Genomic DNA, 576,716 nt, shown 5'->3' with positions numbered 1-576,716 from the left:
CCAGCCTGCAAACCTCCAACTCAGATGTTCCCCCAGGAATCAGTCTAACACAATGCTCATCGTGTTGACATCTTCAAGCATTCCACTGTATGGAATCTAACAAACAATATGTTTAATCTCATTCCTATGATCATGTTTGATATTTTCTGTTTCTTATTCTTGCTTGTTGTTTCTTTCTAATTTTTAATGGATTTAATTTTGTTTCATTTTAGCAGATTAATAGTTTCCTTTGTATTTTTTTCCCCCTGGATCAACCCTGTCCAGTAGAAATATATCACGGCCACATTTGTGATTTAAACTTTTCTAGCAGCCATGAAGGCATGACTCATTGGGGATCATCTTAGAATCCTGCTTACCACACACATTAAAAAAGGTTTAAAGAAGCAAAATTAGTTTTAAAAAATTCATTGTTATTATTTTATAGAGACAGGGTCTCACTATGTTTCCTAGGCTGGTCTCGAATTCCTGGGCTCAAGCAATCCTACCTCAGCTTCCCAAAGTGCTAGGATACAGTGTGAGCTACTGCGTCAGGTCCCAGATTAATTTTAACCATACATTTTACTGGATCTAATATAACCAGAATATTATCATTTCAAAATATATTCAGAGTAAAAATTATTATGGCTATATATATGTATATATTATATACGGATATATATATTATATGTATATATTATATATGGATATATTATATATATTTTATATATGGATACATATATATTTTGTATTTTGAAAGCCAGTGTGTGTTTTACACTTAGAGCATATCTTAGCTCACACCAGCCACATTTCAAGGGTTTGAAAGCCACATGTACTAGTAGTGGCTGCTATACTACACGGTGCACTTCTAGAGGGTTGAAAGTTTCTATTAAAATTGTATTCTAGGACATCAGCCAAAATGGCAAATAAGGATCTCCGAAAAGTCCCTCCTCCATAAAAGCAATAAGAATGTTATCAAAAAATGTCAGAATCAACGTTTTCAGAACTTTGGAAATTAAACAAAGGCTTGCAGCAATCTGGGAAACATTTATTTAAGAAAACAGCAGAATCTTGGTGAGAACAGGGAGCTTTGTGGCACTTTAACTTGCCATATTCCCATCTCCACCCTCCCCAGCACCACATTAGCCTTGAAATCCAACAGCCTGCAAAACAACCTGTGACCACAGGCAAAGCCCAGCAGTCACTGGAAGGGCGTAGAGCTCCTCAAGGCCCATTCTCAGAGAATTGTCATTATTCGACCTCTCTGGTCACACTACTTGCAAGGCTGGTTTTATTTAAGCTGACTTAGAGCTCATCCAGCACAAATAAAAGCAGCCTTGAGAGTAGGGTCAATTATTGAACCTCACAGCTGACTGAGGTAGTGGATAACAAGTGGGATAGAAAATGGGCTCACCAAAAAATGTACAAGAAAAAGCAGAGGAATGGGATGTCCTTGGAGGGAGTGTGGGCTTTAAAAAGTTCTAACAATATTCCTGGGAATATAGAAAGCCATACAAATGTGTAGGACTGTGTGGACACCCAGTGCTTGTGTGTGCCCAGGAAATATCCAGGAAGACCCTAACTCTCACCTCTGGCCAGCCTTGAGCCTCTGCTCAAGCAGGAAGTGAAGGCTAAGATGGAGCTGTAAGGTGCTTGGCTGGATGCTGAAGGAAACACACACAGAAGTTCTTGGCAAAGACTGAGAGTCTTATTGGTTCTGGCCATCTAAGGAAATCTTTGCTGAATCACTAAATGACCACTAAGCTAACTGGTCAGAGACTTCACTGGCCACGCAAAACAAAGAATATACCCTTTATGGAATTATTTCAGGAACGTCATCAACCCTCCGACCAAACAATACCAATTAAACAGTAACAACAACAAACCCAGGGCAAAATCTGATTTCTGGAGTTGCTATATCGTTTTAAATGTCTAGTTTTTACCAAAAATTATGAAACATGCCAAGAAACAAGAGAGTCTGTCTCATATGCAGGGAAAAAGACCCTCAATAGAAACTGTCCCCAAGAGGGCACAGACATTGGGTTTTCTATACAAATACTTAAATCAGCTCTGTTAAATATGTTTTTTAAAAACCCCCAAAAAACTGAAGGCAACTATGGCTTATATGGGGAAAAATGTCTCATATACAGAAAATCCTAAGGAATCCACAAAACACAAGATCAATATACGAAAATCAATTTTATTTCTGTAAGCTAGCAGTGAACAACACAAAAATGAAATTAAGAAAACAATTCCACTTAGCATCCAAAAATGTTTAGGAATAAATTTAATGAAAGAAGTGTAAGACTTTTAACTGAAAACTATCAAACATTGGTGAAAGAAATTAAAGAAGATCTACATAAATGGAAAGACATTTCTGTGTTCATGGACTGGAAGATGACAATTTTCTCCAAATTGAAATCGGTATAAAAATTCCAGATGCTGGGTTTTGTTTTGTTTTGTTTTGTTTTAGAAATTGAGAAGCTGATTCTAAAATTCCTATATAAATGCAAGGGATCCATAATAGCTAAAACAATCCTGAAAAAGAATAACAAAGTTGGAGGACTCACATTTCCCAATTTGAAAACATAAGCTACAGTAATCAAGACTGTGCGGTTCTGACCTAAGGATAGACATAGACAATGGAATAGAACTAAGAGTCCGTAAATAAACCCATACATTTATAGTCAATTGATTTTCAACAATAGTGCCAAGACATTCAATGGGGGGGAAAATAGTCTTTTCAACAAATGGTGCTGAGATAACTGGATATCCACATGCACAAAAGAAGAAATTGGACCCCTTACCTTACACCATATACAAAATTTAACTCAAAATGGATCAAAGACTTTGCTGTAAGACTCTTAGGAGACAGCATAGATGTAAATCATCATTACCTTTAATTAAGCAAGTTTCTTGGCTATGACACTAAAAGCATAAGCAATCAAAGAAAAAATAGATACATTGGACCTCATCAAAATTTTAAAAATTTGTGCTTCAAAGTACACGATCAAGAAAGGAAAAAGACAAGTCACAGAGTGGGAGAAAATATTGTTGAATCACATATCTGATAAGGGTCTAGTATCCAAAATATATTGTTGGGGCTCAGAAAACATTACCCCAAACAGGGCACTTTGACATGGAGCAGCCTCAAGGTCTCTCTGACCTCCCTGGTCCCTGCACCTCATTAATCCTCTGTCTCTGTCAAAGCACAGAATGTAGTTGTTCACTGACGTTCCCTTATCTACCTAGAAACTGAACCTACTGAAGAGAAACACAATTGCCTTCCCTGAAATTTAACGAGAGAAGATTAAAACTCATAACAAGGAGGAAGAGACTGAAAATTAAACAACAGATGAACTTTGTCCCAAACCCCTGTCTGCTCTCTGTCCCATTAAATTTCCAAAGAAAACTATTTACTAACCATTGCCTGAGCATTAGGCCCATTCATTTCTCCTAAAAATCATTTACTATCCCTCAAATCATCCACATTTTCCTGTGTCTTTTTTCCCTATGAAGAAGGATATATAAGCATTTGTATCCCTTTGGGTTACTGGGTAATTATTCTCCTGCAATTCCACTGTGCTGTGTTAAAATACATCTGTATGCATTTTTCTTCTATTAATCTGCCTTTGTCAGTTTATTTTCAGCAGACCTTCAGAGGGTGATGGGGGAAGCGTTTTCTCCTTCCCCTTACAATATAAAGGACTATTACAACTTAACAATAAAAAGACAACCCAGTTTAAAAGTGGACACGATAGTGGAATACATATTTTTCCAGTAAAGATATACAAATGGCTAACGAGCACATGAATAGATGCTCAATATCATTAGTCATAGGGAAATGGAAGTTAAAACCACAGTGAGATATCACGTCACATTCACTAGAATGGCTATAATCAAAGACAGTCAATAACAAGTGTTGCCAAAGATATGGAGAAGCTGAACCCTCCATACATTACTAGTAGGAATAGAAAACTGTGCAGCTGCTTTAGAAAAGAGTTTGACAGTTCCTCAAAAAGTTAAACATAGAGTTTTAATATGACTCAGTTGTTCCACTCCTAGGGACACACTCAAAAGAAATGACATTTGCCCACAAGAAACCTTGTATGTGAATGTTCATAGCTACATTATTCATAATAGCTAGAAAATAAAAACAATCCAAATGTTCATCAGCTAGTGAACTGACAAACAAAAGGTGGTGTACCTATCTAATGGAACATTTTTCAGCCATAAAAAGGAATGAAATACTGATTCATGATACAACAGGAATGCACCTTAAAAACATTGTGCTAAATTAAAGAAGCCAGACATCAGCAGCCACATACCGTATGATTCCATTTATAGTAGCCCCTCGCCCCCTTTCTGCATTCCAAGACCCCCACTGGATGCCTGGAACTACACATAGTACCTAACCCTATGTACACGATGTTTTTCAATCTGATAACCAAGATGGCTACTAAGTCACTAACAAGCAGGTAGTGTATGCAGTATGGATATGCCGGACCAAGGATGATTCACGTCCCAGGGGTGACAGCGCAAAATTTAATCATGCTACTCAGAATGGTATGCAATGTAAAGTATACGAATTCTGTACTTCTGGAATTTTCTACTTAATATTTTCTGATCATGATTGACCATGGGTAACTGAAACCACAGAAAATGGAAAGCGTGGATAACAGGGGAACTATTGTATATAAAATGTCTAGAAGAGGCAAATCCATAGATACAGAAAGATTTGTGGCTGCCAGGACCTGGGCGTGGGGAGAGAAGAAAATGGGAGATGACTGCTAATGGGTGTGGAGGTTCTTTCCGTGGCGATTAAAATGAGATAATGATAATGCTTGTACAACTTGGTGAATATATTAAAATGTATTAAATCGTAAACTTTAAAAGGTGAATTTTACAGTATATGACTATATCTGAATTTTTAATATGAAGTATTTTTTAAATAAAAGACAATATATTCTATCAGATATTATTAAATTTTTAACGAATCTATTTTAATCTACATTTCTCTATTGACATCAAGGTTGAAACAGCATATGTAACCCTCCTTCCCTTCTATCATCTCTGCAACACAAGAAACTTAACATGCTTTCATTCTCCTAGTCACCTCTCTACAATCTAGATTTTGTTGATGATGATGATGATGAAAAGAATCTGTAATTATTACTTGTTGAATGTTAAGTACCATGTATCATGTTTGTTTTATAAGCATTATCTTATTTTTCCCAAGCTCTTAACTACTACCTCAAACTACCTCTCAGACTGTTTAGGATTTTTAAAAACATTATGTCTTCTATTTTAAGCCTCGTTTAAACAATTTTAAATTAAATGGTACAACTACTCTGTCAATGAGGTTTTTGTATTGGTTTCTTAAAGCCACTTCTGTAGCTTCTGTGATATCGCATAATCTCAGTGTTCTTTTACCTCTTGGAGGCTCCCTCTCATTCTCTTTTGCTTGGTTGTCCTCCTGTTTGTCACCCCTAAATATTGGGGTGCCCAACACTGAGTCCTCACACTGGTTCTCTTTTCAGTTATCTGACACCTTGGGTGATCTCATCTGGTCCCATGGCCTTGACCACCGCCCTTTGCAGATAATTCTCAAATTTATATCTCCAGTGTTAACCTCTCTCCTAAATTCCACCTGTCAACTTGATATGTTCACTTGGATGTCCAATAGGCATCTCAAACATAACATGTTCAAAATCAAACTCTTGATTCTGTCCCCAGACTTGATCTTCCTCCAGCATTCTCCATCTTTGTGAATGGCACCTATGCATCCAGTTACTCAGGTCGAAAACTTTAAAATCAAACTTGAATCCTCTCTTTCTCTCATGCTTCCCAAATTCAATCCTGTTGGTTCTACCTTCAAAGTACATCTCCAGTTCCTCACGAATACTGTCCTGGCCCAGAGCACCACCACACTTCTGGAATACCACACTAGGCTCTTTTTTTTTTTTTTTTAGACGGATTTTCAGTTTTGTTGCCCAGGCTGGAGTGCAATGGCACAATTTCGGCTCATGGCAACCTCCGTGGAATACCACAGTAGGCTCTTAACCAGTCTTGATTCTTTCCTTCTTACCTCCCTATAATCTTGTCTCCTAACTGAAGACCAAGTGATCCTTGATATAGTTTCTTATCACACGGGGTCTGCAGACCTTAGGTGATCTGGTTCCTGGGCACCACTCCCATTTTACTTCTCACTGTTTTCTTTGGATTATCTTCACTCCAGCCACACTGGTCTTCCTATTGTTTTTCTTTGTTTGTTTGTTTGTTTTGAGACAGAGTCTTGCTGTGTGGCCCAGGCTGGAGTGCAGTGGTGCGATCTCAGCTCACTGCAACCTCCGCCTCCTAGGTTCAAGCAATTCTCCTGCCTCAGCCTCCCAAGTAGCTGGGAGTACAGGCACACACCACCACCCGGCTAATTTTTGTACTTTCAATAGAGATGGGGTTTTGTCATATTGGCCAGGCTGGTCTCAAACTCCTCACCTCAGGTGATCCACCCACCTCAGCCTCCCAAAGTGCTGGGATTACAGGCATGGGCCACTGCATCTGGCCAAATTATTCTTATATCTAAGTTTTCTAATCTGTGTAATAGGGATAAAAATAGTACCTACTCCAAGGTGATATTGGAGTGATTAAATGAGATACTATATCTAGAGTTGTTCAGAATAGTACTTGAATCAGAGTAAATCCACAATAAATGTTGGCTATTATTACTACAATTACACACTAGACTTTTTTCCTTGATGTCTTCATTCTGTTTCTTCTTTTATTATTTGGTTACTCTTAGAAAGGGTAAAAAATAATGAATGTTCTACTTTCCTGTATTCCAAGTCTTTTCCTTTGATTATCACATGCTTGATCCATAGTAAATGCTCAATAAATGTTAGCTATCAGGTTGGTGCAAAAGTAAGTGTAGTTTTTGCCATTAAAATAATGGTTTTTGCCATTACTTTTGCACCAACCTAATATTATATTTAGAATACACAAAACCTTCCCTTTCTGGTTATTCTTACTCTGATGCATTTCTATTGGATTACTCTTTAAGTAACTTCTTCAGAAGAAACATGGGGTCTTCATCTTTATATGTAATCTTCTTCAGAAGAAGAAGTTTAACTTCAGAACTTTAACTTCAGTAACTTCAGAACTTTTCAGAAGTTTAAGTAACTTCTTCAGAAGAAACATGTGATCTTCATCTTTATGTGTCCAAACCTGTCTCCCTTTTACAATCACACATGAATCACAGTTTGACTGGGAAGTTTGGTCAATGTTGTTCTCAATACGTAGTCCTTTGTTTTTGTTTGGAAGTGTATAGAACTTTCTCTTCATCTTCAAGATTGAGGAATTTCACCACGACATGTTTTATTGGCTGTCTTCTTTAGTATTCCTGCCTAGTGTTTGGTGGGTCCTTTTGATGTTTCCTTTAGTGAAAGGAAACTTTCTTTTATTATTTTTTGCATTATGGCTTCTCTTCCAAGTGACATTATTGTCTACTGAAACTCACTTAAGTGGCTGACTCTCTTAGATTATGCCTCATGTCTCATATCTTAGTCTTAAAATGTCTATTTCTTTGGTTTGCAATTTTGGAGAATTTTTAAAAGTTATTTGTACATTGAATTTCAGAAGTGTTCATTTTGCTATTCAGTGCCCTCATTGAAGTCACTTTGATGTACTTTAGAATTTTTTTTCTGAGAGATATTCTCCATGTGCATAGCAAGTTGAATGTAAAATCTTCAGAAAAATAAATAAGGATGAAAACCAGGAATTTTTGAAAGTTTCCTCATGTTTTCTGCAGTATTCCCAACGTCTTTATGTTTTTCTATTTCCAGTGGCTCTCCAAATCGGTTTACCTGTCCCATTGCACTAGACTTGTTCACCGTAGAATTGTATAGGGGCTCCTGGAGTTGTCTTCAAGTTAGTGCATGTTGCACTGTATCTGGACAATATTCATCAGACTTTGTAGCAAAAGGTGGGGTTTTTCTTAGGTCCTGCTAAAAGTAGTTTTCTTCTCTATTTTAATTTCATTTTCTTGTTTCCTTCTCTACAGTTTTTATAAATACACTGTAACTTCATAGTTTCACTTTTACTATGTACATCTATTAACAATCTATTTTTTTTTTTTTTTGAGACAGAGTCTCGCTCTGTTGCCCAGGCTGGAGTGCAGTGGCATGATCTCGGCTCACTGCAACCTCCACCTCCTGGGTTCAGGCAATTCTCCTACCTCAGCCTCCCAAGTAGCTGGGATTACAGGCATGCACCACCATGCCCAGCTAATTTTTGTATTTTTAGTAGAGACGGGATTTCACCATGTTGGGCAGGCTGGTCTTGAACTCCTGACCTCAAGTGATCCACCTGCTTTGGCTTCCCAAAGTGCTGGGATTACAGGCGTGAGTCACCACGCCTAACCACACAATTTAATTATTTATTATTATTTTTTGAGACAGAGTCTCGCTCTGTTGCCCAGGCTGGAGTGCAGAGATCATGAAACTTTATGCAAAAATGAAATGGGACGTTCCTTGAAAAACTAATACTTATCAAAATAGATTTAAGAAAAACAGACTATCTGAATAATTGGTAGAGAAATTAAATTAATTATTAAAACCTCTCAAAAAAAAAAAAAAAAAAAAAGAAAACAAAAAACAAAAAACTAGGCCCTGAAGTCTTCAGTAACAAAGTACAATAAACATTTAGGGAAGAAATAACACCAGTCTTATACCCCAGAAAATAGAAAAAAAATAAATTATCCAGAACCTGCCATATGAAGAAAGCGTAACCTTGCCAAAGATGTTACAAGAGAGGAAAATTCAAGACAATCAGACTCTAGCACATACAAGCAAAAATGCCAAACAACACCAGCCAACCAAATCTAGCTATGTAAAAGATAATATCATGACCAAATAAAATTTGTTCCAAGAATACCTTTAGAAAATTAATCAATGCAATTCAGTATATTAACAAAATAAAGAAAACTATTACTATCCCAGAGATGCAGAAAAAGCTTTTGATGAAATTTGTCATTCACAAAAAATATTCTTAATGGAAGAGAACTTTCTTAATCTTATAAAGGTTATCTAGGGGGAAAGAAACCTATGGCAAACATATGGTGAAATGTTGACAGGTTTCTCTTTGAAAATGAGAATAAGATACAGATGTCCACTCTCATTCCTATTAAACATTGTATTGAATCTCCTAGACAAATGAAGAAAAGTAATAAAATGAAATGAAAGATATATGAAGTGGGAAGGAAAGTATAAAACTCATTATTCATAGATGATATCATAATATGTAAAATATCCAAAAGAACATACAGGTATAAAAATTCAAAGGGCCCAAAATAGCAAAACACTCTTTAGAAGAATAACAAGATGGAAGGGTTTGCTCTACTGGATATCAGATTATCATAAAACCACAGCCATTTACATAATGTATATATATCTATGTGCGTTGGTAGATAAATGGATCAATCAAACAGAAGGGAAAAATCTAGAAACAGACTGACGCATATTTTGACACTTGATATTTCACAAAGTTTTCTTTAATAAATAGTGCTGGGACAACTGGATATTCATATGGAAAAAAATTAAACTTGATCCTTATCTCACACCACACATAAAATTCTATTTCAGGTGAATTGCAGATCTAAATGTGAAAGGTAAAATAAAACTTCTAGTTGATAGTGTAGTATAATATCTTCCTACTCTAGTGTACAGAAAGACTTCTTAAACAGGGCTCAAAATATATTAACTATTAAAAAAGCAATAAATTACGTTTCACTAAAATTAAGAATTTTTGTTCATGAAAAGATAACAGTAAGAGATGAAAAGGTAAGCAACTATTCAGAATTCACACACGCGCGCGCGCACACACACACACACACACACACACACACCCCTCTTACAAGCCAATAAGAATAAGATAACCCAGCAAAAAAGGGGACAAGACACCGGGATGGGTACTTCATAAAACAGGCTATCCAGATTAATAAACCTATAAATCAGAAATCAGAGAACTTATAGCTTCAATGAGATTCAACTACGCATCCATCATTGTGGTTACAATTAAAAAGACTGATAGTAATAACTGTTGGTGAGGATGTAAAGCCAAGGGAATTCTCATACATGGCTGGTAAGAGAATAAATTGCTACAGCCACTTTGAAAAAACAGTTTAGCATTCTCTATTAAGGTAGAAGATATGAGTATATTATGACCCAACAATTCCACTCCTAGATATATGCCCAATAGAAATGCATGTATATGGGCATGCACCAAGAAACATGTACAAGAATGGTCAAAGCAGAGCTGTTCCCAGCAACTTCAAACTTTACACAGCCCAATTGTCCTTAACAGTAGGATGGATAAATAAATTGTGGTGTATTTGCTGAATCAAATACAGTAGCAATGAAAACAAATGAACCTTGGCTGCATGGAGCAACATGGAGAAATCATGGAGAAATCTCCAAAAATAATTTTGACTGAAAGAAACCAAGCACAAAAGAAGGTGTACTGAAAGACTCCATTTATATGAAATTCAAAAAGCAAAACTAAACTATAATATTTAAGAATACAAGTTTTGGTGGTAAAAGTATCTTTTAAAAAATCAGGGAAATGACTTCCATAAAAATCAGGGTAGTGGCTACTTTAATCAGAGAGGGATGGTATGGTGATCCGAATACAGAAGGGGTTTCTGGAATGCTGGTAATATTTTATTTCTCCAATAGGATTATATGGATGTCCACTTTGGGATAAACCATTGAGAGATACATTTTTTTCCCTGTTCTATATTTGTTTTCACACACACACACACACACACACACACACAAACATACGCACACACACAATTATAAAAAGAAAAAAGAGAATGGCTACATATACTAGGTACAGTAAATTATGAAATGCTGAGTAGCAGTCTTTAAACATGAAGTAGATTTATACATAGTGACTTGGAGAGTTTTTGAAGCTGTACTGTTACCATTGAGAAAATAAAACAGTTTGCAGAATGATGCACACAACGCAATACATATATACCAAAACATTGCTATACATGTTTACATACACAGCACAGTCATTCATGCATAGAAGTACACAGAATTAATTTCAGAGGCATATATCCAATCTAAAAACTGATTACTTCTAGAAAGGGGACTGAGTATTTGTTGAGGGGGCTATCTGTATGATTGGTATAACTAAAAATAAACAAACAAGAGAAGAAGAAAGAAAGGAGGAAGAGAGGAAAGAGGGCAGGGAAGGAAGCAGAGATGACCAAACCTAGAATTTTGAGCCAAGCTCCCCAAGATCACAATGGAGATGGTATTGAGCAGCTTCATCTAGAATGTTCCCTGAACATTTCTTTCCTACTTCCAGTTTTGGGGTTGCCATAAGTTTTAAGAATTTGTTCAATCACTCATTCATTTAACAAACATACATTATTGTGTTTCCTAAGGCAGAGCTGTTGGGAGCTTTCGTGTTTCAGTCCAGCCACTGAGTGGACCAACATTTGATGATCACATGAAAAGCTCACTCCAATAACATTCAAAATCTTCACCATGAACAGGTGCTGAGTAGATCATGTTTATAAGCATGTGTGCATTTCTGAGTGTTTAGAATTGTATGTGTTTAGGCCAGGTGCATTGGCTCACACCTGTAATCTTAGCCCTTTGGGAGGCTGAAGCAGGCAGATTGCTTATGTCTGGGAGTTCAAGACCAGCCTGGGCAACATGGCAAAACTCCATCTCTACTAAAAATAAAACAAAAATTAACTGAGCATGGTGGTGCATGCCTGTTGTTTCAGCTACTTGTGAGGGGTGGTGGGGGGCTGAGGTGGGAGGATTGCGTGAGCCCAGGAGGTCGAGGTTGCAGTGAGCCTAGATTGCACCACTGTACTCCAGTCTGAGTGACAAAGTCAGACCCTGTCTCAAAAAAAAAAAATTTGTATGTGTTGTTATTTACAGCTTTGTTGTTATTTACACATTTGTATGTGTTGTTATTAAAAGCTTTGTTGTTAATCAAAGCTTTTAAAAGTCTCAAAAGATAACAATGGCTGAGCAGCTTGTAGGACTCTGGGAAACTGCAGGGGAAATACTCATGAAACCTTAAGGAGGAATTTAATAGACTTAGTGATGAAAATGAAACCCCAAGAAGACAGCCCAGGTGCAGTAGAAAGACAGACACACAGGGGTACTAGTCATTTTAGAAGCAGATGTGAACAATGGCCCAGGTGTGATGATCACGGTAGAACTTGATGCAGGACATGTGTGTGGCAGGAAATACAGGCATGTTTTCACATATTCCATCAGGCACAAATGTGCTCTTCATAACCAAGAGATCATCTTCTAAAGTTGGCCTTTCCAGGGGCACATGTCAGTAAATCTCTGATACTTGACTAGATCAGCTTCTAGAAACAGAAAGTTAGAAGCTTCATCTTTCTTTCCATCGCCACAGCCTCCGGGGTGGCCGCCCTCTCCTACCACCCCTGCCATTCATTCTCCATCTGCAGTTGGCATGCTCCTTTAAAAGTGTAAATTAGGGGCCAGGCACAGTGGCTCACACCTGTAATCCCAGCACTTTGGGAGGCTTAGCGGGTGGATTGCTTGACAGGAGTTCGAGACAGGAGTTTGAGACCAGCCTGGGCAACATGGTGAAACCCCATCTCTACTAAAATTATACAGAATTAGCCAGGCGTGGTGGTGTGTGCCTGCAATCCTAGCTACTCGGGAAGCTGAGGCAGGAGAATCGCTTGAACCCAGGAGGCAGAGGTTGCAGTGAGCCAAGATTGCATCACTGCACTCCAGCCTGGGCAACAGAGTGAGATTCTGTCTCAAAACCCATCCCCCTTCCCCTCCCCCCAAAAAAGAGTGTGAATTAGATCATCTTTCTTCCTTGCTTAAAACCCTTCAATAGGCTGGGCGTGGTGGCTCATGCCTGTAATCCCAGCACTTTGGGAGGCCAAGGCGGGCGGATCACGAGGTCAGGAGATCGAGACCATCCTTGCTAATACGGTGAAACCCCGACTCTGCTAAAAACACAAAAAATTAGCTGGGCATGGTGGCACGCACCTGTAGTACCAGCTATTTGGGAGGCTGAGGCAGGAGAATAGCTTGAACCCAGAAGGTGGAGGTTGCAGAGAGCTGAGATCATGTCACTGCACTCCAGCCTGGCAACAGAGCGTGACTCTGTCTCAAAAACAAAACAAAACAGAACAAAAACCCTGCAATAAGGACAATTTTTATTAAGTGTTGGTGTTGTATTCATATTTTCTCATGTCATCCTCCTAAGTCTCCAAGCACCTCAGTACTGTCATCATTCCCAACTCACTGATGAGGAAGTTGGGGTTAAGGGGGGTCTTCCCAGGCCAGGTTCAGTGGCTCAGGCCTGTAAACCCAGCACTTCGGGAGGCCGAAGTGGGTGGGTCACTTGATGTTAGGAATTCGAGATTGGCCTGGTCAACTTGGTGAAATCCCATTTCTAATAAAAACATTTCTAATAAGATTGCAAAAATTAGCTGGGCGTGGTGGTGGGCACCTGTAATCCCAGCTACTTGGGAGGCTGAGGCAGGAGAATTGCTTGAACCCAGGAGGCAGAAGTTGTGGTGAGCTGGGATCGTGTCACTGCACTCCAGCCTGGGTGACAGAGTAAGACTCCATATTTAAAAAAAAAAAAAAAAAAAAGGGGGGGAGGCTTCCCAAATCACCCCAGCTAATGTGGAGGCTGTTCTCCCACCTTCAAGAATGCCTCCTCCTCCCGTTATGATGTTTCCTTCATAGCATTTGTCACTCTCTGAGATTTCCATTTTTTTATGTGTTTATAGTCAGCCTTTTCCCACTCGAATACAAGCCTTAAGAGTAGAGAGACTTTACTTTTTTCACTGCCATATTCTCTGTGCCAAAATGATGCCTGGCTCATAGTAGGCATTCAATAAAAATCTGTTTAGGAAGCACTGGCCCAGTGAACTTCATGCTACTCTCAAAAGTTTATTAAATATATCCAAGGTGACCAAGACATTAACTTGCATTTATAATGAACTATATAAATAAATGTAGTCAACAAATATTTTATTAACTCAACAATAAGAATGATCTATGTTATTTTCATATGGTTTATTTACCAAATGCAGACCATATGCCAGTCATTTTTAGGCACTGGTGATAAAAACACTCAGGCCCTTATCTTAAGGGGCTCATAAATGTGTGTGTGTGTGTGTGTGTGTGTGTGTGTGTGTGTGTGTGTGTGTAGGAAGTGGGTGGGAAAGGGAATATAGGCAAGTAAATACTGTCACTACACTGTGTGGTCAATACAATTATGGAGGTAAACACAGGTGCTGGTGGCATAGGGGAAGGGCAGGTAGATCTGAAGGGGCCTGGGGAAGGGTGTTGGCAAAGTTTTCGAGAGGAGCTGAGCATACAGTTGAGTTGGGAAGAGCAAATAGTGATTATCCAAAGAAAGAATGGGGAAGCATAAACAGGGCTGGAGAAGCAACTTGTTCTGGGTGGGGAAGTGCCACGCTTCGCGAGCTGCGGGGTCGTGAGTTTCACGGTGGAGAATATGGCTGGGATGTGAGGGATCAAACTCGATGTACATGGGGCAGTCCTTCATAGATGACTCTGAATATCAGTGGATATCACTTCCCCATGTCTGCTCTATTTTCCAGCGGATTCCCAGTGCTAGCGTGGTGCCTGTCAGATGGAAGGCCCTCAGTAAATATTTCCTGAATGAATTTGGAATGTTATCCCCAGTACCCCTCATTCCAGGAGGCAGTTAGAGTTTTACGTAAACAGAGATGTGATCTGATTGATGTGCTGTTTGAGAAGGACCACTCTGGGAACCCGGGAGTAGAAGAGGGAAGACCCGGGTCAGTGAGGCAGGTAAAAAGGTACGTGTGGGAATGCATTTGAGGGCTGTGGAGTGAGGTGGGTGGCAAGGAAGGAATGGATTTGAGAGCTCCTTGGTGACCTACTGGATGGAAGTAAGAAATAAGGTCACCTTTAGGAGGTTTTCCGATTTCTGGCACAAGGCCTCTGTGTGTGGTGGGGCCATTCACAGGACTTTAGACTGGAGGTGGCGCAGCCTAAAGGCAAGATACTGGGTTCAGCCGACTCCTGGAACACCCAGGTAGAAATGTCTAATGATCAGTCAAAACCTGGGCCTGGGGCCCAGGAGACAGGTCTGGGCTGCAAGAAGGTCTGGACATCAGCAAGGTCTGGGCAGTGCTGGAAACCAGACAGTAGGAGGAGAGCACTCAGAGAGGGAGCCCTGTGGGGTGGGCACAACAGTGGTCGTGGGGGCAGATGGAAGGAATCAGTAGAGGTGACCCAAAGCTGGCCAGCTGGTGGCAGTGGAACCAGTTATGGTTTGGGGGAGTCAATGGCAGCTGCAAGAGGACCATGTCATTTTCACCTTCAATAGTGAAAGAATGCTCAGGTTGGAAGCTGAAAAAATAAAATCCAAGATAGAATGAGGTGGGAGGAATGGGCTGAGGGAGGCAGCTTGGAACCAAGAAGGGAGTGGATGCTGGAACTCCCTTTTTATATGGTTCCCTAGGCAAAGTGCAGGGTGGGGTGGCTTTCAGAAACCACTGGGATGAGGCAGTTTCTGCCTTTGAGTAACTTTCCATAACACCTCCCAGGAGATTAGAGCTTCTTCTTCTTCTTCTTCTTTTTTTTTTTTTCAGACGGAGTCTCACTCTGTTGCCCAGGCTGGAGGGCAGTGGTGTGATCTCAGCTCACCGCAACCTCCACCTCCCTGGTTCAAGCAATTCCCCTGCCTCAGCCTCCCGACTAGCTGGGATTATAGGCACATGTCACCAGGTCCGGCTAGTTTTTTTGTATTTTTTTTTTTTTGAGACGGAGTCTCACGCTGTTGCCCAGGCTGGAGTGCAGTGGCGCGATCTCGGCTCACTGCAAGCTCCGCCTCCCGGGTTCCCGCCATTCTCCTGCCTCAGCCTCCTGAGTAGCTGGGACTACAGGCGCCCGCCTCCGCGCCCGGCTAATTTTTTGTATTTTTAGTAGAGACGGGGTTTCACTGTGGTCTCGATCTCCTGACCTTGTGATCCGCCCGCCTCGGCCTCCCAAAGTGCTGGGATTACAGGCTTGAGCCACCGCGCCCGGCCTTTTTGTATTTTTAATAGAGACGGGGTTTCACTGTGTTGGCCAGACTGGTCCTGAACTCCTCACCTCAGGCAATCCACCCACCTTGGCCTACCAAAGTGCTGGGATTACAGGAGTGAGCACCGCGCCCGGCCAGAGCTTCTTTAAAAAATATGTCCCTGGGGTCCTGGCCTTCACCTGTACTTTGCCTGTAATTTTCCACCTCTTGGTCTTTACCGTATAGCACTTGAGCAATCAGCTGTTCAGGGTGGTACAGCTGGAGGCACCATATGCACGTGGGCAATTACATGTCTAGACTCATTACTCACTTACTTTTGGCACTGATTCCACACGATTCAGGCATTTCCAGTCATCCCTAGATCCTCTTCCTAGATCTTCTGACCTCCTAGCCTAGCTCCGGAGAAATTTTACTGCAGTGTTTCAGGTACTGAGAACACAGGATCCTTGCTGTTCTGGCCTCAGTTTCCCATAGTTTTGATTTATTTTATTTTATTTTTATTTTTGAGATGCAGTCTTGCTCTGTTGCCCAAGTGTGTGATCTCAGCTCATTGCAACCTCCACCTCCCAGGTTTAAGCAATTCTCCCGACTCAGCCTCCTGAGTAGCTGGGATTACAGGTATGCACCACCATGTACGGCTAAATTTTTTTTGTATGTTTAGTAGAGACGGGGTTTCACCATGTTGGCCAGGCTGGTCTTGAACTCCTGATCTCAGGTGATCCTCCTGCCTGGGCCTCCCAAAGTGCTGGGATTACAGGCATGAGCCACCGAGCCTGGACACCAGCTCTGATTTTAACCCAAGGCCTGCTCAGCACTGCTGATGCCCTATTTGGAAAAAAACATTTGGCAATGGACCCAAGGAGCCATCAATGTTTCGAGAAATTCCGCTTTGGAAGGCCAAGCAAAGGAAGCATTCCTAAATGCAGAAAAAGCCAGTGAACAAAGATGTTCATCTAGGGATTTGCTACACAAATGAAGAGTGAAAAAGTGTCAACTGAAACATCGAAGAGCAGGGGAAAGATTAAATGGACACCGGCATTTCCTGGAGTAGAATATAACATAGCAAGTCTAAATAACAGTTATGAATTAGTTAAAAACAGGGACAAGCTCATGATTAGATATCAATGAAAAAATGGAATATAAAATTATATGTATGGTCTGATTAAATAACACATATCCATAAGAAGTTTAGAAAGAAACCTCTAAAGTGTCAACAGTGGCTCAGCTTGGATTACGGGCATTTTTTTGTTTCCCAAATTTTCTGTAGTGAGGTTATAGTAATCTTATAATAGCAAAATACAAATAACAATCTTTTAAAACCCTGAAGCCTAATTTGACAGGTACCTCCTCTTCTCGATTGTCCCTCAAGCATGGGCTGTCCCTGTTCTGTCCCCAGCCTGGCCTTCCCGCTCCCTCTGACTCGATTCCTCCTCTTGGCTTATCCATTGATCTGGGGAGGTTTTGCAGAGACTAGCCAGATGCTTGTGGGCACAGCCTCCTGGGCGGAACCAGACCCCCTCCCTGGGGTCTGTTTTCATTTTTGTGTGTTTTTTTTTTTTTGAGACAGAGTCTCAGTTTGTCACCCAGGCTGGAGCGCAGTGGCGAGATTTCTGCAACCTCTGCCTCCCGGGTTCAAGCAATTCTCATGCCTCAGCCTCCTGAGTAACTGGGATGACGGACATGAGCCACCACACCTGGCTAATTTTTGTATTTTTAGTAGAGACGGGGTTTTGCCATGTTGGCCTGGCTGGTCTGTAACTCCTGGCCTCAAGTGATCTATCTGCCTCAGCCTCCCAAAGTACTGGGATTACAGGTGCGAACCACCGCCCCATCTCAGGGGTGTTGACTTTTAAAATGTGGAAAGAAGACGATTAAATGAGGGCTTTAAAGCTTTACATGCAGTGAGCAAGGAAGCTTCTGGAAAGCATTTGAGGCCCATTTCCTACAACTTGTCCCTGACAGTAGCTACGAAAATCCTGGGGTGGGGCTCATGGGAGTGAGGTATGCATCCTCTTGTGGGATGCTCCGGCTAAGCAGGGCAGGCCAAGAGACTTCCAGGCCTCAAGGAAATAATACCGTCAAGGTTGGAGCGATGGCATCACAGGTATCCCCTCAGGGAAACTGAGAAGATGGCACAGAGGGGCACGCTGGCTGAGGTGGGGTAAGCTTCCTGGTACCTGGGAGTTCTGCTAACAAGAGGACAGGAAGGGAGACTGGGACTGGATGGCGTGGTAAGATAGGGACCTGGGCACAGATATGGGACACCAGTGTGTGTTGTAGCTGCTCTAGGCAGGATAAATATTTTCCACTTGAGGAGGGAGAAAAACACCAGTGGTGTTGCAGTGTTACTGTTTTGCACAGCTGTGGACTCAGAAAAGGAGAAGGACACCCATCCCTGCCCTGCTCTAGACTGGAAGATTCCCGCTGTCTTCTATTCCTCCTAGGCTGTTTGTGTTTCAGGCCCTCTGAGGGGGATCATGCTGAAGGCACCTCCAGGGAGAGAGGATGTGGGGGGAGCAGCAATGGCAGAGACCTATGTCTCAAATGGAACCCATGGCTCCAAGGCTGAGGCTCCTCAAGCCTCCAGCTGGACCCCCTTTTTCCTCTTGTCTTCCTCCCTGGGGACTCAGCCTAGGCAAAGGCTTCAGGGACCACCCTCACAGGGGGTGCAGAGGTTGATATCCCCAGCTAAGCAGGGACAGCCCACCATCTAGAGCAGGGGTGTCCAATCTTTTGGCTTCCCTGGGCCATACTGAAAGAAGAATTGTCTTGGGCCACACATAAAGTACGCTAACACTAACAATAGCTGATGAGCTTTTTTAAAAATTGCAAAATAAACTCATAGATTTTAAGAAAGTTTACGAATTTGTGTTGGGCTGCATTCAAAGCCATACTGGGCCATCCTGGGCCACATCCAAAGCCATCCTGGGCTGCATTTGACCTATGGGCTGTGGGTTGGACAAGTTTGATCTAGAGGAAATCCCTACCTTATTCTGCCAGCAAATATTTATTCATCACCCTCTATGTGTCAGGGCGTTGTATCAGGGGCCAGGACCTTACCATGATTAGACCAACGCCCTGTTCTCTGGAGCTTACATTCTACTGAAGCCTCACGGCACTGCAAACCCATTATGTGCTACAGGTTAACACTGATGGAGCAGTGTGTTGAGCCAAATTAGAGCTCCTTACATGCCTTCTGCTCATTAGGATCTGCTTTTTCTCAGCTCCTGGAGTGCCACTGAGCCTTCAAGTGGAGTCAGGTTTCCCCAGCTGTGGAAAGAGGGACATCTGGGGAATAAGAGTCAAACAGAGCTTCGTGATCTGAATCAATTTTTCTTTTAAAGCATCCGGACTTCATAGCAATAATGGCAAACCACTATTAAGCACTTCCCACACCACAGGCTGCCCTGTACTTTTTGTGTATTGCGTGTGGTATCTCGGACACGACCCTATGCCTTAGGTCTGACTATGTTACAGGTGAGGAAACTGAACCACACAGAAGTTCAGTTACTTGTTCAAGGGCACACAGTCATTGGACACAGGCAGTCTGGTTTTGGCTCCATGCTCTTGACCACCAAGCTGTACTGCTGCCAACCAGCCACCTTTGGCGAGACCCGCTCTGCCCACAATTCTCTTGGATAGTTCTTCTCTGGGAAGCAAGCATTTGTATGCCATCACTGTACTCTCGTGGATTCAGATGGATCTGAAGATGAATGTCAAGTGAGATTCCTCCTCCTGATTGGAGATGGTGGTATCTGTTGTCACTTGAACTTGGCATGCGTGTCCTCAGGACACCTGGGCTATGGGCTAGCCATCTTCCATGGTGGGCATGTAGAGGCAGAGAGTGCTTGTCTCCAGAGAGACAAGATGGCATGGGGAGGGTGGGCTGATGTCAGACACTTCATGAGCAGAGCAGAGACAAGATACATGTAGTCCCAGAGAAACCAAGGATGTCTTGTCTAGTTCCCCAGGAGCCCTGGATGTACGTTCTGTTCCTGGATTCTAGGATGCACTCTTGAGACCTTTGATAAATCCTTGTTTTTACTTCTTTAATGTAATAATTACAAAATGATGGTCAATGAGATAGGCAAAAATATAAAGAGTGTTGCAAAGAGCACTCGTTCAACGAATCCTAATCTTTCAGCAAAGAGCTTAGCCTGGTGTGTGTATGTATGGCTGAGAGTGTGCATGTATTTGTAGGGTCTGCCCACTCAAATCAGGTGATAAAAAGTTGACAGAGGTTTCAGTTAAAATTGACATAAGGTGAAATTTGAAAGCCACCCAGAAAACACATGATACACTGTTATGAAACTAAATCCCAGGGCAAAGATGTGGGCACAGAGGGACTCTCTTGATACAGCAGACAAGTTCCAACCCTACTATTCCAACTCTAGTATTCATGGCTGCTCAGGCAAAATCATTCCGGAAGTACAAAGCACCTGTGTCCAGATCTGGTGTTTACTTCTCTACCAAGAACTTGAATTTGTAACTGAGTCAAGGTCCTGAATCTGCCACCAGTAGACTCAGTTAACTGGAGACAGCAACTCTCTTCCCCTTAGTTGGGTAAGTGAATTTGCAACCCTGGGAAAATGCAGAGAGCAGTGTAGAATCAATGAGGAGCAGAATTAAAACCAGAATATTGTCATATTTTATTGATTCTAAGGTGCACTGTGTATTACATTTTAACATCTTGGGAATTGGAATGCATTTTACAATCAATGGCATCAGGCCGTGCACGGTGGCTCACTCCTGTAATCTCAGCACTTTGGGAGGCCAAAGTAGGTAGATCGCCTGAGGTCAGGAGTTTGAGACCAGCCTGGCCAACATGGCAAAACCCTGTCTCTACTAAAAATACAAAAATTAGCCGGGCGTGGTGGTGGGCATCCTATAATTCCAGCTACTCAGGAGGCTGAGGCAGAAGAATAGCTTGAACCTGGGGGATGGGGCACGGAGGCTGCATTGAGCTGAGGCTGTGGCCCTTCACTCTGGCCGGGGCACAAGAGTGAAACTCTGTCTTAAAAAAAAAAAAAAAAAAAAAAAAAAAAAAAATCAATGGCACCATATGATTATAAATGGTGATCTAAAATAAAAGTTGAAAATTTCCAAAAATTATAAATATTTGTATTTCTTCTACCTTAGTGATATCCTTAAAAAAAGTCGAATCTTACATCTTAGATTCAACAAAATATAGCATTCTGCTTTAGTTAAACTGTCTCTCCCAAAAAACATGTGTTGGAAACTTAATCCCCAATGCAACAGTGTTGTGAGATGGGGCCTAATGAGAGGGTGATTCAATATGAGAATCAATAAAATATGACAATACTTTGGTTTTGATTCTGCCCTTGTGAACGGATTAATGCTATTATTGTGGGAGTGGGTTCCTTATAAAAGGATGAGTTTGGCCCCCTCTTGGCCTCTCTCTTGCCCTTCCACTTTTTGCCATGGGATAACATAGCAAGAAGGCCCTTGCCAGGTGTTATCTTCTTGATCTTGGACTTCCCAGTCTCCAGAACTGACAGAAATAAATTTCTATTCATTATAAATTACTCAGTCTGTGGTATTCTGTTATAGCAGCAAAAAAATGGAGGAAGACACACTCTTTTTGTGGTAAGGTTAGGAATAAGTTTTTAATCATCACTATAATCTTTTGGTTATTTAAAGAGATTGGAACATGGAAGAAAAGCTAACATAGTAGACAGCCTGGCATATTACACTTGCAATTTTAATTTGAAACATTTAAGAGGATATAATTAATTGAATTTGTGGATAGTCTTTGGAAGTTGTATTACTGGGGTACAATCTAACCGCAAAGTATAATGGCTGAAAGATGATAGAGGTTTATTTCATTTTTTGTTAACAGTCAGTAGTGAATGGTCCAGAGTTGGAGGCCAAGCGGCCTTGTGATTTAAGGTCTTCTAAGGAAATGGTTCCTTCTCTCCTTTGGTTCTCCCTTGGCCTAGGGTGTTATCTTCATAAGCATGGTTGATGGTGGCTCACTACTACATCAACAGGAAGTGGGAAAGAAGAAAGTTTATAGCAAGTGTCTTTAAGGAAGTGCGCTCATTGTAGCACACATCATATCTGCTCATATTCCATTGGCCCAAACATAGTCACATGGTGACAGCCAGCTGCAAAGGAACCTGGGAAATGTAGTCTGTGGTTGTGTGGTCATGCATCCAGTTAAAGCTTAAGGATTTTCACTAAAAGGAAAACAGGAGAGAATTAACACTAGAAAACAGTTGATACTTACCCACCATGAAGCTGAAGGGAACCTCATTCCCTAGATTTATTAAATTTCAATAATTGCTTAAAGGCTTACAAAGATCTTTTCAGGTTTATGAGTTTGCCATGTCAGGTGTTTGAAGTGTTTTAGAGAATCAGATATATTTGAATTTCAAATGCACTAAAAACGTCTTAGGAAGTTGAATAAAGAACAGAAATTTATTGTCTCATAGTTCTGGAGGCTTGGGAAGTCCAAGATCAAGATGCTGGAAGGTTCAGTTGTCTGGTGAGGGTTTGGTCTCTGCATTCAAGATGGTGCTTTTGAGTGCTGCAACCTCTGGAAGGAAGAGTGCTGTGTCTTCACGTGGTGGAAGGCAGAAGGGCAAGCAAGGTGTATTCACTCCATCAAGCCCTTTTAAAAGGGCACCTAATCCCATTCTAGATGGAGGAGCCCTCGTGGCCTAATCATCTCTTAAAGGCCCCACCTTTTATCACATTGGCAACCCATGAATTTTTCAAAGGACACATTCAAACCATAGCAGAACCTTTGGATGGGTTTCTATTACTTATGACCAAAAAAGCCCGAGGAAGACACGGTTTCTTCTCCAACCCCCTTATGTTTCCATGTGTCTCTGTGTCACAGAGCTCACAGCTACATTTCTAAAATTACGACAACTCTCAACACATGCATGAATGGAGGAGACACCCATGATACCCATTGGGTTGCCTGTCTAGCCTCCCCTTTGCTGCAAACTGTTTCTCCTTACCTATAACCTCCTAAATTTGTGGGGTTCACAGATAGTTATTAGCAGGCACAGTGATATGATTTGATCTACTCTTTAGACCTGGCTGATTGGCCCAAGGGTGGACCAATGAACCAGTTTAGGCTAATCAAGTGCCAATTGAAGGAGAGCCTCGGATTATCCCTTGGTAGTTAGAGGGATTATATGTAGACCAAGGACCTGGGAATGGCTATCATCTATTGCACAGATTGGAGAGCAGAGAAAAAGGGTCCTTTCAGACAGAGAAGAAAGCTGATGGACAGAGAAACAGAAACAAAATGTGGAGATCATCTTGGTTCTAGTCAGTTCCTGAGACTGTCAGCTGCATATTGCCTTGAGTCCTGGGAGACATCTGGTACACTTACAGTAATTCATCTAGAGTCAGTTTCTACTATTTGTAACCCAAAGAATTCTACCTAATATACCTGAAAATATATTAAACTCATTGTGTAAAGCAATCTTGTGAGTTTTGTTTTCAAAAGAGATAGCTACTTGGTTGTCTCAATTAGTGGAAAATTCCAGTGCAGATCTGACCTTTGGGTTTGAGAGTACAGGGACTGATCCAAGGCATGTGCCCTGGTAAGCCCACAAAATCAAATTTACCTAAAACTCAACTCTTTCAGTAACTCTAGCCTGATAATCACTGCAAAATACCCAACAATGACTGAGTGTTAGAAAGTTATGGGCAATTAACCATTTGTGACTTGCATAACATCTTATTATACTTAGAATAATTTACAGGGCGATATCCAAATTACATTATACGGTCTATGGCAGAGACTGCTAGTTTACCGTACTGTGCCACGTAAAGCTACATTTCCCAGCCTTTCTTCGAGGGAAGGCAGGACCACAGGAAGGACTAAGTTCTGATCCCTGGAATACCAGTGTAAGTGATGGGTTCAACTTCTGGGCCACTTCTTTAAAGGGAATCACTGAAGTCTTTCTTCTATTTTGCCGTACTGCTCCTGAAATGTGAACATGGTGCTGGGAGCAGAACAGCCATAATGAACCATGAGATTTAAGCCATGTCTTATAAATAGACAGCAAGCTGGAAAAAGCCTGGGTCCCCAGTCCTGGTTACATTCAGATCTTTCTATGAGAGAAGTCTTGTTTAAGTCACTGTTACTTTGACTTTTGTTTCAGTAGCTGAACCAGTACCCTGGCTATAATATAGTCTTTGCAAGGGAAAACAAAAAAGGAGTGACTTTTATTGAATCACAAAAGGTCTAAATGTGGGCAGTTGCGCACTCTTGGAAAAAGCCGCCCAGGCTGCGGAAACAACTTAGCCCATGTGAGATGAGGAGTACCCAAAGGAACAAGGGAACATTTAGCCCAGAGAAGGGAGGGCTCAGGATAGACCATAAAACTGTCTTCAGACATAGGAGCTCACGTGGCAGAGGGAGTAGACTTGTGCCATACAGCCCCAGTGGTCTGAACTAATACCAATAGGTTATGCAGAGAACTGAAGTGCTATGACCCAAAGAGTTCTGTCAGGGTTCTTGCTATAAGCTACAGACTCTGTGTAAAGCAAAAATGAAATTTATTGAAATGATAGTTGGGAATCACAGAATGGACTAGAGACTAGGGGACTGGCCAGGAACCAACAGCACTCTGAAGAGCTGGTAACCAGGAAGATTGGAAGCCACAGGGATGGAGCAGGAAGGGTCTGGCCAACATGTTGAGTCACTCTAACTGTTCCTCATGTCACTGTGTTGTCCACTCAGGATTCAAAATCATGGGGGAAGAGTCTGATTGGCTGCAGTTGAATGTCTTCCCTTCCCTGACTAAATGTAGGATAGAAAAGGGGGAAATTTGGCTCTGTTGACTCTGGTATGAGAGTCAGGCACCACTTCCAAGAGGAACCAAGATGCTATGAAACAAATGTCCTGTGCTACCTGCAAAGATGCTTTTGAAGCCCATGAATCTGTGACCAGTGGCTCAGAATTGGGAAGGACTTGTCTATTCAAGAGTTAGCTCCTTTCCACATCCCTCACATGTGCACACACTCTGCTGAATGATTCTGGTGATGAAAGGCTGACTATCTCCCAAGTTCTTCCTCATGTGAAGATGAAATCAAGGCTGGGAGTTTAGACACTGCCTGGCACTTAAGTCCCTCCCACTTTGGTCCCACTTTGTGGAGTTGAGTCCCGTGATTCTCTTACTGAAATCTTTCCTCCTGTCAAACTTATTCACTCCATGTCACCACCCTCTGACCCCACCAAAACATCTTGTGCACGTTCTCTTTCCTCTTATTTATAAAATGTTATCCATTCTTCACATTCCAGCTTAAATCCCACATCATACATGAAACATTCCTGAACCATCCCAGTTCAAAGTAATCCCTCTCTGGAAATTTTTGCCTTTAATCTTCATTAGACAGTTAATCACACTCTTTTTATATGTTTTCTATTTTTCAGAACAGATACTTCAATCTTGTTAAGACCATTTAACTGTAAACACATTTATATCTTCTCTTGCTACCTAGATTTCTTATACGTCTTTGCATCTCCTGTAAACTGTTTCTTATACTTCTTGCATCTCCTGTAGAACTTAATGGGACTTTTAGTTTGTTTTGGCTTAATTGGCTTGAATACCAGAAGAGGATGTGATCTTGATCCTTTTATCCAGGAATTTGGGGAAGGGGAAACAGAGAAAGATGAAGATAGACGTACATCAGACAAACCAAAATGACTTTCCTCTGAGCATAATGATGTGAATGACTTATATTTTTACAGTTTTGAGGTATAACTGATGTATAATAAACCATACATATTTAATGTATACAATTTGATATGTGTGTGTATATATCCAAGAAACCATTGCCCTAATCAACATAATAAATATATCCATCACGCCCTCAGTTTCCTTATGCCACTTTATAATCTCTGCTTCATTCCGACCCCAAGCAGCCATTGATTCATTTTATGTCACTTTAAGTTTGCATTTTCTAGAATCGTATATAAATGGAACCATTTAGTATGTACTCTTTTCTGTCTGGCTTCGTTCGCTCAGCATAATTATTTTGAGATTCATCTGCATTGTTGAATATATCAACAGTTCACTCCTTATTGCTGAGCAGAATTTCATTGTATAGGTATATCACAATTTGTTTTTCCATTCACCTGTTGATGGTTATTTGAGTTGTTTCAGTTATTGATTATTACAAACAAACCTGCTGTGCGCATTTGTGTACAAGTCTTTGTGTGGGCACATGCTTTCATTCATCTTAGGTAAATACCTAGGAGTATAATGGCTGGTCACATGGTAGGTCTGTGTATAACACTGTAAGACATTACTGAAATGATCACACAATGTACATTCCCATCAGCAGTGTGTGTTTCAGTTGCTCCATCTTCCCACCAGAACTTGGTCTTTGGAGTCTTTTTAATTTTAGCTATTCTAATAGGTATGCAGTGGTATTTCATTCCAGTTTTAATTTGCATTTTCTTAATAACTAATGATGTTGAAGATCTTTTCATGTGCTTATTGGCCATCTTCTTGGAGGAAATGTCTGTTCATTTAAAATTTTTTAAAAATGGGTTGTTTTCTGTTTTCTTTATCTGGGTTCAACCTTGGCTGATGATCACGAGGGCATCCTCCCATGTGGATCAACAGAACCACGTCCAGTCAGTCCCAGCAACAGGGGGTGGCGTGAGCCTCACAGAGGGCTGGACTTTGAGATGACACCTGCATGCTGACTGTCTTACCAGGAAGTGTTGCCTGGCGGCGTCATGACACTTACATGGGGACCCAATGCAGGTTTTGGGACGGACCTCCTCCTCTTGGTGAAAGCCCCGAATTAAGAGACTATTAGAGAAATAAGAGTTACTACCTCAGGTCCTCAGAAGATGATCATGTTGCTATGAAGACTGATGAAAATAAAACATCCGAGAAGAAATGCTAATGAATTGAAGTGTAACAGAAGCCTTACCTTAGGAGCTGAGGAAATACCAAAGGTGCATGTGGCCAGAACAAAGGTTAGTTGGTCAAGAATGTTTCTGGAGAAGAAACCCAAGAACGCAGTTGACACTGGCCGTTGAGCTGCCCCTCACATATCTCAGCAGTTGTCAAGCCCTGTGGATTCTGGACTCCACTGCTCCTCTCTGCGGCCACCACAACGCCCTCCTCTGCGTTCCAAAGCATGCACGCTTGCTCCCTGTGAAGCCATTTGGGTCTCATCTCCTGTCCTTTCACCTCCAGTCTTAAAACTCCTTCGTGCTGAGCAGCCTGGCTCACCCAGCTCTCCCCGCCTGGCCCTGAGGACTGCTCCCCAGTTGATTTTGCGGGGTCCTCCCGAGAGGCCCTTTGTTTAGCACCTGGCTTGGGAGGCCCAACTCCTGGAGACCCCTGCAGAGACGGTTTCCTCCCAACACAGCAGCCTCTGGCACCTGGCCTTTATTCCCTTTACTAAATCTGAAACGCTTCCACGTGTGCTCTTCTGATTTTGCACTCGTGGAGAAAGAACAAAAGGCTGTTTAATATCTCCAACTTTATTGACATTTAACATTAAGAACACTTGTGGGCCTGTTGGGGGACACACTACAATCTTGTTATTAGAAAAAACTAACTCTTCCAGCAAGTAGTGATGCAAGCAGTATTTTGTCTTTTTAAAGTCATAAGAGTTAAAAAAAAAAAAAAAAAAAAAAGTAGTAAGGAGAATATCTCCCAAAAACATGCCATAAGCTTTTTTTTTTTTTTTTTTTTTGGGTAGGGTAGGGTGAGGTGGGGCTGGAAATAAGAGAACATGAGATTTAGCAATCTTTCCTTTACCTTTTTTCATATAAGTAGAGCCCAAGTTGAACCGCACCCCCCTCAGCTGATGAAAGTTAGAAAAATAATCATGAAATTGGAGGATTAAAAGAAAGAAAATGTTTAAAGAGCCCTCCAAACGTCCGCCCTAAGAAGTTCTATACAGTATTCCATTGTGCAAGGAACACAAGCAATAGCATGCGCAAGCTGACAGAGTTAGAGAGATACGAATTAGCCTATGTAGCACCTGGGGGCTTACCGAGAAGAAAAAGAAGAATCAAAGCAAATGGGATGGCCAAGAAGGTCTGAAAGGGTTGTTGAGGGTGAATGTAGGGGGATCAGGAAATACCAGCGGTTTCACTGATAAAACAGTTACAAACGAAATACATTTGAAATGTGACTTGCATTCGGGCTATCGGCTGAGGAACACAGATAACACGCAGGACAGCCAGACAAAGAAATGGGGTTTTACAGACCCAGGTTCTAGGAGTTAGTTAGGGAACAATCCCAGGACTTAGTGATGCAAAACTGGGGAGTTGGAGTATACTTTACCATGAATGGAGGCTCACTTTTATCTAGGAGAAGATGACAGGCTGATGAGAGTGATGACTGACAGCTCAACAGATGATTTGGTGCTATCGTGGGATCATTGTCTCCATTAATTGGAAACAGGCACATTTCGCCACCTTCTGGGGGCCGTATTTAGAGACACAAGGTTTCCCAAGCAGAATGATGATTTGTGTTTATCTTATCTCTTCCCAATGACTGTTAGAACTCACCTTTTAGGGCCAGACGCAGTGGCTCATGACTGTAATTCCAACACTTTGGGAGGCTGAGGCAGGCAGGTGGATCACTTGAGGTCAGGAGTTCAAGACCAGCCTGGCCAAAATGGTGAAACCCTGTCTCCATTAAAAATAGAAAAATTAGCCGGGCATGGTGGTGGGTGCCTATAATCCCAGCTACTAGGGTGACTGTCTCAAAAAAAAAAAAAAAAAAAAGAACTCACCTTTCAGAATACAGGAGTTATCACACTCACAGTGGATTAATCCATTAGCAACAGTAAAACTGGCATCATAGCATGCAGTGCATGCCTAGGAAGGAGAATATGGTAAGCAAAAGTTTTTTCTTCGAATTGTGCCACCCCAGGGCTCTATGGCTTGGGATAAATAATGGACCTTGTTTTCGTGTCAGCTTCCTTATCTACAGACAAGGAGATCACTCATTTATACACTTTCCACTGCCCCCCTGTACTGTTACAGTAAACCGGGATTCTGGCAGGAAAGATCAGTTTAAAGCTGTTCACAGCCAAACTCCAATGCACTTGGATCACGGGAACTCATGTTATGGGCAAGTCTTGAGTTAAATCCTTGCTGCTGAGACACCTTCTTGCTTGTAGAACAGCCACATTCAGGGACAGGAGGGGAAAAAGGAGCCAGACACAGGGACCAAGGAGGCAAAGGAAAACCCCAAGAGTATAGGATCATGGATAGCCAAGAAGAGACCCTCAGGACTGCAGAGAGGTCCCTGACAATGATGCCCGGGAAACTGCTACTTGGTGGGCAAATGGAAGGCCAGTGGTGACGACTGGTATGAGGGAACACAGAGTGCAAAGGCTAGAAGATGCAGTGGGTCTGGGGCTGTGAAAAGAAGAAAATAATGACAGCTCGAGAGGGTAACAGGGTTATGATAAGGCTTTTTTTCCCCCCCCAGCTAGAAGAGACCTATATATGCTTCACGGCGGAAGGAAGAAGTCTGTGCAAGGGGAGAATCTGGCCACTCAAGGGAGGGCGTTATGTGGGTTCTAGGAGTGGGAGACTGCAGTCACCCAGGGGAGAGGACAGAGTAGGACTACAATAAAAGCTGGTTGATCGACAGATAGTTGCTCAGTTTGCACTGGCTAGTAAACATAATGCTGTATGGTATTGGAGTTAAGCGTGCAGGCTCTGACTTCTGCATAATTTGGGGCAAGTTGCTGAAGATGTTTATGAAGTCTCCTTTTCCCTACATGTAAAATGGGGGCAGTTATAATACATATCTTTGTGGTGAGAACTGAGAGTTAATACATACAAATAATTTAAAATAGGTTCTGGTTCATAGTTAATGCTCAAAATGTTAGACTCAGTAATAAAAATAATGGCCATCTTTGAGGATTAACGATTAGAAAGCTCAAGGTCAAGTCTCATTATACAGCAATATAAAATAAGAAGGTAAAGGTGATTAAACTGACCCAGGGTGTATCTTGAGGTTCCTTTTTCACAAATAGGGCTGGATTTCAACTTTTTTCCTATTCTTCTTTCCTATTCCCCCTCAAAAAAACTTACTTGAAAATTAATCAAACTTTCGGTTAATCAAATCTTAAACACATACCATAATAAATGCTTTGGAGAATCTAAGAGTTAGAGTCATTTTTAAATTAATACATCAAATGCTGCAGTAATATGTTATACTTTTACTACACTGACTATACATAGTATAAAGTTAAAAATTGTTTTGGTGAATTTAAGTTTGTAGTTACAGTAGGAAGACACTAAATTTGCAACAGCATTCCTTGTGATTAAAAAAAAAATTTTTTTTTAAATGAAGCCACGAGCATTCTGCTTCTGTGCTTTTAATTTATTTATTTATTTGAGACTTAGTTTTGCTCTTGTTACCCAGGCTGCAGTGCAATGGCACGATCGTGGCTCACTGCAACCTCTGCCTTCCGGGTTCAAGCAATTCTCCTGCCTCAGCCTCCCTAGTAGCTGGGATTACAGGCACGTGCCATCACGCCAGGATAATTTTGTATTTTTAGTAGAGACGGGGTTTCTCCATGTTGGTCAGGTTGGTCTCCAACTCCCGACTTCAGGTGATCCGCCCGCCTCTGCCTCCTACAGTGCTGGGATTATAGGCGTGAGCCACCGTGCCCGGCAGCTTCTGTGCTTTTCAAAAAAAGGTTGAAGGGGGAAAATCACAGTAGCTGCCCTCTCTCTACCTTTAAGAAATGGAATGAGTCCGTGGGTGGCTACCAGATTGGGAGGACTTGGGGATGCTGACTCTGTGGTGAGGTATTATGCAGTCAGGTTAATTTCCTTATACCACTTGTTAAGTTAGAAGGAGGGGTAGAGAAGATGCCAGGTCTTCACTCATCCCTGGGCATTAGGGGAAAACTAGGAAGCTTCCAAGAGGAAATGCTCTGAGTTGAAGTCAGCTCATTGCGCTGCCTCAGTGTTTGACTTGGCATATTACTACAGGGTCTGTATTTTCTCATTACTAAATTGGGGGATGTAACTGACAACAGGGGGGACAGTGGAAGTGGAACCATTCTAGAAAATCTGTGACTTTTTTTTTTTTTTTTTTTTTTTTAACGGAGTCTCGCTCTGTCGCCCAGGCTGGAGTGCAGTGGTGTGATTTCCGCTCACTGAAACCTCCGCCTCCTGGGTTCAAGCGATTCTTCTGCCTCAGCCTCCCGAGTAGCTGGGACTACAGGCACATGCCACCGCACCCAGCTGATTTTTGTATTTTTAGAAGAGACAGGGTTTCACTATGTTGCCCAGGCTGGAATCCACCCACCTCAGCCTCTCAAAGTACTATGATTACAGGTGTGGGCCACTGCGCCCAGCCTGTAACTCACTTCTGAAGGTCCAGAAATTCCTTGTTTCCTGCTGTTATTTATAGTATGCTGCTTGTTTAAACCAAACGTGAAGTTAATTGACACTTAGCCAGGCAATTTCGATTACCTGTGTGGCTTCTCTTTGGAAGAACATGGGTTGTAGACAAGTCTAAGAACAGAAAATGTTAAAATCCAGTTATCTCAGAAAACTTGGGTTCATCTCCTACCTCCCATATGCCACAAAAGACGCATGGGATGTGAAATGGTAACCTCTGGGTAAGGTGACAAAAGGTACTCTATTCTTGGCTTACGTGGACTACATGGTTAATCCACTGAATAACAACCAGAATTTTCATCTGTGTGGTAGGAGAACCAGAGGTGAGAAGGGTAGAGTGATGGCTAAAAGTACTTTGTTTCTATTACACTACGACCTTGGACTAGTTACAAAACTTTTTGTGCCTGTATTTCCTAATCCCTAAAATGGGGTTAACAGTGCTTGCCTCTTTTTAAAAAAATTACTCAATGATGCTTACTAAAGCATGGTAAGGAAGACTTTATTCAGGACCAACGCGATGGGTACAGGGATCAGGGAAACTCGGTCTTGCAGAGGGGAGACAGAGAGAGAGTGGGCTCAACTCTGAATGCAGCATGGGCAAGTAGGAATTTATGGCCATGTAAAATTACTAAGAAGAACCATCGGGTTAAGAGGGATTCTGGCTAAACCGATCTAAAGGATTCTTTTTTTGTTTTTTTTTTTTTTTTTTTGTGAGACGGAGTCTCGCTCTGTCGCCCGGGCTGGAGTGCAGTGGCGGGATCTCGGCTCACTGCAAGCTCCGCCTTCCGGGTTCACGCCATTCTCCTGCCTCAGCCTCCCGAGTAGCTGGGACTACAGGCGCCCGCCACCTCGCCCGGCTAGTTTTTTGTATTTTTTAGTAGAGACGGGGTTTCACCGTGTTAGCCAGGATGGTCTTGATCTCCTGACCTCGTGATCCGCCCGTCTCGGCCTCCCAAAGTGCTGGGATTACAGGCTTGAGCCACCGCGCCCGGCCCTAAAGGATTCTTGTAGAACTCAGGCCAGAGTGAAAAGACATGACTGGGGGATAGAGAAAGATGAGGAACCTGATCTGCTACGAGGGGATGGAGGTTCTGTGCTAGAATTGGATTTTACAAGGAAGTGCACAGATGGGCCTAGCAGAAGATTCAGAAGCCTGACTAAAGTTTGGCCAAGCAAAGAATCTTTGTCACCTCAGGGCTGTTGTGAGAATTTTAGGAGACACATCCACCAGCCTTGGCATGGGACCTGGTGCAGAGTAAGTGTTCACTAAACTTTACCTATTAACATTAAAGCACTTTAAGCTGACAAACACTCCACTTACAGAGCTTTTAATGGGGCAAGCAAGGGGCAGCGGCCTCAGCTGCAGGGTACTTAATCTCTAAGAAAGGCCGCTGGATAAAACTGCATTTGCAGAGCCACTGGCTGGAGGGCGGAGAACCGTGTGTGTGTAAAGGGATGGGAAGTGCAGAAGGCACGGCCCCCGCCCACCGCAGATAGTTGCTAAAGGGTCTCCCAAGCACTCAGCCTAGCCTTTAAGTGAGAGCTGAGCAAACATTTAAAGAAATGAGATAGGGTTAAGGTGTTCGCCTGCCCTCGGCTACAACACGTGGGGACAGGTCAGGCGCACACCACAAACGCCCATATCGTGCCTGTGTGTACCAGGCACCGTCCTCGGAGGTTTACGTGCATCAACTCACTCAAAGCATCGGGTCCCCACTTTCAGCACAGGCAGCCGGCCCAAGGTCACGCAGCGCGAAGGGGCTGAATCAGACCCGAGCCCGCGCGCCGCGGCCCACGGCCTGTGCCAGCGCGCCCCTCGCCGGGTAGGGGGCCTGGTCAGCCGTGCCAGACCTGAGGGTTGTGACTGGGGGCGCAAGCGTCACCCCTCTACCGACCCCGAGCAGGAATGTTCCAGAACCCCCGCGAGCAGCCGTTGGCCGCAGAGCCCCCGGGCCGGCCGCGACCCCGCCTTCCGCCGGGAAGGTCCCTAGTGCCGGGGAGTCGCGGGCGAGGGGCGCGCGCACGGACGAGACCGCACCGCAGCGCACGCGCACTGGCGGGCACTCACTCTCCCGCCGCCCGGGAGAAGGAAGGCATAGAAAGTTCCAGCCGGTTCGAGAGCTAGGTAGCAGGCATGGCGGGAGGCGGGTAGGGGGAGGCAGGGTCGCGAGGGGGCGTGCGGCCGCCGCGAGCGGCTCTGGGCCGAGTCTGCAGCGCCGCCCCTAGCCGCGGCAGGCGGGCTGGGCTGGGGTCGGGGCGGGGGCGGCGCGGCGGGTGCGGGGCTGCGGAGGGGGCGTGGCGGCTGCCCGCGGGCGTAGAGGGGGCGGGGCGGCGGCTGGGCGCGCGGGCGGGGCGGGGCGCGCCGAGGGGGCGTGGCGCGGCGTCTGCGCAGCTGCCAGCGCCTTTAAGCCTGGGCTCGCGCGGCCGGAGCGTGCTTTCGCCGCCTGGGAGCCGTCCGGCCCGGCAGTCTTTAGGTCCCCACTGTCTCCGTCGTCCCGCCCCTTCGCGTCCCGGGAACCAGCTCGCTCCTGAGCCGTACTCGCCGATCCTCCAGGCATGCCCCGCTACGAGCTGGCTTTAATCCTGAAAGCCATGCAGCGGGTAAGTGACCTTCCCTCAGAGCCGGTCTTCCCGCGCGGGCGCCCCCGCTGCCGCTAGGCCGCCGTCCCCCGCGCGCCCTGGCCGCGGGACCCCGGGCCTTCCTGCACTCCTCCGAGGAGGCCAGGGCGGCGGGCGGGCGGCTGGCGTCCGCGGGGAGGGGGCGCGCGTGGGCCGGTCGGGCTCGGCCGCGTGCGCGCGGGAGGCGGGGGTGTGCCTGCGCGTGTGCGCGGTCCGGGAGGGTGTGCCTCGCAAGCGGCCGGGCGGGGGCGGGGCGGCCCGAGCGGGCCCCGACCCCGATCCAGGCGCCGGCCCTCGGGAGTCCAGTGGAAGGTCCGCGGGAGGACACGCGCGAGCGCCCAGCCCGGCTCCGGCCCGTCCCCGCCAGTCGTGAAGCTGCCTCGTCGCCGGCCCCGCCGCCGCCTGCTGCGTCCCGCTCCGCCGCCTGCCGGCCTCCGCCGCCCGCCTCCACTCTAGCGCCCGCCGGCCGCCCGGAACGTCCGCGCCCAATAAAGCGTTCCTCCAAAGCGTGTTTGTGCAGTTGTCTGTATCCCCGTCTCTTGCAGTCGCTCTCATGTTAAAAAAAATCTTTGACTTTTCTTTTTCTGACTTCAGCGAAAATCCCGCTCCCGGTGCCCTTAGCCCAGTTTCATTCATCCAAGTTGTGGCCTTTCTTGCGCCTCCAGAAGACACTTTATTCCCCCTGCTTTTGATTGATCTTGAGGTAGATGATTTCACGTTTGGAGGGATGCTAAGCGAACCAGCAGCTCGTTCCCTTCAGGTGACGGCGTGGCCAAGGACAGGGGCCCGCGGCCCGGAGGCAGCTCACTTCGTCCTCTGTCCTGGGTCATGTACTCCTCAAGTCGTCGCCGAAATCCCCATTCTCCCGTGAATTCGGAATTCGGTAACGTAGTTTGGTGTATGGTTTTGTGTTTTTCCTCCACCAGGTGTAATAAACAAAAATCATTGTACCACGTCCGAACTTTGGAAGCACAGCTTCCTACAGCGCTAGAGGGGTGGACGGATTTTTACGTTTGAATCAGGCTCTGGGTCAATTGCGAGGAGTATTACCAAGTTTGATTGAACTTAAGCTCAATTGATAAACTAACAATCACGGAGCGTCGGGAGATTGTTAGGAAGTGTGCTTTGCATACTGTTAACTGGGAAAGGACTCGAGTGCCTCTCTATCAGGTCCAGACAGCCTGGTCAGGCATGCCATTGTGTCCCCCAGCTTGTTCTTCATGGATTTGGAAGAAGTTAAGATTGTATTGTTCAGCCTCTTGAATATCCCTCTTGGCCCTCCTCCTCCCTTACCGGGATATGTAACTCGGAAAGGATAGGAGCAGTGAAAACAAAATATTATTAAAAGGGAAGATTTTTAATTAGGTGGAAGTTGTTTAAGCCCTCCCTTTAACCTATGTGTTTTAGGAAGTGTAGAACCTGGGAAATTTGTTACTGAAATTCCGTTTGTTTACTTTCCTTGTCTTGGGGAGGTAGCAGGTGATACTGAAAGAGGCAACCTGTAGGCATAATATTTGCGCATTCTGTAACCCTTTGAAACCTTTGAAATGAAGACTTGCACTACCCTTTGTTTTTGCCATAGTTGCCAGTTATCTTGGTTAACATAGCTGCAAGTATAAGTTAAATGTATGTCTTTTACCATACTTTTTTATGTCCTGTAATAACATAGCCTTTGGATGTGGAGCACCCATTTTTTACTCTAGTTCAGATCAACCGAGTGTAATTTGGTTAAAATAATTAATAACCTTCCTCGTAAATCTTCCGCATGAGGGAAGGGGGCAAAAAAAAAAAAAAAAAGAAAAACCCTATAAAGTAGGTAATAAAGGTGAACTGCCTCTTGGAGAAAGAGGCCCCATGGCAGTAGATAGAAGGCTGTAACAATGGTGACTTATGTACAATGGTGAAGCTATGTTGAGATCCTTGACCTAAATAAAGTAATATTAAACAACAGTTTCTCACTTATTTGTTCAAAAACCTATCTGTAGCTTGTAAATGTGTCACAAACAAAGACTTCCAGGTTTTAGACCAGTTTGCTTGCTTTCAGTGTAGGAAAATAGGATTCTAAAATAGGAGGACTATTTGGGGGGAAACGGATTTAAAATGTTAACTCTAGGCTTATGAAACGAAAAATGTGACTCTGAGTTTGCACACCGGTAGCAGGCCCTGGAGAAAGCACAGTTTTAACCTGAGGCACTTTGGGCTTCTGTTGCAAGAACGGTATTACTGAAGCTCCTCAGTTCTAAGTTGCATATCTTTCACGTTTTTAGATTCTTAAATGTACCTCTTTACCCCTTTAATATGATATATTTTCCTTTCCTCCTCCAGATCATTTATGCATCTTGGAATTGAGGAAAATGCTGTGTTAGGCAACTTTAACAGCGGATATGGAAGTTAAGAAACTATAGTTTTTCCAGCCTTTGGACTCCCAGAGCTGCTCTCCTGTTTCTTCTCTGTGGTACTCAGCCTGGAGAGCATTCTTAGTCTGTTTGGAGAGCATTCACTCCTCCCTGTCCTCATTACTTTTTTTTGACCCTAGCTTGACTCCTTTAAATTGAGCTTACTAAATTTTAAAATTTAAAATACAGATCATGTGTTGGTTCTCACGGTATCTGCATTGTAGCAAAGTCAATTGTGGGAACCCCCATTGAAAGATTTCAGAGTGTATTATGTGGAGTAAGTCCTATTGAACTATAAAATTGTACAATTAGTCACCCAGAAATTCCAATACTATGTTTTTCTCAGTTTGTAAGTGGGAGTTGATTATGAGCATCTACTTTTGTACTTCCAAGTTTGGGCATTTATGAATGATACTAGTCTTTCTAAGAAGAAATTTATTTGCAGGTACCATTTAGCTTGATTTTTTAAAAATGTGTGTACATAAAAATTATTGCTGTTTTATCCCTACTTTAGCGTGAGAAGTAGGTAAAAGTGTGGTTAAATTCTGAAATATGGCAGTAAAGTGATGGATGTTGTGAAACTAGGCCTTTAAAGGTGACAAGCAATTTGAAAAACTAGTTGTTTAACAGTCTTAGACCATATTTATGGAAGAGTCTCCAGAATAAAAAGATTTCAAAAGTCCTGTTACACCCATACCAGATACCTTCAAGAGAGTTTTATTAATTTCTGGAAAACACAGTATTCAAAGGCTGTAATGTGAAAGGACATAGCCACAAAGGAGAGACCAAGGCTGCAGTCCCAGATAGCCTCACTTCAGTGTGAGGAAGACCTTCTCTGACAATGGAAAAAGAAATGGATTGCCTGTGAGATGGTGAGGTCTAGATCCACCTCTACCCTGCCCTCCTGCAATGAGAACTTTGAGGTAGATGAGGAGAAGGGGTCATACATTTGGTGAGAGAGTTTTCTTGAGAGTGGGAAAATGGTTGAAGCCCTTTGGTTTCACTTGATAATTAGATTTTAAAGGTTGGTGTTTCAGTTAGGTAAAAGGCTGAAGTGCCAATACATGAATGGTAAAGCCACATACTGTGTAATGTAGAGGAGTTTAGGAGAAAACAAAACTTTGTAGACACTTTTTATGCCTTGGGTATACAGGAAGAAGAAATATGAGGAAAGCTGTGCAATATATATGTATTCTTTAGTTATTTACTTTATGAACACCAATTACTTCTCATGCCCTTTGCCCTGAAGGTGTTCACAGTTGGCATATTTAGATTATGAAAGCCCTGGGATAATACTTTTCCTGAAATCTTCTCATTGGTGGTCAGGAATTTTTACGTGAAGAATTAAAGGTTAATGGCTTAATAACTAGTTCACTTGCTAAATGATTGCATGTACAAAAATATAATATTTTATATTAAGATAGCTCATTGAAATAGTACTTTGTAGGGTAGGGAGTTTTATGTAATCTGAATTTAAGTTCTGACTTGGTTTAATTTAAATATGGAAAAGTATAATAATCAGTTCCTAAAATGTAGAAAACAATTGGTTTTCTGGTAGGGTGATGAAGAGTTTTTCTCTAAACTAGCAAGCCTTTTTTGATTAGAACACCTGGCAAAAGTTTTGTATTTGTTGTAGAGTTCTATTCAAGTTAGGATGTTCTGAAAGTAATGCCTATGAAGCGCCTGTATTTTAGATACCTTTTGGAGATGGAGGGTGCTAATAAACTCATGTATTAGGTCAACCCTAGGTCCTTGTGGCTTGCTTAGCTTGCTTGGCAACCATTTGCCAACTAGGAGGTAGTGAAGTTTCTGCTGTGTGTTGGTGGGAGACATCAGTTCAACCCGAAACATCTAGCTGTCAAGTGGTCAAGTCTTTTTTTTCTTCCCATGGGCCCTCCCTAAACAGCTTAGCCTTGTATCTTTAATAATCTCTTTGTGTTTTATCTGCTTGAAACCAGGCAACTTAAAATAGTTACCCAGTATTGGAAGACTTGACCCTGTGAACAATGTTATACTTTGATTTGGTATTAAATTTTCTTGGGTTACAGCTTATTGCCGCAGCAAGCTATTGAAGAAGGAAGGAGTCCTGTTCCTGCCCCTGAGCTACAGCTAAGGTACAAGGAATGGCTTGGGGGTAAGGAGTCCTTCCGCACCAGATATGGTTTGTATGTGTGAAGACTGCTTGTCAGAAGTTGACATTCTGCACTAATTTTTTTTCTTAATTCATGACTCATACATTCAATACTGATGTTTCTAGATTTTAAAAATCTAGGTTATATCTAGTATTGTATGCAGACTGTTATCGAATCTTCCAACCTTTTAGATTATAAAATCAGTTTCAAGAAAATTAAGAGTTCAAAAGCAATGACTGGGAAATTCTGAAGTAATATTTTTCATCTAGTGTCTTGCTGTGTTTGTACTACTGCATGTTTAACTCATCTAAAAGAAACCTGGAATACCAGAATGGGGTTTAACATCAAGGTGGAAGGAAGGGTAGAGAACAGATGATAAAATACTGTGTGATTGCTCATGTTATAAAAAGCTGTTGCTATTTAATTATCAAACTTTTCCTGTTTCATGTTCTTAGCTTTGGTTAGAATTTCCAATATACTCATGAGTTTATCTGTTTTTAGTGGAAGGCAGTATTTTTAAGACACGTGTTATCAACATATGTGGTTACCTCTTAGGGGAATCCTTATTTAAGGAATTAGTCAAATTAATGAATGGTAAGTTATCAATTTCTCTAAAGGAAGAACTGCCCTTGGGTTTGGAAAGTGACAGTTAATTCAACCTCTTATCCTTTTTGTTGCTCTGAAATTAGAGCAGGGGTTGGCAGCCTGTGGCTTTCAGGCCAGATCTCATCTGTCACCTGTATTTTTATGGCTTGTGAAGTAGGAAAAGATTTTACACTTAAATAGGTGGGGAAAAAAACAGCAATACTTTATGACATTTGAATTTCATAAAACTTTCACTTTTCAGAGTCCATAAGTAAAGTTACATTGGAACATGACCCTGTATTTTGTTTATATTTATTTTCTGGTCCTTTACAGAAGAAATGTGGCAGCCCCTGATTTAGAGTGTATAGACACAATTTTCTAGGTGCAACATTTTTCTTGGCTTCTTATGGTGCTGTTTTCTGATGTTACTCCCCTGATTTCTCCCTTCCTCCTCCTCTTCTTTTTTTTTTTTCCAGACGGAGTCTTCCTCTGTTGCCAGGCTGGAGTGCAGTGGCGCGATCTTGGCTCACTGCAACCTCTGCCTCCTGGGTTCAAGCGATTCTCGTGTCTCAGCCTCCTGAGTAGCTGGGATTTACAGGCACGTGCCACCAGACCCAGCTAATTTTTGTATTTTTTTTTTGTTTGTTTGTTTAAGTAGAGACAGGGTTTCACCATGTTGGCCAAAATGGTCTCAGTCTGACCTCGTGATCCATCTGCTTTGGCCTCCCAAAGTGCTGGGATTACAGGCCCTGTTCTCTTTATGTACAATTCCTTTAACCTTCATGTGGATGATTTGCTGCCTTTTTTAACAAGCTGACAACTCTGGCATTTCCTTTTGTCTTCTGTGCTGGTTATGGCCTCCTGGGTATCCCCTTGGCACTGCAAACTCAGTGTGGTTAAAAACTTAAATGTATTGCCTATCCCCGAAGTTGCCTCTGTTATTGCTGATTTCTGTTTATCGCTTCTCTGTCTTCTGTCATCTGGGCCTGAACAAATCCAGTTCTTTCTTTTCCTGCAGTCTCAATCACATATAGTCTTCTCTGCCCTAGTTGAACTGCTCATGGTTGTTTCTTCCTTAGACTCTTGCAGTTTCTTAGCTGGTCTCCTGACATACTACTGAGGGGAGGATAGCTAATACCTGTAAATACACTTGTAGTGCAAATATATGTCCCTGAGATACTTTAAAACACCTAAATAGGTGCACTTTTAACAAGGAAATGGTAGAAAGCATTGTTAAGTGATGGCTTTCTGATTCCCACACTAATTGATTGTATCAACCTTGTTGCTGAATTACTGCATACTTCTCATTTTCAAATACATGCAGCATGAAGTCGCATCTGAGGCTGCCTCAGATATGACTCCCAACTTATTTTTTTTAACCTCATCTTCCAGTTCTTTTTCCAAATTATTTTATATGCCCAGTAAACAAAGTTGTGCAGATTCTTATACCATTGCATTTTATTTTCTTTGGTGCTGGCATCTTGCTGTTTTACTGTTTGGAACGCCCTCCCTTTCAACAATACCCCACCACTGCCATGAAAAACCAGTCTCATGTTCTTCCAAGTTCATTTTAACTCATTTGGTACATTAAACAAATGTCAAGGGCCTGCACCATTAGGAGTATAGACTAATCTTTGCTTTGGTTGCATGAGTCTCATCACATGTCTCCTATCACATGGATCACTTTCTACTTTGTATTATAATTAATTGGTGAATGTGTTTTACCCCCTTTGCTAGATTACACATTCTTGAGAGTTGAGTCTTTCATTTCTGTTCTGCTATGTTTTGCGTATATGGTAGATACTCACTAAGCTGCCTTGAGGATTTACTACTCTCATCTCTCTAAAATAGTTATTTGCTATGATACAGCGTGTTGACCTCAGGCTAATAGTTTGCTTACAAGTCAGTGCACTTTGCTCACGCTGGGTGAGTTGTATGTTTGCCAGAAGTTGTGTTGATTTCCAAGACTATTTTATGACAGATAATCTTGTTTCTATAAAATAATTCAAATATCATGTGAGCTGATGAAATGAGTGTGAACCTTTGTTTCCTGAAAACCAAGTTGGATTCTTTGGGAAGACTTGATAAAAGGTGAGTCATTAAAATAATGGCTGTAGAATTAGATATGGCTGAATGACTCAAAGTTTGGGAGGAAAAATAATAGGAGGATTCTGTATGTGGAGTGTTTTACAAGGATCTTTTAAAACTTTCCACTTTAATGAAGCTGAAACTGGAAATTGTAGATAATGCCATTTATAGATGTCACTTAGATCAAGCAGAAGGAACTCAAATCATCAGGGAACTCCAAGTCATCGATTCCATTCTCCAAGTGCTTGTCATGACCCCCATATTGAGGTTGGCAAATGAATGTATGTTTGTGTGTTAAATAAAATACTTAATGAAATACTTAAGGTACGTATATATGGTTTTATGACTGGATATGGCTTTGGGTATGAAGGCTTCTGCTTTATAGAAAATAGCTGATTTTTTTGTTTTCTATTATAAATGAGTAGAAAAACCTTGTAAGATCTGAAATGAAGATACTGGATGTGTTACCATAGGATAAACAAAAGACTGGCATTGGGAGACTAGAAGGAGCTTTAGAGGCAGCTGGGACTGGGTTTTGGATTCTAGCACCTACTTCCTAAGGACTTTAACCTTTTGGATCCCCAGTTCCTTCTTCGTAAAATGGAAGTAATTCATTTGGGAGGGCATTTGAAGATAAAAGTGGTTATGTGACCTTGGAGGTAGTTAAGTGTAGTTCTGTCATTAAAGTAGCTTTAAGATCTTAGGCAAGTTGCTGTGAACTTCATTGCCTGGTTTTTCATTATTCCCAGTTTATTAATGAAACTCCAAAAGATAAAAGTTATTGTTATATCTAAGTTTATTTCATCAGAATCCCAAACTAGATCAAACCTGAAATACAGTTCTTGCTCAGTAAATGTTTGACTTAGTGGTATTGGTACTTACTACTCTGCTCCCATCTATTATTGCCATGAGGGGTATGGGACTGGTTTTGCCAGCTTTTTTTCTCTCTTCCTACTACCAGCCAGAAATCCAGATTTTATAGGAAATCTGTGTGTGTGGTTTTGTTTTGTTTTGTTTTGTTTTTAAGATGTTGCCAACTAATTGAAGAATACGTAGGTACCATGGATCAAATGTAATGTATCTGTGGGTTAGGTTGGCTCTCATTTTATAATCTAGATATTCAGGTAATTAGCTGTAGGTAGCCTGTAAACCTCTTAGCATCTATGTTGACAAAGCTCACCTTGTTAATTGGTCACTGGTTTACAATAGGACTAATTTCAGTGATGGCAGGCACATTCAATTCTTAAAAGTAGTATCTATAGTTAAGGATTGTTGGGTTGTATATGTCCATTTAGGCTAAAATGTACATGTAGGCTTCAGAGCTGCACCGTGTAATCTGTCAGGGAGTGATATTCGCAGTCCACTTTTTTTTCAGTGTCTGAGTGATTGCTTATTTTAGGCATGTATTAGTACAATATGATTTGTACGCATTGTATTAACCTCTTAGGTGTTTGAAATACTATTGGCATGCAAAGATTGCTTTGTCTAGAAAATATTTTTTTTTTGCTCAGAGTATATCTGTGGAATTAAAAATAGTTTACCCGTGATCCTTGGAAAATAGTATTACCTTAAAAAAAATTCAGGTGCTCTCTTAGTAAAGAGTATAGAGCAGGGACGTGATGACATTTTTATTTTTGACCAGGCTTTGTGTTTCCATGAAATAGAAGCCAAGTTATTACCTTGACTAACTTTACTTTTTTTTGTCTTTTGTTTCTTTCACTCCCACTCCAGATAGATAACATCAAATTGCAAATAAAACGAACTCAGATCCCAGGTTGTTCTTACCTACCTTTTGGCCCATGGTATAATTGACTTGTTTTGCTTTCCCTTCCAATCATTTTTACTATGATTACAGTCCCAGGTAAGGGAATTTCTATCCACTTTGGGCATACCTCAATAGAGGTTGGTGTAGATGAAATTGCAAGTGAAATTGCAAGTGAAAGCACAGACTTAGCAAAACTTTCTTTATTGCAGCCCTCAATCCTCATAAACTGGCATTTTTCTGCTTCTGTCCCAGAATCGAGAATTCCTGGTTTTGTCTTTGTTTAGACTTCAGTTTTTAAAAATTTCTCTGTAACACCTACCCTGGTGGTTAAGTGCTTTAATTTTGTCAGCTGAAGAAACCAAGTGCAGTTATAGTAGCCAGGTTGCTGTGGATATAATCCAGTTTGAGAAAATTCTCATTGTGGTGATCAGAAGTGCAGTGTTGTGGTTGCATTTCAGCTGCTGGGAAGATGCTCCTGCAAATCCGTGTGTCGTCTTTGCTGCCATTAGAAAGGTGCAGAATCAGTATAAGTTCCAGATATCTGCTCCCTTTTCATTTTGTGCTCAGATGCCCTATGTATGAATTCTGATTATAAAATATCTGTTCAGTCTGGTTTTGATTCAGATTTAAGGTGAATTTCTGTTGCTCAGTTGAAAAGCTAAATTTGAGAGTAGGCTCTGTCAGGCATGTTGTAGGAAAGGTGTATGGCACTGAAGTGTGTGGTTTTGTTTTTTAACTGCTTGACGCTGTTAAGTAAGCAAATGACCCAGTCATGGGTTGTTTTGATTGCCTTTCTTCTGTTGGTGTACTGCTTGCCTTCTGTTTTGTTAATAGTCATATGAGAAAACAGTTGCATGAAGTATAGTATCTTGAAGCTTTAAGACACCAAGTTTCCATTAGGGAGTCTGTCTTGCAGACTTTGGTAGCATTATTGGTCTCGTGGGAATGCCATTCTCATGTGTGGACTAAGTAAGGGCCAGGAGTTTTTGCAAATTTTGTGTGTGTAAGAAGATTGAAGAAAACATTTTTCCTAATGTCATTTTCTTAAGTATTTTATCTGATTAGGATGGACTCATTGGAAACTACTGATAATTTCATTTTTTTTTTTTTTTGCGATGGAGTCTCGCTCTGTTCCCCTGGCTGGAGGGCAGTGGCGTGATCTCGGCTCACTGCAAGCTCCGCCTCCTGGGTTCCCGCCATTCTCCTGCCTCAGCCTCCCGAGTAGCTGGGACTACAGGCGCCTGCAACCGCGCCCGGCTAATTTTTTGTATTTTTAGTAGAGACGGGGTTTCACTGTGGTCTCGATCTCCTGACCTTGTGATCCGCCCGCCTCGGCCTCCCAAAGTGCTGGGATTACAGGCGTGAGCCACCGCACCTGGCCAACTATTGATAATTTCAAGATTTCCTATCAACTGGCATCCAAAGAAAACAGTTGTGACCCTATGTCCCTGGATTTTTATATCCCTTTACTTGTCCTATGTTTGCAATATAAGAGGAAAATCCAGCTGCCTTTATAATCTAGAATACCATGTTTCTGTTTTTATTTCTTAGGTTTAATTCAGGGCATAATTTCTACCAGTCCATCCAAATACTGTTAAAGTTACCCTATTTGTGGTCTTACTTCTTACTTCTTGAGTGTTATATTCTCCAAACGTTAGAGAAAATTAGAAGGTTTTAAAGTTTTCCAACTAAAAAGTATCTTTCAGAGGAAATACCCCAATTTCTGAATCTTCTGTTTATAACTTGGCCTGGAGAATTATAATCTGGTCTACCAGGAACATGCTTGTGCTTAGGTTTTCTGCCTTACTCACATGGAAAGATGAGTAGAAACTATTTCCTTCTAGAAACAGTTTTTTTCTAGAAACATAAAATTGGAACCAAGTAGGTGGAGAACAGAAAAAAACACAAAGTTGACCTGTTAGGATGTTTTACCTCTATAAACCTTAAAGTTGCTAGCCTTTGAGGGAGGCCGGATGAGTTGATAATAATACCTAACCTTAGCAGTTGATTGAAGTAGGGGTGCAGGGGTTATGTAGGTGTGTGTATGTATTTAAGATATATGTACACACATATATGGATATTATACACACACACATATATACAATTCTTTTGAATTCTTAGCCATCTTAAGGTTAGGTAGAGTGATTTCCATTTTACAAATGGAAAAACCGAAGAATTAAAACACAGACTTGGACATACGTAACGGTAAATACAGTAGTTTAATGAAACTTTGTATTGTACCCATTGCTCAGCTTCAACTGTTAATTTTCAGTCTCCTCACCTCTATTTTCTTTATCTTAAAATTTTTTTCCATTAATTTCCCTTGGCTAACATGACTAAAAAAATTTGAAACTGTAAGAACAGTTCATTTAACACTTGTATGATTTTTGCATAGATCACTAATTGTTAGAATATGCGTTATCTTTTTTTAATCTGCATTATTTTGAGAGTTGCAGACATCTTGACATACCTTTCTTAGGAATAAGGGCCTTCCTCCTAACCACAACATAGCCATCACATTCGAAATTGACAATGATATGATACTACCACCAAATATTCAATTCATATTGAAATTTATGCCATTTTTCCAGTAATAGTTTTTAGTGTTTTAATTCAGTATTCAATCAAGGATCATGTATTTACTTGTTTAGTCTCCTTGAACAGTTCCAAAGCCTTTGTGATTAATAACAGTGGCACTTTGAGGAGTTTTGGAGTCCAGGCCTACTGTTTTGCAGAATCCCTCACTTTGGAGTTGACCGTAGTTGGTTTTCATGATTAGAGTTAAATTAGACATTGTTGACATGAATGAATATTCTATAGAGATGTCAGTGCATCACATCGGGAGGCATACCACTTTGTTAAGCAGTCATTTGGTTAGGTGACATTCACCAGAATGCGCCATTGTAAATGTACCCTATTTCCCTTTTGTATTAAGTGATCTATGGAGTAACAAACTTGAGACTGAATATTTTGTTCTCCAACAATCTTCCATTGGTTTTAGCATCTGTTGGTGACTGAATCAGTTATTACAGGAGTACTTTAAAGCAAACCTAGGTATATCATTTCACCTGTAAGTAATTAGTATGTAAGAAATAAGGACTTTTAAACAACTGTAGTGCCTTTGTCACACCTAACTACAATTCCTTAACACCTAATGTTCGTGTTCAAATTCCCTGAATTGTCTAAAGTGTCTCTCTGCAGTTTTGGTTGACTCTGAATCTAAACAAGGTCCACAAGTTATGTTTACTTGATGACCTTAAGTCTCTTACTCTGTAACAGCTTCCCCCACTCTTTACCTTTCTGGATTTGGCTGGTCACTTACGCTGTTTATATATACATTCTTCTATTCCAGGTAATTTCTCTAGACCCATAGGTAGAAATTTGATTAGATTCAGCTTTTGTTTTGTTTTGTAAGAGCACTTAAGTGGTCTTGGGAGGGATAGATCACATCAAGAGGGACACATGTTTGCATTTTAGAGAAAAGATTAATTCTTGGTGTGGGTACAGATATTATCAGCCTCATCCATCCATTTTGAAGTCTTCCAGCAGCCTTTCTCCTGAAGGTTGTAGCATCCCTGTACTCATAGCTTGGGTGCATTACTTCAGGGCTTACCCGTGGTGATTTTTCTCATTACATTAGTCCTTTTGCATCAGTTAGCTGGATTTTATCTGACTTGTGTTTATTTGTAGGTTTAGTGTGTGTGTATGTCTTCCTGAAAAGTGTTGTAAAAGGATGCATTCTTCATCTTTATTTCAGAAAGGATGTTCATGAACTCCCTTAGTGATCCTCTCAGATGTCCTCAGTTTTCTCATTTGTAAATTGGGAATCATCATGTCTGCCTCTTGGGGTTTTTGTGAGGATTAGATGAGCTCAAACATGTAGTGTGAAAATAGTGGTTGGCACATGGTGTTTGGTAAATGCTAGTTACTAAGATAACTTCTTTAGTTTTGTGGGAACTGAACCCAACTGTAATGGAGAGGTGGAAGAGGGAGTTCTTCATGAGTTCATATCAGGGTGCTTGGGTTTCTGTTGGGTGAGCTGAAGGGAATTGTTGCTTGCCGGCACTGACCTGCTCTTTCAGCTGTGTGGAAACAATTGCCAGACAGACACGCACAGGAAAGGTCTGCACATATCACTGCACACTAGGAGGTGGATGTTGACAATTGCAGCAGTAAAACTCGAAACACATTACACAGTGGAGTTAGCACAGTGAAGGGAAGTGGACCAGTCTGGTGGTAGGCGGTAGGTTGAGGGAGATGGTGGCTTTAGATACAGGTTTTTACTATGTCATGGTCCACTTAGATTTTTATCTGAGTGAATGTATTTGCCTAGTCCAGTTTGCCTTGTCATTCCACATACCCTCAACTGGAGCTATTTGAGATTGCAGATCACTGGTGGGGGAGGGAGGAGACTCTTTTTCCCTTTAGGCCTCTTTAATCTGCATCTCTTGTCGCTTAAAAAACTCACTGTCTACGGTAATATAGGATATTGGAAGTTTAGCATTCTTGATGGTGAAGAACTTAGTTGTTAATATTTGATTTGTTTATTTAACATTTGAGCACCTGTAATATGTAAGATGGTGTTCTGGACACTAGGACACATCAGGGAACAACACAGAAAATTCTACCCTCATGGAGTTTACATACATGGTAGTGAGGAGACAGAAGAAACGTTTAAGTTTTATAGCATGTTAGGTGTGGAGTACTGTGGATAAATACAAAGTTGGAGAGGAGGCATTAAGATGGTCAGGGAAGTTAGTTTGTGCAAAGACGTAAAAGAGGAGACAAGTCTTGTGGAAATCTGGGGTTACAAAGTGTTGCCTGCATAGGAAATAGCCAGTCCCAGAGGCTAGTTTGGTCCATTGTGATGAAAGGGTTGACTGCTTGCTGTGCTTGTGCCCTGTAGTGGGCCAAGGGCAGAAGCATGGAGACAAGAGGCCAGGACAGTGATCTGGGTGAGATGGATTGGTGATTTGAACCAAGGTGCTAGTAGTTGTCTTTGATTCTGGATGTATCTTAAGTAGAGCCAACAGGCTTTGCTGATGGATTGATTGCATGTGGGTTGAGGGAGAAAGTGAGCAGTCAAGGATGACTAAAATTTTTGGACTGAGCAGTAGTGAGGATGAAGTTGCTATTCTGATATGGGGAGGATTGAGAGTAGAACAGGTTTTTTTGGGCAAAAGCAAATTATTCATAACCCTGAACAACAGGCAGCTACAACACTTCATCCATTAAGAGCAGTTGTCCATAGATTTTACTGTGAGAACCCTCGCATCTGTAGATTGTATAGCTAATTCTTTCAGCTTAATGTTTTAAAGTTTTGGGAGTTGATAGATAAAGATTGGCTAAGATAGAATCCTATGGCCTGTGATGACTGGGTCAAGTATAGAATACGCCTTAAGACTTACTATTTTTCCCCCTCTGGTGGAATGACTAACACTGATAAAAAGAATGAAGGCAAAAAGCCTTGAACTTGGATGGTGAGAACATAGATGGGTCTGGTCTTACAGCTGACTCATCCGGGCTTTGCAGTATATGAAGCCTATGCCTGGGACTTCTTTTTGTTTTTAATCTCTTTGTTTTCTCCATACACATCCATTCATATGATCACACAAAGATTTCAACTGGTTTTTATCTTACGTGCTGTTTGCAGTCTTACTTTGTTAACAGTTGTTATATACCCATCTTGGGTATTTTCAAGCACAACTTTTTAAACATGCATGATCTTTTATCAATATCATTAATGTTTCTTCCTGTCAGTAATGTCCTTTTCATTGAAGGTAGTATTGCATAGTGATTAAGGGCAAAAGCTATTTAGACATACAGATGGGAGTGCACATCCTGGCTTTAACACAAACAACTGTGGCCTGGAGTGAAATATACTACCTCATGGCTTCAGTTTTCTCATCTGTAAAATGGTCATAATAATTGTACTTATCTCATGATTGTTAAAAGGATTAAAGCAATGCACATAAAACTAGACATAGTACCTAGATGGTGTTAGGACTTAGGTTAGTGTAAGTTTTTTTTTTTTTTTTTTAATTTCCATTATTTATAGTTCACTTATCTTTGATAAACAGTCTTTTACAAGCAGATAGTGTTGAGCCTCTTGAATTCTCATTGAGTTACACAAATGTTTTGGTCGAGATTACATAGTAATAGGCATTACTGCTCTGTTATTTCATATTTTCTTTTCTTTTTGAGACAGATTCGCTCTGTCGCCCAGGCTGGAGCGCAGAGGCGTGATCTCGGCTCACTGCAACCTCCGCCTCTCTGGGTTCAAGTGATCCTCTCGCCACAGCCTCCTGAGTAGCTGGGATTACAGGCACGTGCTACCACACCTGGCTGATTTTTGTGTTTTTTGTAGAGATGGGGTTTTGCCATGTTGGCCAGGCAGGTCTCGAACTCCTGGCCTCAAGTGATTCACCCACCTTGGCCTCCCAAAGTGCTGGGATTACAGGTGTGAGTCACCATGCCTGGCCTGTTATTTCATGTTTTCATTTATCTTTAAGAAAATGGGTTGTTGGGAGTTGGCTCCTATATGTGATCTAGTATCTTTCACATAAAAGTTAAAACCAGTAGTAGTTTCATAGTTGTTCTTCCCTCATTGACTGTCATATCTATAAGGTCTTATTTCTCTGAGATTTCTTTAAAAAAATTCATGATGAGCCAAACTTGTTGGTAGAATCGGGTTAAAATGAATATATCTTGGGTGGAGTGTGTATGGATGAAGTAAATCTGGTGGTTTATGAACTTTTCTAGGTGAATAAGATTTTATTTGAGGAAATGGTTTACTTGGGAAATTATCCATTCTCCCCACTCCTGTCCCGGGAGAAACTGATAAAAGTAGAGCTGTTCTGGTGGTAGAGGGTTGGGAGGAGGGCCGCAGTCCCTCTCTACTCTGCCTCAACTTCACGCATCAGAATACAGCTTCAGCACCAATTGAGTCCAGTCAGAGCTTTGTATAATTATTAACTTTTAAAAACTTGAGGGTGCAAGTTTAATAGAAATGTTTTGTCAAAAAGATTTAAGGGCAATTCTTTATATTTTAGGTAGGGTTAAAGCATTATGATACAGGTTGAATATCCCTTATCTTAAATGCTTGGGACCAGAAGTGTTTGGATTGTGGGATATTGCATATTACTTGGTGGCTGAGCATCCCAAATCTGAACATCCCAAACCCCAAATGCTCCAGTGAGCGTTTCCTTTGAGCATCTTGTCAGTGCTCGAAAAGTTTTGGATTTGGGAGGAGCATTTCAGATTTTTGATTTTTGGATTATGGATACTTAATCTGTAGTGTTGTCTTTAGCTCCACTTACAATTTAAAACTGGCTGGAGTTCAGGCCAGTTGTATTAGGAAAACCTGTTTTGCTCTGTGTTACTGATGAACCGCTACAATACCCTAGCTCCACATTTTTAAAGTAAGCAAGGGTTGAGGACAGTCCTGTGTGAGTACACATACACTTTGCACCAAGCATTGGGAGTCTCTTCCACAGCTGGAATTTGCTTTCCTAGACCTTGAGTCAAGGTGACAAAAGTGAAAGCTTGTATGAAAAGTCTTAAGAATTTTATATAAATTTTTTCTTTTTGTGTTTTACTTGAAGTGATTTAAGTAGGAGCTAATAGTTGATGAGACAGTTGGGAGTCTAAAATGTTAGAGCTGTGTCTTTAATGCATTATTTTGTCTAGTTCTTCTATATATAAATAACTTGGAAAGATCCTAATATGCCTTGCACATAGTTGACAGTTTAATTTGAAAGGAACTAATATTACTTCTAGTATATTCGGGTTGTAGGGAGTAAACTGACATTTACTGAGCCACCCTCCCCATTGCACTGGGCAATACTAGCTTTCTGTGTTATTTATTCCTTATAAATCATAAGGAGCAAGTTGGTTTCATTTTAAAAGCTAGACAGTTGAGGCTCATAGGGATGAAGTTGTTGCCTGAGATCCTACAGTTAGGAAGTGACGGAGCATGGATCCCACCCCTTAAAAGCTGTGCTGTTTTCTTCTGTACCATGCCACCTACATAGATGTGGTACCTACACCCACCTCCCTTCTTACAGAATCATGAAATCTGTCTTGTCTGTTGGGGTGGGGAGAAAACAAGCTTGGGTATGCCCATGTTTTTTGTTTTTGGTAGGTTACACAAAAGTGATTGTAATTCAGGTAATTAGGTTTTCAGAGGGGTCTGTGTGTTCTATAACCCTAAATTATTAGCTAAGTGAATATTTTTCGTTTGGATCAGAGGATGAGCAGGACTTACCACGCTTACCATTGACAGAGTGCTGGGCTAGGCGTCTCAGATTGTACCTTGAGTGTGTGGTTTGTAAATTGACTCCAAAGCTAAAGAGGTGGTTGTTTGGTCACATTTAATATTATTGCATTCTACTCTTTGCAGGCCTGCCTGTGTCATTGAACTTATTATGACTTGAAGCCCTGACTGAGTATAGGAGATAATTTTTCTTGTTCCTTTTTTGGTTTTTATGGCAGGTGATTTTAAATTTTATTAGTTTTTATTATTTATTATTTTTTTGATAGTGTGCCCATATATCCTGCAGTTTACAGATAGTTCCAGAATAATTTTCTGGTTTGGAAAATAAATGATATGGTCACCCAGATAGTACAGGAGAGATCTGGTCATGATAACTACATTTTGGTCAATGTGGTTATATCACCTGAAGGAAGTGGTTATTTAAATTTGGTCTTACCTTTTTGTCTCTATTTGGTCTATTTGGTCAAATGCAGCAAATATTTACATTTACACTTCTCTATTTGGATTAATTCTTCAGTTGCAATTTAATTAATCCAGATACATGGAATAGAACTAAAACTGCATTCTAATTCTTTGCAAAACAATAAAATACTACTTTCTGAGAAGGCTGCCTTCTCTTTTGGGAAGAAGGGGAATCTGCTCTGTTTCAAAGCACCTGTGTGTTCAATGTTTGGCTCAATCTGCTCATCACCACTAGGGAACTGTTTCTTTTTGCATTCTACAAGTATAGTCCCATTACAGAAGCTTTTTAAGAAAAAAAATGGACTACCAAGGAACCCACTTACAAGCTTTTCATAACTGTACCTATTTTATTGTCTTATAATTTTTACTTGAGAGGTTTGCCTGAATGGTGAACTGTGACAATAGGCATATATAAATATAAAAATACAAGTTAAAAAGCCTCATGTTAGCTGAAGATTCTTCCATGTATATTCTTGTAAAAATAAGGGAACCCTGGACAGTGCTCATTGTATTTTTTCTTTAAAAGGAAGAAAAACATATATATATATAACATACTGTATATTCAGAACCATTTTTAAGGAATGTACAGTTTATCTCTTGAAAGACTGAAATTCAAGGCTGTGACTATGACTAGAGTGTAAAATATAGCTGTATTGCATTATAGTATTTTATATATTCCTACAAACTAAATTGACCTGTTTTTGGTTTTGTTTTTCCTTTTCCAGTCTTTACCAGGTGCTGGTCTCTGCATGTATTTTAAGTTGGAAAAATCTAGAAACCTACCCACAGACTGGTATGGTATCCAGTGAGAAGGGAACTGTCTGCAGTGGCTTTGAAGGATCTGAGGAAGCCTAGGCCGAGATTTGAGAATTCAGCCTTGAGCTAGTGTTAGGCTATTCTCTGCTACCTCTCCTGTGGGCAGAGCAACTTTACTAGAGAAGTTAGGAGTTAGGGCTAGCATGAGAACTTCATGTAGTTTGAGCATTCATCAGACAGCAGAATATAGCTTCTATATCTACCTTGCGTAAATCAGATTTGACAGTGAAAAACAATGTTACTGATAGTAACAGTGCTTCCCAGTGATTGAGGAAGTGCTTGTTTTCTTTTTGAGCACTTTGTTCTCTGAACAAATAAGCTGCAGCAGCTACTATGACGCATAACCCACCCTATTTCCCCCCCAGATAAAACCACAAATACCCAATGTTTTTCTTTCCCTTCTTTGGAAAGCATGGTTGCTACTGCCATTGGGAAGAGTGATACCTGATTAGCCAGGTAGCCTTCTGAAAATTGAAACAAGTGGCCTGAGGATGACGTGGATGGCTATTGGGTAGCAGAGAGCCCTGGAGGCAGGGTTTCATAACTACCAACAGCAGTTTTCCTTGTAATTGACACAGCAGTTTTCATTGTAATTGACAAGCTTCCCTTACGCAGAAACATTTAAAGGTACCCTTTTAAATAATGTTTGCTAGTCATCTGATTAGATTTTATTTAAAATTTACATGATTCCTCCTACATAATGTCAAAGCATTTGTTTAAAAACTTGAAAACTTTTGGGGGTGGGGAAGGTGGTCATGGAAATATGATTATCTTCAGGATTTGGCAGGTATGAAGTGATACAAATCTCAACTTTTAAGATTTTTTTTGTTTTTTTGCTTTTCTCTGGCAATCTTATTTATGCCAGCCATTGACACTTAGAAAGCATTTAAATCACTTTTCATAGCATAATTATTGTAGTGCTTAATGCTTTAAAAAGGCATGCAGATGGGATTGAGACATTTCTATCCAGACAGCTTTTTCTGCATTAGACCTAAGAACCTAATTTTGTAGGACAGTGGTCTCTAGGCATTATGTTTAGCTCCTTTTGTCAGTGAGAAGTGTGTTGTAAAGTTTCTAATACTGTGGTCTGCTGTGAACAGTTTTGAGAAGAGGGAGCTTTAGTATCATTTATAGGACTTAAAAGGAAAATGCCTAGATTCATGAGAAAAAGCATGGAAAAACATTTTGCTCTGAGGTTGCTTTACTGCAAAAGGAGAAATCACTTAGAAGTTAATGTGTGGAAGGCATTAGGTTGAATAAAAATGTTTTTTCGTATTGATCTGTCAGCTGCAATTACAATTAACTTTGAAAATTCAGTATTTGTCTCTTTTTCAGGAGAAAAGACATCAAATTAATACGTTTAATTTTAGGTAAATTTAAATGTCTGTTTTGCAGAGTGATTATCTTAATCCAGAACTGAGAAATTCCTGATGGTCCTACTGAAGATTTATCTAATGGTCAACAAATGTCTGTTTTGTTGAGGTTTGGCGGAGATAATAATAAATCATTTTTTAGTCTTCAGAAAACTTTTCTCCTCTTCGCTCTTTTCTCTGCTTCCCTATGCCCTTCAACAAAAAGCATTAAAAGGAAAAAATACTCAATAAAATCATACCTTTAGTCAGTGCTGTTATCCTCTCAGAGGTTCTTTTAGAAATATTGCCTGATGAAAAGGAAGAGAAGGAAATTACCTCTTTTAAAGTTTTCTTTTTATTTTCTTGCAGCGTCTTCTAACTAGCAGAAATAATACAATTTTTGAGTTGTTTTGTAAGTTGGATATTTCTAGTTTTGTGTGGAATATCTTGTTTCCCATTAGGGCAGGGGACGTCTCACAAGTTCTAGGTTACTGTATGACTACTATATCCATTTACTGGAGTTTAAGAAGCTTTATAACAATACATTTCCAGAGACTGGGCAGTACTTGGTTTTCTATGTTTAAATTTTCTGAGGGTAGATGATAACATCTAGTAAACACCACCAGGTTCCATCCAGGACCCTAACTGGCCATAAAGTTAGCCCCATACTCTCTTAGGATTCATAGTATTTTAAGATTTCATTTTTGTGCCCTTATTATTAATTAGTGTTTTCTTCCCTTTAGGGTGCTTTAAGATCTTAGTACCTGTTCCAATCTGAGACTGCCACAGTAAGACGAGAAAGGGCAATGCTGTGGTAGGCAGTTAGCTGCTGAAGTTAGGCCACTTAGTTACGAAGTTGATTAATTTTTGTCCTTAGTTCAAAATGATTAATATTCTCACTGACATAAGTATCAGCTGTGATCATATAGATTGCTCTTTCCTGTGGAACTGAAGTGTATTTAACATTTTTTTCTTTTGATAAAGAATGTCTTGTTGCGCCATGTTTGCTAGACTGAAAGTTTCCTCATCACGTGGTGAGACCCTCCTCTAATTCAATCTTTGTCTTTTGTCTTTGCTGCCTTGCAGGGTTGGTACAGTAGGCTTCACTAGACTTAGCTGCAACTCAGAATTTCTCCTCCAGCACCTGAGTAAATGCTGATGGTCTTGTGGAGAGTGGATTAAGAGTACGAGCTAAGTTCTCAATCCCAATTAAGAAGCGGAAAATTTAAACTGTCTTCAAAGTTTATCACAACCACCACCATCAAGACAGCAAACCAAAGGACAAAGACTTTGACCTGCTGTGTTGCTCTGTGTAGTCCAGTTCACGTATGGTTTACAGACTTGGCTGGGGTTACTAAAAATAAATAAAGTTGGACACTTCTGTCATTGGACGCTATTATTCACAAGTTACCAGAATGAGAGCTGTACTGGACACAGCAGACATTGCCATAGTGGCCCTGTATTTTATCCTGGTCATGTGCATTGGTTTTTTTGCCATGTGGAAATCTAATAGAAGCACCGTGAGTGGATACTTCTTGGCGGGGCGCTCTATGACCTGGGTAGCAATTGGTGCCTCTCTGTTTGTGAGCAATATTGGGAGTGAGCACTTCATTGGGCTGGCAGGATCTGGAGCTGCAAGTGGATTTGCAGTGGGCGCATGGGAATTCAATGCCTTACTGCTTTTACAACTTCTGGGATGGGTTTTCATCCCAATTTACATCCGGTCAGGGGTATATACCATGCCTGAATACTTGTCCAAGCGATTTGGTGGCCATAGGATTCAGGTCTATTTTGCAGCCTTGTCTCTGATTCTCTATATTTTCACCAAGCTCTCAGTGGATCTGTATTCGGGTGCCCTCTTTATCCAGGAGTCTTTGGGTTGGAATCTTTATGTGTCTGTCATCCTGCTTATTGGCATGACTGCTTTGCTGACTGTCACCGGAGGCCTTGTTGCAGTGATCTACACAGACACTCTACAGGCTCTGCTCATGATCATTGGGGCACTTACACTTATGATTATTAGCATAATGGAGATTGGAGGGTTTGAGGAAGTTAAGAGAAGGTACATGTTGGCCTCACCCGATGTCACTTCCATCTTATTGACATACAACCTTTCCAACACAAATTCTTGTAATGTCTACCCTAAGAAAGAAGCCCTGAAAATGCTGCGGAATCCAACAGATGAAGATGTTCCTTGGCCTGGATTCATTCTTGGGCAGACCCCAGCCTCAGTATGGTACTGGTGTGCTGACCAAGTCATCGTGCAGAGGGTCCTTGCAGCCAAAAACATTGCTCATGCCAAAGGCTCTACTCTTATGGCTGGCTTCTTAAAGCTCCTGCCAATGTTTATCATAGTTGTCCCAGGAATGATTTCCAGGATACTGTTTACTGATGACATAGCTTGCATCAACCCAGAGCACTGCATGCTAGTGTGTGGAAGCAGAGCTGGTTGCTCCAATATTGCTTACCCACGCCTGGTGATGAAGCTGGTCCCTGTGGGCCTTCGGGGCTTAATGATGGCAGTGATGATTGCAGCTCTGATGAGTGACTTGGACTCTATCTTTAACAGTGCCAGTACCATATTCACCCTTGATGTGTACAAACTTATCCGCAAGAGCGCGAGCTCCCGGGAGTTAATGATTGTGGGGAGGATATTTGTGGCATTTATGGTGGTGATCAGCATAGCATGGGTGCCAATCATCGTGGAGATGCAAGGAGGCCAGATGTACCTTTATATTCAGGAGGTAGCAGATTACCTGACACCCCCAGTGGCAGCCTTGTTCCTGCTGGCAATTTTCTGGAAGCGCTGCAATGAACAAGGGGCTTTCTATGGTGGAATGGCTGGCTTTGTTCTTGGAGCAGTGCGTTTGATACTGGCCTTTGCCTACCGTGCCCCAGAATGTGACCAACCTGATAACAGGCCAGGCTTCATCAAAGACATCCATTATATGTATGTGGCCACAGGATTGTTTTGGGTCACGGGACTCATTACTGTAATTGTGAGCCTTCTCACGCCACCTCCCACAAAGGAACAGATTCGTACCACCACCTTTTGGTCTAAGAAGAACCTGGTGGTGAAGGAGAGCTGCTCCCCGAAAGAGGAACCATACAAAATGCAAGAAAAGAGCATTCTGAGATGCAGTGAGAATAATGAGACTATCAACCACATCATTCCCAACGGGAAATCTGAAGACAGCATTAAGGGCCTTCAGCCTGAAGATGTTAATCTGTTGGTAACCTGCAGAGAGGAGGGCAACCCAGTGGCATCTTTAGGTCATTCAGAGGCAGAAACACCAGTTGACGCTTACTCCAACGGGCAAGCAGCTCTCATGGGTGAGAAAGAGAGAAAAAAAGAAACGGAGGATGGAGGTCGGTACTGGAAGTTCATAGACTGGTTTTGTGGCTTTAAAAGTAAGAGCCTCAGCAAGAGGAGTCTCAGAGACCTGATGGAGGAGGAGGCTGTTTGTTTACAGATGCTAGAAGAGACTCGGCAAGTTAAAATAATACTAAATATTGGACTTTTTGCTGTGTGTTCGCTTGGAATTTTCATGTTTGTTTATTTCTCCTTATGAACTTAAGGATATGGTGAGACACTAACTTAAGACAATACTGACTGGTCTTTGGGGAAAAAAAGTTATGTAACTGTTGCATCTCTCAGGCATTGTTTACGCTGTAGGTTTTAGCCAAATTTTACTTAGCAGAAAATCGTCTATTTACAAGACTTTATTTTCCCGGAGATGGATGAAAGTAAATCTTCAACTTAAGTGAAGCAAAACCTAACAGACTGAATTGTGCAAATGTGGTTTTAAATTTTGCATACCAAAGTAAGGAGAGACCAATTATTCTCACAGAGCACTTAGAGCAGAATATATGTTACGTTACCATGAATTAAGGTATACTGTCTGCACTGCCAAGTCTTGGCAGACCTTCTTACCCTGAAGTAGAAGATTTGCTCATTTCTAAATTTTTTTTCTGTCTCTGTAAGCCCTCCTACCATTAAGAAAAACTTATTTCTTAGACATTGTACAATTAGTTATGTACTGAAAATCGAATGTGCTTGTGTGATACTTGTTTCAGGACAAGTTTGTTTGCCAGGTTCATTTTGTTAGCATGAGCCTACGGATTCTGATTGCCAAAAGAAAGAATGTTTTCCTGTAGGTATTTTTGTACCACCAGTATGGAATGTTAGGGAAAAACTTTGTTCCAGTTCCTTTTTTTTTCTTTCTACTTTCAAGTTTAAGTGAACCATACTGAAATGACCAACAAGTCTGCCTGTAAAGTTACATGTCATGATTGTATTGTTAAATGACTATGGGGGAGAAAATGAAGTAAATGTTGCTGATGATCCCCATATTTATTGATCATATTAAGGTTGTTCATACAGTTTGGAAAGGACCAGCCCCTAAGCAGTGTTTAATTAACTTATGCTAATCAGATGATTACTCATATATTCTGCTAATTTTCTAGCTTTGTTCTTGTTATTTGGAAAAATTATTAGCCAAATGCCTTCCTAAGTGGATCTAGTTGGAAGATATGTCCGGAAACCTAAAGAAAAATTGACGCTGCCTTTGTGTGCTGGATTGCTCTACTTGATTAGATCATGATATATCAAGGTTGAATTTTTAGAGGGAAAATTTAATTCTCATATCTTATTGCATCTTTGCCGAGTTTTTCCCTGATTTTTCTTTTCCTCAAAAGACTTGCCATCTGTACACAACCTCTGTGTTTTTGTTATAGTGACTTAGAGCATGAGGATATTTCAATGCAAGCTGGCCATCAGTAACAGAAAACTCAGTGCGTACTTTGCTGTTGTTAGGTTGTCAATATAGTCTTTCTGTAGGATGGATAGCATGTTTGAGAGGTGCCAAACAAGAACTTTTGGGGTTAGTAGTGTGTCTTGTGGAGGGTATTACAGGACTGTGTAATTATAGGACTCTAACCTGACATGGCTTGGCACCCACTTGCAGCTAGTGGGTGGGTACAGGGTACAAAAGATGTTAGAGAAAAGCTCTGCAGATTATGTACTTCTGTGTCTTTGTGTGCTCAACACTGTCCTTTGTCCTCCATGAAAGATGAAGGAAGCAAATTATGTATGTACTTTCTTTGACTTTCTTTAATCTCTGATACTTTTTAGATTGCATGATTTTACTAGACTTGTATTTAGGGAAATTACTTTCATAAATACTTTTGTAGATTTTGAACTCAGTCTTGTTTTTAATTTTTTTGTAGTCTATAAACTAGTTTCATTATGATGGACTTGATTAGTCCAAAGTTAATTTTAGAGATCATCAGGTAGCGTAGTGTCTTCCCATGATCAGGAGGCTTTCTGATGGACTGAGTCTGTAAATGAAAAAATAATTTATGTATGAATAGCATGTATATCTGAAGAGCTTAGACTGCTAGAGTGCCTTGTAGAATTTTGTCAGTTTTATTCTTGAGGTTTATAATTTGGGGGCCAAATAGAGATCATCCTTTTCTTGTTTGGAGGTTGAGGCTGCGACATGTTCAAGGTTATGAAGTCTTATTTGGGAAGAACAGAAACCAGGTCTCCAAATCTGGTCTTATGGTTTGTTTAGATGTGTCTGCACAAATGGTTTGTCAATGTTTTGTCCTGTTTTCTCAAAGGAACTGTTCTTCCTTTGGGACAACCTTACGGTGTTTGGGAAAGTAATAAGATCCTGGATTTTTCAAATTAACATTAAGTTGTAAGAACTAAAATTTTCTTTGAACGACACTGCTTTTTAATTCGGTGATAATTGACATATTGGCTGGGCAGCCTTTCTGTCTCTTCCATATCCAGCGTAAATGAATAGGAGGTGTTTGTGATTTTTTTTTCCTCCCTTTATTTAACATTGAGTCCTAATAGTTTGGAGAATTAGGGTCCCTCTACCTTCTTTCTGCTCTTAGTAAGATACATAAGGTACATCATCTTGTGTCTGTGTGTATATAGCAGTAGGTCAAGTTTAGAGTACTAAAGTCTGTAAATAAGGAATGACTATTAGCATATTCATTAGAGTTGTTTATTCTTGCCAGTATAAACATCACTTTATTTAGACTAAAGTCCCTGAAGCTTGTCTTTCTTATTGCTTCCCAGTAATAGATAATGTGCTCGAGTAAGTTTGTGAATTGCTGATTGCAACTTCATTCAGGGACCAGTTTCCAGTCTATATTTCATTAGAATGATTGTTCCTGGAATGATACATGGACTGTCTTAAGCTAGCAAAGTATTCATACTTTACACTGATTAAATGGGTCCTAAATGATGACATTGGTCTTTAGACATTAACATGTGTATATTTTTATATTAGCTCAAGCTAAGGTTCAGAATTGAAGATTGATATTGACTAGAATAGCTAAAAGTCAAAATGAGGTGAGGACACTGGTCTTGGAAGGTAGAGAAAAATAAATGTCTTACCAGGTGTTAATGGTATCCCCAGTTCTTAGACTTTTGTCTTCTCAGGCAGTTTTCGTCCCAAGATCTGATGAGAAGGGCGTATTACATTGGTGTGCAGGATGATTATTGCGTATTTTGTGGGACCTCTAATTTCCCTGGTAATCTTTAAGAATATTCTGTTCTGCCACCCCCAGAGAGTAAACACTTGAGCCACTTTCTTCTTCACCAGCTATTCTTTCCCGGGGGTAATTATGCTTTGTCTTTAGATAAGAGAAGCATCAAGCAATAGCAGTGGTGCTGTGTCCTTTGGCCTAAATTCAATAGATCTTATCTCCTAGGGCTTCCTTTTCACTTGGCTCAAAGGATCTATTGTCTTTGGCACAAAGAGGCTGGCCAGGGTCATGTAGCCGTAGCTTTTAGGGATGGTACCTCAAGAAATTAGCTGGGACCTATCACTCTGAAACTTCACATTTTAAGAACTGAGTTGAGGGAGTTGTTATGCACTTCTGTAACCTGAGGCTAAGCAAGGGGTTCAGTCTTGTGAGGGCCAATTGAGTGTGTCTGTATTCGCAGTCCATGGCTTATTTCTCTATAGTGGGCATATGGATCTTCCCCTCTGACTTTGAATATCATTTGGTGTAGCCTATAGGTTATTTTCATTCTTTATCACCAAATAAAGTGGCTTACTGGCTACTCAGTTATTTGCTACTCAAAGGTTAGGTCTTCCCTGTTCCTGCTTGGCAGTGTTAAAGCTTACAGGGTTGCCTTATGTTGATTCCCCTGGCTCATTTTCATCAGAGGCATGATGACTGGAAGGGGATCACATGGGTCGCTGGTGGTGACACCTCACTATTTCCTAGGTTTGAGTAGAGAGATGTACACAACACTATTCCTGTTAAATTATGTGACCACAGAGACTTGCCAGGACAAAATTTTCCTAAGAAATCAGAAAAATGATTAAGTGAGATAAGTACCTGGGTGACACAGACATTAGCCCGTTGGTAAAAGACAACAAATATTAGTTTAAAATCTGCATATGCAGAATCATTTTCATTGGATTCTAGAGCTTGAAGCACCTTGATTCTCAGCTACTTTAAACTCCTCCCCATATAAATTAGGGCACTAATAAATAAGATTCAGCTTGTTAAACCCTGATTTGATGTTTGAGCATTATAAAGTACAAAGTTTGTTAATACAGTAGAGATAATTTAGTAGAAAAATGCTTTAACCTTCAATATTTGTAAGATTTTGCATTAGCCAGGTGCTAGGTTGTTGAAGGCATTTCATTGTTGATAATAGCCTGAGCAGACTTCTTTACAAATGGGATATATTTCTATATGTGTATATGCCCTCTTACCATTCAGAGAGACTGGTCTTTCTCTTTGTCTTCCTTCACATTACTGTGTCAGTTCTACACCTAGTCTTTTCAGCACTTAGCAAATTCAAATTTTGATTTGTCAGCTTAGTTCACTTTAAGGCATATTCGCATGATGTGTGAAAGTGCCATTTTGCCCCAGGATTGAGGACTTTTAGATCCAAATAATGATTCATTAAATATAATTATGCTTTAGGTATACTGAATTTCTGTTAGCTTAAAATGTTAATTCTCGAGAATGATTTTCTCACACTTTGTGTTGGCTAATAATAAAAGCACTATTTTATTCTCAGAATTCCTTTTTCAAAAATTAGGGAGAGAGCAGTAGTGATCATTTATGTGAGCCCCTTTGAAATGATGGTGTCAGAGTGCAGAGAAACAATGGAGTTTGTTTTGATGCCAAAAAAAGTTTTTTTTTTCAGTAAAAGTAAAAATTTGGGATTAGTTGGCATACAGAGGAACCCTTTTGTACTGGAAGGTATGGGGCTGGACTGTGAAAAAGTAATCTTTCGATTGCTAGACTTGGTTAACTTAGGACTGCAAATCTTTTTCTTCTCTCAAGGTCACTTAAAATGGAATGTTTTTGTCAGACTGTCCTCTGTTGGAGTACTTTAGCTGTTCAGCTACTTATAATTTTTTTATTTAAACTTCTCTCTCTCCGATGCTGAGAATAAGGCTTTAAATTACTGATTCACCTTTAAAGGAATGTTGTGAGAATTGATGTAATTTGTGTTTCTGTTTCCATCTAAACTTCTTTATAAAAAGAGGGATTAGTTTTTTTGTTTTGGGGTAAGCACCTAATTTATCTGGTAACCAACAACCCTAACCATTGGCATACAGTCTTTCATTCAGAAATAAACAAAAACTGTTTGGTGTATCTGTATGATTGCTAATCTTGTACACTTTACTTTTTGGGCAGTACCATTCATAGTCTGAGGCTGTTGACTTAAACCAATAACCTTACTTTATGTAATGACTCTTAAATTTGGTTACCTGGGTTCACAGCCTGCTTGAAGAGAAAGGATGCTAGAATAAAGTAAGCAGCTGAAGAGCAAGCAAATCAAGACAAAACACAGTGGTCTCAGATTCTTAGTAGTGTAGGAACAGTGGTTTTGCTCCGTACCACCGAAAAGCACTGTAACATAATTGTTGCCCATGATACTGAAGCTCTACCCCTCACTTCTAGGTTGTTTACATTCAGAGCTCTATTAATAAGAGGAATACTTATTACAGTGAATTTGACAACAGCACAAGTTGGCAGTAGCTATCCCCAACCTAATTTATCTTAGTAAATTCACCCTGTTTCCTAGTGCTTCTGGATAAAAGGATAAAAGTGTTTACTTTTTATTGCTCTTGGACAGAGTAGTCTAGATAAGTTTTCAATTTATCAACGTAGCTTAGACTTTTGTAAGTGGAATGTTCACTAGTAACTCATCTTTTTGTTGTTATAATTGGAAATAGAAACGAGGCTTATTGCTATTGTAGAAATCCCAAACTGGCAAAGGCCAGTATATGTAGTATTCCATAATATAACCAGCTTATGAAATTTACGTGTTTGGATTAGTGCCTTCTGGTTACCAGTATTGACTCTGCTTGTTTGCACCTTTCCGTTCTTAACAGAAAATTTGTATTTGTTATTCCTTTTAAATTTTGTCATAACTAGTGAAGGAAGTAAAAAAAAAACACACACACATGCATTATATTTACATACTTTACTTGCAGCCTTTATTTAGTTTCAATGAAACCAAGTAGTTCTGTATTTGTGTTGCAGCCTAAATGTTGTTTCTTTTATATCCATAATTAAAAATTTAAAGTTACTTATGTTCTGTGATCTTAATTTTGTTGTTTTTCCATTGTAGGTTGATAGGTATATCTGAGAACAGGTACGTGACAACAGTTTATATTCCATGATAGAAAGCTAAAGTCCATAGAAAGCACAAAATCATGTTCACACATTAGTGTATCCACACATAGAAAGCACAAGACTAATAGTATTCTCTGTATCCCGTAAGTGCCAGTCACCAGGTATTTGTCTCAGAGTTGCTATGAGGACTACAGTATTGATAAGCCCAAGACAATGCAGTATCTAAACTGGTCCTAATTGTAAGGGATCCAAAGGAATGATCTCAGTAAGTTTGTACCACATTGATAGAGGGAGAGAATATAAATGTCAAGAATGCCAAAATTATATTTGGGGGTTACTAGCTAAAATGGGGTTTGAGGACTTTTTACTGCAACCTGAAACTGGAGACACAGGATGGATGTCTAGGTTTTTGGTGGGTGAAACAGGTGACACATTTCTGCTTTAAGCTGTAGTGTCATTGGAGTTTTTTGTAAAAAAAACTTAAATCTTTTAAGAAATATTACCTCTTATCAACAGTGCCCCCCCCAAACATGCAGAAAGTCATACTTTTAACAGGGCAAATACTACTCGTCTTTGATTTTTTTGTGTACTTTTGTATGTGAGAGATGAAGTTACCTTTATTTTTTTCCTATACTTGACTGTGCTTCATTTTAATAAAGGATAATTTTATCTGAGTGTTCTGAGCATCAAACTAATTGTGAAGCAGATTTGCTAGAGGTGCTACTTTGCTTTTCACAGTGGGATGGAGAGGATTCTTTCACTTGTCCCATTAACCCTCTTCTAGTCTAGATGAGATGAAATCTGTTAATGTGTGTGCAAAAGAGAACGTATATTCTTCTACTCAGCATTGCCCTTTTCCACCTCCTCACTTCACCTCTGAGTAGCTTGTTTATCAAGAATGAATGAATGTCTTTGTCTTAAATTTTGCCCATGTGTTAAAAGATGTAATTCTCAGAGTGGGAGAGAAGTGACTACCTTTGTTCCTACTCTTATATAATTATCTCTTTAGGGAAAGACTTGGTCAACTCTAATATATCTATAAGGAAGACTATATCTGGTGTGGACTAATATGAGATGTTTTAGAAGAGTTAACCTGAACACTTTGAGGGAGAGATTATTCTTGCCAGCAAAAAGCTAGCCAGGTATGAGCCTACCACATTATTTGAGAATATCAAACCTCAGGCCTGGGGGGATGAGGGGAAGAAGAGTACCAGAAATGCAGGAAAAAGAAGTTTGAGTAACATCCTTGGCTTAGCAACATGTGATAATGCAAAGCTGTTACAACCTGTTAATCCTACATACTATGTGTTCTGTACCTTTACATGTTTTTAAATTTAAGATAGTTTGTTAGAAGTGTACAAAAGAATGCTTCTGGAGATTTCTTTGGCAGAAATGCCTTTCATTTATAATTTCATGGAGAACTGCTTTAATTAGCCTAGGTGAAAAGTAGTCCTAGCAGTGTAAATATGTATAATTAGAGTTTTCTAATTTCACTGTGAGATCTCTAACTTTTGAGTGGCAAACAGATCAAGTCTTTTGCTCATAGACTTTTCTGTGGGGTTATTAAAATGCAAAAGCTTTATTTTTTTTAAATAATGCCATACTCCGTTAGTGTCAGATGATGGTATGGAATTTGTTCCCTTGCTTTCCCCCACTGTTACTGCTTCAGTTTCTAGATTGCCAGCAGAGTTCAGAAGTAGAGCAGGGATTTACCCATTCTTTGCTTGGACATTCCATTTTCTTTTGTCCAGACCCATGTTGGCAATCACGTATGAACTGTGTTACACTTCTCAGTGCTTTTTTTTTCTTTTTGATAAGATGGATATCAAAAATAGTTGCTGTGCAAAAGTTAGTAGTCTTCTTCAAGAAGAAAACCAATTCTTTTTCTAATAATACCTGTGAAATTGCTTCATTCATTCATTTATTTTTAAGCCAAATGTCAGCAGAGTGCTGCTGCTTTTATCTAGTAATTTTGATATGTAAGTATTAATGCATTTTTAAAAGATGTCTACATTGAAAAAATGTTCATCCCAGTGTCCTGCTTATGATGTTTTGTTCAGATTTTTTGTAAGAGACCAGTTAGTACACTGGGGGTGCGTGTTGTGTACATGTGTCATTTTTGTTAGACATTGTTGACCAAATGTGATTATAAATGAAGTTGATGAACATTAATTTTGTTATTAGTGAGTTTTTTGAATTGTAAGTGGATTTCCAGTTTACCCTCTGTTGTTCACAGCTTTTTTAAGATTTGACTAATTGGATCCATCTCATTGTACAGTGTTTTAGTTGCAAACAGAAAGTAGAATTTGGTATAAAGCAGGTTATTTCTATATTGAAAGGAGTACAGTTGAAATTGTGGATTTAAGATTGTTAAAATCATGACAATTCTAACTTGTCTATTCTAACCTACTGTGTACAATCTGATTTTTTAAAATTGTAAACATGTATGATCTTGGTTTCATGTGTTTTTGAAAGTGTTATTGTTTAAAAAATGAAAAAAAAAAAGCATATCTGCTAAAGAGCTGTCAGTTTTCATTACTGACTCTGTAAAATACACTGTTCCTTGTGTACTGTGTGTTATTTTGCCAGCTGCTGCATTAGCCTTCAGAAGTATTTGGAAACTTAAGATGAACTACATTTCTTGCAAAGTACATTCCTTTCTGTGGTATTTTGTCCTGTAACTGAAGTATAGTAATTATTTTATGGAAATGTTAGCAATTCTGTACCAACTTTGAATAAAATGAAAAATTTATATTTCTGTGACTAAGTATTTTCAGTATGAACACCTCCACAATGTAGTGTTCTGGGTCTCAGAGTTGAAAAAGAGTTTGTACCTCAGTTTCTTTTGCCCTTCGCCCATGAATGGTTTCCAGTGAGTTTCCCTCTACTAATTTTTGACATTTTAAATCTTTGTAAACACTGACTCACAGGTATTGACTGAGAATAGGATTATATGTAAAACATAGAGTAAATTAAAATATTCTTAATTTTTTCACTTCTAATTTTGAAATTTCAAGTTACAGGAAAGTTGTTAAGAATGGAATGAGGAATTTAGGACTTGACTTCATCCAGGCTCACCAGGGGTTAACATACTGCCTGCCACATTGGCTTTGCCATTCTTCTGAAGCATAAATATTTTTTCTGAACCATTTGAGATACTATTTGCAGACATCGTTCCCCTTTACTCCCTGAGTACTTTGTGTGTATATTTCTTAAGAACAGTCACTCATAATTATCAAACTCTGGACAGAAACAGTGATTTTGAATCAAAAGACTATTCAAATATTCCTGGGTCTAGTAATGTCTTTATAGCAGGTTTTCCCCCCCTTTCAGAAGCCAGTTCATTGCATTTAGCTTTTATGTCTTTTGCCCCCTTCAATCTGGATCACTTACTGGCTTTTGTCTTTCACAGTACTGACTTTTTTTTTTGGTGGGGGTGGGGCGGGAAATGTGACTTGCTCTGTCACCCAGGCTAGAATACAGTGGTGTGATCTTGGCTCACTGCAGCCTCTGTCTCTGAGCAATTCTCGTGCCTCAGCCTCTTGAGTAGCTGGGATTACAGGCTCTCGCCACCACACCTGGCTAATTTTTGTAGTTTTAGTAGAGATGTGGTTTTGCCATGTTGGCCAGGCTGGTCTTGAACTCCTGACCTCTCAGGTGATCCCACCCTCCTTGGCTTCCCAAAGTGCTGGAATTACAGGCGCGAGCCACCATGCCCAGCCTGTATTGACATTTTTAAAGTAATACAGGCCAATCATTTTGTGACTGTCCCTTTTCAGTTTGGGTTTATCTGTTCCCTCTTGATTAGATTCACAGTATGCATTTTTGGCAGAAATACGAAAGTGATGCTACACCCCTAAAGCTTCACATTAGGAGGACAACACATTGGATGTGTTGTCCCATTATCGTTGATAGTAACTTTGATACTTGGTTAAGGTGGTGTCCACCAGGTTTCTCCCATGTTACTATTTTTTCCCTTTGGTAATACGTAATTAGTGGGGGGATACTTAAAAACCATGTAACTAACCTATTTCTCATCAAACTTGAACCCCTAGTTTTAGCATCCATTTATCTAGGAATCCTGCCTAAGTTGTTACTATGATGGCTATTTTCTAGCCTTTTTTTGATGGGGAGGATACTGAACTCAAGAGCTTCCCCTTTTCCCGTCCATTTGTCAGTATGAACTCCTGGATTATTTTGTTCAGTGAGTTATTATTCATGATTATTTTGCTTAGATGTTTCCAGATTTAGCTGGTTTCTTTATCTATAGTTTCTTTGTCCTTTGTGATGTTTCCCTCAATTCTTGAGTGCTTTGCATTTTCCAGTGCAGTAAGATGTCCTGGGTACACCGTGTCATTTCCTTGCCTCAGTCTGGGGATTGGGCATTTAGTAAGAGTGGCTTGGAGTACTCACTGCTGTAGGGGTCTCATGACTTCTGGCCCCTTTCAGCGTACAGAACTAGGAAATACGCATAGAGTCACATGTCTTTTTAAAATTATTTTTATTCTTTATTTTTTTATTTTTTATTTTTATTTTTTGAGATGGAGTCTGGCTCTGTCTCCCAGGCGGGAGTGCAGTGGCACAATCTCGGCTCACTGCAAGCTCCACCTCCTGGGTTCATGCCATTCTCCTGCCTCCGCCTCCCGAGTAACTGGGACTACAGGTGCCTGCCACCACACCCGGCTAATTTTTTGTTTTTTTAGTAGAGACCGGGTGTTTCAGTCAACAATGGATGACATATATGATGGTGGTCCTACAAAATAATGGAGCTGAAAAGTTTCTATAGCCTAGTGACCTTGTAACGTACCATAACATGTTACTCCTGTTGGTGGTGGTGCTGGTGTAAACAAACGCTGCTGCCAGGGATATGAAAGTGGACGGTAATGTCTTAAGCTTTCACGCTCACTAACCACTCACTCACCCAAAGCAACTTCAGTCTTGCCAGCTCCATTCATGGTAAGTGCCCTTTATGGGTGTACCATTTTTTATCTTTTATACCATATTTTGACTGTACCTTTTCTGTGCTTAGATGCTCAAGTACTTACCGTTGTTGTGCAGTTGCCTACGGTATTCCCTGCAGTAACTGCGTGGGTTTGTAGTTTAGGAACGGTAGGCTACACCACATAGCTTAGGTGTGTAGTAGGGCACACCATCTAGGAGTGTGGAAGTACACTTTATGATCGTACAAAACAAAACTGCCTAACGACACATTTCTCAGAGCATGTTCCTGTCGCTAACTGTGCATATCTACAGATGCCTCCAGTTCTAAACCAACTCCAGTGGTTTCTTCTTAGCCTTCCCTCGGTGTTTGTATTTCTCTTCTGCAGCAGTGAGAAATCTGATGATATTGATGCAGCTCATTTTGTTGAATCCTGTAACACCTTAGAATTAATTTTTGCATGGATAGTCTTTATTCTACCTCATATTTGTTTACAAGTTTGGCTGAATGTAGAATTCTACCTTCCGAAATTTGAAATCATAAGACCATAGGAATTTTCTAGCCTCTAGCCTCCGTGCTCTGAAGTTTCAGTTAGGTGCCTTGACAGAAGCTTTTCTTGGACAGTGCTGGCCCTGGCAGGGTTCTTTCAGAACGGCAGCTCCGCTTGGGGACTGTGATTCTCCCTGCTCTCTTCTGCTTAGAGCCCCTATTGTTTAGCTCTTGGACCTCCTTGACTGGTGCATTTGGTTTCATGCCTTTGCTCTTAATTTTCATCTCTTTTTGCTCTTTCTAGGGCAGTTTCTAAACTTTATCTTCCAACCCTTCTGTTGAAAAAGAAGAAAGTTTCTGTCAAGTTTTTCAATTTTAAGAGCTCTTTTGTTCCCCAAATCTTTTTTTGTAGTCTCTTATTCTTGTCTTATATCTTGTGTCTTCTCATCTCTGAAGGTACTGTCATCTTCCATTCCCGCGTTATTTACTTCAAGATAGTTTTTTTCTGTGTTAATCTTCCATGTTAAAGGCTTTTCTCCGATATATGCTGATCTGCTTATTTTTAATAGGGTGGAGCATGCTGACATCACGCTTGGGCCTGCAACGGCCTGGCCGTGTGTTGGGTTAAGTCCTGTGATATCTTTAGAATAAGTCAGGCTTTCCACAGAATGTTTTGAGTTTTAAACTGAAGGGTAAAAGGCCTTTTGCCATGATTGTGAGAGCCAAGTGGGGAAGGAACACAGGGGCCCCAGCATTCACAGCGTGCATTTTTTCCTTAATCTCTTCTTGGTACAGTACTGCCATTTAGAGCTGTGCCTGTGCCCTCCAGTGCAGAGCCCTCTTCTATCTGCCACAGAGTATAAACCTTCAGATACGCATCTCAGGATCCAACTAGTCCTTCAACTTTTGACCAATTGTATTTATTTTAGTGTCACTTCACCCCCACTTCCCAGAGGTGCCCGGTGTTGGTTTGGTTGATTCTTAGTTTTTCCCATTGTTGATTTTCTACTTCTGCTTCCTTTCTTCCAAAATATTATTGCTGCTGTTTCTTCTCGTATTCCTGTAAGGTTGTACCTGGAAAAAAAAAAAATCCTGCACAATAGGTGCATCAAAACATCCCATTGTTTACTTTGAATATGTATCATTTTTATTTGACAATCATACCTCCATAAAGCTGAAAAAAATCTCTTTACAGTAGTTCTAGTAGGTTTTCAGGTGGGAGCTAATTAGGTGCTTGTGTTGAATCCTCTGTCTTGCCTGGAAATTCTGGTACTCATTCTTTAACCTTTCAAAGGTTGAAATTGCAGAGCCTATTGCCCATTTCTGCGCTTCCCTGAGATAACATGTTGACTACCAGAAGCACAGTTGGAGTTTTAAAATTCTGCTTATTTCTAAGTGCAAAATGATGAAAATTGTTCACATTTCAAAGGAGCCTTAAAAACTGTGTAGTTGGCTGGGCACAGTGGCTCCTGCCTGCAATCTCAGCACTTTTGGGAGGCTGAGGCTGGTGGATCACTTGAGCCCAGGAGTTCGAGACCAGCCTGGGCAACATAGCAAAACCCCTTATCTACAAAATACACAAAAGTTAGCCACATGTGCTGATGCACACCTGTAGTCCCAGCTGCTCAAGAGGCTGGCTACTGAAGAGGCCGAGGCGGAAGGATTGCTTGAGCCTGGGAGGTTGAGGCTACAATGAGCTACTGTTGTGCCACTGTACTCCAGCCTAGGCAACAGCGTGAGATCTTGTCTCATTAAAAAAAAAAAAATAAGACTGTATAGGTGATTCTTTTATACAGTGTGTGAATACCACCCATCAAAGCTATTTTATTGTTTTAACATACTCTATAAAATGACACATGTACAGTGTAATAAACACAGTTTATTTGTGGTAGTTCTGTAAATTTACCTCGAGGGCTGCATGAGTGAATTCGGAATCATTGGCCCTTGCGTTAGATTCCTTCCAGTGTATGGTCGTGTCATTTTTGTCAATCAGTACATGACCTTGATTTATGTATGTTTCTGTTTAAAGACACCATAGTTACTAATTGTCGATAACATTGATAACAATGATAATTTTGTGCTCAAGACCCATAGCGCTAGAACTCATGCCTACATGAAGCTTATCTAGCATAAATTTTTTCCCTAAGGCACATCACATCCTTAAGCTTAGGAACACTAGACAGCCCTTCAGCACTACACTTGGGAGCCATTTTAAAAAACAAAATGACCCCCAGAAAGCACACATGCAGAAAACATGGTACTAAATAGACGGCAAAAGGACACTTGTTTATGATATGTGAGCTGAAACGAGGGCAGGACATTGCCTTTTTCTACCTCAGATGGGAATGTGTACAATAAGCAACTGTAATTTTGCACCACACTCTGCACGTGTGCATATCTACAGATGACTGCGGTATTGCTGGGAGTATTGATTTGGGGGCTACAAATAAATTCTATCAAGTAGGCAAATTGGCATATATGGATTCCATGAGTAACGAGAATCACTTGTAATTGTGAAGCAAATACCTATGTCACCACACCACCCATAGGAAATAGAACATAACCAGCACCACCACCCCCTTCCCACCAAGGAGACTCATTCCACTTTCAGAAAGTTCTAAACTTTAAGGGATTTTCTGATTGACCTTAAATCTGTCTCTGGCTTTTACTCCCAAGTTCTGCCTCTGAAGTGTTGTCCCCTCCCCCACTTTTATTTGAAGAGAAATGTTGAAGATAAATGTGCTCCGAAGTCTCAAAATCAGACAGCATGTTCTTCACTCTGGGTGTACAGCACAGGGCATAGATTTCAGACCCTTCGCCATCTTGCTCTTCTGTTTTTTCCTCTGGATAACTTCGAGGCAGTTGAGGTTCCTTTTCATATGTGGCCTCCATGTTTCAGTAATTGAGGAGAGACACTGCTAATAGTGCAACAAAATGAGAGCCACCATTCCCTAGGGCTTGCCCCCTTTCCAAGTCTAATTTGGAATCTTACTGGCACACCCTAAGGTAGGCCCCCTGTAAAGTCCTGTTGTCTCTTCATAGGGCTTGCTGACTCCGTTTCCAGTTTTCCATGGCTTTTCAGAGTTGAGGTTTTTTTGTTGCTGTATTGTTCCCCATGTGCTTCAGGAGTTGAACACCCATTGGGTTTTGTATTTTAATCCCAAGAATTTTTAGAAGTTTGGATATACTGTTAAGCGTTTCTGCCTGTGCCTTAACCTTTGTTTCTGTCTTTTGTCTTATTATTTCTAGTTCTTTTACACTGCATCTCTCCTTTTGACTAGTGGGATGTGTATTAACTTCATTATGCATCTCAGTCTTTCAAAAAATATTCTGTTTTCCTCTTTGCAGTGAAGATCTTTTAAATTTTATGACTCAGTATAATCCTTTCTTCCTTTCTAGTTGTATTAAGTACAGTTAGCAACTTTTATTTCTCAATTTTCTATTTATTCTTTGACTTATATAGTCATCAAACATTTATTGAACATGTATTGTAAGCCAGGTTCTTTGGACCTCCAGCATCTAATAACCATGAGTAAGAAGCAGCCTTGAAGAGGTTTAAGCATGGGGACAGACTCCTAAATAATTACACTTGCAAGATGTATGTGGAATGAGAGAGATACCTACGGGGTTACAGAAGAAAGGCACATTTATAGAAAGTAGCTCGATCTTTTTGAAAAAACAGTTTCATTGAGATAAACTTCATATATCTTACAATTCCCCCATTTGAAGTGTACAATCCAGTGGTTTTTAGTTTGTTCAGAGTTGTGCAACCATCACCACAGTCAGTTTTAGAACATTCATAATCATTAGTCGTCACTCCCCAATTCTCCCTCCCCACACCTATTCTCTTCCCACTATCCCCTGGCCCAGACAATTACTCATCTACTTTCTGTCTATATTTGTCTATTCTGGACACTTTAAAAACTATTCCTCCATCTGTGATTATATATCATTTGACTGTCAGCTCCCAGTCCCCCCTCCCCATAACCACCTAAGCCTCTGGTAACCACCATTCTACTCTCTACTTCTATGAGACCAACTTTTTAAAATGTCATGAGTGAGATTGTACAGTATTTGTCTTTCTTTGCCTGTCTTACTTCATTTAGCATAATTCAGAGAAACACAAAACCACATTGAGGCTGGGCATGGTGGCTCATGCCTATAATCCCAGCACTTTGGGAGGCTGAGGTGGGTGGATCACTTGATGTTAGGAGTTCGAGACCAGGCTGGCCAGCATGGTGAAACCCCGTCTCTATCAAAAGCAAAAACAAACCACATTGAGATATCACCTCATACCTGTCAGGATGGCTATTATGAAAAAGACAAAATACAAATGTTGACGAGGATATGGAGAAAAGAAACTGTTGCACACTGTTGTTGGAAATAAATTAGTGCAACCATTGTCGCAAACAATATGGAGATTTCTCAAAATATTAAAAATAGAATGACCGTATGATCCAGCAGTCTTACTACTGGATAAACAGAATAAAATCGGCATCGAAGAGGTATCTGTATTCCTGTGTTCGTGCAACACTATTCACAGTAGCTGAGATGTGAATCAACCTAAGTGTCCATCAGTGGATGAATGGATAAAGAAAGTAAGGTATATATACACAATAGAATACTCTTCAGCCATAAAAAACGAAATCCTGTGCAACAACATGGATGAGCCTGGAGAACATTATGTGAAGTGAAATAAGCCAGACACAGAAAGACAACACATGATCTCCCTCATATGTGGCATCTGAAAAAGTAGCTGATGCATGTTTTTATTCCTGTAATTCCTTTGTGTTTGTGCCCTTTCTCTTCCCTGCTCTGCAGAGTAGAGCAGTTCATTAGGCGCCTTCCTCCCACCACTTGAATTTGAGCAACACTGCAGTTGGCCTAGTTTATGGACATGCTTTTGGTCTGTTTAGCAAATTATGCAAATCTGACTTTCTTGTCAAAGTCCATGTTTGTCATTCTATGAATGTATGATTTTAAGAACTTCTCTTAACCCAGTTCACCAGGTGATATTTTTGCTAAACTTTACATGGGTATGTAGAAGATTCATTTTCTTATAAACCTTTTGTCTCTACCATCTAAATCTTTGGTTGACTGCTCCCTCCCCTGGTTTTCTTGTCATACTAGTGCTGTCTCCCTTCTACCCTGTGAAGAGGTTGAAATATAAGGCGAAGGCAGGGAACTGAATTGTGCATGAAGGCGCGCAATCAACAAGGCAGGTGGCTCAGTAATGCCTACCTGATTCCTGTTCCCACTATCCATTTCACAAGCTTAGGCATTTCCTTTCCTTTACTTGCTGTCATAGTAACCAGGACTCCTGCCAATCTTCCCGTTTATCTTTTATCTGTGAGTGCATCTGAAGGGGGATGGGGAGTATAGAAATGGAAACCTCTCAGCAAGAGGATCATGGACTTTAAAATGTCCTCAGAATAGCAAGCAGAGTACCCTCATTTTGGCTTGTTTCTAGCTGATGCAGTAGTATTTACCACAAATACAGGGGTTGTCATTTCTCCATTTCACATTCAGACAAGAGTCCAATATTGTTGGTGAGAAAGAGTGAAACTTTTATGTTCCTTAAATTAGTGTTGGAGAAGATCGTTGCTTTAAAATCTTTTACAAACTGCAATTCAGCCAGAGTCATTCATCTTTGGGAGGATGAGAAGCCAGCTAGCTTCCTACCGGAGTGTGGTTCTCACTTTTGTTTGCACCTGGGGAGCTTTAAAAAAAATCTTAGTGTCCAGGATTTTTGAATCCGTAAGCCAATTGAATTGAAATATCTGAGGGTAAGATGCAGGCATCTTTATTTTTAAAGCGCCCAGGTGATTCCAGTGCTGAGGAATTCCTTGGTGATTTCTCCTCTTATCCTTTGACTTACCCAAAATCATGAAAGGAATGATTGATTATATGCAAGTGAGCCCCCAAATTTGTCCTTAAATGAGTGACATTTGAATGATACTCTTTGATTTGAAACCTCAGAGATTAGTTGATTAAAGAACAAAGGTATATTATCATTGAACTACAGAGATTAATGTTAACCAAGGCACATGACTAATACATAGCTGACAACTAGTAAGTTCACACAAGGTTGGATCTCCTATAATTATGTCTTCCCTCTTGCCCAGTGCGTTCGTTTTTTTAAAATGTATTCGCTCATAGCCTTTTGATTCCGATGCTGATATTGATGGCTTAGCATGCACTTGGTGCAGGCGCCCCTTGGATGGGTAAGTGTAGTTTATGACTTAAGGGCATTTTGCCTACCTTGCAGCTCAAGTTGCTTTACTGCTCAGTCATCTGCTTTTTACCTTTGCAAATTCAGCCATGCATTATCTCACTGAGAAGATAACGATGCCTCTGCCTTGTTCTTGGGTCCTTCGTTTTGGCCCAGGATTAATCTGTGCTGAACTCAGATCAGTTACTGGACCAGTCATTGGCTTCTTGCTCCTGTTTTCTTTTTAACCTCTATTCTTCGCTGAGTTCTTTTTGTTTTCATCATGTAGCCCAAAGAATACTTCTTAATGTTGGATTTCCCAGGTCTCAAGAACCTTATTCCTGGCCATATGGCCGTAGAATGGGCAGGCTCCTGTTTCCACATCCCTTGGCTTCATTGGCCACTGTGGTGTCAGGGCCAGATTGGTCTTGTCCTGTCACGTCTTTTTGGTGCGCTCTGATTCTGGGACCAGTACTTCTGGATCACAGTTTTTCCTCTCATTCCCCAAGAGACAGAGTAACCAGTTGTAATAATTAATGATGCTGGAAGTACCAGCTTGCAAGGCTCTTTCAGTAACCTCTGGAAGCCACGTATTTATACCTCTCTGATTATTACTATATTATTAAAAGCCTGGATGGACATGGAGTCAGTGAATGAGTTTTCAGTGTTCAAGTGTAGATCTGGGACTTGAAGACAGGATTTACAAATTATGGCATCCGTGGCAAGATAGTGGTTGGGATAGACTTAGGAGAAGAAATTCTTTTAAGGAAAAATTGAATTTGTTTCAAAAGAAGTTTGTCTCTGAAACACCTTTTTAGTTGCTCATCATAAAGGAAATCAGGGTGTAAAAAAAAAAAAAAAAGGAATACTCCACTTGTTTTACTATCTAGGGAAGACTAATACCTTGCATAGTCATCCATACTTTTTCCATGTTTGTCTACATAGTCCTTTTTTCTTTTGGAAAATATATGGATGTACTCTCCATGCTGATTTTATTTTATTAAAAATGTGTTTATGCCAGTATGTGAGGATCATTCCCCACCCCAACCCCGAAAGGGTTTCACTCTGTTACCCAGGATAGAGTGTGGTGCCACAGTCATGGCTCACTGCAGCCTCATCTTCCCTGGTCTCAAGCAATCCTCCTATCTTAGGTCCCTGAGTAGCTGGGACTACAGGTGTGTCCCCACCATGCCCAGCTAATTTTTTGTGTGTGTGTGTGTGTTTCGTGGAGATGGAATTTAACCATATTGCTCAGGCTGGTCTCGAACTTCTGGGCTCAAGTGATCTGCCCGCTGCAGCCTCCCAATCATCCATGTTTTTTTTTTTTTTTTTTTTTTAAATTTCTGTAGGTGTTTTTGGGAACAGGTAGTGTTTAGTTACATTGATAAGTTCTTTAGTGGTGATTTCTCAGATCTTGGTGGATTTTTTAAATGGTTGTATAGTACTTACTCAATCAGTGGAAATCATTTATTGAACCAGTCTCCTATTGGACAGTTAGATTTCCATTCATTCACTATCGTAATAACTTTATGAAGAGCATTTTTCATAGCTAAGTCTGGTACATTGGTATGGTAGTTTTCTTAAATTCCTAGAATGCCGGGTCTGTCCCGCAGACCCTGGCCTATGGATGAAATGAGTACTCAGACACAGGTATGCAATGTAAGAGCAGCTAGTTGACTGCCTGGCTTTAGTGGCCAGAGCAGCCCCAAGAAGCTGGAGCTGCTTGGTTTTGTTCAGTGCCCACACAAGGCTGAAAACCTAGAGCAAACACAACCTGTAGGTAATTAACACTTGTTGCTTCCCTTTCAGAGAACGTCATGTGGGCGACGATCAAAGGTCAGTTCCCGGTCAACATAAATAAGCCTGTTTGAGATAAAATTCCCCTACACTGCCTTGTACCTACTCCTTGGCCTCTGCCTCAGGGTTATAGAACTGCTGCCTTCAGCTGTTCTCCCCTTGGGCTCTGCAGAACCTTCCAACCTTTCAGAAGGTTTGGGTCCTTTCCCTATAGTTTTTCCCACCACTCTGACTGATCCCCCACACTAGAAGTCGCTGTGGGGTTAAAGGTATACACATTTTAAGTTAATATACGTTGCCAACTTGCCTTCCAGAAAGTTTACATTTTTTACCAACAGTGTAGGTGAGTGTTTGAAGAAACTGAAATCTTACTGTTCTAGGCAAAATAGTGCCATAGGTGGAATAAAACAGTGGCTTCTACCTATACTAAATTTAGTACCCATGTTGATTCTATCCCAAATATAAATTTCGTCAGAATTTTCTCCCTTCCTTTCTTTTGTCTGCTGTTAGTTCAGACCCACTCTGAGAGCACCCAAAGTAGCCCTCTTTCCCCTCCTGACAGGGTTTTCATTTTTCAGGGTCTGGCTGAAAACTACTTTCTTTAACCAACCAGTTAGTAGTAGTAATTCCTTCTTCTGAGTTCTTGTGGCATCATTGCTTTTCACATCAGTATTGCCTGTGTTTCAGTCTGCCTTTTATGAGTAACTTACAAGTATATGTCTTCCTATCTGTATCGCAGACCTTTTAGGGACAGAGACTTGGTGTTCCATTTCCCTGCAGCTACTCTTTTGGAGATGGGCTTCCCAGCGAGCAGGTTGGACATACTTGTCTTGAGGAAGACACTTTGAGAGGAATGTTTCCAGATAAATGTTAAGTTGAACCAAAATGGCAGTTTCCTAAGTTTCACCCTACATTTCTGATACCCACAGAATTTGGTCTGCCCATAAGAAATCATTCACTTTGCCCTTTTACTCCACATGCAGGTGTCAGGATGTATGTATCTCCTCTGTACACCTGACTTGTGCCATTTAAGTTATTTTAAAATGACTTCCCCATAAAGATGCTTGATGTTTTCCTGCATGTAACTGTTTCTTAGAAAGATAATTATATAAATACCATATTCATGAGTGCTTTTTAGTTAATACATACTTAAGCAATTCTTAAAATTCTATACTATAGCCTAACAATTAAATGACCACTTGAAAAGCCTGACTGATTAATCTGCAGTATTTTTTTTTCAACATTATTTTTTTAAATTTTAAAATTTGGGGTATTTTTGTTTTTGCAGAGCACACAGCATTGGTTTATTAAAATAGTTTTTCTCTGCATTATACTTTGTTATTTTCTTATTACACTTTATGTACAGTTAGACCTCTGAACAGTGTAGGGGTGTGCATAGTTGAAAATCTGTGTGTAAACTTTTGACTCCCCAGAAACTTTACCAATAGCCTACTGTTGACCTGGAAGCCTTACCAATGTTATTTCGTATGTTATGTGTATTATATACTGTGTTTCAATAAAGTAAGCTAGAGAAAAAGGAAGTTATTTTCCCAAAATGTTGTGACTCTTCAAAAATTTTTCTAATATATTTATTGAATAAAATTTGCTTGTAAGTCTTGTAAGTGGACCTACACAGTTTCAACCTGTATTGCTCCAGGGTCACTGTATAGTAGAACAACTAGTACATTAGCATAAATCTAGTCAGCAGCATTAACTTTTACTAGGAGTACATGTATTCTTCATCACTATGCAATTGCAGTTTTCAAAACTGGCTTCACTGCAGAATGTCCTTCAGACTACTAGAGTAGTATTTAGTCTTGGTAGGGGCTTTAAGAAGTTGTTGAGTTCACCCTCCCACCCATGCAGATGTTACTCCGACAGCCATCCTGTATCTATTTGTGTACTTCAAATGATGGGAAGGTCACTACTTCATAAGGCAGCCCACTTCATTTTCATGCAGCCATGTATTTTTGGAAATGTGTTCTTGTTTACAAAATACGGCTTGGTTTCTCTATTTTTTACCCTTTGATTCTAGTCCACTCTTGGGATCCAATCAAAATAAAACAAATCTACCTTTTGCATAATAGCCCTGCAGATATTTGAAGTTAGCTGTTGGGTTTTTCTCTAAGTCGTCTTTTGTAGGCTAACCATTAGTTTTAGTAATTAATATAAAAAATTAGCTTTAATTTTTTCTGGGATTAATTACCTTTTTTTTAAAGTATTATACTATTTAGTTAAATTTTGGGATAGTACTTTATCTTACCTAATCAGCAAATAATTATAATAATGTAATTTTAACATTTATATTTGTATGTGTACTGGAATTTGATATTTGAAATGTATAAAATATTTAATGTTTAATTTCACTTCTAGATGAATTGTAGGTATTTTTGAAATACAGTACTGGTGTGAACAGCATTTTGGTACTGCGTGAAGTAAATGGGAAAACATTAGTATTGTAATTTTGCCTCAGTGGTACAGTTACCACCTTGGCAGTGAGCTTTGTTGAATATGAAAAGTGGCTTCAAGTTATATTAGAGATAGAAGGAAACTTAGAGTTCCTTGAGGAAAGATAGGAGTAAGTAAGCAAGAGACCCTCTTAAGGAGGTACAGTTGGCACAGCTATTTCTAGCACCTGTTCCATGATGTGTGGACCATTTTAGACTTTGGGAATACAGTCATGTACAAGATAGACAAAAGTCCTTGCTCTTCTGTAGCTTCCGTTCTAGTTGGTGAAAGAATATTTTTAGATCACTGTAGTGCTGTTAGAAGTAAAAAAGAATGACATCAGGAGAACTGGGGGATGGGGGTGCATTTCGGGTGATGAAGATATCAGAATGGGGGGGCATAGACTTTCATCAAACTTTGTATGCCTGCAGCAGATGTTGAGAATTGCAATATGAATGTCGTTTATTCATGTGAAACTTGTAGCAACAGGAAAATTGAGAACTACTAATTTAGCAGATGAGGAAACTGAGGTACAAGTTTAAAATTGATAAAATTTAATAACTCATTCACTAATGAGTTTGTATAACTCATTGTATAATGAGTTTGTATAACTCATTAGTGAATGAGCTAGGACTAGAGTCGTAGTCCTAGTTTTCCTAGTTCCCATTCCCATTCATTCATACTTTTCTGTATTTTTTTTTTCAAATGAATGTTTTCAGCCCTCAGTCTCCTTGCCAAAAGTGTATTTCGTTGACGCATTGGTAGGTTGAAGGAAAGAGTTGAAGGAGTTGCTTTCAGGTGGGTGAGAGAAGCCCCTCAGAAGCCTGCACAACTTCTCTTAGAGTAGTTGGAATTGAGTGGTTCAGAGACCTTATAAATGAGAATTCTGGCAGCAAGATAATTTGCTTCCTGTAAACTATATGCTTTTATAAGTTGAACATTGTGCTGGATTGAGCAGAAATTTTTCCCCTCTAAGCGTAAGAATTTTATTTTAATACATCTGTAGGTTTCACTAAATGAGGAACATTCAAGTTGGCAACCTGGGTTGATAAAGACATTAGGAGCTTGGTGGATGGAATAGTGGATTAATGGAATCAGTTCCGAACCCTACAGTGAGTTGAACAGCCAAATTGATGGTGTTTGTTAGGTGGTACCCGATGTGTCTACCTGATGACACATCCCATGAGGAATACACCCTCTATACGTCAGTCAGTGGCCCAGGCTCATGGTTTTATTTGTGGTGCAGTTTAGGGTGAGTGGATTAAGGCCCTGCCAGCTTCCCTCAGCCCATCACAATGTAGAACAGGGGTTGGCCAGATAGTAAATAGTTTAGGCTCTGGGGCCATATGGTCTCTTGTAATTACAGATCTACCTTTAGCACAGAAGTAGCCATAGACAGTATGCAGATGTATGAGTTGTCTGTGTTCCAGTCAAACTTTATTTGCAAATACAGGTAGCAAGCCAGATTTGGCCCAAGAGCCCTGGTTTGCCAACCCTGCTTTATTGTGAGGTAAGGTCTATGGGGCATTATTTTTGCTCCTCCTTCTACCTTTCTTTTTAGACTTCTGGGTGTTTTGAAATTAAAGTGAGATGAATGTGGCCATTCCAGTAGTCTACAGTTTGACCTTGACATACCAAAGGCAAAACAATTTTTTTATTTTTATTTTCCTGTTACATTCTTGTTAGGTAGCCTTTCCCCTTTTTGAGACAGATGTAAGAAGAAAATGTTTTTACTTTATGAGCTCTTACTTCAGAAGAGGGTAATGAGTTTTATACTGTAAACACTTCAGTTGGAACTTAAAAAGATATTGAGATATATTCCTTTTTAATCAGGCAAAACTGGAATTAAAATTTATTTGGGTAGCTAATCAGAAAACTAATCAATCAAAGGTTTTTTTCTTTTTTTCTTTTTTTTTCAGTGCAGGTAACAAAGCTGAGACCCCGCTCTTTATTTGGATAGACTGTTCCTTTACCTTATCATAAGTTAATTGATGTAATGCCAGGTCAAGAAACAGCATTTTCAGTGAAATGAAATACTGTGCTGCTGTTAATAATGAGTCCTCTGCAGATGTATGGTGATGTCTTTGTGAACCATAATGAAATGTGAGAAGAATGTAGTCTTCATATGATTAGAACTGTCTAGGAATGTGTTTGATACAATCGTAAGGGTAAATTGCCTTAGACTTTTTACCTAGTGTTAATGGGAAGAGATTTTGACCTCAATTTTTATTGTCTTCAGGAAATTTCTGTTTTAAGATGGTTAAATATATAAACAATGATTCAGTAGGAATTTTTAAAATCCCTAATGGACTTCAATATGAAAAGAAAGTAAAGAATGTTTTTTTCTAAGCCTTAAGCCAATACTTAGCACATTTCATACCATTTTAGCAGCACTTGTTAGAAAGAACATTTTAAAAATATAGTGGATTTTGTTTGGTTGCCAGAATGCACACTTAAACTTGTTCTGCAGTTTTCTCTTCGTTTGATCCCCAAATGAACCTCTGGAAGGTAGCCTTTTCTTAAGTCTCCTCCTGCACTTTAAAATCTCCCTGCTTGCACCTCTTCACGTAGGTCTTTGAGGAGACGTGCACCTTGTCTTTGCCAAGGTGCGCCTCTGGCTTGCTCCCCAAGGGTTTCCACAGCTTTCCTTATCCTTGCAGCAGGCATTTCCACTTACTAGCTGCCCTGTCAGCATCTCTCTAGAGATCAGTCCCAAATCTGTAAACCTTCTTGGCTTTGTGTGTGTGTGAGTGTGTGTGTGTGTGTGTGTGTGTGAGAGAAGATAAAATACTAACAATAAGACACTAGACCATGGAGTAGTTATCCAGTAAATCATAGCTGTCATTGTTGTTATTTTAGAAACCCTACATTTTATCCTCTTGCATGGTCCACTCCTTTTTGACTACCAAATTGCCCATGTGTTTTCTCCTAAAACACGTTGCTCAAGTTTCTTGTCCCTGGAGCCCTGGCGTTTTCTCCTCCTCACCATTGTTCTCACACCTCTACCATGGGAACCTTGGCAGCCTGCTTTCTGGCCCCATCTTGCTAAATGCCTGTGTAGCTACCACACTGCAGCTTTTTCTTGATCTCTGTCCTCTACCCCGTTGTCATTCTGGACGAGCAGTCTCCCGATTTTCCTTGTCCTGTTTGACGATACATTTTCTATTTGCTTCTCTGACTTTGAGTCGTCTTGTTAGCCCCTAAATGTTTGTGCTCTGCAAGGTTCCACTGGTGATCTCCTTTCCTCTCCCCCTCCACCCTTTCTAATGATCTCACCTCCTTCTCGGGCTTCAGAGAGCCATCTGTGCAGGTGACTGTGAAATGTGTATTTCTCATCCACCTGCTTTGAGCTTAAGATTTACATCTGGAGAGGTCAACCTAGGGGAGCCATGGCATCTGAGATTCAGTGTGTCCTAAATCAGATTCATCTTTTACTGTCCTCACCAGCTTCTCCAGCTCTCCTTTTAGCTGTAATGACAGTTCCACTCTCCCAGGCACCAGATTGTGGTGCTCTTCTTTGCCACATCTTGCCTTCGTTCTCCACATTGTATTCGTTGCAGTTTTCAGGCTTATCCTTATAAAGTATCTTTTCTTCCAAAAATTCCTTGTGTATACATATGCATAGAAAGATATCTGGAAAGAAATTCACCAGAAAGTTTAATTCACCATCCAGTCTATCTCTCGGTGATGGGATTCTATATTGTTCAAGCTTTTTTTTTTTTTTTTTTTTTTTAATAACTGGCCTAAATTACTCACAGAACCCCATCACTGGGGCTCAGTTGCTGGTTCATTCATTCTTTGTACCTCTGGTCATCATTTTCCAGGCGCCTTTCAGGGAAAGTTTTTTCCTTAGTGAAACCCTTCTCCCAGCTGAATGTTTCTTCCTTCCGTGAACCCTCTGGTCTCCATGCTATTTCGTGTGTTCTGCCCTCTGCTCTCCATACATGTGTATTTCGTGATCTGTCCTTTATTAGATTGTAAGCTCCATGAGGGCAGAGATTGGGTCTTAATCATCCTTTCCCCCTTTTGGTTACAATCTCCCAATTTTTCTTTGGGAGACAACACCGTTTCCCCTGGCTACAGTTTTGGTGGGATGGGCAGTTCAAGTGTCCTGCCAACAAGATGCTCTTCTCCTGGAATTTGAATTTTGAGTCATGGGATACAAGGACTGACAGTGATTGGCACTGATTCAGCCTGGCCGAGGTGCTCTGAAGAAGCCACTCATTAGTTCCTGCCTCCCAGATCCCTGGAGCTGCCCTGGTCCCTGAACTCTCCGAAGCCTGGTTCTTCAGATATTCCTTCGTATCTGTGAGCTATCTCATATCCTTACAATAAATTCTCTCTGTTTTATTTTAAATTAACTAAAACCAGCTTCTGTTGCTTTTACCCAACGATCCCTACCAGTAGAGCTGTTATGATTGGAACTGAGCAGACTTAATTATTCTAGCTCTTATATTAATTGTGATTTTTTTTTCTTTTCTTTAAAAACACAAACAAAAACAGCCAGAGACTGCGGCTGCTTTGAAACGTACGATAGAGGCCCTGATGGACAGAGGAGCAATAGTGAGGGACTTGGAAAACCTGGGTGAAAAAGCGCTTCCTTATAGGATGTCTGCCCACAATCAGCAGCACAACAGAGGCGGGTAAGTTTCTTCCTGAAGTGCTTGGAAAACGTTTTCGATAGGCTCGGTAAAGAGTACTGTTCAGTTACTATTAGAAGTTCTCAAAATTTCACATTCAGACCCCCATTGCGCCTGGGTGTCCTTTGTGCACACACTCTGGCAGTGTTGTGTTGCAGATGGGATGCGATATGCTGGCCCTTCATGGAGCATGATCTGAGTTCAAAACTAGGCCCTCCTAGGAGCAGAGGGCTTACCAAGTCTCGCTTGTGGAACCTTTTCCTGTTAACCTTAGCACTGTTTTCCCTGACATTTATTTAACTTTTGCCTTTAAACTACTTTAGTGAGCAGTGCTGTCCACATACGTAAGTGTATCTGTTTTAAACATACGGGTTGCAGATGACAGAATGTGCTGCTTTTGACTAACGTATGTAACCCAAGGCTAATCCACAAGAGAAAAATGGTTATACCTACTCCAGGTGTTCACAGTTTGGAATTTTGTCTCCTGCTGTGTACAGCAGCTTCCTGAAATATATGTCACAGATTTGATTCTGTAGTGATAACTATCTTTATAGAAGTTCTTTGAGAACAATTTGTAGAATAGATTTGAATCTTCTCATGTTGTAGGATTTCCTAGGAGTGGGTGTTAGAGAAGATGGGAATCAGGTTTTAGTGCAATGGGAAAAGTCCAAGAGTAGAAGAGTCAGCTCCCTCTGGCGCTCAGCAACTCTGTGGCCTTGAGGAGGTCACCTAGTTTCTCTGTTTCCGGCTTCTTTGGGCACAGAACTGAGGTAATGGGTCTCCCATATGCATTGCCACAAGGACCCACCAGACAGTCTCTGCAGATGTGCTCTGCGGCAAGAATGCTGCTTTTAGTCACGTGAATCTAGCTGTCTTGTGCAGATATAGTACGTGTGATAGGGCCTGAATGGAGTCGCGTCTCACGTGGAGGCTTTCTTACTGCATTTAAACCTTCTGCCGTGCTGCAGATTTCCTCTTTTGATTGCTTCACCTTGTTTTGTGCTAGTGTTCAGCTTCTTGAGAACACCTCTGAAGAGAATGCCTGAGGCGTTGCTAGGCAACAGGAAATGCACAGTGGCTAGGCTTCTTCCACAATCATAACAACAATGAGGGATGGAGAGCATGTGTGTCTGTCTGTCTGTTTCTTTTAAACGTAATCACAAATGGGTGTGGTTTTAACAGCACAGTTATGGATCTTTTTGCCTTTTTTGTTTAAAGAGGAGCATATAAAATCTGTCCACAGTTGTTGGATGGAAGGCAGTGAATGGAGAGAGAAGTCAGTTTCTTCACTCAGTGTGGTACTTCCAGGGGTTTCTGCCCTTTTTTCAAGTAGAGGATTTGACTTCGTTGAGAGCTGGCATGACTAGCGTCCCAGGATCTCCACTAACACGTAGTCTGGGTAATGCTGACGTCACTTGTCTGAGGACCAGGCTCAGGAACCGCTGTGTTCACTCAGTTCATTTTCAGACCTCTGTGTGCAATGGTGGGGGTTGGGGGTGGGTAGCCGTTTCTCTTTATGGGTGAAATAAATTCAGGTCCTGGAAGAGCCCACTGGGACCAAGCCAGAACTGCTGAGAACACTAGCCCTACTTCTGGGTTCCCCCCCGCAAAGGTGCATGTGCCTCGCTGAGGAATACGTTGCAGTCGCTTAGTTCATTGACATTTAAAGATTTTATTTCCGGTTATTTTACTTTCAGACTCCTCAGCAAAGGAGAAGCAGTGTTCTGTATTACATATGTGTATTATATATAGACACAGAAAGGTGGTGCCCAGCTGCAGTGGGGGAGGTTCATGCTAGAAGCCTATTTTCTGGGATAAATCAGTGTCTGGTATTTATTTGTTTAAGGTAATGTTTTTTAAAGTGTGGTCTCTGAAACACTAATTTTATAGAGATGCTCCATCAAAAAGAGAAGTAGGGTGTGTGTGATCAATTAGATGTGGGAAGCCTTACATGATCTAATTCCTTCTAGAGATTCATAGTGCATGTTGGCACATAAATGATGAGGAGCCCTTCAGTAAGATCCGTTTATTTATTCACTGTATTTGATTATGCTACCTTTTGTTTCTATAATACTCATGAATATTCTCCACAGTGACTTTTGGGAAATGAGGATATGAGAGGCAAGTGTAGTTTGGAGTCACCTGGATAAAGATTTGGAATTGGGTGGTATGTTTACATGTCTGCAGTGTGGAGCTTAAGGTTAGTCTGATATTCTCTTGGCTTCAGACAGTGACCCCATAATCACTAGCCATGTCAGTACCAGGCATTTTGTTCATTTGGCAAATCCTTTATGTGCATTAATCCACAGCCACAGAAAGTGTTAGAAACGTGTAGTAAGTGGATTATGTACTGGGAGGCTCGCTTTTCTGAAGTGGTTGAGAAAGAAACAGTGGTCTTACTGGTTACATGTTTAGCATTAGAAGTTTTGACTCTTTTTGAACAGCCCTGGAGGCCATGACATGTATCTGAAATTACGGCAAGACTCTGATTTGAATCCTGACAGTGGTGTGTGAGAGCCAGCTTTTGGCTGGCTAATGGAGTGAGCCTAGATGTTTCTGAGAATCCACATTCTATCATGGTACAGTTGGTATCATGTGTTTGTTGCTTTTACGTTTTGTGGGGAGAAATGGTATGTCCTAGTGGTGTCCACAGGTCTCAGGTGGATTCTCACAGTTGTCGTGGTTCCTGGTCTCAGGGAGTTTTCAGTCTCATCAGAGAGTTGACTGCATAATGCTAACCTAGGCACCAGCTGATGGAGTGTGTGTGAAAGTGCCCAGCACAGCAGGGAGTAAAGCTAGGACTGGGGCTGGCAGGTAGGCACCTCTGTTCCAATGACTTCACTGTATATTGGGCAATTGCCTCTACTGTTCTCCCATGTCCAGTCCCCGCTCCCCCCACAAATCAACCCCCTTATCACATACATGCCCTGTAGGCTGGAAGACAAGAGTAGGTAAGGGAGAACCTGTGGCTTTAGGGTTATCTGGGAAATCTGGCCAGAGGAGGAGGGTATACTTTAGAAATGGTACCTGATGTTTATTATTATATTAAGACTATTTCCAGTTTATGCCGAAAATAAAAATATAGTCATTATATTTCAAATATTAATTTGGTCAGACTCCACTTTAGAAACAGGTTATGTTCCAGAAATTTGTAAGTCTGTTGTTTATAACTGAGAACTTATTTTCCCAGTGGAACAACTTGATGGTTAAGTTCCCAGACTAGTCCACAGAAATTGTCTTAATTCATAATCTCTGAAGGTCAGTAGAACAGGAGGAGTCGTTTGTGTTCAGCTGAGGACCATTTTAAACTTGTTTTTGAAAATGCAATTCAAGGTTCCCCCCGGCAGCAGAATGGGGCCTGGTTTGGATCACCCTTATCAGGGATTGGGACAATATCTCAGGCCTCTAACTTATTAACACTAAATAAACCATCGGCGCACGACCTGGAACTGGGCGGCTCAGAGGCCTGGGAGTCACTCCCGGCTCTGGATTTGCTGGGGTCTCTTTCGGGCCTCCGAGACTACCTCCCCTTTGTGTCTGCACATGCTCACCCTGACACCCTCATCTGCTCTGCGGGACAGACAGGGTGTTGGTGTGGAAAATTCTTACTGTATTCCTGGGTGTCTGAAAGGCAAAGATGTCCTTTATGCTAGAAGGGAGCAGTGGCAGGAGAGGCTCATTTAGACCCATGCTAAAAAGGGGCAGGTATCTTACTGAATCATAGTAACAGTCACCCTTTGCCAGAACCACGTCACTCACTCCAGGGCTGCACGGAGCTTGCGGTTCTCTTTCCACTAGATGGGGCTGAGCTGAGACTGCGAGGAAACTAGACAAGAAAGTGCGGTCCGTATTTCAGCGTTGGGCTTGTGTGCCTTGTAAAAGGATGCCTCTGCTCTGTTTCTGCCGGGTCTGATTTTACGGCAGTGAGATTGGGCCGGCTTCCAAATGCCTGTGTATGAGAACTCTTAAGTAGAAGGTGTTTTTCTTGCCTGTTTTGCCCCTTTTTTGCCTGTTTTGCCCCTTCTTTGCCTGTTCTCATCTGCATTAACATTTGGATAGGTGCTTATAGCAGGGATTTGCTGGCCTACATATAAGATGCCCTTCTATTTACGAGTAAGCAGAATGATAAAAATAACCAGCTCCATGGTGAATCAGTGGAATTTTACTGACTTGCTTCCCAAATGTGTCTGCAGCTTACTCGAAGAGCGCTGGCACCCTCTCTAGAGGAGATTGATTCTCCTCTATAGCTTTCCCGTTAGCTAACATTTCCATGTTCTCGTGCCTTCCTGCCAGCATTCTGACCCCGTTCTCGTGTGTAGGTACTCCACACCAGGTTTTCAGACAGGGCTGCTGTGGCCTTGGAGGTTTCTTTTTAGTGGCAGTGCCCCAAGATTTGTAAGGATTCTGCAGCAGGTTTAGTGTTAGTGGTTTTGAAAACATATGAGACCCAACAGATATAAAAAGAAATGGGGCTTTTCCATGCAGAGGGTACCTCAGCTTGAAGGTGAATAATTCACGGCCTCGGTGAAGCCTGAATCCAACAAGGTTTAACTGAGATGGTCTAGGAACTGGCATTTAGACAGATCTGTTTCCTATCTTCAAAAAGGCTCAAGGATGCTTCAGGGCTGCAAAGCCCTCCCCTCCCCCTCCCCCGTCCCCGCACCCACTGTGAGCCACTGAGTGCTTCGGTGGAAATTTCCACTTGTCTGCTAGGGAGAAGGGGAGGGTGAGAGAGACAAAGAATGTAACTCAAATTCGAGCAAGCTCTTTTTATGGAAAACTTGTAAATACAGGGTTAAGACGAAAGTGAATAAAGAAAATACAACCTTTACATTTAAGGGCACTATAAGAAAACACATTTTCTCCCCCTGAACAACTAGGGGAGTAGGGGAAGGGCTGGCAGCTCCAGGCAGTCTGCATGGGTGACTGAATGGTGGAGGGGCTAGTCCTCTCCAGGGGAGGGGCAGAAGGGACATGAGAGCTGCTGACTTACAGCCATGCTGCTGTGAATGGAGTGTTTTTGATGGCATTGTTTTCCAGTATTGGGCGCAGTCTGTCTTGGGGAAGCCATTTCCTCTAGTGTTTGCAGATCTCTAGAGGGTTTGGGCCATGTAGTACAGAGTTTTGGAGCATGTGAGTGTCTTAAGAAATACAAAGGAGGGCACATTATCACCTTGAAGATCATGTGGGAAGTTCTACATAGGAAGAAGTTCACTGTTGCTCCAGCTTCCGAACCTCTGGTGTCTGCAGTGAGAAATGCATCAGTGTACTGAACCTTTCTTGGTTCCTTCTTGCCTGGCATCAGTCATCTCCTCACTTCCACTTCTGCAGAGTTAGTGTCCATTAAAGTTACATGCTTTTCTATAGAAAAGAGAGATGCTTTTGTGAAGCTGGTAGCAACTTTATAGAAGTGATTCTATAATTAGCACCACACATGGGAAAACAAACCTTTAAAATGTAAACACTGCTTGGCTTTGTGTTCAAGGTGATGCTGGTGCTTGCATGGATCCTGGCTACCTGGTATGTGGAACAGTGTCACTTGTGCCATGTAGCACATGGTCGAAGGTGCTGGGAATGTGTAACGTAATTCGATTTTAGACTATTTTCCCAAAATGATCTGTCTGTTTATTGATTCAGTCACCAAAAGTAGAAGTGGAAAATGGAAAACTAGCTATTTGAAGAGCTTTTGTTCAGTAAGAATGTCAGTTTTGGGGCATGTCTAGGCAGTTGCAATGCAGTCAAATCCAAACGTTTGTACCTTGAGTGAGGAGTTGATCGTGAGTCCACGTGCGTTAGGACTTCTGGTCTTGTGTTTTGATTCTGCCTAGTTTGGCTGGGGAAGAAGCAGACGCTGATAGTTCATTGTGGCTGCAGAGTCCTCTTGATTCTCTCTTTTCCCAGGGTCAGGAGGAAGTTGGGACAGAGGGCTCTAACTCCCCTGGAGACACTGAGCCCCTTTTCTGGTCACCTTCCCTTGAACAGCAGCTCCTCTGGTTGTTAGAATGGTTTCTCCATGGCAACCTTCATGAGGATGTAGGGAGCAGGTATCAAGGGAGTTCCAAGGCCATTTTTTCAGCCTAACTTGCATTTTTGTAGGTCTCTTGTGGACTTGTGCTGTCATGAGAAAGGGATCCTCGCAGGCATCAAAAGCCGCCCAGCCCCACTACTACACACAGGTTGTTTCTAGGCCTTACTTTCTTCATGTGTAAAAATAGAAATGCGAGACTGTACTTAGTGTTGTCATAGCTGTAAAAAATCTCATTCTCAGTCCTTAGGTCATCTGTAGTCAGCAAAGCCCAGCAGTGAGTCGGGTCCGTAACCGCCATGTCATTGCCACAGTCTCCCACAGGACTGCAGTGGAAGCCGCTCTTAACGGGCTCTCTGCCCAGCTGGGCTGCATATTCCAGGAGGATGAGACCATGTGTGCCTCATCCCTTTAGCCTCCTGAGGTTTGCTATAGTAGATGCTCATTAACAAGTTAAGTTTGCCCAGATAAATAGGTAAGAAGAAAAGGATATATACCGGAAACAACCAGGAATTGGTCAAGGTCGTTCCTGTATGAGAAAGCCATAATGGACCATTTGTCTGTGTACTTGGGTCAGTGAAGCAGGCAGAGATTGTCTTTGTCATGGACTTCTGGTCAGTTGTCTCGTGGCCTGGGAGGGACAGCTTGGTTCCCTGGGAGAAGAGGTCAGGAGGGGGTTGGTAAGAGGTTCAACTTTGGAGAGTGGCGAATACAGTAAGGTCTGCCTGTCTCGGAGTCACTTCTCACCTTCGCTATTTCGGTGGCATTTTTCTTTCTGTGGAAACTTCCACGGTGTAATAGGGAGCCGTGGGAGTGGAAGCAGTCTTTGCCCACATCAGCCCCGGGTGCGGATCAGCAGGACGACACGCATGAGACGCCGGTCACCAGCTGTGCATACCGGCTTGTGCTCATTTGGTTGGTTGCTGAAGGAGCGTTGTCATGCCTGGTGGCAGGAAGTCAGAACAGTTAAGAGGGTGAAGGCAAGAGGGGTTTTGGTAGCAAGAGGGAGCCTCCCGAAGCTAGGAAAGCCCAGTGTTAGGACTTCCAGGTCTTTATCTAGGATTTCTCTTTATCCTTGAGAATCCTCTATCATGTGGGTACTAGGTAGCAGGAGATATAGTATACAGAGTGGGGAGCTGTGGGGTCTGGACTCTCACTTTGTGACCTGGGGCCTATCACTTCCCCTCTGGGCTTCAGTTTGCTCATGTGAAAGGTTTGGACTGCGTTGTCTTTATGGTCCTTTCCAGCACTTCCATTCTGTGATTCTGTAACCCATTTGGTCCCAAAGCTATCTGTGGTTTCTTGTGTCTTGGAGTCAAAAGACCTGCTCTGTTTGAATTCTGGCAGTGACCACTTCATAACTGAGTGACCTTGGGCTAATTACTTAACCTTTTTGAGTCTCTCTTCTTAACTACATTAAATCGTAAGACTCAAAGGAGGCAACGTGTAGGAAACCACTTTGAAGACTCCTAGAGGAGTATTGTTGCTGGGGAGAGGACTGTTGGACCCCAACCAACACTCGGCACCACTTTCTCTTCTTCCCTTTCCTCAATTGCCACATGGAGTGGAGCTGCCACTTCTCTTTCATGCTCTTCCTCAAAAGCTGTCTGAAAGCTGTGAAAGCACTTTGAAAATTAGAGAGTCTTATGAAAGACACTTCTTTGTTAAGTTCGGAAATATGAAGTTTCTGATATATCTGGCTTCCAGTTTCCATCCTTGGGTATTCGTTTTACCCTTATCACAAAATAGAATCCAAAAGCTTTGGGTGTATTTCTTAGGATTTTTGAGTGAGTGCTGAGTATACAGAGAACACTTCCAGAGGGCTGGATGAGAACTGATTAGTGGACAGTTGAGTTGGTTGTTGGCATCTGTAAACATACTTTCTCTTAGAACACGTTGAGACTCCTAGGCTAGCTCACAAGCCTCTAACCCTGTGAAGCAGTTGAATGGAAAATGGAGGAAAGCAGTGCTTGCTATGAACAATATCATAAGTAAGACCAAGACAGCCCCAGAGGTGCTATTTGAATAAGTTGAATACTTGACTTTAAGGAAGGGCAGGCTTAACCTGTGAACTCTCTGGAGGGAGGGACATGGAGCACTCGGCAGTGGTGGTGTCTGGGTTACTTGATGGCCAGAGCATGTCAGGCTCTTGCTTCCCTCCTGATGCATGGCATTTCAGCAGCACATTACTCTAAGCACAGGGCTTCAAGTGGAATGAAGCAAGAGAGGACACCTTCTAGGGAAACTGGACAAGGCCGAGGAAGAGGAGGGAGCTCAGAGAAAAACTACTTGTTATAGACTTCAGTGTGGTGGGAATGTTGGCAGACAGGGTGAGGTTATAACTTGTCTGTGGTAGATTGGAGGACATTTTGATGAATACTGAGTGAAAGAGCAAATGGATAAATGGGAAGGAAAAAAGTGTTGGGGTGAGAGTTCCCTATACTGCCCACCAGGTGGCCAAATGGAATTTTTGCAGGGCAGGGGGAGTGACTGGCTAAAAGGCTGAGGGTTGCAAGGAGGAGGTGATTTGAGGTTGATCACACTATTTTAAGCTCTGTTCCAGAGCCTAACTCAAAGTAAGTAATCAATAATTAAATCTTGAATAAACAAGTAATTCATAAGTTGGGTCATTGCAACCCTATTACCTGCTTATATATGGAGTAGAAATAAGCAGGTGGAATTAAACCTTGGAAAATGTGGCCAGGATTATGTGTAGTTTTCAGAGTGAGCCCAAGTGGCAGTCTTGTCTGAGCAAATGGGCAAGTCACTGCTTCAAGAAGTTTGTGGGAGCCAATTTCTACGCGCACCGGAAGACGGAGGTCCTCTTTCCTTGCCTAACGCAGCCATGGCTCATGGTCCCAAGAGGCATCTGAAGCGGGTAGCAGCTCCAAAGCATTGGATGCTGGATAAATTGACCGGTGTGTTTGCTCCTTATCCATCCACCGGTCCCCACAAGTGGAGAGAGTGTCTCCCCCTCATCATCTTCCTAAGGAACAGACTTAAGTATGCCCTGACAGGAGATGAAGTAAAGAAGATTTGCATGCAGCGGTTCATTAAGATCGATGGCAAGGTCTGAACTGATATAACCTACCCTGCTGGATTCATGGATGTCATGAGCATTGACAAGACGGGAGAGAATTTCCGTCTGATCTATGACACCAAGGGTCGCTTTGCTGTACATTGTATTACACCTGAGGAGGCCAAGTACAAGTTATGCAAAGTGAGAAAGATCTTTGTGAGCACAAAAGGAATCCCTCATCTGGTGACTCATGATGCCCGCACCATCCGCTACCCCGATCCCCTCATCAAGGTGAATGATACCATTCAGATTGATTTGGAGACTGGCAAGATTACTGATTTCATCAAGTTCGACACTGGTAACCTGTGTATGGTGACTGGAGGTGCTAACCTGGGAAGAATTGGTGTGATCACCAACAGAGAGAGGCACCCTGGATCTTTTGACGTGGTTCACGTGAAAGATGCCAATGGCAACAGCTTTGCCACTCGACTTTCCAACATTTTTGTTATTGGCAAGGGCAACAAACCATGGATTTCTCTTCCCTGAGGAAAGGGTATCCGCCTCACCATTGCTGAAGAGAGAGACAGAAGACTGGCGGCCAAACAGAGCAGTGGGAGAAATGGTCCCTGGGTGCCATGTCAGACCTTTGTACGTAATTAAAAATATTGTGGCAGGATTTAAAAAAAAAAAAAGTTTGTGGGATAGTGGATTCATTTGTACCATTTTTATTTCATCGCTTAAGGAACTCTGGGAGTCTTCATCAGCTGTAATTGCTCCCTGTTGCCCCCATCCCACATCAGCTTATTCACCAAGTACTGCCCATTCAGCTTCTTAACTGCCATTTTTAAATCAACAGCTTTATAGAGATAATTAGCATATAATAAACTGCATATATTTAAAGTGTATATTTAATAAAGTTTCACATATGTATACATCCACAAGTCACCACAGTCAAGATAATAAACCTATTTGCCAACCCTAAAATTTCCTCCTCCCCCTTTGATTCCTCCCTCTACTTGTCCTTCATCCCAAGCAGCCACTGATCTGCTTTCTTTCACTGTAGATGTTTTTCAACTTTATGATGGTGCGGAAGTGATGGCAGATACAGTAGCAGCCATACTGGAGTACTCAAACAACCATTCTGTTTTTCAGTCTTAGTAAATATTCCATAAAATTACATAAGCTATTCAACACTTAATGTAAAATACGGTTTGTGTTAGATGATTTTACACAACTGTAGGCTAATGTAAGTGTTCTGGGCATTTGGCTAAGTGATGTTAGGTTAGGTGTATTAAATGCGTTTTCAACATAAAATATTTTCAACTTATGATGGGTTTATCGAGATGCATGTATTTTAAGTTGAGGAACATCTTTTTTTTTTAGACTTACATAGATAGAATTGGATGGTATGGTCCCCTTTTACTCTAGTTTCTTTCCCTCATCGTAATTGTTTTGAGATCAGTAGTGTGTATCAAGTTTACTCCTCTTCATTGCTGAGTAGTATGGCATTGTGTGTGGTGAATTTTTTTTTTTTTTTTCCAGTTTGGGGTTGTTATAGGTACAGCTGCTGTGAACATTTGTGTACAAGTTGTTGTGTGGACACATGCTTTAATTTCTTTGGGGTAAATACCTAGGAGTGGAATGGCTAGATCATAATGGTAGGTGTATGTTTAGAAAAATGCCAAACTGTTTTTTCAAAATCATTGTCATTTGCATTCCCACCAGCCATGTATATGAGAGCCGGTTTTTATTTTCTTTTCTCTTTTTTTTTTTTTTTTTTTTTTTTTGTGGTGGGGTAGGGCTACCCTAAAGGACAGACTGGTTTATTGGGCAGCAGCCAGGAAAATCAGCAGTTGGACTTGGCCACATGCTCCAGCTCATCCTTCTTCTTGATGGCATAGGAGTTGGAGGAGCCCTTGGTGGCATTGATGAGTTCATCTGCCAGGCACTCAGCAATGGTCTTGATCTTCTGGAAGGCAGCCTCATGAGTGCCTGTGCACAGTAACCAGGTGGCCTGATTCACATGGTGCAGTGGGGACACGTCCACAGCCTGTCATCTCACAGTGCCTGCTCACCCGATGCATGTGGAGTCCTCCTGGGGCCCACCATTGATGATGGTGTTCACCAGGGCCTGCAGAGGGTTCTCGCCTGTGAGCAGGTGGATGAAATTGAAGGCACGCTTGATGATGTGCACAGTCATGAGCTTCTTGCTCTTGTGGCCGTGCATCATCATGGAGTTAGTGAGGAGCTCCACAGTGGGGCACTGAGCTTTGCAGAAGCATGTGGCAGCATAAGGCCCTGCACTGTGAGGCAGGTACTTGGTATACTTCTCCTTCACTGCAATGTAATCCTGCAGGGAAATGTCACTGATCTGCACATCATCATTTGTGCTGCATCGTTGATCTGCACATCATCCACTTCCCAGAGAGCTTGGTGTCAGGGGTCTCTGCCACCACTGGTGCTGCTGTCTCCCACTCGGTCGTCCTGAGGGCACAGCCCGCGTGTCTCTGTTGCTCAGTATGGACCTTGTGCCACCCTGGAGTGCCAGTTTTTTTTTTTTTTTTTTTTTTTTTTTTGAGACGGAATCTTGCTCTGCTGCCCAGGCTGGAGTGCAGTGGTGTGATCTCTACTTACTGCAACCTCTGCCTCCCAGGTTCAAGCAATTCCCCTGCTTCAGCCTCCCGAGTAGCTGGAATTACAGGTGCCCGCCACCATGCCTAGCTAATTTTTGTATTTTTAGTAGACATGGGGTTTCACCATGTTGGCCAGGCTGGTCTCGAACTCCTGACCTCAGGTGATCCACCCACCTCGGCCTCCCAAAGTGCTGGGATTATACAGGCATGAGCCACCGCGCCCATGGAGTGCCAGTTTTTTCACATCCCTGTCTACACTTGGTGTGGTCAGCCTTTTTAATTTTACAGCACTTTAGTAGGTATCTCTTTGTGGTTTTAATTTGCATTTCTCTCACGACTAATGGTTTTAGGCATCTTTTCATGTGCTGCTTTGCCATCATACGTCTTCTGTGAAATGTCTGTTCAAATCTTATGACCATTGTTCAAAATTTTTTTTTAATTAAGTTTTGAGTTATTTGTATTCTAGATACAAGTCCTTTATCAGACTTGTAATTCACAGATCTTAGTGGTTTATCTTTTTATTCAAACAGCCAGTTTTTAATTTTGGTGAAGTCTAATTTATCAATTTTTTTCTATTATAGATTTTGGTTTTGGTGTTGTGTCTAAGGAAACTTTGCTTAATCCAAATTTACAAAAGCTTCTAATTTTGTAGCTTTATATTTTACATTTAAATCTGTGTTCCATTTTGAGTTAATTTTTTAAATGGTACAAGTAGGGAATAAAGTTCCCTTTTTTTGCTTATGGATACTGGATTATTTTAGCACCATTTGTTGTAAATCTCTATGTCTGTACTCTCTGTTCTAGTCGTTTGATCTCTCTGTGTATTCATACATGAATATCATACTGTCTTGATGGCCATAGCTTTATAATAAGTCTTGAAATCAGGTAGTGTTAGTCCTTCAACTTACATTCTCTGTCCGAGTTGTTTTGACTGTTTTAGGTCCATTATGAACTTTCTAATCAATTTTCTAGGGTTTTGATTGAGGTTCTACTGAATCTCAATAGATTTTATTTGAATAAAATAAATAATAGATCTCAATTTTTGTTTAACTTGGAGAGGGTTGACATCTAAATTTTGAATCTTCGTACCCATGAACAAGATACACCTAATAGGTTTTGTTTCTTTCAGCAACATTTTGTAGTTTTGTATACCTTTTGTCTGATTTCTCTGTAAGTATTGAACATTTAATTCAAGGTCTGATTATTTGTTGCTAGCATATAGAAATAACATTGATTTTTGTATCTTGCAATCCTGCTAAACTCATTAGTTTTAATTTTTTTAATAGATTTTTTAATACTTTCTTGAAACACAGTCATGTCATATGCAAATAAGACAGTCTCACTCTTTCCTTATAAGTCTGGGTACCTATTCTTTTTCTTGCCTTATTGCACTGGCTAGAACCTCCAGTTCAGTGTTGAATAGAAGTGACAGTGGGCTTTCTGGTTTGTTCCCAGTCTTACGGGAAGAGCATTTAGATGTTCACCAGTTGGTGAAATATCAGCTGTAGATTTTTCAAAGATGCTCTTTATAAGTTTGAGGGAGGTCACTTCTATCCCTAGTTTGCTGATTTTTTTTTTTTTTTTTTTTTTTTAAATCAGGAATGGCTATGGATTTTGTTAAATGCTTTCATTTGTGTTTGTTGAAATGATCATATGATGTTTTCTTTTTTAGTTTGTTAATATGTTTTAGTTTGAATTACATTTTTTTTTTCAGTCTTGTTAAGCCAGTTAACAAGATGTTAAGCCAATCTTGCATTCTTGGGATAAAGCTTGCTTGGTCATGGTATGTTGTATTTTTTAATATATGATAGTAGTCAGTTTGCTAAAATTTTGTTTTGAATTTTAAAATGTGTATTCTTGAGGGACATTCGTCTGATTTCTTGTAATGTCTTTGGTTTGGGTATAGGGTAATGCTGGCTTCATAGAACAAATTGAGATGTGTCTTCCTTTTTTCTCGATGAATTTGTATCAGAATTGGTATTTTTGCCTTAAATGTTTGGTGTGGTTCACCAGTGAAGTCGTTTGGGGCCTGTAGTATTCTTTGTGGGAAGCTGCTAAACTTCATGTATTTCTTTAATAAGCTATAGGGCTTAAGGGTTTAAACTACACATATTTCTTTAATAACATATAGGGCCATTCAGCTTATCTGTATCTTCTTGAGTGAGGTTTGGTAGTCTGTGTTTTTCAAGGAATTTGATCATTTCATCTTGAGTTGTTAAATTTAATGCTTTTTTTTGAGACAGGGTCTCGCTATGTCACCCAGGCTGGAATGCAGTGATACAATCACGGCTCACTGCAGCCTGGACCTCCGGGGTTCAAGTCATCCTCCCACTTCAGCCTCCCCAGTACCTGGGACTACAGGCACACACCACCATGCCTAGCTAATTTTTGTAGTTTTCGTGGAGATGAGGTTTCACCATGTTGCTCAGGCTTTTCTCAGACTCCTGGTGTCAACTGATCTGCCTGTCTAGGCCTCCCAAAATGCTGGGATTACAGGTGTGAGCCCCGGCACCCGACCTTGCAAAAACTTTTAATAATATTTCCTATTATTTTAATATTTATGAAATCCGTAGTCGTTTCACCTTTCTCATTCCCAGTGCTGATAATTTACCTTACCTCTTTTTACTCACCAGTCTGGCTATAGAGGCATGTCAGTTTCACTCATCTTCTCCATGAACTAGTGTTTGGTTTCATTGATGTTCTCTGGTTTTCTTTTTTCTGCGTTAGGGATTTCTCCTCTCTCCCTCTCTTCTGTCATCTTACTGATTTAATTTGCTCTTTTCCCAGTTTCTTAAAGTAGAAGCTGAGACTATTGATTTGAGGCCTTTTTTCTTTTCTTACCTAGGCATTTAGTATATATGAATTTCCTGACAAGTATTGCTTTCATGGCATCCCCCCAATTTTGATTTGTGGCATTTTTTTCATTCAATTCAAAGTACTTTGTAATTTCCCTTTTGATTTCTCTTCTACCTGTTTGTCCAGCTTATTTAGATATCTGTTTAGTTTCCAAGTATTTAGGCATTTTTCCAAGATTTTTGTGTATAACTTGAATCCCTTTATGTTATATGGCCCAGAGTATAGTTGACTTTGATAAATGTTCTGTGTACACTTAGGAGGAATGTCTATCCTGCGATTGTTGGGTAAAGGGTTCTATAAATGTCAGTTAATTCCAGTCGGTTAATGTTGGTGTTCACTTTTTCTGTATCCTTGGTGATTTTCTGTATAAGTAGTTCTGTTGATTACTGAAAGGGGAATGTTAAAAGGCTTCAGCTGTGATTCTGGACGTGTCCATTTCTCTGTTCAGTTCTGCTGTTCTTATATGTTGAAGCTCTGTTATCTGGTGCATGTATATTTAAGATTATTATATCTTCTTGGTGAACTCGTCATTATGTATTGTCTCTTTTTATCCCTGGTAATCTTCTTTGCTCTGAAGTCTGCTTTGTCTGATGTTAGTATAGCCATTTGAGCTTTCTTTTGATTAGTGTTTTTGGTTGATATATATTTTTCTCTCCTTTTATTTAATTATATGTTTACTTGAATAATTATTCCACTAAGCTTGACTTAAGAGTCACTTGGTAAATTTTCTTACAAGTTTTGAACCTCTTTGCCTTTGTCTGGAATTGCACAAGGTGCCATCCCTTTTCTCATAAATTCCTTCCTTGCTGAATTTGTTCCTTTTCAACTTGATCTTTCCAGCTTCCTGTGAGAGTTCCACATTTCATGCTAACACCACCATGGTCAAAGATTTACTCTGGACCTGCTCCGTGTTCATTCGGGGTGCTAGGGATAACACCAGAGCCTTTCTTCCTATGGCAATTGTGCTTTAGTGGACTGAGGCAGACAGTAAGCAAATGCACACTGTGCCAGTGGTGAGAACGTGCTCTGTGGAACAAAACAAAGCCTTGAGTGAGGGCAGTGGAGAGTGATGGGCCTTGGTGGAGCTAGGAGGGTGCTGCTTTAGGAGAGTGGGCACACAGAGCGCCTCTCTGAGAGAGTGACATTTGGACAGAGACATGCTTAGAAGCAAGGGATGAGCTACATGGAAGTTGGACAGGGAACATTTCCAACAGAAGGACCAGTGAGTGCAAAGGCCTGGGAGGGGAATGTGCCTGGGAGTCCTGAGAACCACATGTATGGCTAGACAAGGCAAATGATGCCAAAAAGATCATAGTTTTAACCAGCTAGAACATTGCAGGATTGTGAAATACTGCGCTGAAAACTTATCTTTAGTCACATAATGGTCCAAACCAAATAGTACAAGGGAGGTTTAACCTTTTAGGTCTGCGAGGAGCAGGGAGTGGGTAGGGATGGGCTCTTTCCTTGCACTGTCATCCAGCAGGCTGCTGAGGACCTTGTCAATCTTTGAAGACCAGTGAGCCGTGCAGGATGCCCATCGACATTAGTCTGGTTTGAGTGATGAGTGGTAAATTCTTTTTCTTACTTCCAGTAATTTTCTTTTTGTTCCTTGTCCATGTTGAACATAGTTATAGACCAGTCCCATGCCTTTCTTAATCTTTTCCCATATTTGTGGGCTCATGGTTCTCTTAGGTGTGTTAGTTCACAGGGAAAATCCTTTAAAAAGTTAGAAGAATAGCTAATAGATGTTTTCACACACACACAACATTCATTAATAGTTTGGAAAATTCAGTCTCGTCCATGGATTATAAGTTTCCCCCATACTTTCTAGTACTTCACACCATTTGTAGTGTCACAGTGTATTTTTGCTGCCATAAAGCTGGTTTGGATTCATATTTTCACAAGAGTGTAAATGGGAAAGACCATAGAAAAAGGGAGATTGGGCGTAACACTGCAATTCTGTTTAGCTGGTCAGCTGGTAGTTTCTATTGTGACAAAGGTATGTGTTTGTGTGTAGTTGATGTCTGTAGTGAAGAGTACAGTGGAAACATTGACCAAAATAGTAGAATTGTTACGATTCAAATGCAGACACTCACAAGTTTTTATTTTATTGCAGGTATTTCTTGGTGGATTTTTATGCACCCACCACAACTGTTGAAAGCGTGGTGGAGCACTTGTCTCGAGACATAGATGTGATTAGAGGGAATATCGTCAAACACCCTCTGACCCAGGAACTAAAAGAATGTGAAGGGATTGTCCCAGTCCCACCTGAAGAAAAATTATATTCCACAAAGAAGAGGAGGAAGTGAAAAGATTTGCCAGATTTTAGCCGTATCCCTTCACATTTGAGCAGCATGGATGAGAAGGAAGAGTTTGCAAGTTTGGCCTTTATATAAACATGTGTTGCAGGTGCTGTTTGATTTTTCTAAGGTATTTTTAGCCCTTGATCCCCTTTGCTTGTGAGAGGTGGGGAACTGCTTATTGACAGCTTCTCTGTAACCTGCAGTACCAGTGGATCATTCTTGATTTTGTTTTCATTAGTGTCATTTCTTTGTCAGTGAGGACTTTTCCCCTTACAACAGTAACACCATTTTTTGAAGAGCAAAACTTACAATACCTCCTGGGATCATGAGCTAGTCATTCAGCCTGTATAACCATGTGGAAATAAAAATTGATGACCAGTGTATTATATGGACAACTTTTGCTTTGAGTAATAAACTTGATTGTAGGAATACAGGAGGTGTTTTGTCCCTTTACTTACCACAGCGCGGTGCACTTCCAGGGCTCTGCAGCTCTGGTCTAGCTGGCAGTGTCGGGGAGGCATTACCCAGTACCCACTGGGGTCCAGAGCCTGGGTGGGGCAGGGGAGGAGGGGTGTGTCTCTCTGTTCCTTACTGGGTTCACTACACAATCGGTGACTTTTCCCCGCACACCTCACTCGTCGTCGTGGTGGGTGCTGCTCTTTGTGGTGGGATGTGTGTTCTGGCGCAGTTCAGCCTTCATGCTGCTCCCTGTCATTCCTTTGCCACTAGCACCTGCCTCCTCCACTGTCCCTCAGCCCAGGGCAGGCCTCTTGTAGGAAGTAGTCTCCTGGCAGTGGCATGGCTTCCAGGATGGGTGAGGATGAGGCTGTTTCCCAAAACAGTCACCTGCATCTCATCCTCAGTCTCCTAGGGGCTGATTGGAAAGACTTGACCAGCCCTTCCTCCTTCACAGGGGTGCCCTGCACAAGGTGTCTGGCACCATCACAGATGATGGAACTTCTGTGCATAAAATGCTGGGGGAAGTGCCAGTTCTAGGAATCTCTGAAAAGCACGAAGGAGCTGAGAGTTCTGGCCTCTGCCTCATTTTTAACCATGGCAAGACCGGACGATGGAGAGATGTGCAAGAGATGCCCAAAGCGCCAGAAGGGCCTGGTCTCCCAGCTCTGGCCCAGCGCCTCCTCCCTCTATAGCAGCTGCCTGTGTCTGCACTGGGTCACCAGTGTTGTCACCTTGCTTATTAAGAACTCAGGTGGTATCCAGCTTAACTTCCTCCAGAGGCAAAAAGTTATAAAAAGTCTCTTGGAAGAGCAATAATTCAGTGAAGAGGCTCATTAAGAACTGTAGACTGGAAATAAAAGGGGTAAAGGATTATCTGGGAAAATAGGCTACTTCCTGTTTTATTCAGAATTTCCTGAAAGCGCAGGCCCTCGGCCAGGGCTCACGAGAGCACCAACTCTCTAGCAGACACTTTGCGTCCCGATGTGCTTTGACCCGGTGCGATCCGAGGTCCATTTTGCTTGGAGTTTATTAAATGCACGCCGCGTGCCGTGCTGCACACTTTTGTCTGTTCCCTCAGTTACTCCTTTCAGCAGCCCCAGGAAGGCAGCATTGCTATACCTGTTGTTTGGACCAGGAAACCCCCACTCAGATTTGCCCTTGACCCCACCAGTGCCAGTGATAGGTGGAATCTGGAACTGGGGATCCTGATGCCGTCTGTTTTTTTCCTTCCTGTAACAGTAAGGTTGTCTTTGCCCTCTCAGGTTCAACAAGGCACTTGGGTGTCTGGGGTGAATTGTCACCACTCAGTGGCGTTTGACCTCGTGGCCCGAGTGTAGCAATGGCACTTTCTTTTCCTGCACTTGCCAGTGCCTGACAAGATGATTGACGCCATTGGGTATTCCAGGCCATGCAAGTGTTCAGAACCCTGTGGCACAGTTTAGAGAGCCTTAGGAAGGAGGCTGGCAAAGTAGGGCAGCCGAGCAGCAACCAGTTCCCCTCCTTGGAAGCTCCAAAACAAAGCCACCGCCTTTCCCCTGGGAGCGGTTGGTGCATAGCTGGATCCTCAGCAGCTGAGGGGCCCTCACCCTCTGGCAGCCGCTGGCCTGTCGGGATGCCTAGTGTTGGAGCAGCGTGCGCGGGTGGGTGGTTTCCAGGCCACTTATTTGTCAAGAGTAGAGCATCCGGTCTCCCTGCCCAGGCTGGTGGTGGTCTGAGGCTCTGTGGTCCTTCAGGGGACGATGATGGGCAAAGTGCTGGCGGCAGAGCAGTGGACAAAGGCCCTGGCCTCATGGAGCTGAGAGTTGGCATGGAGGTAGACAAAGTAGGTATGGTGTACTTAGTGGCACAGGAGGTGCTGGGGGCAGTGCAGATGATGGAGTGGGGAGGGGACGTGCAAGCTGAGCTCTGAAGGGTGAGGAGCCAGTTGTGTGATGTGACAAGGAATTGGGGGGCCATATCTGGGAGACTAGAGGCCTGTGAGGAGTCGAGCGCAAAGGGATAGAAGGTTGCCAATGGGAAATGATGCGCCAAAGGCCAGCCTCGGGTGAAGCACCAGCTCCAGGATGCTCCCTGGGGGCTGGCGTCCTCGGAAAGTGCATCTTCCTGGGATTTGCAGCCTTGACTATTCATGGGCCTCTTTGGACGGGCTCAGTCTTCCAGAAGTACTTGGTTTGATCCCACCAATACTCTTGGCTTGACCGGCTGCATTTTAGGACAGCAAACTTAGACTTCTGAAAGGAATTTAAGAGGAGCATCAGCATTTAAGATGCGGTGCTCAGGATTGATGACATAGGTGATATTTATCCTCATGATGCTGTCAGCACTCAGAGTCAGCCCTTCCCTCTTCCAGCATTTCTGGAAGGGCTCATTTTTGCCCGTGGGCCCTGCCCCCGGCTGGAGGAAAGTACGCTGGCTCCAGTCTACCAAAGTGGAGCTTCTGAGCGTCTGCAGTCCCAGGTCCAAAGATAATGGCCACAGTTGAGGCCTGTGACAAGCCAGGGGATTGTTTATTGAAGGTGGCCCGGAGAGGTGGGAAATGAGACGGAGCCAGGGGCCCAAGAAGCTAGTCTGAGGCGTACCTTAGAAGCTGCTCCGTGACATTCACCACGGTGGAACCATTCACTGGATCGTTCACGACGTGTCTGTACGGAGACAGACGCTGTACCATGGAGTGTCAGCAAAGGACCATGGAGCCCAGTAGACTTTTGCTGAAAGACCAAATGTCTGTTGATGGAGGTGAAGTCTTTGGTTAAAAGATTAGAGAGTATGGAAAACATGAGCCGCTCTTCCAAGCTTTTAGTTGAATCTGGAAGAGCCCTGGTGTACCCCCACCCACCTGAGGGATCCCACAGTGCTTTCAGCAGGAGCTCAATGTGGATATTCCTTTACCCTCCCGACAGCTCCCTGAGCCAAATATTCTTCTGTTTTATGAATAAGACACCTGAGGCTTACAGGATAATAGATAACATCCCCAAGGCCACACAAGGAGGAGTTGGGGTTGGGAGTCATGTCTCTCTTTCCAGAGCCGATTTTGGCCTGCTTACAGGCTCCTGGAGGTAGACGTGGCCAGTCCCTGCAGTCCTGATCACGCTGCGAGGGGCTGGCTCTGGATGACCTGCTTCTCTGGGCCCTTCCAACCTTGCACCTGGAGCCAGACCCCAGGCTTCCTCGCTGCCAGATAAGGGGAGCGTGGGGAGCTGGAGCTCCTTGGGAGTGTTTTAAATCTCAGGTCTTCAAACGGAAACCCTGAGAACATGAGGAGAAAATGGAGAAAATGGGAGACCAGGCATCCTTTTCTCATGATTCTCCCTGCTCTGTAATTCCCACTGCTCATTTCTCTCCACATTGTTCCGGGGGTGTCTTTTGAGAGTACACACACGGCAGGTGCTGCTCTGGGCAGGACACAAAGATCAGAGGGGCAGTGTTCCTGGCCTCAGGGCTCTCACAGATGTGGGGGTTGGACTGTTCAGCTGTTTAAAACACACCCATAATAAATATCATAACACATGTTTAAACCAAGTGCTAGGAAACGGGCCGGGGGGTGGAGAACTAGATTGACTAGTGCCTGGAATGAGAGTGGGGCCAGGTGGAGAGGTGGCGAGACGGCATGGTGGGCTTTGGGAGCCCCTGGCAGGAGGGCAAGTACAGTGTGATGGTGGGAAGGATGGTGGAAATGTCAGAGCTGCAGGGCTAGTGGCTGGAGGTAAGACTGGGAAGTCAGGTTGCCTAGTGTTTCTTGAAAGATCTTTACAAAGAGCCAAGAATGAGTCTTGTGCATGTTAACTTGCTATACGACGTGCCTCCTAATTGAGAAACCCCATGCTGCCTGCATATTTGTGAGGAAGGAAATAATTCCACAGATTCGCCATGGAGAAGTACAAAGAGGGCTGAGGCAAGGGGTGCAGATGTCTACAAGAAGGTGGGCAGTGTTGGATTAGAGAGCGCGAGTGCTTGCTAGGCGACCCCTTCCTGAACGGCATGTGCTTTGAAATGTGCGTAGGAGCGTGTGAAAAGTACAAATTATTCTCTCTCTGCTGTGGTCTGGGCTACTGCCATTTGCGTTAGGAGGTCTCAGCAGAGAGATGACTGCACCTGTAATGGCCTTGTGACGCTACCTGCCAGCTTGGCCTGTTTTCTGCACCTGGGAACAGACACGTGTGGTGTTGATGGTGGGAAGTTTCCAAGGCAATTTGTGGGATTCTTGGTCACCTTGAAAAAAAAGTCAGTAGTGGAATGATCATAGGACTGGGTTGGAGACCTGCTCAGAGAACTCTCCACCCACCAGTCTTGACCATGTTCAGTTTCTTTTCCTGGCCTAAGTGTTCTCACATGGAAAACGTGGCCAGTGAAGCAGATGGTCGCAAAGAGCCTGTCCTAGTCTCTAATGACCGGACTGAGTTTTACTGCCTGGTTTGCTGAGGAGTTATTCCATCAATGATTTAGGAACTTGGTAGTTGGTAGGATATGGAGGTGGGGAAGGGTTAAAATAATTTCTTAGAGGCTTATTCTTTGCACACTTCTTTTCATCTTCTGATAAGCATAGCTGTTGTTTTCATAACCTGCCAGTGGATTCTGTGGGGCCGACTATTACTCTCATTCTAAACAGAATAGGCCTGTCTTTAATCACAAGAAAACAGCAAAGGAGTCCCAGAGGTCAGCACAGTCATTTGCTGGGCTCAAATTGCCAGCATTCTTTTTGTTCTCTGAAAATGAAGCTTTAAGCGACACGGGCTTACAGCCAAATACAGGCAAGACACATTCTGTTAGTCGCAGGAGGAAAACCATGTCGAAACTAAAAGTCCATACTGGTAGTAAAGTAGTTTTTCGAGAGCTACACCACAACCCCCAAAATTGACCTCTTAAGTTTAAAGTGACAACAGTAATACCTGGATAATCCTGCACATTCCTAGCGCCACCACAACCCAGTGAGATTAACAAAAGACTCATGGAACCAGACTTCATCTCCGAGGTATTCAGGTCCGCTGGGCTGCTGAAGGGGAGCAGCCTTGGTGTCTGGGCGTGGCATCTGAACCCTTACTTCCAGAACACCAGCATCCTCACATTTCTCAGAGAAAGCAATTCGCCTTGAGACGATTCCATTGTGAGTGGAAGAGACAAGGAGGCATTGTTCACCAGACAATGCCTGAAGTAAGGATTATGCAAGATGGACTCTTGACCTCTCTATTCCAAATAAATGGGAGACTCCATAGTTTCCATAAAGCTTGCATTGAGCTAAATGATGTGAGTTGGATGTAGCATCCTTTGTCCAATCGGATCCCAAAATGTTAAGCACCTCTTTGTGAAAGACCAGATATTACACTTTGGCGGAGGTGTTGGGCTCTGTTAATCGATATCGTGGATGCTCATTATTGGCAGATTCTGTATTTGCGAGTCTGCTTACCTGCTAAAATTTATTTGTGTCCCCAAAATGAATACCCATGGTACTTTTGCAGTCATTCAATGGATATGTGTAGAGTAGCAAAAAATTTGAGTTGCTTGACAAGTCAAGTCGAACAAAGCAACACTCCACCTTCTTGTTCCAGCTCTCATACTGTAAACAAGCGTCTTTTTCACTATTTAGTGTCATGTTTTTTGCATTTGTGTGCTTTTTTGTGGTGCTTTTGCTGTTTAAAATGGCCAAGTGTAGTGCTGCAGGACTGTGTTCTAAGCGCAAGAAGGCTGTGATGTGCCTTTTGGAGAAGATACATGTTAGATAAGCTTGTTCAGCCATGAGTTCTAGTGCCATTGGCCTTGAGTTCAATGTTAATCAACAGTATGTAGTAAACGTCTTTAAAACGAAACACACATAAAACAAGCTCATGTATTGATGGGTTGACATACGCGTTGTGACCAGAGGCTAACCTAACCCTGTATTTCCCGCTTCAGGGTTCTCTAAGTCAGTGTTGATGGCAACTTGAAAGAACGTTAACTACTGCACATAACAAGAATTAACTGTATTTGATGCTGGAATTTTGCTTTGTTTTCTGCTAAGGGTCTCTTTGACATCTGTCTGTAAATCTCCAACTTTTATCTGCAATAAAGGGGAGTTTGATTCCCACTATTTTTCTTATTCTGCTTGTCTCTCACCATCCTGCCTCCTCTTCTCATGCACACAAACTTTCATTCTCCACCATCTCCCATCTACTAGGCAACTGTGACATCTGCGTGAGCCAGGGGACTTCTCTTTGAAAGGAGCCCTTAGAAAAGTACCTTGGCAGAGAGTTTGGTGATGTGGCCAGAAAGGGCCAGACTGTACTAGGAGAGCCTGGATGCGGTGCTCCTGTTACCTTCCAGCCTCAGGAACAGGCAGATTGGATGGGGTTTAGTGAGGCCGTGGAAAGGGATAATTAGTAAATATAGCAACTCCCCTCTGCAGGCACCATGACAGCTCAGGAGTTTTCGAATACTCTCCAAATACAATACATTTTAATTACTTTTAAAACACCAGCAAAGGGTCATTCACAAAGCTAAATCAGAAGGGATTTTAAAGGCGCTGATTTTATAAAGTTAGCAGTTAAAACATGTTTTAAAAGCTTGTTCCTCTTCCATATACCTTACCAGATCTAAAAATAATATGAAGAAGTTATTTATAAATGTGGCTAAGTAAAATGCTAAAGAAATCTCTGTTAACTGCCTAGCCATAAAGAAATGGTTTTGGGGTTAAAGCTCTGTTCTGGTAAGCATGACGCTGTAACAGTGAGTGTCCCCACCTTGTAGCGCTATTCATACTCCCTTTCCTTTCCTCAAACTGGCACATGGATTGAGAAAATAGAAACCTATGTTTGTAAAAATCCAAACATACCTAAAAATAACAAGTTAATGTAACAAATTTGTGGAACTTACCACTCAGATTTAATAGATACTGTATTTTTGCTGTATATCTTTCAGAGCTTTTATTTTAAAGAAAATATTAGGTATAGTTGAAATTCTTTGTACCCCCTCTTATCCTATTCCTTCCCTCAAGAGGTAGCCATGTCTAAAGTCAGTGTAATAGTCTGTTCTTGCACTGCTGTGAAGAAATACCCGAGACTGGGTAATTTATAAAGAAAAGAGGTTTAATTGGCTTATGGATCTGCAGGCTGTATGGGAAGTGTGGTGCCGGCATTTGCTCAGCTTTTGGGGGAGGCCTCAGGAAACTTACAATCATGGCAGAAGGAGAAGTGGAAGGAGGTATGTCTTACATGGCTGGAGCAGAAGGAAGAGAGAAAGCAGGGAGGGACTATATACACTTTTAAACAACCAGATCTCACGGTAACACTATTGCCATGACAACAATTAGGGGGATGGTGTTAAACCACAAGAAACTGCCCCCATGATCCAATCACCTCCCACCAGGCCCCTCCTCCAACACTGGAGATGACAATTCAGCATGAGATTTGGGCAGGGACACAGACCCAAACAGTCAGTGTGTATCATTTATATCCGTATTTTATATTTTTGATACATATATATGCAGCTACAACTCATTATTGTTTTGTGGATTTTTATTCGTGGTATGCAAGCTTCAGTAATAGGCTTTGTTTTTTTCATTCCTTCACTCATTTTGAGATCTATCATGTGGATACTTGTTGGCCTAGTTCACTGATTTCTCCTGTCATATAGTATGCCATGTGTGACTATATCCCAATTTGTCCACTTGTCTATTCGTGGGCATTTCCAATTTGACAGTTTCAAGCAATGCTGCCATGGACTTACTGCTAGTTAGCTATCTCCCGGAGCATATATGTGAGTGTGCGAACTGAGAAGAACTGCTGGCTAGAGAAGGGAAGAACTGGTTTGTTAGGTATTTTCATTTTCACCTCCGTTATTAACAAATTTCTCTCCAAAGCCATTGCATCGGTTTACACACCCATCAGCAAGATTTAAGATTTCTGTTTTCAAGTACCTCCCACTATGTGGTATTATGTTTTTTAAAGCCTTGCCAGTCTAATAAGTGTCAACAAGTGTCTCTTTAAAGTTATATTTTCTCTATTATTAATAAGCATGAACTTTCATGGGAACGGTCATTCTGAGTTTTTCTCCCTGTTAATTGCCTGTTTATAATATTTTATAAACATAATAATTTGCTGATTTCCTTCCTGGATTGTTTGTCATTTTTCTGACCTAAGAAAACAGAAAAGCAATGCTTACTATACAAGTGCAGTTCAGAGAGGGTTTAAGACCACTACCATGAGGCCGGGTGCGGTGGCTCACGCCTGTAATCCCAGCACTTTGGGAGGCGGGCTGATCTCCTGAGGTCAGGAGTTCTAGACCAGCCTGGCCAACATGGAGAAACCCTGTCTCTACTAAAAAGTACAAAACTTAGCCGGGTGTGGTGGCAGGAGCCTGTAATCTCAGCTACTCAGGAGGCTGAGGCAGGATAATTGCTTATACCCGGGAGGCGGAGGTTGCAGTGAGCTGAGATTGTGCCATTGCACTCCAGCCTGGGTGAGGAGAGCAATACTCTGTCCCCACCCCCCCCAAAAAAAAAGACCACCACCATGAATTCTCCATGCTTCCCCTTGCACTTCTGCTTCCCTCTAACAGACGCCTGCTTCCCACCTCCTGACCCTCAGAGCCTGGCTCTACTAACTACCTTGAGAACTTTGGGACTAATATTACGATGCCCTTTATTCTTGTTGATGACAGTCACCGTGAGAATCCCAAGCCCTCCAGACGATCCCTCACCCTTAGCGACCCAGTCTCCACTCAGCTTCATACATTCCTTCCTTTGACTCAACTTCCTCTCCAATCCTGAAACCTGTTCTCAGTGCCCCTGGAAGTCACAGTCATCAGTGGTCTCTGGTCACCACCTCTTCTGTAAACATTTCCTGCTTGTTGCTCCAATGGAAACTGGGGCCCCTTAAAGCCCCTGCTTCCCCCATAGCCCTCTCAGGAGTGGCTCTTTTCTCTCCCGCGATGCCAAGAGGTAGAGCAGGCGTCTCCAGTCCTCTTTGTTCCATCCAGACCATTGCCCCCTTGCCCTTCTAAACCCTTAGACATGAATCTTATGCCATTGGGCTAAACCGTCGGGGGTTCAGTCATCTGTGGTTCCCCAGGCCACCTCCTGTGTTCCTTGAAGGCTTCAGCTCCCAGCCACCGTTACTGTCTCCAATCCAATCTCACATGACCCTGGGTGACTTAGGTGATCCTTTCCAAAAGCCTGGCCTCCTGGCTACCCAGTCTTCTCCCTACCACCCTGCCATCCATCCACCATTAGTCAGCCACTCCCGGGTTACACCTCAGGCCCTGTCATGGCCAGAAATGGCATTATCCGGAGTCCTAATTTCAAACATCCCACTCTTCCTCCTTGCTCATTCCCTCTTATACCCTGACTCCAACCCCATTCCCTCAACCCCACAGGGCCCCCACTCATCCCAGTGGCTATCCATTCTCTCTCCTCATGCCCTCACTGCCCTCCCACCCTCCTTACATTTCAAGTCTACTGCTGCAATCAACTCTCTGGGCCTCTCTTGATATTCAGACTCGACCACAGCCTGCACCTATGGGCTGGATGTGCCTGGGGAAAAGAGCATCTCTGCTGACTGGTCTCATGACCACAGCCACACAGGGGCCTGTGGTGCTCCTGGGGGAACACGGCTCCCCAGACCTCTACCTTCCCAGGGAACTAGGTCCTTCTTTCCCTTCTCAACCTTCCAGCACCTTTGGGCCCTCATTTTACCTCTGCTGATTGGCTTTGTTCCCTATTTTACTGAAAAAATGGAGGAATCAGAAGAAATATTCCACGAATGTTTGAACCACTTCCGCTGTCCTGTGTCTGTGACTGCACCCTCCAGCCCCGCTCTGGTGAATGTTCCTGATGTTGCGTCTCACAGAGGTGGGGGTCGGGGGAGGGGTGCTCCCATCTGCTGTGCCCAAGGTCCGGTCCCCTCGGATCCGCTGGGGGCTTCGCCCCACAAATTTCCCCCACCCTGCTGCATCAACAAATTGGTCATGCAGTTTGATGGTCATTCCCACCAGCAAGAAACTGTTGATTTTTCCTGGAAAAAACTCAAAAGAGGCCAGGTGCAGTGGCTCACGCCTGTAACTTTGGGAGGCTAAGACAGGTGGATTACTTGAGGTCAGGAGTTCGAATCCAGCCTGGGCAACATGTTGAAACCCCTCTCTACTAAAAATACAAAAATTAACCGGGCGTGGTGGCATGCACCTGTAATCCCAGCTACTCGGGAAGCTGAGGCAGGAGAATCGTTTGAACCTGGGAGATGAAGGAGGTTGCAGTGAGCCGAGATCTCGCCATTGCACTCCAGCCTGGGTGACAGAGCGAGACTCCATCTCAAACAAACAAAACAAAACAAACTCAGAAGAGTTAGCTGCAATTCCTGTCATTTCCTCTCCGTCTCTTTAATGAAATAACGGTTAACAAAGAGAAGCCAAGCTTTGTCCCGAAAGCGCCCCCCACGCCCCTGGGACTCCCCTGCCTCCTGCTTTGCCCCACAAAGGGAACTTCCTTGGGGTGCCGTGTGCCCCACGGTGGGTTTACCAAGCTGTCTACATCAGGGCTGTAATGTGGGCACCAGTGTGGTAACCGAAGGAGCAGTTTGGTGGCCCGGAATGGCGTGCTTAGGGCCAACCCAGGCCTTCCTTGCAGATGACCCTCACGCTGGCTGGTTTTCTTCCAAATTGGTGCCAATCTAATGATGTTTCCATGCTCAAAATTATGTCAATGGGGAGAATGGGGAGATATTGGTCAAAGTACACAAAACTTTAGTTAGACGGGAGGACGAAGCTCAAGAGATCTGTCATACAGCATGGTGACTAGAGTCAATAATAATATATTGTATATTGAAAATTGCTAAGAGAGTAAATGTTAAGTGTTCTCACCATAAAAAGTATGGGAAGTTATGTATGCGTTAAATAGCTTGATTTAGCCATTCCACGATATACGCATATATCAGAACATCAGGCTATGCACCATACATATACACAATTTGTACTTCTCAATTGAGAAATTAAAATGTATATATACATCTCAACCCAAGCCTTCCTGTCTGAGCACTGTTTTGTGCTTGTGGCTGTGTTTCTCCCACTTGCTGAGCTGATTCTCTTCAGGGTAAATGAATCAGTGTGGGTAGATCCATTTCATTTTGCCTCCTAGGCCTATCGGAACCGCTGCGAGGACTGGTTCTGACGTAGGAGCTGCTTTTGTGTTGAACTGGGTTTGTGACAATGGTGACAGTCAGATGCTGTGAGGGGTGAGGCCACCCTGAGCTGGGGGAGGGTGTGGGGCACTAGTTGTCCACCCATGTTCCATGTTACCATGTGAAAAAGTAGGTTACAGAGCATGTCAGTACAGCCTGTTCTCTTCTTAAAAGAAAATTGGCAGGGCGCGGTGTGGTTCACGCCTCTAATTCCAGCACTTTGGGAGGCTGAGGCGGGTGATCACCTGAGATCAAGAGTTTGTGACCAGCCTGGCCAACATGGTGAAGCCCTGTCTCTACTAAAAATACAAAAATTAGCCAGGCGTGGTGGCACACACCTGTAATCCCAGCTATTCAGGAGACTGAGGCTTAAGAATTGCTTGAACCCAAAGAGTCGGAGGTTGTAGTGAGCCGAGATCACGCCACTGCACTCCAGCCTGGGCAGCAAGAGCAAAACTCAAAAGAAAAGAAAATTATCTGGGAAAAAAAGACTTCAATGCTGAGCACCAACATATGAGCTGTTGTTATCTCTGAGTGTGATGATAAGGACTTTATTTTCTTCTTTTTAACTCCAATTCCTAATTTTTAAAACCAAGGACCCTGTGTTAAAACGCCTATTAGAAAAATTTCCAGTGACGATCAAGAAAGACAGGACTAGCAAAATAATATAAGAAACAACCTAAATGGTGATCACAGCAAACTTCCCTAGGTTGTAAACGTGAGAGAAATGCCAGGCTTTTATTTAGAGAAAGCTAATTTGATTTGGAAGATCGTCAACCTGGTTTACGAAGTCATTGTCTCTGGGGCCTTATTATGTTCTTTCTGTTCTTAGGAGAGACCTGAACTGAAAAGTTCTCAGCAAAGCATAACTAATAATAGAATTAAGATGATAACAGTTTGGATTATTTAGCCTAACAGAAAATGATGGCTTAAAAATGGTCTTTAAGTTAGTCAAGAGGTTTTAGGTGAGGACACTGACCAATTGTTAGCCATTTTCATAGAGGACAGAACAAGAAGAAATGGCCCTAAATTCATAAAGGGAGAGCTTAAGAGCGATCCCTGCCAGGGAGGCTGATGGCACACTGGCTATTGATGAACACTGGGCTCCCTCAGTCTAGGAGGACTCAAAAGAGGAGGCCTCATCTGTCATAGAAGATCAAGGGGTATTTTCCTGAGGCAGGCTGGCCAGAAGGTTCCTTCAAGTTCCAGACCTATGATATATTGACGAAGGTGTAAACGTACCTAATCCATTCCTGAATGACCTGTCCTGGAACTCAGTGTCTCTATTTTTGGCCAGGCCCAGTCCTGGGAGAGCCGGTGGCCATCTGTGTGATTGGAGAGCTGCCAAAATACCATTCCTACTGTCGGGCCATGTCTGAGATCCTATCGGGCAACAGTTACTTTTTGGTCATCAGGAACCCGATGGGGCCTGGGCGCCGTGGCTCACTCCTGTAATCCCAGCACTTTGGGAGGCTGAGGCAGGCAGATTACACGGTCAGGAGATTGAGACCTTTCTTGCTAACATGGTGAAACCCCGTCTCTACTAAAAGTACAAAAAAAAAAAAACCAAAAAAAAAAGCCAGGCGTGGTGGCGGGTGCCTGTAGTCCCAGATACTTGGAAGGCTGAGGCAGGAGAATGGAGTGAACCCGGGAGGCAGAGCTTGCAGTGAGCTGAGATTGCGCCACTGCACTCCAGCCTGGGCAACAGAGTAAGACTCCATCTCAAAAACAAACAAATAAATAAATAAAATAAATAGAACCCAATGGGGTGTGAGTGATGCACTTATGGTTTTCTTCTTCTTCTCTTTCTCCTTCTTCTTGAAGGAATATTTGGGGATTTTGAGATAACTAATTAAGAATTTTCTCTCTTGAGGAATTGTTAAGAAAAATTATCCAAAACTTAGAACTAAGGCAAAGCAGAAAGGGGCATGTCCTCTCGATGTTGTGCTGGGATGTTGTTTGACAGGCTGACCCAGGAGTTACTTTATTTTGAGGGAGAGTATACCTGTGTTTAACTTTACTGTTTACTAGATGATAAGCCTAAACACAGTGAAGTCACACGTTAACTTGTTAATTTCTGTTTCCTAGAAAAGATAACCAGAAAGGTTGTGGTCTTATTCCTGCGTAGGACATTAACCAGTTTGTGTGTGTGTGTGTGTGTGTGTGTGTGTGTGTGTGTGTGTGTGTGTGTGTTTGAGTCATGGCTTTGCTGTATCACCCAGGCTGGAGTGCAGTGGTGCAATCACAGTTAACTCCAGCCTCCACCTCCCAGGCTCAAGTGATCGTCCGCACTCAGCATCCCAAGTAGCTAGGACCCAAGGCTGCTCGCCACCTACACCCAGCTAATTTTTTTTTTTTTTGGTAGAGACAGCATTTTGCCTTGCTTCCCAGGTTGGTCTTAAACTCCTAGGCTCAAGTGATCTACCCACCTCAGCCTCCCAAAGTGCTGGGATTACAGGTGTGAGCCACTGTGCCTGGTCTGGTTTTGTATCTAACCTAGCAGTCCTTCTCGCATTCTGTTTTGTTCTTAAATGCTGAGGGATTCCACAAGTACTCTTTGATTCCTCTTTACTATCCTATTGGCTTGCTCATTAACAAGTTCAGTGTTCATTTTATATTTGTGTGAGAGTCACGTGTTTAGATTTTGAAACTTAATACTTTGACAGGAAGGAGAGGAGACATTAGGGCAATAAATTTAAGAGTGTGACGTTGATTCTCCTCTGCCTGAGATGAATATATGGTCATTCCTTGAAGCAGGAAGATGCATCAGTCCTCAGGTGACCCATGACTAGTTAACCCCTTGGTGAGCAAGAGCTAATTGGATTTTTTTCCAACCTTAACAGCTAGCTAAGCAAGGTCTGCCTGGTGGGTTGTGGGTGAAGCCACCCTGGGAAGCCAGGGTGGGAAAGAGGGAATTCTTCTTTGTTGTTTTTCGAGACAGAATCTCGCTCTGCTGCCCAGGCTGGAGTGCAGTGGCACGATCTCAGCTCACTGCAACTTCCACCTCCTGAGTTCAAGCGATTCTTATGTCTCAGCCTCCTGAGTAGCTGGGATTACAGGCACATGTCACCACGCCTGGCTAATTTTTGTATTTTTAGTAGAGACGGGGTTTTGTCATGTTGGTCAGGCTGGTCTCAAACTCCTGACCACAGGTGATGCACCCACCTGGGCCTCCCAAAGTCCTGGGATTACAGGTGTGAGCCACTGCGCCCAGCCTGGAAGGAGGGAATTCTGGCTCCTGTTGTGACTGGGGTTCTGAAACAAGAGCCCTGGTGGATGCCAGGGTCAAACTGGAGAATCACATTTCAGAGGGGAAGGAATTCAGGGAGAGACAAGTTCTGGTGCAGCTGCAGGAGAAGGTGGCTGAAGCGGGGTGGGAAGCTCATTGGAGCAGAGGAGTTAAGGCAGAGAGTGGCTGGGAGCCAAAGGAGCCACCTGTGGGGGTGCTGAGCTCCTCCCTGACGGTGACAGGCCCTGGGGTGGCAACAGTAGCAGCTGCTCTGGGCTGCCTGGAGGGAAGTGGAGTGCTTGGGGCAGAACCAGGCCTCAGCCATGGCCAGAGGGTGGAGGGGCCCCGGGAGGGAAAAGGGTGTCAGCGAAAGTCTCTTTTAAACAGAATGGGGGGAAGTAGTGGGGGGTGGGGGTGCATGTTACAGATCTATACGGGGAATGAGGGTCTAGGACAGAGTTGGTTTTTGTTTGGTTTTTTGAGACAAGGACGCACTCTGTTGCCCAGCCTGGAGTGCAGTGGCACGTTCATGGCTCACTGCAACCTCAACCTCCTGGGTTCAAGTGATCCTCCCACCTCAGCCTCCCAAGCAGCTGGGACTACAGGCACCTGCCATCACGCCTGACTGATTTTAAAATTTTTTGTAGAAACGGGGTTTCACCACATTGTCCAGGTTGGTCTTGAACTCCTGGGATCAAGCCATCCCGCCCACCTTGGCTTTCCAAAGTGCTGGGAGTACAGACCTGAGGCACCTCGCCAGGCCAGGGCCAACATTTTGGACCAAGCCAAACGATTTCTAGGATGAGAGTCAAGAAAGTAGGAGGCCATGAGAGACCCATCCATCCACCGTGAAAATTATCTGGTGACATCAACAGGAGGTCTGAGTGCCTGAGTGAGGTCGCAGCCTACCCTGCCCAAGCCCAAAGGCACAGGGAGGGCAGCCTCAGACACCCGCTTGTAGGGCAGGGACGCCCCCTGTTAGGCTTTTCTCGGGAAGAAAAAAGGGAGGAAGTGGCCTCCCCTGCCTCACCCGCCCGCCGCTGCTGAAAGTTGGAGGCGGCTGACGCACCTGCCCAAGCCATAGAAAGCAACAGCGGTGCCTGCAGCCTGTGTGCCTGGAGGGCTTATTTTGCTGGTGGTCCACGATCTGCAGATGGTTTAACTCCACTCCTGTCTCCCACCCTGGGGTTGTTAATCTGTCCAAAACTCAGCTGCCTGCTGGTCTCTACTGCGGAGGGCTTGGGGCCCCCACTCAAGGGGCCTGAGCTTCTCAGAGGCATCTTCTGAATAAAACAAAACGCCGTGTGCTGCGCGCTTTGTGTGAGGGCTGCTTCACTGTGTCTCTCGATCACAGCTGCAAATTCCAGTTTTATCTGTTGTGTTTTGAGCCTGTTTGCCTTTGATTACAGTTTGGTTTTGAAAGAGAAGAGGTACACACTATCCAGCTCCCTTTCTTCTCTCTCAGATGGAGCAATAAAGCTTTTTTATAGTGGAATTGGTTTTTTCCATTATGGCGCATTTAATTTTATTATTCTACTGCCTTGCATTTTGAATTGCATAGGGGAAGAAACACATAAAAGAATATTCCCCCGCTCTGCCCCCCTAGTTGATTGTGGAAAAAAAAAAGATGTAGCATGATGATTTTGTGCCTGTGACCAACAGAATTACATTTTAGGTTTGAAAGGACTCTCCATGTGAATGCTGTCAATGCAACAGAAGCGGATACAAGATTCAAAGTATGGCCAACCCCTGGCATCACACGCGAAGTCCATTTCCTCCATTGCTCATAGTTCTCTCCAAGGCCGCCATGTGCCGCAGAGCACGGTCGCTTGGGCTTCTGAAAAGAAACTGAGTACACTATTCATTTTGCACTTCCGCCTTTCTATTCAAACCAACTGAAAACATCGTTTAATTCTAGCTTTGGTTACAGCCACTGTGGCTCCCAGTTACTTCTTCATCATCCTGGTCTTTGCTTTCTTGCTCTGGAAAGATGACAAGGAAAACCTCCGTCTTTGGAATCAAGTGTGTTCCTTACTTGCTCAAACAGGCTTGTAAAAGATCTGGTTGTATTTTACACGAAGCCTTGTTACATTTAAAGTTTTCATTCTTAGGTCTGAATCTACATTTCTTACCATTTTCTTTATTTTTATTATTATTATTTTTTTGAGATAGAGTCTCACTCTGTCTCCCAGGCTGGAGTGCAGTGGCAGGATCTTGGCTCACTGCAACGTCGGCCTCCCGGGTTCAAGCAGTTCTCCTGCTTCAGCCTCCCGAGTAGTTGGGACTACAGGTGTCCACCACCACGCCCGGCTAATTTTTATATTTTTAGTAGAGACAGGGTTTTGCCAGGTTGGTCAATATGGTCTCGAACTCCTGACCTCAGGTGATCCGCCTGCCTTGACCTCCCAAAGTGCTCGGATTACAGGCGTGAGCCACCACACCTGGCCACCATTTTCTACTGTGTTTTCTTACGACAGAGCTGGGCTGAGTAGGTATTTAAATAAGGGGCTGATGCTTGTATTTCTAGTAAGGAAAATGGAATCACAGGGGAGGGCACGTGCCTTGCCTGAAAGTCCTACAATTTAGGGGAAAGGCTTCGATCACACCCTATTGCTTCTGTTTCAATTTGTACAAATAAAAGAGAGGCAGCCATATCTAATCTGTAACGTAGTTTTTTTTTTTTTTTTTTTAAAAAAAAAGGGAAGCAGATGGCCAGGCACGGTGGGTCACGTCTGTAATCCCAGCACTTTGGGAGGCCAAGGCAGGTGGATCACAAGGTAAAGAGATAGAGACCATCCTGGCCAACATGGTGAAACCCTGTCTCTACTAAACATACAAAAATTAGCTGGGCATGGTGGCACATGCCTGTAATCCCAGCTACTTGGGAGGCTGAGGCAGGATAATTGCTTGAACCTGGGAGGCGGAGGTTGCGGTGAGCTGAGACCGTGCCACTGCACTCCAGCCTGGACAATGCAGCGAGACTCCATCTCAAAAAAAAAAAAGAAGTACATCTAATTGCTCTTAGGTTTAGGATAAGGACGAAGACTGATCTGCTTCCTGCTGACAGGGGGTGCCGTTTTGGGGAAACGGCAATCGGAGCTCCCTCAGAGGCCTATGTAAGGGTGCCTGGCAGAAGGGGCTATTGTCAGAGGCTCCAGTTGCATGACCGCTTGGAGTTTGATGGCCTGAAGGCAAGAAGAGACAAATGGGGTTATTAAAAAACATGTACCAGTACGAAACAAGTGGAGGGGTAAGGACAGCTCAGAAATTCCAAGGCCTTTTACCAGTTTGCACAGGGAGAGGGAGGCCCAAAGCCCAACTGGTTAAGAAAACTTTACCCTTTTGCCAGCATGTTGGGCTTCCGGGTTTCCTTCTCCTGAACCCAGTCCTAAGCCAGCCAGTTTAAGGTTTGGGAAATTCACTCTTTCCAGTTTGGAGGATGCATCTGAGGGGAGTGTCCTGTAGTACAGAGACACAATTACCTATCAGTGAAGAGAGGACAGAGGAAAAGAAAGGAAAAAAAGAAGGCATTTTTTTCAAACGAGTCCCAGGGGTTCAGAATGCATTCTGAAGGGGTACAGACTGAAGATGAATGGCAACTCATCTAGAAAGAGGGGAGCAGGTATCCCTGATTCCCTTCTCTTCCTAACAGATACCCGGGGTACTTGAGGGAGAAGGGGAAGAGCATCCTCTCTCCCCTTCCATCCTTGCATTCCCCAAGTCCTCGTGACCTTGGCAGGTCCTGCCGTGAGTGCCAAAGCGACTTGCACCCATGAAGCAGGGAGGCCCTAGAGAATAGAAACTATCTGCTCTCGCCTATGTCTCTTTCCCACCTACTGTCAGTAACCTTGGAGTTCCCTGGACCTCATTTATGCCATGGATATTAATGTGGCCTTTATCCATGAAATAGGAAACTTGGGCTTGGCTTAATCGGCAGGAATCAGGCACCCTCACCTGTGCTGTGCCTTTTAACTTCTGTTTTTGTCTGCATCTGGATCTCTCAGATCCAGTTTTCTTTCGTAGGACTTTGACCCAAAGCTTGGAATTGAGTTTGGGATAAAAATATGTCTCTGGGCGGTTGCATGGACTTCTTATCATAAGCTGAATGCTAAGGTGAAGATGTGGAACTGAGTCCTCCAACAAGAGAGAGGAAAGGATGTCCTGCGACACACCCAGATAACTGGTAGCTATAGTTATGCTTTCTGGGATTTGGGTGCATGCCACTTGGCTTTGGTTAGCTCCCTTGGCTTTACTTTCCCCCCAAAAAGCCTCTGGGTGATGGGCATCCTATTTATTCCCATCACCTGGCAGGATTTGCAGGATGATTACTCAGAACTAGAATATTGATCCAGATTTTTACATTACCCATCCCTCTTGTTCATTCTGAGCTGCAGCTGGAGATTGCTGGTTGGAGAAGCAGGGTTAGTCTAAAACGTAGGCAAAAACATAAAAACAACTAGTGAGTTTAGAATTTAATGACAAATATAAGTTTGGAAACATGATTTCTCTCTCTCCAGTCCTCATGTTTGTTAAAAAAAATCAAATTATCATAGGACTGAAAGGTTTGCAAAAAAAGTTTAGTCTATTCTTGGCTTGATTATTTGGGTAAAGTGCAGCAAGAATAATTATTTCTACATAGGCCTTTTGGATTGGCTTTGATGGAAGTTTGTTCCACAAGAAGTCTCAGATAAGACCTTTTAAAGCTGAGCCCAACCGTGGGTTTGTATCCTCAAACACCTGTGAGTTGGGTAATTCTCTCCTCTTAAGGTCCCAAGATAAACTTGGAGCTCCTAGACCTGTTAGAAAGTGACATTCTTTACTGACCACAGGTCAGGAACCCTGTACAGAAACTGCATAGATGAGGGTATGAGGCCAGTTTCCCCCATGGGGCTTTTATCAGCTCTGCAGATTGAGATTGACTCCTTAAAGGGAAGCATACCCTTCCAGTCAAAGCCTTGGTAAAATAATCGCTTTCTCCAATTGTGTCCTGTTGCAAAAGAAAAATGGATTCCTATTGCATTGATGCAAATAACTACATTGCCATAAGAATACTCACAGATAGTTTCCAAATTCTACAGGAACTAGGCAGAGAGAAACAAACATGCTCCACATTTTTGCTCATAGGAGTATACATTACTCAATTACTAAAGGCCATAAATAGTTCAAAACAAGTTTCCTTGACTATGAAAAACAAAACAAGGATCAGCAATATTCCAAGAAAAAGTCAAAAAGTTTGCCTCAGCTTCTGAGCTCAGCTCATTTAGTTAACTCCAGTTTTGCTTGATATCTGTGAACATTTCTGCTTTTTATGAGTCCTGTACATTTTCCTTTATTCCAAAGTCACAATCTCCAAAGTTATCAGAAATCTGATCGTCTCAAATACAATCAGAAATTGTATCTGAAAGCACCTGTCAGAGTCTTGTAGCCTGTTATAAACCATCTTTTGAAAAGGATTAAGACAACAATTGTCTATGAATAGCAAAATGTCCAGAGTAGTTACAGTTAGAAACACAATTGACAAAGAAGTTTGGTTATCTCCGTGGTTTACAATAACATAAAAACCTTAATTGTGATTGATAGCACATACTCAGACATTAGAATTTTAGAAATCCCATACAATTTTGGAACATATATTAGCATTATTTTCCAGGATATAACCTAAAAAAGATTGAGCATCATTTTGGCAATCCCATGCACCTAAACATGTCAAATAATCCTGTTTACCTCTCTTTTCTGGACACTCCAGGGGACATCTGAAGTATTCAAAAAGCCAGATGTCAGGAAAGACAATTTTCAAACTGAAGTTTGATTTTGGGAAGGCTAGTAAATGTTCAAGGTTTAAAACATTTGCTATTATGAAATAGAGTTCCAGATTACCAGAAGTTATTTATTTTGCCAAAATGATGACTTAGAAATTTAAAGAAACAAAAAGCTTTTATAAACCTTTATAAATTTTGCCAAATAACAGATTAGAATTTTAAAAATTCCTTGTTGTGTTTTTATTTCAATGCTCAATTTACAGAAAAACCATATGTTGGAAATGTTTGTTCCCTGGTGCCATAAAGAAATAGCACTTGAACATAAATTTAATTTTCTCAGCAAGACTATTTTTATATTTTTTGCAGAAAGGGTACACTTGCCAGCAATTTTGCCATGAGAGTATATCAAACAAAGGAGACAGGGTCATTTGTAACCTGACACGTCCACCCTACTGCTATGTCTGGTTTTCTTTTTTTTTTTTTTTTTTTTTTTGAGACGGAGTCTCCCTCTGCCGCCCAGGCTGGAGTGCAGTGGCCGGATCTCAGCTCACTGCAAGCTCCGCCTCCCGGGTTTACGCCATTATCCTGCCTCAGCCTCCCGAGTAGCTGGGACTACAGGCGCCTGCCACCTCGCCCGGCTAGTTTTTTGTATTTTTTAGTAGAGACGGGGTTTCACCATGTTAGCCAGGATGGTCTCGATCTCCCGACCTCGTGATCCGCCCGTCTCGGCCTCCCAAAGTGCTGGGATTACAGGCTTGAGCCACCGCGCCCGGCCTATGTCTGGTTTTCATTGGCTGCAACGGGACCTTACGTTTTATATTTGTCCTGATTGGCTAGCAACTTAGAACTTTTTGAAAGACGCAAAAGCAGAGGAGAACAAAGAAAGGAGGAGGTAAGTTGTGGAATGCTGAGAAAGGTAAAAACACCTTTAAATAAGGAATAGGGACAGGCTATGACCTAATGCTTGCTTGCACCAGTATAAGCATGCCACGCAAATATTTAGGCTAAATTGTGAGACCTAAGAACATAAAGTATATTGATTTTTTTATTATGGCTAGCAGCTATTTAAGAATGTTAGCATAGGTCTTTGAATAAATTTTGCTTTTTTTTTTTTTTTTTTGAGATGGAGTCTCGCTCTGTCACCCAGGCTGGAGTGCGGTGGCATGATCTCAGCTCACTACAAGCTCCGCCTCCCGGGTTCATGCCATTCTCCTCCCTCAGCCTCCTGAGTAGTAGCTGGGACTACAGGCGCCCACCACCTTGCCCGGCTAATTTTTTGTATGTTTTTAGTAGAGACGGGGTTTCACCGTGTTAGCCAGGATGGCCTCAATCTCCCGATCTCATGATCCACCCGCCTCAGCCTCCCAAAGTGCTGGGATTACAGGTGTAAGCCACTGCTCCTGGCCTAAATTTTGCTTTTAAGAGAAGTTACTATTTTTTCCTAATTAGATTGGGAGGAAAGTTTTTGAAGAGGAACCTTTACTTTACTTTTTACACATATGATACTCTTTTGAATTTAGCTAATATATTTGCATAGAGATCCTCTTATGCAAGATTAACTTCCACAATTCTTCCACCACTTCTTCGAACCTTCAGTTTCTTCCTTATTTAAGTCAAAACAGTCTTTAAATCCTAGGTAAAGGTTTACATTTCCATGTCTTCTTATAACTTTTTACCAAAAAAACACATTTTACTGTTCTTACACACCTTGCATGTAAATCTATTTCTAGTAGTTTCAATTAACTCCTAGCAATTTTTAACTTTAAGGTAAATTTGGTAAGTTGCTTTATTTGTGTGCTAAGTGCAGCCAAGGTTTGACTCCAGCATAATTAAGGGTGTAGTTAGTTCCATATGTCCCCAGTCCCTACCAGTTGTGAAGCTGACAAGTCGAATAGTTCTCAAAACCCCGAAAGCATTTTGTAACCTCAAAACAGTTAGCAAACCTTGCATCTGACCTGTATTTTACCAATAATCTTTAGGGCTGTTTTTATTTCTTAATGATTAAAGTCACGTGAACTGAAAGATACCACAGTTTTTAACTTCCCTTTAAAACATTTTAGATCCAAGAACTCTTTTTCCAGGCATCACACACAGTACACATACAGACAGGCAGAAGAGAACCCAGTTGCTGGGTGGGGACCTTTAAGAGACAGGGCTAGGAAAACATGCAGGTATCAAACCTGAGTGGGCTGATCCCCTCAGGCAGGATTGCCAAAGCCTCGCCAAGCAATTACCACCTATGCCCCCAGGATGTAAAGCAAGATGGAGACTTGCAACATAAACCATACAGACATGTAAAGCACACCGGATTGACCTTAGCCCAAGACTAGCCCCACAAATCCTTTTTCACAATTAAAACTTTACAGAAAATACAAACAGTTGTAGTCTCAGGGAACCTGGACTAGTAAAGTGTCTTCTAAAAGAAAAAAACCTTTAAAGGTTAACTTGTTGACCAGGTAGATAAGGGGAAAGAAAAAAAAAAAAACAGTTTAAAAATGCCTGGGGAAGAACCTCTTATTCTTATGCAAGTGGTTCCTCCACCAGGAAGACAAGTTTAAGCTTAATTACTGTCCAATAGGGTTAAACCCCTTGACCATGGAAAGGGAAGGCTATGGCAGTGGCATGTGGCTGGGAACCAGCCAGCCGGCTGTGTGGGACCTTAGGGCCATACTTTCCAGCCCTGGCAGGGTAGGGAGCTGTTGCTCAGTGGTAGGTCCTGAAAAGGAAGGAAAAGGCCATGAAAAGGCCCAGGAATGACAGGGAAGAAGGGGTGGGGGGCGTGGAAAAGGCTTAGAAGCAACAATGAGAGGTTTTGAGTCCCCATTTCACTCACTGCTTCTCTAGCCCCACGTTGGGCGCCAAAAATGTTGCAGGACTTTTCTTTAGTTCAGTTAAAGGTGGGGTTCTTCAAAAATTCAGGCTCACAGATGATTTGAATGGTGAGTAAGACAGGATCTTATTGAGTGAAAAGGAAGCAAAGGGGGAAACAGGGACTCTTACTAGGCCAGGGTCCCTGCTAGAGTGCTTCCCTGCCACCACTCAAATTCCAGGCTCTATGCAGGAAGAGGAGGGGCCAAGCTCAGACTCTCCCAGCTGCAAATGTTGTGAACTTCCTGAGGCTGCACCTCAGTGGGGAGGCTAGTTGGAGTTTCTCCAGGGACCCTCTCTCACCTGGCTGTCTCATCATCAGGTGACCCCTCTTCTCATCCCAAAGCACTGAGCTTTTGTCTATAAATTACAAATTTTGTCAGGAATTCCAGCAACATATTGAAACTAAAAATAAAAACAAACCACTGGGGATATTTTTAAAACTTCAAATCTAGTAATTGATTTATACCAAAAATGTCATCATCATCATAATACTCATTTGTTTGTTATAGTTATTATTCTATCTAATGCATGATAACCTTCAAAAGTAGTTGTGATCACAGCCGTTTTCAGATGAGGAAACTGGGGTTTGAAGAAGCACAATCCTTTTTGAAAATCCCCCCAGCTCTTGTGTCTCCAAAGCCTGGCCTTCCTCACTATCTTACGGTCTGCCTTCTGACAGTTTCTCAAATCTGCAAGGTCCACCATGTAGCTGGCACCACGGTGGCATTTTCAGAAGGGTGCTGCTTCCTGCAGAATGCACTTGACCTCGGGCAGCACAGCAGGGTGCAGTAATGGTGACAAGAATCAGCTGCAGTGTGGTTTTGATGTTTTCCAACAAACATTCCTCCAAGTGTGGGAGTTGGGAGCACAGTCCATGCCACTGTCTCCAGTGGGTGCAGTTCTACTTGGTAATTAGGTAAAAGATTTGGGCACACGCAGTTTTGCATCTGCACCCCATAATGAATGTGGGGGCAGTTCTGATTTCAGGGACAGGAGGAAACCATAATATATTCATTAATTCTAATTACTTGGGGGTTGTTCTTGCAGGTAGTTCTTTTGCTATCCCCCAAGGTTCAGGTTGGGTCTGAGGCAAGCTTCCTGGGCCTGTGGGTAGAGTTCTAGTTCGGTTTCAGGAGCAAAGTCACTCTGAGTAACTCCTATCTTTATGCCAGTGGCTTCTTCCGGTTCCCAGTCTGGCCTGGTCTTCCTGTGTGGACCCAGAACCCCAGCTCAGCTGGCTAAACCTATATTTGACTTTGATGGGCCTTGGACTGTTTATGAGACTTTAGCTATGGCTCACTGTTCTGTGTTATCCTTTATTTCTGGGCTTTCTGTTTGCTTTTGAGCTCAGTTAGGTAATAGAATTCCTTTTTCTTTTTTTGACAAGGTCTTGCTCTGTTGATTAAGGTGGAGTGCAGTGGCACAATCATGGCTTACTGCAGCCTTGACCTCCTGGACTCAGGTGATCCTCCCGCCTCAACCTCCTGAGTAGCTAGGACTACAGACACTGGCTACCATGCCTGACTAATTTGTCTTTATTTTTTGGTAGAGACAAGGTCTCACTATGTTGCCCAGGCTGGTCTCAAACTCCTGGACTCAGATGATCCTCTGCCTCCTGAAGTGCTGGGATTACAGTCATGAGCCATCACAACTGGCCTATAACAGAATTCTTGTGTTTCATTCTCTTTCTCTGGTGGCTGGATTTTGGGAATTTCACCAGATTATGTCCAAGTGGGATTCTCTTTTTTGCTTTTCAAATTATTATTATTACACTTGCTTGGTACTTATAGTTTACATTCTGGTCCCCAAATTGGTTTTTATTCAATTAAGGAGCATTTTCTTCTATTTGTTTAAGTTTGTTTCTCCATATCTTCCCCCACCCTTTTTTCAGGAACACCTGGTATTCAATACTTAATAGTCAATATTCTCCCAGTAGCCAATATTCTTGAAGCTGTATTCCTGTCTCTTATATTTTTATTTATGATTTTCACTTCACTGAATTTTTGCTCCATGTTCTGAGACAGTTTCTCGCTGATCATTCAGATCAGCTTGTTTATGGGTACCATCAGGAGATGGGTTAAGGCTAGAGGATGGATGGAACTCTGCATTTTTCATGCTCATTGCTCAGGGATGGTTTACATCTGGATGGCAACAGGATCCCAGATCCCTTGTTGGGGATGCTACTTTGGTAAGTGTGCAGCTTCAGATTCTGAGTCTGACCCCAGATGGCGTTTCCAATCTGATGGATCCCAGGATGAATTTAGCTTCTAGAGGGAGTAGCAGCACAGACAGTTTTGAAGTTAACTTTATCCTTTGACCCTCTTGGTTATTTGTTGGACTCAGTTCTCTCTGCTGCTTAAAGGACCCCCGCTTGCTCATTACTCTGCCGCCTGTTCTGGTTATTGTCACTGCTTGTCTCCAGGTCAACTTCCTCACAAGCCTGTGAGTTCCATCCACCTTTGCACCTGTTTTAGTCTGCTCAGGCTACCATAACAGGATACCACACACAGACTGTGGGGACTTAAACAACAGACATTTATTTTCTCACAGTCCTGGGCACTGACAGTCCAGATGAAGGTGTTGGCGGGTTTGGTTTCTCCTGAGGCCTCTCTGCCTGGCTTGCAGATGGCTGCCTTCTTATTTATTTATTTACCTTTGAGACGGAGTCTTGTTATGTCTCCAGGCTGGAGTGCAGTGTGCAGTGGTGTGATCTTTTGCTCACTGCAAACTCTGCCTCCTGGGTTCAAGTGATTCCCCTGCCTCAGCCTCCCGAGTAGCTGGGACTATAGGTGCGCGACACCATGCCCAGCTAATTTTTTTTTGTATTTTAGTAGAGATCAGGTTTTGCCATGTTGGCCAGGATGGTCTTGATCTCCTGACTTCATGGTGTGCCTGCCTCGGCCTCCCAAAGTGCTGTAATTACAGACGTGAGCCACCACACCCGGCCATGTCTTCTTGACGTGTCCTCGTGTGGTCTTTCCTCTGAGTGCTGCACTCCTGATGTCTCTTTCTGCTGTGTCCAAGGTGTCTCTTCTTCTTTCTCCTTTCTTCTCCTCCTCCTCCTTCCCTTTCCTCCTCTCCTCCTCCTCCTCCTCCTCCTCCTCCTCCTCCTCCTCCTCCTCCTCCTTCCCTTTCCTCCTCTCCTCCTCCTCCTCCTCCTCCTCCTCCTCCTCCTCCTCCTCCTCCTCCTCCTCCTTCCCTTTCCTCCTCTCCTCCTCCTCCTCCTCCTCCTCCTCCTTCCCTTTCCTCCTCTCCTCCTCCTCCTCCTCCTCCTCCTCCTCCTCCTCCTCTCCTCCTCCTCCTCCTCCTCCTCCTCCTTCCCTTTCCTCCTCTCCTCCTCCTCCTCCTCCTCCTCCTCCTCCTCCTCTCCTCCTCCTCCTCCTCCTCCTCCTCCTCCCCTTTCCTCCTCTCCTCCTCCTCCTCCTCCTCCTCTCCTCCTCCTCCTCCTCCTCTCCTCCTCCTCCTCCTCCTCCTCCTCCTCCTCCTCCTTCCCTTTCCTCCTCTCCTCCTCCTCCTCCTCCTCCTCCTCCTTCCCTTTCCTCCTCTCCTCCTCCTCCTCCTCCTCCTCCTCCTCCTCCTCCTCCTTCCCTTTCCTCCTCTCCTCCTCCTCCTCCTCCTCCTCTCCTCCTCCTCCTCCTCCTCCTTCCCTTTCCTCCTCTCCTCCTCCTCCTCCTCCTCCTCCTCCTCCTTCCCTTTCCTCCTCTCCTCCTCCTCCTCCTCCTCCTCCTCCTTCCCTTTCCTCCTCTCCTCCTCCTCCTCCTCCTCCTCCTCTCCTCCTCCTCCTCCTCCTCCTCCTCCTCCTCCTCCTCCTCCTCCTCCTCCTCCTCCTCCTCCTCCTTCCCTTTCCTCCTCTCCTCCTCCTCCTCCTCCTCCTCCTCCTCCTTCTTCTTCCTCCTCTTCTTCTTCTTCTTCTCCTTCTTCTTCTTCTTCTTCTTCTTCTTCTTCTTCTTCTTCTTCTTCTTCTTCTTCTTCTTCTTCTTCTTCTTCTTCTTTTCTTCTTCTTCTTTTCTCCTTCTTCTTCTTCTCCTTCTCCTTCTTCTTCTTCTCCTTCTTCTTCTCCTTCTTCTTCTTCTTCTTGCTCTGTTGCCCAGGCTGGAGTGCAGTGGTGCCATCTCAGCTCACTGCAACCTCCTCCCCCCAGGTTCAAGCGATTTCCCTGCTTCAGCCTCCCAAGTAGCTGGGGCTACAGGTGCATGCCACCATGCCTGGCTAATTTTTTGTATTTTTTTTAGAGACAAGGTTTCACTGTGTTGACCAGGGTGGTCTCAAACTCCTGACTTCAAATGATCCACCTACTTTGGCCTCCGAAAGTGCTGGGACTACAAGTGTGAGCCACTGCGCCCAGCCAAGTTTCTTCTTATAAAACACCAATCAGATTGGATTAGGGTCCACCATAACAACCTCGTTTAACCATAATTGCCTTTTTAGAGACCTTGTCCCCAAATATAGTCACATTCTTAGGTACCAGGGGTTAGAGCTTCAACATAATGAATTTTGGGGAGACACAATTCAGTCTATAACACACTCCTAGAGCTTAGTGTAGGCTTGGCTTATAGTAGGTGCCCAGTAAAGGTTGAGTGCCTGATTGAAGCTTTCCCAAATGTATTCTCTTTCACCATTTTGATTTTCAAGCAAATTGTGATGCCTAGAATGGCATCACATTTTTTTCTTTTTCTTTTATTTATTTTTACATGGAGTCTCACTCTGTTGCCCAGGCTGTAGTACAGTGGTATAATCTCAGCTCACTGCAACCTCTGTCTCTCAGGCTCAAGCGATTCTCCCACCTCAGCTTCCTGAGTAGCTGAGACTACAGGAGCACACCCTCCACACCCAGCTAATTTTTAAACTTTTTGTAGAAAGAAGGTTTCACTATGTTACCCAGCCTGGTCTTGAACTCCTGATCTCAAGATATCCATCTACCTTGGCCTCCTGAAATGTTGGGATTACAGGCATGAGCTACTGTGCCCAGCCCAAATTTTTTCTTATGCTAAATTAAGAACTATTACTATCTCTATTGCCTATTTTCAGTTTATCCTTAGTCAGTCATTTTTTTTTTTTTTTGTAAGCAATTCTATAGTGGTGTGGATACATGGTCTTTATATTTTCTTCTATTTCATGGTGAAGAGATGAGCTCTATGCCTGTGGTCAGTTTCAGCTCATAGTCTCTGTGGCAAGACCACTGAATTTTTCACAACAGGCCTCTGTGTGTTTCTCTATGGGGATTTGAATTGTATTATAGCATGCTGGATTTACCTTCTTGGGAATTTAGTTTCTTTTTTATTTCTAAACATGTTTTCTCCATTTCATTGTTTTTATTCTTGTGCTCTGCCTTAAGCTCTGACAAATTTGAATTTTTCAAAAGCACAGAGAAATGCATTATGTCAGTTATTTGCAGGTGTTCTAGTTTATAATAATAACAAAAAGGTGCAATTAAACATCTTTTCCTTTGGCTATTCCATTCTTTTGCATTCTTCATTTTGGTATTTTGCTTTGTCTCCTCATTGAATTTTTGATCTCTGAAATAGCAATTTAAAATAACTATCCAATGGTATATGTACCCACAACAGTTTGTTGCCAAGCATGCAAAATGAATGGATTCCTTATTCACATGTTAAATGCCTACATAGCAGAGTCTATGTATAGAACTGAGACGGAAGTCTGGAATTGGGTCTGATGAAGGATACCATCAAGATGACAGCTTCCAGTGCATTTAGAATTTCATTGAATGTAACAGTTCACCAATGCTATCTGATAGAACAGTGTGATTCTCTTCTTTACATGGCCTCAAGAACCCATAGAAATTCACATTCTGGCCATTCTGAACTTCTTGCAATGACCCACACTTTCTTTTTTCTTTTCCTTTTTTTTTTTTTTTTTTTTTGTTTTTGTTTTTGAGATGCAGTCTCACTCTGCCACCCAGGCTATTCTGCCTCCTGGGTTCAAGCGATTCTTGTACCTCAGCCTCCTGAGTAGCTGGGATTACAGGTATGTACCACCATGCCCAGCTAATTTTTTTTTATTTTTAGTAGGAACGGGGTTTTACCATGTTGGCCAGGCTGGTCTTGAACTCCTGACCTCAGGTGTTTTGCCCACCTTGACCTCCCAAAGTGCTGGGATTACAGGGGCGAGCCACCACACCCAGACCATGACTCACATTTTCTATGCTCTGGCTTGTGAGCCTGACTTTCTGCCTGCTGAGAACACTTTTCCTCCCCTGCTCACTGGGAAGCCTTCCCAAACCCAAACTAGCCTAGGTGTTCTTCAAGCTCTCTTCAAGAGCTTCCAAAGATCCTTGCTACTTCTCCTGAGCATGTACTGGTTTGCAAGTAATTGTCGATATGTCTCTTCCTTACTTTTGGCTAAGCATTCTTTCTGTGCCATGGACTATCCTAGGCAGCTGATGAAGTCTATGGATCTTTTGCCAGAGTTATGTTTTAAATGCATAAAATAAAACACATTGGGTTCTAGTTCAGGGCAAGATGGAGTAAGCACACTCCACCCTGATTCCTGGTGAATGTTGCTATAAAACCTATACAAGAATGTATGAAATAGCTACTTAAAGACCCTGAAAAGCAAAGGGTAGCCAGCAAATTGGTAAAGAAGACAGAACTCAAGTACCACTGAACTGGTGGTGAGTTACCATTTTTCCCCCCTCCAGAATCACCTGGTCTGGATTCAGTGCAGTCTGAAAACCCAGAAGTGGGCACTGGTGCAGACAGAGAGCCCAGGCGGAGCCCTCTAGTGTGGCTTGAAGGAGGGAGCAGAAAGGAAGTCTCCTAATACTTAGAAGGAGTGAAGAAATCCCCTGTTTTGTTTTGCTTTTTCTTTTCTTCATTCTCTTGTGTCGCAGCGCCCAGGCAATCCTGTGGTAACAGGGGCACAAGAGCTCACAGGAGCCCAAAACTCTGAGGCAGGAGAATCTTTCCTGTGATCAGAGGAGCTGCTGTCCCAAGAGAGTGAAGAAAACCCCCAATGCTTTTTATTTTTCCACTCTGTTATCCTACTGCTTTTCCCTGGACACAGATACAGTTGTGGGAAGTATATAGCAGAACAGGCTAAGTAGAGCCCCCGCTTTCTGACCAGATAACTGAAATATTGAGCTCCTGGGAACAGGAAAGTATTGGAAAGTGGGAAGACCTGGGAAAAGCAACCCTATAAAGTTGTTTATGAACTTCTAGACTTACCCCTGGGATATACAAGAATAGAACTTACCCTAAATAACATACATAGACTAAGATAACTGAACTACAAAATAAACCACTGCCCAGGTCTCAGACTGGTCACTGGATCGTGTACATGTACAAAGGGATAGATCTGAAGTATTGGAAAACAGAACTGATATTGGAACCATGATCCATAGAAGACCAGTGGGACTTGTGACTGAACTCAGCCAGATCGATTCCCTACTTTAAAACAAGCAAAACAAAACAATATTCTCTATAGGATTTAGATAAGATCTAGATCTTATAATCATCAAAATATCCTGGATACAATCAATAATTACTCAACACATATGAAGAATTAATAAAATTTCAACTAGTATGGAAAAAGATGATCAACATGCCAATGCTGAGATGACACAGAATTTAAAGCAGCTATTATAAAAATACTTCAACATGTAAGGGTAGACATTCTTGGAATAAATGAAAAAAAGTCTTAGAAAAGAGATAGAAGATGTAAGGAAGAATCAAAAGGGGATTTCAGAAGTGAAAAATACTGTAACTGAAATAAAGACATCACTGGATGGACTCAATGGCAGAATGAAGACAACAAAGAAGAGTGAGTGAATTTCAATATAGACCAATAGAAATTATGAAACCTGAACAATACGGAGAAAACAGATAGAAAAATAAAGGAGAACCAAGCTTTATGAACCCATGTGGAAATACCAAAAGTCTAACACTCTTGTAATAGGATTGGTAGAAAGAAATGAGAAAAAATGTGGTACATTAAAAAATTCAAAGAAATAATGGCTGAGGTCAGGCATGGTGTTTCACACCTGTAATCCCAGCACTTTGGGAGGCAGGCTGAGGTGGGTGGATCACCTGAGGTCAGGAGTTCAAGGCCAACCTGGCCAACATGGCAAAACCCTGCCTCTACTAAAAAATACAAAAATTAGCCAGGTGTCATGGCGGATGCCTGTAATCCCAGCTGCTTGGGAGGCTGAGGCAGGGAGAATTGCTTGAACCTAGGAGGCAGTGGTTACAGTGGGCAAAGATCGTGCCATTACATTCCAGCCTGGGCAACACAGTGAGACTCCATCTCAAAAACAATAACAACAACAACAAACAAACAAAAAAAGGCTGAAAATTTCTCAAATTTGGGGAAAAACAGAAACTTACAGATTCAAGAATCCCAGGAAATCTCAAATAGAATAAACCCAAAGAAATCCATGCCCAAACACATTCTTATTAACTGCTGCAAACTAAAGAAAAATATATTTACAGTAGCCAGAGAAAAACAGCACATTTCTTATAGGACAACATAATTCAAATAGCTACAGATTTTACAGAAAGAAATGGAACATTTTTTAAGTGCTAGAAGAAAAGAACTGTCAAACTACAATTCTATATTCAGTAAAAATATCCTTCAGGAATGAAGATAAAATAAACACATTCCCAGGTGAAGAAAAATGAAGGCTTCATTATCGCCAGCACTATTGTTACAGGATGTTCTTCAGGCAGATGGGAAATGACATCAGAAGGAAAGTTGGAATATCAAAAAGATATGAAGAGCAACAAAAATGGTAGATACCTGGGCAAACATAATAGACTGTTCTTCTTCTCTTGAATTCTTTAAAATGTATTTGATGGCAGAAAGCAAAAATGATAACATCGTCTAGTGGAGTTTTCAATGTATTTTGATATAACAAGACAACCACAACATAAATGAGGGTGGGTAAAGACACCCATATATGGTGGTAATATATCACTTGAAGTGGTAAAATATACACTGACTGTAAAAAGTTAAGAATATATATTTTAATCCCTAGAGCAACTACTTAAAAATTACACAAAGGGACAGTCAACAAAAATGCAATAGGTAAAATAAATAACTAAAAAATATTTAAGGAAACAAAAAGAAAGCAAACAAAGGGAAAACACAGAAACTGAAAATACAGAGACAAACAGAAAACAAACAATAAAATAATAGCCTTAAATAAAAACATCAGTAATTACATTAAATGTAAATGGATCAAACATACTAATTAAAAGATAGATATTTAGAATGGATTTTAAAACATGACTCAATTATATACTGTCTACAAGTATATAAGTAATACAAGTGTGTTAATTGTACTCACTTCAAGTATAATGACATAAGTGGGCTAAAAGTGAAGAAATATATATTCAAAAGATGTATATTATTAATCAGAATGAAGGTAGAGTGGCTATAGTAATATCAGACAAAGTAAGACTTCAGAGCAAAGAAAATTACCAGGGATAAAAAGGGGCAATACCTAATACATTTCATCAAGAAGACACAACAATCCTAAATCTGTATATACCAAACAGCAAAGCTTGAAAATACATGAAGCAAAACCTCACAGAACTGAGATAAGAAGTACACAGATTCATAATTATAGTTGGAAACTTCAACATTCCTCTCTCAGTGATCAATAGAACTTAGTAAACAGAAAGTCAGCAAGTGTATATTATAGAAAATGGAACTAAATGATAAACAATTGTTTCTAATTGACATTTATAGAATACTCCACTCAATAACAGCAGAATACACATTTTTCTCAATTTCACATGGAACTTTCACCAAGGTAAACCATATCTGGGGCCGTAAAACAAATTTGTCACACATTTAAAGAATTTAAATCATATAAAGTATAAAAAACAGAATGATAAGAAAATTTACGAACCCTTAGAAATTAAACAACACACTTGTACGTAATCTACAGGTCAAAGAGGAAGTCTCAGGGAAGTTAGAAAATATTTTGAACTAAATGAATATAAAAATATATCAAAATTTGTGGGATGTAGTTAAAGCAGTGGTTAGATGGAAATTTCATCATTACAATGCATTTGTATTAGAAAAGAGAAAGGTATCAAACCAATAATCTAAGCTGCTTCCACAAGAAATTAGAGAAAGAAGAGCAAAATAAACTCAAAATAAGCAAAAGAAAGGCAGTAATAAAACTAAGTATATAAAATTAAAAAATGAAAACAATTTCAAAAACAATAGAGAAAAATAATGAGGAGTTCAGTAAACCTCTGGTGAGACTGACAGAGGGAAAGAGAGAACACAACTTACTGATATCAGGAATGAAAAAAGGGTTATCACTACACACCCTACTCATAAATTTGACCATTTAGATAAAATGGATGAATTCTGCAAAAGACACAAATTACCAAAATTCACTCAAGATGACATGTAGATAACTTAAATAGCACTATTAGTATTTTAAAAATTGAGCTTGTATTTTAAAACCTTCTATAAAAGGATTCTTCAGGCCAAGATTCTAGCACACACCATATAGCATATGCTACCAAATATTTAAAAAAGAAATATGATAAGTTCTACCAAATATTTTCTAAAAATAAAATGAATTGTACATAATCTCTTCCAGAAAATAGAATAGGAGGGAACACTTTTTAACTCATTTTATAAGGCCAACATTACCCTGGTACTGGAACCAGACAGATGGCACAAAAAGTACAAAACAATACCCCTCATGAACATATATGCAACAATTCTCAACAAAATATTAGCAAATATCCGTTAATACATAAGTATACAAAGCGATAGTCAATAATATTGACTTTTAGGGAAATGCCAGCTAAAACCCTGATGAGATATAACCTATGGAATGAGACACACCTATTGAATGGCAAAAGTAAAAAATATTGACAATACTAAGTGCTCACAATAATGCAAAGCAATTGGATTTCTCATACACTGCCAATGGGAATGCAAGATTGTACAGCCACTCTAGGATTGTCGCGCTTCAGCCTTCTGAGTAGCTAGGACTACAGGTGGGCACCATACCACGCTTGGCTAATTTTTAGTATTTTTTGGAGAGACAGGATCCAGGTTGCCTGGGCTGGTCTTGAACTCCTGGCCTCAAGCTGTCCTCCTGCCTCAATCTTCCAAAGTGCTGGGATTACAGGTGTGAGCTATTGTGGCTGGCCCTACTTTGCAGTTTCTTATAAAGCTACACACAATTAACATATGACCCAGAAATCCCAAGTCAACTGAAAACTTGTATTCAAACAAATCCTATGCATGAATGTCTATAGCAGCTGTATTCATTATCACTAATAACAGAAAACAACCCAATGTCTTTCAGTGGGTCGATGGGTAAGTAACCTGTGGTACGTTTCTACAATGGAATACTACTCAATTTAGCAATAAAAAGGGATGAACTATTGACACACCTAACAACTTGGATGAATCTCAAAGGTATCGTGCTGAGTAAAAGGAGCCAATCTCAAACATTGTACCTACTGAATGATACACTTTATATAAAATTCTCAAAAAGGTGAAACAAGTGACAGAGAAGAAATCAATGATTTCTAGCAGTGAGAGGTTAGTGAAGACAATGTTGTAATTTCTTCCCATCTAAATTCCTTAGACCTCTGCATTCTAATTATGAACCACTGGGAGGGAGGGCCTATGTGCCCCAAGTAAAAAGCCTGCTGTATGCTATATGCTGTGTAGGAATTGTATCTTTTTTGTTCATTCTTCTATGCCTCATGCCTAGCGGAGTAAATTGGCATAGTGTGGGCACTCAGTTATCTGGCGAACAAAAAAATAAATGAATGAACAAACTATGAAATGATTTCAACATCCAAAAATGCATTGAGAGGCTCTAAAAACTTTAAGAAAAATGGGCACATTTTGTTTAACCTAACACGTGATCACTGTTGATAACTGTGGGCTGCACTCTCTCTAATGACTCTCCTAACTGTACGCTTCTGTTTGGGTTACTGACCAGGTTTTGTCTTGTGTGGTTCTACCTGCACCATTTCTGAGCATTTCTCCTGCTTCTGTCTTGTTGAAGCAACACAATTAGATACACAAATCCCTTCTCCAGAATTATGCAGCTACTATCATCAAAGATGGTAGATAACTGCCAATGAGGTACACATTGGAATTAGTGTTTGAGATTTATCATACACTAACATATGACAGGACTTGGTGGGCAGTGCTGAGATAATAATGAGGCCTTGCAAATGGCCATCATTCAGCATTGCAGGGAGTCCAGGGTGAGAGGCAGGACTAAGCTAGCTCAACAGAGTGCTTGGCATGAGGGGGCAACACGGGAAATGTATGGGGACTCGAAAATTATAGTTGGTATTAGAGCTAGAGGCCCTTTGTCTCATCCCTCACCAGGAGTAGGGGCCCATAGAAAACTCAGTCACCAGAAGGTTCTGGGAAAGTTGTAGAGACCGATTAAGTTGCTACGCTACTGACCGTGCCATGTGCCAGCAATCTCCTTGATGGTCTCTGGGCAGTCTGTTATATAGACCTGAATAAAAGATTGGGAAAACCTACAGTATCCTATTTCATCAAGTCCAGTCTACAATGCCTTGATGGTAAGACCAGCCATTATTTTATATACCAATAGGAGAGGAAAAACACTGCCAACACACTGTGACAGATGCCTTTAATGACAGTCCTGAATGACATATGAATCAATGGCATCAGATTCCTTTTAAATTAATCTTCATCTCTTCTAGAGATTTGGCAATGAAACAAGTAACTCGGCAATAGAAAGTAACGCAGCATGTCCAACTGATGGGTATCTTCCTTTGCGAGGTTTCTGGTGCCGTTGGTTGTTTCTTTGCAAGAAAATATGGACTCGTGATCATTCCTTCTGTGATAAATGTCGTTCACTAATACCACCTTTGCATCCTACTGCTTGGTTTCTGTACCTTTCTGACTACAAAATAGCTTGTTATTTCAGTGCTGAATCATAGTGAAATTTCTTTGGGGAGATTCCTACACAGCAGTTAAACTCTGAGGTTAAACTAACAAATGCACAGATCTCAATCAAAGTGGTGACAATGTGAACAGCTACAGCTGGGTGGATGCACATGGCCAATGGTTTTTGAAAGATGCTACTGATTAAGATGCATCTGGATCTCAGCGATATTAGCCTGTGAAAAACTGTGCCTCTTAAAATCCATAGAATACAGTAATTCTGTCCAATTCAGTAATTTGGTAGGGAGAGTTCTGCACTTATGACATGTTTTTTGGACATCCTTTGTCTGCTGGGGAATGTTCTAGGGCTTCAGTGGGAAACAGGCTGACTCCCCTGCCCACATGGAGCTCACACTGAGTAAGGAGAACAGACAATAAAGGAATAAACAGGACAATGTTCATGTTATTTTAAGTGCAAGGAAGGAAATAAACAGGAGGCTGAGATGGAGCCTCACAGTGAGGCGGGTACAGGATGTACATGAGCATTTGTGATGAGCCTTCTGATTTCCAACTAAGTCAACACTTGGATGTTTGTCTCTAAGAGTCACTGGCAGCCTGTAGGGCGATCACCTGTCCCTAGGTTTGCCCAGGACTGAGGGGTTTCACGGGATATGAGCCTTGAAGTCCTATAATGGACAGACGGCAGCATACTAGTACAGTTTGTCCCCCTATGGGGATTCTAACTCAAGTTTCCTTGTAGTTTAATATTTTTATTACTATTTCCATGTCTAATGAAGTCTGATACTTAACCATCCACTGTGGCTTTTATTTTCTTTCGCTCTTATCTCTCTTATTTTCATAAAAAGAGATTAATTCAATAGTACAACTAAAGTCTTATAATTCTTAAATGCAGTTACTCAACACCACCAGTTAAACACCTACTTAAAGTCCTTCAGGGGCCTCAATTGATAGGTCAGGGTAGCTATCAGGGGTAAGAAGTGTCCATCGACAGCTAGAAGATCAGGTAGTGGCACAACCAAGCGTCCACCAAAGGTTCCAGCTGGGAGAAGATGGGTGTTTACTAAGCAGGGATGAGGGCAGGGCGAGCTGCTTTGTTTTTCTAATTTTATTTTATTTTGGATGAACAATTCCAACCAAAGGCTTTGAAGAAGAGCAATTTTCTTTGCCTTTGAAATGAGTTAAAGGCAAAAACAACTCCATCCTTTCATGTTAGGAATCATTTTGGTAAAATAGCGCGGCTTTCTGTTTTAACTAAATGACAAGCTGAACTCTGGATTGCAAATGCTTTCATGCCTATTAGAAGTCTAGTTTGTTTGTTTTTTCTCTTTAAAACAATGAAATACAAATTCTTGGCTTTCTCTTCAAGCAAGGAGCGGTGAGGGGAAGCCACTCTGGAGGCTGGATGCAGATGTGTCGTTGTCACTGACACTACAATGCTTCTTAGTTTTTGCAAAGTCCCAGTGAACTTCATGTTTGTTCCCTGCCTTTTTAGTCTCAAGGTTGATGTATAACGACTCCTGTGCCTAACGTAATATTCCAAAACTACCATGTCCTTTCCATTTTTTCCCCCTGACCCTGTTGTGTTTCATTTTCTTTTTCTTTTTTAAAAATTTAATTTAACTGAATTTTTAAGTTCAGGGATACATGTACAGGGCATGCAGATTCCTTACACAGGTAAACATGTGCCAATGGTGGTTTGTTGCATGTATCAACCCATCACCTAAGTATTAAGCCCCACATGCATTAGCTATTTATCCTAATGCTCTCCCTCCCCCAACCCTGCTGTGTTTCATTTTCCTCTCATATCTCATGACCACATAATTCCTTCTTCAATGACAAATTGTATTGAATGCAGTGGTCAGTCTTACAAGTGCTGTAATCTGAATGAAAAAATGAAGCTTTCCACTTGATCACTGTGGTATATTATTATTTTTAAAAAGATGGAAGTTGTCATATGACAATGGAGGCATTAATTCTCTAACGTATTCCAAAACTGTAGCTCATATTTGCCAAGAAAACAGAATGTGAATGTGAAGCTGTGTTTGTGCTTGAGGCAGGAGGAAGCAGAAGGAGACCAAAAAGTCGCCTTAATGTTAAGCAAAACTTTGAATCAGCATTTAAATTAGATATGCCTTAACGGCTGATGTTATTTAAAAGCTGAATAGCCAATGTCAAAAATAGATTTTCCTTTCTTTCCAAAGTGCAGATGGGGTCCAGAAAGGGGCTAAAATAACCACATGCCTTTCTTGGACTCCTGACTCTCACCCCCCAAAGGGTTTTCTTGTGTAGGAACCAACAATTCCTTGGATGGAAACACTGGATAGGCTAGTCATTATTTTGAGATTGAAGGGACTGCAGATTCTTGGCAGACCTCTGTTGTTTTTCTAGAGTTGTAGGCAAGTAGTTGGACAAAAAGCAAGAAGCTGATCCATGTTGCTGGCTTTGGATTCTTTGTGAACAAATGAGACAAGGTGAGTAGCTGCCCTGCTCAGCTCCCTCTTCGTTTCGGTGTCGGGGGAGGTGGGGGAAAGGTTCTGATGACTGCAATCCTGGTGTCAGATCTTGGTCTGTTGGAAAACAACGGGCTCGCCGGCCCCTGCAGGAAGACCTAGGCAATGTCTGCATGCTGCCAGTGCAGCCCATGGAGGGGTTAGAAATAGTAGGATTGCTTGTAGAGAGAGAATAATCACTCAATTGTCAGATTTTTTTTCACTTTTCATCCACACGCTGGGTGGCTTTGTAGCACAGTCGGAGATACTGTGTTGAGGAGCCTCTGCTCATGGCAATGTTTCCTCTGTTCACTTTCTGCTGCTTGTGCATTGGAAAATTCCATCATTTAACACTGGGATTATATGTCACCGTTGCTGAAATCATAGACAGAGTCCACTTAATTTGCTACGAGCATGAGAAATAGCCAGAGAATGGGAGAAGCATAGCATTCCCTTGTATAAAGAGAGGATTGAATAAGGTCAGTGAACCAAAGAGACAGCAGGTCACAAACCCTCAGAGGGTCATGAAAATCTTCCCGGGTTTCCTGTCTTTAGGAGCAAAACGGATGCCTGATTAAATTTTTTTTAAAAAGTATTGAAGATTAGCCATGATAGTTGTTTGAGCTGGGTGAGGTATTTGAGGGCTCATTATACTACTTTCTGTACTTTTGCACATTTTTGAAAATTTCAAATGATAAAACATTTTTTTACGAAATATTTAAATACCTCCCTGCTTCATCTCAGAATGATTCCAGAGACCCTGAGTGCGTCCCATGTACGCATGCGCGGCAGTAGGGACTGCTCAACTGAGCATGCTCGTGATTTGGCCTCAGTCAATTTCACTGTGTGCTGAGCCCCCAAAGATGCTAACTCCTGTGCGGTTTCAAATGGTCTTTATTCTTAGCTATATGTTCTTTGGCCCATATCCTGAATGGTTCATTTGTTAAAGTCTAGAAGCATTAGCAACACAGATGTTGAAATTCATGTTAATAATTCAGTAAATTGCCTCATGATAATCTTCACTTTATCTGAAGATGGCCTTTGTCTCGTCGAAGTCTGCCCCTGGACCTCAGAAACCCAGTGTTACAGAAAAAAAAAAGACAGGGACTGTTATGTCTAATTTTGGTTTTCATTTATAGAGAACAAATGGTTGTAAAGAAGTGATTACAAATAGCAGCTAGCTGATATTTTAAGCACAAAATATAAGAATTTCAGACATGAGGTCATGAAAGCAATTTTTGATGCCTCAATTCCTGGTTAATTTCAATTTTTATTTTAATCTGAGCACCCAACAACTGACACAAAATAACTCTTTTATTGACGTCCTCCTTGTGTCTGGTGGCCCAGAAATGGTTACCTTAAAATGTATTGTGTAGTCACTGTTTCCTGGATCTTGTGGACATAGAAATGGTAGAAGGTTCTAGAAATGAGGCATGTAGGTACATCGTAAGATTTATGGGTTTTAGCCACACACTCTTGAAACTTGATGTTAATCTCCACATTTGATTAAAAGTTTAAATATATTGATTAAAGATTATAGCTAACATGAAATTTATGTTGATGAAATAGAAAATATTTTGACTATCATTTTCTACTTTTGCATACACACTATACTGGACATCTGCTGTGTATATCTCTCACCTTCTGACCCATCTTCCACACCAGCCATTGCTGGGGCAGCCAGCTTAAAACAGGTATAACCAGCAGGTGCCTTGTTTCAGCTGCACTGTGTGTCTCCCTTTCTGCCCTGGGCCTCTCTGATACAGTATCCTGGTATTGAGGCTTGTGCAACCTGGAAGTATAAGGCAGTCAACACTCTATGAGGAAACTCTTGGCCAAAAGGGGATGGGAGTCTGTAAATCAGTGCTCCCTTTTTTCTTCCCCTAGGCTGCAAATTCAGAGAATCCTCCCAGATGAGATGGATCAGGTCACCACCTTCTTTCCCTTCTTCCCTGCTTCACACCCTCAGGCCCCGACTCCTGTCTGCTGAGATCACTCTCCAAACCAATCTTCCTTTACAAAGCCCTTGTTGCAGGCTGTGCCTTCTGAGGGGAACCCAGGCCAAGACACTAAAACGACACACCGACGTGAAGACACGAACACAAACTGCTAAGGGATTGGTTGGATTGCATATCTCTGTGAATGGGACTCAAGAGAAGTTTGGGAAATGCTGGACCAGATGACCCTTGCAATCATGGTGCACAGAATTAAAACCGTCAAGGTCCCCATCCATCTATGAAAAGAATCTGAGTCTTCCACGAAGAACAGTGGGAGAAGATGTCCAAGCCTTATTAAACTCGTGGAATGTCTTTGGGTATGTGTGACATCAACAAGAAGCAGCAAAGAAAACAAAATATTTTCACAAACATTCAGAAATCCCCAAATCTTGTGAGTTGTCTGTACCATTTGTAGGTTTAATGATAAAATGGCACATGATGTTGACCTATTCCAAGGCAATTGTTGATCTCAGCTAGGGTGTAATCTCTGCCTACAGATTAAGGCAGAGGAGACCAAGGAGGGCTGCTTACTCTGTCATGATCCGTCCCAGGGGAGGGTGGGTTTTGGACCAGCTAGGTTATGTGGCTGGCTGCTGAGGATTCTGAACATCTAGTTACCTCCCTGTACCTCTATTCCATATACCCTAGGCCTGGTTCTTCCCTGGATTGGGCCATCTTTTTCTGAAGGCAAATTTTCCACTAGGAGGAAGGTTAGAAATGCCAGTTCTTGGGTTGCACCCCAGATCTTTGGCAATCTGTTGTGACAGATCTTCCAGGCGACTCTGATGCTGGCTGAAGTTTGGGAACCATTGCCCTTGGCAATGTTCCTGCTCATCCTGGCTTGCAGGCTTTGGAGGCCTTCACTGTTGATTGATTTACACTCCTGTCCACAGAATGGGCTCAGGAAACAAAAGATTACTTAATTAGCTGGGAGGTGAGAGAAAAGGGGCTGGAACTGTGTAGGCAGCCACACAGCTTACAAATAGATTATGTTCTGGACTTTGGAAGTCAGCTGTTTGGAATAGAAGCTGTTTTCCTAGGAATGGTAGATAGCTTTTTATGCCAGCACATAAAGGCATATTTAATTCCGAACTTGGCTGAAATACTGCTGCGTCACAATGAAAATGAGCAGATCGCAGTGCTCCTGGAGTATTAGTACCTAATCAGAGCAGAACAGAACAATAAGTGAAACACGGAGATGGTGTTTTATGTATGCTGATATTGCTGGTCAAAGGAAAAGGTTGATTTGGAGATGGATTAAGAGGTAAATTGGGATATGTCAGGATTCATAAGGCGTTTCTGGCTTTTCTCTAGAATATGATGATACTCATTCATTTAGGCAGACTTTCCTTAACTGTGGTTCTGGACTGTTACCTTTCTTTATTCTGAAGGCAAATTTGCCACTAGGAGGGAGGTAAAGAATTCTGAGACCAATTGGCAAGGGTTGAAAAGGAGAACAGAAAGAGTAATGTAATTAGAGAGAATGAAGGTGTATTTATTAATTAATATGGGCATCAGTGGAGACAAAAGTAACATGAGTTGTGAGTAATAAGAGGTGGATGGGCATAGACCAAGGTTAGGATTCTCCTCTACTTGGCAAGACAGGAAAGAAAGCAGACCTATGGGGAGCACATGGGCTGGGAGCTGCTGTTCTGAAAACCTTCCCTCCCACTGTATTTGCCTGCCCTTGTCCCTTACGCAGTTCCATTTCATGTCACCCGACTCCTTTCCTCTCCCTGGTTACTGATAGGGCACAAGAAGATGAGCTGAGCTGGACCAACTGCCTTTTTCTTCCTAGAGATTTGAACTGAGAAATAACCAGATACATTTCAGTCCGTGATGGGAGGAGGTTTGCGGCTGGCCATGAGCGCTTCCCACGTTCACAAATCACGCACTTCTAGTGAGCTTTCTTGTGATGGCGAAAATACTTTCTTTTGGGTTTCATGATGCATTTATTAACCATTCTATTTTTGTATCATACAAATGATCGGAGCTGACAGTTGAATGGCTGGGTTTGGAGAAGTGTGGTAGCCCTAATGGAATTAATTAATTGAATAATATTGCCTGACAAATGGCTCCATTATACCAAAGAGGGCTTGAGACTTAATTACTGATGTCATTTATCTCTCTATTTGCACCCCAACAATAAGTGACTCATTTCTCATTAATATTGGGTCATCTTCCAAAAGGAAGAAAAGAGGCCAAAATATCAGGCGGGTGGGTTGGGGGTGAAGCAGTATCTTTGTTCCCTATCTCATTATTTTGATAAATCATAACAGACTCTGTTAATTAGGTGGGCAGGCTTAACTGGCTGACTCCTGTCCAACAATTACCTCAGAAAGGAGCACCGCTGGGAACACATCCTTCCCTTGGGAGGACATGAAAGGAAGTCTCTAACAAAAAAGGGAATCGTTCCCTCGGCCATGCTGGGGGCATCACAGTTGTCAAGACACATTTCTAAGACATGCAAGGGCTGGAGCTGTCTCAGGGACATCGCCTGTGCATGATGGTGATGTCTGGGGATCTGATGCTGCCTTCCTAATCCAGGGTTGAGATAACGGTTCTCAGTGCCTTTGAGTCCCCCCTGGGAAATGAGAACCTAATTAAGCAGGGGAACAGGTGTAAAGAGAACCTGATTTGATCTGGCCACATTAATTGCTGAGATTGTGCTTGCATTTAGCTGGAAACAGTGAATTAACTACAGCCGGAATACAGCTAATCCCTTGGTTTCGCTGCGACTGTGTATAAAACACACTGGACCTGCTGGGGAACACAAACAAAGAGGGATTTGCAGTGAAGATAAAACCACATCCTAGCATGGGAAGGGCTGAGAAATGAATGTAGCCACAGAGGGTGGCCATGTGGCCCAGACTCGGCGGCCCGTTTTCCCTACAAAATTATCAGTAGCACTCTCTTTTATTCTCAAAAAATGTTCCAGTTTGGGCAATAAATTAAATGGTTACTTTATTTCAATGAGAATTTGAAGCTGGTTTAAAATTTTTTTTTCTTTACTGGAGGAGTGGTATTAAAGGTTGAGGAGTTACAGGTTGAATTTTGTCTCCCTCAACAAAGATGTTGAAGTCCTGACCCCCAGTATCTGCAAATGGGACCTTATTTGGAAGTGGGGTCTTTGCAGATGATCCAGTTAAGATGAGGCCATTAGGGTGAGCCCTAATCCAGGATGACTGGTGGCTTTTAAAATGGGGGGAATTTTGGACACAGTCGCAGGGAGGGCACGATATGAAGGTGGAAGGCAGAGTCTGGGGCAATGTTTGTATAAGCCAAGGAACCTGAGGATTGCCAGCGACCCCCAGAAGTTAACGGAGGGGCCTGGAACAGATTCTCTCCCAGAGCCCTCAGAACAAACCCTGCCAACACCTTAATCTCATACTTCTGGCCTCCAGAACTGTTCAGCAATAAACATCTGTTGTTTAAGCCACCCTGCCTTTGGCACTTTGTCACGGTGGCCCTAGCAAACTAACTCACGTGAGCACTAGTCTCGAAGCGTCTGATGAGACTCTAATGACTCAAGGTTTGTACAGTTCACAGAACTGAGCCGTCTTGATGGCGAAGGCTGGTTGCAGGGTTAGGGAGCAAAGCCGGTTAGAGGACCAGTACCAATTTCCCACCTCCTCGGTGCCAAGCTCTGAGAAGAGGGTGACAGAGATGGCCCTGGTTCCTGGGCTCAAGGGGCCAGCAGTCCGGTGGGCAGGCAGCCTGTGCAGGTGACCTTGTACTTCATTAGCTAAATGTGAATATGTATCTATGTACACATACCTGGAAGGGAGGGAAGCTCAATATGGGTGGAGGGCAGGCATCCCAAGCCAGGCTAAAAAGAAGCAGCCTTCCTAGGATGGGACATCTCAGCTGAGACCTGAAAAGAAAGGGCTACCTAAATTTTGTTTTCTTAGTTTTGAGACAGGATCTCATTCTGTTGCCCAGAGGCTGGAGTGCAATGATGCAGTCATGACTCACTGTAACCTTGACCTTCATAGGCTCAAGCGGTTCTCCTATCTCAGCCTCCCAGGTAGCTGGAACCACAGGCACACACCACTGTGCCTGGCTAATTTTTGTATTTTTTGTAGAGACAGGGTTTCATCATGTTGCCCAGGCTGGTCTCAAACTCCTGGGCTCAAGGGATCCACCCACCTCAGCCTCCCAAAAGTGCTGGGAGTATAGGTGCAAGGCACAACGCTGGGCTGCTACCTGGATTTTAAAAGGGCAGGAGAAATGGAGAACAAATGTGAAGGTTTGAGGACCAGGGGAGCAGGAGCTTGAAAAGTCCAACCTAGGAGCAGAGAGTGACTGGGGGAGGTTGTTTTCCAATTCGTTTTCTCAGCCTTCAATGCTCGTTTATTGAGTGTGTAGAGCACACTGCCATGCACCAGGACAAAGCCACCGCTTCTGTCGGGAGAACTCACTCATGGCAGGAGAGGAGGCCGCTTGAAGTGAATGGAAAAGCTTTAAATGGGAGAGGGATGGGAGGAATGGAAACAGTTCACTCCTGGGTCAGAAGACAGGGGCTCTTTGGTCCCTGACCTCTCTGGCCAATTGTTTGCATGTGGCTGGGCTTGGGGAGGTCACAGGTCACATCCAAAAGTGCTAAATTATTTCTAAGTGTATAATTAGATTATCTGTCCCTGAAGCAGAATTTTGGTCGCAGCTTGTCAGAGTTTCATTCGCAGATACGGCTGGTCATTTTAGAACATTCTAGAGAACACTTTTGTCATGGCTCCTTCCTCTTGAGGTTCTGAGCTCCATATCCTTGCACCTCAGACCCCACATCCAGGACCTAGCATCTTGAATTTAGGTTTTTGCCCCTTGGCCCAGAGTCTAAGGAAATTATGAGATCCATAGACCCAATCCATACAGTTCTTTTGCTTTTGAATGCCAGCCTTGGCATTTCTTAGGTGCTATTTTCAAGGCAGATTTCTAGGTTGGATGTTAAAGTCATCGTTTCTCTTCTCTAGTTGACTTCAATGACCTGTCACCGGTGGGCCTGGGACAAAAAGTTTTGGCAAGGCAAAACTGGGGTCTGATTTTGTAGGAATGGCGTGGATTATGTAAGTGTACAGGTCTGCATTTCAAAATGAAAAATAACAATAATAATTAGGGTTTCTCTGGGCTCCTCGTGTCCAAACCACTCTTGCAAAACCACCTTTGGATGAGCCTGAAGTGTCAGCAAATCAGAAACATGTGGATTTAATTTCCTTTGAAATACACCAGGGGGAGAGGGAGCTGTGGGACTTGGCAGCCTGCTTCTTCGGGTTTGCCAAACCCCAAATATCTCACACTCTGTGAGAGCTATACACTGGCCCCCAGCAGTCTCGTCTGGCCAGCCCAGCCTCTGTTTCTTGCTGTACCATCTAGGTCTCCTCTAGCCACGATTCCCTTCTCTGGGTGCAGTTCAGCTGCCAGAGGGATGCTCACACCGCCCACGTGCTGCAGCGGGACTTTGGAAGGGGAACCAGCACTGTAATGAAGTGTTGCTTGGCTCAAGTCTTGTCTGGACCCACAAGCCATTTTTCAACCATTGGTGTGCCTTTAAAACCTAAACCAACTGTGAGAGTGGTTTTCTACTTTGATTCTAGATGGGAAAATATTTTTTCCTTTTTTGGTGGATGACAGTGTCAGGTCCCAAATGGACTCGGTTTCACTCCCCTCTAGCACGCATGCATATAATGTGAAACATGCCCACATTCTGCAAGGGCCACAGCCACCCCACCATTAGGTTCCAAGGCAAATATGCATCCACGGGCCCCCGGGAAAGTAAAGAAGGAGTTTCACGTTGAGGAGCTGAGCCACACAGTCTAGCAGTTCTGACATCTCTCCAAGGTCCACAGATCCTGGTCTACTAACTTAAGAGTAGGTTGTATAAATAAGGTCTACATCACTTGCTGGTTCATTATTTTTCTTTGTTGATAGTAATGCCTCCTTTTTTCTTCCTGTATATTTTCTGTGTCTGACAGCCCCTTTTGTCTAAAATAATGATGTAAATAAAGGGCAAATGGAACCATTGAAAAGTACTTTCTGCATCCAAAACAGCCAATGCTTTGGTACCTGCTATGTGTCAGACACTGATTCTTCTGTCATCCTTATTCTACTGATGAGGCAACTGAGGCAGCTTCAGAAAGTTCGAGTAACCTGCAGATCACACAACTAGGAAGTAAGAGAACTGAAACTTGACCTTGGGCTGTTGACCTCCAGAAATGGTGTTTTTTCCAGTACTCAGTGCTGCCTCTGAGTCCATTGTGATGATTTGATTTTATGTGTCAACTTGACTGGGCCCAGGGGTACCCAGATATTTGGTCAAACATTATTCTGAGTGTTTTTGTGAGGGTGTTTTGGTTGAGATTAACATTTAAATTAGTAGACTGAGTAAAGCAGATGGCCCTCCCTGATGTGGCCAGGCCTCATCCAATCCATTGAAAGCCTGAATGGAACAAAAAGGCCAACCCTCCCTCAGTAGGAGGAAATTTCGTCTGCTTGACTGCATTCAAACTAGGACATCAACTTTTTCCTGCCTTTGGACTTGAATACAAACATCAGCTCTTCCTATGTTTTCAACCTGCCAGGCTTCAGATTGAAGTTTATAACATCAGCTCTCATGGTTCTCAGGCCTTTGGACCCAGACTGGAAGTGCACCATCGGTTCTCTTGGCTTTCGCTTACTGACTCACCCTGTAGATTTGGGGACTTAGCAGCCTCTGTAATTCCGTGAGCCAATTCCTTCTAATAGATCTCTCTATACGCATCCTGTCTCATTGGAAGAACCCTGATATGGTTAGGCTTTGTGTCCTCATTCGAATCTCATCTTGAATTGTAAATCCCATAATCCTCATAATCCCCTTGTGTCGGGGAGGGACCAGGTGGAGGTAATTGCATCATGGGAGCAGTTTCCACTGTGCTCTTCTCATGAGAGTGAGTGAGTTCTCACGAGATCTGATGGTTTTATAAGGGGCTCTTCCCGCTTTGCTCTGCACTTCTCCTTCCTGCTGCCTTGTGGCCTTGTGAAGAAGGTGCCTTGCTTCTCCTTCGCCTTCCTCTATGATTGTAAGTTTCCTGAGGCCTCCCCAGCCATGCAGAACTGTGAGTCAATTAAACCTCTGTCCTTTATAAATTACCCAGTCTCAGGTGGTTCTTTATAGCAGTGTGAGATTGGACTAATACAAACCCTAATACATCCATTTCTTTTTTGATCTACCAGGCAGTCCTGTGAAGTAGATGGGTCAGGTAATATCATTGCTATTTGACAGATGAGGGAGAACAAGACCAGAGAATGAACACGCATGTGTGTACATGCACACATAGCCACACATATGCTCGTGCATGCACACACACACACACACACACACACACACACACACAGAGACCACACACTTCAGGACGAAGGTCAGAATCCAGGTCTAATCATTTCTTAGTATGTGCTTCTTCCCCAGGATGTCCACAGAGCAGCCAGCCATGGAGGGCAGTGCTAGCTTACTTTTAAAGTGTCCTTAATGTCCAAGATCATGATAGCAAGTCCCCCTTCATGCAGAAAAATCTGCCTCTGAGTATCTGGGTTTGCAGAGGAGCTACTACTATTATTCTGTTCTTCAAATTCCATACTGTAAGTTCCAACTACAGAAAATATTGTAGCAAAGTGCTAAGAAACCTCACATGTTCCCACCTGGAGACAGCGAACCCAGAGAATGGATCCTCAAGGGCAAAATTATCCTCCAAACAATTGCATGCTGAGTGGGACAAGGATATGTGGCCAGTAGAATGTCTGTATAAGAGAAGGCAGAAATTTCATTATCTTTGTTGGCTGGTGTCAAATCTAAGGCCATGCAATGTGTTAAGACTGGTGCCACTTATCCTAGGTGATTACTCAGTCTGTTTACTTGCAAGGCTTTCTGTTTTGCGAAGCCACCCCCGCTTCGGGGTTCAGAAGAAATGCAATGTTCTCCCCCACCTGCTCTGGTCTTCACAATATCCACTCTGGCAGGCCAGGGCCATAGTCGAGCTGTTAAATATTGAAGATGTGTCATCCTGATTGTATTCAAGTAGTATTTCATTGAAAGTGAGTGGAAGATGGAAGAAGCAATGTTTATACATCTTCAACTGCTCTTATCAAGCAGACAGAAGTTCAGACAGAGGTGGCTGTGACCTTCTACTGCTGTTTATAAGCAGCAGGGAAGTTTGCTTTGGGTTTTGGCAGCCACAAGATCCCTGCATAATCCAACAGTCTTCCCCCATGCTTCCACCTCCCACCTCAATCATTTTTGTGTTGAAATGTCTGCAGAAAATGGATGTGGAATGGCATGCTTGTCTAGGGTAAGTTTTTCACTCGAGGCACAAAACCCCTGTCATACACCTACCTCTGGTTGTACAGGAGCCCATAAACTGGTGCCAGAAGAGGAAAGGCTGAGCTGATACTGCAAAGATGTGGCAGCAGATGGGAACTTGTGCCTGCAAGCGGGAGCCTTGGTTTTAATGAATGAAATCTAGCAAGTTCCCATCTGGAGATTGTGAATCCAGGAAGAGGATCTTGGATTGGACAAGTGGATGGGATTCAGTTTGGCCAAAGGGCCAGAAAAAACTCTCATTCTTTAAATGAAAACCTTCTTGTCTCTTCCAACCTCCTAGTCTTAGGACAATATCATTTTTAAAAGGTCTAGTTTTGTGGCTTCACACTATGAACTAGTTGCTGTGAGTCCCAAAGAAGAAAAGAGCATTTTTTTTTTTTTTCATTTAAAAAGTGAGCTTCAAACTCAATAGTTGTGCCTGAAGCCAGAAGCTTCCACCGGCATCTCTCTAACCAGCATCTTTCTAATGGGATAATGGGTAGTTTTTGTACTTTGAAAAGCACTGCTTTTTATCTCTGCCGGTTGAGTAAGCTTTTGCAAGCAGGGTTGAACAAGAAACACCATTTCAGATGGCAATGGTTTTATTTACATTATACCCACATAGGAACCTGTTTTCATAGAGGGGCTCAAACGTGCTGGACAATGGACTCTGAATTGAGGAGTGTGGAGATCATTGAAACATTTGCTCTGGGGGAAGAAATCAAGCAAAGAGACCTATTCATTCACATTGACCTTGGAGATAGATATCAAGTAATGGGGCAATTCAGGGCTAATTATTTCCCATGGGGCAAGCAGGGCTCCCGTGGGGTGTTCTGTGGCTATGGGTCTCTCCATTGCAGTCTCAGGACCAGAAGTGTCAGATGCCATTCCCCAGTGGGCTGGTGCCTTTGATGGGTGCTGACTGCCTGGTCACATTCCATTCCATGAGTTGTCCTCAGCAGGCAGCCAGCCCCGGTGTCATTGGCCATGCCACAGAATAACATAGACCTGACTGTTTAAAACGGGTGGCTTTCTACTTGGGTCCCCTCTGGGATATTCTCAGCGTGCAAAAGGGGTTTGTTTGCACATTCAGTATACTTAGGCAGGCTTTAGAAATATTGACTTAAGTGGAAATTGCTTCCAAAAATACAGATACTGGCTGGGCATGGTGGCTTATGCCTGTAATCCCAGCACTTTGGGAGGCCGAGGTGGGAGGATCACCTGAAGTCAGGAGTTCGAGACCAGCCTGGCCAACATGGTGAAACCCTGTCTCCACAAAAACACCAAAATTAGCCAGGCATGATGGCAGGTGCCTGTAATCCCAGCTACTCAGGAGGCTGAGGTGGGAGAATTGCTTGAACCCAGGAGGTGGAGGTTGCAGTGAGCCAAGATTGTGCCATTGCACTCCAGCCTGGGCGACAGAGTGAGAGTTAGTCTCAAAAAAATAAAATAAAATACAGATACCTCACTCCACCATCAGATCAAAGAAGCAGAGTCACCTGGGGATGTGACCTGGGCATTGGCACTTAAAAAATCTTCCCAGGTAGGTGCAGCTGGATTGAAAACGACTGAACTCAGGGAATGAAAGCTATTTCTTAGCTATGTTTGCAGGGATTTCTTGGTCTCTGTCTCTCACTGTGGGTGGTGATGTGACATTTGTAGGTGTGGACAAAAGGCCACAGGAGAGTGTTCATGCCCCTGGGAGGGGTTTCGTGGTTGGTGGCCCTGTTGTTAGGGAAACGGGCAGTGCAGGGGCTAAGCCCACCTGGTAGGTGGACACAAACACACACACACTCTCAAACCCTCTTCCCAGTTGAAAAGCTCTCACATGAGTCCCGTGGTTGGGCACGCAGGGTATCCAGGAGCCACAGAAGCTGCTGTCCCCATGACCTCAACTTCGAATCTGCGCTGTAATTCTTTCTCACCTGTATCTTGGTTTCTCATTGATTAAGAAGACGCTTAGTTTACGCCAGTGATGTTAAAGACTCATGACTCTTGGGGACTTTCTCAGCCCTGTAAATGCCACATCCCTCTTCTACCAAATAAATGTTATTATTTTTATTTTTTTGTAGCCCATGGCCCAGTCTAATTATGACAAAAAGGTTTACAAAGAGACACACTTTAAAGATAAGGACATGGATGGGCTCAAGACGGTAAAGGATGTGATATATTCTGCAAACCCTAAGCATGGAAGCATAGAAGACTGGAATGGCTACCTTAAGATCAGATAAATCGGACTTCCAGGTATACAGTGTGAACTGAAACAATCCCTGCAGACATCCCCTCCCTGTCTCTCACCCTTACACCGCCTTGGTACTAGGTCCTTTAGACCCTGTGGATGGGCTGTGTCTATGTGATATGGCCTGCGTCTAGTGATATGGTTTGGCTGTGTCTCCACCCAAATATCTTGAATTGCAGCTCCCATAATTCCCACTTATTGTGGGAGGGACCTGGTGGGAGATAACTGAATCATGGGGACAGGTTCCCCCACACTGTTCTTGTAGTAGTGAATAAGTCTCACGAGATCTGATGGTTTGATAAGGAGTTTTCCCTTTTGCTTGGCTCTCATTCTTTCTTGTCTGCCGCCATGTAAGATGTGCCTTTCATTTTCTGCCATGATTGTGAGGCCTCCCCAGCCACGTAGAACTGTGAGTCCATTAAAGCTCTTTTTCTTTATAAATCACCCCGTCTTGGGTGTGTCTGTGTCAGCAGTGTGAAAATGGACTAATACAGACAGGCATCCTGGTCAGGGCAGGTTGCCTGGGTTGGGTGCCTGGGTTCCCACTCTGGGTGTTCCCCAGACTCTCTGAGTCCCCATAGCTGCTCCTTAGATTGCCTGGCTCTGGATTCTTCCTCCCTTCCTTCCCCTTCTCCTCTCATCTCCCAGGCCTTTGGCATAATCTTGTCCAGGAATTTAGTTTTTACCAAAGCCAGGAAGAATCTTTTCAGCCAGCTCAAATCCCTAAGGTCAGAAAGTGTGAAGCTGGGTCATGAGCCAGGATTTGATGTGGGTGAGAATAAAAAGAACTGAACCCAGATTAGTATTTTAACAGAGGGTCCTGCAAGGCCTTGACAGCATGACACTTTCCCCAGGTGCCCACCATCAGGGATCATTGTTTCTGCCTCCTGGGCTCCTCCAGGCTCTCACCTCTGTTTGGATCTTCGCTTTGGAGGTATTTGGCTTTCTTCGCCTCTCCCCAAACTTTAACCTGTTTAAGGCAGCTGTCACCTTTTGCAGGGCCTCCAAGCTCACTCAGAAATCTTGTGTTGAATGGTGCAGAGCTAAGTTGTTCACTCTGCAGTATCATAAGAGAAGAGATTTGGTTTGCCCTGAATCCACTCTGACAGTGTTTGTTGGTTTGGCCCTCAGGTATGCAAGCTGGTTATCTTCAGGGAAGAGAGCAGTTCTCACTCAACAATCAGACATAACTCTGCTTATAACAAAATTGCACCTGGGGAGTGTCTAGGAACTCCCCGCCCAAAGTGTGGTCTGCGAGCCAGCAGCACCTGTGTCATTTGGGAACTTGTAAGAAATGGGATTCTTAGCAGACCCCAGACCCCAGACCCCAGACCCCGCTGCATCAGAACCTGCATTTTAATGAGATCCCAGGTGATTTGCATACCTGTGAAAATTTAAGAAGCACTACTCCAGGGCATACACATCCCACTGATAGGAATTGAATCAGGACTATTACATGTTTTGGAAATTTTTTAAACAATTAAGAAAAAAGTGATAAACATTTTCCTTATTAAATTAGCAAAGATCCAAAATAAAAAGATTATCCCAATATCTTTGTTAATAGATAGTTTTTTTGTTAGACACTGCTGGTGGGACTACAAGTGTATAAGTACAATGTTTCTTAGTATAATGTTTCTAAGGGGCAAATTGTTAGAGAAATCTGAGAACAAATGCACAGCCTTTTTTTTTAAGTTGACAGATAAAATGGTATGTAGTTTTCATGTACAACATGATGCTTTGAAGTATTTGTACATTGCAGAATGGTTAAATTTAGCCAATTGCCTCACAGAGGTTTTGTGTGTGTGTGTGTGAAAACACTTAATATCCACTTTCTTTGCATTTTTCAAGAATACAATATATTGTCATGAACTGTAATCACCATGCTGCAGGACAGAGCTCTTAAACTTCTTCCTCGTATGTAATTGCAATTACATATCCTTTGACCAACAACTCTTTAAAGGAACAATTTCCTTTCTGTGACTTGATCTTAAGGAAAAAATTAGCTTGTGATGTAGCTCCAAGGATATGGGGAAAAGGATTTTCATGACAAAGGTTTGTTTTTCTAATCTTTTCTTCTTCCTTACTAACAGAACCCCAGTTTTGTGGTGGGATGGGGGCAATGCAATCCACATGTTCTGGATGCTTTGCAGGTAAGGGTGGCTAATGAGATGTAAACAGAAGTCACTGGGAGATACCAGGCAGGAAAATGCTTTATCAGGGGAATCCAGTCAGTTACCAGCATCCTCTGACCTATACTTCTGCACGCCTCTCCCGCTTTGTCCTGCTCTGGAGTCCCGATGGCCTGTTGGAGATGACCATTACCCAACAACCAATGTCAGTGCAGCCTCCTTCCAGACTTTTAATTATATATATATATAAATCTAATTTGTCCAAGTCAGTCTTTCAGTAGTTTGACATTTGCAGGTGAACACAATTCCTCACTTGCACACAACGTATATGTCCAAAAATAGGGGCTTGATGAATAAATTATCATTTATCCACACAATGAAATGCTATACAGCATTAAAAATCATGCAGAACTGTGGTTTCAAATTATTTCTAGTAGAGGACACCTCCCCTTTTTCATAATCAGTCTTTCTAGAATTCCGGTATATAGAACTGTTTAAAAGTAGAGCTCTTCCACTTTGGGAGGCTGAGGCGAGCGGATCACTTGAGGTTGGGAGTTCCAGACCAGCCTGGCCAACATGGTGAAACCCGGTCTCTACTAAAAATGCAAAAATGAGCTGCGCATGGTGGCGCACACCTGTGGTCCCAGCTGCTCTGGAGGCTGAGGCATAAGAGTAGCTTAAACAACCTGACAGGCGGTGGTTGCAGAGAGCAGGGAACATAGCACTGCACTACAGCCTGGTGACAGAGCAAGACTCTGTCTCCAAAAAAAAAAAAAAAAAAAAAAAAGATAATAAAGTAATAAAGTCATTAAGGTCCCTGAAAATGGCTATAACAACAACAAAAAAATGTGACTTACAAAAAGAAACCTACAGACTTGTCAACCAAATGTAACGTGTGAACTCTGGATCCTACTCTGAATATTGACCAAATATCTGATGATTTGAAGAATTCTTTGGGAATTTTATTTTATTTTCTAAATTGTTTGTTATTGCGGCTTGTTTCTCCAATAATTTTTTTTTGTGACTTAAATAAAAAGTAAAAAAAGTAGTGCTCTTTAGGTGGACTTGGGAGTAGGGGCTCATCATCTCTTCCTTCCATTTGCAAAATGTACTCTCCCCTCTGTAGGGGCCCGAAAACACCTTCACAGGTCTCCAGAATTTGGTAAAACCATAGAACACAGTTTGAAATCCATTATTATATCACTATCTCTTAATCTACAGGGGGAAAAAAGCTCATGAGATCTTCTTAAGCAAACAGCTTCCTAATTGAATTATGGTATGATCTGATTTTATATTTAAGAATATATATAGAGAAATATTAATTTTCGCAAGCTTCAACACTCTTTGGAAAAAATGAAGTCACACTCATTGTCACTACTCAAATTCCCCTGGCTGGTGGATTTCATTTGTGGAACAACAGTACCTTCTTCCTCTATCTCCCTAGTTATTTCTGAAGGGCCTTAGGGGTGTTTCTCATGTGTCAGGAGCATGAACCCTCAAATTCTCTCCCTGGCTTCATGGTATCTATGGCCTACTAAGGTGTCTGAGGACAATCCAGTCCCTGCTGGTGCCCTGGAAGGAGACACCATCTGGCCAGCATTCCCACCTGTCCCGCACATGCCTTGGTCCTGCGAGGGGTCCGGCTGTGCCACTTTCTGCAAAGAATCAGGAGGATAAACAACCTTCCATGGGGCTGAGCTGTGGCTCAGGGGCAGCCTGGGTACCAGAGGCCATGCCAGCAGTCGTGCTTTCTTCCCTGTTGCTAGTCTTATCTGGTCCATGCATCCATGCACCGAGCTTCAACCTCCCAGACTTTCTCCACCTTCACCTTCAAATGAGCTGGGGTGGGAGGCGGGGATCCCCTCCTCGATCCTCTGTGTGTATGTGTGTGTGTGTGTGTATGTATGTAAATTGGAACTTAGAAATTTAATAGTAGTTTCTGAATGGCAAGACTGGGATGCTTAAATTTTTCCTTATTTTTTCTTCTGCATAATTGTAATTTCGAAAATTTCTACAATAAACATGTATCACTTGTATTTTAAGAAAATAGAGGCTGAGATGGGATAATTGCTTGAAGCCAGGAGTTCAGCAAGACCAGCCTAAGCAACACAGTGAGACCCCCCGACTTCTCTAAATTTTTAAAAATTAGCCAGGCATGGTAGTATGTGTCTGTAGTTCCAGCTACTCAAGAGGCTGAGGTGGGAGGATGACTTGAGCTCAGGCGTGGGCTTGGTGACTGCTATGACTCTGCCACTGCACTCCAGCCCAGGTAACAGAAAAAACGAAGTCACCCCATCTCTGGAAAAAAAAATTAGGATGCACCTGAAGTCAGTTCTGACTCTGATCTCTGAATCTTAATCCATTTAACTGCGAGTTTCCTGCCATCAACTTAAAGTATTTTCCCTGTCTCAATGTTGGAGGGGTGGAGGTGGGAGTGGGCAGAGGATTGTGTGTGTGTGTGTGTGTTTGTTGAGACGGGGAGGAAATACTATAGACATTAAAAAATCATGTAGAACTATGGCTTCAAATTATTTCTAGTAGAGGATACCTTTCCTTTCTTGTATTGTTCTTCATAGAATCCCAGTATTCACCTACTGTGAACAGCTAATAAAATGTGTGTATGGAAGACTGAAGACAGTCAGAAGATACATTTCGGCAAGGCCCAAGGCACCCTTCCTCTGGGACTGTCCAGAGTGCTAGTTCACTGGGCTCCTTGCTCTGAGGCTGGTGGGAACTGGATTTACAGGACACAGGCTGACCACACAGGGAGCTGCATTGCAGCCCTTCCAACTGGGGCTCCGCTCAGTTCCCACGCTGTAGCAGTAGTGTGTTGGGAGGCTCCAGGAACGGGGAGGGTAGGAGGATGATGAGGACGGTGGTTGATATTACAAAGGACGAGTACGGTTTTCACCGCAGAAAACCACACAATGTCCTAATTCCTATTCACTTCTGCAGCTTGCAGGCCTCTCTTTAGCTGCTAAAGGCTGTCGGTCTTTGCTGATTTGCAGAACGCTTCATGCTCATGATGAGGTTTTCAGTTCAGGTGGGAGCTAGCTGAGCAGGTCAGCGCTGCCTGCATGGAGGGTCCCTGTCTCTGGAGTCTACAGCATTCGTGGTGTTCCTCAGAAGGAGCTGCTTGCATGGTGAATTCTGCTTTGAGAGCTGGACTTCCCAAGTGCTCCCATGGCAGGGGACGACATTTCAGAGCTCCCTTTTCCCTGTTACAACAAAAGAAGGCCCTTCCTGTGTCTGGTGAGACCCCTGAAATACGAGTCATCCCCACTCCTGACCTGCTCCCAATACCTACCAGCTACTCCTTGCTTTAGTTTCAGAATATCCCTTTTGAGCTTCTCTCTTCCTTCTTGTCGCAGTCCTATGACCCAGAGTTTCCCCTGCCCACATCCTGCCTACAGTGCTTCATGTTGCTTTAAATGACTTCACAGCCCCTTGCTCCTTTAAGTGATCTAAGCTGAGCTGGGTTAGCAGGCCACTTTCTGTGTAGCAAGGGGACGTCTAAAGGCTGCAGCCCAGCTGGGTTAGCTGCTCTAAGGGGTTCCGGTCTTCCCCGCCCCACCAGGTCCCCCAAAGAATAAAACCACTCAATGCTTCTTTTCATCCATCACCTTTTCCTCAACAACACCAGCTAACGTTTGTTAAGCACTTACCCTGTTTTCTGGCCCATGTGATCATTAGCCTAATCCTGACTGCGGCCCTGTGCGGTAGGTGCTTCAATAAGCTCTGTTTGTTAGATAAGAAAATCGGCCCTGGCCGTGGTGCCCCATGTGGAAGGCGGTGGAGCTGGGGCAGATTCCAGCCCAGGAGCCTGGCTCTTGGCATGAGCAGCCTACCTTAGCACCAGTTCTGTGGTTCTTCCCTCTGAGAAACCTGTATTGAATTGTTTTCCTTTAAGTTGTATTTTGGGTTTAGTTGAAGCACCCAATCCTCCCATTCAGAGTTTTCAGGGGAGCCAGGTGTGGTGGTGGTTTACAGCTGCAGTCCCAGCTACTCGGGAGGCTGACGTGGGAGGATTGCTTGAGCCTAGTGAGCCATGATTGCAGCACTGCACTGCACTCCACTGCACTCACTGGGTCACAGCAAGGCCCTGTCTTGGGAGAAAAAAAAAAAAAAAGTTTTAAGTGGTTTTCATGGTGCCTCAAGGCTCTTCTGCCTGCAGGACTGACTGCTGTGCAGGGCTCTGGCCCTGGAGTTTAGATTAACAGCAGGAAGCCTCTTGTTTACATGGATCCACATGGCTGCAGCTTCCTAGCCAAGGGACCTCAGGACAGGACAGTACATGGTTCCGTTCCTGGTTGACGCTCCAGTTGGTGCTGGGTGTACCTCAATTGCCTGAGTTTCAGCTGTATGTTTGAAAAAGTGATGCCCTAATGATCCGCTCTAGAAATAAGGTAGAGAGAATCAGCAAATAGGGTTTTTAAGTTGCTCAAACATCTCTCCGTAGATTATCACATTTACTGCTTGGGCAGATTTTTTATTTATTTTATTTATTTAGAGACAGAATGTCGTTCTGTCTCCCAGGTTGGAATGCAGTGGTGTGATCACGGCTCACTGCAACCTCCGCCTCCCGGGTTCAAGTGATTCTCCGGCCTCAGCCTCCCCAGTAGCTGGGATTACAGGCGCCCGCCACCACCCCAGGCTGGGCAGGTATTTTTATTATTAGCCCCATTAAAAAGTTTTTTATTGAGATGCAATTCACATAACATAAAAGTAACAATTTTAAAGCATGCACAATCCAGTGGCACTTAGTACCTTCACGATGTTGTGCGACCACCTCCTCTATCTAGTTCTAAAACGTTTTCATCACCCCCAAGGGAAACCCCATGCCCATTAAGCAGTGACTTCCTATTCTCCCTACCCCCAGCCCCTGGCAACCACTAGCTGTGTTCTGTCTCTGTGGATTTACCTGTTCTGGATATGTCACACAAATGGAATCACAATATTTCATCACATATTGTATGGGGCCTTTTGTGTCTGTTTTTATCACTTAGCATGTTTTCCAGATTCATCCATGTTGTAGCAAGTGTCAGAATTTCCTTCCTTTTTTATGGCTGGGTAATATTCCATTTTCTTTATTCATTCATTGATGGACACTTGGATTGTTTCCACTTTTGGCTCTTGTGAATAATTCTGCCTTGAACATTTGTACACAAGTATCTGTTTTGGGTACTTGTTTTTAATTCTTTTGGGTATATGACTAGGAGTGGAATTGCTGGCTCATAGGGTAATTCTCCATTTACCTTTTGAGCCTCATTTAAAAAGTGAGGAGTCTGAGGCTCAACATAAATTATAAGTTGTCTAAAGTCACAGGAGAAGTATATGATGGGCCTGGCATGGTGGTTCATGCCTGTAATCCCAGTACTTTGGGAGGCCGAGGCAGGCCGATCACCTGAGGTCAGGAGTTGGAGATCAGCCTGGCCAACATGGTGAAACTCCATCTCTACAAAAAATACAAAAATTAGCCAGGCATGGTGGTGAAGGCTTGTAGTCCCAGCTACTCAGGAGGCTGAGGCATTAGAATCGCTTGACCTCAGGAGGTGGAGGTTGCAGTGAGCTGAGATGGTGCCACGGCACTCCAGCCTGGGCAACAGAGCAAGACTCCATTTCAAAAAAAAAAAAAAAAATGTATGACCGAACCAGGATGAGGAGCTGGAGTTCGTACTACCTTCATTCAAGGGCCCTGACTGCCAGGAACAGCATTCATTCACTCATCAAACATCTTGTGAGGGCCAGGACTGCCTTTGTGGCAGATTTAACCATAGCTTTCAGAAAGGAGCTTCCTGATGCAGTCACTCCAGGAGCAAATAAAACAAGGGGGCTATTTTAAATCAAAAATCAACACGACTGGCTCACACATAAATTCCATTAAGCCAACACGCTATTTGAACACGCTGCTGAGCCAGGCGTCTTCTGTCTTGCTGCATATTTTAACTGCAAGGTGGCCATTTCAGCCCTCACAATAAGGTCCAATCCCCTTAGTTCTAATTTCCTGCCACCTTCTGCATTTCTTTTGTTCGACCCTGGGGGTGGGGGAGTACTGACTTGGTCCAGAATCACTGTCGCAATTGGGATTTGTGAAAGTCACTGCAGAAAGAGAATTTAAGGGGTTAAATGCCAGGGACAGGAGAGAGTAAGGTCCTGGTTTCAACTCCGGCTTAACTGGGGGATGGGGGAGATTAAGAGGAGGTGGGGGAGGGGGCAGGGTTTAGCTTGATAATCTTATTTTACTGTCGTTTCTGGGGGGATTTTACAATGAAGAGGTAAATTCTAAGGTCTGCTGTCGACTGTTTCCTGCTCCCTGGCGCACTTTCCGTGCAGCGAGGGGACGTCCAAAGGCTGCAGCAGAGCTGGGTTAGAAAACAGGCTCCCACCCGCCCTCCACTCCCCTCCCTGGCCCCGCTGACCTGATTAATCAGAGCCCTGCAAAGCCCACTGAGGAGGGCTCCCTGGCTAATCTCATCTCCGCACCCACGCGGGGACAGACACCTCCGCTCGGCCAATGAGACGCAATTCTGCAAGCTCGGCTGAGCGGTGGAAAATTCCATGCGCTTGGCGCTGCCCTCGGTGGCGGCCCCTGGTGGGATCGCGCGCTCGGAATGCTGCAGCCTGGGGCCGCCAAGCGGCCACCAGCTGGGGAAGAGCAGAGCGAAACCGCCCGGGGTCCAGGCGTTTTGCCACGAGTCGCCGCGCGACAAGTTGGGGTCTCCCTCGTTCTCCCACCTCTCCGCACCAAAAGCTCTTGAAGCAAATCAAAGAAAGCAGGCGATGCCTGTATCATTGCGGAGTAGGGAATGGAGCTGGGGGACAAATGGTGACATTCTCCCTCCCTCCGTGTGTGTGTGTGTGTGTGTGTGTGTGTGTGTGTGTGTGTGTGACAGAGAGAGAGAGAGAGAGAGAAAGAAAGAAAAGAGAGAGACAGAGAGAGGCCACAGTCCTCCACCCCCACGCTTGCCCACCCAAGTTATAAATCCTGCCTGTAATTGTCCCCCTGCCTCCACCAGGCTTTCAACCCAGAAATTGTGGGGGAAAATGAAGGGAGGCACCTTTCTAGATCAATCCACCTGTGAACTGTGGTGCCCTTTTAGAAGTGGCCGGTGGGTCCTAGAGAGCAAAGGGTGATGAGTTCGCAAAGGTGTACGAAGGAGACCAAGAACAGCAATCAAAACCAATGGAGCAAAACGGGTGCCATGATTCAGAGACGCACAGAAAATTCCAGGGCCACCGAGGAGGGACACGTTGCGCATTCTGCCAGCGCGGGGGAGGAGGGGATGGAGGCGAGATGGAGGACAGGACTTAGCCAGGCAGGGAAGGGGGAGGCGCCCCGAGCCTGCGTTCCAGTCCCCGGAGCTAGGGCCACAGCTTTTCCGCGAGGTTGGGCTGTGTTAGGAAATCCTATCTTTCTTAACTCTGCGTGAATTATAGCAATACCTCCCTATTATTTCAGAGGATCCAGGCCTGTTTCTGCTCCTTGCAAATGTGAAAGAACCTGGTGAACGCAGTCCAAAAATTTAGAATGCAACCTGGTGCACCGCAATGGCTGCTTCTGCCATCTGCATCCGGCAGGGGTGGGGAACTGGGGGCCCTAAGCTATCCGGTAGGAGGGAAGAGAAAGAAAGGGGGAAATACAGGTTCTTCTTAAAACAAAGTAGGACGCTTCAGCAAGAATCCACGGAATGGAGAAGCCCTAAGGTTAAGTCCAAAGCCCTGAGGTTTAGTAAACAAAGCCCAGCACTTGGGACCTCAAACCTGGATGCCCCGGTTCTGCTAGTGACCAGCTGAAGGTCCTGGCGAAATCTCACTCTTTGGAGTCTTAGTTTTCGCCTCTGTAAAATCAAGGTCATAACCGTTTCTGCCCCATCTAATCAAGTAAGGTCATTGATGAGACCCAAATAAAATAAAACTACATCTATGAAACAGCAAAGAAATATAGGGAAATATTTTTCATCCATGTGCACAAGCAATGTAAAATCTATGTTGTTTTAGTTCGATTAACTTCAAGAAAGAGCCCCAGCTAAGTTAATCCATTAACAATACATATATTAATGTATTCAGTAAATATTTATTGAGCACCTACTAAATAGCAGGCACTGTTCTGTGCCTGGAGGTATACACAGCTGAACAAAACACAAAAAGCTCTGCTCTTAGAAAGCTTAGATTGGAGGAGACTGGTGATAAAATAAATAGGAAAAATCTTTTTTTTTTTTTTTTTTCCTACTTTTAGGCAGTGGTAAGTGATATAGAGAAAAATAAAGCAGGAAAGGGGGATGGGGGAACGTGGGGGGGAGAGTGCTTTAGAATAGGGTGATGAGGAGGCCTCATGGAGAAGGTGCTCTTTGAGCAGAGACCTGACAGGGAGATGAGGGGGTGAGCTCCATGGATTTCTAGGGAAGAACATTCCAGAAGTGGACAGCCAGCAAGTGCAGTGGGTCCGAGGGGAGATGGTGGCCTTTCCTGTTGGAGGAATGGGAAGGCTGGCACTGTCCCTGGAGGGGTGTGAGTGACAGAGTCAGAGGCTGATGGGGGGGCAGGTCCTGGTAGAGTTTGTAGGGCCTTGAAGGTGACCTAAAGGGCCGACTTTTGCAGTGAGTGTTCCTGACAGCTGGGGGGCATGGCTGAAGCTCTGCCTTGGGTCTTACCTGACTGTAAGGCAACTCCAGTTTTAGCTTGAATCCTAGCAGGGAACTAACAAGCATTTATTGGAAGGCTAGCTGTGTGTTCTTGGCTGCGCTAGGAGCTCTGTGAATATCCAGCGATGTAACACAGATCCTTAGCTTTGGGGAGGCCACAGACTTGCTGTGAATAAAATTTATCTGCAAAAGGCATTTAGTGACCAATGCAAGACTCTTTGTGTCACTTGCTGCATTGTGTGGAGGGCCTAGAAACATGAGGAAGCCTGGAGTTTTGGGAACCCCAGGGACACCCAGGACTGTGCTGGGATCATGGTAGGTGCTTTAATTGTGAACAGACTGAGTGATTCTGAGTTGCATACTCAGGGAGCTCTTCGTGGTTAATTAAGTCCTTTTCCTACCCAGGCCCAGGTGGCCAGCAGCCTCTGGCAGCCGCACACATGCTGGTCAGTGTTGCCAACGCACAGCAGGGGCTGCTGCAGATGGTCCTTCAGCCACAGGGTGATAAAAGGCCTCCTGAAGAAGTAAATGACCCTGCTGGTTGCTATATGGAATGTTTCCCCCAGGGAAATTAAAAAATGGAATCCAACGTCCAGGCCTCAGCCTCATGTCTTTAATAGGCTGGTCAAGATCCTGGGGCCAGGGCCTAGGGCAGCTGCTTCCTGCTGGAGAGGCCAGTTTCCTTTCCCAGTCTCTGACCCTTCGCAGTTTTGTAATCCTGCTTGAGACCTCTCAACTCTCACCAGGCGAGGAGGGTGATCTGGGATAGAGAAATGACATGAAGTCAGTTCAGAAAATCCCACAATGCCTTGTCACCCAGAATCCTTTGCAGAGCTGGCTGGCTGGCCCCGGGCTCCCTTTCCGCCGCTCTAGAATGCAGCAATGGTGGGCTCCTTTGGGGGCCATCTAGAAGGGCCCTGCCCCTGGGCACCTGCCTCCCCACGGGGGAAGACCAGAGGCTACCTCGCAGCCCTGTATTTCCAGCTCTGGAACTGCCCTTGACTTCACTGGACAGGCCTGAGCAAGTTGTGTAACCTTCAGGGACTCAGCTATGCCCACCCCAGGCTCTGTGAAACCAAGACAACCTCACGTGCTCAATTCCTCAGCTCTGCGGGAGCCAGGCTGCTCTGGGGTAAGGAGAGGGAAAGAGAGGGATATTGTCCTATGCTTCCTTCACATAGCTGAACGTTTTATTTATTTAACTTTTTGGATAAGTAATGCATTGTATGGTTAAAAAAATCAACAAGTATGAGATGTTACACAGTGAAAAGTGTCCTTTCCCATCTGCTCAATTCTTTCTTTCTTGTTTTTTTTTTTTATTTTAATTTTAATTTTTTATTTTTGAGACAGTCTCAGTCTGTCACCCAGGTTGGAGTGCAGTGGCACAATCCTGGCTCACTGCAACTTCTGCCTCCCAGGTTCCAGCAATTCTCTTGCCTCAGCCTCGCAAGTAGCTGGGATTACAGGCACGTGCCACCACACCTGGCTAATTTTTGTGTTTTTAGTAGAGATGGGGTTTCACCATATTGGCCAGGCTGGTCTGGAACTCCTGACCTCAGGTGATCCACCCTCCTTAGCCTCCCAAAGTGCTGGGATTACAGGCATGAGCCACTGTGCCCGGCCCCCATCTGCCCAATTCTTATCCCCGACCCTAAAGACATAGCCACTGTTATTAATTTGTTGTTTCTCCTTCTTGAGTTTTGTGGGATTTTTGCACATACAAGCAAATGGAATATATATTCTTCCCCCGCTCCCAACTTTTTTTCTACTTGATTGGTTATACACAGTGCAGTGTTCCTTACCTTGCTGTTTTCAGTTGACAGTGCATCTTAGAGATCTTTTCATTACAGTACATAAACTATTTCCTCACTCTTCTTTACTAATGCTTGCTCTCTAAAATATGCCCAAACGATCCCCTATAAACGGACATTTAAATTGTTTGCAGTACTTGCTTTCAAACAATGCTGCTGTGGATAACTGCAATTCTTTGTTCAGCACACAATTATGTTTATGCATAAGGTAAATTCCTAGAAGTGGAACTGCTGAGTTAAAGGGTAAGTGCACCTCTAATGTGGACAGATGTTGCCAAATTACCCTCTACAGGGGGTATGTCAATTTATGCTCTCAGCAGCAACATATCAGAGAGAGTGCCTGTGTTTCAAAGCTTACCAACAAACTTAGCTTTTAAACTTTTGGATTTTTTGCCATTCAATACATTTTTAAAAAACCAGTATGGTTTTAATTTGTATGTTTCTCATTGTGATTGAAATTGAGCCGAGTTTTACATGTTTAAGAAACATTGTATATTTCCTGTGAGCTCTCCATATCTATGCCCATTTTTCTATTGGTTTGTTTGCCTTTTGACTCATCAATTTGCAGAAGCTTATTATATACTAGGGAAATTAATCCTTTGTGATGTGACTTACACATCTTTCTCATTTTGTCATTTATTACTGATTTTTCTTAGTGTGTGTTTTTTTTTTTTCAATTGCTTTTTGCCATGCAAAAGCTTTTGGTTTTCGTGCAGTTGAAATTATTCACCATTTATTTCGTGGCTTCTAGATTTTGAGTTGTAGTTAGCAAGGCCTTCCTCATTCTCCCATTTTTATTTGAGTATTATGTTTTTTCTTTTTACATTTAAATCTTTGACACAGTCAGAATTTATTCCACTATAAATGTGAAACCCATATTCAAAATCCAAAAGTGGTGGTTATCAACACCATTTATTGAATAATCTGTCTTTTCCCCATATAGTTGAGGTGCCACCTTAATCCTAAACAAAATCATTGCATGATTTGGATGTTTTTCAGGATTTCAATTCTGTGCCATGTGTCCATCTGATAAGTAATATGCCACTACTATAATGTTTTAATTGTTGAAGATTTTAAATATATTTAATATATAGTATAACTATTCCTCATTTATTTTATCAGAAATAGCTGGTCTATTCTTATTTTTCCATGTAAAATTTAGAATCACTTTGTAGAGATAAAAACTTCTTTTGGCCGGGCGCGGTGGCTCAAGCCTGTAATCCCAGCACTTTGGGAGGCCGAGACGGGCGGATCACAAGGTCAGGAGATCGAGACCATCCTGGCTAACATGGTGAAACACCGTCTCTACTAAAGAATACAAAAAACTAGCCGGGCGAGGTGGCGGGCGCCTGTAGTCCCAGCTACTCGGGAGGCTGAGGCAGGAGAATGGCGTAAACCCGGGAGGCGGAGCTTGCAGTGAGCTGAGATCCGGCCACTGCACTCCAGCCTGGGTGACAGAGCCAGACTCCATCTCAAAAACAAAACAAACAAACAAACAAAAAACTTCTTTTAGAATTTTACTGGGATAACAGTTATATGTTAATGTTTGTAAGTTAAGGGAAATTGACATCCCTATGAAGCTAAGTCTTCCTGTCTGGGAACATGATAGGGATTTTTATTTATTCAAGTCTTTTTGTTGTTCTGAGTGTTTAAAAGGTTTCTTAATGTCAGTTTCCATGTTTCTTTTAAACTTATTTTTAAATATTTTATCTTTGTTAGTGCTTTTGTAAATGAAGTCTTTTCTCCCATTATATTGTCTAACTGAATTTGTTTGTATCATATAAACAAAAGCTATTGATTGATTTCTATTAATTTTACATATCCTACTATCCTATTGAATTTTCTTCATGATTCCATAGTTGTTTTCACTTATTTCTCTTGTTTTTTCAAAGTATAAAACCAAATCGCCTGCAAGTAGTGATAGTTTTACTTCCTTCTATCCATTTTTTATATTTTTGATTTTGTTCTCTTTCTAATTGTGTTGGCTAATATCTCAAGTACAAAATTAAATAACAGCATGATAGTGAGAAAATGCTTGTCTCATTCCTGACTTAAGGGTAAAAGCTTTTAGTATTTCTTGATTAAGCATACTTTTTGTTTTTGAGGTTGAGACACACACACACACACACACACGTGCACACACACACACAATATTTAGGGGTTCCTATGTTATTGACTATGAAAAATCGAGAATGGATTTTTAAACTTTGTTGAGTTCTGTTTGCACATGTACAGAGGTGATTACATGATTTTCTCCTTAGAATTATTATCATTTGAATTGGATTTTTTAACACTGAACCATCTTTCTATTCCTGGAATAAGGCCCATTTGGTCAAGGTGAACATTATTGTTTCACTTGCTGATGAATTCTGTTGGCTGATATATTTGCTAAGATTTTATTTATAAAAGTGCACAAATCTTTTACACAAAGTATAGAGATATGAAGTATACAAATATATGAATTTATACATATACATGCATGCGTTTATATATGCAATATATACATAAGAATTTGAATGTAAAAAGTAAAATAAAAAGCTAATAGATGAGAAAAATCGAATAGAAAAATACATGATCCATCCTGAAAAAGGCAGAAAACAAGAAACAAAGGAGTAGAAAAGATGAGATAAATAGAAAATAAATACCAACATAGCAGGACTTAATGCACTTATATCAGTAACTAAATATAAATACAAAACAATCCAATTAAAAGGTTGTTGGATTAAATGAAAAGAATTGAGACCCATATGTATACTGTTTACAGTGAATACATACTAAATATAAGGACAAAGTTAGGATGAAAATGAAAGGATGAAAAAAGTTGTACCATGCAATATTGACCCAAACAAATTTTGTATGGCTACGTTAATATCAGAAAACTATACATTAGGGAAAGAAGTATTACTAGAGAGAAAAAGAGACGCTTTGTTATAATAAAATGATCAATTTGACAAGAATACCTAAGAACTGAAACTTACATGCATCTAATAACATCATTCAAAATATAAATCAACAAAATGAAAGGAAGAAAGAACAAAGCATCCATCATGGTTGAGGATTAATCATGTATTTTTCTATTCTATGTTCTGATTTATTAGCTTTTTAATTATACTTCGTATGATTGCCCTAAAGATTTCATTATGTATCCTTCACTTATTACTTTCTACCTTAAGTTGTTACTTTTACTTCTTAATAATAATGCAATAACCTTATGACAGGTTAAGTCCATTACTCCCTCCCACACTTGGTGACCCCACCCAAATCTCATGTTGAATTGTAATTCCTAGTGTTGAAGGTGAGATCTGGTGGGAGGTGATTGGATCATGGGGGCAGAGTTCTCATGAATGGTTTAGCACCATCCCCCCTTGGTACTGTATAGTGAGTGAGTTCTCACCGGATTTGGTTGTGTAAAAGTGTGTGACACCTTCACCCTCTCTCTCTCTTCCTCCTGCTCTGGTCATGTAAGACGTGTCTGCTTCCCCTTCACTTTCTGCCATGATTGTAAGTTTCCTGAGGTCTCCTCAGAAGCTGATGCTGTCACTCTTCCCATACAGCCTGCAGAACCATGAGCCAATTAATCCTCTTTTCTTTATAAATTATCCAGTCTCTGGTATTTCTTTAAAGCAGTTCGAGAACAGACTGATGCACTTGGGGTATTGTTGTTGTATAATTTTATCTTGACATGTATCATAAAGCTCATAAGACATTATTGTCTTTTTTGCTTCAAACAGAAAATATTTTTTAATCTTTTCCTACATGTTTATTATTTTCAGTGCTGTGTGTTTATTCCTCAAGTTCTGTGCTTCTGTCTGGAAACATTTTTCTTCAGCTTGAAAAAAATTGTTCTATAGTATTTCATGTAATGCTTCTCCACTGAGGATGAGTTTTCTCAGCTTTTCCCCCGCTGCATTTATTTTTATTTTGCCTTCAGATCTAAAGAACCTTTAGCTGGATATAGCATCCTAACTTGATATTTTATTTTAACACTTTAAAGATATAATTCCATTGTCTTCTGGCTTTCATGCTTTCTGTTGAAAAAGTCAACCATCAGTCTTAACTATTGATCTCTTCAAGTGAATACACTTTTTTTTTTTTGAGACAAGGTCTTGCTCTGTCACCCAGGCTGGAGTGCAGTGGTGCAATCATGGCTCACTACAGCCTCAACCTCCTGGGCTCAAGCAGTCTTCTCCCCTCAGCCTCCTGAGTAGTAGCTGGGACCACAGGCTCATTAAAAAAAGTTTTGTTGTTGTTGTTGTTGTTGTTTGTATAGGTTGGGTCTTGCTATGTTGCTGTATTAGTCTGTTCACATGCTGCTATAAAGACATACCAGAGACTGGGTAATTTATGAAGGAAAGAGGTGTAATTGACTCATACTTCCACATGGCTGGGGAGGTCTCACAATCATGGCAGAAGCTGAATGAGGAGCAAAAGGACGTCTTACACGGCAGCAGGCAAGAGGGGTTGTGCAGGAGACCTCCCATTTATAAAATCATCAGATCTCATGAGACTTATTCACTACCACAAGAATAGTATGGGGGTAAATAAAATACTGCCCCCATGATTCAAGTATCTCCACCTGGTCCTGCCCTTGACATGTGGGGATTATTACAATTCAAGGTGATATTTGGGTGGGGACACAGCCAAACCATATCAGTTGCCCAGACTGGTCTTGAATTCTGGGCTTAGGCAATCCTTCCACCTTGGCCTCCCAAAGGCTGGGATTACAGATGTGTGCCATTGTGCCTGGACTACTTTTTCTAGCTGCCTTTAAGGTTTTCTTCTTCATCTTTGGTCTTCAGCTGTTTAACTCAGATATGTCTTGGTGTGATTTTCTCTTTATTTATCTTCCCTGTGGATCACTGAGACTCTGGATCAATGGGTTGACATCTTTCATCAGTGTTAGAAACTTCTTGGCTATTATCTCTTCAAATATTGTCCTGCCCTTACCTCTCTATCCTCTCTTTCTTGACTCCAATTATGCATTTATTAGCTCTTTTGACTGTGTCCCAAATTTCACTTATGTTTTATTTTGTTATTTCCATTCATTTTTCTATCTGTGCTTTAGATTGTTTTTCAGTTTACTAATCCTGTCTTTTGCTTTATTTTTCTTTCAAAACCAACAAGTTATTAATTTCAGCCATTGTATTTTTAGCTGTGGAATGTCTACTTGATTATATTGTAACATTCATGGATTCTAATTGTTTTCTTTAACACATTCTTCATGTATATATATTTTTGAGATGGAGTTTCACTCTTGTCACCCAGTCTGAGTGCAATGGTGTGATCTTGACTCACTGCAACCTCTGCCTCCCAGGTTCAAGCAATTCTCCTGCCTCAGCCTCCTGAGTAGCTGGGACTGCAAGCACCTGCCACCACGCCCTGCTACTTTTTGTATTTTTAGTAGAGACAGGGTTTCACCCCGTTGGCCAGACTGGTCTCAATCTCCTGACCTCAGGTGATCTGCCCACCTTGGCCTCCCACAGTGTTGGAATTACAGGCATGAACCACCGTGCCTGGTTCATTTTTCATATTTTTTCAGAATCATAAAGTCTGCAGATGATATCTCTACCAGTGAGGGTTGCTTTTTCCTTCTTTTAGGCGGATAAGATGAAAAGAGGATTGTTTCAATCCAATCAGGGACTAAGTGGGCTTAAGGCTGGATTCTACTTTAGTAGATGATTTTTACCCCTGATTTGCCTGGAAAGTTCTGTCTTTTGGAGGTTTTGAGCTAAACAATCATCCCAAGAAGGTTAAAATTTGGCAAATGTCTTGAGGGGAAGACTGGCCATGTATTTTGCAGGTTTCTCCCTCTGATGAGATTTCATTTCCTAAACACCTACAAGACTGAAGAATATTTCACTCTGCCTTTCTGACCCCGTTCCCCTCTGGACACCTCAGAACTTAGCAAATGTCTCATGGGAAAAAATTGCTTTGTGTTTTGGGCTCGTGTAATTTCTAATCCATTGCATTGCATTAACTGAAAGCTTTGCTGGCTTCTCTTCCCATGTAGAGTTCCTCTGTTTGAGACAAGCTGATTATTAGTTCACATCCAACTGGTGACGTTCAGCTCATCTAGGATGAGCTCTTCCTCTTCTGGAATTTTTCTTTACCTAGTCCTTGTTGTTTCCGTGATTCTCTACACTCTTTAGAATATGATTATTTCTCATTTACCTGGCTGTTATTACAGATTGTTGATCTTTCTGACTTACGGTATTCCACAAGTATGTAGAGTACAAGAAGGTCAAGTATCCTGTTTATCAGTCTTTTATATTTAGTATTTGTTGTTGTTGGTTTGTTTGTTTGTTGCTTCAGTATCTATAAGTGAAGTTAATTTATGGGTTTTTGTGTGCAGTCCTTGTTAGGCTTTCTATTGTGGTTATTTCAGAAAGACCATTTGAACATTTTTCTCATAAAAGTGCCCTGGCACAGTTTAAATACCATTGGACCTACTGCTCTTTAATGAGAAACGAACATGGTTTGGAGCTTTTATTGGCAGAGGGTGGCAGGGAGAAGCTTTTGGGCAAATTTCTTTGTTTCTCTATGGTATTAGTTTATTAGATCTTCTTGTTCTTCTAGTGTGTTTTAACAAGTTATATTTTCTTTTACAACATTGTACAGTATAAGTTGTACAGTACATGTTTATATTATACAATATAAATATAAAGCTATATATAGGCAGAGGCAACTTAAGTTGCCTATATAAACAGGGGCAACATAATAAAGCTGTTGTAAATGGAAAATATCATAAGTCAAAATGAGTTAAATATACCTGACCTACTGAATGTTATAACAGCCCGGCCTACCTTAAATGTGCTCAGAACACTAACATTAGCCTACAGTCGTGTAAAATCATCTAATACAAAGCCTATTTTATAATAAGGTGTTAAATATTTTATGTAATTTATTGAATACTGTACTGAAAGTGAAAAACAGAATGGTCGTATGGGTATACTCAAAGCATTTTATCTACCGAATGTGTATTGCTTTCACACCATTGTAAGTTAAGGACCAGCTGTATAATTTTACATTTTTCTGGTAGCCATATTTTAAAAGTTCTTAAAAAGCAAGTCAAATTATTTTAAATAATATTTTATTTAACCAAATATATCTAACATATTATAATTTCAACATGTAATCAATTGAAATTTTTAATGAAAAACTTTTCTGTTTTATTAAATCTTCAAAATTTAGTGTGCATTCTGTGCTTATAACACATCTCAGTTTAGACTAATTACATTTTAGGTGTTCAGTTTTCACATTTGGCTAGTGGCTACTGTATTGAACAGCTCAATTCTAGAACATTGTCCTTTTTATCCATATATTTGAAAATTTATTTTTATTATATTGAAAAAAGTAATTCTGTATAATTTATTTAATTTCCATAATTTCTCTGGTTGTTTGAATTTATTTAATCTCATTTTTTATATTTACTTTCTTCCTTTTTCTTGATTTTGTTACCCAGAAGTTTATATATTGCATTGTTATTTTGTTTTTCAATGAAACAGCTGTTGTATTATTTATCAGTTAGTTCTATAGTCTTCGTTTTATAATTTTTTTTTTTTTTTAGTTTAATTCTGTTGCCTAGGCTGGAGTCTAGTGACGTGATCTCACTGCAACCTCTGCCTCCCCAGTTCAAGCAATTCCTGTGCCTCAGCCTCCAAGTAGCTGGGACTACAGGTACATGCCACCATACCCGACTAATTTTTTGTATTTTTTTAAGTAAAAATGGGGTTTTGCTATGTTAGCCCGGCTGCTCACAAACTCCTGGCCTCAAGTGATCCACCTGCCTTGGCCTCCCGAAGTACTGGGATTACAGGCGTGAGCCACCATGCCCGTTCTGTTTTATAATCATCCTATTCTAACTTTGTCACAGTTAACTTATTCATTCAGCCATCCTATCCTTCAGTTAATGTGGTTGCTTTTTTATGACTTATTTATTATGTTGTTTCATTCACTTTTTAAATTTTTTAATGCTTATTAATACAGTTATATAAGGCTCTGCATTTTCACCAAGTACTGCTTTAGCTGTATTGCTATAGATACTGATGGCAGTGTCTTCCTTATTACCACCTTCTGTTATTTTGTATTAATGTTTGCAATTTTTTCTTTGACTCAACAGTTGTTTAAAAGAGTATTTAAAATTATCCACATAGTAATGGCTTTTTGTTTTTTTAATTTTTGATGTTATTTCTACATTGTCATTAAAAAGTTTTTTGTTCTATTTTTGTTTTTCGAAAATTTTGAGGTTTTGTGGTCACTTGACAAGATGGTCTCTGTTTTTTTTTTTTCTCATTTATTATGTAACTTAGTTCTCTTTCAACCTTGGTAATATTTTCACACATGCCTTGTTCAGCTTTAGTGTCTATCTCTCTTTACCTATGGTATTCTGTAGTTTCCTATGATGTATTTCGGCATGTAGTTATTTGAACTACCCTTCTTAGGTTTTGTTATATTTTTTTAAACTGAGGGTTCATATCTTACTTCAATATTCAAGAGTTTCTCAGTCATTAACTCTTTGAATATTGCCCAATTCCTTCTTTTCTTATTGGACCTTCTCTTAGACATACGTTGTTTCTTCTCATTTAAATGTTCATGTTTCCTCTCTCTCATATTTTCCATGTCTTTGTTTTTTGAGGCATGTTGGGTAATTTTGTCTAACCTTCCAGTTTCCTTTTTTGTTGTTGTTGGAGAGAGTCTTGCTTAGTTGCCCAAGCTGGAGTGCAGTGGCCTAATCTCAGTTCACTGCAACCTCCACTTCCCAGGTTCAAGTGATTCTTGTGTCTCAGCCTCCCTAATAGCTGGAATTACAGGCACGCACCACCACGACTGGCTAATTTTTGTATTTTTAGTAGAGATGGGGTTTCACCATATTGGCTAGGCTGGTCTCAAACTCTTGACTTCAAGCAATCCTCTTGCTTCAGCCTCCCAAAGTGCTGAGATTACGGGCGTGAGCCACTGCACCCAGCCATCTTCCAGTTTCCTGATACTGTCCTTATTTATGGCAGATATCCTATTCAGTACATCAGTTGCACTTTCCTATAGAAAATATATATGTTTTCTATCTCAGACTTCTGTTTGGTCCTTTGACAATATGCCTGTTTTATTTTCATTCTGTTCATGTTTCTCCCTTTATCTGTTTAAACATATTAAAAATCTTCCTTTATTTATTTAAACATATTAAATTTCTTCCTTTATCTAAACATATTAAAACATGTTAAATTTAAACATACTGTCCTGTTATCTTTGGTTCTTGACATGCAATTATTCCTATTTATTGGATCTGTGGATTTTCCCTCATGGTGATTCATTTCCTCAAGCAGTTTGTTAGTTCTGCTTATCTTTAGTGTGGCTCATATTTTTATGGTAAGCCCCTGTTCCCTGGGTTTGGGGATCCCCTCTACAGAATAGGTTTGCATTTTTCTCTAACATGGTCCTTGTGGATTTCTTGAGTTCTGAACTACTTTTTACATTGATTTGTGGCCTGAGGCTATCGTGCTAGGCAGGTAGTAGTAAGTCACTATCCCAACAGTGCTGGCCTGGATTCCAATTTCTAGTATCTCTTTTTCTTCCCCAAGTTCCAAGTGCATGGCAAGCTTCCTTTTGACTTATCATCCTGGTGAGAATTTTTCTTATCCGTGTTTCTTATTTTAAGTTAGAAGCAGCAGTTTATGAAACCTAAAATCCTATGAATTTTAGCTCTTTGGCACAGCTCTTCCTGTGCGCACACTAGATTCTGCCCAGGCTCATTTCTCATGTGGGCATTAAATCTGCACCTCCCAGCCTATGTCAAGTCCTGCTTTTCCATACGTCCCTCATCTTGAGCTCCTATCATCACTTTCACTTTTCACGCCTTGGAGGCTATGAATATATTTTTTTCTTGTTAAGTTTTATCCAGAATTTTAATGTGTGAAATAGGATTGAGGGATTTACCAACATAATGTCCAGACATCCATAAGTAAGATTTGAAGAGAAAATTATTTTTTTACAATAAATTAAATATGACTCTATTATTGAGTAAAAATTTGAAATTTGCCTTAATTCTTAAAGATAGTCTGAACACTAAAGAAATTTTGTTTGCGACAGAGGTTTGGGCCAGTTGCCTTCATCCCTTGAGGCTACATGTTTGTTCTATTTTGTCATAGGGGGTACTTCTGTGGAAAAGTTTGAGAGGCCTTGCCCCGAGGTGACCTTGACTGCTAGGATGGAAGTCATTCCGTGGGCAAGTCCCCTGACACGTAAATTATCCACTTGCTGGCTCAGTGGGCTGTAGCTAGTGTTTTGCCTAGGCCTGGGCTAAAACGTCAGGCAGCAGATTTTTAAAAATTATTGTTACTCATGACAAAAAGCTAAAACACTACAAAAGGCTGTAAAGTGGAAAGAAAAAGAGCCCTAACCAGCCTCCCTAGCGTCCCCCTCCTAGTCCCATAAGTCCTCACTGCTAACAGCTTCTCACAAACCTTTCCAGAAATGTTATATTTGTAGATACAGATTTCTTCTTTTTTTAAAAAAAACCAAATGAAATCATAGTATACATGTTCTGCAGATTTAAAAAAAATTCATCAATGCATTTTGGATATTTTTCCATACCAGCACATGTAGCTTTCCCTCGTGTTCTCAGCAGCTGTAGTGGATTTCCTGTACATTCATAGATGTAGGGTTTCTTTCCCATATGTGTGCTATTTATGAAAACAATTTCGGGAGCATACTTGTGCAGACATCTTTTCGTTAAGTGGGTGAGCAGATTTGTAGGTTAAATGCTGGACCAAAGGTATGCACCTTTCAGCTTTTGATGGACAAGTTTGGAGTGCTTTCCAAAAAAGCTGCAGCAATTTGTATTCCCAGAAACGGTAGAAGACCCGCCTAGTGAGCAGGACTAAGGAGCCTCCAGATATGTCCTTTCTGCCTGCCTGGCATTCCCAAAGCATGCAGGGATATTGCTGTCTGACACCCTTCCTCCCAAAGCTGCACTGGCTGTCAAGAACGAAAATCTGATTATCGATATCAAGATCAGATGCTGCTTGATTTTGAGGAATATGGTTGCTTGAGTGGTGTTGGTATTCCAAATGGAGACCAGGCATGGGCCAGAGGCTGGCTGGGGGGCATAAGGGACAGTGGATGAAAAAACAATCTATTCATGGATTCACCGAACTCTTTATTTCTTAACACATATTGTTGTTTTTTGATAAGTAAGACATTTTCAGTGTTAAAAAGGGGGGAAATATGAAAACACACAAAGTAGTTAATAAAGCTACTGATATGTGTAATTAAATGAGTAATTAAATAATGCTAATTAAATAAAACTACTTTGTATGTGGGATAACTGACACCCCAGTTAATACAAATAATTCCAGTGCTGAGACAAACACTATGTTCAGTCATTTCCCTGAGCCACTTCCCAGCTCTCCTAATTCCCCAGCTACCCAGCGCCTCTCTAGGACCTCCCAGACCTCCTTATGGTTCAGAAACTAATAGGTCAACACCCAGTACAGCAAAACATGGCCTTTTGTTTTTTTATTCTGGGTGCATATGCGTATGTGTACACCCTACACATAGGAATGACAGAGTCTTTAACAGCTGGTTCAGCATGGACACCGACCAAGCAGGTGGACAGGAGTCTGGGAGGCTGGCTTTTGCTGTACTAGGTATTGCCCCATTAGGTTCTAGACCATGGGAAGGTCTGGGAAGTCCTGGGTGGTGGGGGAGTTAGGAGGGCTGGGGAGTGGCTTGGGAAGTGACTATCATTTATTATGAAATGTTTTTAATATTTTATTTTTTTGAGACGGAGTTTCACTCTTGTTGCCCAGGCTGGAGTGCAATGGTGCGATCTCAGCTCACCACAACCTCTGCCTCCTGGATTCAAGCAATTTTCCTGCCTCAGCCTCCCAAGTCACCGGGTTCACAGGCATGCACCACCACTCCTGGCTAATTTTATATTTTTAGTAGAGATGGGGTTTCTCCATGTTGGTCAGGCTGGTCTCAAACTCCCGACCTCAGGTGATCTGCCCACCTTGGCCTTCCCAAAGTGCTGGGATTACAGGCATGAGCCACTGCACCTAGCCCTGTTTTTAATATTTTAGCACCCTCTGTGTCCATACTGGTGCATACAGGCAGCTCTAAGTGTGCATTCCAGTTTGTGGATTTTTAAATATAATTAAAAGCATATATTGCACCAACTATTTGCTGCTTACAAGAGATATGCTTTAATGATAAGCATGCAGAAAGTTTGGAAGTAAAGATAGGAAGATGCACCATACAAATAGTTACCAAAATGTATACTGATCTTAATGATTTGTAACTCTCTTTTAACTTAACATTGTCCCTATGGTAAAACATTCTTCTGTGTTGTTGCGTATTATGTTATGGAATGCATGTATCATCATTCATTTAGCTAATTAAAATATTATTAGATGTTTTAGTAATTTCTAGCATTTTATTTTTTTCTTTATTTTGAGATGGAGTCTCACTCTGTCACCCAGGCTGGAGTACAGTGGTGCGATCTTGGCTTACTGCAACCTCTGCCTCCTGGGTTCAAGTGATTCTCCTGCCTCAGCCTCCTGAGTGGCTGGGATTACAAACGCCTACCACCATGACCGGTTAGTTTTTGTATTTTTAGTAGAGACAGGGTTTCACTATATTGGCCAGGCTGGTCTCAAACTCCTGACCTCAGGGAATCCACCTGCCTCGGCCTCCCAAAGTGCTGGGATTACAGGCACGAGTCACCGCACCTGCCCTAATTTCTAACTTTTTAATATAAAAAATAACACTAGGTTGAATAATTTTGAGTGTATGGTACCACCTCAGGTAATTCTCCATTTCTTTCCTCAGGATACATTTTTGGCTCTGGAACCACGATTTTAAAGGTGATGTACATTTTTAAGTCTTTTTGCTCTATTTTGCTAAATTGACCTCTAGAAAGGTTGCATGGATTTCTAGTGCCATTAGCAGCGCATAACAGTCCCAGTGCCACCTCCCATCTCTGTGTGGCATTCATCACTATTTTATGATGAAGCAAATAAGTGAACAAAGCAGAAAAAGAAAAAAGAAAAAATGCATCTATTTTTTAAGCTTTCCTTTTTTTGTTACTCACGAGTGGTAGCATTTTAATGTTTTTTATGTGCTATGAGTTGTATACACTTTATATGTGTGTTCATATTTTAGAGATTGGTCTGTAAGAGTTCATGATAAAATAAGGATATCAAACCTCTGTCATAAATGTTGCAAATATTCTCCTCAGTTTTTTGGCCATTTCTTGATAGTTCTTTTTGAAAAAGGTATATGACATACAGTCAAGTTTTATCTTTTTACTTCTCACCTGTGAGTCAGCTACAAGTTCGGAGTTGCCTTTTACTAGGGGGAGGATGCCCTCAAGTCCTAAGAGGCTTAGAAATACTGGGGGAGTCTCTTTGTCCAACCCATTAGAAAAGTCTGTTAATGGACAGCAGAGATTTTGTAGAATCCGAATGAGATAGGGACTCTGGGTACAGCTTCCTTTACTGCTGCCTGGATTGTTTCTAAAGCTTCTTGCTATTGGATCCCCCTCAAATGTGGCCACTTGCCTAGTGATTTAGGATAGAGGCTGAATTGAAGCAGTGTGAAGCATACTGTTTTCCAGTTTCAAGGAAGCCACTGTGATATGGAGCCTCCTTTTTGTTGTTGGTGACTTCAGGGCAAGCAGACTGTCTTTTCATAGCCTATAGCATGTCTCTTTAGATCTAAATGTCACTTTGGATATTGGGAGCTTGGATTTTGTCCTCCCTCAAAGCCCATCCATCTGTAGTCAGTAGTACTTGAGTGGCTCAGAATGCAAAGCCACTTGTTTTCTTGGGGGAGATCATTAATGAAATGCTTAGAATTCACACCGTGGTCTTGATACCAGATGGAGAATGAAGCCCACACCAGAAGCAGAGATGGAAACAACCGGATCATTGATGACATTCTTAAACCACTTATTCAACTGTCTCCAAAACTCCCCTACAGAGCATTTGTATTATATAAGAGAATGCATTCTATTATTGATGATGCTGGTTCAAGCAGGGGTTTCTGTTATTTGTAGCCAAAGCTTCCCAGTAGGTGGAGTAGCAATATTGCCAAAGCCCCATGAGGCCCCATGGCTTCTTTGTACGCCCCAGAGCAGAATCTAAAATGCACAGATCCATTGCTCTTTTGCAGATCTTCGAGCTGAAGTGTCCTTGTGGCCCTCCTGTCGTGAGCCAGTCCTTTCTCCTCAGCTGAAGTTTCCCCTTCCTTTCAGCTCTCACTCTTCTGAGAAAAACCAGAAGAACCTCCCGCCCTGCGCTCATCCCCCCTTCAGCCTCTTGTTTGTGGGGAAGCACGACTCGCTGCTGTGGAGTAAAGGGAAGGCTCACCCGTGTGGGGGAGTGAAGAGGCAGTGGACTCACTACTTGGGAGGCAAAGAGTATTTCCAGCCAGAGAAGATTCGGAGAAGACTGGTCACGTGGAATGTGCTTGGCTTACAGTGTCTCACTGTCTGGGAACTTTAAGTGGCCTGGGATACTGCTTTTGGGGGCTACTGAGAAGCTCAGAAATAATGGGCTTTGGAATCATTTAATAGCTACTTCACTCTTTCCTTCTCTCTGCTCTGTCATGCTTGGTATTGGCCCCATCCTTGTAGCTGGCTTCAAGATGACAGCATCAGCTCGAAAAATAACATCCTGAGGAGTGAAGGACACTCTTCCTGTGGCTTCTTCTCAGAAGAGAAGACATTGCCAGCCCTCACTGTACCCCCACTGCAGGTTCTATTCACATGGTAATGGCCATCACTGTGCCTTAGGCTTATCTTGAGAAAATCACTGGCTACTGGGAATAGAGGAATGGAGGGCACTTTCAGGCTGTTCCCTGAGGGCCTGCCCTGGGCACACAGCTGCATGAGAGTGGAGCAGATATCTGAACAAAATGGGGGTTCTTTGAGGAAGGAGGATGGTGATAATGGATACCATGACAATCAAAGGCACCATCTGTAAATACCATTTGTGGAGTTTCACCATGTTCCAGGACTATAATATTTCTAACACCCCCTCAACCTCAGCAGTGAAGTCATATTGTTATCTGGTTTTACAGAGGAATAGACTGTGCTCAAAGGTCAAGATCTTTTGATATTATTAAACGAAACTTTTTCTAAAATACTGTGGTAATAGAGTTTGCCAGTGGGCAGCCCAGGAATAGAACTTCCTGGGTGGTGCAGGGACTTCAGCCAAGTGCAGTGTGAGACTTGTCCCCTGCACCTTTCATTGAGCTCCTCAGGTACTGGTTCCCCACTGGATGCTCCTTGGCTCTCACCATAGAAAAATCACAATCAGCAAAGCCAGGCCTGTTCCTAATATGAGAAGGCTTGCCAGGCACCAGGTGGACTTACATTGGAGGACAAGGTCAGGCACAAACCTTTTTCACATGTCTTCCCGCCCCCACCCCAGCCCACTTGGGGCCACCCAAAAAATGATGCCCTGGAGCGTTGGCCTGCCATTAAAAGTGAAGAAATGCTTAATCAAATCACGCCACTTGAAGTGAGTTGAGCTGGAATGAAAAAATTGTGCAGCGCTGCCCGCAATGGAAATTTACCAGGCCAAAGTGGACACCAAATACTCCCAGGTTGTTTTGAAATAGATACGGTTGTGTTCTGTAAAGTTCTGAGATCCGTTTCCAAATATTTGAAAATCTTTCCATTAACTAGGATTGCTTTAGGAGAACACACACACACACACACACACACACACACACACACACACCTCCCCCACCCCAAAGGCTTATACTGCGTGCATGGAAGAAACAGAAAACTCTAGACACCCCAAATATCTCTTGAAATTGGCAGAGATCCATGAATCCCCTCTGTTGTCCATTGAGACAGCTCTCATTTTTTAAAGTTTATTTGCGTATTCCCCCCTCAAAAATGTCATGACTAACTTTCCATTCATTATCAAAATATTCTTTTGCCACTAATTTCCCTTCTTGGTTAAAATAAACAAAACAGAGTGAATGCTGTTGGCATTGCATCTAGGATGCACTCAGCTGTAAACAAGAGAACATTTTCTTAACAGATCTTGAAAAGTCCTCCCGTGAGAATTTCCTGTGCAGTCTGTCTCTGTTTCTTAACTCCACTTGGCATGGAGGGCAGAGACTCAGCGGCGGCAGGAAAGCGGAGGCTGCCGCAGGCTTGCCAGGGTCCAACGTCTCATCCCCCATGGCCAGGCCCCTGCAATGTACCCGTGGAGTTGTCACATGACGTGGACACCGGGACTGGCCACCATGTGACCTCGGGTGGCCATTTAACATCTTTGGACCTCAGTTTCCTCAGCCATAAAATGAAGCCATTGGATCTGATGACCTCTAAGCTCCGTCCTGTACCAAAACTCTAGGACTCAAATCTAGCAATGTCTAACTAAAACCAAAAAAATGTGGAGAAGATACTTGAAAAAAAAAATCTTAAATTTTAGGATTTGTGAATACGCAGTGAAGGGCTCCATGGGGGAGAGAAACATTTCATTTTTAAAAGGTAGAACACAAGAAAAGTAGGGCAGAAAACCAGCTTGTCCAAAGCTTCCTTTCCAACAACACAAACAAGAGCTTGTGACCCCCCAGAATATACCCTGTAAGTGGAGGAGCAGACAGGGCATGCAAAGCAGGCCTCCTCCACTTCCCGGAGCTGGGGGAGCAGAGTTCCTGGCTCTTTAACTCCTTCTAATCCACAGCCTGATTTGTGTGTCTGCTGCGGGCACTCTGGCATGTGGGGCAGGCCAACAGTCGTTTTTGCAGAAGTTCCCCAGGCCTCCTAGAGAAATGAGGAGAGGTCTGAGGTCTGAGGGTGGGAGTGAGGATGACTCTCAGTGCAAAGAGAGGGCCAAAGGTGTCTGTCTCGGGAGAAACTCACCTGAAAGTGACAAGACGCTGAGTCCTCCCTTGATTAATACGGCCACTGAAAGAGGGGGCACTACCCAGTGTTTCTCAGGGAGTCTCAGGGGTGGTCTCCTGAGGACGCATCCTCCATGGAAGGATGTGAAGCAGGAAGAAGAAATGCCAGTGACAAAGGTGTGACCCTTCAAGATTGGCCACAAAGAGACATCATCATCTCTGCTGGGGAGACTACCCTGTCTGGAATACTCTCGCGAGGCAGCAGCAGCCCTGTGGCCGAACTTCCTGGAGACCCCTGATGTCATGTAAAGGCCCAAAGTGGGATGGGGAGTGCAGCCACAGCAGTGCGTCCCAACTGCACAGGACCTGGTCAACCCTGGGAATTTGGAAATGGGAAGGGACCTGAGAGGATGGAGGCATGGATTTCTATATTAGTACCAGGAAGAGCCTGGGAGTCAATAACACTGGGAGCTCTCGTAGTCACCCCCTAAATCAGATTGGCTTAGGGAGCTGAAGATGACATTGGCAACACTCTTAACAGCCGCTCCTCAAACATGGCTCCCAGTTCAGGTCAGGAGACCAAGGCTTGGCGGCTGCACCAGTTTCAAGAGGAATGAGATAAACAAGGATGAGACAGTGGTTTCTTCCATACGTCTACATTCATTTCACTTAAAAGACTGTTCTCTATTCTGAGAGGATGTCTTCCCCAATTGTGGCATTAAAAGTGTCCTTTTATGAAATAATGGCAACAGGTGTTAGGTTTAGAAAAAAGGTTTTTATTTGACAAAAGAAATTGGTAAATTTTGCTGAGCCCTATGGCCGATTCTTGTAGTTTTCTCTCCATATTGGCTTTCCCCTTTTTTATTCTAAGAGGAGTTTAAAGGGGTATGTGACCATCCAAAATAAATCTTACAGTTCCCAGGTGTCCCTTGGAGCTCAGTGTGTCCATTTGCCCAAGTTCTGGCCAATGAGATGTTGGCAGAAGTGATGTATACAACTTCTGGGGTGTGTCCTCAAAGGGCAAGGGTCTGTCTGTTCCCTGCCACTTTTCCTCTTCCCAAAGGCTGTAATACAGACGTAGTGGTGAGTTATCTTGACGGTGCAGATGAATGCAATATCCCAGGGGCGGCAGAGCAGCAAGACGTGGGGAGCCTAGGGTCCACTATCAGCCCAGGATGCTTATGGAATGGGAGAGGGAAATAGCCATTGATATTTCATGTCTTTGGAGAGAAAATGAGTCTGCACTTACATGATATTTGCAGAAATAGAGACAGTTGGGATCAACCAGGAATAGAGAGTAGAGGGCGACAAGAACAGTGCCTAGCATGGAGCCTCAAAACCTCCACCATATAATAGTTATAGCTTGGAGGAAGAACCCATAAAGAGACCGAGGAGTGAAGCCAGAGAAACAGGAAGAGAAAACGGTGTGAAGAAGCCAAGGGGAGAAAGTATTTGAGAAATAAGGGAGTGGTCAACCCATTTCTGTGATGCTGAGAGGCCCAGTAAGATGAGGCCCCAAATGTAGCCATTCTGTTTTAAACAGAGATGATTGGAGACTTGGAGACCTTATTAAGAATTGTTTCCTAAAAGTGGTGTAGTGAAAGTCTATGGGAATGGGGTCTGGGGTCAGTGGGAGGTGAGGGAGACACAGGGAGGCCGCAAAGGCAAGAGTAAGAGAGGCTGGGTGCAGTGTCTAATGCCTGTAATGCCAACACATTCTCCCAATGGGTGGGTGGATCACTTGAGCCTAGGAATTCGAGACTAGCCTGGGCAACACGGTGAGACCCCGTCTCTATCAAAGATTCAAAAAACAAAAATTAGCCAGGCTTGGTGGCATGCACCTGTAATCTCAGATACTTGGGAACCTGAGGCGTGAGGATCATCTGAGCCCAGGAGGTTGAAGTTGCAGTAAGCTGTGATCGCACAATTGTACTCCCACCTGGGCAATAGTGCAAGACCCTGCCAAAAAAAGACAGTGAGAGAGGATAGGAGCTGGAGGAAGAGGGGGGTCTTCTGGTCTCTCCTTCCCTTCTCTCCCCTCTCTCTTTTCTTTTTCTTTTCCCTTTCCTTTTTCAAAGATTGCAGCTACGGGGATTTTTATCTATTTATTTATTTTTTTGAGATGGAGTCTTGCTCTGTTGCCCAGGTGGAGAGCAACGGCCCGATCTCGGCTCACTGCAACCTCCGTCTCCCGGGTTCAAGTGATTCTCCTGCCTCAGCCTCCCAAGTAGCTGGGATTACAGGCGTGCACCACCATGCGAGGCTAATTTTTGTATTTTCAGTAAGAGATGGGGTTTTCCCATATTGGCCAGGCTGGTCTTGAACTCCTGACCTCAGGTGATCCGCCCGCCTCAGCCTTCTAAAGTACTGGGATTACAGGCATGAGCCACTGTGCCCGGCTGCAGCTAGGGGGTTTAAATGCTGATGGAGGAGATGGAAGGAACAAGCTAGAGAGGAACTGGTAGCACCAGGCCCTCGAGAAGGCAAGAGGCACAGGGTGCAGAGGGCATCTGTGAAGGAGCTGGCCCTGTCAGCAGGAGGAGGGAGAGTTGGGTGCAAACTCAGGGACATCCGTGTGTAGATTTGGTGGGACAGTTGGTTCTCTTTTCTCAGTACAGTAGAAGACAAGGTTATTTGCTGAATGCGAAGGAAGGAAGGAGTGGTTTTAGGCGTGGTGAGATTGGAGAAGGTTTGAAGGATAAATTGTGCAAAGTAAGAGCCTGTATTGACCGAAGGAGCCCTTTGTGGCTCCGATGACCAGGCAGTCCTGAGGGCATAGCCAAGACGGGTGGCTGTGCAGTTCTGGGATGTCCCTCCAGTGGCGATCTGCTGGCCGATAGCAGGTGTAGAGAAGGTGGATGCTGATGTTCACCCAAGACTGGAATTTTGCTAGATAGGTGAGATGTAAGGACAGAGAGGAAGGGAATGTCTAGTACAGACGGTCTTGACTTACAATGGTTCCACTTATGAGCTTTTGACTTTGCAATGGTGCAAAAGTGATACACATTCAGTAGAAACTGTACTTCTAGTCCCCATACAGCTATTCTGTTTTTCACTTTCAGTGCAGTATTCAATAAATTACAAGATACCCATCACTTTGTTATAAAATAGGTGTTGTGTGACATGATGTTGCCTGACTATAGGCTAATGTGTTTTGCGTACATTGAAGGTAGGCTCAGCTAACCTAGGATGTTTAGCCGGTTAGCTGTATTAAATGCATTTTTGACTTACGATATCATCAACTTAGGATGGGCTTATCAGAATGTAACCCCACCGTAAGTCGGACAGCATCTGTATTTGGAGGAGAGTAATTGAAAGATTGGACCGTTGAATGTAAGCAGGATAAAATGGAAGGTGAAGCAAGTAAAAGTAGTAGATAAGGAATATCTGGGGGATGGTCACTGGACTGAAGGCCTCAGTGGGCATGAGAGAGAGGTTAGGACAGGATCTGTGGTCAGAGAGTGGGGAACTTGGGTTTGAGATTTAGGAGTGAAGGAGCTCTGAGTCTTGGCCAGATCCCAGCAGTGAGCATGGGAGTGGCTGCTAAGGTGGAAGAAGGGAGGTGCTCACTGATCATGGGGGTACAAGGGGCTGAAGGGCCAGGACTTTGGCTGGGCCTTACACAGGGATGCTGAGGCCCAGCATCCTTGAATGGGGTTGGAGAAAGTTGTGAATCATTTGCTAAATATTGGTTAGATGAGGAAAGGTGCTAAGGGAAGTCCAGAAATGTCCTAGACAAGGGCAGTGAAAATCCAGGATTGACCCTAGACCTGGTTGAGCAGATAATTTGCAGGACTGGAATTTCCAGACCACACAGAGAAAAAGTCTGGAAGAGACTCTATGGAGCCAGGAATACAGGAGCCCAACTTCTGGTTCCAAAAGTTTCCATTTGAGAGGGCTGCAACAGATGCAGTATCTCTTGGTCAGCCGGGGGCAGCTCGGTCTCCTCAGCATCTCCTTGTGAGCTTTTAAAATGCACATTCCAGGACCTTACCCAGGCTAATTAAATCTGAAGGTTTAGGGCAAGTACCTGGGCACAGGGCTGTTCCATGGCCTTGGACCTGGGCAGTGGAACTCAGACGGGCCCTGTGCTTGTTTTAATGCTCTGCTGCTGCCATCTTGGAAATCCTTAATGTTTGTTGAATAAGAGACTCTGCATATTCATCTTGTACTTGGCTTTAGAAATTAGGTAGCCAGCCCTGTCTGGGCAGGAGTATCTTTTTAAACATTTCCTCAGGGGATTCTGATGTGAACCAGGGCTGGGAATCACTAAGTTAAGCCAAGAGTTGGAGGGAACATTTGGTGAGATGGCTGAGATGCAAAGGTAGAGAGTTCGTGATCATGGAGCAAGAATGTGGAGAGCAGCATGGGAGGCAGGCGGGAGAGAGGGATGGCAGATTGAGTCAGGAGGAAGATGGCAGAGGGTGGGATGGCAGAGGATGGATGGGTATGGAATTCCCACTCTAGGTTTCCACTTGGTTCCTTGGAGAAGGATGAGTGCTTGGGCATAAGAGAAGTCTGCTACAGCCTGAAAGGAAGACCCAGTGGTGGGGTGTGGAGCTGGAGACCCTTTGCCTTGAGGTCTTCTGGGGAGTGCATGCATGCAAAGGTGGGCTGGGGCGATGGATAGGAGAGCAGGGCCTTTGCAGGGCTGGGCATGAGTGTGAGCAGCCTGGGCACATGGCTTTGGGCTGGTTGTTCTGCATATAGGGGTTGTGTGGTTGGGAGGGTCTCCAGGTCTCCTTGGAGCTGACTCATGATGTTTTGGCTGGAGGACAAGAACTGGGAGCGGCCATTACATAGCTGGGGCATAGAGCAATGTCAGCCTCAAGTGTGGGTACCTTGGAATACTCAGGGAATCTTATCAGGGTTGTGGCATGTCCATGGGAATCCTATTTTTCCCTGGGAGTCCAAGAGGAAGTGAGTGGTACAGAGGAAGCCAGGATAGGGCTCTGAGAAGAGGAGACTCCCCAGAGAAGCGAGCCATAAACACAGGCGCCACAGGGTCATGCATTCATGAAATGTTGGTTGTTTTTCTAAACTATGAGAGATAAGAGGCAGTGAAATCTTCCCTCTGCTTAAGCCCTTTAGTGTAAATATTTCTTTCAAAATCAACCCAGATGGGACTGGGCCTGGAGAAGCAACCAGGTGCACAGTCGTGTTGCTCCACCTCTGTGAGCTGCCTGATCCAGGTCCTGCCATGAAGGGACAAGGCTGGACCAGGTGCCTCTGAGACCCCCGAGGCTCCTCCAAGAAGGATGCCTCCGTAAGAGCAGAGGAGAAGCTTCCCGAGGGAAATTTCATCTCCTGAGCTTGTAGCTTGTAGGTTGGTCAGGAGAGCAGTAAGCACCATTGTCGCTCTCCCAAACTCAAACATAGCTGAGCAGCAGGAGAGGGTGGCGAAGGATGTCTTCTCCAGGACACCATGCAAAATCAAAGCTAGGAGCAGCTATCCCTCTCCTCCACCCCGACCCTGGATGCTTAAAGTCTTGCACTTCAAGGTTCTTCTCTTGCTGAGACTTGCCAGAGCCTGTGAGGCTGCACTTGCTAGAAGAATGTCCACTCACTCCTCACCAACCTTCATACACATTAAAAAGTCACCTTCACTTATTCATTTCCAACATCTGAGTTCCCTTTCACTGCAACCGGCAGGGGACGCCATTCTGGTGCGTTCTTTTCCTGGTAGAAATCTTTGTGCCCTTGCAAAGTTGAGAAGTAGCTCCTTCCTCCTCCCCTGAGTGCATGGGTCCATACAGCTATGTCACGCACCTGTTCACGAGGCACATTCGTCTCCAGCTCTGGGCTGCTCCATGTCACCTGGCATATCGGTTGGCTCTCCCAGCACCTTCTGTAAATGTCAGCGTTGGTTCCTCTGCCTCAGAAGTTTTTTCTCAGACCTCATGATCACATCACTTCATCCCTGGAGGCATTTTCTTGTCCAGAATGCCTCCACAGTATCTGTCTCTGGCTGAAGATCAGATATAAGGAGATATAAGGAGATATAAGGACTCCAGCACCCCCTGTTTTTGGTTGGCTAGTGTCACTTATCTATCTGCAGCCCACGCCCTAAATCAGTGGTCTACAAACCTATCTCACTATGTGACACATTTAGTAAAATGGGGGGCAGGGCTGGGCACAGTGGCTCACGCCTGTAATCCTAGCACTTTGGGAGGTTGAGGTGGGCGGATCACAAGGTCAGGAAATCGAGACCATCCTGGCTAACATGGTGAAACCCTGTCTCTACTAAAAATACAAAAAATTAGCTGGGCGTGGTGGTGGGTACTTGTAGTCCCAGCTACTTGGGAGGCTGAGGCAAGAGAATGGCATGAACCTGGGAGGCGGAGCTTGCAGCCAGCCGAGATCACACCACTGCACTGCAGCCTGGGCGACAGAGTGAGACTCCACCTCAAAAAAATGTTAGGGGGCACATAGGTTTACTTATCAACTATATATTATGTAAATCATAAGACATACATACAATTGAAACTAAAAGGATGAACAAGATGAAATAAACAATATTTTGAGTGTCATTAATTGTGACAGCTTTGTATTACCATTCGTTAGTACCTGAAGGCATAATATAATTTAGATTTAAGGCTCATTGTTAACGATAAAGGTTATGGGGCCTGGCTCACGCCTGTAATCCCAGCACTTTGGGAGGCCAAGGTGGGCGGATAACGAGGTCAGGGGATCGAGACCATCCTGGCTAACACCGTGAAACCCCGTCTCTCCTAAAAATACAAAAAATGAGCCAGGTGTAGTGGCGGGCGCCTGAAGTCCCAGCTACTCGGGAGGCTGAGGCAGGAGAATGGCGTGAACCGGGGAGGCGGAGCTTACAGTGAGCCCAGATTGCACCACTGCACTCCAGCCTGGGTGACAGAGCGAGACTCCATCTCAAAACAAACAAACAAACAAACAAACAAAACACAAAAAGCAATAAGGGTTATAGACACGCATTTGAAGTAGTCTTCTTGTGAATTTCTGTCTTCTTTTGACTGGCTTCTTGTCAGATCTGAACAGCTCCGTGCATTTTTATTTATTTATTTATTTGAGATAGGGTCTGGCTCTGTCACCCAGGCTGGAATGCAGTGGCACAATCACAGCTCACTGCAGCCTCAACCTGGGCTCAAGCGATCCTCCCACCTCAGCCTCCTCAGTAGCTGGGACCACAGGTGTGTGCCACCATGCCTGACTAATTTTTATTTTTATTTTTGTAGAGACAGGGTCTCACCGTGTTACCCAGGCTGGTCTCAAACTTCTGGGCCCAAACGATGCCCCCACCTCGGCCTCCCAAACTGCCTTGTATGGCCTCAGAGAAGCTTCCCCTGTCTCAGGGTGAGGAGAGAAGTCAGCACTGCCTTTTCTTTTTGCTTTCTGTGGTGGCCAGGTCAGTATAGTCCCCAATCAACTTTTAAAATAGTAATCTACTAAATCTACCCATTCATTGCAAGAGAATTGATTACATTACTATGAGATGGTCTGACCTATAAATCCACTTACCTGCCTGCAGGTAGATTGCTCTGGCCACTCTGACCAGGAGGGGGCTTGTCTGTCCCTCTGGGTGTGGCTGTTCTACTCCCTAAGAGGCTTCAAGTCCTGCATGTGAGGGACTAAGTGAGAGGCCCCACAAGCACCTTTATATAAAATATAGTATATTAGCTTGCAAGGACTGGTCTGTCAAAGTACCACAAACTGGGTGGTGTAAACAACAGAAACATAGTCTCTCCTACTTCTGGAGACCAGAAGTCTGAGATCATGGGTGTCCACTGCGGGGGTTCCTCCTGAGGCTGGGAGGGAGGATCTGTTCCAGGTCCCACTCCCCAGCTTCTGGGGGTTGCTGGCAATCTATGGTACTTGTGCACATGGCTCCCCCACCTCTGCCTTCATCTTCCATGGTCTAGCTCTGTGTGTGTGTGCCCATGTGTGTGGTCCAAATTTCTCCTTTTTGTAAGGACATCAGTTATGTTGAATTAGGTCTCACCCTACCGATCTCATTTGATCATCTCTGTAAAGACTTTATCTCCAAATTAGGTCACACTCTGAGGTACTGGGGGTTGGGATTCCATCATATGCTTTTTAGGGGAACGACATTCAACCTATCACACTCTGTGAAGCTCACTTTTTTCTACTTTCTAGATAAAATAAACAGAAATAGAGGTCTAATGGCTTCCTTTAGCATCCCCACAGAGAGTGGTCTGTTGCTTCCATGGGGTGTATGTACTTTCCTGTGGAGGCCACTGCCTCATCACTTCTGGCCTTCCTCCTCTCCTTGTGATCACTCACCCCTAGTTCTCACTGGGAGCGGGGGATGTGGGGTGTTGATACCGTTTGGCTGTGTCCCCACCCAAATCTCATCTCGAATTGTAATCCCCATAATCCCCACGAGTCAAGGGAAGGACCTGGTGGGGGGTAATTGGACCTTGGGGGTGGATCCCCCATGCTATTCTTGTGATAGTGAATGAGTTCTTACGAGATCTGGTGGTGTTAAGTGTTTCGCAGTTCCTCCTTCACATGCTGTCTCTTGCCTGCCACTTGGTAGACGTGCCTGCTTCCCCTTCGACGTGATTGTAAGTTTCCTGAGGCCTCCCCAGCCATGCAGAACTGTGAATCAATTAAACCTCTTTCCTTTATAAATTACTCAGTCTTGGGTATTCATTTATAGCAGTGTGAAAATGGACTAATACAGGTGTGGAGTAGACCAGGCCTGTAGGAACTCCACCTGAGTTCTTCAGAAGATTGATTTCATGGGAAACTTCTGGTGTTAGGATAGCCAAGTGAGCCACTGGCTAGCCTCCTCTCTGTCTTATCCCTTGCTCTGAGAAGTATATTATTTCTGAGGGTCTCAGAAATAATACTAAAGTTGTGTGTACCACACAACATTTTTTTTCCAGACAGGGTCTCACTCTATCACCCAGGCTGGTGCAGTGGTGTGATGATCATGGCTCACCTGCAGCCTCAACCTCCAGGGCTCAGGTGAGCCTCCCACCTCAGCCTTTCAAGTAGCTGGGACTACAGGTGCACACCACCCTGCCTGGCTAATTTTTGAATTTTCTGTAGAAACAGGGTTTCTTCATGTTGCCCAGGCTTGTCTTGAACTCCTGGGCTCAAGTGATCCACCTGTCTTGTCCTTCCAAAGTAATGGGATTACAGACATGAACCACCATGCCCAGCTCAAGACATAGTTTTAAGTGAACACATAACTGTAAACAAGAAGGGGAAAAAAGGTTTTGCAATTCTTCAAAAAGTTAGCCATGAAATTATCATATTCCACTGATATTGGAATATGAAAATTATCATATTCCAGCTGAAATTATCATATTCAGCTATTCCACTCCTAGGTATATACCCCACATAATTGAAAATGTATTCAAATAAGAAATTGTATATGAATATTCATAACAGCAGTATTCACAATAGCCAAAACGTGAAACAATCCAAATGTCCACCAGTGGAAGGATAAGCAGCATGTGGGATAATCCATATAGTGGAATATTATTCAGCCATAACAAGGCATTAGATACAGATACATGCTACAACATGGATGAACCTTGAAATCATTATGCTAAGTGAGGGAAGCCAGACACAAAAGGTCACGTGTTGTATGATTTCATTATATGAAACATTCGGAAGAGCTCAATCCAGAGACAGAAAGTCAATTTGTGATTGCCAGGGGCTGGGAGGAGGGGAGAATGGGGATTGACTGCTTGATGGGACAGTTTTCTTTCGGGGTACCAAAGATGTTTTGGAACTAGATAGAGGTGGTAGTTGTGCAACATTGTGAATGAACTAAATGCCACTGAATTGGACACTTTAAAATGGCTAATTTTAAGTTGCATAAATTTTACCTGCATTTAAAATATAAAGCAAGAAGGAGAAGTCTTGGAGAATCAGAGACATGGACTCTATAACCAAGAATGGCTTCATATGTGATGGGACTCAATCTCCAAGTTGGTGCCATCTAGTGTAACAAAAGCCCTACAATCAGCCTGGGCAGCCTCCACCAACCTGGTCATGTGAAAATTCTAGCAACGACATGGATTTTAAAACAAAAACAAAAACAAATGGCTTGATGTTGTCTGCTGTTCAGAGCTCCAGGACAATGTCAACATATTAATAACCACAATTTACAAGACCCCTTCCTGTCTTTTCTGTCTCACTTCCAACCTTCAAATCTTGTATTTTAAGTTCCTCCTGTTTTCTCTGGAATGCAGTTAATTGACTTGGAATGACTATAATCTCCGGTAGAGAATAACATGCTTACTGGGTCAATAGCTCTTTCTCAAAAGAGCTTCACAAAGCAGATTATGTGTGAATTCAGAGAATGCTCTTTGGTGCCAAGCTGTGTTGGATTTGAAATGTCCTGTCAAGTTTCAGATTCACAGCTTGACATTTATATGGTTATTTATGTCACTTATTAACTGTGGTGTGTTTGTGGCAATCTAGTTATGATTGCCCTCCTAGCTTGTGAATAGCAAGAAGAGATTGCTTTGTGACAAGAGGTCACCCTGCGATGTTCTGTTGAACACAACTTGGGGAGGATGGGGATCGAAAGCACTGATGGCTTTGTCATGTATTCTTTTTGCTCTGTGATGTTCTAGAGGCTTTTGCCTCAAGAACACTGGTTGCCAGGTATTCTGCTGCTCTGGGTCCAGGAAGAGGCAGGAAGAAGCTTCTGAAGCTGCTTCAGGTGCATGGTCTTGAACAGCCTTTGTTTCTAGGAGATGCGGAAGCACTCAGAGAAAAGCCCAGGATTTCTTTAAAGTGGTTTGGAGATTTGGCCTGAGTAGGGGATTGTGGAGAGCCAATATTCTGCTTTTGGAGAAATTTGTCTTAATTTTTTGACATTCTGGCATTAAAAACAAAGATATTAAACTGTGATTTTTAGCTTTTGCCTGAAGTGCAGGGGTAATGCTTTGTGCTGGTGGGTGCGTCCTCTCTAATGCAGACCTGGAATGAAATGAACTCACATTCCAAGGCTTCTGGTTATAATATTTGCCCTCCCTCCACCTTCCCCACCCTGTGGAGCTTTACGGTGAAATGGGTTGTGAATGGCAGACTTGGTAGGATGAGGGAGAGGCTGGGGAAACAGAAGAGAAGAGCTTTGGGTTCAGCTCAGAACCAAATCTACTGGGTTCCTCCAGTTTCAGATGAGGTTCTTAAGAGGGCACTCCATCCTAACACTTCCAGAAGAACCAGAAAAAGTTTTTAAAAGCCTATCTGGGCCAGGCATGGTGGCTCATACCTGTAATCCCAGCATTTTGGGAGGCTGAAGCAGGCGGATCATGAGGTCAGGAGATTGAGACCATCCTGTCAAACATGGTGAAACCCCATCTCTACTAAAAATCCAAAAAGTTAGCCGGGTATGGTGGCAGGTGCCTGTAGTCCCAGCTACTCGGGAGGCTGAGGCAGGAGAATTGTTTGAACTCAGGAGGTGGAGGTTGCAGTGAGCCAAGATTGTGCCACTGCACTTCAGCCTGGGCAACAGAGCAAGACTCTGTCTCAATTAAAAAAAAAAAAGCCTATCTGTGCTCCTATCAAACTACTAATGACATTCTTCACAGAATATGAAAAAACAATTTAAAAATTCATATGAAACCAAAAAAGAAAATAGCCAAGGGAATCCTAAGCAAAAAGAACAAAGCTGGATGCATCATGTTACCCAACTTCAAATTATATTACAAGGCTATAGTAACCTAAACAGCATGGTACTGGTACAAAAACAGACACATAGACCAATGGAACAGAACAGAGACCCCAGAAATAAGGCCACACATCCACAACAATCTAATCTTTGACAAAGTTGACAAAAACAAGCAATGAAGACTCCCTATTCAATAAATGGTACTGAGAGAACCGGCTAATCATATGCAGAAGGTTGAAACTGGATCCCTTCCTTACACCATATACAAAAATTGACTCAAGATGGATTAAAGACTTAACTGTAAAAACCTAAAACTATAAAAGCCCTAGAAGATAATCTAAGAAATATCATTCTGGACATAGAAACTGGCAAAGATTTCATGACAAAGACACCAAAAGCAATTGCAACAAAAACAAAAATTGACAAACAGGACCCAATTAAATTTAATAGCTTCTGCACAGCAAAAAAAGCTATCAACAGAATAAACAGACAACCTACAGACTGGGAGAAAATATTTGCAAACTATGCATCTGACAAAAGTCTAATAGCCAGCATCTATAAGGAACTTAGACAAATTTACAAGCAAAAAACAAACAGCCCTATTAAACAGTGGGAAAATAACACGAAAAAACACTTTTCAAAAGAAGAGATACATGCGGTCCACAAGCATATGAGAGAGAGCTCAATGTCGCTGATCATTAGAGAAATGCGAATCAAAACCATAATGAGATACCATCTCGCACCAGTAGAATGGCTACTATTAAAAAGTCAGAAAATAACAGATGCTGGCGAGGTTGTGGAGAAAAGAAAATGCTTATACAGTGCTGTTGGGAGTGTAAATTAGTTCAACCACTGTGGAAAGTGGTGTGGTGGTTCTTCAAAGAACCTGAAACCAGAATTACCATTTGACTGGCCATCCCATTACTGGGTATATACCCGAAGGAACGTAAATCATTCTATCATAAAGACACGTGCATGTGTATGTTCATTGCAGCACTATTCACAATAGCAAAGACATGGAATCAACCTAAATGCCCATCAATGGTAGACTGGATAAAGAAAATGTGGTACATATACACCATGGAATATTACACAGCCATAAAAAGAATGAGACCATGTCCTTTGCAGCAACATGGATGGAGCTAGAGGCCATTATCCTCAGCAAACTAATGCAGGAACAGAAAACCCAGTACTGCACGTTCTCACCTATATGTGGGAGGTAAACAGTGAGAACACGTGGACACAAAGAGGGGAACAATAGACACTGGGGCCTACTTGAGGGTGGAGGGTGGGAGGAGGGAGAGGATCAGAAAAAATATCCATTGAGTACCATGCTTATTACCTGAGTGATGAAATAATCTCTCCACCAACCCCTGTGACACACAGTTTGCCTATGTAACAAAACTGCACATGTACCCCTGAACCAAAAATAAAAGTTATGATTAAACTAAAAATAAAGAATAAGCCTGTCTGAAAAGAAATACCACATTGAGCTGCAAGACACTCAGTAAAAGGATGATCCCCAACCCTCGCCCTCGCTGCTGGTTGGGAATGGATTGTCTCACACCCATCTGATTACACCCTGGTGACACTGTCCTCCTCTTGACCCTCAGGATTTCAGAATCACCCAGTGTTTTGGGGCAGAGAAACTTATTCACATTTTACCACCTTCTTGGAAAGTGACCTATACTGCTGGTTTCCACTTTTAGAAAATCTAATTGAGGGCTGATTGACCCTTTCCCTTCCCCAAACTATCTTCAGCTCTTGCTTTGCTTAAGTTAGAATGCCATTTTCCACAGACCTGTTGCTTTGCAACTGGGTGAGAATTTTGGCCCAGGCTACTTGAATCAGTGACTACGTATCTATCCCGAGTCTCTGAGACTCCACTGGCATTCTGTCAGGCAGAGGAGTTTCTTAAGGGAAAACAGATGAGAAAAAGTTAAGTGAAGACCCACACAAATATGTCAAATTGACTTTTTTTTATCAGCCGGTAGCTCACGCCTGTAATCCCAGCACTTTGGGAGGCCAAGATGGGCAGATCACAAGGTCAGGAGTTCAAGACCAGCCTGACCAACATGGTGAAACCCCATCTCTACTAAAGATACAAAAATTAGCCAGGTGTGGTGGTGTTTACCTGTAATCCCAGCTACTGGGGAGGCTGAGGCAGGAGAATCATTTGAACCCTGGAGGCGGAGGTTGCAGTGAGCCGAGATCGCACCACTGCATTCCAGCCTGGGCAACAGGGCAAGATTCCGTCTCAGGGAAAAAAAAAAAAAAAGAAAAAAAATTCTATTTCAGAGTCTCATTCTGTCGCCCAGGTTGCAGTGCAGTGGCATGATCTCAGCTTATTGCAACCTTTGCCCCACTGGGTTCAAGCGATTCTCGTGTCTCAGCCTCCTGAGTAACTGGGATTACAGGCATGAGCCTCTGCACTCGGCTGACTTTTGGCAAAGATAAAAAAGCTCCTCAGAGAAGGAAAGATGGCCTTTTCAACAATCATGCTGGAGCAATTTATACCCCTCTGCAAAAAAATGGATCTTGACCTAAATCTCACACATTAGACAAAAATTAACTCCAAATATACCATGAACTTAAGTTTAAAATATAAAATTTTAGGGAACTATAAGAGGAAGTTATGGGGATGTAGTGATCGATGACATGTTCCTAGACTTGATACCAAAAGCATGATCCATAAAAGAAAAAATTGATAAATTTTACCTCCTTAAAATTCAAAAAAATTTAAAAACATTTGCTCTGAGAACGATCCCATGAAGAGAATGAAAAGACAAACTATCTCCTGAGAAAAAATATTTGCAAACCACATATGTTAGTCTGTTTTGCATAGCTATAAAGGAATACCTAAGGCTGGGTAATTCGTAAAGAAAAGAGATTTACTTTGGCTCATGGTTCTGCAGACTGTACAAGAAGCATGGTGCTGGCATTTGCTTCTGAGAGGCCTCGGGAAGCTTCCAATCATGGCAGAAGGCAAAGGGGGAGTAGGCGTGTCACATGGCAAGAGAAGGAGCAAGAGAGAGAGAGGAGGAGGTACTAGACTTTTTTAAACAATCAATGCTCACAGGAACCAATAGAATGAGAACTCATTCATTACTATGGGGAGGGCATCAAGTCATTTATAAGGGATCTGCTTCCAGGACCCAAACGATCCCACCAGGCCCCATCTTTAACTCTGGGGACCCCCTCCCTTCCCCTCCGCTCCCCTCCCCTCCCCTTTCCTTTCCTTTTTTTTTTTTTTTTTTTTTTTTTTTTGAGAAAGAGTCTTGCTCTGCCACCCAGGCTGAAGTGCGGTGGTGCATTCTCAGCTCACTGCAATCTCTGCCTCCTGGGTTCAAGCAATTCTCCTGCCTCAGCCTTCCGAGTAGCTGGAATTACAGGTGTGTGCCACCACATCGAGCTAATTTTTTGTATTTTTTTTTTAGTAAAGACGGGGTTTCACCATGTTGACCAGGCTGGTCTCAAACTCCTAACCTCAAGTGATCCGCCTGCCTTGGCTTCCCAAAGTTTTTGTTGTGAAGCTCCCAATCCACCCTGGGAGCAAGTGGAAGAGAGCCCAGAAACAATGGGGTCTACAACTCTTCCTGTCTCACCTGGCCCAGTGGTTCTTAGCCCTGGCTACACATTAGAATCACTGGGGAAGCTTTGAAAAAGCTTACAGGCGTGAGCCGCCATGCCCCATCGATTACATTTCAACATAAGATTTGGAGGGGACAAACATCCAAACCATATCACTACATATTAGACAAAAGACTTGTATAGATTGTATAAAGAATTCTCAAGACTCAGCAGTGAAAAACCCCCAAAATCCAATTAGAAAATTGGGGAAAGACATGAACAAAACTTTTCGTTGAAGAGAATATGCAGAAGCACATGAAAAGGTACCCAACATCGTTAGCCATTAGGGAAATGCAAATTTAAACCACAATGAGATATCACTGCACACCTATCTGAATGGTTAGTGATAACATCTGGTGCAGGCAATGATATGGAGAAACTGGATCACTCACACCTTGCTGACAGGGATGTAAATGGTACAGTCCCTCTGGAATAGTTTGACAGTTTCTTACAGAACTAAACATGTGCTTGCCATATGACTCAGCATTTGCACCCGTGAACATTTATCCTAGAGAAATGAAACCCTACGTTTAACACAAAAACACAAAAACACCTTTACAAAAATATTCCAAGCAGCTCTACTTGTAAGAACCAGAACCCGGAAACAATCTCAATGTCCTGGGGTGAGTGAATAGTTAAACAGCCTGTGGTCCATCCATACTAGTGTCAATTTCTCCAGGGTGACATTGCACTATAGTTGTGCAAGAGGGTGCAGTTGTTGAGAGAAGCTGGGGGAAGGGGTCTTCCTGAACTCTTTCCTACAACTGCATATGAATCTATAGTTATCTCAAATAAAAAGCTTTTTAAAAGTCAAGCAATTGTAGGCCGGGCACAGTGGCTCACGCCTGTAATCCCAGCACTCTGGGAGGCCAAAGCGGATGGATCACAAGGTCAGGAGTTTGAGACCAGCCTGGCCAACATGGTGAAACCCCGTCCCTACTAAAAATACATAAATTAGCCCGTTGTGGTGGTGGGCGCCTGTCATCCCAACTACTCTGGAGGCTGAGGCAGGAGAATCACTTGAACCTGGGAGGTGGAGGTTGCAGTGAGCCGAGATGGTGCCACTATACTTTAGCCTGGGTGACAGGGCAAGACTCCATCTCAAAAAAAAAAAAAAAAGTCAAGCAATTGTAGATACTGAGGGCAGCGACCCCAGCACTGGGCTTTTTAAGTCCCTGTGGTGCTGGGAGCTGAGGAAAATGGAACCTTTGGTTGAAAATGGAATTAATGAGAACACTACCTCTTACCACATGATCTAGCTATCGTGCTCTGTGGTATTTACATAAATAAACTGAAAACTTATGTCCATGCAAAAACCTGCACACAGTTTATAGCAGTTTTGTTCATAATAGCTGAGACTTGGAAGCAACCAAGATGCCCTTCAGCAGGGGAATGGATAAACAAACTATACATCCTGGCCATGAAATATGACTCAGTGCTAAAAAGAAATCAGCTACCAAACCGTGAAACGACATGGAAGAACCTGAAATGCATGGTGCCACGTGAAAGAAACCAATCTGAAAAGGCTATCTACAGTCATGCACTGTATAGCAATGTTTCGGTTGATGACCGACCGCATACATAATGGTGATCCCATAAGACTATAATACTATATATTTACTGTACCCTTTCTATGTTTAGATACACAAATCCCATGGTGTGACAATTGCGGGCAGTATTCCCTGCTGTAATATGTTGTACAGGTTTGGAGCCTAGGAGCGATAGGCTATGTACCATACAGCCTAGGTGTGGTGTAGGTTATGCCTCTAGGTTTGTGTAAGTACGCTGTATGATGTTCACACAACTACATCACCTAATGGCTGATTTCTCACAATGTTTGTCTGTCATTAATAAATGCATGACTCTCCTGTATGATTCCAACTATATGACATTCTGGATGAGGCAAAACTATGGGAACAGTAAAAAGATGAGTGGTTGCCAGAGGTTGGCTGGGAAAGGAGGGGTGAATAGGTGGAGCACAGAGGCTTTTTAGGGCAGTGGAACTACTTTGTATGACAGTACAATGGTGGATCCATGTCATGCATTTGTTCAAACCCTCAGAATGTACGACACCAAGAGGGAACCCTGATGTAAACCTGGACATTGGGTGATAGTGATGTGTCAGCGTAGCTTCACTGATTGTAGCAAATGTCCCACTCTGGTGTGGGATGTCTACAGTTGGGGAGTCTGCCTGTGTCGGGGCAGGGAATATATAGGAATTCTTGGCACCTTCCACTCAAGTTTGCTGTGAACCTAACACTGCCCTAAAAGAGAAAGTCCATTTGAAAATAATATTGATTGCTTCTCAGCCTTTTGGCTAAGATCAATTATAAAAATAATATTAGCAAACCTCCATTAATATTTTTCCACAGGTCAAGGTGCTTTTAAGAACATTTTCTCCTGTAAGCCTCATGACCATCCTCTGGGGTGGGTGGAAGGTGGAGCATGTTAAATGATGGTGAGTGCTGTGTGCAGAGTACATGCAGCAAAGGCCTAGGGAAGAAGTGTGCCTCACATCCTCTCACTTTTATAGACGGCAGGAGGAACCCATGTGGTCAAGGACACACTTTTCCTTCAAGGATAGGGATAAGGCGAGGGTGGGGATTGGGGTTCACCAGTGGAATGAGCTGGGGGTGGGTGTTGAGGCTCCAGCCCAGACAAGCTAGATAGAGGCAAGGAAAAAAGGTGTGTGGTCCAAGCATGATGGTAGGACCAGGTCAGGGAAGTGCTACGTACCAGCTGGGTCACTGGCTGCCACAGCTTAGCATGTCAGTGGGACACCACTGTCCTGACAAGGAAGGGAGAGGAGGAAGGCAGAAAGAAGGCCAGGAATGGGGTCCAGTAAAGGACATTTTGGATCTCAAAATGGAAGGGGTATGAGTCTGAAATCTGGGATGGATCCAGTAATAAACCCAAAGTGCTGATTTATGTTGGGAATTTATATGTAGTCAGAAAATGGGAGAGGACACGGTGGAAGCGATTTTTCTTGGTGCCATGACTAGGTCCCATGATTGCTGGCTTTCCTCCTTTATGCCTTCTGAAGTTATCTCTTTACCAAGCATTTGTGCTGGGCATATGGTTGGGTACATAGGCATTCCTGCTCCAAGCTTGGTGGAGAAAGCTGTCTCCTTCTTGTGGTCTCCTGGGGAAACCACTTGGTCCTCTCTTGCCGAGGAGAGAGGGGCTGGGATTTTGGGAGCCTTCAGAGGCCACCTTGGTGCTTCCAGGTGTGAGGCCACTTCTGGACAAGAAGCACACAAAAATTGTGAAGTAGAGCCTGGGCTTGGCTCTTTCTTGGATATTTTAGACCAAAGGAAATTCACGGGAAACCTGAAAATTGGGGGAAGTGAAGAAGAAAATGAACTGCAGATGGGGCAGAAGATTCTAGAGCCTCAGGGGCTAACTAGTGCTGCTGCTTTGGTACAAGGAACAAAATGTTTGGAAAGAGCCAGGCAGGGAGTGCTTTATCCTCCACGTCCTCCTTTTGTGAGCAGCTCCCCTGACCCCATCCGAGATGACCAGGGATACCCTCTTCCTATGCAGTGTGGCAGCAGAGTCCCACTCTTCTGCAGACTGTAATGATGTTTCCTTATGAGGACAATTACAGTGATTTGAGAGCAAGCAATGGCAGTCTAAGTACCTGTGGTTGTCTAATTCCTCATAACGGGACCAAAGGCTTGGATTTCCTTGACATCCTTGGAGATCTGGTGTGGTCAGCAGAGGTGTTGACTTGGGCCATGTGGCACAGGTGGCCAAGGGGCCAGTGCTCCTGCCTCCTGGGGCATCCCAGTCCATCTCAGCTTTGGGGGATCCCAAGGTTGACCTCATCCTTACTAGTGACTGAATCCAGAGGTTAAGAAAGGAAAAATGCTGATGCTTACTGGAAAGAGATGAAGGAGGTTTGCCCTAGTGGCAGCTCTGTTTGGAACTTGAGGAAGTCAGATTGGACGCCCCTGGGAAGCAAGCCCCCCCAACTCTGGGGATGAGGAGCCACTCATCTTGGTGATCTACTGCATTCGGGTGACCTTTAATCACTGCAGGTAATGGCCCATGGCCTGTCTTTCTCTCCCTGCTGATCACGGGCTCCAGGAGGGCAGATCAGGTCCCCTTCACTGGGTCCTCTCTAGTGAAACTCAGCTGTGCCAGGCTGACGGGCTCAGCTTTTTGGCCCTTGTTATGATGCACTGAAACCCAAGACAGTTGGTGAACTTAATTAGAGCCAGAGGCTCTTACCTATCTGCATCTGCTGCCTTTAATCCTAAATGAAGATGTTTTAAAAATCCCTAGACATTTTGCTTTTGCATTTCCGATTTCATTTTATTTTAAACTTTTTAGTTTGAAAATTTTCAAGCCTGCTGAAAAGTTGCAAGAATAGTGCAATGGACATCTGCCTGCTCCTGACCTACACTTACCAATGGTGAACACTGCCACATGAGTCTCTAGCTCTTTCCATATGGAAACTTATTACTATAATTTACTGAACCATTTGAGAATAAGTTGCAAACACCATGATCCTTCATTCTCTAAACACTAAGATGAAGAACACTCATTTTCATGATCACAACACAATTATTACATTCAGAAATTTCAACACTAACACAGTACTAATCTGTAATATGCAATCCAAGTTCATATTTGACCAATGTCCCAAAAATGTCCTTTATAGTAATTTTCTTTTCTGATCCCAAGTAAAGACCTTTTATTCTTAGTGTCAACAATTGTTGAAAAGGTGGATTTGGCTACATGCACACTCACGCACCTGCGTGCACACACACCCATAAACACATGGTTTTAGTTTATTTACTCATTTATTTTTTGGTGACAAGCAACCTCCCCTGCTGCTGCAGTCTTCTAAACACTCTCTGGGCTTATTCTTCTCGGTGCTGGAGAAAAAGACTCAAGGGCTCTGTTTCATCTTGTGTGGTGGGAGGAGGAAGGGAGGATGAATTCAAACAGGATTTGAGGCCTGGCCCCAGTTTTCCTGCAAGGATATTCTGCTCTTGAATTATCAATGGGATTCAGGGAGCTTTTGCTTTTAATTTACCATCATCCATGTATAGAATCAGAGAACATGGAGCTGAAGGAGTCCACAGAGGTCACCTGCTGCTCATCTTTCCTCCTCATTCGACAGAGAAGAAAACTGGAGTTCAGGGAGGTGCTGTGACTTTGCCAAGCTTACTTAGACAGTGCTGATATTTTTTTGAGGTGTCCAGCTGTTTTTCAGACACCCAAATCTGGGAAGCAGGGATCACAGAGAGAGAGAGAGTGGTCACCAGAGAGAATGAGAACCAGTGGCATGAACATGCTTCTTGAAAGATGAAGAGGCAAAACTTTGGGTGCCATGTTGCCCCTGTGACTTGTAGCTGCAGGGGAGCTGGGTGTCAGGCTTGCTACCTCTGAGGGGTGAGGGGCCAGGCTGAGGTGGTTCCCGGGTTCTTGGTGCTTTCAGGGGAGCCCAGGCAGGCAGAGGGCTGTGAGACTGTCTACGCTTCTTGTCTGTTCCAGTTCCTAACCACTCTGGGTTTTGATGTCCTACTTTGGCTTGGAGTCCACCATGAAGAATTGGCCATAACCTGCTCTTCTTGCTTTTGAACTCACCAAGGGAGTTCAGAGTGAATGAAAAGTCATATTTAAAATAATCCTTTCTTAAGTCATACCCAATCTTACTTCATACAATGTGGATCTTACAGGACTCAACAATTAGTCAAAAAGTCATGAGCTAACAAAATAGGAGCTTTCTGCCAAGAACCCCAGTGCTGCAGGTTTTGGGGTTGGAATCAGTTGCTTGATTTATAGAGATCCCATCCACTGGGAATGCAGAACCATGTGCCAGAGTGGTGGAGCATCATTCCTCCTGAAGATGGCTTGGAGGAAAGCCTGTCTAAGCTGCATCTGTTTTGCAGATTAAGAGAGACACACACAAAACAAACTATTGTGTCCCTGCACTTCCATGGCCCGTGACGGCCCAAGCAAAGCTGTGATGGCTGAGCGTTAACATGCAGTGAATGGAACTTAGCCATCTTTGGAAAAAGTCTTTTTTGTTTTGAAAAATATTTGAACACCATATTCAAAAGTTCATGACTACCGAGAGGCAATTTTGGGCAAATAATCAGCCCCTATCCGCCTTTCAGGATAGATTTTCTGTTTTAATTTCCAACAACAAACAGCATGATCAGAATATGGACATGTATTGAGAGTTTTCTATGTGCCAGACACTATTCTAAATGCATTACCTATTGTTTTCTTCAATCCTCAGCACAATCCTATGAAATAAGTTCCCATTTACAGATGAGGAAACCAAGGCTGAGAGAAGAGGTTAAGTAACTTGGCTAAGGTCACACAATAATGAAACAGCAAAGTCAGATTCAAATACAGGTAGTCTGGTGCCCGAATACACACTGTTAACCACTATTCTGTATGTTTTCTTAACAAATTCATCATTCTGTTTTGAGTGAGTGAGTGTTAGAGGTGGGATGTGCCTGGAATGCAGATTCCTAGGTGATTCTTCTTGTGTGTAGATCTGATATGATTTTGCCAACTTCCTAACCCAATGTGGGGCATTCAGGTCACAGGACTGGATCTGTAGTGTGTTTTTGAGCCCTGGTAGGTGGTGTGGCCTCTGGTTGAGATATCAGCACTGCTTCATTTACCAAGTGAATATTGGGGAGGAGAGTGGTAGGTAGCCTCCAAAATGGCCCCCAGTGATCCCCAGGTCTTGGTATTTAGGTGCTGTGTAATTCCTTCTCCTTCAATGTCAGCTGGACTTAGTGACTTGCTTCTAACACATGGAATGGGGCAAAAATGATGGAATGCCACTGCCAAAATGGACTTATAAAAAGACAGTGCTGGCTGGGTGTGGTGGCTCATGCCTGTAATCCCAGTACTTTGGGAGGCTGAAGTGGGCGGATTATGAGGTCAAGAGATCAAGACCATCCTGGCCAACATGGTGAAACCCCGTCTCCACTAAAAATACAAAAATTATCTGGGCATGGTGGCACGTGCCTGTAGTCCCAGCTACTTGGGAGGCTGAGGAAAGACAGTGCCTTCCATCTTGGGTACTCATTTTCTACTGAATCACTCGTCCTTGGGGAGTCCAGCCACCATGTTGTAAGGTAACCCTGTGGAGAGACCTACACAGTGAGTGAGTGAGATCTGCCAAAAACAGAATGAGTGAGCTTGAAGATGAATCTGTCTGACCCCAGTCAAGCCTTCAGATGAAACTGCAGCCCTGACTGACAGCTTTACTGCAACCTCATGAGTGACCTTGAGCCAGAGGCACTCAGCAAAGCTGTGTGTGTAATTTTGCCAGCAAAGCTGGCAGTAATTTTGACATGGCAAACGTTTGTGCGTTCAGCTGCTAAGCTTTGGGATGATTGGTTACACTGCAATAGATAACAAATGCAAGGAGCAGCTCGGACCCATCTCCTCCTTTAGGTGTCACCTGAGGTGCTGGATGGACTAAGCCTTGGCCAATCTGCAGGTTTTCACCAGCCCCTCTGGTGGTTCCTGGGTGTGCACAGAATGTGTATGTTTTGCTTGATGTCTGAGGGTGGCAGGAAGGAAAGTGAGTTTGGACCAACCACCAGGGTGTAGACAACTGGCCTGGCCATTGAAGGCCCTGTCTCCCTCCTCCATTCTGAACTTGGATGAGGAGACAGATCATCCAGGCTTGTGGGAGCCACAGCCACCCAATAAGTTTTACCTCATGCTCTTGCCACCCCAGTACCGTGATTCCCTCACCAAAAAATAAATCTTTACTGAAAACTCTAAATTATACACAGCACTTCCATGTACATTCTCCTTTGAATTCTTATAATTGCCCTAGGACGCAGGTAGATGAGGAAACTGAGTCTCCAAGGCTGGTGTAACTCTCTGTATTGTTTACAGGTTCTTTTACTTTTGAGGTCTCTCCCAAGACATACTTATGTTTGAGCTCAGAGGAGTTGAAAGAACTGCTGGAGCCAGGACCTAAACTCAGACAAAAGAAAGAGAGCCCTGGCATAGCACCCTCCTGCCCCTGCCTGGCTTCTAAGCCTCTGTGTACCTCTGAGCCTCACCCTGCCTCTTGGGTACCACAGAAGAAATATTTCTCAGGAGAGACCGTCTGGAGAAGGACAGCTGAGGAGTTAGGCTCCCCTCAGAGGGGGTTCTTTAAAAATTCTTAAACGATGTCATTGAAAAATATGCACACACACAAAAACAAAACCCTCTGAAAACCACATTTTTTTCTAGTTATAAATTGAGGATAATAACATTGTGTTTGATTTTGAGGGGTTTTATGAAGATTAATTTTTATGAAGAGTAATTACTTGGTTAATTAATTCAGTAACTCAACAAATATATAAAAGAATGTTTTCCATGTCCCAAGTATTATTCCAGATACTCAGAATGGTGGAGCACAAGATCCAGAAAATTCCTACCCAGTTGGACTTGTATTCAAGAGAAAAGATGTACTTACTCTGCAGGAACTAAATATCTCTATGGTTGTAATTAGTAGGCAGAGGTGGGTTACTTTTTTCACTGAATTTATGTCATATGTACTGTTGCACAGGTTTTAGTCACTTCATTATTAAATAATTTAATTGCTACCATTTACTTAATCTTGCCTAATTGATGGGCATTTTGATGTTTTTAGTTTTGACCATTATGAACAGAGTTTCTGTAAACAATTCTGTATAATTAACTTTCAACAATTCTTTTGAATTATTTCCATAAAATAAATTCATAGGAGGGGATTTGGGCTAAAGGATGTGAATTTTTTTTACTCTTTTTAGATAATACCAGATCATGCTCCAGAAATTATCAAATCAAATAACTATCAACAAGGTATTTTTTTATACCCAGCATTCTTAGCATTGGTTTCTTGATCATTTAATTCCTTTTTGGCTAATTTCACAGGTACTTGAATTTTATGAAGTTGAACATTTTCTTTCATGTCATATAAACAAATCTAATTACATTGGATTAAGATGTGGTAATAACATCTCAAAAGTTGTAGTGACGGCTGGGCATGGTGGCTCATGCCTGTAATCCCAGCAGTTTGGGAGGCTGAGGCAGGAGGATCACCTGAGGTCAGGAGTTCGAGATTGGCCTGGCAAACATGGTGAAACCCCATTTCTACTAAAAATACAAAAATTAGCTGGGTGTAGTGGTACACGCCTGTAGTCCCAGCTCCTCAGGAGACTGAGGCAGGAGAATTGCTTGAACCTGGGAGGTGGAGGTTGCAGTGAGCGGAGATCATGCCAATGCACTACAAACTGGGTGACAGTGTAGTGACTTAAAATGACAAAGGTTTATTTCTTGCTTGTGCTAGATTCCCACTGTGAGTTGACCTGTTCCTGTCCTCATTCTAGGGGCCAGGCTGGTGGGGCAGCCACCATCTGAAATGCTGCTGGACACTGAGGCAGTAGACAAGGGAGAGTAGCAAATCATGTATAGGTTATTAAACAGTCTGGCTGGAAGTTACACATGTTACTCCTTCTGCCATTTCATTGGCCAAAGCAAGTCACATGGCCATATCCTACTTCAAGAGCAAGGGACCTTTGATTCTCTCATGGGACCAAGAGAAGACACAGAAAAACCCGGAAGGTAGAACTAATGACCGTCACATAATGGTTTAGTATTTGTGAATTTTCTCTTATAAATTGACTCTTGATCCTTTTATTGCCTTTGGGTATGCAGTGATCCAGAGAAATGAGTATAATGTTCTTTATTTGATGCTTTTCTCTGGGAATGTTATGTTCTCACATCATCACCCAGTGCAACTCTGATATGGCCTTTCCTCTTCTTCCTGTTCTTTTACCAACCAAGATCAGCATTAATGGGGGTGTTTCTTACTTTGTCTTCCCTTTTCCTTTTTGCTAAGTCAGAATGACAACCTTGAGAAGCATCCAGTCATCTTTTCCCCATTCTTAATGCCTGGGCATTGCTCCCTCAGGTTTTCCTGTAGTCTTCAGACTAATTGGCATGAAGCCTGAGGAGTCACTTTGAGCCAAAATGACAATGGACCTAACTAAGTGGTGATTACACGATAGTGAGTTACTTGTTCCCTTTCAAAGGCAAGCCAGTTTGGCTTCACTTCTGGTTAACTGGTGCTTCCTTTGATGTCACTTGAGTAAAGAGAGTGTCATTAAAAACAATCGAAGCTGCCAGGCACGGTGGCTCACGCCTGTAATCCCAGCACTTTGGGAGGCTGAGGCAGGCGGATCACGAGGTCAAGAGATCAAGACCATCCTGGCCAACACGGTGAAACCCCTTCTCTACTAAAAATACAAAAAAAATTAGCCAGGCGTGGTGGCAAGTGCCTGTAGTCCCAGCTACTCGGGCGTCTGAGGCAGGAGAATTGCTTGAACTTGGGAGGTGGAATTTGCAGGGAGCCAAGATTGCACCACTGCACTCCAGCCTGGGCGACAGAGCGAGACTCCATCTCAAAAACAAAACAAAACACAAACAAAAAGAACAATCGGAGCATATTTGTGCTCCATTTAAAAAGCCATTTGGTGCATTTTTCATTATCTGACCAAGAGTATGTATTTGTTTTAGATCAATGCAGATCTAATTTTCCTTTCAATATAAATCTGAGAACTCGAATGAGCTGACTCCTGTCTTTCTCATTGGATCTAGCACTTCATGTACACTAATTAGAAAAGAAACAGTTTGATGAGGTAAAGATGTGGTTTCCATCTGGCGGAGAATCTTCAGGAAAACAACGCTGTTCTTAGTAGGGATTCCTAACATTGGCTGGAATATCCCCATTTGGGGAGGAAGATCTCAAATAGAGAAAGAAGGAGGAATCACTTATGGTAAGAGAACAATATGTGTGTGTGTGTGTGTGCGCGCCTGTGTGTGCACGTGGGTCTGGGAGACCACACAGACACTGGCAAAAGAGAAGCTGAGAAGGTCAACTCCACCCAGGTCTGGAGAGGCAGGTCCCTAGCACACATCTCTAGCGGCTGAATGCTGAGAAATGCCTGCTTGGGTCAGCGGGCTTGAAGGGGGACAGGGCTGTCTTCCACTTGCTCCCAGGGTGGGTTGGGAGCTTCACAACAAAAACAATGGGATCTACAACTCTTCCTGTCTCACCTGGCCCAGTGGTTCTTAGCCCTAGCTACAATTAGAATCACCGGGGAAGCTTTGAAAAATATTGATACCCAGGCCCCCCATCCTCTAGAGATTTGTATTCAGTTGGTCTGGAGTGAAGCCTGGGCTTCTGCATTTTGTTCAAGTGGACAAGGTTGAAATCCAATGAAGCACAAATGTATCATGCCCCTGCTTGTGCCCAATGTGTCAAAATACCCATTCACCATCAAACAACCACACTTGGGGGTGTTTGGTTTTTCTCATGCTTAAGAGGGGCAATTATATTAACCGTTTTCTTTTCAGTTCCATGGAGTGGTGATGTGGTTTGACTGTGTCCCCACCCAAATCTTATCTTGAATTGTAGCTCCCATAATCCCCACGTGTTGTGGGAGGGACCCAGTGGGAGGTAATTGAGTCATGGGGGTGGATTTTTCCCGTGCTGTTCTCATGATAGTGAATAAGTCTCAGGAGATCTGATAGTTCTATAAAAGGGCAGTTTCCCTGTACATGCTTTCTTACCTGCTACCATGTCAGATGTGACTTTGCTCCTCCTTCACCTTCCGCCATGACTGTGAGGCCTCCCCAGCCATGTGAAACTGTGAGTCCATTAAACCTCTTTTTCTTTATAAATTACCCAGTCTTGGGTATGTCTTTATTAAGAGGATGAGAACAGACTAATATAAGTGGTTTGAATGGTGGTCCCCCAAAATATATGTGAATGTCCTGGATTCTTTGAATGCGACCTTATTTGGAAAAAGAGTCTTTATTAATATAACTAAGTAAAGTCAGGCAGCTTGAGATAAGATCATCCTGGATTACCCAGATGGGTCTTAAATCTAATGACAAATGCTCTTATAAGAGATAGAAAATGAGAAGACAGAGACACAGAGAAGAGGGTATAGCCATGTGGAGATGGTGGTAGAGGTTGGAGTGATGTGGCCACAAGCCAAGGAATGCCTGCAGCCTCTGGAAGATGGGAAAGGCAAGGAAGTCTCTTCCCCTAGAGCCTCTGCAGGGAGCACAGCCCTGCTGACACCTTGATTTCAGAAGTCTACCCTCCAGAATCATGAGAAAATAAACTTCAGTTGTTTTAAGTCACTAAGTTTATCATAAATTATTACAGCAGCCACAGGAAACAAAACATATCCTATTGAATCCCTTTTCCTTTATGCATCCTTTCCTTAGTGCTTGTCCAGATGTCTTGGCTGTTTTTCCAGAATAAAGTTTACGAAATTTCCATTTTTTTTTTCTGATTTCTACACACTCCTCTTGACTGATGCATACTGGTGCAACAACTTGCACACAGCAGCAGCTGATGCAAACCCATGGCTGTGGCCCTGTTGAAGAGCCTATCTAACTGGAGTCTTCATAGTACTAAGTTGATCCTTCAGGTTGCAGAGAGAAGTGGTGGCAGTAGAGCTAGGAAATAGGGAGAGGGAAACTCTAAGGCATGAGGCTAGGGCCAGAACAAATTTTATGGGCCAAATGCATGATTTGCAGCTGTTTATAAGAAAGGATCCTTGTGCATTGCCTTGGGGGAAGGGCAAGGGTATGTTGGAACTTTAGAGCCTGAGAATGTTCTAGTTCTTCAGAGTCTGAGAAAACTTTAGATCTTCTTTCTTGGTAAATCCCTCTCAATGTCTTATGTAGAAAAATAGCTCCTCCTACTAAAATGGGCAGAAGCAGAGTTACAACACAATATTTCTAAGTATTTATCGGCATTGAGTGAGGGCTCACGTTAACCATGAACATCATGCCTGGGACACCTGGAGAAAATGATGTGAAGGACAGGGGGAGTCCTAGCTGGGTCTTGTGCCAAAGAGTGGTGGAAGAAGGGGAACCCAGGTGGATCCAAGGAACAGATCTGGGGGACCTTGAACAGGAAGTCTAGAAACAACAGGGGCCAAGAAGAGTGGGGGAGTAGTCAGGTCGGTCATGGCCAGCTGGGGAGGGCTCAGACCTCTCCTCCCCACTTCCCACACCAGGGAGCTGCCAGTGTAACTGGAGAGAGAACTGGCTCTGCTGATATTGGGTCATTTTTTAAAATAAACTTTTAATTTTAGAATAGTGGAGATTTGACATTTGTGGATTTGAGATTTGTGGAATTGTTGTGAAGATAGCCTAGAGTTCCTATGTGCCCCACATTCCCTCTTACTAATATTTTACATGTTCACTAATTAACATTAGTATGATACATTTGTCACAATTAATGAACAGATATAAAGGCATTATTTTTCATTAAAGTCGATCCTTTGTTCAGATTTCCTTAGTTTTTCCCTAATGTCTCTTTTCTGTCCCAGGATTCCATCCTGGATGCCGCACTGCATTTAATTATCATGACTTCTTAGGCTCCTCTTGGTTGTGAGAGTTTCTCAGATTTTCTTTGTTTGTGACGACCTTGACAGTTTTAAGGAGTACTGGTCAGGTATCTTGTAGCCTGTTTCTCAGCTGGGATTTGTCTGATGTTGTTCTCATGATTAGACTAAGGTTATTGGATTTGGGGAGGAAGACCACAGAAGTGAAATACCATTCTCATCACATCATATCAGATGTACAGACTATCAACATGATTTATCACTGCTGATTTTAACCTTGACCACATGGCTGAGGCAGTGTTTTTTTCATATTTCCACACTGTAAAGTTACTCTTTTTCTCCCCTTTCCATTTTGCACTCTTTGGAAGGAAGTCATTATGCACAGCCTACACTTAAGGAATGGAGAGCTGTTTACCTTCTTGAAGTGTACTCTACCCTACAGAGATTATTTGGAATTCTTCTGCATAAGAGATTTACTCATTCTCCCCCATGTATTTATCTGGGCATTTATTTATATGAGTATGATCTCACTGATATTTATTTTATACATTGGGTTATCATCCAATACTACTTTCTAAATTTTGTTGCTCAAATTGTCCCACCTTTGGCCATTGAGAGCTCTTTCAGTTAGTTCCTGTGTCCCTTTGACATAGAAATGTGGGGGTTTTGTTCTTGCTTTTTTTCTTGAGCACTTTCATACTTTTTGGCCCTACAAGATGTCCCAGGATTATTTTGTATGTTTATTTCCTGCTCCAGTCCTAGAAGCAGCCATTTCTCTAAGGAGGCCTGGTTCCTTTTATTGGAGAATGCTATTATAAACCAAGATCTAGGTGGTAGGTGTGCTCATTGCAACTGAGTGGTCATTGAATCTAGACCCCCTCAACTGACAGAGTAAGGATATATGTATGTGTGGTATACTAACTTGTGTATTTACACATATCTTAAATATTTTTATATGCAACTACCTGTATCTATATTAAGCCAAATATGAGTTCATACTCACGTCTCCAACTCCAATCTATTACTACATAGATCATTCTAGACTCTTTCCCTTTCCTGTCTGTAACCTCCCACTCTAACAGTAAGAAACCTGGCTCTTACCATCTGCCATCCATTTACTTAATTGTTCAGTTTCAGTATATATATAATGATTTCAGAGCTGTTAACTGTACCCTCATGGGAAACAACTTTATCAGCTAGAGTACAGTGCTGGGCTTATGTACAGTTCCTTAACCTTCAGTCTTACAGACTCCACTCACTTCCAAAGTTACTGTACCTTATTCCCCTACATTCTGCATTTCATCCTGGGATCTTCTGATTTCTAAAATGATTTTATCCCAGCTTCAATTGAAAAATGCCAGAAAAGGAATTACACTTGCACCAGCCCTTGTAGTTAGAACAATTGGTACTTTGATCATCAGGGACTGTGTTGGTTGCCCTGTTCTGTGCTGACAGATGGTGTTGGGTTGCTGAGATTGTCTCTCTGTCCATAATCACATGACTGGTATGGAAGAGGAGAAGGTCCCACAAAGGAAATGGGGTGCGGGACAGACACAACAACAGATGCCCACAGTATTCCACTTCTTAGTCCCACAGCACGCATGCACACATCCATCTTCCCACATTTATAGCTAGAAACCTAGCCTTTCCCAATGAAATTTATATGTCTTCTCTCCCCAAAGGCAGCCAAGTTAAAATCCACATAGTTACTATAAGCAGCTGCAAGTCCAGGAGCCCTGAGTGATATGTTTTGTTCTCATCAAGATTTGAATGTGGCTCTTCAGGGTCAGACAAATTCCTGCCCAAAAGTATTTGGATTCTAACAAAGAAGAAAAAACAGGGTAATATTTAACTAAAGATATAAAATTTTAATAGACGAATAGCAAGAGAAATTTTCTTGATCAGTAACATTTGTACTTTTGTAATTCTTTTCATATAATGCTGTGTAGATACTTAATGACTCTATCAATGTTTTAGCCTGGGTCTGTGGAGAAGGCAGACAGTGAAGGATATGGATTCGTGTGTTCTGGAGACATCAGTTTCTACCCTCAGCATTGCTTAATGTGTGTTCTAATTTTGTTTGCATACAGGGTTCATTTCTCAGTGCTAATTGAAATTCAAATAAGTATCTTTTGTATTCTCATGATAGTTTCATTTAGTAATCACTTTGTGTCTGTCAAGAATTTTATGTATGTTCTTCTTTAACTCCATTAATCTTAGCTGAATTTCAAAGCATTGTAATTAAATTGTATCAAATTGTTTACTTTGAAACCCTTTTAAAAATGTCAATGGACTGGAATTAAATTCTATTAATTGGTACAGAGTGCCTGCAAAAGCAGAATGAGTTGCAATATGCGACCATTGCTAATATGATGAGACCAGAGTTGACATTAATAAAAGAACTGTAATAATTTACCATCTGTTTGATCAGCTGATGCTTCTTAGCATACCATAAAAGACTACAGAAAGAAGAAAGCTATTTTCAGTTCATGAAAGGTAATGATGCTGTGATTCCAAGCAGAACCTCTCAGTGGTTGCATCTTTATCACTTCCATTCTTTTAAGAATTCTGCTATATATCACACACACAGACAGTTTCCAAGTCCCTCAAATGGTGGAATATTTTAAATATTTCCATTTAACAAATCAATGTTTTAAACATGAAAATCCAAGTTGAATGTAATTGTGCCACCCACAAAAATGATAGGGTTTATAAAAAGTAGGGTTTCATAGATATTATAGGTTATGTAGACAAATATTAGGGCATAAGTTTAAAATCTGCTGAATAAACATCCCTCAATTCTATCAATGTATTGCTATGACTGGATATATGAGCTCATTTGGAAATAATGTCAAAAGCTTCAATTTAAGACTGTTTATGAATGTGGGACCCTGCCTTCTGCTACCTGGCTTCCTGGCCTCCCCATAACAGATAACTCTGATTAGTAGTGCTTCACAGCTCAAAAATCTTCAGTAATTCCTTAATCTTCCACCTATGGTCTTCCACACTTTGGTTATCACTTGCCCATTTCCCTTATTTCTCATCCATTATTTTCCTTCTCCTATTCTTTCCTCTGCCTGGGAGCCCCTTCCAAGTTTTGTCTAGTGGTTCCTGAGGGCAGTGACCCTGTCTGGCTCATGGCATAGCTCATGGGTGGTTATAATATTTCTGTGGATATTTGCCAACAAATGAATGTCTATTTACATTCCACCCATTTTTCAAAACCAGGCTCAAATAATGCCACTTCTAAAAAGTGAATCCGGATGATTCCCTCATCCGGAACTAACCTCTATGTCCATACATTGTGATCTAGAACTCCTTTGTTATAGCACTTTTTACATACGGACATCCTCTGCTGATAATGTCTACTTTCACATCTTTGAGAACATGAGGTAACATAGAAATTCCTTCCTCTTTCCACAGAAAAAAATCACCAGCCAATCTTATGTTTGCCCCACATATTTGCTGCTTTTTTTTCCACAAATGACAATATGACTCTTTTCCTACCAAAGTTTACCCCCTCCACGTGTGTTCTAGAACCTACCGTTTCTTCTTTTGATAAGGTACTTGCTCCCTCTAGCTCCTCTAACATCAATCTATCAGTCTTCTTCTCTTTACAGTATCGTTTTCACCAGCACTCAAATATGTTCTAATATTTCCTGTCTTAACAAATAATTCCTGTTGATGTCATATACTTTATGAATCACCATCACATTCTCTTTCCTCCCTTTAATAGAAAAACTTTTTGAGTTGCCCATGGTACCTGTTTCTCATCCTCATCTTTTATTCTGTCCTCATCCCATTTATACTGGGTTTATAACCCCACCAGTTCACTGAGGTTGTTTCTGCTGAGGTCACCAGATTGACCTCTATGTTGCAAAACTCTACAATCATTTTTATGTCTATATTTATTCAAGGTCTCAGAGGCATGTAACATAGTGTTGATTACTTCAATTTTTTTTTAAAATATTCTTTTATATTGACTTTCATGTCACCACACTCACCAGATTTTACTTCTACCTTTTTAGTTGCTCACCAGTAATGGAGATAAAATGAATCATAAAAAATTCTCAATTAATTCAAAAGAAGAAAGTAAAACAGGGGAAAGTAGAGTGAAAAATAGAGAGGACATATAGGAAACAAACAGAAAGATGGTAAACTGGAATACTACTATATGGATAATTAAATTACATGCAAACGGTCTAAATATCCCAATTAAAAGGCAGACCATCAGATTGGATAGTAAGACCCCGTTATACGCTGCCTACAAAAAACTATACAAAGACACAGATAGATTAAAAGTTAATGGATGTAAAATACATACTCTATTAACACTAATCCAAAGAAAGCAGAATTGTCCATATTAATATTAGACAAAGTAAACTCAGAACAAGGACTATTACAGGGATGAAAAAGGAGAGTTCTTAAAGATAAAGTGATCAGTTTATAAGGAATACAAAACAATTTTCAATGTATATTCATCAATAACAGAGCTTCAAAATACATGAGGCAAAAACTAACATAACTGAAAGGATAAATGGACAAATTCACAGTTGTAGTTGAACATATCAACACTCCTTTCTCTAATTGATAGGACAGGAAAATCAATAGGTATATGTAAGATTAGAACAATATGTGAACAATGTGATATAACTGACATTTATAGGAAGCTCCCCATGACAAAAACAGAACACTCATTCTTTTAATTTTCATATGGACATTCATTAAGATCATACGCTAAAGCATAAAACAAGTCTCAATAATTTAAAAGACATGAAATAATATGGAATGTGTTCTCTAGTGATAATGGAACTAAATTAGAAATCTATCACAGAGATTGCCCATGGGGAACATGCAGAAGGACAGGAAATATGGTCCAAGATTAAAACTTTGGGGAATACCAACGTAGTGGTAGTAGAGGAAGAGCTCTTCAAAGAAGGCCAATGAGAAGAGATCAAAGAAGAATAAGGAGAACCAGGAAAGAGGAGCCATGAAGATAAAAGGAACAGAGAATTTCAAGGAACAACAATGTTATATCTGGAAGTGTCCAATAAGATGAGGACTGAAATAAATCCACTGGATTTGCAGACATGGAGATTACTGGTGACCTTAGCAAGAGAGCAATTGATGGGAAATGAGGAAGTAAAGGCAGTGAGTATCTATTCCTCTTCCAGGCAAATCTCTTTTCTTCTTAGGAAAGCAAAAAACATGAAAACAAGGCAGTGGCTGGAGACAGTCAGGGTCAGAGGAGGGAATTTTTTTCTTTTTTCTTAATTAATTTGTTGTTATTTTAAAGATAAGAGAGATTTGGACATGTTTGTAGGCTGAATATTAAGAGCTGGTGGTAAAAGACAGTTGAAGATACAGCAAAGGAGTTACTTGTTGGAATGATGTTCCCAAGGAGGTGGGAAGGAATGGACTTACTACTATAGGTGGGGGATTCATCTTGAATACAGATATAAGAGGCAAAAATATAAGGATGAGTCTAAATGTAGACGAATTTATAGGTGGCCATGGAAATTGCTCACACAAAGCACCTTCATAGATTTATCTTTTACCTTTATGCTGACTCCCAAAATTTATTCCTTCTCTTAGCTCTTGAGCTCCAGATCCAAATTCCGGTTTGCACTTACCATGTACAAAAATAAGCGTGTATTCTCCCCAAGTTCCCTTCCTGACTCCTGTCTCTTCCTTTTGTCCCCTTTTGACCCAGACAACTGGAAACTTGAGTTAGCCTCATGTGTGGCACATTCTAACCTTTTTTCAGATGAAAACTTGGGTTTCACTTGTCAAAACTGCAGAGCGTGGAGTGGGCTGCAACGTATGGGATGGGTTGGAGAGTGGATCATAGAAAATGGGTTTTGAGATGATGACAAATCAGAGATGGCCAGGCTACCTGAGAGTGTTGCTCATTCACAGAGGTGAGACAGATAGAAGATTCTAGGTAGAAAGACAGCAAAATGAAATTCTGTGAGATTAAAAAAGAGTAAAGAGTTTGGAAGGTGGGAAGCAGACCCTCGAGAAAACTCTGAGCTGGTGAAATTCTGGATATAAGCCCTGTCCATGGTGTTCCTTTGAATTTGAACATGAGCTTGGATGGAATCACTGAAAGCACCAAGCTGATATGGACTCCCCAAATCTACTGAGGCTTCCAGCATTCTTCCAGACTCTGGATTTGAACTGTGGGCTTTCCTTTTTTGGTTCCTTTTCCATCTTTCATCCCATCCCAGTAAGATTCATTTTTAAGTGCTAGATATTCTTCCTCTGCAATCTCTCTCTACTCTGGCCTCCAAATCATACATCTCTCTTTTTTTCTCCTCTTGCCAACCACTCTCTAGATTCCTTGCACCTTCTGTTTCTAGTCAGTTTAGAAATGTTAAAAAAAAAAAAAAGCTTTTCTCATAGTTTTTCTACTCTTGGCAGAGTAGACCTGGCCAGAAGCCAGTAGTAGCAATGTGCATGAAGATGGGAAAAAAATAATATATATATATATTTTATATATATATATATTATATATATATAAAAAATAATGAAGCGAAACACTGATCCAACCTTGGAAAATAACTTCCCTAAAAATTTAAATTTATAATCTAGGCCAAGATGTCGATTGCTGTTTATTTTCTCTGAGCCAGACTTAGTGGCTACAAGTTGCTTGGCTGTCCAAAGGTTCTCACAACGCATGATAGCCATGCCTCAGGCCCCCTGCAGAGTAGATTTAATTAGGGTAAATGATACTCATGTTTTGGCCTGGAGACCTCTTGCTGTGGTCCATTTGCCCACTGTGAGGTTGGGAATCACCCATGCTGGGCCACTCATGTGCTCCTGTCAGTTAACTCTGAATTTCACACATGCTTGGTTGCGTGAGCCCTCAGAAAAGTGTCCTCTTTCTTCCTTCATCTTGACCACCTGGGATCACCTGTGGTTTTGAGACCACTGTGTTTATACCATTCACAAACTGGCCAGCCCTTCTCTCTTTGAAATTATTAAGTTTTTCAAGGACAAAACCTCCATTTTGTGGTAGATACAGCTGCTTTTGACATAGAAGAGTCTGGAAACAGGGTCTTGTCAAAATTCAGTTCAGAATGTGGCTGTGTTTACTCTAGCCTTGGTCGGGTGGCAGCAGTATGTCTGTTGAGAATAACAGAGCTACCAGTCATGTCAGCACCCACTCCTGGCCCCCTGCTCACATAATTAAACTGTTCATTCACCCTCACATCCTCACACTCAAGAAATGTAAAAGCCCATTGGGGCATTTATTAATAACGGCTCTTTCTGGGTTCTACTGTAAAGGAACAGGTGTCTCCGATTATCATGTGAGGAGAAGAAACCACGACAGATGCTGTCACTGAAGCCATGAGAGGTAGGGAAGATGGCAACATGGCCGACCCCTCTCAGCCCACCCGAGACTGAGCTGGGTAGGGTGGGCGACACGGAAGGCAGGCAGCTTAAAGACTTGTAGGAGAAAGCCCCGGATTTCACCATGCCATCTGAACCACCCGTGGGGGACATGCTCAGGATAAATTTGGGGGGCAGAGGCTAGGAATAGCTTCCAGGTTCCATGGCTGGTAACACAGTGGTGCATTGGTTCCTGTTGATTGTCCCAGACCTGGGTGTGACTGAGGTAGAAGAAAGACATAGCCCTGGGTCCCTGACTCCTTCTGTTCTGGGGTTTCCCCTGATAGTGGTTATTACCAGGGACCACCTCTTTTAGGGGAGTGTTTGGAAATGTGAAAGGGGCATTTTAGTCACCATGTGCGGGCACTGGCATGACAGGCTGAGCATAGAGGCTAAAACTCAGCAAGACCCAGGATAGTGGCACCAACAGGAAATCCTCCTGCTGGGATGTGTCCCTTTGATAAACATGCAGATCGCAAGGCCTCCCAAGGAGGAGCCCTCCGCGTTTGGACAGACTCTGAGGCAGGTCTGAGTTTAAACATGGCGTCCGGCCCCTGCCTTTGCCTGACTGAAGGGCATTGCCTATGAAGGCACAGAGCTCACTGCAGCTGAAAAGAAGACCCATGGCTCAGCCTTTCAGGAGTGGGCACTGCTCCAGCATTAGCTGGGAACACAAAGTGCCTGTAGAGGTTTGGAAAAGACTGCGGGCACTGGCAAAATAAGCCCCCGAAGGTGATGAGACCCATCCTTCACTATCACCAGAGCAAAGAATGTCTGTAGTTCAGTTACTTCCCTGAGAGGAGCACCAGGTTCTCTGGCAGGATTCAAGATGAGACTGGTGTTAGAGGGATGGATGGCAAACAGTATTAGTTTACTATACCACCTGTGGCCCTCAGAAAACAAAGGTATCCCCAGAGATAGAAGTTCATTCAGCTTCTAGAAGGCTCTAAATGTTTGTACAACTTGGCTCTTCTCTCCCAGGCTCTAACCTTTACTCCTGCCCAGTTGTTGGTCTGTCAGTCTCTTTCCTCGAACCAGAGCAATAACATTTTGACAGTGTTTAGAGCCAACCTTGGAAACAGAGGTAGACAAGGTTCTGGCTTCACTTTCTGAATTTCTTTCTCTTTCCCTCTCTCAAGGTAAGAGCATAGCCTGCCAACAGTTTGCTAATTGTCTCCAAGTGAAAAGATTGTTTAATTCAGAAGAGATTTTAGACTCCCAGGGGCATGACACCCGTCATTTCACAATGGAGAATTATTTTTGTGGTATTTATTTTATGATTCCTGACCCTTGTTCTAAATCTTGCTGATGTGTTTTCATTTAAAATGTATTAACCGAGACTTGGCATAGTCACTTGGCTCCATTAAGCTCTACAACAGCTTAATCCAGATTTTATTATATTGGGACTTGAGTATACAAACTTTAAGATGAGAGGAAGCTGAGGATAAATAATTTTAATACTTACTATGCATTTAACTCTTTTGGTACCTTCTGGGCAATTATCTGGAGTGATTGTGATTGGACTTTAACATTTCCAAAATGTGGCGACAGTGACTGTTAAGTCTTCCTGAGATGAGGGTTCCTGGGAGCCCCAGGGTAAGTGGCAGACTAAGGTGAGCATTTAGGGTTCTGTGATTGCTTTAGATCAACAGCCATGCATTGGGCGTGTCTAGTGGATGCAGAGCCCTGCCAGGCATCACGGAGAAGGCAGCCTTGACTCTCCTCTGGGCTTCAGGACATTAATATCTAACTGCCTCCTTGCCAGCTCTGTTTGCTGCTCTCCCAAACTCCTCAACATTAACACTTCCAAGGTGGATCTCCTCACCTTGTTCTCAAACCTGACCCTCCAGTGTATTCCCCTTACAAAAGCAAAGTCACTGTCCACCTGTTTTAGTTGCTCCTGCAGCACTATCTCGTGCATCACAACTAGAGCCTGTTGGCTCCTCCTCAGTATGTCTGCAATCTGTCTACTTCTCTCCATCTCGACTGCCCCCACCAGGTCCAGCACCAACAGTTCTCACCTAGAGTCCCCCACCATTAGCCTCCTACCTGTCTCTTCACATCCATTTGTGGCCTCCACTTCTGCAGCTAGAGTGATCTCCTCTAAGTAGAAACCAAATCAGCCTACAACCCTGCCCCAAACCCATCAATGGCTTCCTACTGCACTTGGCTTAAAACGGAAGTGTTCGCACTTCCTGAAGACCCTGTGGATCTACCCCTCTTTACCTTCCAGCTCCTTGCATGCCCTCGTCTCCACTTCTTACTGGGCTCAGTCAGACCCCATCAGTCCCCAAATCATTCCCTGGCTAAGGCTCCTTCATCATTCAGGCTATTTCCTCTGCAAGGCCTTTCCTGACCCCCTCCTAACCTAACTGAGGCCTCCATTATACTCTTTACTAGCACCCTGTGCTTCTTTTCCAACTTCCACGGTTCTTCTTTCCCACACACTAACCCTCTACTCCTGCCCAGTTGTTGGTCTGTCAGTACAACCACGGTGTGTACTTTTATATTTATTGTTGCAATTGCAAATTTAACACCTGTCCCTTCCACCAGACTCTAAGTTCCTTAAGGGTCGAGGCCCTATCTGTTTTGCTCAGAACTAGAAATTCAGCAGCTGGATCAGTGCCTGATACATCCTCAATAAATATTGGTTGAATCCATAAATTTAAAAATGGAATGGTTGCTGCTTTCAAGAAGTTGATGGTCAGGGCCGGGCGCGGTGGCTCACGCCTGTAATCCCAGCACTTTGGGAGGCCGAGGCGGGCGGATCACAAGGTCAGGAGATCGAGACCACGGTGAAACCCCGTCTCTACTAAAAATACAAAAAATTAGCCGGGCGCGGTTGTGGGCGCCTGTAGTCCCAGCTACTCGGGAGGCTGAGGCAGGAGAATGGCGTGAACCCGGGAGGCGGAGCTTGCAGTGAGCCGAGATCGCGCCACTGCACTCCAGCCTGGGCGACAGAGCGAGACTCCGTCTCAAAAAAAAAAAAAAAAAGAAAAAGAAGTTGATGGTCACTGCCACCAGGAAAAACCCGCTGAGCCTCACCCATGTCCACTCTAGACAAGGAGAAACATAAATATCTGAAAAAACTCAAAAACTGCTCAAAGCATTGTGAAACAAAGTGAAAACCCATATCTTGGAAAATCCAAAAGACTCATGATGCAGTCTGGTGAGTCTTACCATGTTAAGGTCATGGACTGGTGGCAGGTGGGGAGAGAGGTACCTTTTTCAGAATGATGTTTGCATCCGTATCCTCAAATCTCAGAGAGCTGAGCAAAGGGCTGAGTGGAGAGGGAATCCACAGAAATGTGTGTGTTGGCCACCTAGCTAGGTCCTCTTCTGGGTCCTGTTGGAAGTCCTCTTGTTAATCCATTAAGGTCTATGCATTCGTGGTTTCAGGCATTCTCCTGGGGAAACCCCCAACCACACCCTCCAAGGAGATGCAAGTCTGCTCTCATTTCCTGTCCTCTCTGGATTTCTGGAGCCCCCAGGTTGAGTGTCATGGGGGAACTCCATGGATACTCAGCAGCTACTGGTAGGAAGTCCTTCTTTGTCTCCAGCTACCTGCTGGAGCTGAGATCTTTTGGGCTGGGCTCCTTTTCCAGGAGGTAAAATAAAATGTGCTTACTTGTTCCTAGCTGCAATTGTTTAATTGGCTTGTTTTCAAGTTTTCTTTTTTTTTTTTTTTTTTTTGAGGCGGAGTCTTCACTCTGTCGCCCAGGCTGGAGTGCAGTGGCACCATCTCGGCTCACTGCAAGCTCCGCCTCCCGGGTTCGCGCCATTCTCCTGCCTCAGCCTCCCGAGTAGCTGGGACTACAGGCGCCCGCCACCGTGCCCGGCTAATTTTTTTTTTTTTTTTGTATTTTAGTAGAGACGGGGTTTCACCGTGTTAGCCAGGATGGTCTCGATCTCCTGACCTCGTGATCCGCCCATCTCGGCCTCCCAAAGTGCAGGGATTACAGGCGTGAGCCACCGTGCCCGGCCTCAAGTTTTCATGTGGGCCTAGAGAGTTCATAGATGAAGGAAACTTTTTATTTATTTATTTATTTATTTATTTATTTATTTATTTTTATTATACTTTAAGTTCTAGGGTACATGTGCATAACGTGCAGGTTTGTTACATATGTATACTTGTGCCATGTTGGTGTGCTGCACCCATCAACTCGTCAGCACCCATCAACTCGTCATTTACATCAGGTATTACTCCCAATGCAATCCCTCCCCCCTCCCCGTGATAGGCCCCAGTGTGTGATGTTCCCCTTCCCGAGTCCAAGTGATCTCATTGTTCAGTTCCCACCTATGAGTGAGAACATGCGGTGTTTCGTTTTCTGTTCTTGCGATAGTTTGCTGAGAATGATGGTTTCCAGCTGCATCCATGTCCCTACAAAGGACACAAATTCATCCTTTTTTATGGCTGCATAATATTCCATGGTGTATATGTGCCACATTTTCTTAATCCAATCTGTCACTGATGGACATTTGGGTTGATTCCAAGTCTTTCCTATTGTGAATAGTGCTGCAATAAACATACGTGTGCATGTGTCTTTATAGCAGCATGATTTATAATCCTTTGGGTATATACCCAGTAATGGGATGGCTGGGTCATATGGTACTTCTAGTTCTAGATCCTTGAGGAATCGCCATACTGTTTTCCATAATGGTTGAACTAGTTTACAATCCCACCAACAGTGTAAAAGTGTTCCTATTTCTCCACATCCTCTCCAGCACCTGTTGTTTCCTGACTTTTTAATGATTGCCATTCTAACTGGTGTGAGATGAAGGAAACTTTTAATAATGGGTTGAAAACAATAGTTTATAGAAAATTAGAAAGAAAAATACAAAGATTGATGAGGGCCTTTTGCTTCATGGCTGCTGGCTCATTCTAAAGGGATTCAAACACATCACACTTTAGGGCCATATCTGTCTGCTTTTCCCAAGAGCAAATACGATGCCACAAATTTAGGATGGTGGGTTTGTGCTATAGACGGAATGTTTGTGTCTCCCCAAATATTTGTGTTGAAGCCCTAACTCTCAGTGTAATGATCTTTGGAGGTGGGGCTTTTGGGGGAGTGATTAGGTCATGAGGGTGCACCCTCGTGAATGGAATTAGTGCCCTTATGAGAAGAGACTCTAGAGGGTGCTCTTTCCCCTTCTTCCATATGGACACAAGGAAGGGTTGGCAGTTTGCAACCTGGAAGACAGCCCTCCCTAGGACAAGACACAGATCTTAGACTTCCAGCCTCCAGAACTGTGCAAAATAAATGTCTGTTGTTTATAAGCTACGCAGTCCATGACACTTTGTTATAGTAACCCAAAAGGACTAAGACAGTTTGTAAAACACTAAAGGGAGAGAGTCAGGTATTCCAAAAAGATGTACACAGTCTTTTTTTCATCAACATTTTTAGTAATGGGCTATTCAGGGCAAAGCTTGACAAGCTAATGGAGAATCTAGATAGGCCCCTGGAGGCCCAGGCCTCGGCTTAATCCTCCCAGGGCCCACACTGGGTAAAAGGATAAACAGAAGTAAACAGAATAAACTTTTCCCCAGCCAGCTCCCGGGAGGGCAGCACTTCTCCACCAGCTTCTTGAGCACCTCTTTGTTATGTTATGCTGCTAAAAACTGAAAGGGAATTGCTATGGTGTGGATACTTGTCCCCTTCAAACCTGATGTTAAAATTTGACCCCCAGTGTTGGATAATGGGAGGTGTTTGGATCATGGAAGTGGATTCCTTGTGAACAGGTCAATACCCTCCCTTGGGGGTAAGTGAGTTATTTCTCTGTTAGTTTCCTCAAGAGCTGGCTATTGAAACATGCCTGGTACCTTCCCCGTTGCTTGCCCTCTGGCCATGTGATCTCTGTACAACAGGCTTCACTTTGCCTTCTGCTATGAGTGGAAGCAGCCTGAGGCCCTTGCCAGAAGTAGAGCAGATGGGGGTGCCATGCTTCTTGTACAGCCTGCAGAACCATGAGCTAAATAAACCTTTCTTTATAATTTACCTAATCTCAGGAATTCCTTTATAGCAACACTGAACAGACGAAGATAGGAACATTCTTAAGAGCTCTTCTAGCCTGACTCTTTCACTTCAAAAAGGAAGTGAAGAATAAGAAACACTTTGTATAGTTGGATCCAAAGAGGTTAAGTGTGTGACTTTTGGCAAGGTCACACAGCTAGCAAACAGCAGGGCTGATGCTAGAACCCGGCCACTTTGAAGGCAGACCTATTTTCTTAACTCCTACATCATATCCTGCCACAAGTCTACCATCCATGGTCCTCAGTATTTGGTGTTATGGTTCAGTGTTTCATTGTTGTGAAATTCCCTCTTGTTTCTCTTCTTTTCCAACTACTCCCCACTTCCCACGACTCCCTAACAGTCCAATAGGAAATAAAACTGGAGTAGCTTTCCTTTTAGAGAATGTTCTAACCTCTCAGTATTCCACCCCACCTCCCTGCCCATCATAACAGTAATTGGAGACATGCTGGACTGTACATGTGCATGAATTGAGAGGTCTTGACACCAAGGTTGAGAAACTAAAGCATTTAGAACTTCATGACTGCTCCTCACACAAGACAATTCCCTTTCATTTGTTGTGCAAAAATGTGCCTGAAACATGGAACATAATCTTCCCTATTTCCAGAGATACTATGCTGGGCTTCTGTTAGCAGCATTATTTTCTTCCGAGCATCAGATACGTATACAGAAGGATTTAATTATGTTTTAGCAAATCTCAGTGAGAAAGACGTAGTACAAAAAGTCTATCTCATTTCAAGTAAAGGCCATATGCAAAAATTTTATCCAATTTTAAGTCATACAATCTTATTATATTTTAAGTGGTTTTATAAGTTGCTTAAAATGTTTTAGACAAAATGGTAGGCTGTTTAAGTAATAAAATATATATGCACGCACACACACACAAATCTGAATTCACTGGGAGCAAATCTATAAAGGGTAAGGATACCGGAATTAAGAACATAGAACTAGGACCTAAAATAATATTTTTTCTTGAACTAGTGATAAAAGGTGATATGTGCTATTTTCCCACTGAAACAAAAAGTAATGTTAATTAAGGAGCCACATATAATGTGAAATGTGATCGTGCCTGTGATCTGCCTAAGTCGCCACTCTACTTTCAAGGTAGGAGGATGAAAATTCTCAATCCCTTTCCCTCTCCATCTGCTGCATGTATTCTGTGAGAGTGTCAGGAACGATTTGATGCCTCACAGTTGGGTTCCTCCCTCTGGTGCTGCTCTGTGCATTCCCTGAGAGGAAGCCACCTGCTTACTGTCTTCTCTGACTGCAGGGTTCACCCAGCTACCTCCCTTTCCCAAGAGTTCAAATGGGTAGATTCACAAATGGCACAGATGGAGAAACAAATTAACTTTAGTACAGATGCTGGCATTGATATTCCTGGGACTGAACTGCTTCCAAGCCAGAAATAATCCTCAAGCTTTCAAAATTGGAAAATCAGATGCAATTTACTCTCCTTGTCAGATGGCTGGATGTGGTACAATGCCCACTGGAAAAACGAATGGGAAAAGTGTGAGCCATTCAGGTGGCTTGGATATGAATAGCTTTAAAATTAGGCACACTATTGTGTCACTAGGATTTTGTACTAAGCTATCAGATGATTTTTTTTAAATTTGAAATATGGACAACTGATTGGATTCTGAGCCCAAAACCAATTGTCTCTAAAAGCCAATTGGTTTATGCATTTATTCAATAAACACTTACTGCATATATGGTAGGTGATATAGGCCAAAGGGAAGTAAGACATGATCCTTACACTCACTGCACAGTGATTCATGTGGGAGATGAGCGTGGACACAAATGGCTATGCTACCTCTTGATAGTGTGCTGTGATTGTCCCCACCTGGGGAGGAAGGACAGCTTCCTGGCTGTCAGGAGCTGAATTGTGGGTCTCCCTCAAATTTATATGTTGAAACCTGAATCCACAGCACCTGAGACTATAAATATATTTGGAGATAGAGCCTTGAATAAGGCAATTAAGTTAAAATGAGATGGTTGGGGTGGGCCCTTGTCCCATCTGACTGGTATCCTTACAAGAAGAGGAAATTTGAACACATGAAGAGACACCAGGGGTGTGAACACACAGAGGAAAAAGACCATGTGAGGATACAGTGAGAAGGCGGCCGTCTGCAAGCCAAGGAGAGAGACCTCGGAAGAGACCAACCCTGGCAACACCTTAATCTTGATTTCCAGCCTCCAGAACTGTGAGACAATGCATTTCTGCTGTTTAGGCCACCTGGTCTGTGGTATTTTGTTACGGAAGCTTGAGCAGACTGATACATCTGGACTCACCCCCTCCATCTGATTACCCATTGCTTTATTTTATTTTTGTTTCAGTATGTGTTGCTATTTGAAATTATGTGTTTATATTCCATTTCTTTCCAGTAGAATACCAACTCCACAAGGGCAGGGACTTAACTTTATTCATCACTCATTCCCAGTCTCTGGAATAGTGCCTAGCACATTGTAGGTGCTCAACAAAAAGGTATTACGAGCAAAGGGTTGTGGCAGTGGCAAGGAGGGAGAGATTTCCTGGGGCAAAAGGATGGCAGTGAGGGCTGGAGGGAAGAAGCATTCCCTAAGAAGCAGCGTCTGGATGGTTGAGTCTTACTGGACAGAGAAAGTGAAGCAAACGCATGCCTGGAAGAAGAGACAACATAAGCAAAGGCTCCAAGGTGTGAAAATGATGTCAGATGGAAAAGTAGGACACTGAGATGGGATTTTAGGTGAACTGGGGGCGGGGCAGGAGAGGAAACTTCAGGGAGAAAGGTCAGGCCAGATTATGGAAAGTTCTAGCTCCTGTACAAAGTGAAAAATGATGTGGATTCACCAAGTTGTCAGAAGGATAATGGCATCGTTCTGTGACTATATGGAATACATACGTCTATTCTATAAGGAATATATTTATGTCTATATTCCATAAAGTCACATATAGTATATATTCACATCTATATTCCAAATAGTCACATATATAGTATATATGTGTATACATGTAAATAAACTCTCTGTGTGTGCACTATGTGCACATGTGCCTGTGTGTGTACAACACATGTTCACTGAGCATTTCACACATGGCAAATAACTGGTGAAATTAGTTTCCTTGTATAGTATGTCAAGGAATTTATCCTACAGTGCTTAAAGGAACCCATGAGGTATTTAACAAGGGGAGGGGATAATTTTGAAAAGCACCAGAGAAAATATGGAGGATGGATCAGGCAAGAACCTGTAACAGGAAGGCCAGGTCAGAGGTGGGAAGTCACAGGTGCTAATGCCCAACTTAAGGCAATGCCAATCTGGAGAGGCAGGAAAGGTTCCTTTCAAGGGATATTGAGACTGTCAAGGGATAGGTCTTAGTATCCATGCAGATGTAGGGAGTAAAGGAGAAAGGAACCGAGGATGACTTTAAAATGCCTTGCCTTTCACCATGTTTATTGTCATTGACATTATAAGATATATCTGGTCTTTGTTTGCTTGTTTGTTTTGCTGACTGTCTTCTTGAGGCCTTTGGTGACTTTACTCTCTATCGTATTTCATGAATACGTGGCTAAAACTGTGCCTGGCTGATATTAAATATGCAATCAGAATTTATGACTGAATTAATGAATGAGTGGAAACGTTCTTTGACCTAGATAAGGAATGCAGGAGAAATATCAAGTTTGGGTAAAGAGGTATGAAAGAAAGCACAAAAATAAAGATGTAGGTGGTGACACCCATGGGCCGTTTTGCACCTGGAGACAAGTCAGGATTTTGGCTGCAGATGCATATTAATGTTGGAGTCATTAATATGTCACTGGTGGATGTGAATAAGATCACCAAGGGAAGAGACCCAGGTGGAGAATGAGAATATGCTGGAGGCTGAGGCAGGAGGATTGCTTGAGCCCAGGAGTTGGAGGTGGCAATGAGCTGGGATGGCACCACACTCCAGCCTGTGTGACAGAGTGAGACCCTGGCTCAGCAAATAAAAAGAATGAAAATCGGGTGCACACAAATATGCAAAGGGGATTAAAGGAGAGAGATGGAACCAAGGCAGGAGATGAAGACGGCTTACTGGAAGTGTCAAAGGAAAACCACCACAGCGTGCTGCCCTAAACCATAGGAGGAGAAAGCTTCAAAGAGGGTAGTGTCAAATGACCATGAAATCCTTTGACACAATAGTTTTATGATCCAAATTTTGATGGAGAGATGGGCTGGTGTGTTAGAGCTATGTGCTAGGGCTGGATTGCAAGAACTGATTATTAACTTTTCAGGAATTTCATGAGCTATTATTAAATTAAATTTTGTAATTCATTACAATTAAATTTTGATTAGATTAAAATTAAATTTTATAAGCTTACAGTTAAATACTTTTTTTTTTTTTTTTTTTTGAGACGGAGTCTCGCTCTGTCGCCCAGGCTGGAGTGCAGTGGCGTCATCTCGGCTCACTGCAAGCTCCGCCTCCCGGGTTCACGCCATTCTCCTGCCTCAGCCTCCCGAGTAGCTGGGACTACAGGCACCCGCCATGACGCCCGGCTAATTTTTTGTGGTTTTAGTAGAGACGGGGTTTCACTGTGTTAACCAAGATGGTCTCGATCTCCTGACCTCGTGATCCACCCGCCTCGGCCTCCCAAAGTGCTGGGATTACAGGCGTGAGCCACCGCACCCGGCCCAAATACATTTTTTTAAAAATGATAATGAATATTCAAAACTCTTCATTTTCTAATGATTTTATTTCATGTTACTATTATCTATACTTTATTGTCCCTGTGTGTAAATACTACATGATGCTTGTGCTATTGATTACGCACCTCTTCTCCTCTGTATTCAGTAATGTCATGTTGGTAGTTTGAAATCAACCATGATAAGAGTATTTACACCACAGCAATTGGCAAGGGCTGTAAGTCAGAGCTCTTCTTTCCAGAGAACTGGTTGTTAAACATGTACTGGCACACCACTGTCTGAAGGGAAAAGGAAAGATACAGTGTAAGTTTCATTTAGATTAAGGACAATGGAGTAAGAAGCCACTGGAGATGGCAGTGGAGGAGCTGGCGACAGATGGAACCCTGATGAAGCAGGACTCAGAGGAGGTGGTGGGTTGAGTCCCAGTGCCTGGATGTAGGAGGACTCATTGTACACAGATATGGCAGAAGTTCCATTTAAGTATGTAACAAAACAATGAGACTGTTTAGTCATACACTCAGAGAATATTTGGTCCTCCATTTAGTTCACTGCCCTTAATAACATTTTAAAATTCCCTTTAAAAATTTGTCTTTGAGTGTATGACCATATTGCCACCTCAACGAGACAGACCAGCAGCCTGTTTATCTCATATAAACTCTCTTCCTTAGCAAATTGTTGGATAGGCAATTCTTTTGTGTGTTCCTTGCACCTCAAGATCATTGTGGAAGGCTAGACTGCTTCAATATGGGCAATTTCAAGGGAATATCTGCAGATCCAATTTACACGGCATTAAATAGTTTCATAAATACCTAGGACAAGTTAAAAGAGGGAACTTTTTCTCAACCTTTTAAAGCCTTGCTTTTGATAAACATACAAAGCTCACATTCTTTAAAAATATTATTTGAGCTTCAAATTCAACTATACATAATCACACACACACAAACACATGCACACACACACACACACACACACGAAAACAATTGGGCAAATCATTGTATTTTTTTTAAACTATGCTTGCCTCTACCTTCTAGTATTGCCTCTCCCTTCTCAGGAGAGTGTGCTGCCTACAGATTGAGAATAGTAGGATTTATAAGCTAAGCAATGGAGGTCAAACAGGCCCATCTAAAAGGCAGGTGAAATAAAAGCTGAGGAATCCAGTAACTGAACTGCTACATCCCCAGTTCTTTATATCACACACCCTCCTATGGAGGCAGGAAATGTTGCCTTTCGCTCTGTGCATTGCTATGTTTTCTCCTCTTTCCATTTAAAATGATTTTGCATGATACTTCTCAGATTGCATAATCATCTCTATAATTGTCATTCCTAGTGACCACTTAATATTCCATTATATTAATAGAGCACAGTCTGCCTAAGCCATTTCCTCACAGTTGGGTACCTGGGCTGTTTCCAATTATTCATTTTAATATATGGAAGGGCTCAACACATCTTCTTACAAATATTTTTGTTTCCTTGGAATTATTCCTTGGGACATGTTTCTCCAAGAACCCTACTGGGTCAAAGAGTAGGATAATTTTTATGACTTGTCACATATTGCAAAATTACTCTTGAAATGATTTCTTTTTTCAATTTATGGTGCCACCAGCAAAGTTGAGTGTGTCTTCTTCCCCAAAGCCCTGTCAACAAACAATTTTGTCATTTCTCTTCATTTCTCCTGTTGTTCTCCTGATTGTAGCACAATCCATGTAGCTAAGGAGATGCAATCGGGAAAAAACTCTCCCCCTAATTAAAGCCTGGTGCAGCAATATGTGGGTAGTTTTAATATATATCATAAAGAGTTAAGAAACATTCTATCATTCAAGAACAAAAATGAAAAAAACATAGGTTTATTTTTTTTGGGTTGTCCTTGTAAAGGGTTAGGAACAAAAGAAAGAACACACATAAGACTACACAAACAGGGAAATGATGAGAAGCATTGTATAAAATAAAACAAGAATGTAAATATTCTTGCTTTATTTTCAGCATTTCACGAAGCAAAAGCATTACTGGAATCACTAAATCTTAAAAAGTAAAGCTGTAGAGTAAGCCTTGTCTTTGTTATTTCTGTTATAAAATATGTTAAATTAAACACAATATATGGGGTATTATCTTTCTCTCTATTTGGCTTGAAATCTGTTTTCTCTCTCAATAGACATAATCCAAAATAAGAGCAATGAAAGCACTATTGAATTGGATTTTGCATTTTTAAGAGTGTTCATTATTTATATAGTAATCCCTAAAGACCTCATGTGGTACCTCTGGCGTTTGTAATGGACAATGGACGTATACAGCACATTCCTTCAAGAGGACTGCTGTATTTATACTCTATTATTTTTGGACATTTAAAAAAGATTTCCTCTAAAGGAATGAGACTTGTGTTTTTAGGTTTCATGGAGAATCTTCTGAAAGGAAACAACTGCAATCAAGGTCACTGCCAGATTATTTCACAAATTGCAATTTTATATTCCTAGGGTAGAAGGAAATGTCTCTAAGGCTGCATATGTTGTACTCTCCTTTTAGTTGCTTATTAGAGTTTTAACTTCTATGGTCTCAGGCTTTTAAATTGTTGACTATTGAGAAGTTTCTGGAACATGTTTAGCGCGGCGAGATTTCCCAACACACGTTTTTACTGACTGGGCGCCCCTCCTTGGAACAAAGAGCCTGTGCCTCCATAGCACAGTGAGGTACAACATTGAGGCACCTTCCAGGTAACCCAGGCCAGGAGAACAGCTTCTGCCCCAAGTAGTGGACTTGGTTTCTCTTCATGAGGTGGAATTAAATTCCATTACTGTCACTCTTTCTTTCTGAGAAGTGACTTATTTTTCTCTGTTTTAGCCTAGCTAACATCCCTGTCTGAGAAAGGAGAACTTATTTTTCACTATTTTAGCTTAGCCAGCAACCCTAATGCATTGGACATACACTTCCCTTTGGGAAATGGCCCCATCTTGGTCTCTGAGACCTTTTTCTCTCGTTCTCCTACCCTCTGGGGACTTCTTTTTTTTTTTTTTTTTTTTTTAATTTTTTTGAGATGGAGTCTTGCTCTGTGATGCCAGGCTGAAGTACAGTGGCACAATCTCAGCTCACTGCAAGCTCTGCCTCCTGGATTCATGCCATTCTCCTGCCTCAGCCTCCCAAGTAGCTGGGACTACAGGCAACCGTCACCACGCCCGGCTAATTTTTTGTATTGTTAGTAGAGACGGGGTTTCACCTTGTTAGCCAGGATGGTCTCGATCTCCTGACCTCATGATCCGCCCACCTTGGCCTCCCAAAGTGCTGGGATTACAGGCGTGAGCCACTGCACCCGGCTCTGGGGACTTCTTATCTGGAATCATTTGTGGCTCTTCTTCCTCCTCCCACCTTCAGATGCCAGTGTGTGCCAAGCTTAATGCTTCTTTTCTGTATGTCTTTCTCCAGAGAGCTCATTCATCTCAAGGCTTCTTCTGCCAGCTGTGGACTGAAACCCCAAAATGGACATTTCCAATCACATTCCTCTCCCACAGGCTCCAGCCTCGTATCCCCTGACAGTTGTCCACAATGTCACTGCTGTAGACCTTTCCCCTGCTGCATCTCCCGGGCCATTGCCTCCCATGCAGCAGGTTTGAGAACTCATCATCCTTCCCAGGATGTTCAGGTCAGCTCCTTCTCTCAGCAGCAACTCCCCTCTCAGCCAATCAGACTTACCTCCTGCACCTTTAATGGGCCCTTCTCTGAATCCCCAAATCTGGGTGACATATTGTGCTGGGTTTACTTTAAAATATCCCTCATATTAGTCTCCCCATCTCCAGCCAATCTGTCGCCCCAATTTTAAGCTCCTCTTCCCGCCCCGCCTTTCAATGCACTCTCCTTCCCCAGTCTGTCTCCTGCACCCCTCTCCAGCTTCCTGAAACATCATGGCAGCTCCACGCTTGGGGGCTCTCAGTCCTACTCCATTCCCTCTACACCAGGTTCCTCGTCTTTCTTGGTCTTTATGATCTGGCTCTATGAAGCGAATGTTATTTCCCTCAAACCTCCTGCATGAATCATTCCCGTGGGATGGCTTTCCTGTTTCGGATCTGGGCCATAATCATGTGCAGGAACTCTCTCATACAGGCTCCCAAGAGCCTGCGCTGAGATGTTCAGGAAGCTTGTGAGCCATGGGTAAACACTGTTGTCATTATATAGTAAATTATATAAACTTACAATTAAATAAATTAGGTTTAAAAAGTTAATGCATACTCAAAACTCATAGCTTCCAAATGGTTTCACCATTATCTGTACTCCTAAGATCATTCATGGTGGTTGTATCTTAATGGTGGAAATACTCTATAATGGTTTGCTAATGCCCATCCCTTCCAACTACCCATTCCGTGATGTCATGCTGGTCACTTGAGATTAGCCATACTGGGAGTGTTTATGTCTTGGAAATTGGCAAATGTTACTAATCAAGTCCCTCATCCACCAACAGAGGGTTGCTGAATGTTTACCAGCACACCGCTGTACTATGCATGCCTTATATATACCCTCTTTGGGATTTTGTTCTTTTTTTCCTCCTATCAAGCATAGCTTCACCTTTTACCTTGACATAAAATGTTTACTGATCTATTAATATCCAGTTAAGTCTCTCCTTCTCCATGACACTTCCTCTAATGATAGTCACTTTAATTGGTCTGTTTTCCATCCAAACCCCTTTATCCTTGAACCATAAAACCTAGCCCTTCATAGTATGTTTCCCATTAATTCATTTTAAATGATTGATCCAATCTCTCGTTATTTCATTACGTTCCTTATAGTGAGTGACATGCCCTACGCTGGTTTCAGTTCTGGCCCAAACCATTTATTACTATTTCATATATTTGGGGGGTTTCTGCAAAGACACTCATAAACCATGGGAAGCCACCAATACTGCACTTGAACATAGCTTTTGGGCCCTAGCACAATACTGAGCCACTAACAGGAGATGAGCATCTATTTGTAAATCGACACGACGCTCCGTAAATACTAGGTGCTCAAGGATTAGTGATGGTGACTGTGGCTGCATTTCAGAAAGAATGCATTCATTCGAGTTGCTCAAATCTTTTGTCTCAAGTGCTCAAGTTTCAACCCCAAACCTTGCACAGGGGGAGGAGGAGAGACTCAGTTCACACTAGTCCTCAGCTCCATTCTTCAGTCTTTGTATCCAGGTGATGCTATTTGTTCTGCTTGCTGACTTGGTTGCCAGAAAATGTATAAAAGTGCTTGTAAAGTGCTCTTCTAACATACAGACCAAGGACCCCAATAGCCACATCCTTCACCATACTTATGCTATGTTCTTCCTCCAGTCATCTGTAAGCAAGAATAAAAGGACTAATTTATATTGATTACACACATGCTTTTCCTCTTTCTTTCCTGAGATAAGGAAGCAGAAAGCCAGGATTGATATATAAAATGTTGACTAGAAAAGACAGAAGCCTGGGCCTGTTGTAGTTATCGCCCCACCTCTCTGAAGGTCGATTGTGTCCAAAAATTCTTCCATAAATACAGCACCCACAGGTGCTTAATTTTGATGCATTTGGCCATCCTGCACAGAGAGCAGGGCAGATATTATTTTTATTCCTGTTTTTCAATCAAGGAAACTAAGTCTGAAGAGGTTCAATGACTTTCTCAAACTTGCATGGCCATCGAGTGGCCAAACCAGGATGAGAACCTATAGGTCCAGCACAAATCTATAGACGCCTGTTGTCTCACTCTAAACTATTCAGCAACATCACTCAACTTTCCATCTTTCTATGAAGATTTAGATCCAATTGCCTGTTTGCGACACAGTGTAAAGAACTCACTTTGGGAGTCACCCGGATTTCTTTGGAGCATCTCACACCACCATGGTGTGCCCTAGAGGCTGACACATCTGTCAAAGGAGATGATTGTAGTTGTACCCACCTCATGGGGCTTTGAGAGGATAAAAGGAACTAGTAGGTGTGACAGTCCTTTGAAAGCTAAGTTGCCACATGAGTACAGGACAACACAAAAAATAACAATAGTTCTGTCTCTTTGAAGTGGCTTCTAGAGAAGTTGGTGAATGAAGAAGATCCAAGTGCATTGTACTCTTTGGCTCTGTTCTCTTTGGTTTTCCCTGAGTTTTCCTGACGGCATCATCCATACAAAGGGCATTGAGAAATCCACATGGCTGTGTTCCCTCCTTTTTATTTTGAGACAGAGTTTCGCTCTTGTCACCCAGGCTGGAGTGCAATGGCGTGATCTCAGCTCTCTGCAACCTCTGCCTCCTGGGTTCAAGCAATTTTCCTGCCTCAGTCTCCCAAGTAGCTGGCATTACAGGTGCCCGCCACCATGCCCAGCTAATTTTTGTATTTTTAGTAGAGATGAGATTTCACCATGTTGGTCAGGCTGGTCTTGAACTCCTGACCTTAGGGGATCCACCCACCTTGACCTCCCAAAGTGCTGGGATTACAGGCATGAGCCACCACACTTGGCCTGTGTTCTCTCCTTTGCAGAGTCTTTAAGACGGTTATGGCAGTTTGTCTGAACACCTTTTCATCATGTGGCAAAAGAGATCAGCCATAAGTTGGTAACTTTGTACAACTGTTAAGTCAAGCCCCATCTGTCATTTCTGACATTGAAAAGACATCATATTGTCCCTCAAGTTCCTGTCATAGTCATAAGTACCCGGTTCTCGTTGTGGTGGGGTCATATGACGGTTGTAGGGTCTGACTAGACGGTTTGAGAAGTAGCAGAGACAGGGATGAGTAATCATCCCATGGAGACACCAGGTGGGGCAGGCTTTGGGCCTTTGGTGAACCCATTCTCATCCACTAAAGTTTTCGTGTAGTTCTGAGAACAGAAGCAAATAAGGCTGAGGACAGGCATTTGACTGAGTCTCAGTAATCGATTTATGAAATGGGGATAGGATTTTTTGTTTTTTGGTTGTTTGCTTTTTGTTTTTGCAAACTACTCATGTGCTTTTCCCCTTGGCATTTTTGTGGGCAGAACTTCCCCCCAGTTCTCCCTATGCAGTTTGAGCCATCTGTTGCCCCTCAGGGAGGTTGGGAAATAATCGGAATTGTTATGTCAGGATGCACAGAGAAAGGAAGTTTATGACATCCAAAATAGAATTTTTGAAGGAAGACAATAGTCCTGAAATCCAGATTTTGCAGAGAGGAAGAGGACTTTCAAAATTTATTAAATTTTAAAACCCAGAAGTGGAAGACTGATATTCTAAAATGTTTCCATAATTATGGAAGAGACAGACTTCAGCCTGTGGCAAGTAGGCTTTGAGGCTTGTTGTCCTGGGCAGGGGAAGGCTATGATCTATGAGAAGAGCTTGAAGGCCACCCTATGTGGACCTGCAATTGTGAGTGCAAAGAAGAAACAAGAAGGAAGACAATTGGGTCAGGATCAGGGATCTTGATCACAAACTTGTATCCCATGGGGCCACCAAAAACATCCAGATAGCCATGAGAAGACCAAAACATCAAGATTAGTGACATTCCTTCATAGGTATATAAAAAGGGGCTTCAGGCTGAGCATGGTGGCTCACGCCTGTAATCCTAGCACTTTAGGAGGCCGAGGTGGGCGGATCACTTGAGGTCAGGAGTTCGAGACTAGCCTGGCCAACATGGCTAAACTGCGTCTTTACTAAAAATACAAAAAAACCAACCAACCAACCAAACAAACAAAATTAGCAAGCCATGGTGGCAGGTGCTTGTAATCCCGCTATTTGGGAGGCTGAGACGGGAGAATCACTTGAACCCAGAAGGCAGAAGTTGCAGTGAGCAGAGATCACACCATTGTACTCTAGCCTGGATGACAGAGCAAGACTCTGTCTCAAAATAAAAATAAAAAAAAAAGGGTGGGGTGCTTCAGACCTCTTGGAGGACCCCAGCTTTTGGCCACTTCCATAGGTGCAGAAGGATTGGCAGAGGGCTGACAGTAAAAAGGGAGGCAAGAGACCAAGCCCCAGCCCTAATATCCCCTCTCCTTTTCACACTCCCAGAGTTGATGGTGGTGGGGGACTGTTGGGTAAACTGAGAAACACCATTTAGGACTCTAGCAGGAGATTGTTTCATAGCCTGTCCCTGCACCAGCCTGGGCAATACATATGAGATCACTGGGTCAGGCAGAGGGAAAACCAGAGATTAGCCTCTTTAGATGCCTTCGACACCAGTAGGGAATGGACCAACAGAAGTGCCTGGGTGCCCTCAAAGGGTCAGGCAGAAGTTGATAAGGAAATCTGGCTAGGGGAGCTTTCCAGAAGGGGGGTTCAGAGATGACTCTCCCTCCCACTTCAAAATCATGAAAATTCCATCTTTCCTCCGACACTGGCTGCCATATTGGAAAGTAACAAAGCAACCACAGGAGGAAATCTGAGCAGTCCTATATACACTATTAAAATATGAGCTATCCTAAAGGGAATTGAACTTGGAATAAACGGACTCAACATTTAAATTGAAAGGAGGCAGTTTAAACTGGAAAAAAACCTGAACTATTGTCAGTTGGCCAGTCTTAGTAGCTCCTACTGCCCAGCAGGCTAGCCTCTCACGAGAAATATCAGATGAAGCTATAGAGACAGTAAAGAATAGTTTCTTTGAATCTCTGAGTTGTAATGTGAATAAATTCATGTTCTCCATATAATTGCATTCTGTGTCCCCGCCCCGCCAGCAAACATTTTGGATCGGCTTCCACCCTCCTGCAAGCTTCTCTGAAAAATGGCAACTGCCTAACCTGTGTTGCTGTTCATAGTTAGTGATGTCCTAGGCTAAGGTGAAAAAATTGGCTGGTCACGGGGCTCTATTGGAGGTTTCAATTTTCCCTTTGCTGACAAAGGTTAGACAGGGTGACTGAAAGCCTCACTATTAGAGTCACATATTCCTTCAAGGACAAGAGAGGGGAAACTTTCAACCCTCCCTAATCCACAGAGGAGGAAACCCCATGGGCATGACACATACTCATACACAAATGCATGTAAAGTAAATATGTCCAACTACATAATAGTTTGCATTCACCTGTCAAGGGCATGGGCTGAGGGCATTCATCCCCGAAGGAGTATGACTTTGCAATCTTACACGTCTCCCCCACTGCACCAGAAGTAGGGAACAGAGTAGACTTTCTGAAAAGCATTCCGACATCATTTAGGTCTTGTGGCAGCTATTTTGCCCTCTCAATTCCTACAGTGTTTTCTGACTGGATTACTTTCCTATTTCTCCCAAAGCTGTACGCTTGCTGCTAGTGGGGTTATGATCCTAGCCCTGGCTAAGCTAGAGTGGAGACAAAGTGACCTGTCCACTCTCTCTCTCCTCTCTCTCTCTCTCCTGGGCCATGGCTAGGTTACCAGAAAGGTCTGGGGTAATTTCTTGGCACGGCTGCTCACCAAGGGCTCAAACAGCGACTGGGAAATCTTTGTAGACTAAATCCCAAATTAGCTTTTAGCTTTCACAGGGCTCCCAGGAACGCTGAGATAGAACAATCTGGGTTTAGTCCTTAGGATTAAAGTCTTAAGATATTAAAGGTACAGTTCGTTATCACATCAGTATTCACGGTGGGGCAATACTACCACGAGGTACTACCCAGGATGCTGACATAAAGAGTCCCGGGGTGGTTTTGAATTTAAAAATGTTCTTAAAATCTATTACATTTTTAATGTAGGATTTTGATGTTTTTGCGGTAAAATGGAAGTCTCTTTTGGGTTATGTACATTAATACATGCACAATTTTTAGAACAATGCTTGTCCCATAGCTTGATCAATATTAATAACGTATCATCCAGCCTTAAGAAGTTTCTGTCTGGATTGATGCACAGTAGTGGGCTGGTGAAATTTACTGTTTCCTTGCAAGGCTGGGATAAATGATTTCTGGGTACAGGTGTCAACATGCATGAAGCACTTCCTCTGTAGTTAACCTGTTTTCCCTTTGGCCTCGTAAATGGGAATTTGAATAAATATTTACTGTATTGATTAGTTTATGTGGAGCAGGAGTCACTGAGCCGTGCAATGAGTTTAAAATACAGCTCTCTAGCAAATATTTCAGAAACGGCCCCTTGCCCTTAATTCATGTCAAAATACACTCATAAATGATCCGACCCTGTCTCTTGCCAAATGCAGGGACTGTCTTGGAGATTTTTAGGCCCCTTGGGAGTGTCTGCCAACAGGCAGTTGTCTTCGCTGGGCAGTGAGGATACCACAGCCCCTCCGTGTCGCCAGTTCTGGTTCAGACAGACGGGCTTGTCTTCTGCCTCTGAGACTCCTGGGTCTTAGCCAGACTTTGGGGTGAGTTGGGGAGTGAGGCTGGGGTGGGGTAAGGCTGCCTGGGGCTGGAAGATGAATGGTTTCATCAGTTTGACGGAGGAGGAGGGAGATGGGCTGCAGGGCTTGCAAAACATCACATCTTGGCAAAAATACTTTACAAAACAGGAGATTCCTGGAAAGCAATCATGCTGACAGTGGAGAGCCAGTTTCTGGTTCCGATACAGAAGGGGTGCTGAGTCCGAGAACAGGCTGCCCTCTCCCGCTGTCTGCAGGCGCTATTTTGGCCACAGGCAACTGCCTTCAGCTCCTGCTCTTTCTGGGGCGTGTAGCTCTGGGGATGCTTTCAAGCAGCACTCAGTCTTTGCCTTTGCTTGGGTCAGAACAGGCCTGAAATCTGGTCATTGTACAGGCTGTGCCCCCCACTTCTGGGATCCCCTCCCATTTACCCACAGCCTTCCAGACTCAGCTCAACGACCACCTTCCCCCAAGCGTTTCTCACCCGGGCCTCAGGTCTGACCCTCCTCTAAACGGTACCACACCTTGTTCCATCTTGCAGTGTTTTCTCACCAATAGCAGTGCTTCTCTTTGACACAGATGTAGGTATCTTTGCCCTTTTAGAGTAGGTTTCCTGAACTGTTCTGCCTCTTCCATTGTGAGGGTCAAACTAATTCTCTTCAAACAGCTGCACGCAGCCTCCAGCAGGCTCTGGTCGGTGCCTGGGCCCGTCTCCGCATGGGGCCCTCCACGCGGCCTCCTCCGTCCGATGAGATCACACGTGCTCCAAGCAGGCCTGGACCGAGTGCTTGGGTCCCACACGTAACTAGAGCACTGCAGGCACAGCAATTTCTGTCACCTGGAGTGTGTGTGAATGCTTTGTGAGATTCTTCTCTGAAGGCTGGGGGGCCACGGCTTTGAGGCAGGGTAGCTGATCAGTAAAAGGCACTAGGTGATGCCCACCGACAAGGGAGATGGGGGTCTAAACAGGTGAGGACCCGAGCCTGCCAGTTATTAATTGCCAACACTTCTTCCCAGTGAACTTTCTACCAGAGCTGTGAACCAGAAACAGCTGACTTAACTGAACTTTCTGTCTTCCCTAACTCACTCCAACTCATGAGGAATATGGCAGTGGGTAGTCTGGCTCTGAGGCGAGGCACAGGAGGGCTTGGACTTCCACTGGGTGCATGCTCTGTGGCTGTCGTGAGCTGAACTGTGTCCTTACAAATTCATATGTTTGAATTCCTAACCTCCAGGACCTCAGAAGGGGACTGAATTCGGAGATAGGGTCTTTAAAGAGGTAACCACAGTTAAACGAGGCTGTTAGGACGGGCCTTAATCCAATCTAACTGGTGTTCTTATAAAAAAAATTAGGGTACAGACTCACAGAGGGATGAGCATGTGAAAATATTAATACCAGAAGCAGGTGGCCATCTGTAAGCCAAGGAAAGAGGCCTCAGAAGGAAACCAACCCTGCTGACACCTTGATCTGGGACTTCCAGCCTCTAGAATTGTATTTAAAACAAAACAAAACTGTTGTTTGGCCTGGCACAGTGGCTCACACCTGTAATCCCAGCACTTTGGGAGGCCGAGGTGGGCAGATCATGAGGTCAGGTAATCGAGACCAGCCTGGCCAGCATGATGAAACTCCATCTCTACTAAAAATACAAAAATCAGCTGGGCGTGGTGGTGCGTGCCTGTAATCCCAGCTACTTGGGAGGCTGAGGCAGGAGAATCGCTTGAACCAGGGAGGCAGAAGTTGCAGTGCGCCTAGATCGTGCCACTGCATTCCAGCCTGGGCGACAGAGCAAGACTCCATCTCAAAAACAAACAAACCAAAAAAACCCAAAAAAAACCCCAAAAAACAAAAAAGCTGTTGTTTAAGCCACCCAGTCTGTGGTACGTCATTATGGCAGCCCTAGCAGACTAATATAGTGACATAGGCATGTGTCACCATGCATAGTCCTGAATCATCTTAAATATTCACATCTTGAAAAGTTTGTAAGCAATACAAGTGTCACTCATCCAAACTCTGGACAATTCCTCTCTTGGGGCTGTAGAGCTAGCAGGGGAATTCCAGAAAGGAAAAATACAAGTGAGTTTATGGTCTAGAGTGGGAAGCAACATAAATGTGTTGCTTGTTCTGCGTGCCCAGGAGAGTCTGATGGAAATAAAGATCAGAGGCCAGGGAGGGTTTGGACCTGGGAGGTGCTTGAGGGTTACTTACCGTCCTTGAGATGAGTTAGGCTTGGTGGATTACAGAAAGGATGTGTGATGCCACCTATCCCTAAGCTGGCCCCAGGAGTCCTCTGAGACAGGCAGGAAGACCTTGGGTCAACCGGAGACTAAAGCAGGCCTGAGGACTGATCACCAGGCTGGATTTTCCACAGCTTCTGCTGACAGCTTCCTGGGGCTTTTGAGGACCAGGCACTGTGACTCCATTCAGAAGGTCACAGAGGGCAGGCTGTGAGCATCGAAGGGATTTCATTCCCCATCTGTGGTTTCTGAAGTTTGTCACCCTGGAGCTTGCCTGAGAGTGAGTTTGTAGCCTTGGTATGACACTGCCAGTTCTTGTATAATTTGCAAAGATTGAGGCAATTTATTTTAATTGAAAACCTCTAGGTATATTTCCGGCAGTGATATTCCCCAGATGACCTCCTTGGTGGATGGGAAGCTAAACAAGAAAATGTGTGTGTTTCAGGAAACCTGATGATTCCAGTTTCAGATAAGTCCTTCCAGTCCATCCTCCCAGTCCTGCATCTGCTAATGTGCAGATGAAAGGCTCTGTGTAACTTGGATCTACAGAAACTGTCAATTCTGAAAGGCTGCCTTTTGGTCTTAAAAGGTGTCCTTGAAATTACTCCCAGGTTTTGGCCCTGACTGACTTTCCAGTGAAATCTAATTGGCTGGGTTTAAAACACAGCTGTGAGGATTTTGAAGCTGCCTTTGAAAGTGAACTGCTGGTGCACTATTGCAATGAGGACATGCACAGAGATCCCAGCCAGAGCTCAAGAGTAATAATACTGTGATACCTTTTGGAAAATGTTGTTGTCAGGTAGACCCGGTGGGGTGGGAACCATAAGCTGGTTTTCAGGTAGTTCATCTTCCTCTCCTCAGTTCTCATCACCTTTGTGTGACTAATGGACTAATCTGCAGATAGCTGTCGGGCAATGGGTGTCATCTCTGGCCACAAGCAGAGAAAGTTAATAGACTCCGAGAAGACCTGCCCCATGGCCCGAGCTTCATTATGTCTCTCGGTTTCTAGGCATGTGAGTCGACCATAGACGTACAATACCATGCAGATATCTGCTCATGACAGAGCATCCCATGTGCCTGCTAGGACGTCCTGCCAGCACCTCACTTTTACAGTGGCCAGATCCAAACATATATATTATCTTTGACCAAATTCATATGTTTCTCCTACCCTCCTAACTTGTTCTCCTACCCTCCTTGTTTCTGCTAATGGCCCCACCATCCTTCGGTCACCCTGGTCAGAAGCCCTTGGCTGCTTGTCCATTGCTGGCTTTTCCTTCGTGTGTTATTACTTGTTTCATTCTAGATCAAGTCCCTCTAGTTTATTCACTCATCACCTCTCTTTGGCAGAATCTCTGCAGCCACCGAACTGGTTTTCATATCTCCCACTTCTCCTCTATCTAATCTGCTGATTCATAAATTTCAATGTACATTAAAATGTACATTAAAATCTGGGAGACTGTTAAAATATAGATTCCTGGGTCCTACACCCAGAAATTCTGACTGGAGGTCTTGGGTGTTCCCATTTAAAATGATCCGGGGGGGTTCTGATCCAGTTGGTAGAAGACCACATTTTGAGAAGTTTTGCTGTTATCTTTCCTGGCCCCTGTGGTCAGAGAAGTATTCCTATGGCACAGCTGTAATTGGGCTTCTTCTCAGCTCAAAAGTCATTCAAGTCTCCCCAGTGCTTAGCATACCACTACTGGACTGAGTCAGGCTTTCAGGGCTTTGTGTATGTCAATAGTCAATGGCCTAATTTCCCACTTTTCCCACTAACCATGTGGTCTTTTCAGTAAATTTCAAACTTATTTAGGAGACAGTCAATTAAAATAACTATATAAATAGTGCAGAGTCAGTGTCCTATACTAAATTCTAGTTTAGACAACTGGTCACAGGGACCAAAGACATTTTAAAAATTGTAAAGGGCGCATATGTAAAACTTTTTAAAATTTGATTATTTTCTTTGATTTTGGGGGAAAAAGCAGTATTAGCACTTGTTGATATTCTTTGAGCAATACTTTGGCTCAACCCTTGAGATATTAGGATGCAGAGGGGGTGCATAGTTCAGAAAACATGGCCTAATTAAACATGGCTACTTGGCTGTGATGGTTAATTATGTGTCAACTTGACTGGCCACAGCGTGCCCAGATTAAACATTGTTCCTAGCGGAGTCCGGAGGATGTTTCTGGATGAAATTAGCATTGGAATCAGTGCACTCAATAAAGAGAATTGCCCTCCCAATGTGGATGGGCATCATCCAATCCCTTGAGGGCCTTAAGAAAACAAAAGGGAGGGGAGGAATTTGCTTCTTTTGGCTTCCTGCCTGCCTACTTGACCTGGGACAGCTTCTCTCATCTTCTCTGACCCTCTGACTGGGATTTACACCTTCAGCTCCCCCTCGTTCTCTGGCCTTTGGAGTCAAATGGAATCATACTAGAGGCTTTCCTGGGTCTTCAGTTTGCAGACAGCGAATGCTGGGACTTCTCAATGTCCACAATCATGTGAGCTAACTCCTCATAATAAGTCTATATATGTACATCAGTATCAAAATCCATATTGGAGTTTTCCAGAGGACCTACATGAGAGTTCTGTTTCTGTGGAGAACCCTAATAGAGATTTTGATACTGAGAGTAGTTCTAGAGAGCCAGAATTTTAAATATGAATTTTCTAAAATAAGTTCTTGGGTTTCTGAAATTGAATCTCTAATCTGATTAAATTTAAAGACACTAATTATGCTATTTCCAGTAGTAAAGAGAACAATGACAGTCCATGGTATAAACTGTTTATAGAAATGCACAAAATACCTGCATAGAATACACTTAACTACCTATGAGAAGCAAGGATATAGGTGAATCTGTATATAATACTTTCAAATATTTCTGGAAAATGAACAAATATAGTGAATTGGTTGGTTGTTCCTAATGAGCTGAGCTCAGGGACTTGAAGTGCTGAACAGGGACTCCCAGTACAAGTGCTACATAAATGACTCAAGAGCTTCTTGGTATGCCCTAAAAAAGACCCTCATCATGTGTAGCCACAGAGCTGAAATGCTGAAAATCAAACACAGAATCTTATCTTTCAGCTGGCTGAATTACAAGACAAATTGAGCTCCCAGCCTCACAGGGTAAAAGTGAGGGCATTGATTAGGAAAGAATGGGATCCTGTAAATTGGGATAGGGAGGTGTGGGAAGACCCTGATGAAGCTGGGGACACTGAGCCCCTAAATTCTGATTATTTTGCTTTGCAGGTGGCAGACGTCTCCCTATCTCCAGTGGAATTGACCTCCTTACCCCCAGCAGAAGTGGCCTCCTCAACCCCAGTGACCATGGCCTTCCCACTCTCAGGTAATGGCACCATCATCTCGGTGGTATCAGCCTGTCCACTTGGGTCTCAGGAGGATTAACCCTGCATTGCCTGAGGAAATTGTAATGACTTCACTTGAGGCAGTTGCCTTGGAAGACAATGCTGATTCTCTTCAGGACCCACTCCCACCATCCCTCTTTGCTTCCAGACCTATAACTTGACTTAAGTTCTAACAGGCTCCTAAAGGTGAACCATGTGTGACCCAGGAGAGTAATTATAATTAGAAGAACTGCTTGAGTTTTTAAATTACTGTAGGCAGAAGTCTGTGGAACATGTGTAGGGCTGTATACTAAAAGTGTGGGATAATCATAGAAGGAACATAAAGTTGGATCAGGCTGAATTTATTGACATGGGCTCACTAAGCAGAGATTTTGCATCTAATATTGCAGTTCATGGAGTTAGAAATGGCTCTAACAGTTTGTTTGGTTGGTTTATTGGTTGAAACATAGATCCAAAGGTGTCCCACTGTGAGCAAATTGGAAATGACCTACCTACCTTAGTTTAATGTAGAGGGAGGGAATCAAAGGCTTAGGGAGATTGGAATATTAGAGCGGTTTTGTCATTTAGGATCTACTCATCCACACTGGGAGGCTGTAGAAGACATACATTTCACCAGTACTGTGAGGAGTAAATTTGTGAGAGGAGCCACAACATTCTTGAAGACCTCTGTGATTGCTCTTTTCTGTAGACCAGACCTCACAATGAGAACCACAGTTACTGAATTGGAAAACCCAAACACAATGGGAATAAATAGATTCCTGGGTGGCAGGGACCAGGTAGTGGCACTAAACAGTCAAAGGTAAGGTGGGCAGGGTTACTGTAATGTACAGCAGAGTCAAAGCAGCAGTCAAAACAGTCTACTCCTACAGACTCTGGCATTAGCTAATTGATCAGTGTTCATAGAAGTGAAATAGATAGGAAGCCTACTAAATTCTTACTTGATCTGTATAAGCAGAAAAGTTATAGGTCAAGTGAACAAAAGTCTAATTTGAATCATAAAAACAGACTCATGACCCCTCAATCAATTCCCAGACTTGAGCCTTTTACAGACTCAGAACCCCTTGAGTGAGACTGGGCCCGCTCAAGGAAGAGCCCTCATTATACCATAGAAAATTTATACTGTTAATCTTTTTCCCAGCTTTCCCCAGAGGAACACACAGCCTTAACAGGGTATATTAGGGAAAAGGAAATAATCAGACCTTTTGGGGACTGCTGGACACTGACTGTATTAATCTATTCTCATGCTGCTAATAAAGACATACCAGAGGCTAGGTAATTTATAAAGGAAAGAGGTTTAATTGACTCACACTTCCACATGCTGGGGAGGCCTCACAATCATGGCAGAAAGGGAAGGAGGAGAAAAGTAATGTCTTACATGGCAGCAGGTAAGAGGGCATGCGCCAGGGAGCTCCCTTTTATAAAACCATCAGGTCTTGTGAGACTTATTCACTATCGTGAGAACAACATGGGAAAGACCCACCCCCATGATTCAATTACCTCCCACCAGGTCCCTCCCATAGCACATGGGATTTATGGGAGCTACATTTCAGTATGAGATTTGAGTGGGGACACAGCCAAATTATACAGTTGTGCCCCTGGCCCCTTCCAAATCTCATGTCCTCACATTTCAAAACCAATCATGCCTTCCCAACAGTCCGCAGAGTCTTAACTCATTTCAGCATTAACTCAAAAGTCCACAGTCCAACGTCTCATCTGAGACAAGGCAAGTCCTTTCTACGTATTAGCCTGTAAAATAAAAAGCAAGTTAGGTACTTCCCAGATACAATGGAGGTACAGGCATTCGGTAAATATACCTATTTCAAATGGGAGAAATTGGCCAAAACGAAAAGGCTACAGGCACCATGCAAGTCTGAAATCCAACAGGGCAATCATTAAACACTGAAGTTTCAAAATGATCTCCTTTGACTTCATGTCTCACATCCAGGTTATGCTGATGCAAAATGTGGGCTCCCAAGGTCTTGGGCAACTCCACCGCTGTGGCTTTGCAGGGTACAACTCCCCTCCTGGCAGCTTTCATGTACTGGTGTTAAGGGTCTGTGGCTTTTCTGGGGCACGATGCAAGCTGTCAGTGGATCTACCATTCTGGGGTCTGTAGGACAGTGGGCCTCTTCTCACAGCTCCACTAGGTACTACCCCAGTGGGGACTCTGTGTGGGGGCTCTGACCCCACATTTCCCTTCTGCACTGCCCTAGCAGAGGTTCTCCTTGAGGGCCCTACCCCTGCAGCAAACTTCTGCCTGGACATCCAGGCATTTCCATACATCCTCTGAAATCTAAGCAAAGGTTCCCAAACCTCAATTCTTGACTTCTGTGCACCCACAGGCTCAATACCATATGGAAGCTACCAAGGCTTGGGGCTCGCACCCTCTGAAGGCATGGCCTGAGCTGTACCTTGGCCCCTTTTAACCATGGCTGGAGCAGCTGGGATGCAGGGCACCAAGTCCATAGGCTGCACACAGCAGGGGGGCCCTGGACCGGTCCCAGGAAATCATTTTTTCCTCCTAGGCTTTAGATCTGTGATGGGAGGGGCTGCCATGAAGGTCTTTGACATGCCCTGGGGATATTTTCCCTATTGTCTTCATGATTAACATTTGGCTCCTTGTTACTTATGCAAATTTCTGCAGCAGGCTTGAATTTCTCCCCAGAAAATGTTTTTTTTCTTTTCTATGCACTGTCAGGCTGCAAACTTTTCCACACTCTTATGCTCTGCTTCCTCTTGAATGCTTTGCCGCTTGGAAATTTCTTCTGTCAGATACCCTAAATCATCTCTCTCCAGTTCAAAGTTCCACAGATCCCTGGGGCAGGGGCAAAATGCTGCCAGTCTCTGCATAGCAAGAGTGATCTTTCCTCCAGTTCCCAACAAGTTCTTCATCTTCATCTGAGACCACCTCAGCCTGGACTTTATTGTCCATATCACTATCAGCATTTTGGTCAAAGCCATTCAACAAGTCTCTAGGAAGTTCCAAACTTTCTGACATTTTCCTATCTTCTTCTGAGCCCTCCAAACTGTTCCAACCTCTGCCTGTTAGCAGTTTCAAAGTTGCTTCCACATGTTCAGGTATCTTTATAGCAGCACCCCACTCTACTGGTACCAGTTTACTGCATTAGTCTGTTCTCTCTCTGCTAATAAAAACATGCCCAAGGCTGGGTAATTTGTAAAGGAAAGAGGTTTAACTGACTCACAGTTCCACATGCTGGGGAGGCCTCACAATCATGGCAGAAAGGGAAGGAGGAACAACGTCATATCTTACATGGTGGCAGACAAGAGAGCATGTGCAGGGGAACTCCCCTGAATAAAACCATCAGATCTCCTAAGACTTATTCACTATCACAAGAACAACATGGGAAAGACCTGCCCCATGATTCAATTACCTTACACCAGGTCCCTCCCACAACACGTGGGAATTATGGGAGCTACAATTCAATATGAGATTTGGATGAGGACACAGCTAAACCATATCACTGGCTCTGAATGGAGAGACCCCAAATTTCTCTATGGATGATCAAGGTTGAATGATCAATGGAGTTTTAGCTCAGGTCCATCTTCCAGTGGGTTCAGTAGACCTCTTAACCCATCCTGTGGTTATTCCCTGAGTTCCAGAATTCACCACTGGAATGGATTCTGCCAGCTGGCAGCTGACAGAATCCTTACAATGGTTCCCTGAACATGTTGAGTGAGAACTATTATGGTAGGAAAGGCTGAGAGCCATTAGAATGTTCTCTACCTAGAAAAATAATAAATTAAAGGCAATACTGCTTTCCTGGAGGGATTGCAGAGATTAGTACCACCATGAAGGACTTGAAAGATGCAGGGGTAGTGATTCCCACTGTATCTCCATTCAACTTTCCTATTTGGCTTGTGCAGAAAACAGATCATAGAGAATGACAGTGGATTATGATACACTTAACCAGATAGTGGCCGTTTACCAAGTGACCTAAAAAGTTGCTAGTTTTGAGTGGGACCTAGAAAAAGAAAACACTCTGCACTAGATCCCAGATGCTGTGACTGCTGCTCTGCTACTCAGGCTATATGATCCAGCAGATATCCAATGGCGTTTGAAGTGTCAGCGTCAGATGGGGATGCTGTTTGGAGCTTTTGGCAGGCCCCGTAGGCAAATTGCAGCACAGGGCTTTAAAATTTTGGAGCAAGGCCCTGCCATTATCTGAAGGTAACTACTCTCCTTTTGAGAGACAGCGCTTGGCCTGCTACTGGGCCTTTAAATAGAGACTGAACATGTAACCGTGGGCCACCAAGTTACCATGAAACCAGAGCTTCCCGTCATGGTTTGGGTATTGTCTGACCCATCAAGTCATAAAGTCAGGCATGTAAAGCAACACTCCATGATCAAATGAAGTGGTATATATGATTGGTCCCAGGTGGGCCCTGGAAACACAAGTAAGTTACATGAAAAAGCGACCCAAATGTCTGTGGTTCCACCCCTGTTATGCCTTCTCTCCCAGCTTCATGGGAGTTTCCCTATGGCTTCATGTAGGGAATCAGTTGAGAGGGGAAGAGAGGACCCAGGCCTGGTTTACAGATGGTTCTGCACAACATCCAGGCACCACCTGAAAGTGGATGGCTGCAGCTCTACAGGCCCTCTCTGGGCCATCCCTGAAGGACAGTGGCGAAGGGAAATCCTTTCAGTGGGCAGAAATCTGAGCCACACTTCTGGTGGTTCACTTTACTTGGACGGAGAAATGGCCAGACATGCAATTATATACTGATTCATAGGCTGGGGTCATCCTGACTGGATGGTCAGGAACTTAGAAGAAACAAGATTAGAATGTTAGTGACAAATATTTGGAAGAGGTAGGTTGGACATACCTCTATAAATAGGTGAAAAAAGTGATTATATTTGTATCCATATGAATGCTCACCAAAGGGTGACCTTAGCAGAATAGGACTTAATAATGGGTAGGATGACTTGTTCTATGAATACCTGCCATCCTTTTTCCAGCCACCTCTGTCATTTCCCAGTGAATTCCTGAGCAAAGTGGCCATGTTGGCAAGGGTGGAGATTGTGCATGGGTTTGGCAACATAGACTCCCATTTGCCAAGGCTGACCTGGCTATGGCCACTGCTGAGTGCCTCATCTGCTGGCAGTAGAGACCAACACTGAGCCCTTGATATGGCATCATCCCCTGGGGTGATCAGCCAAGTACCTGATGGCAGATTGATTACATTGGACTGCTTCTGTGATGGAAGGGTAAACATTTTGTTCTTACTGGAATAGATACTTATTTTGGATACAAATGTGTTTTGCCTGTATGCAGCTCTTTTGCCAATACTACCATCCATGGACTTACAGACTGCCTTATTCAGCACCATGATATTCTACACAGCATTGCTTCTGATTAAGAAACTTAGTTCACAGCAAAAGATGTGTGGCAATGTGCCCATGCTTATGGAATTCACTCTTCCTACCATGTTATCCACCATCCTGAAGCAGCTAACTTGATAGAACAGTGGAATGGCCTTTTGCAGATGCAGTTAGTGTCAGCTGGGTGGTAATACCTTGCAGAGTTAGAGCAAGGTTCTCCAGAAGGCTCTTTATGCTTTGTATCATCCTCCAATACATGGTGCTACTTCTCTGATAGCCAGGATTCTTGGGTCCAAGGAAACTGGAGTGACTCACTATTACCCACTAGCAAAATTTTGCTTCTTATTCTTATGACCTTATGCTCTGCTGGGCTAGAGGTCTTATTTCTGGAGGAAGGAATGCTTCTACCAAGAGACACAGCAATGATTCCATTGAACAGAAAGTCAAGACTGCTATCTAACCACTTTGGGCTCCTCATGCCTCAAAAACCACAGGCAAGGAAGGGAGCTGTGGTATTGGCGGGGTGATTGGTCCTGATTACCAACGGGAAATTGTACTATATCTCCACAATGAAGGTAAGGAAGAGTATGTCTGAATTATAGGAGATACCTTCTGGTATCTCTTAGTATTACTATGTCCTGTGATTAAGGTCAATGGAAAATGACAACAGTCAATCCAGGCTGGGCTGGTAATGACCCAGACCTTTGGGGAAGGAATGTTTGGGTTGCCCCACTGGGTAAAGAACGATAACCAACTGAGGTGCTTGCTGAAGGCAAAGGGAAAACAGAATGGGTAATGGAAGAAAGTGGTGATTAAAACCAGCTACAATAATGTAACTAGTTACAGAAATGGACTTAACTGTCACAAATATTTCCTCCTCATTCTGCTATGAATGTGTGTGTGTGTATGTGTGTGCATGTGTGTGTATCTTTGTTTTCTTTCCTCTCTTGTTCCCTTACCATGCCACATAAGATCCAGTGATTTTTGTCATAGTATTTAAGTATTGTGAATTTTAAACTGCAGTGTTTAAATTAGAGGTATCAAGGGAAAGAGTAAACATCACTCAAGGACTTTACTTCATCTTCCGGGGAAGGAGTCAGTGTATTTTTCGTTGTATGCAGGATGATTGTATCATGTTAGGTGGAATTATGACTTCATTATTACCTTTATTTGGAGATTAAGTATGGTTTAAGGATATATGTATGGGTGCCCAAGTTGACAAGGGGTGGAGTTGTGATGGATAACTTTATGGATAAATTTGACAGGCCTCAGGATACCCAGATTAAGAATCATTTCTGTGTGTGTCCGTGAGGGTGTTTTCAGATAAGAGCAGCATTTGAATTGATGGACTCCATAAAGTAGATGGCACTCCCCATTGTGGGTGGGCACCATCTCATATCTCATCTGCTGAGGGCCTCAATAGAGCAAAAGGAAGAGGAGGCAGGAATTTGGTCTCTTTTGCTTCCTGCCTGTCTGCTTTAGCGTAGATAACATATCTCATCTTTTTTGACCCTTGTACTGGGATTTATACCATCAGCTCTCCTGGTTCTCAGGATTTTGGATTCACACTGAGTCACACAATAGGCTTTCCCAGATCTCCAACCTGCTGACAGTAGATGCTGGTACTTCTTAGCCTCCATAATCACACGAGCCAATTATTGTATCCTGCTGGTTCTGTTTCTCTGGAAAACATGAGTTCAGTGTTAGCATTCCCAAATAGAAAGGACATGGGCCTCAGAGTCAGTCAGGTCTAAATTCAAAATGTGATTCCACAATTTACCAGCCTGTGGCCTTTTGTCTGTGACCTGTGACTTAGCCTATCTGAGACTAAAAAATAAGGACAATAATGTTTCCTTTGGGAGTGAGGTGAGAATTAAAGACAATGTAGGTAAAGGAGAGTCAGTGTTAGTGAGCAAAGGGTGAGAGGCTGGTGGGGGAAGAGAGGACTATGGCTTGACCCTTAGGCAGCAGATAGCTCCCTGAGTTGAAGGAATGTGATCAGCTGAGAGGTCCCAGGAGCATAACCAGCTGGCAACGTGAAGAGAGATTAAAAGGGCGGATTACAGCAAGAGAGACCAGTTAAGAGCCACACAACACGCCACACCTGAGGCAGTTTGGGCCAACCAAGATGGTGGCGATGAATGAGGTAGGAGAGGAAGGCTTGGGGAGACACTTCAAACTGTTTCTTTTCCCATGAATGCTGAGATTATAGTAGACCTCAGGCCTCTAGTGGATCATTTAGCAGATAACAGCTGTTAACACAGCAGAGGCAGTTCATAGCTCCTAATTGTCCTGTCATCTTCCATTCTCTCCCAGGTTGAATCCGTTCTTCAGGAAACCCAGAATGAACTTTCCAAAGCACAAATCTCACTGTACACTTCCCTGTGTTCATCTTCCTTGGGCTCCCCACTGCCCACAGGATAAAATCGTACTGCTTTAGCATGACCTAGATGAGGCCCTTCATAATCTGGCCCTCGAGCTTCCTTACTGAAATTCTCCCTCACAAATATCCTTCACCTGAATCCTATGGCCACACGGAACTATTTGTTCTGACACTTTGATACCTTCATGCCTCTGCATATGCTTTTTCCCCTCTGCTTGGAATGTCCTTCCACCATTTTCTTCTTTGAAAACCTTTTTGTCCTCAACTAAAATCTCATCTACTATGAGACACCTTTTCCATTGCTTTCAGAGAAATTAAAATACTTCTGTTGGGCCACATGGTACTCCCTATGTACTTCTATTTAAGCTCCCATCACAGAGTTTTGTAAAGATTTGGGTAAAGCATTGATTTCTCCTAGGAGTTAATGCCTACTAGGTATTCAATAGTTAGTGCAAGTGTTGTTTCTTCATGTCCACAAGTCTAGATTCCATCCTTTGCTATGCTCTTTCATAGACCTGAATCTTTCTCTCAAAATCTGCATGTTCACGAGACAGATTATCCAACCAATGTCCCCTTTTCTCCTAGGCTGCAAGCATCAGGAGAGCAGAGACCAGATTCATCATTGAATCCTCAACATCTAGCACAATGTGCCTGGCATATGGTAGGAGCCCAATAAATATTTTCTAAATACATGGATGAATGAATGAATGAGCTAATGGTTGAAGAGCACCTCCTTTGGGTACTGTGAAGATCAACAAATCCCTTCCTCTGGAACGACTTTCTTCATTAGATAGAGTTCTTCTGGTTTCAATTTTAAAAAACTCAAAAAGTTGCAGCATTAACAGAAATTTATTAGAAGGTTGCTTGGCAAATCATTTCATTCAGGGAAGAGTTGAATGAGTCCACTCGAGAAAGACAGTAACTATGCTGTTCCAGTGATGTCAACCTCAGGAGTTAATAGACCCTTCCTCTGGAACTTTGCTATTAATGTGGTTGGTCCTCATCTCATCATCTCTTTCTGTCATTCAAATTTCAGATTCCTGAAAGAGAGAAGTTGATTGGCCCTTTTAGGTCAGGAATTTGTTCCTATACCAGTCAGCCCTCAGGAGGCAATTTCATGCAGGATAAACATAGCTGCCAGCAGCCCATTTCTGTGGTTCCCAGAGAAAAAGGAATTCCCATGAGCAAAAGATGTAGAGTTACCAAGTCAGGTGTGCAACTCGGTCTCTTGATTCATATCTAGGATGATTTCTTCTTTCTGTCTCCCTATTTCTTTATATGATTTATAATGATGGTGATGGAGTCTGTAGGGGTTGTAGGAGGGAGAAGTGACTGTGATGGAATGAGGGGCAAGGAACAAACACAAACTGGAGTTTGGTAACATTCTGAAAGATGTGTCTTGAGCATCATCCTCTGCATTGCGTAAGGCAACACTAGCTGCCATAAAACCAAACCCAAGAATGTGTTAGGGCTCAAACACCGTAGAAATTTATTTCTTGCTCTCCTAAATTCCAAATATGTTCCTGATCTGCTGGTGCCTCTCCTCCAAGAATTGACTCAGGGACCCAGGCTCCTTCAATGTTGTTGTTGTTTTTTTTTTTTTTCCCATAATATACAGAATCTGCCAAGGTCACTATATTAATATGCATCAAGTCAGTGAAGGGGAAAGAGCAAAGCAGATAAGACTTGAAAGTGATGCCCAACACTTTTGCTCATATCCCACTGGCTAGAACTCGGTCACAGGCCACATCTAGTTCCCCCAGAGACTAGGAAATAGAGCTAATCTGTGAGCCCAGGAAGAGAAGGAGTGATGTTAGATGCACTGTTCCCCCATCGATGGACTGTTAGCTGGATATACCTATAGTTGTTTCTCCCGGCAAGTGGGTGTGTGCTTGTACCTGTTTGTTCTGCACTGTGTTACCCGGGGGCATATCTGGATGCACAGGAAGGTTAGAGTGTGCTGAGTGCCCAAAAGGATGGATTTTCTCTGGACTTGTTCAGCTACATAAGGATTTTCCTCTCTCTAGAAACTTCCCCCTAAACCATAAGATCAAAACCCTATAGGCCTTGCTGATACTGGATGACCTCCCTGGCCTGGGCACAATTGGTTGGCACAGGGTCAGATGCCTGAATGATCAGTCAGATTCTCATCTGGAAATCTGAAATTCAATCAGGGAGTTAGATCTTGGAGGTGGGCTGTGGAGTCATCTACATAGCAGCTGCATGGATAAAGAAAGCCCTGGAAGAACTGTGGCTCCAGTCCTCCCAAGGCCAGTTGCTCATGGCTTCCTTGGCTGGGAGTATCTGAGGTATCAAATTATTTTACGTGTAAGTTACTCACATTGGTATTGGTGGCTATTTCTTGCAGCCAAAATAATTTTAGTTAATAAAGAAAAATGTCATGTTTATTTGACCCTGAGCAAATTACTCTAACAGCCACAGATTTCTCAGATATAAAATGAGAATAGTTTCATCTGCTCTGCGTACCTCTTGGGACTGTTGTAACAGTTTAATGGAACAAAGTACATGAAATGCTTCAGGAACAGTGAAAATCCATACACACATTAAATGGGGCTATTTGTCCACAGCAAGAAGAGTTTTAAGAGCTTTCTCCAAGTATGAAATAGATTTTCTTTCTTTCTTTTTAAACTTTAATAGCTTTGTGGTCAATCCCTCTCAAGTTCAGGAAGTCTCCATAGTTGGAGGCTTACTTTTCTTTTCTTTTGCTAGATATTTAATACTTTGATTACTTCTGACACTGAAATTACCCATTACGGTGTTGCCCTTTGCCAAACCAAGCCTGATTTTTGTATTATTATTGCTGTTTGGGGCCATTTTCTGCAGCCCTGCTTGACAGTCTGAATAGAGGAATTGTTCTCAACCACATCATACCCAATATCCTCTTTGTATAACACATTTCACACCTCCTTACTTTTCTGGAATGAAATTGTATTAGTTTGCTTGGGCAGCCATAACAAAGTATCACAGACTGGGGTGGCTTAAACCAGGGGTCTCCAGCCCCTGGGCCATGGACTGGTACTGGTGCATGGCCTATTAGGAACTGGGCCATACAGCAGGCAGTAGGTGGTGGGCAAGCGGGCATTACCACCTGAGCTCTGTTTCCTGTCCACTCAGCAGCGGCATTATATTCTCATAGAAGCGCAAACGCTATTGTGAACTGCGCATGTGAGGGATCTCGGTTGCACGCTCCTTATGAGATTGTAACTAATGCCTGATGATCTGAGGTGGAACTGTTTCATCCCCAAACCATCCCCTGCCCAACCCCATCCCATGGAAAGATTATCTTCCACGAAACTAGTCCCTGGTGCCAAAAAGGTTGGGGACTGCTGGCTTAAACAACAGAAATGCATCGTCTCAAAGTTCTGGAGGCCATAAATCTTGTCGTAACTGTCATCAAGATTGGTTCCTTCTGAGGCTGTGAGAGTCTATTCCAGGCCTTTCTCCTTGGCTTGTAGATGGCTGTTTCCTCCCTTTGTCTTTTACACCATCCTCCTTCTATGTGTGTTTCTATGTCCAAATTTCCCTTTTTAATAAGGACACCCTTCATCTTGCATTAAGGCCTATCCTAATGGCCTCATTTTGACTTGATTGTCTCAGTAAAGACCCAATGTCCAAATAAATATGTTCTGAGGCCCTGGGGGTTAGAACTTCAGCACATCTTTTTTGGAAGACACAATTCAACCCAGAACAGAATTATAATTCTGTTGTAATTAGTCATAGAGAGGTTCTAATTAATCATATAACCTCTCTACACATATTATTTTTAAAAGGTGGACATAATGCTCTGACTTAAAAATAAATGGAAACTTATTTATAATAAAACAGTATGTGTCTCCATAGGTAAATGCTCAGGCAGGAATAAAGTAGGAAATATAATACCCAAGTTGATACCTGGGCCACTATGCCACCTCCCTGAGAAAGAAACAGATAGAAATGCAGCCTGCTCAAGTGAGCTATGTTGCCACTCAAACACTGTACAAGGGGCACTGCTGTCAGTAACATGGTGTCCCAAATGGTGAATGACTCTTAGCAAACAAAATACAACCCTCCCTCTGTTTTTTTGTTTTTTGTTTTTTTTTAAATTTATTTATTATTATTATACTTTAAGTTGTAGGGTACATGTGCATAACGTGCAGGTTTGTTATATATGTATACTTGTGCCTTGTTGGTGTCCTGCACCCATCAACTCGTCATTTACATCAGGTATAACTCCCAATGCAATCCCTCCCCCCTCCCCCCTCCCCATGATAGGCCCCGGTGTGTGATGTTCCCCTTCCCGAGTCCAAGTGATCTCATTGTTCAGTTCCCACCTATGAGTGAGAACATGCGGTGTTTGGTTTTCTGTTCTTGTGATAATTTGCTGAGAATGATGGTTTCCAGCTGCATCCATGTCCCTACAAAGGACACAAACTCATCCTTTTTTATGGCTGCATAGTATTCCATGGTGTATATGTGCCACATTTTCTTAATCCAATCTGTCACTGATGGACATTTGGGTTGATTCCAAGTCTTTGCTATTGTGAATAGTGCCGCAATAAACATACGTGTGCATGTGTCTTTATAGCAGCATAATTTATAATCCTTTGGGTATATACCCAGTAATGGGATGGCTGGGTCATATGGTACATCTAGTACTAGATCCTTGAGGAATCGCCATACTGTTTTCCATAATGGTTGAACTAGTTTACAATCCCACCAACAGTGTAAAAATGTTCCTATTTCTCCACATCCTCTCCAGCACCTGTTGTTTCCTGACTTTAACCCTCCCTCTGTTGACATGATAGTCACATTCCTGGAAAATTCACCATATTTAAAAACCTTCCAAGAAATGCTTTGTGTTTATATGGAAAACACAACAAAGATTTTACCTACATGAAGCCCTGGTGAAACATTTGAACATCAGGCATTATGTGGATGACTCTTCTCTGCAGGGGATTGTCCTAAGCATTGCAAGATGTCGAGCCTTCTTTGCCCCCACCAAATAATTATCAGTAGGACATCCTCCAGTCATTGTGATGAATGAAGCACACAAATCACTAAAATGGTTCTGACCCATTGAGAGCCCTTGGAGGAGAGAGGGCTTCAAATTGTCCAAGGGAGCAACTGCAAAGAAAAGACAGGTGTGAGAGCCAGTGGGGTGTGCCATGCTGAAAGTATTGTGTCTGTCTTCCAATCAGACACTTGGAACCTCCAGGGTTAGGAGGATGGCAGAGGACACAGCAACCTGAGCTTTCCTGTCTGCCATGTCATATGCCTATGTGGGACTTGGAGGTCTCAACTCTCTTCTCTCATGAGTCAGATGTGCTAAGCCCAGCAAAAGACAATTGCTGATTTCAGAGTGTATAGTCTAGTGATGAAGAAAGACTCAAGCAGGTATATTACAATGCAATGTGAATTAAGTATTGGGTACTGTGGGAGTGTGTAAAAAGGGACAACTGTACCCGGTCTGGGATGATAAGGGAATTCTGGTCAAATATTAGGGGGTGACAGAAAGAGTGCCCCAGGGAGCAATGTACTGCTGTGGTGTTGCTTTCCTTCTCAGTGGGGACAGAAGATGATGACATGAACAGAGAACCCCAGTTTCACAAATACGAAGCAGGATGTGGGGTAGGGAGCTGGGGTGTCTCCTTGGACCCCATTCTCAATCCTGGTGCCACCTGAACTTCAATCAATACCTGGAACTCCCAAAGTCTCCATGCCCAAGTCACATCCCATTCTTCTTCCTGTTTTGTCACCTTTCTTAACTCTGTCTTCTGAATGTAAACTCTACCCTAGCAGCAGAGAACAAATATTCAAGGGTGGCATATCCTGGGGGTTCAGGTCTGGTTTGAGCTTTGGAGAACCTGATCCTCTTGGGAGTCACAGTAGGCTCCTGATTCCCTAGACAGCCCCTAGATGCATCTTCCTGGGGCTTGCACCTATAAAGATATGGGTACAATGTGCTGTACCATCTGGCATCTCCTCCATAAAGGCAGAAGGAACTGCCCTCCCTTAGTGCACCCCCACGTCCCATCTGTCCTATCCTCAGTTGCACATGTTCCCAGCTGTGTTCACCATCAGGGACGTTTACATCCATGTCCAACCTCCTAACAAGGAACTCTGGATTCCAGCTACAAGATGGGGACAGAGACATGTTTAAAAGCACTCCTAATGTCAACAAGAATAATCAAATTAAACAAAAAAGCTTCTGAGTGGGGTCCAGGGCCTCAAGAACACATCTTTGTACTATGACTTGGACAAAGACTTTGATGAAGGGAACGAATGGGGAAAATGCAGTCCCTGCTTGCCCTCTGTGAAGCTGAAGGTGGCATAAACACTTCCAGGCATTATTTCTAGCCAGGGAAAGATGCTGACCAGTTGCCCAAAGCCAAAGACTGCCAGGAGTAATAAGAAAACTCTTTAAGTATGATTTTCCCATCTGTTTAATTTCTTATGCTGAAAAAGAAGAAAAAAAATATAAATAAATGATTTAGAGAAATGTCACATGCAATTACCTCCACCAGGGAAAAATAAACAAAGCTTCACTTCATTAGGAAGGTTCTCATGTGACCTGCGTCTTCTGGTGGAGTGCTGTTCCTCCCGGCTGGAGGTCTTCAACCTAGGAGCTTCCAAGTTGAGTTGCTCAAGCTCAACTTTGGCTGAAACTTAGCTCTGGCAGCCAGGCAGGACCGTCTCTAAGGGTATCTATCCCACAGGCACCTTCCTCTCTTCTCAATCACATTGTCCAAAGATGAAATCAAATGCAAGGGTGCATCGGAGCAGCCTAGAGTATGAGAAGTCAATGATGGGCCTTTTGGTGTTGGCTCAGGTGTGCTGGTGCAGGGAGGCAGGGGCTTGCCCTATGGGTGTGCTCACCAGCCCACCATCTTTTTTAATTTAAATTTAAATTTAAATTTTTTTCAGCACCAGTTGTGAAAACCAGCCTTTAGTCCCTTAGTAGCATCCCTGGGATCATTGAGATCAAATTACAACCTGGTGTCAGTTGGCAAACACTCTGATGGGCCATGCCCTTGGGGTTAATTCTGTCCATCAACCTCAGAGCAAAGAAAGCCAATTTGGATCTTTAACTTAAATCTAGTCTTTCGAGGACAGTGAGTGTTTGCCATCCTTGTAAGCCAGAAGCAGTTGGTCATTCAACAACTCCCATTAAAAACAGTGTCCTTTAAAAATGCTCTCTGCAGAGCACTGAGCCCAGGGTCTTACAGGCATGGGTCTTCGGTGAACAGTGAAGATGGCGAGTGTTAAGTGGTGGTTGCTTCCTGTGCTAAGATCTCTGCCCCCATGTCTACCACAAGCAGAGGACCACACCACTAGTTCTTCAGAAAAAGCCAAGGTCAGGTTCCACTAGCTACTTCAACTTTTCTGTTTCATATATCATAGTTTTTCTAGATATTTCCTTCTCTTTTTATTTTCTTTCTCTTTTATCTCAGAAGAAGGAAAGAGGAATATGTGTCTTCATTTCCTTTCAGACAAGACCCTAACCTATGTATTGGTCTCATCTGCTCCTTTCTCATTTGGGATCTTTCTCCAACAATTCATTTCACTTCTTCAAATTCTCCCTCTCTACTGCCTTCTTCCACTTTGTCTGCAAATGCCTCTAGCTTTCCCTTCATACCTCAAACTTGGCTTGTCTAAAAATGCAGTTGTGTTTTGCCTTACAAAACCAGTCCATCTTTCCAATGGGAGAAGGTTCTAAGCAACTGAGACCAAACTTTGGAGTTATTTTTGATTCATCTGCCTTCCTTGCATGTCTCTGCATTCAGCCCTCTTTTCCATGACCACTGACAAACTTAGCTCAGGTCCCCATTATCTCACATTGGGAATACCAATGATAATGACAATTGTTTATACAGTGTTTGTTCTTGGCCGGGCACTGTGCTGCATACTTTAGATGCATTATCTTACTGCTCATATTAATCTTAGGAAGTACTTCCTATTATTATCCACCTTTTGCACATGGGGAAACTGAGGCTTAGTAAAGTAGCTTATCCAAGGTCTGTATAGTTGACAAATGGAAGAGCTAGGATTCACAAGCAGGTCAGCCGACCCGCAGCTTGAGCTTTTAACTATTAACACCAGGCTGACCACTGTGGTTGCTTCCAAATCAATCTCATAAACACACAGGTCTTCTGTGCTTCCTCTAGTCTACTTTCTTTTCTCTCTCTAATGTACCATTGGGACTACATCTTCCCTGGCTCAAAATGTCTTCTTGGCTCTTCATTGCCTGCAGGATCAATTGCAAACACCTTAGCTTGGGTATTCAAGGTTCCAGGTCAAAGAGGAGATTAATACCTATCTTCTCTGAGAAAATCCCTTCTTAGCTTTGTCTACTGAAATCTTCTGTCTGCTCCAAAGGCCATCACAAAGGCCTTTATGAAACATTTTCTTACCACAGTAACTGGAACAATTGTTCTCTTTGTTTAAACTGACATTGTGCTTAATTTGGGCCACTCACATGGTGCTTGTGCTCTGGACAGATTCATAATATGATTATTTGCATATGTGTGTTATATTCTTGAGGTCAAGATTATTTCTGTTTATTTTTGCAGCCCTCATAACATCTATCAAAACATCTTAAACATAAGAAGTGTATTAATTAAAGTAACTCTGGCTTCTGTAACAGATAGACTCCCAACATATTAGTGACTTAACATAATGCAAATTTATTTTTCACTCATGTAAAGTTCAACTGATGATAGGGGTGGGAATAGTGCTCTGCTCCACAGAGTCATTCAGGGGCCCAAACAAATGGAGACTCTGTCGTCTTCAAAATATGGCTTCCAACTTTGCTTTAGACATTGACAGCAGATGTAGTAATACAGAGGATGAGGAGGAAGATGGCATGGGAGGTTTCATGGCCTGGGTCTAGAAGGGGCACATTCCATTGGCTGGAATTCAGTCTCATAGCCACATAAGCCATAAGGAAGACCAGGAAATGTAGTTCCTGAGTGTTAAGAAGGAGAAGAAATAGATTTGGGGAATAGCTAACAAGCCCATATTTGTGGAATAAATAATTCATATGTTGCTATTTATTTATCAGGGAGGGAGCTGAGTTAGGAATGGTGGTCTCCGAAACAGGGTAGACACACCTCATGTGCTCAAGATAATCCATTGCTGTGAAGAAAGGTGTAGTAAAAGATCTTTTTTAAAAATCTAAAATAATAAGAAAGAACTTCAGTGTGGCTGACACTCAGTATATGGAATGATACTGCTGCTTACATTTGGTCCTCATATCACTGGTCTCATGTTTCATCCAACACATGAGTTGCCTTGAGGGGAGAATGTGCCACTGTGTGCAGGGGATGACAGCAGCCCCTGTAATCATTCACTTGCATTCAGAGCCTTTTGACAAATTGCAAAATCTGTGAGCTTGGGTAAGTGGGTTCATCTTGTTTTTAACAAAACCAACCTCCATGAAGTGGATGAATAGCTTTCAATAAACCTGTAGAGAAACTGCTTGCTGCAGATAATACTGATGCACACTCTTTTTGGCCACATTATGAGGCAGAACCATATGAATAGAATCTGTTCTGACAAAAAGTCACACACACACAAGAATTAAAATGACCAAAAAAAAAAAAAAAAAACCCAAACCTGCTTGAAATATGAATTTACATTCTCTACCATTAACAATGAAACTCAAGCTAAATACATATTGCAACTTGTGCTGTCAATTAAAGCTGGTGTGAAGTGAACATTATTTGCAAAACATTGAAAAATGTGTTATCTAGAATGTGAAAGTAAACTTTTATAATTCTTTGAATGTTTAGAGCCATTCATTAATCATTCTCAATCCAGCACTTTACCCCAATCACAATAAATTTGATGATCACTGTTTCTTACTTAATAGTAAAAGGTGAAAAGCTATATGCTATGAAGGAAATGCTTGTGTTTTTTTTGTTTGTTTGTTTGTTTTTGGTTTTTTTTTTTTTTTGAGAAGGAGTCTTGCTCTGTTGCCTAGGCTGGAGTGCACTGGCACCATCTTGGCTCACCACAGCCTCCGCCTCATGGGTTCAAGCGAATCTCCCACCTCAGCCTCTTGAATAGCTGGGATTACAGGCACACACCACCACACCCGGCTAATTTTTGTATTTTTAGTAGGGATGGGTTTTCACAATGTTGGTTGGCCAGACTGGTCTCCAACTCCTGACCTCAGGTGATCTGCCCGCCTCGGCCTCCCAAAGTGTTGGGATTACAGGCATGAGCCACCACACCCAGCCAACACTTGTTATTTCTGTTGTAGTGGCAACAGCTGCAAACTAATGTGTAGAATGCAAACTGATGAGTAAACTAAGATGTATTCTTGTGTCGGCAAATGCAGCTGGAAGATGCCTTGAAAACATCACTAAAGAGTTGAAGAAATAAATACTAGGAGAAATGAGACAGTGTGGGAGGTTTACTCCATAGTTGGATTGATGTACGGATGTTTCTAACATGTGGAATATGTTAGGAACATCTTATGGAATTTGCTAATTTCACTCAGTAATGGAACACATCCGGGACTACCTTCCTTGTGAACCTCTAAAAGAAAGACGGACTGGAGAAGATAGTTTTAATGCAAAGTGACTTTTGTAACAAGAACAATGGTTTATGAGAGAACAGTATTAGTGCAACCATAGATTTGGCAGCCAATTTGACCAGAGTATAAAAGGAATCCCAGTATAATCCTACAGAGACAGGTCCAAAGTGACTTTCATTTCCCATGTCTTTCACAGGCAAGCTATCATTATGAAGAAGTTATCCCCAGAGGGTACAAAGTTTTAGAGGACAACAGTGAAGAGGCTAACTTTCAAAACAAAATGAACCAATGAAATAAACACAAAAAACTTTAACATATGCAAGACATTTTAGAGTATTCTGTAACAGAAGGGGAAGTAATGGTGAAGGTATTTTGTATCACACAGAACTTTGGTAGTTATCTGTTGTAAAATACTTGAAAGAGTTGCCCAACTTAGAGATGAGGTATCTAGTTTATTTTACTACGACTAGCATTGCACATCACAGACACTGTCTGTGGCATGTGGCTGTCAGTGAGGTGGCAGATATTTTTGAAGTAATAAATAGACATGATCTATAAAGAAAAAGGGGGTATTTTAACTTTGAGTAAGAACATTACTGATTTTCAAGAGTAAATCACCCTACGGAGACAGCATTTTGGAAACAAAATGCTTAGAAATATCTTTACTACTTTGCTGTATTGTTGTTGAAAATGACGTGTTACTATAAAAATTCATCATCTGTGTATTTTTCAAATGGGAAACCATTTTTAGTCTGCTCAAAAAGCTTCCGGAGAAAGAATTTTAGAGCGTTTTTAATGTATTTGTTAAAAATATTAAAATGTCACTGTCCTCTGACTAGATTGAAAGAAAATTTTACTGAGTCAGGGAAAAAGAAATTAGTCCAATTTCAAGAAAACCTTCATGGTGGTTAGTATAAAGGATTGGATAATGAGTGTTCTGATCCAGCAAGTACGTACAGATATGTGCATGGATCTCTTGTATTTAGACAGTAACTTTTTTAGTCAGGCCATCCAGTAAAACCATGTCTCTAAAACCAGCATTTTGTTGTTTCACAAATAATGAAACTAAGACCTGCAAAAATAATGAAGTATATTCAATCATCTTGCTCTCATTAAAGATTTTTTAAAAGTCTCCTTTAATTATCAGTGCATATTCTATGGGAGACGAGTGATGATGCTTTATTTAGTTTATAAAACTCTTCCAAACGCATGACCACATGTCTTCCTAGCATCTCCACACCAGGTGACTGTAGAGTCATCGACAATAACAAAGTTTCTTAGCAATTCCAGGAATTTAATAGTTGGGCTTCAAACGAGGTACAAGAAGTTTTCATTCTAAAACAGTCATCGCTGGAAACAATTAACACAGTGAAGAGACAACCCATAGAGTGGGAGAAGATACTTGTAAACCATACATCTGATAAGGGGTGAATATCCAAAATATGTAAGAAACCCAAGCAACTCAATAGCAAGAAAAACAGTTAGCCTGATTTTTAAAATAAGCAAAAGATCTAGACAGACATTTCTCATAAAAAGACATACTAATGGCCAACAGGTTCATAAAAAAAAAAAATGCTCAGCATCACTAATTATTGGGGAAATTCAAATTAAGCCACAATGAGACATCACCTTACACCTGTTAGAATGGCTATTATCAAAAAGATGAAAAATAAGTGTTGACAAGGATGTGGAGAAGAGGGAACCCTTGCACACTGTCAGTGGGAAAGTAAATTAGCACAGCCATGATGGAAAACAATATGGAGATTCCTCAAAATATTAAAAATAGAGCTACCCTATGATCCAGCAATCCCACTTCTGGGTTTATATCAGTTCGTCAGAGAAATATCTGCACTTCTATGTTTATTATTCACAATGACCACGAAATGAAATCAAAGTAAGTGTCCATCAGTGAATGAATGGAAAAAGGAAATGTGGCATACATACACAATAAAATATGATTCAGCCTTAAAAAAGAAGAAAATTCTTTCTTTCTTTTATTTTTTTTTTGAGATGGAGTCTCGCTCTGTGGCTCAGGCTGGAGTGCAGTGGTGCGATCTCGGCTCACTGCAACCTCCGCCTCCTGGGTTTAAGCAATGCTCTGCCTCAGCCTCCCAAGTAGCTGGGATTACAGGCACATGCCACCATGCCCAGCTAAATTTTGTAGTTTTAGTAGAGACGGGTTTTCACCATCTTGATCAGGCTGGTCTTGAACTCCTGACCTCGTGATCTACTCGCCTTGGCCTCCCACTCCCTGGCACCACTCGTCGGGAGCCCAAGTCCTTTTGATTGAGGCCCAACAAGTGGAAGAAAATTCTTTTATTTGCAACAGCATGGATAAACTTGGAGGACGTTATGCTAAGTGAAGTAAGCCAGGCACAGAAAGACAAATACCACATGATCTCACTCATATGTAGAATCTAAAAAAGTCAAACACATAGAAGTAGAGAGTAGAATGGTGGTCACCAGAGGCTGGGGGAAAGGGTGGCTGAGGGGAATGGGGAGATGTTAGTCAAAGGGTACAAAGTTTCTGTTAGATAGAAGGAATAAGTGTTTGGGATTATTGCACAGCAGGGCAACTATCGTCAATGATAATATATTGTATATTTCAAAATATTCAAGATAGTCCATTTCAAATGTCTCACCACAAAAAATGAACAGTGAGATGATACAGGTGTTAATTAGCTTGATTTAATCATTTTGCATTGTACACATATATCAAAACATCACATTGTACCCCACAAATGTATACAGTTATGATTTGTCAATTGAAAGCAATATTAATTTTAAAAAGCTATCCACTGACTTACCCATGCTGAATTAAAATTTGAATAATGCTTAAATGGATAGGTAAGGTGAAGGAAAAATACCCAGTAATGTCTCCTGCACTGATTCAACACTTACTGGTTCTCTCCCATGTGGCGGACATTGTATGTACAAAGATACCTAAGATAATGTTCCTGCCCTCACAGAAATTATAGCCCAGATTAAACCGACGACTGAACGTGACAAAGTCACACCAAAATGCTGACTACAAATCTTTCCTCCTCCCCCTTTTTTTTTTTTTTGGTTGTTAAATTTCTTTTGGAAAGTGGTGTAATTCCACCTCTCCTCCAAATTCCTGTCATTGTGCTTCTGGTGTCCCTGACAGGAACCAGAGAAGCCTGTCATTCCAGAATCATGACACTTTCCTGTAACTAATTAAGGTTCTTCTAACTGTTCATCTGTTTTTAGCCCGAATCTTCTTAAATCTAAAGATTTGTATCTCCTGACTCTTTTTACATTTTCCTCACAACTTATTCAATGTTCGTCTCGAAGCTGCTAACAGCGTTCCCTTACCTTCCTCTGGTAGGAAAACAGAGTGGCAGGCTGGATTGACGTACGAAGGGCCCTGGAAATAAACAACCATGATTTATGAGCATTTATTGTGTTCTAAGTATGAGGCTGAGCACTTTACATATTTTATTTAAATTTCCTGTGGCTTTACCAAATGACTTAGTCCCCAGGAAGACATCCACTTTCAAGGAAGAGGGCAGGACCAGAGCCTCCGTCCGCACGACTGTGAGCAGGTGACAATGCCCGTCCCTGAGTGGGCATTCAGCGTTTCTTCTCCCCACTCTCGTCATCTCCTGTCATCCCCGACCTCTCCCTTGGAGAACAGCACTTTGTATAGCACAAGTGATTATCATTTCCAAATAAGCCAAAAGACTTTAAAAAATTAGCATCCAAAAGTATTTAGTGGAAAAAGTAAAAAATAAACCCAAGGCTTATTATTCCTCATCTATGGATAAAAACTCAAAGACTGCCAAACACTACACAGTCATAGGATGGCTTTCCCATAAAAAGAGAGGGGAGGGAGGGTGACAGGCATAGGAATGGTTGCCTGTTTTACCTCCTCATGCTCCTCTAACCCAGTCTCGGTTGGACCTTAGGATCATCCAGAGACCCTTCCCAGACTAATTAAGTCAGAATCTCTGGGCATAGGGCCAGGGCATCATGATTTATTTAAACACTCCCCTGAACTATTCCAGTGCCCAGCCAGGGTGACAGCATGAACCTTGTCAGTTTGTATCCCACCTCTCAGGGAATGAACTTCTGGAAGTGAATTCCTGGTCCCCAGTGGCCACATCTCCACAATGTCCTGTTGCCTGGTCTAACCCAATGAGACAGACCCCCAGTGTAAACCTATGCACCTATCTTCCTCCCCATGAGGGCTTCGTCAGATGCCAAGAGGACATAGCAGTGCTGGAGAGATGGGCTAAGGGAACTCCAGGTCCACGGCCATGGTGTTCTGGACTTCTTTAAGCCCCAGGGAGAATGGACTTCTGGTGGAGCTGCCAAGGTGAGAACCTAGTTTCTCAAGGACAGGTCACAGGTCACCTGGTAGCTATCCCCTTGCCTCCTAGAATCAGTGATCCAATCCCAGCTGCTGCCTGACCAGCTCTCTCTCCTCACCCTGCTCCCCATGCCAGATATTTTTCTTACCCCGACCCAGTGAGTGATCATCCTGCGTGACCCCTGCTCCCCTTACTGCCATCCTGAACTCTGCCTTAGGCTAAAATTCGGATTCAGATCAACTATCTGTTCTCTGACTCCCTGGCCTTCTGGTATGGAGTTCCCCAAGCAGAGATCCACGGCTTCCCCTGAACCTAGGGGTCTGTCTGTCTTCCAGTTCTGGTGTTTTCCAGCCCCCTCATTCCCCTTCCTGTCCAAGCTTTGCTCATGACATTTTTCACAATTGTCTCATCCAAGGTTTCCACAAGGAACCAGATCTGGTCCCCACAAGTGTGCGGTGAGCTTTAAACAAACACTGACAGTGCCATGATGGCCACCAACTTTAGCTCCCAGGGAATGGGTGAAAACTCAGAGCAGAAGAAAATGTGGTTTCCGGCATCAGTCTTGTAAGTGTATAAGTATCCTGGTGAGTGGTAAAAGAACCCCAGCTGTTTATTTTACTTCTCCCTCAACTCAAGTTGAAGACTTCTTGCCTAGAAACTATGAAGATGCAAATTACTGTGGCCATTTTGTGGGCTTTTCTATTATAGCAACCACTCGTTTTTATGGTGGTTCAACATTATGCAGTTTTGAAATTTTAGGTGAAAAACTTGATGAACTCCCAGCATTCCTGTTTACACCAGTGGAATTTTACCAAGCTTGGGAAGGGCAATTGATCCGGACACTTGTGGAAACTACAGAGAACCAGCGTTGGGCACAGTTTGGCGTCCACTGTGGCATGCTCTTGTGGTCAGCAGCTAGAGGCTGCAGGAAGTTTGTGGAGACAAATTTCCTGAGGGTCCTGGCCTGGGGAGCATACTTTAGATTCTCGCAACTCAAAGTGTGGTCCGAGGACCAGCAGCATCACCTTCACCTGGGAGCTTGCTAGATATGCAGAGTCTCAGGCCCCACCCAGTCCTACTGAACCAGTCAGGAGATTAACAAGATCCTGAGGTGACTCAGGTCCCATATTTCCAGTTCAAGAAGCAGCAGTGTTTTCAGCCCCTTCTTTCTCTTTCCCTGAGGGTTACTATTCTCTCTCAAGGAAGTACTTGATCCAATAGCTCCGTTTACCTAAAAGCCAAGAAGACAATGATGACTGGGTTTCACCTGGTCTCAGGTTGCCTGTCAGGAGGGCAGTGACCCTGCAATGAGGGTGGGTTGGGGCAGGGCAGGCCTTCGTAGATATTGTGCCCGCAAGAGATGTGTCCTTCACATCTCTTGCAGTGAGGGTGGGTTGGGGCAGGGCAGGCCTTCGTAGATATTGTGCCCGCAAGAGATGTGTCCTTCTGCAGAGGTCAATGTCATCAGGGGTGAATAGACAGGAGGGTGCCTGCCTTCCCCTGCTAGTCCTCCACATCCGTGAGAACTTTAGCATAAGCACTCTGCCCCCTACTGCCCTCATCCTGTGCACCTACACGGCAGAAGACTCTTTGGGCTGAGGTTTCCTAACCCATCAAACCATAGCTCTTTTTTTGAGGCAGGGTCTTATTCTGTTGCCCAGGCTGGTGTTCAGTGGCATGATCACAGCTCACTACAGCCTCAACCTCCCAGGCTCAAGCCATCCTTCCGCCTCAGTCTTCTGAGTAGCTGGGACTACAGGCGCTCACCACCACTCCTGGCTAATTTCTTTTGTATTTTTAGTAGAGACAGGGTTTTGCCCCATTGCCCAGGCTGGTCTCGAACTCCTGGGCTCAAGTGTTCCTCCCGCCTTGGCCTCCCAAAGTGCTAGGATTATAGGTGTGAGTCACTGCGCCTGGCCAAATCTTAGCTTTCTCAGTTCCTTAATCCTTTGCTCATGTAGGTGGGCATTACCAAAACCCTATGTTATCTGACAATTGTTTACAATAAGATGGATTGTTCATGAAGCATGCTTCCCTATCCATTCAGATGGCTTCACATTTGGTTATTTCACTGCCCAGTAGCTCCTCTTCCAGGAGGGAGATGAGGGAGATGAAAGGAAAGGAGGGATTTATTTGGACTTATTTGACTTTGACTTATTTAGGTGATTCCACTAACTCAGCAAAATAGTCCTCCCCACCCCTAAACTGTTCTCATTTAGTCTGCATAATCAAAAATAGCATACAATACAGAGTTTTGGGAATTTGTCAGGTTTTCTCCATATTTGTTTCACCAGTGATAAAATAAGGAAGGCAAGTACCTGTAGTACAGTGGTTCTTACATGAATGAAGATAGGAATCACTTGGGAAGCTTTTTAAAAATACCAATGCCCAGGCCCCCTTCCAGCCCTATTAGCTGGGAGTCTTTGGAGGCAAGGCCAGGCAATGGTAGTGTTATCAAAGCTCCCCAGGTGATTCTAATGGAGAACTCTTAAAATCATTAGGGGCCAGGCGCGGTGGCTCACGCCTGTAATCCCAGCACTTTGGGAGGCCGAGGCAGGCAGATCACGAGGTCAGGAGATCGAGACCATCCTGCCTAACACGGTGAAACCCCGTCTCTACTAAAAATACAAAAAATTAGCCGGGTGCGGTGGTGGGCGCCTGTAGTCCCAGCTACAGGGGAGGCTGAGGCAGGAGAATGGTGTGAACCCGGGAGGCGGAGCTTGCAGTGAGCCGAGATTGCACCACTGCACTCCAGCCTGGGTGACAGTGAGATTCTGTCTCAAAAAAAAAAAAAAAAAAAAAAAAAAAAAAATCATTAGAAGGTTGAGAACCTCTGGTCTAACAAACTAGTCAAGAGCATTAGTTCCCAAACTTTCATGCACGTCAGAATCTTTCCAGAGGCATATGGGGCTCAAGAAGTGATTTATTTATTTTGAGACAGAGTCTGGCTCTGTCACCTAGGCTGGAGTGCAGTGGCGCAATCACAGCTCACTGCAGCCTTGACCTCCTGGGCTCAAGCAATCCTCCCAACCTCAGCCTCCCTAGTAGTGGGAACTACAAGCGTGTGCCACCATGCCTGGTTAATTTTTGTATTTTTTTGTAGTGACGGGGTCTCGTCATGTTGCCCAGGCTGGTCTCCAACTCCTGGGCTCAAGTGATCCGCCTCTCTTGGCCTCCCAAAGTGCTGGGATTAAGAAGTTACGTCTTTAACAAGTTCCCAGGTGCTGCTGATGCTGCTGGTCCTTATTCCAGGACCAACTTTGAGAATCATTGGTCAAGAGACCTAAGATGAAATTCCAACTCTGCTGCTAAGTTGTCATATGATTGGAATAATCAATAGCTCCTCTTTGATATTCTACAACTGGAATAGGCAAACATTTTCGGTAAAAGGCCATATAATAAATATTTTTAGCTTTGCAGGTCATACGGTCTCTGTTGCAACTTCTTAACTCTGCCATTGTGGTATGAAAACAGTCATAAACAACACCTAAACAAACAGCATGACTGTGTTCCCATAAAACTTCATCGAGGTGGCAGGATCTGCTGACCCCCATCCTACAGTCTCACGAGTGATGTCTCTAAGTGAGGATTTCTTTGTCCTTATCTAATTTGGTGCTCTTTGGGCTTTCTGAATCTGAGGGTTGATACTTTTCATCGATTCTGTAAAATTCACGGTTATCATCTTCTTAAATATTGCCTTTTCTACATTGTTTCTATTACCAATTCATGATACTCAGATCTGGTAACGTGTTAGACCGTCTCACTTTATCCTCCGTGCCTCTTAGCTACATATATATTTTCTACCTCTGTCTCTCTGTGCCACGTTCATGTCTATTTTTTGTTTCTCGTAGTACTTGTTGGCTCCTTATCAAGTCTGCATATTTTGATAGTCTCTTATATCTTCATCATTTATTCAATCACCTCATTTGTTTCCTGAAACATTTTCATATGAAAATTTATTTCATATTCTGTGTTGATTTTTCCAATATCTGTGATCTTCAGTGGCTGATTCTGCAGTTTATAATTTCCGTGGATTTTCATTCATGATAGCTTATTTTATTCATGATGGCTTGTTTCTTCATGAGTTTAGTGAATTTTGATCCTGACCTCTAATTCCTTGGAACTTTATCTATGATAATTTTTTGAGTCTTAGTATCCATAAGGCAGTGCGTTAGTTTCTTTTGAATGCCTGGGGATGCTCCTTTATACAAGTTGTTGGCTTTAGAGCTCCCCAAGTAGTGTAAAGTTTGGTTTGCTATTAGAAATTGTCAGGTGACACATTTCTTTCCTGCCACTTCCTAAGGTGGAGACAGGCAAGTTCGTTTCTTGACAGGCAAGGAGGGGCAAGTACTTGGTCTCTGGTTCAGTTCCTGAAGGTACTGCTCTTTAGTGGTCTTAGCCTTATGCGAGGGGTCTCCCAGCCATCTCCTCAATCCCTGGTGCCTGCAGAAACCTGGGCCAGGCCAGTAAGATATGGCCCATGCCCCACTTGGTGACCAATGCCTTCAGCATTAGCTCTTCTCTCTAGATTAATGCTCTCTCAAAGTTTCTGACCTCCTAGGTATGACTTGTTTTGATGCCAGTTCAACTGTGCTTTAAAAAATTATTTTATTTAAATATCATCTATAGTATTTTGAGTGGCCTCTTTGGGAGTGGTGGCATAGTATTCCCAGGGACACCAGTAGGTAACCAACCACTTCCAATTTCTGGTTCCTCATCTCTGAATGGAGAAACCAATAGAATCAGAAATGTTTCTTCAATACTTTTTTTTAATGAATGAATCAGTGTTTTTTTTTATATATACTGTTCTCAGTATTCTTATTGTTTATTGTAACTATGCCACTATGCAATGTGTAGGATAGGCTAATGACATGTTTCTCCGATTAGATTAGGTTAATAATATGAACTAACTTCATAAGCTCTTTTTTAAAAGGTGCTGTATAGAATTTGTGGACCTATAATTTGAAGTTTTGAATTTCCCTGTGTGATTCGGAATCCCTCATTTGGCTGAGGCACTGATATGAACTAATTACACCATGAAGCTTGTATTGGGAGCAAATCATTTACCATCCTCCATCCTCATCCCAGTGTGGGGTGCAGATCTCCTCTCCTTGACCACTAAAAGTCTCTTGAAATTATAAAACTTAGAATTTTCATGTATGTGAAAAGCAGTTCTCAAGCAAGAGCTAGATGTTTTGTGCGAGTTGAAGAGGCAGCTAGGCAGCTAGATTGTGGTGTACGAGATGCTCAGGAAGCACTTAACTCCCGATGGAAATATGATTCGGGAAGGCGCCAGGAGCCTGTACAAATTTTCCACATTCTTGAGTTGGGGAATTCTGGAAGAATCAAGAGTGCTATCCCATGAGGATTTCAAGCGCCTACTATTACTACTATTACTGCATATTAATACGTAGCTTTGTGAAAAATAAAGTGAGGCAGAAATGCCAAATTGAAAAGGAATCTGCACAGTTTAGCATTTTCTTACAAAACTAAACATACTCTTGTCGTACAATCCAGCAATTGTGCTCCTTGGTATTTACCAAAAGGGACTGAAAACTTATGTCTGCACGGAAATCTGCACACAGATGTTTATAGCAGTTTTATTCATCATTGCCAAAACTTGGAAGCAACCAAAATGTCCTTTGGTAGGTGAATGGATAAATAAACTGTGGTACATCCAGACAATGGAGTATTATCCAGGGATAAAAAGAAACGAGCTTTCAAGTCATGAAAAGACATGGAGGAACCTTAAATGTATATTGCTAAGTGTAAGAAGCCAATATGAAAAGCCTACATCCTGTACGACTCCAACTACATGACATTCTGGAAGAGGTAGAACTACGGAGCCTGAAAAGAGACCGGTAATTGCCAGGGGTTAGTGGGGAGGGAGGAATAGGTGGAGCACAGAGGATTTGCAGGGCAGTGAAACTGTTCTGTATGAAGTTATAAGGTGGATCCATGTCATTATGCATTTGTCCAAACCGGTAGAATGTACACCATCAAGAGTGAACCCTGATGTAAACTATGAACTTTGGGTGATAGTGATGTGTCATTGTACGGCCATTGATTGTAGCAAATAGATGACTTTGGTGGAGATATTGATATTGTATGGAGGAGGCAGGGGGTGTATGGGAATTCTTAAAGTTGCCACTCAATTTTGCTGTGAACCTAGAACTGCTCTAAAAAATACAGCTTATTAATTTTAAATAAAGGATTTTGCAGAATGGAATGAGATGGTACCTTGGCTACCTCTTTGGAGTAGCTGTTACATGCTGAGAAAAACAATCAAGTTCAAGTCACACACAAGGCCTAGGCAGGCACCTGGCCCGCTGTGTGTCCCTGCCTGGCTGGAGAAAAGACCTTAGGCCCCAGGATGGAGGCAGGAGCAATGGCTTCTTGGGGCTTAGAGGGCGTGGAATGGAAGAAGGACCTACTCCTGAAAACCTGGGCATGCCCACTGCGGAGGGGCCAGAGGGCAGGAAGAAAGGAATTCATGCCTTTGGCGTTTCCTGCCTCCCCAAGCACTGCAGGAGTGGTTTGCTGGGAAGGCTGGTGTTGGACCAAAACCTGCACCTCTGGGAGTCAACAAAGAGAGGCTGGAGAGGCTGGAAGGGCAGCTGGAAGATCCCATCTCTGGAATCTTTGCAAAATAAGGACCTACCTGTAGACACACACTAGCATACACATGAGAAAACACACAGATTTAAACAGGTGAACAGGCATACAGTGACACACACATACCAGCACACACATGCACAGTCAGATGCCTGTATACATTCAGAGTTCACATCTGTTGTAGAAACATACACAGATGATCAAGGCAGCTTGCCATTCTGGAAGCACATCATAAGCAGTAGCTGCCGATAAACATGGCCTCTTGATAGCCCGGGGAGCAAATTGTTCTAACATGTGTCCCCTGAGAATGCAACAGCCTTCCAGAACAATTAGCCCTCCCTTCTCCATCACTCAGCTGCACTTGGTGGAGCTCTGTCTCTGTCTGAAGCTCCCAGTATGGTTTCTGGCAAATGCACAGGTGTGTTCATCTCAGCGTGCCTGCCAGCGGCTTCCCACCCATGCGTCTTCAATGCTCTAGGCAGGTTGTAATTTAATGCTGTCAGTTCATGGCAGTCACTTTATCCACATGACACTGGAGGTCTTTGGTGGTGAGAACTTGCTGCCCACGCTGCCTGAGAGGGTCAACAACAGAAGCAGTGAAGGAACTGAATCTTGCTGGGCCACAGGAGCTTTTGTTTCCTTATGTCCCCTATAGCGTTGCCCTTCCGACTTGGGGCCTTCCTGTCAGTTGTTGCGTAAGCTGTGGGAGAGAAATTGGGGGTAAGAGGCATTTTCAGTAGTTTGGGACACATCTTCCTTGGGGCAGCACTAACTGGCAACAGGCCCATTTGCACATTGGCAGATGGAATCCAACTGAATGTGGAAAAAGCTCTTCCGCAGAGGGCTCAAACCAAACATTAACCAAAACAACACCTTTTAAGTTTAACAAGGACTTAGAAGCTAGGTTGAAAAACTTCTGGTACTAATAGACAGCTTTTTAAAAACCAATTTAAAAGCTCTTCTGTTGAGTTAAAAAGCAAGAAGGCTTTCAATGCTTCCATTCTTTTCAGATTCTCTGCTTTTGATCATAATCGGATTATTTTCTTTTAAAATTATTTCACTGAACTGTTTTGCAACTGCGGTAGACAGAATAATGGCCCCCAAAGAACTCCATATTTGAATCCCTGGAACCTGTGAGTGTGTTACCTTACATGGCCAAAGGGACTTTGCAGATGTGATGTAGAATCTTGACATGGGAGATGACGCAGGATTAACTAGGGAATCCCAATGTAATCACAGACATCCTTAAAAGATGGAAGAAGGAGAGTCAGAGAAGGGGATGAGACCCTGGAAGTAGAGGTTGGAGTGATGTACTCTTAAGGCAGAGGAAAAGGCCGTAAGCCAAGGACTCCACTCATCCTCGATGGGCTAGAAACAGCAAAGAAATGGACTCTCTTCTGGAGCCTCTAAAAGGAAGACAGCCCTGTGAATACCTTGATTTCAAGGCTGGGCACAGTGGCTCATGCCTGTAATCCCAGCACTTTGGGAGGCCGAGGCGGGCAGATCACTTGAGGTCAGGAGTTCAAGACCAACCTGGGCAATATGGCGAAATCCCGTCTCTGCTAGAAATACAAAAATTAGCTGGGCATGGTGGCAGTTGCCTGTAATCCCAGCTACAGGAGGTTGAGGCAGGAAATCTCTTGAACCTGGGAGGCAGAGGTTACAGTAAGCCGAGATTGCACTAAGGCACTCCAGCCTGGGTGACAGAGCGAGACTCTGTCTCCAAAAAAAGAAAAAAAAAAAGAAAGAAAGAAAAACAAAACAAAGAAACAAAAAACCCCTTGATTTCAGGATTTTCAACTTCCAGAACTGTAAGACAATATATTTGTGTTGTTTTAAGTCACATTTGTGGTAATTTGTTACAATGACAGTAGGAAGTCAGTACAGCCTATTGGGTATGGGTCAGATCCTGCCTGCTAACTTGAAAAAAAGACCAACTTACTGAGAAATAAATGAACCCTTTCACTGGACCTCATATAGTTCTTTGGTTGCCTTTCTCTGTTCAGGTGAGCTTGTAGTATGAATTTTACACATATTCCCCACTGTGCTAAGTGGAACATTCATGTTAGGAGCGTTAAATCTAACTGTATCTGACTCCAAGCATCTTTGTCTATCTTTGTTGGGGATTATCCTATTGTATTAGGTTGCTCGGGCTGCCCTAACAAAATATTGCAGAGTAGACAGCTACAACAATAGGCATTTATTCTCTCACAGCTCTGGAAACTGGAAGTCCAAGATCAAGGTACTGGCTGGGTTGGTTTCTCCTGAGCCCTCTCTCCTTGGCTGGCAGACGACCGTCTTCTTGCTGTGTCCTCACATGGTCCTTCCTCTGCACATACAAATCCCTGGTGTTTGTATATCTAAATTTCCTCTTCTTATAAGGATACCAGTCAGAATGGATTAGTGACCACCCTAATTGACTCGTTTTAACCTAATTACCTTTTTAAAGGCCCCATCTTTCATTAAAATCTGAGGTACTGTGGTTTAGGGCTTTAATATATTAATTTTAGATGACACATTTCAGCCCGTAACACCTACATTGACTACAGCTAAGAGAGGTCTGTACAAGCCAAGAAGAGAGGACTGTACTACTTAAGTGGCGTGTCAGGACTATTGTCTATTATCCATGTTTAAACTCAAGTTTACTGCAATATGCAGCAATTGGAACTATATCACTTAGTCACCTTCTGGCCCACAGGAAATGTATTCCAAAGACCATTAAGCTAAGATGAGAACAGGCCAGCTCTTTGAGTGGCAGAAACTCTCTCATAAAAATCTTATGGGGTTGGGGGTAGGGGACTGGGGGAGAAGCGGCAACATAAATGCAACTGAGTCCCTACCTCATACCATACATCTTACACATAGGAAAATACACTACACCTTACATCAGTAGACCAAAATGTAAAAAACATACTTCAAAATGAATAAAGAAAATAAAGGACCATATCTACATGATCTTAAAATAGAGAAAACTTTTTTTTAAAAAAAAAGAGCTCACAAAGCCCAAAGAATAAAGAAAAAGAGATAAATTCAACCACTTCAAACTTTAAAATTCTGTACAGAAAGTGTAAAAAAAACTTCTGTTGGCAAAAGTTTAAAAAAGATGCTTGCAACCACATTAAATAGACTAGGAATTTGTACATAAAACACAGAATAAGAAAAATAAAAGTAGGAAAAAATAAATTAGCTGCCAGAAGAGTAAATGTGAATAGCCAATAAAAAACAAAAAGATGCTCAAGGTCAGGAAAGGGAAAGAAGAAGAACAGAGAGAGGCCATATCCCACCCATGGTATTGGTAAAATCAAGTTATCAAATGATCTCAACTGTTGGCAAGGTTCTAGGGGAAATGGTACTCTCATAAATTGTTGCTGGAAATGTAAATTGGTAAAGGCATATTGGAGAGAAATTTGAGAGCATCTAGGAAAATGGAAAATGTGCCTACCCTATGTCCTGGGAATTATGCTTTGGGATACACATTGAACAAGCTTCTACATATTTCCATTAGGGTCCTATACATGATGGTGTCTGTTGCAGCATTTTTGGTAATAGCAGGGAAAACAATGATCCCTTAATATAGAAAGGAGTAAGTAAAACGTAATGTTTTCTTGTGATGAAATACCATATAACAATTGACAGTAAATATGAAGTTTATACCAGCCTGAATAGATTTTAAAAACAAGGTAGAATATAAAAAGCAAGATGCAAATTGATAGGATATTTACAGATGTGGATATTTTAAAAAACAAAATCATACAATGTGTGTTTTAATTAATGCATATGTATCTAGAAAAAAGTTATTCTTAAGGAATGCAATGGATACATGACCATTTTAGTTTCTGGGGAGATGCAGAGAAGAGTGGGTGCTGGTGGTTTAGGGGACATGAGCTGGTATCTCTCCTTGCCTCACTCCTCCTCTTCCCTTCCCTCCCCTCCCTCCTCCCCTCCTTTCCCCCATTCCTTCTTTCCTTTCTTCCTTTTTTCTTCCTAAAAATTGGCAAGAAGGAGATATGGCAAAAAGTTAGCACTTGTTAATTCTAAATTGTAGGAATATGGAAGTTATTTTTAAAATTTTATGGTAACTTCTAAATTTCAGAAGGCAGAAACCAAACCAAACAAAAACCCTAGTATTTATAAAAATAAAATCATAAACTATAAAACTCTACTGCAGGATATCATTCGTACTCCAAATCTCAGCATCACGGAATATATCTTTGTAATGAATCTGCACATGTACCCACTGATTCTAAAATAAAAGTTAAAAAAGAAAAAAAACTCTATGAAGGAAGCAAAGGAAGACTTGAACAAGTGAAGGAAAGGATTATTTTGCACCCACTGTCTTCCAGAGGGCCAGCCACTTCCCGGCATCATAAACTGACTCCTCAATGTTGAGAGTCCTCACTGGCTTTTGAGTTAGAGAGAACCCTATCGGCTGTTCTGTGTTGAACCTCTCTTTTCACCTCCTCCATGGATGCCTCCACCTTCTTGAAGTACTGTTACAGGTGTCTTTTTTTCAGGGCCAGTAACTGGCCCCACTGTCCTAAAGCAGGGAGTTCCATTTTTAGGCAGCTGAACCTATTAAGAAAAATTCTTCCTTATTTTTTAGAAGAAATCTATTCCTGTAGACTCTACCCCTTAGTTCTAATTTTGGAGGAACAGAGATCAAGTTCAGTGCTCCTTTAGCAGCAATGTCCTTCAAAATGTAAAGACAGCCCAGGAGGCCAAGTTTCGATCCTGCATTTATAAGTTTTTAGATCTAAAAATGTAGAGGGTTTCTTACACAAATCCAAACTCATGAACCTCATATGGAGAGATCACCCTAAAATATCTAAATGGCTATGAAATTCAACTTTTAAACTTCTCTTTGGTAATATGGAAGAACCTAACCTGAGAACACAGAAAGACAGGCTTATCTCAGGTAGTGGATTTTTCTCTGGGCTTGGAGGTGGAGGTGTCTTCCCTGGGAGGGAGAAGTACATAATTCATGAGCCATGCTTATCAGACTCCAAAGGAACAGATACAGAGGGGAACTGGATACCTGGTTAGAAACTGATACCTCAACAGACATAAGAGGGAGCTACATGATCTCCTTATGAATGACACTGCATATTTTATAAGGGAGTAGCAATGGCTTGCCAATTTCAGTGCTAAGGTGGGTTTACAAAGTTTGACTTAGAGGTAGGCTCTGGAGACACATTCCCCACTGGGTTACTGTTTATCAGCTGGTTTCCTTTTCACCTGCTTGAGAAGTAACCGATGAATGAAAAAGGCTATTGGCACTCCGTTCTAGAGAAGTGATTGGTTGATGGTGTGTCTGAGTTATGTGAGATGTTGTATATCATTGTGGGAAAGAGGAAAGGAGAGGAAAGGAAACTGAAGCTTATGTTCTCCCGTTAGTAGTGAAACAGGGATCGAAGCTCAGTCTCCTGGGCTCAAATGTTCTTTGTTTTGTTTAAACCTTACTACTCTCACAGAGACTGTAAAGGGATCAATAGCAAATACAAAAAAATATTTAATGACTGGTACCAGTCAGTCAAAATGGACTCCAGCTGCTTTATGGGCATATGTTGGTGAGATACCTGTTCCGCCCACAACCATCACCAACCAGAGCCCAAGAGATGCTTTCAAAGGTGAAACAGAAGGAGCATTGCTCAAGAAAATTATAACTAATTATATTGTCCTTGTCTTCTTTGATGAAATGGCTTTGTTTCCACCCAGGCATGGTGGCTCATGCCTGAAATCCCAGCCCTCTGGGAGAAGCCAAGGTAGGAGGGTCACTTGAGCTTGGAAGTTCAAAACCAGCCTGGGCAACATAACAAAACCCCATCTCTACAAGAAATACAAAAATTAGTAGGGCATTGTGGTGAGCACCTGTAGTCCCAGCTACTCAGGAGGCTAACATGAGAGGATTGCTTGAGCCTGGGAGGCAGAGGCTGCAGTGAGCTGTGATTGTGCCACTGCACTACAGCCTGGGCAACAGAGTGAGACCCTGTCTCAAAAAATTTAGAAAAATGGCTTTGTTTCCCAGTAGATCTCTCTGAAATTATATTCTATGCATGAAGCCATTTCTTCTTAAAACTTTTTGTAGGAAATCACGTCAACTCTGACTGTGAATGCAAAAGAAAGTAAAGGAGAATGGATACAGGGAAGGGATGGCTCCATTTTTCTACATTTTGAGGTGGCTGACAAAACTTACTCCTTCTTAAAGTCCTTCAGTGTCCTGAGTCAAGAGAGGAGATGCAAACATCCTTTAACTCTCTCTTCCCATAACCTCCAGCCCCATGGTTTTATCTTTGGAGAATGTTCCCTTCTTTAAACCCTATCTGCCGTCTCCACCTGTTGCCATCTTATCCTAAAATCATTTCCAATAGGACATCCACTGCACAGCCCTCCTCGTCGCCTTGCCAGGTTCTATCTGCCTCTCCTTTCAGTCATGAATACATTTCCCAATCCTGACTTATCCTAGGAGGGTAAATACATCTTCAGGTGATAGTTCCCAGACAGCATCCCTAAATTTGGAGGTGTCTGATCACCTACAATGGAAGACAATTATTTTACAACCTTTCCCTCACTGCCCTCCCACCCAGTGCTGTGTGTTTGTTTTTGACTAGAGTGAATTAAAATCAGTTTTGTTTGGAAGATTTCACAACACTCCTTGACATTTTTGGAGTTCCGATGGAGAAAGATTGAAGCCGGAATGAAACCTAAGGGCCTGCTGCATCGCACGTGTTTGGGGGTTTTCTGTTTCGTTGTGCAAACTCAGTCCAGTGGGAGACAGGCGTGACTGCTGTGGGGAGGCATTTCCCCATTTGCCAAAAACTAATGGTGCGGAATAGTTTGAGAGACCACAAAATTACATTTCTCTACTCAGCACTGTGAAAAATTGTCATGGAAAAGTATATTACCAACTCACATCACCTGGATCTACTACAACCAGAGGGCAAAAGAGATTTCAACCCAGTCACTGATATGTAATGGATTAACTCACCCTGAGTGTTTGTTGTGTCTCTCTGCTGTCTTTTGATTCAAACACATAATTGTCTAAATTGAGCAGTGAAGATTGCCTGGCTCCTTAGTTCTTGGGCTTCTATCCCTTTGAATTTGTGTCATTCTGATTAAGGGAGAGAAGAAGGCAAGCAGGAAGCTTCCAGTTTGGGATTAAAGCATCAGCCCCAATTCTGGCCCCAGCATTTCAGGTACGTGAACACCGGCTGGTCTCTCCAGAATGTCTCTGGTCTGGGATCCATTTGAGAAGTTTTCTCTCCAAAACTCAAGCCTCAGTAATTATAAAAACTTATTGGAAGTGTTTTCAATATTTTTGAAACTGAAAATATGCCCATATATTTTAAGCAACCCCAAAGAGATCAAGAATGGGAAATGGCAGAGCTGGACAAGAGGCAGTCTGAAGCTGAAAGCCCAGGTGGGAAGGTGCCAATGTCAAATTATTGGACAACAATCAAATATTTGAGGCCTCCAGCATTTGTGGAAATTGTTTTAGCAGGGACAGTGGCACCAACACAATGATTTGTTTTCTCCAAGTCCAAATAAAGAAATTGTATGGCTCCATGTTTCTCTTTTAATTAAGAATATAACCTTTTCTTTAAAAGACTCTACCTGAACTACTAAGCCCACAAGACAGGGCTCTGCATTTTAAAATGTCACGGAGTCTTGAAGACCCAAAAAACTGCTTAGTAATTGATGATCAGTGATAGCCAGCCTCGAATGACTTCCACATCTATAAATTGTAAGCCAGAAGGAGACACTAAAGAGAAGAACAGAAGGGTTTGTTGGGAAAGTACCACAAATAATTAAAAGTTATGGGAACAGAGAAGAAAATAAGACATGTTGATTAGAAACATCAGGATGAATTGGCATTGATTTTGCTGTACAATAGAAAACTTGTTTCAAATTTTCTTCCAATAGATGCATAGCATGGGGAGTGAGGAATTGAATTTTATTCCAGGTTCAAATTTAAGTTTGGAAATGAAATTTGGGAAGGTATGCCTCATTTCACAAAAACTAAACAACTTTTTGAATACTCTTACATAAGGAATCCCACAGAAATGGGTCTAATTCGATTATCCAGTATCTGTAGGCTCAGAAAAATGTTTCTCTTGGTTTTGAATTTTAATGCATGTTTAGCCCCCGTTTTTTGTTCATTTGCTGATACATTTAATATTCTTCCTTGTGAATCTTTGCAGGTCCTGTTACAGTCTGGTTGTAAGTGCTCATCCCTTTTAAAAACAACCAACATTGAAAATAAATTCCTTGAGAAAAATCTTTGCTTGTTATACGGCTACACAATATGAAAGCATACATTCTGTGTGGTTGAATTGCACCTGTTACTTTTCCTTCTGGTCCTTAATAACTGGACCAAATATAAAAGTCACATGAATATTTTATTTGTCCTTTTAAATGAAGAGTTCGTTAGCACTATCAGTTTTCTACCACATTCTTTTTTTTTTTTTTTTTTTTTTTTTTTGAGATGGAGTCTCACTCTGTCGCCCAGGCTGGAGTGCAGTGGTGCCATCTCGGCTCACTGCAAACTCCGCCTCCAGGGTTCACACCATTCTCCCGCCTCAGCCTCCCAAGTAGCTGGGGCTATGGGCACCCACCACCGCGCCCGGCTAATTTTTTTTTTTTTTTTTTTTTTGTATTTTTGTTAGAGATGGGGTTTCACCATCTTAGCCAGGATGGTCTCGATCTCATAACCTCATGATCTGCCCACCTCGGCCTCCCAAAATGCTGGGATTACAGTCGTGAGCCACCATTCCCGGCCTCCACCACATTCTTAACATGTGATTTGACTGCCTGTGGAGCTAACATTTTTCTCAGAGGGATGGGTCCACATGATCTCGTGACAAGGCCGACCTGTCCTCCAGCCTGCCAGAGTGCAGGCACAACACTGGCCCTTGGCACGGCTTGCAGATGGGCACAGCCTCTGGGCTGTATCACAGCTGTTCCCCTAGACGTCCTGTGAGAAACTGGTGCCCCAGAGGGGCTGTCCCCACCCTGAGCTCTCCTGCAGCCCCGCCGCTTAAAGGCCACCCACAGCTCACTCCATTGGCCTTCCTCTGCCCTAATTCTCAGCTCAGGAGCACCTTCACTGTTAATAGGTCCTTCCTTCCAAGTCTCAGAAGGACTTTGCTCATGGGTGCCTGTTTGCAAGGCTGGGATTTCTGCACAACTGATCATCAACTCCAGAGAGCTCCTAGTTCACTGCTCATGGCAGTAACTCCTGTCCCCCAGGGCTCCCCTGGGCCCTCTGGGCAGTTATCACCTCCCATCTTATTCTCAGCAGATACCTGGGCCCACTAGAAGATAATGCAACCCACTAGAAGCTGAGAAGCACCATAAGGGATCATGATGCGTGTACTGATGTCCCCAGTGCTTAGACGAGCACCCAGGATAATGCCTGGCTCATAATCTGTGCTCAATAGTGTTGTTTCCTATTGGACAGACCCTCCTGTGCATTCTTTTTCTCCTCCCTCCGTTCCCTTCAGAGAAGCAGACACAGCCGCTCTGCTAGTCAGGAATGACCTTTCCCTGCCCTGTCATGCTCTTTCTTCTAAAACCCTGGTCCTTCCCTTGCTTCTTTCCCAGAACCATCAATGTCATCCTCACCTTGCTTCCGGCATTGACTCCCTCTCTAAGTGACACTATTTCTCACCTTCTTTCCTTCACATTCCATACCAAAAGTTGCAAACTTTTTTTAATAGGGTAAAGAAAAGTGCCACCACTTAAAGAAAGGATAGGTTCTCTAATAAGGAATTAAGAGGAAAGTTTATGGAAGAAGTGACATTGGACAATAGCTTGGAAGCATTCTTAGAATGTTTGGAGTTACTTGCTGATGTGGTTTGGATGTTTGTCCCCGTCAGACCTCACGTTTGAAATGTGATCCCCAGTGTAAGAGGTGTGAGGGTCATAGGCGCAGATCCCTCATGAATAAGGTGGGTCCCCTTTCCAAGGTAATGAGAGTCCTTGCTCATGAGATCCCAGGAGATCTGGTTGCTAGAAGAGCCTGTCACCTTCCCTGCTGTCTTCTTGCTCCCTCTCTCACCATGTGACAGGCATGCTCTCCTTTGGCTTCTGCCATCAGTGGAATCTTCCTGAAGTCTTTGACTAAAGCAGAAGCTGGCACCATGCTTGTACAGTCTGCAAAACTGTGAGCCAAATAATCTCTTTTCTTTATAAATTACCCAGCCTTAGGTAGTCCCTCAGAACAACGCAAAATGAATGAATACAATTGCCAACATTATAAAAAGAGAGATTTCAGATAAAAATCAAGATTTTTGCAGGCTTCTCCTGAAAAATTAGAAGCTCTGGTAATGCCTGGCCAATATAACCACACCTTAACAGCCACAAGAAGCTCAGGAGCAACTGTTACTGTCAAGAAGGCCTTGCACCAAAGACACATAAAACACATCCCACATCCTGCGTGATCCTCTGCAATGAGGAGCCGTCAAGAAATACCACCCTGCCATCAAGAGATGGAGTCAAATTCTTCTCCTCTTGAATCTGAACTAGAATTAGTGATTTGCTTGTTACCAATAGAATGCAGGCAAAGAGATGCTGCATGATTTCTGAAGCTAGAAGAGGCAAGGCCATGCAACTTCTGCTGCTTCTCCTAGACACTTCCTCTCAGATGTCCCCTCTTGGAATCCAACCTCCATGTTGTGAGGAAGCCCAAGCCATGTAGAGAGGCCATGTGTAGGTGCTCTGGCCACCAGTCCCAGCCAAATGCAGGCCTTCAGTCAACCCAGTCCAGAGGTGAAAAGCCTACAGGTGAGTCCAGCTTCAACACCATCATGGATCAAGTCTTGATGATCAAGACCATCACAGATCACAGACAGATGAACACTGCTGAGTCCTATTCAAATTGTGATCCACAGAGTGCAGAGCATAATAAAATCATTGTTGTAGACCACTGAGTTTTGAAATTTTTTCTTACCTAGCATGAGATAACTGGAACAACATGTCTTTATATTTTCCAGGATTTTTAGTACAAGGTCACTGGCAGAGTAGTTGCTCATTATTTTTTAATTAATCGGGTCTTAGAAAGTAGAAGGCAGTTACAAAGTGTTCACCTCTGTTTTTTTTCTTCTATAACAATTACGTTTTAACATCTTGGTATGCAAAAAGCCAACACTCCACTAGAGAGGAGAACTATTTCCATGGTTGGCATGTAGAAACAGCACTTCTTAATTTTATTTACAAAGACATCATCAGCTACACAACCTTCCTGGACAGAGACCCACTGTGGCTTCTGTTTGTATAGCTGATAATTATTATTATAAACTTGATTGTAGACTGTTTGCATTACAGGTGAAGAGAAGAAGAGTATGAACTACCACTAAACTCATTTCCCACTGTCCTGCAATCAAATGCAATGACCTTCAGCTACTCTCACCATTCTCTACCAAAAACATCCCAACTATCTGGACAGAACTCACCTAAAGTTCCCCAACATCAAATAAACCACATTCCAAAAGATTCAGAGCCAGAGAGAGACAAAATACCCTTTGTTGATGAAGCATTTACTCAAACATACATACATGTATGTATATGTACGTGTGTGTGTGTGTGTGTGTGTATATATATATATATTTTTTTTTTTTTCAGACAGGGTCTCTGTCACCCAGGCTGGAGTGCAGCGTGCAATCTCGGCTCACTGCAACCTCTGCCTCTGGGGTTCAAGTGATTCTCTGCCTCAGCTTCCCAAGGAGCTGGGACTATAGGTGCATGCCACCACGCCTGGCTAATTTTTGTATTTTTTGTAGTGAAGGGGTTTCGCCACATTGGCCAGGCTGGTCTTGAACATTTACTGATATATTTTTGAAGGATTAATGGACATCAGAATATAAAAAGAGGCTGTGTGCAAAATGCCCTATATAAAAACATATATTTAAAACCTTGATTACAGGCATAGTTCACATTCATTGCAGAAAACATAGAGAAGCACAAAGAACAAAATTAAAATTACCTCTAACCTCAACATCTAGAGGACAGCATTGTTAACATTTAGGCCAAACCTTTCCTTTCTTTTATTCATATAAATGGAACAAATGATGTTCCATAGATCAGATCTCATTGTAACCCCTGTCCTGCATCATAATACTGTACACATTTACCCATGTCATTAAATAGTCATCTACAGTATAATTTTATGCATAGTATTCTGTTGTATGAATGTATCATAATTTTTGTAATTATCTCCCATTGTTGGACATTCAGGTTGTTTCCAGTTTTCTCTTACTGTCTACAGCATAGCAATAAACATCCACCCTTGTCATATATTTTCATATGTCCATGATTATTTCCTAGCTCAAACTTGTCTAATCCATGGCCCACAGGCCATATACAGCCCAGGATGGCTTTGAATGCAGCCCAACACAAATTTGTAAACTTTCTTAAAACATTATGAGGGTTTTTTTTCGATTTTTTTTTTTTTTTAGCTCATCAGTTATCATTAGTGTTAGTGTATTTTATGCATGGCCCAGAACAATTCTTCTTCTTCCAATGTGGCCCAGGGAAGCCCAAAGATCGGACACCCCTGTCCTAGATAAATGTCTAGAAAGGGGTTTACTGAGTCAGAGGTATGATATCATTAAGGCTTTTGGCACTTACTGCCAAATTTTCCTCCAGAATCACATTCCCCAGGCAGTGCATAGGAATTTTCATTTTACCAAACCCACACCAACTGAAAAACATTTATGGTCTGGGAATCAATGGTTGTAGTACCTTGGACTCAATAATAATACACCAACAGACAGCTCCCAAGCCCTGAAGATGGGAGAACAGAAGAAGTCTCTGAGAATGCAGAATGGCTCCTTTACAAAGGAGAAGACTGAGGGAAGTGATTTTTCCAATGTTATACAGATAGTCAGTGGGTGTCTCTCTGACATTCGACCTGGGTGTAGTCGTTGGTCTGGTCAGCACAATGACCAAATCTGGTTACAGTGTGGAATCAGTTAATGATTGTCCTAGGCTTACTTGACCTCCCGTTGCACCTTCCATTTTAAAGCGTTGCATTTAGGCAGCTTCCCATACTGGTCTTGATGGACCATGATGACTAGAAGTTCTCTGGGACCATGAAACTGAGCTGGATCCTCTTCATCTATGCTTATAAATGTATGTTCTGTGTCTGGTCACATTTGCTCATCATGAGCCTGTATCAGGCTCAAAAAAGGGCTAAATAATCTGTGAGCAAGAGTGGCAGGTTCCCTGAAAAAAAGTGCATGCCCCCATATCTCCTCGAGTTCAAGATGCATGACAAGTTGCAGACAGAGGCAGCTGGTAGAGACTAGAGAAGCATTGACTGTTAGTATTTATGGCCTCTGTCCCTTGAAAGCCTGCTGCCTCATTTCTAATGACACAGACACTGGCTCATCCCTGGCCCTGTGGCATTTGGCATCCCAGACCGCCACCCACACTTCAGAAATTTCTTTCCTCCTCTGACTTCTGTGACATCCATATCCCTCTCCTGGCTTTTGTCTTACCTTCTTGTGTCTGTTTCAATGTCTCTACTTTTTCCTTTTAGTCTTAAATATATGGCACAAATCTCAGGTCATGAACTCAGAAATGCTCATTATTTTTAATTTTTAAAATAACTGATTTTACATTCTGTTACAAGCTCTTACTGTGCTAGATGGTGAAAACTAAAATGTCAGTGAACCCAGAGTCATCTCAGAGTCTTCCTCCCTGCCCTGTTCTCCCTTCCCCTGGAATGCTGATGACTTCTGGTGGTTGGGGAGCAGGAGGCTGGCACCAGGTTACCATTCATTGTCTTCCATGCACCCTGGTGCACCCTGAGGCTTCTGTCGTTCTTGTCAGGTCCCTGTTCTCAGCAATGTAGGTCAATGCAGCAGCCTCCCTGGGCCCTGAGCGCCTCTCAGAGCTGGCATGCTCTCTATTGCTTCGGTGCAACTTTGGGCACCTGGGAGATATCTGGCTACTCTCAGCACTGATGTGGGTGCAGGGAAGTTGAAACGTTATCGAATTGTCCACCTGGACATGTGTCCCCCAGCTTTTGCTTCTCTAGTACTCATAACTGGCATAGAGACACCCTCCGAGGCTTGCTGCCTTTCAGGAATCCTCAGAAGTCGTTTTTCCTAAGAAAGATTCCCCACACTCTTCCGGCACTTCTGTCCTTCCTATTCCTGCTCTCCATCCTCCCCTTCGTGTATCTCCATATCACCCCCACCTTGGCTGTATCAGATTGAAAAGTCCTAACTTTGCAATGCCCTAATTTATAGAATAGGAGAAGTTGGCAAGCAGAAAGGAATGTGTAGAACTAATGTCTAGAATTTAAAATACTACTTTAAATACTCAATATTATTTTGATGTGACTCATGAATCCATCCTCAACCGGGGACACTCCGAAATTCTAAGAGTGTCTTCACTCTGCTCTAATCTCCCCACATCACCTCTGTAGGGTTCTATTCTCAGCAGTTACCCCTAATGGATGGTGGCTCACATGTGACATAGCCAGAACAGAAATCAATGTCTGCCTCTCTTATTATGTGGAATAAGAGTACATCCTCCACCTCCACCCTCTTGATTCCCTAAAGTCTACCCTGCCACTCTGCCACTGTCACTCAGTAATGGCTTCCTTCTTAAGTCCCGTAGCACTTACTGTCACGTGTGCACATCTCACTAAGGACAAGCTGCTCAGAATTGTAGTTCTGCAAGATATTGCAGAGGCTGTGACCTGCTAAGGGGCAGAGACCTTGCTTCCTTCACTGCTGTGTCCCCAGGGCCCGTTGTAGCATTGGACACACAGTAGGAATGCATCAAACTTTTAAAAATGAGTTTTTTAAAACATTGATGAATTCTGTTAACAGGAAAAGATGGGCTCGTGTCATACACGAGTCCTTAATATGTGTCTGATATTGAGCCTGGAGAAATGGAAAATGGAAAAGAAGTGAAGACTGTTTCAGGGGAAGTGCTTATTTTCCAAAGACTTAACAGCCTTGGGAGTCAAGGCATAAACACCCTAAATAACAAAGAGCAAAAACTTGTTTCTGCAGCAGAGACCCCCAAAAAGGGCCTAAGCAGCTAAAGAATTGAGAGATGAGAAATCCCCACAGAGAACAATGAAATCTTCACAGACATGATGATGCTTGGGTTGAACCTTATGTCATTAGGTCCATAGTAACATAAACATGCCCTTGTGGACATCTAAGGGCCTTGACCAATACTCAATACTATGTGTACTTAATTTAATACATAACTTATTAATCCCATAAGCCTATTAAATATTGTTCTAAAAATTTAAACGCACTGAAATAGGAATGCTTTTATACTGTTGGTGGGACTGTAAACTAGTTCAACCATTGTGGAAGACAGTGTGGCAATTCCTCAAGGATCTAGAACTAGAAATATCATTTGACCCAGCCATCCCATTACTGGGCATATACCCAAAGGATTATAAATCATGCTGCCATAAAGACACATGCACACATATGTTTATTGTGGCACTATTCACAATAGCAAAGACCAACCCAAATGTCCATCAATGATAGACTAGATTAAGAAAATGTGGCCATATACGCCATGGAATACTATGCAGCCAGAAAAAAAGATGAGTTCATGTCCTTTGTAGGGACATGGATGAAGCTGGAAACCATCATTCTGAGCAAACTATCACAAGGACAGAAAAACAAACACCTCATGTTCTCACTCATAGGTGGGAATTGAACAATGAGAACACTTAGACACAGGGTGGGGAACATCACACACCGGGGCCTGTTGGGGGTCAGGGGAGGGAGGAGGGATAGCATTAGGAGATATACCTAATGTAAATGATGAGTTAACGGGTGCAGCACACCAACATGGCACATGTATACATATGTAACAAACCTGCACGTTGTGCACATATACCCTAGAACTTAAAGTACAAAAAAATTTTAAATACACCCAACTAATAAAACTTATGAATTTACAAATTTAAAAATTCCTCAGTATTTAAACATTAATTGCAAACTTCTTTAATAAAATTTTTCTAATCACTCAAACTAACAAGTCTAATACATTGGATTCATTTAGATGCTTCAAACCATTTGGATATTATCACAACGATAATGAAACTTCATTACAGTTACATTTAAAACAATTATAAAGGTACTAGTATTATGGACCTGATTTTTTCATTATATTTTTACTAATTTTTATGCTTTTCTGATCCTGAACTTGCAGTGACTATATAAGACAGAAATTCCCGTACCTTCCTAGGTGTATTAGTCTGTTCTTGCATTGCCATAAAGAACTACCTGAAACTGGGTAATTTATAAAGAAAAGACATTTAATTGGCTCACAGTTCTGCAGGTTGTACAGGAAGCATGGCTGGGAGGCCTCAGGAAACTTACAATCACGGTGGAAGGTGAAGGGGAAGCAGGCACGTCTTACATGGCTGGAGCAGGAGGAAGAGGGCAAAGGGGGTGGTGCCACACACTTTTAAACAACCAGAGCTTGTGAGAACTCACTCATTATCACAAGAACAGCAAGGGGGAAATCTACCCCCATGATCCCATCACCTCCTACCAGGCCCCTCCTCCAATATTAGGGATTACAATTTGATATGAAATTTGGGCGGGAACACAAATCCAAACTGTATCACTAAGGTAATGATAATTTATCAGATTCAAAGTAAAAGTATGATCTCAGCCTAGTCAAGGAAGCAAGCTCTAGGTGTTATATCAATTAGTTCTTAGGATGTAGGGTGTACTGGCTACAACATCCAAGAAAATTTAATTCTGAATTTGTCAGCTGGGATCCTTTTTATAGTTGAATTTTTATTTCTGTGCTTGCTGTGTATCTTCTCTCTACCCTCCTACATCTGCTTGGTGCCCTGTTCTCTGCCCTGGGAGCCTGCCCTGTATGGATGCACGTATGGGATCATGGAGACTCTGCCTTCTGGTTGGGTTCAGCTAGTGGGGTGCCCAACATGAGATCAGAGGCAGGCAGGAGGTGTCAAGGGCTGGTCCCTTCCTGCAAAGTGGTTTAGGTTGGCTGTGTCCCTCACTACTCCTCTCAAGGTGGCCTGCTCTGTGTAACCCTCCCATACCATGTTTGGGTACTTTACATTCCTTGTCTCTTCAGTATGGGTCCATAACAGTACCAACACTGCTAACCCTAGTATCCTGCACCACCCCAGGTAGTTTTACTACACTCTCTCCTATTTTTGTAATTATTCCATCATTGAGTGATCTCGTTTTGCCATGCCACGTGTTTCTTATTGGGATCCTGACCATGGTGAGGGGTTTAGGAGAGGCAGAGATGTGCTTGACTGGTCTGGACGCCCAAGGAGGTTAACTCTGCCTGGCCAGCAGAGGGCAGGGACAGGAAGGGTGTCTCCATGCAAGTGTGCTGATTTTACAAGATGGTGTCCAGTTTGGTCAAAACAGCCCAGAAAGCTTCCCTCAGGAACAGGCCTGCTGCAGATACCCCCAGGAGTGAGCATACAGGAGACCATGGAAAGGCATCCAAGATGACAAGCTTGGCTGGGGGACCAAGACGATCCTCAAGGTGGGAATTACAACTTCCAGCATTACTGTAGACAACTAGCATAAAAAGCATTCATCAAACCGACTGCCAGAGGAATTGTCCTTAAATACAAGTCCTTAAACACCAAGCAGTTGCGGCAGCCAGCTGCTCAGCAAAGCCTGGTTCTTCCTTTCTTAAATCGGCATTATCATTACTATTGTTGCCCAACTTCGAATGTGCTGGCTTAGGTGAGTGGGTGATTTGCTGAGGTCACGTCTTCATGGACTAACTGAAGAGCAAAGGCAATTATGCAGATAATTCACGCAAGAGCCTCACTTTGCTGAAGTTCGGTAATTACCTGAAGAGTTTGTTTTTCAGTGTCTCCAATGGCACATTCAGACAAAAACAATTCTGTTTTCTGGATGATTGCCTCGCTTCTTTGGCTGTGTGACTTTCGCCCCAGTGGAAAAGTGATATTCATCATATTATGGTCTGTGAGCCTGTGAAATCAATAAACAAGGCGCCATGATCTGGGCTGGTAACAGCTCCAACTGTGCACGGCAAAACCCCCAGAGCTGTTCGTTCTCCCACCATGCAATTCCCCTCTCGTTCTGTAGGCCTGAGGCCAGCGGCCCAGCCTCTCTTTTGTTGCATTTCTGAGATGATGGTCCCCATTGCAGAGGTAAATCTTTCACCGAGCTAATTTAAACAGCATATGAACCCCCACTGCATATCTAATGAATTAAAACCTTGAGTTCAGTGTTGGTGAGAGGTGATTGGACACTTTGTGAAAACCAGCTCATGAGGCTATTCCTTGGGCTCCTCAGTGTGGCCAGCACATGTGGGCAGCTGCCTGGGGGATATGATGTGGAGAATGCAAGGAAGGACTCTTGGCCTTCCACAGTGCCTGCGATTCTACTGTTAGAGATATACTTCTTTGGCTCCTAAACTAGCGTTTTCCACTTTTAAGAGCCTCATACTAAAATGTTACCTCTAAGAGAAAGGATATTTCCTTAGGACTAAATGAATGCAAATAATGACGGCGATGCTTGTTCTGTGCTTACAAAATCCCTCTTCATCCTCAGAAGCTCCGTAAGAGGAAGGTACCATTATCATCTCCATTTTATAGACACAGCATCCGAGGCACAGAAAGGTTCAGTAAGTTGCCCAAAACCACATAGAGAATAAGTGTGGGGTCCAGGACTGGACCTGGGCAATCAACTTGGATCACTGCTCCTTTCTTCTGCTTCTTGGAAGCTGTTAGGTGAGTGCAAAAGGAATTGCGGTTTTTGCATTATTGGAACTTGCTGTTTAATATTGGAATATATTCTTAAATAAGTGTAGTTATGTTATACATCATTTTAATGGCATTTCTCACTTTTTTTTTTGCCAATGGCATTACTTGCTGTTTATGTTTATTTTAGACTATGGGAATGATGTTAGACAAAAAGCAAATTTGAGTGATTTTCTTATTCGAGCTCAAAACGGGTCATAAAGCAGTGGGAAAAACTGGCAACATCAGCAATGCACCTGGCCCAGGAACTGCTAAGGAATGTACAGAGCAGTGGTGCTTCAAGAAGTTTTGCCAAGGACATGAGGGCCTTGAACATGAGGAGTGGAGTGGCCGGCCATCGGAAGCTGACAATGACCAATTGAGAGCAATCATGGAAGCTGATCCTCTTACAACTACATGAGAAGTTGCCGAAGAACTCAACATCGACCATTCTATAGTTGTCTGACATTCGAAGCAAGTTGGAAAGGTGAAAAAGCTCGATAAGGGGATGCCTCATGAGCTGAGTGAAAATTAAAAATGTCGTCCTCTTGAAGTGTCATCTTCTCTTATTCTATGTAACAATAATAAACCATTTCTCAATCAGATTGTGATGTGCGATGAAAAGTGGATTTTATATGACAACCAGCGATGACCAGCTCAGTGGTTGAACTGAGAAGTAGCTCCAAAGCACTTCCCAAAGCCAAACTTGCACCAAAGAAAGGTCATGGTCATTGTTTGGTTGGTGATCTGCTGCCGGTCTGATCCTCTGCAGATCCTGGATCCTGGCAAAACCATTATATCTGAGAAGTAGGCTCAGCAAATTGGTAAGACACACTAAAAACTACAACCCTTCAGCTGGCATTGGTCAACAGAAAGGGCCCAATTCTTCTCCACACATCACACAACCAATGGTTCAAAAGTTGAACGAACTGGGCTACAAAGTTTTGCTTCATCTGCCGTATTGACCTGACCTCTCACTAACCGACTACTACTTCTTCAGGCATCTTGACAACTTTTTGCAGGGAAAACAGTTCCACAATGAGCAGAATGCAGGAAATGCTTTCCAAGAGTTCCTCAAATCCTGAAGCATGGATTTTTACACCACAGGAATAAATAAACCTATTTCTCATTGGCAAAAATGTGTTTATTGTATTGGTTCCTATTTTGATTAATAAGGATGTATTTGAGCCTGGTTATAATGATTTAAAATGCATGATCCAAAACTGCAATTACTTTTGCACCAACCTAGTAAGTCAAGTCCCTCTCCAATGGTGACATCAGCAGGAGAAGTAGAATGCACCCTAGCTGGCTTTGGGCAGGGGTGGCGGGGGCTGGTGGGGGAAGCTGGGAGGGAACAGAACTCAGGACAGGGAGGAAGAGGTTAAGGGATCTCAGCCATAAAGGTCCTGGTCTTCTTCAGAACTGCCTGGGCCTCCATGAGAGAGGACATGCTCCACTGGTCCAGGGTTACTCTGGGCAGGAGGAGCCTCCTCTCACCAAGGGCATGTAGTCAGACATACAGACAGGAGGTAGAACATGGCTGGTGGAGCTGGACTCCTTGCAATTGGGTTTTGGCTCTGTTACTTTTTAAAAGGGAGACCCTGGGCAAGTATAGTTTGTCATCGCTGAGACTCTGTTTTCTTGCCTGTGAAATGGGAACGGGGATGGCAAGAGAACTGTACCCATCCTGTAGGGTTGCTGAAAGGACAGCAGTGACAGCCAGCCATAAGTATGCAGTGGTGCTTGTAAACCAAAAATAAATAAAATTCTAAGCTCCCGTCTATCTGAATGGACACCTCCTCTCAGGAAGGGCATTCCAAAGTTAACCTGAGAAACTAGTTCAGGCCATGATGGGAAGGGGGAGCTGGACATGCCTCATTATCCCCTCCTCCTTTTTGGAATTACTGATAGAACAGACTCTTTAAGTCTGATAAGAAACATTTAGAATCTATTCTCTCTAAAGCTTGCTACTTGGAGGCTTCATCTGCATGATAAAACCTTGGTCTCCAACCCCTTATCACAACCCAGACATTCCTTTCTATTGATAATAACTCTTTCAACTGATTGCCAATCAGAAAATCTTTGAATCTACCTACGGCCTGGAAGCTACCATTTTGAGTTGTCCCACCTTTCTAGACCAAACCAATGTACACCTGACATGTATTGATTTATGTCTCATGTCTCCCTAAAATGTTTAAAACCAAGCTGTATCCCAACCACCTTAGACACATTGTCGTCAGGACCTCCTACGGCTGGTCACAGGCACGTCCTTAACCTTGGCAAAATAAACTTTCTAAATGGATTGAGCATCTGTCTCAGATGCTTTTGGTTTACATGCTTATCAGCGGTGCAGAGCTGAGGGGCAGTGCAGAGTGGGCTGTGGGGATCTCTGATGGACTCAGAAAGTTGGGGCTCACTTAGACTTGGGGAAGGGTAAGGAAAACTTGGAGGAGATGGGAAATGAGTTGTACAGGACAGGGTGGGGTGATATGGGCTGGCAGAAGTCATGGTGCACAGAGAGGGGAAGGAGGTGACACCTCTAGCAACAGGCTGTTGACTTCCAGGTGCCATTTTGACTGTCTGGAAATTCATTGTGTGTGATTCTGTGATTTGCCCCCAAAACACAGCATCTCAGCCAGGCACAGCTTCTAATCTCCCTGCTCATAGCCTTGTGTTTCTCCTGCCTCCCTCCCTGGAGTAAGGATTTGCCTAGGGGCTCAGTCTTTGGCCTTGGAATGAAGAATTTTATTTGCTGGGGTGATGGGACAGGAGCCAGACTGCAGACATTCAGGAGTGAAGAGTGGCTATGAGATGTGGTGCTGGGTAGAGACCCTGTGATCAGGAATCTTGGCTGTAGGAACCCACTGGGGAGGAGGTGTGAGAGTCCACTGGGGAGGCACAGTAGGCTCACGAAGACGGTTTTGTAATGTGAGAGTCTATGTGTGGGAAGGGAGAGGAAGTTCCCTTGACATGAAGGCAGATGCCAGACCAGAGTTCAGGTACAGAGTGGGCCCTGTGGAGGCAGGGATGCTGCTTTCCTGAGGCCAAGTAGAAGGAGAAGATGCCAGACATGAAGGGAAATCATCACCAAAGACAGATGATGATAGCTGGAGAAAATGAAGACAGTCCATTTTTCATGACAACAGCCTTCTTTACAATTCTGTGGGTGTAGTGAGTGACCAGGAATGAGAGAATATATTAAAAATTGAGAAAGAGTCTGTATTGGTCTGTTCTTGCATTGCTATAAAGAACTACCTGAGACTGGGTAATTTATAAAGAAAGGAGATTTAATTGGCTCACAATTCTGCAGGCTGTACAGGAAGCACAGCTGGGGAGGCCTTAGGAAACTTACAATCATGGCGGAAGGCAAAGGGGAAGCAGGAATGTCCTACATGGCTGGAGCAAGAGGAATAAGGTGAAGTGGGAGATGCCACACATTTTTAAACAACTGGATCTCATTAAGTCTCACTATCATGAGAACAGAAAGGGAGAAATTTACCCTCAGGATCCAATCACCGCCCACCAGGCCTCCCTTCCAATACTGAGGATTACAATTTGACAGTCGATTTGGGCGGGGACACAAGCTCAAACCATATCAATCATCAAGCATAATACCGAACACTTTACGGTGTTACCATTGACTGCGTGTTTGTTTGTGCCTCATCTCACTTAAACAGAGACAAGAAATCTGAAATCGCTACTGTGGTGAGACAACTTTGCAGGACCTGAGCATTTACAAAAAGTTTCATCCAAAAGGAGAAACTCGGCAAGGAATCTGTGGCTGTCAAAAATGGAGGGTGAAGAGGGTGCCTTTCACTTATTGTTAGTAAGGTACAGTAATGGTATTTGGCCAGGATCCAAGCCACTGTGGTTGGGAGAGCTTTTAGGTTCTCCCAGATTGGAGGTTTAAGTTCAGAGATGGCCGATGTCCAGTATTTTCTAAGCCAAACAGACTAAATGTAGCTTAAGGGCCAGGACTGTGGGTGAGGGGCGTAACCTGTCATCAACGCGTGGTCACAGTGTCCCTGGAAACCCTGCTGCATAGGAGAAGGCTCAATGTGTAAGCCTCCCTGCTCTAGACCTCTAGTATGTTACATGGTACAGGTATGAGGGAGGACAAAGTAACCAATTCTTAAATACAAATAATTTCTTTGGGGAAAGAAAACAGATTATATAAGGATGAAATCACACGTGACCAATTTATTAGAGCTTGACATGAAGGTAAGTAGCCTGGTGGCTATAACTTATATAGACTTTCAGCAAAGCTTTGTCTTGTCCATGGCTGGACATGACATACTGACTTGCTTTATTTATTTATTTATTTTTGAGACGGAGTCTCGCTCAGTCTCCAGGCTGGAGTACAGTGGCACGATTTCGGCTCACTGCAACCTCCACCTCCCCGGTTCAAGCAATTCTCCTGCCTCAGTCTTCCGAGTAGCTGGGACTACAGGCGCACGCCACCATGACGAGCCAATTTTTGTATTCTTAGTAGAGATGGGGTTTCACCATGTTGGCCAGGATGGTCTCGATCTCTTGACCTCGTGATCCACCCACCTCGACCTCCCAAAGTGTTGGGATTACAAGCGTGAGCCACCGCGCACAGCCACTGACTTGCTTTAAAATTTGTGAGGATGTAAAGTCATGAAGAGGGAATTGGTTTAGGGGCAACACACCTGTGAGTGTGCCCTCCAGAGTTGTGTGACATAGTGCCCAGAGAGAGTGTGGAATCTCCAGGGCTATCCAAAACACTAAATTCTTTGGTACTTACTCATTGAATCAATGGAGAGCCTTGGGGATGGCATTTGGTACAGATCTGTAAGTAACATATGAACAGCCATTGGTCTCTAATAGGAATAATGGCAATTTTAGCCATCAGAATTATTTAGCCTGTGCCTGCTCTGTGCACAGATCCTGTGCCATGTGCCCTGTCACTCTTAACCCTTACAAGAGCCTGGGAATTAGAGATAATACTCGTACTTTATAGACCAGGAAACTGAAGCTTGGAGAGAGAGAGTCAGAATATCTGATCTTATGCAGTGTCTTAGTCTGCTCCGACCGCCATAACGAAGTATCACAGACGGAGTGGCTTCAACAACAGGCACTGATTGCCTAATAGTCTTGGAGGCTAGAAGTCCAGGATCAACTGTTGGAAGGACTGGTTTCCCCTGAGGCCTCTCTCCTTGGCTGGCAGGTGGCCGTCTGTGTGCATCCCAGGTGTCTCTCTGCATGTCCAATTTTCCTCTTATAAGGACACCAGTCAGATTGGATTAGGGCACACCCTAAAGACCTCATTTTAACCTAATCACCTCTTTCTCTAATAAGAAAGGCCTTATCTCTAAATATAGTAACATGCTGAGTTACTTGAGGTTAGAGCTTCAACATATAAATTGGGAGGGGTGGGGTTCAGAGATACAACTCAGCCCCTTTCAGACAGCAAGTAGGATGAGTTAAGGAGAAAAATGGGACTAAGGTGGCCATCAGGTCTCATTAGGTCCCCTCTCAGAAGCCAGGCCTGGGGCCGGGGATGTTTAAGGGTAAGAACACCCACATGAGGCTAGGAGGACAGAGCATGTCTCTCTCCTTCCTGCACTCCCTCCTTCCATCCCATACTAATGCATCAGTCTTCCCTATAGATCAAAAGTATTGAATGGTTCAGTTAATTTCCTTCAGCCTAGAACCTAAACTCCAGTTACAATGAGAGACCCGTTTGCGCCCACTGTGCACCGGGGCCAGATCCGAGCTGACGGGGAGCCATGCCAAGCACAACAACATTCCTCAGCGCATAGTTGAGGTGGAGCATGTGGAATGGGCCTGAGGTTCCTTGAATTCTTTTCGAGGCTGAGTTCTATGCAGCCCTATGGCCCCAAAGCCCTCTCTCTGCATTCAATTTGTAGGAAAGTAAACAATTTGTAGCCAGTAAACAGGGAGTCCATTGTGACAATGTTCTGGGGACTGGGCTTCAAAGAGATCTTTGTTCTAAGTGATATTTAAAAATTCTTCATTAGCTATAAAAAGTTGCTTTAAAAACTCTTTCCCAGACACCCAAATACCTCTCAGATGAAAAAAAACAAAAAAACAAAAAAAACCCACAAAGCTTATGAATAACAAGGAATGGTCATCTGTGGCCCAGACTTCTTCTGTGGTCAAGTCAATGGGGTGTGCAAGGCTCAAAGAGAGAAGTTGCAGGCGAGGGAGCTGAGCCTCCTGCTGTGACGGGCCTGAGGAGCTGTTGGGGACAGGAGTAAGACCATGAGTAAACCGAAAATGTCTGCAGTGTCGAGCCCTGTGATATGTGCACTATTGCTTGGGGACAATTTAAAGAAGGCAGGGCCACTGGCTCCCACTGTTGCAGGGGGCATCCTTCATCCAGGTCAGTTATCTCAACTGCAGTGTGAATGTTGCCTCTGCAGGGGAGTGCACCCGGGTAAACCTGAGCCAGGCACAGCAAAAAGCTCTAGAAGAAGAAAGCAGGGGGCACCTGAGCTAAGGAGACTGGGCATGCCTTCTGGAGGGGTTAGGACTTGAATGGGTGCTTGAGGAATTTGGGCAGGGAAGTCTCCTTTTCCGGAGGTCTCCCTAGGGACATGGAGAACCCCCAGCATCTATGCTACTAAACCACCTATATGACCCTAAAATGCTCCCAAGGGCACCATGAGAGCAACTGTTTGTAAACAATGGCCTTTCCCCTAGGGCCCATCCTATCTCCAAGGCTGGACTCTCTGCAGAGCAATATCGCTTGGGGCCTGAGAAGCAGGCTAGCGATGGAATCTCCATATCTCCAAGAACATGCCCAGTTACTTCCCAGGAGCTCATGGGAAGCTCCTGCTGCCCTGCTGCCCACAGACTGGTCAAGAAGCAGGAAGGTGCATTCTCTGAACACCCAATTTTGCAAACATGATCGTCTAGTCATTTCCCTAATTATCTCTTTCACATCCTTTTTTTTTTTTTTTTTTTTGAGACAGGGTCTTGCTCTGTCACCCAGGCTGGAGCGCAGTGATGCAATCATACATAGCTCACTGTAGCCTCAAACTCCTAGGTTCACGTGATCCTCTGGCCTCAGCCTCCCAAGTAGCTGAGACTACAGGCACACACCACAATGCCCAGCTAATTTTTAAATTTTTTGTAGAGGTGGGGGGTCTCGCTATATTGTCCAGGCTGGTCTCGAACTCCGGGCCTCAAGCAATCCTCCCTCCTCAGCCTCCCAAAGTGGTAGGATTAGAGGTATGAGCCACCACACCTGGTCTGCATCCTATTCTTACTGAGATGTTTGAGAGTCAAATGCATTCTGAGAATTCTTAGATAAATTTCACTCTTTATGTACCAGTGGAGGAACACTGCAGTCACCTAAGTCATGCCCCTCCTTACGCCAATGAGGAAACTGAGGCCAAGACAAGGAGCCCAATGCCCAAGGCACTCCCAACAAGTTAAGCGACTCTTCCAGTGCCCTCCTCCAAAGCATTGTTGGATACATCAGCCTGACTCTTGCCTCCTGCTCCCAGCTCATTCTTCAGTTTTCCCAGTGAGAATTCCAACACTATCTGATGGCATTTATTCCCATTATAATATAAATATATTAACATTTGACCTGTGATCAGATCATTTCCTAAGAACAGGTTTTGGCAGGAGAGAAGGGAAGACCCTAAACTGTTCTCGTTGGTGCATGTGTGTATGTGTGTTTGTGCTGGGTGTGTGTGTGTATGAGGCAGACCAGAAGGAAGACGTGCAAGAGTTAGGGGACGGACAGAGAAAAGGCAGAGACAATTTTGCCCACTGCACAATATTGCCTCCATTTGGCCTGGCTTGGATGATCTGAAAGACACTGATATGATCCAGAAGACTGGGGGTGCTGACCAAAGATTTCTCCAGGCTCTCAGAAGTTGTCCTTCCAAGCATATTCCTTGGCTCTCTGAGAACCACAAGTAATTGATGACACCTCCCACCCCAGCCCCGCCTTCTCCACATCCTATTCTTTCCAGCTTCTGGGCAGATAGATGTGCTTGTTTGTAGACTCATTCATTCCAGGCTTTGCAGTAATCTCAGACTTGACAAACACAGCATGGTCGCATTCATCGTGGTCACCTGGTCCTCATTAGGGCCATCGGGGAGGCCGGTGCCTGGCTTTGTGATGAGCAGTTCCTCCTCCACGTGGGCTCCAAAGCGCCCAGCAGCCTTTTGTTGTCTGCATGAAGGCCTTGGGTGACTCTGCCAGGCTCGGCTCAACATTTTCCACATGACTGATGGCATTCAAAGCTTTGCATTGCCAATAGGCAAATGTCTTGACTGGCTTTGTTTCTTGTTGGTTCAGGTGGAATAATAAGGCTGATTCTGCCAGAAATGTCAGTGTGAGGCTGGGAGGTTGGTGTTTGTTCGTAAGGAGGCAGGAAAGCAGATAGTTAGGTGCCCGGGTGCCCCGGGGCCTGGGTGCCCAGTGCCAATGGTCAGAAAGGTTGCTTGGGTGTTTTTCATTGTTAGTGAGACAGAGATGGTGTGCCTTAGGGGTAGCATGGGCCAACAAAAGGGGTCTTCCTGGGGGTTTTGCAAATGCCTTATGCTCACTGGCCAGGCTGTTGTGTTTTTGTTTGTTTGTTTTTGAGACAGAGTCTCACTTTGTCGCCCGGGCTGGAGTGCAGTGGTACAATCTTGGTTCACTGCAACCTCCGCCTTCTGGGTTCAAGCGATTCTCCTGCCTCGGCCTCCCGAGTAGCTGGGACTACAGGAACGTGCTACCATGCCCAGCTAATTTTTGTATTTTTAGTACAAATGGGGTTTCACCATGTTGGCCAGGCTGGTCTCTAACTCCTGACCTCAAGTGATCCACCCACCTCGGGCTCCCAGGATTGATTACAGGCGTGAGCCACCGGGCCTGGCTCAGGCTGTTGTTAAATTCTGCTTCATGCAGTCTCCCAAAGGCACGTGGGGCCTGGGGATGGGGTGGAGGGTGATCTGGGACTTGTCTTTCGTTTCTGCAGCTGTGAGAATGGCTTGGCCTCAGCCACAGTTCTCCCATTTTTCTATTGCTTCATTGGGACATTTCCGGAACCAAATATATTCAGCTAGTCCTCAGCGTCAGGAGGTAATCAAATATCTGAATGCTGGTCCTTCCATTGTCTGATGACCAGATCCAGCTGAAACACCCAATTTTGTAAAATATTCTGCTCTGACATTTCCATAATTATCTCCTTCAACTACAACGTGTTCACATCCTGTTCTAAGTGAGGTGTTTGGGACTCACATGCATTCTAATAATGATGATAAATTCCTCCTTTGTGCACTAGAGTCATCAGGTGAAACTGCTTTCGCTTAGGGTGTTTTGTTCTACTGTACTTTGACATGGATTCCAAAGTCTGCATCATACAGAAGACAGGCGATTGTAATTATTATTTTGAAATGGACACATTGCTGAGCTCCTGGAACTGAGCCTAAAGATAAACACGAGGACTCAGGGGCCTTGAAATCCATACCAGGCAGCTTCCTGATTCTTGCAGGCCCGTTTGGTCACTGCCAGACTAAACAGAAGCTGCCCCTCCCCTCCCTGGGCCGGCACTTTGGGGCTTTTGCTAGTTGGGCAGGAGTGCAAATCCTTGAAGACACTCTCTGTGGAAAGCCCGCTTCTTTACACTCTCTGGCTGAGACCTTGGCCAGTGCTGGCAACGTGGCCTCGAGCTGCCCTGGGGTTCCTTGACATTTCTTCCTTTGGGCCTCTGGGGTCTTTGCTCCAACTCAGCTGTGTATCTCAGGGGGCAGGAAGGAGCAGTAGCCTATGGTCTTGTTTCTCAGCCTCTGGAATTGGGAGGAAGCTTTGGAGTTAGGAAGAGTCCCAAGCCACAGGCCTTGGCCAGTTTCTGACCAGAGAGGTAGAGGGGCAATCAGGGAGGTGGGCTTTGGAGTGGTGAGGGGGCCTGGGGGCAGATGGCAAGCAACAGGGAGTGTGTGTTTATTACGCTGTGCTAAAGGTGTATCCGATGTCACTCAGTCACTGAGCGCCCAGGAAGGTTACCGTCATGTCCAGCCAAGCACCTGCAGACACATAGATTCATTGGCTCTCAGCCACATATGGTGATGGGAAACTCTACTTTGTCCCATGTGGTGGCATTTCAGCATCTACTGAGCATCACCTGCAACCCTCCCGCGCTGTTCCCTGGCAGGTCCTGGCGCTGCAGGTCAGTTTCTGGGGTGGCAGTTCTTTCCACGGGGTTGCCTCCCTCCTCCTGCCTGCCACGTCTCCCACTGGCTTCTCTTACGACTTTCTCTGTCTCCAACTCTCTTCCCTTTCCAGAAAAACACCAGAGAAGAAGGGAGGAAACCCTCCCATCCAGGGAGTTCCCTCTTTTCACTCCTTTTTCTTTGGTTCTTAACCTCAAGCACTCCCTTGTCCCACCTGGGTGACCCTGCTTCAAGGTAGCTCACCTTTGGGGCCTGTTTTCCCTTGTTTTTGGAAAGCAAGCCCCAGAGGTGAGTCAGCATTCAAATATAGAACATGTTCCTCGGAATAAAGAAATCCCCACTTACATTGTGGCTGGTGACGGTGTGGGGCACAGATATGTGGAGGGCGGGCACACGGAGAGAGGAAGGGACATGGGTTGGGTTAGGGGAGGCCAAGTGACCCCACCATGTTGCAGAAGAACCTCAGCTGCGTCACAGGAAATGGCATCTGGGAGTCACCATGGAAGCCACAGTTTAAAATGTCAGGCCACCTTCCTCACAGCTGAGGAGGGGCAGATAGGCTGATGGCGGAAAAGTGCATGAATTTTTCTGGTTCCATCAATGCCTCTGAGAATCAGTAAAGAACAAAAAGAGCAAAGCCCAGACACTTGGCCTGGTTGAGGACCCTTGCACTCCTTGAAGGCAGGAATCAAGCCTTGTTCACGTTTGCATTTCAACACCAAGCACAGTTCCAGGCTCCAGGAGGCGCTGGCTGCCCTGAAGGTGCTCGGTCTGAAGGCGTTGGGCCCTGGTGTAGGAAGCAGAGCCAGAGGACCAGGATGGGAGGCACTGGGCCCAGGGTGGTGAGTTTCTGCAGATGCTGTGCTGAGAGGGCCATCGGCAGAAGAAAATCATGGAAAGGCATTTTGATGACATTTCTTCTTAAACATTTTTAAAATAATGAGCACTCATTTTCACAGTACACATCAGAACAACACAACGATGTAATCAGAACAAGTTGTCCTTCCCTTCCAACCCTTTGCTCTCCCTTAGAATTCTGAGATTTCACCAAGTTCTGTCTAGGTGTGTGTGATTTAAAAAATAACCCTGTCTGAGACTTGGGCCTTTCAATATGCAATCTAAAGTCTTCTAGCTGGTCAGGGAAATTTTCCTGTTATTTTTTAAATAGCATTTCTCTTCCATCTGTTCTCTCTTTCTTTCTCTCTTTCCTTCTGGAACGTTTACTATTTGAATGTCATGCCTCTCATTTTGTCCTTTAAGTCTCTTACTGTTCCCTCCTGGGTTCCACCTCTTTGTGGAAGAGAAATGCTATTTAATGTCATGAACTTGATCTTCTAAACCTCAAATTCACTACCCAACAGTGATCCTCCTCTCTTCAGTCCATTTTCTGAGTTTTTTAAAATAAAAAAAAAAGGAGGTTTTCTTTTAGCTCCAAGAAGTCTTCTTCTCAGACTTAAATGGTGTCTTCTTGAGCATTGTCTTTTTACTTGTTTTTCAAGCCTCTTTTACCTCCACGGGGGTGCTCCCTGGGATGGAGATTTGGTCCCTCTCCCCCTCATCACAGAGGTCCTTACATGCCCACGATTTTGCAGGCCACGGACAGGCAGATCAGGGCATGAACATTCATCAGGCAGCGGACGTCACAGACATTTCTGCTTTTCAGAGCCAGCAGCAACAAACCAAGTGACCAGCCACTTCTCTGCAGATCAGAGCAGGGCATCTTCTCTGCTTTGCGCTCTTCCTGGGATTAAAGTCCAGTTCTTGAACATGGAGGGATAGGGGATTATGAGCAAAGGTGGGAGAATTAGCTTCAAAGAGCTAGGGAGGGGAATATACCTTCTTGTGAGCCTGCAGGACTGGCAGGAGGGGTTGCAAATGTGGACCCTGTAGATTTCGGCAGTAAGTTGGGGGATTTCATGGTCAATGACAGAGATGGGCTCAAGGCAGCCATTTGAATGTTTCCTCTAATTCAGAGAGAAATTGCCCCTGAGGTATTGGCTTCAACCTCCCAGGGCTTTCACCTATCCCAGGCAGCCCAAACAATTGACTGCTGTGGGATGCTGAAGAGACTCAGAGGCAGAGATCACACCCCCACCTCACCTGCTTCCCTCACCCTTCAAGGTGGTTTAATTACCACCTCCTGAATTCTCCTTCATCTGAGCCGTCAGAGGCTTCGGTCTTCTGTCCCTCTGTTTGCTCCCTCTCTGGGGCTCTGGGAGGATGCTACAGCGGCCCTGGGGTTAGCTCCTCCACACAAACACGGAGGAGGTACAGGGTGGCTTGCAGGTAGACCCCCGGGCTTTCACCTTCCTGAGCTGCCCTTGGTTTACGTGTGGTGAACACAGGACCCAGGGGAATTGAGGATCTGGCTGGGGTTGGGGTGGGATCTTGGCAAGGAGAGCCCAGGGGAAGTCACAGCCAGAGTCCCTCTAAGGGGAGGCAGAGTCCTGGGGAACAGGAGGCCTCTGACAGAGCCAAGTAAAGACTGAGTACACAGCCACAGCCTCTGGAACACCATCTGCAGTGTGGCAAGATGCAATCAGAAGACAGGACATGGCCCAGGAGAAGGAGGAGGAGGCGGCGGCGGAAGTCCCCGCACCACAGAGGCTCAGGCGTCCTCTCTGCCTTGGTTGCAAACCCACCACCACCCCACACTTTCAGAGGCTGTGACCACCTTCAGGCCAGGGAAGAAAAACCTCAGTGACTTATAACTTGTGTTTGTTTTGTTTTTCCTAGAAAGTCTGAACATAACTGCGAGAGCTGTTTAAATTTAGGATCTAAGTTATAAAGCAGATAGGACTAAAAATTCTTTTTCCTAATAACCAGCAAGACCCAGAAAGAAGACAAACAAGTTTTAGACAAAATAAAGGGACTTGACTTTATTTCCTGCACATCCAGGTTGTACTGTGAGTTGGAATTTGCAACCTTCCCCTACCCCACACTTTCATGCCTTTTTTTTTTTTTTCTTTTTTTTTTTTTTTTACTTTTTCCAGACCCCTTGGCTAGCAAATGACCTAAAACACATCGGAGAAACAACAAAAAGAGAAAATGCTCATTAGAAAATGAGCATAAGACGTGAATAGACATTTCTCCAAGGAAGATAAACAAATGGCCAACAAGCACATGAAAAAGATGCACCATGTTATTAGTCACTAGGGAAACACACATCCAAACCACAACAGTATGATAACACTTCACACCCACGATGACACGATGATGGCCACAATTATTTTTTGGAAAGGAAAATGTCCGGGTGCAGTGGCTCACGCCTGTAATCCCAACACTTTGGGAGGCCAAGGCGGGTGGATCACTTGAGGTCAGGAGTTCAAGACCAGCCTGGCCAACATGGTGAAACCCCATCTCTACTAAAAATACAAAAATTAGTTGGGCATGGTGGCGGGTGCCTATAATCCAAGCTACTCGGGAGGTTGAGGCAGAAGAATAGCTTAAACTCAAGAGGCAGAAGTTGCAGTGAGCTAAGATCATGCCACTGCACTCCAGCCTGGGTGACAGAGTGAGACTTTGTCAAAGAAAGAAAGAGAAAGAAAGAAAGAAAGAAAGAAAGAAAGAAAGAAAGAAAGAAAGAAAGAAAGAAAGAAAGAAAGAAAGAAAGAAAGAAAGAGAAAGAAAGAAAGAAGGAAGGAAGGAAGGAAGGAAGGAAGGAAGGAAGAAAGAAAGAAAGAAAGAAAGAAAGAAAGAAAGAAAGAAAGAAAGAAAGAAAGAGAGAGAGAGAAAGAAAAAGAAAGAAAGAAAGAAAGAAAAAGAAAGGAAGGAAGGAAGGAAGGAAGGAAGAAAGGAAGGAAGGAAGGAAGGGAAAATAACAAGTGTTGGCGAGGATATGGAAACATTGCTGGTGGGAAAGTAAAATGGTCACTATGGAAAAGAGTTTGGTGGTGTCCCAGTAATTTAAACACAGAATTCCCATATGCCCCAACAATTCCAGCCCAGGTGTAAACCCCTACAATGAAAACAGGTGTTCAAATAAAAACATGTGCACAAATGTTTATAGTATCTCCATTCACAATAGCCAAAAGTTGGAAGGAACCCAAATGTCCATCAACAGATGAATAAACAAAATGTGGTATATCCTATCCATACAATAACCTATTATTTAACCATAAAAGGGAGTGAAGTATCAATGTATGTTACAGATGGAGGAATCTTGAAAATACTATGCTAAGTGAAAGAAACCAGACACAAAAGCCCACATACGATATGATTCTATTTATATGAAATGTCCCAAATAGGCAAATCCGTAGACACAGAAAGCAGGTTAGTGTAGCCAGAAGAAAGGGGCAGGGGAGAAATAGGGAGTGACTTAAAGGGTGGTGAAAAAATTCTGGGACTAGATAGCAGATGGTTGCACAGCATTGTGAAGGTACTCAAGCTACTGAATTGCACACTTCAAGGTAGTAAATTTGGTGTGTGTTGGTGCACACTTGTAGCTCCAACTACTCAGGAGGCTGAGCTGGGAGGATGGCTTGAGCCCAGGAGTAGAAGCCTGCAGTGAGCTGTGACTGTGTCACTGCACTCCAGCCTGGACGACAAAGGGAGACTCCATATCTTTAAAAAAAAAAAAAAAAAAAAAGGAAACGTTAAGTTGTGTGTACTTTATCACTATTAAAAAAAAAATCCATACAGAGGATGCTATCGCTGAAATATTGACCTCATATTAAGAATAGCCTGCATGCAATAAGTGTTCAGCATGTACTGGGCATTTTGTGTGGACTATTTGTTTTGGTTTGCCCAGCGATCCCAGGAGATAATATCATTATTCCTATTTTGCAGGTGAGGAAACAGACTTAGCTCAAGGGACAGCCCAAATCCCAGAGAGTCTGACTCAGAAACTCAAGCACTTAGCCCTCCCAGCATGCAGCGAGGTGGGAGGGAAGGAGGGAGCTGCCAAGGCTTCCTTCCTTCTTAGGACCATAGGTTAGAGTTCAGGGCACAGCACCCAACTTGGATGGCACAGGGTGCTCCTTCCTGGCCTCGGGCTGAAAAGAGGGTGGTACTATTATAATTGCGTCCAGCATTTGTCTCTAACATATGGAAAAACAGCATGGGTAAGGGAATCTAGAAGGAGACATCCTCCTAAAGCCCGTTGGAAGGACGCCCGAGGTTGCAAGGACCATCGCCCATGAAGGAATAGCTGGTGTTACCTGGCGCCTGAATGTAGGGCCTTCTCCTCTCTGGAGAATGTGGGCCTGACCCCAGGGAAGCCACTTGTTCACCATTTCCCAGCCCTGGAGGCTGCAGTCCTCTCATGCCATCACTTCCCATTAGCTTCCAACAATAAAGAGCCCAGACTCAGCCTGCTGAGCCGGAGAGATGAGGAGGCATTGGCTGGAAGCCACTGCGGAGGGGGCAGCTGTCTCTCAGAACTGACTTTGGGGTGGTGGCTGACTCTGTCCCTGCGGTAGCCAAATGCGGGCAAAAACTCCAATTGAAGGACAAGTTTCAAGGGCGGGATGGGGTGAGTAGAAAGGATGAGTCCCTGGCAGTGGCTGTCCCAGCCCTGGGCCACCGTGCCTGGGTCTCCAATGAAATCCCGTCCAGCGGTCATCGTCAGAAACCTAAGCCCTGACTCCAGGATCAGAGGTGACTGTGACTGGAGTGGACCGACCCAGAGGGGTGACCACAATGACCAGAGGAGGCTTCTGGATGGGGAGGGGGTGGAAACACCATTTGAACTCTATCCTGAACATTCAGCTTTGGGCAGGAATTGGCATCAAAGCCACAGTCCTGAAGTAGGGCAGCATCACTTCACTCTTATCTTCGAGGAACTTTTTTTTTTTTTTTTAAGGAGACGGGGTCTTACCTTCTCACCCAGGCTGGAGCACAGTGATGCACACGGCTTACTGAAGCCTCAAACTCCTGGCCTCAAGTGATCCTCCCGCCTTGGCCTCCCAAAGTGCTAGGATTACAAGCATGAGTTCCTGTGTCCAGCCAGAAGCTTTCTGATGATATTATAACTTTCTGACGATATTATAACGATATTTAGGCCTCTTGTGAATTACTAAATTGAAGTGGCCAATCCTGTTCAGCTCCCATGACAGCTTCTTTCAATTTGTTATGCCTTCCTGGACCACAGGGTTGAGAAGGATTCTGAGTCTAAGCCTCAGTGGAAAAGATAACCATTGTTGATTAGTGATGCCTGCAGTGGGCACACAGCAGGAGCAGCAGTGGCCATGGCTAACTCCTGCAGCATGGGCAGCAGCTCCTGTTAAAACGGTGGCTCAGCTAAGGATTGGGATAAGCATCCCTGTTATCACACGTGTTCATGGGAATGATTACAAGGGAATTCATGACCTGGACAGTTTCTGGAGGTGACGATCACCCCCTTCCATCCAGAAAAATAAATCCTCCCAGAAAGACTACTTCCTTTCTTCTCCATTATCTTGTGCTCCCAAGAGGGGCAGCAGGTCAAAGAAAAGGGCTATCTCCTCTTCTTTCCCCAGGAAGGAACCAATGATTGGCAGGAGGGGGCCTCTTTCTCCAAGGCTGTTCTGGAGTTCTTGCTGGCCGAGGGCAGCTGCAGCCACACAGCTCATTTCTTGACAGGGAAAGCTGAAACTTCTCGGATCCCAAGCTAAATACCGCTGCTGCGGAACAGCCAGTTTTTTTTCATGGGCCCCTGGTGAATTAAAACCCAGCAGCCAGAGGCCCACCTGCCAATTATTGCAGTTAATTCTGTGCAGGCTTGACTCAGGAACCGAGACAGAGCGTTCTGTTTGCTACCGGGGGTGTGCAGGGCGGGCGGGTGGGAGCCGGCTGTGGCCACGGTGCTGTGAATAACCTCTGTGTGTGCCGGGCTAGGCCTGGCAGCCACAGTGCCCTCCCTTGCACCGTGAGCTTGGCATCCAAGTATGACTTCAGTGGGGCCTCTTTCTCCTTGAGTCTGCCTAAGATCGAAGATTCCGTCAGGAACTTTCCTTCCTTCTGCTACATGTGCAGCCCCCCACATACCCCTGAGGAACTCAGTGACAAACACTTTTATTTTTTCCAAGGAACAAGAGAAAACAGCACTCAGCTTAAAACCGTGGGGTTTTTCTGTGGCCTTTTCTCCTCTGACCCAATTGCCTTGAAAGATCCCGCTGGTGTGGGGAGAGAACAGTCACCCTTTGTTGCCCGGAAGCCCCTTTTGTAGTGGACCACCTTTGAGTCCCAGCTTGGTCTTGCCTCAAGGTGACATCAGTGCTGGTTGGTTGCTCAAGGCTCTCCCTGCTGGGTTCTTCTAGGGCCTCTTCGGTCGAGTCATTGGTTTATTTATTTGTTCATTCATTCCTAGGCCCTGGGAAGACCGTGGAGGAAAAGATGGAGTTCTTGTCCTCTAGGAGTCAAGCAGGAAAGTAGCAAATGGTTGGGTGCTGATAGTGAGGCACAGGGAGTCGAGGCTGGGCTCCCCGGATTCGACCCTGTCCCTGCCGCCTGCATACAAGTCACATAGAGCAGCAGCCCCTGGCATGTGGTGCAAACATATAAGGGGGGGGGGGGCTTCATCTAACTGAGAGGGAGACGCTACCCAGGAAGTTGTCCCTAAGGAGGGGGATTTAAGTAGAGACCTGACCAGTGAGTAGATGTAGCAGGGAGTGGAAATGAAGGGGCAGGAAAACAGGCTCAGGGGAGGAAACAGGGTACAAGTCCCCCAAGGCACAGGGATCCTTCTAACAACTGAGAAATCCAAGAGGCGCGGAGTGCAGACAGCTAGGAGAAGCCCAGCATAGCATGAGCTAGGGCGGGTGCCAGGTGGCCATGCCTGGCCTCAGAAGCCAGGATAAGAATGTTGGCCTCCTTCTTCAGGATGCAGGGAATCGATGGGATGAATTAAGCATCCCAAATTTTGAGCACTGCACCACAGCTCCTGCTCTTGTCTTTTGGACTAGATACTTGGCCCCTGAACATTGTCTTCCAATGACTCAGAGAGATAAGCCATGTAACAGTGGAGTTGCCTGTGGTGAATACTATACCAGGGCCAAGGCTGGTGGAAAGATCATGAAACCTAAGCCCTGACTGCAGGGTTGGAGGTGACTACGAGTGGAGTGGACTGACCTAGAGACGGGTGACCACAATGCCCAGAGGAGGGAATAATGGCTTCTTCTGGATGGGAAGGGGTTGGAGAACATTTGGAGAGGAAATGCCATTTGAGCTGCATTTTGAAGATGAGGCTCTTGGATGAAGGCCGTCTGAGTCACAAGACCGGGGGTTCAGAGGTGTGAAGGCAATGGTGGGTTCAGGATCAGGGTTCGGAGGGAATGTTTTATTGGGCTGTGCATCTCCTGGCCCTGGAACATTCGAGCCTCTTTACTGACCCAGACAGTGGGTGGCTGATGAGAACCATATGCTGGAAGTCTTCTGGTGGGCAGGAGGGGGCCTCATTCCAAACCCCATGCTAAGAAAGGAGCTGGCTGTCTCGGACCCCTTATTGTCCCCTGCTGGGAGGGGTGATGCTGCGGCTTGCTGGACTAGTTCCCCTTTGATGAAGGATTCCATCCTCTGGGATGGGCAGCAAAGAAAGGGCCAGCCTGTGACTTCTGTCAGCTCCCCCTTGTATCTTAAATGTGCCTATCCTGGGAGATTTCCGGACCAGAAAACTCATCTTTAAAAAACTTCATACCTGCCCCAGGTCCCAGGGGATCCTGTGTCCCGTGCTCCCCTCTGGCCCCAGCTGCAGCAACTGTCTCCTCACAGGGGCCCAACTCCCAGTAGCCACCTTAATCACATGGCAGGAGTGTCTATTTTTGTTACGTAAACAGAGTTGTCTACATTTGGATTCCGGGGCTGGCTACAGGAATTTGTAAACAGCATGGTGTACGTGTTTCACAGAAAGTTGCCAGGCCGTGCTCTCTTTCCCACTGCCTGTTGTCCAGTTTTCCCTTTTATAGAGAGTCTGGCTGGGAAAGAGAGACAGAACTTATTTGGGAATAGAGGACAATCTCTCAGGCGAATTCCTCTCCCCCAACCCTAGTCACCGCTACCTCCTCGGCTTCAATTTTGAGGTCTGATGCAAAATTAAGACCGCTTCTGAATTATGAATCCCTCCTAAATGCTAGCTTCTATAAATATAAATATAAACCTCATGGAAAACAAATTTGGGGAGATTTTATTCCCAGAAGGGTAACAAGAAATTTTGAAGTTTGAGGTAGATTTTAAAAACTCTTGGACACTGCTGTCTCTATCTGAGCTAAGACCCCATGTGACATCATGACATTCTACTGGTCCCCTCTTCTACTTCCCCCAGGAGCTGTCTTGAGCTTGCAGCAGAAGCTTTTAAGGCTCCAGAGTGAGGGCAGTGGTAGCCCCAAGGAAAAGGTGGCTCACACCTGTAATCCTAGCACTTTGGGAGGTCAAGGCAGGTAGATCACTTGAGGCCAGGAGTTCGCAACCAGCCTGGCCAGCATGGTGAAAGCCTGCCTTTACTAAAAATACAAAAATTAGCTGGGCGTTGTGGTGCACTCCTGTAATCCCAGCTACTCAGGAGGTTGAGACAGAGAGTCGCTTGAACCCAGGAGGTGGAGGTTGCAGTGAGCCAAGATCGCGCCACTGCACTCTCGCCTAGGAGACAGGGTGAGACTCCATCTTAAAAAACAAACAGACAGACAAACAAACAAACAAAAACCTGCAGTGAAAGGTGGACTTGTTAAGAGTCACTGAGATGGATTTGGGATGGCAGAGTGGATTTGCTGAAGGAATGAATGAAAAATAGGTCTGTGACTGATAATGAAGCCTGTTACAGTGGTTGAAGTTGAATCTGAATCTTAAATTCAGTGTAGGCTAACTTTTACTCTAACCAAAAGCTAGGGCCACAAGCCATCCTGCTTTGCCTGGGACTAAGGGGATTCTCAGGACACAGGATGGAAAAGTTCTCAGGCAAACTACTGCAACTTGGTCACCCTACTTAAAATTCAAAGAAAAGAGAATGAGGAAGAAAAACTCCTGTATAGGAACTATCCAAACTAGGAAAAACAACCACAAGAGGTCACTGGGACATGAAGCATATATGAGCAGTTCTTTTTCTCCTTTTATGGGAGAATGAAGAAAAAGAAAATAATCTATCCATGTAGAAAGAAATAGAGGGAAATTAATGGGTTATGAGAAATCGGGCATTGGCAATCAAAACAAAAGGGCTTAGGTTCTCAAAACATTCTCGAACAAACCTGGCATTAAACAAAGCTACTGATACATTTTAACTTCATCTGCACAGAGAACTGCAAAGAAATGCATGGCTTTTAATCACTTCAAATGCTGTAAGGGTCTGAACACATCCATTTCCCAAGAACATCTGTATTCAGAAAAGTGAAGTTAGCATAAGCAGCAGTTTAAAACGTTTAATAAGAAAGGTTTTACGTTATATCTAGATGTTGTATTTCTTTACTGGTTGCTGTAAAGTGTATCCTTTCCAGAAAGATGTGCAGATGTTAATAGTTAATGATTTTCAAGGAAGCAAGGATGTCTGCTATTTTAATAAAGAGCTTACTGTGCTAGAAATGTCATGGTTAGTTCCGCAAGCACCGTGATGTCAAATCAGTTAAGGGCTGTGGGAAAGTGTAGCCGGTCCCCTGGATTAATAAAGCTCTGCTTTGGCGCCACCTGGCGGCAGCTACCCAAATTTCAGGTACAGAACCCAGGAAGAGAGAATCCCACCGCGCTTTTAAGTTTAGCAAGCAGCAGAAGGCCAGGCGCAGTGGTACATGCCTGTAATCTCAGCATTTTGGGAGGCCGAGGCAGGAGGATCGCTTGAGCCCAGGAGTTGGAGGTTGGAGACCAGCCTGGACGACATGGCGACACCCCATCTCTACAAAAAATACAAAAATTAGGCGTGGTGGCGCGTGCCGGCCTGAGATGGGAGGATCTGTTGAGCCCAGGAGGTCAAGGCTGCAGTGAGCCGTGACTGCATCAGCCTGGGTGACAGAGTGAGACCCCGTCTCAAAAAAAAAAAAAAAAAAAGGCAGCAAAGGCTATTTATATCACCAAAAGCAATATTTTCTGCATTTTGAATTGTGAGGAGTTGTACAAAAGAACCTGGGTCCTCTTGTCCAAAACTTTTCATTCAGAGTGTGAGTTTTCGCAGCCTTTTTTTTTTCTCAGCTGTCAGATGAGGTTCTTTGTAACTACCTTGCAGGGTTGGCATAAAACCAGAGCCATGGTATATAAAGTTTCTTACGACATGAAATACTACGCAGCCATAGAAAAGAACAAGATCACGTCCTTTGCAGGAACGTGGATGGAGCTGGAGGCTATTATCCTTAGCAAACTAACACAGGAACCGAAAACCCAATACTGTGTGTTCTCACGTATAAATGGGAGCTAAATGATGAGAACTAATGGACACAAAGAGGGGAGCAACAGACACGGGAGAATACTTGAGGGTGGAGGGTGGGAGGAGGGAGAGGAGCAGGAAAGATAACTATTGGATACTAGGCTTAGTACCTGGGTGACAAAATAATCATTACAACAAACCCCCATGACACAAGTTTATGTATATAACAACCCCTGCACATGTACCCCTGAACCTAAAATATACGTTGTTTTTTTAAAGAAGCTATTACTTACAATAAATAAATAAATACATAAGTAAATAAGGTTTCTTGCACATTGCCTGGCACCCAGGAGTTGCTCAATAAATGGGAGTAGCTGAGCCGGTAGCAATGGCTGCTGATGTTACTGATGGGCAGGGTGAACCTGAAAGTACTGGCTGGGCTGTAGGTTCAGATTGCTTTTGAACTTTGCTGCCGTCAGTAATTTCCTGAGAGTAGATAATGCAGGGTTGCTTGAAGAGTCGAGACACATGAGAATCTGAAATTGCTGCTGGAGCCTGAGCTCTCTAACGGAAGCAGAGCACAAGGTCAAGTTTCCTGGGCAAGACCTTTCCCAGAGGCTTCAACAAGGACCTAAGTTCCTGCCCAAATTTTGACAAGTTTCCAGAGATGTTATGAAGAGGAGACAGTTCTTTCTGAGACTGGGCAAACAGGGAAGGTAGTGAAAAATACTAATAATTTGTTTTGGTTTGGTTTGGTTTTGAGACAGAGTCTCGCTCTGTTGCCCAGGTCGGAGTGCAGTTGCACGATCTCGGCTCATTGCGACCTCCACCTTTTGGGTTCAAGCGATTCTCCTGCCTCAGCCTCCCCAGTAGCTGGGACTGCAGTATGCACCACCACAGCAGGCTAAGTGTTGTATTTTTAGTAGAGATAGGGTTTCACCATATTGGCCAGGCTGGTCTCGAACTTCTGAGCTCAGGCAATCCGCCCACCTCAGCCTCCCAAAGTGCTGGGATTACAGGTGTCAGCCACCACACCCAGCCTAAATACTAAGAATTTTCAAAGAAGGAATTGATGCTTATAGAATTTTGGTTCCTTTTTCTGTGGAATCAACAGGCTGGACTAGATCATCTTTAAGGCCCCATATAGCTGTTTTGTACTTTTTTGAGACATTGTCTCACTCTGTTGCCCAGGCTGGAGTGCAGTGGCGCAAGCACAGCTCACTGCAGCCTTGACCTCCTGGGCTCTAGTGATCCTCCCCACTCAGCCTCCTGAGTAGCTGGGACCACAAGCATGCGCCACCACACCTGGTTAATTTTTATTTTTATTTGTAGAGATGGGAGTCTCACTGTGTTGCCCAGGCTGGTCTCAAACCTGGACTCAAGCAATCCTCCCACTTCTGCCTCTTGAAATCCTGGGATTACAGGGGTGAGCCACCATGCCTGGCTAATTCTAACATTCTTGAATCATAAGAGTTCATGACCAAGGAATACAAACAGCACAGCTTTGTGGGTGAGGATTTGGAGCAGCTGGATCTTCATTCATTGCTGGTAGGGATGTAAAATGGTCTAGCAACTCTGAAAACTCATTTGGCAGTTTCTTATAAAATTAGTCATGCACCTGCTATGTAACCGAGAGATTGCCCAAAGAAATGAAAATGTATGTTCACACCAAAACCTGTACATGAACTTTCATAGCATCTCTATTTGCAATAGCAAAAACTGAAAATAACCCAGAGTAACAGATATTTAATGGTTAAATATTCATATGATGGAATACTAGTTAGCAGTAAAACAAAATTAGCTCTTGATATACACAACTCGGATGGATGTCAAGAGCATTATATAAAGTGAGGAAAACTTGATCTCAAAAGGTTGCCTGCTGTCTGTTCTTATTTCTCTAACGTTCTCAAAATAACAGATACATAGAGAAGGATACCTGATTAGTGGTTACCATGGCCTAGGGATTGGAGAAAGGGTTCAGTTATTAAGGGTGTGGCACTAGGGAGTTTCTTAAGGGTGATACAGCAATTTTGTTCCTTGGTTGTGGTGGTAGTTTCCCAAATCTATACATCAGATTAAATTATATCAAGGCTGGGTGTGGAGGCTCACACCTATAATCCCAGCACTTTGGGAGGCCTAGGAGAGAGGATCACTTGAGACCAGGAGTTGGGCAACCTGGCAAGATCCCATCTCTATAAAAAAATAACAATCACAAGAAAATTAACTGCGTATGGTGGTATCTGTCTGTAGTCCCACCTACTTGGGGGCCTGAGGCAGGAGTATTGCTTGAGCCCCGGAGTTTGAGGTTACAGTGAGCTGTGATCATGTCACTGCACTCCAGCATGGGTGACAGAGCAAGACTTTGTCCCTGGCACACACACGCACACAAATTGCATCACTGGGTGGATTACACTTGTAATCCCAGCACTTTGGGAGGCTGAGGCAGGTGGAGCACCTGAGGTCAGGAGTTCAAGACCAGTCTGACCAACATGGTAAAACTCCGTCTCTACTAAAAATACAAAATTATCTTGGAGTGGTGGCAGGCACCTGTAATCCCAGATACTTGGGAGGCTGGGGCAAGAGAATCACTTGAACCTGGAAGGTGGAGGTTGCATGAGCCAATATCACGCCACTGCACTCCAGCCTGGGCAACAGAGACTCCATCTCAAAAAAAAAAAAAAAAAATGCATCAAATTACACACACACACACAAATGAGTGCATGGAAAAAATGGTGAAATGTGAATATGGTCTGTGGTCTATGTAGCTACAAGGATTGTATCAGCATCAGTTTCCTACTTTTGATATTACACTATAGCTGTGTTCCATGTTACTATTGGAAGAAGCTGGGTGAAGGGTACACACAACATCTTTGCAATTTCCTGTGAATCTATAATTCTTTGAAAAAATAACTTAAAAAGAGAGAAATGTCCAAAATGGTTGTATCCTGCGTTCTCTAAAATTTGAAAAAAAAAAATTGGAAAAAAAGAAAAGCAAATTCCAAAGCCTTTCTCTGGGCTGTTGGCAGCCGCTGCAGGCAGCGGAGGGAGCGCCACCTGCCCAGAGCATGTGAGGCTGGTTTTCATTGTCACTGCAGAGGTGACACCTCTGGACTTTGCTGCCGCTTAGGAACCAGGCACACTCGGCAGCACAGTGGGGACACAGTGTGGCCATTTTGAACACCACAGCCTGGGATTTAGATTTTTCTTTCTCTGGCCCTAGCAAAAGGGACCCCTATGGTAAACACGCTGTCTAGTGAGGCTTGAAAGAGAATAAACGAGACTGTGGTTGGCAGGGGTTCTCCAGATGTGGACAGCAGGCTCTCCTGGGCCATGCCCTTTCTGAATACTCAGTCAAGCTGTGCTATCTCCGTGAGGTTGCTAATTGGAAGCAAATTCTGAAAGCCACCCCACTTTGGGTGGCTTTCTGGGATTTCAGCCAATCCCAGAGAGGCCTGGAGATGAGTTTCCTTTAAGACAAGGCAAGGAACCATGGGTTTGTTCTAAATTTTCAAGGACATGGAATCCTTTGAAAAGATTTCTTAAGGGAGAAGGTGCTTGACTTTGGCGGACATCCCCCGTTGAGTCCAAACCTGAGAGCATCGGGAAAGCAGAAGGTGGGAATTCATGGTGAGGGGTGTGTGTTCCCAGGGAGAAGCTGGGGGCGCTTTTCCTGCCCTGAACACTCTCCATCCTGGGTTTCTGTCTTTGAATTAGAAACAAAAGTTCCAGGGAAAACCCACTTCAAAATCTGCCCAAATAAAGGGCTGTGACAATAAGGAGATGTTGTCAAAAAATATGTCTTTATGGTTTGGATCTCTGTCCCCAACAAATCACATGTCGAATTGTGATCCCTAATGTTGGAGGTGGGGCCTGGTGAGAGGTGATTGGATCATGGGGGTGGATTTCTCATGAATAGTTTAGCACCATCATCCCCTTGGTGCTGTTCTCGTGATAGTGAGAGCTCTCATGAGAGCTGGTTCTTTTTGTGGGAGGGGGGAGGGGAGGGATAGCATTAGGAGATATACCTAATGTAAATGATGAGTTAATGGGTGCAGCACACCAACATGGCACATGTATACATATGTAACAAACCTGCACGTTGTGCACATGTACCCTAGAACTTAAAATATTTTTTTAAAAAAAGTGTGGCACCGCCCCCCCCCAGCTCTTCCTTTTGCTCTGGCCATGAGAAGTGTTGGCTCCCCCTTTGTCTTCCGCCATGATTGTAAGTTTCCTGAGGCCTCCCCAGAAGCTGAGCAGATGCCAGCATCATGCTTCCTGTACAGCCTGCAGAACCATGAGCCAAAGTTTAAGAGGTTTAGCCTGTTTTCTTTATAAATTACCCAGTCTCGGGTATGTCTTTATAGCAGTGTAAAAGTGAACTAATACATACACATCTGTCAGAAAAAGATACAACATTTAATAAAGATGGAATGTAAACATCAAGTATTTTTATTTACAAACAAAAGTTTTAAAATAGAACTAAAATAATTTCTATCACACATGTTTTCACTGTTCTTCAATATTTCTCTTTTAACTTTTTAAAGATTTTCTTTTTAAAATTTTCTTGTAGAGATGGGGTCTTGCTATGTTACCCAGTCTGGTCTCGAACTCCTGGCCTGTGATCCTCCCTCCTTGGCCTCCCAAAATGCTGGGATTACAGGCAAGAGCCATCACACCCAGCCAAGATTTTCTTTTTTTATTGTCTGCATTTATTATATGCAACAAGATGTTTTGACGTACATATATGGAGTGATTACCACAGACAAGCAAATTAACACACCGTTAACATATTACATGCACCATTAACGTGTCCTTGTTCTTGTGTGTGTGTGTGGTGGGGGGTATGTGTGGTAAGAGCACCTAAAACCTACTCTCTTGGCAGATTTCCAGTGTACAATGTGTACAATGCTTATAAACATTTTTCTCTATTAAAACAAAACAAAAAACCACCACATATATGGAAAGGGCTGCGCTGGATGCCTGAAGAGGAAGCTTGATGGTTCTAAGCAAAGAACCAAAAGGGGCCTGATCTACAGAAAAATTGGAAAGCCGGCAAAGTTTGCTGTGAGAGCCCTTTCTCTGCTCCCACCTGTGCTGATCTCCTTTCTTCCTACAAGAGCCCATTGGCCTTTTATAGTTCCTGGGAAAAATGAAGCCCCCTTGAATTCGAGACTTCCCCCTCTCCTTCCCATCCAGTTTCAACCCCCACACACCTGTGGCCTGCACGCTGGGGGTTCTTTTCTGTTTGTTTTGATCATCTTCCTCTTTGAAAATAACCTTCGTAAAACAAACCGAATATGGCACCATTTCCCTCCAGATTCATGCTCCAGGAAGAAAGGGTGCTGGAGGCTACAGGGGGCCTCACAGCGCACATGATCTCTGTGTTACATTCATTTTCCACTAACAAATCACAGAACATACCCTGCCATTAGGCTTATGCCAGCCGTCTTTGTTAACTTTGGGTCTTGCTGAAGTTGAGTAATGTCACGGCAAATAGAACACAAGGAAGCTGAGGCGTTCTCTGGCTTTCTGTTGCAAAATAGGCCTGTTGATGCTTGGTGACAAGCTTCTCAATCCCAGAAGCATGAAGCCAGCAAGGCTGGGAAAGTCCCTTGGGTGAAGGCTCCATCAGAAGAGAATAAACTTTATCAAAATGTGGTTAGCCCTATCACAGCAGCAGCATTTCAGAAGCATCCTACAAAGTTGCTTGTTTCGTTGACAAACTCAAGAAACCCCACATGTTTGGAGAGTTCTTGGTGAAGCCTGTTCTCTGGAAGTGGTCATGCTTGTGTGTAGCTTAGAGAAGAAGAAAATTCCAGTGGTTCCTCAGTCAAGTGGTGTAATCCACTCCAGAATCATTGCCATCTCTTCTAATATTCTGAACCAGGCATAGAGAAAGTAGAAGCTCAGTGCACAGCTAAATGAAATTACCAGAGATTCTCAAGGCCGCCATTTCCAGCTTTTCACAAAACCACTGTGCTCACATCAAGAGCATCAAGGAAAGCTTCCTATTCCGTGAGCTCCACTAGAAACGTCACGTATTGTTCATGGTTTTGAAAAGGTGAAAAGTTTCTTTTCCAGAATATTCTTCATTGGAATGATAATCTTGGTACCTTGTAAATCAGTGGCATTGTTTATTTCATCACAGCCAGAATCTAGAATTATCACCATTCTTTTGGGATACAGTGAGAGCTTTTTTCCAGCCAGACACAGAATGAGCAATACAGGTAAGGTCCCTGTTGTCATGGAGCTCAAGTTCTGTTAGAGACAGGAAAGAAAAAAACAATCAGTAAAACAGGATAACTTCATAATTCAAAGACGCCATGCACAGCTGTGAGGCTATGCACAGGCTCCATTCAAACTATAGACTAAGTGACTGCTACTGCCTGGATTAAGCCCTGCCCTGCCGTGGCATCCCCACACAATTCAAATAATAAAAAGCGCTATCAGGAAAATAAAACGGGGTAGCCGATGACAGTGTGGGAGTCAGTATTGTATATTGCACAGGCAGGAGAAAGCCTGTCTGAGGAGGTATCATTTGACGTGAAAAAGGAAGAAGCTGTGCCAAGATCAGGGGGAAAAGCATTAAGAGGCAGAGAGAGTAGCGTATGCAAAGGTGCTGAGGCAGTCTGTATAACTGCACCATGAAGAGGTCCCTGTCCGAATCTCTGGAAGCTGTGAATATGTTACCTTACCTGGTAAAATGGACTTTGCAAGTGTGATTATTAAGTTAAGGATCTTGAGATGGGAAGATGATCTCGGATTATCCAGGTGGGACAAATGCAATCACGAGGCTCCTTATAAGAAGCAGGCAGGGGGCTCAGAGAGTGGGAGAAGATGTGATCGCAAAAGAAGAGGCTGGGCCGGGTGCGGTGGCTCACGCCTGGAATCCCAGTGTTTTGGGAGGTTGAGGCAGGCAAATCATTTGAGGTCAGGAGTTTGAGACCAGCCTGGCCAACATAGTGAAACCCCATCTCTACTAAAAATACACAAAAATTAGCCTGGCATGGTGGCGGGCACCTGTAGTTCCAAGCTACTAGGGAGGCTGAGGCAGGAGGATCACTTGAACCCAGGAGGTGGAGGTTGTAGTTAGTTGAGATTGTGCCACTGCACTCCAGCCTGGGTGACAGAATGAGACTCTGAAAAAAAAAAAAGAAAGAGGAAAGAAAAAGAAAGGAAGGAAGGAAGGGAGAGAGAGAGGGAAAGAGAGAGAGAAAGAAAGAAAGAAAAAGAAAGAGAAGGAAGAAAGGAAGGAAGAAAGAAAGAAAGAGAAAGAAAGAAAAGGAAAGAAAGAAAGAAAGAAAGAAAGAAAGAAAGAAAGAAAGAAAGAAAGAAAGAAAGAAAGAAAGAAAGAAAGAAAGAAAGAAAGAAAAAGCAAGCAAGCAGGCAAGCAAGCAGAGGCTGGAGGGATACCAGGATGCCACGGAGAGGGCCAAGAGCCAAAGAATGTAGGTGGCCTCTGGAAGCTGCAAAAGGTAAAGAAATGGATTCACACCACCCCCCAGCCTCAACCCCCAGAGCATCCAAAAGAAACTCTGCTGCCATCTTGATGTTAGCCCAGTGAAATCCACTTTGGACTTCTGACCCCAGAACTTTAAGATAATATTATAAATATGTGTTGTTTAAGTCACTTAAGTTTGTGGGCATTTGTTATAACAGCAATGGGAAGCTAATACAGATCCAAAGACAAAAACAAAACAAAAAGCAGAGAAGCAGGATGAGACTATGTGAGAAGAAAGTGAGCTCGCAGAAAGGACCAGCGGCCAGCTTTCCCATGGCCTGGCCAGCTGCACTAAGCAGTCTGGATTTTATCTTCAAGGTGAAAGGAACCCAGTGGAGAGTTTCAAGCAGGTAATCATACCTGGCTGATTACAGGTATGAGCCACCATGCCCAGCCTCTTTTCCTTTTAATGAATTCATTTACTGTATAAATTTGCCTCTAATGTTCACATTGTCTACATCCCAGAAGTTTTCATATATATTGCAGTTCCTTTGTAATTTAGTATCGTATTATTTGTGTGTTTTCCTCTTTATCCATATGTTAAGTGTGATGCACTTATTTTTTGGTTTTCAGACATATTAAGGTGTACAGACTATATTTTTGTTGATTGATAATTTAACAGCATTGTGGTAATAGAACCCAGTCTATATAAAGCTGATATTTAAAAATGTGGTTGGACTTCTTTTGGACCCAGCACATGGTGAGTTTTTAAAACCGTTTTATGGACACTTGTAAAGAATGCACATCATTTATTGGTTAGGTGTGGGTTGTCTCTATCTATTCATTTTATAAAGGTAATTAATTCTATTACTCAAATATTCTATATGTTTGCTTTTTAAAAAAATGTATCAGTTTCTGAAACCTAATTCCTACCATTGTGGATGCCTCAATTTCTTGTAAACCTGCCTGTTTTGCTTTGGATATTTTGAGTCTACGTATAAGCCCATGATTTTACTATCTTCCTCGCAGGTTGTTTCTTTTATTAAATTATAGTGATATTTCATATCCTATGGATCACCTGAAATTTCACTTTTTCTTAGATTTCTGCATTTTAGCCTTAGCTTGGTATGTTTTTTCATCACTTTATTTTCAAGTTTTCATTTGCTTTTATTTTGGATGTGCTTTATTTTGTATTTTATTTTTTGAGAGAGAGTCTCGCTGTTTCACCCAGGCTGGAGTGCAGCAGCGTGATCTTGGCTCACTGCAACCTCTGCCTCCCAGGTTCAAGTGATTCTTATGCCTCAGCCTTCCAAGTAGCTGGGTGTGCCACCATGCCTGGCTGATTTTTATATTTTTAGTAGAGATGAGGTTTCACCATGTTGGCCAGGCTGGTCTCGAACTCTTGTCTCAGCTTCCCAAAGTGCTGGGATTATAGGAGTGAGCCACCGCCCCAGGCCTAGATGTTTATCTTTTAAGAGCATATAGCGAGATTTTATTTTGTTATTTAATTTAATAATACTTCTTTTAATAGGTGCTTATTTTATTTAAGGATATTGTGATTATAGATATATTTGGATATTAGTCATTGGGGCAGTCATAGTAAAAATTATAAACTGGATGACTTATAAACAACAAAAAGGTATTGCTCACAGTTTGGAGGCTGGGAAGTCCAAGATCGAGGCACTGGCAGAGGCGGTGTCTGGTGAGGTCTCCCTCTTCGGTTCATAGACGGCGCTTTCTAGCTGTGACCTCACATGATGGAAGGAGAAGCAAACTTCCCTGCAGCCTCTTTTAAAAGGGCATTACTCACATTCACCGGGTCTCCATCCTCTTGGCCTAACCACTTCCCAAAAGTCCTACCTTTTAGTAATATCACATTGGGAGTTAGGATTTCCCTATATGAATTTTGGGGGGACACAAACATTTATGCCACAGCAGATATATTTCTACCACCTTATTTGGTGATTTCTGGTGGTTGTTTGTTTTAGACAGAGTCTTGCTCTGTTGCCCAGGCTGGAGTGCAATGGCATGATCTCAGCTTACTGCAACCTCTGCCTCCCGGGTTCAAGTGATTCTCCTGCCTCAGCCTCCCAAGTAGCTGGGATTACAGACGCCTGCCACCAGGCCCAGCTAATTTTTGTATTTTTAATAGAGACGAGGGTTCACCATTTTTGCCAGGCTGGTCTCGAACTCCTGACTTCCGGTAATCCACCCGCCTCAGCCTCCCAAAGTGCTGGGATTACAAGCATCAGCCACTATGCCCGGCCGGTGATTTCTGTTTAAAAATTTTTTCTTAAAGTGTTTTTCCCACTTAGTTTTTCATTGAATGGGTAAAACATTCTACATTTGCTTTTATTAAAACAAGAAATGAATTTTGTTGCATTTCAATTTACAGATTGTATTTCTGTTTCTCGTGATCACCCACACGTTGTTAACATGATAGTACGTGCCATGTGAGGTCAAAGACTGCTCCACGCTGGGAGAACTCATTCAAGCAAAACAGCAGAGCTGTCCCTTAAAATTGATTTCTGGGAAGATAAGTTACTTTTTATTTCATTCATACAATTTAATTTTATTTTAATTCATTTTTAAGGGAACATCACATTTCGTATGAAAAAAACAAAGATTTTAAAAAATATTCTCCTTATGGGAAATAAATATATTTATAATTACATGCCTGTAATTACCAGCGCGTAGTCAAACACGCTGCTTTGATTCTCCTCTCCTGGGCACTGGGGAATTCAAGAGTGAAGTTAAACCACAAGGGCTGAGTTAGAAGATTGACCTCAGTTCCCTGTTCCCACCAGCAGGTGGCACCGTCTCCTAGCGGAATTCTTACTAGAACGTTTTGCTTCCGTTTCTGCAGAGGCATGGTGAACTGAGTTGCACCATCCAAGTGTTCCTCCTGGCTGAGTTTGCCTATCTTGTTCAGTGAAGCCAACTCATGAGGACAAATGGTGTTAATGAGAAGCTTGTGCGGAGTTAAAGGGATCCTTCTATTTCTTTAAAATACACGTAATAACGCTAACTCTGCAATAATTTGTAGATCATTTTAAATCTTAGCCATCTTCCTCTTGCCACCCAGTGTGCTTCAAGCCACATGGTTCAGAGCACCATTTAATATGAAACTCCAATTTTAAAACAAAGGGAACCTTCCTCTTACAAAACCATGAGACAAGTTACAGAGTAATGACCACCCACATGACCTTGAAGTGATTTTGAGTGAGTGAATGTAACTTCCATGGCTGCCATTTAAATTGGATTCAAATCCAAATGGCTTCATCTCCATGTCATCGGACCTCTTGTGCCCTGATTCCCTTGGCTAAGTTCATAGTACCTTCTACATCAGGTTGTGGCAATGGTTACCTGAGGTTAATCATTAGCACTCCTAAATGACAGCCAATATAAAGACTCAGTTCTCCCAAATCCATGATAGTAAAGGATCTTTTGGTAAATAGAGTCTGCTTAGCTCTTGCTAGGTCTTTAAATACTTTGCTAGGGGCCAGGCACCATGGCTCACACCTGTAATCCCAGTGCCTTAGGAGGCTGAGGCTGGAGGATCCCTTGTGGTCAAGAGTTTGAGACTAGCCTGGGCAAGAGAGCAAGGCCCTATTTCTACAAAAAATAAAAATTAGCCAGGCGTAGTACACACTTGTAGTCCCATTACTTGGGAGGCTGAGGCAGGAGGATCCCTCAAGCCCAAGAGTTCAAAGCTGCAGTGAGCTGTGATGGTGCCACTGCACTCTAGCCTGGGTGACAGAGTGAGACAGAGTAAGACTCTGTTTCAGAACAACGACAACAACAGCAAACAAAAACGAAAACCTCAAAACCTCTTTGTTGGACTTACTTCCGTCTCCTCCATGTAGTACTTTAGTACCCTTGCGGCTCGTTTCTCTTTTACAAGACAACAATGTTGTTATAAAGTCATTTGGAAATGGTCCCATGGAGGAGTATTTACACAGAATTTAGCGTATTTAGTACCTTCAGAACATGGCACTTGCCTGGAATTATACTGACCTCCTCAACCCACACCAACCACCCAGAGATGGCTGTTCTCGACTCCTCTCCCTGGGGCCCTGTCCTTCTCCTCCTCCTCCTCCTCCTCGTCCTCCTCCTCCTTCCTCCTTCCTTCTTCTTCTTCCTTCTTCCTTCTTCCTTCTTTCTTCTTTCTTCTTTCTTCTTTCTTCTTTCTTCTTCTTCTTCTTCTTCTTCTTCTTCTTCTTCTTCTTCTTCTTCTTCCTTCTTTCTTCTTTCTCCTTCTCCTTCCTCTTTTTTTTTTTTTTGAGACAGAGTGTCACTCTGTCACACAGGCTGTAGTGCCATGGTGTGATCTCAGCTCACTGCAACCTCTGCCTTCTGGGTTCAAGTGATTCTCCTGCCTCAGCCACCAGAGTAGCAGGGACAGAGTAGCATTTTTTAAGTAGAGATGAGGTTTCACCATGTTGGCAAGGCTGGTCTCGAACTCCTGATCTCAGGTTCTTCTCCCGCCTCAGCCTCCCAAAGTGCTGGGATTACAGGCATGAGCCACCACACCCGGCCCTTCCCACATGTTCTGGCAGGGAATGCTGTTGTCCCCCAAGCCTACCCTAAGAGGAAGACTTCTTCTGGGGAGAGATGCTCACTGTGCCCAGGTCCTTCCCTGGCTGGAGCTGGCAGGAAGGGTCCCAGAGCAAGGACTTGTGCCACTCTGCCCAAAGCCAGAGTCCCTGAGGCACCCCCTCCATGAGGCACCAAGGTGAATTCCAGCTGCCAGTTAGTATTTAACTTTCCACATACGATTAGATTAAACATGTGGGTTCATAAAAGCCTAGGATTGCAGACTGCAGTTGCAAGGGCTTAGATGGTCGTAAGGTGAAGGTGCCCAGCAGGCTGAGGCTTGTGTGCAACCCATAAGAGAGCTCGCTGACACCAGCAAGAAGGTTCAGAACAGCCTGGCTTTGGAAAGAAATTTCATCCTGCCCACACACTGCATAGGTAAGTCTTAGCATGCGCTCTTTATGTTTTGAGGAATTAAGTAACAAAGTTATCTATTTGCCTTTTCCAGAAAATGATAAAAGGAATTATTTTCCTGGTATATGGCCTGGCTCCTCATCCACTCTTCCTTCTTTCTTTCTTGTGTTTTCCGTACTCATGTCTTTGTTAATTGCCTTAGAACGAAAATTTTGAGAGTTTTTTTAAATGGAGGATTCATGGTAAATGCAGGTAATCATATCGTTTTCTCTTCTTAATACGAAAATGAAAGACTTTGCTGCCTTTTGTAGGCCCGGGTGATGCGAGCGATCTACCATGTTTCAAGAAAAGAAAACTTTGGGGCCAGGCGCAGTGGCTCACGCCTGTGATCCCAGCACTTTGGGAGGCCAAGGTGGGCGGATCACCTGAGGTCAGGAGATCGAAACCAGCCTGGCTGACATGGTGAAACCCATCTCTACTAAAAATACAAAAAAATTAGCCGGGCGTGTTGGCTGGCGCCTGTAGTCCCAGCTACTTGGGAAGTTGAGGCAGGAGAATGAACCCGGGAGGTGGAGCTTGCAGTGAGACCAGATCGTGCCACTGCACTCCAGCCTGGGCGACACATCAAGACTCCATCTCAAAAAAAAAAAAAAAGAAAAGAAAACTTTGGACTTTGGGGTCAAATGAATATTACTTTCCTAATAGTGTCCTGATTGCCCTTGTCATGAATAACACACATTCGTGACAGGAGTGGCTGGAATTAGGGGATCATTCTGTAGCCTAGAGACAGGGCACCACTAATGACATGTGTAAGCTCAAACCGTGGTCTTGATCTTATGTCTTGTATCCAGTTGAGCCAACTGGTCACAGCAATGAAAACAGAGTTATTGGAATGTGTGACCTCTGCTAGGACAGTCAGTGCTGGCCCCTGGTTTGGGTGATGTGAGTTCTAGTCCAGGCACTGCAGCCAACTTGAGAGGCCTGTGATCTTGGACAGGTGACTTAAGCTCTCTAGGCTATAGTTATTCCACCTATCAGAGAGCAAACTAGCCTAAATGATCTCCAGGGCCCAGCCTGTGCTAGGACTCAGCAAGAAGCATTCACTGGAAATGGAGGTCCTCCTAGGTTGATATACATTAATTGCCCATATTTGACCATTTCTAACTTGTATATAAATGGCCATTTCATATAATTCCAGAGAACATAAATAATAGCTGTCTTACCATTACTAAAGTAAATGCCTATTATGATACTCTACTTAGGGGTAGGATAAGTATGTATACCAAATATGGCTTGTTTTGTTTTGATTTTTGAGACAGAGTCTCACTGTCACTGCTGAGTGCAGTGGTGTGATCATGGCTCACTGCAGCCTTGACCTCCCAGGTTCAAGCTATCCTCCCACCTCAGCCTCCTGAGTAGCTGGGACTATAGGAGTGTGCCACCACATCCAGCTAATTTTTTATTTTTTGTAGAAGTGGTATCTCACTGTGTTGTCCAGGCTGATCTCAAACTCCTGGATTCAAGCGATCCTCCCGCCTCAGCCTCCTGAAGTGCTGGGATTACAGGTGTGAACCACTGCGCCTCCAAATATGGTTGATGTCTATCAGTTAAACAGTAATTCTGGGAATAAAAAATTGAAATCAACCCACTTATAATTTGAATGTCTTGGTATAATGTCCTTCAATGGAACTGTTTTCACACACTGTGATTTGTTTCTTCCCTGTGGTCATGGAGCAGGCGTGGGCCACTCAGCCACATCTCATGCATCCGTATGCAAAAGCCAAATCCCTTTTGGATTCTGTTTATTTGGCCTGGCCAGGGGTCAGCACTCAGGTATTTAATCCCCATAGGCCCTTTCATCCCTGTGATTAAGTCTTATCAAAAAGCACCTCCTGACCTGCTTAGCAATGGGGCCTTTGTTCACATTAGAAGGCTTGAACAAATAACGGGCAGTTGGGGCCAGTTAGCTCTAAAAGGCTGGTGAACGCTGCCATGCCTGCACCTGGAAACAAACCCAAATGACTCCAGTGGAATCCAGCACTGAAGTCCCTCATCTCAAAGACCTTTTGTGGCAGAGATTCTTGGATGGGCCTTAGGGGGCCCAGGAGTCCCCTGAAATTGAATGTAGAGTTTCCTATGTGCATATGTATACTTTCTTGGGGAAAAATAAAGTCACATCATTTTATTTTACCTTTCGAGGGATCTTTGGCACTGCTCCTCCCCCACCCCCAATTCCCACACCCCTTAAGAATAAATCAAGAATCACTGTTCTGGTAGTTTCGAATTGAATTCCACAGAGAGAGGAACTGTCATTCATTCATACATTCATTCAACAAACTTTTAGTAAAGATTTGCTACGTACCCATCGCTGCGTACGGTCCTGGGATTCAGAGATGAGTAAAGCAATCCCTGCCTTCCAGGAGCTCAAGCTCTCCTGTCATCGGGACTCAGTTACTTAATCTCAATAAATATCCTGAAGGTAGGAGTTTATAGAGTGGTTTTGAGGATCACATGAATAAACACACAATACATGGGTAATTGAAAAACGAAAACAAAACCAACATGGTCGTTTGCAGAAGGGGCACAGAAAAAGGGCCTTTGCCTAGACCTGGGGAGGTCAGGGAAAGTACTGTGGATTGGTAACAGCTGGCGGGGTTCCTACGAGAGAAAAAGAACTATACCCACAGAACCAGACCCTGTCTCTTAAAAAAAAAGGCGTGGCACGGTGACTCAAACCTGTAATCCCAGCACCTTGGGAGGCTGAGGCAGGGGGATCACTTGAGGCTGGGAGTTTGACAACATAGTGAGACCTCATCAGTACTTTTTTATTTTAAAAAAGAGTTAATAAAAAATAAAATGAAAATAAAAGGGTAAAAGAGCCACTGGCAAAGTCTTGAGTGGATTAAAGCCGGCTCAGCTAACTTTCACAGCAGACTATATCATTGAAAAGGGGAAAAAGCACATGTCTGTTACATTGCTTAGGAAATGTGCTTGGTATATCCCCTGGGACAATCTTATCTATATTTGTTAAGTTTCCTTCCAGCCCACTAGTCTGTGTGACCAGAAGAGGGAGAGAAAGATCTGAGAGCTCTCTAAGTAATAGAACTTAAAACATCAGACAGAGAAGAGTATATTATCTTGGTGACGGTAATTCTCAATGAGGAAGATCCTGGGGAGGGATGTTCTGTGGGGGAAATGCCTGCAAGTTTATTTGATTAATAGGTTTGTTTATTCAGTTTATTGAAATTCCTTTCCCAGATGGGGAGATCTGAAACTTGTCTTTTCGTGAAGGAAAGAAAAGTCGCATGCTAGAGACGGCAGGTCTTTAGAACGGCAGCAAACCCACTGCTGGGATGTTGGGGCTTTTACTAGTGGCCAGTCACAGGTTTACCTCCTGCCTGTGCTCCTTCCAGCTGCGTTGAAACCCACTTGCCCCATCTGTGAGCCGTGTTCAGCTCCATTTTCTGAGCCCCCTTATCTTTCTGTCCATACCTGTTACAACTCTTTGCACATTGCATCGTCTTTAATTTGGTCTCTCCCATTCAACCGAGCCTTTCACAGAGTTCCTGTCATCTCTGAAGTTTCGTCGCCTAGCATAGTACCTGGCACTTTAATTCATGCATCAAATGTCCACTGAGTGCCTTCTATGTGTCAGAAATCTGCTATACCGAGCTAGACAAAGTTGGCAGACATGAAAGCCGAGTTGGAAAGATGAGACCCTAAACCAATAATCACACACACACACACACACACACACACCATATATATGTATGTACAAAAAAACTTGGCTGGGCGCGGTGGCTCACACCTGTAATCCCAGCACTTTGGGAGGCCAAGGTAGGTGGATCACAAGGTCAGGAGATCGAGACCATTCTGGCTAACACGGTGAAACCCCATCACTACTAAAAATACAAAAAATTAGCTGGGCATGGTGGCAAGTGCCTGCAGTCCCAGCTACTTGAGAGGCTGAGACAGGAGAATCACTTGAACCTGGGAGGCAGAGGTTGCAGTGAGCTGAGATCATGCCACTGCACTCCAGCCTGGGTGACAGAGCAAGACTCTGTCTCAAAAGAAAAATAAAATAAAATAATAAAATAAAATAAAATCTTTTGCCTTGCAATCGTTTGCCTTGATGTCTAAAGCCCCACAATTCTCTAAAAACAGAGATGTATAAAAAAGCTCACGTACATAATTCTCTGAAAACAGAGAATATAAATGAGTAATTGCTCCATTTAACTAACATTTGTTGAGTGCTTGTTATAAATATGGCATGATTCTAGCTGTTGTGAGGTTACCAATCTTTTTTAAACAAAAGTAATATAAATATATACACACACATTTAGTTACTGCATATGTGACGTGTGCTTTTGAAGAAAAAGGAGATGCTGTTGGAGGAAAACGGTGCTGGTGGTGGGAAGAGATTTAGAGTAAAGCCAGGGAAGTATTCTCAGAAGGGACAACTAGCTGGAAACTAAACAATGAGGAGGTTACAAAGATTGGTAACCTCACACCAGCTAGAATAATGCCGTATTTATAACAAGCACTCAACAAATGTTAGTTAAATGGAGCAATTACTCATTTATATTCTCTGTTTTCAGAGAATTATATACGTGTGCTTTTTTATACATCTCTGTTTTTAGAGAATTGTGGGGCTTTAGACATCAAGGCAAACATCAAGGCAAACGATTGCAAGGCAAAAGATTTTATTTTATTTTATTTTATTTTATTTATTTATTTATTTTGAGACAGAGTCTTGCTCTGTCACCCAGGCTGGAGTGCAGTGGCACCGTCGCAGGTGGAAGAGAAAGGCAGAGGTGTTCTAGGTTGAGAGAACAGGATGTGCTAATGTCCTGAGGCAAGAGAGCTTACTGACAGGGAGGGAAGACGTCAGGTGTGACCGAACTGTAGTGAGCAAAGGGTAACTGAGGAGGTGGTCGGGAGCCTGCTCAGCCAATGGGGTAAATGCTGTTAAGGAATTAGGACTTGATTTTAAGAACAACCATCGCATCATTTTACAAGCAAACAAATGACACTATAATTTCCCTCTTCAAAAAGGCACACTGGCCGGGCACGGTGGCTGATGCCTGTAATTCCAGCACTTTGGGAGGCCAAGGTAAGTGGATCACCTGAGGACAGGAGTTTGAGACCAGCCTGGCCAACATGGTAAAACCCCATCTCTACCAAAAACACAAAACTTAGCCAGGCATGGTGGAACGTGCCTGTAGTCCCAGCTACTCGGGAGGCTGAGGCAGGAGAACTGCTTGAACCCAGGAGGCAGAGGTTGCAATGAGAAGAGATTATGCCACTGCACTCCAGCCTGGGCAAAAGCGAGATTCCGGAAAAAAAAAAAAAAAAAAAAAAAAAAAGGCACATTGATGGCTATTCAAGGCAGAGAGGGTCACATATAACCCCAAAGAGATGGCTCTGGGGAGGGTTGTGTTGTATTACATTGTTGGCATTGTATTATCCAGGTGAGAGATGCTGGCGGCTGGGCAGTGCCAGTGGGAATGAAAAGCAGAGATGGATTTGAAACATAGGAATAATCTCTCAGATTGTTTCTTGGCATCACTTACCTAAAATGCTTCTTTCAAATATGGATGTACACACCCCTCCCTTTAGGATACTTGGGACAATGTGCCACCTAGACATAGGGGATGGAACAAATTGGAGAGTCCGTCAATGCCCCCTGCAATCTTTTCCCTCCATGTTATCTCATAATGCCCCACAATTCTCTAAAAACAGAGAACATAAATGAGTCATTGGTTCATTCAACTGACGTTTGTTGAGTGCTTATGAATGTGGCGGCATTATTCTAGCTCTTGTGAGGTTACCAATTTTTTTTTTTTTTTTGAGATGGAGTCTTGCTCTGTCACCCAGACTGGAGTGCAGTGGCGCGATCTTGGCTTACTGCAAGCTCTGCCTCCCGCGTTCACACCATTCTCCTGCCTCAGCCTCCTGAGCAGCTGGGACCACAGGCACCCGCCAGCACTCCTGGCTAATTTCTTTTTTCTCTGTACTTTTAGTAGAAACGGGGTTTCACCATGTTAGCCAGGCTAGTCTCCATCTCCTGACCTCGTGATCCACCCACCTTGGTGAGGTTACCAGTTTTTTAAAAAACAAAAGTAATGCAAGATTGCTGATGAAAATTTGGAATATGAGAAAAGCATAAAGAAGAAAATATATCTTTAAGCACACCACCCACTGTTAACATTCTGATCTATGTACTTCTAATATTTTCTCCATTTTCATATGTATACATACATACATTTACATGCATATGTAGATATCAAAGTGTATATATATAATTTTGTCTGCCTTTAACATTTTTATTGTACAATAATCATGCATTGTAAAAAAAAAAAAAAGTGAAAATGTATACAATCAGTTTAAAGACTAACAAAATATGCATTCAATCACCAGCCAGGTGATGAAGAAATACTATTACTTCTCCCCTGGCATCTCCCTCCCACCTTTACATAGCCAAATCCAGAAAAGATGTTTTCTTAAGTTTGTTCACCTATTGTATTATTTAAATTGCAGCAGGAGGGAAGCATGTCTACTTTATCCAATTTCACACAGTCGCTGGAAGACGCCTTCCAAAGGATTTTTATTACTTATATGGACAATTGGCGCCGGAACACGACAGCTGAGCAGGAGGCCCTCCAAGCCAAAGTTGATGCTGAGAACTTCTACTATGTCATCCTGTACCTCATGGTGATTATTGGAATGTTCTCTTTCATTATCGTGGCCATCCTGGTGAGCACCGTGAAATCCAAGAGACAGGAACACTCCAATGACCCCTACCACCAGTACATTGTAGAGGACTGGCAGGAAAAGTACAAGAGCCAAATCTTGAATCTAGAAGAATCGAAGGCCACCATCCATGAGAATACTGGTGCGACTGGGTTCAAAATGTCCCCCGATAAGGGAGAAAGGCACCAAGCCAACATCTGACATCCAGACACGAAGAGATGCCAGTGCCACGAGGCTAATCCAAATTGTCATTGCTTAGAAGAAAGTGAGTTCCTTGCTCTCTGTTGAGAATTTTCATGGAGATTATGTGGTTGGCCAATAAAGATAGATGACATTTCAATCTCAGCGATTGATGCTTGCTTGTTGGAGCAATAGTTTGTGCTGAAGACCTCTTTGGCTTTCTGGGCAAGTAAATGTCATTTTAATCAATGTCAGTGGTGAAAATAAAGCCAAATTTGAAGTAAAGTGTCTGGGCGGTGGCCGTGGGGATAGAAAGGAGAGATTTACAAATCATTGAATCTTCTTTCTCATGAAACATCATTTGTGTGTGACAAATTCAATTTATAAATAACCCAGATGTATTATGTAGAAGCTGAGGCTCAAAAGCTATCACTTGCTTACCAGAGAGACATAGGAGCATTTATCTATAACATTAATTCATGAGTGTGGAGTCAGAAGAGATGAATAAGCAAACCATAAGGTTACTTTATATTTATTGTTTTCCTGGCCTTTAACCTATTTAGAAGTCTTAAGACAGAACGAACATTCCTCTTTTTTTCTTTCTCTTTTGAGACAGGGTCTCGCTCTGTCACCCAGGCTGGAGTGCAGTGGTACAATCTCAGCTCACTGCAGCCTCAATCTCCCAGGCTCAAGTGATCCTCCCACCTCAGCCTCCCTAGTAGCTGGGACTACAAGCACATGTGCCACCACACCCAGCTAATTTTTGTATCTTTTTTTGTAAAGGCAGGGTCTCACTATGTTGCCCAGGCTGGTCTCAAACCTGAACAAACATTTCAAAGGACAAACAATCCATACCAGAGAAGTCGAATATTTAAGAACTACCCAGCATAACAAGAACACATTTTAAAACTAACATTTAAAGTTTTGCAGAAAACTAATCTTAAAAAGTTCTCATTAAGAAAAAAAAGTTACAATTGTTGCTTTATAAATGTATTCTTTTAACTCAATTTAGTTTTCCTCTATTTACAATTACTTATTTGCATTTGTGTTTAAGAAACTAAAGGATACAGAAAGGGTCTGAATTGCTGATACCTTCTGAAGACCTAGACAGGAACTACTTAATATTTTACACCATGTGGGGCAGGATATCATAGAATGTCAGGGCTGACCATTCTACTGTTGGCGGAGACCACTTCACTTACAGATGAAAAAACTGTAGTCCACTGAGAGGAGACGATTTCATTCACTAATTCGGTCAGGCAACATTGACCTACTTGGTTCACTGGCCTAGACCCCAGGAGCATAAGGATGAACAAGGCTGGGCTCGGGGGCTCACGTCTGTAATCCCAGCACTTTGGGAGGCCGAGGTGGGCGGATCACCTGAGGTCAAGAGTTCAAGACCAGCCTGGCCAACATGGTGACACTCCGTCTCCACTAAAAATATAAAAATTAGCCGGGTGTGGTGGCAGGTGCCTGTAACCCCAGATTCTGGGGAGACAGAGGCATGAGAATCGCTTGAACCTGGGAAGGGAAGGTTGTAGTGAGCGGAGATTGTACCACTGCACTCCAGCCTGGGCGACAGACGCTAAACATCATAGTACAATATGACAAGGTCCTAACAGAGATCAATGCAAAGGGGACACAGCCAGCCAGCACAAGGACAGGAGGACATGTCTAACGCAGGTCAAGATCTTCTCTCTCAGAGCAGTGGAGAGTAGCAGGTCAACGGCAGCAGAGAGATGTGGGGCCTCAGCATCCCATAGCTTCATGCCTCCTAGTCTACCCTGTTCTTCTCCCTACACCCCAGCCAAGGCACAGCAATGATGGGCAAGGCCTCAAGCCTCAGGGTGCTAGGACAAAATTTAGAAAAAGAGGCTCTTCTTCAGAGAATGCTTATAGAACTCCTTATTCTAACCACAAGGTTTGTCTCTTTAAAATTACAGAGTGAGATATACACAAGGTATCTACTTCCTAACAGATTTGCAATTATGCCACCTGAAGCATTGAGTGCAGTGTTAGAGAAAACTATCCATATTCCAAGAGCAGATGTAGGAAGAGTGACCTCCCTCCTCAGATCAGAAACCCAGAAATGCTGTCCCACCCAGAAACATCCATCTCAGAGAGGCCAGAGCAGCCATCAGGCTTTAAATCCCAGCCCTCTGCTCTGCATCTAGACAGAAAACCGAGGTTTCCATCAGGTGACAAAGACCCTCTCCTTAACCAAATTTTCAGGCTCCTCTGAGCCCTCTTCCTGACTACAGCCCAACAGTGCGCTATAAAAACTACAGACTCTTGGCACAAATGATTTTGCCCACCTTCGCACACACTAAGAGACTTAAACGCTAGCATAGGTTCTAAGAGCTGAAAGCTAAAGTGCCTGCCCGAGAAAAGTGAACGCCGCCTGAAGAATTTACCATTTGTTCCAACCAAAACCTGGTGACAGGCTGATAGTCCCCTGATCCCTCTCTTAAAGCAGTTACTTTAGAAAGTTTCAATTATAAATCCTTTCTCTCTCCCTTGAGATGCAAATCTTCTACCATTCAGAACTGTACTGTCTCTTTGAAATGCAAACATTCAAACTCTCTTTGCTGGATGGGTGCCTTGCTCTAACTTACTGCCCCCCATCATAGGCAGAAGTTTGCTTCTCCTCTAGATATGAGCCAATTAACAAACACAGATCACACTGACCAACCCCTTCCCACTTTTTATGCATTTCCACTTCCTTGACTCTGCTCAAGCCCCATCCCCACTCAGTTACCTTTGCACAAAGGGAAGTTGAGCTGGGCCTCTTCCCTCTGGCAATAGCTGATGATTTCAGTCAATCCTTACTGCTTTAACTAGTGACTGGCTTTCTTTACCTTTGACACAGGTAAACACATGGAGAGCAAAATCGAGGTTTTTCAGGCGGGGTGCAGTAGCTCATGCCTGTAATCCCAGCACTTCGGGAGGCCAAGGTGGGAGGATCACTTGAGGTCAGGAGTTTGAGACCAGCCTGGCCAACATGATGAAACCCCATCTCTACTAAAAATACAAAAATTAGCTGGGTGTGTTGGCGGGTGCCTGTAATCCCAGCTACTCGGGAGGCTGAGGCAGGAGAATTGGTTGAACCTGGGAGGTAGAAGTTGCTATGAACCGAGATTGTACCACTGCACTCTAGCCTGGGCGACAGAGTGAGACTCCATCTCAAAAAAAAAAAAAAAAAAAAAATCGAGGTTTTCCTAATTAAGTACATTTTATTATCATCACTGAAAGTACAGGTGATAACATAGAGGGTTATCAGCCAACTTCACTTTTGGGGAATGAGAAATGCTGAATCTCTCCAAGCATGTTGGGTCTCTAGTGGTTGAAGCCATCTGCCAAGATTGACACTCTAGGATCCACGCCCACCCAACCTGGGCTTTTCACTTTCAACCCAGCAACTGAAAATGTCAGTTCAAACAACTTGCTGTTTTTTCCTACCCCATTTGCTTTTAAAGTTCCTTCTGCCTGTTCTACTGGCTCCATATGACCGGAATATCACTTATTTCGTAAAGCATAGTTCAGATGTTATTTCAAAAGGAGCCCAGGATAGTGGCTGATTTGATAGAATCTAGACCCAGATTACCCAGGGTCAAGTCCCAGCTCTGGTACTTGCGGCCTTTAAAACCACGGAAAAATTACTTTAATCTCTTTGTGTCTCCATTTCCTCATTTGTGAAATGGTTCTCATTATAGCACCTCCCTTACAGCCTTGTTATGAGAGTTAGGCAATAGCCACGAAGTGCTTAGAACAAAGCTATTTTTGTAACGTTCTCCAGGAACACTTCCCTTAACAGAACCAAGCCCTCCACCCCTCAGTTTTTTCTTCCCTCCACACCCTCTACCATTCTAACATAACCACAAAGAGTCCTGATGGGATTTGGAGTTACACTGCCTGGGTTCGAATCTCAATTCTGCCACTGCCAGTCGCGCATTTTCTATTGCCAGCCACCTTACTCCCCCCGGCCTCAGTTTCCTCATCCTTAGAAGGGGAGCAGAGCACATGGTGGTAACTCCCTGCACATTCCTCTCGTTCCTTGTATTGGGTGCCCAGTTTGTGCCCTCCCATGGCGCTAGCACTGAGTGGGCTCAAACTCTGCACGTGTTTACTAAGCATGTTGACTGAAGAAATGTGGGAACCTAGTACCGGGGCACCATACCGTTACCCCAAAGGAAAATGCATGCACTTTGTCAGAGAAGACGAACACCGCGTCTGGAAACCTCTTAAGGGCACCCACGTGTCCTCGGCTGCAGACAGCAGCGAGGAGACACCCAGGTAATGCGAGACAACGGAAGGCGGAGGGGTCCCGCGACAACCCACCCTCCAGCTCAGGTGAGTTCAGAGCGAGAACACACGGTCAGGCTTTGACAAAGGCACCCGATCCACACCCCAGCGCCTCCCCACCGGGTCCTACGTCGACTTCTGCCTCCAGCCACAGGACCGAGAGCTGCTGGCCAGGGCTGCCCGCCTGGGCTCACTGCGCCTGCGCACGGAGCGGCGCGCCCCAGGACGGCTGCCCGGGCCCACTGCGCCTGAGCACGGAGTAGTGCACCCAGGTCGGCTGCACTGGCCCATTGCGCCTGCGCACGGAGTGGTGCATTTCGGGACGTGTAGTTTTCCCCGGCAGGACCGTGGAAGTCGTGGTTTGTGTGCGGCCTGGCGCGGGAGGCTCCGCCACCGGGATCAGTAAGTGTGTGACGTCGGGTTAGGAGGGTGTGACCCAAACTCCAAAAGCTCTTTGGGGTGCTGTGATCTCGCAGCCGGCCCTGCGCTCGAGTTTTCCCTCCTAGACAAAAGTCGGCTGGCGCCCGGTAGCGCCGGGGCGGGGATCCGGAAGGTGAAGGCCGCCAGGACCCACAGCTGGGCGCCCCAGCTGGACCCGAACGTCGGGCGCCGTCAGCCCGCTGAGCAGCGTGTTCCGGCTGGCACGTGGCCCGGGCGGGGCCCATGATTGGTTCAAGGCTACGGTGTTGGTCTCCGGCGGGTCTAGGGGGACGAGCAATCCTCTGGAATGGTGGGGGAAGCGATGACAGCCCCTGGCCCTCATCTTCCGCTTTGGGGGATGGGGGGGTGGGTGGGGAGGGCAAGTGTTTCTCCCTGAGTGTTGGGGGAAGGGGGTGGGGAGAGGACCCTGAACTGGCCCCCGGGTTACCCAGGAGGAGCTGAGGCCCAGAGAGGTTCAGCGACTCGCCCAGGGTTGCACAGCGAGCACAGGCACCGACGTTGCCCTCTGGGGCCTGGACTTCCAGCAGGGAGAGACGCAGACACCTGTCATCGCTTCTTGGCGGATCCCTGAAATGTTGAGTTGTGGAGTCTGGGCAGCTGAGATCGGGCAGGGCTGGCTTCTTGAAGGTCAAGGCCCCCGTGTAGAGGGCCAAGTCATGCCCAAGGTTCACCTGGCAGCCCCCTCCCTGGACCTACCCCTCCTTATGACTGGATGAAGGGTTGGGTGAAAAGGGTAGAGACCGGGAATGAGAACAGCTTCAGAAAGTTCAGACAGAGGGCGCAGCGTGATTAGTGACTGGAAGGAGACAGCAAGCAGTAGACTGATCCTTGAATTTGTTAGGTGTGCCAAGAAGAAAAAGTATTAATAGATTGTGGACGACACATTATCCATATTGCTTTAGTTGGTCTAATCAAAATAAGCGAATAGCTTTTTTGTTTCTAAGAGAAACCTGACAAAGGAAGACAGGGTATTCTTGCAGTGAGGGAAATAGAAATATTTGGGGTTGTATCTAAGCCACTTGTTACTTTTGTGTTTTAAGCTAAGATCGTGGATAGTTCCAGGGAAAGTTAAAAATTTCCCGCACGTCATAGATTTTATGCCCCTCAAAAACGTCCCCACCTTGTTGACTTTTGCAGTTCAACCCTCAGATACCAGCTGCCTGTTTTCTAATATTGCATCAGGTGTACATATGGCAGCAGAGCAAATAGCTTACTGATACTTTTAGCTTTTTTCTTCTCATTTGCCAAAGGCTCTATGAACATGGCTGGCTTGGGCATGTAATTGAAGGGAGGTGGGGAAAAGTGGTAATTCAGAGGGAGTGGGTGGAAATGAGCAGGGCAGATCAGGGTGGTTCACCCTCTTGACTCCCACCTCACTACAGCCCTTCTGCTGCTATTGCAGATTGACTCTAAATATGTTTCTTTCCTAAAGAGTTTGAATTTTATCACTCCAGGTATGAAGTTGAGGCAGCTGCCAGTATATTTTAGCAGTCAGGTTCTGTGATATCAGAGAGGATTGTGAATTCCAGAGTTGCAGAATTGTTCTTTAGATTCTGATTTTTTTAAAACTTTGGTTCAGAGGGTTAATGACTTACCCCAGGTCATATGCCACTCCATGGGTGCCACCAAGAGTAGAGCTCAGATCTCCGGTTCTCCTGGTCCTCAGGCTACTGATCTTTATTCCCTGCCCTGCTGTCTTGGAATGACTGCATTTTGCCCTGGATGTCACTAGCCTATATCCTTCAGCTTGGTGTGTCCAGTCATGGAAGGAGAGAGAGTTAACATAACAAGAATGGCTGACATTCAGTGCTTTCTATGTGTTGGCCATGGTGCTTAGTGTTTACAGTCTAATCTGCAAGAGAATTTACAGACGGGCAAGTTGAGGCTGAGAGAGGCCAAGTGACTTGTCCAAGGTCACACTGCTAGTGCACATAGCACATGTTTTCCAGAGGGCCAGACCGCTGGATGGTTTTTCATTCATTTCCTCCTGTAAGATCGTTGGACCTATTTCTCGTTCTTGACTTTGGGAATCAATATTCTACGTACATCAATTCACTGGGTATGCAGTTTTGTCTCAGAAAATTTTCAGGGAACAGCCAGATTCATCTACTATATCTGTATACAACTCAATTAAAGCAGAAATTATAAAAATAAAATTTGTAAGACCTTTAACATTTTAATATACAACATAGCTATTCACTAAGATTATTAGAAATACTCAAAGTAAAAATTGTAGCAACAGGTTATAGCATGTTAGGAGCATATTTCTTTAGGGCAGGTCAGAATCTGCTGCTCTTTAAAGACAAGTGGGCCATTTACACATAAAGGTAACGAGCATGTTCAGCCACCATCATTACAGTTAAACAGAGCTATGATTTAAATTCCTATCGCTACCTTATCTGACTTTGAAGAAGTCATGGGGAAAACTTGGCTACCTTGTGCCAACCGCTAGCTTGTTTTCAAGATATTATAATCTTGAATAGATGGGAGATCTTTGTAATTGAAAGTTTTTAAAAAAACATCTTGCCTGAAGTTCATCTTATCCCCGTTCTAAAGGCCTCTGACATTTTCAGCCACTTTTCTTAATTATGACGGTAAGTACATTTCAGGAGAAGTGTTTCCCTGACTTTTGAACGCAAAGCTCTCTGCCTGTGTCAAGATAGTGCCAAGGTTAAAGCCCTGGAGCCAGACTGGATGGGTTCGAATCCCAGGTCCCCCTGTGAGACCCTCGATGTGTTACTTAAATTTTATGTCCTCCGCTCTAAAGTGGAGGCAGTAAGCTGTCTCATGGGGTAGTTGTGAGGGCTAAATGCCTTAACCCGTCTAAGCACTTTAGCCACCTTTTTGTCTCTGACACAAAAAAGTTAAGCTATGATTATTGTGCTATAAAGCACTGAATTTCAGAAAATGTAGGGGCAGTGAACACGATCTGCTTGACACCTTTCTTCACCTACAGATGGGACTGAAGCCCCAGCGGAAAGTCACTTACCAGAGGGTGTAGGTTCTTCATCCAGAGCTCAAGTCTTCTTGGGGTACGTGTCATATTCTAAGAGTAGTGACCTACAAGACCTTGGAGGGAATCCCAAGGCTTGGGCTGCCGGCCCTGCCTTCTTCCTTCCATATGCCACGGTGTGGCGTATGACCTGGGGTAAGTCATTAACCCTCTGAACCAAAGTGCTGTCATTTAAAAAATCAGAATCTAAAGAACAATTCTGCAACTCTGGAATTCACAATTCACCATCCTCTCTGATGTCACTTCCTTCCCCATCTTCTACTAGGTCTCCCTCAAGCTTTAGAGAGGATTCTGCATCTGAATTGCATCCGACAGTTTTTCTGCCCTATCCCTTATTCCCTTGCTCCCAGATAAGAATCTTTGAAAAACCAAATTGAACTTAATTGACACTCAGAGGACTTGACAAAGACACTCACTCCCAAACGAGCTTGTGTTTCGGTCTGGAGGCAGGTGGAGGGACGGATTTTAGACTTGGGCTCTTAGGTCCACAGATGAATGGGATGGGAGCCCATGTTCCCTCAGGAGAGGTGCTGTGCTGCTGGGGGCTACAGAGAGCTGCTGAGGAGAGCTTTCTGCTCAGCAAGGGCCAGGCCTGTCTGGGCCCTCGCCCAGCCCATCCACTTCCCACCAGTCTCTCAATCGCCTTGTCAAGGACACAGCCCACCTCTCTGCGGAGTTGGCTTTCTGTTCCCATGCCCTCTCTCCATCAGAGAGACACCTTTCTAAGCTGGTCTGCCCTAGGAACTCCAAACTGTCCTGTTTCTTCCTGCCCAGATCAGACCTTCCAGCTCCCTGGACTTGACCTTCCAGCTGCCTCTCATGTACTTGTCTGTTGGGGGTTTGTGTTGATCAGGAGTGAATTCACAGTCTACCATGAACTGGAAGGTGAGTGTAGTTTTAAATATTTATGGCTTGGGGTGTTTTTCTTCCTTCTGATTGTGAAAATTCAGAATAACAGTTCTATACAAGTAGACTGATTAAAAAGAAAAAGTAGGTGAAAGCATAATATTTATGTTTCATTTTAAGTTAAAACGTAAATGTACATTTACTCACTGGACTTCTGGAAGAAGGCCAGGCCTTTTCTTTGAGTGTACTTTCACTAACTTCAAATCTTCCTCACTTTTGTTATAAAAACTATATACCTTTAAAGCTTTACCTGCAATTTTGCATTGTGCTTTCTTTTTTTATGCTTTTTTTTTTTTTTTTTTTTTTTTGTAGAGATAGGGCTCCACTATGTTGCCCAGGCTGATCTTGAACTCCTGGACTCAAGCCGTCCTCTTGCCTGAGCCTCCCAGAGTGTTGGGATAACAGGATTGAGCCACCGTGCTCGGGCCATTTTGGTTCCTTTAAAGTAGATGCAGTGGACTGAATATTTGTGTTTCTCCAAGTACATGTGTTGCAACCATAGTGCCCAGTGTGATGATATTTGGAGTTGGAGCTTGTAAGAGGTAATTAGGTGATGAGGCTGGAGCCCTAATGTTTGGAGGAGTGACTTTATTAAAAGGGCTCCAGAGCGCTCTCTTACCCTCTTTCTGCCATGTTGGGGGTACAACAAGAAGCCAACCGTCGGCAGTCTGGAAGAGGGCCCCGCTAGAACCCCCTGTACTGCACCCTGATCCTCAGGCTTCCGGCCTTCTGAACTGTGATAAGTACCTCTTCAATAAGTCACCCCGTCTGTGGTCCTTTGCTCTAGGAGCCTGCATTGACTGAGACAGTGGATTAAGATCTTACGAGCAATGCACACACAGAATCTTTCCAGCATTTCACGCTCTTCCCTCACCTTTCACAGTTGTCTTGCCAACAGCATTTTTTTTCCAACTCAAACTTGAGTCTTTCAAAGCATTCAACTTAGTTTTCATAAAAACTCTTGCTTTATACAGTCATATTTCACAAGTGTGATGTTTAAATAAGTTATGGAACATAGCACCAAGTACAACTTAAACTGGTTGGCGAGTAAACACACCTGACCCCTGTGAAACATTAGATTCAACTGGCGGGAGCAGAAGTTCAAGGGCAGCCAGGGAGTAGGTCAGCAATCAGGTTTCACCGAGAGAAAGGAGAAGGTCGTTGTAAGTCCCGGAAGTCAATAAGGTGAGGTGGAGGTTGTTTAAGAGAGCAGCCACTAAAATAATGTTTATTGTAGTCACTTTGCAAAGTCTAAAATCAAGCAAAAGTTGTACATCGTCTCACCATCTAGAAATGGCTACTATTAACAATCTCGGTATATTCACTTTTTCTGTATATATGTGTGGCGTGTTTTCATACATATGATCTTATTCTGTGTGTTTTTTTCAATTATTATAAGCATTTTCTTCAAAACATCCAGTGGTTTTCTATTGCAAGGAGAAACTGGAAAGGTCTGGAAGCAGGATCCGGGAGGCAGGAAGGTAGCTTTCCCATCTTCCCCAGCTCTGTGGGGCGAGGGGCTTGGCAGGCCCTGCAGGAGGGCCGAGGGCCCAGGACCTGGTATAAGTTAAAGATGCAGAGTGTGTGTTCTGTGAAGGGTTGGAACATATAGGAGATTTGTTTAGAATGCCTTGAGGATCAGAGCTCACGGTGGAAAGGTTGGGAAGGAAAGAAGAGGCAGTGAGAGGATGGAGAGGGGAAGGAGCGGAACGCAGTGTGGGCCGAGGTTTAGGGAGGCCATTCACCCACCGCAGTGGCTAAGTCAGTAGAGGAGAGAGGCAGTAACTGGTACTAAGGGCTAAGGTTCAAAGCATTAAACCTAATGCCTCAAGGCGGTGTTTCTCACCCCCGAGCACTAGTTAAGGCAAGGATTTCGAGCCCGACTCCAGAGTTTCTGATTGGGTAGATCTGGCTGGTGCCTGAGAATTTGCACTTCTCACAAGTTCTAGGCGGTGCTGGTGCACACTGGTCAAATGCAATGCGTGGGGAGTTTTCCTCTTTAATTGTGAGTGACACCAACCCACGTGACCACTCGGGCCAGTCTTGCTTGTGACAGTTTTTTCTGCCATCAGGAACAAAATCTGCCCAAACCTTCCCAGCTTCTGCACCGTGGCTTCCAGGGAGCAGCTTTGTGTTTAAACACAGCCCCATCTCATGTAGTGTTAGAAAGGAATGGCCCCAGGCCGGGCGCGGTGGCTCATGCCTGTAATCCCAGCACTTTGGGAGGCCGAGGCAGGCAGATCACTTTGAGCTCAGGAGTTCGAGACCAGCCTGGACAACGTGGCGAAACCCTGTCTCTACAAAAAAATACAAAGGTTAGCTGGGCATGGAGATGCGTACCTGTAGTCCCAGCTACTAGGGAAGCTGAGGCTGGAGAATTGCTTGAGCCTGGGAAGTGGAGGTTGCAGTGAGCCGAGATCATGCCCCTGCACTCCAGCCTGGGCAACAGAGTGAGATCCTGTCTCAAAAGAAAAAGAAAGACATGGCCCTGATTGCAGAGAGCTGCGGAAGGTGGAAGGTTTGGTAGCCCCCGGTGCATCTGGTGGCCTTCCCCCTCTGGCTCAGTGGGCCATGGCCGGCAGTGACAGTCTACAATGCTACCTGTGCATTAGCAACAAGTGTGGCCCCATTATTTAAAAACTTAGTTATCCCCGGCTGAGGCGGGCGGATCACGAGGTCAGGAGATTGAGACCATCTGGCTAACACGGTGAAACCCCATCTCTACTAAAAAATACAAAAAATTAGCTGGGCGTGGTGGCAGGCGCCTGTAGTCCCAGCTACTCGGGAGGCTGAGGCAGGAGAATGGCATAAACGGAGCTTGCAGTGAGCCGAGATCGCACCACTGCACTCCAGCCTGGATGACAGAGCGAGACTCCGTCTAAAAAAAAAAAAAAAAAAAAAAAAAAAAAAAAAAAAAACTTAGTTATTCCCATTTCACAGGTATTAGGGTTTTGTTTTTAAAAGTTAATGTAGATCTGGGCCAGGCACGGTGACTCACCCCTGTAATCCTAGCACTTTGGGAGGCTGAGGTGGGAAGATCACATGAGCCCAGGAGTTCAACACCAGCCTAGGCAACATAGTGGGACCCCATCTCTACAAAAAATCAGAAAAAATTAGCTGGGCTTGGTGTCATGTGCCTGTAGTCCCATCTACTTGGGATGCTGAGGTGGGAGGATGGCTTGAACCTGGGAGGTCAAGGCTGTGAGAAGCCGTGATCATGCCACAGTACTCCAGCCTGGTTGGAGTCTCAAAAAAAAATTCATGTAGATCCAGTCTACCCTGGCAGCATTCATTTTCCTCCCCGAAGGTCTGTATGTTTCAAGAGATGTAAGGGATTCGTTCAAAGGAAATTGGAGGAAGGGGTTTCACACCACTGAAGGTTAGTGCCTAAGAAGGGGCAGGAAGGGGCTCTGGAGCCCTTCGCTTTACCCTATGAATGTTCTTGACCCCTGCTGCCCTTGTGCTGCATCCTTCTCAGTCCACACTTCTGCCTCTTGCCGTGCCTCTCCACTGCCTGTAAAACAAAGTGAACACTGAAACCTCCCACCGGCGTCCATTGGCTGATATGTTTCCATTTCCACGCATTTTCTAACCTCTGGATGAGAGAGTACATTCCTGCAATTGCTAAAGCTAAGTTTCCTATTTGGATTGTAGATAGCTATGGGCAGTAATGTGGTCTTCATTATATTAATAATAGGGCCCTGGCCAGGCGCCGTGGCTCACACCTGTAATCCCAGCACTTTGGGAGGCCGAGGCGGGCGGATCATGAGGTCGGGAGTTGGAGAGCAGCCTGGCCAACATGGTGAAACCCTGCCTCTACTAAGTGTATAAAAAATTAGCCGGGCGTGGTGGCACGTGCCTGTAATCCCAGCTACTCGGGAGGCTGAGGCAGGAGAATTGCTTGAACCCAGGAGGTTGCAGTGAGCCGAGATGGTGCCATTGTACTCCAGCCTGGGTGACAGAGCAAGACTCCGTCTTGAGAAAAATAATAATAATAATAGGGCCCCATTGGTTTATTCAGAGAGACTGAGAAAGCTGGAAGAGAGTAGCTTTTCCCAGTGTGAGTCAGTGCGTCAGGTAGCCTGGAAAATCCTAGTAAACAAAAAGAAGTTTATACAACAAGATTCTTTTCATAGCTGGTTTGTAGGCATGGCACCAAACCTTCACCTCTAAAATGCAAACCTTCAAGGAAACAGGATTTCAAGGTTTACTGGAGGGATGGGATTAGCCTAGGTCTGAGGGAAGAAGAGCCTGGAAACGAAGTCAATGTTTAAAGCTACTTATATTTACCAGAGTAAAAAGTTGAAAAGTTTCACTTTCAGAACTTTTTCAGTCTTTTATACTGATGCCAGAGTGATCTTTCTGAAGTACATGTGTCGTGCTTATTCTTTACTGTTAAAACAATTTCATGGTTGAAAACTATTAGCTAATTACTGAGTGTTCTTGTGTTCTTACTGTTTTAGTAAAATTGCAACGATTTAAGTATTTGCATCCCTGCCTCCTCCCATGATTTTCATTGTATTTCTATCATATCATGCTATATCCCTTCTGCAAATATCCATACATAACCAGTTAAATGATTTCAGAGGTAGCGAGTCCAGTTGCCTCTGGAAAATTCAGTAGCCGAGCCATAGTGCATTTGCATATTGTAAATGTGAAGTGGATGGGTGTGAGGAATGAATCATATACAGTACAGGACAGTGTGATGCTACAGAGTTGGGCTTTGGAGCATTTGGAGCTGGGTCGGGCCCTGCCTCGCTGACTGCTGGCCTCCCACGCCTCTGCATTTTCTCAGCTCCCCCACAGTCAGGACAAGCCATCTGCTTCTGGAGGTGGCTAAGGGCAGAAGGGAAAGAGCCGCGTAAGGCAGTTTGCACGCCGTGAGTTCCCAGTCTACAGCAGCTGATGCTACAGCTTCTAAGTGTGAAATCCACATCTAGTTCTGAGTCATAAAGAGTTTCGATACAATCATAGGAACATTTATCTACATACATTGTGATTTCATGAATTGCAGTTTATTGAAAATCAGGCTTCAGTGGAAGGGAGACTGGCCCCGGGGTTAGAATGTCCTTCCAACTGGCTCCTCATGAGGGAGCTGTGGGACGCCTCAACTGCTCAACCTCCAGGAGCTCTACTTTCGTTGCTCATATAAACAGCGGGTCGATTAGGTCCCCTTGGAAGTTCTTTCCACCCCCTGGTCCTATGAACATGTTGTGCACACTAACTAGGTTCAGATCAACTTCGGTTAGACTATAAGAGGGAGGTGCACATGTATCCCCCGTAGTGGAATCTCATTCGTATTTCATATAATAAGTGATTGGCAGAAATAAGGATTTCATTGGGATAAAATCCTACCTGGTCCTCTAAAATAATGATTGCTCAACCAAAGCATACCTTTTCACTATTTGGGAGGGAATTTTTAATCACACAAAAAGTACATGATTATCATTCAGGTCATACTAACCATGTGTATGGAACTAATATTTGCTTTGAGGTACTATTGCAATATATAGAATTTCACACACACACAAAAACCTACTAGTGCAAAGAGTGAGTAATTCAAATCCATAGTTTTTCCCTAGACTTTATTTTAGTGAATGGGGTTGCAAGAGCAGTTAGGAAGTAGCTATGTTTTAATGTTTTGACTTCTGTTGTGTTTTATTTTACCGTCAATTGCCATTGCTAATGAGTCTCTAGAAGCAAAAGAAAATCCCAGAATACTAAAGCTGCAGTTTCCAGAAGCAAGGTCTGATTCACTCTTACTTTGCAGATGAAGGGGCAGGAGCTCAGAAAGCAAGAAAGAAAGGAGCTCATTGCCTGACCCAGGTCACACAGTCAGTCGGTGGCAAAGTAGAGCTGTGACCCAGGCGTCGGGGCTCCAGCTCCTTTCACTGGATCTGGCTGCTGCCTCAGAAGCAAGGGCCTGGCTGATCAGCAGGTTGCACGGTTGAGCTGTGCGAGACCAGAGTTATCACGCCTGTAGATGACTGGTGATCCCCTCCATGAAGCCAGTCGCAAGCAAGCAGCAAAGAGCAGAGCTGTAACTTGACTGTTGGTCCTATGTGGATAGAGGCCTTTTCTGCCTGGTCTCCCATGTAGCCCCAGCCCCATCCTCGTGCCTGTTGCAGAATAGGTGCTGAGGAAATATTTGTTGACTGAAGGAACATAAGAGAAACCTCCCATGTCAGTGATGGAACATTTAGTTAACATGGCTTCTTTCTTCTTGAAGGTTCTTGAGCACGTGCCCCTGCTGCTGTATATCTTGGCAGCAAAAACATTAATTCTCTGCCTGGCATTTGCTGGAGTGAAAATATACCAAAGAAAAAGGTTGGAAGCAAAACAACAAAAACTGGAGGCTGAAAGGAAGAAGCAGTCAGAGAAAAAAGATAACTGAAGGTGAGCCCACAGTACCCGGCCTTGCGAGTGGGAGCTGGCCAGTGGGTTGGGGTGACCGACCAGTGAACGAGAGAGGTCTGAGACTTCCCCGTCCTTCGGGTGTGAAGGGCTGCGTGGGGGCATGTGGCCTCTCACCTGTTCTAAGGTAGAACCGCTCCATAAAGGGCCGGGTGCGCAGATCCTGGTCCTGGGATCGGAGTGCTGCTGAGCCAAGGCGCACGGAGGATGAGTTCATCCTTCTGGAAACCTGCAGTGGCAGTGGTTCTTGACAGGTATTGGGTTAAAAATTGAGGACTTAATGACAGCTGTGGACCTTCTTCCCAGAGAAGCACACACGCTAAAACCGTCTGCATTTGTGTGTGGGGAGAAGTTTGCAGAAGTGAGGCGTCCAGGAGCACAAGACCAGCCTGGGCAACACAGCAAGACCCTTTCTCTACTAAACATTGTTTTACAAATCTAGCCAATGTGGTGGCATGCTTTTGTAGTCCTGGCTACTCGGGAGGCTGGGGTGGGAGGATTTATTGAGCCCAGGAGGCTGAGGCTGCAGTGAGCCGAGATTGTGCCACTGCCCCACTCTAGCCTAGGTGACAGAGTAGCATCCCATATCTTAAAGGTCATTTGAAATTCCAAGATTAAGAAACCCTGTTATCTTTAAGATAAAGTCTGACTCCATGGTATGACAAATAAATCCCTTCCCAGTCTGGTCTTAACCCAGACCTCATTTGCCACTTCTCTCCACTCCCCATCCCCCTACAGGCCATTCCTCTGCCACCATGGCCTTTGGCCTTGCTTATTAGGTTCTTCCCAAGGACCTCCTCACCAGGCTTGAGGGTGCAGTCATCTTTGTCACCCAGTGCCTATCACAGTACACACTGGCGGGCTTAGAACATACTTGGGGAGTTACAGTACATCAAAGCACCAGAAAGTTACTGGTAAGCCCCTGTTACAGATTTAACACATGACAATTCACAATTACCTTGATTCCAGTGTGTTGATGCCGTTTCTTCACTTTGCAGGTTGAGTGCTGTACTTTAAAAATCAGAGGATTCAGCAAGGTGTGGTGACTCATGCCTGTAATCCCAGTGCTTTGGGAGGCAGAGGTGGGAGGATCATTTGAGCCCATGAGTTCAAGACCAGCCTGGGCAACATAGTGAGACCCCCATCTCTACAAAAACTTAAAAAAAAAAAAAAAAAAGCTTAGCCTCACGCTTATTGGGTGTGGTGGCACATGCCTGTAGTCTCAGCTACTCGGGAGACTGAGGTGGAGGATGGCTTGAGCCCAGGAGTTCAAGGCTGCAGTGAGCCATGATCACACCACTGGACTCCAGCCTAAGTGACAGAGCGAGACCCTGTCTTAAAAAAAAAGGATTCAAATGTGGTGGTGGTGGGGTTCTAGGTCAGTGGTTCCCAAACCTGGCTAATGATCAGAATTGCCCAGGTGTTTGTTTAAATGAAGATTCCCAGGCTTCAGCCCAGAGAGATTCCATAATGGCTCTGGTTAGGTTTGGGTATCTGGGTTTTTTGTTGTTGTTTTTAGGATATGGGATCCTACTCTGTCAGCTAGGCTAGAGAGGTGCAGTGGCACAATCTCGGCTCACTGCAGCCTCATCCTCCTGGGCTCAGGCAGTCCTCACACCTCAGCCTCCCAAGTAGCCAGGACTACAAGAGCATGCCACCATGCCGGCGAGGTTTTTAAAACAATTTTTAGTAGAGAAGGGGTCTTGCTGTGTTGCCCAGGCTGGTCTTGTGCTCCTGGGCTCAAGCAATACTTTCACCACAGCCTCCTGAAGTGCTGAGGTTACAGGCGTGAGCCACTGTGCCCAGCCTCTGCTCTTTTGAAAACCCATTAGATAATCCTTAGGTTGTCTTCTCAGCAACAGGTAGGAACCACCTGGCTAAGTGGCCTCCCAAACCCAGCCCACTCTGAGATTCCACGCTTCTGTCAGTAGGAATACCTTTGCAGTGCCGTCAGGCTTGTTGAGGCTAAAGGCCTACTGATGAGGAATAGTAGCAACACCTACTGAGTGGTTATTCTGTGCTGGGGACTTTGCTAAGCATTTCATGCACAACCGTGTTATTCAGCCCTGATGACTCTGTGAGGCATGTTCAGATTGAAAGAATGGCTCACTCTACATGGTGAAGAACAGAACCAGAAATCGATCCCAGGTCAAATGCATTCAATCAGCACGGCCAAGCCCAAGCTGCACTACCTTCCCGAATACAGGCAAGTGAGCTCGCAGGGACGCTTCGCTCTCTGTTACTCACCCCTTCCGGCATCTGCGCACTTGCTGGTCCTCAGTGAACTGTAGGCTTTTGCTAGATAGAAGAAGTTACTTACTTTCTTTTTTTTTTTTTAAGGTGTTTTATTGACTGAAATTTAGGAGTAGGCATTACGATGGGGAGGAGAGAAATTAAAAAGGGTGAGGGAAAGCAGTTTAGATTAAAATGTTGCTGATTGAATTTATATTCCTGACAATCCCCATTTTGTGTGCTAAACTGATCAAAGGAAGAGAAGATGAGATGGAAGATCATAAAGGCGTTGTCCCTCCCACAAGCATCACCAGAGACCTGCAGTTAAGTCAGGGCTGGATGGCTTAGAAGCAGCTCAGGGAGCTGGTCTTCCTCTGTAGGCTGGCAGCTTCTTAAAGACTAGAGACTTCCTTCAAACTAAAAGGGTTTTCAGGCTGGGTGCGGTGGCTCATGCCTGTAATCCCAGCACTTTGGGAGGCCGAGGCGGGTGGATCACTTGAGGTCAGGAGTTCGAGACCAGTCTGGCCAACATGGCGAAACCCTGTCTGTACTAAAAATATAAAAATTAGCTGGGCGTGCTGGCACGCACCGGTAATCCCAGTTACTCGGGAGGCCGAGGCGTGAGAATCACTTGAACCTGGGAAGCAGAGGTTGCAGTGAGCCAAGATTGCGCCACTGCACTCCAGCCTGGGCGACAGAGACTCTGTTTCAAAAAAAGTAAAAAAAGGGGGGTGGGGTGTTTCAGATGGAAGGGAAACTGTGATACATTCGTTAATAACTAGACTTGAGCAATCGACTTGAGTGGTGTCCGCTTGTTAAGTTTAAATGGCTGAGCAGAGGTCTTTATGCTGAGCAGTAAACCTCAGGTATACTCTTATCAAACATTTCCTACTCATCCCTTTGGTTTTCCCTTCTAGATTCTGCCATGTAAATGTCAGCTTGAGTGGACTCCAGCTGAGAAGAAAGAGAAGAAATACTTAATTATTGAATACATTGTCAGAGGATAAACTCCCAACCTAGACCTTGCACTTACAATAGTGTGAATTTGTCCATGTTTTTAAAAGAACCAGTCCTGGCCGGGTATGCTGGCTCTTACCTGAAACCCCAGCACTTAGGGAGGCCAAGGCAAGTGGATCGCCTGAGGTCGGGAGTCTGAGACCAGCCTGGCCAACATGGTAAAACCCTATCTCTACTAAAAATGCAAAAATTAGCCGGGTGTAGTGGTGCACGTCTGTAATCCCAGCTACTCAGGAGGCTGAGGCAGGAATTCTCTGCTTGAACCCGGGAGGCGGAGGTTGCTGTGAGCCTAGATTGCACCACTGCACTCCAGTCTGGGCAACAGAGCAAGACTCTGTCTCAAAAAAAAAAAAAATTAAAATTGAAATTAGAAAAATAAATAAAAGAACCAGTATTTTGTTTACTAAAATAAAATGCCTTTGTAAAAAAAGGTGTCGTGGCCTTTGGAATAAGTCAAATTGTATATCTCTTTCTCTTTCTCTTACACAGCACCCTCCACCCCATGTTGTAAAGGGGGGTGGTTTGTAAACCCACAGCTCCCCCGCCATCTCAAGCTGGGGGTTCCCAGGTGAGTGGCTTCCACAGAGGACAAGGTGGTGCAGAAACATCTGCTGTGGAGGTGGGGTCCCCAGCACTGGGTGCCTCGGCCAGCTACCCCCGACCCCGGGCCCCCTCATAGGCTGCCCTCCGTACCCTCCTTTCTCCTCTTTTCCTCCTACAGGTGCCAGACCCCTGTGAGAGTGTTTCAGAGTGTTTTCATTGTTAGGGTGGAGGGAGGCTGTGTGCGTCCAGGTGAGCTGGCCCTGGGGGGAGTTGTGGGAGCCCACCTGTGTGCCTCAGAAGTCCAAGGCGGGGGATCTGCTGACCAGTAGGCACTCATGTGCTAAACACAAGTGCTCTTCTAGGCTTTGGGATTTAAAGCTACACTTTGGAATTTGTGGAAGATCTGGCCATCTTGGAAAATTAGGTAGAAGATGACATAAGGGCTGGACTAAACCACTGATCATGCCAGCGGTGCCCACGGCTTTTCTGTAGTTTGTTTTTGTTTTTTTGGAGATGAGGTCTTGCTGTGTCCCCCAGGTTGGAGTGCAACGGTACAATCATAGCTCACTGCAGCCTCGAACTCCTGAGCTCAAGCTATCTTCCCACCTCAGCCTCCCGAGGAGCTGGGACTAGGCCCTGCTAATTTTTTTATTTTTAGTTGAGACAAGCGTCACGCTGCACTGCCCAGGCTGGGTGTAGGTTTTTTGTGAAGAGCATTTGGGAGTTTTGTTTTTGCTTTGATACTTTTCCTATACACTCTTCGACCACTAGGGGGAGATGATTAATCACTAATTGAAGGGATTTTGTTCGTTTTTTCTGTTCTGAGTTTTTTTGTTTGTTTTTTTTTCAATAAAGAAGGAGTTTAACTGAAGTAAGGCAGGCCACGCAGGAGATGGACTTATTATTCAAATCGGTCTCTGAAGGCTTAGAGGTTAGGAGTTTTCAAGGCGGAGTTCTTGCTATCATTCCACTTCTTAGGTACATGAAGTCGGTAGATGTGTAGTTTGATGTTAAATTATTGGCCAGATGCATGCACCGCTGGTTGTAGAGACTGGTAAAGCCCACTAGCAGGACCTCACCTGGACCACAGCGATCCCGCAACCCTCTGGACCATGACCGAGAACAAACACAAAGGACCTGAGATGTGTTGCAAGGCCAGAAGCCGACATCCGCATTCTCCACCCACGGAGAGCCCCAGAGTCCCTCATGCACATCCTGCTTGATCATATTATACACATTCACACATTCCGAACACATTTGTTTGGTTTTCACGCTTACAACATACTAGAAACAGGAAGGAAGAAAGACTGTCAGCAGCAGAAATACCTTTGAGCAAGAGGGACGGTCTTTGAGAAGCAGACTTGAGAACTCACCGTGTGCTCTTCATGTGCCAGACACTGCAGCAGCCACAGCGTCCCACATGGGATGCCGCATGTGATGATGTTATGCTCGTGATGACCTCAGGCATGACGAAGAGGTTCAGCCATTTCACAGTCTGTTTAACAAGTACATGCATAACCCAGACGTACATGAGGAATCTCAGAAACCAAATAAATCAAAGAGTCTGGGATTCTTTCAAAAGGGTTGCCTCTGTCCAAGCTTTCTTCAAATTCTGTCTATAGGGAAACATAGCTGTCAATGTCTCATTCCCGAAGCCTTCCAGATGCCTGGATCTTTAGAGTTCCCTCCCTCACCCTGAGCTGAGTACACAAATGTTCCTGGAGGTTTGCTTAGTGCCCTGCTCTGTGCCGGGCCCCACAGGCAGAGGTGGCAGGTACCCAGGCCTGACATTGGAGAGCTCCTGCGCCACTGCCGGAAACACACCCACCATCACACCGTGAGGGAGCTCCCCCGTGCAGGCCTCATCTGTGTCAGAGTGACGCCAGAGGATGGACGGCGGAGAGTCCAGGAGAAGAGAAAGGAGGATGGATTCTCAAACATGAGCAAGCAGGAGAGGCCGTTTAAAATGCAGACCCTGGCCTGGTGTGGTGGCTCATGCCTGTAATCCCAGCACTTTGGGAGGCCGAGGCAGGAGGATCACCTGAGGTCAGGAGTTTGAGACCAGCCTGGTCAACATGGTGAAACCTTGTCTCTACTAAAAAAAAAAAAAAAAAAAAAAAAAAATTTGCTGGTCGTGGTGGTGCGTGCTTGTAATCCCAGCTACTCGGGAGGCTGAGGCAGGAGAATTGCTTGAACCTGGGAGGTGGAGGTTGCAGTGAGCCGAGATCGCACCACTGCACCCCAGCCTGGGTAAAAGAGTGAGACTGTGTCAAAACAAAAAAAAAACTAAAAACTAAAAATAAAATGCAGACTCCTGGGCTGGATTCCAGGTCCAGTGCATCAGAACCTACGGGAGAAGGACCAGGAATTTGTAATATGAACATCCCCAGGCAATTCTTGACCCTCCTTTTGAGACCGACGCTGTAAAGGGTGGGTAGATGGAGAGGCAGCAGGAGCCCGGCCTGGGAAGGAGCCCTGGGGGTAGGCGGGAGGAGGGGCACGAGAGAGTGTGTGCGGCGGCAAATCCTTCAGCCCTTACTCCCCAAGAACTCACAGCAGCCTCCACAGAGGGTAATGGTTTCATTATCCCCTTTTCGCAGATAAGGAAACTGAGGCAGAGAGGCCCTGCCTAAGGTCACCCAGCTGGTGGGAGGCAGAGACAGGAACCAGCCCTCATGGTCTCACTGAGACTGGACTTTTCACAGCTGTGCTGTCGAGTCTGAGCCAAGTAAAGAGACGACTAGCGAGAGTTCTTGTACTTCGAAGTCTGGGACATAAAATCTTCAAGACGTCAAGACGTCAGCGTCAGTGACATGATGGTGACAGAGGCCAGCATTGCTGGCAGGATCCTTAAAAGGGACAGGATGGGCCCTTCTTCCTCCCTTTCTCCTTTTTGGCTGCTGGAATACTAATGCAATGGCTTGTTCCACAGCCACTTTGGACTCAGAGGTGTCTGAGACCTGAACCAAGTCTAGGACAATGGAGTAAAAAGATAGGATCCTGGGCTCTCAATGACTATGGATCCATTATTTCACCCCTGAACTGATACCTTGATACTTCTTATTTTTGGTGGTGGTGGTGGTGGTGTAGCTTCTATTTCGTTGGCATCTCTGTGATCTATTCATAATTCACCAGTTTTAGCTGAAACATGGAGCCAGATAGAGATGGGCTCAAGGGCTTCCTGATAGGAAGACTTGGATTCTGGTCCTGACCCTCCTGTTACTACTGTTATGTACGTGGTTAGGTACAGGTTAGACCCCAGCCTGGCCTTTGTAAAATGAGCTCAATGATCACTGCCCTCCCTACTGTACAGTGTTCATCTGAACTGAATGAGGTCAAGCATGTAAAGATGGTTTGCACGTGGCAGCACAATCACAAATGGAAGGGTGTATACTGCCTGGGTGGGCAACTCAGCCACCAGTTGGCCAGGCAGGGGCTCCATCCAACCCAACTGGATTGAGCCAATGGCCAACGAACCCCATTTGCTAATTTACCTCTTGGCTCCTTCTAGGGACAGCACTGTTTCCTAATGTACCTCCACCTTGGTCCGTGGGAGGGAGAGGGGCTGTGGGTGTTAGTGATGGGAAAGGTCAGAGAGGATGGGATGTTCCATCAGCCAACCACTCAGAAGGAGAATAGCGCCACCAACATCAGGAGCTCTCTTCTAGTGGACATGTCTAGAGATACGTGGCTCAGCTCAGCGTTGCTGCTTGTGGTCACCCGCTCTTGACTAAATACAGTGCTCTAAATACGGTTGCTCCCAAAGAGACTGTGGGCTGTCCTCACCAGCCGTCCTGTCCCACTCCCACCAGAAGAAACCTCTTCTTATTATTAATTCCCTAACCAATTGCAGATATTGCAGATGGTCTTAAAGGAAATGCCAGAGAACAAAGTTTCCTCTGATCAAAGTATCTTAAGATGTGTCTACTCTCATTAGATGCCAGTGATAAAAAGGAACAAAAGTTTTTCTCAAAGAATGTAAAAGAAATGAGATCAGTGATGATAGGTCTAATTGTGGATATGTTTGCTTCGACCTTAGCATGGACCACTCACTCAGTGGGTGCCAGACATGATGCAGTGGCTTGGCGCAGGTTATGTGATGTTTTGTTTTGTTTGTTTGTTTGTTTGTTTGAGACAGAGTCTTGCTCTGTCATCCAGGCTGGAGTGCAGTGGCACGATCTCGGCTCACTGCAACCTCTGCCTCCTGGGTTCAAGCAATTCTTCTGCCTCAGCCTCCTGAGTAGCTGGGATTACAGGCATGTGCCACCATGCCAGGCTAATTTTTGTATTTTTAGTAGAGATGGGTTTTTGCCATGTTGGCCAGGCTGGTCTCGCACTCCCAACCTCAAGTAATCTGCCCACCTTGGCCTCCTAAAGTGTTGGGATTACAGGTGTGAGCCACTGCACCCGGCCAGGTTATGTGATTTTTAAAGTCCCACTGTATTTTATTAAGGAGTTGATTGAGCCTCAAGGAAGTAAAGCAACTTATCCAGAACATATAGCTACGAAGCTAGAAACTCAAGATTCCAACTAGGTCCATCCAATTCCAAAAGCCCGGTGAATTTTCTGTTACTTTCTATGGGAAGTTTTCAGGTTTAGTATAAAGCAACATTTCTTAATTATGAATACAATCTTATGTAACAAAATTGCACATTAAAGCGTAGTCCTTTTGATCCTTCTTTCCTCTTTTCTAATAGTTTTACAAGGCCTCAAAGGAATAGAACTCTAAATCTGTTTTATTAAATTGCTTTAGTTTTCAAACAAAAATAGCTCCTGTTGGTTTATCTTTAGCTGTTAACCTAAACACATTCCTTTTTTTATCGCTGCAAAATATTGTGTATTTAAAAGATATTCTGTCTCCTCTTTAATATTATGTTGAAATAAAATTTTCTGGTGTCCAGGGGGAGTTGGCCATTTTGGCGACTGCTGTCTCATCTGAGGTCAGAGGTGAGCCTTGCAACGTAGAAATGATGGGGGTGAAAAAGGAAAAGCTCAGCTTCAATAACTGAGCTTTAACTCACGGTGGTGAGGAGCACAGGCTTCAGAATCTCACAGCCCTGGTGCCTTGCCAGCGCCTAGTTTCCTTATTTGTAAAACAACTGACAGGATTAAGAGAATTAAATTAAATTATAATAGTTGTGTGTTAGTGGCTAGGCAGCATGAATAATGGCTCTAAGTGTGAATTCTGGGCTGATTCTCTCTGTGCCTCAGTTTTCCACATCTTTTTTTTTTTTTTTTTTTTTTTGAGAGGGAGTCTTGCTCTGTTGCCCAGGCTGGAGTGCAGTGGCACAATCTTGGCTCACTGCAACGTCCACCTCCAGGGTTCAAGTGATTCTCCTGCCTCAGCCCCCTGAGTAGCTGAGATTACAGGTGCTCGCCATCACACTTGGCTAATTTTTGTATTTTAGTAGAGATGGGGTTTCACCATGTTGGTCAGGCTGGTCTCAAACCCCTTACCTCAAATGATCCGCCCACCTCGGCCTCCCAAAGTGCTGGGATTACAGGAGTGAGCCACCGCGCCCAGCACTGTTGGTGCTACACACCGAGTGTAGCTATTGGTGCCTATTATTCCAGAACCCCGGGAGGTGTGGCATAAAATGGGATGTAGGGCAAAACCCACTCATCTCCCAAAACTCAGGCCACCCACACATGGGCTGGCACAATGAGAGCACATTGAAGTGACCAGGGAATTTTGAGTACCATGGTTTGCTCTCAAGGAACTTAAATCCTAAAATGTATATGAAATCCTGAGGGAAAAAGACCTCACAAATATACTACACAATAGGAGCTGTTTCACCAGGTTAATTGCCAATGAGAAATGCAATATTTCTATTGACGGAGCAAGACTTCCTTTAGCACCTGTGGCTTGCTGAATAGTGGCCACCAAAAATATCAAGGTTGTGTTCCCTGGAACCTATGAATGTTGCTCTTTATATGGAAAAAGGTCTGCATATGTAACCAAGTCAAGGATTTTGAGATGTGGAGATGGTTTTAGATTACTCAGGTGGGCCCTAAAGGCAATCTCAGGTGTCCTTGTAACAGGGAGGCAGAGGGGGATTTGACACAGGATGAGAAAGTGGTGTGGCCACAAGCCCAGGAATGCCAGTGGCCACCAAAAGCTGAAAGAGGCAAGAAACAGGTCCTCCCTGGAGCCTCTGGAGAGAGTGCTGCCCTGCCAACAGCTTGCCTTTGGCTGTCTTGTCTGTCCTGTCCTATGCTTTTTATTTTCTTTCTCTCTCTCTTTTTTTTTTTTTTTTTTTTTTTAGATGGAGTCTTGCTTTGTTGCCTGGGCAGGAATGTGGTGGTGTGATCTTGGTTCACTGCAACCTCTGCCTCCTGGGTTCAAGTGATTTTCCTTCCTCAGTCTCCCAAATAGCTGGGATTATGGAGTTTCATGCCAGGCGCGGTGGCTCACGCCTGTAATCCCAGCACTTTGGGAGGCCGAGGCGGGCAGATCACGAGGTCAGGAGATCGAGACCATCCTGGCTAACACAGTGAAACCCCGTCTCTACTAAAAATACAAAAAATTAGCCGGGAGTGGTGGCGGCACCTGTAGTCCCAGCTACTCGGGAGGCTGAGGCAGGAGAATGGTGTGAACCTGGGAGGCGGAGCTTGCAGTGAGCTGAGATCCGGCCACTGCACTCCAGCCTGGGCGACAGAGCAAGACTCTGTCTCAAAAAAAAAAAAAAAAAAAAGAGATGGAGTTTCACCATGTTGGCCAGGCAGGTCTCCAACTCCTGACCTCAAGTGCTTCTCCAACCTTGGGCTCCCAAAGTGCTAGGATTACAGGCATGAGCCACCCAGCCACCGTGCTGGCCCACTTCCCTCCCCTCTCCTCCCTCCCCCTCCCCTCCCCTCCCTTCCCTCCCCTTCTCTCCCCTCCCTCCCTTCTATCCTTCCCTTCCCTCCTCTCCACTCTCCCCTCCTCCCCCCTCCTCTCCCCTCCCCCCTCCTCTCCCCTCCATTCCCCTCCCCCTTCCCTCTCCTCCTCTTCTCTCCTTCCTTTCTTTCCTTCTTCTCTCTTTCTTCTTTCTCTCCCCTCCCCCTCCTCCTTCGCCCCCCTCCTTTCTCCCTTCTCCCTCTCTCTTTCTTTCTGAGACAGGGTCTCACTCTATCACCCAGGCTGGAGTGCAGTGGTGTGATCAGAGCTCACTGTAGCCTCCAACTTCTAGGCACAAGCGATCCTCCTGCCTCAGCCTCCTGAGCAGCTGCAACCACAGCCACTATACCTGGTTTAATTTCTGTTGTTTTAAGTCACCAAGCCTGTGGTAATTTGTTTCAACAGCCACGACAAACTAATATAGCACTGTTGACTGTCAAGTGAGGCCTGCAGCAGTGGAAACTTTGTAGTTCTGAGTGGTCAGCTGTTTGAGGTGTGATTAATCTCCAGGAAAAATGTTACCAGGATTCCCTGTGTAACCATGACAAAATGCTGCGGAAGTCCACCACTTAGTTGCTGAAAAGCACTGAACATTCGCCTTCATCTGACAAAGCCTTTCTGAATAATACAGGGAGATTCAGGAGGGAAAGAAGGCAAGCAAAGAATGGGATGCCTTCTGCACTTGGCTGTCAGGAAATTCTGGGTAGAAATTCTTTCTCTCTCTCTCTCTCTCTTTTCTTTTCTTTTCTTTTTGAGACAGGGTCTAACCCAGGTTGGAGTGCAGTGGCGCGATCTCTGCTCAGTGCAACCTCCGCCTCCCAGGGCTCAAGTGATTCTCCCACCTCAGTCTCCTGAGCAACTGGGACCATAGGTGTGCACTACCATGCCCAGTGAATTTTGGTATTTTTTGTGGAGATGAGGTTTCGCCATGTTGCTGGCCTCAAACTTCTGAGCTCAAGTAATTCTTTCACTTTGGGCTCCCAAATTGCTAGGATTACAGGCATAAGCCACTGTGCCCAGTCCAGAAATGTTCATAATTTTTTTTTCAAAGATCTTATTTTTTACAGCCATTTTTTGGATTCATGCAGAATTGATTGAATTGAGTGGGTGCCCCACCACCCACCACCGCTATCAGCATCCCATATAAGTTTACAAGGTTTTTTTTTCTTTTCTTTTAGAGACAGAGTTTCACTTTGTCACCCAGGCTGGAGTGCAGTAGACAAACATAGGTCACTGTAGTCTCCAACTTCTGGCTCAAGTGATCCTCTTCCCTCAGCCTCCCAAGTAGCTAGGACGATAGATGCATGCCACTTAGCCCAGCTATTTTTAAGTATTTTTGTAGAGATGAGGTCTTGCTATGTTGCCCAGGCTGGTCTTGAACTTGTGACCTCAAGCAGTCCTCCTGCCTCGGCCTCCCAAAGTGCTGGGATTACAAGTGCGAGCTATTGTGCCCAGCCATAAATTATTCTTTTTACACGCCTCAGAATGATTACCTCTAAAATTACTGTCCGAATATACATAACCAAGAGTGAATTTTATGATATGTTTAATGGAGGTCAAGACTTTTTCTATAAAAGTGAAAAAGACAACGACAAATTCTTACAACAGACATCGGCAGCAGCCCCAAACCTACATGGGGGGTGTTGTCCCAGCTGCAAGTGACTCAGCTACAGGGTTTCGAGATGAAACTCCACGGCACAGTCTAATGACCTGCTGGGCTTCTTGGAGTTGGTGGGGAGATTGGCTGAATAAGTGGTCTCTGCAGACCCCCATGCATGCCACCCCTTTGCCCACCATAGCCCACTTGAACCCACCACTGTCATAACTTTCCAGGTCCTAATTGGGACCACCTACTCCCCTTGGAGGGTCCGGATGGAGTCTCCCCTCCGCGGATGCCTCTCACTCATCCTCCACCACTTTGCCAACAAGGAAGGAAGGATAATCGGCAGGAGGGAGTCTTGCTTGGTGACCATCTGGACAATACCTCACACATGGCAAGCTGGATGCCTGTGGGTGACTTTGGTGGGTGGAAACTGGTTGGCACGCTATTTAATTTGGGCTTTTTGTGGGATGACTGCACACTGGTTCTCTTTTTTTCTCAGACCTAAATTTTGACCACACAACCTATCAGCCTGCTCACTCCTGCTTACCGCCATCCTCCTTTGGGCTGGGTTAGACTAATCCTCCCCTTGACAAAGCCTTCAAAGCAGCCTTCACAAGATAAGAGTCGAGACCCCTATCTTACCAATACATTTTAGTGAAACTTCTAGTAAACTCAAAGTGCTTGCCAACATCCTTAGGAACAAGTTAAGTTCTCGCAGCACCCCTGTGGGGTCGCTGTTGAAGTATCTTTGGCTGCAGTGGTGTAGAATCCATCTCAACAGAGTTGACAGTAAAGACCAGACATGTAGCAGCCTCACTGCTTGTCGGAGGAATCGCCCTTAGGAAAATTTCCCAAGATAGTAGTTTTCCCATCTCCGTACTTTGCTAGTTAATGTTCTCCACTTGCTTGGGTTTATCCTTTCAATTCCTTTGCTAATTAAACTGCTGAAAAGTATACATTCGTAAGAATAGACACTGTCAATGGACTGCAAACAAAACTCTTTCCTGTTATTGATGATAAACCATTTCAGAGAAGACCAGGCTGAGTCTAAAGGGTTCAAATAATTACAAGGGGAAGGCAGAGAGAGTAGTTCGTGGCCATAGGACTTAGCCACCTCTGGGCAACACGCAATGCTTGTTAAGTTAATGACTGTAGGGATATAGAACTGGCCCTCAGCCTCTCTGTCTTCCTTTGGCCTCTGCTCTTCCTGCTGTCTTCTCTCTTTGACCACGATGACACACTTTCCATAGGCCTTCCTCACCACATCACAGAACTCAGAGAAGAGGCTGTCTTCTTGTTTGATACACAGCTCATCTCTTAGGAACATCCGATATTTCCAAGGCACCCATCCTTGACTACCCGCAGCGTGCACAATACACCAAGTTGGAGTTTGTATGAAATATCCATCACTAATATCTTCCCCAGTTACTAGACTTTCTGAGATATTGGTTTCCCCAAAATATACAGTCTTAAATCCATCATACTGCAGTGTTCTCAGTGTTTTCAGATACTGGAGGCATTGCTTCCTCTTGATGCCATCAAATTGACTTCTGATAATGACGTTTCTTAAAAGAGGGCTTGCAAAGCGAGGCATGGTGGCTTCTCAACTGTTTTTAAAAGCTTGCATGTCTGCATCTGGGGAGAGATGGCAAGTGGGGATGATGACCTCATAAAGGGCTTTCTTACAGCGGTGCCAGTCCTACAGATACACTTCAGGTTTCAAAGCATCATGGAATAAATACTCAGAACAACTGCCTTCTGACCCATAAAATATGGAAATTGCAGATGCTACCCATAAAAAATGCTACTTTGACATCACTTCTGCAAAAGGTCTGAGACAGAAGTTAGCAATCTTTTAATAGTGATGAGCCTACCCATTTGGCTTAAGATGGGGAGAAATGTTTACATTCATTTATCCATTTCAAAAATATGTACTGCCTACCTGCTATATACCAGGCATTGTGCCAGACGCCAGGGGTATGGTCATGACACACCTAGGGAGTCCTGGACTTACGTGTTGTGTGTCTGTGTATGCATAGAATTTGTGCCAACTGCCTTTCCATTTGCACAACTAAGAGTGATTTTTTCCAGGTGGCAGAAGGAAGGTATGGCAAATAGCAAAATAAAGTCAGTCTGCACACCTAGCTTCCACTGGAGCTTGCAGGTGTTATTATTACTTTTTTTTTTTTCTGAGAAGGAGTCTCTCTCTGTTGCCCAGGCTGGAATGTAGTGGGGCAATCTCAGCTCACTGCAACCTCCACCTCCCAGGTTCAAGTGATTCTCCTGCCTCAGCCTCCCAAGTAGCTGGGATTATAGGCTCCCACCACCATGCCTGGCTAATTATTTGTATTTTTAGTAGAGATGGGGTTTTACCATGTTAGCCAGGATGGTCTCAATCTCCTGACCTCATGATCTGCCCGCCTTAGCCTCCCAAAGTGCTGGGATTACAGGCGTGAGCCACCGTGCCCACCAAGAGCTTGCACTTATTGAGCTAATTCAATACCTCATCTTGAAAGCACTTTTAATTTTATATACTCAGGCAAAATGACAGTTTGCTTCAATATCTAACAGTCTCTTCAGTTTCCTTTGTATTTTCTTGCCTCTTTAATCAGAGCTAAAGACGTTTCATAAAATGGGCATGAAGGATTCCCTCAAATGAAGATGTAGACAAAATGATTGGTGAGGTCCTTTGCTCTACTGTTGAATGGAGGAGGATTTTTCCCCCCAACACACACAGGGGTTTTCTTGGAGCTCAAGTTTGGACAACCCCAGACAGTAAGATAATCTCATCATGGTAAAGTTAATAAGAAATATGTGGTCTCCAGACAGCCTCTCCCGGAGGCCAGGATCAGCAGGTTTGGGTGGATAATTGGCTTGTGGTCATTTTCTCTTAGGATTTTTCTTTTAGTAGTGGAAACTGTTTTTCAGATCAAATTTGGATGCCAACTATGTGGAACAGAAGTATGGCTGCTGTGGTTGAATTGATCCCCCTGTCAGCCACACCCTTTGTCTCCCCCTACCCCAAGGGACTCTGTGGCCTGGAACTGCAGTGTGAAATGCTATATAGTGCAATGAAGTCAATTCTAAGACAAGAGTTCTTTGCTTCTCTCATCTAATTTTTAGTTACGGAGATGAGACACTTGTTCAGAAGTATGGAAAAGTATATATAATATGTTATCTTTTAGATATGTGTGTAAATATGCATATGTATACAATGTGCTTATATTTTAACGCATAAACAACATGAATAAAGCAAACACTCTAGACTTCTCCAAATGTATCTTGTTTTATAGTTTTCAATTTGGAAAATGTCAACATTTTTACATTAAAAAATATTACTCAGCCATAAAAAAGAATGAAATCACGTCTCTTGCAGCAACATGGACAGAACTGGATGCCATTATTCTAAGTGAAATAATTCAGAAACAGAAAGTTAGATACCACATGTTCTCACTTTTAAGTGGGAGCTAAATAATGTGTACACATGGGGACAGAATGTAAAATAATAGACTTTGAAAGGGCGGTTGAGGCAGGAGGACCATTTGAGGCCAGGAATTTGAGACAAGCCTGGCCAACATGGTGAAACTCCTTCTCTACTAAAAATGCAAACAAATTAGCCGGACATGGTGGCTGACACCTGTAATGTCAGCAGTTTGGGAGGCCAAAGTGGGTGGATCACTTGAGGTCAGGAGTTCGAGACCAGCCTGGCCAACATGGTGAAACCCCATCTCTACTAAAAATACAAAAAAATTAACTGGGCATGGTGGTGCATGCCTGTAATCCCAGCTACTTGGGAGGGTGAGGCACGAGAATCATGACCTGAGATTGCACCGCTGCACTCCAGCCTGGGTAACAGAGCAAGACTCTGTCAACAAAAAAAAAAAAAAAAAAGGAGGAGGAGGGCGAGGGATGAGAAATTACTTAATGGGTACAATGTACACTACTACACTCAAAGCCCAGACATCACCAGTGAGCAACCAATCCATTTGACAAAACTACACACCTGCACTTGTACACATTAAATTTATACAAAAACAAAAAACAAAGGCAAATCAAAAAGGAAAATGAAACAAAGTGATCTCTAAACAACACAAACAGTAACTGATGAACCTAGCTGCGTATCGTGTGGGTTCCAAAATCACACAGAGACGAATTGCTTTCGAATGACCCTACAACACAGTATTTTGATCATATATTCTCCAGTAGGGTATAAGCTAAGGACAAAGAAAAACACATGAAATCTTAGATGGTACCCGGTAGTTTTATTGTTAATAATGATGCTGGTGTTATTATTTTGAAACTCATGTCCATTTCTCAGCTACCACTTGATACTAATTTTTTTTTTTTTTTTTTTTTGAGATGGAATTTTGCTCTGTCACCCAGGCTGGAGTGCAGTGGCATGTTCTCAGCTCACTGCAACCTCTACCTCCTGGGTTCAAGCGATTCTTCTGCTTCAGCCTCCCAAGTAGCTGGGATTACAGGCGTGCGCCACCACACCTGGCTAATTTTTGTGTTTTTAGTAGAGATGGGGTTTCGTCATGTTGGCCAGGCAGGTCTCAAACTTCTGACTTTAGGTGATCCGCCTGCCTCAGCCTTCCAAAGTGCTGGGATTACAGGCGCAAGCCACTGCATCCGGCCAGTGATTTTTAACCTTTATCAATCTGATAGACAAAAAGATCATTTCATTGTTTTAACTTCGTTAATTATTAGTAAATCTGGCAATATATTAGGAAAACAATGACAAGAATAATTTGATACAAAATGCACAAAATCAGACGTCCTCGAAGATCATTTTAGAGGCAGCATGAAGTGGGGGCAGCGCTGGCGGTGGGGGCTGGGTGTGGAGAAAACCAGCCAAAGGAGGACTCATGGGATCCTGGAGCTTTTGACTGGGGTTCACTTGGAGCCCAGACTCAGGCCGGTTCTGACAGGAGCACCTGCCAGGCCTCAGCTTAGGGGCACAAGGTGGGACACATGGACTGGGTGTGTGGTCCCAGAGCCTAAGAGGCACCAACAGGGGGTTCTCTGCAGAGACTAGCGTCTGGCCAGGAACTGCTTTTGCACAAGGAGCCAGAAGTAGTTTGCCCCAGTAAGTGGGGGCCTGGACTCACACAAAGCATTGCACCACGGATGGCCAGAGAAACTCAGAGAACCTTCCTGTGCTTGTTAACATACTCTCTCACTTCCTCTGTAGCCTCCACCAAGCCAAGCAGTCAGCTCCTAGGACTCCCCTCCCTCCACCTGAGGCTGCTTCTCCTCCCTTCCTCAGGAATCTCCAGCCTCCTGGGGTTTCCCCTCCCCGCTGCCAGCTCCAGCAGGGGCTGTCAACGGCCTGGGAGAGAGAAGTGGGCTTCCTGGGGCCACCTCCCCGACTTTGGAGTGTTCAGAAGGTGATGGAGTGACCACCAGGGGGCAGTGTGGACAGGTCTCCATAGGACTGGTCAGGCAGACTCCTTTGCAGAGACCTCGCAGGACAGGAGCCCTCCACACACCTTTCCCACGGGAGCTTCTCCCTCCACCCCGAGTCACTACTATCTGCTTTCCTAGAAGGCACTTCTTTACTTTTAATTCTTCTCCACTCTCCAGGTACCTGATATTCTCACATGGGGCACTGTAATTTGTTTAATTCATTTAAATTGATTTCATGTAATTGGGAGATCAAGATTGTTCAGTTGCAAGACAAAGTCTTAACTTGAACTCTCAGGACAGGGGTGGGTCCCTCAACTCAATGCGTGAGTGTTGCTGCAGGGCTGTTGGGCCATTTTCCACCTGCCATAGATCATATTCTTCATCCAAGAAGAGGGAATATTTAGAAACTGGCAGTACAAAAACAAAGCAAAACAAACAAACAAAAGAAAACCAAAACAACAAAAAACACCAAATCACCAAAAACAAACAACAACAAAAAAAGAAACAAACAAACAAAAAAAGCCCAGAGAAGTTGCTACTGTAAATAGATGTGTGTATACATGTGGCTGGTATGAACCTTATCCACAAATTCAGTTTTGTGGGAAACATCACATTTATTTATTTAAATCAAGTCATATTGGACTCGGGCATGGTTGGAGGTTCTTACCCCACCCCACTTCCCAAGGCCAGCGCACAGGCAGGGCCTTGAGGTCACCCTTGGGTCTAAGTGCCCAGACCCAAGCCTTTGTGGTCCCATCATGTGGGCACTGGCATCTTTGCTGAGGTTAAGAATTTCAAAGCCGGGATCCAGCCCATTTAGGTAAACCCGAAGTCACTCTCCCAGGTGGCCCAGTCATCTTCATGAGAACAAGAGCCATGAGCCTCAGTTCCCTGCCTCAAGAGCCTCCGTTTAACCCTAGGCTTGTGGACAACTCTGCCTCCTCTTCTCTCCCCTCAGTGTCACGGTCCCTGTCCCATCCCTCTCTTGAACAAGTACCACAACCTCCCCACCACACACAGGGAAAGGGCCAGCCCTCAGGTTTTTGGCCTGGCATCTTGAATCTCCTCCCAGGCAACAGGCCACAGAGGGCCTGACATTCTCCTGTGAAAAGCTGGGCGGAAGGGAAACACAGAGAACAAACCCACAGAGAACAAACCCGCAGACAACAGATCCACAAAGAAGAAATCCACAGAAAACAAACCCACAGACTACAAACCCACAGAGACCAAAGAAAAGACACATAGACAACAAACTCACAGACAACAAATCCTTAGAGAAAAACCCACAGACAACAAACCCACAGACAACAAACCCGCAGACAACAAACCCACAGAGAACAAACCTATAGACAACAAACCCACAGACAACAAACCCACAGACAACAAACCCATAGACAACAAACCCACAAACAACAAACCCGCAGACAACAAACCCACAGACAACAAACCCACAGAGAACAAACCCACAGACAACAAACCCACAGACAACAAACCCGCAGACAACAAACCCACAGAGAACAAACCCACAGAGAACAAACCCGCAGAGAACAAACCTATAGACAACAAACCCACAGACAACAAACCCGCAGACAACAAACCCACAGAGAACAAACCCACAGAGAACAAACCCACAGAGAAGAAACCCACAGAGAACAAACCCGCAGAGAACAAACCCACAGAGAACAATCCCACAGACTACAAGCCCACAGACAACAAACCCACAGACAACAAACCCACAGAGAACAAACCCACAGAGAAGAAACCCACAGACTACAAGCCCACAGACAATAAGCCCGCAGAGAACAAACCCACAGAGAATAAACCCACAGAGAACAATCTCACGGACTACAAGCCCACAGACAACAAACCCACAGACTACCAGCCCACAGACAATAAGCTCGCAGAGAACAAACCCACAGAGAATAAACCCACAGAGAACAATCTCACAGACAATAAGCCCGCAGAGAACAAACCCACAGAGAACAATCTCACAGACAACAAACCCACAGACAACAAACCCACAGACAACAAACCCATAGACAACAAACCCACAAACAACAAACCCGCAGACAACAAACCCACAGACAACAAACCCACAGAGAACAAACCCACAGACAACAAACCCACAGACAACAAACCCACAGACAACAAACCCGCAGACAACAAACCCACAGAGAACAAACCCACAGAGGACAAACCCGCAGAGAACAAACCTATAGAAAACAAACCCACAGACAACAAACCCGCAGACAACAAACCCACAGAGAACAAACCCACAGAGAACAAACCCACAGAGAAGAAACCCACAGAGAACAAACCCGCAGAGAACAAACCCACAGAGAACAATCCCACAGACTACAAGCCCACAGACAACAAACCCACAGACAACAAACCCACAGAGAACAAACCCACAGAGAAGAAACCCACAGACTACAAGCCCACAGACAATAAGCCCGCAGAGAACAAACCCACAGAGAATAAACCCACAGAGAACAATCTCACGGACTACAAGCCCACAGACAACAAACCCACAGACTACCAGCCCACAGACAATAAGCTCGCAGAGAACAAACCCACAGAGAATAAACCCACAGAGAACAATCTCACAGACAATAAGCCCGCAGAGAACAAACCCACAGAGAACAATCTCACAGACAACAAACCCACAGACAACAAACCCACAGAGAACAAGCCCACAGAGAACAAACCCACAGACTACAAGCCCACAGAGAACAAGCCCACAGAGAACAAACCCGCAGACAACAAACCCGCAGACAACAAACCCACAGAGAACAAACCCGCAGACAACAAACCCACAGAGAACAAACCCACAGAGAACAAACCCACAGACTACAAGCCCACAGAGAACAAATTTATAGATAACACACCCACAGACAACAAACCCACAGAGAACAAACCTATAGATAACACACCCACAGACAACAAACCCACAGAGAACAAACCTATAGATAACACACCCACAGACAACAAACCCACAGAGAACAAACCTATAGATAACACACCCACAGACAACAAACCCACAGAGAACAAACCTATAGATAACAAACCCACAGACAACAAACCCACAGAGAACAAACCTATAGACAACAGACCCACAGACAACAAACCCGCAGAGAACAAGCCCACAGGCAACCAGCCAAATTATGCCTGCTGTGCATCTCAGCAGACGATGCTGCCACCGTCTGTGTATGAGTATGTGTGTGTCAGACTTTCCCATAGTCTCCAAACTTGGTTTCAGAATAATGCTACCAGTGAAATGAGCCAGCCACATGAGGTCACAAAGCCCCCACTCTGTTCAGCACCTGGGGTAAGTAAGAATATTTTGGAGCACCTAGTGTGGGGAGTAGCCCTGACCCCTTTACATGTCATGTCTTAGTTCATTCTTGTTGCCGTCCTTGGAATTGAGACCAACATCATCTCCCCATTTGCCAGACAAGCTGCTCGGGAGGAGAGGGCCACAGCCCCTTATCTCCTCACCAAACAGGAGAAGATCCCCAGTTGCTTTTTTTCCTATGAAAGAGATTCTTTTAAAAACATTTTTTTCATGGAAAAAAAAAAAATCTGGAAAAAAAAAAAGAATGAAACCAACCCAATAATCCCATAGACAGTTTTTGTTTTTGTTTTGGATATTGACCCTTCTGGTCTTAAAGCTTGAAACTTAAATTTGTTTTATCTGAGTTCCTTCCTCAGGAAAGGAGCCCAAGTCCTCTCAAAAAGTATCAGAGAACTGACACTCACCAGATCATCTTGTCTAGACAATGAGCTGTCGGGCCCTGCATTCATCATGACTGCTTCCTTACCCCTCCCGAGTTCCTGTTACATCTCTACCCTGCTATATAAACTCCTAATTTTAGTCGGTCCAGAAGATGGATTTGAGACTGAGCTCCATCTCCTGGGCAGCATCACTCAATTAAAACCTTCTTCCCTGGCAATATTTATTGTCTCAGTGATTGGCTTGTTTTCTTTTCTTTTCTTTTTTTTTCTTTCTTTCTTTCTCTTTCTTTCTTTCGTTCTTTCTTTCTTTCTCTCTCTCTGTCTCTCTCTCTCTTTCTTTCTTTCTTTTTTTTTTAGATAGAGTCTCACTCTGTCACCCAGGCTGGAGCACAGTGGCTCTATCTTGGCTCACTGCAACCTCTGCCTCCCAGATTCAAGCACTTCTCCTGCCTTAGCCTCCTGAGTAGCTGGGATTATAGGCACCTGCCACCACAGCTGGCTAATTTTTTTTTTTTTTTAATAGAGATGGGGTTTCACCATATTGGCCAGGCTGGTCTCAAACTCCTGACCTCAAGTGATCCACCTGCCTTGGCCTCCCAAAGCGGTGGGATTACAGACGTGAGCCACCACACTAGGCCTCCCAGTGATTGACTTTCTGTGCAGCGAGCAGCAAGACTTAGACCAAACCCCTGGTGTTTCAGTAACACTTTATGGAACTAAGGAGACCTGACCAGGACCAAGGGGTCTTCTTCAGCTTTCTTGACCTCTCTCCAGGCCTCCTTTTCCTCACATGGAAAATGAGAGAACTGGACCAGGCAAAGGCTGAGGTTCATTCGCCCTAACGTCTGGCCTTTCTCTTTCTTGTGAAACTAGAAAGGTGTGTGATTGTGCATGTAAGCACGTGTGTGTGGAGTGTGCATAGGTGTGGCAAAGTATGTGTGTGCCTGTGTGTATGTGGGGTGTATTACCCATGGGAGCGTGTGTATGTGTGTGGGAGGTTGTGTGTATGAATGTGTGTGTTTGTTTTTTGAGACGGAGTCTCGCTCTGTCACCCAGGCTGGAGTACAGTGGCACGATCTGGGCTCACTGTAACCTCCACCTCCCGGGTTCAAGCGATTCTCCTGCCTCAGTCCTCTAAGTCACTGATATTACAGGCACCCACCACACCTGGCTAATTTTTTGTATTTTGAGTGGAGACGGGGTTTCACCATATTGGCCAGGCTGGTCTTGAACTCCTGACCTCAGGTGATCCACCTGCCTCGACCTCTCAAAGTGCTGGGATGAGAGGCGTGAGCCATCATGCCCAACTAAGTATGTGTGTCTGTGTGTATGCTTATGGGGATGTGCAAATGCATGTGTAAATGTGTGCATGTGTCCGTGTGAATTGTGAATATCCGGGACTTGAGCAAAACTCAGCTCCTGATGCACTTCCTGTTTCCTCAGCAGCCGAGCTCTGGTCTGGCAACGAGTGACAGCACACCCGGGCACCCCTCCCCCCGGGCACCCCTCCCACACCTACTTCCCACGGCATTCCCAGCTCCCATCACTGGGAAGGAGCTGGAATCACGAGTCAGGATAATCACCCAATTCTCTTCGACCTTCCTCAGCTCCTGGTTTGTTGAGCCAAACCCCCATCTCTGGCTTCTCCTGGGCCCTCACCTGGGAAAGAAAGAGGCAACCCCGGAGCCGGAAGCTGCTTCAGGGCTCACCCAGAACAGCAGACTCACTCAACCTGGGCCCATCCAGGCATCACCTGGGAGCTTCACGCAGCTGCTTCTGCCTGGCAGCAGCTCAATGGTTCTGACAGAATTGGCCTGGGGTGAGGCCTGGCATCCATGGGATTTTTACAAGCTTCCAGGTGATTCTATGGGGAAGCCAAGGTGAGAACCCCTGTCCTAGAACCAGGGGCTGGTGGGGAGCTGTGGGTGGAGAACATTAGTGCTCCCAGAGCCTCGGGGTTGGTTTTGAAAGGAATATAACACATTTTTTTTTTCTCACATAGACATACAGAGGAGACGTTTTAAAATAGACATATAGAGAGAGATGTTTCAATAAAGAGAGGTTTGGGTTTATATAAGTAAAAAAGATAGAAAATAGGGAATGAGATTAGGCTTCCCCTTGCTCTCAAAAAATGGTTTGAGAGTCTCGGAACTGGTTCCACTCTGTGATAGCGATGAGTACTGTTCCCCCAACTTTTGGCTGTCAGCCTTCCAGGCGCCGGTGGGATGGGACGTCCCTGCCCCTCACGGTTGAGAGGAGCCGTGGGCTTATTCTAGCCAATGAGTGGTGGACGGACGTGATGCATGCCTCTTCCAGGCTGGAGCATTTCATTGTCCAGGTGAGATACTCAGGGACTCGTCCCTCCAGCGCAGAGAATGGCAATGTTTCCCGAGGGTCTGCGGGAGCAACCTGATCTCAGAGCACAGCCCCCAGAGGACCTGCTGCACACATGTGGTGGGGGAAAGAAAGCCAGCTTTCCTTCTGTCTGTAGCCACTGAGAGTCTGGGGTGGTTGTTTTTCATGACGAAACCAGCTCACCCTGACTTATACAAAGTGTTTGAGTTATATAGATGGAGAATGAGGCTCTTGGGTGCCTCTGTTCTCACAAAGCAAGAGTCTAGCTATATCCATCTATCGAGGGAGTAGAAAAGGGGAGGTGCTGGCTTGCACACCCTAGACAGCTGTTCAAGAATCAGGACACCAGGCCTGGAGTGATACTTCGGCCACCCTTCTAGTGGAGGGTCTTGAGGCCACACAGATAGGAGGTGGCAGAGACGGGACACACATTGGTCTTCTTACTCACAGTCTGGCCTTGAGCTGTGGGCTGCGAGGACACCACGCCCCCATACGAGTAGCCTTTCCACTCCTTACCTTGAAGGCAAAGTGTTTTTTGGACAAATACCTAATGGAAACATCACATGGGGCTTGGAATCTGTTAGACCTAGCTTCCTGAACTTCTTGCTAGCTGTGTGACAATACACACATTTCTTAACCTCTCTGAGCCTCAGTCCTCTAATTATACTCCCCTCATAGAGTTTCTAAGAGCATCTGGGGCTGGCACGTGTTGACACACCCAGTATTTGATAGAGCTTGTTAAACATTGGTTATCCTCTCTCCATATTGCACCTCAAATGGTAAGCGCTGCCTGTCAGCTTCCATTTCCCCAGCAGTGCCCTGAGTCGTTCAGATGTTCATCCATCTTCCACGGAACTCAGGTTCTTTTGGAGGAAGCCACTTCAAGTCCTGCTCCAGGCTTAAGCCAGTTGGCACATTCCATGCTCTGCCCCATTGCCAGGGTTCAGGAGTGTGCTCATGACCTAAGCACCCCCACCCCCAGATACATCTCAAGATTCTTGCTTGGACTTCTAGGCACTCAGGTTCCTCTGAGAGGGAATCAAACTTACTTCTCTCCATGTCCTTTCCTCTAGGAGATGCGTCCTTCATAAAATTCTCATCAACACTGTTCAGACATGTCCCACCCCAGCAGGGGACAGCCTGGGCTCAAGCTGGGATCCCTGCTTTATTTATTTTCTGCTAATTAAACTTCCTAATATACTCCACGCTAAGTGTGCTTGCAAGGCAGGGGGTGTGGGATAAGCGGCCCTGCCTGACTGGGAGAGGGGCAGCTCCCTGCTGTACTATGTATTAATAAAGAGACACATGCATGGCAGTGCTTGTCTGGGCCTTGGTGGCAGCTTAGGACAGAAGGCACGTGACAATCAGGGTTTCAAACAACCCAGGAAGAACACTGCTTCAGGGAAGACAGCTCAGCATCTCCCTGGCAAAGAATAATGACATTGATAATACTCTCCAAAGAATTTCAGGATTTTGAACAAACAGAAAAGCAACACAGAAATTCATGTCATCAAAACGATATGGCTTTATTGGACACTTAAGGCTTTTACTGGAGGCTCAACAACATAATCCTGCTGGTTGGTTTTACTTCATTGATTTTCCACTGTGTCTAATTACATTGCTAATGCTGATGGTGGATGAGCTACAGCTCTTTTCCTGCCTGTGCTGAGCTTTATCCACCAATGTTTCAGTTCTGTGGTAAGATACTGTCCTAAGCCCCCAACATCTCATGCATGCTGTTTTTTTGTTTGTTTTGTTTTGTTTGTTGGTTTCTTTCTACAAAGAGTTCATAGCCTGTGGAAGACTCTCCTCCGTCACACACTTATGTTCCCTCCATACCAGGCCTGGGAGGAGGAGTCTAGCTTGTGGGGACTGTACATATGCTGTGGCCCATGCAGAACCTAGAGAGGCCGTGACCCCTTCTAGAAGTGATCTGCCCTGAATCCTTCCCTCCATAGGAGGCATTTATTAAATGCCAGGTTCCTGAAAGGCTCTGAGATAGGCATTCCCTCTCCTGAGCCCTCCCTTCCATTACTGCTTTCCTATTTCTGGCCAGAGGTCCCTGGCCCTTCCTCCCTGCTCCCGTGGGACCCCAGTTCACCTCCATATTTGCTCAATTGCCCTGCACTGTAGTAGTCCATTGGCACTCTGTCTTCTCCTGGAGAAATAGCTGAAGAAGTTTATAGGGTTTCCTGGGCCAGGGCTGTTGTGCAGTCACCGGGCAGCAGGAAATGACCCGTCAGGGCCTAGGAGGGCCAAGGCTGGTGGGCAGGTACAGGGGGAGCCAGCACTGCTGTCCACCACTGTGCAGCCTGGAGGCTGTTTCCCATGATCCTGCTGAGGGGACCCAAGGCACCCCAGGCCGCCCACTGCCCTGCCCCCAGCAGGCTGTCTGCGCCCCGGCTTCCCTCCATGCCTGCTTGACATGGACAGTGCACCCTCAGACCACACTTGCCCTGCCAGTGAGCCGCCAGTGAACTGGGAACTCCACAGAGCACAATGACTCACCCCAACACTGTGCTGAGAGGCTTCACCAAACTGTAGCCTGGCTTCCGCCTGCACTAAGCTGCGTCCCCAAAGGCGACCCCAGCCCTGGTTGACCCTTGGCTCAAGACTTTGCAATGCAGCCAAACCACAAAATGCACCTCGTCCAGCTCACCCTGCTAAACCATTTTCAGTAGTTCTCCTCTCACCCTTCTGGAACTTTCCATTTCCACATGGCCCCCGTGTTCCGTTTTTCATTTCCCCTCAAGTCCCTTTTTGATCCCTTGTTCTCTCTTTGAAGACCTCGGTCACCGTTTTCTCAGTTGGGATTGAGCTTGGTCGGTACTGGAATCTCTCCCGCTGCTGCAGCAGTCTGAGGGCATCAGTCTTGCTGCCTGTAACACATGTCCAGCGCTGCTTTTTCTTTGGTGAGTGTCTTAGTCAGTTTGGGCTGTTAGAACAAATGGCTTAGGCAACATACATTTCTCTCTCGCAGTTCTGGAAGCTGAAAGTCTGAGATCAAGGTGTTGGCAGATTCAGTACCCGGTGAGGACCTGCTTCCCGGTTCACGAGAAGGACACTTCGTGCTGTGTCCTCACATGGTGCAGAGAGATGGGGGGTCTCGTGTCTCTTCCTGGAAGGGCCCTGATCCCATTATGGGGGCCCTGCCATTGCCACCTCATCTAAACCTCCCGAAACCTCATCTAAATCTCACCTCCATACTATCACATTGGGGATTAAGGCTTTAACATGTGGATTTCGGGGGACAAAGGACAAAAGCATTCAGTCCATGGCACATGCCCAGTGCCCTGACTCCTGCAAGTGCCACACCACAGCCTCGCCGGGGCTCTGTCCTGGAGGGGTGTGCCATGGGCCCTGTGTGCCATGGGCCCTGTGTACCATGGGCGAGGCGCACAGCAACCTCCCGGCCACCCCATCAGTGAATGAGTTCCCGGCACCCTGGCTCTCTCTAGTCACCCATCTACCAGTCTTGTTGCTCCTGTGCACTAGAGGACCAGCTGCCTGGGGACTGTGGGCCAACTGTGGCCCCGGCCACCCGTGAACCTTCTCTCTGGCCAGTGGCTGCAATCACATCTTCTCTAAAGATGTCTGAAGCCTAGCCTTGGGGAGCCGAGTTGGTCCTTCCTTGGGTACTGAGCCCTAGGGAACCCTTGAGAGTTCTCTTTGTATCTTTATAGTTTCTTTCTCACCAAGCTTAATCATTTCTTTACAGGAAACTTCCTCTGTTCAAGTGACCGTATGGTTTCTGCCTCCAGCTTCGTTTTTGGGTGCCAAAAGAGAGGCAAGCAAGGACCACGGGGGTGCAGGGGATGGGCAGCTGGCAAGCGGGGAGACGCATGCAGCGCACTTAGTGCCTGGTACACACCAAGCCTGGATTTCATTATTTTTAAATGGGTATTGCTATTTTTAAAAGAACAGTTGCAAATATTTATTGTGTGTTTTGCAATAAGTGGGTCAAGATCAATAAGATATTGTTGATCAATTGATCAATAAGATACCTTTTATTCTTAAAAGTCATATTCTTCTGGTTCAGTGGGGAACACACTGCCGACCTGTATTTGCAGCGTTACGTGATAAGTGTTCTCCTTTTCGGGTGTGTATTAGTCTGTTCTCATGCTGTCAATAAAGACATCCTGAGACTTTTTTATAATTTATAAAGGAAAGAGGCTTAGTCGACTCACAGTTCCTCATGACTGAGGAGGCTCAGGAGACTTACAATCATGGCAGAAAAGGAAGCAAACATATCCTTCTTCGCATGATGGCAGGAAGGAGAATTGAAGAGCAAAGGGGGGAAAGCCCCTTATAAAACCATCAGATCTTGTGAGAACTCACTCACTATCACGAGAACAGCATGGAGGTAATTACCTCCCACCAGGTCCCTCCCACAACACGTGGGGATTATGAGAACTACAGTTCAAGATGAGATTTGAGTAGGGACACAGCCAAACCATACCAAGGTGCCGCCAGCAAGCACCTACCTCCACCCCTCCTTCATCCTTGTCCTCATTCTACAATGATTCGGTGAAATCTGGTCCCTGCCTCAGTTTTACAGCCTCCCCATGACTCTGATTACTTCCTGATTAGCTTAAACTAAACCTAACTAGGTTACCCCAGGAAAGCATTTCTGTTCCTGACACCCCCCATCTGCCTGTTGCTTCCACTCCACCTGTATGTGTCTGGGCACATCCCTGCGTCCCTTTGCTGGCTTCTAGCCCACTCATTTCAAGCGTTTATCCCATGAGTTTCATAAAATTGTAGAAGATCAGGGTTTGAGGCAGTGGTAGGGAAATGATACGAAATACATTTCTGGATGTATTCTGCCATCCTGCAGATCCCTAAACCACCTCTCCCTCGCCTTTCCCTCCCTCCAGAGAACAGCTTCTCCTTGTCTCCCGTGGAATAGTTCCGCCCACATTCATGGGCCCTTCCTGTACCAAAACTGTGCAGGTCTCACTTCCTGTACCAAACACTTGGCAAACAAATGTCCCGTCCTTGGAAAAATTCTGTTGAATAAAATTTTCTCTCTTTGATCCATCCAAATGTTTACAAAGTGCTACAGAAGCCCTGGAGGAACAAGCAGTTCTGCCTTAGGGATCAAGAAGATTTCACAGAGGGGGTGATATCTGAGCAACAGTGCTTTTTGTTTTTGTTTTTGTTTTTGCTTTTGAGATGGAGTCTCGCTCTGTCGCCCAGGCTGGAGTGCAGTGGCGCAATCTTGGCTCACTGCAACCTCCGCCTCTCAGGTTCAAGTGATTCTCCTGCCTCAGCCTCCTGAGTGGTTGGGATTACAGGCGCCTGCCACCATACCCAGCTAATTTTTGCATTTTTAGTAGAGACAGGGTTTCACTATGTTGGTCAGACTGGTCTCGAACTCCTGACCTCAAGTGATCTGCCCACCTTGGCCTCCCAAAGTGCTGGGATTACAGGCGTGAGCCACTGTGCCCAGCCAACAGTGCTTTTAATTGGCATTTTCTTCAAAGACTTTGATGCCCTGTAGGAGGGGGCCCATGACTCAGCCTCAGCCAATCAGATCACTCCATTCCCTGGGCCACCTACACACCTGCTCTTCCCTGATCCACTGCAATGTCCTCACCCTGAGATCTGAAACAAGAGGCAGACATGGGAGCTGAGTTGTCTTTTGGGAGAATCCTAGTGAGAAGGTTCTCCAACTGGCGCCACCAAGTGAAGGCCTCATGGCAGACTAACCCCTCCCCTTCCTGAGGCTGGGAGGAGCTGCTGTCCTTCTAATTCTGTGAGCTACCTCAGTTGCCTTCCCCAAAATCACACACACACACACACTTGCATAGGCTAGGTAGAGCTCTTTTCTGTAATTGCCAACAGAACACTAACTGTATTTGAAGAATAAGCTGGCATTCTTATGCTCTGGTAGAAATCAAGGTAATTGGTTATGAGAATCAGAGCCCACCTGTGACTCCAGGAAGAGATGCATAAATACCAAGAATTTAGTCTCTAAATTCTTTCTTTAAATCATTTTTTAGAAATGTGATGAGTATATCACACAGGAAAAATCAAATTGTAATGCAACCGAGTTGATGCAAGTTTTATTTAGGAAGTGGGTTACAATCACCTGGGGAAGCTCTAGTTACCTTGATTTGGTTTAGTACAAACCCTGGTACCGTCAACCACAGATCCCCGGAGGAAGTCATTCCTGGATGACTTCCTTATCGATTTTCAATAATTTCCATTTCAGAGGAAGGCCTTTATCTGACCTGATCCCCTAAGTCTTGAGGGGAAACTTACATAGGGACAAAGACAGTAGGTGTCTGGAATGTTGAGAATCAGTGTGCTCTGTCACTGTCTCCTTCAGGGCTGGTGGCACATGCAAATCTCTTTCCCACTCTCCGGTTGAATACTAACGCCATGGTGCCCACCCCTTCCCTATTAGTCCATGTACATGGGGTTTGTCAAGACAGTGGTTCATGGTTCTGACCCTGAGCATGTCAGATTTCAGGGGCTTTACGCAAAATATCCATACTACTTGGGACTATTTCTCATCAGTGTTGCTCACAATGGAGCCTACACACCCATAGTTCCCATCCAACACATCTCCAAGGCAGACTCTCAGACCAGCTCCCAGAAAGGGAGAGAGTTTAGATCAGGCAGCAGAGAGGTGGCCTAGGAAGTCGTCCTTGGAGCTCATGCACCTGTGTTTGGGCGCCAACAGGAAGACGGTGGCTTTTGCTCTTTGGGAGATACCTTTGGAGCCAGTCTCTGACCACATGTCTAACAGGGCAGGCATCCTTGGAGTTTCCATGGCAGTCTACTGACAGTCAGCGGTGAGGATTAAATAGTATAGAGTCTCACTGAGTGCTCTTTGAGAGGTCAAACAATGAGAAGTCCTACAAATGATCATTGAGCTACAGTAAGAAGTGTACTGAATCTGTTTTTTCCCCTATAAATATAAAAGCCTATAAATATAAAAATCTTGGTGGAAAAAAGTGATCCCAGCCTCCCACACAGCACATCACACATCTTCTCTTTTCAAATTTGACTCCAAGGCCCACTTCCTTCAGGAAATCATTTATCCAATGGTATCATTTAGGATATTTTTGGTTGTGAGGAACAAAAGCCAAGCTCCAACAGCCTTAATAAAAAGAACTCATGGGTTCACAAACTGAAAAACTCCGGTGGTAAATGAAGGCTCTGGGTACAGTTCGTACAGGCTCTGGTCTGTGTAATTTCCTCATTCTGCTCCCCTCTAGATGCTGTTTTTTTGTTTGTTTGTTTGTTTGTTTGTTTGTTTTGCCTTCAAGTTGGATTTCTTCATGGTGGCAAAATGAATCCAGCAATTCTGTCAGAGGTTTTCGAACCAGAGCGACTCCATCTTAATTAAAGGCTGTGTAAAATGAGGATGAGACCTGCTGGGCGGCATTCCAGGAGGGTAGGCATTCTTAGTCACAGGGTGAGACAGGAGGCCAGCAGGACTGGCATCACAAGATACAGGCCACAAAGACCCTGCTGATAAAACAGGATGCAATAAAGAAGTCAGCCAAAATCTTTATCAGAGGTGATAAAAGTGACCTCTGGTTGTCCTCACTGCTCATTATATGCTAACTATAATGCATTAGCGTGGTAAAAGACACTTCTACTAGTGCCATAACAGCTTACAAATGCCATGGCAATGTCCAGAAGTTACCCTATACAGTCTAAAAGGAGACCCTATATAGTCTAAAAGAACTGAGGGTTCTGAGAAATCCCTGGCCCTTTCCTGGAAAATCTATGAATAATCCACCCCTTGTTTAGCATACAATCAAGAAATAACCACAATGTACTCAGTCAAGCAGCCCCTACTGCTGCTCTGCCTATGGAGCAGCCAGTCTTTTGTTTCTTTACTTTCTTAATAAACTTGCTTTCACTTTACTTTATGGACTTGCCCTGAATTTTTTCTTGTGCAAGATTCAAGAACCCTCCCTTGGGGTCTGGATCAGGATCCCATTCCCGTAACAATTCCAGGTTCAGATCTGCTTTTAACAGCATCCAGAGCAAGAGAAAGCCTTTTTGTTCCAGAATTCCGCATTAAAGTTCTTCTGGTCATTCTTATTGGGTTGTGTCGCTTAGGTCAGGTGTCCATCCTGGTCCCAAGCAATGAGGCCAGGATATGGGATGCAATGACTGGATCATCTAGGCCTCTTATTCTCACTTCTTAAAACACTTATTCTTATTATTTTTAAAAAATTATTTTCAGTCAGCTTTCTCATGTTGAAACTTATTCCAATTCTTGAACTGGGGGTAGTTTCAACTTCCCTAGAGCTGTATGGGTCCTCAAATGAAAATTCGGGGCAGCTGGATTAGAGGAGGGGGAAATGCATGCTGCAGGGCCAACCAACAAGGGGGGATTGTGCCAATTCACTCTTCCTATCCTCAGATTCACCTAAGTTCTGGCCATTCAGCCCGATTTGAATGCATTCTGCATTCCTATGACTATGGATTACATTTTTGTCCTTGTGTCTCCTGTTTTGCCCTGCCCTGTAAGCATCTCAAACATATGCATAAAGACTATATAAACTATATAAATAAACTAATGCTTCTGTTTTCAACCTGTAGGATGATGACAATGGTGACAACGACAATGATGATGGTAATGATGTGGAAAATGTGAAAAGAAAAAGAAATACTTGGAAATATATCTCACCCTCCATAAACAAAGCTCGGAGTTTAATTCCGACCATGATGAGTTCATGGGGTGAACTGCAGACCACTGTCTGTGGACAGGAAAAAGATATTTCATCTCTAGCCCCAGGGACATCTCCAGAAGCTGAACTAGATGAACTTTATATAAATTGGTACAAAATATAATTTTCTCTTTGCCTGCTGAAAGCCACTTGTAGAAATTCTGTTAATCAGAATCTCCCTAAGTTAATCAGTCATCTAGACAAGATCTTATTTCTTTTTTAGACAAAGAAAAGTATTTAAGTAACAAGTATTTGTAAAACATTTGAGTGAAGCATATGGTATGTAATGTAAGGAAATCTAAGAATGTCCACATGGGAAATCTCATGGATTCAATTGATAGCACAGGTCATCAACTGACATGCAGATGGAATTCTCTTGTAGAACAAAACAACACAGCCATTGCTTAGAGACTAATTGTCAATGAGTTAGTCATTTCCTGTTTCAGAATAGCATCATGACCACCACCTTCAATGCCAACATCAATCACCATTATCAACATCATAACCACCACCAATAACATCACCAACACCAACACCGCCATCAACATAAACCATCGCCACCACCAAAACCATTGGCATCGCCTAGCACCACCAGTCACCACCATCACCACTCACCACAACAAGGTTTATATTTACATACTTGTTTTACTTTTCAAAATTCATTCACATGCATGGTTTCATTAGATCTCATCTACTTGGTAAGGTTGGCAGATCTGACATCATTAGCCTCATTTTATCTGTACGGAAACTGAGTTCTAGAGAAGCGAAGTGATGCGTGAAAGGACACTGAAGTGGTTGATAATCAAACTCAGACTAGAGTTTGGTTCTTCTGACTCCAAAATTAATGCTTTTTTTCTTTAAAAAAATTATTATTATTATTATTATTTGAGACAGGGTCTCACTCTGTCACCCAAGCTCGAGTGCAGTGGCATGATCACAGCTTACTGCAACCTCAACTTCCCAAGTTCAAGCAATCCTCCCACCTCAGTCTCTCAAGTACCTGGGACCACAGGCACATGCCCGGGTGCGGTGGATCATGCCTGTCATCCCAGCACTTTGGGAGGCCAAGACGGGTGGATCACAAGGTCAGGAGATCAAGACCAGAGTGGCCAAAATGGTGAAACCTCGTCTCTACTAAAAATACAAAACAATTAGCCAGGCGTGGTGGCACATGCCTGTAGTCCCAGCTACTCAGGAGGCTGAGGTAGGAGAATTGCTTGAATCCAGGAGGCAGAGGTTGCAGTGAGCTGAGATTGTGCCTTTGCACTCCAGCCTGGCAACAAGAGCAAAACTCCGTCTCAAAAAAACAGGGTCTGTCTAGGTTGCCCAGGCTGCACTCAATCTTCTAGGCTCAAGGGATCCTACTGCCTCAGGGTCCCTAAACACTGGGATTACAGGCATGAGCCACTACACCCAGCTCCAGTGCTTTTTTTTTTGACGTACCTAATTCTTTCAATGAAAATGAAGAATTTCCAACTTCTGACATTAACAACTTTGGTCCTATATTCAAGCCAGAGTCTTTCAAATAAAATAGCCTTTTAAAACCATCTGTCCCCAAACCCTAGATGTTCCAAGTGAGGAACTAGCTGCTCAGTTTATGTGACGCCCCAGAAGTTGAATTTTAACCCAGGACATTCGACTCCAAATTCACTCTTCTTTCCATGACAAGGAGCCACCTCTTTGTATGACCCCAGGAGTCTCCGGATTCCTCCGAGAACAGTGGAACAGTGCCCTTCCCCAGAGCACGGGCTTTGCCAGTGAAGATTGAATTTGGCTAGAAACCGCTGCCCTGCTCTCTCTTCTCGAAGCACCTGGAAGCCTGAGGAGGAACTGGGTGGCTGGCTCTGGTCACAAACTAGCAGCCAGATCCACCCGCAACCCCACTGCTGGTCAGCGATGCACCCGCAGCCCCACTCAAGGGCTCCAAGTAAAACCAAAGCTGCTCCCCTCCAAGAAGTCTGGGGCCATCCTGGGGAAGGCCTCCTGGCCTTGACTCTCAGGGATTCTCTGGGGTTGCGGTTTGGGGCCCGCTGCTCCCGCCCTTTGCCCCCAGGTGGGCCTGGCAGGGCTGCAGCACAGCTCTGTTGCTAATGGTCAGTGAGGAACACTTGGCGACCTTGCCCTGGAGTCCTTTCATTTTGAGTTCAGAGGTCAGATTTGAGTAATAAACATCTTCTAAGGACTTGTCATTCTTTCTGAGAATGTTGCTGGCCAGCCGGAAGACGAAAATCACCGCGTAGATGCCGATGATGGTGAGGATATACCAGGCGGCACTAGTTCCATCTGGCACCTTCAGAGCCCTGGTGGAGTTGGTGTCATTCCTCCCCTTCGTGTGGTCATCCAGTAGGAGCCTCAGGAGGGTGCTGGCCTGGGTCTGGTTGGAGGCTTCATGGGGAGTCCACTTGGCCCCTGAGAAACAGAGAGGACCAGATGAGACCCAGCGTCCTGGGCTGAGGGCTGCCTGGCCACACCAAGGAGAATGGAGCCCTGGTGTCCATGAAAATGTGGCACTGCTCAAGAGGCCTTCTCTGAGGCACGAGCAGGAGTGTAACGACAGGTATGTCAATATATTTTTAAAAATCAAAGGAGTCCAAAACACTATGTTTTTGTTGTTGTTGTTGTTGTTTTGTTGTTTATTTTGCTTTTTGTTTTTTGCTAGAGAGACAGAGTCTCGCTCTGTCACTCAGGCTGGAGTGCAGTGGCATGATCACAACTCACTACAGCCTCGAACTCCTGGGCTCAATCGATCCTCCCACCTCAGCCTCACAAATAGCTGGAACTATAGACATGCAGCACCATGCCAGGCTATTTTTTTATTTTTTCTCTTTTTTTTGTTTTTTGTAGAGATGGGGTCTCACCATGTTGACCAGGCTGGTTTTGAATTCCTGGTCTCAAGAGCTCTTCTCACCTTAGCCTCCCAAGCACTGGGATTACAGGCATGAGCCACTGTGCCCAGAAAAACACTGAGTTCTTGAATAGGAGACACAACATCATAAAGATGTCAGTTATCCCCCAAATAATTTATATCACAAACATAATTGCAATGCAAACAACAACAGGATTTATTTGTGAAATCAATGCACTATTCATTTAGAAAAATCAACTGTTGGCTGGGCATGATGTCTCATGCCTGTAATCCCAGCACTTTGGGAGGCTAAGGTGGGAAGATTGCTTGAGCCCAGGAGGTTGAGACCAGCCTGGCCAACATGACAAGACCCTGTTTCTACAAGAAATTAAAAAAATTAGCCATGTGTGGTATGCAGGCCTGTGGTCCCAACTACTCAGGAGGCTGAGGCCGGAGGATCACTTGAGCTCAGGAGGTTGAGGCTGCAGTGAGCTGTGTTCACACCGTTACATTCCAGCGTGGGACCCCATTAAAAAAAAAACCAAAAAAACAGAAAACAGAAAAAGAAAGAAAGAAAAAGAAAAAGAAAAATCAACTGTCAAGGCTAATTAGAAAAAAAAATCTGAATAAAAAGAATGATTAATGAATTAGCCTAGCCACAAATTTTAAATCAGCCAGCCAGCAAAACTAATTTACATTTTTTTCAATGAATTAATGCTTTATATGCACACAGCCCAGCTGGGACTTGCTGGGCTTTGCAGAGTGTGTGGGTTGGGTGTTCTTCAGAACCAGGTACAACTCTCCCTATAAAACTACAACAGCACTGGGCACGGTGGCTCACACCTGTAATCCCAGCACTTTGGGAGGTTGAGGCAGGCAGATCACCTGAGGTCAGGAGTTCGAGACCATCCTGGCCAAAATGGTGAAATTCCGTCTCTACTAAAAATACAAAAATTAACCGGGCGTGGTGGCACATGCCTGTAGTTCCAACTACTAGGGAGGTTGAGGCAGGAGAATCGCTTGAATCCAGGAGGCAGAGGTTGCAGTGAGCCAAGATTGGGCCACTGCACTCCAGCCTGGGCAACTGAGCAAGACTCCGTCTTAAAAAATAAAAAATGAATAAAATAAAACTACGACAGCTAAAATAGTGTGATGCCGAAAACACAGGCAAGCAGACCAATGAAACAGAGTAAAAACAGCATCAATAGCTAGGAATTAGAATTTGACAGCTAGCTAATAAAGGAGCATTTCTGATCGGTGGGAAAAGATGGATTATTCAATATGTAGCATTGGGGAAAGTAGCATTAGATCCACATCTCTTCACCACATGACCAGATAAATCGGTCCAAATTAAAAAAAAACAGCCCAGATAAACCAAATATTTTAACATAAAAAGTGAAACAATTCATAGTACTAGAGTACAGCATGGCAGATTTTTTCTTTATCGTCTCAGAGTGGCATATTCTTTTAAGCATAACAAAAATTCAGAAGAAAAAAAGAAGAACTATAAATCAAATAAAACAACATAAAAAAAATTTAAGCTATTTCATACCATAAAACCAAGAGGCAGATGACAGAGTGCAATTTATATTACTGATTTTCTAAATAGCCTTCAGTTCTGTAAGAAAAAGTTTAAAACTGCGGTAGAAAAATGTGCAAAAGATATGGACAAATAGTTCATAGGTAAAAAATGAACATTCAACATAAGAAGAGCTTCTCAATATCACTCATGTAAGAAAAATGCAAATAAAGATAATAACTAGAAATCATTTTGTCACCTATTGGATTTGCAAATTCATGATGTTTCAGAATAAACTAACAAAAAAAAACTGGCTTTTTTTGTTCTTTTGTCCAGCTTAGAAGAAAGGTGTCTAAATTGGGAGCAAAGGTGGCAATGACGTGGACTTGACTCCAAAAGAAAAAACCTTGTACAAGAAAAGAAACAAGTGCCTCTGCATTTCAGGGGGTCAGGATTGGCATTTTAAAAATGTCAACAAATAAATGTTCACATCCACACTTGACATTTTTTCCAAGGAGAATTTTAATTGTATAATTGCTGGTAAATTCATACAACCAATATGGAGGGCACACGGACAAGATCTATGAGCATTACAAACGCACTTACCTTTGACCCAGCAATTCTATCTCTAGGAATCTATCCTAAAGATGCTCCAGAACATCTAGAAACAGTATATGCTGCAGGTTAGTCATCGCAGTCCTGCTTGTGATGACGAATGCTTGGGAGCAGCTTGAATAGCACCAACTGAGAAATGGCGAAATGCATTTGGAACCTTCATGCAGTGGAATACTATGCAGTCATAAAAAATAATAAGGAGTTTTTATGGTACTGAATGTTAATAAGTGAAAAAATAATCTAATGGTGATATGCTATGCAACACCACTTGTAAAAAAGGGGGAGGTTATATGTCATTTGCTTGTAGTTTTTGTATGTATAGAACATCTCTGGAAGAATGCATAAGAAATTAGTATCGTCAATTGCCTCTTGGCGAGAGACCTGGGGGAAGAAGATATATTTTTCACGGTATGCCCTTTTGTACACTTAGTACTGTGTGTACTTATTTTTGAAAAGAAAGAGTGTACAAGTTGGTACTTTTCTGGTCTCCCTGGTGAAGTGCCCCTGGGTAAAGACATTGTGTGCCCTTGTAAGACCAGAAGATTAAGATCTCAATTGCTGTTTAATTCAAAACTGTTTTCTCTACTTGGAGAGTCAGTGGAGAAAATGAAACAATGAAAACTAGAGATGTAGGGTGCAATCCTGTGAGACGTTTCCCAGTGGGGCTTTACTGGCTCAAACCCCCATTTCTTGCTCTGTATGAACACAAATGTATTTTAAAACACGTCATAGGATCAATCTCGTAGGCCACTGGGTAGACCAAAGGTGCTCCAAAACGCTTCCCATTTGATAGCTGTATGTTTGTTGCTAATTCATTTTGCTAATGCAAGACTCAGAGAGGCCAGTATTTTTTATTATAGTTAATTTCCAGAATGAGTGACTAGGCTTATTACTGTTAGACGAAGGAATAAACTATTTAAAAATTACTTTTCAAACTACACGTGACAAAGCCCAGGACAAATGAACAGATTTAATTACATAAAATTAGTCACTCACAAGAAACACCACCACAAGAATAAATTTTACGCCATTGTTTGGTGGAACGGTTTGAGACATTAAAGTAAGGAAGGTGAAAAATTCCCGTAATTATTACAACAAACAGCAAATCAACCCAACAAGAACACAGTATTCTTATATTAGGGCAAGAGAACTTATTGAAACTCAGAACACATGTACAACCTCATAGAACTTTCTGGAAATTGTCATAGAACGATGCCATATATTCAAATACAAGTAAAATATTCCCAACTAAGGACGACATATAGAACATTAAATTATTTAAAAACCAGTCCATTTTCTACATGAAAGAAACTCACTATATTAATTATTGCAATACATTACATTTTACCTTTTTTACAAAGGTAAAAGTAAGTTAGGTTGTATCTTAATGGACAAACATATCCTGTAGAAGAGAGAAACTTTTTCCTCCATATCATTTGGTACTTGTAATTTAATGATGTTAAATATGTAAGTAAATCTCAAACTGCCCAACCTTGCATTGTAGCTGAGTACTCACATTCCATGGGATGGTCTTGTCCTTGACTCTTGGAGGGGCAAGTTCAAGCGGTTGCCATGCACAGAAGGGGAAGATGATGAAAGGAGAACTCCTCCTAGGGAGGGATCAGTCCTACCGCAGTTGGGCTGCACTGAGTTTCCAGAGCAGGAAGTAATATGATCTTCCAACAATCTCAGGGCAGCACCACACAGAAATTTAGTAAGTGGATGACTTTGCTCTCATGCAATTAATCAGAAGATCCGATTTGCTGTGTCTTCTGTTGCATCAGAACAGAAAGCACTTCCCAGCTTTGACTTGTTAAGAAGTTCTAAATCAAAACAATTTTTTAAAACATGCCGGTATTAAGGAATCTCCAGCTCTCCCAGGTCCCATCATGAGCTCAGGTGGCCAGAAGCTCTCCCTGAGGCTGGCTTTCAGCTTAGAGCTTGGATGGCTATTGAATTCCCCTGCGTTCTGCACCTGTTGCAGGTGTGGTAGATGGCCAGGTGTGGCAGAGATCTGTCATCATAGGGCCAGGAAACTCCATGGTCAAGAGTCACCAGCTTCCTCTGGACAGTCTCCCAGATGAGGAAACCCAGACAGGAAGGGAGTGACACCCCCAGGGTGACACACCTGAGGGGCCTCGGGCTTTCCCGGCTTTCCCTGAGGGGTCAGTGGGCAGTGGGCTCCCGCGCCAGGTGGTGAGAAACGGCTCTTCTCTTTCCCAGAGTCACAGACTGCATTGGAGTTGAGGTAGGCTTAACTGGAAGGTGCTAGGTTAAGTGTCTGGGGGTAAAGTTTCCCTAGGAACAGGGAAGGAAAAGTTGGAAGACTGGCAAGTTCAATCATCCAGCCATTGTTTCCAGCTCCATTTCTTCCTAATCCTCACTCTAGGAGTCCAACCTGCCACATTTGTGATGGTTGGTTTTTAAGATACAATTTGATGAAATTTCCATCAATGGGGTACTGGGTAAGTAAGTTATAAAATAAGCCATATGATCCAGCAATTCCACTCCTGGGTATCTTCCCAGGAGAAATAAAAACATAAGTTCACACAAAAATTTGAACCCACATGTTCAAAGCAGCATTATCTGTAATAGCAAAAAATGGAAACAACCCAAAAGTCCATCAACTGATGAATGAATAAATAAAATGTTGTTTATCCATACAACGGAATGTTATTCAGCAATAAACAGGAATGAAGTACTGATATATGCTATAACATGGATGAACCTTGCAAACATTGTGCTAAATAAAAGAAGTCAGTCACAAAGGATTATATATTGTAGGATTTCATTTATATGAAATGCCAAGAATAGGCAAATTTACAAAGAGAGAAAGTAGGTTAGTGGCTGACTAGCGGGAGGGATTGGGGGTGATAACTAAGGGTATATAGCATTTTTGGAGGGGTAATAAAACTATTCTAAAATTGTGGTGCTGGCTGTACACAATCTGTGAATATACAAAGAAATTGAATGTATACTTTAAATGGATGTATTTCATGGTATATGAATTATATTTCAATAAAACTGTTAAAAATAATAATATACATATACGATGGAGTATTACACAGCTGTGAAAAAGAATGAGGAAGTTATTTATGTACTGATGTATAAAGCTCTCTAAGGTGTGTTGTTAAATGAAAAAGGTAAAGAAGAGATCATATTATCATGTATCAAAAAATTGAGAGGAAGCATACACACACACACACACACACACACACACATGCACACACACATATATATCTGATTTTGCCGCTGTAAGCATTTAAAACACCAGCGGAATGTCCAAGAAATTAAGAAGAGGAGTTACCTAGTGGAGGAGAGAACCAGGTAGATATATGGCAGGTGTGGGAGGGAAAGCTCTCACTAAATATTTTTATGCTTTAAATATTTTTAACCATATGTGTATTATCTATTCAATAATAAATGCATCCATTTGTTATATGTCTTTGTTGAAGTTTCATTTGGCTCCTGCTGTCTCTGGCTATGGGATGGACCGTGGCATTCCCCCTCTGCCACACAGACAAGGGGTTTGGACCCTGCCGGTGAGGTGGGAGGTGAGAGCACCTGACCCACAATAATAAGGGGCAGGTGGCAGTGACGAGGTCTGGGAATCAGGGCTCTGGCCCCAGCCACAACCTTGCTGCATGACCCTGGGCCAGCCCCCTCATCTTTGTGAGCCTCAGTTTTCTCATCTGCAAGGTAAATGTGGTGAAGGATGAGCAGGGTCTTACGTCCTTGGTCCCGAGAAGGCAGGAGAGAAGCCTGGCGCTCCGTGTGGGAAGAGCCACTCTCTGGGGAGGTATCTGACTAGACGAGGGAGAGCGCACCAGGCAGCCGATGTGCCAGAGATGGAGGCTTTGGAGAGCGTGTCATTTGTGAAGTGAACAGATTTAACATTCCGCTCAGCAGGACGTCAGCGTGAGATGTGGGGAATCATAAGCTCCAAAACAATCGTGAGAAGGAAGGAAAGATGGCCTTTTGTGGAGCAGCCATTCTGCTCCACGGAGAGTCCTGCCTAGTCCGCGTGTCGAGGGGCACTGACGTTAGCGAATAGATCTGTGTCAAGTGCTTCCCACACCTCCCAGAATCCTGCGAGGCAGGAGTATTATCCCCATTTAAAGAGAGGACACTCAGGCTCAGGGAAGTGACTGGCCCAATGTCCCATAGCTCAAAGGTGCCAGAGGTGGGTCATCCAGACCAAAGTCATTCTCCTTCCATACCCTGAATGGTCACCTTCACACCAGACCCAGGATCCTGTGTGGTGAACCGGTGACCTTCACGCCAGACCCGGGATCCTGTGTGGTGAACCGGTCACCTTCACGCCAGACCCGGGATCCTGTATGGTGAACTGTCTCAATCACTTCCCCAAAGGTTGAATCATAAACTCTCACTGCCAAGGCACATCCACGACCTTAAGCTCTCCCTGTTGGGCAAAACCAATCTCTGATGTTAAAAGGCAAGATAGTGGATACTTTTCAGGGAAGGGTAAATGACGAGGGCATGAGGGGGACTCTGGGTGCCAGTCATATTCTGTTTTACAGGTGTGTTCAATTTGAGACACTTTGTAGAACTGTAGCCTTGTGAAAAGGCACTTTTTTGTATGCATCGCCTGCTTCAATATAAACTTCTCCCTGTTGCTTGTTGTTGTTGTTGTTGTTTTTCTTTTTCTCTTCTTTTCTTTTCTTCTCTTTTCTTTCTTTTCTCTTCTTGTCTTGCTCAGTCACCCAGGCTGGAGCGCAGTGACGTGATCTCGACTCACTGCAGCCTCCACCTCCCAGGTTCAAGCAATTCTCCTGCCTCAGCCTCCTGAGTAGCTGGGATTACAGGGGAGCGCCACCACACCCGGCTTCCCTGTTGTTTCTTTAATGTAGAAAACCCTGATAGATGGTGGGAAAACAAAGTTTAAAGTATTCATGGAAAAAAACAAATATTATTTTTAAAGGACTCTATATCTGGCCACATGGTGTCATCACATGAAGAGTGTTCCCGTCCCTTGGCGGGGAGTGGTCGAGATCATGGTCAGGGTAGGGCCTGCAGCTGCCTGCTTCCCTCTGCTGTGTGGATGACGCCCACCTCCTGTCATTCTCCAGTGCTTACATAACAGTGAAATGGAACAACCTGTATCAGCACGAGGGCCAAGAATTTTCTTCTGACTTGTGGATACCTCCTTGCTTAGGCCTCTGGTTCGGTCTAGACAAATATTGCCCTGAACGCAACCAAGCAAAGCCACTCACCTGGTAAATATTTGTGTGAGCTACAGTTCTGGGAGAATGAATTCCAATATCCTACAGTACCCTTGACGTCAAAGACCCAACTCTCCCAGAGGGCAGTGGCTTTTTTTGTCCACTGAGAAGCCAGTCAGCTTCAAAGAAGGGTGTCTAAATTGGGAGCAAAGGTGGCAATGATGTGGACTTGACTCCAAAAGAAATTTTAAAGAGAAAAGAAACAAATGCCTTTGCATTTCAGGGGGTCAGGATTGGCATTTAAAAAATGTCAACAAATAAATGTTCATATCCACACTTGACATTCTTTCCAAGGAGAATTTTCTAGAGGAGGCAGACCTCATCGGTCAGCTCCGATGCCCTGCAGTGCAAAAAGACATTAAAAATGATGGAGAAGGACCCCGGTAGAGAACAACTGAGTCTCTTCCTTGCCCTGCTTCTCCAGATAAAGGACCCCTGCATCCCCTCCCGGCTAAGAGCACAGACTCCAGAGGCCTTTCCCTCTGCTGGAGGTTAAAGAGGCATCGCATATGTTTAAAATCTTTAATTTATATGTCACCTTTGTCCTTCCTTTTAACTTCATTTTTCTCTTCTCTAGCATTTAGGGACTCATCTCTAGGGAGGTTCAAAGGAAAGCTCACGGCCTTTAGAACTGGAAGAACCATATTCCAGTTGGGACTTGATCATTTACTAATTGTGGGATTGCAGCCAAGTCACCTCATCCCTCTGCCGTTAAAAAAAAAAAAAAAAAAAAAAAGGAATAAAAATGATGACATTTGTGAAATGTCAAGCCCAAGAGGGCAAATATTGTCACAGCTCATTTCTTCTCTCAGTTAATTACTTGCGTTCTCGGCTACCTGGCTGGCAAGACAACCTATATTCGCCTCCCTCTTAAAGCCTCCCGGGTTGGCCAGGACTCCCAGTGGCTTTGTCCAGAATGAGGAGAGTGGTTGGCTTGGCCTCCTCAGCCCATCAGAGAGGACTAGCATCTGAGCACTCCTCTGCGCTGTTGCTTCTAGCTGCCACATGGGGCCGCTGTTGAACACTGGCTTGGTGCAGTTGGCCAGATGATGCTTCAGGATCTTCTAAGACTTCAAGAATGTGCCCACAGGGAAGACATTAACTCTAAACACTTGCCTCTACTAGTTTACATCACAGAACAGACAGACGAGACTATTCTGCTCCCTCAGCTCTCTCCTTTTCCTGGCTTCAGTCCTGGGGAGTTCAGAAGCTACAGTCTGTTTTTTGTTTTTTATCTTGATGGAGTCTTGCTCTGTTGCCCAATCTGGAGTTCAGTGGTATGATCTTGGCTCACTGCAACCTCTATCTCCCAGGTTCAAGCGATTCTCCTGCCTCAGCCTCCTGAGTAGCTGGGACTACAGGTGCCTGCCACCACACCCAGCTAATTTTTGCATATTTAGTAGAGTTGGGGTTTCACCATGTTGGCCAGGCTGATCTCGAACTCCTGACCTCAGATGATCAGCCCACCTCAGCCTCCCAAAGTTCTGGGATTACAGGCGTAAGCCACCACACCCAGCCAGAAGCCACAGTTTACAAATCTGGGGTGTTTGGGGCATGGATGTAGAAACAGAAGAGTCCCAGTGAAAGGAAGATGCCAGCTGAGCTGCCCACTCTCCCAGCTGCAGTTCTCCTGCCCACAGCAGGTCCTAGCTGAGAGAGGGAGGAGCGCCAACCTTATATCAAATTCAGAATTTTGCTTATGACATGAGACTGCACATCTTAATTACTGAATTAAGACTGTATTTTCCAACCTAACATGACTATAGGGGCAGGGCAAGATCAAACTCCAGTATATGTGGGGCCCACAGAAGAGATTTAAGGAAACAGTGGAGGCAGAAATAAAGCTGTGTGGTTATCAGATCCCACGAATCTTGTCTGTAAGGATGATAGTTACAGTCAGGATGCTCCAGAGTGCACAGCCACATCTCAACCAGAGTTAACAACAAGGGAGAGTTTACCAGTTCATGTGAGGAAGAGAGAGGAAGGGGAGGGCTAACCAAGGGTCTTGATGCCAGGAGGAGGGTCCCCCAGGGGTCTCTGTCCCCCTCCTATCTTCCATCTCTGCCTCTCTCTGCAGGTTGGCCTAATTTCCCCTGACTGCAGAGAAGCACACAAGCTGTGGCATTTGGTGCTCAGATTCACACCTCAACAATTCCACCAGTAGAAGGCGGAGAGGCACTTTCCTGCCTGTTCCACCAGGAAAATCCCAGGGCATGGCTCCGACCAGCCTGACTGTCAGGAACCTGCTGTGGGCAATCGCTGTAGCATTAAGATGGGGGCCAGCAATGGAGCATGCTCAGCAAAAGACAAAGTGTCTGTTTTAGATCACTCCAGCTGCATCACAGAGTGTGGATTGAACAGGCACAGAACTGGAGGCAGAGAAACAAGTTAGGCAGCTGCAGGCATAATCCAGGCAGGAGATGACAGTATTTGAAAGAAGGAGTGGGAGCAAGTCTGGAGAGATGTCGATGGATCCAAGAGATTTTTAGAAGGTGGAATGTGCAGAACTTAATTAGTTGCTGCGGTGGATTGAATGGTGTCTCCTTAAAAGATATGTCCAACTGGAACCTCAGCATATGACTTTATTTGGAATAAGGGCTCTTGCAGAGGTAAGTGAGGTGAGAATCTTGAGGTGAGATCATCCTGTATTACAGCGGACCTTGTACATAATGTTCATATCAGCACTATTTGTAATAGCCCCAAATTGGAAGGAATCCAAATGTCCATTAACTGTGAATGGAAAACCAACATTCTTACAAATAATTCAGCAATAAACATGCATGAACCTTAGAAACATTATTCTGAGTGAAAGAAACCAGACACAGAAGACCACAAGGTGTAGGACTCTATTTATTTGACATTTCTAGAGAAAGCAAAACTGTAAAAACAGCAGATCAGTGGCTGCCAGGGGCTACAGACGGGGGCAAGGATTGAGACAAGCAGGCGGGAGGTTGCTTTCTGGGCTGATGCAAATGTTCTTACGCTGGATTGTGGTAATGGTTCACAACTGTATAAATTAATTAAAAATTATCAGACTATACCCTTACAATGGTATGTAAATTTCATCCCAGGAACTCTGCTTTAAAATGTGAAATTAAGCACCTAATGATGTTAAGAAAAGAATAACAAAACAAACCCAAAGAAAGCAGGAAAACAAAGCAATTGGAAAGGATGAGAGAAAAATAATGAAAAAATAACATCAATAATACACCAGTTGTTGGTTCCTTGAAAAAAAGAAAGAAGATGAATAAATTACTAACTGTCCTAATAAAGAAACAAAGGAGAAAGAACAAATATGCAAAATGAGAATTGTGAATGAAATAATCGTAGACACAGAGGAAATCAAATGAGTGACTCCTCAATCTCTCTGCAAATAGATTGAAAATCTCGACCAAATGGATGATTTTCTAGGAAGATATAAATTACCAAAACTGACCCCCAAAGAGATTTTAAGAACCAGAAAATATCATTTACCTCAGAGAGGGCAAAAGCTTTGATAAAAAGTCAATAAAAGAGTCCATTTACAATAGGAACCCCCAGAGATAGAACACCCAAGAATATAATAAGTGCACAAAATTTACACAAAGAAAATCTAAACGACAGAGGGACAAAATGGAAGATTTGACTAAAAGCAAATATATTTCCTAACCTTGGGTAGAAAGACTCATTGTATAAAGATGACAATCCTCCCTGAATTAATCTATAAATTTAGTATAATTCCAATGGAAATTTCCTTTGTTATGTTGTTGTGCTATTGTTGTTTTGTTTTCCAGACTACACTGAATGCCAAATATTCCATTTAGTGATTTTATTCTTCCTTTTTCCTTTCCAATGACATATTTTTCGCTTTTCAGACCCACCTTTCTTTCTCTCGGTGCCAATGAATAAAGTTCCAGCTTTAAGGCTTGAAAAATCACAGCAAAGTTGCAGCAAAATTAGAATGAAAAAATATTCCTTTTCCCCCTGCAGCTGCAGAGAGTGGCAGATATCCTGCATGATACACACCTATTCTTGGCTGGGCATGGTGGCTCACGCCTGTAATCTCAGCACCTTGGGAGGCCAAGGCGGGCAGATCACCTGAGGTCAGGAGTTCGAGACCAGCCTGGCCAACATGGTGAAACCCCCTCTCTACTAAAAGTACAAAAATTAGCTGGGTGGTGGCAGGTGCTTGTAATCCCAGCTACTCGGGAGGCTGAGGCAGGAAAATCATTTGAACCCAGGATGTAGAGGTTGCAGTGAGCCGAGATCATGCCATTGCACTCCAGCCTGGGTGAAAAGAGTGAGACTCTATCTCAAAACAAACAAACAAACAAACAAACAAACAAACACCTATCCTTGCCTATGTCATTTTAACAAAGGAGTAAGTAAATCCCCTGGATTTCAGAGGTTGATGCTATGCCCAAGAAAAGCAACCCTAATTTCCCCAAAGGCTAAAATTCAGACTGATTGGCTCTGGCAGATATATTTAAATTGATACCTCTGTTTCCTCAAAGGTATAAGCCTTTGCGAACTTTCTTTGGTTTCTCTCTTCTCTCACAGGTGTCAGGGGATAAACAAATATTTTGGATTTCTTATTTAAACAAAGAGCTTGAGGGTTTTGCCTCATTGAAATTAACAGAGACAAGCTGATGCTAATATTTTTATGGAAAATTGAATGTGCAAAAATAGCCAAGGAAATTCCAGGGAAAAAGTAATGAACAAAAATATCACCACAAGATGTTAAAACGTATTGGAAAGCCACAGAAACTAAAAGTGTTTTATCCTGGCATATAAACAGGCAGACGGGGGCTGCGCATGGTGACTCACACCTGTAATCCTGGCACTTTGGGAGGCCAAGGCTGGTAGATCCCCCGAGGTCAGGAGTTTGAGACCAGCCTGACCAACATGGTGAAACCCTGTCTCTACTAAAAATATAAAAATTAGCCAGGCGTGATGGCACGCGCCTGTAATCCCAGCTACTTGGCGGGCTGAGGCAGGAGAATCGCTGGACCCTGGGAAGCAGAGGTTGCAGTGAGATGAGATTGCACCACTGCACTCCAGCCTGGGCGACAGAGCAAGACTCTACCTCAAAATTAAAATAAATAAATAAATAAATAAATAAATAAATAAATAAATAAATAAATAGGCAGACAGATCAGTGGAACGAATAAAATCCAGAAATTAGACTCAAAACATTCAGGAAAACAGTATAAAATAAAGCGGACATTTCGAATCAACGGAGAAAAGATTAGTTACCTCAGAAATGAGTGGGACGACTGAGTAGACTGGGAAAGAGTAAAACTGGAGCTCTACACACACCGAAATACATTCCAGATGAAGTTAAGATTTTATATATATATATATATGTTTAAATAAAGCCATGAAAGAACTAGAGCAAAGATGAGAGGTTTATTTCTATAATCCCAGATTGTGGCAATCTTTCCAAGTGTGGTACAAAAGTCAGAAATCATTAAAAAACAAGACTGATAAATCCAACTACACAAAGTTAGACATTTCTTTATGGCAAAAAATGCTATCAAAAAGTCAAGAGATCAATGATAATGGGGTAAACATTTGTAACACATACAATAAACTGTCCAATTTTTTTATAGTCAAAGACTTTAACATTAAGAAACAGACCAGCTGACTGGGCATGGAGACTCGAGGCTGGGGCATCACTTGAAGTCAGGAGTTCAAGACCAGCCTGGGCAATGTGGCGAAATCCCATCTCTACTGAAAATACAAAAATTAGCCGGGCATGGTGGCGCACACCTGTAATCCCAGCTACTTGGGAGGCTGAGATTCGAGAATCGCTTGAACCCGGGAGGTGGAGGGTCAGTAAGCAGAGTAAGCCACTGTACTCCAGCCTGGGTGACAGAGCGGACTCCATCTCAAAAAAACAAAACAAAACAAAACAAAACTAAAAAAAAACAAAAAGAAAAGGAAAAAACAGAAAGAAAAAAATACAGACCAGCAACTCAGCAGAAAGATAAAGGACATGAACAACTAACTAGTCACAGAAAAGGATATACAAATGTCTCTTTTTTTTTTTTTTTTTTTGAGATGGAGTCTTGCTCCCATCACCCAGGCTGGAGTGCAGTTGTGCAATCTTGGCTCACTGCAACCTCCACCTCCTGGGTTCAAGCAATTCTCCTGCCTCAGCCTCCTGAGTAGCTGGGAATACAGGCACCCGCAACCATACCCAGCTAATTTTTGTGTTTTTAGTAGAGATGGGGGTTTCACCATGTTGGCCAGGCTGGTCTCGAACTCCTGACCTCAGGTGATCTACCCATCTCTGCCTCCCAAAGTGCTGGGATTACAGGCATGAGCCACTATGCCCTGCCACAAATGTCTTTTAAACAGATAAAAACATGCTCATCCTCACTCGTAATCATATACATGCAAATTAAAATTATCAAGAGATTTCATTAAACTACCAGTAGATGAGTAAGATCATCTGTAAAATGGGGCTATTTGCAAAGCCTTCTCCACAGTTTAGTTCACGTATCTAAGGCAGTCAGAATGGTGTCTGACAGGTGAAGCTCATAGAGGTCAGTTATTATTATTGGCATGCTTAAGGATAATTGGCATTATTAAGATGTATACCGTATATACCTTCTGTTCAGTCATTCTAGGAATTTGGGGGGCTTATGTATGAGCCTGTTTAAAGGATATAGGCACAGACATAGTCATTGACCCATTGTCTCCATTGTTTGTAACTGCAAAAGATTGGAAACTACATAAATGCCCATTGACAGAGAACTGATTAAAAACAGTATGAAGATCCATGCAATGGGCTCCTGTGCAAGCATTGAAAGAAATAGGAAATGGCCAGGCTCGGTGGCTCACACCTGTAATCCCAGCACTTTAGGAGGCTGAGGTGGGTGGATCACCTGAGGTCAGGAGTTCGAGACCAGCCTAGCCAACATGGTGAAACCCAGTCTCTACTAAAAATAAAAAAAATTAGCAGGGTGTGGTGACGGTGAGGGGCCTGTAGTCTCAGCTACTAAGGAGGCTGAGGCAGGAGACTCACTTTAACCCATGAGGCAGAGGTTGCAGTGAGCCAAAATTGCACCACTGCACTCCAGCCTGGGCAGCAGAGTGAGACTTGGGGAAAAAAAAAGAAAGAGGAAGGAAGGAAGGAAGGAAGGAAGGAAGGAAGGAAGGAAGGAAGGAAGGAAGGAAGGAAGGAAGGAAGGAAAGACAAAGAAAGAAAGAAAGAAAGAAAGAAAGAAAGAAAGAAAGAAAGAAAGAAAGAAAGAAAGAAAGAAAGAGAGAAGGGAGGGAGGGAGGGAGGGAGGGAGGGAGGAAGGAAGGAAGGAAGGAAAGAGAAAGAAAGGCATGGTGGTGCACACCTGTAGTCCCAGCCACTTCAGAGGCTGAGAGGGGAGGAGGCCTTGAGCCAGGAGTTTGAGGTCACAGTGAGCCATATCACCCCACTGCACTACACTCCAGCCTGGGCAACAGAGCGTGACCTCGTCTCAAAAAACAAAAGAACAATCTTCCTTATATTGCTAAATAGGGGGAAAATAAGTACGGGGCCCATTGGTGTGTGCGTATGCCATCATTTGTATATAAAAGCTGGATATTCTTGTACGTGCATAAAATATTTCTGAAAGGAGACATAAGAATCCCTTTATTACCTGTAGGCAGTATTTTAAAAAATGGTTTATTTGTTTATTTTTATTATATGTCTATTATCTATTGAAAAGGTAGATTTTTTTTTTAAGTGTCAAGAGTTTACAACAAACATATTAACTCTTTCAGGTAATCAGCTGTTTCTATGAGAGTATGTTTGCAATTCTCGCTTCAAACATCTTTTTTTTTTTTTTTTTTTTTTTTTGAGACGGAGTCTCGCTCTCTCGCCCAGGCCGGAGTGCAGTGGCCAGATCTCAGCTCACTGCAAGCTCCGCCTCCCGGGTTCACGCCATTCTCCTGCCTCAGCCTCCCAAGTAGCTGGGACTACAGGCGCCCGCCACCTCGCCCGGCTAGTTTTTTGTACTTTTCAGTAGAGACGGGGTTTCACCGTATTAACCAGGATGGTCTCGATCTCCTGACCTCGTGATTCGCCCGTCTCGGCCTCCCAAAGTGCTGGGATTACAGGCTTGAGCCACCGCGCCCGGCCCAAACATCTTATTAAATTGGTTTTAACTTCCATCTGTCTGCCTGATGTGCCTGATTTGCATCTTCTTGCAGGAATGTTCCCCTGTATAAGAGAAACAAGCTCTCCCTCGCTGTGATCTATTGAAAGTCAGCTCTCAACACAAGGTTGTAAAATAATAATAACAACAACAACAATAATAATAATAATTTTAAAAAGAAAAGTTTTTTAGAAGAAAAAATAAAAGAAAAAAGAAACATGCTGGTTCACATCAGACAGCTAAGTAAACTGCGTGTGCAAATTGTCCTGACTTTAACCCAAAAAGCCTTGTGAAATTCAGTGATTCCGTCTCCCTCTGATTCAGCACCCCGCGGCATTGTTGGTGTAGACCCATAGGCTCTGGAAGCACTATCCGAAGTCACTCTGGGACCTGCGGGATTCTTGCACAGCAAGGCTACGTGGTACCCATGGATGCTCTGCCCCCCTGTGGCGAGAAGCTGCCATAACAATGGGGCCACAGCCAAGGAGCCCCCCACAGACGGATTCCCCGGGTGTCTAGGCCAAGGGTTCTCAATAGAGGGCGCCAATGAGGCAGCCGGGAGCTATGGACAGAATGGGAGCTATGTATGCTAGAAAGCGTAACTAACAGTCAGATATGTGGATTTGACACATGCACATACGAAAGCAATCAAACACGTAAGTGCTTAATTCTGGGCTTAGTAATAGTTACTGGTTAGCTTTTTAAACAAACAAACAAACAAAAAACAAATTCTGGTATTTTATATTTAGACAAACTTCTCCCGAAGAACCGTGGCATCTGCTGAGCTAGGGCCTGCCTCAGTCTGACTGAGGGAGTTCCCACGGTGCGTGGGAACCCGTGGCTCCGGTGCTTGGGTGCCCCAGAAAGTGCATCCGTAAGGCCATAGAGGACCAAAGGGGCCACATGTGGCCACGTAGTCTAAAAGTTCGGGATGATTCTAGAACAGAGGTCAGCACACTCTTTTCTGCAGAGGGACAGGTACTAAATATTTTTGGATGTGTGGTCCATACGTTCTCTATCACAAGGACCCAACTCGGCCTTTGCAGCGTGAATGCACCCATGAATAATATTAACATAGAAACCAAGAGTGTGTCTGTGTTCCAATAAAACTTTATTTACTAAAACAGGTGGTGGGTGTGATGGTTAATACTGAGTGCCAACTTGATTGGATACAAAGTATTGTTCCTGGGTGTGTCTGTGAGGGTGTTGCCAAAGGAGATTAACATTTGAGTCATTGGCCTGGAAAGGCAGACCCACCTTTCATCGGGGTGGGCACCCTCTAATCAGCTGCCAGCTCGGCCAGCATAGAAGCAGGCAGAAAAATGTGAAAAGGAGAGACTGGCCTAGCTTTCTAGCCTCCATCTTTCTCCTGTGCTGGATGCTTCCTGCCTTCGAACACTGGACTCCAAGTTCTTCAGTTTTGGAACTCAGACTGGCTTCCTTGCTTCGCAGCTTGCAGACGGCCTATTGTGGGACCTTGTGATCGTGTAAGTTAATACTTCATAAACTCCTGTTTATATTATGTGTGTATATATATACACACACACACACATATAATGGAATATATATATATTCACTCCATTAGTTCTGTCCCTCTAGAGAATCCTGATGAATACAGTGGGCTACACGCCTTTTAGAATGGCCCAAACCCAGAACACTGACAACCCCAAATGCTGGTGAGGATGTGGCGTTTTGTATCCCCATTCATTGCTGGTGGTAATGCAAAGTGGTGCAGCCAGTTTGGAACACAGTTTGGCAGCTCCTTACAAAACGACATGTCCTCTTACCATACGATCCAGCAATCATATTCCTAGGTATTTACCCAAAGGAGTTGAAAACTTGCGTCCACACAAAAACTTGCACACAGATGCTCATAGCAAGCTTTATTTATTATTGCCCAAACTTGGAAGCAAACAGGATGTTTAGCAGTAGGTGAATGGATAAACTCTGGTGCATCCACACAATAGAGTATTATTCAGTGCTAAAAAGAAATGAGCTATCAAGACATGAAAAGACACGGAGGAAACTGAAATGACTATGACTAAGTGAAAGAAGCTAATATGAAAAGCTACATACTGTATGACTCCAATTATGCGACATTCTGAAAAAGACAAAACGATGGTAAAAACATCAGTGGTTGCCAGCGGTTGAGACAGGTGTGGGGAGGATAACCAGGTAGAGCACAGAGGACTTTTAGGGCAGCGAAAATGCTCTGTATGTTACTACGGTGGTGGATACATGTCATTATACAGCAGGTCCTTGGATGACACCATCTCGCTCAACATCGTTTTGCTATAAAGTTGATGAGAAAAAAAGTCTATTCCTAGCCAGGCCACTGTCTCTGTAGAGGGTGTGCATTCTCCCCAGGTCTGTGTGGGTTTCCTCTGGGTCCTCCAGTTTCCTCCCACATCCCAAAGCTATGCCCAGTAGGTGAACTGGCATGTCTGCATAGTCCTAGTGTGAGCGAGTGTGGGAGTGGGTAAGCGTGCCCTGTGATGGAGGAGGACCCTGTCCAGGGCTGGTGTCTGCCTTGACCCTGTGCCTCTGGGATGGGCTTTGCCATCCACGGCTCTGAAGTGGAATAAGCCAGTCAATAATACTCTCGCTTGTATTTTTTGTTGTTGTTGTTGTTTGTTTTCGAGACAGAGTCTCACTCTGTTGCCCAGGCTAAAGTGCAGTAGCACAAATTCAGCTCACTGCAACCTCCACCTCAGGGTTCAAGTGATTCTTGTGCCTCAGCCTCCTGAGTAGCTGGGACTACAGGCACGCGCCACCACGCCCAGCTGATTTTTGTATTTTTAGTAGAGACGGGGTTTTGCCATGTTGGTCAGGCTGGTCTCAAACTCTTGACCTCAGGTGATCTGCCTGCCTCGGCCTCCCAAAGTGCTGGGATTACAGGCGTGAGCCACTGCGCCCAGCTTTCACCTGTTTGTATTAATCTTTCCTAAATGTATTCATTTAGGAAATTCTTTCGATGAATTCAAATCAACTAAACATTCATTTCGATATTTAGTATTAGAAGTGTTTGAGGTCTTTATAAGTTTGGTGATGTTTTTGTGACCAGAAATAGGCCATAGCAACTTAACTCTTGTTTATATTAATTAGCTTATGGTAAAATTAGTTTCTTTTTTTTTTTTTTTTTTTTTGAGATGGAGTCTTGCTCTGTCACCCAGGCTGGAGTGCAGTGGCCGGATCTCAGCTCACTGCAAGCTCTGCCTCCCGGGTTTATGCCATTCTCCTGCCTCAGCCTCCCGAGTAGCTGGGATTACAGGCGCCCACCACCTCGCCCAGCTAGTTTTTTGTATTTTTTAGTAGAGACGGGGTTTCACCGGGTTAGCCAGGATGGTCTCGATCTCCTGACCTTGTGATCCGCCCATCTCAGCCTCCCAAAGTTCTGGGAAGTTTCTTTATATGTCATTTTGCTTCATGTTGCAAGAACCTATTGATGACGCGAAGTGAGAACTTACTGTACAACACCGAGAATGAACACGAAGGTAAACCATGGACTCTGGGTGACAGTGACGTGTTAATGTAGGTTCATGGAGTATAGCAAATGTACCACTGTGGTTGGGGGATGTTGTGGATGTGTGGGGAAAGGGGGTTTATGGGAAATCTCTGTACTTTCCATTCGATTTTTCTGTGAACCTAAAACTACTCTAAAAAATTAAGTCTTCATGAAAAAAACAAAAATAAACCAATGAAAAACCAGATGGCAGGCCTGATTTGTCCTGCAGGCTATAGTTGGCCAACCCCTGGTCTAGAATGTTCATTCCTGTCTCTGAAACTCAGTGATGCTGTATCTCGTTGAAAATGTGTGATGTTTTCCAGTCTCTGCCCCAGAAACTGAAAGCAGCTCAGCAGAGGGACGTGCATGGTCATTGGCTAATGTTTGCTTAGTTAGTGTCCAGGCGTCTCGTGGCATAAATACACATAAGTATGACCTCTATGAGCTGTGGGGCAGGATAGGGTGAGAGCTGACACATTGAATCCTTTGGTGCTGTACTGTAGAAGGCCCCAAAGTCCTTGATCCTAGAAATTCACTCAACTAATACAGTCATCTGGCCGGGCCAATGGCTCACGCCTGTAATCCCAGTACTTTGGGAGGCTGAGGCAGGCAGATCACTTGAGTTCAGGAGTTCGAGACCAGTCTGGTCAACGTGGTGAAATCCCGTCTCTACTAAAAATACCAAAATTAGCCAGGCTTGTGGCATACAGCTGTAATCTTGGGAGCCTGCTACTTGGAAGACTGAAGCAGGAGAATTGCTTGAACCCAGGAGGCGGAGGCTGCAGTGAGCTGAGATTATGCTGCTGCCCTCCAGCCTGAGCGACAGAGTGAGACTCTGTCTCAAAAAAAAAAAAAAAAAAATTGTTGTCAACTGTTGCCATCCTCATCAAAACACATGGCTGCATCAAAATGCACAAAATTTCCATGTCTGCTTCAAGTTCTCCCCACATCCTGTGAACACATGTGTACAAAGAAAATACACCTTCTGCCTCCTTTCCTCTATGACTCCACAAGGGTCTCCTGCCTCCCTTTGCCCTATCTGGTGGTGCGTTTTGCTGTGGACTGAGTGTGCTCCCTTGAGATTCCTGTGCTGAGATCCCAACCTCCAAGGTGATGGGATTAGGAGGTGAGGGCTGTGGGAGGTAATCAGGCCATGAGGGTGGAGCTTTCATGGATGGCAACAGAGCCCTTATAAAAGGGACCCCAGAGAGCTGCCTTGCCCTCTTCCACCATGTGAGGACACAGCGAGAAGATGGCCATCTATGAACCAGGGACTAGAGAGGGAGCCCTCATCAGACGCTGAATCTGCCAGCACCTTGATCTTGGACTTCCCGGTCCCCAGGACTGTGAGAAATAAATGTCTGTTGTTTATAAGCTGCTCAGTCTATGGTAGTTTGTTACAGCAGCTGGAATGGACTAAGGCACCTTTCTTTTCCTCCTTTCCTATTTCGCTTCTCATGCAGCATCAGCCTTTGAGTGCATGACCTCAGCTTCTCCATCAATTCATAAATTCCTGTCTGGGAGGGGTTCAGTCCTGCTAGCTCTTGAGGACTTGCTTAATAGCTAAAACTTTGGAGATTTCTCTCTTCTCTCTCTGTTTAAACCAAAGGTATTAGAAAGACAACACTTTAAGGCAAAGTAGGAAGAAAGCTTGGATCTGGTGTGTGTTCAGCAATCAGCCTTAGGAGGTGTCTCTAAACTCTAAGGAATAGCCCATGTGGTTTAGTTTACACTTCATCCCTAAATACATAATTCTGCTTCTCATTCCCCACTTAAGGGAGTCCATGTAAAGATTTGTAAGGCAATAGGCTGTGAAGCAGTGACCAGGTGGCAAGATCACACCTTTTCCTTTGTTCCTGTGGCTGGTGGCTTGCTGCAGTCTGCAGCTCTGTGTTTTCTTAATGTTCCCAGTTAGGGTTCTTTGGTTTTTACACACATGTTTAATCAACTCTTCTTGTTACTTTCTCTGCTAGAATAAATGATGGAATTTCTGTTTTCCTCACTGGAGCCTGACTGATCAACTATAAAATAAGTGATGAGGCATGTTTGTTTCAGGGATAAGAATATGCAGCCAAAACTTCACTTGAGAAACGTCACAGTTGGGTTTCTGATAGTAGCTTTGATTTGGTGATAGCAAATGATCCTGACCTTGTGTCAAGAGCTTGGTATGCCCAAGGCACTCTTCCAAACCCTTGGCCTACAACCACTGTAGGTATAGTAGGGCTGTGGTGTCATTTTTCTTTCCAAATTCCTGTCACCCAAGCATGTGGCCTTATTTGGAGATGGGGTCATTGCAGATGTCATGAGGGTAAGGATGGAGATGAGATGATCTGGATTAGAGTTGGTGCTAAATCTAATGATGAATGTTTTATAAGAGACATGAAAGGGCATACAGACACACAGGAGAGGAGGCCACGTGAAGATGGCAGTGGAGGCAACAGTGATACAGCCACAAGCCAAGGGATGTGAGGGGCCACCTGCAGTTGGGAGAGGCAGGAAGGATCCTCAGAAGGCATGGAGCCTAGGAGGGAGCCTGTCCCTGTTGGTACCTTGATTTTGGACTTCCAGCCTCCAGAACCACAAGAGGTTACATTTCCGTTGTTTTCAGCCACTGATTTTTGTGGTCATTGGTTATGGCAGCCACAGGAAATAAGATAATCACCCACTTAATTTTCCTAGGAAAGCTGTGTTTTGAAAGTCCTCTTGAAGCCTGGGTTCCTCTCTCTGCATCTCCCAGGTTTCTCTCAAAGCTTGTGGACTCTCCATTCCTCACATTAACTCAGGCCTTTCATTGCCAAGTGACCCCGAGCCCCGCCTTCCCGGGTGCTGGGGGAGCCTTCCTGACCCACTGGAAGTGGACCTACTCATCTCCTTGATGTGAAACTGCATGAGGGGGCCTGTGTCTGAGGATTGTCTGGTGTGAGGGGAGAGACACCACGTGGGGAGAGAGGAGTGAATGAGCAGGCCGGGGCATGAGGGGGCCGTGACAGGAACCTGGCCTTCCATTCTGTGGAAGCCTGAGACAAGCAGCAACTTCTCTCATTCCTTCTCTCTATGAGAACACAGGAACTGGGACACTCAACTTACTACCCTAATTCGCTGAGCCTCGGAAGAAAAGCAGCTTAGATTTTTAATCCCATCCAAGGTGGAGTCCCTCCTGCTCCCGCTGCCTTGTTCTCACCCCCTTTCGGGATGTGTGAGGCCATCAGAAGGCGTCAATTGCTCCACTGATTCCCCTAATTGTCCCTTTCTCCCCACTCCTGGGGAGGCCCCAGTGGTGACCTCATCCACCTTCAGAGGCAGGTGCTGGAGGAGGAAAGGATGTGGGAGTTCAAGCTGGCTGCAGAGGCCCAAGAGCCCAGATGGTATCCTTCCAGCTAACTGGAGAGGCATTCCTCCTACCAGGCAGCCACTGCCCCACTCCAGGGCCCCTGGCTCAGCTAGGGAAGCGGGGCTGGGTTTCATCCCCTGCTCACCCCCCTAAGCCCAGTGCTGGACTCAGTGCAGAACCTGCCTAGCCATCTCCAGCAGTGGCATAAGGCCTAAAATCAAAACCAATGTTATGTGCTGCCTTGACATGTGGTAAAATGTGGAGGACCTCAAGTGGCCTAACTGCAAACTCCCCTCCCGCCTCTGCTCCCATAAATAGAGTCTCCCTGTTGGGCAACCCTTCTTATCCCAGGGACCAGATACCACCCTTGTTTATTCCCAAGTAGCAGGCTTCAGTTCCCTACCAGTCTACGGAATTATTTAACAACCTCCTGCAGAAACCAGGGGCCACTCCACCCTCTGTATTAGTCTGTTCTCACACTGCTAATAAAGACATACCCAAGACTGGGTAATTTATAAAGAAAAGAAGTTTAATTGATTCACAGTTCCATGTGGCTGGGGAGGCCTGAGAAAACTTACAATCATGGTGGAAGGGGAAGCAAACATGTCCTTCTTCACATGGCGGCAGGAAGGAGAAGTGCTGAGCAAAAGGGGGAAAAGCCCCTTATAAAACCATCAGATTTCGTGAGAACTCACTCACTATCACAAGAACAGCATGGAGGTAACCCCCACATGATTCAATCACCTCCCACTGGGTCCTTCCCACGAGTCGTGGGGACTATGGGAATCACAATTCAAGATGAGATGTGGGTGGGGTCATGGCCAAATCATATCACTGTTGTTACTACCAAGCCTGCTGTCCACCACCCCTGCTGTTCACTCAGCTCTTGAGCACCACCCCATGTGGCCCTGCATGGCCTGCAGTGGCCCTTCCCTGGGCTATGAGTATATGTGACTGACACATTGCCATGGGTCTCACCTATCCAGGCTTGGGTGTTGTGAGTCCCAGCCCTAGAGTGGGACTCCTTCCCTCACCAATGGGGTGAACAGAAGGTGATAGAAAAGTCTGAGTCCAGGGATACCTAGGGGGTGGAATCCCTTCTCCATGCATAGCATGAGTGATCGCAGGCCTGAAACCAGAAGGGACTTAGGTCTGGGGGAGAGATTATTTTCCAGGGGCTGAAAGGAGGGTACAGTTATTCCTGGAATAGGGGAGGGGGCTAAGCAGGTTCCTGCCCAAAGGAAGGGAGAAGGGGGTCCTAGCAACTTCTCAGAGATTCAGAGCTGTGACTCCAGGGCCTTTGTTCAGAGGAGCTGCCTTGCAAGGAACTTCTAGAAGAATGTATCCCTTTCTCAGCATCCATCCTCCCATGTCATAGTTGTGCCCACAATGGGTCCCGTCACCCTGAACTTGATGGCTGAATGGAAGTGTAACCTCCCAAGGGCATCTAAAGGCACTCAGAGTCCCCCACCCAGCCCCAACAGGGACCTGCCTGGCTGCGCGGTCCTCAGGCTGCCCGGTCCTCAGGGTTCCCCGCGCCTTGAGCAACATCCTCAAAATGACCACCAGGGGACAGCAGCACCCAGACTGTCTTCCACTGCACCAGCAGATCAACAAATTCCAGTACTGTGGGGGCATATCTGGGATACTTGGCGACCGCTTGACTGACCTCAGGTAAACAGACAGACCAATGTGCTTGAGGGGCCAACTGCTTTAAATCTCCTGACTCGTTTTTTGTATGAAGATTGGCTTTACGTGTCCAATGATTCTGTTTACTCAAAGACTTTACCAGAAGCCGGGTGCAGTGGCTCATGCCTGTAACCCCAGCGCTTTGGGAGGCCAAGGTGAGAGGATCGTTGGAGCCCAGACGCTGGAGACCAGCCTGGGCAACATAGTGAGACCCCATCTCTACAAAAAAATTTAAAAATTAGCTGGGCGCCGGGCATGGTGGCTCAGGCCTGTCATCCCAGAACTTTGGGAGGCTGAGGCAGATGGATCACCTGAGGACAGGGGTTTGAGACCAGCCTGGCCAGCAGGGTGAAACCCTGTTTCTACTAAAAATACAAAAATGAGCTGGGCGTGGCGGCGGGCACCTGTAATCCCAGCTACTTGGGAGGCTGAGACAGGAGGATTGGTTGAATCTGGGAGGCAGAGGTTGCAGCGAGCCGAGATTGCGCCACTGCACTCCAGCCTGGGCCACAGAGTAAAACTCGGTCCCCCCCACAAAAAAATTAGCCAGGCATGGTGGTTTGTGTCTGTAGTCCCAGCTACTCAGGAGGCTGAGGTGGGAGGATGGCTTGAGTCTGGGAGGTCTAGGATGCACTGAGCTATGATTGCACCACTGTACTCCAGCCTGGGTAACAGAGCCAGACCCTACCTCAAAAAAAAAAAAAAAAGAAAAAGAAAAAGAAAAGTACCAGTCCCTATCTACCCATTGATAGCTTTATGTCCATTTCTTCTGTCTTCAAGCACTGGTAGCCTTTACTTATCTCTCCTCGCCTGATCTAGTGTAAACATCTCATTTGCGCCCACAGAGAAGTCATACACCGATGTGGATTTTAGACAGGGCACACTCTCAAGACAGCCACATGCATTATTCTGTGCTCACACAGCCTGGCCTGGAGATGCAAAGATTATGGAATCCAGAATCTGAATGAGAGGGTCAGATGAATGGGATGTTCTCACCGGGTCAGGTGAGGACAGCCTGATACAGTCTTTCATCATGAGGCTGAGACCTCTGGGTCCCTTGGCCCCAGGACCACACTCGAGGACATGTCTGTTCCTGCACCATGGCTGGGCAGAGTTCCCCTTCCTTCCTTCCTTCCTTCCTTCCTTCCTTCCTTCCTTCCTTCCTTCCTTCCTTCCTTCCTTCCTTCTTTCCCTCCTTCCTTCCTTCCTTCCTTCCTTCCTTCCTTCCTTCCTTCCCTCCCTCCTTCCCTCCTTCCTTCCTTCCTTCCCTCCTTCTTTCCTTCCTTCCTTCCTTCTTTCCTTCCTTCCTTCCTTCCTTCCTTCCTTCCTTTCTTTTTTTTAGATGGAGTCTCGCTCTGTTGCCCAGGCTGGAGTGCAGTGGCACACTCTTGGCTCACTACAACCTCTGCCTCCCAGGTTCAAGCGATTCTCCCACCTCAGGCTCCCGAGTAGCTGGGATTACAGGTGCCCGCCACCACAGCTAGCTAATTTTTGTATTTTTAGTAGAAACGGGGTTTCGCCATGTTGGCCAGGCTGGTCTCAAACTCCTGACCTCAGGTGATCCGCCCACCTCAGCCTCCCAAAGTGTTGGGATTACAAGGGTGAGCCACCACGCCCGACCCCTGAGTATGTTTACGGGTCTCTCAGGTGTGGCGTGGGCCTGCCTGGGGGCTATTCTTCCTCTGTAAAGCACAGGCAGTTAATCAGTGGTCTCTGAGCAGAATCCAGCTCAAGGTTATATTTTGTTTGACCCACTCAAGTTTTAAAAAGTAAATTAGTTGACAACGTGCAAACTTTATAAGAGTTCAAAGCTTTTCCAACAACATCGAGAAGTTCGTCCAGATGGTGCCCACATTCCCTGCTCCATCTAGATGATGCCCACAGTCCCTGCTGTGTCTAGACGGTGCCCACATTCCCCGCTGTGTCTAGACGGTGCCCACATTCCCTGCTCTGTCTAGATGGTGCCCAGATGGTGCCCACATTCCCTGCTGTGTCTGGATGGTGCCCACATTCCCTGCTCTGTCTAGACGGTGGCCACATTCCCTGCTCTGTCTGGACGATGCCCACATTCCCTGCTCCGTCCGGATGGTGCCCACATTCCCTGCTCCATCTGGATTGTGCCCACATTCACTGCTGGCTGCAAATGCCAGGAGTTGACAGCAGCCTCCCCTTTACAAGGCAGGAGGGTGCTACAGTTCGCCATTGTCTCCCCCTAGGGCTTCACTTGCTTTCTAACTGCAGGCATCAGAGGGACCCACATCTCTCTGTTCTGACATGCTGTGTGTTGATGGCAGAGTTTAATTATCCATATGCAATCTTACTTTCCTTATTCCCAAGTCCATGGGGCTGCCTTATCAAAGCATTGCAAGACTGATAACCGTCTTCCAGAAGTATCATAGTGATATTAAGAACACACATCACAGATCATAGTAAACGGCTTTAATTTTTTAATGAAATCTCAATACTGCAGAAAGCATTGTTGTCCTAGCTAATGAATGCATAGAGTATTGCTTGCAAAATAATAATTGAGATTCTATTTTTAAAGAGCTTAGAACAGTACACGGTGCATAGCAAAGACTGTGTATGCGAAGCTGAATTTTAAAATATGGTAACAAGTGTCTGAAAATATGTGGTTCAATTTGTCTCCCGGTTACTTTTCCCTCTCCCCCTTTAAAATGAAGTGGAAGGGGAGGGAGGAAGAGATAAGAGGTTTGTGAGTGAAGACAAGGGCCCTTTAAGACCTGGGAAGACTAAAGCCACAGGGATCTCCCTCTGCCTTAAAAGGCACAGGAATCTTAGTGGGGAAAATGAAGTGGTGATAAAAAGCCAGTCCGTGTGCCTGGAATATCCAAGTCAGTGCACGCCAGGGATCACACTGCAGGTCACGTGCACTCTGGGTCTCTCTCTGCAAACCTGCCCTGCCTCAGTCCGGAAATATACAACCGCCTAAGAAGGGTCTGGCTCACACAGGGGCCGTGAGACACAGCAGGCAGTCCGGCTGCCACTGGTCATGAACCCTGGACACGGTAGGCAAGATGTAGTGTCCATATGCATTATTCGGGTGGGGCAAAGATCACAGCGCTCTCTGGACTTTCAGACCCAAAGAACCACTCATCTCAAAGACTGTGGTAACTCAGGGGCTGAGCCATGCCAGTGTTCATTATGTGAAACAAGGACTAGAACCTCACAAGACCAAGTCTGTCCATTTGAGGATGGCCAAAGATGCACACGTCCTGCTTTTACCTTATGTGCAGATTTAAAAAAAAAAAAGTTTCCTTTAAATATTCCATACTCTTCAGGAATGCCCAGGCAGCTGAGCTTTCAGGATGTCACATTGCAGAGGACTCCGATGCTACAGATGGCAGCTGGAGACCCTCTCAAGGCAGGTGGCAGAACGGAGTCCCTCTCTATCTGCTGGGGTGGCCCCTCCAGGTGCCCCGCTGGAAAGCAGAGCAGCTCCGTCTCTGGGTGGGTGAGAGGTGCTGCATGAGCTCACTATAGTATTCCAATACTGTATGGCAGTAGGCTGCCAGAGTATCCCAAGCTGGGTGGCTTCAACAACAGATACTCACTGACTCATAGTTCTGGAGGCCAGAAGTCTGAATTCAAGCAGGGCTGTGCCTCCTCCTCCGAAACCTGTTGGGGAGGAGCCTTCGTGGCTTCTTCCTGGCTTCTTGGGATGGGAATGTGCATCCATCCTTGGCCTTCCTTGGTTTGCGGCTGTGTCACCGCACCCTCTGCCTCTGTCACGGCATGGTGTCCTCCCTATGCGTCTGTGTCCGAATTTCTCTCTTCTAATAAGGACTCCAGTCATATCGGATGAGGGCCCACCCCAATGACCTCACCTCAACTAGATCATCCGCAAAGACCCTATTTCCCAATTAGGTCACATCGAAGGTACCTGTCTTTTTGGGGGTACAATTCAACTCACAAAACCAGCCCATCACCTCAAAAGGGCCTACCACCCCAGCGCCATGTATCCCTCTCTGCCCACAGCCGCTCCTTCCCCTGGCTCTCGGGGAGTGGGGACACCTCTCCCCACTCCCACAGTGACCGAGCACCTTCCCCTTGGTATGCATTCTGAAGGAGGCATTTTTTTCTCCTCCATCTCAGGCCTGTAGGAAGCAAGTTCTTTCTAGATTGAGGTATGTGCGTGTGTGTGTGTATCTATGTATATGAGTGTATGTGTCTGTGTGTTTTTGGGGAGACGTGTGCAGGGTGGGTGCAAGGGAGGAGTGGGAGGCAGACGGGCAGGAGGAAGATAGAGCCACAGGAGTGAGCACAGAAGTGACAAGGGCAGAATCAGTGTGTGCTTGTGACAAGTATGGGAATGTCATCCCTTTAGGTTCAGTCCTATAAGGCAGGTGTATCAGTAAGGGCACTGATTCTGCGATCTTAACAGAGATCAGAATAACAGTGGCTTAAGGAAGAGTGGAGTGGATTTCTCTCTCCTGTACATCTGGCCTGGTGGGTGGTAAGGAGGATTTACATCACCCAGGCCCAGATGTGTATGGCTCTTTGAGTGCCCCATTCTTTCCTAGACTCAGAGCTGCTCTCCACCTCCTCCACATCCAGCCACTGGGAAGCAGGACAAGGGAAGTGAAGAGTATGTTCTTTTCTTTCCAAGGATTACTTGGACATTGCAGTCTTCACTTCCATGCCTACTGGCCAGGGCTTAGTCACACAACCTTGCTAGCTGCAAGGGAGTCTGGGAAATGCAGCTGCTATTCTCAGAGGCCATGTCCTCAGGGATTCTGCTAAATTTAGCAAGGCAGGGACAGATATGGGGGAACCACTGACAGTCTATCACAGAAGAATGTGATTTTAGAGAAACAGTGAAACTGTGTCATTAACCCACCCCTCATGCCTTACAATAACCAAAGAGAAATCCAGTGGTATCTGCCACAATAAAGAGTATGAGAGGAATGTGATTAGAAAATCAGGTTGCCAGGAAGGATGTGTCCAGTTTGAGCCAGTGATGGTGTTCATGGGGAAGGCTTTGTCTCAGGAAGTTGTGTATTGGGTTGTTCTACGGCCAGATGGTTTTCAACGACATAGCATGCTCTATAGCTCTCCAAGACCCGGGACTGGACGTAGGCCTTGTCCTTCTTTTGCCAGGCATCGGACTCGATGTAGACGTTGAATGGGTCGTTAGAGTGTTCCAGCTTCTTGGAGCGGATGTAGCTCAGCATGATACCCAGGGTGAAGAAGCCGAAAAACCCCAGCACCATGAGGACGTAGAGGGCCTCCAGCTTGCCGTCATCACTGCGGGGGGACCTGCGGGCCAGGCCCGACATGTTGCTGCCCTGCTGAACTGTCTCCTGCCACAGCTTGGTCAGAAAGGGCGTCACCGCTGTGGTGTTAGACAAGATCATCCTGGGCATTAAGGTTCCGCTGCTGGAGCTCCAACTTCCCAGGCACACCTCTTAAAGGAAAAATGCAACCCCAAATCAAAAAGTACGCATTGGCCAAAACCCACACTTACGCACACACATGTACACAATTTTAAAATCTCAGGTGAGAGGGGTGAGCTGATACGCTCCCCAGCCCATGGTGCGTGCCATCTTGGGTCTGTGCAATTCCTTCTCTTAATTGATGAATGGATACATTGATTCCCTTCTATTTCCATCTACCACCCCCCATCTCCACCCCTATAGGTGACCATCAGAAGGGGCTTCTTTAACATGCATTGCTGCATATTGTGGCATATGGGGTCACATGTGCATTTTGGTTTACCTAAATGGTATCTGGTCATCCAACTAATTCAGTCTCCTTCCTTTTCCTCACGACTGTGTTTTTGTGGCTCACTTGTGGCACTGGGTGTGTGCATTCCTTTACTTCCAATGGTTGTATACAACCCATTGTGAACACCCACTTCTTTTCTCTGCCTTCTCCCCTAGAGATGGACACTGCTGTGGCTGCTAACTCCATAAACAAGGGGGAGACAAACATCCCCATCCTTGACCTTCTGTGCACCTAAAAAAAATCACACATCTCATACAACTAGTTCATGAGGGCTTATGCATGACCAGTCAGGCTGGGGCGCTGCCAGGGCGCCCTTGGAGATACCATGCAATAAGTGTTCTGTTTCACCACGGAGCATCTCTCTACGAACAGTTACATTCATCTGAATGAAAAATCCACGCTATCACATGGTGGACTTCGGAATGTCTAGGGAGATTTCACAGAGAGCTCCCCTCAAAGAGGCCAGTGTTGCAACTTGTGCTATATTTTTCCCTCCCTGCCCACACATACGCACACACGTACACAATCTTAAAACCTCAGGTGAGAGAGGTGAGCTGACGTGCTCTCTAGTCCATGGTGTGTGCCGTCTTGGGTCTACACGATGCCCTCTCTTGATTGAGCAATGGTACATGGATTGCCTTTTATTTCCATTCACCACTTGCTGGCTATGCAGAAAGTGACATTTTCCCTATCATTTAATCTTGATATCACTGTCCTTGTATATTCAGAGTGGGCCTGGGAATTGGAAAAATTGTCTCCAAGTAGCTGTGAGATTCTGTCAGGGGTTTGGTTTGCTGTGGAAACCCCATCTAGGTGACCTTGAGATCATTGGTAAGCTAAAAAACAGGTCAGTTATTTATTTGTTTGTTTGTTTGTTTATTTAGGTTTGAGCAAATGCCGGCTTCTACCTCCCGTTCCTGCTGGGCAACAAAAGCCCAGAGGCCAAGTTGTTGATGTCACACTCCAAACTCGAGCCGGAGGGGGCAGCTGGGAGCTTATCACACGTACGTGCTCCCACTCAGTTCTTTCTTTTTCTGTTTTGTTGAGACAGGGTCTCACTCTGTCACCCAGGCTGGAGTGCAGTGGCATGATCTCAGCTCACTGCAGCCTCAACCTCCTGGGCTCAGATGATCCTCCTACCTCGCCCTCCAGAGTAGATGGGACTATAGGTATGCACCACCATGCCTGGCTAACTTTTGTATTTTTTGCAGAGGTGAGGCTGCCCTATGTTGCCAAGGCTGGTCTTGAACTCCTGAGCTTACAGGATCTGCCCACCTCAGCCTCCCAAATTGCTGGGATTATAGGCATGAGCCACCCTGCCTGTCCCCTACTCACTTCTTAGGAGCTTAAAGTAGCTAAGTAGAACATGGCCTGGAGTAGAACATGGCCTCGGGGGTACTGTTGTGACTACAGGTGACGGATGTGGGTGTGTTTGGGAAGACAGTTTATGGCCAGAATCACTATGGAAAGACAAATTCCAACACTTGCCAGGATGATTCTCTTTCCCAGCCAGAATGGGGACTGCGACATCGAACATCATCTTGTGTAGGACAAATAACCTCAGAAACCTGGCTTCTCTCCAGCTTAGACCCAGAGCTATTTCTTCATTGAATTGGCTTAATTGTAAAACATACCCTGAACCCAGCACCAGGTGAAGATATCTGGTACCTTTCCCAGGTCCCTCTTCCTCTACCCGTCTCTGAACTGTGGCTGTGTCTCAGAGTTCTGTTACCTGCTCTCTTCTCTTCCCACTCTCCTCTGTTCCGGGGTGACCGCACCTGCTCCAGGCTCACCTTCATGGCCATGACCCAGGGCTCTCTTTAAGCTCCAGAGCCATGTGTCCAAAGACCTGTAAAGGAGACGGCTCCCTTTGGCCATCCCCAGGCTCCTTAAAGTTAACACCCCACCCTGTCCTGTCAGAGACTGGCCCCTTCCTCAGTAAGTTGAGTGGCAACACCAGTCACCCCTAAACCTGCATCCCTCTCACTGATGACGGCAATCTCATCACAGCACTTCCCATCTTGAAGGCCTTCCTCGGCTCCTCCCCGCCTTCAAGGTGAAACTCCTGGTCTGCCTGGATACAGGCCCTAAATTTGAGAGTCTCTGCATCCCTCTCACAGTTGCCACTGTGCCCTGACCCTATGCTCTATAGTCCCTGCTGGCCCCAGAGCCTCCACACATTGTGCATCTCCAGCTCAGACTGCACCTTCTTCTTGGCCCATGAAACTTCTCAGCAATGCCTACTCATGCTTAAAATTCAGCCCAGCTCTCACCTCCTTCCTGAAGCCTGCTCTGATGCATGGAGCTGGGTCATCACTGTGCACACCATGACCCCTGCTAACCTCATCATGGTCAGGATCTCCAGGCCCCTTATCCCATGCCTGCCCTGCCCATCCAGCCCGGTGCTGGGCACACAGCAATACAGGAGCTCCCCTGAGTGTTTATCAAATAGATGCCACCAGAACTTAATACCTTTTGACCAGTGGGGCTTGACTCTTTATAACCTGCTTACTCCAGTGAACAAATGCCAATGAGCTGGCTCCAAAGCTTTAACTGACTCCCTTTTCCAGAAGGGCAGTCATCTTCTACCCTGAACTACAGTCTCAGAAGGCAGGAGTGAGGAGCGGAAACAGCTCAGATTTGGGGATTCCATTGCTACCCCAGGTTTGGATTCTAGCTTTGCTACTTCCCGGCCACACGATCCTGGATAGGTTCCTTAGAATTGCTCAGTCAAGTTTTTTTTTCTTTCCAAAGTAGCGAGAAATACCGCTAACATATGCAGGCTGTTGAACCACTGAGCAGGTGTGTAGAGTGGCTGACAGCATGTGACATGTGGCAGGTGCACACTCAGTGGTCCTGGGTAGGAGTTTATTGGTTTTTCTACCTTGTTAAGAAATTGCAGCCCAAGGATTTGGGACTTTGAGGGTTTAGACTTGGCTTTCCTGTGGCTGACCATGGCGGCTCTCTTCCCTACTTTGTGGAGAGATCAGACATGAATGAGAATCAAAGATTGTTTGTGGCCTTTCCTGGTTTCTAGGCTTTTGAGTCTGTTCAGAGATCTGTCAGGAGTCAAGCTGCCTGGGCTCAAGGGACTCAGGTACTTGTTCTTGTACAAAACTAGCATTTAGCCCCATCCTAATCATCGGGGTAGACAGGAATTGTTTGGTAACAGATCCGAACTCAACGCTCAACCACTTCTTTTTAAATGACCCGAAACCACTTACAAATGCATAAAACCCTGCCCCAGAAAACAGACAGACCTGGACCTGATACTAAGCTGTAATTTCCAAAAACCCAGAGTGATCACAACTGGCAAATAATTCTGCCACCAATTACTGTTAGAGAGTCTTTACCACTTCATGACCATGTGAGGGTAGAATTGTGGCAGGCAACATTTGAAGATCCACATGTTAATTGGCTTAAAACTGATAAATCCATACAGCAAAGTAAGAGTAATGTCTGCAATTAATTCATAATAATGAGTTCACCGAGAAGGCTTGTTACTTAGAACCAGACGGACTTTCCTATGGCCAAAGAAACAACTGGAAACATCTGCTTTGAAAAACTCCCAAGCCCAAACCATCCTCAGCCTTGTTCTTTAGAATGCTTTAGAATGACCTTGTTAAAATGCAGATTGCTCCTGTAATCCCAGCACTTTGGGAGGCCGAAGCAGGTGGATCACTTGATGTCAGGAGTTTGAGACCAGCCTGGCCAACATGGTAAAACCCCGTCTCTACTAAAACTACAAAAATAAGCCAGGCGTGGTGGTGGGCACCTGTACTTCCAGCTACTTGGGAGGCTGAGGCAGGAGAATCACTCGAACCCAGGAGGCGGAGGTTGCAGTGAGCCAAGATTGTGCCATTGCACTCCTGCCTGGGTGACAGAGTGAGACTCCGTCTCAAAAAAAAAATGCAGATTGCTGGGCTTTACTTACAGAGTTTCTGATTCAGTAGAACTGGAGCAGGCCTGGGAATCTGCATTCCTAACACATGCCTACATGGTGCTAATGCTTCTGGTCTGGAGGCCTTGCTTGGTGATCTATTGGAATCACTGGGGGAGCCTTTAGAACCTTTAGAAAATAATGGTTCCTGGATCTCACCTCCAGAGATGTTAATGTCATTGGTCTGGGTTCCTGCCTGCTTCAGAGACTTTTTAGAAACCTCCCAAATGACCCTAATTTGTAGCCAAGATTGAGAACCACTGGGCTGTGGTGTGGGACCCTAGGAAACTGACAAATCAACTTTTTGTGCTGCTGGGTACCTGGAAGAATTTTGCAAGGACGTAAAAATATGATTTCACTGACTAATTTTCAAACCTTGTTTGTTTTTTACATTTTCTTTTTTTTTTTTTTTTTTGGCATCGTTTGCCTCTGATACAGTCTGAAGAGAAATGGCAGAAACTCTCCAGTCTTCAGTGTAACCTCAGCTGTCCCCACTCTCTCGCACGCTGGTGCCTTCAATTACAATTCACCTGTCAGAGCTTAAGTCAAGCTAATTAACTGCCTTTCAAATAACAACCCTATATTTTTAAAGAATTTTTAAAAACTTTACATGTAATTTATTGCATTGCTTTTGCTAAATGTCCTCCATACCCCCAATGCCTGCAGGCTGGGTCGCCAGGGTATTTTTGTGTAATGAGTCTCAAAATGAGTTGGGCAATGTCTTCTTAATAGTCGGCATGGTGTAAATGACAGTCTGGATCTGCATGTCATTTGGGATTTTATATCAGATTCTCTAGGTTCAGTTCTATTATACATGATGCCGAAGCACCTACATGCCCTGTGGCTGCACTTTCAGATGGTTGGACTCAAACAGAGTGAGAGAGCAACTGATCCAACAATCTTAATTTTCAGAAAACGGGGCTCCTTAGAGATGAGATGGCTTGCCAAAAGCAATCTCTCCTATCAGAAATACATATCCTCAGCAAATTAATGCAGGAGCAGAAAACCAAACACCGCATATTCTCACTTAAATTAAGTGGGAGCTGAACAATGAGAACACATGGACAGAGGGAGGGGAACAACACTCACTGGGGCTTGTTGGGGGAAGGTGGGTGGGGAAGAGCAATAGGGAAAAGAACTAATGTGTGCTGGGCTAGATACCCAGGTGATGGGTTGACAGGTGCCACAAACCATTGTGGCACGTGTTTATGTCTGTAACAAACCTGCACATCCTGCACTTGTACCCTGGAACTTAAAAAAATAAATACAGGCCAGGCGCGGTGGCTCAAGCCTGTAATCCCAGCACTTTGGGAGGCCGAGACGGGCGGATCACGAGGTCAGGAGATCGAGACCATCCTGGCTAACACGGTGAAACCCCGTCTCTACTAAAAAATACAAAAAACTAGCCGGGCGCGGTGGCGGGCGCCTGTAGTCCCAACTACTCGGGAGGCTGAGGCAGGAGAATGGCGTGAACCCGGGAGGGGGAGCTTGCAGTGAGCTGAGATCCGGCCACTGCACTCCAGCCTGGGCGGCAGAGCGAGACTCCGTCTCAAAATAAATAAATAAATAAATAAATAAATACAAACTGAAACAACCAACCAAAAATCATCTAAAATGTCATCTCTTAGCTATTGACTCACATTTTATTAGTATAGAAAAGAGCAATTCCCAGGACCTTGTACAGAGGAAGCAGGCTCAAAATAGCTGAGGAATAGGCCACTTTCATCAGGTAGCATTGGATCCAGCCAAATGGGGGTTGGCTTCTCACCTGAGCATGCCATCAGAAGTCATCCCTGTTCCTGTCCCCTCAGCTTTTTGTAGCTTGCACAGTCAGTAAAGGAATGGGGGAGGCAGAAATGGTAGGAGCCAGAGATGTTCAAAATCCATCTGATGCTCGGCCTGTGCTGAATATTCTCAAACAGTGGTCTCATTGGGCCCAGAAAGTGGGGTGGATTCCTAGTCATTTCTGCTGCTACCTCGATGTGAGATATGAATGCTGCCCCTAATCAAGGGTAGTGCTTTTTTTTTTTTTTCCTTAAAAGCTCAGACCCAGAGCTGCTGGTCTACTGGAAATCACTCAGGACACAGGGCTCTGGGCAGCTGCGCTGAGCGAGACACCTGCAAATGGAGACCAACGGGGCCTCCAGCACCCTGAAGTTCCATAAGGCCCCCAGCTGAACCCAGGGGAGAAGAGGGCAGTGGGTGGCTCCTCCTCCGGGCACACACCACCTCTTCTGACTTCTCCCACGTGCTCTGGCTGTGTCGCCTATCAGCACTGATGACAGCCTGGAAGCTTTCAGAACAGAAGCTTTCCCATCATGGGAAACTCTCATTCTTTCTTTCTTTTTTTAATTTTCCAAAGCCTTTATTTCTAAGACCAATTGTGGCCTGCCCGTGCATAAACTGGGCAGGCTGTAGACAGCAGGCTTCCCCAGTATATACTGCAGCCTTCCTCCCAATATTGAGCCCTGTCCCACTGATCCTGCAGGGGACATGAGTAGGGCATTTGTTCATGGGGAGGCCACAAGTTTGGGCCTCTCATCACTGTGACCTCAGACCCCTGTTGAGTGTGTTGTAAACAGAGGAGCCGTTCTTCAAGCCCCCTGCCCTGAGTGCACCCCTCTCATTCTTTTATTATTATTAGCAAATTCTCGCAGTTCCTGATCATTCTTTCTTAAGCATTAAGTAACTGGGTAAGGTTCTTGTGGCTGACTCCAAGCTTTCTTCTAAAAGGAATAGATTCTAGGGGTGAGTAGGGGAGACAGGAAGGTCGGAGTCAGAGCTCAGAAATCTGGGTTCCAGGTCAATCCTAGATAAACTACAGGGCTCCTTAACTTACTTCCCTAGGTTGACTATGGGTATTTTTATCACGCTTGACGGACTCCTTAAGCATTTCCTCAAAAGAGCATCGAGTCTTAACATCATCATTTGGTCTCATTTGTTTTAAGAAGCAGAATCAGCATAAAAGCAATGATGGATGAGCCTCATTTTGGTGAACATGATCTTATTGAGCCAAGAATTCTGAGTCAATTGTCCTTGGAACCAACTGTCTATTGTTTTCATCTTTATCACAGCACTATGTCCAGATTCTGGAAACATATCAAACATATCTCCCTCCTAGCTGAAAAGAAGCCACCCAGGGCCACCAGATGCTTCCAGGCACTTGGCCGGCTCTGTCTGGTCTTCTATCCTTCCCCTCTCCCCAGCGTCAGTGGGCACTAAGGTGGCCAGGGTCTCCCAAGGAATCAGGATAAAACCGTCCAGAGGCCCAGAATCAGACTCCTCACTGATCAGAAAATTGTTTCCTGCCACCTCCCAGCAGGACATAGGGTGTGGCTTGAGTCTGGTGCTTTCACGAGGAGCTTCCTAGACCTCTCTATGGGTGATAGAGAGAGAGTCTGGGGTGTGAAGAATGGAAATATAAACACTGAATACTCAGGGAGTCGGGCCAGCAAGCTGGTGAGGAGACTCCATCAACATGGGCTGGCGTTTGGGGATGGATAATGAATGACAGCTGAAGTCACACATCAGGAGGGAAGGAAGGACTCTCATCTTCAGCAAATGACATAAATCCGGGGAGCCTCAGTTTCCTCACCTGAACAGTGGGAATGATGGAATCTACCTTGAGTATATATCCAAGGTCTTTGCGCAGCATGGAATCAGCCCCTGGCCTTCCTAGCTCTTGCTTTATTTTATTTTATTTTATTTTATTTTAGAGACCAAGTCTCGCTCTATTGCTCAGGCTGGAGTGCAGTGGCGCGATCTTGACTTACTACAACCTCCTCCGCCTCCTGGGTTTAAGTGATTCTCATGCCTCAGCCTCCTGAGTAGTTTGGGTTTACAGGTGCATGGCACCATGCCTGGCTACTTTTTGTATATTTAGTAGAGACAGGGCTTCGCCATGTTGCCCAGGCTCAGCATGACTGTGCTGAAGTGATCTGCCCACCTTGGCCTCCCAAAGTGCTAGGATTACAGGTGTAAGTCACTGTGCCTGGCCTCTTGTTTTATGTTTGCTGTTCTCTCTGTAGGTGAGGCATTCTCATCATATTCCCTTCTTAAAATTCCACTGGTCCTTCAAATGCCAGCTCATATCCACACTGTATCTGACCCTGATCCAGAATCCCCTCCCCTTCTTTGACTCCTTGTATATATCTCTCCTACAGTGCCGGTCATATTCTAACTTCTAATCATTTGTAGACTTGTCTGGGCATTTTCTCCCAGGAGGTCCCAAAGGACAGAGACCATCTTGCTCACCTTTGTTCCCACTCCAGCACCCAGAATATTTCAGTAAGGTTTTCCTGAATTAAGTGGGAATGCAAAGTATTAGATTCAATACCACTACAATGGGAAAGAGAGTGAAGAATTGATAAAGTATACTATGCTCTGGAAATAGATTATTGAGTAATCAAAGCAAAACCTCTTGCAATATAGTATGTTTTTATATAGTAAATTTTATATTATTTATATTTATATTATTAATGTATTTTTGTTATTCATTTTGTATATTAAGATTTACAGTATTCATATATATATATATATATATATATATATATATATATATCTGCAACCCACCTTATTTCTTAAAAAATTTGGGCAGTCAGTGATCGTTAATAGTAGAGCACAATTTTCTTCCCTCCTTACCACACTCCCGGTAACTCTTAACCTTTTTTCTCTCCTCCTTTTCCATAGTCCTTATCACCTTCCAATAAAATAAAGTTTTCTTAATTATGATGTTGATAGTTCAACGTTTGTCTTTCCCACCAAAATGCAAGCTATTGCAGGCAGGGATCTTTGCGTGGGTTGTTCTTCACTGCATCCCAAGCAGCTAGAACAGAGTCTGGCATATGGTAGGAGCGCAATAAACATTCAGTGAATGCAGGCAGCCATGCATGAACACATGAATAATAAGTGTTCCTTTCAGCTACCAGAAAGCCCGAAACCACACAGAAGCTGTCTCACCCTCAGAGATTTAAGACGACAGCAATGAGGCCCTCTGATGCCCTCTAAGTGAGCTTTATTTCAAAACAATTCATTTTTCCAATAACCTGTCAAAAGCAGGTCCTACCTGAATATCCTTGACTATTTCCTCTGGATACAGATAATGCCGTCCTCCAGTGGATCCTCGGCTCACCTGATGATTGGGTGAAACTGGCCAGAGAAAGCAGAGGGGTTTTGCCGGGTCATTGTAAATACGAGTCACGGCTGAATTTAAGCAACTTTGTGAACTCAGCAAAGTCCCCACCACCTGGACCATAAATGATAGCTATGGTTATTGACAAGATCCTTCTTTAATGGAGTTGGAACCTCCTTCTTAATCTAAATGTGGACTCAAATGAACGGTCAATTCACATAGAGCAATGGACAAATCCGGGGGGCAAAGTATTATGCAATAGATTTGGGCACATGCGCATGTCTCTGCTACCTAGTCAACTTTCTTCTAAAGTTTCCCACTTTTCCCATGACCACAATCAAGATCAGATATCAGTAATGTTCTCCGCGTCCCATGCCCTTTCCGCAGGGAGATGTCAAGGCCCAAGAGCTGGTCCCCCCAAAAAGCTGAAGGTCTTTGAAAAACAATGGGGACTCAGGCCCCGTGAGTGGTTTTGACTTTCTTTTCTTTTGAAAGTTGCATGTCAGTGTTTTCCAAATATTATACAAGAAGGTCCATAACTTAATAATGGAGGAATGTTTTCGTTATTCTATGTTGGTGAGATGCTTTCCTATGCGTTTGTTGTGTAAATAAATGAGAACGGCAGAAGGAAAGGAGGGAAGAGGCTGATCATCCTACCCCGTCTCCCACTCCGGGAGTCTCGGTGCTTCCAGCCTGGAGCGCGCCCGCTGCGCGTCCGGAGACGCAGGTTCCAGGGGCCCCCGGAGTTGCCCGACTAGGCCACTTGCGCCCCGGGAGAGGGCCGCAGAGGTGGGAGCCCCTGACTTACCCGGGTCTGAGATGCGGAGAGCCGGGTGTGGAGCTGAGCGTGCGCCTGCCGAGCGCTGAGGCCACCGACAGCCCAGCCCCGGGGCGGCACCTTCTAAGGGCCTGAGCGCTGCGCGAGGAGCGGGGACAGGCGGGGCCTCCCAGAGCCGCCAGGCGTCCCGCCCCACTCCGCCTACACTCACGGCCCAGCCCAGGGTCCCCCGGGACCACCCCAGACCAGCCCCGGCCCAGCCGGATCCTCCGCACCCTGCACCCCAGACCAGCGCCTCCGCGTGTGAGGAAGCGCTTTGGATCCTGTTGGAGAGGCTCAAGGCCGGCAGAATGTCTGCATTAGGATCGAGAAAGCCGACCCACCGACAGATCTACCTACCTTCCTGCGGGAGTTTGAGGTTGCCAGGGAGGAAGCTACTGCAGCCAGGAGAAAGGCCGTCTGGGAGACGCCCCACCCTCGGACGTGACAGCCTTCAAATGTCTCTGAACATAATTACTCCAAACACGGCTCAACCTCTGCCCCTCACCACTCTTTTCAGCCTCGTCCCGCACCTCAGCTGTGGCCACACATCTATTCGGCAAACATTTATGAAGCACCTACTTACTGAATGTGCAGCCCTGAGCTGGGGGTGCAGCTGTGGACTAGACAGGAGGGGGACCGGAGTGGCAGGCAGTAGCTGGAGGCACCCGAGCCTTGGCGCGCACACCCTAACGTCCTTGGGGCTTTTCAGTCTGTGCCGTCCTTTTCCAGGGAGCAAACCGTGCAATGATCCAGGTGACTTCCCAGCAAATTTCATAGCTGTAGCTCACGGGTTTGGCAGGCAAGAGTGAGAAGGGGCAGTCCCCAAGAGACAATCCCATGAACCTTCTGGGGAATGGCGTCCAGGCTCCAGGTTCCTACTCTGCAGGTGGGTCGCAGAAGCAGGTGCCTGACCTAGGGCTAGAAGATATTCTCTAGCGTCACTGCCTCCATGGTCTTCCTTGGCAGATCACTTCTCCCTGGGCTTCGACCTCGGTGTTCTCATGGGGACGAGGGTGATTGGAGGCTCTCTGAGGGGTGTACCGATGTATCCTGTGCACCAGGCAGAACCAGCATTGCCCTGCAGTCTGGGTGCAAAATGAACCCACACAGCCACGTTGTAAAGTCCTGAAATATTCATAGCCTATGCACTGTGTGAAATCTATTTATTCTTTTTTTTTTTTTTTTTTTTTTTTTTTTTTTGAGACGGAGTCTCGCCCTGTCACCCCAGCTGGAGTGCAAGGGCGCAATCTCGGCTCACTGCAATCTCCACCTCCCAGATTCAAGCGATTCTCCTGCCTCAGCCTCCCGAGTTGCTGGGATTACAGGCGCCCACTACCATGCCCCGCTAATTTTTGTTATTTTTAGTAAAGATGGAGTTTTGCTATATTGGCCAGGCTGGTCTCGAACTCCTGACTTCAGATGATCCACTCACCTAGGCCTCCCGAAGTGCTGGGATTACAGGCGAAATCCAGACTGAAATCCAGACTGAAATCTATTTATTCTAAGGATCAGAGCTGTAAAAAAATCCTTATGCATGTAAAAGTTCTTTGTATTTTTACTTACAATAACTAGAATCTAAACATGTAAAAATAGAAAAAAAGGTAATTATAGTACATATGATATTATCCTACATAGTAGAATAGTATATGGAGTCCTTAAAATAATGTTTACAAATAATTTATAACAACATGGGGCTGGGCATGGTGGCTCACACCTGTAATCCCAGCACTTTGGGAGGCCAAGGCGGGTAGGTCACCTGAGGTTAGTAGTTCAAGACCAGCCTGGCCAACATGGTGAAACCTGTCTCTACTAAAAACACAAAAATTTAATTGGGCATGATGGTGGGCACCTGTAATTCCAAGTACTTGGGAGGCTGAGGCAAGAGAATCACTTGAACCCGGGAGGCAGAGGTTGCAGTGAGCCAAGGTCATGCCATTGCACTCCAGCCTGGGTGACAAGAGTGAAACTCTGACTCAAAACAAACAAACAAAAAACCAACGGGGAAGATCTTTATATTATCATGCTAAGTGAAAAAATACAAAAACAGAAAACAAAACAAAACCCCCCACAAAACCCAAGGCCCTAAATTGTAAATATGAGATGCCAGGCAATATTTCAAAAGTCTATAAGGAAGCACGCCACCATGTTAACATTGTCTATTAGTGGTAGGCCTATCGGGGATTTATTATCTTATTTATGCTACTTCATGTTTTCCTTCCTTTTTTGTTTTGCAACAACTCTGTATTAGTCTGTTCTCACACTGTCACAAAGAACTGCCTGAAACTGGGTAGTTTATAAAGAAAAAAGGTTTAATTGATTCACAGTTCAGCATGGCTGAGGAGGCCTCAGGAACTTACAATCATGGCCGAAAGCGAAGCAAACATGTCCTTCTTTACACGGCAGCAGGACAGAGAAGTGCAGAGCAAAGTGGAAGGAAAAGCCCCTTATAAAACCATCAGATCTCGTGAGAACTCACTCACTATCATGAGAATGGCATGGAAGAACCGCCTCCATGATCCAATCACTTCCCACAAAGTCCCTCCTGTAACACGTGGGGATTACAATTTGGATTACAATTCAAGATGAGATTTGGGTGAGGACACAGCCAAACCATATCAAACTCTATGTACTTTAATATTTAAGAAAAATTACATAAACTTTATGTGAAAATTCCCTGGATTTTTCGCCTCAAGGTCATGCTGTACATATACAGTATCCTCCTGCCTACCTCTCCAAATGGATAATGGATTGAAGCAAAAGGCTTGTCCCACCAAGCATTGATGTGTAACCCTCTTAGTAACAATTTATAGACCAGGTAAATGTGTGGAGCAGCCCAGATCAGCTGGAGGGAGCATTATTCCCATCGGAATGTGGAGCAATGCCTGCCCACCTGTCACCTGGTTATGGTGAAGACAGTATGAATGGAAGCACTGCCAGAAACTAAAGGCTTATGTAAGTGATGCTGTTCTTATGTCTCCTCTTCCTCTCTATCCCACATATGATGAATTATTTTATTATGATCATGCTGTGGTTGTTATTTTCTTTTTGAAACGATAAGACATGATTACAGATGAGAAAGAGTGTATTTTGTAATCCTTGATGAACTTGAAACGGTTTCCTCTTTTTTTCCCTTTTTTCTTCTTCCTTCTCCCTTCACTCTTTCATTCTCGCCTCTCTCCATTTTATAGGTATGATTGATCTTGAAATAATGATAACAGAACCATAGCCTATATAGTCCTTGGGTCACTTCTGTCTCTATTTCTCTTTCTTCCTTCCTCTTTTTCTCTTGGTCCCTTTGCTAGAGGGGTGGTGAGCATGGCTCCCTGCCCCTCTCAGTGGGTTTATCTTCATTTTCCATGAGCTTCCACCTCAGTGCATGTGACATCAAAGTCAAAGCTCCAGCCACTTCTCATCCTTTCTTAGGAAAATCTCAAGTCTTAACTTGAAAGCTGAATGTCCTGCTTTTGTTCCTAACTCTGCTCATGGGATAACGGAGGAAGAAAAGCTCAGCCTGTTACCAGAAAGGACAGATCTGCAGTGTAACCTATCTAGTATGCAGGGTCATGTGCACAGTTCTTTACTCTTCCCTCTGACTGCCCTTCAGTTGGTGTCCAGATGCCCCTGTGTTAGCCTGGGGACATTCCTTGCCCTTTGGCCCCTCTTTTGTTGCATTTTTCTTTTTCCTTAGACAAGGTCTAACTCGCTGCCCAGGCTGGAGTGCAGTGGTGTGTTCATTGCTCATTGCAACCTCGAACTCCTGGCTCAAGATGTTCTCCCAGTTCAGCCTCCTGAGTAGCTGGAACTACAGTTGTGCATCACCATGCCTTGGCTAATAAAAACATTTTTTTGTAGAGACGGGAGTCTCAGGCTGGTCTCGAACTTCTGGCCTCCAGTGATCCTCCTGCCTTGGCCTCCCAAAGTGTCGGGGCTATGGGCATGAGCCATTGTGCCTTGCCCTTTGTTGTTTTTTCAGTCCTTTACCCTATGGTTTCTACTATCCTCAGGGACAACTCTCATTTCCCTGGGGCTTCTGGATCTTCAGCAAGACACACCCCTAAAGGCAAACAATCTTTAGCAGCAGCAGAGCATAAACTGAGTGCTGTTATGATAAAGGCAAAATATTTCCCCCCCATGAGAAAGTCTAAGGGGAGCAAGGGCCCTGAAGTCCCCATCCTGCCCCCCCAGTGACAGGTGATGGGGAACGGAATGACGAAAGAGACCCCATCCAGCTACCTGGTGTATCAACCCCCTCACCCAGTGCTGTCCATAGGTCAGTCCCCGTCCCACACGGTCGCTTACCACATCCATATCTTATGAGAGCCATTTGTTGCTCCCCAGTCTCTTCTGTCCCCCTTCTTTGACCAACATTTCCCTGTCTGATTTGCTTGGTCATAGGTGGCCTGTGTCAGTTTCCTCCCAGGACTCTCTTTGCCTGGGAATAAGTGCTATATGTGAGAAGCGTCCCTCCCAAGTGCTGCGTGCAGCCTCCTGGCATTCTCCTAAGACTTCCTAGAGGATTGCTCTGGTTCCAAAAAGAAACCAGCCACAGCCTGTTTGGAGCCCTGCAGGATGTTCCAGCTCACCAACTTCATTCCCCACTACTCTGCCCCTCTAGCGGAGCTTCTAGACCGGCAACCAAGGTGCCTCCATTCATTGTACATGACTCACCTTTCCCCCTTCCAGACCCTTCTTCATGGGTCTAGCCTCTGTTTCCAGCTTTACACAGCACAGGCTGATGCCTGCCACTGAATGGGACCCAGGACTTTTTCAAACCTCAGCCCCCAGCAAAGGTCTGAGAATGGGCACCCTGACCAACTCTGAGCCTCTAGGCATAGGGTCTATTTGTTTACTTTAATTTTGAATTCACTTTTAAGATTTAAGAATTGAGAGCTCTCATATTCAACAAAATTCAGGGGATCTAGAAACATCATGCCCACTTTTGGCAGAGTAGCCAACTGGCAGAAACTGATGCTGACGCTGTCAGCTTCCTATACAAAATGCAAACCAGAGTTTACCACAGGCCCCGCTACTCCACATTCTCCTCCACAAGGACACTCAGCAGGCTCCTGTGCTGAATGGCCTGCCTGGTTCTGTAGGTGTAGCGTTTGTCACTCTGTTCCAGGACCTACTTTCCGCAAAGCGCCTTACCCGGCTGTTTCTTCCCTTGGCATACCTGAGAACTCCTTTCTTCACTGAATTGCTTTGACCTTGCTAATTAGTTGTGTTGCAAGTGCTTTTTGGCTATGTCAGCTATGTATGTTCTGTTTATCATTTTAGAGCAATGGTTATTAATTTTTTCAGATTCTTCTTGGGAATTTGAGAAAAAACTATGGTTCTCCTCCACCATCCTGCCCCCGCCCACCCCAATGCACACATGTGCAACATTTGTTCTACAATTCAAGAGCTCTCTAGACCCCTGATATGTTGGCAATTGGTGGCTGCCACATTAGGAACCCCTGATTTAGGGGAAGGACTGTTTTTTCCATTAGACAAACTCAACTGCGTAGCATCAATTTCATGGGTCTCTACTGTGCACTGTACCCAAAAAATGCCACTGAATGCTGCCTGACTGGTGGATAGTAAGACTGTCCATTAATGTGGTCATTTAGGCTGCCTCTGCCCAGGTCTTGGGGTCATTGGCACTAATTCACAGCACCCTCAAGTCACCCAGGGAAGATGAGATGCAGTTGGCTATAGACCCACAGGTTCGGGCATTACAACTGCCCTTGCAGTTGACAAATAACCACAACCTTCACATTGTTATGAAAAGAGCACAAATCCAATTAAGAAAGCTTTTCCGAAAGAAATAACAATGTTCCCACCCCCTCTGTCACTCCCCACCTGCTTTTTGTCCCAGAATAATGCTGTGCTGATAGGAACATGGATAAATTAATTACAGTCTGGAATGTTATTCATGGGTAGGAAAAAACACTAAATCTTCTCGCACAATATTTGACATTTAAAGATAAACATTGTCTTTATGTTTTTTTTAAACCTCAATCAACCTAGTTTACGCAGACATAGGTATAATCCTTTTAAATGCTGTGGATTTTTAAATTGCAAAGGTAACAATATGCTGAGTGTTTTACCCAGTCAGAGAACCAGGAGATGCAGGAATGAGATTAGCATCTCTTTAGTTCCTTGCATATTTGATATTATTTTGGTGTACCTCCAATTCCTGATAACATAGAAGCACTCTTGTGACTGAAGTCCCTGAAATGGAAGGACATTGGTAACCCTGAATTTAAAACAAGCACAGGCAGCCTTTGTGGGAATGTGTGTGAAGGTCACTTTCTAGAAACAGGACGGTCCATAGCCATTGCCATGGTTTCTGCGTCATTTCAACCAGAACCTTAGGCCTGGAAGTCTGGATGGATGTGGGTTGGCATGGTCCTCTATGGGCATTAAATGAATAAATGGATATAACAGAGGTGGTGTCTGGCATGACTCAAAGAAGGATGAGAGGAAACATATTCCAATGAAATTTTTAGAAAAGCAAATTTCAAAAAAAATGCTTAAGTATAAAATATTTTGATGACAACCATGATTTTCAAATTGAATCCTTATTCTAAGTAATGATCTAATCTGAACTTAGACCCCTTTTCTTAAGTTTTTTCTCAATAAGCCTTTGATGTCTAGTCAGTTCAATTCAGTATTTACTGAGTCCCTATATGGATAGGGTATAGGGCATGAATCAAATGCATGTCCAGAATTGCCCACAATGCAGAGCAGAGCTGAAATGCCTAACACCCCTCCTCTCACCAACACACCCCCCACCCCACCCATATCTCCAAAGACTTCCCGGCAGAAGTGATCTCTGCCTGCTGGGACAGATGTATAGACTCCAACAGCAGCAAGGTGGCCCCTCTGACTACTGCCTTGGGATCCACATTGCTCTTAGAACTATTCCTCTTTTTTCATCCCTGAGGCCCCCACCAAAACTCAGCCTGGATCAATTTTTTTTTCTAGGAATCTGACACATTTCCAGGCTGATTTCCTAACCTAGTCAGACCCTCTTCCATCTGTCTTTGGGTGGTCCATTTTCTACTTCATTTTCCACCTCACATGTTGGCCATTGATGACCACATCAGCTCTTCTATGCTATAAGCTCCCAAGGAACAGGTTCTATCAAATGATTGGCCTTTCAGCTCTCTACTGTGACCAGAAAGTTGCCTGGTACATAAAAAGGGGTTCACAGGTATTTCTCATGTGGATAACTGGTTACTCATCTATGCATGATTTGGGGGATCCCCCACTTCCTGGACTAATTGTAAACCACATTGTACCACCTGGGGGTGCCTGAGCACAACAGAGCTAAGTGAACATTTCATCAGTCTAATTGAATTTAGTGGAATGTTGGGGCCTGGAAATTTGGACTAGGAAGGTAAGCAGGAGGAATAAGTGTGAATGACAGTATCTAAATTAAAATCTGTTGCCATGAAAGATCAGACCTTTTCTCCTCTGATTTGTCCTTCTAGAAATCACAAGATGCCCAAAGAATCATAAGCAATGGGTAACGAGGCAAGGGAATTATCTTTGATAAATGCCATGATTGCTCAGTGTCCCATTTCTCTTGGAAAGAAGAGTGACCCAAAGACTAAACTGAGATGGGGGTTTGCAGCTAGCCTTCCATCTACTAAACCTGAGCTGAAGTACTTTGAGCTCTTTATTTCTTGTTTATCTCATTTGTCACTCAGATGAGAAGAATGCCCGCTCTGTTTGACTCAGTGTCAGTGTGATGAAGTAAAATAGCTTCTTTAAATCCCTCTGCAACAAGGCAGTGAATTGAAAATAAGAAAGATAGGGAAGAACATTCTGGGCAAGACAGCTCAATGAGTTCATGCTTTGATCCATCTCTCAGCTCTTGAACACAAAGCCATGACAGGCAGGTATAAAAATAGAAAGCTAAAAAGGGATGTCTGGATTAACAGAAGCAGAAGAGACACTGCCAGAAGCGTCTGACCTACTGGGCTCTTTGTCTAAAATCAGCAGGGAGTTTGGCCTCTGCTGGGCAATCCCAAGACGTCCTGCCCAAGATGGCAGACAGGAACCAAGTACTTGCTTAAAGTCAGGAACTAGGGTGGGGCCCGGAAAGAAAGTCATAGCGCCTCACTGCTGCCTAGAGACCAAGCTTTTAGAAAAATAAGGTTGAGGGGCCAAGATGGCCGATTAGATGCAGCTGCAGTCCGCGGCGCTCATGGAGAGGAATGAAAACTGCCAGTGAATTCAGCACCTTCTACTAAAATATCCAGATTCTCAGTCCCACTCGGACTGACTAGGCAGACAACTAGACCTATAGAGAATGAAGAAAAGCAGACTGGGAAAACGGTCCACCCGAGAGCGACACGGAGCCAAAGGAACCCCCAACCCCAGCAAAGGGAAGTGGTGAGTGACTGTGCGACACCACCTGGAAACCATGCTTCTCCCATGGATCTCTGCAACCCGCAGGTCGGGAGATCCCGTCATGAGCCCGTGCCACCAGGGCCTTGGGTCAGACACACAGAGCTGTGCAGAGTCACGGCAGAGCCGCTACTCAGGCACACACAAAGGCCCTGGAGTTTTACATACTCCAGCCCAAGGAATCCCAGCAAGGCAGGGGATCCACTCATATATTCCCCTAGGAAGACTGCTGAATCCAGGGAGCCAAACAGCATTGATCTCCAGGCCCCGTTTACACAGCACTTCACAAGTTAAGGCCCACTGGAATTTCTGCCAGTCAGTGGTGACAGCCTGGAGTCAGCCTGAGATGGACCGAGCTCTCGTGGGTAGAGGCAGCCACCATCTCTGCAGCTCAGTTGACTCAGCCATTCTCGCCTGCCAGCTCCGGGGAGTCCAGGCAGTCCAGACGAGGAGGAGTCTCCCACAACCTAGCACAGGCGCTGTGCCAGATCGTGGCCACACTGCTTCTTTAAGTGGGACCCAGATCCAATCCTCCTCACTGGGTGGGGCCTCCCTGTGGGAATTTCAGCAGCTTCAGCCAGGGTTATGTGGACAAAACTCTGCTCTCTCCTGGGACGGGGACCCCCATGGGAAGGGGTGGCCAACGTCGCTGCAGTTCAGTGCACTCAGTCTTTCCAGCCTGCTGGCTCTGGAGAGTTCAGGCGGTCTGAAGGAGGAAGGGTTCCCTCGACGCAGCACACCCGCTACACCTGCTCTACCAAAAAGCAGCTAGACTGCTTCTTTAAGTGGGCCCCTGATCCCGTTTCTCCTGACTGAGTGAGACCTCCCGATAGGGGTCTCCAGACACCTCCTACAGGAGAGACCAGGCAGGCAACACATCAGTACATCCCTGGGATGGAGCTCACAGAAAAAGGAGCAGGCTGCCATCTTGCTGTTTTGCAGACTTCACTGGTGATACCTTCAGGTATGGGAAAAACCAAGGCAACTAGAGTCTGGAGCAGACCCTGAGCAAACCACAGCAGCCCTATGGAAGAGTGACCTGACCGATAAAAGAAAAACAAACAAACAGAAAGCACCACCAGTAACATCAACAAGGAAAACCTCATTTGAAGGTGAGCAACCTCAAAAATCAAAGGTTGATAAGCCCGCAAAGATCAGAATCAATACAAAAACGATGAAAACTCAAAAAGCCAGAGTGCCTCTTCTCCTCCAAATGACTGCAACACCTCTCCATTAAGGGCACAGAACTGGGCTGAGGCTGAGATGGCTGAAATGACAGAAGTAGGCTTCAGAAGGTGGGTAATAATGAACTTCGCTGAGCTAAAGAAGCATTTTGTAACATTAAAAAGTGGGGAAATGACATGAACAGATACTTCTCAAAAGAAGACACTCATGCAGCCAACAAACAAATGAAAAAAAGCTCAACATTACCCATCATTAGAGAAATGCAAGTGAAAACCACAGTGAGATACCATCTCACTCCCATCAGAATGGTTATTATTAAAAAATCAAGAAACAACAGATGCTGGTGAGGTTGCAAATAAAAATGAATGCTTTTACACTATTGGTGGGAGTACAAATTAGTTCAACCATTATGGAGGACAGTGTGGCAATTTCTCAAAGATCTAGAGGCAGAAATACCATTAGGTCCAGCAATCCCATTACTGGGTATATATAGCATTCTATTATATATATATAATAGGAATACAAATCATTCTGTTCTAAAGATACATGCATATGTTCATTGCAGCACTATTCATAATAGCAAAGACATGAAATCAACCTAAATGCTAGACTGGATAAAGAAAATGTGGTTCATATGCACCATGGAATACTATGCAGCCATAAAAAGAAAAGAGATTATGTCCTTTGCAGGGACGTGGATGGAGCTGGAAGCCGTTATCCTCAGCAAACTAATGCAGGAACAGAAAACCAAACACTGCATGCTCTCATTTATAAGTGGGAGCTGAATGATGAGAACACATGGCCACATGATGGGGAATAACACATACTGGGGTCTGTCAAGGAGCAGGGAGAGACAGCATCAGAAAGAATAGCTAATGGATGCTGGGCTTAATACCTACATGATGGGTTGATCTGTGCATTTTGTAACCAAATGTACCTGTAATTTATGATCCAATTCAAGTTGAATTTTTTATAAAAGATAAAGGAAAGATTAGGATTATGTTTTTATATAGAAATCAGTTGTTTCAGTACCATTTGTTGACAAGCCTAATCTTTCTCACTAAATTAAGCTTAGAATATTACAAGTTATGCCACCATTTCAAAATAAAAAGGCAAACTAAAGAGATTTTCAGAATTTCATAGATAAAGACAATTCACATTTGCTAAAATGTATCCTATTAATACTAATGGTTGTACTTCAGCCATAAGAAAAGAGGACAGAAGGGAATGTGTGAAAATCAGTATTAAATGATAGTCAATTAAAAATAAAATTAAAAATTTGAAAGAATAATAATCACTGAAACTGATAAATAATGTTAACATTTTAATAGCCATTAAATTCACAAAAAAATAATAATTAGTTTTGGAATTTTTTAAAGAATAAGATGAGTTAAATGGTTGAAAGTTCAATAGATTAAGACAGTTTTCTGAGTCCTTGATGTGATTGGGAAGAAGACAGAAATATTTAACAACTAGAGATTTTGTATGAAATTCAGTTTACTAAGTATGCTAAAATTTTAGATAATTACAAAAAGGATATAAGTAATCTACAAGTTGCAAAGCAGCAAAGTTATTTTCTTTGATGTAAATAAAAGGGAATGTAGAATGTTTTCTTACACCAATGAGAAATAGGAGGGAAAAATACTTTAAGAGAAAAAGGTGTTAAGTAGAAATCAAAATGTAACATGATAAAAATATATGCCAGTACATCAATAATCATAATATCTTTAAATAGAGTAAGCACACAAAAGACTAGAATGACTACACTGAATAACAAAATAAAATCTAATTATATGCTGCTTACAAGATATACATTTGAAATAAAACCAAATTGAAAAGTTGAAAATTAAGTTGTTAAAAAATACTAAGCAAAGGCTAACCCACAGAAATCTAAGGTAACAATATTAACATAAGACAAAGTAAAAATTCAGTTGATTAATAGTATACAAAGATCACTCAATTTAATAAAAGGAAACAATCTGCTAGGAAGATATTACAATTATGGGTATGTAATTAACTATACAGACTCAACAAATATAAAACAATCTGGGCAGATTTATAAGACATTGATATATTTATCTATCTTATCAATTCCCTTAAGGGGAACTGAGTTGTAGGGAGACGTTTAACACGTTTCTCTCAGCAACTGATAGATCTGCCTGCCCCAACATAGTAAGCATATAGAATATTTCAGTAATGAAATTAACAAAGTTCATTAAATATATATATAGAGAGAACACTACACCCAACCAATAGACAATATACATTTTTTTAGCAAGTGTTCATGGAACATTTTTTACAGTTTGGTCATGTACTAGGTCATGAAAGAAGTCTCAACAACATTTTAAATATTAGTTTTATATACACGCTTGACTCTATGATCAAAATGCAGTTAGGTTATAAATCAGCAATAAATTTATGGTCAATAAATCTTCACATATCTGAAAACCAACAAGCAAGTACATGTCTACTTAACCCATTGGTTAGAGAAGAAAACATTTTAGAAACATAAAATACTAAATGCCATAGAAAATACTATATATGAAAGTTTCTGGGATGCAGCTAACATGGTTCTTAGAGGTAAATTGATAGCATTAAATGAATTTTTGAAAAGAAAAATGATAGAAAATAAGTTTAACTCAAAAAACAAAGGAGACATATGAAATAAACTAAAGAAAGTAGATTAAACAAAATTTTAAAAACAAAATTAGCAAAAATGAAAATGAAAAAGGAGAGAAGAGCTACTAGATGAAAAGCTACTCAAGGAACACAGTTTGAACATTTAAATGAGATGTATATTTTTCCAGAAAAAAAATATAAACTTCCAAAGTCAATTTATGAATAAATAGAGCTTCATCATAAAACTGGAATCTGTAAAATGTATCAGTTCAATAGATGGATTTACTAACATATTAGACACAGCTGAAGAAATTATTTATGAATTAGAATGTAAGTCAGTTAAAAATATTCAGGGTGAAACACGAGAGAAAAAATAACGAAAAATACAAAAAAAAAAAAAGAGTATAAGAGATGTAAGGAAAAAGATTAAGACAAGTGCAGTTAGAGGCTGAGAAGTACAGAAGAAAGTGAACAGAGCATAAGTGATATTTGACAAGATAGGTACTGAGAATTTTCCAAAACTGATTTTTAAAAATGAAGCCACGGGTGAAAGAAGTATTTAAAATTTCAAGCAAAATTACTTTAAGAAAAATCAAACTTTCTTAGGTGCATCATATTAAAATGTTGAAAACAAAAAATAAAGAGAAAATCTTAAAATCAGGCAGAGAGGAAAAAGATATATAGGAATCACCAGTAAGATAGATACTGTACCTCATTTCTCAAAAGAAAGATTGAATACTACAGAAAATTGAATGACGTCTTTAAAGTGCTGAAAGAAAATAACCACCCACCTAGAACTCTATACCTAATGAAAATATCGTTTAAAAATGAAGGCAAAATGAAGACTCTAATAATTCAAGGAGCATTCTGTAATCCCTAATGTTTTAACTAAAATAATGACAGAATGTATAAATAATTAATAATGGGAAAATATGAAACAAAGAAAAATACTTCATTAATCTAAAAAGGATAAGAAATAATAGGTACATAGACAAATGTAACAAATAGAAACATTACAGAGTTGGTAGAACTATGAGGAGAAATAGATGAATCCACCATTCAACACAATTTAACAGAAACAGATACAGCACGCTAAAAATCAGTGCAAACATAGTTGAATTCAGTAGCACCATCAATCAACTGGATCTAATTCATCTAAAACTTCATCCAACAACAGCAGAATACACATTCTTCTCAAGCTCACATGGAACACTCACCAAGACAGACCACATTCTGCATCATAAAATATACTTGGCAAATTTAGAAGAATCAAAATCACCCTATGTCTGCCCTCAGACCACAATGGAATGAAAACTAGAAATCAGTGACAGAAAGATAGCGGGAAAAATCCCCAAGTACTTGGAGGTTAAACAATACACCTAATAATACATAAGCCAAAGAAGAAATCTCAAGGTAAATTTTAAAATATTTTAAACTAAATGAAAATAAAAATATATCTTGCCAAAATTTGTGAGATGCAGCAAAAGCAGTATTTAGAGGAAAAGTTGTAGCATTAAATGCAGATGTTAGAAATGAGAAAAGTTCTAAAATTAACAATCAGCTTTCAGCATGGAAAACTGGAGAAAGAAGAACAACTTAAACCTAAAGCAAATAGAAAAAAAAAAAGAAGTAAGAAAATTAATTAAAAATAGGAAATAAGTGAAGAAAATCGACAAATCCAAAAGCTGGTTCTTTGAAAATATCAATAACATTGACAAACTTCTAGTTAGGCTAAGAACAAAAAACAGGAGACACAAATTACCAATATTAGATATGAAAGAGAGTCATCACTACTGATTACATGAATATCAAAATTATCATTTAAAAATACTGAAAATAACATTATGCCCACAATTTTGAAGAACCTTGATGAAATGGACCAATTCTTTGAAAGACCCAAACTGCCAAAACTCACACAAGGAAAAATAGATCTGAATAGGCCCATATTTAGTAGATAAACTGAATCAATAATTAATAGCCTTCCAAAAAGAAATCACCAAGCTAACATGGCTTCCCTGGTAAATTCTAACACCTTTAAAATAAACGATATTAGTTCTCTGTAGTCTCTTTCAGAAAATAGAAGCAGAGGAAACACTTTCTAATTCATTATATGAGGTTAACATTATCCTAATACCAAGAGCAGACATTACAATAAAGACAAAATACAGACTAATGTCTCTAATGAATGTAGATGCAAAAATCCACAACAAAATATTAACAAATCAAATACAATAATGTATATAAAGAATTATACATCACAAACGAGTGAGATTTATTTCAGGTATGGAAGCCTGGTTTAACATTTGAGAATCGGTTAATGGAACCCACCACATCAACAGGCTGAAGACAAATAATCATATGATCATATCAATTGATGAAGAAAAAGCATATGACAAAATCCAAACCTATTCATGATGAAAACTCTCAGCAAACTAGGAATTCAGCTTCGTAAAGCACATCTACAAAAACCTACAGCTAACATCATTCTTGATGGTGAGAAACTGAATGTTTTCTCCTTAAGATCAGGAATTAGACCAAGATGTCCCCTCTCACAACTCCTATTCAACATTATACTGGAAGTTCTAGCTTGTGTTAAAAACAAGAAAAGGAAATAAAAGACATACAAGTTGGGAAGGAAAAAATAAAACTGTCTTTTCCATAAATGACATGTTTGTCTATTTAGAAAATCCCAAGAATTAACTAAAATTTCTTGGAATTAGTAAGTGATTTTATTAGTTTTCTAGAACTGCCAATAACAAAATACAACAGACTAGGTGAGTTAAATGACTTTAAATTTATTTTCTCATAGTTTTGGAGGCTAGAAGTTCAAGGTCGGGGTGTCAGCAGGTTTGATTTGTCTGAGGTCTCTCTCCTCCTCTTGCAGATGGTCACATTTCTGCTGTGTCCTCACATGGCCTTTTCTCTGTGTGTGAAAATCCCTGGTGTCTCTCTGTGTTTGTCCCATCTTCTTAGAGGGACACCAGTCAGATTGAATTAGGGTCCACCCTAGAGGCCTCATTTTAACTTAATTACCTTTTTAAAGTCCCTATCTCCAATACAGTCACATTCTAGGGTACCGGAGATTAGGGTTTCAACACGTGAAATTTGTGGAGGGACAAATTCAGTCCATAATAGTGATTATATCATAGCAAGTTTGCAGAATACAAGGTTGGTATAGGAAAGCCAATAGCTTTCTTATATACTATCAATGAACAATAAGAAATACAAATTTAAAAACACAATATCATTTACAATAGTCCCAAAGAAAGACATTAATTCTCAGGTACAAATCTACAAAAACACATACAGGATCTATATGCAGAAAACTATGAAACTCTGATGAAAGAAATCAAATCAAAAGAAAATAAATGGAGAGATATTTCATGTCCATGAATTAGAAGACTCAATGCTGTTTAAGAGACAATTTGCTGTAACTTGATCTATAGATTCAACATAATCTCCCCAAATTCAGCAAGCTTGTGCATATCAACAAACTGATTCTAAAGTTTATATGAAAAAGCAAAAGACATAAAATAGCCAATACAATATTGAAGAACAGAGTTGAAGGCTAACACTACTGACTTCAAGACTTAATATAAAGCTCCAGCAAGAAAGACAGCACAGTACTGGTGAAAGAATACACACTTAGGTCAGTGGAACAGGATAGACAGTCCAGAAAAGGACTCACACAACTGTATTATAGTCAACTATCTTTGATAAAGAACCGAAGACAATTCAACGGAGTGAGGGCAGTCTTTTCAACAAACAGTGCTGTAACAATTGGACAGCCATGTACAAGAAAACAAATCTAGACACAGATCTTACACCTTTCACAAAAACTAACTGAAATAGATCATGGATCTCAATGTAAAATACAATACTTTAAGACTTCCAGAAGAAAGAAAAAAGCAGAAAATCATTGTAACCTTGGATTTAGTGATGAGTTTTAAAATACAATGCCAAAAAGCATGATTCATGAAAAAAAAATTATGTTACACTTGATTAAAATTAAAATATTATGTTCTGTGAAAAATACTGTTAAGAGAATCAAAAGACAAACCACAGACTGGGAGAAAATATTTGCAAACCACCTATGTGATACAGGACTTGCATCCACAATACACAACTCTTAAAACAACAAGAAAGCAAGTAATGCAATTTTAAAATGGGGGAAAAATCTGAAAAGACACATCACCAAGGAAGATTCATAGAATGGCAGATAAAAAGATGTCCATCATAATTTATGGCTGGGCACAGCAGCACCAGCTGCTCAGAAGGCTGAGGCAGGAGGGCTCCTTGAAACCAGGAGTTCGAAGCTATTGTAGGCTATGATGTGCCTGTGAATTGCCACTGCACTCCAGACTGGACAACATAGTGAGACCTCATCTTTAAAATAAATAAACAAATGAATAAATAATTAATTTGTCATTAGAGAGTTCCAACTTAAAACAATAGCAAGATGCCACTACACACCTATAATAATGGTTAAAATCCAAACACCTGACAATACCAAATGATGGCAGAGATGCAGAGCAATGGGAACTCTTGTTCATTGCTGGTGGGAATGCAGAATGGTGCAGCCACTTTGAAAGACAGTTTGGCTGCCTCTAACAGAACTAAATATAGTCTTACTACAGAATTCATGTGTTGTGCTCCTAGATACTTATCCAATTGATTTGAAAACTTATGTTCACATTAAAAAATCTGCATGTAAATGTTTAAAGCAGATTTATTCATAATTGCCAAAAACTGGAAGCATCTAAGATTCTGTTCAACAGCTAAATGAATAAACAAGCTGTGGTACATCTATACAGTGGAATGTGGAATATAATTCTGCAACAAAAAGAAATGAGTATTGAGCTGTGAAAAGATATGGAGGAATCCTAAAAGCATACTGCTAAGTGAAAGAGGTCAGTATGCAAAGGCTACATATTATATGATTCCAATTATATAATAGTATGGAAAATGCAAAACTGTAAATACTGTAAAGTGATCAGTGAGTTACAGGGTTAAGGTGGAGGGTAGAGGATGAATAGGTGAAGTGCAGGGGATTTTTAGGGCAGTAAGATTATTGTAATGTAAAATTTTAAGGAGGTAGAATTATTAAAATGATGGATATAAGATATTGGGTTGCATTACCTATGGAACAAAGCGTGAACCTTAATGAATGCAAATTTGGAAAAATCATTTAAAAGGTTGGGGGATCCCAGGAGACAATGCAGACCATGACCAGAGAATTTAACTGTATTACAAACGTAGGAAACAGTCTCACTAAAGGGATGGGTCAGGGAGGGGAAGAGATATTGACCAAAGTATTTTGGAAATGAGTGCGGTCTATAAGACTAAAGGCAAAGGGAACTGCATGTGAGCACTGTACTCTAGTTGATAAAATTGTTTCCCACAGGGGTACCAGTTAACAATTCTGATATTGCCATGTATGTATACTGGATTGGAACAATTACATGAATGGACGGCAGATGGTAGAAGCCAGGTTTCTCACCACCAGAGTGGCCGTTTATCAAGAAGCAGGAGGAGAAAGAATGATTCATGCGGTGACGGATTTGAGTTGGAGATAGTAGTGTGAACTCAGATTTAGCACAATAGAGAGTCTGATGTTTATCTATAGAAGTATTTATAGATACACATATATTCATAATTTAGTATAAACATGTATATTCTTGCTCTGTCCCTGAGAGGGCCTGAAAGAAATGACATCCCAGTAACAGCAAATGTGCACAGCACCGCATCTTGGTTTCTTTTTTTTTTTTCTGTTTTTGAGACGGAGTCTCACTCTGTGCCCAGGCTGGAGTGCAGTGGTGCGATCTCGGCTCACTGCAAGCTCCGCCTCCTGGGTTCACGCCATTCTCCTGTCTCAGCCTCTCTGAGTAGCTGGGACTACAGGCGCCCGCCACCACGCTGGGCTAATTTTTTGTATTTTTAGTAGAGTCGGGGTTTCACCGTGGTCTTTATCTCCTGACCTCATGATCCTCCCGCCTCAGCCTCCCAAAGTGCTGGGATTACAAGCGTGAGCCACCGCGCCCGGCCCTTGGTTTCTAATACTATTCTCCACTTAAAGGAACCAGGACTCCTTGGAGAAATGGCTGATTCTAGGACTGGGACAGGAAGTATCCAAGATGAGCCTAGAGCATCTGCTAGTGCCAGAAAGTAAGGAGGTGCTCAAAAACAAAACAGAACCAAACAAAACATCAACGGGGTTAGTCAAAGGAGCACAGATGCCACCTGAAAGAGTTCCCAGTGGCCAAAGCTGGAACACTTTGTGGTAACAAAGTGAGTATTGGATTATAACCTACAGTATAAAGTAAATATGCATGATATAAATAAGCGATTAAATATATTAATAAATGAGGAAACAGAGACAAATCTCTCATACAGAAGAATTCCATATATTTTACATAGATACTCTGTCTTCAAGAAGAGAGGATCAAACTCCTCACTCCTTCAGTGTGAGCTGTACATAGTGACTTCCTCCCAAAGTGTACAATATAGAACAGGGGAGAAAAAGAGGAAATTTACACTGGAGGAGCCTGACAAGCGCCACTCAGGCAGGCGACCAAGGCTAACTCATAAATCATGCCGACAGTAGGTATGCTTGATATCACGGGATGAAAACAGCATTTCACCTCTGCGATTTTCCTCCCAATAACCTACAACCCCAGTGTTCTCATGAGAAAAACATCAGGCAAATTCCATTAATGGGACACTCTACAAAGTAACTAAGCAGTCCTAGGAACCCTCAATGTATCTGAAGAAGGAAAGTCGGAGAAACTGCCACAGACAGTAGGTGCCTAAAGAGACATGACAACTAAATCTAATGTGGGATTCTGGAACAGAAGGAAAAGACATTAAGTAAAGACTTAAGAAAAACAAAATTATGAACTTTTGTTAATAATGTATCATTATTTGTTTCATTGTAACAAATGTAACACACAAATGTAAGATATCAATAATAGGGCAAACTGGATGTGAAGTATATTGAAACTCTCTGTGCCATCTTCTTAATGTTTCTAAAAATCTGAAACTGTTGTAGCAAATAAAATCTATTTTAAACAGTTTAAATAAGCAAACTGCTCACTACTACATAAAAAAAGCAGAGTCTCTTCAGTATAAAAATGAGCAGAAGAAGCCAGACACAGCCTGCAAGCTCCAACTCCATTCACAGAGAGTTTGTAAACTGGCAGCGATGCTGTGAGAGCTTAGGAAATTATTTCGTTTGGGGAAGTGGAATAGACATTGACTGGATAATGTCACGTGGGGGGCTTCTGGGGTACTATTAACATTTGATCTCAAATCCAATTGGTGGTTGTATTTTTGTTTCCTTAAATTAATAAGTATTAACTTATGAAAATTAATTGAAATGACACTTGTGCACTTTTCTGTACAATTCAGTAAACTTCAATGATAAAAACAAGAATGAATCAGAACTGTGTATATCAACATGAATGAATCTAAAAAGCAATGTTGATTTTAAAAATTAAAAAATAGGGTCAGGCACAGTGGCTTATGCCTGTAATCCCAGCACTTTGGGAGGCCAGGGTGGGTGGATCACCGGAGGTCAGGAGTTTGAGACCAGCCTGACCAACATGGTGAAACCCCATCTCTACTAAAAAACACAAAAATTATCATGCCTATAATCCCAGCACTTTGGGAGGCCAAGGCGGGTGGATCACAGTCAGGAGTTTGAGACCAGCCTGGCCAACATGGTGAAACCCCATCTCTACCAAAAATACAAAAATTAGCCGGGCATGGTGGCATGGGCCTGTAATCCCAGTTACTTGGGAGGCTGAGGCAGGAGAATTGCTTGAACCCAGGAGGCAGAGGTTGCAGTGAGCCAAGATCTCACCACTGCACTTCAGCTCTGGGCAACAAAGTAAGACTCTGTCTCAAAAAAAAAAAAAAAAAAAAAAAAAAAAAAAAAAAATATATATATATATATATATATATATATATATATACACACACACACACAAAAATTAGCTGGGCATGGTGGTGGGCGCCTGTAATCCCAGCTACTCGGGAGGCTGAGGCAGGAGAATCGCTTGAACCCAGGAGGCGGAGGTTGCAGTGAGCCGAGATCATGCCATTGCACCCAGCCTGGGTGACAGAGTAAGACTCCATCTCAAAATAAATAAAGCAATGTTGAATGTTAAAAAAGTAATTTGTCAAATAATAACTAAAATATACTACTTTTTAATGTGTACCTTCTGTAAAACAAACTATATTCTTATTTATGACCTTACAAAATTTAGCCTAAGTATCAAAACACACTTGAGATTATAAATACCAAATTCAAGATAGCAGTTATCTCTGCAAAGAGAGGAAAGAAAATGGAATTGAGGAGGGGGACTCACTTTTTTCTTTTCTTTTCTTTTCTTTTTTAGACAGAGTCTCACTCTGTTGCCCAGGCTGGAGTGCAGTCATGTGATCATGACTCACTGCAACCTCTGCCTCCTGGGTTCAGGTGATTCTCCTGCCTCAGCCTCCTGAGTGGCTCAGAATATAGGCATACACCACCACACCTGTATTTTTTTGTAGAGATGGAGCTTCGCCATGTTGGCTAGGCTGGTCTCGAACTCCTGACCTCAGGTGATCCACCTGCTGTGGCTTCCCCAAGCGCTGGGATTAGCCACCGCACTTGACCTACTTCTGCCTATACTGTTTCATGTATATATATTTAAAAATCCAAAACACATATTGCAAAATGTTAAGTTGTGATACAGTTGGGTTCAGCTACAAGGGGAACCATGACATTTCTCTATAACTGTTTCTGGTTTTGAAATACATATATATGTACACACACACACACACACACCAGTGTGTGCTCTATAAGAACACATAATTAATATTGTATAGTGCAATAACAGCCTAGGAGAATTAACAAGCATTTTGCCATCAATACTTGTCCTATGTGTTGCTGAGGATGAATGAATCCACAGATCCTTCGCAGAATGGAAACCGTTGGCTTCTTTTAAGAGTGGTTCTAACTCGAAGACTAATGACCTTTGCATTTCACCAGTCCCCTTTGTTAATCTCATGTCTTTCATGACATGTAATCCCAAAGTTTCCTTGAAGATAAATTACATTTGCTGACAGGACTCTTTAGAACCACTGAGAACCGTCAGATATCGGAGGTCATTGAGAAAACAATCCCACTGCTGATTCACTCCATAGCATGCACTGAGCACCCACATGGTCCACGTGAGATGTGATGGGGCTTGAACCAGTCTGGCTGTAGAGGGGAAAGAAGGAGAGAAACAGATCTGAGAAGCATTTTGAGGCAGAGCTGTCAGAAGTCACCAAATGGCTCTGAATAACATGGTGGAGTCCAAGAGGCCAGAAGAGGAATCAACAACAGCCAGGGTTGGTGAGAGCAGCTGTGTGAAGGCTGGCACCATTAACTAGGGTAGAAAGCATGGTGGAGAAACCAGGCTGACAAAGCAAAGTTGCGGGTTAAATCAAGAAGTTTGTCTTTTGACTGTGTCATGGTTGAGATGCCTTTCAAAATCCAAGTCTAGGCCTAGTGAGGTGGCTCATGCCTGTAATGCCAGCACTTTGGGAGGTTGAGATGAGAGGATCGCATCAGCCCAAGAATTTAAGACCAGCCTGGGCATCATAGTGGGACCTCATCTCCACAAAAAATTTTTTTAAATTAGCTGGCTGTAGTGGCAAATGCCTGTAGTCCCAGCTGCTTGGGAGGCTGAGGTAGGAGGATGGCTTGAGCCTGGGAGGTTGAGGCTGCAGCAAGCTATGATTATGCCACTGCACTCAAGCCATGATGACAGAGCAAGACCTTATTTCAAAACAACAACAACAACAACAACAAAACAAAATCCAAGTCTAACTGCGACCAGGTATGTTGAATCTGGAGCTCAAAGAGGAGTCAGAATGGAAAGATACACACTTGGGTGTCACGAGCATATCGATGTTGCTTCATGCCATGGGACCCAATGGGACCTCCCACCCTGGAGGAAGGGTAGTTAGAGAAGAGAGGTCTGAGGATCAAGTCCTGGGATGGTTAGAGTTTCACAGAGGAGCAGGAACATAAATAATAAAGGCCAACCACATAAGGAAAACAAAAGCTATTTATTCAGGGTGTAGTGTAACAAGGGAGTCGCCACCATCACTTGCATTTTGGTAGAGACTCCAAGGCAGGAGTGGGAAATTTTGATAGTGATGTTAACCAAAAACTGACAGAGGCAGGTGTCTTGATTGATAGAGGTTTATTTCGCCAAGGCCGAGAATGTGCCTGGGAAAAACTCAAGTCACAGGAACATCTATGACCTGTGCTTTCCAAAGAGGGTTTTGGGAATTCAGTATTTAAAAGGGAAAGAACAGACAGGAGGGATAAAAGGGAGGGAGGGTGGGCAGTGAGGCAAATGGTAACATTATTGTGAGGTTCTGATTAACACTCAGTAAATCTACATTTTACATAAGATAAAGCAAACACGTGAAAAGAGGGAGTATGGGGAAAACTCAATGATGCATTTATCTCAGGGTGGATGAAGGGATGATTTCTGGTCTTGTCCTTGTCCTCTTACCTGTGAAGGTAAGCTTGTAATGGACATTTTCAGGGTGAGATTGAACAGAACTCAGTTTCGGGGCTAGCTTATAGGGGGGATATGTATCCTGTAAGATTTAGGGGCTTACACAGAATTTCCTTGTGAGCAATTTGTGAAGGAGGCCAGCTGGGGAGATATGTGGCCTCCTATCGTTGTGGGAACTTGGCTTATGGATGAGGTCATGACACAGAGTTTTGAAATTACAGCTATTTGAGAACAAAAGAAAGGCAGTATTGCATGACTCAGTTCCCAAGCTTAACTTTCGCTTTGGCATAGTGAGTTTAGGGTCCTGCAATTTTGTTTTCTTTCACAGTGGAAAGAAAGTGAAGGCTTCAGGTGCACCCTGATGGGAGTCTGTTGGCACAGCGAAGCCCTAGGTGAGCTAATTAGGGGCAGGGTGTCCCATGGAATTGGCTAGGGATGCATATTTGGTTTTCTCTGGTTGGTCCTAAAATTAAAGTGAAGACAAAAATTAGGGGAGCTGTCAGTTATTAATCAAGTCCTGGTCATTGTGGACCAATTGTTACGGATATTGTTGTTTAACTTCCTGAATTGTTACTAGAGATAGCAATCTGGCTTTCTATGGGTCTGACTTATAGCAGGCTGGTTTCCTGGGTTGTTTGTTGTAGATAAAGGGGTTGGGTTCCTGGCAGGTAGCTGCAAGCTGTGAGTCACAGTTCTATTTATATATCATGTGGCCATTGTTCATTTGTATATTTAGTCTCTTGGGAGAAAAAAGCCGAACAGGAGACTGAAAGGAGCAGCTAGTGAGAGCTTAGGAAGATAAAATCCCAACAAGAAAGGGGTGGTTCACTGAAGCAAATGCTGTTAAAATGTCTGATAAGATGAGGATGTCAAAGTAGGTGAAGCTTTTTCAGGTGAAAAAGAGACATAGCCATCATTGTTACTGAATTCGCAAACACAGGAAACATTTCCCTGTGGCTTCAGGCAATGGTGAAATAGGAACCAACACGGTCAGTTAGGAAGAGAAACTCTGAGTGCCGCTAGGGGGGCACAGCATATCATACCTAAGAACTGAGCAGCAAATACCATCCCCTACTCTGCAGACGCATTTTCCAGCCCAACATGGGATTCTTAGATTGGTTAGATGGCAGCATCTGAGACCACAATTAACCTGAAACCCAAGCTTAGGCACCTGCATCTCCAAAGCCTCACACTCGATGCTCCGAGTTTAGGGACTCCTAACAAGTAAATTGGGAAATGGGTCGTTCTCCTTTGAAGACTGTTAGGAAAGAGGGACAAAAACGGGAAAAAAAAAAAAAAAAAATCAATCCCTGAGTTTAATCTCCAGTATTTCTTCCCAGAAACTTTAAGTTAACCACAAGAATATTAACCATGACCAGAAATTGTTTGATAATCAGATTATCATAAATTTGCTTTTCTTTTACTTTAGTAAACATTTACTAAGTGAAAAACATTTATAAAGTTGAGAATAGATAAAAGTGCTCATCATATGATCCAGCAGTCCTACTGTTGGACATATACCCAAAATAAAGGAAATCAATATCTTGAGGAAATACTGTACTTCCATGTTTTTTGTATCACTGTTTACAGTAGTTAAGATTTGGCAGCAACCTAAGTGTCCATCAACAGATGAATGGATAAAGAAAATGTGGTACATACACACAGTGGAGTACTATTCACCCCTTAAAAAGAAAGAGATCCCGTCATTTGCAACAACGTGGATGGACATGGAAGACATCATATTAAGAGAAATAAGCCAGGCACAGAAAGACAAATATTGCGTGTTCTCACTTATTTGTGAGATCTAAGAATCAAAATAATTGAACACATGGACATAGAGAGTAGAAGGATAGTTACCAGAGGCTGTGAAAGCTAGTGGGGGGCTGGTGGGTGGGGGAAGATGGGGATGGTTAACGCATACACAAAATAATTAGAAAGAATGAATAAGACCTACTGTTTGAGAACACAATAGGGTGCCTATAGTCAATAATCACTTAATTGTACATTTAAAATACCTAAAAGAGTATACTTGGATTGTTTGTAACACAAAGGATAAATGCTTAAGGGGGTGGATACCCCATTCTTATGATGAGCTTATTTCACATTGCAGGCCTGTATCAAAACATCTCAGGTTCCCCACAAATATATACACCTATTATGTACCCACAAAAATTAAAAATTAAAATTGTTTTTAAAAAGTGCCCAGAAACTCTGTACCCTAACATAGCCCTGTTAGAATTACTTAGCACTGATAGTCGCCTTTGCTGAGTGATGCAAGCCGATGTCTCTGGCCCTCAAAGATGAGGAGACTCTGCTGCTCTGCTTGATGGGAACGTAAACTCCAGTTCTTCTGGAAGCTGCCTTAAAGACAGCAGAAACTGAAGAGCAGAGACAAGTGGAAAGTGGCCAAGCACAGTGGCTCACGCCTGTAATCCCAGCACTTCAGGAGGCCAAGGCAGGTGGATCACGAGGTCAGGAGTTCGAGACCAGCCTGGCCAACATGGTGAAACCCTATCTCTACTAAAAATACAAACATTAGCCAGGCGTGGTGGCGGGTGGCTGTAATCCCAGCTACTTGGGAGGCTGAGGCAGGAGAATCGCTTGAACCTGGAAGGCTGAGGTTGCAGTGAGCCCAGATCGTGCCACTGCACTCCAGCTTGGGCAACAAGAGCAAAACTCCTTCTCAAAAAAAAAAAAAAAAAAAGTGGAAAGCATAACCTTTCATGATGGTGAAGTTGAATCCCCACCTTCGTCTTTCTCAGATTTTTTTTTTTTTTTTTTTTTTGAGACGGAGTCTCGCTCTGCTGCCCAGACTGAAGTGCAGTGGCGCGATCTTGGCTCACTGCAAGCTCCACCTCCCAGGTTCACACCATTCTCCTGCCTCAGGTCTTTCTCAGATTTATTCCCATCTTCCTACTCCTCCGACCCCTACCTTAGCTCAAGCCCAGATGGCTCTCACCTGCATTAACCTAACCATCTCCGAACCCATCTCCTCTCTTTGCTCCTTTCCTATGCACCCTCCACATGGCCAGCTGCCAGAGGATCTTTCAAAATCATTAATCTTGCTATTCCTCTCCCCTACAAAGCTTCAGAGGCTTCCAGTCTGGACTCCTTAGCAACACATAAAAAACTCCTCTCATGTTCTGCCTCTGGCTGGTGGCTCTCAACCTTGGCCACACTTTAGGATCCTGGGAAGCTTTAAAAACTGCCCTGCTCTGGTTTAGTCAGTCTGGGCTGGGTCCCAGGTGTCTAGAGTTTTAGTTTTGTTTCCCAGGACCTGGTGACTCCTTGAACTATTTGCAGATTCCTGAACCCCTGTCCAAGAGTAAGCTGTGTTCTAATCTAATCAGATCTAAGGAGAGATGTAGGAACTTGCCTTGAGGCTTGAATTCTTTCTTCTTCTACTCTCCACTGGTGGTAGTCAGTCTTTTGCATTTCAGGGTCAAAAATAAGACGGCCTATTGTGTTTCCAAGGCTGGGGTCCATAGTGCATACGCTAGGTTTCGGAGGGAGTGATGTGAGTGGAGACGGGGAAAGAAAAATGTGGAAACCTGAGTCCAGGAAGTTGCTTGCTAAGTGTACTAGAATATGCCACCCTAAATATGCTCTTTGGCATATGACTATTTTGAGCTGAAGGCTATTGAGAACCAGCAGATGCAGGAAAGCTCTAAAACAGGGTCTAAGTCTTCCTTTTGTAAAGGATTGTAGAGGTGTCTCCTTCTCCCAGGAAGAAGACTCTTAACTACTCATCAGAGGAGAAAGGGCAGACTGAAATCTGCACAATACATCTTATTAAACACCTCTTGTTTACCATCCCTTTCCTGGTTAACTTCTCATAAGTTGCCTCCCCTATACAGAAGCCCCAAACCCACAGGTCATAGGTGAGGCAAAGCTTTGTCTAAAAATTTGGGATCAGTAGAAAAGAATGTCAGCTCTGGCTCATAGGTGTGACTTCCTCCAGGCTCCCCAGGGAGAAATTTAGAACAAAGAATGGTGGTCAGAATTCAGCCCTCAGTTCCTCTTTATCTGAAGTCTACGTGCCAGTGGATCCATTTAGTGGATCCATTGGTGGGGGTCCAGGTTTCTGAAACGACTCTGGGATATATGTTAATGGCACAGGACATTTTTGGGGTGCCACTTCACCAGCCAGAGACCTCTGCAGCTGGCTGCACCCCTGCCTGGGCCTCACTCAGCTCTGGGCTGGCCGCTGGGCTTGCTCCATCCACTTGTCCCAGCAGCTTGCACCCAGCTCACCCTACCAGCCACCACAGGTGAGCTAGGTGTGGAGTGGCAAGTTTGCAGGGTCCAGTTACTGTGCATAGCCAGGTGTGTCAGCTGGTGCAGTGGAATAAGCAGCTCCAGGCGCTGGCGTCCAGACTTGGGGAACACAGTAGCTCCCAAAAACTTGGAGATGCCAGCATCCATGGAGCCCCAAAGGGAGTGTTACGTCATGTCGCAGCACTGGCTCCAGGAGCCCTGAGGTCTAGGTGTCCAGGAGGGTCGCAGCTCTTTTCTCCTCCCTGCCACTCACAGTGCAGGAAATGGGGGTATGTTAAGAGCTCGTTCAGTCCCGCTGCCCTGATCCAGCCTGAGGCTCCTGGGAGGGCCTGGCCCTGCTGCCATTTCCCATCATGTGGGATGGATGTCCAGCACTGGCAGAGGGTGGGAGGGCTACAGTGTTATAGCAGCTCCTTTTGCACCCAGTGTTTGGTGGGTCCTGGGTTCTTGTCCCATGCCTATGAAGAATGAGATTATGCTGACAATTGAGCAAGAGTGAGCAAGGCAGAGAAGAGTTTTATTGAGCAACAAAACAGCTCTCAGCAGAGAGGGGACCTGAAGGTAGGTAGTCTCAATGTGTGGCTGAGTCTCCGGTTTTTATAGGCTCAGAATGGGGGAGGTGTCAGCTATAGGTAGCCCTGGAAAAGGCAACACTTGATTGGTTAAAAAGCATTATTCAGAAAGAACCAATTGGGAAAGAGCAGGCACATGAAAATAGAAGTTCTCACTCTGGTCACAGACTCCATCCAGATCTGACAGCCTGGTTTTCAGGCTTCAGGCTGTCTTTGGTGTGGAGCTTGGGTTTCATAGGGGACCCACCCCGATCTGCCTGGGAATTTGTCTGCCTCCTGCTGCTATCTTTAAGATGCTGTCTTTGGCTGGGTGTGGTGGCTTACGACTGTAATCTCAATACTTTGGGAGACAGAGGCAGGCAGATTGCTTGAGCCTAGTAGTTTGACCAGCCTGGGTAACATGATGAAACCCTACCTCTACCAAAAAAACAAAACAAAACAAAACAAAAAAACTGAAATTAACAGGGTGTAGTGGCATGTGCCTGTGGTCCCAACTACTGGTGGAGCTGAGATGGGAGAATTGCTTGAGCCCTCAGGTCAAGGTGGCAGTGAGTCATGATTGCACCACCGCACTCCAGCCTGGGCAACAGAGTGAGACCCTGTTTCAAAAAAAAAAAAAAAAAAAAGAGAGAGAGAAAGAGAGAAAGATGTTATCTTTAGTTTTTACAGGGAGCCAAATGTCCCTCACTTCCATGATTATTGTTTTAAGCTACTATTACTCTCTTGCTTATCAAGTTGCTCATTTACTTCTCAGGTTTAGCTAGGTGCCTGGAATTTCCCTTTAAGAAACTCAAGATTTTTAAATGTCTTTGTTTGGTGCTGGGGAGAACCCAGGACCCTAAGAGGTGTCCCTGCTCCATCTCATTTGTGAGAGCTTATGAGACAACAACTCCAGGGCTGGCCAGTAGCTCAGGAGGAGGAAGAGTCAGTGGCAGGGAAAGGGAGGGCCAGGTTGCCTGGGAGATAGGAGCTCTTCCAGCACTGGGCTGGGAAACCATTCTCTGGCAGCCCTGCCACTCAGTGGACCCTCAACTTCTCCTTAATTTCCTAGGCAGTATAATGGTAAGTACAAGTAAAAAGAAACGGAATTTTCCCTGGTGCCAAAAGGCAAAGAGAAGTCCCTACCTCCCTTTTCTTAGAGTGTTTCCTTTATAATCCTTTCTCTGTCTCTTTGGGAGGTACGTAAACCTTTCTGAAAGCTAAAAAAAAAGCCCTTTGCCACTTTGGCTTCCCAGGAATGTGCTTCTCGAGGGCCTCGGAGCCATCTCTTTGAAATGTGAATATTCAGATGAATGGTGCCCTATCTCCTGTCTCTCTGGGAGCTTTGCCTAGGAGTCTGGCTACAAGTTGTAGCATATGAGAGTTTTCTTCTTCCTTTGGATGAGTGCAATTAACACATATGTAATAGATTCTATCTGCCTGGCTATGTAAGAGGGTGATACATTTTTTTCTGTCTTTGCAATTTCTTTAGTGGATTGCTTTTGATATGTGTTGCAATCTGGTTTAATGCATACGTAATAATAACACTTTTTTTTTCATTTCCTATATTTTTGGACGGGTTTTCTAGATTGGCAGATTTTACTTCAAATTTCCCCAACAGCAGCAAGTCCTAGCACACCTCAGCATCATCCCAGCAACACCCCACCCTTGGGGAGGAAATATGCCAGAGACACGAAGGGCCACTTCTAAATACAAGAGAGTCATCATGCACCTGTCAGGAGGGAGAGTATCCAATCTCTAGAGATGGAAATGTCAACCTAAAAGGAAGAAGCAGAGGCAGAATTAATATAGAGAGTTTATTTGGGCCAAGGTTGAGAGCTGCAGCCATGGACAAACTTCCAAGTTGCCTTGGGGAGTGCTCCGGAGGACAAAGAAGAGCCTCAAGTTTTTAAAGAAAAAAGGACAAATCATTAGAGAAGCAATTACAAAAGCTGTTCATCAGGAATTCTTACTAGTTTACAGAAATAACATTGGTTAGTGATTGGCTATACATTGTTACAACTTGGCATTCATCTAGAGTCCACATAGCAAGTGGCTTCAAGAGGTCATTATTTAGTTCCAGGGAAAGTGAGACCTGATTGTGGTCACATTTTAAGTACCTTTCTGGGTCTGATGATTTAAAGGGCTCACATTCCTCAGATAAAAGTTTTCTTTCTTTCTCAGATTGAAGTATTCTGGTGCACTCAGCCTTTGGACAGGGAGAAGTGGAGATTCTCATTACATATGGGTGCTTGCCTTGGTTGTTTTAAATTTATGTGCAACCAGGCTGCTTCTCCAATATAAAAGCACCCCTAAATGGCCAGGCGTGGTGGTTCACACCTGTAATCCCAGCACTTTGGGAGGCTGAGGTAGGCAGATCACAAGGTCCAGAGTCCAAGACCAGCCTGGCCAACATAGTGAAACCCCATCTCTGTTAAAAACACAAAAACAAAACTTAGCTGGGCGTGGTGGCAGGAACCTGTAATCCCAGCTACTTGGGAGGCGGAAGCAGGCAAATTGCTTGAACCTGGGAGGCGGAGGTTGCAGTGAGCCGAGATTGTGCCACTGTACTCCCGCCTGGGCAACAGTGCAAGACTCCATCTAAAAAAAAAAAAAAAAAAAAAAGCACCCCTAAACAAGCGCCAACAGTCTCTGTTAGGGCCTTTCTACCCTTCAAGAGAACATCAAATTGCTTGATGACCATAGTGGAGAGGAGTGGGGATCTCCATCATCAGGACCAAGAGAGGCTGTGAAACATAATAAACGCTGGTCTAGAACAGTATGGAGAGGCACATGTAGGATTGGTTTCAACTAGCAAAGAGAAGAGAGCGTCCTTTGCAATTTCATGTGAGGCCCTCCGATCAGATGACCCTACAGAGGTTTTAAGTTTAGTTTTGTTTTGAATTTGCGATGACTTTTTGGAGTTTGGCTCAACTGTCTTGTTGAACATGCCTCATTCTAGCTTTGTCAGACAGCTTCATCAGGGCCTCCTTGACTTGTCCTTCTCTCCTCTGTATTTCCTGTAACTGGATGTGAGTCGAGAGGCTGGACTGGACTCATGAAAAGAATCCTTCACAAGTGTGATGTTTAATACTGTCAACCCGATTGGATTGAAGGATACAAAGTATTGATCCTGGGTGTGTCTGTGAGGTTGTTGAAAAAGGAGATTAACCTCTGAGTCAGAAGGGTGGGAAAGGCAGATCCACCCTTAATCTGAATGGGCACCACCTAATTAGCTGCTAGCGCAGCTAGAATATAAGCAGGCAGAAAAATGTGAAAAGAGACACCGTCCCAGCCTCCCAGCTTATATCTTTCTCTCGTGCCGGATGCTTCCTGCCCTCAAACATCGGACTCCAAGTTCTTCAGTTTGGATCTCCTTGCTCTCAGAGATGGGCTCTCCTTGCTCCTCAGCCTGCAGATAGCTTATTGTGGGACCTTGTGATGGTGTGAGTTAATACTTAATAAACTCATATATATATATACACACACACACACACACACACACACACACACACACACACACACATATATTCATTCCATTAGTTCTGCCCCTCTAGAGAGCCCTAATACAACAGATGGATCCCATCGGGACATGTGATGACAGCCCATCCCTGCTGGCGTTGCTCACTTTGATCATTTAGGGAAGGTGACAATCACCATATCTTTCATAGTTAAGGTGCATTTTCCTCCTCAAAATTAGTAAATACTGTAATTTGTTGAATTATACTTTGACATCCTGTTCCTCCACAACCTTTCACCCAATAAGGTTTAGCATCCACTGATGGTGCTTCCCTGAATCTATTTCTTCTTTGAGGGTTGCAATAAAAGTATATCTTTTTTTTCTACATTTATTAGAGGAGGTGTTCCCTAAAGAAGAGTTCTCTCTTCTCTCTCTGTTCCTTTTTTCTTTTTTCTTTTTTTTGAGTATCACTGTGGATTCATGGATTTCTTTATGACTCAATGTCAACTGCCATCATTACTATTTCTGATACTTAAATTAATCTCAGTTTGGCCAATGGGACCCTCTTCAAGCTGCCTCTGCTGTTCATTTGACATGATTCCATTAGTCCGTGAGTATTTCCTTATTTTCTGATACAATAAGGTATTCTAGGCTCAACTTGTACTTTAACTGCTTTTGACTTGGAATCAGCCAGTTCAATGAGGATCCCTGGTCCCCTTTCCTGGAGAATGGTACTTAGATACCAAATTCAAGGCATGAAGTGTGCCCATTGCTCTTACAATGTTATGACTTCTAGGCTCTTTGACTGAAATTAATTACAGACACACACATACATACCTGTACTTATGAATTCACACTGACATTTCTTGTCTTTTTTTTAATTTCAATAGTTTTTGGGGAATGGGTCATGTTTGGTTACATGGATAAGTTCTTTAGTGGTGATTTCTGATGTTTTGGTGAACCTGTCACCCAAGCAGTGTACACTGTACCCAATGTGTAGTCTTTTTTTCCATCAAACCCCTCCCATCCTTCCCCCTGAGTCCCCAAATTCCATTATATCATTCTTATGCCTTTGCATCCTCATAGCTTAGTTCCCACTTATAAGTGAGAACATACAATGTTTGGTTTTTCTATTCTTGAGTTACTTCACTTTGAATAATGGTCTCCAACTCCATCCAGGTTGCTGTTGCTGTGAATGACATTATTTTGTTCCTTTTTAAGGTTGAGTGGCATTCCATGGTGTATATAGGCCACATTTTCTTTGTCCACTCATTGGTTGATGGGCATTTAGGCTGGTTCCATATTTTTGTAATTGTGAATTTTGCTGCTATAAACATACATTTGTAAGTGTCTTTTTCGCATAATGACTTCTTTTCCTCTGGGTAGGTACCCAGTAGTGGAACTGTTGGGTCAAATGATAGTTTTACTTTTAGTTTTTAAAGGAATTTCCACACTGTTTTCCATAGTGGTTGTAGTAGTTTACATTCCTACCAGCAGTGTAAGTGTTCCTTTTCACCACATCTATGCCAACATCTATTATTTTTTTATTTTTTAATTATGGTCATTCTTGCAGGAGTAAGGTGGTATCTCATTGTGGTTTTGATTTGCATTTCTCTGATAATTAGTGATGTTAAGCATTTTTTATATGTTTGTTGGCCATTTATATTTCTTCTTTTGAGAATTGTGTATTCATTTCCTTTGCCCACTTTTTGATGGTATTATTTTTTGTTTTGTTTTGTTTTGTTGCTGATTTGAGTTCCTTGTAGATTCTAGATATTAGTCCTTTGTTAGATGCATAGTTTACGAAGATTTTCTCCCCCTCTATGTGTTGTCTGTTTACTCTGCTGATTGTTTCTTTTGCCGTGCATAAGCTATTTAGTTTAATTCAGTCCCATATATTTATCTTTGTCTTTGTTACATTTGCTTTTGGGTTCTTGGTCATGAACACTTTGCCTAAGCCAATGTCTAGAAGAGTTTTTCCAACGTTATCTTCTAGAATTGTTATGGTTTCAGGTCTTAGGTTTAAGTCCTTGATGCATCTTGAGGTGATTTTTGTATAAGGTGAAAGATGAAGGTCCAGTTTCATTCTTTTACATGTGGCTTGCCAATTATCCCAGCACCATTTGTTGAACAGGGTGTCATTTCCCCACTTTATGTTTTTGTTTCCTTTGTCGAAGAGCCATAGGCTGTAAATATTTGACTTTATTTCTGGGTTCTCTATTCTGTTCTACTGGTCTATGTGACTATTTTTATACCAGTACCATGCTGTTTTGATAACTATACCCTTATAGTATAGTTTGAAGTCAGGTAATATGATGCCTCTAGATTTGTTCTTTTTGCTTAGTCTTGTTTCAGCTGTGTGGGCTCTTTTTTTGTTCCATATGAATTTTGGGATCTTTTTTCTAGTTCTGTGAAGAATGATGATGGTCTTTTGATGGGAATTGCATTGAATTTGTATATTGCTTTTGGCAATTTGGTCATTTGCACAATATTGATTCTACCCATCCATCAGCATGAGATGTGTTTTCATTTGTCTGTGTTGTCTATAATTTCTTTCAGCAGTGTTTTTAGTTTTCCTTGTAGAGATCTTTTACCTCCTTGGTTAGGTATATTCCTAAGTATTTTATTATTATTATTGCAGCTTTTGTAAAAGGCATTGAGTTCTTGATTTGCTTCTCAGCTTGGTCATTGTTGGTATGTAGCAGTGCTACTGATTTGTGTACATTGATTTTGTATCCCAAAACTTTATTGAATTCATTTATCAGATCTAGAAGCTTTCTGGATGAGTCTTTAGAGTTTTCAAGGTATACAATCTTATCATTGGTGAACAGCAGTTTGACTTCCTCTTTATTGATTTAGATGCCCTTTATTTCTTTCTCTTGTCTTATTGCTCTGGCTGGGACTTCCAGTACTATGTTGAATAGAAGTGGTGAAAGTGGGCATCCTTGTCTTGTTCCAGTTCTCAGGGGGAATGCTTTTAACTTTTCCCTGTTCAGTATAATGTTGGCTGTGGGTTTGTCATAGATGGCTTTTATTCCCTTAGTGTATGTCCTATCTATGCTGATTTTGCTGAGAGTTTTAATCATAAAGCAATGCTAGATTTTGTCAAATGCTTTTCTTGCATCTATTGAGATGATCACATGATTTTAGTTTTTAATTCTGTTTATGTGATGTATCACATTTATTGACTTGTGTATGTTAAACCATCCTTGCATCCCTTGTATGAAACCCACTTGATCATGGTGTTTATCTTTATACATGATGATATATCTTTATATCTTAGTACACTACTTGATCATGGTGTATTATCTTTTTTGATATGCTGTTGGATTCAGTTAGCTAATATTTTGTTGAGGATTTTTACGTCTATGTTCATCAGGGATATCACTCTGTAGTTTTTCTTTTTGTTATATCCTTTCCTAGTTTTGGCATTAGGATGATACTGGTTTCAAAAAGTGATTTAAGGATGAGTTCCTCTTTCTCTATCTTTTGGAATAGTTTCAGTAAGATTGGTACCAATTCTTCTTTGAATGTCTGATAGAATTTAGCTGTGAATCCATCTGGTCCTGGACTTTTTTTTTGTTGGGAATTTTTGTATTACTGTTTTTATCTTGCTACTTGTTATTGGTCTGTTCAGAGTTTCTGTTTATTCCTGATTTAATATAGGAAGGTTGTATATTTGCAGGAATTTATCCTTTCTTCTGGATTTTCTAGTTTGTGTGTGTAAAGGTGTTCATAGTAGCCTTGAATGATCTTTTGTATTTCTGTGGTGTCAGTTGTAATATCTCCTGTTTTGTTGCTAATTGAGCTTATTTGGATCTTCTCTCTCCTTTTCTTGGTTAATCTCACTAATGGGCTATCAATTTTGTTTATCTTTCCAAAGAATAATCTTTTTGTTTCACTTATCTTTTTGTTGTTGTTGTTTCTATTTCATTTAGTTCTGCTATGATCTTTGTTATTTCTTTTCTTCTGCTGGGTTTGGGTTTAATTTGTTCTTGTTTCTCTAGTTCCTTGAGGTGTGACCTTAGATTGTCTATTTGTGCTTTTTCAGACATTTTCATGTTGGCATTTAATGCTATGAACTTTCTCTCTGCACTGCTTTTTCTGTATCCCAGAGGTTCAGTTCAAATACTTTTTAAATTTCCATCTTGATTTCATGATTGGCCCAAAGGTCATTCAGGACCAGATGACTTAATTTCCATGTATTTATGTAGTTTTGAGGATTCCTTTTGGAGTTCATTTCCCGTTTTATTCCACGTGGTCTGAAAGGGTACTTGGTATAATTTCCGTTTTCTTAAATTTATTGAGACTTTTTTTGTGGCCTATCATATGGTCTATCTTGGAGAATATTCCATGTGCTGAAGAAAAGAACGTATATTCTGTAGTTGTTGGGTAGAATGTTCTGTAAATATCTGTTAAGTCTATTTGTTCTAGGGTATAGTTTAAGTTCATTGTTTCTTTGTTGACTTCCTGTCTTGATGATCCATCTAGTGCTGTCAGTGGAGTATGGAAGTCCCCCACTATTATCATGTTGCCATCTATCTAATTTCTTAGGTCTGGTAATAATTGTTTTAGAAATTTGAGAGCTCCAGTGTTGGGTGCATATACATTTAGGATTGTAATATTTTCCTGTTGCACCAATCCTTTTATCATTATATAATGTCCCCCTTTGTCTTTTTAAACTGTTGTTGCTTTAAAGTCTGTTTTGTCTGATGTAAGAATAGTTGCTCCTGCTTGCTTTTGGTGTCCATTTGCATGGAATATCTTTTTCCACTCCTTTACCTTAAGTTTATGTGAGTCCTTATGTGTTAGGTGAGTCTTGAAGAGAGCAAATACTTGGCTGGTGGATTTTTATCTATTCTTCCATTCTGTATCTTTTAAGTGGAGCATTTAAGCCATTTACATTCAACCTTAGTATTGAGATGTGAGATACTGTTCTATTCATTGTGCTAGTTGTTGCCTGAATAACTTTTTTTTTCTACTTGTATTGTTTTATAGGCCCTGCGAGATTTATGCGTTAAGGACATTCTATTTTGGTGTATTTTGAGGTTTCACTTAAAGATTTAGAACTCCTTTTAGCATTTCTTTGTGGTGCTGGCTTGAGAGTGGCAAATTATCTCAGCACTTATTTGTCTGAAAAAGACTTTATCTCTCCTTCATTTATGAAACTTGGTTTTCCTGGATACAAAATTCTTGGCTAACAATTATTTTGTTTGAGGAGGTTAAAGATAGGACCCCATTTCCTTCTTGCTTATAGGGTTTCTGCTGAGAAATCTGCTGTTAATCTGATAGGTTTTCCTTCATAGGTTACTTGATGCTTTTGCCTCACAGCTCTTAAGAATCTTTCCTTCATCTTGACTTTAGATAATCTGATGACTACATGCCTAGGTGATGATCTATTTGCAATGAATTTCCCAGGTATTCTTTGAGCTTCTTTGACGTCTAGGTCTCTAGTAAGGCCAGGGAAGTTTTCTGCAATTGTTCCCTCAAATAAGTTCCACACTTTTAGATTTCTCTTTTTTTCTCAAGAACACCAATTATTCTTAGGTTTGGCGGTTTAACATAATCCCACATTTCTTGGGGGCTTTATTCAGTTTTTAAATTCTTTTTTTTTTCTTATTTTCGTTTTTATCTGATTGGGTTCATTCAAAAGTCTTGTCTTCAAGCTCTGAAGTTCTTTCTTCTACTTGTTCTAATCTATTGTTGACACTTTCCAGCGCATTTTATCTTTCTCTAAGTGTGTCTTCCATTTCCAGAAATTATGATTGTTTTTTCTTTATAATATCTATTTATCTGGAGAAGTTTTCATTCATAGTGAGACCTTGTCTCTATAAAAAATAAAAATAAATTGCCAGGTTTTAAGAGGAAGATGACAGATAGGAGACAAGGCAATTTATTTTTATTTTTTATAGAGACAAGGTCTCACTATGTTGCCCAGGTTGGTCTTGAACTCCTGGGCTCAAGTTTCCCAAAGACACTGATATTTCTAATTTAAATTTAACATTACTAAGTTATTATTTAACCTTATTTTATTTAATGATTGTATCTATCTTCCCCTTCAAAGAAAATTATGTTTCCTAAAAACATGTTTGTATAACATACATATATATACACACACGATTAATATATATACACACAGTTCTTTCTTGTTCTGTCCAAAAATGTTCACATAGTCTCAAAATGATAATAATAGCTTTGTTACCAACAATAAATCCAGTAAGGGCAAAGCTTATTTGTAATACTTTCTGTTTCCAGAGAGTATCCAACTAAGGATGTATAGCCCAAGTGCCATGTTTGACAGTTTCTTAAAATGATTCTTTTTGCTGTGTTATCAATTTGATATATAGTTGGCCTCATTTCTTTGTGTGTACACTTTTGGACTGCTTTCTCTGATCTTTTTTATTTCATTTTATTTTTGCATATGTAAAACACTTACATGGTTCAAAAGTCAAAACTATTTTTGAAAGTACAGAGAATTATTTCTTCCAGCCCTATCCCTCTATGCCATTCCTACCCACTTGTATGGTTAATCATTTTTATTGGTTTTTGGCTTATCTTTCCAGTGTTTCTTTACAATAAGCAAATATGTATATATACACACATATATAATCTTATTTTTCAAAAAATAACACCATGTATGCGCACTGTCTGTATTTGGCCTTTTCTACTAAAAATATATCTTGGATATTATTCCATAGTGGTTAAAGGCAGAAATTTTTTATTCTTCTTTCTTATGGCTGCATAGCACTTCACTATGTGACTATACCATAATTCATTCAAATTCATTCAACCAGTTTCCCATTGATGGACACCTGAAGAACTCCTATCTCTCGATACTTGGTCAGTTGCCTCAACTGCCTGCCAACTTCTGCTTTGGAGTGGATAAGAAAGGTAAGACCTTTGGGGACAAGACTCGAGACTCAGCCACTTTTGTCCCAAAGCTACAGGACTTGTTCTGCCTGCCAATGCTGTCTCTTGCTTCAGCAAAGGTGGGATTAAGCATGTGTATAATGTCAGGTATGAAGCTGCACTGCTATGCAAGTTGGACTTCTCAATCAGCATAAAAGAGCTGACCATTGGAACCATCCCAAATCTCATGAAGAGGGATGAGGGACTCTACTTATGTACATTTTACAGCAGAGAGTAGGACCAGGTAAGTCAAGGTTATCCACTAGAGTAAGTTACTGCTCAAAGGAAAACTGAAAGAAAAGGGTCTCCACATTCTTAAACACAGAAGCAGTCTGCTTTAGGCAGAAGATGACAGGCAACTCTTCTCATAGAACTTGAGGTATACATTCATGGCTCCATTGAGAATGGAGATGGGGTTTCAAGCATGGAAGTGGGCACAGTGACCCCTCAGTCTGAGAAGAAACTTTTATGCCCACATCTCAAACATTGCTATGTTTTCAGAATTAGATGCTCAGTTGTCTGATAAAGAGTATGAAATCATCCCTATTGGTTTTAGGACCTAGAAATAGATTTGCAGGACCCTAAGGGCAGGATAGAGGTCGATGAGAAGGTTTATAGTCTTTGGGTCCAAGAGGTGGTGGTTGGTTAGTGTATGGGAGAAGAACTAGCAGAACCTGAGGGTGTAAGTGTTGATAGACAAAACAAAGCTCTAAGTACATGGGCCCCAGGCCAGCGCCCAGAAACAAGCCCAGACGCAAGAACCCAGCCCCATACTATGATCTCACCCCTAGCAGGCCCCCGCTCTGCAGCTGAATGTACAGGACTTCTGCAGGTTAAAGAATGATACCTGCTAATCTCCAGTCAAGGTGCACCTGAGCTACACTCTGGACTGTAGTAACAATGTGCACCATTGTCTGTATGCCCTGGGGAATCACTAGATTGCAAGGTGGGCTTTGAACTTGGTGTTGTCACCAACCAGTGGGTGTGGACCTGGGAGTCCCATACCTTAGTGCAGGAATGTTGATGTCATGGGTATCGGGGACAGAGGAGATGAACTCCATTCATGCATGCTTTTGCGGTTGTGCCAGCTCTCTAAAATACCTTGCCTTTTTTGGTCTATGTATCAGAGACCTTTCCATCTGTCAACAATCAGCATTAGCATCACCTTGCTAATACAGCTTGTCTTGGGCCCCCTTGGGTAGAAGGGTGGTCTAGTCCTTCCTTTTGGTTCCTAATCCAGTCCTGGTTGGATTATAAGGACTTCAATTCGTCTCTATACCTAGTATTTAGCACTGTGTCAGGCACCTAGCTGTACTCAGTAACTGTTCAGAGAATGAGTGAATGAATGAATGAACGATTCCAAAAGATGAAGGAACTGGCCTGAAAATGACTTGCCCATTTGCCAAATTCATCCAGCTTGTTAGTTTCTCACCTCCTGACACCAATTAGGAATAAAGGCCAAAACCTAGATTGGCTTTTCATCCCAAGACATGTCCTGTCCTTTATATGGGTGTGGACTTACGTTAGACTCTTGTCATTCCTAATAATTCCCTCTTGTGCCTACCTGGATGGAGCTCACCCTGGGCTATGATTAGGAGAGCCAGCTCCAGCCCCTGCACTCACTCACCTGACTCCACCTCATAACCTGACGTATTCGTTCCTCTATCAGTCAACATGAGTGCATTGGAGAGCTACTGTCCATTGTTGTCTGTGGACACATGTGAAACGCAAAGACATGCTAAGGGAACTGGCCTGAGCCCGTAATTCAGCCAAGGCTGGTAATGACACATGATCAGAGGTCACAACACTCTTTTTAAAGTCACAGCAGTTTGCCTTAGGCATGGATTTAGAGTCTCTGAGCTTTCCATATACATCTCACCATGGCTTCTACTAGAGATAGCATAAGCCTACAGGGCTTTCCCTACTCTGTGTTCTCATTCGCCACTCAGCACCACACTTTTGGCACCAGATAGGTGGGGATTTTCCCCACACGTATCAGTGAAGCAATTCTGCAGCACACACCAACGAGGTGTCCGGCAATTCAATTCAATTCTGACACTAACTACCCAAAGATGGCATCAAATCCCACAGGGCGAGGGCTCAGTCCCATAAGACTCTCCCCAACCTTGCACACCAGTTGCAAGCCCTAGGATGTGACCTGCGCCTCTGACCAACCAGCTACAAATTGAGGTTCCTACAGTCCTCCACTTTGGTTCAATTAGTTTGTTAGAACAGCTCACAGAATTCAGGGAAACACTTTCCTTATGTTTATCCATTATGATAAAGGACCTTACAAAGGGTAAAATAAACAGCCGACTGAAAAGGAGGCACAGGATGAGATATGTGGGAAGGGCCAAGAAGCTCCCATGCCCTCCTAGGGACCACCCTCCAGGAAGTTCCACATGTTCAGCTGTGCAGAGCTCCCAAAACTCAGCCCTTTTGGGTTTTTATGGAAGCTTCATTATACCGGCATGACTGACTACATCATGGGCCATTGGTGATCAGCTTAACTTTCAGCCCCTCTCCTGCCCTGGAGTTTGAGAGTTGCGCTGTAAGTCCTAATGCTCTGATCATGCCTTGGTCTATGGGCGACCACTCCCCATCCTGAAGTTACCTAGAGGACTCATCCACCCGTTACTCATTAGCATACAAAAGACACTCATCACTCTGGAGATTCCAACTGTATATCAGGAAACATGGATGAGGACCAAATATATATTTCACAATATTACAGCTGCCATCAGCCATGGGTGAGTGTCTCATCATTCAAAGGTTCCTTCTTTTTTAGAAACCACTGCTTTACTCTAAAGAAAGTAGATTCTTCTGAAAAGTAGGCTGGACACCCCATGTCCAGTCAGATGTGAGAAGATGGAGAAACGTTCGCATAAACAGCTGGGGTGAGAAGTCCTGCCTCTGTCAGCTGAGCCCACATGGGAAAGATCCCCAGTCCCTAGGCCCCACATCAATGGGCACAGGGCCTTCAGAGGAAAGGACAGCCACTCTGTCGTGGAGGGAGAACAATCTGGACTCGGGTGTGTGTTTGAGGGATTCCAGAGGGTAGAGGGTGAGGAAGAGGAGTTGGGAGAGTGAGAAGGTAGGATGTTCCACAGGATGAGACCCTTCCTCTCAAACTAAAACTGATAGCCAATAAGTACAGGAAAAGATCCTTGACATCATTAGTGATCAGGGAAATGCAAATTCAAACCCCAGTAAGAAACCACTTCACACTCTCCAGGGTGGCCAGAATACAAAAGGCCGAGAACAAGTATTGGGAGGATGTGGAAAGATCAGAACCGTCCTACGCTGCTGGTGGCAATGTAAAACGGTACAGCTGCCTTAGAAAACAGCTCCCCAAATGTTAAACACAGAGATGTCACAGGACCCAGCAATTCCACTCCTACATATATACCCTGAGAGAAATGAAAGTACACGTCCACATGGACACTTAGACACAAATGTGCATAGCAGCATTATTCATAGCAGCCAAAACTCAAATGCTCATCAACTGATGAATGAACTGACACAATGTGGTCTGTCCAGACAATGGAATGTTAGTCAGTCATAAAAAGGGATGAAGTACTGATACAGGATATACCATGGATGAACCTAAAAAATGTTAGGCTAAGTGAAAGAAGCCAGTCACAAAAGACCTCCTGTTATATGATTCATTCATATGAAAGTCCAGAATAGGGAAATCTATAGAAACAGAAAGTAGATTAGTGGGAACTTAGGGCTCAGCTTGTGATGTGGGGGAAGGGGCAAGAAGATGGGAGGTGACACCTAAAGGGTTTGGAGAATTTTTTGGAGGTGATGAAAATGTTCTAAAACTGACCAAAGTGATGATTGCACATGTCTGCGAATAGACCAAAAACCATTGATCATACACATTAAATGGGAAAATTGTATATATGCAAGTTGTATCTCAGTGAAGGCATTAAGAACTAAACAAACACTAAGAACACAGATCTTCTTTCTTTCCTATTCATTTATTTATTTTGAGACAGGGTCTCGCTCTGTCACCCAGGCTGGAGTGCAATGGCGCGATCTTGGCTCACTGCAACCTGTGCCTCTTGGGTTGAAGCAATTCTCCTGCCTCAGCCTCCCAAGTAGCTAGTATTACAGGCACCCAACACCACGCCTGGCTAATCTCTTGTATTTTTAGTAGAGATGGGGTTTCACCATGCTGGCCAGGCTGGTCTGGAACTCCTGACCTCAGGTGATCCACTTGCCTCGGCCTCCCAAAGAGCTGGGATTACAGGCGTGAGCCACCACGCCTGACCACCTTGACCACCTTTTTTTTTTTTGGAAATCAATGAGGGAGCAACACTTTGTTACCTGGGAATTGTGGAGGCAGAGGCCGGAGGGAGAGTGTGAGGCAGGGATCAGTGGTCATCATGCCAGGCTTAGGGCATCCCCAAAGCTTTGGGACTGGGGTTTGAAGCCATCTTACCCAGGTCTTAGAGACCTGAGCAGGCCCAGCTGACACAGGCTACAAACAAATGTCCTTTTATCCTCACTGCAATCCCTATAAGCTGCTCACCTCCTGTGATTGCCTTGCGGGTGTGTCCTGAGTGGCCCAAGCAGATTTCTACATCTGAACTCCTCGCTTGAAATAAAAGGAGATAAAGTGAGTACAAACACCCTTATGCGTTACTGTAGCTCAAATGAGGCCAGACTAGATCCTAAAGAAGACCTGGCGTGGGCCATCTTCTAGAGTCATCCCACCTCCCAGGACAAGCAAAGGTCCTGCCTCCAAGTTGCTGCAACTTTCTAAGTGTATCGTGCTGCTTATATGACACAGCAAGGCCGTAGACTCTGCGGGGAAAAGTTTTTTAACTACAGGATTTTAAAAACAGAATATTATTTTGAAATTACTTCGACATCTACTGTCAGGTGATGTGTAAAAGCGCTTGTATGTTACATTTTCTACGTTAGGAGATTATTTTGTTCTGGAGTTTTCTACAGAGAATTCCTTGGGAATGAAGTGCTATTGTGCATTCAGAATCGTGTGGCTATAGCAGTTCCATATTGCAAGCTGGGAACCCAGGAATGTCCCCTCTGTCCCAGCTCTTCAAATTGGGCCCTACAGATCCCACGGGGACACATTTTTGGAAAATTGCTGGGTTTCTAGACCAATCACGTCTTTGAAATGTCTTCTTGTCACTCTGTGGTTTCTTGCTTCAGCTTAACCCCACTGGCCCCATAGATCAGGCAGCTCACAATTTGAACACAGCCAGGGGGCATGGAGGATGAGAACCAGCCTATCCTGACAATCCTGGCAGCACGTGGGGAAAGCCAGGCCCAAGTTTCCATATGTGAACGCATTACATTGTCTCCACCAAGAAAACAACCCCTGTGAAACATTTATATGTGTCACCCACTTTGCCTTAGGTTCCATTACCTAAGAGACAGACCTGGCATTGCTCAATAGCACCAGGCTTAGCACTTCCAGGGGAGATCTGCATCTACAAAGAGTTAAAGAAAAAGGAATTGAATTGAGTTATAAGCAAAACATCCAATAAATATTTATTGAGTGACTATTTCATTCCAAGCATTCTGCTAGGTGCTGAGAAATCAGAAACAAATACATTGAACTTATTGGCAAACTAGCTGGGGACATGGGCAGGGAAGCCAACTGTTGTAGTCGGTTCAGTGTGGTGAAAGTTGTGCTGAGGAATGCAATGGCTTTGCAGGAGCCGGGAGCAGAGACATGTAGTTCTGCTTGGTGGGACTGGGCCGATGTCAGGCAAAGCTTCCATAAGGACGCGATGTTCAAGAAGGGTCCTGAAGAATGATTCGAAGCTGGAAAGTCAGAGGAAAGCATTGAATGTAAAGGCATAGAGGTGGGGGAAGCATGGCACATCCAGAGACGTGCAGACGCCCTGTCATGCCTGCAGTCTTTACGGGAGGTGAGAAAGAATTCCCAGGGTACATGGATGCATGTTAGGAGGCTGAGACTGGTCTTTGGAGATGATCAGACATAGGCTTGAAGACTTGATGCTTTCAAAAGCTCGCTCTGACAGTAGCGTAGAGAAGGGATGGGGGAGGCTTTGCTTATAATAAAGTGAGAAATGATGGGGGCTGAATTAAGAGAACGGCTCTGGGGGTGGAGCATGAGGGTATGTCCTAAAGATAGATGAGAGAAAGACCAGGACTTGAGAATGGTTGAAGTGGGGTACAGGGAGACAGGGGACACCTTCTGTGGCTGTAGCTTGAGTCACTATGTGGACAGGAGTGCTCGTCATTGAGACCAGAAAGCTTGGAGGGGAAAATGCTCATACGCAATTCTGAAGTTCCTAAGAGACAACTGAGTAACACACAAGGATGAGTATGAAACAAACAAGGGGCTAGGTCCCGCAAGCTCATCAAGACTTCTTTCTGAAAGAAATAAAGCACATCTCTAATGATGACAGAAATAACCACAAACCTGCGAGTCAGCCTCAAATATCTTGCCTGGGGGATTAAATGATGGCTGAGGGATGGGGTACCCCAGAATGTCCCTTGCACAGGAGAGGGCCTAGAGAAGAGAGACGATTTTTTCAGCAGGTCACATTCAGCTTACTGCAGAGCCTTTGCCTTAAACGCTCCCCTGCATTATAAGAATGGAGTTTATATGAGAGGTGAGAGGGTCCCAGTGACTTAGCAACTATGGCATGCTTCTGAAAACATTTCAAAGACCTCTACTCTGGCTTTTAGAATGCTTTCTAGAGCAAATACCGTGCATACCGACACCACTACCTGGAATTATACACCGTCTTTCTTCAGAGGCACACGAGGAGCTTCACACATCACCTTAGGTCTAGGTCAGCTACTTTGTTTCATGCATGCTGCTGGTGTTTCTGGAAGAACATGTATGAGGTGATTGCTCTTGAAAGGCTTCAGAACAATCAAGACGGTTTGTTGCTTTTGGGTTCTTTTTTTTGAGACAGGGTCTTGCTCTGTCGTCCAGGCTGGAGTGCAGTGGTGCAATCTCTGCTCATCACAGCCTCTGCCTCCTGGGCTCAAGCAATTCTCCCACCTCAGCCCTCAGCCTCCAGAGTAGCTGGGACTATAGGTGTGTGCCACCACACCTAGCTTTTTTTTTTTTTTGTACAGGCAGGGTTTCACCATGTTGTCCAGGCTGGTCTCAAACTCCTGGGCTCAAGCAATCTGCTTGCCTCGGCTTTCCAAAGTGCTGGGATTACAAGCATGAGCCACTGCACTGGCTGGATTTTATTTTATTTTACTTTATTTATTATTTATTTATTTATTTATTTAGACTGAGTCTTGCTCTGTCACCCAGGCTGGAGTGCAATGCACCATCTCAGCTCACTGCAAACTCCGCCTCCTGGATTCAAGCAATTCTCCTGTTTCAGCTTCCTGAGTAGCTGGGATTACAGGTGCACGCCATCACACCCGGCTAATTTTTGTATTTTTAGTAGAGACAGGGTTTTGCCATGTTGGCCAGGCAGGTCTTGGACTCCTGACCTCAGGTGATCCGCCCGCCTCGGCCTCCCAAAGTGCTGGGATTACAGGTGTGAGCCACTGTGCCTGGCCTGGGTTTTTTTAATTTTAATTTTAATTTTTTTAATAGAAAGCATGCAAAAAGAGAGAACACAGTCATTGGATAGTATTATAAAAATAGTCGTAGAAGTGAATATAAATGATGCAAAATGCAATACAGCTAGAGTTCCTTCTTCACCCTTTTTATTGATGTGTTCACCCAAGTGTTCTTCTCACGCATAGAAGCAGGTGGTTTTCTTGACTATAGTACTATGGTTTGGAGTGTTTATGCTTCACTAATGGTACAAAATTAGCTGAGAAAGGATTTAAATTGGTGTTTCAATTATCCACTGTGATAACAAACCACCTAAAAATGTAGTGGTATAAAACAACTACTGTGTATTTTCTCACACTACTTTGTGGAGGTTTAAAACAACACAAATTCATCACCTTGGTTTCTGTGGGTCAGAACAGCCCAAATTCATCATCTCAGTTTCTGTGGGTCAGAAGTGCAGGTGTGGGTTAGCTAGGTCCTCTGCTCAGGGTCTCACCAGGTTGAAATCAAGGTGGCAGCCAGAGCTGTGGTCTCATCTGAACTAATGCAGAACTCACCAGAACACATGTAGTGTTAGTAGAATCCATTTCCTTGTGGTTGTAGGACGGAGGTACCCTCTTCCTTGCTGGCCATCCTCAGTTTCTAGAGGCTGTTCTCAAGTCCTGGCCACATGGCCCCCTCCCTCACCTTGTGGCAGCTCCAGGCCAGCAGGGGGTGCCACTGTTGCCTCCAGTGTCCTCTCAGAGCTCACCTGATTCAGTCAGGCCCACCAGGATAATCTTTCTTCTTTTTTTTTTAACTTTTTTTTTTTTTTTTTGAGATGGAGTCTCACTCTGTCACCCAGGCCGGACTGTCGTGGCCCAATCTCGGCTCACTGCAAGCTCCACCTCCCGGGTTCATGCCGTTCTCCTGACTCAGCCTCCTAAGTAGCTGGGACTACAGGTGCCCACCACCACGCCCGGCTAGTTTTTTGTATTTTCAGTAGAGATGGGGTTTCACCGTGTTAGCCAGGATGGTCTCAATCTCCTGACCTCGTGATCCGCCCACCTTGGCCTCCCAAAGTGCTGGGATTACAGGCGTGAGCCACCACACCCCACCCCTTTTTTAACTTTTATTTTATGTTCAGGCGTACATGTGCAGGTTTGTTACATAGGTAAACTTGTGTCACAGGGGTTGTTGTACAGATTATTTCATCACCCAGGTACTAAACTTAGTACTCAGTAGTTATTTTTTCTGATCCTCTTCCTCCTTCCACCATCCACTCTCAAGTAGCCCCTGTGTCTGTTAATCTTCCTTCTTGATAAACTCAAAGTCAAACAAGTCCGGATCTTACCTACATCTGCAAAATCAATTTTTCCTATAAAGGAATGTAATCACAGAAGCACTGTCCCATTGTAGTACGAGTGCTCACCTGTAGTAGGCAGAGAGTGTTGTCCTGCCCACACTCAAGGAGAGCATGTGCAGGGCCAGTTCACCCCTCGTGTGGAAGTGGGAGTGCTGGGGGCTCACTTAGCGCTCTGCTCACCACAACCCCAAACTCACAACTTTATTCCCACCAATCCTGTCCCCTCTGGCCCAGAGGGCACACACTCCAGCAGGACTTCAGCTGAGCCCAGGGAACGCTCTGCTGACTGGTGACGAGGGACTTACCTCTTCACACCCATGACACCCACCCGCTGAGCCCCTCACCTTCTCCCACACGGCCCCGAAGGTCCTGACCAGGTCACCTCTGGCCTCACTTTCCATTCTCCCCTCCTTCCTCCCCTCCAGCCCCAGGGTCCTCCTCTATGTGGCCAGACATGGTGGGTGCACACTCACCCGAGAGCCTCTCTTCTTTTCCCTTTGCCTGGAATGCTCTCTTCCCAGTTACCAAAGATACTCAGGCTCTCTCCCCAGTTTCCTTCAGGCCCTTGCTCCACAAGCTCCTTCCGGGTGAAGCCTCCCCTCCCATCCTCCTTAAAGCTTCAGCCTCTACCTGGGACCCTTCCTCCCTCATTGCCTGCCTCCTTTAAACTCTCCTTAGTCCTCCTGCAGCCCACACAGCTCAACACAGGCAGGAGGGGGCGCTGCTGCCCTGGCTGGTATGCAGCCACCAGAGGCTGAAGCTCACCCATGTCTGTCTGGGGCCCAGGATCGCCTTCCTTGATTCCAGCTCTCTCGGGCTGTCAGGACCTGGCGCTGGGAGGCACTAGGCCATGCCCTGGCCTGAGGCCTTCTCTCTCCCTCTTTGCCCTGTGTCTCTGCAGGGGAGCCCTGCCCTGCCCCTGGGAGGGTGGGGGCAGAGGTGTGGAGAGTGGGTGTACAAGGCCAGGGTGTGCCAGGCCCAGGACAGCCTGGCGCCTATCAGTGGATGAGTGCCTCCCCTTTAGCCTGATGTCAGGGTGGGCATGAGAGTGGCAACAGAGGGTGCCTAACTGAGGAAAGGGTCTGTGCAACCCCCTTTTCCTACCCGTTCTTGTTTCTGAAGGCTCCTCAAGCACACTGCGGTGTCCACACCATTAGCAGCAGGCTCCTTCTCTTCAGGTGGTCTTAGGAACTTCTCAGAACTTCTGGTCTCCTCCTCCTGAGCATGGTTCCCCTGGGTGAGCTCCGGGCCATGCCACTCAACGCCCTCCAGGACAGGCCGAAGGGTTTGTCTGTTTGGTGGTTGCTAAGGTTTGAAAAAAACCTGTTGGAAACTTAATCCCCAAAGCAACAGTGTTGGGAGGTGGGACCTAATGGGACATGTTTAGTCATAAGGGCTCCACCCTTATGAATGGATTCTCTCTCTCTTGTTCTCTCTCTCTCTCTCTCTCTCTCTCTCTCTCTCTTCCCTCTCCCCCAACCTCTCCTTCCACAACCATGTGATGCTGTCCACCCTGTCGTGGCAAGAAGGCCTTTGCCAGATGTGGCCCCTTAATCCTGGGCTTCCCAGTCTCCAGAACCATGAGCCAAATGCATTTCTGTCTGTTACAAATTATGCAGGGTGTGATTTTCTCTGATGAAGACAGTGCTGTACCAGGGCCCTCTTGCCAAGACAGCCAGCTGATAGGAGCCTGCGTGTGAGGCCCTGACATCCTACAGAGCAGCAGTTTGAGGTCTGGCCTGCTAAACAGGCACTGCCCTGCCCTGCACACGGGACCTGGGTGGGGCATGATGAGGCTCTTCACCACGCTGCCCTCATTTTAGGAGGCGGAAAACCCTTTCTCCCCCTTCTCCATGTGCTTCTGCAGTTGGAAGAAGTGAGGAGGGTTCAGACACACTTGAGCTGCGCTTACAGCAAAGCATGTCCCTCAAGGTGACCTTGCCACATGGCCTGAATCTAGAATTCCCTTGAACAGCGTGGACAGCCATCACCATGGGTCTGTCTGCCCGGCCTTGTACGGCTCTCCTTCGAACTCACCTGGACCCTTGCATCAAAGGACTCAGGGACTCTGCTGTAGTCATCCTAGCATGGTCGAGAGGAGTAGGAAGGTCTCCAGCGTCTGAGCCTTTAAGGAGGTCTGTTGGTCACCATCGCTTCTGCCTTCTTGAGAACCATTACCCTTGGAGCATCCGGTAGTGTATCCCAGTCAAGTGTCAAATGTGTTGCTCCCTGGAGAGGAAGACTTATTTCCAGAAAGTACTCTGATGTTTTGTAATTTGTGATTTCTGTCACTGGCTCAGTGGCCCACCCACTGCTCAGCTCATGTGGCATGACCAGGCTGGGGCATCGGGTCATCTTGTTCTCTGGGTGTGTGGCAACACTGGTGTATGGCGTAATTTCCTTCTTGAGAAGAAATTCAGTAATTTCTAATATCCAGGGCTTTAGGTAGAGGCCTGAAAATCACTCTCCATGCCTCTTTCAGTATTTTATATATAGTCATCTCTTGGTATCCATGGGGGTTGGTTCCAGAATCCCCTGCAGATACCAAAATTTGTGAGTGTTCAAGTTCTTTATATATAGTGGCACACTATTTGCACATAACCTAGGCATATCAGCCAATCATAGATGGTGATTTAAATAATCTCTTGATTACTTCTAACACTTAATACTCTGTAAATGTTTTGTAAGTAGTTGCTACCCGGCATTTTTTATTTGTTTTATTTTTATTGTTGTTTCATTAATTTTATTTTATTTTTGGAATATTTTCAGTCCATGGTTGGTTGAATCCACAGATGCAGAAGCCTTAGACACAGAGGGCCGAGCGTACCTATGTATGCCGTTCTTAAAGTAGCAACATATTGGTTCTGAACACATAAGAAATTAGTCGTCTATTAGACTTTAAGGGAGTAAATATGGTCCAAGTTGATTTTTAAATTTAGCAAATAGTCATAGACATATCAGTGTCTTACAGAAAATATTTATTAGAATGTTCATTCTCTCATTTGGGATGCTGCTTTGCCTTGCTGTATAATGTGTCTTAAGAATGTCATCAAAGCATTACACATTTGAAAAATGTTTTAAAAACGATATGATGACAATTAAGACCTTCTCCCCAATTCCTGCCTATTATCCAGGATAAATGTTTTTTTCCTTTATCCTGATTTTAAAATCAAATACACTTTATTGAGGCATACTTTACATGAAGCAAAATGTACCCTTTCTAATTATTATAAGTTTGATGAGTTTTCAACAGATATATACAGCTGTTACCATGACGGTGTCTTTACCCAGCTTCCTGCATCGCTCTGTCCAGACACAGAATGTCTCCGTCACCTGACAAGTTCCTTTGTGCCGCACCCTCCAGTCAATCATCTGTTTTGAGGAGAGTTTTGAAACAAAGGTTTTTTTTTTCTTTCTCACTGATGACCGTAACCTACCACAGGGTCTCTCTCTCTCTCTCTCTCTCTCTCTCGCTTTCACTGCTCTTGCACCAGCTGCCTGACAATTTGTGGGATTAAAGCTCTAAGCTGCTTACTGGCCCTTCTGACTAGGGAGAGGGAACAAGCCTCATTATTCGTCTGTTCTTTTCGGTGCCTGCTCACTCCTCTTCCTCCCAAATCCCCATCCATCCATCCATCCATCCGTCTGTCTGTCTTTCCATCTATCCATCTATCCTTCCATCTATCCAATCCACTTGCATGTTGAATGTCTACTATGAGTCACTGGCTACCAGGAATCCCACTTCTACCCAAATTATGCCTCAACAGGGAAGACAAACAACTTAACAATTATGATAAAAAAGAAAATATGCCATACAATGGAAAAGAAGGGGGCATGATGGGAGACCCAGCGGGAGTAACTGGCAGTGATTCTCAGGGGGAAGAGACATTCCTAATGGACACCTGCAGGAGAAATATTAAAGAGTCAATCATTTCAATAACGCTTATTGTGAAACCAATAATGCACAAAGTTTCTGGGTTCCCAGGCTGATGGGTTTGAAAGTCACTGCGTCATGAACATACCCAGGACCCACACATTGTTTTGTAGGAGAGGGGTTCAGTAAAATGTGAAACGACCGACATTCAACAGGCAGAAATGTGCAGAATGCATGCTTTGCCACTGATTGAAGGCGTTTCTTCAATGGGTTTTGATAGAATATATGACTAATCTGATGAGAAACAGCTTAGGGCCATGCAAGGAAAGAAAATCAGCCCCTCGAAACGTGTTCTGTGGCTGGCACAGAGGTAGCTGCTGGTAATTTGAACAGGGTGAGCAGGACATCGTGGGCCTCATTGTGGGGTTAGCAGGGCCGGGCTGGGACAGTGAGATAATTTTCTAGGCGGAGAAAAGAGATAACATGGTAAGTTAAAAACACTGAAAATTCTGCGCTGCCAGAGTACAAATGTCAGCCAGGAAGGCCCTGACACTCTTGAAAGAGGGATTTGAGCAGTGGCCACTGCATCTACTTGGCACTCGTTCGCTGTGTAGAAGGGTCACCAAGTCCCTCATCAGAATCCTGAAAGGAGGAGAAACGGTGGGCCCAGGCAGCGTACCTCAATCACTTGTGAATAATTTCCGTCTTTCATAAACATAGCTATGATTGAAATGACATTTCACGAACAGCAGGGAAGGATTGTGGAAGAAAATGAGGTATGTGAGAAGCAAATCCATCTACCTGATTGCCGTGTAACTTTTGGTGAGTTACGGAGTGAGAATTTCAGATGTGAATTAAGGATTGCTGATATACTTGAAAAGTTTCCTCCATGTTCTACTTTAGAATCAAGAGGCCAGAGAAGCAGGAGGGAAGAGTACTTGTTACTTGTAGTGGACCTTCTTCCTGAATGATTTTTAGGGTAATTATGTATGCGGTTTCCACCTGAGTTGCTGACCTTTGGGTGAATGTTACTGGATATGCACCTATGGTACCCAGGCACACTTTCCGCGGGTTCTGTGGGCACTGTGAAGTGTGACAGACTTCGGCTTTTTATGACTTTTGGTCATAACATGTCCATAGAGTGCTTTTAATCTCCTGCAATTTAACGTATGAGAAAATCGATTTACTTTGTAGTGAGTTCTGTACATTTCACATAAAATTAAAGCGCTCTGAAAACCCAAATCTCCTGTGGGCAGCAATTCACACACAATATTCTGGAAATGTAAAATCCTAAATGCCTGCTGACTTGAAATCAATGTTTATAGCCTGCATCTGAATTGCTCCGTGAATTGCTGGGCCCCTCTCCATCTACTGCCCTTCGCTTTGATTTAGTCACTCGTTTCCAGGGGCTGACTTTCTTTTCTTGCATGGCCCTAAGCTGTTTCCCATCACATTAGTAATATATTCTATCAAAGCCTGTTGAAGAAACACTTTCTTTTTTTTTTTTTTTTTTTGAGACGGAGTCTTGCTCTGTCGCCCAGGCTGGAGTGCAGTGGCCGGATCTCAGCTCACTGCAAGCTCCGCCTCCCAGGTACACGCCATTCTCCTGCCTCAGCCTCCCAAGTAGCTGGGACTACAGGCGCCCGCCACTTCGCCCGGCTAGTTTTTTGTATTTTTTAGTAGAGACAGGGTTTCACCGTGTTAGCCAGGATGGTCTTGATCTCCTGACCTCATGATCCGCCCGTCTCGGCCTCCCAAAGTGCTGGGATTACAGACTTGAGCCAACGCGCCCGGCCGAAGAAACACTTTCAATCAATGGCCACGTGTGCATCCTGCATGATTCTGCCTGTTGAATGTCGGTCGTTTCACATTTTACTGAACCCCTCTCCTACAAAGCAATGCATGGGTCCTAGGCACATTCATGATTCAATGACTTTCAGGTCTACCAGCCTGGGAACCAGAAACTTCATGCATTATTGGTTTAACAATTTCAGCTGAGGCTGCCACAGAACAACTCAAAAGAAATAGGGTGTCCTGAGTGAGCCTGTTCCTTGACTTGTGTTTCAATTCTAAGGTCTATTGGCTTCACTGGCAGTGGGATGGCTGATTTTTCCCTCCTTTATCTAAGGGGACCTGCTGAGAGTCTCTATTTGGAAATATTTCCTGCCTGTCCTTAGGGGGGTCAATGCCTGAATCTGTCCAATAATCAGATTTGACCAACTTGATTGAAGTGTGGGTTTTCCAGCACGATTAAACCTTGAACATATATGGCTTGAAAATGTACAAATGCTCTTGGAAATGACAGGATGATGGTTCTCAAGAAAGAGAAAAAAAGGTAGCATGTGACTTTTCATAGATAAATGCCTAATGCTAATGACGGTCAGGATTAATGTCATTTCCTAGATTTTGGCAAATAAACACTGGGTTACTTAGGCCTCTGTGGGCTTCCCAGGAAGGTCACCACCATTTGAAAGGAGAGTTTCAGGGAAAAAGCTGCCAGAGATTAAACAGAAGGCTTACAGATGTATCTTCCGAAAAGAACTGGCTTTTATAACTTAGCATCTTCCATGGACATCTTTTCTAATAGAAAAGAAGCTCTTCAAATGACTAAAACGATTGCTGTTTTGTGGAGGTGCTGATGAACAGAGGTTTCATCATAGTAGCATCTGCCTGTACAAAGGAAATACTCAAAGTTCTGATTTCAGTTTTATCCATTTTCTTCTTTTGCAAGTGACGCATTCTTAGTGTGGTGGACCCTCTGTGAACCACAGCACAGAATCAGCAGTTTCTAAGCTCAAATTGACAAAGGCATGTGTCCTCCTGAATTTAAAATGTTTAAAAAGGTTTAAAAGCCTTTTAAACTGCAGAATTTAAAAGGTTCACAGATTTATTCTAGAAATAAAATGACAACTTTTCTGTAAGGAGCATACTGTGCCCATTTATTATAGAATGCAGTTAAAAAAAATATTTTGAGGTTAGCCTCTCCAGTTTAAAAGCACTTAACTAGAAACACTTGGACAGCGGTGCAATGGTCTCTCCCAAACAGGCTCCCTTTTACCACGTACCGTAAACAGGGTTTGAGAACGTTCAATCGATTTCTTGATATGAACAATCAAAGCATTTAATGCAAACATATTGGCTTCTCAAAGAAAAAACCATCTTCCAAATTGCCAAAGCATGCATTGTTACTTGGCATTGGGTATTTCAAAATGACAAACTTTGTTATGGTATTGTAAGGCCAAAATATAATCCCTATTTACCAGACATACACATTACAACTAGAAAAAAATTACAAATGTTAACCTAGTATAACAATTCCATCAGGAATTAACGGGGAAAGGCACTGCATCCCTCTCATATCGCCACAGATCTACTATCCACTTGACATGCTTTGAATTCAAGTCCTGTTAGACATGGGAACAGCTTTTTCTACAACATACGATTCACAGGTAGGTTAATGTATCTTAGTCTCCCACCGCCATACTTTTCACCCAAGTATACAACAGGCATGAATATATGCTATCAGCTTTATTTACAAGTGTATCTTGATGTCTTAGTGGGGTAAAAAACCAACTATCTCAGCCAACAGTTTCCCAAAAAGTTTTTGGCTATGATTCATGTATAGAAACCACCACATAAAAGAAATAACAGAAACTGAGGTCCAACCCCAAACACCTCAACTAAAATTTCTCACCCACTAAAAGTTGGCAGTGAAACTGCTATTCTGTGAATTGTATAAGCTAAACTCTACAGAGGAATTTCAGATCAACTTCTTTTGCAAAAGCACAAGTTATACGTTGCACAGTTGAGGATGCCGAGTGAATGTATTCCAGGAGAGTTCTGCAAGCGAGTGCTGTTGCAAAGAGAGTCGAGAATCCTAGAATCTGGGAAAGGTGATACATTTTCCAAACGCTTTCCTGGCTTCCCAAAATAAGTAAAACAACAATGGTTTAACTTTATATACGAACAGAGGTTAGTCTTGAAAATCAGTAATATACATGCACAAACATGAGAACATGAGGGAAGAAAGGAAACGCTACAATTTCCACACTGCATTGCTGCTGTTTTCACAACCTCTCTGCACTAGGCGGCTTCCTGTTGTACCTCTTCCTACCAGTAGAGAGTGGCCCTGCAGGCTGCTTAGAAACAGAAAACTCTCTCCTGAGCCCACTGATCAACCTGCCCTTGGCACAGACAGAACCTACCAGAAAAGAACAAGTACAAAACACTATCATTATCGGTTTTCTCAAGACAGTCCCAAATGTCCTTGTGCGATCACCACAAACTCAGTGATTGGCCCAAGTCATTCCCGGGTGCCATGAACAGTAACTGGTGTGCAGCATTAGAACAAGGGGACATGGCCTTGATTCTCTTCTGAGCAACATGAACTGGGATTTCTGCCACCCCAATCTTGGCTGCCACCTCCGAAGAAGTCGTGACCAGCCACCTCCACAGTAAAAGATTCCTCCCGTGAGTATGATTTGGAATGCGTCCTCGTCGCGTGCCAGTTCAGCTGAGGTGGATTGGCGTGTACTCCGGCCTCCTGGTCTGGATAATTTTTGGCTTGGGTCTCTTCATTCTTTCCATTTCCTCTTCTTCCTCCTTCTCTTGATCACTCTCACATACGTGGACCACCACGCTGGGAGTGGTGTCAGTCGCTGCGTGCAATTCATACTTTTCCCCTAAGGAAAGAAAATAATTGCAGGGTCACTCCGACAAGTCCTTGGGAGTCAAAAGGCAAACATAAAAGAGCATTCAGGGCTCTGCTGGGCCAGCTGCTCGTGACCATTCGATTGGGCTGAGAGACACAGCCAGATATATTTTGGGTTTGTAAATCTTTGCTAGCTCATTCAGAAAAAGAGATATTTCCACTGTGCATGGCTCTGTTTTTAGTCAAACATTCTGGGAGTCCAGGCACATGAAAAGTATAGAAGGAATTTTTCTAGTTATACTTCGCATTTTCTAGTTACACTTCGCGTGTCCACCAGACATCTAAACTACCCAGAGAACTCCCCTTCCGTCAGCATTTCCTCAAGTGTGAACGTGAGAAACTTCGGTTCAGGAAAAAGATGGATGAAGAAGCGCATTTGGAAACAGAATCCTGGGCCTCCCTCGTGGGGCTCCTGTTGGAGGGTTGCAGTGCACGCCCAGGAAGGGAGTCACGGGAGGCCCTGCAGCAGGCGCAGGGGTGGCTGCATGGAGCCAGGCGCTCTGGGAACGTTTTTGACCTCGGCATCCTTTCCTTAGAACAACTTCGAATCCCCGGGACCAGGAGTGCCCTGCTGTTCTGTGTCAGCCTGAGTTCTACCAGGTTGGCCAATTTCAGGTCACTCTGATCCAGCAAGGGTAGGGTGACCTTTCTGCAACTGAAAAACCCGGCAATGTAGAATGAAGGGGCTGGGGCCTCCCGTTGGGGTGCTGCTCTGGCCACAAGAAGAGTGTGCATCTCTGGTGCTTGTGAAGGTAGCTCTGAGCCTGGCTCCTTAGTACCCAGGGCTCATAGGCACTTTATTCTGCTTCCCTGTGCACCTCAGTTCCCTTCCCAGTAAAGGAGATGGTAAAGGTATTGACTTCATGGAGCTAACAGCATGAGTGAATGCCTGAGGCACTGAGAACCCGGCTCACCACATGCTTGTCCAACCCATGTCACCTAGAAAGATGTGTAAGAATTGAGGCTCCATTGTTACTGGTGTGATGCTGGGCAGGGATCTGAAACAGGGGCAGGAGGTTTGCTTCAACCTGCTACACCCACAGGGTGTGGCCTCATGGTGAGTTTTCCTTCAGGGCTTTGTGCTTGGGATTTCTCTTTTCTTTTCTTTTCTTTTCTTCTCTCTCTCTCTTTCTTTCTCTCTCTCTTTCTTTCTTTGTGTGTTTTTTTTTTTTTTTGGAGACAGAATCTCGCTCTGTTGCCCACGCTGGAGTGCAGTAACAAGATCTCAGCTCACTGCAACCTCCGCCTCCTGGGTTCAAGTGATTCTCCTGCCTCAGCCTCCCAAGTAGCTGGGACTACAGGTCCAAGTAGCTGGGACTACAGGTGCATGACACCATACTCAGCTAATTTTTGTATTTTTAGTAGAGACAGGGTTTCACCATGTTGGCCAGGATGGTCTTGATCTCCTGACCTTGTGATCCGCCTGCCTCAGCCTTCCAAAGTGCTGGGATTACAGGCGTGAGCCACCCGGCCTGGCCTGTGCTTGGGATTTATTTGCAGTTCGGCTAAGCGAGGAGGCACCTCATCAACCACTGTGTGCCCATCACATGACTGATTTCCACCGGGCAAGAGTGGCCCAGCAGAGCTTCCTACCTCCAGCCACACTGGTTATTCCTCTAAACTTGGAAGATACTTTTACTTATAAGGAAGGTGGTGGTCTTTTCTCTATCACATGTGGGACTGAAATGTTATTATAACTGCACTGAAAAAGGTAAAGGAGCTTCAGCTCTCTGAGAGACAGAATTCAGGCATGGGAGGTCAGATGGATTGCTGAAAATGTTGGTTAAGAGCCTCTTACAAATCTACCTCTTTGCAAGTCTCTTATCTACCTACTAATCAGCCAAAATCCAGAAAGCTCAGGGTTTAGGACCATAATTTGCAAAATCTCCGCAATCCTGTTGGTTGAAAAGCACAGGTGAAATATGAAATCTCACTCAAGCTCACTATTAAGTGAACCAAGGACAAACTGATTTTATTACATCTATTTCCTAAAAAGCCTTCTCCAATAAGCCCTCGGTGAAGGAAGTGGTAGATTCTGGAGTATGAAGAATTTTTATTAACAGCATTTGCCTCTGGAACCGTTGACAAAACCTCTTTGCAAGTGGAGACCCTGTTTCCTCCCATCCCTAACCTAGGGGAAGACGCCACACCCTCAGCCATGCTCATGCCCCCTGGCCAGGAGCTGCCGTAGGGGGAGCACACACTTCCTCAGAATGGCCATTTCGGATCTTGACCTTCACGCCACAATTAGCAGTAAGTAATGTGACTCTTGCTTTATCCCACAGAGGGAATTTCCGTTTGGGCAATGTTTTCAGAAATGTAATCTTTTCAATATGAAACTGCTGATGGTCCAAGAAAACAAAACCCTCAACCCAAGGGAACATCAGATTGCTGGTCAAGGAGAAACGAGGAGCTGATGGTCTCAGCATTTATTCGACTTGCTCCACGGACAGAGCAGGAGAAGGCTCAAACCTCTTCACCCCAGGACTCTCCCTCGCACCTGCCTCCTCACCCAAACCCTAGTGGACAGGGCAGGAACCACCAACATTTTATGGTTTTCAAAAAACCTGCATTGAACACTGTGAGCCAAGCGCTGATTGAAGCGCCTTTCACTCGATGATCTCATCTACTGCTTGCAAGTCCACCAGGTAAGGCCCACATTTTGGACAAACAGCCTGAGGAACCTACCCCCTCCCCGCAGTGCTCACACTTTTGTCCCTCCAGAGGACGGGAACCTCCTCTTTCTTTGGCAAGCCCTGTAGGGGACCAGCCCACGGGCCCTGGGGTAGGGCAGCCTGGCCGCGGCCCTTCCCTCACCATGGCCTATGGTTCTCCTTCCCTTTTCCTTTAAGAAGGCCAGGTGAGAATCACAGGAAAGGGTGAATTTACCTTGATTAAAAATAACATTTCTTAAAGGGGGCATCGATTTTCCCTTTCCAAAGTCCAATCACTTATCCCTATCTGGAGCGACAGGACCTGGGGCCGGGGCTCAGGTCTCCCAGGCAGGCTGTGCTCAGTGGACACAAGAATGGATTCCTGGGACACTGTGGGGGGTTGGGGGGGCATCATGCAGGGTCCCCACGATCAGCCCCAGTCTAACATTGCAGGTGGCACCAAGAGGCAGGCATGCTCCCAGCACAAGGGACCGTGGTGCAGAAGAATACAGAGAAGCTCACAAAACACGCCTGCATGGGCTTACGAGAGCTACAGGGGTAGTGGGGGTACTGCTCCCCAGTGCAGGGGAGCAGCTGTGTCTCCCCCTGCCTCCCTCCCACCCGAGGGCCCTGCTCACCTGGCCCCAGCTTGGAGATGGCATATAAGAGATCATAGTTTATGACTGGGGTCGCATCTTCCACTTGTTTCCATCCCACCGGCGGAGAGGCAGGAGGGGAGATCAGAAACTGCTTGTCTGGATTTGGCGGAGCCAGGTGTGAGCTTCCTATGTGTAAGGTCTGAGGAGAGAAAACAAGCACAGGTCAGTTGTTGCCAGGGAAGAACTGCAGTGAGGCAACAGCACCTAACGCCAGCTTCTAGGAGATGGGCGGGTCAACGTCCAGGAGTCTGGACAGGTGTGATTCCAGGACCAATTGTAAGATGGTCTGTAACGGGGAGGGCAAAAGGACATCTGAACTCTGCTTATGGCGCAGATAGGATGACAGCCCCCTCCCAGGGCTGTGGGAGTCACAGGCACAGGGACTGCAAATAATTACGCTTGACCTAGATGGACAGAAGATCAGCAGAGGTGACTTTAGTATACGTGGAAAATTAAAGTCACTGTCACTGAGGTCAGGAGGGCTCTTGGAATCAATTTCTCCCCGCTCCTCACACCACAGAGGCACACTCTGAAAGTCCAAAGCCTAAGCGACAGTTCTGAGAGGACACAGCTTCTCAGGGACAGGGAGCCAGGGCTCCATCTGCCCCTAGGGTTCCCCACCCAGCGGCGGCCCTGTGACTCCCTCCTGGGGACTCCAGATCAGATGCCAGAAAAAAAAAAGCCACCTCCCAGAAGACTTTAAAAACTAACAATAAGGAACGATACCCTATGCTCCTAGTTTGGTTTTAGAAATGCTGACCCGTGATGAGAGGGCTGTCCAGAGAGCTCTTACACACATCACAAGCTGCGCGGCGTAGGTTTTCTCTGCACTTCCAGATTGCCCTCCCCAACTTTTCACAATGAATATGCATTGTTTTACAATCAGAAAAGGTCAGAGGAGTAATAAGTAATTATTTGCATAAAATCTCATCCAGTGAAGAAAAGAGTATACTCACAGAGGAAGCCCTAGGCACCCAAGGTCAAAGCTCGGCCTATGCCTCCCAGGGCAGAAAGGTCAGGGGTGCAGCGGGGATCCCAAATGCTTTATTTATATTTGAAGGGCCCAGCAAGTTCCCTGTCCTCACTTTGGGGAAGAAAAGACACTTTGACTCTCTGGCATGGAGTCGGATGAGCTTCCTGGGAAGCCTCTGGACAGGGTCCTCTCCCACCCCAGCAAGGTATGTGTGTGCGGGGGGAGGGCGGGGGGTGCTCAGAGCCTGAGGGGGACTCGCTTTACCGAGGAGCCGCATTCTAGAAGCTCCTTTCCTCTTCCCTGACAATCTGTCAGCCCCTAAGGACAGCAGATGGAACTCTGGGAGCTGCCTTGAAGGTGGGTCACCTGTCCTAAGTTCCCCAGAGGAGGGTCGAAATGGTAGTGGGCAGGAGAAGAAGCAAGCCCAACCCCAGCTACCCCTCTCCCTACCGTGGGTACCCTGCGGCTGGGAACCTTGCCAACTGGAGGGTTTCTTAGCATCTGCGCCCAGTCTGGTTATCCCCTGTTTTCCTTTCAAGCCAGACCTAGCAGTCCTGGGCTGATTTGCAGGCATCTTCTGCAGACTCCTCTTTCTCTGCTGAGTGCCCCCAGCATCACATGAGCTGGGAACCACTCTGGTCTGCTCAGTCTGGAGTGGGTCGTTAGCTCCAACCCTAGAGCAAATCCATGGAAACCTGCTGCCCAAATCTTAGGGTATTTGCATAGCCACGCCCACCCTGCTGCACCCTGTAAGCTCCCCAGTGAACAGGGAAGGCTTTCTTTCCCCCATCATTATCAACCCAGGAAGGTCAGGGGCGATTTCTAACGTTGCTTTCAAATGCACCTTGATATCTTCTTAAAACAAGTGAGGCACTGAACATTCCGATTAGGAATTTTGCCTTTCTCTTCATCTAAGATGAAGTCTTAGAGTTTCCGGTCAGCATATAACATAAGCGACATACAAGATGCTTTATAAAAGGGAGTGAGGGAGGAGGGAGAAGCATGCATAGCAACGAACCCAACTCACCTGAGCAAAATATAACTTCATTTCCTTTCCCAGAAACTCAGTCTTATGCAGCTGGAGCCTGGCATCTGCTGCGGAGAAGGGGTTGCTGAAGTTTATTCTGACTCGTTTGAAGCTCTTAAAATACTGAAAGGTGATATCCTTGTCATACGTCCTAAAGAGGGACTCAAATTTGGCCTGAAAAATAACAATAAAAATAAAAGGAGTTGAAATTTACCTGCATATGACCCTTGACTAGATGATGTCATTACATTTTTTTTTTTTTTTTGAGACAGAATCTTGCTGTGTCACCCAGGCTGGAGTGCAGTGGCGCAGTCTTGGCTCACTGCAACCTCTGCCTCCCAGGTTCAAGTGATTCTCCTGCCTCAGCCTCCAGAGTAGCTAGGGTTACAGGTGCCTGCCAGCACACCTGGCCAATTTTTGTATTTTTAGTAGAGACAAGGTTTGTCATGTTGGTCAGGCTGGTCTTGAACTCCCGACCTCAGGTGATCCGCCCGCCTCGGCCTCCCAAAGTGCTGGGATTACAGGCATGAGCCACTGTGCCTGGCCTCCTCAATACATTTCTTACTGAGGAAGTAGATCATCAATCCTTTCAAGAACTCCTAACTTCTTAGAGAAAAGCCTTTCCCTTCTTAGGGAACTATGGCCTTTTAGTCCTAATGCAGATATTTTACAAGAAGGCAAGAAGGTATGATTTACTACATTCATCTAATCAGCAGAACAATTGCCAATACATAGACAGTATTTAGGGTAACAAACTTTTTAAAAAAGTAGAATGAGCATTTTCCAGGGAGGTACAGTTTGGTAATTTGTTCCCCATGTTTCTCTGTCCTATGACCTTCCCCTGCTTACCCCCCCATATTTCTCTGTCCTATAGCCTTTCCCGGCTAGCCAACTCCAACCCCGCCATTCAGCTCAGGGCAATGTTGTATATATGAAGTATTTCTTTAAGGCTTAAAAACACTGCAGCTAATTTGAAAAAAAGAAATACTTGAAAAATAACAAAGTTGAAAGAAAGTTTTGCATTTCTTAAAATCAGTAGATTTTTAAAACTTCCACGATCGCTTTTATCTCAAGTCTGTTACTTTTTAACTCTCTAAAATGATACTGGTTTAAAAATTAATGTTCTGCAAATGGACCGTTTTCGGCATCCTGGCTTTCATGTCTATGCACACCTCGCTCTGGTGCCATAGGGCTAGTGAGAATTAGGAGATGTCATGAGCTCTTAGAATGCAAAGCCCGAGGTGGGGGATTCCAAGCTCAGGTTGCTCAGGGGAGAGCCCCCTGGGCTGGGTCCTGGAGTGTGGATGTCAGTGGGGGCAGCTGGGGGCCACCGCAACTCCTCGGAGAGGGAGTTTAACTGGTGGACAGTCAAAGCTCCAAGGAAGACTGAATGGGCTTCTAGTTGCCGGGTTTTGTGAATCTTTTTACCAGGTAAAAACACTTAGGACAGTTTGTGGGAGCCTGTGTGAAAGGCAGAAGGGGCTGGCCAGGAAGAAGGCGATGGCACGGGGCGTGGCTGGTAGGCAGCGCGAGCAGAGCTCACCGAGTACCTTGGAGAACCTATGGAAGGCAGTGTTTCTGCAGTGGGAGCGAGAATTCGGGATAAGAGAGGAGAGTGTCTTCAGGAATGTTCACTGCTGGCAAGCGCGGGGAGGCATGGGTGGATGGTGCCTGCTCCACTTGGGGCTGGGGCTGCGGGTAGGAAGGAACAGGGTAGCCGGTCCCTCCCAGGCATGTTGTTAAGGGGCAGTCGGAACAACCTACGACCTTGCTCTCCTTGCATTCCCTGTCTTTTTCTTCAGTTTATGAAGATTTCTGAGACTTTCCCACAAGGGATCCTGCAGAGGCACGTGTGAAGGAACGCGGAGCTGGCGGACAGTGGAGTTCATCTGGCCGCCTCTCACTCTCTTCCCTACCTCTCTTGAGCACCGGCAAGTTTCTGGCAAAACTGTGTCTTCGTACATTTGGAATGTTGACCTCATCAACAGGCACTGTGACCCACTGTTTAGTTTTGAAGTTATGATTCAGAATTTGGGAGAGATGACTTTGAAGAATATTTTTAGAATACAGGTTCAGGGCTTAGGACTAGAACAAAAGAGAACTCACATTATCTTTAAAATCTAGATGACTATGATGCCATTCTCTTATAAATGAATCTTATTTGTTCCAATAACTGATATCCAGTTATTATAGCTTTTGGATGGCATCTCTACTTCATTTAAAAAAAACAGTGATTTTACTCACATAAGGCTAATGCTAAGTGCGCTCACTTTGCAGGACTTTAAGAACATAGAACGTGCTCTGCGATCTAGTCCAAACACAATGGTGCCAGATCATAAGCCTTACATACAATTATGGACTCACATTTGATTTTAAAAAAGAAACCTTTGCATGTCTCAATATGGCTTTGGGTATACAGCATATAACACCACCATGCACAAATACCATCTCTCAAATAGAACATACAGGATTCATTCCTATACAATATTATTAAAGTTCAGTTAGATAGCTGGGTAGCTGCTGATAAAAAAAACTTAACATTTTAGTCAAATGAAGAAGAAAAGTGTACTGATTAAAATCATTATATTAATCACTATCAAAGAGAGCTGCTGTGCAGGAGGCACACTGATCTCACACTTAATTTCTCCAGTTTTATTATTTGCTCTGGCTGCATTTTCTCTCATTAGAGAAGTCTGGGAGCTTGAGGCCAGGCCCTTGTAATTACTACAAACATCCAAGTATCTTTATAACATTTATTTCCTAAGACGATACGAAAGTATTAGCAACGCTGGCTGTAAAAGTAAAACACTGTTCACCGTCAGAAGCAGCCAGTTTCTGAAAAGTTCACTTATAACATACACAGAATGAAAAGCACACGATGCCCAGCTCTCACCTTCCTAGTTAGTTGGTTCAGGGACCTGGATGTTGTCAAATATTGAGATCTTTAGAAATTCCTTCCTCAGTTAATTCCTCAGGCAACAGCTTTTGATTTTCAAGGCTCAAAAGACTTTGGATTTCTTTCAAAACCCCCAAGCCCACAAGAGAGCCACATTCCCCCAAGTATTTCAGTTAGTAGTCCCAATTAGCATAATGCTTTGAAAACTAAAGAAAATCACGTTATATTAGAAGCCTTACCCTGGTTTCACTTTCGCTGAAGATATCACTGTTTGCCACACAGGCAATCAGGGAGCTAAAACTGTAGTTAAAGTTTCTAAAATGCATCTTGGTTTCTTAACAGTGAAAGCGCTAGGGAACCACGCAGTCAAGCCCCTAGTGAGATTCCTTTCCAAGAGGCTGTAGGATCCTTCTTGAGCCGGTGCTTATAAAGCAGTGAGGACCAGCCCCCACTCCCTGGGAAAAAAAAAAAAAAGCGCAGCTTCCACAGCATCCTGTTTGGACAGCAAATTCCTGAGTCAAGTCCTGCATGCTTGCAGGCAGACAGGGACAAAGTGTAAGTTTCTACTGGAAAGAGGTGACGTCAACACCTTAGTCATTTTCCCTATGCTAATTAACTTTGCTTGGGGAGAATGGAAAAAACAGCTGAGGTTTGCTTTGCAGCTGCTTTATCAACCCCTCTTGCAGCATAGTTTCCACTGGTAGTAATTCCATTCAGCTACTCAGACAACACGCTCCTCGGCCGAATGGGACGACCCTTCTTAAGATGGAAAATGTTACAAAAGAAAAAGGATGAAGGTCTGTGGTAGTAAACAGCAATTAGACTGTAGGGAAATTTCAAGGCTTTGGGAAACCTGGAAACCAAAGTCCGGGTGACATACTTGATCCCTGGAATTTCCTGAAAACCTCAATCAAAGTTTCACTTCGGGGTATTAGAGAAAACATTTTGAAATCTGTCTTGGTCAATAAAAATTTTAAAGGAAAAAAAGAGGAATCATTTTGAAATGTAGTTAAATTTTTTTTTTTCCGATGACATTTTATTGGATGAATGTCCCAGTTTCTACTTGTATCCCACAGTGGAATGGAGCAAAGAGAACCTAAAACACTCCTAGGATTTTCATTTGAAAACTTTATTATTATAATTTGAGAACTAGGAATATGCAACACTTTGATCATTTTCAAAGCACTACTGAATTCTGGCAAAGGATACAAAAACACTTTAGAGAACCTAGCCTTTGAAACTGAGCAAAGAAGCATTAACCCATTTATGCCAGAGGTTGCAATTTTTGGAATTTTTGCCATCAGACCTTGGTGATGACCTTGGGCAGTAGGATATAAATAACTCTCACATGCTTAGCGTTCCAATAATGGAACACTAGGCATAAATGGGTTAAGAGGTCCTGCTTAAAGACTCATAAACTAAATGTTAAAAGAAAAAGGAAAGGAAGAAGAAATGGAAAGAATGTACACTATAATTGAAAGGGAAGATGCAGGGAAGATGCCTGGTTCGGAGAAGTGCACTGGGATGCAAGACTGACTCGAATTCTTCCAAAAGGTTGCAACTCTTGAACCTTCTAAGTATTTTACCAGTTTAGATCCCTAAGGCAGCCTGAGTCCTATGTTCTTCTCACTCTCTCCAATTTTATTATCACCTAAAAGCACTCAAGTTATTTAAGCTTTCTCTAATTTAGGGGCACACAGGGACAGCTCTCAAGCTTCCAGAAGTTAAATGGAATACTGCCATTCACATTTAAAAATTAACCTCAAAGAATCATTAAAGTCAGCCAATAATTTAAAATACATGCAAGAGGAAAAAATAAAGGAGGGCATTTAGCCTTCCAAAAAAGGAAAAGCAAAGTCCTCTTGGATGAGTGAATGTTGCTTAATTTCAATGCACTGTGCCTTGCTGCCAACTGTAGAGTTATGTAAGAAACCAGTTACGGTGTCTGCTTTGCCAAATTATCCATAACTCCCAACCTGAAAAGACATAAATGCATGTATTCCAAAAAAGTGTAGAATACTGAACAGTGCAACATGCATCAAACACCAAGGGGAAGTGGTCATCCGGGAGGAGGCTTCGAGAGGGAGCGTGTGTGCTTGCAGTGCTGCATTTTCAGTACAGGGAGCCTTTGTCTGTCCAGCAGGCACATGAAGATTGTGGTGGTGGGCAGGAGAGGCTAAGGGGAAACAGAGGTGGGGGCAGCAGACACAGTCCCGCATTCCACACCTCCCGAGGGGCTTGGAACTTCTCTGATGTTCCCTCCCCATCTCCAACTCTTGTTTCCCCCTTTTCTCTTCTCCTGGCATGCAACTGGGCAAATTTCATTAAAAGGCAATCAGAAGAGACAGAAGAGGCTAATTTAGACGCAAGAGACTAATTTCACTGTCTTCCTTTTTCCTTTAAAATCACAACACAAAGTTCCAGCTCAATTTTGTGGGCAAATCTTAAACATCTCTGTTCATCTGAGACAACAGTGTGGGCTCATCCAAATTTACAATTTTGATTTCGTTATATGGATGGAAAAAAAAAAAAAAAAGAACAGTGAGGTATTGGAAGATTGTTCAACTGTCTTTGCTCATAGAAATGATAAATCTTTCACTAGATTGTCCCAAAACACGTAATTCTGTGTCTCCCTTTGCATTGATCGGTTCTATCTACCTGAATTGAATTTAGTAAATTTGAGCACTTCTATTTTTAGATCAGGAGTAAGAGCTGGTTAAAATGGTGGCTGCCATTTTGTAGGGAGGCTGGAATGCATGTTCTCTGGCAAACAAACACTGGTTCACAAATTGTACCAGAGACCTGGAACAGGGGGAGGGCACTTAGGATCCGCCACCTTGGTTTTCCTTGGCTAAAATGTGAGAGGTATGGAGCAGATTTGAGTTTCCAAAGTGCGTCTTGTTGAGTAGCAGGAATCCTCAGTGGCACTTGGACACTCTGGTTGGCCAAAAGGGCAAAGCACAGGGTTTCCTGGGACACCTGTCCCTGTACCCGTAGGTAAGACTGCCTTATGCTCATGTCAATGCCTCCTCATCTGCTCATCTGACAATTCTTGCTAAGAAAGGCTGTCTTTGACTGCATGTCTATTATATGTGAACTTGGATTTCTAAAGGTCCTATGCAAATCAATTTACTTTATAAATAGTGATTCTCCCCAGTGAGAATAAAAACGGATCCAAAGCAAGTATTTAAAAAGCTGACTTTCCTACTTGTATATTCCTTGTGGTTTTGGAGGCAAGTATATTCCTCATTCTTGCTTGCTGGTTGAATGTGAGTGATCTGAAGAAAGCAGTGCCCACAGCAAGACCTCTGATACGGTTTGGCTGTGTCCCCACCAAAATCTCAGCTTGAATTGTATCTCCCAGAATTCCTTCGTGTTGTGGGAGGGATCCAGGGGGAGGTAATTGAATCATGGGGGTCAGTCTTTCCTGTGCTATTCTCATGATAGTGAATAAGTCTCATGAGATCTGATGGGTTTATCAGGGGTTTTCACTTTTGCTTTCTCATCATTTTCCCTTGCTGCCACCATGTAAGAAGTGCCTTTCACCTCCCGCCATGATTCTGAGGCCTCCCCAGCCATGTGGAACTGTAAGTCCAATTAAACCTCTTTTTCTTCCCCGTCTTGGGTATGTCTTTATCAGCAGTGTGAAAACGCACTAATATAGTCTCATCAGAGCTCTTGAGAAGTATTCTAAAAACTGCACTCAACATGACAAAACTGAACCCAGAAGTTAAAGTAAATGAATGTTTTAGTCAACTCAAAGCTTTAGATGCTTTGCATTTCTTCCATTCACACCATAAAAATCATAAATGAGTCTCTTTAACCTGCATTTGCCTCCTCTGGCTCCAAACAGTTAGAGCATGTTTCCATTAGGAAGTTTCTATTTTCAGTGAGGAAAAATTAAGGTTTATGATGAATTCCATCATTCCCATTACAGCATTCTGAAAGCATCATTAGGATGACTTCAGCACATCCATTATTAACTCTAAGGAGCTGACAACTGCACCAAGAATGTGCCCCCTGTGAAGCTGTCTACAATATGAACTGACCAAAGACAGAAACTGAGTTTTGACTTCCAACACTGAGCAAAAAATGAGGCAACTTGCAAAGGCTCTCTTGTGAATGAAAATGACAACAATTACATTTTATTTCAGTTTTCTGCTTCTACAATAGTGAAATCGTTGTGTTTTTTTTTTTTTTTTTTTTTTTTGAGACTGTTTTGCTCTTGTTGCCCAGGCTGGAGTGCCGTGGCGTGATCTCGGCTCACTGCAACCTCTGCCTCCTGGGTTCAAGCCATTCTCCTGCCTCAGTCTCCCAAGTAGTTGGGATTACCGGCATCTGCCATTACGCCCAGCTAATTTTTGTATTTTTAGTAGAGACGGGGTTTCACCATGTTGGTCAGGCTGGTCTCGAACTCCTGACCTCGTGATCCACCTGCCTCGACCTCCCAAAGTGGTAAAATAGTTTTACTGTTACTTCATATGTGTAACCGTTCCCTATAGAATGTGGAGCATTGTTCCCCAGGCTAAGTTACCATACAAGAAAACAAAAACAAAAACAAAACCGCAAGGGTTTGCTCTCTTCCTCATCTTTACCACTTTGCGGTCTAAAAGGCATTATTAACTACGGAGAGGGTACTTGTTCTCAACTTGTAAGAGGGATGAATATCAAATGCAGAGTTGTGGAGAGGATTGATTTAGTGATGGAGGCAAAGTGCCTAGCACAATGCCTGAAACACAGGTGGTGGCTAAAGCATGTCAGCTGCCTTTCTATTTCCCATTTCATCGATAAAGATATTGAGGTTCAGAGTGGCACACTACGTTTAGGAGAGCTGGAATTCACTCTGGGCTTTTGATTGCAGATTCCACGCTTGTTCCAAGGAACTATGCCCGCCTAGTGCCAATGTCCTGTGGTACTGTAGCTTATTTCCCCATCTCTCTGGATGGTCCAGGGCACCTTGAATGTCCTCCTATGTGCCCCGCAGGTCCACAGAAAGTCCTCTGGTTCTCTATCCCATCCTTCACCTTGCATAGCACTCCAGGCAGCCCTCAGCAACTGTAATACCCTCCTAACTGGCCTCGCTTGGCTCGTGTCTTACCGCTCCAACCTAGTGTGCGAGTCTGACACATAAAAATCCCTGATACTGACCAAGCTCGGTCACGTTCTTCTCCCGCTGTATAAACTTCAGTGATAAGCACCATTCCTGCTGTAGCCCAGGCAGACTGTTCAAGGTTGTCTTGTGTCTTTCTTGTCACATATCCTGCAAGTGCTGCTCTCATCTTTATGCTCCTCCGAGACAAACGGCTTATGTGCCTCACACCTCCCCTCTTCTCTTCCCCGAGTCTCTGCTCTTGCTCTCCCTCTCCCTGGATTATTCCTCCTTCTACCCTTTCCTTTCCTTCTTTATTTTAAGATTGAGCGCAGGCACGTCGTTCTCCAGGAAGCGAACCATGACCCCCTGTGTTAAAAAATATATATTATTTAATGATGCCTGCTGAAGCCCGACAAGGCAGACTTTATTCAGGAAAGCCACGATGGGTATAGAGACCACCGCAACCAGGTCTTACAGTGGGGGTTGGGGGCTGGGGTAGATTGAGCTCAACTCCGAATACAGCATGGCAAGTGGGAATTTATGGCCAAGGAGCAGTGTCAGGGTCAGTGGTGGAAAATTACGAAGAGGAAGCTTTAGGATAAAGAGGACTCTGGCTAAACTGACCTAATAGGATTCTTCCTGAAGACAGGCCCAGGTGATCAGATATCACCTGGGGGATGGTAGAAGATGAAGAACCCAATCAGATAGAAGGGTGGGGGTGCTCCTGTTAAACTGACTTTGCGGGATTCTTTGCCAAAACTGGGTTTTGTAAGGAAGTGCACAGGTGAGCCTAGGAAAAAGTTCAGAAACTTGACCCAAGTTTGGCCAAGCAAAAAATTTTTGTCACCCCAAACCCACTCATGCACCCTTGTCCAAAGTTTGTTCAGCACTCTCCAAACTTCCTACATCTGTCTCTAGCACCGTGCTCACTTCAGCAGGTGACCACCTATGTGATGACACTCTGGTTCTAAACTGTGAACCTCCTGATGGCTTGAGCCACATCTTACTCCACTTGATAGTCCTGGTGCTGGTGCAAAATAGTCTCAAAAATGCCAGCTAAAGAAACAAACAGATGTCTTTCTTCCTGTCACTGTCATCCACTGGTTCTGCTTTGATCACATAGAGCTAAAAACTAGTTCCCCTTTGACACAAGAGTCATTCATACATTTGACAACAGATGTCACCTCATTCACATATCCATTCATTTGATCAGCAAATACTGAATAGCCTTTTACATGACAGGTATGACTGTAGATACTCTAGAAAAGAATAGATGAATGAAGTGTAAACCCTGCCACTAAGATGAGTAGAACTTTGGATAGTTTTCCTGGATCTTACCTTCTCCACTGTAAATTCCAACCCCCACTGCCCACCTGATCAGTCTCATTTAAATAAATATTTTTAAAATTTGATAACACAGTCATGTGATAAAAAATAAAATACACTTTTTTCTTTTTTTTTGGGAGGCTGGGATTACAGGCGTGAGCCACCGCACCCAGCCTTATAGGATGCACTGAGAAAGCTATTCCTACCTCTGTCCCTGTCCACTCCATTCTCACTCTGCCTGTTAGGTGTAACCTCATTTTTTTAAACTCATTTTTATTATTTTGGGGTTTCTTTATCAAATAAAAGCAGTTATGATTTTATTTCCCCCACTTTAAATAAATAAAAGGTAACATGCTATATTTAAACAAAACAAACCTTCAATGACTTCCCTTTGCTCCTGAAGTTGAACCTGAGCCTTCTGGTTCATATTCATTCATGCATCTTTCCATTTGTTCATTTGTTTGTTTGTTTGTTTGTTTTGAGACGGAGTCTCGCTCTGTTGCCCAGGCTGGAGTGCAGTGGCCGGATCTTGGCTCACTGCAAGCTCTGCCTCCCGGGTTCACGCCATTCTCCTGCCTCAGCCTCCCGAGTAGCTGAGACTACAGGCGCCCGCCACCTCGCCCAGCTAGTTTTTTGTATTTTTTAGTAGAGACGGGGTTTCACCGTGTCAGCCAGGATGGTCTTGATCTCCTGACCTCGTGATCCGCCTGTCTCGGCCTCCCAAAGTGCTGGGATTACAGGCGTGAGCCACCGCGCCCGGCCTATTCATTCGTGTAAACACTGTTTGTAGGTACTAGGAATTCAAATATGAACAAAACAGACAAAACTCCCTGCCCTCTTGGAGCTTACATTCCAGATTGGGAAAAAAGACACAGAACAAGATAGATGGGTACAATCCACAGTATGTTTAGACAGCCTTGAGTGTGGGCAACAGAGCAGTGTGGAGGGGCAGACAAGATGGAAAAGTGGTGAAAGCAAGCCTGGCCAGGGAAGGCATCCTTGAGAAGGGGACATGTGAGTGCATGAGGACCTGAAGCAGGCAGGGGAGTGAACCGTGGGATGCTGGGGAACAGCATTCTGGTCCAGGGAACAGTAGGTGTGGAGGCCCTGAGGCAGGAGAAGCTGGCATGCTGCAAGCCCAGCAAGGAGGCTCAGGGTGGCTGCAGAGGAGGGTCACGGAGAAAGTGGTTGGGAATGAGGACAAGAGAGACCTTTAGCCATTGGAGAGACCCTGGCTTGTATTCTACTGAAGTGGGAGCTATAAGGGGGTTTAGGAGAAGGTTAGCATGGTCTGTCATGACGTGATTTCCATATTACAGAAGTACTCTGATGTCTGCGTTCAGAATACAGTGAAGGGGCAAGGGGGAAGCAAGGTGCCTGTGAGGAAGCAGCTGGGGCAGGTGGGGCAGTGGGACCTTCTTCTCCAGCCATGTGTCCATATCTCCTCCAGGGACCCCCTCTGCAGTACCTACTTTCTACCGCTCCTCAGCCAGCTCCTCCCTGTCTCATCCCTGCCTGTTGAACTCTTATTCATCCTTTAAAGCCCATCATTAAGTCCATTCCTCCAGGAGCTTCCCCCGACTAAGTGTTCTCTCCCTCCTTTAACCTGGTGACTCCCACCTCCCGCTGTCACCATAGTCTGCTTGGCATCATAGTCATGTTGGGACTTGGCAATCTTCCTACTACAACAAAAGCTTCATGAAGACAACACGGCTTGTTCTGCAGCTCCCCAGAGATGTAGATAAAAGCTTGTGCAAGTCAATGACACCGAAATTCAGAGAACTGCACCAGTGGGGGCTCATCTGATGCAAGCCAAGAGCCAGAATTCACCAGGGCATCAAAAGGCCATGGCTGCTGGTGTGACAGACTGAAGGGCAGCCTTCGTCTTTGGTTTGAGCAAAGGCCAGGCCATTCATTGTGGTCACAGGAGGTGGTGTAGGGTTGTGATGACGTTTCTCACAGGCCTCAGGGGAAGCGCTGTGCTCGAGGGCCACATGTGTGCTCAGTGGGTGACACATTCCCGGATGTGCTTCCTATGTCCTTGCTGCGGGGGCCTAGCAGGATGCCAGGCACTGGTCCACACCATCACGTGGAGACCGGGAGGCCCGACCACATGGATGCTGCAGAGACTCAGGGTTCTTCTAATGGGTACACTGCAGAGGTCTCCAGCACCAACTCCATGACAAGAGGAAGAGCAGATTCAGCTGAATGCATGTCCACCTTAAGGACCTGTCTTTAGGGCATGTTTCATAAAGTATCCAGCATATAGGAAAATGTGTATAGAATTTACAAATAAAATGCTTTACTGGCAGATGGACTAAAAAATCTTTTACCAATGAGGTTCATGATCCCAAACATTTGGAGACCATGTGTCTAAGCAACAGTGTGATTAAATTCCCAATTTTCTTTAGGCGTTTTCATGATAAGCAAGTGTAAGAAAGATAACAGAAGAACATTCTTCTTGATATCGTTAAAGGAATTTATATTTTTGTTCACTTTTAGGGAAATCAGGATGGGCTCAAGAGTGTATTTCTCTTAGTATTGCTTTCTTACTGGTAAAATTTACTTGACCAAGGGAAGGGCAAACATTTCAAAGAAAATATAAAGCAAAACACATAACCTTTTTTTTTGATGGGCTTTGAAGGTGTTAACCAGAATGTCCTGGAGAAAATAAGGGAGGTGCTGGTTCTCCAACTACAGAGAACAACAATTAAGAATTCTAAATCTGAAATAATAAAATCATTTAAAAAAACACTTTGACATTTTTTCTCAGTTAAATTGTTATAAATAAAGGGCCTGTAGGTACAATTGTAGCAATTGTCACCAACTTCTATGACTAAATTCATTAAAATATATAGAAATAAATTTGGTTAAAGGGTACATTTATTGAATTTACTTATCTAGTTTTATTGCTTTCTTAAGATTAATTTCAGTGTACAGATAATTAGGTCAAAATTCCCACTAACTTCTTCTTCTTTTTTTTTTTTTATTATACTTTAAGTTTTAGGGTACATTGTTTAACTTAATATACAGCATTTTGACAATTGAGAAGAATATAATTTAGTGTCAGAATGATATGACTCTGTTCAATGTCACCTTCAGTATTTGTGAATAAATACCCTATAATCTATCTAAAAAAAATAAAAATAAAAATAAAAAAAATAAAAAAACACTTTGAAGTTTAATGAGTATTAATCTTCTGTAAGAAAACACAGTAACTGATATTAAACTTCACCCAGGCACGGTTCGGATACTTTGAAAAAAATAAGAAACCCTGAAGTATCTTTTGATACTTTGCATGCATTACTACAAGAGAGTTTACAAATATGTATTTCTGGGATAACACAGAACTTTTATTCCTTAGATCAAAAGTCTGAGTGGCTGATTTATGCCGGTAACCAAAATGATGGCTGCGATTATGTCTTCTCGATATTCATGTTGTTAAAGATGGAAATGCTAAAGACTGTTTTTTTTAGTAGAATGGTGATCATGATCTGTTAACACTTACAGTAGAAATAAAATTCCAACTATCAAGAAAAAATAAGAAAGAGAAGAAAAAAAGAAAATAATTGGGGAAAAACAGGGAGGAAGAGTGTGTACAAATGTACATCTAAGACTGAGGTCACAGTTCATACTAGATTTCATCTTGTTTGTTAAATTCCATGTGCGCTCAGAATTCCATTAACTCTTATTCCATATTGCCTCAATCTTTCCTTAATATATAAAGGTTAACCGCCCCACTGTAACTTCTTGGAAACGCACTGCTTGCAATGTTTAAGATGAAAAAATAGCCATAGGCAAATCAAAACTCTACTTAATGACTTGGAGACCAGCAGATGAGGATTAGGGGAGGTAACATTTATTTGGAGATTACTGGGGCCAAAGCCACCCTAATTAATTACTCTGTATTTGCTCTCTCTTTCCAGACCCACCTTGCTTTAATTACTGACTTTAATTTCTGCTTTGATGCCATTCTCAGCCAGGGGCACAGTACTGCAGGAGCAAAAACCTGGGGAAGAAGAGTCGCCCAGGAGTGGGCTGGCTGTGGTCCCCTCAGGCCCAGGGATCACCGGTGTTTGGTTAGCCCTCATCCCCGCACTAAGCAGCTTTCACAACCCCGCGGCTGGTTCATTCTCAACAAGTCAGCCCTTCACACTCCAATTAGGAATTCTACTTTCTAGGGTTAACGCTGCCTGGAAAACCTTTTCCTTCCGCTGCAGCATTCCATACTGTCCTTGGAAGAAGTGACACTGCGGCTTCCTGGGAAAGCAGAGGCCGGGTCTTGTTCCAGGAGATTCTCCCAGGGAGGCTGGCGCAGTGCAAGGGTCCAGGCACACCCCACGCCGGCACCTGGTGAATGGCTGGCTGAGTGTCAGTGGAGGAGTAAAGGTGAGAGGGTCACGGAGGAAAGGGGAAAAAAATGGGCAAGATCAAAATCTGCAACTCTTCAATAAAGACAGAAAACCCAGTTCTCAATGGCTTCGCTAAGTATCGTTTGTATCCACACCCAGTTTCAAAACTCAGGAGGCAGGTCAGAAATGGTTTTCTGCTGTTGGTTTTTTGTTTGTTTGTTTTTTTTTCACCAAGTGCTGGGAGAAAAGTGAGTTATGTGCTCTTACCTGCTATTTCCATTACCATCCACACACCCTGTTTCCACATCTGTAGTTGAGAAGTCCCAACAGGGCACTGCAAATGCTTTCTTTCTACACTTGGACTACATTCTTTGCTGATGACTTAAAAGCCTGATAACAAGTCACATGAGGAAGCATGTCCTGTCATCTTCATGAGGGTCACCAATAATTCAAAAGATACTTAAGGAACAATAAACTACACACAAAGAACAAGCAAGACCCCATCACAACTTGGATATTATCCCTGTCCACCCAAAGAGAGAACAACTGTGCCAACCTGGTTCATCAGGAAAATCCAGGTATTCCCGTCAAGTGACTAAAATGTGGGCACACGTCTTTGTACCGAGTATCTGATACCTGAGAGCCGTCCCCTTTCCATCAGGCCTAGAATGGTCCAGTTAGTTTTCTCCTGGTGAACTGCAGCCCATCAACATTGAAGGAAAATTAGTGGTCAATATTTAAAAATTGTGAGGTGTCACACAGAAATAGAACCTCTGACTTTTTTTTTTGGTGGTGGTGGGGAGAGATGTGGCGACCCTGGGCCCAGAGCTCCATTTCACTGTGGCCAAGCAGATGCCCCTTGCTGGGGAACTCGTGCTCTCCAAATACCCCAGGTCCCATCGCTGTCTGTGGTCTATCGCCCCTCCACCAATGACGGCTGCTGGCTGACCAGCCCCCAGGGCGTTTCAATTTGTAGCTTAATTTGGTAATTCATCAAAAACAGATTAGTCACCTGCTAGGGCCAGCCATGGTGCAAGGTGCCAGGCATACAGGCAGAGAAGCTGACCCACCTCTGGGGCTCAAGCTGTTCTATGCCTAACAATTTATACCGAATTATACATGTAGAGGGCATGGCCCTCACTCCCATATGACAGTTCTCTCTGTGTGTGTGTCTCTCTCTCTGTGTGTGTGTGTGTGTGTGTGTGTGTACTGATTTTTTTACCTGGCCCATTTATGGGCACATCATAGTCCTATGGGTGGTTCCCTGGGCATCTATGAAATGTTCTCCCCCACTCCTGAAATTATGCCGTAAATGCCAGGGAATGGTGGTGACATGGTTATAGCGATGATCTTGATTCTGCTCAAACATAAACCACAGTTGGTTTCTTTAGCAATTATTAAGAAATGATTGGGCCATACCAGAGAGGCAGACAGTATGCCTGAGAATCTAAACTGTAATTCACTTACAGATTTCTACAGAATTCGCTTATGATTCATGGAGGCAAAAAAAGTTTTGTCAGGACTGGCATTAGAAGACACAGAAAAACGATTTGAAAGCAGCCTGAGGTCCAGGTGTTTTCAGAGTGTGGTCTTTAAGACAGTTTTTTAAAAGACCATTCTGAGAAGAGAGCAGTTTGAACTGCTCTTGTACAAATCTATGGTACTTTTTATTTCTTACATTGAAAATGATGGGAAGATTGTGCCTGCTTCATTCATTTAAGAAACCCTCCCTGTTGGTCCAAGCCACCCCGGGCTCTTCCATCCTGACGGAGGACACGGTGGCTCTCCTGTCCTCTGCAGAGGTGAAATTATGTAGCACAAACTGTGATCAACCACAGCTACCTGCCAACTCCCCAACCACTTCCCCACCCACTCCCCGCCATGGTTACTGGCCGCTTCCAGACTCTAAGACAGAGGTTCTTGTGCAGGGGAGGTTATTAGCGGGAGGGGAGGGAAGGGGTAAAGGAAACTGGGCAGAGGGAGAGTGAAGTTATCAAGTGGTCCTAGCGGAAGCCTAGCCAACCCTTCGGGGAGCTTTGAGGATGAGACAACCCTTGTTGGAGCAGGAGGACTGGGCCTTGATACCCCCACATTGGTCAGTTCTGGGAAGGGGCTACCCTGAGAAGGGTGTGGAACTTGGGCAAGGTGGCTTTGCTCAGCCCCAATGGGGCTGACTGTCAAGGGAGGCTGGGAGACAAATTCTGTTTCTCTGAAGTGACCTGGGGTGTGTCCCTGTGACCTGTGCACCAACCAATTAGCCAACCAACCTGCAAGGCCCAAGCTCAAGGAATTAGAAGGCTCTAGACTTGCACCCTACATTAATCATCTGAAATCTCAGAAATGTGACGGCCTTTAAACTGAACACCACAAAAGTGCTGCTTATTCCATTCCAAATCATTAGCTCATCATCCATGTAAGGAGCTTCAAGAGGAATATCAGTAAGATTAGTGGTAAACTCAAACAGTTTAAACTTTCAGTGTAAACCGCATCAACTCAAATCCTGAATACTGACTCAACAATTTCACTCCTAGGAATTTATTCTAAAGAAATCCTCATGGCTGTGGGCAAACATTTAGATGCAAATATGTTCCTGCAAGGCAAGTAAAATATGCAAATAACATAGTTTTATGTAAATAAAATACATCAAGATCCGTGAGCAGATAATATACATGCTAAATTCATTCAGTAGACTATAGGGCCACTCACAGTAAGGAGGTGAAAACTAATAACATAAAAAGATGTTCAAGACTTGCTGTTAAGGGAAAAAAACAGTGTATAAAGCAATGTTTATTGTTCTCATTTTGGTGAAAAGAAAGAATATGCGTGATAGTATTAGAAGACTCCTGTGTTTTTCTTTTTGATTATTTGGATTTGGATTATTTAGATTCTAGTATGGATTTCCACAATGAACACTTATTACTTTTATAATAACAAAAAGTCTTCTTTCCCCTGTCCTCACTAGATGTTATATATCAATGGTTAAGGTAACCGTGGTTAACAGACACAATATGTAAGGGTAAAGGGTAGTTGGAGAGAAAACTGACTTTCCCTGTTTTTGTATAGTGGTTTGGTATCATGGCCTTTAATTTGTTTGCACGGTATTTGTTATGCACAATCTCTAAACCTGCTGTTTTTAACCCATGAACATTTTGGAGTGCTAGCTATTGAAAGAATCCTATTTCATACCTAGAAACGGGGATTTCACCAGAAAATACTGATTTTGTCTTTCTTTGATTACCTCTCCTGCCCGCCATCTTTATCTGGTGAAATTCCCATTTAATCAGTAGTGTTGGCTGAGCCATTCTCACTGGAGTCAGGGCTGAGTGCCAGGGGACACTCACCTGAATTGTTTCTTGTCACTGCCATGTCCCTACATCTATTCCTTGCTCATCTGCATTATTTTCCCCATTCTTGCAGTCCCAGAATCACATCCAAGCCCCTCTTCTTTCTCTGTGGATGGCCCCTTCCTCTGAATCTTCTTTCTAACAAGACTGGAACGTTACGTAATAAACTTTTCCCCATTATGGCATTAATGATGACAGTTGTTTAATATATAAGGCCTTCCCAGAGAATTAGTATTTAATCAGCAAATTCTGGAGCTCAGTCTGCATCTCAAAGAAATGCATTGCTAAGGGGAAAATTCCAGGCAGTAAGTCAGTTACAGGGGAAAATTCCCTGCACAGGTGGGCTCTTCCAGGGCTGGGTGCTGCCTACATATTGTTCAAGCACCTACACTGGGCAGATTCTTGTGTGGACTGATTGGGATTAAGGGCAGACTTTCAAGAAATCACTCATGTCTCCATTCATTCAACTACTAGTTGTTAAAGATCTGCCACGTGCCTTCTCGAACTTCTTGGCTGGGTAAAATTACCCCTAGTTCTTAGTATTTACCACACTTCAATTGATTTCCTTCACTGTACTAAGGGTAGACCAAGCCAGAGACCCTGGAACCCTTAAAACCCTTCATAAATATTTGTTGAACAAATGCATGCAGCTAAGCAACTGACTCTTCATCAGAGAAACAAAGAGGAGGAAGGTATGGTTATTCCTTCAAAAAGCTCAGAGTGGGCCAGGCGTGGTGGCTCACGCCTGTAATCCCAGCACTTTGGGAGGTCGACATGGGCAGATCATGAGGTCAGGAGATCAAGACCACCCTGGCTAACACGGTGAAACCCCATCTCTACTAAAAACACAAAAAACTAGCCGGGCGTGGTGGCGGGTGCCTGTAATCCCAGCTACTCCGGAGGCTGAGGCAGGAAAATGGCGTGAACCCAGGAAGCGGAGTTTGCAGTGAGCTGATATCACACCACTGCACTCTAGCCTGGGCGACAGAGCGAGACACCATCTCAAAAAAATAAAATAAATAAATAAAATTAAAAAAAAAATGCTATTCATGCAACACATTTAAAAAATTTTGGTAAAGACATCAAAATAAATATATTAGACAAAATCTTATGTTTCTGCCTACACCCAAATTTGGGGTTGGAAAGTGCCTATAAACAGAGGTGAGCTGGGGAGGATGCCATGTGTGGTGTGGTGGGATGTCATAGGTAGCTATGATAAAGACAATTCTGGAAGAACAAATTCTCTGAAGATGGCTGCAACACTGTCTCCTACTCCACATGCTCTTCTACAGCCTTGCCATTCCTGTTGGGAGGAGGAATGTATATCCTCTGCCCTTGAATGTGGAGGACCTTTGTGAGTGCCTCAACTGACACTGTATGGTGGAAAAGACACCAAGGTTAGGTCATAAAAAGCCATGCCCTTCTGCCTTGTACTCTCGGGGCACTTCTCTTGGAACCCGTTGCCCACCATGCTGTCAGGAAGCCCAAGCAGCCCATGAAGAGGCCCATAAAGAGAGGAACTGAGGCTGCTGGCCCAAAGCTCTGGCTGAGCTCCTCACTGGCAGCTGGTATTTTTGCCAGCTATGTAAGTGTGACATCTTGGGCGTGGACCCTCCAGTTGCCAGCCAAGCAAACCCAGAGGATGATGCACGGAGGAGAGAAGAACCATCTCTGTGCAAATTGCAGATTCACAAGCAAAACAGATGACTGTTGTTACTTAAAGCCATTACATTTTGGGTGGCTTGTTGTGCAGCAACAGTAACAGGAACAACATTTCTGAGACGGGCAGAAGTGGCAAGGATGGTAACTCATTAGACTCAGAAAGTGAGGTCACCTGAGTGAGCAGGGTCCTTAGTGGAACAGTGGGTGTAAGAGGAAGAAGAGATGGGTGGGTAAGGGGCTTCTTGCCATCTACATATGTAGGGTTTGCCTTTTACCTGCACATCTGTGAGAGGTGTACAACAGAGTTGTGGAAGTGTGGGCTCTGGAGCCCGGCCATCTGGGTTTGAACCTGGTGTTCCATTTCTTAACTGTGTGACCTTGGGCAAGGTTCTCAAGTCCCACGTGCTTCAGGTTCTTCATCTGTAAAGAGGATAATCGCAGGACCTACCTCATGTGGTAGTGGTGGCACAAATTGACCTAATGCCTACATTGAGGCTTGGTGCATAGGAAGTTTCTATGAAAGCGTTCACTGTTATGATCCACATAGGTGTGGGGCTCAGACTGTGAGCTGGGCTGAATGACAGCCCCTCCCTAGTCGCTGGAGCCTGCAAATATGTTGCCATACGTGGCAGAAGGGACTCTGCAGGTGTGACTAAGCTAAGGATCTCGAGACCAGGAGATGATGGATTACCAGGGTGGGCCCAGTGTAATCAAAGTGTCTTTATAAGCAGGATACAGCAGGGTTAGAGTCAGAGATGGAGACAGGATGATAGAAGCAGAGATTCGAGTGATATGGGGCCATGAGCCAAAGAATGTGGGAGCCTTCTTAACCCGGGAAAAGGCAAGGAAATGGATTTTGCCCTAGAAGGAATGGAGCCAGGCTGACACCTGATTTTAGCCCATTGAGACTGATTTTGGAGATCGATCTCTAGAACTGTACAGTCATAAATCTGTGCTATTTTCAGTCACTAAAATTGTTTGGTAATCTGTTACAGCAGCAACAGGAAACAAAGACAAATTTAAGACTGGAGAAAGGTAGCTTTATAGAACACCCAGCAGCTAGAATGTTCAAAAGAAGTTGGGCTTTGGAATCATATAAACTGCTGTCTCTTTATTTCTTTTTCTCCTGACTTAGGCTTCGAGGAATGACATTTTCTCTTTAATCCTAGCATGTGAAGTGGCCAAAGCTCAGGCTTGGGTGTCAGATGGGCCTGGGCAGGAATCCTGGCCACAGTCCTTACTTGCTGGGGGTCCTCAGTCAATTGGTGGTGCTGGCCAGGATGACCACAATGGCACTGACAGCCATAGTCAATTGCTTTGCTAGCCATTCAGAGTGGTCAGTGCCCACGAGGTACCAGTTACTATGTACTATGAATATTACCTCTAGACTGAATCCTATGAACTTCAGTTTCCTCATTTGCAGTTTGGGAACCATCTAAGTCAAAGGTTGTTGTAGAATGTGCATAGGTAGGTGCTTTTCAGACTATGGCTCCCACAGCAGCAGTATCTGCCTTCTTGGGAACTTGCCAGAATTCTTGCCCTACCTATTTTGGTAGGCAGAATTCTCAAATGGCCCCCAAGATCTTGGCCCCTGCTGGACAAGCTTTGCATGATCCCCAGACTCTGACTATGATGGATTCTGTTTCCATGGTTAGGTTACATTACCCTGGGAGATTATGCGGGGTGAACACTTAAAAGGGACTGGACTCTTTCTGAAGTCAGAGAAACGATGTGAGAGACATTCTCTGCTGCTGATTCTGAAGATGGAGGGGGCCATGTGGCAAGGACTAAGAGTGGCCTCAAGGAGCTAGAGTGGCCATGGGGATCTGAACGTGCTTAGAAGCAGATTTTCCCCCAAAAGTCTCCAAACAGGAACGCAGCCCAGGAGAGAACGGGTTCCAGCCTTGTTAACCTTGAGCAGAGAACCCTGTTGTACACACGCTGATTTCTGACCTACAGACCTGTCAGCTAAGAAATGGGCCTTGTAAGCCACTTGATTTGTAGTAATTTATTACACAGCAATAGAAAACTAATATATATTTACTGAATCAGAAACTCAGCTGGTTTTTGTTTGTTTGTTTGAGACAGGGTCTCACTGTGTCACCCAGGCTGGTCTCAACGAGCCTTTGCTGAAGCTCTTCCTTGTCAGAGGAGCCTGCTGGTCCCCAAGATAGAAAGTAAAGGAGGCCCAGCCCTGCTATCAGGAAGCACCTGCCTCAGGTTGGAGTAAAAGTCACACACGGGATGAGGCTGTAAGTCTCAGCAGACAGCAGTGCGAGGGATGCAGGTGGAGGAGGGGTGGTGAGGGCAACTTGTGGGCAGGAGAGCCTTTTAAAGGCTGTATGATGTGAACTCCAAGATCTATCCTTGAATGCCAGGGAATGGTTGAATAGATAGCAAATAATAGCCCTCTGATTTGTGACTTCACATCTACAAAGCCTGCTGTGTCGTTTACTCCTCACCATCAGTGGAGCCTGCCATTACGGTGCGGGCTGGACCAGCCTTCTTATGGGATGTGTTCCCCAGAGAAAGTAAACCAAAAGGCAAAAACAAAGCAAAGCTACGAAAGCAGGCTCAGTGCCCCTCATTTCAGTGTCACCTCAAGTTTGCTTCTTGCTCTCTGAGGGAGATCACAGCATATTGCACAACGGGCAGTGTTGACTATTTGCTGGCATTTGTCACCCACCCTTCCAAAACTCGGGCAGAGGACAATCTGAACACCAGTGTGACAGTTTCTAACAAAAGGCTTTGCCAGTACAGTGCCCGAGTGTGGGTGCCCACTGAAAACTAATTTCAGCCCTGACTAAGAAAGGCATCTCAGAAATGAGGAAGTGTATTTCAGGCTCCTGTGGTTTCTGATGAAAAATGCTGCAATGTAGGGCATGGGTGAAAGGGAAACACTGAGAAAATAGATGTGACCCCCAGTATGCTTCCTTGAAGAAGTAGGGGGCTGACCAGGCACAAAGATCCTTTGTGTTCCCTGAGCCTGTGACATCTCCCGGTGTTTCTCAGCAGTTACACTAACGACATTGTGGAGGAAACAGCTTCTCCTTGCATGGCCCTGTCCCTTGCACTCTAGACTGTTTAGCCTCCCTGCTGGTCAGTCCCCTCTCCTCACAAATGCCAGCAGCTTTCCCCCAGTCCTTGCTGCAACCCCAAAGTCTCCCAAGGATTTTCAAATGCCCTGGGGAGGATAGTGGTACCACCCATGGAGAATAATAACCCTAGGCCCTAAAATTAAACAGGTTGCTCTAACATCCTAAGAATAGCCCCAGCACACCAAATACATTCATTTAATTTCTTGTTCAACAGAAAAGAATGACTTCTTTTCATACAGAGCTCCTTTGAAACGTGTCATTTCAAACAGGTCCTAAGAAGATCCTGACATTTGCCTGTATCTTAACTGGATTTCTGTGGGTTGAAAAACACCCATAGAAATGTTGAAGGATGTCAGTCATTCTTTAATAAGACGAGATTCCTCAGAGATACAACATGCTCTTTGAACACCTGAAGGATGCTAAAAGAAAGTGATTTACTGAAATAAAATAGATAACAAACATTTCAGTGACTTAGAAAATGGCAAGAAATCACATCAGGCAAGTTTACATTTTTGCATTAAAAAATCCCCACGTAACAACACTCTCTTACCTACAACATTTCTTCCCAGCAGGCCAAGAACTACTGAACTCTGGCTCTAGAAGAAAGTAACATTAAAATGCTGACTTTATAGTATATAGTATATAGTCTAGCATTTGTTGGCAGTTTATTAGTTTTTTTTTTTTTTTTTTTTTTTAGAAGTGTAAAAACTATTTTCTTTGCTTCAAACTAATAGGCTCTAACTTAAAATAATTTGCTGGTATAATTAAATTGTCTGAAAAACCCCAACAATGTTGTAAACACATTGTTAACAGGTGCACAACTCTCCTCTATTTTAGAAGCTGACGCAAAGAGGACAGCACAAACATGAACAAGAAAAAAAATTACCGTCACTTAAAAGCAACACTGTCTTAGCAGTTTAAACACAGACACTGCATGCTCACATACTAACAATAATTATCAGTCTCCAGCTCAGAGAGTAGAAGTCAGAAGACACAAACAACATCCACCGTACCAGGAACTGAAGAATAGGAGGAAGCAGGTTTAGAATAGCAATGGGTTTTTCCCTGAGATGTACATTTTACAAGAAACATTCAATTCCATTTTAGATATGGAAAAAGAGCGTGTTTTTCCCATTAAAAGGGGGAAACAGGAAAAGTATAAGCAGCTTGACCCATTATTATGTCCTACCTGGAAAAAAGTTTTTTTAAGTGGAGACAATGATTAGTCATGAGTGCATGACTTATTAAAAATGACTTTCTGGGTAACAGAGACATACCTACATGAATAAATCTCTCCCCAAACCCTCGTTTGGGGTCCACACTTTTGCAAGGTCTACAGTGAGCAAAACAGTGAATTCTGTGGCTGGCGTTTTCTTCGGAACACAAACGGCCGCAAGCAAACTCCTACACGGCTGCGGCCACTACCCCTGCCAAAATCGAGTAGCTGAGGACTCAGTTAAGGGTTCGGGCTCCCATCACCCAGGTGCCACAGAAGCCTGAGCCCAGGAACAGGGACTGTCCCACACACCAAGAGAACAGGGCATATCCAGGAGTCCGGGCCCGTCACGGCAGCCAGGTTTTTACTTAGGTCTACCCCTCTTTCCACATCACAGCTTCCCCTCACCCTTCTCCCCCTCCCTCACCTGCTTGCTGCCATGTATGGGAATGCACCCCAGGAGACATACAATTTGGAAAAAAATCATGCTAAGAGAAAAAGGCTGTCACGAAGAAGCCAGGCAAATGACCTCAATTCAGTACTTTGTCCAATGCTAATGGATTGAATTCTGTTCCCCCAAAATTCACATGTTGAAGTCCTAACACCCCGTGCAATGGTGCTGTGGTTTAAATGTGTCCCCCAAAAGTTTATGTGTTAGACACTTAACTGCCATTTTAACAGTGTGGAGAGGTAAGACCTTGACAAGGTGAGGAGGCCATGAGGGCAGAGCCCTGACAAAGGGATTCATGCCATTGTCTCAGGAGTGGGTTAGTTATTGTGGGAGTGGGTTCCTGATAAAAACGATGAGTTTGGCTCCATGTCCTCTCCCTGTCTCCTGTGCTCGCTTCAGCTTCTGCCTTCTGCCACAGGATGACCCTCGCCAGATGCCAGCACCATGCTCTTGGACTTTTCAGCTTCCAGAACCGCAAGCCAAATAAATCTATTTTCTTTCTAAGTTACCCAGTCTGTGGTGTTCTGTTATAGCAACAGAAATGGACTAAGACATGGTATTTGGAGGTGAGGCCTTCAGGAGGTAATTAGGGTTAAGTGAAGTCAGGCGAGTAGAGTCCTTTTTGCAAGAAGGTGTCAGTCTACAAGCCAGGAGGAGAGCCCTCACCAGGAACCAACCATGCCGGCAACCTAATCTCAGACTTCCCAACATCCAAAGCTGTGAGAAATAAATTTTTATTGTTTAAGGCACCTAGAATGGGACATTTTGTTATAGCAGCCCGCGCAGATGAAGACACCTACCGCCACTCAGCTTTGGAACCAGGATTCTGAACCAAAGTCTATAGATCCTATGTTCTTAACAACTGCATTTTACTACTCTTTGAGAAGAACTGAATTAAGACAATCAATGTAATTTCAACTGATTTTCATTACAGTGGACTTTCTGCTTTCAAAGTTACATATGAAATTTGTTTTGCATGGTTAGATATGTGCTGGATGATTAAGAATTTTATAATTAACATATCAATAATCAAATCAGTTCTCCTAATAAAATGACACGTCCGATTTCTGCAAAAGCTCTTCAATGTCCTCTCAAACTGGAAGCTGGGAAAGTAGTTTTCAAAAGAGTAAAAATAATAATTAAAAAAAAAGTTAAGGCAGTACTGCTGAGAATTTAAATTTTCTGCAATGTCGAAATTTTTGAAATATAAAACTTTTAAAGACAGCTTTACTGAGGTACACCTTATATCCCATTTTAGTACTTGTAAGATCTTTGTCTTTATATTGTGATAAAATTGATACCTTGCTTAACAGCATAAGAAATATTATTTTAATAGAAAACATTATTCACGATAATTTAAAAAGCTGCTATTAACTTCTACATCTATCAGTAAATCTACTAAAGTTTAGTGCAAAATATGCCAGCAATAGAATGTTAAATTCTGTCTTAGTGCCATCTAAATAAAACTGTATTTCTTCTAAGTTCTATTGTAAACCAAGCAAAGGACTATGCCAGAATATATATCAATCAGAGAAAAATGCCTGCTTTTCCTCCTTGCACTTATTTTGTGCGCTTGTTTCTTGTTTTGTGTAGGTTTGATGATTTTGCCAAATTGCATGGTCAGCAAACGGCTCATTGCGGTCCAACACCCAGGAAAAGGGACTATGAGACTGTTTGCCAGGTGCAGTGCCTAATCATCTCACACCTGAAGCTCTTCATCAGTCTTCTGTTGCTCAGACTCTTCACTGTCTCCATCCCATGTGATGAAAGAGTGGCATGTCTCTGGCCAGGGACTAAGGTGCCACGAGCATGTGTGCTTTGTTTGGGTTTTGGTGTGCTCTGACTCATGCTCTCAGTGGCCCTTGAAGGCACCAGGTGAAAGAAGAGGGTCAGACAACCACTAGCCACAGCTGCGGCAGCCTCGGTTCAAAAATGTAAAATCTGCCATGCAGGCAGTTTCAAAGACTTAACCTATGCCTTTGTATAATTATTATTTTTACTTCTTTTATAGCAACGTTCATTTTCTAACCTGAAGGTGGTTCAGCTGATGTTCTAATATGCTTTTGAGTTTGAAAATGCATCTACCAGATGATTCATGGTGGCTGCCGAGGTGGTGAATACTGAGGATCCCAAAATGAAAAATGACGGAGGGAAACTGAGAAAATTAGTACTCTCTCACAGCCAGAGTGGTGCTGGCGACCCTCCAGTCCAGGCTAAAACACGACAGCAACATATCTGCCTTGTTTTTAATATATGTCAAGCAAAACAAGGTTTAACTCTATTTGTGTCATCTACAGCAGCTGTCTACAAGATAGACGACAATGATGGGGACCAGGAGGTCAGCAGACTCAATGGCTGATATTCTGAAATATTTCTGAGTGGAGCTAAGTGGAAAGTGGTTTGCCAACATTATCGGTTTATTCATTTGTCCATCCATCCATCCATCCATCCATCCATCCATCCATCCATCTATCCATCCACCAAACACCTACAGGCACTGACCATGCCAGCTGCTGGAACCCAGAGATGACCATGCCACCCAGACTAACTCCAGGAGGTACTGAACACAGACCCAGGTAAAATTCTGAGGCCCACCCTACTCCTTCCCCGAGATGTGCCTGCTGGTGGTGGTGGCAGTGACAGGGTGACACATCAATGGTGAGGTGGAGTATGTAAGAATGGAAGCACTTCCAAGACTCCTGAGTGGCAGAGGCCCATTCTGTTCTCTGCAGGACACCCTCATTGTATTTCTAAAGAAGTATTCTCACAGAGCAAAACCACCTGATACCCTAAAATATCATTTAGAGAATTACGTTATTATTGTCCCAATTCTTACTTCCACAATAAAACAGATCTGTCATCTCCCAACGAAGATGAAGACAGAACTATTCTCAAGAAGAAATGGAAAAACCATGAAATAATCTCCATTTGAGAAACCATTTTGCAGATTCAAAGTGGTTTCTGTGAACTTTGTTTTGGCTGAAATGAACTCCTCCCAAAAATTCATATGTTGAGTCCTAACCGTGCTGGTTCCTCACAGTGTGGCCGTGTTTGGAGGAAGGGCCTTTAAATGGTGACTAAGTTAAATTGAGGCCATTAAGGAGGAGCCCAATCCAATCTGCCTGGTGTCATTATAGGAAGAGGAGATTTGGATACCAGACAGAGAAAAGACCACGTGAAGACAGAGAGAGAGCATGTCATCTACAAGCCAAGGAGCAAGGCCTCTGAGGGAAACAGCCCTGCCATCACCTTGATCTTGGACTTCCAGCCTCCAGGATTACGAGACAACACATTTCTGTTGTTTAAGCCACCCAGTCTGTAGTATTCATCATGGCAGCCCAAGCAGACTAATACCACTTCCAACTTAAGAGCATGTAACAATACAAAATATGCCCATCTTGAACTACCACCTTCACCCTTACAGGTCTCTACAGTTGGCTTTAATGTTCTCGAGGAAAAGCCTCTGAAAGAAAATGATGAGACAGGAATGTAATGAATGTAGCTTCAGTCCCCCATACTAAGGCATGCCCCGCTACTTTTAGATCCATCCAGTGGAGTGGGCAGAGCTTTATCATATAGCTGATAGAATCTGTATCCTGCCATCAACTAATACCAAGCCGTAAGTAACTCATTCACATATGCACCACCACATAACTCAATGATGTTGATAAAGTCAGACAAGCAATTCTATGAGAATGATTAAACTCACCTTTTCAAATGCCACATTTTGGCAATCATCTGGAATGGGGCTCTTGTTTTCAAAACTGGGAAGGCCCAAGGAAAACAGCAGAAAGGCTTTTAAAGGCACCCATGACACTAAGAGAAAACATTAGAATGGGTGCATACCAATAGTAATTATTTTTAATCTTATGTCCTGAACACTCTTCCTTTTTGGATGCTGTGTATGAAGGTCTGTGGCTGGCTTCTAAACTGGAAAAGTCACAGATATTTACCCTTGCAGAAAATATCTATAATCATTTCTTCCTTGGAAAAAATAATGACAAACCCTGAATCATATTTCCTAAGATTTTAAAATAATGATGTTGATTTGCTGGTTTATTTGAAAATTCCATGGTAATAAAGTAACCAATTAAAGATTTAACCTACTTTTACTGGGGCAATTGAGGGAAACAGGAGAAGGCAGAAGGCAGCTCTCTCACTGGTTCAACAATTCTTCAGCTAGTCAAAAACCCATGTTCTGGTGATTGGTGATTCTGAAATACAGCTGCTAAAGTTTCCACGCTGGGACACTTCCCCTAGTGTACATTCTTTTTTGATTCTTTTTTTTTTTTTTTTTTATTGAGACGGAGTCTCGCTCTGTCACCCAGGCTGGAGTGCAGTGGCGCCATCTCGGCTCACTGCAAGCTCTGCCTCCCAGGTTCATGCCATTCTCCTGTCTCAGCCTCCCATGCAGCTGGGACTACAGGTGCCTGCCACTACGCCCAGCTAATTTTTTGTATTTTTAGTAGAGATGGGGTTTCACCATGTTAGTCAGGATGGTCTCAATCTCCTGACCTCGTGATCTGCCCATCTTGGCCTCCCAAAGTGCTAGGATTACAGGTGTGAGCCACCGTGCTCGGCCAAGTCAATCTTAAAGAATTCTGAAGCCTCCTAAACCTTTGTTCATTGGACTTCCAGCATTTTTTCCTTGCCACTAATGTCAAAATCCCTTCTTATCCTGCTAAACTTTCTGAACTCTCCCTGCATGTTGGAGGATGAAGACAAGTGGGCTATGTAAAAGAAAAATCTTAGCATGAAGACTTAGGAATAGGGGTCATGGGTCCCAGGGGAAGACTTAGATGACCAACAATTCTAACCATCTTCCTTGCTAAGAAAGTGTCCAGTCAATGGAGAAAGGAAGGCATTACTAGCTCTTGATGAGGCTTTGGCAGAGTTTGGGACAGATGGCTGTGCGCTCAGAGGATCAAGTGAAGTTTAAGAAACAAGGTGGGAAGGCCGGTAGGACACATGCGATGTCCCTATCAGGGTTCCTCTCCATCCTAGGGTGTTCCCTCAGTCCTGCTGGGGGCTGGTGTTTATATGATGTAGAGAGGTTTGAGGTCTTGGACACAGAAGGGCTGGCTCTGCATTACTAGCATTCGAGGCATGATACCCTTTAGGGTTGGGCTTCTTGCTGAACTCTACAGATGTCATTCAGTATATAGTGTCCAAGAACAGTGGCATCACCTGTGAGCTTGCTAGAAGTGTAGAATCTTGAGCTCCACCTGAGATCTACTCAAGGAGAATTTTCATTTTAACAAGATCCAGAGTGACTCCTGTGCATAGTAAGGTTTGGGAGGCACTGGTCTAAGGTAGAGGGGGAGGAAGAACATGCCAATTGTTGCCATCTGATTGCTAAGTGATACTATGCAATGTTAACTTGGGTTAACTTCTAGACCAACAATTCTCCATAGGAAGCTTGCCAGGTTGCCACAAATGGCAAACAGGGCAGAGAAACAGGGCAAACCTGGTTTACGAGATTTTTTTCCAGAGAAAATGTTTACCAGGTTGCCAAGGGCATCGGAATCAACGGGAATGACATCGATGTTCAATAGTCATGCAGCCACTCACATGCAGACTCCATTCCTAACCAAATTATTCCATTACATGTGCCTATTAAAAAAAAATCATGCACACATAGACACATACCAAGCTGTCATTATTGAATGCCTATGCATGGACGTATCAATCATAAAAGACAGCGAGGAGGCTGACTTGATTACATTTTAACTGACTTACAAGACCAATAAAGCAATAAACTTATTTCCCTCCATGGGCAGTTTTAGTGGTTGAGTATATTTTTAGCATTTCCTGCTGGAGAGATAGCTTTATGAACATCACATGACCCAAACTTTTAATCCACCCCATTTGCACAAGTTTTTCTTTTTCTCTTTAATAGGATGATGGAAGACTGGAACATAACTGCCTAATTCTGAATTTCAGACTACCTTTCTAAACACAGCACAACACAGGGAAAAGCAACTACCTTCTAGATATAAATGGCAGAGCTCTAGAAGCGGCTAGACCAGGGGTATGAGAAAAAGTATTACAAACAAAAGAAACAGACAGATGCCACATTTTTGTAGCAGCAACTCTGCAGAAGCCAACTGCTTCTCAAACCTGACCCAGCAGCCACAATGGGCTTTTAGATGAATGATCCCTCCCCAGCAGAGCTCACAGAGCGGGTGGAGATCCATTACAGCCGATAGTAACTACTGAAAGGGTTTTGGTGCTTTTGCTCCACTGGTGCTTTTCAGTTTTATTTCAAAGAGTATAATAATAATAAAAAAAAGACTCCAGGTGTCTGGATCAGTATGCCACATGATTTATAGCACATAAAATCATGGAAAGTCATGCCACTTCCTGATAGCACACAGCTCACGCTGGCCACTGAAACCTTTTTTCTGACTAATTCATTCCATACCGTAGTTTTCCATGGCTGATTCATAACCATATCCTACTTTTCTCATTTCCTGAAATGATTCTGATGAAGCTTATTCCACATAAAAAGTGGAACGATATATAAAACCCAGACACCTAGGTACAATTTTAAAATCTTAACTCTAAATCCCTAATCAACATTTGGCCATATATTCCTAAGATGAACCACTCTTTCTGGATTCTAAAGGACACTGTATATTCCCGTAGGCGAGCCTGTAGCACAGTGTTGGGCTCATTATCAAAACACACTGAGTTCATTCCAGAGTCAGCTCTACTTGTGATGAACCAAATAAGCTATAAAGTGAAATCTTTTCAGACCAAAGAGAGGTCTGAAATTGAGATTAGGATGCAAAGGGGATAAGAAGCAGCAACTACACCCCTGCTCTGTAAGATGGCATGTCATTATACCTTATTCAAAGGGACGCTTCAATATTTAATCAGTGATTTTTTACATTATTACCTAAAGGAACTGAAGTACTTTAAGTTGCCTCAATTTGCTGGCATTTTAAGGAAGATAAATGCTTTAGAATTACTTATGATTAAGACAAGCAAAAATCTCAGAAACAATACACTATTCGAATCTTTAGCTAGAGCTCTCGGGAGGAGAGTAAACAAGCTAACTCTACTGGTTGCTTCTCATACTCATCTTCTTTCTTTGAGACAGAATTCTTTTTATTTTCCTAGTTAGCATCCTGAGAAGTATGTGTTTCTATGGAAAATAATGTAAACACATTTTGAATTATGCCATCGTTTTCACCTTGAAATCATTACTTTATTAAGAATCACTCAGTATTTCTAACTACCTACTAGCAAGTCATTTTTAGAAATCTTTCTTTCAAAGTGAGTTCTGTATTGGGTGCGGAAAGTGTGGTGCTGAAACCTCAGAGCTGCTGATACATCTGGAGGCTAGGGTAAACACTGGCTGCTGAAACCACCGGGTGAAAGGCGGATGGGGATTGCAGAAGCTGGGCCAGACTGACCACACCTGAAGCCAGGGATGGCGCTTTTAACATCACAAAAGGAGACAATCAGTGATCACATGCCTCTTGGTGTACAGCAATAGTCAGTACAGGATATTCCGTGTGAAGTAGTCTCGTCCAAACAAAAACAAAACAAAAACAAAAAACTGATTTTTCAGCAAGCTCCCAGATCTCTGAGTTTAGATAAATAGAGGTATATTAGTCTGTTTTCATGATGCTGATAAAGACATACCTGAGACTGGGCAATTTACAAAAGAAAGAGGTTTAATGGACTCATAGTTCCACATAACTGGGAAAGCATCACAATCACAGTGGAAGGCAAGGAGGAGCAAGTCACGTCTTACATGGATGGCAGCAGGCAAAGAGAGCTTGTGCAGGGAAACTCCCATTTTTAAAACCATCAGATTTCGTGAGCCTTATTCACTATCATGAGAACAGCATGGGAAAGACCTGTCCCATGAATCAATTATCTCCCACTGGGTCCCTCCCACAACACGTGGGAATTATGGGAGCTACAAGATGAGATTTGAGTGGGGACTCAGAGCCAAACCACATCAGAGGGAATGCAGAGACGTGCTAAACAGTGCTAACAGTGCAATTGCTATTTCCAGACTGTGGGACAGCCTATGAGACAGATGAAAACAGTTTCACCGGGGACCTATGACAAAGGATGGAGAACCCAGATGAAAAGAGACAGAAGAAACAGATCACTGAAATGCAATGAGTGCCTCTTATTTTGATTCTAACGCAAATATGCTAATTATAAAAAGATATGCATGAGCCAATTGGGGACATTTGAACACAGAATGGATATTTGATGATATTAAGAAAGTACATTTACTTTATCTTTGTTAAGTGTCCTTATCTCTTAGAGATACATACAAATGAAATGATACGATGCCTGGGATATGTTTAAAATGATCCCATGATTGGCAGGGTGGCTCATGTCTGTAATTTCAGCACTTTGGGAGGCCAAGGCAGGAAGACTGCTTGAGCCCAGGAGGTCAGCACTGTAGTGAGCTGTGGTTGTGCCACTACACTCCAGCCTGGTGACAGAGCAAGGCCTTGTCTCAAAAAAAAAAAAAAAAAAAAGAAGAAGAATAAAATTACTCCATGGTGTGAAGGGTAGGAAGGAGGATTCCATGTACTGATAATTGTTGAGGCTGGGTGAGGAGTTGAGTATAGAAAGTTCATTAGAATATCTTCCATGCTTTTGTATACACTTGACAACCTCCATCATAAAAAGGTATTTTTTAAAAAATAAAAGGCAAAAAAAAAAAAAAAAAAAAGGAGTAAAGACTCGAGGTTGGGTGAGGTGGTACATGCCTGTAATCCCAGCACTTTGGGAGGCTGAGGCAGGAGGATAGCTTGAGCTCAGGAGTTTCAGACCAGCCTGAGCAACATGGTGAGAAACTCAATCTCTACAAAAAATAGAAAAATTAGCCAGACATGGTGGTGTGTGCCTGTAGTCCCAGTTACTTGGGAGGTTAAAGTAGGAGAATCGCTTGAGCCCAGGAGGTTGAGGCTGCAGTGAGCTGAGATCATGCCACTGCACTCCACTCCAGCCTTGGTGACAGACTGAGACCTTGTCTCAAAATAATAATAATCATCATAGGTTTAAAATAAGGTCAGCACTACCCATACTAATTCTAAAGGGATGTGGTATAAGATGGCTTTCATAATAAAATGCACAATTCACACAAGTCGAAAATACATAATTTAATTTTTAATGATTTTTCAAGTGAGGTCTCTGATACTCTGACGATACTAAAAATATACAACAGAACTCTCTTGGAAATAGTTTATTTTTGCAATCATTGTAATACAGTCAGTAGCAAAAATATTAGAACACTTTTCAAAAGGCTAGGAAAATACGACAAAATGTTTCAGTGCACCATTCAGGTGAAGACCAAGTATTGTTGAGGTTTTCGTTTCTTCCACTGTAACAGAGAACACTGAGCCCAGTGGCGTCACATCAATCACATTACCTATGAGGTTGCAGGGCCATGCTGAGAAGGGTGCTTTCACTGCACTCCTGACGAAAATATGGGGACACATTTATGGTCCTTTAAAAGCTGTGAAAGGCTGGGCGTGGTGGCTGATGCCTATAATCCCAACACTTGAGAGGCTGAGGCAGGCAGATCACCTGAGGTCAGGAGTTCGAGACCAGCCTGGCCAACATGGTGAAATTCCATCTCTACTAAAAATACAAAAATTAGCCGGGTGTGGTGGTACACGCCTGTAATCCCAACTACTCGGGAGACTGAAGCAGGAGAATTGCTTGACAGAGGTTGCAGTGAGCCAAGATCATGCCACTGCACTCTAGCCTGGGTGACAGAGCGAGGCTCTGTTCAAAAAATAAAACAAAATAAAATAAAATAAAATAAAATAAAATAAAATAAAATAAATAAAAGCTGTGAAGACCACACCAGAGCTCCTGGTAAAGGTAATGTCCATTCGGCCAGATAAGCCATGTGGATACCTCACACTTGGATGGCTCACTCCAGCCACCTGTGTTAGAAACACTAACTCATAATTCCCCATAACGCCCCACTGAGGTGTGGAGGTGGCAGCCTACACGCTTCTGTTCCATCTATGGAAGGCTGAATGCAGGTCACATGATCGCTCAAGTTGGGGAATGAGTCAAAGGGAAGGCTAGAAAGAGAGTCCAACCCAACACCCTGAGATCCCAGCAGGTACCTTTAACTATCACAGTGTGCCTTTGCCAAGCCTGGGGAAGATGCTAAAATGAGTGACAGATTCAGCTACATTAGCAAGCATCACATGGTGGCTTTTTAAAATTTAAGATCATTTTTTAAACTAGTAAACATCAACACAATTTTCTCATTTAACATACTTGAGAAACATACTTGAAAGATCTTTCACAAAAAAAGATGATGTTGATAGATTTAGCAGCCACTAGTGATGAAGATGGCGAGGATGAAGATGATGAGAAATAGCATCGATCTGAAATCGACTGCTGGGCACCTATCAGGTATGGATGCAAGCAGTCCACACTCACTCTCTCATGTAACCCTCAAGCCACTCTAGGAGACAGGTACTATTTCTTTTTTATAGGTGAGGGACTAAGGCTACATGTTGTGCTTAATTCTCCTGGATGTCTGACCTGGAATCAGAATTTGAGGTAAAGTGACAATGAAATTGTACCCGGCCTAACACAAATTCTTAAAATAGTGAAGAATAATCCATCAAGCCCGTGATGAACTATGTTGACAAGTTCAAGCTGCTGAGGAGATGCTTGTGCGTCACTGATAGAAAAGGATAATGTTTCTCATGCTGCTGACCATTCACAAGACGTTTGGCTATTCCATAGAAGAAATTCTAATAGGTGAGAGAACTCCCAGGGAGAAGGCTGCTTCAGGTTCCCGTCACCAAACTACTCTGCAGTTGGGGTGCCCTGTTACCCGGTGCAGGAGCCCTGCACCAACAATCTGACAAAGAACTCCATGAGACAGTCAGAGATGGAAACATTTGCCAGGCCAAGACTTCCTCTAGGAAAGCAGGCCTCAGGTTCAGACCTGTTTAAGCTGATACCTGACTCCACCTCCACCGTGACTGAGACTCAGGATGACTGAGGAGCTGGAAAGATCAAGAAAGGCGTTGCTAAGAATCATCAGGAAAGGAAATGATCAAGAAGAAAACGTTCATCATTGTTTAAGAGGCAGGGCTGCACTGTCCATTTTAGACACTGATTCCTCCAATGGTTAAACATTACATTTTTCTAACAACCAAGAGGCTATATACGCTTCAGCTCTACAGAAAACCCGGCCATCTCAAATAACTTAACATATTTCCTAAAGGTTTTGAATTGTAGAGTTTTACTCTGGTTTTTCAAGGAACTGTGACATCTTCAAAAGGACACTGGTTCTAGGAGTCTGAAGTCCTGGTTTCTAGCCCTGGCTTTTCCAGTAACAAACTGAGTCATAATGGGGAGAACATTTCACCTCACGGATCTCAGCCCTGTCTGTCGCAAAATCAATGGGAAAGGCTCCCTGGGCTCCAATGCTCAGATGGAATTCAGGGAATCCAAAAGGATGTGATCGGAAAGAACATGATCATGGATAGTATCATTCAGCTTATATAAGTGAACAAAGTGTGGGAAAGTGTGGGAAAGCAAGGCAGAGGTATCAGCACTCAAGTGTATTAATATCTATGTTAATGGAATACTATGTAAAAAACATTCCATCTAAATGCTAAAAATAGGTTTCCAATTAATCATAATTTAACAAAACATAAATTGCTGTCGGTCTAGCTACATGAAATTCCCACTAGGGCCACTGGAAATTGTGAGAATGCAAAGATGGATGGATGTAGTCTACTTACTCCAGGAATAGTTGGAAAATTTGGAACAAGGCCAGGATTAGGGAAAAAATAAAACAAAACTTGCCTGACAAATTAAGTAGTGTCGGGAAGTTTAATATAATCTGTGACTGATTCACAGCGCACGATTCTTTCTGGAAGAAGAGCCCTGTTTGTTCTGGGCAGTGGCTTATATGTTCAAGAATGAGTTCAGACGAGTACAACTTAAAGTAGAGCTCCACAATGAATCCAATTACGTAGGCAGCCACCAAAGCACTTCTTCAACTTTCATAGGCAAAGAAGAAGATAAAGAACTCATTTGTAAGGTACACAAATGCCCAGCTGGTAATGGTCTAATAAGCCTAACGATTTAAATGCCATGCTCTGAAATAACGCTTTGTTTCAGTGGATTGAGTCAGCCAAAGTATCCGGAACTGGGTCCCACAGAGGGTCCTGATGTTCTTTGAACAGAGCTCACATTTTGCAGTTTATTATGCAGGTTCTGACTGATAATAATTCTGTTACAGTCAACCTACACTTTGCAGTTTACAAGGTCATTTCACATGTATTAACTCATTCAAGTTTCCCCAAAACCTGGAGAGGACAGAGGGAAGGTGTTACTGTCCTTACCTTTGCAGAAAGGAGGCTCGGCGAATCGAGACTACTGGCCTAAAGTCAGGCAGCTCACCATCGCCAGCATCAACATTCACATTCCTGCCCTGTGCCTCTGTGGTCCAGGATGGCTGTACTCAAATATTCCTTCCTGCAGGTCTTTGAGTTTGTCCTGAAAAAAGCAGGGTTCAGGTACACTGACGCACCTTCAAGTTTCCACGGTGAGTCAGTGAACATTACTTAAAGAGAGCACTGGTGAGCTCATGCAGGTCTCAGGCTCTGAACTGAGAAAATGTTCAGACCATTAAAAAACTTTTCTCCCCCAGCAATTTTATCTTTTAATCTAAGAAGTCAGGTTCTAGGCATTTCTGACCACTCTAACACAAATCCAGAATTTGCCTAAGCGAGCAAAAGAGGTTGCACAAGTCATGATTGTAACAAGCCTGGTTTAGTCTGAAGGGGTTGCCAGTACACACAGATTCTAGGATAGATGCAGGCAGCCCATGAAAGTCCCAGGGAAAGAAGTCCACACTGGGAGGGGCTCAAAGCTTCAGAGAGGCAGCTAATTTTAAAGTTCCTTCTGTGAACGGCTCCACATAAGCACAGTAACCTAGGCTTCCCTAAGAATTTGAAAGCAGAATCTTCCTTTATAATTTTTCCATCTTTTACGCTTAGAACACAGAAGTAACAAAGAATAAGAATAAATATCAAGGAGAAAGAACAGAGGCAAACAATAGTGCCCATATTGATATTTATTTTAAGGTTGTTGATTTTTGTGGGACATCCATTTCCTGGAAAACTTTACAAAAGAGGATTGTTGTAAAGTTCTAAATGATGAAAACAGGGCTTTATAATGGAAACTATTTCTCAATTATTTAATAATTGTAATACTTAATAATTTAGAATGTACCAGAAGAAAATTTGGTTCAAGTGATGACAAAAAGAAATATGTGTGAAAAATTGGAAATATCGACATGATTTCACAAAGACGTCAGAAGAATGATGCATTTGTTTAGGAAGTACAGCAAGAGCCTGGGGGAAGCTAAATGGAGAATTAGTGGTCAAATAAAGAAACAAAAGAGAGCAATGCCCAGTAAAGCCATTCTGACTATACTCTTACAAACTGATATGATTTGGCTCTGTGTCCCCAGCGAAATCTCCCAAATCTCACCTTGAATTGTAATCTCCATAAGCCCCACATGTCAAGGGTGGGACCAGGTGGAGGTAACTGGATCGCAGGGGTGGTTTCCCGCATCCTGTTCTCGTGATAATGAGTGAGTTTCAGGAGATCTGATGATTTTATAAGTGCCTATCATTTCCCCTGCTTGCACTCAGTCCATCCTGCTGCCCTGTGAAGAAGGTTGTCTGCTTCTCCTTTGCCTTCCTCCATGATTATAAGTTTCCTGAGGCCTCCCCAGCAATGCAGAACTGTGAGTCAATTAAACCTCTTTCCTTTATAAATTACCCTCTCTAGGGCAGTTCTTTATAGCAGCATAAGAATGGACTAACTGACAAACTAGTGCTGTGCTGACATCACAATCAGAGTAAGTACAGGATAAAAGTTCCCAAGCTATGCAACTTTCTCCAGCACTAGAAACTTTTTTTTGGGCAAGTGGCTACTTTAAAACTTTATTTTTAGTACAAGGGAAAATGATCCCAAAAGTGTATTTGTAAGCTATGGTTTGATTATTTTTGATGTCAGGAGCTGTGATCCCACCTACAATATCTAACTTATTTTAAATATTATTCTCATGCTCTCTACATAAACAAAAATACATTTGAAATAGTGAAATCTTTCTCCAAGAGTTAAAAATATTGGAGCTAGCTTTGCTTGGCTGGTTTGAATACTTGAAAGCAGAACTGCAAGAACTAGCACTTTCTGGAAAGTGTTGACCTCTTTCTGGATAATTTTACAAAGAAGTTAGCTACCTCAGTAACCTGCTTATGAAAAAAAGAGAAGCTAAACATGAATCTATACACCGTGTCAATCCCCGTAAGACCTGAATTTTAACTCAAGAATATTCCGTCAATATTGGCCCTGTGTTCAGGGCTACAGTGGCCCCACAGTTGAGGACAGCTGGAGCACAATGGGCTGCTCCTGCCCACTGCAATTTTCCATAGGCACACAGGATTCAGGGATTTGGTTCCCTAGAAGACTCCAGATCCTATCCCTTCTCATTCAGGGACTACCCAGAAAATCCCCAGTCATTTATCACTGCAGTGCACTAGTGCCACACTCAATTACATTTCCTTCCATGTGACTGCATTAACTAGAGTGGGGCACTCCCAGATCTGCCCCATATTTTCTGTGAGGTCATACTGAACAAGCACTTCATGAAAATCTGACTGAATGCTCTGTGAATTTCATTATGAAGGCATATAAAACAATCACCTTGCTCCATTTCCCTCAGGGGCAATTTCTTAAGGCTACATTTTGGCTAAAAATCAATAAAGACTTCATGGAGCACTGATTTACTCTGCAGTGACATCTTTTGGTACATTCTTATGCTCCTGGAAAATCAAACACTCTATATTCCATGACTTACCTGAATATTCTGCTCCATTTGGTCATCACTGATTAGATGCCTATCATGGGCCAGGCATTCCCAAGAAAGCATATTTCTATGGTGGCATATGAAGAAAGGTGACAAATGCTGTGGGCAAGGGGAGCATGCAAAGAGGGGCCCCAAGGAGTGATGGGGGAGAGCAGAGGCAACATGGGTGGTGCCACCTCAGTCCCTCTTCCCAAGGTGCTCTCACTCACCTGAAACTTATCCCAGACTTTGAAAGTCTAGAAGGGACTTTCAAAAGGACACTTTTACATCAACTCAGGCAAATGCAAAAGTTAAACTCTCCATTGTCACAGGTGGTATCAGGGCTCTGGGCTACCCAGGACCAAATCCCAGCTTCGCTCAGCCCTTGCCATCTTTGGTAAGTTATTTGATCTCCATGTACTTTAGTTTTCTCATCCATAAAATACAATAATAATACCATGGTACCTAGCTTGTGCAGTGGTGATGAGGATGAGACACGTGTAAAATGCTCATGGTGCCCAGTGATATTATAATAACGCACAGTAGGATATTCTTATCTACGATAATCAGAGATCCTATTCATATTGCATCCATGGCAACCTGCTGCCACCAGCACGCCCTCAGAATATCTTTAGTAAGTTGGCTATTTTGTTCCTCTTCATTTCCACCTTTGTTTGACACATAGAACAGAGACTCTTCCACAAACAAACCTTTTAACTTCCCCTCACCTCCACACACACACTATTGCCATCAGTATTGATTGTCGTGTCTGCTGTTTTCAGGGTAAAGGAATGTGGGGAGACAAAGACCCCACCTTAGAAGAACTAACATCTAAAGCAGAAAGCCAGTTCACTCACTTTAGCCACCAGAAATGTGAGAATACACAGTAAAATCTAGCATAAAACTCAACTTGGGGCCAATCTGACACAAGATTTTTGAGTTAAAATTTAGGGTTTAATGATGTGGACACCGAAAAGTAATCCAACATTTCTGGAAAGCCATTTGACAATATGCAACCATATTCATAAAGGGTCCACAGTCTTGAGAGTTGGTAATTCCATTTGGGGAAATTAATTCCTACATTAAAAAAGATAAATTGTATGAAGATGTTTAAGTCAGTGCTGTTTATGACAGAAAAACCTGTGGCAAAATGAAGAAACAGCTACCATTCACTCAGTGGAGTGCTGGTTTATCAGTGCCAAGGGCAGGGAAGCATGAAAAGGCTTCCAGAACTGCATGGAGCTTAGCATGGCTGAAGCCCACAGGGTAGGGCAGTGTATTAGTCCATTCTCACACTGCTATAAAGAACTGCCCGATGGCCAGGCACGGTGGCTCAGGTCTGTAATCCCAGCACTTTGGGAGGCTGAGGCAGGTGGGTCACTTGAGGTCACGAGTTCCAGACCAGCCTAGCCAACATGGTGAAACCCATTTCTACTAAAAATACCAAAAACAAACAAACAAACAAACAAACAAACAAACAAAAAACCCAGGCATGATGGCGGGTGCCTGAAATCCCAGCTACTCAGGAGGCTGAGGCTGAAGAATCGCTTGAACTGGGGAGGCTAAGGTTGCAGTGAGCCAAGATAGTGCCATTGCACTCTAGCGTGGGTGACAGAGTAAGACTCTGTCTCAAGAAAGAAAAAAAGAACTACCCGACACTGGGCAGTTTATAAAGGAAAGCAGTTTAATCAACTCACAGTTCCGCATGGCTGGGGAGGCCTCAGGAACCTTACAATCATGGCGGAAGGTACCCTTCACAGGGTGGCAGGAGAGAGAATGAGTGCCAGCAGAGTAAATGTCAGACACTTTATAAAACCATCAGATCTCAGGAGACTCACTATCACAAGAACAGCATGGGGGAAACCATCCCCGTGATCCAACCACCTCCACCTGGTCCCCGCCCTTGACATGTGGGGATTATGGGGATTACAATTCAAGATGAGATTTTGGGTAGGGACACAGCCAAACCATGTGAGGCCACAGCCAAACCATGTGAGGCAGGGGGGATCACAGGGCAGAAAATGAATAAGAAATGAAGCTGGAGAGGCAGGCAGGGGCCAGATCCATTGGTGGAGGAACCCGGACGCTGCCCCATAAGAACTGTGAGACCGCCAGAAGGAAGTAATGCAGCCAGGCTGTGATTTCCGGGAAGACTGCCCTGGGCTGCCCAGAGCCTGATGTGAAAGGAGACTGGGGAAGGGGAGAACAGGGAAGCAGGGACAGACAGCCCGGGTAGCAAGGAGGGCCGGGCCAGTGAATAACAGTGGAATAACAACACAGCGGAGATTCACAACCAAACGAAATGTGGGCTGTGATCACTGGAAAAGATTTAAAGTAAAGCTGAAGTAATGTAAGTTGCATACAATATTCATTAATTCTTTTTCTATAAAGTTTATAAAAACCTCATAATTATAAATACACACATCTATATTTTAAAATCTGGGGCTTCACCTCTGCTTGTCATCTAGGATAGTGCTCCCCAAAATGTCATTGCTGGGCAGGGGTCAACATGCCATGAGGGAAAACCAGAAAAAGAGAATTAGCCTTTACAACCTTTAAATTTATCAGAAAATTTGCATGACTGTTGGAGTTAATAAGAAAAAGCTGACCAGGTGTGGTGGCTCACCCCTGTCATCCCAGTGCTTTGGGAGGCCAAGGCAGGAGGATTGCTTGAGCCCAGGAGTTTAAAACCAGCCTGGGCAACATAGTGAGACCCCATCTCTACCAAAAATTAAACAAACAAGCAAACAAAAACTAGCCAGGCATGGTGGTCCCAGCTACTGGGGAAGATTGCTTGAGCCCAGGAAGTCAAGGCCTGCAGTGAGCCATGATGGTGCCACTGCAATCTAGCCTGGGCGACAGAGTGAGACCTTGTCTCAAAAAGAAAAGAAAAAGCTAAGGCTTGTATTCCACGTCTCTTTTTGTTCCACTTCTTTCTTCTAGTAATTCACTCTTATCATATTATGTTTATCTGTTGGCAAGAGGTTGGAAATTTAAACAAAAACCAGGTTTGCCTGGTAGATAGTTTGAGAAGTGCTAACTAAAGACATCACATGCCTGCTGGGCTCTCAGGGCTTGGTGGTGCACAGAGGGCAGCCTGCTCCAGCTCACACTCTGTGGCACTGTCTCCTACCCCATCCTGTGCCCTCAAATGGGGGCTACTGCTCCTCTGACACGCTGGTGGGGAAGGTGAGGGCGCGGCAGCTGACACAGCTGTATTACACAGGAATACAGCCATAACTGAGGAAGACGCTTCTTTAATGACCACTTATATGAGTGTGTATATATATAGAACAAACTGTTCAACAGATGCGAAAACATTGCCTACATAAGAAATGGTGCCATTAAATAGCCCCAGAACCCCTTCCTGACCAACACATTCATTTTTTGTCATTTCAAAAGGCAGTGTTAGATGAATTCAATGACCCCCCTTCTATGTGTGTTTGGCAAAATGTGTGGCTTACATATAATAAATACCAGCATAAAGAGCCGGTATACCTTGTGATATATCATACTTCACAGTGTCTCTTCCCCAGTGACCATGCATACATATTCGCCTGAAGCTCTGCAAGGGCAGAGCTCACACCTGGGCTTTGCTCCCCAATGTGTGTGTGTTCGTGTGCACCATCTCCCGGGTGTCGGGGGCTGGTGACTACGTTCACGCAGGAACGCTTTCCACCACCCACTGAACCTGCTACCTCTCTGGAATGTATTAGGCAAGACGACAGCAGAAGCTGAGATATTTCTGGCCTAAGGGAAAGGGGCACCATTTCAGATTTGCATCAAGATGAAATGGGCTGTCTAGAGACAGAGGAAGCTGCCTTTTCCTGAGAGTAGGTAGAAGCCGGGCAACCATGTGGCATGGGGCCGGGCAGTCCAGCCCCCGAGTGGAGTGCTTCTGGGCAAATGACTCCCAGAGTCTTCTCCTAATCCAGGGTCTCCAAATTCAGTGTGAACCCCAGATTCACTCCATATTCCAGGACTTGCGTCTGCTGCAGGTTGTCCTTCCTGAACAAATGCCCACCAACATTCCATGAGTCCACACGGCTGAAAGTTACACTTCACGGCAACAAACTGTAAATAAAATATGTTCCATTTTCCTTCCTTGAAAACAAATGTGGTCACAGTGACCTGGAAGGCCATGCTCAAACTGAGGATTCTCAGCGCCCTTGAGTCCCTCACTGAAATGGATAGAGAATGGAGAGTGGGACCAGGGAGACTTAGGCCTTACCGGAAAAAAGGGGCAGAGGAGGGGCCAGAAGCACACCAAGCAAACCCACTTCACTGTTCTTTGACCTGACAGTTTTTGTGTTGGTCCCTGCTGTGTTGCTCTCAGGGAACACCTAAGACTGTGTAATTTATAAAGAACAGAAGTTTACTTAGCTCATGGTTCTGCAGGCTGTACAAGCATGCACTAGCTCTGCTCAGCTTCCCGTGTGGCCTCAGGAAGCTTCTACTCATGGTGGAAGGTGAAGGTGGAGCAAGCGTGTCACATGGCAAGAGAAAGAGCGAGAGAGGAGGAAGTGCCAGGCTTCTTTAACCAACCAACTCTCCTGTGAACTCAGAGAGTAAGAACTCAGTCACTACTGCAAGAACAGCACCCAGCCATTCATGAGGGATCTACCCCCATGACCCAAACATCTCCCGCCAGGCCTCCCTCCAACACTGGGGATCACATTTCAAAATGACATTTGGATGGGACAAACATCTAAACTATGCCAGCTTTAAACTAACAAACCTGATCCGTGGTACTGCTTCGCCTCCCACCTTCCCATCCTCCAAATCCTGTTGTGGTTCTATGTAAAATTTCAAACTTTTGTGTAGACACAAACAAAATGCTTCAAAGTAAGAAAGGTACAGGTAATTTCCACGAAAAAGAAGCCCCCAAGGCTGGGTGCGGTGGCTCACGCCTGTAATCCCAGCACTTTGGGAGGCTGAGGCGAGTGGATCAGAAGGTCAAGAGAATCAAGACCATCCAGGCCAACACGGTGAAACCCTGTCTCTACTAAAAATACAAAAAATTAGCCGGGCGTGGTTCACATGCCTGTAGTCCCAGCCACTTGGGAGACTGAGGCAGGAGAATTGCTTGAACCTGGGAGGCGGAGATTGCAGTGAGCCGAGATTGCACCACTGCACTCCAGCCTGGAAGACAGAGCGAGACTCCATCTCAAATAAAAAAATAAATAAATAAAAAAGAAACCCCTGAATACTTCTAAAGTTGAGAGCACAAGCTCTAAGAGGCATCCTTCTGTTGGAAAAAAAGTAATTCCCCACTCATGCTAATCTGAAATCTATTTTCAAATTCAGAATTTCTGTCTAATTACTGACTGGGAAAGTGCCAAGGTTTCACTTACACCTAAGAAGTCCCTAGCAGCATGGGCTCCACTGGAATTTCCCATTTGTCGGGGCTGCTGATGCAAGGAAATTGCAACCTAAGAGGAAAATGGGGTTGGAGCCATGAGGCTCGCTTTTGCCACTTATCTTCCAGAGTTCATTCTGCTATGTGGACAGAAGATAACTGGAGTGAAATAGATATTTCCCTATGTTTCTCCTGCATTTGGTTGGTCAGCGTCAAAGTAAGGACCAAATTCCGTCTGATGGCTAAGTGCACAGAAGGGGCTCGGCTCTGGCAGCAGTGAGGGTGTTGGCAATGCTCTTCAGGCAGCTTCCACCAGGACGTGAGCCTCCTACTCGGGACCTCTGCCCCAGCTCTGATAGCATGCCACGGTCCCTTTAGAAGGAAGTCTGAAGTGCACAGTGAAAGCTGACCTCTGCTACATTCAGCACTGCAGCTGCCTGGGGCCACTTCCACTGACCTCATCAGCCCCTACAATCAGAATTCAGCCTTGAAATCTAGACACTTTTTTGTGCTCAAGTTAGAAAAAGCAACTAAAAGTGCTCTACCTTTGATGTAAATCTCCCCTCTGCCTCCCACAAATCCATCACAGGGCCTTGCTATATATAATTAGAAGAGCTGGCAGAGCTTGACCTCAAATTTTTTTTAACTTTTCAGCTAACTTTGAGTCTAGAAAGTGTGTCTGCTGGCGAGATGGCAGCGATTCCCGGAGTCACGGTGTGTTTGCGCCACCTTAGTTCCCTGTGTTTACAGCAGAATGAGCTCTTAGAGGGCTCTCCCTACATCTGCTGGAGGACTTCCATGCTAATCATACATGAAGGGGGTCTTTAAGAGGAAAGGAGCCTTGCTTCTCTGAGGAACTGCACTCATGAGTGGCTGGGGCAGAACCAGCAGGGCAGGGTGCACCTGGGCCTTCTTTCCGGTAGCTCTGAGAAGGCCCAGAGCCATTTCAAGTCTGATTTCATTTCACCCCTTTTTTCTTCAGTGTCTTCCTTTCTGCAAGATCTTTCTTAGTGTATTAGTCTGTTTTCACATTGCTGATAAAGATATACCCAAGACTGGGAAGAAAAAGAAGTTTAATTGGACTTATAGTTCCACATGGCTGGGGAGGCCTCAGAATCATAGTGAGAGACAAAAGGTGCTTCTCACATGGCGGTGGCAAAGGAAAATGAGGAAGAAACAAAATGAGGGAAAAAACCCATCAGATCTCGTGAGATTTGTTCACTACCACAAGAAAAGTGTGGGGGACACCGCCTCCATGATTCAAATTATCTCCCGCCAGGTCCCTCCCACAACACATGGGAATTACGAGAGTCAAATTCAATATGAGATTTGGGTGGGGACAAAGAGTCAAATCATATCACTTAGTGTGTACATTTTAGAGTAGCCTTTAAGCAGTATTATTCAGTCACACTACAGGTTGCATAGGTTTCTGTGGGCTTGAGAACACAGCATTGTCTCTGTGGGAAACGCCTTCCAGCACTAAACAGCAAGTGCAGAGAGAGAATTTTTTTGGACTAAAGTTAATTTTTGAAGTTGGAAGAATTGCTGTGTAGGAATCACCATAAATCCTGAAAGACTGGACTCAAATAAGAGCCTTTTTCCTTTATCTCAAAATAATTTAATACAAATACTAACAAACACACCTTTTTTCCGTGGTGATGTTTTGCATGTTACCATATCCTAGATTAGAAACCCATTTATGATAGCATCCGTGAGCTCAGACAGACAGCCAGGGCCTGTCCTTCCCCCACTTCCCCACCCTGGAGTTACTGCCAGAAGGCTAAGGTGGAGAAATCACTGTGAGAGAGCTTTCAGGACGGAGCGCATGATGGGCTGCAGGGGAGGAACAATCGGAGAGAAACCAAGGAAAAGGAAGGGAACAGCAACTCACAATTTAAGCACATCCTGTGTGCCAGCAACTGTGCTAGGTGTTCATATATATCATCTTAAATTTCTTATCTTGGCTCTGAGGTACGTGTTATTTATACTTTACAGATGAGGAAATAATCTCATGTCATAATCTCAAATAATAAAGGATTCAAGACTTTGCCCAAGGACACTGATTAATTCCTTCCTGGATCCAGTCTTTGAATGCAGAGACCACAGGGCTCAGGACAAGATCCACTCAAGGGGCTTCGGGTGGGGTTTGGTAGAGGCAAAGGGGCTGGAGGAAGGGGGGTGAAGGTAGTGGTAGGCCTGCCCATGGCTTCTCCTGGAAGCTGGTGGCACAGCCCAACTACAGCCTAAAGTTGAAGGACAGATGGGAGGGCCCAGGCCCAAGCCCCCTGGGGTAGCTGAAGGACCCCAAGCCCCTATATAAATTGAGTGTTCAATAAGTCTAGCAACTATAGAGATTTTTTTAAAAAACCAACCAGTGTAGAAAATTCTAGACAGTGAAAAAGGCTCTTTCCTTTCTAAAGATGTAGAGGTTAAAAACTGTTATAGGTAAAATATGATCTGGAGAAAACAAGAGAACTAGACAAGTAAGGGAATAATAAGAAAAAATAAAGAAGGAGCTTTGTAAGCACAAGGATTATCAAAAAGACTAGAGTGATTTGCTTCTGCATGTAGCTTTCGTTACTTACCAGTGGTGTAAGAGGTCTGGTAAGTATGGAAAAAACATCCTAAGAACAGGATGTAAATGACAACCTCTTAGGCAATATGAGTTAAGATTACAAAGCAGCATGACTGACGTCTTGAATTAGTGGTCTACCACTGAAACACTTGGAGCATGTTTTCCACATATCCATGCTGAGTGGCTGAAAACTCTTTTTGCCTTCATCTAGAACACTTTTTTTCTGATGATACATCTCTGTCTTGTGATGATAGTGGACTTTATTTTTTGGAACACTCAAAACCAAAATATGATACATGAAGTGCACAATCAACCCAGTAACACTACGATAAACCAAAAATAGAATGTGACCAGAATCCACATCTAATTTTCTCGAGTGAACTTGCTCCAAATACAATTTAAGAGAGCTACAAACTGCTTTTAGCACAGTCCTAGAATATCCTCTTTTTTATAGAAATTTACATGACTTAGTATAAAATACATTTTTAAAAAAATTCTTTCCCCAATCATAGACTCAAGCAAGTTTCAAACTTTAACAAAAATTCACAAAAATTAATCATGATGATGAAGAGTAAAAAGGATCTGTTCTTACAGGGGAGTTCTTTTATAAATAAATGAAACATGTGACTGGGTGTGGTGGCTCACGCCTCTAATCCCAGCACTCTGGGAGGCCGAGGCAGGCAGATCACCTGAGGTCAGGAGTTCGAGATCAGCCTGACCAACATGGAGAAAACTCGTCTCTACTAAAAATACAAAATTAGCCGGGCTTGGTGGTGCGTGCCTATAATCCCAGCTCCTCGAGAGGCTGAGGCAGGAGAATTGCTTGAACCTGGGAGGTGGAGGTTGTGGTGAGCCGAGATCGCGCCATTGCACTCCAGCCTGGGCAACAAGAGCGAAACTCCATCTCCAAAAATAAATAAATAAATAAATAAAATGGAACATGTTTAAATTTGTCACATTATTTAGTTTTCTGACACAGTTGCAAAATTATCCTGAAAAAAAAGTTACCACTTAAAATCAATTAAATACATTTTACAAAATTTAAACTTGTATCTACCTCTTAAATGTTAAGTATTGTGTTAAAATACTAATGTATTTTTAATTAGAGAGAGCAAATGTCCCTAACAGTGTCAATCAATTTGTTTTAAATTAGAACTGTACAGAGAATACAGACAAAATTTTTTTTGAGACAGCGTCTCACTCTGTTGCCCCACCTAGAGTGCAGTGGTACAAACATGGCTCACTGTAGTGTTACTTTCCAGGCTCAGGTGGTCCTCCCACCTCAGCCTCCCGAGTAGCTGGGACTACAGGTATGCGCCACCATGCCTGGCTAATTTTTTATGAATATGGGGTTTCACCATGTTGCTCAGGCTAGTCTCGAACTCCTGGGCTTAAACAACCCTCTCGCCTCGGCCTCCCAAAGTACTGGGATTACAGGTGTGAGCCACTGTGCCTACCAGATAAAAATTTTTAATGATATTAAAACCATTTAGACAATTTACTTATTATTATAAATTACAACAAACTGCTTTTACTTGCATGCCTATCAAAGACCTAATTTAATCACCACTAGCATAATTGGATAACCAAGAAACTATGGAAAATGATCATCCTATTTCAAGAAGAGCTCTCTTTTATCATTAAGGAGACACAGTACCCAGTTGTTTCAAAGATAATAGGATGGAACATCTGCAGAATTCACCTTCACCTTCTCTGAAGGAAACACAGAAAATTGGTGGGACCAGAACACAAGCAGTTAACCTGCTATGCCCAGAGATTTTGCAAGAGTTCAAGGTAAAAAGGCCTCGAATTAAAAATCCCAGGAGATGGCTCCCTCTGCCCAGTGAGGACTAGGATGTCCAAGGGCTGGACTCACTCACATGCCTTTTGGGCCCCAGACCCACTGCTTCTCCAATGGCAGGGAGAAGAATACAGAATACTGGAGGCACATGTAGCTCTGACACCATGTGCCTCTTTCTGGCTCAGTTCCATTAACTAGAAAATAAGGGACATCCTGGGGCTGGTGGAGATGGCACAGGGGGTGACTAGGAGCTAACTGGGGGGCTCCAGGGTGGACCCCTACTTCATGAGGGGCTGCTCCACTTTGCTGTTTTATATGTTGGAGTTCAGTGAAAGAATTCACTTATAGAGATCTGACATTCAAAACAACAACAACAAAATAAAATGAAACTGTTTAACCACTGGGCTTGACCATCTCTAAGGTTTCTTCCAGTCTCAACATTCTAAAGTCCACGAAAACGGGTGAATTTGGCTGTATTAGTCCATTCTCAAACTGCTATAAAGAACTACCTGAGACTGGGTAATTTATGAAGAAAAGAGGTTTAATTGACTCATAGTTCCACAGGCTGCTCAGGAAGCATGGCTGGGAAGAACTCAGGAAATGTATAATCATGGCAGAAGGACGAAAGGGAAGCAAGCATGTCTTCACATGATGGCAGGAGAGAGACAGCGAAAGGGGAGATGCTACACACTTTTAAACAACCAGATCTTGTAATAACTCATTATCACAAGAATAGCAAGGGGGGAATCCGCCCCCATGATCCAGTCACCTCCCACCAGGCCCCAATACTGGGGATTACAATTCAACATGAGATTTGGATGGGGACACAGAGCCAAACCATATCATTGGCTTATCAGGACTCTCCTCCTAGAGCCAAGCAAATGTCAGCTACAAATTCTGCATGCAAGATGAAATTATTCTCTTGGGTGAGATGTTGGTTTTACAACAGTGATCAAAGGATGCTTTTTGAAAATTGACTTGATGTAAATGGATAGATTTTTAGCAGAGACCATTCTGGGACCAAAAGTTCCCAATATCCTTTTTTTCTCAGTTCTTCTTGGGACACATTTTGGCATGGTAATGGTGAATGGGGCAGGGATACACAAAGAGACTAAGTCACAAACATGGAAAAAGGATTATTTAGCCAATCATCTGTATTAACCATCACTGATGGAAATATTTTGCCTTTGCTGAGTTCCCTCATCAAAGTCCTGTTACCATGCTTACCTTGCCAAATTTCAACCCTGCTCCTGCTCATAGGTTCCAATAATTGAACATTACAAAACCAGGCCAACTGATCCCACTACGACTGCATCCCATATAAGTTCAGATGGGTCTTCAAGGCTCTGGGTCAAACTGCCAGTCACCACTTGTTTCCTCTGTACATGTTTTGCACCTTCTTATGACCCCAAGTCTTCAGTCTAAGTAGAAGACCTCAACTTCCACTTTATAAAACTAGCAAGGCCAAGTGACTCGAGTTCACTGCTCCCCTGTGTGCTACAACATGCTCCTACATCTGGACTCCTTCTTAGCCCTTTCTCTGGTCTGTCAATAAGGAGCATTCCTCTTCCTCCCAAAGATAATGCCATCTTTTGTTCCCTCAATTCTGCTTCCTCCTGCCTCCTCTAAGGCCTTGCTTCATTTTATAATCGTGCCTACTTACAATTTTTGTTGTTGCTGTTACAATATACATTGCTTTTCTAATTAGAAAACCATCAAAATTATCTGTGTCATGAAAACATATAAAGAAGGAAAATATAAGACATACAGAGTTCCAACTTAGGAACTGACATCAGTCTTTGCATCAGCCAAACTGGACACTATAAGATAATGAGCTTCCTTAGAAGTTCTGAGAAACAACGTCCACTGGAGAAGTCTACATGCGGATAAGCTATCAATCAAGTGTGAGGGTGAGATACTACATATATTTTCAATGCCTTCCTCTAAAACATATTCAAGGTCCATTTATTTCCAAGATGGCATTTTGACCTGTGATGGCTAAAGTCCCATATTGCAAAAAAAAAAAAAAATACTGTGGCAAGATGCTAGATTGGTCTAATTTTCTCCCTGCATTTTCTCCTTGCCTCCCAACTTAGGAGGCCCAGAAAGAACAGAAATCCAAGGGAAGAGCTTAAGGAATGCAATAAAAATCCTCAGGTTCTAAAGACAATGAATTTTCCAATGGAAGGAACTCACCAAATGAAGCCTACTATGAATACAGACCTATGTGAAGACACATCCACAAAGCATTTCAGAATATCCAAGACAAAGAAGGATATTTCAAGAGAAACAAAAAATCAGTCATTTGCAAGGGAGTGGAAGTTGGACTGACATCAGTCTTTGCATCAGCCAAACTGGACACTATAAGATAATAAGCTTCCTTAGAAGTTCTGAGAAACAACGTCCACTGGAGAAGTCTACATGCAGATAAGCTATCAATCAAGTGTGAGGGTGAGATACCACATATATTTTCAAGAAATCAGACAATTGACTTTTCATTCTCTTTTCTAGGGGAGAAAATATAAATGTAGTGCAGCAAAATGATGGCATAAACCATAAAGGAGAAAGACATGAGATTTAGGATGCACTAGACCCAGCTTAGGGACAGAGTGAAGAAAAGGCCCCAGGAGGTAGCTCAGCCTGAGGTCCTGGGAAAAGCCAGTCCAGAATGGGAAACGTGAATAACAGAATGTTTGCTATAACTGAGAAGATACAAGAACTTGAGGCTCTGATAAAGCACACAATACGTCAAAAAAAGATAATAGAAACTCTAAGAAAAATAAAAATGCTATTCAAGAAAGTCAGATCCAAATATGAAGTAAACATGACATGAAATGATTCTCAGCAGTTGTTGAGTGTAAACACGGAGTGTCTGTCTGCTTCCGTGGCTGAGCACGTTCTCCTCGGGTGCCTCCCGCGTCAGAAGCTGGACCTACTCAGGAGGAACGTAATCCTCACCAGCTGCTTAGCTGGCATCGAAAAACATTTTTATAGCTGTAATACCATAAACTGTACTGACCACTTTTCAGGTTTTAGAGTCAAATTATGAATAAAACATGGACAATGGTTATGGCATCAAGTGTTAACCACCTAAATGTCAATGTACAGCTGATGGAGGCAGAACTGCACAGGCAGACGGGAATCAAGAAGAAATGAGAGGATACTCACAACTGCAAAATGTGAGGGCATCTGCTAGAACTAGTTCATTTACATCAAATGTTTTCGAACAGCACCTGTGGGTCACTCTCCACCAAATCAGAGGATGTGGTCAGAAGGAGCCTCTCTGCACAGCTACCTGGCCCTTCTTCACGATCCAAGCCTGCACAGCGTGCACCGCAGGGCTCCATGGGAGCACACACACAGTTCACCTTCTACCCATCTGGAGCAGCTATGCTCATTTGCTAGTACCAGCATTTCCCGCTTCCCTCCTTTCCTCCTCCTCTTCCTCCTTCCCTCTTGCCTCTCCTGCTTATTCAGCTTCTAGTGTATGCCAAGCACTATGGCTGAGATGGTCTTATTCTCAAGGCAAGCCCACCCAAAGGAGGTCAAACCTAGAGCCCAGAGAATTGATGCCTGTGGGTGAGAAAGAAGCTTATGCAAAGTGAAAGTGTTTTTTATTGCATTTAGATGTATATTTTTAGAGACAAGGTCTCACTCTGTCACCCAGGTTGGAGTGCAGTGTTACGATCATGGCTCACTGCAGCCACAACCTCCCGGGCTCAAGCAGTCTGCCCACCTCGGCCTCCCAAGCAGCTGGGGTTACAGGTGTGTGCCACCGTGCTGGGTGAAAGTGTTTTTCAAAAGGCATTTAACATAGAAAGATTGGTGACTGGATTTCCTAAGTGCAGTTCCATTAACAGCAAGGACACATGCAAAACGAGCTCCTATAGCTGAACCTCAGAAGAAGAGACGAGACAGCGGTGTGGTAAGGGACCATTAGTGACCCCAAAAGGTGTCATTTAATCCTCAGGACAGCTCTGAGGTAGGCATTATTTTACAAATGAAGAAATAAACTCAAAGAACTTGAACAGGCCGGACTCAGGCCAGTCTAGCACTAGAGTCTGGGTTCCTTCCATCACACTGCATGGGATCCTTAACTCTGAGTGAGTGAGCAAGTGAGCCAGGGTCCCGTGGAATTCTCCAAAACTGCTGTGCCCTATATATGGTGGCTGGAGGGGAAGAAATGCAGGAGAGCTTGTGAAAAATTTTCATTCATACCCAAGAGCTCAACGATGTCGTTTACCTTAGATGATCCCTAAGGTACCACCCAGTGACAAAATTCTCTGAATCCATAATTGTCCCAACAAGTTCTTCCTTCTGTTTCCCAATAAAAGCGCAGGGTTTTACACTGTCTTAGTCAGATACGTACAATAAACAAGTCACAGACCTCTGCAGGTTCGTATCTGCACCACCCCTCTCTGGAGGCTGTGCCCTCTACCTGAGCTGTTCTTTCTGGCAATAAGAGTTGGGGCCCCTCCAAGGGCAGGGATCTGGACAGCTTCCAGAGGAACCCAGGACAAGGGAAAAAGAGCCCCGGGGACACTGTCCAACTCGGACACAAACCCAAGTGTGGGGTGGGCAGTTGTGACATGTTCCAGGCTTGATGGTATTTTTCCCTTTACCTTTAAATCAGTCTTTGATTGTCTTGTGTGCACACAGGAATAATGATGAATATTAAAAACAAAACACAAATCAACCAGCAGTAGTCTTTAGAAGAAATAAGTCACAGCAGGCTGAAAACAATGTACTAGCACTAAAGAAGTCTGAACGTTTTGGTCAATGTCTGTGAATGTTTCAAAGTTTAAAATGGATGGAGTTTACGGAGACTCTAATCACTGCTCAGCAAGAAATCTATGATAATCACATCAATATTATAACACAAACAAGCAGGTGGAAGAAGACCCAGAGATACCTAATGGATAATACTTTCTCTTTGGTTCAATTATAGGACTTGGTTTCTAAAGGAGTTGCTAACTCATTCATTCACTCATCAAACACATATTGATCACACATAACATGGCAATGACTGTACTAGGAGCTGGCAATACTAAAATCGTTTCTTCATTCCAGAACATCAGATAGTAGTTGGGAACAGAGTCAACCTCTACTGAGAAAAGGCCATCGGAAGGCCGGCAGGGGTCAGCTTCATGAAGAAGGGGTCTGGGGCATCCCAGGTGGAGGCAACTGCAGTTTCCATCCTACAGTGCCCTGTGTCCTAGGAAACTCAGGTAGTTGAGCACCACTGCACTGATGAGCTGAGTGAGGGAGAAGCAAGAGCTGAGACAACAGGGTCCAAATGAAAGGCCTTATTCACAAAGTAGGGATTTTGCACTTTATCTTATGAACAACAAACAAGTACTGAAGAGTATCTAAAAGCATGATAGTGAGATGATGACATACATAGGTTTTTAGAAAAATCACTTGGGCCAGTCATGGTGGCACATGCCTATAATCCCAGCACTTTGAGAGGCGGACGTGGGTGGATCGCTCAAGCCCAGGAGTTTGAGATCAGCCTGGGCAACATGGTGAAACCCTGTCTCTACAAAAAATACAAAAATTGGCCAGGCATGGTGGTATGCGCCTGTAGTCCCAGCTACTCGGGAGGCTGAGGTGGGAGGATCACTTGAGCCCAGGAGGCAAAGGCTGCAGTGAACTGTGATCATGCCACTGCATTCCAGTCTGGGTGACAGAGCCAGACCCTGTCTCACAAACAAACAAACAAACAAAAGAAAAGATCACTCAGGGAGCACTAGAGGGCCACTGAGGGGTGCCAGAGCGGAATAAGAACATTAGGTAGGAGCCTCTGCGTACTCCAGGCAAGAAGTGTTACATGAAAGTGACTGAACCAAGGCAGTTATCCTGAGCACAGGAAAGTGGAAGCAGGCTGAAACATCACTGCTTAGGTGTGAAATCTATAAAACCTTTGGCTAATATGTAGGAGTGAGAGGGAAGGTGCCAACAATACTTCCCCAGTTTCTAGCACAAACAGTGGAGTGGATGGGAGAGGACAAAAGAGGGGAAGAAAGTCCAGGAACACAGATGAAGGCTCAGCTTCGGACACAGTGTGAAAAGTCTGCGGCACAGCCGAGGGGAAGGTCTGCTGGGAAGTCAGACAGCCAGGTCTGGAGCCCTGCAGAGGCGTGTGGACTGTCAGTCCACTGACTACTAGAGGTACAGGGACCAATAAGATGAGGAAACCGAGGGTGCCAAGGTCACACAGTCCAGAGGACAATCAGCATGAAGGTCACATGCAAAAACACAAAAGAGCAAGATGTACGTCTGGAAACGTAAGAGCTTACATTCTCCTTGACCCCCGTATCTCTGAGCGCTCACCTTATGATTCTTCTCCCCTCACCTGCAAATATCTAGCTTGAGAAGCAGATGAGGAAGGACATCAACAACACCCTCCATATTAAATGAGTTCCATGAATAGGCAGGATCCAGAAAATAAACTCCCATCTGTTTGATGCAGAACTAAGAATATTAGATTGAGAAACTTGAGGTCTCGTGCTATAAGCAGCCATCAGCCAGGATCAGCCAGACCCCCTAGGAATCTGCATCCAAACAAACTACCTATTCTTAGCATCTGTCTACTGGGCCTGGTCATCTGTGAGCAGGGTTCCCAGGCAGGTGACTCTCACTGGGCAGCAGATCAGAACGGACAGACTAGTTCTAGAACAGGGTCAATTCCTGGCGTCTGCTCTGGTCTTGGTGGCCCTGCTCTGGGCCCTAGGGGGATAGACCTGCCCGGGGAGGAAGAGAGGCTTTGTAGATGGCCCTTTGCTAAGGGCTGTGGAAGAATCTCCTGAACTTCGCAGGCCCTGTAAGACATCCACCCTGACAAAAGTGCCTTTCCAAGAGTGCAGGGCATGTTACCAAGTGTCACCAGCAGTGTTCTGGGTTGCTCTAAATGCAGTGCCCAACCTCATGCCTGGGAAGAGCGGAGCTGGGTTTCCCATCCCGACTCCAACAGTGACAGATGTGTGTGACTCCAGGCAAGGTCATCTACCCTTTGGGCCGCTGGTTCCTCACCTGAATGACAACACATACAACAAACAGACCAACAAAAACAAGCCAAGAAAAAAAGGACTTGCATCCAGTGATTCTCAAATGTGGGGTGCCTTAAAGGTTTTTAGGCCAGTTGTTTAGGAACTGCTTGCAAGAATTTGTTAAAAATGCAATGTTATGGCCGGGCACGGTGGCTCATGACTGTAATCCCAGCACCTTGGAAGGCTGAGGTGGGCAGATCACTTGAGCTCAGGAGTTTGAGACCAGCCTAGGCAACATGGCAAAACCTCGTTTCTACCAAAAATACAAAAAATTCGCCAGGTATGGTGGTACCTGCCTGTAGTCCCAGCTACTTGGGAGGCTGGGGTGGGAAGATACTTGGGCCTGGTAGGCAGAGGCTGCAGTGAGCTGAGACTGCGCCACTGCACTCCAGACTGGGTGACAGAGCGAGAGTCCCACCCCGCAAAAATGCAATGCTAAAGACAAAGGGTCCAGATCTTTGATCCCAGGCCTTGGGTAGTACCGCGGCATCTGAATTTTTAATAAGCTCTATAGGTGATTCTGACAAACAGCTAGATTTGGGACCCACTGGACTAAATGATCACTAAGCTGCCTTCCATCTCTAACAATGTATGACTCAATGCATGTATGTGACAAGTGTTCATGACCAATTCAATAACCAGGTCCCAAAACCTAACCTAGTACAGTTGCATCACTCAGATATTACTTATGCTTGCTAATGAATCACTCTTACGCTTTATAGAAAATAGAGTAAAACAAATTATTCAAGAGTCCCAAAATAGACCCCACTCTCCCATTTCCTTCAAATACATTTTCTAAAACTGAAACACAGTGCCAGACACAACCCAGTCCTCAGAAGAGGAAAGTGGCAGGTTGGCAGGTCCAGAGCCATGAGCCGGGCCACTGGTTTGCAGTTGTGACCTTGAGCAGAAGAATATTTTTTTCTTTAAAATTGCCTTTGCACTCTGTAAAACAGAAATAACCACTGCTAACCTATCTCACAGGGCCACTGAGAATCCACAGGGAAATTGCTGTCTGATTATCCCACTAACACCCGGTGGCAGAGAACAGAGGGGAAAGTGTCACAGTGCATTACTTTCAGACCCACCGTGTCTACACAAATACTTCAATGGCTCAAAACAAAAGAGAACCCAACCAAGGATTCCCAGTGAGAATGGAGGAGACCCTGTTTGATTTCCTTTCCTGGGAAGTCAGACCCAGCTTTAGAGCATCAAGAACCATCTTATCTACCCCTGGGTGTGCTAGAGACAGAGGCCAGCCTGCACAGCCTGGTCAGCAGTTGCAACTTTCTTTAGCTAAACCTGCTGGCATTCAGGCCTGATAGCAGGCAGGGTCAGTGCGAATGGAAAGAATGACAGTGTGTCCTTCCACCTTCCTGAGGCCCTGGCTGATATGGAAACCGGCTGGCGCGGGCGGCCACGGAAAGTATGAATCCAGGCTTGCCTAGGGTTGAATGAGTGAGGAATGATCAGATCAGGCCTGTGTTAAAATATCACCGCAGCTCACTTGCCCAGCTATTATCCAGTCACGTCCTCTGGGTTTCAGGAATGAGATGCTGCAACCCGAAGCAGCTGGAGACAGTGTTTGCAAAAGCAGGCCAAGTGGGCTCCTTGGAGCTGAAGCTGGGCGGAGAGATGGGTGTGGTGACTGCCTGCATAGACACACACCTGTGAAGGGCTGACGTGGCTCCTGGATGCTTTCTCTATAGTTCCTCACCTTCGTGCACGGCTCACCATGATCTCCGCCCCACTCTATAGATGAGGGACTCCTTCCTATAGAGGTCAAGTGCCTAGCTGGTGCTTGCATGAAGAAGGGACCAAAATCCAGGACCCTGTGATGTCCCTCCTGGCCTTGCAAACTTTCTAGCACCTGGCTGTCTCGTGCACCTACGTATGCACATGCATGCTGTAAATCAAGGCAAAGCACAGGCAGGCAGGCAACACAGGGGAGGTCTATGGAAAAGGACGGGTAAGAAGGAAAAAGAAAGTTTTAGGCCAAAAGCTCAAAAATGCTCTTTAGACAAGCACTAGAAGAACCACCCAGAAGTGGCGACTTGGGAGTTCTACGTCCTTGTGGAGATGGACCCACCATTGTCTCAGAGATGCCTTAGTCTCTACAGGAAAAACCATTGAAAATGCTTTCTAGACTGAAAAGTCTAAATAACTAAAATGTTTGCACTTCCCTAATAACTATTTTTTTAAGTGTCTTAGAATGGAAAGATCCCTATTCCAACATCCCAACCAAATCAAGATGCTGTTTCTAGGGTCCAAACTGCCTCTGCTTAGGCAGTTCCAGCACTGGGTAGAGAAAGGAAGACTACAAGTGAAGGTTTATTCAAAAACGAAACAAAATGAGTATCTCAGAGAGTTGAAAAATGGATTGCTGTTGCCCCTGGAAGACCCTTTCAGTGTGAGGAAGTATAATTCATGCTCCTCTACCCTCATACCAGAAAAGCCCCCTCAAATCAAAGAAGAGGAATAAAGGGAAGAAGAAAGAGAAGGAGGAAGCAGAAGAAATCCCTACTTCCACATCCCCAACTCCCCTTTCTCCATTTGCTAAGCTCTGGTTATGACAGTCAAGCAAGCCTAAAGAAAAACAGCTATCATTCCTAGGGTCAATGCCAGTGTATATGAGGAAAAAAAAAAAATCACCAAAAATGTAAAGCCTCCATTGCCTATAGGCCCTAAAAATAGCACACACTATCAGGGTGCTTTGCATGAAAGTTTCAATACAGTACTCATGAAAAAAATCTTCGGAAAAAAGGCAGCCCAGGAAGTAGCTGGCCTACATGTGGACCAGGAGGCAGGCTGAGAAGCATGTCTCCCACGGACTCTACGGCACTCTTGCAAAGCAACTGCCTTTCCATTTAGGTTGCAGAATCGGGGACTAGCCTTGTTAGTGACCTCCCAACTCTAAATTTGCTAACAAAATGCCAACAGAGCCAATCTCTTTCAAGCCAGACGACTCATCTATCCTTGTGGGGAGCTTCTCAACTCATCATTCCAGGCAAGGTGTATTCTGGGCACGAGGCAGAGAAAAACGCAAGTTTCTCCCGGGGGTTGCTTTGGACCTAAAGAGGGGTCCATGCCCATTACCAACGGCAGTCTGCCCAGCATAATCTTTGACACTACAGACTCACTTGAGCCACAGAATGTCATTTATCAATTTAATACATATTCATGAAGCAAGTGCTAGTCTTAGGTACTAAGAACTTCTAAGCTTCTAAGGTACTGGGTACTTAGTGGTAAATGAGACAAAAGCCTTCGTGAAGCTGACGTTCTAGCAAAGACAGACAATAGGCAATTATGTACCCCGATGTCAAGGAGTGACCAGTGCTATGAAGATGCTTTGAGGACAGATGGTCTGAGGTCGGGGGATGGTGCGCTGGCTTACCCAGGGGCTCGGGAAGATGTCCCTGAGGAAGGAGCATCTGGGCAGCGAACTGGGAGGTGTGAGGGAGTAAGCCGTGTGGGTATCTGGGGGAAGAACCTTCCGGGAATTCCAGGCTTTGAGGAAGGGACCACACTTGGCACACGAGAGCAGTAGCAGCAAGGCCAGAGTAGCCCCGCTGTGGTACTGAAGACACGAGGAGGAGCTGAGTCTGGAGAGGGCAGAGCGGGCCACGTCCCCACATGCCCAGGCAAGCATCTGCAGCCCACGCTAAATGTGCTGGGAGGACTCAGAGCAAGAGAGTGGCCAGGTTTGATTTACATTTTCAAAATACCACTGGCTGCTCCATGGAGGGGCAGAGCTCCAGGGTGACAAGAGGGAAGCGAGAATGGGGAGTTTTCCATGATAACACAGGCAGGGGAGGACACTGGTTTAGACAGGGGTGAGAGAGGGAGGGTGAAAAGCAGGGGAGCCCAGAACATCATCTGAAGAGGCACCCAGGACTAGCCGCCGGGTTGGTTGTGCGGTGTGGAGACGGAGGCTGGTGCCATTCTAAAGAGTGTCAGAGAGACAGAGAGCCTCTTGCTGGTTGTTTTAGGAACAACAGTGTTGGTTAATAAATTCCTGCAGACACTCTGAATATAACTGAGACACCTCAGCTGACTCTAACAGCGTTATGGGCTGAACTATGTTCACGTCCTTCACTCCCCAGAAGTTTATGTGTTGAAGCCCTAACCACCAGTACCATAGAACTGGACTACACACTTGGAGATAGGGCCTTTTTTTTTTTTTTTTTTTTTTTGAGACAGTTTCATTCTTGTCGCCCAGGCTGGAGTGCAGTGGTGCAATCTCAGCTCACTGCAACCTCTGCCTCCTGGGTTCAGCGATTCTCCTTCCTCAGCCTCCCAAGTAGCTGGGATTACAGGTAGGTGGCACTACGCCTGGCTAATTTTGTATTTTTAGTAGAGATGGGGTTTCACCATGTTGGTCAGGCTGGTCTCAAACTCCTGGCCTCAGGTGATCCACCCACCTCAGTTGGAGATAGGGCCTTTAAAGAGGCAATTAAGTTAAAATGAGGTCATGAGGGTGGGGCCCCAATCCAATCTGATTTGTGTCCTTATAAGAGGAGAGAATGTGGACACATAAAGGGACACCAGGCATGTGTGTGCACAGAGGGAAGACCATGTGAGGACACAGGGAGAAGGCGGCTGTCTAGAAGCCAAGGAGAGAGGCCTTAGGAGAAACCACAGCTGCCGGCACCTTGATCTCGGACTTCCAGCCTCCAGAACTGTGAGAGAAAAAAGGTCTGTTGTTTAAGCCCCCATTTATGGTATTATGTTAGAGCTGCCCTAGCACACTGACAGAGATAGCCTCCATTTTGCTTTGGGTCGCTATGAGTTGACAAAGTTAACCACAAGTTAGAGAGACCCCATGACCATATCAGCCACTGCAGAGACCTGAAGGCTGGCCATTGAAAAAACTACACCCTCCTACATCACACATACACACACAAAATTTGTTATTACACACACACATATTTGTTATTGGTTATAATCATAAAGTCTAACGATGAGCTTCTGTTTACTCCCAATTACCTTGGAACAACTTTTCTTTGAGCCTCCTCCTGAAGGGAATAAGGGAATGGTTGGTTGTTTCTGCTCCTACTTGGATTCCTGAGGATAGGACTGGCCAAGGACAGCCTGGAACAATCACAGCCTGCTGCTGTCATCGTGTAACAATTTGTTGCCTGTATTCTAGATGCAGAAAAATCTCACGGTTTATTTCAAGTAACCTCTATTAATATCCCACCCTGGCCCTCAAAAGATATTAAGAATCCAAAGGGAAATCAGAAACTCAATTGTGCTAGAAATAGCCAAACTGTCTCATTCAGAATGCATTCACCAAACAACTTCAAAGCAAAATGATGATGAAAAATAAGCCTTCCAACACCACAGTATTTCTCTTTTTGAATGTTTGTACCACATCTAAGAAAACAGATCTCACCATGGTTTAAAAAAAAAAAAAAAAAAGAAAGAAAGAAATTGTACCTTGCAAACATAAAACTTCATAAAGAGAGTTCATTCTTGTGAATCACTCCTAATACATCCCTCTTACAAAAAAGGTTTTCTCTTACTGACCACTCTTCTTCCATCACTGACTGGAGTGGAAAATTACATTCCACTATGAAATATAATCCTGTTGATAGTAACACCTATTGAGGTTTTCATCAAATTGCTAGATGAGATGGTGCAATTAGGGACAGGCAGGGGGAAAACTACAAAGGTCACAGAGGACATCAGACCAAAGGAGGTAAAAACTGAAAAGATAATACCTTCTTCAAACCATTGCAGAAGCGTGTACCTGCTTGCCTGGTGACAGAGGCTTTCTGAAAATCAACCTGTACCCATAATTCTGCTTTCTGACTTTCACCAGAGGATTCATAAGAGCATCCTGAATCCAAATAACAAAATTAAATACACACTAACCACCTGTCCTTAATCGCTTCATGTAAATCTGTGGCATTAGAAACCGAAAACAAAAATTATCTGAGGGTCATGTTTTGCTATGCATTTAATGGATATCACTTCTGCATGCTCAAAGGGCAATGTTTTAATATTTTCCACAAACAGTGTAGTTTACTATAAAAAATAATCTATAAATCATTCTTGTTTAAAACAAATTTTCTTTTTTCTCTAGGAGAATTAGTAACAGAATTTCAAAAAAGTTGAATAATTTCTAAAGATTATCTAAGATTTCAACTTCACTCTTTTAATGTATTTAAGGTAATAATCACTTACTTTGGTGATTATTTATAACATTAACAGCTCTAAGAGGTCTTTAAGGGCCATTCTGATACACAAAAAAGAACCACATTTATAAGCATTCCTAGAATAATGCATTAGCTACAGAAGCAGCACATACTAAGATATCAGTTCTAATTTTAAATTCATATTAGACTTTAATAAAATAAGTCAAGGACCATTTTGCAATATCTAGAATAACCACTAAAAGAACAGTAATGTCTAACAGACAAGTTAGAAGAGGGGGAAAATGAAACAATTTTTAAAAATACATAATTCAGGCCGGGCGCAGTGGCTCAGGCTGGGCGCAGTGGCTCAGGCTGGGCGCAGTGGCTCACACCTGTAATCCCAGCACTTTGGGAGGCCAAGGTAGATGGATCACAAGGTCAGGAGATCAAGACCATCCTGGCTAACATGGTGAAACCCCATCTCCACTAAAAATACAAAAAAATAGCCAGGCGTGGTGGCGGGCACCTGTAGTCCCAGCTACTCGGGAGGTGGAGGCAGGACAAAGGCGTGAACCTGGGAGGTGGAGCTTGCAGTGAGCCGAGATCGTGCCACTGCACTCCAGCCTGGGCAACAGAGCGAGACTCCATCTCAAAAAGAAAACAAACAAAAAAACATAATTCAAAAGAAGATAAGAAAGAAAAGGACTACAGAACAAGTAGAACAAACAGAAAACAAACAATAAGATGACAGGAAACAGAAGAACGGAAAACTGTGCTATAAAAACACTAACCAAACAAGAGCTGGCACATCATGCAAAATAGACTTTAAGACAAGATGCATTACTAGCAAAAAAGACGGACATTTAATAATAAAAAAGGGTCAATTTGCCAGGCTGATACAACAATCCTAAATCTGTATATATCCAATATAGCCTAAAATCTATAAAGCTGGCAGGACAAAAAGGAGAAATCAGCAACTCCAAATCACGGTGGGAAATTTTAACACACCTCTCTCAGCAACTGATAAGAACAGGCCATAGACGATGTAAACAATACAAATAACAAACTTAACCCAACTGTCTATATATGTTGTTGCTATGTGACTGCATCTATATATGTTGTTAAGAAGGCATATTTTTTTCAAGTGCACATGAAACACTTATCAAAACCGACTTACTGCTGAGCTACAAAGCAAGCCTGAAAAAATGTCAAAGGACTTAGAGTGTTTTCTGATCACATAATGGAATTACTCTGGGAATCAATAACATTTTGAAAAAACCTCAAATGTTTATAAACAAAGTGATACATTTCTAAACAATCTATAGATCAAAGAAGAAATTACACTGGAAATCAGAAAATATCCTGAACTGAAAAATAACAAGGATATGACATAGGTAAATTTCTAGTCTTATGTGAATATATGCGATAAGAAGAGTAAAAATTAATGATTTACATATTGATTTTAAAAAGCAATAAAACAGAACAAGAAATTAAAGAAAGTAGGAGAAAAGGTCAGGCGCGGTGGCTCATACCTTTAATCCCAGCACTTTGGGAGGCCGAGATGGGTGGATCACTTGAGGTCAGGAGTTCATGACCAGCCTGGCCAACATGGTGAAACCCTGTCTCTACTAAAAATACAAAAAATTAGCCGGGCATGGTGGCAGGTGCCTGTAATCCAAGCTACTCGGGAGGCTGAGGCAGGAGAATTGCTTGAACCTGGGAGGTGGAGGCTGCAGTGAGTCAAGATTGCACCACTGCACTCCAGCCTGAGCAACAAGAGCGAAACTCTGTTTAAAAAAAAAAAAAAAAAAAGCAGAAGGAAAAAAAGCAGAAAACACTGAAACAGGAAACAAAAAATAGAAATTAAGTCAAATATTGACTTTTCAAAATATTAATAAATTTAATAAACCTCTGACAGGACTGATGAAGAAAAGAGCACAAACTGTCACCTTCAGGATTGAAAAAGGAGACGTAACTACGGTCCTACAGATATTAGAAAGCCTATATAAATATTATGCCAATATATTTAAGATTTTAAGTAAAATGGACTACTTCCTAGAAAAATACAACTTACAAAAATGACAGAAGGGAAAATCAATTGGTTCTATATCTATTTATAAAACTGAATATCTAATTAAAAACATTCTCAAAAGAAAACTCTACACCCAGATATCTTTATCAGTGAAATCTCCCAAATATGTAAGAAATAATATGAATCCTACATCGATTCTTCAATACAGGAAACAAAAGGAGGGGCCTTTCCTACATATTTTATGCTTTTAGCATAACCTTTATCCTGAAACCTGAGAAAAATATTATAAAAAAGAAAACTGATCAGCCTATATCTTTCATGAACATAAATATAAAATTACAAAATGAAAATAATAGTAAAACAAAGCCAGAGTCATAAAAAAGAATATTGTACTATAACCAAGGAAAAGTGAATATATATATATATATGTCAAAATCCATGTAGGAGATTGTTATTGCAGCATTATTATAATACTCCCAACTGGAAAAGTCAAATGGAAATGTGATACATTCACACCACAGAATAGAAACAACAATGAAAGTGAACTACTATATAATGGTTAATTTAACGGGTGAACTTGGCTGGGCCATGGTGCCCAGATACCAGATATATGGACAAACATGATTCTGGATGTTTCTGTGAAGGTGTTTTGAGATGAGATTAACATTTAGATTAGTGAACTCTGAGTAAAGTATATTGCCCCCCATAATGGGAGGCGGGGTGCTCATCCAATCAGTTAAAGGCCTTAACAGAACAAAAAGACTAGCCTGCCCCAAGCAAGAAGAAATCTGCAACAGAAATCCTTTACACTTGAACTGTAACATCAGTTCATCCCTGGGTCTCCAGCCTGTCAACCCACCCTGGAGATTTTGGACTTGCCAGTCACTATAATTGTATGAGTCAATTTCTTAAAACAAACTTTTCCCTGTATACATATACATCCTATTGGTTCTGTTTCTCTGGAGAACTCTGTAGTCAATAAGCATTTCATAAACATAATGTTGAACAAAAGAAACCAGACATAAATGATGAAAAACATGCTTCCACTTATATAAAGTTCCAGACAAGCAAAACTGCTCTATGGTGATGGAGGTCAGCATGGTGGGTAACTTTGTGGGCCGTGGTGGTGCCTGGTGAATAATGGCTGGGGAGGGACATGAAGGATGCTTCCAGGTGTGCTGGTATTGTTCTATTTCTTGACCTGATAAGGGTGTGTTTATTTTGTAAAATTTCAGCAAGGTTTTGATTTGTGTATTTTTCTGTATGTATGTTATACTTCAATTTGAAAGGTATAGCTTTTTATTGATTATACCTCATACCCATTAGGATGGCTAGTACTAAAAACAGAAAATAAGAAGAGTTGGCAAGGATGTGGAGAAATCAGGACAGTTGTGCACTATTGATGAGAATGTAAAATGGTGTAGCCACTCTGCAGAACAGAATGGCAGGTCCTCAGAAAATTGAAAATAGAATTACCGTATGATCCAGCAATTCCACTTCTGCGTATTTATCTAAAAGAATTGAAAGCAGGGTCCTGATGAGATATGCTCAATCATGTTCACAGCATCATCCTTCAAAATCGCCAAGATGGCAGCAACCCAAGTGTCCCTCAATGGGAAAATGAATAAACAAAATGTAGTCTATCCATACAGTGGAATATCATTCAACCTTAAAAAGGAAGGAAATTTTGACACATGTACAATATCGATGAACCTTCAGGACATTATGCTAAGTGACGTAAGCCAATCATGAAGAAACAAATACTTAGAAACCTAGAGTAGTCGAATTCACAGACACAGAAAGTAGAATGGTGGTTGCCAGGGGCTGAGGGAAGAGAAAATGGGGAGTTGATGTTTGATGGATACAGAATTTCAGTTGTGCAAGATGAAAAGTGTTCTGGAGATGTGCTGCACAACAATATGAATATATTTAATATTTAATACCACTGAACTATACATGTAAAGATGGTTAAGATGGTAAATTTGGCGGGGCACGGTGGCTCACGCCTGTAATCCCAGCACTTTGGGAGGCCAAGGCGGGTGGATCACGAGGTCAGGAGATCGAGACCATCCTGGCTAATACGGTGAAACCCCATCTCTACTAAAAATGCAAAAAATTAGCCGGGCTTGGCAGCGGGCGCCTGTAGTCCCACCTACTCGGGAGGCTGAGGCAGGAGAATGGCATGAACCCGGGAGGCAGAGCTTGCAGTGAGCTGAGATTGCGCCACTGCACTCCAGCCTGGGTGACTGAGTGAGACTCTGTCTTTAAAAAAAAAAAAAAAAAGATGGTAAATTTTAAGCTATGTGCATTTTACCACAATTTTTAAAAGTTTAGTAAAGAAAACAATCAAAGCATAACAAAGATTGTATTCATACTTTGGATCATACAAAGGGATGAAGAAGAACACATTTAATTGTAGACCTTTTAAATGGGGCCTCTCACTGCTTTTCATTAGCTTACAGTTGTGAAAGAGCTTTGTGGATGGCAAAGTGCTAAACCAGAAGGCTTTTTAAACTCTCCCCTTACTACCGTCTTTACAGGATTGGTAATTAAAGTTTTAAGAAGGAGAAATAGGTAAAGGATGCTAATTTTCCTGGAAAAGGACATGATCATCAAAAAAATGAGAAGACTTAGAGCAGTTGAGTGGTGGTTAATTTTGTGTGTCAAATTGGCCCCGGTGTGTGCAGACTGAGCATGATCTCTGGAAGTGCCTGTGTGGGTGTTTCTGGAGGAGATCAGCACCTGAATTGGTGGACTCTACAAGGTAGACTGCCCTTACCAATGTAGGTGGGCATCATCTAATCTGTTAGGGGCCTGAATAGAACAAAAGGCAGAGGAAGGGGGAGTCTGCCCCCTTTTCCTGCCCGCCTGCCTGAGCTGGGACAGCTCATCTCATCTTCTCCCACCTCAGGCTGGGATTTATCCCATCAGCTGTCCTGCTTCTCAGGCCTTCGGACTAGCCAGTCTCAAGTCTCCAGCCTGCAGACAGCAGGTCGTGGGACTTCTCAGCCTCCACGATGACGTGAGCCACGTCCTCGTGATGAATTTCTCTATATATCTATATACACATCTATCGCTGTATCTATCCTGTTGGTTCTGTTTCCCTGGAGAACCCTGATGAATACAGAAGACTAGCAAACATTCTTCAATATCCATTTCCCTTTGGTCATTACCTTCTGTTCACACTGGCTTCCTGTGTGAACACACCACAGTCTGTCGGCCAGAGGCCCTTATGCCAACCATTCCCTCTGCCTGGACCTTACCAAAGAGGTCCAGACCACCCCCTTCAGAGCTGAGTTTAAAAATCATATCCTCAGAGTGGCCCTCCAGCAGCACCTCTCATTATTGTTTACCACAGCCCCCATGTGCTTAATTCCAGTAGTAATCACAATCTGATACACCAAAAAAACAGTATCTGTCTCTCCCATGAAAATGTGCACTCCATGAGAGCAAAGATATCGCTTTGTTTTCCCCTGGGTCCAGGTACATTGCTAGAACAATTCGATAAATATTTGTTGAATGAACAAATGAATCCATAAATGAATATATCATGAGTACATCTGACAGGATACTAACTTCAGTACTCTCATCTAGAAGGTAATAAGAACTAGAGACCTATAGGCAAAACTGTCCTGAATTTCCTTTCTACACTGCATCTCCTGAAGTGAGTGTTTTCCCCACATTATCCTGACATATATTTTTTCATGTTAACAAACCTCCTCCCATCCCAGCACCTGCTCAGCACCTAGTGCCCTTACCGGGTCTGACATGCCAGGATGCTGTGCTTTCACACAGCATTTCCTCCTGCTGGGGCCAGGGGCTAAGAAAGGCTGATCTGTCAGATCCTTGATGGTCCCTGAGCACAGGCCTTCAGGATGAGACTACAAGAGGACTAGAGGACATGCTTCCTATATCTGAGAAGCTTGGAATCTCGTGGATACATACAACTATGTCGTAGTTGAAATATTAAGTTTATCTACAGAATGATAGCTGTATATTGGAGTGATCCGAATACTTGATTTGGATGGTCTAGAAATCCTGGGGCACAGCAATATTTTACGTCTTCATCTGGGAGGTCCTAAGAAGGGTTTGCTTATGGAATAAAAGCCCTTATGATCTGTGCACAGCAATGCCTCTCTAGTGTTCTGAAGAAGAAACCTGCCAGGACACACAAAACCTACTTTCCTTGTGGAGGGCATGGAATCAAGACAGATCCCCGATCCAGTCCTCACTCCCTGAACACTGCCCAGCTATGCTAACTACGTATTTATGCACCTACTATATACCAGGCACAGTTCTAAGAGCTGACAACATAGCCGTGAACAAAATGAAACCCCTGCCCACATGCTGTCCACATTCTGATAGGAAAAGATGGACAATCTGTAATCAGTACAACACAGTGTGCCCTCTGGACATAAGGGAGGCGCACAGAGAAAAAAATAAAGTAGGCTGAGGACAGAAGATCAGGGGATGGGTCCAGCCAGCCAGGGGCAGTTTCCTGCAAAGTGACATCTGAGCCAAGACCTAACGGAGGTGAGCCATGGCTTTCTGGGCGAAAACTATTCGCAAGCGTGGGGCCTGAGGGGGGAACACGATATATTCAAAGAACAGCACAGTGGCTGACGGGAAGGGCCCGACCAGCCACGCTAGGGGCACCTTCTATTCTGTGGGACATGAGAAACCCTGGAGGATCAGAATGAAGTGGAGGAAAATTAAAGCTGAGCTTTGAGTGCAACTATTTTAAGACGAAATAGAGCTCACATTAAGTCTCTTAAACTGCCACTGGGTTCTAATTCGATGATGAAATTTATCTCGATAAAGGACTCTGAGATCCTCACACGGTGGGTCCATATGTTGCGCTAATACCTAAATGTCCATTATTTTACACAGGTCCAGGGAACTTGGCCATCATCTCATTGCACCAGTTCTCCCTGCCCCACCCAAATTACAATGTAGGTGGTCACGTAGCAAACTACAACATGACTGGGATTGGAGCTCTAAAAGGTGCCATCAAGACGTGTTCCCCAACTTGACTGTGGCAGTCATTTCTCGGTATCCACCATTGCAGATCACATGCACACCTTAAATACACGCAGTTCAATTTGTCAGTTGTGCCTTAATAAAGCTGGGGGGAAAGGTGCCACCAAATGAAATAAAGAAGCGCTCCCCTCCCTTGCACCCTGCCAGCATTTCAGATCTGTCTTATCAAAACTCCCCATGCTTGTGTTTAGACAGAGGAAAGAAAAATGATGGGGAGCCAGATAACGTGAGAAAACTACGGAAGTGCACTCCAGTGTCTGAACTTCCGTTCTGGAAAGGAACGGGCAGCGCTCAGCCTCGCAGCCCACCTGGGCACCTGGCATCAGGACCACCCTCTGCCCTGGGCTGCATGCAATGCCATGCTGGGCTCAGACACACTCCTGTAACAGCACAGCTCTCGTGAGTCCCTGATCATGGTGTCCGCTACACGCCCACACCCTTTTGGAACTGTCCTCTGACTGACTGGGCTAAAAAAAGCTTTGATAAACCCCCAGGATCAGGGCTGGGCTGCTGTTCTTCTGAACATAAACACTGGTCAGGAGGTGATTACAGTTCAAGCAGAGGGGAGCAAAGTCCCATTTTCCCAGCCCTAGGATTAGATGGCAAAGTAATATCATGGGCAATTTTTATCCTCATACACCCACACAAATCCCTGACCTCCTTGTTCCCTAAGGCCCCCTTCCTGGAGCCATCTATGTGCCTGCCTTTACTCTGCGCCGGGACTCCAGTCTGTAAGAGGAGAATCATTTATGAATAAACCCATGTTGATTTATGTTCCCTTTAAACGTGAATAGAACCCAATCATCTGTTTCTTGTGTTTTCCAACTCCAAGAAAAAACATTTCTTGGCTGAGGCTGTCTTGTTTCTAGCCAGATTTTCCTATACGATGTCTATGTTCTCTCGTGATTAATTCAGAGATATCAATCTGCAACTACAGGAAAACCTCAATGGCTTTACTTAATTGGAGCACCAGGAGGATGTGGTAAAGGACCACAGTGCTGGCTCTTCTAAGCGCATGTGGGAACCAAAGGACAGAGGATGGGGAACTGGACTCTGGGTACCCATGAGGGCTTCAGTACAGAAGACCCGTGAGGACAGTGGTTATGTGCCAATGCAGTGCAGTATTAAAAATTAGTATTTGCCTGCCTTTGCTCTGACATGAGTTAAATCCTTCTTATCTAGATTACAATAAAATTTGACCCCAGGTTTACATACACTAGCATCTTTTATGATGTTCCCAATCTTGCTTTAATTATGGAGAAGCTCATTATAAGATAGTCTTACAGGAAAAACCTGATCACAGAGGGGAACACAATAGTGAAGCACCAATACTTTTCTTTTTTTTTTTTTTTTTTTTTTTGAGACGGAGTCTTGCTGTGCCCCAGGCTGGAGTGCAGTGGCGCGCGATCTCGGCTCACTGCAAGCTCCGCCCCGCCGGTTTCACGCCATTCTCCTGCCTCAGCCTCCCAAGTAGCTGGGACTACAGGCGCCCGCCACCTCACCCGGCTAATTTTCTTGTATTTTTAGTAGAGACGGGGTTTCACCAGGTTAGCCAGGATGGTCTCGATCTCCTGACCTCGTGATCCGCCCATCTCGGCCTCCCAAAGTGCTGGGATTACAGGCTTGAGCCACCGCGCCCAGCCGCACCAATACTTTTCATCAAAAATGTTCAAGTATTGGCAATTTCATGTGTTTTGACATAATACCAACTAGCCCTCACCTAACCACAGGTTACAGAGTGCCTGGAGCTGCTAGAATAGGCACAACTGTTCTCACCATATGCAAAGCTCATCCTCCTCCAACCCTCTCAATACATCATTACCAATTATCAAATCGTTACATCTTTATGAAAAAGACTTGGCTTATATGAGAAAGGCAGAAGTGCCACCCTTTCACAAAATTATGAAGGGATGCCAAATAAGGCTAGCACACCTGCCACCTTTTGCATTTACTGGAAGAGCTCTTATGCATGGACCCACTTGGTCTGTCTCTTAGCCACAGAAGGGGGCATGGGGCAGCCTGGCTCGGAACACCTGTGCCTGTTGACAGTGGACGTACTGGCCTGCCAGAGACTGAGGAGCTGGACCTCAAGGCATTGGGAAGTGGGGCTGAGGCTCTGGCTGCTGGGCCAGCTGATGCATGGGGAAAGGGTATGCACGGTTTCCAGAATAGGAAAAAGGTTTAGGAAATTAACAAGTGGAAAAATATCTGGAAAACGGAACCAGGTACAGTCCCCGCCCTCAAAGAGCAGGTGCTTAGTCTAAAGAAGTGGTCTATGCCTGGGTGCCCACTGCTCCAGACAGACTTAGGAATTCCATAATATGTATAAGAAAAAAATCGTTAGTTTCCACTTGCTTTTTATTTTGGGGCTAGAGGCGTGGGGGATGGATGAAATCACATTCTTACCCTCTTATTTAGCAGTACAGGCAAGTAATTATTTTCAGAGTTGTTGCAAAACAGAAAGGGGACAAAAATGTTACATGTCGATGGATTACATTGGAGGAGTTCCTGTTGTGACCCTTGAGGTAGAAAGCTGACCTGCGTAAAATAAACAGTCTGAGAGCTGAATGGGCAAAGGATATGAACGGTCAATTCACAGGAGGAAACAGAACCAGTAAACAAGCACATAGAAAGATGTAATAATCTGTAGTCAGGGACACAGCTGAAAAAAATGAGAATGTTTCATAAAAGAAGGGTGGGCCGGGCACGGTGGCTCATGCCTGTAATCCCAAGCACTTTGGGAGGCCGAGGCGGGCAGATCACAAGGTCAAGAGATCGAGACCATTCTGGCCAACATGGTGAAACCCCGTCTCTACTACTAAAAATACAAACATTAGCTGGGAGCGGTAGCGCGTGCCTGTAGTCCCAGTTACTCCGGAGGTTGACGCGGGAGAATCGCTTGAACCCAAGAGGCAGAGGTTGCAGTGAGCCAAGATCGTGCCACTGTACTCTAGCCTGGCAACTGAGAGAGACTCCATATCAAAAAAAAAAAAAAAAAAAAAAAGAAGAAGGGTGGCAAGGTACCCCTTTTGGGGAGCCTCAGACCCTAAGTCAGTTGGTTGCATTTAACAGGCGTAACGTGAGAAGCACTGGATGAAGCACAGTCCAGGTGCTCAGAAATGACAATTACCAATGGGCCAGGTGCACAGCAGAGATCAGTGTTAGGAGTCAGACTTGCAGGTGTTGCACTGGAGTCCCAGGCAGGCACTGGCCCCCATGCAAACCCTCCAGGCCTGTGTCTTGACTGTGAAATGGAATTGTAACAAGTGCATACTTCACAGGGATCCTGGGTGGCAAATGAAATGGGGGACCAGGGTGGACAGGCAGTGCAAGTAGTGGTTAAGAATGCTAACTCTGGAATAAGATGACCTGGGTTCAAATCCTGCCCCCTCCTCCAACTTAGCTGTGAAACATGGGCAAGTTACTTCACCTCCAGATGCCTCAGTGACTCCATCCATAAAATGGGGACAGTCATAGTATGTGCTTCACAGGGTTTATGTGAGGATGAAATGCATTCACACTTCTAGGCAGTGCCGTACTTACAGCAGCGCCTGGCACAGGACAAACACTATGGAAAACAGTGCCTGACACAGAACAAATGCACTAAGAGCATTTTCTTACACACACACCCGGAAACCACTTGCTCTAGTGACTGGCACAGAGTGGGTGTGGCATAAATGGTGGGAGAAATTCATCATAGCCTCTTCCCATCTGGGGGTGTGCTGAGATGCTGGAAAAGAGGATCATCAAAAAAGGAAGAAAATATTCCTTAGCTCTTAAGCCGTAAGAAAGTGCTTCACAGCCTCTCCTTGACCATGAAAAATACAGGAGCAACACCTGCAGAAAGAATAGAATCCTAGTAATTTTGTGTTCTGAATAAAGCTGAGTTTGACCTTTGAGCAAATTACTGGCTCTCTGCTAAGAGTGTGCAGACCCGTCTATTCATCACAGACTTCAGTGTCTGGGAAGGAGCCCCAGAGCCCAGGCTCTGCAGGTTGCTGCTGTTATATAAGCCGGCGCAGGAGCTGTGCTGAGAAAGGGAAACTGTGCAATCTGCTCAGGTTCCCAGGAGCGCCAGGCTCCTTGTCCCACCTAAGGAGTTGACTTCTTAACTGGCAGCAGATTCAGGCATGCACACTGCCTTCGCCGGCCACTGGAAGGGCACTGCTCCCAACACCCACTCACACAGTGCCCGGACGGCTCTGATGGGGGCCACTGGGCAGGCTGCCCCAAGCAGCTGGGGACCTGTGGTGTCAAACAAGCTGGCCACTCCCCGGCAGGGGCAGAATATATGTGTGGTCCAGCTGTGAAAAGGGGAGTCTGGGGGTCCCCCACATAGCCCATCTACGCAGATGTAGGCCATGCTCCCCAGATAAGGATGCCTCAAGGATTCTCCCCAAGGAGCAGAGGGGGCCCCGCCTGGAGGTCACCTGCCCTCGGAGAAGGTAGAGCAGGTGGATCAGTGCTGATACATGTGGAGGGTGGACTCTGAGCACTTTCTGTCTGTGGACTCATGTCCTCATCCCCGGAGCCCTGTGAGGTGGCTATTACGAGCCCCATCCAACAAGTGGGCAAACTGAGGTACCCATGGCCATGCTACCAGGGAGCAGCAGTGCCAGGAAGACCAAGTGTCCAACCTTCTTAACCTCTAAGCTCCAACAGGTGACCTCCAGTATGAGCAGAGGCCTTCCTGCCCTCCAGAAAAAGTCAAGAGTCTCCATAGAGTCTCCGTAGTGGGGTTCCTCCTGCTTCCTTTGAATGAACGACTGGGAGGGAAGGCTGAAGAGACCCACAGGGGCCCAGGGACTGATGCAGGCAACCCCCTCACTGGGGAAAGAGAGAAAGAGTTGGCTAAAGTTGGAAGAACTCAAAGTGCAAGCAAGGCTATGGCTCCTCTATGACCGAGACAGCCTCCTTGCCCGCTGGAGCCTCAGCTGAGGACCTTCTCGAAGGCTCTGCTTTCTATATTCTCTCCATTCCCTGACCACGGCAGGCTGGGTTCTCGTAAGGTTTAGAGCAGTCTCAGGGACAGGAGCAACCGCTGCTGCCATGCAGAGGATGCAGAAAGTCTTCTGTTAGAAGGACTGGAAAATACATTCGGACTCGTATGGGCATTTCCTGATGATACTGGAACACTAACACAGTGCCTCGTGGCGCTTTCCACTTCGACAAAGGGCCAGGGACTTTGCCTCCCTGCCTTTATCTTGCGAGAACCTTTACACTGTGGAGTGAAGGAACTCGGCTGGAAACTCAACAACTGCACAGCCCTTGGTTGGACCCACACTAGGGAAGGCGTCCGCGAGGCTCGGGCTTGCTCACTGTGCTGTGCATTGGTCTGCACACACTGGGACTTTGGTGATAACTTACAGAAGGGAAATTGGAGGGGAGGAGTAAAGTAGGGGTCGGACAGCGACGCCAGCTTGAGACAGAGAGTAAGAATCCTGGGCTCCCAGTTTCAGTTTCATCATGAACTTGCTGTGTGACGTGGGCCCAATCTCAGCATCTCTGGGCATAGCGAGTGGCCACCACGGCCTTTCTAGCATTCATATCTTACCCTGCCATGAATGAGCGAGGAACCTGTGCAGCCCAATTCTGCGGCTACCAGCCACGTGGGGCTATTTCAATGAAAATTAGCTAAAAGTAAACACTCCTTGGTCGTACTAGCTACATTTTAAGTGCTCGATAACGTGTGACAATTTAAATGAAAATTAATTAAAATGAAAAACAAAATTAAAAGTTCAGTTCCTCAGTCAAAGCCACCACATTTCAAGCACCCAGTGGCCACAAGTGGCCAGTGGTTACTACAGTGGACAGGGTGGATACAGGACATTCTCACCACCCTAGGGAGATCTCCATGGGGCAGCATCGAGACCGTGCTGATGGAGATGTGGCTCACAGAACATTAGGGAAGCTGCTTCTTTAAAGAAGAATTGTGTGTCAGCTTGGAGCCTATGTAAAAGTAATGAAAGAAAGCTAGATGTGTCTATTGGGGTAACTAGGTCCGTTACAGGGAAAGTCATCAAGGTACATGAAGCTGAGATAAAATACCATATTGCCACACCCAGGCTATGGTCAGTGGCGAAAGACTAGCATGTTTCCATAAGATTAGAATACCCATCTGTTGCCTCTATAATTTAATGTTGAAATGCAACTTGGAGTATTATAAACAAGATGGAAAAATCATCGTTATTTGCAGGTGATATGATTTTATACCTAGAAAATGCAAAAGAATCAACTATTAGAAATAGTCAGAGGCTTTAGTACAGGTGGTTGGTTACAAAGTTAATATACAGAAACAATAATTTTCTCTACATAGAGGTAAAAATAAGTGTAATTTAAAAATCCCATTTTAAAATAATTTCTTAAATTTACATAAAAATGTTCATATTGAAGAAAAAAACATAAGTACAAACTAAAGAAATAGATAGGGTCTATGTAAAGAAAACTTCAACCCTGTACTGAGTAGCAGAAAAGATGGCTTACATAAGTAGAATAACACCATAGGAACCTAAGATATAAAGACATCAACTCTCCCTAAGTAACTATAAAGCCAAAGCAATCTCACTCAAAATATCAATGGGCTTGGATGTTCCATTTTCATTTTCTTTCTTGTAAGGGAGTAGAGGATAGTTTGAAAGTAACAGAATACTTCTGGAGTTCCCAAAGAAGAAGAAGCAAATGATACTAGCCAGGAAAACAAATACTGAAAAAGAAGAATAGGAGAATTCACTGTATTAATTGTTAAACCAGGCTAAAAATGTAAGGTCACAGTCATGAAAACAGTATGAAACTGGCTTAGAAATGAACAAAAAGATCAAGAAAAGAATCCTGATGGAAAAGTATATTTGGTCATTTAGGTGGTATTTCAAATCTTCAAAGAAAGAGCACTGCTTAGTAAACAATATTGGAACACCCCACAGGTAACATGCAAACAAGAAAACCAGAAATCTAACTCACTTCTCATACCAGAATATCCAGTGAATTAAAGGCAAACATCAACAATGAACTGTAAAAGTTCTAGAAGAAAACGTACTCCTATACATCTTGGCCTAAGTAGGAGACAACCTCAGAAGAAAGGAAGGCAACATTTCTGCATCTGAACTACAAATAAAAATAATACAAATTTCTATGGAGTAAAAGCACCATAAAATCAAATGGCAAACTGGAGAAAATATCTGTAATATATGCAGTAAGGTACTAATTTCCTTAATAAGCAAACAACTTACATATTCCTAAGTACAGATGACAAACTCACCAGAAAAGTAGCGCAAGATACACACAATCAGTTTACGGAGGAAAAAAAAAGCAACTGACTAATAAGCATATTGGAGAGTCAGCTTTGTTCCTAATTAAGGAAAAGCAAATTCAAACAAGGAGATACTATTTTACATCTATCAGAGATCCTGGCAATGATTCAAAATGATTTCTAATTCCCCAGTACTGGCGAGAATGTGGGCAGAGAGGAACTCATGCAATGCTGGGGGTAATACATTAGTATAAACAGTTTGCAGAGCAAACTGACAATATCTATCAAAACGTAAAGTAACCATACTTCTGGCTCAAAAATTCCACTTCTAGCAATGTATCTTACAAATACATTTACATAAGAAACAAAGAATGCTGTTTGCAACATTATTTATAATAGGGAAAAAACCTGGAAACAACCTAAATGACAATCGATAGGAGTAGCTGGTTGAGTTGTGTTATGATCTAATCATGAATCATCAGGTTGTCATCAAAAGAAATGCATTGAATTAGCTGGGCATGGTGGCAGGTGGCTGTAATCCCAGTTACTCAGGAGGCTGAGGCAGGAGAATCGTTTGAACCCGGGAGGTGGAGGTTGCGGTGAGCCGAGATCACGTCACTGCACTCCAGCCTGGGCGACAGAGTGAGACTGTTTCAGAAAAAAGAAAGGCATTGAGTCTACTGACAAGATATCCACAACATGTTAAAAAGCCAAGTAGCAAAATATAGTATGCAATCTAATACTATATAATGTAAACATGCAGATGGTACGTATTTAAGTGCATTTATCTTTCCAAACACACCACATATGTTTACACGTGTGTGTGAAAGGGTACACATACACTCAACAGAGGCTATCCCTAAAGAAGGGTTGAGAGAAGATGGGGTACCAGCTATTACTTTGATAGTTAATTACGCCTCTGTGATTTGAGGCATAATTAACAAAGTGATAGTTGGTTATTAAAAATCATCTAATGAATGTGACAATCTATAGTTGGTGCTGACTATCAGCAAATGGTACTTACTATGAGTTGTGCTCTTCAGGCATTTCTCCCCAATGCCATTAAATAGCCTTGTGGGCAGCAAGAGCAATAGGTGGAGACCTATTGCAACTGGAGGGTAACTTTTTGCTTAAGTCAGCTTGTAATGGCTGTGTTGTGTTCTCTGGCTAGAAGGGTAGATAAGGGACAAGTAACCCTGAACCTAAAGCACAGAGAACTGGCCCCAACAACCACGAGTCTAAATCACTGTATGCTAAAGCCCCTCACTCCAATCTTCAGTCCCTGGTACCTCCCTATGACACAGGTGTGGCTCACAGTACCATCACTGGGGACAGACTGCTGGGTGGCATGCTGCTGCAGGGCTGAGAGTCGCATTTTTAAAGGTTAGTTCATTTAATTAAAAGCACAGCAGGGTGCTGCCTACTTTCATTAAGAAAGGTCATCTTCCCCAGCATAATCTAATGGAAACCAGGGCAGCATTCAGAAATAGGAACTATCACAACTTGATTTTGCCCTCTTAGGGCAAGATACGGCAAAGAATGACCAGCCACCTCCTAGCAGGGTGCTGAGGCTGGCTGGTGCAGTAGGTGGAGATTTAGCAGATGACAATGTATTTCTGAAAAAGTCTGTTTTTCCTCTAAAAGGCATTCTAGGAACAAGGAGAGAGAAGGGAGAAAGGAGGGGAAGTGGAAGGTCAGGAGAGAGGGAGAGAAAGGAAAGGAGGTGAGGAGACAGGAGAAAAACCTCACCACCAAGCATTAGCATTTATTTTGCAGTTACAACATTTTTATTTTAAATTGTGCTAAGAAGCCTAGGATTTCTTTCTTCAATAATAATGATTTTTATGGTTTATAGTTCACGAGGACTTCATATTCATTATGTTGAGATTTATTTTCCAAAAAGTGTTTATAATCTTAAGTTTTTTGCAACTTTGTAGCAAAGCTCATTTCACATTAAAACATCCTTTTAGCAAAGTCTCAACATACTATAGTGAAATTAATACAGGCTTTTCTAAGCATTTATAAGTGTTAATAAGCCTTGCTAGTCTGCTGGCATAGCATATATGGTGCTATGGTATTCTGAATATTCAGCATCTAAATCTGCTCATTTCATACACATATGCACATGAGTTCACAAACACACATGCATGCAGGTACATTTTTTAAGCTGCAGAACCCATTGGCCTGAAAAAATACACACAGTTTCTGAAAGTGCCTAAGTTACTCATGGGAAAATAAAGTTTACTGTTTAATAGACTGAACAATATTTTCATGTTCATGATGGTTTTTTACTTCCACTCATACACAAATATTTATTAAGTGCCTACTATGTGGCAGGCACTGTTCCAGGAACAGATTAAGCAGCTGCAAGCAATGTAGACACTGTAATCTTTGCATTTTAATAAAATTGCTAACTCACACTAACCACTTACCATAAGCCTGATATTATTGTAAGCTCTCTGTTTGTATTATGTCCTTTCATCCTCACAACACAACCCCAGGAGGCAGGGGCTTTTATAATCCCACTTGAGAAACCAGGAGTCCTAAGAACAGAGAAGTTAAGTTACTTGCCCAAGATCACACAGCCGGTTGCTGGCAGAGCTGGGATTTGAATCCAGGCCAACCCTCCTGACTGCTGTACATTGCTGTAGTTTAACAAGAACAACTCTAAACTAAGGTGGGTGTCCGTCCATAAAGGTGAATGCTGTCCACATTCAGCATTCAGAGATAACAGCGATCACAAGTGTAGGTATACACACCTTCACACTCACTGCACTCTCAGCTGAGCCATGAAAATTACTAAGATTAATAAGCAGCAACAAACCCTGCACCTAGGGAAAAGAAAATAAATACACAGAAAAATAAGCGAAAATCAAACAGTGACCTAATATAAAACCGGTGACAACATACTCATTAACATGAAAACAAGATCCTTGATAAAGACTAAATAAATATTTTCTGAGTATCTCCTGTCCTCGATACGATCACAAAGGTTACTATGCTACGTGCAATTCTCATAGCATCCTAGTAAGCCACCATCTGGCCCTCTTTACAGACACAAAGCTGAAGATGCTCAGAATCTCAGGCACAGCCCTGAAGGCAGCCAGCTGCGTCCACTTCATTCCAAGCCACAAATGCAACACAGAATGTTCTATGCTAAAGTCACCCCCACAACCACCAAGCGCTCTACCCCACCCCATTTCACCCTGTATCTAGTTTGAAAGATACATCTCGAATTCGGCTATTCTAGAAAGTGATACCAATGTCATGTACCCCGAATCACTTTCCAGACACCTGCAGGTGTTTCCAGGCAGTTCATGAGCTGTAACACAGCGAATTTTTCCGAAGGGTGGTCTGTTTTGAGGAGCTGCACAGCAGTTGCACTGATTGCGGACCAGCCCTGAGAACCACAGGTTGGGTACATGTGAGGGAAGCTGTACAAATTCCCCAGAATCGTGACTCCAGCCCAGAACACTGTCACTACTGGACCAGAGCGGTGTAATTCTGGAATCATCCGGGTGACCTGCCTACTAGCAAAAGCTTTTCCTTCTTAATCTACTGAGTCACCTAGTATCTGAAGCCCGCTCAGAAAATTCCCATTATCTCTGAAATAAAATGTTTTCATCTGAGTTCTCTCTCTGTATTTCTTTATGCTGATTTTTCATATTTCATATTCTTTTCATGATAATGCTGACACTTTCAGTCATCTTCAGGAGGAGGGTCATTCCTTTCAAAAGTCTCCCCCTCAGGTGATCTCGCTCCCCTATTTGTATTCTAAACAAAGGGGGCAGCATCTCCCAGCAGCAGGGAATAGGTACACTCCGGAAGCGGCTTTCTCACCTGCATGGTTTCTGCTGGAGGGAGAGGGGTGTCTCTCCACTTGAAAGGTTCAATTACACACTTATCTTTATAATAATAGCTTCTCTGTAGCACAAGGCATGACTTCTCCCTTCTGAAAGTGCACTTTGCCTTTGATGCCTGAAATAAAGTGTAAGTCAACCAGCAAGCTCCACCGCAGAACACACATGAAGTTACTGCCCCCCAGCGGTGACCACTGGTCTTTGACCAGCATTGGGCTAGCCCTAGGTGCAAAGCTCTCAGGCCCCTCCACAAGCTGGAGACTGCTCTCCTGCAGCCCCCTACCTGCGGCCTGGGGACAGCCTTCCCTGGCAATGTTACCGGGTACCCCTGGTCCAGCTGGCTTGGACTCCCGAAGTCCTCCCAGTTTATATGCTCCGGGTTCTTTTGGATGGCTCTGGGAAAGGGGAGAACATTATTCGTCAGAGAATTAAGTGGGCAGAGTAAAACCAGCAGGCTGCAAGAAAAAAAGACCTGCTTTTGAGTTCTGCCAATATCTATCGAGCACCCTTGAGGACATTTCGTCACCCTTCTCAGCACGAACTTCTCACTGAAGAGATGAAAGGCACAGCCTCGGAAGAACCTTCTTGCCCCAGGACTTCGAGAGCCCCAGAGTCGGATATCCAGTTACCCCGGGATTCCACAGTGCTTATTATTTTTATAAAGGGTGAAGAAGCTTCATCTATGAAACGGGGAAATAATAGTATATGTCTTAGAAGGTTGTAAGGAGGATTCAAAGAGGTGATGTACTTAAAATATCTGGCACAAGTGGTAAGTGCTAAGTAAATAGGGGACCTATAATTGATTGTATAATTACTAATTATAATTTATCATTCAAGCTTCAGAGTGGGAGGGGTTGCTACTAATGATTTTCCTTGGATGACAGGCATAAACCAGGATGGACAAAGTGGGATGAGACATGTCACCTTATCAATCAATATTGCCATCATGACATTTGGAAAAGTCTTCAATGACTGGCAGATGTTTTGAGAAACATTTTACTCAAGTGATCTGGCATTGTGAGGCTATTTTTGGCAAATCTTCAAGCAGTAACCAGACAGAATCCGTCTTGGGGTCACTTTTTTTTCTTTCTGAGACGCAGCTTGCTCTGTCGTCCAGGCTGAAGTGCAGTGGCACAACTTTGGCTCACTGTAACCTCCGCCTCCCGGGTTCAAGCAATTCTCCTGCCTTAGCCTCCCGAGTAGCTAGGATTACAGGCACCCACCACCACGCCTGGCTAATTTTTGTATTTTTTAGTAGAGATGGGCTTTTGCCATGTTGGCCAGGCTGGTCTTGAACTCCTGACCTCAGATGATCTGCCTGCCTCAGCCTCCCAAAGTGCTGGAATTACAGGGATAAGCCACAGCACCCAGCCATCTTGGGGTCATTTAAATCATCCCTGACACACGGTTCAGATCAGTACTGCATATGTTTCCAAGACCCACTGAAGACACAAAGTTTAAGTGACTGAAATGTATCTCCTCTCTAGCCAAATGCTGGACAAAAGAGCGTATGGGTGGAAGCCAGAGAAGCTGTATGGAAAAGAACTAGAATCACACTGAAGAAATGCTCTTTTTTGAGCAGATTCCTACTTGGAAAAGTCGGATTTACCTTATGAGGGTGTGGGGAGTGAGAGGCAAGTGGGCTCTGAGTTCCATGAAGGGAGACGTGGTGTCTGTCATTCACCAAGATCTGTCTAGGGCTGTGCCCTCCTTACACTGGGGAAGTGGGCTGCCAGCCTGGGGTCCCGCAGCTGGTTTTGCAACCAGCACAGTGCTCAGAACATAGATGGCACCCAAAAGGTATTTGTTGAATGAATGAATGGAATGATGGAGCCAGGATTCAAATCTGGGTCTGCCTGGCGCCAGTGTCCAGGCACTGCCTTCCACCTAAGCACCAGGGTGCCACCTGCCTGGCACGCCATTGGCACGCATAAACATCCATTACATATATGTGATAGTTAATATTAAGTGTTAACTTGATTGGATTGAAGGATGCAAAGTATCATTCCTGGGGTGTGTCTGTGAGGGTGTTGCCAAAGGAGATTAACATTTGAGTCAGTGGGCTGGGAAAGGCAGACCCACCCTCTATCTGGGTGGGCACCATCTAATCAGCCGCCAGAATAAAGGCGGCAGAAGATTGCGAAAAGAGTAGACTGGCTTAGCCTCCCAGCCTCCATCTTTCTCCTGTGCTGGATGCTTCCTGCTCTCGAACATCAGACTCCAAACTCTTCAGCTTTGGGACTCAGACAGGCTTCCTTGCTCCTCAGCTTGTAGACAGCCTATTGTCGGACCTCACCTTGGGATTGTGTGAGTCAGTACTCCTTAATAAATTCCCCTTTAACTCCCCTTTATATATATCAATCTATCCAATTAGTTCTGTCCCTCTAGAGAACCCAAATACAATATAAATACATGACGGAAAGAATGAAGAGTCATAACTCGTGTGAATCTCGGTTTCCCGTAGGTAAAAATACTCTCTTCACAGAACTGTCCTAGGATTGAAATGAGATGTGAAAGGTATACGAAAAATTCACGTGCATTAATGCCACTCTTTAAGATAATGAGCAGCAGCTGGGCACAGTGGCTCACGCCTGTAATCCTAGCACTTTGGGAGGCCGAGGCGGGTGGATCACAAGGTCAGGAGTTCGAGACCAACCTGGCCAACATGGTGAAACCTCATCTCTACTAAAAATACAAAAATTAGTTGGGTGTGGTGGCAGGCGCCTATAATCCCAGCTATTCAGGAGGTTGAGGCAGGAGAATCACTTGAACCTGGGAGGCGGAGGTTGCAGTGAGCCAAGACTGTGCCATTGTACTCCAGCCTGGGCAACAGAGTAAGACTCCGCCTCAAAAAAAAAAAAAAAAAAAAGATGATGAGCAGCACAGGCTTTAGAGTTAGCTGAAACTGGGTTTGAGTCTAGGGACCAACAGTTCCTTATCTGTATGACCTCAGACAGGTTACTTGGCCTCAGATTCCTCTTCTGTAGAATGGGGATAACAATAGTACCTATGCCATAGGGTTCTTGTAAAGATAAAATGATACATATTGTGGAGTCCTGATAAGTAAACAACAATGAGAAAAGCGCCCCAGATGGGGGAGAGCAATGAACAGCAATTCTGAGAAATGGCTAATCACAAACAACCCCCAGGCACCGTGACCTTGTTCAGCACATAGCCCCCTCCAGCACAAGCCTATAAAACTTCCTTCCAGCCTCTGCTGCTTGGCAGACAGCCCCTTCTCTGCTGTGCTGCCTGTTGCACCCCTGCAACATATTTTCATACTTTCTCTAATAAATCTGGCTTTCTTTACCTACAACTGTCCTGGTAAATTCCTTTACTGCCTGTGACACTGGCCCCAGCTAGGTGCACCCGTGACATGTATTACATAAACAGCGTACTTAATATACAAAATAAAGCACTGCATATTAATGAAGAGGAACTATTTTATTATCTTTAAAGCACAAAGACTAACAAAAATTAAAGGTGATTATTAAGGACTAAACGCTTGCATCCCCCAAATCCAAATGCGGAAGCCCTAATCCCCAGTGTGGCTTTATTTGGAGATGAGGCCTCTAAGGAAGTAATTAGGCTAAAGGAGGTCGGAAGGGTGGGGCCCTAATATAATAGGATTAGTGTTCTCATAAGAAGAGACACCAGAGAGCTTGCTCTTCTCTCCACACACTGACGAAAGACCACATAGGGACATGGGGAGAAGGGGGCCATCTGCACCCCAGAGGAGAGGCCTCACCAGAAACGGACCATGCTGGGACCTTGACCTCAGACTTGCAGCCTCCAGAACTGTGGGAAATGCATTTCTGTTGCTCAAGCCTCCTAGTCTGTGTTTTTTGTTATGGCAGCCTGAGAAGATTAATACAGTGATAAAATAAGACAAGTTATTGTTATGTTGAGGAACTTTATGAATTAAATAACATTTTTGTCTCTGAATTGTGAATTCAGGCTGACCTCAAATATCTCTCTCTTTGGCATTAATTATGATTGCACATGGGAATTTCATATGGCACCTGCTGAAATTAGTAACTAAAGGAAAAGTACTGGACCTTTCCAAGTTATAAAAGGTTTAGTTTCCCGAGTTCTTTGTTCAAAAATACGGTGGGTAACTGCTCTTGATACCTGGAAACTTAGTAACCTAGCTATAGTCCTCTCAATGAAGTGCTCCACGTTAAACTGTAGCGGCTAAAACTGTATTCTTTTATGCAGCTGAAGCTAAAAAGAAAAAAATCAGATTAGGAAAAAAATCCTTTTTCCCCCCCTGCAAATAAGTATTTTTAATAATGTCAGGGATTTGTTTGCATTTGCTCCCTTTTTTTTTTTTTTTTTTCTTTTGAGACAGAGTCTTGCTCTGTATCCCAGGCTGGAGTGCAGTGGTGCGATCTCAGCTCACTGCAACCTCTGCCTCCAGGGTTCAAGCGGTTCTCAGCCTCAGCCTCCTGAGTAGCTGGGACTACAGGCACGTACCACGGCGCTGAGCTAATTTTTGTTTTCTAGTAGAGATGGGGTTTCACCATGTTGGCCATGCTGGTCTCAAACTCCTGGCCTCCCAAAGTGTTGGAATTATAGGCATGAGTCGCCACGCCCGGCCTTAGAAAGAAATCTTCATATGCATTTCTAAACATGGATTGTTCCACAGAAGTCAAAAAAGTTTACAAAGAAAAAAGTGTACTAACGAATATCTATCTGTGGTAGGCAGCCTATAGCAGGGGTTGCCAATCTCCGGGCCACAGACCAGTGCCAGTCCATGGCCTGTTAGGAAGCAGGCCGCACAGCAGGAGGTGAGTGGCGGGTGAGCCAGCAAAGCTTCATCTGTATTTACAGCCACTGCCCATTGCTCACATTACTGCCTGAGCTCTGGCGGCAGCACAGTCCCATAGGAGCATGAACCCTATTGTGAACTGTGCACGTGAGGGATCTGGGTTGCCGGCTCCTTATGAGAATCTAATGCCTGATGATCTGTCACTGTCTCCCATCACCCCCGGAAGGGACCATCTAATTGCAGGGAAACAAGCTTAGGGCTTCCACTAAATCTACATTATGGTGAGTTGTATAATTATTTTATTATATAATAATAGAACTAAAGTACACAGTAAATGTAATGCATTTGAATTATCCCAAAACTAGCTCCCTGCCCCTGGTCTGTGGAAAAACTGTCTTCCATGAAATTGGTTCCTGGTGCCAAAAATGTTGGGGACCACTGGCCTATAGGATGGCCCCCAGAGATTCCCACGTCCTGGTATTCATGCCCTTTTGCAATTGCCTCTCCCTGAGTGAGATTTGCACTTACCAACTCACTTCTCAGGAATAGAGTACAGCGAAAGTGATGGGATATCACTGAGATTAGGCTACAAAAAGATGGTGGAGCCCATTCCATCTGGCTTGCTCTGAGGGACGCCTGCCGCCATGCTGCAAGCCACCTATGGAGAGGGTGCAGCATCCGCCACACGAGTGAGCCTGGCAGTAGATACCACTCCTTCAGTTCAGCCTTCAGATGAAACCACAACTGGTATTTTATTGCAGCCGTGGTAGAGACTCTGAGGCAGGGGCACCAGCCTAAGCCATCCCTGAATTTCTGACCCACAGACACTGTGACATAATTAACACTGATTATTTAAGCCACTAAATGTGGGGTTCATTTGTTACATGGCAGCAGATAACTAATACACAAACCTGTATTGTATATACAGACCCAATCACTCTGACAGGCATTTTATGTGTATCATAAAATGTGAGTACTATCAAAGTCCCATTTACAGGCAGGGAAACCAAGGCATTGATAGGATAAATAGCTTCCCAGAGTCACACTGCATAAGTGGGAAAGGCATGCTTAAGACCCATAGCCTTAACCAGTATGCTTCCCAGCCTCCTCAGGTAGACTTCACTGGGGAATGTGAGCATATTAAACCCAATTAAATCTTCAGAGATGAAAATAAATAAAACAACCCTACCCCAACTAAATCAAATAAAGAATTTCTACAATGATTGAAATTTACACAACATGAAGCCAACCCTTTCCCCAATGTCAAGGTTTGAGTTAAGGTAATTGATATTCTCCTGATGTTACACTTTGAAAATGTTTCTGTTTTTCCCAAGAAGAGCCATTTTTACTTTCTACTGCCATGGTATAGCCTCCTAACGCTCAGAGATCACGGCAGAATGATTGGCTGTGTCTCATCAGCAAGCTCATGCTTTGATGGTGACTAGTATTTACAAAGGAAAAAATTGTCTCTCACAACTGAACTGTATGTGACATGACTGGCACTTTCCAAGCATCCTTGCGATGAGTCCTAATGATTCCGCATAGAAAATGTACACCAGGGTCTATCCATCCCACACACGCTGATGTGTGCACAATCACTGTTACTGTACCAGGAGTGATGCATTCCCAGACCTGCGCAAACAGGCCCCTCGGTGATATGTATGAAAATGAGTGGATCACATTTTTTTAAAAGGAGAGAAACAAAGAGACAAAGAATATAGCCTGAAATATAAACATTGGAACCAACAGCCCCCCTGCTTTAGCTATTCTGCTCTAGCACAAAGCCTATTTTTTGTTCCTTTATGTAATTGTCCTGAGGCTGGAAAAGCCTGAAGTTGCAGGCAGTAACATTTAAAGCTACTGCTATGGAGGAAAAAATGCTGTAAGTAATGAAGATGACAGCAGATTGAGATGAGAGGGGAACCAAGCACTTGTTAGGGGGTGGAGTGGTGAGGAGGATTAAAAGCAGCTCTGGATGTCAAAAACATCTGATTTTAGAGTCAGAAACCCTAAAATTAGAAAAATAGTGGATAACTGAAAATAAACTTCGCACATATGTAACATGTAGCTTTCAAAAATGTACAACATTCTGAACCTTCCCAAATAAATTAAACACCATACCATATTGGAGATAAGATCATTTAAGGGGAAATTTTATTCATAATTTAAATCTGAGAAACCGCATGCCTCACCCTCACACTAGGGTGAAAAGTGAAAATGGCCTAAAACTGCCTGGATTTTCCAGTGCAATAGAACCCAACTGTTACTCTCCCGCTAGGATGTCACATTCTACAATATGCTACGACAGACTGACTTGGAAAAGGAACAGGCAGAAATGCAGCCAAGTATATACAACCTCAGGAGTGGAAACTGTGTACATCAGCAGGGCCACCTTAGGTCCTCAAACACTTCAATCATCAAATTGCTTTCGAATGATGTCTTGCTACCAGAAAACAAGTTTTGGGAGGCCAAGTGCGTGATCCACCGTTTGGGTGGAGAGTGAGCAATTAACGCGACGGGAGGCAACCTAAGGTTGAAACAATCTCCTGGTCTGTGGGTGCCAGTAACCCTGCCTGCAGGCCACAGGGTCAAACAAGACTCAGGAGAAGGAAGCCTGCAGACCAAGGGCCTGGTTCCCAGTTCAGGAAATCGAGGCACAGAAAGGGTAAGTCATCTAGCTGGAAGTGGAGCTTCATCATATTTTCAGGGATCTTTTTAAGATATAAGATGCCTCTGGTCAGGCCAAACCCTGACTTCAGACAACGAATCTCAACCTCAACTATTAGAATTATCTGAGGAGCTTTCCAGGCGATTCCCAGCCCCAGAGATTGGAATGGGATTGGAGTGGCCTGGAAATGGGAATTTTTCAAAACTCCCTAGAGACTGTGACGTGCAGCTAAGGTTGGAAGCACTGCTTAAAGGTCTCCACTCACATAAAGAATGTAAGGATGTCACTTCTACTTCTTTTATGCTGATCTGAATATTTTGTTATTAAAAGAAAGTCATCATAATACCGTATCTGTCACAAATCTTAGGTGAGTTTTTTTTTTTTTTTTTTTTTTCAAGTAAGTTTACTCAAGAGAAGAGAGTAAATTTTTCTATAATATTCTGACTTAGCCTTCGGACAAAGTTCTATGAATCAAGTATACATTCATATTTTGGACAACTGAAAAAGGGGTATTTGTTTCCATTACTATACGGAACTATATTCCCAGCTTGGAAATGAACAGAATATTATCTGAGAACTCTTAAATTCCTGGTCAGCTTGATGATGACTGAATAAACTCTTATTCCAGTGAACCAACTAACCATTTTCAGCAATTCAAAGCACATGTAATCACTGGTTCAAAGCATTTTGAATTGCTTTGCTTTTCCAAATAGAAAAGAAAAAAAGACTCACGAAAAGAGTACTATAATGGAATATGTTTGTCAAATATTTGTACAAACAGAAAATAATCATATTTTAATAAAAGTTTTCATTCATCTGTAACAGTGTGAATCTCTAATACATTTAATTAACAAACTCCTTATACAGTATTTACAATATTGATACTGAGCCAGCCAACGAAAACAAATCTTGCGTATCAGGCCAAGCTAATTATAGTTACAAAACAGCTTCCGACATAAATTTTCAAAAGAACTGTAGTTCAGGTCAATTTTTTTTCTTTCCTTTAAGACTAAGCTTACAGAATCATGTGACTATATGTAAAGAAGTTTGATCCAGTCTTTTTTCCTCATACCATCACTCTCCAGATCCAACAGACTGGCTAAGGAGGGGACGGCCAGACCCCCAGGGACTTTGTCAGCATTGCAGTTAATGATCTGTTTACACAAGGGGAGATACCACCAACCTAAAGTGGACTCACATTTAAATTACATCATCCAAAGGTGACACCCCAGTCTTAATAGTAAGGCTGCCAGATTGAAACCCCAGAAACTACATATTCCCACCTAGAAGGATGGTTTCAGCTAGATGAGAAATGGTCCACTTGCTGGAAGGCTTACCAAGGACCCGCCATGACTTTAGCTCTCGGGTTGCCCACTGCATAAAACTGTTTGCCTTCAGAGACTGGGACTCCCTTAGCCCAGCTGGTTTTTGGGTTTTCACTGATGGCTGTACATCTCACAGGACCCCAGAATTGAACACCAGTGCACAACCCTCCCTCACCCCCATTCTGAAGCTCCAGATTCTCCGAATGGAGAGAAGAGGCTCAGATGGAGGCTCTACCCCTTTCTCCGTCTCCAGTACCACCACCCTAGTCCCACTCCCTTCCTATCTCCCCTGGATGATGGCAACAGCCTCCTACCAGGTCTCCTTGCTCCCTCTCTAGCCCACCTAGTTTCCCTCCCGAAGGCCATTCTCCACCAGGCTGTGCAGTTAGAATCACACCTGAATCCTTACCATGGCCCCAGGGGCATGTTTTCCGGCTGCTTATCCAACCAACCTCAGCCACCTCCCACCTCTCTGTCTCTCATGCAACCCTTCATGTCCTTTAAATACATGGAGTTCACCCTGCACTGGAGCTTCTGCACCTGCTAGTCCCTCTGCCGGGACGCCGGCCACACAAACACCTCCTCAGGGAGCTTCCTCCTGTCAGCCTGGTCCAGGCTGTGCAGAGGCCTCCCTGGGCCACTCCATCTAAAGTGGCTCCCTGCTGACTCCTCTGTGTAAGTCCCCGTTATCCACACTGTCCCCAGAGCCATTATCTACCCTTCTGTGGGCCCTGAGAGGATGACCCAACCTATGGACTCCACTTCTGGGGCTCCCTTGCCTCCTGGCTGCCCTTTGAGTTCTGCCAATGAGATCAGAAGCCTGGGAATTTCTTCCCTGCCTTAGCATCCCAACTCCACACCTTCAAGTCTACGGCTCCTGGCAGGTGGCTCCTCACCTGGGTTTCTGGCCATGTGACTTCCTCCCCCAACTCCAGCATCCAGCTGTTGCTCATGGCTGCAGGCCTGGACATCCCTTGTTGGTTCCTTAAGGCCTGCCCCAATTCACCAGCTCTTCAAAAAAAAAAAACCCATGAACCCCCACAGCATTAGGACCTGACCACTCTGACCAAGTCCCCTCCCCTTGCTCTCTATCCACCTGTTTCCGTCTCTTCATTGCATTTATCACTATCCGAAATGATCTTGTTCACTTGCCTTTTTTCTATTGTCTATCTCCCCCTCAACTACTGGATCCTAAGCTCCATGAAAGCAGGGAGCTTGAAATGTTCCCCGCTCTATCATCTGGGCCTAAACCAGTGGCTGGAACACAGTAAGCACTCAATCAACAGCAAAGCCTGAATGAAGCTACATCGTCTCTGCTCAAAATATCACCGTGTCAGTAAGACCTTCCCTGATCATCTTATGGAAAATAGCCATTTCCCCTCCTCTCCCAGACCTCCACTCCCTCCTCCTGCTTTCCAAGTCTTACTTTTCCCTATAGCATCATTACTTTCTGATATATTTGATATTTCTTTATTGCTTGTTTATCTTCCAAAAAAAGGTCGCCCTGGAGGCTGAAATGTTATTTTATTTACTGATATAGCCTCAGAGCCTAGGACAGTACCTATCCTGCAGCAAAGTCTCAGTAAGTATTTGTTAAAATGAATAGCTAGTGAAGTGGGCAAACTTTCATGTAACGCAATTTCAGGATTGTCTCCAACGCTGGAAAGAATTCTCTCCAACACTGCAAGTAAGTGCCGTCTTACGTTACTTGACCTTGTTCTAGCAGAAAGACAGCCTAGAACGCCTGAGGAAAAGCACTGAAATGCTGGCTACTGCTTAGTTTATACGGAGGGGAAAAGGTTTTAGAGTAAGATCAATCAGTAAGACCCTGAGTTCCTGACAATTGTTGCTCTAGAAAGCATGCCTGGAAGCTTACCTAAGCACACGGCCATTGTAATTCCTTTCAGAAAGTAAGTGAACATATAAGTTATAAATAAATGACACTTATGCACACCATTCTGTGTTTCACAGTGGTGGTGTATTGGCAGCAGCCTTCAACTATAGTTCATTGACAGCATTTGTGGACCCGCAGCCAAGCGCTGAAAGCACTGCTTTTTTTGACAGCTGCTCTCCTAATGGGGCATCTCTCAAAGACCGGTTTCATTCTGCGACGCCCACGCTGTCCAAATTTTGCTCTGCACAATAACTGCAGATTTGAAATAAATTCCTCCTTCCCACCACCATTATTGATTATTCATACCTGCCCCTAACCCTCCAACGTGTATAAATTGTGTGGATTTTGCGGGGGAGAGGCGGGGGAGGGAGTCAACTCCCCATGTACTGGGTGTCCCCGATGGCAGCAAGCCACACCTTCACACAAGGGGGCAAGGTTCTTGACTAAATATCCTAAAGGTCTGAAAGATGGTCCCCTTTCCCCCAACGCCATTCCACCGAAACTGGCTAGCCGCTGGCTAATGAGCAACCACGGATCCTCACCCAAACATTGGCTTTTCTTCCAATAGTGCAGATTGGGAATGCAGGGACATCGTCCTATTTATGAACACTGAGTCACGTCGCCGCTCAACGTCTGTTTCCTCCTCCCTAGGAATGAGGTGACCCCCTCCTCCAGCGCGTAAACGCGGGGCCATGGCGAGAGCGCGGGGGGCGGCGGCGCTGCCCCACCTTGGGGAACGAATTCACCCCGCTGGTCGCACCAGCCTGGGCGCACACCGGGGCCGGGGCGAGCCTGTGGGACCCCGCGGTGAGCTGCGCGCGCCCCGGGGGTGCTCGGGGACCGAGACCCTCCGGGCGCCGCCCCCACGCCCCAGCCCTGAGGGGTCCGCGGCCCGGGGCCCCGGGGGCGTCGCTGCCTCCCCGCCCCGCTCGCGGCCGGGACTGGGCGCTGCGACTCGCGCCGCCTCCTCGGGCAACAAGTGTCCGCCCTCCGCCCCGACGGCCCGCCCGGCGCGGCACTCACCCGGCACAGGCCGTCCACGAACACGCGCGGGTCCAGGTGGCAGGCGATGGTGGCGCTGGGCAGGTCCTGCAGGTCCACCTCCTCCATCTCGCAGTCAATGAAGCTCCAGTCGCCGCCGCCCTCGTCCGCCTCGGCCGGCCCCGAGAGGGGCGCGAAGGGCCGCAGCGTCACCCCGGGCCGCGCTCCCGCCTCGGCCGCCTCCGCCGCCGTCCCGAGCCGGGGCCCGGCCACGCCGTCCTCCATCCCCGCGCCCGCGCGACCCTATGCGCCCCAGCGGGCTGCGCCGGGCTCGCGCGCCGGCGCCTCACGCGTTCCCGTCTGCGCCCGGCCGGCAGCTCTGCGGTTAACCCCCTCGGGATCGCGCGGCGGCAGGCGGCGGGCTGTCACCAGGCTCCCAGCGACACGACCTCCCAGCGCCGGCCCCGCCCGTCACCGTTCCGCGCGGGAGGGGCAGAAACCCGGTGCGGCGCCAGCCCGCCCGCCCAGCCCCTACGGCCGCCCACCGGCGGAGCCAACGGTGGCCCCTTTAAGGCCGGCGCCGGTTGGGCTATTGTACCCCGCCCTTCCAGGAGACGGGGCCAATAAAGAAACGGAATTCTCTTCACGTGACCCTCCTTCTGCCGCCCGAAGCCCGAAGCCTCAGGGCGGCCATGTTGGTTAGGGGCAAAGTCCTCGTTGCCAGTTCCGCTTTTCTGACAGCTGGTGTCCGCTGAAGGGCGCCGGGTAGAGTCCTCGGCTCTTGGGCCCTTGGGGTAATAACTGGGGAGGCAACGTTTCTGTGGTTCCCATGTGGTGACGTTTTGAAGCACAGGGACCCACTTTTGGGAATTTAAGCGAGACCTAGTCTCGCTGTGGCTCTGTGGCCACTGGCAAGTGGTTAGATGCTTACCGTATATTGTCAGATATAGTCGCAATAAAGACCGAACTAGAACGATGATAACAATGCCTTACTTTTCTATTTCAGCGTACTAGTCACTATACCATTGTCCAAAATTTATGTAATTAGAAGTAATTTTTCTGAATTACCACTATATGTTATGTACAATAGGACATAACGAAAGAATTAAGAGATCACCCCTTTCCTTTGGGGAACAGCGGAAAAATAGAGGACCTCAAGTGAGCAGACATGTCTCTTCCTGAAAAATAGAATTCTTTTTTTTTGGACAGTATGATACAGTGAGAACTTGGGTCTGAATTTCAGCTTTGCTTTTAACTACTTGGACAAATAAATTGAATCTCAGTTTCCTCATCTAAATAAATGACATATTACTAAGAATTCGGTAATTGCTTAATAAATGGTAGCTCTGTTTATGCACTGGGTTCTTTGGAGGTCGTGAAATTAGAGTTGTATTTTTTCTTAGAGTAGGCTTACTCTCTAGTTAGGAAGTGTTAGTAATTATAACAAAAAGTATATCCAACCAACAGCTGAGATTTATTCAGAACTTGCCATGTGCATGGTTCTATGATTACTATTATCACAGTCTTAGGGCAGTCTGTGTCCTCAAGGAGCGAAACCCAAGAGGAATAGTAATACCCATGCAGAAATAACTCACAAAATAGAATGTGATGTAAGGATGTGAAAGGAAAATCTTGGGCCCCCAAAATCAGTAAGGAAAACTAAAGCTGGAAGCTGGGTAGGGCCAACCTGCCTCCCATTCCATTCAAAGTCACCCCTCTGCTCACTGAGACAGATGCATATCACCGAGACAGATTTGCCTCCTTT

The 576,716-nt window shown here is 43.8% G+C and overlaps 9 protein-coding genes, 2 long non-coding RNA genes, 1 other non-coding gene and 2 pseudogenes across 26 annotated transcripts; 7 read left to right on the top strand and 7 right to left on the bottom strand.

Annotated features, from left to right (window-relative positions):
* Positions 1–33,913: 33,913 nt before the first annotated feature.
* On the top strand, positions 33,914–66,355 carry SLC5A3 (solute carrier family 5 member 3). The gene is made up of 2 exons (XM_028845332.2): positions 33,914–34,081; positions 55,057–66,355. The coding sequence occupies exon 2, from the start codon at positions 55,386–55,388 to the stop codon at positions 57,540–57,542; it is 2,157 nt and encodes a 718-aa protein (XP_028701165.1). The 5' UTR covers positions 33,914–34,081; positions 55,057–55,385; the 3' UTR covers positions 57,543–66,355.
* On the top strand, positions 33,914–101,392 carry MRPS6 (mitochondrial ribosomal protein S6). Its single transcript, XM_028845342.2, has 3 exons — positions 33,914–34,081; positions 83,991–84,130; positions 100,777–101,392. Exons 1-3 carry the CDS (start codon positions 34,037–34,039, stop codon positions 100,967–100,969), a joined length of 378 nt encoding a protein of 125 aa, XP_028701175.1. The 5' UTR covers positions 33,914–34,036; the 3' UTR covers positions 100,970–101,392.
* Positions 92,893–93,854, top strand: LOC698099 (small ribosomal subunit protein eS4, X isoform-like; annotated as a pseudogene).
* LOC703616 (small ribosomal subunit protein uS7 pseudogene) lies at positions 94,894–100,277 on the bottom strand (annotated as a pseudogene).
* Positions 101,393–172,522: 71,130 nt separating the features above from the next.
* Positions 172,523–333,254, top strand: KCNE2 (potassium voltage-gated channel subfamily E regulatory subunit 2). Of its 4 annotated transcripts, none has more exons than XM_077995812.1 (4): positions 172,523–172,626; positions 244,260–244,356; positions 252,685–252,760; positions 332,698–333,254. In XM_077995812.1, exons 3-4 carry the CDS (start codon positions 252,758–252,760, stop codon positions 333,109–333,111), a joined length of 417 nt encoding a protein of 138 aa, XP_077851938.1. In that variant the 5' UTR covers positions 172,523–172,626; positions 244,260–244,356; positions 252,685–252,757; the 3' UTR covers positions 333,112–333,254. The 4 variants fall into 4 exon arrangements, with proteins under 4 accessions (XP_077851938.1, XP_077851936.1, XP_077851935.1 ...); XM_077995810.1 differs by lacking the exon at positions 172,523–172,626 and adding an exon at positions 177,780–177,809; XM_077995809.1 differs by lacking the exons at positions 172,523–172,626; positions 244,260–244,356; positions 252,685–252,760 and adding exons at positions 326,042–326,181; positions 331,213–331,270.
* Positions 333,255–337,718: 4,464 nt separating this feature from the next.
* Positions 337,719–363,717, top strand: SMIM11 (small integral membrane protein 11). Of its 8 annotated transcripts, XR_013414650.1 has the most exons (5): positions 337,719–337,794; positions 341,621–341,731; positions 347,982–348,148; positions 350,231–350,372; positions 351,316–351,597. XR_013414650.1 is itself a non-coding variant. In XM_015132895.3 (4 exons), the coding sequence occupies exons 2-3, from the start codon at positions 341,720–341,722 to the stop codon at positions 348,144–348,146; spliced, it is 177 nt and encodes a 58-aa protein (XP_014988381.1). In that variant the 5' UTR covers positions 337,719–337,794; positions 341,621–341,719; the 3' UTR covers positions 348,147–348,148; positions 360,672–363,717.
* LOC144340172 (small integral membrane protein 11B-like) lies at positions 358,027–362,724 on the top strand. Its single transcript, XM_077998148.1, has 2 exons — positions 358,027–358,122; positions 360,672–362,724. The coding sequence occupies exons 1-2, from the start codon at positions 358,027–358,029 to the stop codon at positions 360,951–360,953; spliced, it is 378 nt and encodes a 125-aa protein (XP_077854274.1). The 3' UTR covers positions 360,954–362,724.
* C3H21orf140 (chromosome 3 C21orf140 homolog) lies at positions 361,280–362,035 on the bottom strand. Its single transcript, XM_015132928.3, has one exon. The coding sequence runs from the start codon at positions 362,033–362,035 to the stop codon at positions 361,280–361,282; it is 756 nt and encodes a 251-aa protein (XP_014988414.3).
* A 14,276-nt stretch (positions 363,718–377,993) lies between the features above and the next one.
* On the bottom strand, positions 377,994–387,569 carry SMIM34 (small integral membrane protein 34). Its single transcript, XM_015132927.3, has 2 exons — positions 387,135–387,569; positions 377,994–383,048 (listed from the first exon to the last, which is right to left on the bottom strand). The coding sequence occupies exons 1-2, from the start codon at positions 387,139–387,141 to the stop codon at positions 382,636–382,638; spliced, it is 420 nt and encodes a 139-aa protein (XP_014988413.2). The 5' UTR covers positions 387,142–387,569; the 3' UTR covers positions 377,994–382,635.
* Positions 387,570–409,930: 22,361 nt separating this feature from the next.
* KCNE1 (potassium voltage-gated channel subfamily E regulatory subunit 1) lies at positions 409,931–423,265 on the bottom strand. Its single transcript, XM_015132924.3, has 3 exons — positions 423,131–423,265; positions 422,257–422,339; positions 409,931–412,931 (listed from the first exon to the last, which is right to left on the bottom strand). The coding sequence occupies exon 3, from the start codon at positions 412,888–412,890 to the stop codon at positions 412,492–412,494; it is 399 nt and encodes a 132-aa protein (XP_014988410.1). The 5' UTR covers positions 412,891–412,931; positions 422,257–422,339; positions 423,131–423,265; the 3' UTR covers positions 409,931–412,491.
* Positions 419,685–419,812, bottom strand: LOC114677255 (small nucleolar RNA SNORA11). Its single transcript, XR_003728544.1, has one exon. It is a non-coding gene; the product is annotated as a small nucleolar RNA SNORA11 (small nucleolar RNA).
* A 53,508-nt stretch (positions 423,266–476,773) lies between the features above and the next one.
* RCAN1 (regulator of calcineurin 1) lies at positions 476,774–575,313 on the bottom strand. Of its 5 annotated transcripts, none has more exons than XM_001088613.5 (4): positions 574,994–575,313; positions 483,887–484,060; positions 481,866–482,025; positions 476,774–478,544 (listed from the first exon to the last, which is right to left on the bottom strand). In XM_001088613.5, the coding sequence occupies exons 1-4, from the start codon at positions 575,234–575,236 to the stop codon at positions 478,372–478,374; spliced, it is 750 nt and encodes a 249-aa protein (XP_001088613.1). In that variant the 5' UTR covers positions 575,237–575,313; the 3' UTR covers positions 476,774–478,371. The 5 variants fall into 5 exon arrangements, with proteins under 5 accessions (XP_001088613.1, XP_014988408.1, XP_028701164.1 ...); XM_015132922.3 differs by lacking the exon at positions 574,994–575,313 and adding an exon at positions 487,022–487,480; XM_028845331.2 differs by lacking the exon at positions 574,994–575,313 and adding an exon at positions 486,780–487,479.
* On the top strand, positions 481,087–486,846 carry LOC144339662 (uncharacterized). Its single transcript, XR_013414929.1, has 3 exons — positions 481,087–481,221; positions 482,947–483,064; positions 485,689–486,846. It is a non-coding gene; the product is annotated as an uncharacterized LOC144339662 (long non-coding RNA).
* LOC144339663 (uncharacterized) lies at positions 558,393–562,284 on the bottom strand. Its single transcript, XR_013414930.1, has 2 exons — positions 562,212–562,284; positions 558,393–560,100 (listed from the first exon to the last, which is right to left on the bottom strand). It is a non-coding gene; the product is annotated as an uncharacterized LOC144339663 (long non-coding RNA).
* Positions 575,314–576,716: the final 1,403 nt, after the last annotated feature.

This window comes from Macaca mulatta, chromosome 3 (genome assembly GCF_049350105.2).
Source record: "Macaca mulatta isolate MMU2019108-1 chromosome 3, T2T-MMU8v2.0, whole genome shotgun sequence".
NCBI classification, from domain to species: Eukaryota; Metazoa; Chordata; class Mammalia; order Primates; family Cercopithecidae; genus Macaca; species Macaca mulatta.
The sequence above is the reverse complement of the archived record's forward strand: the minus strand, read 5'-3'. Positions and strand labels throughout refer to the sequence as shown.

Excerpts from the sequence above, each read along its gene's own strand:
- KCNE2 (XM_077995809.1), top strand. The coding sequence starts at position 331,238 with ATGCCTGTAATTCCAGCACTTTGGGAGGCCAAG. Across the intron at positions 331,271-332,697 it reads CAGCACTTTGGGAGGCCAAG|CAGGAGGGAAGCATGTCTAC; the intron begins GTAAGTGGATCA and ends TTTAAATTGCAG.
- RCAN1 (XM_001088613.5), bottom strand. The coding sequence starts at position 575,236 with ATGGAGGACGGCGTGGCCGGGCCCCGGCTCGGGACGGCGGCGGAGGCG. Across the intron at positions 482,026-483,886 it reads TGAAGTTATATTTTGCTCAG|ACCTTACACATAGGAAGCTC; the intron begins GTGAGTTGGGTT and ends TTCTCTCCTCAG. Across the intron at positions 478,545-481,865 it reads CATCTCCAAGCTGGGGCCAG|GGGAAAAGTATGAATTGCAC; the intron begins GTGAGCAGGGCC and ends TTCTTTCCTTAG.
- LOC144340172 (XM_077998148.1), top strand. The coding sequence starts at position 358,027 with ATGAGAAAGTGGTGTGGCCACAAGCCCAGGAATGCCAGTGGCCACCAA. Across the intron at positions 358,123-360,671 it reads CCCTGGAGCCTCTGGAGAGA|GTCCTAATTGGGACCACCTA; the intron begins GTGCTGCCCTGC and ends ATAACTTTCCAG.
- KCNE1 (XM_015132924.3), bottom strand. The coding sequence starts at position 412,890 with ATGCCCAGGATGATCTTGTCTAACACCACAGCGGTGACGCCCTTTCTG.
- C3H21orf140 (XM_015132928.3), bottom strand. The coding sequence starts at position 362,035 with ATGCCTCGCTTTGCAAGCCCTCTTTTAAGAAACGTCATTATCAGAAGT.
- MRPS6 (XM_028845342.2), top strand. The coding sequence starts at position 34,037 with ATGCCCCGCTACGAGCTGGCTTTAATCCTGAAAGCCATGCAGCGG. Across the intron at positions 34,082-83,990 it reads TCCTGAAAGCCATGCAGCGG|CCAGAGACTGCGGCTGCTTT; the intron begins GTAAGTGACCTT and ends AAACAAAAACAG. Across the intron at positions 84,131-100,776 it reads CAGCAGCACAACAGAGGCGG|GTATTTCTTGGTGGATTTTT; the intron begins GTAAGTTTCTTC and ends ATTTTATTGCAG.
- SLC5A3 (XM_028845332.2), top strand. The coding sequence starts at position 55,386 with ATGAGAGCTGTACTGGACACAGCAGACATTGCCATAGTGGCCCTGTAT.